Genomic DNA, 550,421 nt, shown 5'->3' with positions numbered 1-550,421 from the left:
CTGTTGGCTGGGCTCCCTGCCTGTGCCATTAAACCCCTACAACTCATCCAGAACGCCGCAGCCCGTCTGGTGTTCAACCTTCCCAAGTTCTCTCACGTCACCCCGCTCCTCCGCTCTCTCCACTGGCTTCCAGTTGAAGCTCGCATCCGCTACAAGACCATGGTGATTGCCTACGGAGCTGTGAAGGGAACGGCACCTCCATACCTTCAGGCTCTGATCAGGCCCTACACCCAAACAAGGGCACTGCGTTCATCCACCACTGGCCTGCTGGCCCCCCTACCTCTGAGGAAGCACAGTTCCCGCTCAGCCCAGTCAAAACTGTTCGCTGCTCTGGCACCCCAATGGTGGAACAAGCTCCCTCACGACGCCAGGACAGCGGAGTCAATCACCACCTTCCGGAGACACCTGAAACCCCACCTCTTTAAGGAATACCTAGGATAGGATAAAGTAATCCTTCTAACCCCCCCCCCCCCCCCCTTAAAAGATTTAGATGCACTATTGTAAAGTGGTTGTTCCACTGGATATCATAAGGTGAATGCACCATTTTGTAAGTCGCTCTGAATAAGAGCGTCTGCTAAATGACTTAAATGTAAATGTAATGTAAATATAAAATAACACATATGGAATCATGTAGTAACCAAAAAAGTGATAAACAAATCAAAATATAATTTATATTTGAGATTCTTCAAAGTAGCCACTTTTTGCCTTGATGACAACTCTGCACACTCTTGGCATTCTCTCAACCAGCTTCATGAGGTAGTCACCTTTAAAGGATTTAAATTAACATGTGTGCCTTGTCAAAAGTAAATTTAATGTGTTTCAGGCAATAAGTTATGTTGTGACAAGGTATGGGTGGTATACAGAAGATAGCCCTATTTGGTAAAATACCAAGTCCATATTACGGTAGGAACAGCTCAAATAAGCAAAGATAAATGACAGTCCATCATTACTTTAAGACATGAAGGTCTGTCAATACAGAACATTTTAAGAACTTTGAAAGTTTCTTCAAGTGCACAAAAATCATCAAGCGCTATGATGAAACTGGCTCTCATGAGGACCGCCACAGGAAAGGACGACCCAGAGTTACCTCTGCTGCAGAGGATAATTCCATTAGAGTTAACTGCACCTCAGATTGCAGCCCATATAAATGCTTCACAGAGTTCAAGTAACAGACACATGTCAACTTGGTCTAATTGCTGGAAAAAAACACTACTAAAGGACACCAATAAGAAGAAGAGACTTGCTTGGGCCAAGAAACACGAGCAATGGACATTAGACCGGTGGAAATCTGTCCTTTGGACTGATGAGTCCAAATTTTAGATTTTTGGTTCCAACCGCCGTGTCTTTGTGAGACGCACAGTAGGTGAACGGATTATCTCTGCATGTGTGGTTCCCACCATGAAGCATGGAGGAGGAGGTGTGATGGTGTGGGGGTGCTTTGCTGGTGACACTGTCCTTGATTTATTTAGAATTCAAGGCACACTGAACCAGCATGGCTACCACAGAATTCTGCAGCGATACGCCATCCCATCTGGTTTGCACTTAGTGGGACTATAATTTGTTTTTCAACAGGACAATGACCCCAAACACACTTCCAGGCTGTGTAAGGGCTATTTGACCAATAAGGAGAGTGATGGTGCTGCATCAGATGACCTGGCCTCCACAGTCACCCGATCTCAACCCAATTGAGATGGTTAAGATGAGTTGGAAGGAAAAGCAGCCAACAAGTGCTCAGCATGTGTGGGAACTCCTTCAAGACTGTTGGAAAAGCATTCTTCATAAAGCTGGTTGAGAGAATGCCAAGAGTGTGCAAAGCTGTCATCAAGGCAAAGGGTGGCCACTTTGAAGAATCTCAAATATAAAATATATTTCGATTTGTTTAACACTTTTATGGTTACTACATGATTCCATATGTGTTATTTAACAGTTTTCATTTCTTCACTTTTGTTCTACAATGTAGAAAATAGTAAAAAATAAAGAAAAACCCTTGAATGAGTAGGTGTGTCCAAACTTTTGACTGGTACTGTAAATATATTCACATTTGTTTCCTAATGCCCACAAGATCAGAATGAGCATTTCAAGGGCCAAAGGAGGCTCAGGGATATACATGATTGTATAGTTATTCTCATTAATTTAACACATACAGTGATTTATTAGACATATAGTGATGATAACAAATGAAATTACAAAGACTGCATGGGGACGTTAAGGTCAAATTTCACCCTAAAGTCAATGTCACTGATATAGAAAAAGAATGTGAATGAATGATAGCATTGTCAGCTAACATGTAATTGACCTCAGACATTTAATCAGTAGGATATCACAAACCAGATTGTTAGCAAGAGGTGGAAGCAAGGTTGTTAGTGAAGGTGTATTGACCGTAATGAAACAAAGATAACTGCAGGAGCCAGAAAGCAATAAGCAATTTGTGTGCAAGTGTATTGTATTGGGGTCGTCACCTGTATTAGGAACGCATAATATTTAAGTGGCCACAAGGGGGCCCCTTCAGGCCATTCTAGAGGTCAAAGAGAATCAAACATAGCAAAGACACAATACATGAATGAACCCTTCAGCCTACTTTTCCTCTACCTTTCCTCTGTCTTTCCTTCGCTGACGGTGAAAGAATGTGTCATGTGCTTTCCCATAATAATACAAAATGTAGGATTGTAGAGGTTAATTCAAGGTTCAAATTCACCATACATTCTTGAAACCGACCACTCCTCTTCCAGGTTTCTATTAAAACAGTCTTCTAGCGATTTGTAGTCAGAATAACCTGCAGGCCTGGTCTGTAAAAAAAAAAAAAAAAAAGTGTTATCAAAAAGCCATGCAGCAACTGTGACTCAATACCGAGCAGCCCTTGGCCCAGACCGTGCCACAATGGTCTTGCTGTGTCTAATCATTTCTTCCCCCGTTGCCCTAGCACCGTCGTCTCACAGTGCACCATTCACATCTCTGAAATGAAGTTAAACTGAGCCGGCCTCATGGAGAAAATGAGGGCGGGAGAGATGGAAAGAAGGGCGGGGGGGGGGGGGGGGGGGGGGGGGGGGTTAGGCTGTCTGCCAACAAGGCTGGCTGCTAGGCAGTGAATTCACCAGTGACTATGCGTCTGTGACACGAGAACGCAGTGGCCGAGAGTGATAACATGATACCATTCACTCACAGCAGTGCTGCTGTGTCACCTGCTTGTAGACCATGGGTGCATTTAATTAATGATCCAATGACTGTGTTCTTGGTAAGTCCTTCCTCTATTCAAGTCTAAGTGACTGGACAAGCCACATTAACTTGATAATCCACACAGACAGAGGAAGTGGGGGCAGCACTCTCTCTCTTCTTCTCCTTCGTCCCTCCATCCTCTGACCCCATTCAAACAAAGAGACATGTCTGAAACGAAGAACTGGGCTTATGCCTCTTAATGCTGTAGAATCATCTATTTAGCATCTCTGTTTCTCCTGGGTTCAGGCTCACTGCGAGTCTTACCCTAATGGCAAATCAACTAACTTACGATTTGGAGCTTTTCTACCTAACTTACTGTGCACTGCTACAGCAGCACAAGCCTGAGGCAATGCCTAGAGAAGAGCATCAACTAAACATCATATGATCCTATAGCTATGGGGAGATAAACATATTATTCATTATCACCTTATTTCTAAACTTTCCTGCCTAGTTAAAATATTAGAGTGATTAATTCTCAGCTAAGATCTTGATTATCTTTTAAATGTATTCTAAATGTAGAGTATCCGTCTACATTGTATAATAATAGGGAAGACATCAAAACTATGAAATAATACATCTGGAATCCTGTAGTAAAAGGGTTAAACAAATCAAAATATATTTTATATTTGAAATTCTTAAAAGTAGCCACCCTTTTCCTTGATGACAGCTTTGCCCAATCTTGGCATTCTCTCAACCAGCTTCATGAGGTAGTCACCTGGAATGCATTTCAATTAACAGGTGTGCCTTGTAAAAAGTTAAATAGTGGAATATCAAGTGCAGTCGCAAAAACCATCAAGCGCTATGGTGAAACTGGCTCTCACAAGAACCGTCACAGGAAAGAAAGACCCAGAATTACCTCTGCCATAGAGGATAAGTTCATTAGAGTTACCAGCCTCAGAAAATGCAGCCCAAATAAATGCTTCACAGAGTTCAAGTAACAGACACATCTCAACATCAACTGTTCAAAGGAGACTGCATGAATCAGGCCTTCATGGTCGAATTTTTGCAAAGAAACCACTACTAAAGGACACCAATAATAAGAAGAGACTTGCTTGGGCCAAGAAACACGAGCAATGGACATTAGACCGGTGGAAATCTGTCCTTTGGTCTGATGATTCCAACCTCCGGGTCTTTGTGAGATGCACAGTAGGTGAACGGATAATCTCTGCATGTGTGGTTCCCACCGTGAAGTAGGGAGGAGGAGGTGTTATGGTGTGGGGGCACTTTGCTGGTGACACTGTCTGTGATTTACTTAGAATTCAAGGCACACTTAACCAGCATGGCTACCACAGCATTCTGCAGCGATACGCTATCCCATCTGGTTTGCAGTGAGACTATCATTTATTTTTCAACAGGACAATGACCCAAAACACCTCCAGGTTCTGTAAGGGCTATTTGACCAATTAGGATAGTGATGGAGTGCTGCATCAGATGACCTGGCCTCCATAATCACCTGACCTCAACCCAATTGAGATGATTTGGGATGAGTTGGACTGCAGGGTGAAGGAAAAGCAGCCAACACGTGCTCAGCATATGTGGGAACTTCTTCAAGACTGTTGGAAAAGCATTCCAGGTGAAGCTAGTTGAGAGAATGCCAAGAGTGTGCAAAGCTGTCATCAAGGCAAAGGGTGGCTACTTTGAAGAATCTCAAATATAACATATATTTTGATTTGGTTAACACTTTTTTGGTTACTACATGATTCCATATGTTTTATTTCATAGTTTTGATGTCTTCACTATTATTATACAATGTAGAAAATAGTAAAAATAAAGAAAAACCCTTGAATAAGATGGTATCTAAACCTTTGATATGTACTGTACATCAGTTGGGTTTTATACCAGGTCATAGCACTATCTCTGCTGCTAGTTGTAAATTATGTGTTTAACTGTATGGATAAAAGGCAACATTGTGCTGCCTTCTTCATTGACCTGTCAAATTATTTTGATAGTGTTGATCACTCACTGCTAACTCAATTGGCCTAGACCAGGCTGCATGTAACTACTTTAAAAATGACTTGACAGATAAAACTCAATGTGTATCTACTGGTGGTGTTAAATCAGGTTCCCTGGATATTACGAAAGGTGTCCCGCAGGGGTCGATTCGTCCTGTACATTTTACTGTTTACATGAACAATATCGACTTGTCTGTGACAAATTGTATCTTGCAGTTGTATGCCGATAATACTGTTGTGTTCTAATGCCTCCAGGGTTGACCAGGCTCTATCTGAACTACAGTCTGCCTTAATTGTACTCCAGAAAAACTTTATTGACCTGAAATGAGTATTGAATGCAAGTAAAACTAAGTATATGTTGTTCTCGAGAGCACATAAAAATAACTCTGATGATTTAAGCATATACAGTGCATTCGGAAAGTATTCAGAACCCTTCCCTTTTTCCACATTTTGTTACGTTACAGCCTTATTCTACAATTTAGAAAATAAAAGAAGTTCCTCATCAATCTACATGCAATACCCAGTAATGACAAAGCGAAAACAGGTTTTTAGAAATGTTTGCAAATTCATTGCTAATAAAAAAAACTAAATACCTTATTTACAAAAGGAATGGTACCAAAACATTTCTGCAGCATTGACAGTCCCCAAGAACACAGTGGCCTCCAGTTTGGAACCACAAAAACTCTTCCTAGAGCTGGCCACCCTGCCAAACTGAGCAATCTGGGGAGAAGGGCCTTGGTCAGGGAGGTGACCAAGAACCTGATGGTCACTCTGATAGAGCTCCAGAGTTCTTCTGTGGAGATGGGAGAACCTTCCAGAAGGACAACCGTCTCTGCAGCACTCCACCAATCAGGCCTTTATTGTAGAGTGGCCAGAAGGAAGCCACTTCTCAGTGAAGGGCACATGATGGCCTGCTTGGACTTTCCCAAAAGGCACCTAAAGGACTCAGACAATGAGAAACAAGATTCTCTGGTCTGATGAAACCAAGATTGAACTCTTTGGCCTGAATGCCAAGCATCCCATTTGGAGGAAACCTGGCACCATCCCTACAGTGAATCATGGTAGTGGCAGCATCATACTGTGGGTATGTTATTCAGTGGCAGGGACTGGGAGACTGGTCAGGATCGAGGGAAAGATGAACGGAGGAAGGTGCAGAGAGATCTTTGATGAAAACCTGCTCCAGAGCACTCAGGACCTCAGACTGGGGCGACGGTTCACCTTCCAACAGGACAACGACCCTAAGCACACAGCCAAGACAACGCAGGAGTGGCTTCGGGACAAGTCTCTGAGTGTCCTTGAGTGGCCCAGCCAGATCCCGGGCTTGAACTTGATCTAACATCTCTGGAGAGACCTGAAAATAGCTGTGCAGCGATGCTCCCTATCCAACCTGAAAGAGCTTCAGAGGATTTGCAGAGAAGAATAGGAGAAACTCCCCAAATACAGGTGTGCCAAGCTTATAGCGTCATACCCAAGAAGACTTGAGGCTGTCATCGCTGCCAAAGGTGTTTCAACAAAGTACTGAGTAAAGGGTCTGAATATTTATGTAAATGTGATATTTAAGTTTTTTGCTTTTCATAAATTTGCAAACATTTCTAAAAACCTGTTTTTGCTAAGTCATTATAGGATATTGTGTGTAGATTGATGAGTGAAAAAAACATGATTTAATCCATTTTATGGTATGGCTGTAATGCAACAAAATGTGGAAAAAGTCAAGGGGTCTGAATACTTTCCGAAAGCACTGTATACTTTGGATGGTGTCCAAATATCTGGGCATCTGGATAGATGAAAAGCAGTCTTTTATAAATCTTAGATGATGGGTTGGTTAAGTTTGACTAAAAATGGGCTTCTTCTTTAGAAAACAGGTCCTGCCACTTGCTAAAAAGTAGAAAGCAGATGATTCGGTTGACGTTCCTATCGGTCCTAAACTAAGGCGACAGCATCTATATGAATGTAGCTGCCACTTCATTAAAGCCGTTAGATGCAGTGTATCATAACGCACCGTGCTTGATAACGGGTGTAAATTTTAGTACTCATCACTGCATTCTCTACCAGGATGTTGGTTGGCCCTCTTTGATGTCATGGAGGTTGATACATTGCTATGTTTTCATTTATAAAGCCCTTTTACAAAAAAGCTCCACTGTACCTAACATCTTTACTAAACATACGTCTTACCACACCCGGTCTCAGGGATGGCTAACTCTGGAAATTCCTTTGGTCTCTCCTGAGTTAGATAAATCCGCTTTTACTTTCCTTGCACCTTATTTGTGGGACAATCTTCAACATGCTCTTAAATGTGTTGTTTTGGTGCCTTTAGGGAAATTCAGAAAGCTAATTGAGGACTTTATTACTGATGAAGGTGTTTGTTTCTGCTTGCATTTTATACAGTGAGGGAAAAAAGTATTTGATCCCCTGCGGCTTTTGTACGTTTGCCCACTGACAAAGAAATGATCAGTCTATAATTTTAATGGTAGGTTTATTTGAACAGTGAGAGACAGAATAACAACAAAAAAATCCAGAAAAACGCATGTCAAAAATGTTATAAAATGATTTGCATTTTAATGAGGGAAATAAGTATTTGACCCCTCTGCAAAACATGGCTTAGTACTTGGTGGTAAAACCCTTGTTGGCAATCACAGAGGTCAGACGTTTCTTGTAGTTGGCCACCAGGTTTGCACACATCTCAGGAGGGATTTTGTCCCACTCCTCTTTGCAGATCTTCTCCAAGTCATTAAGGTTTCGAGGCTGACGTTTGGCAACTCGAACCTTCAGCTCCCTCCACAGATTCTCTATGGGATTAAGGTCTGGAGACTGGCTAGGCCACTCCAGCACCTTAATGTGCTTCTTCTTGAGCCACTCCTTTGTTGCCTTGGCCGTGTGTTTTGGGTCATTGTCATGCTGGAATACCCATCCATGACCCATTTTCAATGACCTGGCTGAGGGAAGGAGGTTCTCACCCAAGATTTGACGGTACATGGCCCCGTCCATCGTCCCTTTGATGCGGTGAAGTTGTCCTGTCCCCTTAGCAGAAAAACACCCCCAAAGCATAATGTTTCCACCTCCATGTTTGACGGTGGGGATGGTGTTCTTGGGGTCATAAGCAGCATTCCTCCTCCTCCAAACACGACGAGTTGAGTTGATGCCAAAGAGTTCCATTTTGGTCTAATCTGACCACAACACTTTTCACCCAGATGTTCATTGGCAAACTTCAGACGGGCATGTATATGTGCTTTCTTGAGCAGGCGAACCTTGCGGGCGCTGCAGGATTTCAGTCCTTCACGGCGTAGTGTGTTACCAATTGTTTTCTTGGTGACTATGGTCCCAGCTGCCTTGAGATTATTGACAAGATCCTCCCGTGTAGTTCTGGGCTGATTCCTCACCGTTCTCATGATCATTGCAACTCCACGAGGTGAGATCTTGCATGGAGCCCCAGGCCGAGGGAGATTGACAGTTCTTTTGTGTTTCTTCCATTTGCGACTAATCGCACCAACTGTTGTCACCTTCTCACCAAGCTGCTTGGCAATGGTCTTGTAGCCCATTCCAGCCTTGTGTAGGTCTACAATCTTGTCCCTGACATCCTTGGAGAGCTCTTTGGTCTTGGCCATGGTGGAGAGTTTGGAATCTGATTGATTGATTGCTTCTGTGGACAGGTGTCTTTTATACAGGTAACAAACTGAGATTAGGAGCACTCCCTTTAAGAGTGTGCTCCTAATCTCTGCTCGTTACCTGTATAAAAGACACCTGGGAGCCAGAAATCTTTCTGATTGAGAGGGGGTCAAGTACTTATTTCCCTCATTAAAATGCAAATCAATTTATAACATTTTTGACATGCGTTTTTCTGGATTTTTTTGTTGTTATTCTGTCTCTCACTGTTCAAATAAACCTACCATTAAAATTATAGACTGATCATTTCTTTGTCAGTGGGCAAACGTACGAAATCAGCAGGGGATCAAATACTTTTTCCCCTCCCTGTATTTCTATTTTGATGTGTGTATTTTCTGTAATGTATGTTATTCAGGGCTCATCTATAAAATAGACCTTAGTCTCAGCAGGACTACCAGATAAAATAAAGGTAAAATATATAAAATATCAGTCTCACTCATTTTATTGACTGAGCAGCTGAAAGCTGAGTTGATATTCAGTTGTGCTGTGTTATAATTATTTGCGTACCTTGTCCTCCCCACACTTGTTCGAGCTTCACTGTGGTTGTTTGTTACACTCACCAACACATACAGTACATCACCTTGCTATGACAGATGATGTACAATGGGTTGCCATGGTAACCCCCTGTCTGGATGATAGCAGATTTGGCCTCAGCTTGTTTCCTGCTGTGCTTGGCAGAAATGTGAAGAAATTGTGTTTTGGCCGAGTGTTTGTTTCCATGCCCTCTCTTGCCACCCACTCAAAGGGTTAATTGGGTTAGTGAACACTGTGATTGGAGGGCTGGGAGTATAGAGTGATGGGTTTCGTACTTCAGCAACTCTTATGCAAAGAGTTATCACGCGTTTATGTGAAATATTATACTGTGCCCGGCAGCAATGTTAAAGGGTAAGTGGAATTGCATGGTGATGTAATACCAAAAAAAACAGTGTCTCTGTGTGTGTGTGTGTGTGTGTGTGTGTGTGTGTGTGTGTGTGTGTGTGTGTGTGTGTGTGTGTGACACATCAGTAAGTGCCAAAGGGTGCTATTCCAATTATGACTCACCAGGACACAGAATGACTCCAGTGTTTGTTTGGTTGGTCAGTGGCTATGAATAAGACATTTAGAATTGGAAACGTCTTTCATTTCTCTCCACCTCAGCCCCTAGGGTTAATACTAATTCATGAGACATATGCAAGTCATGAAAATGCACACAATGCCGTATACAAACAGGATGCAGTTATTTCATTTTTCTGCCAATTAATGAGGCATGTACTACTGTGTTTAAACAACATCTCTGACATCATCTGCTGATGCTTTAGTTATTTGGGAACGTCTAATAGGACAACTGTGCCCTCTACTGGGTGAAATACACATTACAAGAAGAATATCCTCAATCAAATTTCAACATAATGAAATAATCATATTTGCTATGAATATTGCATTGATTAATGTCCTGCATCGATTATTGAATTATATATAAGCACATTTAAATTTTTCATTATTCTCACTATGAAATTCCTCAGTCAGTGAAGGCTTTGAGCTACTTCAACATGTTTCGTGAATGTGGTGCAGAAAAATGTGTGATGCTGATGGATAAAGTGACACATAGAGTAATATTCATATGATAAAGCATGGGTGCAAAGAGTATTCAAATTCTTGCTGAATCATCGCATCCAAATGTTTTCCTTCATTGCTCGGTTGCTATCTTTCATAGTTTGGTTTGGGGCACACACTGGCGCACAGAACTATTTGCGCGTTCGTGGGTCATCCATTTCGTCAACCCAATATTACCCTGATACAGATCGACTAGCTGTAGGCCTATTTAGCCTAAAATGACCATTGCTTTTGTCTGCTGGCCAGACTACAGACAGCAAAGTTTGTGAACACAGCTCTCAAAACAAGGTCCCGGGAGCTAAATAAAGCTGGTCTGATATGTCAAACAAAATGCCCTTTGCATGTATCAATGGTTTATGCCGTATTATTTCGGCATTCCTCATTCCGGTACATGTGTTTCTTTAAAGAAATTACTCATGCATTTTTGAGTCATTCATTTTGGCATATGACGTCACGCTATTGAAAAGGTATTTTTTTTGTTCATAGAATTAGTCATTAGAATAATTTAATAGGATCTATATGGTTTTGTTACTTATAACTCAAAACTGCTTGCCTGCCTTACTGGCAGCTGTTCAGACTATTTAGCAAAAGAAAATAGATTGACATAGTATATTAAATTTAAAAAAATATATATATATATATATATATACACACATTTGTATTACCTCACGTGTTTATTTTACATTAGTTAACATGAGAAATAGATAGGTAAGTTATAGGGTTCAACAACAGTTACTTGCAAACAAACCAAGTAGGCCGAAATGATAAAATATTAATGAAACTTTTTTTGCCAGTGTAAAGTGCAAAACAAAAAGAGAACACTCAATTTTGTTCAGCACTTTATTTCACTCTTCACGGACACTTTTTGTATTCTTTAAGTATGGAACTGGCTGATAGACTAAATAAGGGTTATGGTTACGGTTAAGGGGAAGCTTGGACATAAATAGCTTGCACTTCATTTTTGATAAATGAACAAGTGAATTAATTAATGAATTAATACTTTGTCCCATAGGGAAATGTGTCTGGCAACAACACAGGCATTCAAATGTCCCTATGGGACAATGAAGTGTTCATTCATTCGTTCATCCATTCATAATTAAGTGCAAGCTATTTAAGTCCAAGCATCTCCTTAACTGTAACTCTTATTTAGTCTGTCAGTGTCAGGGATTTCGTCGTCGTCAGACGATATGGCGAAATCATCGTCGGGAAAGGAGGACCAATATGCAGCAGAATTGTGTTGGCTCATCTTGAACATTTATTAGACTCAAAATGAACTTACAAAATAACAAAACGAACTCACGATATAGACAGTCTTCTCAGGCTCACATACGCTAGACAAGAAACAATCTCCCACAAATGACAAACACACCCTAATATATGGGACTCTCAATCAAAGGCAAAGAGAAAACACCTGCCTTCAATTGAGAGTCCCAACCCCAATTAATCAACCATAGAAACACACTCACTAGACTCCACATAGAAATACATAAACATAGACCATAAACCAAAAACCCGGAAATACTAAATCAAACGCCCTTTTACCAAAACACCACCCCGAACCACATAAAACAAATACCCTCTGCCACGTCCTGACCAAACTACAATGACAATTAACCCTTATACTGGCCAGGACGTGACAGTCAGCCAGTTCCATACTAAAAAGAATACGAAGCCCTATAAAAAAAACGGCATCAAACACCTTTGCTGCAGTAAAGTTAAGACAGTTTCCCATAAAGCATCAATCAACATAGTATCATCAATAGATCCTATTCTCAGGGCAGCATGCCAACTTTGAGATGTAGTCAGTAACAAGGCAGACACATGCAACAGGTTTCACTCACTCAAAGAAGTCTTCATGTTGATGGACCAACCAACACACACGGGTGAGAGGATTTACTTCAGAAATAGCCGGCATCCCAAAGAGCTCTGGTCAACAGTAGTGCACTATATAGGGAATATGATGCTATTTGGGATGCACACTGTCCGAAGGAGAGGCTTAGCAACTTGCCCAGAACCAGACAGTGAGGGAGTGTACCATTCCAGATGTTATGGCTGTTTTTCTCCGCAGCCGAACAGAATTGTTCTGGGGATCCATGCCAATACTCTGTGGCTCATGAGGTAAAGGGTAAAAGCTTATTTGGACCTGGCACTAAATCAAAGAGGTTCCTTTTTTTTCTCTTTGGTAAGATAAACAAATGTTTTTGTCAGTGGGAAAAACATCCTTTTTAGTCTCTTAGTGGCTCAGACTGTATTTTTAAGCACCAGAGAGGATTGTGTTCACCTGCCTCAGTGCCTCAGCATATTTAGCATAGCGTACATTATTTTGATATTGAAAAATGCATGCTAAACCTACGTTTGGGATCCATCTGGCCCATTCGTAATGAAAAACAGTTCATCATTTGTCATCTGTGTATAGCCTCAGGCTTAGTCCAGACTCCAATTTGTAATGTCTGTAGTTTAGCCCACACTGTGACAGTGCCAGAGGTGCTATATAGCATTCACAGAAACACACCCAATAAACAGAGGGTCTAGGAATAGAAATGCTCTTCTGAGACCCTTAAACTGCATTCCCACTGAGCACAGACGTCAATTCAACATCTATTCCACATTGGTTCAATGTTTTGTCGTTGAAATGACGTGGATACAACGTTGACTCAACCAGTGTGTGCCCAGTCAGTTCATGTCCCAGCTCCATACATTTTTCAGTAGGCCTTTTACTCAGCCTGTATGTAAATGTATTTTGGAGGGAGAATTTAGCCTGGCCTCCATTTATATAAATGGAGGCCAGGCTAAATTCTCCCTCCAAAATACAATATTTTCTCAAAATACAATATTAACAAAACCGCTTAAATATAATATGACTGCACTTCAAAGCTAGTTCTCACTTGCCAATGTCTAATTGATAGCTTGAGAGCAGAGGCTTCTAACCTTGAATTTAGCAAGGCGGCGGCTGCGAACAAACCCCACCCGCCGCCTCTTCGTTGGTGCTATAGCAGATAATTCATGTGCATTCCCCAATTAGAGATGATTTGTAGCGGAGTCCGGGCAGCGAGCTCCTTGTTGGCGATTTGTGTCTTGGCAGGGGAGCTTGTTTTCAACTGCGTTGCTAGGGGACGCGGGGAACAGCAGACATAGGTTAGGTTAAACCAGGGCAGTTGCTGCGGAGGCCCAGGCAGAGACAGACCTGCACTGTCTGACGGAGTCTATCGGCTGGGAATGGGATCAAAGGTCAAAGGTCTGTCAACGCTAGGAAGGTTTCAGTGCTCTAAACCTGCTCTAAAATACAGCTCACAAACACCAAGGAGTCATGGATGAGGATAAGGAACTGTCTGTCACACATTCACAGTGTGGTTCTACAGAGGTGCAGACATGTCATTTTATATTAAGTGAAAGGCAATGTAGTTTAAACAGGCAGGGGATAAATCATGAATTGGAGGTCACCTGTTTTTCATGTTTACTGCTGTTGAAATGTGATTTGGCAATATTCAAGTACCAGCATACAGCCTCCAAAACATGTCCTGATATGACCTAAAGGTTGAGCCAAACTAAGTGAGCCTTGTGTTCCAGTCTACTAAACCAGTGACAGCATTGGAAACTCTGACGAGAGGAAATAGAACTCCACTTCAGAGTGGCAGTGAAATGAACTAACATATTACTGTAATGCAGTTTGAATGAATATCCTGTCCGGCAGTAGTACACACATTGGAGTAGTCCACACACTGTGAGCCTTCAACACCGTGGGTAGAGATCAAGCTGAAGACACTGTGTCCCTTTTGCTAAAAGAGAATGGACATGCGCTACCTGAGGTTATTCAATCAAACCGCAGACCTAAAGTTAGGTCGAGGTGAATAACAGACAGCAAGAAAAGGAGAAACATTTAATCCTATGCCAAGAAAATTAAAAGACGCCATCTTTAAAAGAGTAGGATACTGAAAATCTTTAATTAAGGCTTTTAATATTATACATAGACAGGGTTTAGAGATCTTTAATTGAGAAAGGATCAAGTTCCCTTCCTTGTCGTTATATTTAAATGTCTTGTATCAGTTACTGCTGGGCTGAAACTCCATGTGCAGTACTTCCAGTTCAGTCCTTTTGTTATGATATCTGTATTCCCTTTATCATTCTCCGTTGATTAAATACACTTTCTTTTATAGCTCCGGGTTCCTCTGAGTAAAATATATATATTCCCCCTTTTCTCATCTAGGGCTGAATTCAGTCTTTCGTTTACAGTTCATAGTCCTTGGTATATGATATCAGTATTCCCCTGGGCTTATTGGCCTGGAATCATTTTCTATTTCATAGCTCGGTCCTTTTTATCATTTCCAGAAATGAAACTTTCACCTTGGTTTTATATATTGCGCCATCCTCCAGCCTTTTGTCATCCAATGCCACCTTTAGAAATGTCAAAAACACCCAGTCGAAAACTGGCTAAAATGTTATTAGTGTTACCAGTATTGACTGCTCTCTTACTTTTCCACATTGGTAACCCTCTTTCCTATAACTGCACTGTATTGTCATCATGAATATACAGTAACGGAATATACACAATTTGGTATGCATAGCTATTAATAAAGTGCAAACAGTATTTAGTTACGAAGGCTGTATATTTTCCCCAGTCCAGTCATGGCTTTGATCCGTCTTTGGAGCAACTGCTGTAAATCTTTAAAAACACGATCACTTCCTTTCTGATTGGTTTGTTCCATTTTGTTACCTTTTACATCCATGACACACCACATCCAATGTTTGCTCCTTGGAGTCACAAGCAGGACAAATACACAGAGCACATACACAGACTCTCCACTTGAATCTCTCTCAGCTGCTTGGTTGCTTGTAGTTATCAGCCTCCCCAGCAGGGGGCATTAGTAGTTTCTGAGGCATACTTCCTACTTCTCAATCTCTTCAATCTCCGTCGCAGAGACGTCCTGGGGGATCTTCTCCTCAGAATTGCTGCGTACAGACAGCTTGTCTGGGTGCTCCATGTCGTTGAAGCGTTCGGCCACACACTGAGCAGTCAGCCTGGCCTCAGGGTCGTGGTCCCAGCACTCGTCTATGGTGCCGCACACCACCTGGATGCCCTGAGGGAGGCGCAGTGGAGCACAGAGACACACAGTCAGCAGTAGTAGACAGATACTGGAGTAGGTAGCTCAGTTGGTAGAGCATGGTGTTTGCAACACCAGGGTTGTGGGTTCGATTCCCACGGGGGGCCAGCACAGAAAAATAATGTATGAAATGAAATGTATGCATTCACTACTGTAAGTCGCTCTGGATAAGGGCGTCTGCTAAATGACTAAAATGTAAGAAGTTGGCACTAATCACAGATCTAAGATCAGATTATACTATGAAAAAAATTGCTGAACCTGTGATTGGGGCAACTTCAACCTAATCCTTGTTATTGTAAAAAAGAATGCGCAAGTAAATTATGCAATAATTATTCTGCGCATGTGTGCATTATGCACCTGCAGTGTGTGTGTATTTAGTCCTATGTGTGTGTAAGGATGCATCAGTGAGTGCATAATGAAAGCAGGCCTTGTTACTTACTGGGTGGTTGATCCAGCTGTTGGGGATCTCTGGCCTCCCTCTGTCTCTGAGAACGCTGTCCTTCATACTCTCCACACACGGGTGCTCCCTCACCTTACCGAAGGGCGGTTCGTAGTCCTTCACCTCTATACACAAACACACACAGAGCTGTATATTTAAGACAGGAGCCAGAGAGATACAGATGTCAAAATATACATATGATACAGGTTACTAGAAGTAGGTTCAGAAACATACACACACAGAGCCATGTATTGTTTTGTTATATATTCAAATGTAGCTTTACCCTCACTATATGATTTTCCATGAAAGTAGACAATAAAGTTTGTATACGCAAACAGAAACAGAGACACAGACGTCCAAAAGATACATATGTTATAGGTTTATAGGATGAGGGGCCAGGGAAAACCTGCCGGAGAAAAACAGTCAATATTATTGAGTTTGGTCTCGGTGAGAATGTGCTTGAAACAACTCACCAACTCAGTGTTGGCTCAGTGTCAGCTATCTTATAGCGCGGCATCCAAGATACTCGTCAAGCCCTATGCCGGAATAAAGTTTACTCAGGCAGAATATTAAAGAGATGGCTTGGGATGATGCAGAGAACTATTTATCTTTCGATAGATCTGATCTGTCCTTTGGGTAGAGCAACAAATCAAACTCAAGTGTACAATGAAGAGTGGAGCTCTTGTATAAAAACATTTGTTTCAGAAAGTCCAAAGGGGGTAATTAAAGTAGCCTGACGGAAACTGTGTGAGAACCCGAGCACTGAAATGGAACTAAAAGTCATTTTCCAGGAGATTTCCGACGATAAAAAAATGGTATGCGAGTAAGTCAATTATCCTCAATAGCGCCATATTGCAAAAACATTCCTGTACAGTGACATGGAACCGGCGTGGGACAGAGCCAACTGAAAACAACACTGTTATTCCGGGGCAAAGGCACTGTGGTATTAAGAAATATTTCCACAATGAATACCTGTACTGTAACTATTGTTTCACTTTTGCATTAGTTTAGTAATGCCATCGTGAATAGAATGAAGACATGGAAATAGTATATGGATCATAATGAAAACCTTTCCCATCTCTTAACACAATCCCACAATCAATCAAACCAATGATGAGTTGACCTGTTAAGAAACTGAAAGGCCCAGTGCAGTCAAAAACGTGATTTCCCTGTGTTTTATATATATTTCCACACTATGAGGTTAGAATAATACTGTGAAATTGTGAAAATTATGATAATGCCCTTTTTGTGTAAGAGCTGTTTGGAAAGACCTGAAATGTCTGCCTGTTTTGGTCGGATTGAGCTTTGGCCAGCTACTTTTGTTTCTTTTTGACCATTTTAATTGAAAACAATCACAGTAAGGTACTTAATTGTTAACCAGAAATGATTTGATATTGAGGTAAAAATTGCTGCATTGGCCCTTTAAAGCCGATGAGCTGTTTCCCTGTACAGTTCTGTATTACTGTTCAATTCTGAGTGAATTCTGTCTGACAGTTGAGAAACGGGCGGTCCCTGCCCAGAAGAGAGGCCTCACAGGAAGTCCAGATGCACACAGACAGGAATTGGACGCTAGGTCACGGCTTGGGCCAACAGCTGACTCCACAGGCATGAGCATCCTGTTTTGACAAGAAGATTTCCCTCGTTTCAGTGTTTAAGAAAAATACACCCATCCACCCGCCCATCTGTCATTATTCAAGCGAGTAAAGGAATAACGTTAGAGGGTCTGGGTACTGTAACGAGAGCACAAGTGGGAGCCAATTCCTAAAACAATTGTGCAATTTTGTTTATTGTCTTAATTCTAAAACAGTAGTTCCCAAAATATGCCATATGAATCGCTAAGTCCACACGCTTTATCTGGGTAGCCGGAGAGTAGAGCATTGCAGTAGTCCAATGCTTTTGTCACATCTAGATTAGACTATCACAATGCTCTATTTTCCTGCTATCCGGATAAAGCACTAAATACACTTCAGTTAGTGCTAAATACGGTTAAATGCGGCTGCTAGAATCTACACTAGCTTCCTGTTAAGTCTAGGGCTGATTTCAAGGTTTTACTGCTAATCTACAAAGCATTGCATGGACTTGCTCCTACCTATCTCTCCGATTTGGTCCTGCCCCTACATACCTACACGTACGCTACGGTCACAAGACGCAGGCCCTAGAATTTCTAAACAAACAGCTGGAGGCAGGGCTTTCTCCTATAGAGCTACATTTTTATGGAATGGTCTGCCGATCCATGTGAGAGACGCAGACTCGGTCTCGACCTTTAAGTCTTTACTGAAGACGCATCTCTTCAGTAGGTCCTATGATTGAGCGTAATCTGGCCCAGGGGTGTGAAGGTGAACGGCAAGGCACTGGAGTGACAAAACGCCCTTGCTGTCTCTGCCTGGCCGGTTCCCCTCTCTCCACTGGGATTCTCTGCCTCTGACCCTATTACAGTGGCTGAGTCACTGGCTTACTAGTGCTCTTCCATGCCGTCCCTAGAAGGGGTGCGACACGTCGTGCCAGGTTTTTTCCCCTCTATACTCGGCTTCAGTGGGTTGAGTCACTGACGCGATCTTCTTGTCCGGATTTGCGCTCCCTTGGGCTCGTGCGGTGGAGGAGATCTTCGTGGGCTATACTAAGCCTTGACTCAGGGTAGTAAGTTGGTGGTCTGGTGATCTCCCTCTAGTGTTGTGGGGGCTGCTTTGGCAAACTGGGCGGGGTTATATCCCGCCTGGTTGGTCCCGTCGGACAGGGCCCTCCCCTGTCTCAGTCTCCAGTATCGATGCTGCAATAGTCTATGTGTTGCGGGGCTAGGGTCAGTCTGTTATATCTGGTGAAATTCTCCTGTCTTATCTGGTGAAATTCTCCTTTCTTATCTGGTGTCTTGTGTGACCTTAAGTATGCTCCCTCTAATTCTCAAATTCTCCCTATTGACATGAATGTGGTGTCATATAAAAGAAGAGGTTGTGCTCTTTAAAAGTACATTAACTTGTAATTGTCATGTGTTCTTTGTTTTTGAGCTATGTCTGTTTGTTTGAAATGTGTGAGAAAATGAGTTTTATCTCGAAAATTCTCAGTAAACTACAGCAGCATTCTAGAATTCTAATGGGGTCTAAAGGGTTAAAGCATATCACTTTCCTATTGACTCACATACCTGTATTAGAACTGTTAATAACACCTTTGATGACAACTGACATATTGTCTGTATCACTCACTGTGAGTTGTCATAGGACATGAGAAAAGTCTGAAATAGTCTCAACAAGTGAATCAAGAAAATGTCTCAACATTCCCACTCTGGTGTTTCCCACTGACTTCCTCTTGCTGGTTTGTAATGTTAATACAGTACATTTATGGCAGCTCAGACATGTTTCCATAGGTTTAGACTGTTATGTCTTTATTGGATCTCATCGCCACACTGCCTCTCTCTCCCTCATGCTATTAACCATCAGGTCTCAGTCTGGTTTCCTGATTCAGAGCCTGATCTGTTTAAGTTACTGTGCGGCCCCAGTCTATATGTTTGTTACTATGGCTCATTCTAGAGACTCCTGTTCAAACTGTACCCTGTGGTTGAGCAAGCATGCCACCACCTGAGTATATCTGAACCACCAGAGTATATCTGACCCACCAGAGTGTATGTGAACCACCAGAGTGTATGTGAACCACCAGAGTGTATGTGAACCACCAGAGTGTATGTGAACCACCAGAGTATATGTGAACCACCAGAGTATATGTGAACCACCAGAGTATATGTGAACCACCAGAGTATATGTGAACCACCTGAGTATATGTGAACCACCTGAGTATATGTGAACCACCTGAGTATATGTGAACCACTGAGTATATCTGAACCACCTGAGTATATCTGAACCACCAGAGTATATCTGACCCACCAGAGTATATCTGAACCACCAGAGTATATGTGAACCACCAGAGTATATGTGAACCACCAGAGTATATGTGAACCACCAGAGTATATGTGAACCACCAGAGTATATGTGAACCACCTGAGTATATGTGAACCACCTGAGTATATGTGAACCACCTGAGTATATGTGAACCACCTGAGTATATGTGAACCACCTGAGTATATGTGAACCACTGAGTATATCTGAACCACCTGAGTATATCTGAACCACCAGAGTATATGTGAACCACTGAGTATATCTGAACAACCTGAGTATATCTGACCCACCAGAGTATATGTGAACCACCAGAGTATATGTGAACCACCAGAGTATATGTGAACCACCAGAGTATATGTGAACCACCTGAGTATATCTGAACAACCAGAGTATATCTGACCCACCAGAGTATATGTGAACCACCAGAGTATATGTGAACCACCAGAGTATATGTGAACCACCAGAGTATATGTGAACCACCTGAGTATATGTGAACCACCTGAGTATATGTGAACCACCTGAGTATATGTGAACCACCTGAGTATATGTGAACCACCTGAGTATATGTGAACCACTGAGTATATCTGAACAACCTGAGTATATCTGAACCACCTGAGTATATCTGAACCACCTGAGTATATCTGAACCACCTGAGTATATCTGAACCACCTTATTACAATGCCTTGCAAAAGTATTCATCCCCCTTGGCGTTTTTCCTATTTTGTTGCATTAGAACCTGTAATTTAAATATATTTTTATTTGGATGTCATGTAATGGACATACAAAAATAGTCCAAATTGGTGAAGTGAAATGAAAAAAAAATGACTTGTTCAAAGAATTATAAAAAAATAAAAAACGGAAAAGTGGTGCGTGCGTATGTATTCACCTCCTTTGCAATGAAGCCCCTAAATAAGATCTGGTGCAACCAATTACCTTCAGAAGTCACATAATTAGTTAAATAAAATCCACCTGTGTGCAATCTAGGTGTCACATGATCTGTCACATGATCTCATTATATATACACCTGTTCGGAAAGGCCCGAGTCTGCAACACCACTAAGCAAGAGGCACCACCAAGCAAGCGGCACCATGAAGACCAAGGAGCTCTCCAAACAGGTCAGGGACAAAGTTGTGGAGAAGTACAGATCAGGGTTCGGTTATAAAAAAATATCTGAAACTTTGAACATCCCACGGAACACCATTAAATCCATGATTAAAAAATGGAAAGAATATGGCACCATAACAAACCTGCCAAGAGAGGGCTGCCCACCAAAACTCATAGACTAGGCAAGGGGTGCGTTAATCAGAGAGGCAAGAAAGACACCAAAGATAACCCTGAAGGAGCTGCAAAGCTCAACAGTGGAGATTGGAGTATTTGTCCATAGGACCACTTTAAGCTGTACACTCCACAGAGCTGGGCTTTATGGAAGAGTGGCCAGAAAGAAATACATTGCTTAAGAAAAAAATAACCAAACACATTTGGTGTTCGCCAAAAGGCATGTGGGAGACTCCCCAAACATATGGAAGAAGGTACTCTGGTCAGATGAGACTAAAATGTAGCTTTTTGGCCATCAAGGAAAATGCTATGTCTGGCGCAAACCCAACACCTCTCATCACTCTGAGAACACCATCCCCACAGTGAAGCATGGTGGTGGCAGCATCATGCTGTGGGGATGTTTTTCATTGGCAGGGACTGGGAAACTTGTCAGAATTGAAGGAATGAAGGATGGCGCTAAATACAGGGAAATTCTTGAGGGAAACCTGTTTCAGTCTTCAAGAGATTTGAGACTGGGATGGAGGTTCACCTTCCAGCAGGACAATGACCCTAAGCATACTGCTAAAGTAACACTCGAGTGGTTTAAGGGGAAATATTTAAATGTCTTGGAATGGCCTAGGTCAAAGCCCAGACCTCAATCCAATTGAGAATCTGTGGTATGACTTAAAGATTGCTGTACACCAGCAGAACCCATCCAAATTTAAGGAGCTGGAGCAGTTTTGCCTTGATGAATGGGCAAAAATCCCAGTGGCTAGATGAGCCAAGCTTATAGAGAAATACCCCAAGAGACTTGCAGCTGTAATTGCTGCAAAAGGTGGCTCTACAAAGTATTGAAGCCAACACAGCAGCAGGAATCTGTTTGAGATGCTGTAGTCCCAATAAGAGTCACAGTTTGACAATCCAGCTTGACACTCACTGCCTCCCTCTTGGAGAACGATAATCTATTCTATTATACTCCTCTCCTCTGATGGTTTTGATTAAGATGAAAGCGTGTGGCGATGGCTCTGACACTTGTTTTATGTTCCTCACAGGTTGTTAAAGCCCTGGGTGACAGACAGACAGAAAACCAGCCAGCAAGCCAGACAGACAGAAAGACATACCCTTACGGAAAACACGTGAAGTGTTGCAAAAACACGTTTTCATGTGATCACGTGCTCTTACGTGATAACGTGACGACATTTAAAGTAAGATGTGATAACATAAAACTACACGTGAAAAGTGTTCCAAAAACACGTTTTCCCATGAGTTCACAGGTTAAATTTCATGTGAAATCATGTGGTTTTTCTGTAAGGGTAAGGACAGACCGAAAAGACAGACAGACAGTTTGCCAGACAGCATGGGGCCCATTCAGGCTTGAGGTGAGGCCATGACATCTGGATAGCAGCCGCCCTCCTCTACTCTACTCTAACCCTGTCTTCTCCCTCAGGGGAGTGAAGGCATTTCTCCTACAGTGGGATGGTCAACACCACCGTTCTCCCATTCCTCCCTAACCCCGCCTGGGAACACCCTCCCGTCTTTCCCGCTCCTAATTCCAGCCCTGCAAATTATATGGGAGAGACATTTCGGGAAAAGAGACGGCCCCGGGATGCTGTCTTTATTACTTTCTTTCAGAGTTTTTCTTTTTACTTGTCCTTACTTTTACTTTAGAGGATAAAGAGTGCATTGTGTTGGCTGCTGCTGCCTTCCCTGAGGTCGCGACTGGCCCTGTTGACAGACAGGCACGTTCGTACCGCGTGACAGACAGCGTGACAGATCCCAGATTATACAAAAGGCCCCGAAACTGTGACAAAGTGGCCGACTGACTGCCTGTGTTGTGTGGCAGTCTGCCAGGCTCGGCAGTGAGACGACAGGAACTGTTCTGACATCTGTCTGGCGGTGGCGGCTGAGGCAGACAGACAGGGAAGCCAACGCGGCTTCACCTCCCAACTCATTACAATGATGCACTGAGATGTGTCAGTCTGACTGTGTGTGGGGAAGAGGGAAGTGTGTGTGTTTTCTCAGTTGAGAGGAGTTTCATGCCATCAGGTGTGTGTGTGTGTGTGTTCTCAGGTGAGCAGAGTTTTATGCCATCAAGATTGACTCACCGAGCTGGGATGATAGCATGGGAAGCTTTTATTGAAAGGATGACAAGTGGTACAAAAAATGCATGTGCTGTGGTTATGCGAGTGCCACTTTCGCTGACGTAGATAGAAGATTTGATAAGATAGTCATTCTAACTCCGCAAACATTTTACCCCCAAGGGAATATCCAAACAAGCGGTCAGTGCGGCACAGTAACGCTATTACACAAAATAAGGCAGCTTTCTGTATCAAGGTGGGAGACTAGCTAAATGCATGGTGGATGTATGTAATGTAATAATGCGGTGGGGGGGTTATTTATTACTGTAGAGTATATGCCTCAGCACAAGAGACTGCTGAGAGAGAGGAAGGGAGAGGGAGACTCTGTGCCCTAGATAATGGAGGCCTGAGGACATAGTGACCGACTTGGGTCTGTAAAGAATGTCTACTGCCTTGAAGCTGAAACTAGAGAGAAGTTATTGGAAACAATAACGACCGGATATCTGAATGTTTGGCAAGATAGGTGAATGAATGAATGAGTTAGTAAATGAACGAGCGAGCGAGTGAACAAATGAATGACTGAACATAAAAATCTAACCATTCATGCGGTTTCTGAGTTGTCCTACTCAGTGGAATGCCTTGCTCTGTAGGACCAATGTAACCATAAGCCACTACACACTTTTGCCAATCATGGGCCTAGATTCCCTTAAAACTCATCATCATCACCACAAATATGCTTTCTACTCCAGCTAGGCTACAGCACATCCTCATGTAAACAAGACCAATATTGCCCTTCCATGGAACTGAATATAGTACTTTCAATATGTCTGTGTGTGTGCATTGCTCATTCCATGCAAAACAGGAAATTAACTATTTTCATTTCAGAGGTGTACCCACAGGGCACACATATTCTTCACCCCCTGCCAATGGAGGAAAAAGTGAGAGGGTCTAACAGGCCCGACCATTCCGCAATGTTGTCCTTCAGAGGGCTTTGGGGCAGCGCTACCGCTCTGACGGTATTAAAGGGACCACTAGGGACCAAAGGGAAAACAGGAAATGGCCACGCTGGAAGCAGGCAAGCACCAACACTAACATTTGATCGATCAACGTTCTGACTCAATGGTCAAACAGGATCTCCGGCAAGACAAAATAGACCACAGAGTGGTCAAACAATACATGCTTTTTCAGTTCTGTCCACAAATTTTCTATGGGATTGAGGTCAGGGCTTTGTGATGGCCACTCCAATACCTTGACTTTGTTGTCCTTAAGCCATTTTGCCACAACTTTGGAAGTATGCTTGGGGTCATTGTCCATTTGGAAGACCCACTTACGACGAAGCTTTAACTTCCTGACTGATGTCTTGAGATGTTGCTTCAATATATCCACATCATTTTCCTCCCTCATGATGCCATCTATTTTGTGAAGTGCACCAGTCCCTCCTGCAGCAAAGCACCCCACAACATGATGCTGCCACCCCCGTGCTTCACGGTTGGGATGGTGTTCTTTGGCTTGCAAGCCTCCGCTTTTTTCCTCCAAACATAGCAATGGTCATTATAGCCAAACAGTTCTATTTTTGTTTCATTAGACCAGAGGAAATTTCTCCAAAAAGTACGATCTTTGTCCCCATGTGCAGTTGCAAACCGTAGTCTGGCTTTTTTATGGCGGTTTTGAAGCAGTGGCTTCTTCCTTGCTGAGCGGCCTTTCAGATCATGTCGATATAGGACTCGTTTTACTGTGGATATAGATACTTTAGTGCCCGTTTCCTCCAGCATCTTCACAAGGTCCTTTGCTGTTGTTCTGGGATTGATTTGCACTTTTCGCCCCAAAGTACGTTCATCTCTAGGAGACAGAACGCGTCTCCTTCCTGAGCGGTATGACGGCTGCGTGGTCCTATTGGTGTTTATACTTGCGTACTATTGTTTGTACAGATGAACGTGGTACCTTCAGGCATTTGGAAATTGCTCCCAAGGATGAACCAGACTTGTGGAGGTCTTGGCTGATTTCTTTTGATGGTCCCATGATGTCAAGCAAAGAGGCACTGACTTTGAAGGTAGGCCTTGAAATACATCCACAGGTACACCTCCAATTGACTCAAATGATGTCAATTAGCCTATCAGAAGCTTCTAAAGCCTTGACATAATTTTCTGGAATTTTCCAAGCTGTTTAAAGGCACAGTCAACTTAGTGTATGTAAACTTCTGACACACTGGAATTGTGATACAGTGAATTCTAAGTGAAATAATCTGTCTGTAAACAATTGTTGGAAAAATTACTTGTGTCATGTACAAAGTAGATGTCCTAAATGACTTGCCAAAACTATAGTTTGTTAACAAGAAATTTGTGGTGTGGTTGAGAAATGATTTTTAATGACTCCAACCTAAGTGTATGTAAACTTCCAACTTCAACTGTATCTCTCCGATTTGTTCCTGCCGTACATACCTACACGTATGCTACGATCACAAGACACAGGCCTCTTTATTTTCCCTAGAATTTCTAAGCAAACAGCTGGAGGCAGGGCTTTCTCCTATAGAGCTCCATTTTTATGGAATGGTTTGCCTGTCCATGTGAGAGACGCAGAAGTCTTTACTGTCCATGTGAGAGACGCAGAAGTCTTTACTGAAGACTCATCTCTTCAGTAGGTCCTAGTGTAGTCTGGCCCAGGGGTACGAAGGTGAACGGAAAGGCCCTGGAGTGACAAACCACCCTTGCGTTCTCTGCCTGGCCGGCTCCCCTCTCTCCACTGGGATTCTCTGCCTCTGACCTTATTACGGGGGCTGAGTCACTGGCTTACTAGTGCTCTTCCATGCCGTCCCTAGAAGGGGTGTGTCACTTGTGTGGGTTGAGTCACTGACGGGATCTTCATGTCCGGTATTGCACCCCCTCAGGCTCGTGCCGTGGGGGAGCTCTTAGTGGGCTATACTCATCCTTGTCTAAGGGTAGTAAGTTGGTGGTCTGTTGATATCCCTCTAGTGGTGTGGGAACTATGATTTGGCAAAGTGGGTGGGGTTATATCCTGCCTGGTTGGCCCTGTCCGGGGGTATCGTTGGACGGGGCCACAGTGTCCCGTCCCCCCCCCCCGTCTCAGCCTCCAGTATCTATGCTGCAACAGTCTATGTGCCGGGGGGCTAGGGTCAGTCTGTTATATCTGGTGTAATTCTCCTGTCTTATCTGGTTTCCTGTGTGACCTTAAGTATGCTCCCTATAATTCTCTCTCTCTCCCTCCCTCCCAGAGGGCCTGAGCCTTAGGATCATGGCTCCTGGCTGTCCCCGGTCCACCTGGCCGTGCTGCTGCTCAAGTTTCAACTGTTCATAATGCGGCTACGGAACCCTGACCTGTTCACAGGATGTGCTACCTTGTCCCGGACCTGTTGTTTTCGGCTCTCTCTCTACCGCACCTGCTGTCTTGACCTCTGAATGCTCGGCTATGAAAAGCCAACTGACATTTACTCCTGAGGTGCTGACCTGTTGCACCCTCTACAACCACTATGATTATTATTTAACCCTGCTGGTAATCTATCAACGTTTGAACATCTTGAAGAACAATCTGGAATTAATGGCCATGTAGAGGACTGGCCACCCCTCAGAGCCTAGAGCTTTCTTCCTAGGTTCCTGCCTTTCTAGAGAGTTTTTCCTAGCCAGCAGAAAAACTTCTACTTCTGCATTGCTTGCTGTTTGGGTTTTTAGGCTGGGTTTCTGTATATGACTTCTGCTGATTTTGACTTGAAAAAGTCGCAAAAAAAGGCACGCGCTGTTTCTTGCCTTAAGCTGGGCATCATTCACAAGTGATAAAATATCATTCACAAGTGACAGGCTAATATTGTGACCCGTCAGACTATTCTTGATTTAATCTTGTCTTTACATTTACTAAATAATATATATATGAGTGAAATTGATTTAGAATGGACCATTATCATACACTTCTCTATCATGCACCTACAGTATATTTAATAGCGAATGGAGGACACTATTCCCATGGTTTATTTTCATGCCAGCCAGGTAGGCTCCACTCCTGTTGTAAAGAGAAGCAATGTGCTTAATATTAGGAAAGTTGGGAAAGAAATATAGTAGGCCTAGCCTATTGAAAGTTGATGAGATCCTCCTCATTTTAATGGAGGCCATCTCTCTATTTTGTCACGCAATGGCATAGCCTATTGAAATGTTGCGCAACATGAGCTCATGGGCTCTCATGCAGTGTTTGATTCGATTTTCGATCACATTTGCATTGATGTCAGAGTGACTAGAGGGACAATAGAGTGCTGAGTACTGGGCAGTTAGCAAGTTTGGTAGGCTTCTATTGACCATCAGCTGCATCAGAGCTTGGAGAAGCCTAGTTACCATGACAAAACGGTCATGTGGAATTTGACTGCCGTCCTGACTTGTGACTGCCGGTGTGGCGGTAATACGGTCACCGTAACAGTCCTAGTCATGAATAATTTCAGATAAACAAACCTGTGATTATTTAACAGTGAACACCTGTATTTTTTACAAACATTTTGTCAAGGTCCTGAAGGAATTTCAGGAATGTGTGACTACAATTGCGGGCACCTTTTACGGAGAAGTACACCTACACTATATCACTTACACAAGGTCACAAATTAAAATCAATTGGCTACAGTCTAAAGCAGCTCAGTCACGTGATTGGTCAGACGTCATGTGGTGTTACTTTACCTCCAATGGCGTTACACCTGGAGGTGATCTCCCACAGTACCAGGGCCATGGAGTAAACGTCTGTCTGCTTGAACGACTCAATGTTTTCCAGGTTGATTCTGGACTCCAGCACCTCAGGGGCCATGTACCTGGCAGTGCCCACCTGTAGGGTAAGACCAACAAGGACAAGATGTTAGCCTACTCAGTGGATCATTATCAAAACTGTTCTGTTCTATTCTATTATTTTCTATTCTACTCTGTTTTGTTCTGTTCTATTGTATTCTGTTATGTTATATTCTACTCTATTCTAATGCTATTTACAGTAGAATATGCATGCTTGCTTCCAGAGGTAGTACTGTACAGTACCATGTACCACTACAATTCAACTGCAATTTTAACTGACAGCCTGATCTGATACATGTCTTCCCTGTTTCTTCCCCCCACTGTATTATAAGACATTACGAAGAGACAATGGGTGCATTAGACACCAAAGGGACACCCTCTAAAGAAGCTCACGATGACTAAGTTTCATAACAGTCACAATGACCCTGTCCTACTGCTGTACAACAGTCTAACGGTTCTATTAGAAGTCCATCAGCCCTGTTTGCCTAGTTACTGTAATAAAATAAAAGGCCTAGCAGCACTTCCTCTATGGATATTACTAACCTGCTGTCCAGAAGAGGAGCCCGCATGAGTAAGTAAGCCAGTCTGAAATGGCACCCTATTCCTTATATAGTGCACTAATCATAGGCAATATGGTACCATTTTGGATGCACCGTGAGTAGAAAGGAGAGACAGGAGGGAAGAATCTGTACCTGTCCACTGTTGGCCAGCTCGTCCACGGACAGCGAGTTGTCCAGACGCAGACCCAGTCCGAAGTCACACAGGACGCAGGTCAGGTCCCCCTTCACCAGGATGTTGGAGCTCTTGATGTCCCGGTGGACGATGGGCACCTTGTAGCGTCCGCACAAGGTGTGGTCACTGTGTAGGTGGGCCACGCCCCTCGCCAGCGACCCGCCCAGCACCCACAGGTCGTCCCAGCTGATGACGTGGCGCGTCAGGTACTCCTGGAGGTTGCCCCGGGGGTGGTATGCCGTGATCAACCAATACTGTTTCTCCACCTTGTGGTCCTCTGCGGTCAGGAAGTGCAGGACATTCTCGTGGCGCAGGTCGGCATCCGAGAAGATGTCCTTCTCGTTCTTCCACGAGGCATATTCCTCATCTGCGAAAATTTTGACGGCAACGGTCTCAAAGTGCTCGCCGGCCCCCGTGGCGCCCTGCTTCAGCTTGGCCTTGTAGACCTCGGCAAAGCGGCCCTTGCCCACCTGTGCGTCCAGCTCGATGGGAAGGAGCTCCGTGTTGTGGTTGAGGTTGTTGGCGTGCGTGGAGCTGCTGTCCGAGCCGTCGTCGTCCATCATGATGGCGTGGGCATCACTGAAGTCGAGCGGCGTCTTCTTGCGCTTGACACCGGCGCGGCGCTGGTGGTAGATGCGGTACCAATAGAAGGATGTGATGACCATCACGGCCAGAACCAGCAGAGGAACCAGGCTGACCAGGACCACCGACACCACCTGGGAGTCCAGGGAGTCTATGGTGGAGAGGAAAGACAAGAGAAAAAGAGACAACAAGATAGATGTTATAGATTAGTTATACAATACATTGCCTATTCAGTATAAATATTGTAGAATATACCTATTCTGTAACATACAGTAGGCCCACCCCCTAGTTAGGTATATTCTACAATACTTTTACAATTATCCACCTCTACAATATTAGAACTCTTCAGCCATCATACTCTACTCTAATACTTGAGCATATTTTCACAATGACCTTTTCACTCACTATGAGTAGCTGGACTGGCCGCGAAGGTGAAGATCAAAGAATAGTCTGTTTGTTTATTGAACTTAAGAGCCCACTGCATAAAAAACAATGACCACAAAGGGCTATGTGGGATACATGACGTGTGCAGTAGCCTATATTTTGACATTTGACATTTCAGTTGCACTTGAACATCATGCCGTACATTACACTCCAACTCCTTCAGCACTAGGAAATCAATAGGAAGTAGCCAAGTAGCTATATCGTCTCAGAGCATCTTGCTACGCGCAATGTAGCCTGCTCCTTTCCAGCAAAGCAGAGGAACCTGACATTTCCATGAGGAATGTCAGTAAGCATCTGGAAGCTACGAAGCTGAAGTTAGCTTGCTGGTCTGTTAAACACACAAATAGGCTGAACCATGCCCAAGTCAACCACATATTGTGTTCCCTTTATAGACCTAGTCTATGTCTGATTCTAATTCTTTTAAGGAGTGATGTCGGTGTCTGCTAGACAGAGTAATCTGGTGAACGTTTATGTATATGCTATGTTTATGACCCTATTTCTGGGGTTGCAGAAGTCTCGTAAAAACATAATAAAACACAACATGTCACGCGAAATTCCAGATCCCAGATCAGTTAGGATTTAAAGGGTCGTAAATGAGTCATTAACACGTTGTCTGAACAGGCAGACTGTGACAAGTGCTGCTGGGGTTCTATAAATACAGGCAGAGATATTAGGAACATGTTTGGCAGTGGAGGATTGTGTGGGTGCGTGCGTGTGTGTGTGTGTGCGTGAATTTGTGTGTGTGTTTGTGTGTCTATGAATGTTTCTGTCCATACAGAACAGCAAGTACCCGTCAAGCCCTCACTCGCTCGCTCCTTTTTTTCAGACAGGAAACCACATGTCTGAAATCTTCCAACGTGGCCTCAGCGGAGTTTGTTTTCTTTTTCGAAGAGCGAGAGAGAGGCGATCCGTCACAACAAACCTGTCCCTGTGCCTCTGCCATCTCTCAGTAGATACGGCCCACAAAAGAAAGCTTCCTAGTTACTAACCCCACTTAGGGCCAGGTTTGAGAATATCGATTGTATTAATACATGCACGAGCTGTTTTTCACCATTCACTTCTGTTACGTGTTGTCATGTCAGTGTTGTCGTATGTTATGTGGTGAACATGAAGTTAGACCGTGTGCAGCGGAGCTATCCATCTTCCACGGTGAGGGGAAATGTTTTTCCATGACATCGATGTTCCCGATGTGCGGATGCTTTTTAACTTTGGGCTCCGGAAAGTAAAGACTGGAAAATGTATCTCTGTGTTATTACTGCTTGGATGCTGTAGTCAAAATACATTTGATTCCAAAATTGTAACGAAAGACTAATGCCAAAAGGCCTCTGCGATGCGAAACCTGTTTGCAATCTTGTATTTGGAGGGTGTACAATAGTACACACGTCAGCATTCATGTGTGACACCTTACATGACAACCTAATAAAGAATTGCATATGCGTTTATTACAACATATGGTAGAAGAACATGTGTGAGTTACGTCAAAAGTGTTGGTAAACTATATGATCAATTGTAATAGCTAGCCTACAAAACACAATCAGCCATGACAGCATCACATAGGGACTTAGAGAAGGTGAAGAAGACACGTTTGTTGCACTCGTTTGACCATTCATAATGCCAACAAAAGGCATGACATAACAGGTGACATAACCCTACATAGGGACTCACAGGGGGTGAAGAAGAGGTGGTCGTTGCACTCATCCTCGGAGCAGGAGCAGATGAAGAACTGGGAGCCCATGCCGTTCCTCTCCCTCATCTCACACTTGCTATTGTTATAGTCCTCCAACACCAGACCATGCAGCTTATGGGCTGGGTTGTGGCATATCGTGTCTATGGTGACATTGTCGTCTTTCTTCCTCCTGGAAACAAGACAACAGGAGCAGTTAGTTCCACTCCAATTCATTTCTATTAAACAGAGAGAAAATTTAAGCTAGTGATAAATACAGTAATAAAAGGGAAAATAACTTTTAAAAATGTACAAAACACAGTCTAAGCATTATGGTAATGATTTGATACAGAGGTCAGTTTAGGTTGTACAGAATGTATCCCCCAGTTACAAAATACCACCGTACACGTGCAGTGAATAAATCTGAAGGTGCACAAATGGACCTACAAATGGGATACTCAGGTCTCCTGCTGGGTGGTGTGGAGCTTATGTAGTGAAACCATTTTAAGAGGTGTTGCTGTGAACATGGCCAAATTTAGTTCTCCCCTTTTTTTTTACATTCACAAGGCAAATTTCACAACGATATTTGGTGGGGTTTGTTGGTGGGGCACTTTTGGGTTTAGCTAGTTAAATAAACCTTGTTCACAGCAAATGGCGTTTTTAAATGACAAAGAAAGATGATTAATTTATGCTCTGTCACACATTAACATGCTCATAGTGTGTCACTGTACCCACTACCCAGCATGCTCTCCTAAGGTGAAGTTTAAAGGTCATTCCAACTCCCAATGAGAGATGATGAGGGGTGCTGTAGTCACTCACCAAATGCTGACACACACGTCCTCTGGATGGGGGCAGATGGATGTGATGCTACAGTCGGTCATACAGCTCCCTGTGCCCGTACAGCTGGTAGACTCAACGTCACAGAACTTACACAGACGCTTCAGCTTCAGCATAGTCATTGATGAGGCCACTGAGGTGGAAACACAAAGAGATAGGGGGAAAGACATTACATTGATAGTTTATAAAGAGATTATGGTTACTTAAAGCAGTCAATAGTTTGTCCATTTAGGTTACTCATGTGTCATCAAATATGTTCACTCTTCACTGCAGCTCTTTACTTCACTATTACAAATTAGAACAGGCCACTTTGAGGGTCTAAACCATAAGATAAGATCTTTGACCGCGATTCAATTTGATCGCACTCGAATACAGCTTTTAAAGGCAATGTTACCGTGTTCGCGGAGATTGCATTCGAGGTAAACGCTGCAGATGTTAGCTCAAATGGAAATTACCTTTAAATGTTTTGGATTGAACCTCGGCCATTATTCGCTTTCATAAATAGGCCTAAACTGTATTGACCCAACGAAGATGATAACTTTGCTCGACTTAGGAAACGGACTTTTCCCTCCAATTACACAGACAAACAAAAGGCTGCAAACATCAGAAAGGCGAACTTTCTCATCTTATATATTACATATTAATATGAACCTTTCCTTCACTGGAAGAATATGGCCTGTTGAACATCAGTGAATACAGTGAAACATTAACCTCACATCTCAGTCCAGACTACATGAAGGAATTTATCCTTAGTGAGAGACTTGACAATTTCACTTTGAAAAGAATATGTGAAACAGATAAAAGGAATGTTCCCTCCGGTACTATGTCTCTAAGTATAATTATTCCAAAAGACAGTTTTCAAAGCAAGTGATACATTTGTGTCTTCTCCAATTCATTCATTACAGTGTAACATGTACATTCATTTTTCAACCATATGTAAACTATTTCCCTCGAGCGCAAATTCTACTGTGTGAACAATCAGTACATTCTGCAGTGCCATCTATTTACTATGGTCGTGTTCAGACTTGACTTCACACTCAGACTCAGTGGTGTGATGAGTGCCTGTGTGTGTTTGATAGTCATCTCTACTGAGACAAACGCTAGACAGACAAAAAAAAACAAGCAAAGGGAACATTGAACATCAGTATATCTTTCAGTCGAGTAGTCTCTAATTTGCAAATTTGATTAGTTGCTGTCTTGCCAATTCACTTTGTGAATATCAAAAAGCAGGAGATAATGTCGTGTGTGTATGTGAGTGAGAGAGAAACAGCGAAAGAGATAAATAATAGAGTGTATAAATGTGTGTGCGCGCATGTGTGTGTTTAAAGTCTAGTCTAGGAAAGCGGCGCTCCTAGTGGCAGATTGCCTGCATTAAAGTAAACAAATCAGTTTTACCAAATTTTTACCAGCATGTCACATGTGCAACCAGAGGAAAACTAATCCTACACCACCTTTACTCCACACACAGAGATGCATACAAAGCTCTCCCCTGCCCTCCATTTGGCAAATCTGACCATAATTCTGTCCTCCTGATTCCTGTTTACAAGCAAAAACCAAAGCAGGAAGTACCAGTGACTCGCTCAATACGGAAGTGGTCAGATAACGCGGATGCTACACTACAGAACTGTTTTGCTAGCACAGACTGGAATATGTTCAGGGATTCATCCGACGGCATTGAGGAGTACACCTCTTCAGTCATCGGCTTCATCAATAAGTGCATCGACGACGTCGTCCCCACAGTGACTGTACGTACATATCCCAACCAGAAGCCATGGATTATAGGCAACATCCGCATCGAGTTAAAGGCTAGAGCTGCTGCTTTCAAGGAGCGGGACACTAAACCGGACGTTTATAAGAAATCCCGCTATGCCCTCAGACGAACCATCAAACAAGCAAAGCGTCAATACAGGATTAAGATTGAATCCTTCTACACCGGCTCTTACGCTCGTGGGTTGTGGCAGGGCTTGAAAAGTATTATGGACTACAAAGGGAAACCCAGACGTGAGCTGCCCAGTGACGCGAGCCTACCAGATGAGCTAAATGCTTTTTATGCACGCTTCGAGGCAAGCAACACTGAATCATGCACGAGAGCACCAGCTGTTCTGGATGACTGTGTGATAACGCTCTCGGTAGCCGATGTGAACAAAACCTTTAAACAGGTCAACATTCACAAAGCCGCTGGGCCAGACGGATTACTAGAACATGTACTCAAAGCATGCGCGGAACAACTGGCAAGTGTCTTCACTGACATTTTCAACCTCTCCCTGACCGAGCCTGTAATACCAACATGTTTCAAGCAGACCACCATAGTCCCTGTGTCCAAGGAAGCGAATGTAACCCGTCGGTAGCCATGAAGTCGGTAGCCGCCGCCAGGTGGTAAGAGTAGGCAACAACACATCTGCCACGCTGATCCTTAACACTGGGGCCCCTCAGAGGTGTGTACTTAGTCCCCTCCTGTAATTCCCTGTTCACCCACGACTGCGTGGCCTAACACGACTCCAACACTATCATTAAGTTTGCTGACGACACAACAGTGGTAGGCCTGATCACCAACAACGATGAGACGGTCTACCCGGTGCCCCCTGTATATAGCCTCATTATTGTTATTCTTATTGTGTTCGTTTTTATTATGACTTTTTATTTTAGTCTACTTGGTAGACTAAACTCTTCTTGAACTGCACTGTTGGTTAAGGGCTTGTAAGAGAAGCATTTCATGGTAAAGTCTACACTTGTTGTATTCGGCGCATGTGACAAATAAAGTTTGATTTCATTTGCGTGTGTGTGTGCGTGCTCATGTTTTACATCCAAATAAATTATATTGGTTATCTACCTGTCCTTGCACTTCGTGTGCTGCTCCTGATAACCATTAGACCGCATGCTACTGTTTGGCTGATGTAAGAGAATACAAATCTCAGACACATGGCAACAACTGGAATTTAACTCTTCCAATCGCAATGAGTATGAGGGAATTCTGTTTTCACAGCAATCACCATAGTGAAGTATGTGGGAACAGGGATCTTTTGGCTGCGAGATGGGGAGAGGACATCTCTATCTTTATCTTTAGGGCTCCCGAGTGGCGCAGCATTCTAAGGCACTGCATCTCAGTGCAACAGGTTTATCAAATCAAATCAAATTTATTTGTCACATACACATGGTTAGCAGGTGTTAATGCAAGTGTAGCGAAATGCTTGTGCTTCTAGTTCCGACCATGCAGTAATGTCTAACAAGTAATCTACCAATTCCACAACAACTACCTTGTACACACAAGTGTAAAGGAATGAATACGTAAATAAAAATATATAAATGAGTGATGGCCGAACGGCATAGGCAAGATGCAGTAGATGGTATGGAGTACAGTATATCCATTTGAGATGAGTATTGTAGGGTATGAAAACATATAAAGCAGCGTTGTTTAAGGTGGCTAGTGATACATTACATCAGGATGGCAAGATGCAGTAGATGGTATAGAGTACAGTATATACATATGAGATGAGTAATGTAGGTTATGAAAACATTATATAAAGTGCATTGTTTAAAGTGGCTAGTGATACATCTAATTACATCAAGATGCAGTAGATGGTATAGCGTACAGTATATACATATGAGATAAATAATGTAGGTTATGTAAACATCTTATATAAATAATATAAAGTGGCAAGTGATAAATTGATTACATCAATTTTCCCATTATTAAAGTGGCTTGAGTTGAGTTAAGTTGGCTGACGACACAACAGTGGTAGGCCTGATCACCAACAACGATGAGACGGTCTATAGAGAGGAGGTCAGAGAACTGGCAGTGTGGTGCCAGGACAACAACCTCTCCCTCAATGCAAGCAAGACAAAGGAGCTGATCGTGGACTACAGGAAAAGGCGGGCCGAATAGGCCCCCATTAACATCAACGGGGCTGTAGTGGAGCGGGTCGAGAGTTTCAAGTTCCTTGGTGTCCACATCACCAACGAACTATCATGGTCCAAACATACCAAGACAGTCGTGAAGAGGGCACAACAAAACCTTTTCCTCTCAGGAGAGTGAAAATATTTGGCATGGGTCCCCAGATCCTCAAAAGCTTCTACAGCTGCACCATCGAGAGCATCCTGACCGGTTGCATCACCGCCTGGTAAGGCAACTGCTCGGCATCTGACCGTAAGACGCTACAGAGGGTAGTGCGAACGGCCAGTACATCACTGGGGCCAAGCTTTCTGCCATCCAGGACCTGGTGTCAGAGGAAAGCCCATAAAATTGTCAGAGACTCCAGTCACCCAAGTCATAGACCCCCCCCCCCCCCCCCTTTTGTAAACTGCTGCTACTCACTGTTTGTTATCTATGCATAGTTACTTCGCCCCCACCAACATGTACAGATTACCTCAACTAGCCTGTATCACTAGCCACCTTAAACAATGCTATTTTATATGTTTTCATTATAGTCCCTGGTTCGATTCCAGGCTGTATCACATCCGGCCGTGATCGGGAGTCCTGTAGGACAGTGCAAAATTGGTCCGGTTTGGCTGGGGTAGGCTGTCATTGTAAATAAGAATTTGTTCTTAACTGACTTGTCTAGTTAAATTAAAAAATCTCTCTTGACTTTATCTATGTGTGCAAGGATTATTCAGTCCCAACCCCACAGGGGTCATGTTATCATATGAAGACCTGGTCCAAATTTACACACTGCCTGCATGTGAAATGGCATCCTATTGTCACGTCCTGACCAGTGAAAAGGGTAATTTGCCATAGTAGAATGGTCAGGGCATGGCAGGGGGGTTGTTTTGTGTGGTTTGGGGTTTGTTTGTTTCCAGGGGAATGTGTTCTAGTTTTCATTTTCTATGTTTCGTTTTCCAGGTTTGGCCGAGTATGATTTTCAATCAGAGGCAGGTGTCTTTCGTTGTCTCTGATTGGAAGCCATACTTAGGCAGCCTGTTTTCCTTTGGGTTTTGTGGGTGGTTGTTTTTCGTATAGTCGTTGTACCTTACGGAACTGTTGTTTGTCGTTTGTTTATTTTGTTTAAGTGTTCTCACTTAAAAAAGAAGATGAGCACTCAACACGCTGCGACACCTATTAACTAGATCGTACACTACTTTTGACCAGGGCCCATAGGGTTCTGGTCAAAAGTAGTGCACTATAAAGGGTATACAGGGTGCCATTTTGGACACAGCTACTGTCTCTTTAGTGAATAGCCATAGTGTATCGTTGTTGAGAGGTACATAGTCCCTTCCAGCAAAAATGTGTAATTTACTATTGCTGGGTTATGTTTGTCCACCTGTTACAAAAGCTAATTATAATTCAGAGAGTTATGCTTTGGAGGGCGCCAGTGAACGGTTGATTACCTTACATAAATGCTTTTCTGTAGTTACTTAATTGTTGCAATAACATGTGGACAGCACATTTTGAACATAAAATCAACTATAGCCCCAAAACAGTCCACTTTGGTGAGGTAGGAAGGATCCAACAATCTTCAGGACTTTCTCACTGAGAGGTTGGAAAGTGAGAGCAAGAGAGAATGAAAACGCAAGAGCGAGAGAAAGAGAGAGATTTTGCACCCAACTGTCAGATCACTCCCTTTTTTTCCATTTGCTCTCCTTCCAGACTTTTATGGAGTGTCTTTAGCATGAACAAAAACAAACTGACCAAAATCAGATGCTCCTAATTGTTAAAACAGAGATGAGGTGAAATGAAGTTAAAAGACATGGAGGGAGAGATCTTAGACACTGAATGACATCACTAGCAAATAACCACAAGTTTAAGTATGATAGACTGCACAAATAGGAAGAGAAAGTTCAACCTTTTACTTGCATCAGCAGCGTCCTCGTGACACAACCAATAGTGAAAGTGGATTATTGACTGACAACTAGGCCTGTCTGTATGTGCAGCTCGAGGATTTCCTCTTGAAGAATTTCAGTCGCCGAGAGCTAAGTTCAGCCAAGTGAAATGGGTGAGGATTGGGTCTGTGTCCAAAATGACAGCCTATTCCCTATATAAAGCACTAATTTTGATCAGGCAATGGTCAAAAGTAGTTTACTATATAGAGAATAGGGCACCATTTGGGAAGCAGCCTGGGTCTCCGCTGTATTTGACCAGCTGGCAGGGGGCGAACCTGATAGAGCCACTTTGTCAGGTCACGTGACCAACCATGTCAAAATAATCAACCTTCTCTCTCTAAAGTCGGTAGAGGAGAGAGAGCAAATACGGTTCTCTCCCTCCAACTTCCTCACAGTGCAGTAGTATACTGTATTACTCTATGCCAGAGAATATCAAGGCTACTGACTTAGGAGAGAATGTTGTACTCCTGTACCAGGACAAAACGCCTACTGTAGCTGTTCCCAATCTGCAGGGTGGAGTAGAGCTGCGGCTTAAAGCAACAGAAATACAACCTGCAAGTCTGAAAACCAGAGCAACTGGAGCAGATCATACAACCTACAAGTCTGAAAACCAGGGTAACTGGAGCAGATCATACAACCTACAAGTCTGAAAACCAGGGTAACTGGAGCAGATCATACGACCTACAAGTCTGAAAACCAGGGTAACTGGAGCAGATCATACAACCTGCAAGTCTGAAAACCAGAGCAACTGGAGCAGATCATACAACCTGCAAGTCTGAAAACCAGGGTAACTGGAGCAGATCATACAACCTGCAAGTCTGAAAACCAGAGCAACTGGAGCAGATCATACAACCTACAAGTCTGAAAACCAGGGTAAATGGAGCAGATCATACAACCTGCAAGTCTGAAAACCAGGGTAACTGGAGCAGATCATACAACCTGCAAGTCTGAAAACCAGGGTAACTGGAGCAGATCATACAACCTGCAAGTCTGAAAACCAGGGTAACTGGAGCAGATCATACAACCTACAAGTCTGAAAACCAGAGCAACTGGAGCAGATCATACAACCTGCAAGTCTGAAAACCAGGGTAACTGGAGCAGATCATACAACCTGCAAGTCTGAAAACCAGAGCAACTGGAGCAGATCATACAACCTGCAAGTCTGAAAACCAGGGTAACTGGAGCAGATCATACAACCTACAAGTCTGAAAACCAGAGCAACTGGAGCAGATCATACAACCTGCAAGTCTGAAAACCAGGGTAACTGGAGCAGATCATACAACCTGCAAGTCTGAAAACCAGAGCAACTGGAGCAGATCATACAACCTGCAAGTCTGAAAACCAGGGTAACTGGAGCAGATCATACAACCTACAAGTCTGAAAACCAGAGCAACTGGAGCAGATCATACAACCTGCAAGTCTGAAAACCAGGGTAACTGGAGCAGATCTCGAGAAGCCACATCCATTGCAGCTGGCAGCATTCATAAGGCAGTACAGACAGTGAAGTAAACATGGTGTCAGGATATTGCAGAGGGATACTAGGCTATATTCTGTTATTGCTATTTCTAGGGTGTAGTGTACATGTCTGACTTGCTAAATCTTAAGCAAACAAATAAAGGCATTACATTTAAGTTCTGCAGAGGAGTACAATTTAGAATTTGGCCTGAAGTGGTTTGTACTGTGTTATTGAGTTAGAACAGCTAAGAATGAACTTGGGCTGAACGCTGGTAGTAGAGAGAGAGGTGGTAGAGTTAGGAGTAATTATATCATTAGAAAAACTCCTCTCAAAGTGTATGTTATTTAAGCCCAAGGAGGCGGGCTATGGAGTGGATGAATGCTGGTAATTGTCACCCAGGGCAAAATATAATTGCAGATGTGGGGGAGAGAGGATTATAAGAAGTCAAAGCTGTTTGGTACCATTGGGACATGTTTGGAGTTGGAGACAGGCAAATAGATTACAATTTCTGATATGTCTACCTTGCAAATGATAGACCAAATATAATTCCAACATCCAGTGTCAACAACGCACATCAGAATGAAAAGTCCCATTGGTAGGACGACCATGCATGTTTTCTACTGCAACAGGTGGTGTAGCTAAACGTCCTCCCACTGTGTTAAGCAACCACTTCAATACACAACATATACTGTACCTACTTCCTCTTTACAAAAACATCATGCTACACACTCAAATGCTTTTCTGATGCGATTTCCTCTTGGAAAATACTAGTGCTCACTTGAATTATTGAACATATACATTATGTTCATACATTCCAAGTAAAAAATAAGGATTTGGGTATAAATGTACCTCTGTTCTTGAATTCCCGATATTGAACAGCACTGACTGCGTAGTTTGTATACATTAAATACTATTATGCATACAAATTGCAGTAACACCAGCCAATATATTTGCGAGTTTTAGCTCAAATGAGCTTAAGATTTTGCCTTCCACCAAAATGTATAGTTTTATGTATGGATTATGTTTGACCACCTGCTACAAAAAGCTGAATGACAATTTTGAAGAAACGTGTGTCAACGTTCGTTACAATAACCTCATAACTGTTTCAATAATTACATGATTACCTCGATAACGCTAACCAACCACCAACATTCATAGGTTACTATAAATAAACGTATAACTCACTTTTCTGTTCTAGCAGAATACTTCCAAACAGTATCGTTCCACACCAGAAAGCGGAAAAACGAAGTTGCTCCATTTAGAAACGGACTATAAAGTAGTCTTCTTTTCATTTACTGAAGCCTTGATAATAGTAAATATCCAGACTTTAATTCGAGACGTTCTTCGGGTTTTCTTCGGTCTGCCTGTTGCTCTCATGCGTCTCTCAAACAGCCTCCGGTTAGAAAAGTAAATAGTGCAGGCAGAACTTGCCGTATATGAGTCAGACAGTATGTATGCACTTTTCATGAAACAGGAAATCTTCAGAAAGGGCAGGACTATTTTTTTCTTCTTCTCTAGGCTACTTCTGAACTTCTGGGCATGGGGCTCACTGGTCTTGAAACATGTTATTATGGCCACAAAACTTATAGCAAGGCAAAACTTGAAATGACACGCTCCGAAATAGATGGCAATGATTTCAAAAGAAGTTAGGATAAGTATACAAAACATATGAACTTAACACCTCTCTACTTACAATTCTGCAACATTCTTGAAGTTTTTACACACTTCACTGTGCCATTTACCATAACACACAAATGATTGATCAAATGATTGATGTCAGCAAATGTATGACAACATTACATAACTTCTTTACTTGCTTTACTAGCACTTTTTCACATGGACCCCTGATACATTGTCCCCCTCCTGCATATCTCTCTTCCTGAGGAAAGCTATTATTCATCAGAGGGGGGGCAGTAGAGGTGGTGAGTGGCCTGGGTGAGTGCTCCTTGATGTTCCTCTGTGTTGGTTTGATGGGTGGCGCTCAGGGGTTAAGTCCACTGTTAACACCCATAAATTAATGGTTTATTGCTGGGCTTCGCCAGCATATGTTTTCGCTTGGAATACTCAAGCCATGATGTCAGGCTTCAGACCTGACCTTGTGAACTCTCTACAGATGTCGTCTCTACCTCTCTACACAATAAGGTATTGCTGCCTTTCATTGCAATGCAATAAAACTCACATTTTATTTTTATTTTATTTTACCTTTATTTAACTTGGCAAGTCAGTTAAGAACAAATTCTTATTTTCAATGACGGCCTAGGAACAGTGGGTTAACTGCCTTGCTCAGGGGCAGAACGACAGATTTGTACCTTGTCAGCTCGGGGATTCGAACTTGCGACCTTTCAGTTACTAGCCCAATGCTCTAACCACATAATACACTCATAATAGTTATTTTTCTGTGTTTATCCCATTGATGAGATTTTCTGTATAAAATCTGATTTGTTTTTTGTGTGCAAACCTTTACGTTTTGTGGTGAGTGTGTGTTTTTGTCTGTGTGCGTTTGTGTGTGTGAACATGCGTGAATTTTTATTTATTTAAATTTTTTATTTAAACTTTATTTAACTAGGCAAGTCAGAACAAATTCTTATTTACAATGACAGCCTACCCCGGCCAAACCCGGACAATGCTGGGCCAATTGTGCAATGTAAAAAAAACGGTTGCTGGTCGGAGGGTCAACTAACAAATATAGATCGGAGGGCCGTCAAACAAAATAGACCAATGAAGCGTGGGTAAACTGCACGAGTATCTACAACTCTCTGAGGGCTGGATATGGCGCACCTATGGGCAGGTGCGTCAGCCGCGTCGTTACACGTGCATGCATATGTCTGCATGTGTATGAGCGTGTATACTGTGTTAAAAATATGACAAACACACACACACACACACAGACACACACTTACACATACACTACACATGCACGCAGCACTCGCTTGCACAGGGCCAGCTCTAGCCTTTTGGGTGCCCTAAGCAAGATTTCCAAAACATTTCAGTGGCCACCTCTTGACGGTGGAGAGAAAAATTAAATTTTTAATGTTAATTTCCTGCAATTCTACACATTTTGCCATGGGGCGTAGAGAAAAAGTTTTCTACATTTCTACACATTTTGCCATGGACGGAGAGAAAAGTTTGCAATTTCATAACACATTTCCTGCAATTTTACTCATTTTGCAATGGGCATAGAGAAGAAATGTGCAGCTTTACAGCACATTTCCTGTAATTAACCCATTATGCCATTGGGTGGAGAGAAATGTTTCCAGTTTTAAAGCAAATGTTCTGCAAATCGATACATGTTGTAACGACTTAGGCAATGTTAATATGATATCGGAGTGAGAATGACTAACCCTCTGGAGGTTTGCCCCTTAGACAAACTACACTGTTAAAATGAAGTGCTTCGAAACACTAAAACTAGTGTCAACTGAGTTGCCACCACCTTAAAGGAGAGAGAACCTTAACTTTGCTGGAGTTTTGAAACACGTGGGTGTGAGGGTATTGGGACAGATTTAAAGGGACATTTCAAAATGTTCACCTCATTCATCATCTCCAGCACCACCCCAACATCAACATATGTGAAAATGGTGTGTTTGTATGTTTTGTAGTAAAACAGATAGAGGAAGATAAGTGTTTCCAATGACATCATCAACCAATTAATAGACAATTAGGAGGCAATTAGTAGGCAATGCCTACTCATATTGGTTAAAATCACACGATGCATACTGATGATGTCTTGGAAACACTTATCTTCCTCTATCTTTTTTACTACAAAACATACAAACACAATTTTCACATATGTTGATGTTTGGGTGGTGCTGGAGATGATGAATATGACATTGACATTTTTTACAATTTCTCTTTAAGGTGTACTGAAACATGACATGGTATGTTGTAACGCCACTTAATCAAGAGTTGTGCATCACCTTGCCAGAGACTTGGAGCAATAACCCAGAAAAGGTTGAAAACACTATTAGTCTTGTCTAGTGCAGAATTAGATCCCTTCTCTTTTGGTGTTATTTACACTCTCTAAAGCTCCCAAACACGATGATGGTGTTATGAGTCCTGTATAGTGCAGAATTAGAACCCTTCTTCTGGAATTTCCAAATACTGTAATTACTAATTAACTCCTCATTGGTAATTCCAATAGGTCCAATGCTCAGTATAATGCTCAAACAAAGAACAAGAGAAAATATTGTTTTGTGAAAATACTATTTCATAAATTTGTCCAGGATAATAATTATTGAGTACAAAATTACTTTTTCAAGACATGTTTTGAAGCTTGAAATGCTTTCTCTTTTCTTTGCAACTGATCAAATGACAACAAAACATTAACAGGTCTTTCACATTTTCTATATCTACAAATTAAGACAGTTCGAAGATCTGTAAGGTATTTATTATATTAGTAGTCTTCCAAATTAATGGAAATATGGCATTATATTTCACATTCATGGAAAAACAATACAATGACTGCCAATGTTAGCAAACTTCAACAAAATTTCACTTCACGGCTCAACGCAATCCACCAGTCATCCATCATGCGAATGCATCTGACCTGAGTCTTTATATTCAGATGATGGTACATGGCATGCTAAGTTGTTCAGATGGAATCACAGTACAGTTGATATGATTGACAGTAGAGTTGACATTAGTCTGTGATTCTCGTCTTGATTGGTTAAGGACTGGCCAGCCAGTGGGTAACATTGTATATATGTTTTTTTTCTGTAGGGCGACAGAGAAATAGTAAATAATAATAATAATGATATTACATGAATACATAATTAGGTTATCAAATCCTATAATATGAATAAATTGCAATATGAATATACAATTATTAAACATCGGTAGAAAGCAAAATGCATATGTGATTAAGCTATGCAAATATAACAACAGATAACAATATGGGTAACACCTTACTTGACACCCAGTGTCATAACACGTTATGACATGGTCAGAACCATGCTATAATATGTCATAACAGATGACATAACTTGTCATAACCTGTCATATGGTCATTACACTGTCATGACCCATATATTTACACCTGTTGTGACATATATTGAGTTATTATATGGCTGGTTATGACATTTATTGAAATTAGTTTTTTCACTGCCAGTCATGTTTTTTTAATCATGTTTTAAATAACATGTAGAAAATACACTTTATGACACTGTCATGAAGCATTATGACCATCCTTTGTCACTTTACTTAGACTAAGAAAATACACTTTATGACACAGTCAAGAAGCATTTTGACCATCCTGTGTTACTTTACTTGGACTAAGAAAATACATTTGATTCTAGGACCAAGATTATAACGAAACACTACAGCCAAAATGCCTCTGCGATGTAAAACCTGTTTGCAATCTTGTACCCATAGATTGCAAGATCGAATCCCCGAGCTGACAAGGTAAACATCTGTCGTTCTGCCCCTGAACAAGGCAGTTAACCCACTGTTCCTAGGCTGTCATTGAAAATAAGAATTTGTTTTTAACTGACTTGCCAAGTTAAATAAAGGTAATATATATATATATATATATATATATATATTACCTTTATATATATTTGGAGGGTGTACAACAGTAAACAAATGTTAGCATTCATGTGTGACACTTTACATGACAACCTAATAAGGAATTGCATAAGCGTTCATTACAACATATGGTAGAAGAACATGTGTGAGTTACGTCAAAAGTGTTGGTAAACTATATGATCAATTGTAATAGCTAGCCTACAAAACACAATCAGCCATGACAGCATCACATAGGGACTTAGAGAAGGTTTTATTTTTTTAACAAGGCAAGTAAGTTAATAACAAATTCTTATTTACAATGACAGCCTAGGAACAGTGGGTTATCTGCCTTGTTCAGGGGCAGAATGACAGATTTGTACCTTGTCAGCTCGGGGATTCGATCTAGAAACCTTTCGGTTACTGGTCCAACGCTCTAACCACTAGGCTACCTGCCGCCCCATGAAGGTGAAGAAGACACGGTTGTTGCACTCGCATGACCAATCATAATGCCTCCAAAAGGCAACCTTGAGGATGACATAACAGGTGACATTGCACTACATAGGGACTCACAGGGGGGGGAAGAAAAGGTGGTCGTTGCACTCCTCCTCGGAGCAGGAGCAGATGGAGAACTGGGAGCCCATGTCATTCCTCTCCCTCATCTCACACTTGCTATTGTTATAGTCCTCCAACACCAGACCATGCAGCTTATGGGCTGGGTTGTGGCATCTCGTGTCTATGGTGACATTGTCGTCTTTCTTCCTCCTGGAAACAAGACAACAGGAGCAGTTAGTTCCACTTCGATTCATTTTTAGTAAACAGAGAGAACATTTAAGCTAGTGATAAATACAGTAATAAAAGGGAAACTATGGTAATGATTTGATACAGAGGTCAGGTTAGGTTGTACAGAATGTATCACCCAGTTACAAAATACCACCGTACATGTGCAGTGAATAAATCTGAAGGTGCACAAATGGACCTACAAATGGGATACTCAGGTCTCCTGCTGGGTGGTGTGGAGCTTATGTAGTGAAACCCTTTTAAGAGGTGTTGCTGTGAACATGGCATTAGGAGTTCAGCTGACTTCAGCTCTGAATGCTATAAATGTAATGAGATAATGTGGCATTGCCTTCAGCTTCGAAACAGGAGGCCAAATCTAGTTCTCCACTTTCTTTAGTGGGATTAGTGGGTGGGGCACTTTTGGGTTTAGCTACTTAGCTAAACCTTGTTCACGGCAAATGTCGAATTTAAATGACAAATCACCAAGCAAGATTATTCATTTCTGCTCTGTCACACACTACCATGGTCATAGTGTATCACTGTACCCACTACCCAGCATGCTCTCTAAGGTGAAGTTTAAAGGTCATTCCAACTCCCAATGAGAGATGTTGAGGGGTGCTGTAGTCACTCACCAAATGCTGACACACACGTCCTCTGGATGGGGGCAGATGGATGTGATGCTACAGTCGGTCATACAGCTCCCTGTGCCCGTACAGCTGGTAGACTCAACTTCACAGAACTTACACAGACGCTTCAGCTTCAGCATAGTCATTGATGAGGCCACTGAGGTGGACACACAAAGAGATAGGGGGAAAGACATTACATTGATCATTTATAAAGAGATATCGTTACTTAAAGCAGTCAATAGTTTGTCCATTTAGGTTACTCATGTGTCATCAAATATGTTCACTCTTCACTGCAGCTCTTTACTTCACTATTACAAATTAGTACAGGAAACGTTGAGGGTCTAAAACATAAGATAAAATCTTTGACCGAGATTCAATTTGATCGCACTCGAATACAGCTTTTAAAGGCAATGTTACCGTGTTCGCGGAGATTGCATTCGAGGTAAACGCTGCAGATGTTAGCTCAAATGGAAATTACCTTTAAATGTTTTGGATTGAACCCCGGTCATTATTTCCTTTCTTAAATGGGCCTAAACTGTATTGACCCAGAGAAGATAACTTTTCTCGACTTAAGAAGCTGACATTTCCCTCCAATTACACAGACAAACAAAAGGCTGCAAACATCAGAAAGGCGAACTTTCTCATCTTATATATTACATATTAATATGAACCTTTCCTTCACTGGAAGAATATGGCCTGTTGAACATCAGTGAATACAGTGAAACATTAACCTCACATCTCAGTCCAGACTACGTAAAGGAATGTATCATTATTGTGAGACTTGACAATTTTACTTTGAAAAGAATATGTGAAACAGACAAAAGGAATGTTCCCTTCGGGACCATGTATTGTCGTAGAAAATGACATAATTATTCATGCTATCCCGTGGTTTACTGTTTAAAGAATTGTCTCTTGTTATACGCTAGTGTTTTTTGTAACCTGATACAAACTGGTCTTTGTGGGACTTAGTCATAAGACTGGGCATATAGCTAAGGTCCGTTTGGGTGCGATCGCAGCATGTGACATCCCATAGGTTTACTTTCTACCGAAAGTCACATGTATGGAAACTTGCAGAATGGAGCACATCATAGAGTTTACTGTTTTGAATGCAGTTAGAAGGTTGAGCCCTCAGGCTATCTTAAATATGCACAGACAACTAATTGCCTTTTACATACTGTCTGCTGACTGCCACGTATAAGAAAATGATGTATTTTTCTATAAAAGCAGAGACCTGACTATGTTCGTGAAGGTTTCAACTCTGAACCATTCTTGATGAAGGTTGGTTGCTTCATTTTCAAAAATCTTTACAAATTGTAGTTTGAAAGAATCTGCAGTCTCTCTATTCCTATAGAATTGCTACCACAATTTGGTGACGAGGATGGGATTGCTAACTCTGCTTGCTCCTGAGGAGACCGATGTTAAACTGTGTGCGCAGAAGTTGCATTAGACGTGGTTTAATGAGTGGATACTCAGTTCCGAACAGACAAAATAAATTACGGGTGAGACTGATTTTCTTTTAAACATCATAGAAAATCCTGTTCTAAGAAGATTATGTCTTTGTTGTATCAAAAACACCCCTAGTTAGAAACATTATTGTAGTAGAGTTATTTCTGAATAAGGGAAGTCTTAGAAGTAATTCCACGTCAACTATCCTGTTGAAGCAGTGTAACCCTGTAGGAGCAGGGGACATCTCCAATTGGGATCTTTCCAGAAATATCCTGGTTAGAGACAGGGGTAGTGTTTCTCTGTTGAAGCAGAGAAGCGGCCATGGGATGATATGACATGACTATGAGTTACGTGATTCCAGGGCACAATCCTGAGATAGACAAACATAAATATTCCTGCAGGTTTGATATATATATATGTATATATATAAAACATTGTACAAGAAAATGAATTGTACTGGTAAACAGTTGGTTATGATTGGGAAGCCAGATATAAATGTAAACCCTACACGGAAATTTGCATTGGAGGAACTGCCATGTGGGTACAACATTTAAAATGACATAGAGTAATTCAAAAATATTTTGATGGAGAAGAAATGACTCTTTTCAAATTATAAGAAAGGAAGACGTTCCTAACCAAATACTGTTTATTTTGTGTGTGTTTTTTTGTTTCTTGAGTGTGTGTATTGACAAGAGATTTCTATTATGGACGATGGACCCTATCAGCCCGACTGGCTGCACTGTGTGATTGAATAAAGGAACACATATTCTCCAGTAGTAAATTGGCAGACGTTCCAGTATTGGTTCTAATACAAGATATCAAACCCTTTACCAATTAAAAGGCACAAATACCATAACTACTCTGTCACGGTTGTCGTAAGGAGAGGACCAAAATGCAGTAGGGAAGTGTATACTCATCTTCTTTATTACGGACAAAGAAGGAAAAACCAACATAAACACGTATACAAAAAACACAAACGAACTAGACAGTCTTGTCAGGCACACACGGCAAAACAAGAAACAATCTCCCACAAACACTAAACCAAACACATACCCATATATAGGACTCTCAATCAGAGGCAACTGTCACGGTTGTCGTCGGTTAAGGAGGACCAAAATGCCGCAGGTATGTGTATGCTCATCTTGACTTTTAATAAATTCCAAAATGAACACCAAAATAACAAAAAGAGAACGAACGATCAACAAACAGTTTGGCAAGGCACAAGGCTAAACACAGAACAATCTCCCACAAACACACAGACAAACACACCCAACTAATATAGGACTTCCAATCAAAGGCAACACCACACAGCTGCCTTCAATTGGAAGTCCACCCCAATTAACTCAACGTAGAAACAGACTACCTAGACTAAACATAGAATGCATGAATCTCAAACAGTGCCCAAAAAACCCCGGAATACTAAATCAAATGCCCTTACTACAAAAACACCACCCTGAACCACATAAAACAAATACCCTCTGCCACGTCATGACCAAACTACAATAACAATTAACCCTTATACTGGCCAGGACGTGACAGTACCCCCCCCCCCCCCCCCCTAAAGGTGCTAACCCCGGAAGCACCTCAAAAATAACAAAAACCCCAAACAACAACACAAAATCCCCCTAACTAAAGGGAGGGAAGGGAGGGTGACTGCCGTCAACGACGGCACTGTGCTACACCCCCCCTCCCCAACCCACCTATATCTGGAGGTGGCTCTGGTTCTGGCAGTTCCGGGCAGACGACCCACCCCGGCAGCTCCGGGTAGACGGGCCACTCGGGCTGGGCCGGAAGACAGTCGGGCCACTCTGTCAGACCCGGAAGACAGTCGGGCCACTCGGGCTGGGCCGGAAGACAGTCGGGCCACTCTGGCAGACCCGGAAGACAGTCGGGCCACTCTGGCAGACCCGGAAGACAGTCGGGCCGCTCTGGCATCTCCGGGCAGTCTGGCCGCTCTGGCATCTCCGGGCAGTCTGGCCGCTCTGGCGACTCCGGGCAGTCGGGCAGCTCTGGCGACTCCGGGCAGTCGGGCAGCTCTGGCGACTCCGGGCAGTCGGGCAGCTCTGGCGACTCCGGGCAGTCGGGCAGCTCTGGCGACTCTTGACTGACGGGCAGCTCTGGCGACTCTTGACTGACGGGCAGCTCTAGCGACTCTTGACTGACGGGCAGCTCTGGCGACTCTTGACTGACGGGCAGCTCTGGCGACTCTTGACTGACGGGCAGCTCTGGCGACGTCGGACTGGGATGACGCACTTGAAGCCTGGTGCGTGGTGCTGGTACTGGACGTACCAGACTGGGAACACGCACCTCCAGGCTAGTGTGGGGAGCGGGAACAGGACGAGTCGGACTGGGCTGACGCACTTCCGGGTCCGCACGAGAGACAGGAACTGGAAACACCGGGCTATGGAGGCGCACAGGCGGTCTTGATCTTACCTCCTGCACAACCCGTCCTGGCTGGATGGAACTAGTAGCCCTGTACGAGCGGGGTGCTTGTACAGGGCGGACTGGGCTGTGCAGGGGCCTGATGGTAGCCGTGCGTAGAGCGGGAGTTGGGTAGCCTGGTCCTCGGAGGCGTACCGGCGACCAGATGCGCTGCGCAGGCATCCTCCTACCAGGCTGGATGCCCGCTCTAGCACGGCACCTGCGAGGGGCTGGAATAACGCGCACCGGACTGTGCGTGCGTATGGGTGAGATAGTGCGCTCTTCAGCGAAACATGGCGCCCTCCACCTCATACGCTCCTCCATATAACCACGGGTAGCTGGCTTCCGGCTCTTCCTAGGCCTAGCCAAACTACCCGTGTGCCCCCCCCCAAAAAATTATTGGGGGTGCCTCTCGTGCTTCTCCCTCAGCGCGTCCAAGGCCTCGTACCTCCTCCTCTCTGCCTTGGCTGCCTCAATTTCCTCCCGTGGGCGACGGTACTCCCCAGCCTGGTGCCAAGGTCCGCCCCGTCCAGAACTTCCTCCCAGGTCCATCTCTCCCGCCAGTCTAACTCAAAATCCCTTTTCCTCTGCTGCTTGGTCCTGGTTTGGTGGGAGATTCTGTCACGGTTGTCGTCGGTTAAGGAGGACCAAAATGCCGCAGGTATGTGTATGCTCATCTTGACTTTTAATAAATTCCAAAATGAACACCAAAATAACAAAAAGAGAACGAACGATCAACAAACAGTCTGGCAAGGCACAAGGCTAAACACAGAACAATCTCCCACAAACACACAGACAAACACACCCAACTAATATAGGACTTCCAATCAAAGGCAACACCACACAGCTGCCTTCAATTGGAAGTCCACCCCAATTAACTCAACGTAGAAACAGACTACCTAGACTAAACATAGAATGCATGAATCTCAAACAGTGCCCAAAAAACCCCGGAATACTAAATCAAATGCCCTTACTACAAGAACACCACCCTGAACCACATAAAACAAATACCCTCTGCCACGTCCTGACCAAACTACAATAACAATTAACCCTTATACTGGCCAGGACGTGACAGCAACTAGAAAACACCTGCCTCCAATTGAGAGTCCAACACCAATTAACTAGACATAGATATACAACTGACCAGAAAGAACATAGAAATACTAACACAGAACATAACCCCAAAACCCGGAACTAACTAACCAAACACCCTACTAAATAAATCACCACCCCGAACCACATAAACAAAATACCCTCTGCCACGTCCTGACCAAACTACAATTACAAATAATCCCTAATACTGGTCATGACGTGACATACTCTCTGGGGAAGTGGGGATCACAACCTTGGAAAATTGTTAAATTGGCATATATTAGAGCCATTAGTGAGTAAATCTAAACACTCTCACCACCGTCAGGAAGAGGTAAACTATAGCAAATCCATAGATGCACTAAAAGAAGCGCAAGTGGATTCTACCAATTCGGCTCAAATATGAAAAAATCCAATCATGGATAAATTTGGCAGCGTTTCTCTATACAAATTCATTGCTTTAACTAATTATGACAATTTGCTAGTTACGCTATCCGTTTGAACCGCATAGCATATCATTATAGCAGTACTTACTTGTAATATATGTTAGCTAGCTACCTAACGTAAGTTGGCTACTAATACATCGAACTTGCCTGTATATTAACTATATGTAATCTAACTACCCAATGTCTATTGACTTGATTATTCACGTCATTCTTAGCTTAGCTAAATGGTATAGTCGTTGTGCATTCTCATCAGACATTGTTAATTCGGGTGCTTCGTAAATTCGCTTTGGCTACCCGATTTACTACTCTTGCCCAGAAACGAGAATATGCATTAGTAGATTTGGATAGAAAACACTCTGAAGTTTTTAAAACTGTTTGAATGCTGTCTGTGAGTATAACAGAACTCATATGGCAGGAAAAAACCTGAGAAAAATTCAACCAGGAAGTGAAGGATCTGAGAAATGTAGTTCTTCTTTCTAGTCCCTTTCGAAACTACTGTATCTGTGCTGTTACGTTGCACTTTCTAAGGCTTCCATTGGCTGTCTAAAGCCTTCAGAAAGTGGATTGAGCCTTCTCCTGTCTCTGGACAGAGTATAGGAGCTCAGTTACTGAGTGGTCTGCCTGAGGACAAAGAGATTGGATATATGCGTTCCCGCGAGCACGCAGTTTTTTTTTTTCCTCCTTGAATGAATACACTATTGTCCAGTTGGAATATTATCGCAATTTTACATTAAAAATACCATAAAAATTGATTTTAAACAGCGTTTGACATGCTTCTAAGTACGGTAATGGAACATTTTGACTTTTTTGTGTCTCGAATTGCGCTCGCGCATTACCCTTTGGATATTGACCTGAACGCACGAACAAAACGAAGTTATTTGGACATAACTGGATTATTTCGAACAAAAACAACATTTCTTGTGGAAGTAGCAGTCCTGGGAGTGCATTCTGATGAAGATCAGCAAAGGTAATACAATATTTCTAATACTAATTCTGAGTTTAGGTTGACCCGAACTTGGCGGGTGTCTGAATAGCTCGCCGTGATGGCGAGCTATGTACTCAGAATATTGAAAAATGTGCTTTCGCCAAAAAGCTATTTTTAAATCTGACACAGCGATTGCATAACGGAGTTCTGTATCGATAATTCTTTAAATAATTGTATGTATTTTGTCAACGTTTATGATGAGTATTTTTGTAAATTCACCGGAGGTTTTTGGTGGGAATACATTTTCTGAACATCACGAGCCAATGTAAAAAGCTGTTTTTGGATATAAATATGAACTTGATTGAACAAAACATACATTGTATTGTATAACATAATTTGTATTGTATAACATAATTTGAACAATAAATTGTATTGTATAACATAATGTCCTAGGAGTGTCATCTGATGAAGATCATCAAAGGTTAGTGCTTCATTTAGCTGTGTTTTGGGTTTTATTGACATATATGCTTGCTTGGAAAATGGCTGTGTGGTTATTTTGGTCTATGAACTCTCCTAACATAATCTAATGTTTTGCTTTCGCTGTAAAGCAGATTTTTACCTTGTCAGCTTGGGGATACGATCTAGAAACCTTTCGGTTACTGGTCCAACACTCTAACCACTAGGCTACCTGCCGCCCCATGAAGGTGAAGAAGACACGGTTGTTGCACTCGCATGACCAATCATAATGCCTACAAAAGGCAACCTTGAGGATGACATAACAGGTGACATTGCACTACATAGCAGGTGACATAGCACTACATAGGGACTCACAGGGGGGGAAGAAAAGGTGGTCGTTGCACTCCTCCTCGGAGCAGGAGCAGATGAAGAACTGGGAGCCCATGTCATTCCTCTCCCTCATCTCACACTTGCTGTTGTTATAGTCCTCCAACACCAGACCATGCAGCTTATGGGCTGGGTTGTGGCATCTCGTGTCTATGGTGACATTGTCGTCTTTCTTCCTCCTGGAAACAAGACAACAGGTGCAGTTAGTTCCACTTCGATTCATTTTAAGTAAACAGAGAGAACATTTAAGCTAGTGATAAATACAGTAATAAAAGGGAAACTATGGTAATGATTTGATACAGAGGTCAGGTTAGGTTGTACAGAATGTATCACCCAGTTACAAAATACCACCGTACACGTGCAGTGAATAAATCTGAAGGTGCACAAATGGACCTACAAATGGGATACTCAGGTATCCTGCTGGGTGGTGTGGAGCTTATGTAGTGAAACCCTTTTAAGAGGTGTTGCTGTGAACATGGCATTAGGAGTTCAGCTGACTTCAGCTCTGAATGCTATAAATGTAATGAGATAATGTGGCATTGCCTTCAGCTTCGAAACAGGAGGCCAAATCTAGTTCTCCACTTTCTTTAGTGGGATTAGTGGGTGGGGCACTTTTGGGTTTAGCTACTTAGCTAAACCTTGTTCACGGCAAATGTCGAATTTAAATGACAAATCACCAAGCAAGATTATTCATTTCTGCTCTGTCACACACTACCATGGTCATAGTGTATCACTGTACCCACTACCCAGCATGCTCTCTAAGGTGAAGTTTAAAGGTCATTCCAACTCCCAATGAGAGATGTTGAGGGGTGCTGTAGTCACTCACCAAATGCTGACACACACGTCCTCTGGATGGGGGCAGATGGATGTGATGCTACAGTTGGTCATACAGCTCCCTGTGCCCGTACAGCTGGTAGACTCAACTTCACAGAACTTACACAGACGCTTCAGCTTCAGCATAGTCATTGATGAGGCCACTGAGGTGGACACACAAAGAGATAGGGGGAAAGACATTACATTGATCGTTTATAAAGAGATATCGTTACTTAAAGCAGTCAATAGTTTGTCCATTTAGGTTACTCATGTGTCATCAAATATGTTCACTCTTCACTGCAGCTCTTTACTTCACTATTACAAATTAGTACAGGAAACGTTGAGGGTCTAAAACATAAGATAAAATCTTTGACCGAGATTCAATTTGATCGCACTCGAATACAGCTTTTAAAGGCAATGTTACCGTGTTCGCGGAGATTGCATTCGAGGTAAACGCTGCAGATGTTAGCTCAAATGGAAATTACCTTTAAATGTTTTGGATTGAACCCCGGTCATTATTTCCTTTCTTAAATGGGCCTAAACTGTATTGACCCAGAGAAGATAACTTTTCTCGACTTAAGAAGCTGACATTTCCCTCCAATTACACAGACAAACAAAAGGCTGCAAACATCAGAAAGGCGAACTTTCTCATCTTATATATTACATATTAATATGAACCTTTCCTTCACTGGAAGAATATGGCCTGTTGAACATCAGTGAATACAGTGAAACATTAACCTCACATCTCAGTCCAGACTACGTAAAGGAATGTATCATTATTGTGAGACTTGACAATTTTACTTTGAAAAGAATATGTGAAACAGACAAAAGGAATGTTCCCTTCGGGACCATGTATTGTCGTAGAAAATGACATAATTATTCATGCTATCCCGTGGTTTACTGTTTAAAGAATTGTCTCTTGTTATACGCTAGTGTTTTTTGTAACCTGATACAAACTGGTCTTTGTGGGACTTAGTCATAAGACTGGGCATATAGCTAAGGTCCGTTTGGGTGCGATCGCAGCATGTGACATCCCATAGGTTTACTTTCTACCGAAAGTCACATGTATGGAAACTTGCAGAATGGAGCACATCATAGAGTTTACTGTTTTGAATGCAGTTAGAAGGTTGAGCCCTCAGGCTATCTTAAATATGCACAGACAACTAATTGCCTTTTACATACTGTCTGCTGACTGCCACGTATAAGAAAATGATGTATTTTTCTATAAAAGCAGAGACCTGACTATGTTCGTGAAGGTTTCAACTCTGAACCATTCTTGATGAAGGTTGGTTGCTTCATTTTCAAAAATCTTTACAAATTGTAGTTTGAAAGAATCTGCAGTCTCTCTATTCCTATAGAATTGCTACCACAATTTGGTGACGAGGATGGGATTGCTAACTCTGCTTGCTCCTGAGGAGACCGATGTTAAACTGTGTGTGCAGAAGTTGCATTAGACGTGGTTTAATGAGTGGATACTCAGTTCCGAACAGACAAAATAAATTACGGGTGAGACTGATTTTCTTTTAAACATCATAGAAAATCCTGTTCTAAGAAGATTATGTCTTTGTTGTATCAAAAACACCCCTAGTTAGAAACATTATTGTAGTAGAGTTATTTCTGAATAAGGGAAGTCTTAGAAGTAATTCCACGTCAACTATCCTGTTGAAGCAGTGTAACCCTGTAGGAGCAGGGGACATCTCCAATTGGGATCTTTCCAGAAATATCCTGGTTAGAGACAGGGGTAGTGTTTCTCTGTTGAAGCAGAGAAGCGGCCATGGGATGATATGACATGACTATGAGTTACGTGATTCCAGGGCACAATCCTGAGATAGACAAACATAAATATTCCTGCAGGTTTGATATATATATATGTATATATATAAAACATTGTACAAGAAAATGAATTGTACTGGTAAACAGTTGGTTATGATTGGGAAGCCAGATATAAATGTAAACCCTACACGGAAATTTGCATTGGAGGAACTGCCATGTGGGTACAACATTTAAAATGACATAGAGTAATTCAAAAATATTTTGATGGAGAAGAAATGACTCTTTTCAAATTATAAGAAAGGAAGACGTTCCTAACCAAATACTGTTTATTTTGTGTGTGTTTTTTTGTTTCTTGAGTGTGTGTATTGACAAGAGATTTCTATTATGGACGATGGACCCTATCAGCCCGACTGGCTGCACTGTGTGATTGAATAAAGGAACACATATTCTCCAGTAGTAAATTGGCAGACGTTCCAGTATTGGTTCTAATACAAGATATCAAACCCTTTACCAATTAAAAGGCACAAATACCATAACTACTCTGTCACGGTTGTCGTAAGGAGAGGACCAAAATGCAGTAGGGAAGTGTATACTCATCTTCTTTATTACGGACAAAGAAGGAAAAACCAACATAAACACGTATACAAAAAACACAAACGAACTAGACAGTCTTGTCAGGCACACACGGCAAAACAAGAAACAATCTCCCACAAACACTAAACCAAACACATACCCATATATAGGACTCTCAATCAGAGGCAACTGTCACGGTTGTCGTCGGTTAAGGAGGACCAAAATGCCGCAGGTATGTGTATGCTCATCTTGACTTTTAATAAATTCCAAAATGAACACCAAAATAACAAAAAGAGAACGAACGATCAACAAACAGTTTGGCAAGGCACAAGGCTAAACACAGAACAATCTCCCACAAACACACAGACAAACACACCCAACTAATATAGGACTTCCAATCAAAGGCAACACCACACAGCTGCCTTCAATTGGAAGTCCACCCCAATTAACTCAACGTAGAAACAGACTACCTAGACTAAACATAGAATGCATGAATCTCAAACAGTGCCCAAAAAACCCCGGAATACTAAATCAAATGCCCTTACTACAAAAACACCACCCTGAACCACATAAAACAAATACCCTCTGCCACGTCATGACCAAACTACAATAACAATTAACCCTTATACTGGCCAGGACGTGACAGTACCCCCCCCCCCCCCCCCCTAAAGGTGCTAACCCCGGAAGCACCTCAAAAATAACAAAAACCCCAAACAACAACACAAAATCCCCCTAACTAAAGGGAGGGAAGGGAGGGTGACTGCCGTCAACGACGGCACTGTGCTACACCCCCCCTCCCCAACCCACCTATATCTGGAGGTGGCTCTGGTTCTGGCAGTTCCGGGCAGACGACCCACCCCGGCAGCTCCGGGTAGACGGGCCACTCGGGCTGGGCCGGAAGACAGTCGGGCCACTCTGTCAGACCCGGAAGACAGTCGGGCCACTCGGGCTGGGCCGGAAGACAGTCGGGCCACTCTGGCAGACCCGGAAGACAGTCGGGCCACTCTGGCAGACCCGGAAGACAGTCGGGCCGCTCTGGCATCTCCGGGCAGTCTGGCCGCTCTGGCATCTCCGGGCAGTCTGGCCGCTCTGGCGACTCCGGGCAGTCGGGCAGCTCTGGCGACTCCGGGCAGTCGGGCAGCTCTGGCGACTCCGGGCAGTCGGGCAGCTCTGGCGACTCCGGGCAGTCGGGCAGCTCTGGCGACTCTTGACTGACGGGCAGCTCTGGCGACTCTTGACTGACGGGCAGCTCTAGCGACTCTTGACTGACGGGCAGCTCTGGCGACTCTTGACTGACGGGCAGCTCTGGCGACTCTTGACTGACGGGCAGCTCTGGCGACGTCGGACTGGGATGACGCACTTGAAGCCTGGTGCGTGGTGCTGGTACTGGACGTACCAGACTGGGAACACGCACCTCCAGGCTAGTGTGGGGAGCGGGAACAGGACGAGTCGGACTGGGCTGACGCACTTCCGGGTCCGCACGAGAGACAGGAACTGGAAACACCGGGCTATGGAGGCGCACAGGCGGTCTTGATCTTACCTCCTGCACAACCCGTCCTGGCTGGATGGAACTAGTAGCCCTGTACGAGCGGGGTGCTTGTACAGGGCGGACTGGGCTGTGCAGGGGCCTGATGGTAGCCGTGCGTAGAGCGGGAGTTGGGTAGCCTGGTCCTCGGAGGCGTACCGGCGACCAGATGCGCTGCGCAGGCATCCTCCTACCAGGCTGGATGCCCGCTCTAGCACGGCACCTGCGAGGGGCTGGAATAACGCGCACCGGACTGTGCGTGCGTATGGGTGAGATAGTGCGCTCTTCAGCGAAACATGGCGCCCTCCACCTCATACGCTCCTCCATATAACCACGGGTAGCTGGCTTCCGGCTCTTCCTAGGCCTAGCCAAACTACCCGTGTGCCCCCCCCCAAAAAATTATTGGGGGTGCCTCTCGTGCTTCTCCCTCAGCGCGTCCAAGGCCTCGTACCTCCTCCTCTCTGCCTTGGCTGCCTCAATTTCCTCCCGTGGGCGACGGTACTCCCCAGCCTGGTGCCAAGGTCCGCCCCGTCCAGAACTTCCTCCCAGGTCCATCTCTCCCGCCAGTCTAACTCAAAATCCCTTTTCCTCTGCTGCTTGGTCCTGGTTTGGTGGGAGATTCTGTCACGGTTGTCGTCGGTTAAGGAGGACCAAAATGCCGCAGGTATGTGTATGCTCATCTTGACTTTTAATAAATTCCAAAATGAACACCAAAATAACAAAAAGAGAACGAACGATCAACAAACAGTCTGGCAAGGCACAAGGCTAAACACAGAACAATCTCCCACAAACACACAGACAAACACACCCAACTAATATAGGACTTCCAATCAAAGGCAACACCACACAGCTGCCTTCAATTGGAAGTCCACCCCAATTAACTCAACGTAGAAACAGACTACCTAGACTAAACATAGAATGCATGAATCTCAAACAGTGCCCAAAAAACCCCGGAATACTAAATCAAATGCCCTTACTACAAGAACACCACCCTGAACCACATAAAACAAATACCCTCTGCCACGTCCTGACCAAACTACAATAACAATTAACCCTTATACTGGCCAGGACGTGACAGCAACTAGAAAACACCTGCCTCCAATTGAGAGTCCAACACCAATTAACTAGACATAGATATACAACTGACCAGAAAGAACATAGAAATACTAACACAGAACATAACCCCAAAACCCGGAACTAACTAACCAAACACCCTACTAAATAAATCACCACCCCGAACCACATAAACAAAATACCCTCTGCCACGTCCTGACCAAACTACAATTACAAATAATCCCTAATACTGGTCATGACGTGACATACTCTCTGGGGAAGTGGGGATCACAACCTTGGAAAATTGTTAAATTGGCATATATTAGAGCCATTAGTGAGTAAATCTAAACACTCTCACCACCGTCAGGAAGAGGTAAACTATAGCAAATCCATAGATGCACTAAAAGAAGCGCAAGTGGATTCTACCAATTCGGCTCAAATATGAAAAAATCCAATCATGGATAAATTTGGCAGCGTTTCTCTATACAAATTCATTGCTTTAACTAATTATGACAATTTGCTAGTTACGCTATCCGTTTGAACCGCATAGCATATCATTATAGCAGTACTTACTTGTAATATATGTTAGCTAGCTACCTAACGTAAGTTGGCTACTAATACATCGAACTTGCCTGTATATTAACTATATGTAATCTAACTACCCAATGTCTATTGACTTGATTATTCACGTCATTCTTAGCTTAGCTAAATGGTATAGTCGTTGTGCATTCTCATCAGACATTGTTAATTCGGGTGCTTCGTAAATTCGCTTTGGCTACCCGATTTACTACTCTTGCCCAGAAACGAGAATATGCATTAGTAGATTTGGATAGAAAACACTCTGAAGTTTTTAAAACTGTTTGAATGCTGTCTGTGAGTATAACAGAACTCATATGGCAGGAAAAAACCTGAGAAAAATTCAACCAGGAAGTGAAGGATCTGAGAAATGTAGTTCTTCTTTCTAGTCCCTTTCGAAACTACTGTATCTGTGCTGTTACGTTGCACTTTCTAAGGCTTCCATTGGCTGTCTAAAGCCTTCAGAAAGTGGATTGAGCCTTCTCCTGTCTCTGGACAGAGTATAGGAGCTCAGTTACTGAGTGGTCTGCCTGAGGACAAAGAGATTGGATATATGCGTTCCCGCGAGCACGCAGTTTTTTTTTTTCCTCCTTGAATGAATACACTATTGTCCAGTTGGAATATTATCGCAATTTTACATTAAAAATACCATAAAAATTGATTTTAAACAGCGTTTGACATGCTTCTAAGTACGGTAATGGAACATTTTGACTTTTTTGTGTCTCGAATTGCGCTCGCGCATTACCCTTTGGATATTGACCTGAACGCACGAACAAAACGAAGTTATTTGGACATAACTGGATTATTTCGAACAAAAACAACATTTCTTGTGGAAGTAGCAGTCCTGGGAGTGCATTCTGATGAAGATCAGCAAAGGTAATACAATATTTCTAATACTAATTCTGAGTTTAGGTTGACCCGAACTTGGCGGGTGTCTGAATAGCTCGCCGTGATGGCGAGCTATGTACTCAGAATATTGAAAAATGTGCTTTCGCCAAAAAGCTATTTTTAAATCTGACACAGCGATTGCATAACGGAGTTCTGTATCGATAATTCTTTAAATAATTGTATGTATTTTGTCAACGTTTATGATGAGTATTTTTGTAAATTCACCGGAGGTTTTTGGTGGGAATACATTTTCTGAACATCACGAGCCAATGTAAAAAGCTGTTTTTGGATATAAATATGAACTTGATTGAACAAAACATACATTGTATTGTATAACATAATTTGTATTGTATAACATAATTTGAACAATAAATTGTATTGTATAACATAATGTCCTAGGAGTGTCATCTGATGAAGATCATCAAAGGTTAGTGCTTCATTTAGCTGTGTTTTGGGTTTTATTGACATATATGCTTGCTTGGAAAATGGCTGTGTGGTTATTTTGGTCTATGAACTCTCCTAACATAATCTAATGTTTTGCTTTCGCTGTAAAGCAGATTTTTACCTTGTCAGCTTGGGGATACGATCTAGAAACCTTTCGGTTACTGGTCCAACACTCTAACCACTAGGCTACCTGCCGCCCCATGAAGGTGAAGAAGACACGGTTGTTGCACTCGCATGACCAATCATAATGCCTACAAAAGGCAACCTTGAGGATGACATAACAGGTGACATTGCACTACATAGCAGGTGACATAGCACTACATAGGGACTCACAGGGGGGGAAGAAAAGGTGGTCGTTGCACTCCTCCTCGGAGCAGGAGCAGATGAAGAACTGGGAGCCCATGTCATTCCTCTCCCTCATCTCACACTTGCTGTTGTTATAGTCCTCCAACACCAGACCATGCAGCTTATGGGCTGGGTTGTGGCATCTCGTGTCTATGGTGACATTGTCGTCTTTCTTCCTCCTGGAAACAAGACAACAGGTGCAGTTAGTTCCACTTCGATTCATTTTAAGTAAACAGAGAGAACATTTAAGCTAGTGATAAATACAGTAATAAAAGGGAAACTATGGTAATGATTTGATACAGAGGTCAGGTTAGGTTGTACAGAATGTATCACCCAGTTACAAAATACCACCGTACACGTGCAGTGAATAAATCTGAAGGTGCACAAATGGACCTACAAATGGGATACTCAGGTATCCTGCTGGGTGGTGTGGAGCTTATGTAGTGAAACCCTTTTAAGTGGTGTTGCTGTGAACATGGCATTAGGAGCTCAGCTGACTTCAGCTCTGAATGCTATAAATGTAATGAGATAATGTGGCATTGCCTTCAGCTTCGAAACAGGAGGCCAAATCTAGTTCTCCACTTTCTTTAGTGGGATTAGTGGGTGGGGCACTTTTGGGTTTAGCTACTTAGCTAAACCTTGTTCACGGCAAATGTCGAATTTAAATGACAAATCACCAAGCAAGATTATTCATTTCTGCTCTGTCACACACTACCATGGTCATAGTGTATCACTGTACCCACTACCCAGCATGCTCTCTAAGGTGAAGTTTAAAGGTCATTCCAACTCCCAATGAGAGATGTTGAGGGGTGCTGTAGTCACTCACCAAATGCTGACACACACGTCCTCTGGATGGGGGCAGATGGATGTGATGCTACAGTTGGTCATACAGCTCCCTGTGCCCGTACAGCTGGTAGACTCAACTTCACAGAACTTACACAGACGCTTCAGCTTCAGCATAGTCATTGATGAGGCCACTGAGGTGGACACACAAAGAGATAGGGGGAAAGACATTACATTGATCGTTTATAAAGAGATATCGTTACTTAAAGCAGTCAATAGTTTGTCCATTTAGGTTACTCATGTGTCATCAAATATGTTCACTCTTCACTGCAGCTCTTTACTTCACTATTACAAATTAGTACAGGAAACGTTGAGGGTCATAAGATAAAATCTTTGACCGAGATTCAATTTGATCGCACTCGAATACAGCTTTTAAAGGCAATGTTACCGTGTTCGCGGAGATCGCATTCGAGGTAAACGCTGCAGATGTTAGCTCAAATGGAAATTACCTTTAAATGTTTTGGATTGAACCCCGGTCATTATTTCCTTTCTTAAATGGGCCTAAACTGTATTGACCCAGAGAAGATAACTTTTCTCGACTTAAGAAGCTGACATTTCCCTCCAATTACACAGACAAACAAAAGGCTGCAAACATCAGAAAGGCGAACGTTCCCAACTAATATATTACATATTAATATGAACCTTTCCTTCACTGGAAGAATATGGCCTGTTGAACATCAGTGAATACAGTGAAACATTAACCTCACATCTCAGTCTAGACTACGTGAAGGAATGTATCATTATTGTGAGACTTGACAATTTCACTTTGAAAAGAATATGTGAAACAGATAAAAGGAATGTTCCCTTCGGGACCATGTATTGTTGTGGAAAATTACATAATTAGTCCCGCTATCCCGTATTTTACTGTTTAACTTCTATGGGCTAGGTGGGACGCTACCGTCCATTAGATTATGTTAGGAGAGTACATAGACAAAAATAATCACACAGCCAGCTTCAAAGCAAGGACATGTGTCAATAAAACCCAAAACACAGCTAAATGAAGCACTAACCTTTGACGATCTTCATCAGATGACACTCCTAGGACATTATGTTACACAATACATGTATGTTTTGTTCGATAAAGTTCATATTTATATCCAACAACAGCATTTTACATTGGCGCGTGATGTTCAGAAAATGTATTCCCACCAAAACTTCCGGTGAATGTGCAGATCAATTTACAAAAATACTCATCATAAACGTTGACAAAATATATAACAATTATTTTAAGAATTATAGATAGACTACCCCTGGATGCAACCGCTGTGTATAACAATCGGTAATCTGCCTTTTTGGACGCCGATTATGGCCGATTACAATGCAATCCACGAGGGAAGTCTATGATTTGATATTTGATAGAGCAATCTGACTGAGCGGTGGTAGGGAGCAGCAGGCTCGTAAGCATTCATTCAAACAGCACGTTACTGCGTTTTGCCAGCAGCTCTTAGAAATGCTTGAAGCACAGCGCTGTTTATGACTTCAAGCCTATTAAATCCCGAGATTAGAATGGCAATACTAAAGTGCCTATAAGAACATCCAATATTCAAAGGTACAGTTGAAGTCGGAAGTTTACATACAGCCTAGCCAAGTACATTTAAACTCAGTTTTTCACAATTCCTGACATTTAATCCTAGCAAAATCCTAGCAGAATGTGAAATGTCAGAATAATAGTAGAGAGAATGATTTATTTCAGCTTTTATTCATTCATCACAATCCCAGTTGGTCAGAAGTTTACATAAACTCAATTAGTATCTGGTAGCATTGCCTTTACATTTTTTAACTTGGGTCAAACGTTTCGGGTAGCCTTCCACAAGCTTTCCACAATATGTTGGGTGAATTTTGGCCTATTCCTCCTGACAGAGCTGGTGTTACTGAATCAGGTTTGTTGGCCTCCTTGCTCGCACACGCTTTTTCAGTTCTGCCCACAAATTTTCTATGGGATTGAGGTCAGGGCTTTGTGATGGCCACTCCAATACCTTGACGTTGTTGTACTTAAGCCATTTTGCCACAACTTTGGAAGTATGCTTGGGGTCATTGTCCATTTAGAAGACCCACTTGTGACCGAACTTTGACTTCTTGACCGATGTCTTGAGATGTTGCTTCAATATATCCACATCATTTTCTTCCTCATGATGCCATCTATTTTGTGAAGTGCACCAGTCCCTCCTGCAGCAAAGCACACCCACAACATGATGCTGCCACCCCAATGCTTCACGGTTGGGATGGGGTTCTTCGGCTTGCAAGCCTCCCCTTTTTTCCTAAAAACATAATCATGGTCATTATGGCCAAACAGTTCTATTTTTGTTTTGTCAAACCAGAGGACATTTCTCCAAAAAGTCTTTGTCCCCACGTGAAGTTGCAAACCGTAGCCTGGCTTTTTTTATGGCGGAGAAATGGCTGCTTTCTTTCTAAGCGGCCTTTAAGGTGAATCCACCAATTTGTAAGTCGCTCTGGATAAGAGCGTCTGCTAAATGACTTAAATGTAAATGTAAATGTATGTCGATATAGGACTCGTTTTACTGTGGATATAGATACATTTGTACCTGTCTCCTCCAGCATCTTCACAAGTTCCTTCTGGGATTAATTTGCACTTTTCACACCAAAGTACGTTCATCTCTAGGAGACAGAACCCATGTCCTTCCTGAGCGGAATGACTGCTGCGTGGTTCCATGGTGTTTATACTTGTGTACTATTTTTTGTACAGATGAATGTGGTACCTTCAGTTGTTTGGAAATTGCTCCCAAGGATGAACCAGACTTGTGGAGGTCTGCAATTTTTTTTCTGAGGTCTTGGCTGATTTATTTTGATTTTCCGATGATGTCAAGCAAAGAGGCACTGAGTTTGAAGGTAGGCCTTGAAATACATCCACAGGTACACCTCCAATTGACTCAAATGATGTCAATTAGCCTATCAGAAGCTTCTAAAGCAATGACATCATCTTCTGGAATGTTCCAAGCTGTTTAAAGGCACAGTCAACTTAATATATGTAAACTTCTGACCCACTGGAATTGTGATACAGTGAATTATAAGTGAAATAATCTGTCTGTAAACAATTGTTGGAAAAACTACTTGTGTCATGCACAAAGTAGATGTCCTAACCGACTTAGTTTGTTAAGTGGTTGAAAAATGAGTTTTAATGACTCCAACCTAAGTATGTAAACTCCTGACTTCAACTGTATATGAAATACAAATGGTAAAGGGAGAAATAGTCGTTGCGTCATAATTCCTATAATAACTACAACCTAAAACTTCTTAACTGGGAATATTGAAGAACTGGGAATATTGAACCACCAGCTTTCATATGTTCTCATGTTCTGAGCAAGGAATTTAAACGTTAGCTTTTTTACATGGCACATTTTGTACTTGTACTTTCTTCTCCAGAACTGTGTTTTTGCATTATTTAAACCAAATTGAACATGTTTCATGATTTATTTATTTGAGACTAAATAGATTTTATTTATGGATTACATTAAGTTAAAATAAAAATGTTCATTGTTCATTCAGTATTATTGTAATTGTCATTATAAAAAAAATATATATAAAAATCGGCCGATTAATCGGTAGCGGCTTTTTTTTGGCCCTCCAATAATCGGTATTGGCATCGGCATTGGAAAATCATAATCGGCCGGGCCTCTACTCAGGACTACCTGGCCTGAAAAAAAAGACAAATAGTAGAAAAGTTAAAAAATGAATAGTAAAATAATAACACAAGGAATAAATACACAATGGGTAACAATAATTTGGCTATATACACAGGATACCAGTACCGAGGTAATGTGCAGGGACACGAGGTAATTGAGGTAAATATGTACATATAGGTATGGATAAAGTGACAGATAGATACTAAACAGTAACAGAAGCGTATGTTGGCTAGCACTAAATAAACTTCAGTTTGTGCTAAACATGGCTGCTAGAATCTTGACTAGAACCAAAACAAATCCCGGAGGACCTGAGCCCTAGGATCATGCCTCAGGACTACCTGGCCTGATGACTCCTTGTTGTCCCCAGTCCACCTCGTTGTGCTGCTGCTCCAGTTTCAACTGTTCTGCCTGCCCTGACCTGTTCACCGGACGTGCTACCTTGTCCCAGACCTGCTGTTTTCAACTCTCTGGAGACAGCAGGTGCGGTAGAGATACTCTGAATGATCGGCTATGAAAAGCCAACTGACATTTACTCCTGAGGTGCTGACCTGTTGCACCCTCTACAACCACTGTGATTATTAATATCTGACCCTGCTGGTCATCTATGAACATTTGAGCATCTTGGCCATGTTCTGTTGTAATCTCCACCCGGCACAGCCAGAAGAGGTCTGGCCACCCCCCCCATAGCCTGGTTCCTCTCTAGTTTTCTTCCTAGGTTCTGGCCTTTCTAGGGAGTTTTTCCTAGCCACCGTGCTTCTACACTGTTTGGGGTTTTAGGCTTGGTTTCTGTACAGCACTTTGTGAAATCAGCTGATGTAAGAAGGGCTTATTAAATACCTTTGATTGATTGATTGATTGATTGATTGATTGATTGATTGATTGATTGATTGATTGATTGATTGATTGAAGGTAACAAAGGAAATGACAAGTTAATTGGAAAGTATGAATTTCTAATTTGAATTGTTTGGTACTGATTAAGATTTAGCAAAGTGAAAACTAAGGAAATGTTTATTTCTTCTCCCTTTTAAATGTTTCCCGAGGTTGTTGCCTTGGGAGAGCAGTTATTTAAATTCTACATTTTTATAAAAATATAAAGGTATCAGATCTGGCCGAAGAGGGAGCTCCCAAATAAGTAAGGCCTGGCTATTGGTTTGTTTGTTTTGCCCTACGTATTACCAGCACACACACACGCACACACACACACACACACACACACACACACACACACACACACACACACACACACACACACACACACACACACCACACACACACACACACACACACACACACACACCGTTTATGAATATTTGTTAGTGGTGTTAATACCGTGTTTGATTTATTGTGTGGGGTCTTTTTTAATTTGGTTGTAAACCAGGTAAGCGGAATGATTGAAGTATTTGAAATGTTTTAAATAGTTTTTTAAGAACAGGGAAAGAAAAGAGAAAGAAAATACTTAATAAGGCTGACTGACCTATAACCTCTGTTCTGGCTTCCTGGTGAGGCCTGATCACATTGGGTGAGATTTAAATGGGTTATGTAAACACTAATAATTAGGAAGAAATGTATATTTTAGCAATAGTCCTATGTGTGATTCAGACCACAAGAAGGAGAGAGCGAGAGAGCACTGTCCCTGAATGAGGGACACCTGTCTCTAGTCTATTTTACCATTACCTTATGGGATACAATTATTTCTTTATGGAGTTATGAAGAGTTGTAATTCTAATTTGATTTGTTATTATATTGTTTATTTTTTATTTAACAGGCAGTGTTTTTGTTTTTAATTACCGGTCCCCTGGGGCCCTTGGTAAATATGCTAATGTAACAGTGTAGGTTCCGTCCCTCTCTTCGCCCAAACCGGGCTCGAACCAGGGACCCTTGCACACATCAACAACTGACACCCCACGAAGCATCGTTACCCATCGCGCCACAAAAGCCGCGGCCCTTGCAATGCAAGGGGCAACCCTACTTCAAGTCTCAGAGCGAGTGACGTCACTGATTGAAATGCTATTAGCGCGCACCACCGCTAACTAACTAGTCATTTCACATCGGTTACACTAATGTGTTTCTTCACATGTCTGGCTATAAAAGGAAGAAACATTTTTCCTACCTCGAGTTTAATATGAAGAAGTGTATTGATGTTGTTGTGTTGTTTGTTTGTTGTTGTCTTGCTTCCATAACAAATCTCATCAGATTGGGTGTGCTGTACGGTCGGGATGTCTGCCTAAGGATTGGCCTTGTAACTTTGTAGTGAGATCGCCAAGATGATAGGGCAAATTTTTTGGGAAATGGTTTAAACAGTGTATTCTTATTCTCTTTGACATTTGTTTTAGAAATCTGACAATTGCGTTCAGTATGGTCCTGCACCACTCCTACCGAGTGCAACATGAGTCCACGTGGAGTGAGCATGGAGAGAGATCCCGTCAAACTTCTTTCATGCTGCTGGTGTACTGGTAGGAAAATGGACAAGACATAATGGACTGTAAAGGACAGTGGCGGCTCAGGTGAGAGACATTATCAAGGGCCATCCACTTTGAACATGTGCCATTAGAAGGACGAACTGAAACAGTGTCTGAAGAAAAAGATGAAGACACGCCAGGAGGAGGAGTGCCCAACAACCATGCATGTAGTTGTTTATTTGGGGTATCAGGTTGATTGTGGAGGTCTGCACACTGCAAAATGTATAGTATATATAGTAAGAATGCATTGAGATACCGATCTGTCGTTAACATGCCACTCACGACAGTGTAAGACAGGGATAAACGGGGGCTGTAATGAGAAAAGTTAATATTGGTAATAAATTGTACGAACTGTCTATATATAATTACATTATATTGTGTTGTGTTGGTGTGTGTGTGTGTGTGTGTGTGTGTGTGTGTGTGTGTGTGTGTGTGTGTGTGTTTGAGTGAAAGATTCAATGTGAAGCATTGAAGACTGTCATTGATGGCAGGGGTTTTGTTTTACCATGTTATCAGAATTGTAACGTTAAAGCTCATCAATACATATGGCTTTCTGGATGATACAGTACAATTGACTTGAGCATGTTTTATTATGTTTATAACTATGTATGTGTTTGAGACAGAATGTCTGCATAAGAGTGTGCCAAATGATAAGTGACCATTGCTGTACATTTATACTCCGGGGTGAGGGTAACTTTACTATTGTAGTGGAACATCTGTAAAAGCATAGCGGTGATCACACCATAGAACATCAACCAGACAACGATTGGAATCGATTTGGATTGGTTCAGTAATTATTGCATGTTATGGGAGCTACAATATATCATTGGTTGATTTATGGCTTTTTTTTTACAGTAACGCTTATTATAACTTGTGTTAAAAAATTGTGCAGCAAAGCCGTTATTTTTGCCTTGCCATTACTGACCACTGAACGAGACGCCTCAGAACCCTATTTACCTGTTTTATTTCCTATGTCTGATTACATGTCACCATTTTTATTATTATATATATATTTTTTTTACCTTTATTTAACTAGCCTCCTTGGGCGGAAATGACATACACTTTGAGAGGAGTTTTTCTGATGATATAATTACTCCTAACACTTCAATAGACAACATATCCTGTACCTACTTCCTCTTTACAGAAACACCATGCTACACACTCAAATGCTTTTCCGATGTGAGTTCCTCTTGGAAATACTAGTGCTTATTTGAATTACTGAACATAGACATTATGCTCATACATTCCATCCCCGCTTTAGTAAAAAATGAGGATTTGGGTGTAAATGTATCACAGTTCCTGAATTCCTGATATTGAACAACAATGACTGCATCATTTGCGTACATTAAATACTACTATGCATACAAATTCGCAATAACACCAGCCAATATATTTGTGAGATGTAGCTCAAATGAGCTAAACATCTTGCCTTCCACCAAAATGTATAGTTTTATGGCTGGATTATGTTTGACAACATGCTACAAAAACCTGAATGACAATTTAGAAGTTGTAATTTGGGGAACCAGAAACATGTGTCAATGTTCGTTACAAAAACCTCATAAATGTTTCAATAATTACTTCATTACCTCGACAACACTAACAAACCACCAACATTCATAGGTTACTATAAATAAACATATAACTCACTTTTCTGTTCTAACAGAATACTACCAAACATTATCGTTCCACACCAGAAAGCGGAAAAACGAAGTTGCTCCATTTAGAAACGGACTATAAAGTAGTCTTCTTTTACTGAAGCCTTGATAATAGGAAATATCCAGACTTTAATTCGAGACGTTCTTCGGGTTTTCTTCGGTCTGCCTGTTGCTCTCATGCGTCTCTCAAACAGCCTCCGGTTAGAAAAGTAAATAGTGCAGGCAGAACTTGCCGTATATGAGTCAGACAGTATGTATGCACTTTTCATGAAACAGGAAATCTTCAGAAAGGGCAGGACAATTTTTTTCTTCTTCTCTAGGCTACTTCTGAACTTCTGGGCATGGGGCTCACTGGTCTTGAAACATGTTATTATGGCCACAAAACTTATAGCAAGGCAAAACTTGAAATGACACGCTCCAAAATAGATGGCAATGATTTCAAAAGAAGTTAGGATAAGTATACATCCAAACAAAACATATGAACTTAACACCTCTCTACTTACAATTCTGCAACATTCTTGAAGTTTTTACACACTTCACTGTGCCATTTACCATAACACACAAATGATTGATCAAATGATTGATGTCAGCAAATGTATGACAACATTACATAACTTCTTTACTTGCTTTACTAGCACTTTTTCACATGGACCCCTGATACATTGTCCCCCTCCTGCATATCTCTCTTCCTGAGGAAAGCTATTATTCATCAGAGGGGGGGCAGTAGAGGTGGTGAGTGGCCTGGGTGAGTGCTCCTTGATGTTCCTCTGTGTTGGTTTGATGGGTGGCGCTCAGGGGTTAAGTTCACTGTTAACACCCATAAATTAATGGTTTATTGCTGGGCTTCGCCAGCATATGTTTTCGCTTGGAATACTCAAGCCATGATGTCAGGCTTCAGACTTGACCTTGTGAACTCTCTACAGATGTCGTCTCTACCTCTCTACACAATAAGGTATTGCTGCCTTTCATTGCAGTGCAATAAAAGTCACATAATATACTCATAGTTATTTTTCTGTGTTTATCCCGTTGAGGAGATTTCCTGTATAAAATATGATTTGTTTATAGTGTGCAAACTTTTACGTTTTATGGTGAGTGTGTGTTTTTGTCTGTGTGCGTGTGTGCACATGGGTTATACGTGCGCACATACCGTGTTAAAAATGTGACAAACACTCATACACAGGTTTACACATCATTTTACATTTTAGTCATTTAGCAAACGCTCTTATCCAGAGCAACTTACAGTAGTGAATGCATACATTTCATCGATTTTTTTTTTTCTGTACTGGCCCCCTGTGGGAATCGAACCCACAACCCTGGCATTGCAAACACCATGCTCTACCAACAGAGCCACACAGGACCACGATAAAAAAAAACTATAATACAGTACACATGCACGCAGTACTCGCTTGCACAGGGCCGGCTCTAGCCTTTTGGGTGCCCAAAGCAAGATTCGCAAAACATTTTAGTGGCCACTTCTTGATGGTGGAAAGAAAAATGTACGTTTTAATGTTAATTTCCTGCAATTAAATCAGGCATAGAGAAAATGTTGTAGTTTTAAAGCAAGTTTTCTACTTTTCTATACATTTTGTAATGACTTAGGCAATGTTAATATGATATCTGAGTGAGAATGACTAACCCCCTGGAGGTTTGCCCCTTAGACAAACTACACTGTTAAAATGAAATGCTTCGAAACACTAAAACTAGTGACAACTGAGCTGCCACCACCTTAAAGGAGAGAGAACCTTAACTTTGCTGGAACTTTGAAACACGTGGGTGTGAGGGTATTGGGACAGATTTAAAGGGACATTTCAACATTTTCACCCCATTCTTCATCTCCAACATCACCCCAACGCCAACATATGTGACCCGATTCAGGAAACTAGGTGTATGTCGCAAGTCACGACTTCACAGAAGAGACGTTTGAAAGTTACAATTTTTTTTATCCAAATATTTCTTTTTCCAGAAATGCCTTCTCAATCATGTCAACTTTCATGTGCCTTAATAACAAACTTGTATGCCATCTGTAAATACAAATGCATTTGTTAAATTATGAGCCTTGTTGATTAAGCCACAGAAAACGTCAGCAACCTTCCACTAGCCATGATTGGCTGAGATAATGAGTGGACTGGACATATAGAAGGCTTCTGTCTTTTTGAGCTGGTCAGTCTGTGTTGGTAATCCTGTGGAACGCGGATTTTTTTAATGTATTGTGTAGTGGAGCTGCATAAGTGTTGCTCTCCACTTTCTTGAGGATCAAGTTTTGAAATCAGTGGAATTAGAGTATGATAGCAAAAGAAATTGAGAAAACATCTGTCTCAGGATTACATCTTCAAACTAAGGGCAAGCGTGGCATGGCATTCATGACAGGGAGACGCATCCATCATGCATGATGTATACAGGTAAGATAGTCTAGCGTTAGCTAGCTACATTTTCAAATATTGTGCGTTTCTAATTTTGACAGAAAGTGGTTTCATTTCAAGCTAATGTGTAGCCAGCTAGCTAATGTTAGCTGGCTGGCTTCCTAGCTGACGTTATTATTCATGTCCCAGAGCCATTTGCTTTTCTAGTTAAAGCCCAATGTTAACTAGCTAACATTGAACCTGGTTGGTTAGCTCCCAGCATATTCATGCAGGGTAGTAACGACATCATTTTCCACTGTGTTCATTGTTGTTTAACTAGCTAAGGTTAGCTGGCTGGCTCATTAGCTAACGTTACGTGACATGTGTGATCTTACACTTACCTAGCTAGGTTCATTGTTTACCTAGCTAGCTAGCTACATGTCTTAAGCTAAAGTGTACTGTTAGCTACCTAGCTAATGTTAGTTGGCTGGCTCCCTAGCTGACGTTATTATCCGTATCCCAGAGCCATTTGCTTATCTAGTTAGAGCCTAATGTTAGCTAGCTAACATTGAACCTGGTTGGTTAGCTCCAGCACTGTGGCGTTGTTGGCACTGTGTTCATTGTTGTTTAATCTGCTAAGGTTAGCTGGCTGGCTCATTAGCTAACGTTACGTGACGTGTGTACAACACCCATTGAATATGGCCGGTGTCAGTAAATGTCTGCAAAAAAGCAAAATGAAATTGTTGGCAGCAGAACAGCAGAACTGTTTTCATGTTATCCAGAGGTAAACAAATCATCAGCCAGACCATCAAGTGTTCGTTCTGAACGCTCCGAGAGCGAAACAAGATGAGTGGGGCTAAAGCTTAAGAGGGTGTGAACGATGCTGAATGGGTATAGACAAAGAAGAGCTCTTCACTAGATACCTGTCATAAGCTTCGTCTTCTGAGGAGTAAGAAATATCGGACCAATACGCAGCGTGGTAAGTGTCCATACTTATACTTTTATTTTTATAAACGTGAACACTAAACAAGAAAACGAACGACAGTCCTGTAAGGCTACACAGCTATACAAAGAAACAACCACCCACAAACACAAGAGAAAATAAACCCACTTAAATATGGCCTCCAATTAGAAGCAACGACAAGCAGCTGCTTCTAATTGGAGGTCGTTCCCAAAATGAACATAGAAATAGACAAACTAGTAAACCCACATAGAAATAGAAAACATAGAACATAAACCAAAACCCCCGAAACACACAAAACAAACACACCCCTGCCACGTCCTGACCAACTACAATAACAAAATGACCCCTTTACTGGTCAGGACGTGACAATACCAAAACATTCAAATTCCATTTTCTCAAAAGTGCGTTTACGAGTTTATCAAATTTCGAAGCAGAATTACTTTCCCATTGTTCCTCAAATGCTATATATGATATACCATTTTGTAGCTCTGAGTCTCTACTTTTATCCAATGTAAAAAACATAATTTCAAATTTTGCTACATAAGACCGAATCCAGGTGGTGAGTCACATATGTGAAAATGGCATGTTTCTATGTTTTGTAGTGAAAAATATAGAGGAAGATAAGTGTTTCCAATGACATCATCAACCAATTAATAGACAATTTGGAGGCAATTAGTAGGCAATGCCTACTCATATTGGTTAAAATCACACGATGCATACTGATGATGTCTTGGAAACACTTATGGTGTTTTGAGTCCTGCATAGTGCAGAATTAGATCCCTTCTCTTTTGGTGTTGTTTACACTCTCTAAAGCTCCCAAACACGATGATGGTGTTATGAGTCCTGTATAGTGCAGAATTATATCCCTTCTCTTTTGGTGTTATTTACACTCTCCAAAGCTCCCAAACACGATGATGGTGTTTCGAGTCTTGTCTAGTGCAGAATTAGATCCCTTCTCTTTTGGTGTTGTTTACACTCTCTAAAGCTCCCAAACACGATGATGGTGTTATGAGTCCTGTATAGTGCAGAATTAGATCCCTTCTTCTGGAGTTTCCAAATACTGTAAATACTAATTAACTCCTCATTGGTAATTCCAAAAGGTAATTCTAAATTGGTCATTCTAATTACTGTTTTCCACAATTGTTTACTCACTAAAATGTGAGGCACAAGGAGGCACAATGACACAAGCCTGTAACTCATTTAGCAGGACCAAACCCCAAATCTGCAATACTACTGGCACATGTTTTGCTTTACTCTCAGTTTGCAATTCTATAACAAACATTTGGCAAAACACAACACACAATTCTCCACCTTTGGCGCAACATTCACAACAAAAATATATTGTGCAAAAATTAAAAGCAACACAGTTCAACAAGCTAAGCTCAATTACTTATTGATCACTTTCACTCTTCACATGGGCAAACAATAATTGCGTAAATGTTCACTTTGCAATCAGACCTTGGTATGGATAAAAATGCCAAAGGTGAGTACTCCTGTGTTTCGAGAACAATGGAAGCAAACTTGGCAGAGCGAGAGGTAGATGTGGAGTGGGGGTACAGGTGGAGGTATAGGTAGAGGTGGAGGTAGAGGTGAAGGTGGAGGTCGGGGCACAGGTGGAGGTGGAGTGGGGGTAGAGATGGAAGTGAGGTGGGGGTACAGGTGGAGGTGGAGGTGGCAGTACAGGTGGAGGTGGAGGTAGAGGTGGAGGTAGAGGTCGGGGCACAGGTGGAGGTAGAGGTGGAGGTAGTGGTGGAGGTGGGGGTACAGGTGGAGGTGGAGGTAGAGGTGGAGGTGGGGGTACAGGTGGAGGTGGGGGTACAGGTGGAAGTGGAGGTGGAGGTAGAGGTGGAGGTAGAGGTCAGGGCGCAGGTGGAGGTAGAGGTCAGGGCACAGGTGGAGGTAGAGGTGGAGGTGGAGTTGGGGGTAGAGATGGAGGTGAGGTGGGGATACAGGTGAAGGTTGAGGTGGCAGTACAGGTGGAGGTAGAGGTGGAGGAAGAGGTCGAGACACAGGTGGAGGTGGAGGTAGAGGTGAAGGTGGAGGTAGAGGTGGGGGTACAGGTGGAGGTAGAGGTGGAGGTGGGGGTAGAGATGGAGGTGAGGTGGGGGTACAGGTGGAGGTGGAGGTGGAGGCAGAGGTCGGGGCACATGTGGAGGTGGATGTAGAGGTAGAGGTAGAGGTAGAGGTGGAGGAAGATCAAGAATAAGGAGAGTGAATTCGGGTGACTGTGGTGGACCATGTGGTCAACCATGGTCTGACCTTGAGAGAGGCTGAGCAGAGAGTGCAGCCCAATCTGAGCCGCTTCACCCTACCGTCCATCAGCCGGACATTCCAAAATGAGAATAGGTATATACTGCAGACATTGGACCTCTCTACTACTTTTACAACTTGAGAGTAGAACAATGTAAAGCACTGTAAAAACAATAGATTCCAATACATACTGTGTGGAGAAATAAAGTAAATGTTTCATGTATTACTGTACGTATGAAATTGGGAGATATACTACTTTGTAACATGTTTATCTTGCATACTGTACTACTGTACTGTTTACTGTACTGTGTCATGACTTTCCCTCCTGGGTGAAAATCAAAAAGAGCACCCCCCCTCTCCCACCAGAGAGGAAGTGGGGGAAGTGGGTCGGTCTTATGACTTTAACTTTTTTGGGATAAGGGGCAGTATTCAGAAATTCAGATGAATACGTGCCCAAATTAAACGGCCTGCTTCTCGGGCCCAGAAGGTAGGATATGCATATTATTAGTAGATTTGGATAGAAAACACTCTGTTTCTAAAACTGTTTGAATGATGTCTGTGAGTATAACAGAACTCATATGGCAGGCAAAAACCTGAGACAAAATCCAACCAGGAAGTGACTTGTAGTTTTTCTATCTCTATCGAAACTACAGTGTCTGTGTGGTCATTTTACACTTCCTAAGGCTTCCATTGGCTGTCAACAGCCTTTAGAAACTTGTTTCATGCGTCCACTGTTACTGGGCAGAGAATAGGAGCTCAGACAATCAGTGGACTGCCTGGGAGCAGTGAGTTGTTTACTGCGCGGGCACGTTGGCACACCGCTCCTTCTTTTTCCTCTGTAATGAATACGCTATTGTCCAGTTGGAATATTATCGGCGTTTTATGTTAAAAAGACCCTAAGGATTGATTGTAAACATCGTTTGACATGTTTCTACGAACGGTAATGGAACTATTTGACTTTTTGTCTCTGGTTTTACACGCGTGCGTTATGCCTTTGGATTAGTGATCTGAACGTGTGATCAAAAGGAGGTATTTGGACATAAATATGGAGTATTTCGAACAAAAAGAACATTTCTTGTGGAAGTGGGAGTCCTGGGAGTGTATTCTGACGAAGATCAGCAAAGGTAAGGGAAGATTTATAATACTAATTCTGAGTTTAGTTGATTCATTGTTGAGTTAATTCGGGAAGTGGTAACTCATTAAACAAACTTTTTTCCATGCTGCCCTAAGTTACTAATGAGTTAATTGTTACACGATTAATTTAATTGCGTAACAATTAAACATAGTTAATTGATTTGATAAAATAGCCTTCATCACATTAATGATAGTCATGTCACGACAACTGTATGCTATTTTGTTTTTGTAGAACTCGTCTATTTACAGACAAACAGGAGGCTGCCATTGTGCAAATGGTAGTCGAAAATAATGCCATAAGGCTGCAAGAAATCCAACAACAGATTATTGAACACCCTGCCATCTTCCATAACATCAGAGTGAGCTTATTAACCATAGCCCGCATCCTTAAGAAACACCAACTCCAGATGAAGCAAATCTACAGAGTCCCATTTGAAAGGAATTCCCAAAGAGTGAAGGATACATGGTACGAATATATGTAATGTACTAGTATTACACTCTTCAACAGAGACTCATTGATGTTGCCACTGAACTTTACTATACAGCAATTACAGTATTTTTGCCATTTTAGAGAATCATGGAGTTGGATGCAAGTCCCATGCCCCAGGAAATCATATTTATAGACGAGGCTTGATTCAATTTAGCGAAGATGAGGAGGAGAGGAAGGAAAATCATTGGTTAACGTGTCATTATTGAAGTACCTGGCCAGCGTGGGGAAATGTCACTATATGCGCAACTATGAGCCACAATAGGGTGCTCCACCGTCATGTCACCCTTGGACCATACAACACTGCCCATCTCCTTAATTTCCTGAACACCTTACATGACAATCTTTTTCAGCCAGAGCAGAGTGGGCCAGGTGATCCTGAGCAGCAAATGCATGTTCTAATTTGGGAAAACGTGAGTTTCTATCGGGCTGCTCAGGTCCGCAACTGGTTCCATGACCATCCCAGTTTCACAATTCTCTATCTCCCACCATATTCCCCATTTCTCAACCCCATTGATGAGTTGTTTTCAGCATGGCGGTGGAAGGTGTATGATCGCAAACCCCATGAACGTATGGCCTTTCTCCAGGCAATGGAGGAGGCCTGTGGTGACATTCCAGCAGAGTCCTGTCAGGGGTGGATCCGTCATGCCAGAAGATATTTCCCCCGCTGTCTGGCCAAGGAGAATATCGCCTGTGATCTGTGGCCGGACCAAAACAACAGACATGACTGATTTTGTTTTCTCAATGGAGGATTTGTTTCTTGACTTATGATTCAGGTTTGACAGTTTTTTTTATTTAGTCCGTACACTTGATCTATGATACGGTACAGTAGAACAAATAAGACAATTTTTCTTCCTTTGCGTATGCAAAATATATTTTTTGTATGTTTGCATTTTTTACTGTATGTGTGCTTACAGTATGCTGTTTTACATGTATTGAGTCATGTTGAAATATAAAACATATATTTTGGAATTTGTGTTCCTGTAACGCCCTGGCCATAGAGAGGGGTTTTTGTTCTTTATTTTGGTTAGGCCAGGGTGTTACATTGGGTGGGCGTTCTATGTTCCTTTTTCTATGTTTTTGTATTTCTTTGTTTTGGGCCGTGTGTGTGTGTGTGTGGCTCCCAATCAGGCACAGCTGAAGCTCGTTGTTGCTGATTGGGAGTCACACATAAGGAGCATGTTTTTCCTTTGGGTTTTGTGGGTAATTGTTTCTGTTCAGTGTGTTAGCGGTCAGTACTGTTTGGCTGTCGGTTTTTTCTTGTTTTTTGTATTGTGTTCTTACGTGATTAAATTATTCATGATGAACACTAACTCCGCTGCACCTTGGTCTGCTCTCTCTTCAGACAGTTCCTTTCTTGTTACAGTTCATTTCTTGTTTGAGGACACACAAACAATATACAGAATAACAACAAAATCTTAGTCTTTACACTGAAAAAGGTTCTGACAGTAGACTTTTGAATATGTCATAGTAGTGGGATCTCGGTTGTCACTAAGTTAGACTCATTTGATGTGTGTGTCTCATTAATATGCAGTTTCATTTTGAGCAGGGAGAACATGATTTTGATTACTGTGTTTCATTTTGCAAGATGTCTTCGGGATTTGGGGAAATTAGCTAACTGTTTTGTGTTTAGAGTTTTGAGTACCTGAGATGTAGTTTCAGCAAATGTGTGTTAACAATTGGGAAAAACTGTAATAAGTTTGTCCAGGATAATAATTATTGAGTACAAAATTACTTTTTCAAGACATGATTTGAAGCTTGAAATGCTTTCTCTTTTCTATGCAACTGATCAAATGACAACAAAACATTAACAGGTCTTTCACATTTTCTATATTTATAAAGTAAGACAGTTCGAAGATCTGTAAGGTATTTATTATATTAGTAGTCTTCCAAATTAATGGAAATATGGCATTATATTTCACATTCATGGAAAAACAATACAGGCAATGACTGCCAATGTTAGCAGTAGGACATACGAAACTTGAACAAAATTTCACTCCACGGCTCAACGCAATCCACCAGTCATCCATCATGCGAATGCATCTGACCTGAGTCTTTATATTCAGATGATGGTACATGGCATGCTAAGTTGTTCAGATGGAATCACAGTACAGTTGATATGATTGACAGTTGAGTTGACATTAGTCTGTGATTATCGTCTTGATTGGCTTTGGTTAAGGACTGGCCAGCCAGTGGGTAACATTGTTTGTATATATGTTTTTTTTCTGCAGGGCGACAGAGAAATAGTAAATAATAATAATAATGATATTACATGAATACATAATTAGGTTATCAAATCCTATAATATGAATAAATTGCAATATGAATATACAACCATTAAACATATCAATAACAAGCAAAATGCATATGTGATTAAGTTATGCAAATATAGTCATAACCATGTCATAATATGTCATAACAGCTGACATAACTTGTCATAACCTGTCATAATATAATACCTTGATCCATATATTTCCACCTGTTGTGACATATATTGCGTTATTTTGTGGCTGGTAATGAAACCTACATATTCGTTTTTTCACTGTCAAAAAGTTTCCTTTTGTTTAAAAGTTTGTTTCTTGTTGTAATTTTTACATTTACATTTACGTCATTTAGCAGACGCTCTGTGGAACAACCACTTTACAACAGTATATCTATATCTTTTTATTTATTTATTTATTTATACTTTTTTTTGGGGGGGGGGTAGGTTAGAAGGATTACTTTATCCTATCCCAGGTATTCCTTAAAGAGGTGGGGTTTCAGGTGTCTCCGGAAGGTGGTGATTGACTCCGCTGTCCTGGCGTCGTGAGGGAGCTTGTTCAACCATTGGGGTGCCAGAGCAGCGAACAGTTTTGACTGGGCTGAGCGGGAACTGTGCTTCCGCAGAGGTGGGGGGCCAGCAGGCCAGAGGTGGATGAACGCAGTGCCCTTGTTTGGGTGTAGGGACTGATCAGAGCCTGAAGGTACGGAGGTGCCGTTCCCCTCACAGCTCCATAGGCAAGCACCATGGTCTTGTAGCAGATGCGAGCTTCAACTGAAAGCCAGTGGAGTGTGCGGAGGAGCGGGGTGACGTGAGAGAACTTGGGAAGGTTGAACACCAGACGGGGTGCGGCGTTCTGGATGAGTTGTAGGGGTTTAATGGCACAGGCAGGGAGCCCAGCCAACAGCGAGTTGCAGTAATCCAGACGGGAGATGACAAGTGCCTGGATTAGGACCTGAGCTGCTTCCTGTGTAGGGCAGGGTCGTACTCTGCGAATGTTGTAGAGCATGAACCTACAGGATCGGGTCACCGCCTTGATGTTAGCGGAGAACGACATGGTGTTGTCCAGGGTCACGCCAAGGCTCTTAGCACTCTGGGAGGAGGACACAATGGAGTTGTCAACCGTGATGGCGAGATCACGGAACGGGCAGTCCTTCCCCGGGAGGAAGAGCAGCTCCGTCTTGCCGAGGTTCAGCTTGAGGTGGTGATCCGTCATCCACACTGATATGTCTGCCAGACATACAGAGATGCGATTCGACACCTGGTTATCAGAAGGGGGAAAGGAGAAGATTAATTGTGTGTCATCTGCGTAGCAATGATAGGAGAGACCATGTGAGGATATGACAGAGCCAAGTGACTTGGTGTATAGCGAGAATAGGAGAGGGCCTAGAACGGACGCTGGGGGACACCAGTGGTGAGAGCACGTGGTGCGGAGACAGATTCTCGCCACGCCACCTGGTAGGAGCGACCTGTCAGGTAGGACGCAATCCAAGAGTGAACCGCGCCGGAGATGCCCAACTCGGAGAGGGTGGAGAGGAGGATCTGATGGTTCACAGTATCAAAGGCAGCAGATAGGTCAAGAAGGATGAGAGCAGAGGAGAGAGAGTTAGCTTTAGCAGTGCGGAGAGCCTCCGTGACACAGAAGAGCAGTCTCAGTTGAATGACCAGTCTTGAAACCTGACTGATTTGGATCAAGAAGGTCATTCTGAGAGAGATAGCAAGAGAGCTGGCCAAGGACGACACGCTCAAGAGTTTTGGAGAGAAAAGAAAGAAGGGATACTGGTCTGTAGTTGTTGACATCGGAGGGATCGAGTGTAGGTGTTTTGAGAAGGGGTGCAACTCTCGCTCTCTTGAAGATGGAAGGGACGTAGCCAGCGGTCAAGAATGAGTTGATGAGCGAGGTGAGGTAAGGGAGAAGGGAGAGAGTGAAGGTTGTGACGGCGCAATACCATCTGAGTAGGGGCAGAGTGAGTAGTGTTGGAGGAGAGCGAGAGGGAAAAGGATACAAGGTAGTGGTCGGAGACTTGGAGGGGAGTTGCAGTGAGATTAGTAGAAGAACAGCATCTAGTAAAGATGAGGTCAAGCGTATTGCCTGCCTTGTGAGTACGGGGGACGGTGAGAGGGTGAGGTCAAAAGAGGAGAGGAGTGGAAAGAAGGAGGCAGAGAGAAATTAGTCAAAGGTAGATGTGGGGAGGTTAAAGTCACCCAGAACTGTGAGGGGTGAGCCATCCTCAGGAAAGGAACTTATCAAGGCATCAAGCTCATTGATGAACTCTCCAAGGGAACCTGGAGTGCGATAAATTATAAGGATGTTAAGCTTGAATGGGCTAGTGACTGTGACAGCATGGAATTCAAAGGAGGAGATAGACAGATGGGTCAGGGGAGAAAGAGAGAATGTCCACTTGGGAGAGATGAGGATTCCAGTGCCACCACCCCGCTGACCAGATGCTCTCGGGGTATGCGAGAACACGTGGTCAGACGAGGAGAGAGCAGTAGGAGTAGCAGTGTTTTCTGTGGTAATCCATGTTTCCGTCAGCACCAAGAAGTCGAGGGACTGGAGGGTAGCATAGGCTGAGAAGAAGTCTGCCTTGTTGGCCGCAGACCGGCAGTTCCAGAGGCTGCCGGAGACCTGGAACTCCACGTGGGTCGTGCGCGCTGGGACCACCAGGTTAGAGTGGCAGCAGACACGCAGTGTGAAGCGTTTGTATGGCCTGTGCAGGGAGGAGAGAACAGGAATAGACAGACACATAGTTGACAGGATACAGGAGAGGCTACACTAATGCAAAGGAGATTGGAATGAAAATTAACTAAACAACTGGGGAAGCGAGAGAGCAGGGCCTCCCTCACTAACCTTTCACTGAAACACTCAAATATAACTCTTCCAACTTCCACTTTAGAAATTATAAGTGATGTAAACTACAGTGGTTCAATGTTTCCAGGAATAGGCTCAAACTTAGTTTATTCAGCTAGATAACTTGGTACAGTATTCTTCCGTGAAACCCACCCAGTGCACCATATCCTATGACGCCGTAGCTAACTAGCATGCTAGCATCCAATAACACACGGTTAGCACCAATACTTGGTTACAACAAACTACCAATGGATCATTCGTGTCCGTGTCTAGTTCCTTTCATAATGCAGAAGTAGTTAAACGTTGGCTAGCTAACACAAAGTCAGTCCTGCTAGCTACACAAGTGGCCTACACATCTCGAATGTTCAGAAAGTTAAGCTTACGTTGCAAAAATCTTATTGACTAAAATGATACTGTAACGGGTGTCGTAATGATTGGACCAAGGTGCAGCGGGAATGTGTATACTCATCTTCTTTAATTGGTAAAAAAGAAGGAAAAAACAAACAAAACACGAATACAAACACAACGAACGACACTAACAGTCCTGTCATGTGCTCAGACACTAAACAAGGAGACAACTACCCACAATTCCCATTACAAACACACCCCTATACATAGGACCTTCAATCAGAGGCAACGAGGAACAGCTGCCTCCAATTGAAGGCCAATCCCAATTAACTAAACATAGAACTAAACAACCTAGATCTAACATAGAAATATACTAACCTAGAACATAACCCAAAAACCCCGGAACACTCTAAACAAACACCCCTCTACATAACACCTAGCCCAACAAACCCCGAACCACATAAAACAAACACCCCCTGCCACGTCCTGACCAAACTACAATAACAAATAACCCCTTTACTGGTCAGAACGTGACAGATACAGTACTGCTAGCTGGTAAAGTTGGCTAGCTAGCAGTGGCTGCGTTGTTGACTTTGTTTGAAAATGTAGCTGGCTAGCTAACCTCGATAGTTTCTCTGTACTACACCTTTATCTTTGATACAAAGGCAACTATGTAGCTAGCTAACATTACACTAATCAAATCGTTCCGTTGTAATGTATATTGTTTCTACAGTACTGCTAGTTGGTAAAGTTGGCTAGCTAGCAGTGGCTGTGGTGTTGACTTTGTTTGGAAAACGGCGTCGCTGCGAACGAATATAGCTGGCTAGCTAACCTCGATAGTTTCTCTAAACTACACCTTTATCTTTGATACGAAGACAGCAAAGACAACTATGTAGCTAGCTAAGATTACACTAATCAAATCGTTCCGTTGTAATGTAATGTAATGTAATGAAATGTAATATTACCTGCGGAGCGAAGTACAGCACAACTACTCACTCCAGCTCCCAAAAGATGAATTCTTTACAGTCATGTTTTTTTTAAATCATATTTTAAATAACTTTAAACACTTTATGACACTGTCATGAAGCATTATGACCATCCTGTGTCACTTTACTTAGTTTAAGAAAATAAACTTCAAGACACTGTCAAGAAGCATTATGACCATCCTGTGTCACTTTACTTGGAGTAAGAAAATACACTTTATGACACTGTCAAGAAGCATTATGACCATCATAATCATATAAGCCAGATAGGCCTATGCCATTATATCAATCATCAGTCAAAAAGAGGGTGCCTTGTCTGGCTCCTGAAATCTGCTCCTGCATTCATCCCAGTCATCAGCAGTAGAGCATTGGGGTAGCTGCATGTTTGACATCATCATGTGCACAATTACAATGATAATTTCATATGGTCAATTTCACCAAAAAATATACAACATAAACATACTGTTGACACGTAGGTTATGCTGTAATGGAATGTTTTGCCTTGTGTGGTAGGTTTTGTGGGTTTTGACACTCTTATGTAAGTGTCATAACCAGACATAAAATAACTACCATGGTAGATTTTGTGGGGTTTTACACTCTTATATAGGTGTCATAACCAGCCATAAAATAACGCTATATATGTCACAACAGGTCTAAATATATATGTCATGACAGTGTTATGACCATATTATAACAGGTTATGACAAGTTATGTCAGCTGCTATGACATATTATGACGTGGTTATGACCATGTCATAAAGTGTTATGACGCTGGGTGTCAAGTAAAGTGTTACCACAATATGTCAAAAATGGGATGCAATAAAATGTGTTGTGGTTGGCCAAAGCTAGAGAGAAGGCTAAATTTGCTGTGGCTATTTAGTGTAGCTAGCACATAGCATTTGGGTCATACATCAAATAAAAAGCTCAAACAGCTAGTAGGCCAACAAGCCAGCAGTATTAACTAAAAAGCAGGCCTTAATTTGCCTAAAAAACAAGAGCACGAAAGGTGCACGCACTGTCAATTAACAACTAACTACGTGTAGCATCAAGAAAACTGATCAATGAATCAAAATGGCTGTTTGACTTGTTGCATTAGCGGCCGAAATGCTACAAAAAACCAACATTCTTATTAAGTGAATTCCTTTTCTGTTTCCTTCTTCAATGTGATTATATGTTGTACTCACGTTTTCAATGAAGCATAATTTCTTGGATTGTTTTGGAGAGTTTTGTCTGAGCATTTGGTGTGCTTTCACCCTATACATTAAAACCAGAGAGGAAGAGGAACAGCTAGGCCTAACTTGCCGAGAAATCTGTCTCCTTCCAGCAAGTGGCATTTCACTCACTAAGCATGGAGTTTTGGTATGGAGGTCAATGAGAGAGTGTCAAATTTGGTCAACAAAAAAATGTATGGCTTGTTTGCTACGTGAGTTTTATTTTATCTAATAGAAGTTTCGTAATGCTCAAGTTGCTACGAGTGTACTGATATAAGTAGGACACGTGACATACCGGCAATTTTGAGATTTTTTTTATATCAGAGTTTTCTCGAGATGGCCTTGCATATTCATGGTGAGGCTAGGAACATAGCATCTCTCTCCATTGAATACAGGCTGTTGATGTCAACAACCCTCATTGAATATTCAAAAAGGATTACAATAATGAGATGTATCCACCAATCCAAAGAAAGGATAGGCGGGAGCTAGACAGCCCGTCGTGTGGCTTTGTAGCAACGACTCCCATTGTTAGGGCGGAGAGACATGTCAGTATATCCATAATCTGTGTTAAAACCAGGCTCTCACCTGTATGAGTTTGTGAAGGACCCAAAAACAGGGCAGGCGCCAATGATGTACTGTATATAAACCCTGGATTGCGGATACTATGCATTGGCCATTGAGAGCCTTTGAAGCCACCGTTCGGCCATATTGGCATTCCCCATTAGGAGCAGTCCTCCATAGGAATGAATGGAATACTAAAGTATTTCAATGAAATGTTTCAAGGACAAAATTACATGTATTTAAGTAGTTGTTTGTTGTAGTGGGGACAGTAACACTAGTCATCTAAAAAAATGATAATTTGTAAGCAATGTTTTAAAATATTTTTCTCTGTTTTATTTTAATGTTTAACTAACAAATATAATTAAAACATATGAATTAAGGTGTCTGTAGACATTAACAAATGCATTTCTACAGCTTCCAAAATATTTTTTTCAACGGTGAGGGTGTGCCAATACAGAGGCACGGCGGCTTCAACACAGCGCCCCTTATCAGTCATTTAGTGTATATATAAATCATTGGGAGGCACCCTCAAACTAAAATCTGTCGTTCAGCCCCGGAACAAGGCAGTTAACCCCTAGGCCGTCATTGAAAATAAGAATTTGTTCTTAACTGACCTGCCTAGTTAAATAAAGGTTAAAAAAAAAAAATTAAATAAAAATGTTTAAAATTAAAAAAATGTACTTGCCTGTTTTTATACTTGACCATAGCATTTTCTAGAGGGCACCCCTGCCACAAATGCCCTCTATCCACCTCCATGCCTCAGAAGTTCACATTTTCCCAGTAATCTAAACATTTGTCTTCTGATATGCGGGCCCAAGTTCTTCACGTAGTACGTGGCTGTGTTGCTTCCACCTGTCCAACATTAACTCCTTCTATGTGTCCTCCTGTTTCTAATCTGTATAAACAAAGAGCGTTAAAAGTAAATATTCCCTGTAGGCCCTATTCAGACTTTATTTAACATGGACTTACACTACCTGTCTAAAGTTTTAGAACACCTGCTCATTCAAGGGTTATTCTGTATTCTGACTATTTTCTACATTTTAGAATAATAATGAAGATATCAAAACTATGAAGTAACACATATGGAATCATGTAGTAACCAAAAAAGTGTTTGTGATTCTTAAAATAGCCACCCTTTGCCTTGATGACAGCTTTGCACACTCTTGGCATTCTCTCAACCAGCTTCATGAGGTAGTCACCTGGAATGCATTTCAATTAACAGGTGTGCCTTCTTAAAAGTTAATGTGTAGAATTTATTTCCATCTTAATGCGTTTGTGTCACACCCTGGTCTTTGTGCTTATCTCCACCCCGCTCCAGGTGTTGCCCATCTTCCCCATTATCCCCAGCGTATTTATACCTGTGTTCTCCGTTTGTCTGTTTCCAGTTCGTTTTGTTTTGTCAAGCCTACCAGCTTTTTTCCCGTGCTCCTGTCTTTCTCTAGTTCCTGTTTTCTAGTTTTTACAGTTTTGACCAGTCTGCCTGCCCTGATCCTGAGCTTGCCTGCCGTTCTGTACCTTGTCACAACACCCTGGATTACTGGCATCTGCCTGCCCTGACCCTGCCTGCCATTCTGTACCTTTCGGACTCTGCTCTGGATTACTGACCTCTGCCTGCCCTTAACCTGTCGTTTGCCTGCCCCCCTGTTTTTGTAATAAACATTTGTTACTTCGAAACTGTCTGCATCGTGGTCTTCTCCTGAGCCTTGACACAATTGGGTACTTTTTCCACCACTGCAAACAACCACAATGTTTAAAGGCATTCTAAAATGTCAGCCTCTTTAACACCTCTCAGGCTTCCTTCCTAATTCAGTTGCTGGAGAGGAAGGAAATCGCGCATGAGGCCAATGGCCAATAGTGACTTTAAAACAGTTATACACTTAATAATGTTTACATATCTTGCATTACTCATCTCATATGTATATACTGTATTCTATACTATTCTACGGTTTTCTTAGTTACTTAATGTTTACATATCTGGCATTACTCATCTCATGTATATACTGTTTTCTATACTATTCTACTTAGTCCGTTGTCACGTCCTGACCAGTAAAGGGGTTATTTGTTATTATAGTTTGGTCAGGACGTGGCAGGGGGTGTTTGTTTTATGTGGTTCGGGGTTTGTTGGTATATGTGTTTTGTAGAGGGGTGTATGTTTAGATTAGTCCGGGGTTTTTGGTTAGGTTCTATGTTGTGTATTTCTATGTTAGATCTAGGGTAGCTGTTTCTCGTTGCCTCTGATTGAAGGTCCTATATATAGGGGTGTGTTTGTTTTGGGAATTGTGGGAGGTTGATTTTGCATTGTTGTGTGTTAGCATGCATTACTGTTTGTCGTCTGTTCGGTTTCTTGTTTTTGTTTAAGTGTTCAATAAATGTTAAAAATGAGCACTCAACCCGCTGCGCCTTGGTCCACTTCCTACGACGACCGTTACATCCGTTCAGCTCTGACATCGCTCGTCCATATGTATATAGTCTTAATTCATTCCTACTGAGATTTGTGTGTATTGGGTATATGTTGTGTAATTTGCGAGATATTTCTTGTTAGATATTACTGCACTGTCGGAGCTAGAAGCACAAGCATTTCGCTACACCCGCAATAACATCTGCTATTCTGATCGGATCTGATCTGATCAGATCTGGAATGACAACAGTATCACTTGTCTCCAGGGGTGTTTTGACTGTACTATGTGGGAGGTATTTGAGGACAGCAGCTCTGATCTTGATGAACTCACAGATGTTGTTTCAGACTATGTAAACTTCTGTGTTGAGTCAGTTGTGCCTACTAAAACCTGTAAAATCTTCCCTAGCAATAAGCCTTGGGTATCAAAACATCTAAAATCACTACTTGATAGGAAGAAGGCAGTTTATGCTGAGGTTGATAGACAGGCTTTAAGAGATGTACAACTTGAGATCAAAAGACAGATACTGGTGGACAAGGAGGCATGCAAGCAAAGGGTGGAGAGGACCCTCTCCTCAGGAAACGCAAGGGTGGCCTGGCAAGGGATTAAATCCATGGCTAGTGGATTTAGACAGGGGAAGAACCAGTGCTGACCTTGGGAGATATGAGGGCCAGAACATGGCTAATGAACTGAATGGTTTCTTCTCAAGATTTTAATCAGACAAGTTTGTGTCGGACAGAAAACAAATGGAAGCATCATTACAAATGTTTGAGAGAGTTGTTGTTAAACAGTTTTATGTTTTAAAGTTGTTCAGGGGATGTAACACATATAAAAGTCCAGCCCCAGACAAAGTAAGAGGACATGTGTTAAAGCACTGTGCTGAACAATTGGCTGGTGTTTTTACAGACATTTTCCAATCCTCAATCGACCAGCAACACGTGCCAGTATTGTGGAAAAACTCAATAATTATACCAATTCCTAAAGCATCTAATCCCTCTGGGCTGAATGACTACCGCCCTGTTGCCTTGACATCCTTAGTAATGAAATGCCTTGAGAAACTTGTGAAAAGTCATATTCTCGGCGTCAGCCAGAAGCTTCTCGACCCATTTCAGTTTGCCTATCAGCCTAGCAGAGGAGTTGATGATGCCATTCTTACCCTCCTTAACTATAGACAGAGGGTGCCAAATCCCATGTTAGGGTTCTGTTTGTTGACTTTTATTCTGCCTTCAACACAGCCCTACACAGCCCTACATTCTGGCACAGAGACTCATTCGGGACTTCTCCTTAGATGGGGGGCTGGTTTTGTGGCTGTTGGACTTCCTGAGCCAATGCTCACAGCAAGTCAAAATAGGTCCCCACGTGTCAGACATATGCAATACCAACACAGGGTCTCCTCAGAGATGTGTTTTGTCCCTACTCCTGTACATCTAGTACACTAATAGTTGTACTAGTTCCCATCCTGACAGACACCTCATTAAGTTCGCTGATGACACTGCCTTGATCAGCCTGTTGCATGATGACGAGGAACATCATGGCCCGGTCCTAGATTATTTTGTAGAGTGGTGTGAGGAATCACACTTGGTCCTCAATACCAACAAGACCAAAGAGATGTGCATAGACTTCAGGAAGTGTACAACACCTACCTCTGCAACATCTATCAGAGGTCAGAATATAGAGATTGTCGAGGAATACAAATACCTGGGTGTCCTCTTGGACAATAAGCTTCAGTGGAGTAAATGTACAGACCTGATCTCCAAAAAGAGCCAACAGAGACTGTACTTTCTCAAAAAGCTGGGATCTTTTAATGTAGACTGTACTATACTGACTCTGTTTTACAAATCTTTCACTGAGAGTATTTTAACTTTTTGTATTGTTTATTGGTTTGGCAATTCTACTGTCAGACAGAGAAATATGCTGAGAAGGATTATCACCACAGCAAGCAAGGTACTTGGAGTTCAACAGACAGGCCTGGATGAGAACTTTAAGGTCAGGGCCCTCCGCAAGGCTCACAAAATAATTTTAGACCCAAGCCACCTCCTGTACCCGGACTTTGAAATACTCCCCTCTGGGCGCAGGTATAGGGCACGCCTCAGCAGGAAAAACAGAACTAGACAAACGTTTGTGCCAGGTGTGATATCCCTCCTATAAAGCTTGGGCTAATATTCCTATCGACTCAGTAAGGCCAGCCGGCTAGTCTTTAATTATTTTTTTTTATTGGTATGTAACTGTTATGAAAGTTGTATTGTCAATTTTGTTTTGTATTTAAATACCAATTTAAACATGTACATGACAACTGCAACAAAATGTACCCATGGGGACAATAAAGTCAGTAAGTAAGTAATGACGGGCATGTGACCAATAAAATTTGATTTGATTTGAGAGTTTAATGGCTTTGATAGGAGAAAACTGAGGATGTCATCTCAGCTTGTTACCTGTATAAAAGACACCTGTCCACAGAAGGAATCAATCAATCAGATTCCAAACTCTCCACCATGGCCAAGACCAAAGAGCTCTCCAAGGATGTCAGGGACAAGATTGTAGACCTACACAAGGCTGAAATGGGCTATAAGACCATCGCCAAGCAGCTTGGTGAGAAGGTGACAACATTTGGTGTGATTATTCGCAAATGGAAGCCTGGGGCTCCATGCAAGATCTCACCTCGTGGGGTTGCAATGATCATGAGAACGGTGAGGAATCAGACCAGAACTACATGGGAGGATCTTGTCAATTATCTCAAGGCAGCTAGGACCATTGTCACCAAGAAAACAATTGGTAACACACTACGCCATGAAGGACTGAAATCCTGCAGCGCCCGCAAGGTCCCCCTGCTCAAGAATACATATACATGCCCGTCTGAAGTTTGCCAATTAATATCTGAATGATTCAGAGGACAACTGGGTGAAAGTGTTGTGGTCAGATGAGACCAAAATGGAGCTCTTTGGCATCAACTCAACTCGCCGTCTTTGGAGGAGGAGGAATGCTGCCTATGACCCCAAGAACACCATCCCCACCGTCAAACATGGAGGTGGAAACATTATGCTTTGGGGGTGTTTTTCTGCTAAGGGGACAGGACAACTTCACCGCATCAAAGGGACGATGGACGGGGCCATGTACCGTCAAATCTTGGCTGAGAACCAGCGTCCCTCAGCCAGGGCATTGAAAATGGCTTGTGGACGGGTATTCCAGCATGACAATGACCCAAAACACATGGCCAAGGCAACAAAGGAGTGGCTCAAGAAGAAGCACATTAAGGTCCTGGAGTGGCCTAGCCAGTCTCCAGATCTTAATCCCATAGAAAATCTGTGGAGGGAGCTGAAGGTTCGAGTTGCCAAACATCAGCCTCGAAACCTTAATGACTTGGAGAAGATCTGCAAAGAGGAGTGGGACAAAATCCCTCTTGAGATTTGTGCAAACCTGATGGCCAACTACAAGAAACATCTGACCTCTGTGATTGCCAACAAGGGTGTTTCCACCAAGTACTAAGTCATGTTTTGCAGAGGGGTCAAATACTTATTTCCCTTATTAAAATGCAAATCATTTTATAACATTTTTGACATGCCTTTTTCTGGATTTTTTTGTTGTTATTCTGTCTCTCACTGTTCAAATAAACCTACCATTAAAATTATAGACTGATCATTTCTTTGTAAGTGGGCAAACGTACAAAATCAGCAGGGGATCAAATACTTTTTCCCCCCACTGTACATATACAGTGTATTCATAAAGTATTCAGAACACTTTACTTTTTCCACATTTTGTTACATTACAGCCTTATTCTAAAATTGATTAAATTGCTTTTTCCCCTCATCAATCTTCACACAATACCCCATAATGACGAAGCAAAAACAGGTTTTTAGAAATGTTTGAAAATGTGTTAAAAACACAAAACTGAAAGGTCACATTTACATCAGAATTCAGACCCTTTACTCAGTACTTTGTTGAAGCACCTTTAGCTTCGATTACAGAAGGGGTTTTTCTTGGGTATGATGCTGCAGGCTTGGTACACCTGTATTTCTCTGCATATCCTCTCAAGCTCTGTCATGTTGGATGGGGAGCAGGCTCTGGCTGGGCCACTCAAGGACATTCAGAGACTTGTCCCGAAGCCACTCCTGCATTGTCTTGCCTGTGTGTTTAGGGTTTGTTGTCCTGTGGCTCAATTGGTAGAGCATGGTGTTTGCAACACAAAGGTTGTGGGTTCAATTCCCACGGGGGGCCAGTACAACAACAAAAAATATATATTAAATGTATGCATTCACTACTGTAAGTCGCTCTGGATAAGAGCGTCTGCTAAATGACTAAAATGTGATGTAAAAATGGAAGGTGATCCTTCACCCCAGTCTGAGGTCCTGAGCGCTCAGGAGCAGGTTTTCATCAAGGATCTCTCTGTACTTTGCTCCATTGATCTTTGCCTTGATCCTGACCAGCCTCTCAGTCCATGCCGCTGAAAAACATTCCCACAGCATGATGCTGCCACCACCATGCTTCACCGTAGGGATGGTGCCAGGTTTCCTCCAGATGTGATGCTTGGTATTCAGGCCAAAGTGTTCAATCTTGGTTTCATCAGACCAGAGAATCTTGTTTCTCATGGTCTGAGAGTCCTTTAGGTGCCTTTTGGCAAACTCCAGGAGGGCCATCATATGCCTTTTACTGAGAATTGGCATCCATCTGGCCACTACCAAAAAGGCCTGATTGGTGGAGTGCTGCAGAGATGGTTGTCCTTCTGGTAGGTTCTCCCATCTCCACAGAGGAACTCTAGAGAGACCATCGAGTTCTTGGTCACATTCCTGACCAAGGCCCTTCTCGACCTGATTGCTAAGTTTGGCCGGGAGGCCAGCTCTAGCAAGAGACTTGGTGGCTCCATACTTCTTCCATTTAAGAATTATGGAGGCTACTGTGTTCTTGAGGAATTTCAATGCTGCAGACATTTTTTGGTAAACTTGCCTCAACACAATCCTGTCTCAGAGCTCTACGGACAATTCATTCGACCTCATGGCTTGGTGTTTGCTCTGACATGCACTGTCATCTGTGCAACTTTATATAGACAGGTGTGTGCCTTTCCAAATAATTTCCAATCAATTGAATTTACCACAGGTGGACTCCAACTAAGTTGTAGAAACATCTCAAGGTTGATCAATGGAAACAGGATCCACCTGAGCTCAATTTTGAGTCCCATAGCAAAGGGTCTGAATATGAATGTAATGGCACCGACAGAGAGGGCTGCCTCGCTTCTAGTCCTTAGGAAACTTTCCAGTATTTTGTTTTTTTATGTGTTATTTCTTATATTGTTAGCCCAGAAAATCTTAAGTGTTATCACATACAGCCGGGAAGAACTATGATATCAGAAGGACGTCAACTTACCATCACTACAACCAGGAATACGACGTTCCCGAAGCTGATCCTTTTTCCGAACCACCCAGGGGATTTGAACTGATTTCAGAGGCTGACCCAGAACAACGCCGCCGGAGAAGAGGCAGACGGAGCGGTCTTCTTGTCAGACTTCAGCGGCGCGCACACCACCCACAGCTTCCGAGTATATTACTCGCTAATGTCCAGTCTCTAGATAACAAGGTAGACGAAATTAGGGCAAGGGTTGCTTTCCAGAGAGACATCAGGGATTGTAACATACTTTGTTTCATGGAAACATGGCTCTCTCGGGGACATGCTGTCGGAGTCGGTACAGCCACCTGGATTCTTTGTGCGTCGCACCGACAGGAATAAACATCTCTCCGGGAAGAAGAAGGGTGGGGGTGTATATTGCATGATTAACAACTCATGGTGTAATTGTAACAATATACAGGAACTCAAGTCCTTTTGTACACCTGACCTAGAATTCCTTACAATCAAATGCCGACCATACTATCTCCCAAGGGAATTCTCCTCGGTTATTGTCACAACCGTGTATATCCCCCCTCAAGCCGATACCACGACAGCCCTCAAGGAACTTCACTGGACTTTAAATGGAAACCATATATCCTGAGGCTGCATTCATTGTAGCTGGAGATTTTAACAAAGCAAATTTTAGAACAGGCTAACTAAATTCTTTCAGCATATTGACTGTATCACTCGCGCAGGTAAAACACTGGATCACTGCTACCTTCGCGATGCATACAAGGCCCTTCCCCGTCCTCCTTTCGGCAAGTCTTGATTACCAACAACGACGAGACAGCCTACAGGGAGGAGGTGAGGGTGCTCAGAGTGTGGTGTCAGAAAAACAATCTCTCACTCAACATCAACAAAACAAAGGGGATGATTGTGAATTTCAGGAAACAGCAGAGGGAGTCCCCCAATATCCACATCGACAGGACAGCAGTGGAGAAGGTGGAAAGTTTTAAGTTCCTCGGCGTACACATCACAGACAAACTGAAATGGTCCACCCACACAGACAGTGTGGTGAAGAAGGTGCAACAGAGCCTCTTCAACCTCAGGAGGCTGAAAAAATGTGGCTTGTCACCTAAAACCCTCAGAAACTTTTACAGATGCACAATTGAGAGCATCCTGTCAGGCTGTATCACCGCCTGGTACGGCAACTGCACCGCCCACAACCGCAAGGCTCTCCAGAGGGTGGTGCGGTGTGCACAACGCATCACCGGGGGCAAACTACCTGCCCTCCAGGACACCTAGAGCACCCGATGTCACAGGAAGGGCAAAAAGATTATCAAGGACACCAACCACTTGAGCCACTGCCTGTTTACCCCGCTACCATCCAGAAGGCGAGGTCAGTACAGGTGCATCAAAGCTGGGACAGAGAGACTGAAAAACAGCTTCTATCTCAAGACCATCAGACTATTAAACAGCCATCACTAACACAGAGAGGCTGCTGCCTACATACAGACTTGAAATTATTGACCACTTTAATAAATGGATCACTAGTCACTTTAATAATGCCACTTTAATAATGTTTACATATCTTGCATCACTCATCTCATATATATATAATGTATTTTAAACAGTCTATTGCATCTTGCCTCTGCCGCTCAGTCATTGCTCATCCATATATTTATATGTATGTATTCTTATTCCATTCCTTTACTTAGATTTGTGTGTATTAGGTAGTTGTTGTGGAATTGTTAGTTTACATGATTGATATTGCTGCACTGTCAGAACTAGAAGCACAAGCATTTTGCAACACTCGCAATAACATCTGCTAACCATGTGTATGTAACCAATAAAATTTGATTTGATTAGGTTTTTATGTAAATATGGTATTTCTGTTTTATAGTTTTAATACATTTGCAAAAATCTTTAAAACCCTGTATTCACTTTGTCATTATGGGGTATTATGTGTAGATTGCAAAAAAAAGAAGATTTCATCAATTTTAGAATAAGGCTGTAACGTAACAAAATGTGGAAAAAGTCAAGGGGTCTGAATACTTTCCTAAGGCGATGTACATGTAATTCAATCAATTTATCCAAACTGCTCGCGTTCATCAATAAGCGTCTCCGTAGCCAGACACTTAAATAGAATATGGTTCTATTTTAGACGCTTGACAGGGTGCAAGTTCTGCCTATCCCATCTTCTCATTGGTTTTTAGGAGCATATACCCATGTCAAATCAAATTAAATTGTATTAGTCACATGCGCCGAATATCAACAGGTGTAGACCTTACAGTGAAATGCTTACTTACGAGCCCATAACCGTCAATGCAGTTAAAAAAATATAAATAAAAAATACGAATAAGAATAAGAAATAAAAAGTAACAAGTAATTAAAGAGCAGCAGTAAAATAACAATAGCGAGACTATATACAGGGGGGTACCGGTACAGAGTCAATGTGCGGGGGTACGGGTTAGTCGAGGTAATTGAGGTAATATGTACATGTAGGTAGAGTTAATAAAGTGACTATGCATAGACGATAACAACAGAGAGTAGCAGCGATGTAAAAGAGGGGGGGGAAGGGGGGCAATGCAAATAGTCTGGGTAGCCATTTGACTATGATGCAACCAGTCAGGATGCTCTCGATGGTGCAGCTGTAAAACCTTTTGAGGATCTGAGGACTCATGACAAATCTTTTCAGTCTCCTGAGCGGGAACAGGTTTTGTCGTGTCCTCTTCATGACTGTCTTGGTGTGCTTGGACCATGTTAGTTTGTTGGTGATGTGGACACCAAGGAACCTGAAGCTCTCAACCTGCTCCACTAAAGCCCCGTCGATGAGAATGGAGGTGTGCTCGGTCCTCTTTTTCATGTAGTCCACAATCATCTCCTTTGTCTTGATCACGTTGAGGGAGAGGTTGCTGTCCTGGCACCACACTGCCAGGTCTCTGACCTCCTCCCTATAAGTTGTCTCGTCGTTGTCGGTGATCAAGCCTACCACTGTTGTGTCATCGGCAAACTTAATGATGGTGTTGGAGTCGTCCCTGGCCGTGCAGTCATGAGTGAACAGGGAGTACAGGAGGGGACTGAGCACGCACCCCTGAGGGGCCCCTGTGTTGAGGATCAGCGTGGCGGATGTGTTGTTACCTACCCTTACCACCTGGGGGCGGCCCATAAGGAAGTCCAGGATCCAGTTGCAGTGATTGAAAGATGTGGGTGTTTGAAAGATGAATGAGGTCCACACTCCAGTCCAGTTGGTTGCAGAAATGCACCTTAAAGTTGGTTGCCAACCACCATATAAAATCCACAGAAGAAGAAGAAGAAGAAGAAGAAGAAGAAAACTGAACTAGGAGAGATTACTAGAAACTAACTAGGTTTCCCCTTTTATCTGTGGATTAATTGGTGGAGTAGAGAACACACGATTTTGTCTAACGTAAAATGGGTTGATATTCTACAAAGAGCCAGCAAAAAAAAGGAACTTGTACATTTAAGGTAAAATAACAACCCAATGTTTATATTCAAGAACAAATTAGTTAGCAACAGTAAGCTAGCTAGCTAAATGTCCATGAATGTTTCATATGTGTTTCGACCTATCCCCAAATTAATATCAAATCAAATCAAATCAAAATTATTTATATAGCCCTTCTTACATCAGCTGATACATAAACCCAGCCTAAAACCCCAAACACAAGCAATGCAGGTGTAGAAGCACGTTGGCTAGGGAAAACTCCCTAGAAAGGCCAAAACCTAGGAAGAAACCTAGAGAGGAACCAGGCTATGAGGGGTGGCCAGTTCTCTTCTGGCTGTGCCGGGTGGAGATTATAACAGAACATGGCCAAGATGTTCAAATGTTCATAAATGATCAGCATGGTCAAATAATAGTAGTTAGTAGTGAACAGGTCAGGGTTCCATAGCCGCAGTCAGAACAGTTGAAACTGGAGCAGCAGCACGGCCAGGTGGACTGGGGACAACAAGGAATCGTCATCCCAGGTAGTCCTGAGGCATGGTCCTAGGGCTCAGGTCCTCCGAGAGAGAGAGAGAGAAAGAAAAAAGAGAGAATTAGAGAGAGCATAGTTAAATTCACACAGGACACCGGATAAGACAGGAGAAATACTCCAGATTTAACCTGTTAGGGCTAGGGGTAGTATTGACACAGCCGGATAAAAAACGTACCCGATTTAATCTGGTTACTACTCCTGCCCAGTAACTAGAATATGCATATAATTATTGGCTTTGGATAGAAAACACCCTAAAGTTTCTAAAACTGTTTGAATGGTGTCTGTGAGTATAACAGAACTCATATGGCAGGCCAAAACCTGAGAAGATTTCAAGCAGGAAGTGGCCTGTCTGAGAAGTAATGTTTCATCTTGGCTCTTTTTATTGAAGACTCAGGATCTGTGCAATAACGTGACACTTCCTACGGCTTCCATAGGCTCTCAGAGCCCGGGAAAAAGCTGAACGATATCGAGGCAGGCTCTGGCTGAAACACTTTATCGCTTTTGGCAAGTGGCCACTCAGAGTACTATGGGCTTAGGCGCGTGCCCGCATCGACCGAATGCTTTCTTTTCCTTTGTCTGTTTACCTAAACGCAGATTCCCGGTCGGAATATTATCGCTTTTTTATGAGGAAAATGGCATAAAAATAGATTTTAAACAGCGGTTGACATGCTTCGAAGTACGGTAATGGAATATTTAGAATTTTTTCGTCACGAATTGCGCCATGCTCGCCACCCTTATTTACCCTTTAGGATAGTGTCTTGAACGCACGAACAAAACGCCGCTGTTTGGATATAACGATGGATTATTTTGGACCAAACCAACATTTGTTATTGAAGGAGTGCATTCTGACAAAGACAACAAAGGTAATAACATTTTTCTTATAGTAAATCTGACTTTGATGAGTGCTAAACTTGCTGGGTGTCTAAATAGCTAGCCCTGTGATGCCGGGCTATCTACTGAGAATATTGCAAAATGTGCTTTAACCGAAAACCTATTTTAAAATCGGACATATCGAGTGCATAGAGGAGTTCTGTATCTATAATTCTTAAAATAATTGTTATGCTTTTTGTGAACGTTTATCGTGAGTAATTTAGTAAATTCACCGGCAGTGTTCGGTGGGAATGCTAGTCACATGCTAGTCACATGCTAATGTAAAAAGCTGGTTTTTGATATAAATATGAACTTGATTGAACAAAACATGCATGTATTGTATAACCTAATGTCCTAGGGTTGTCATCTGATGAAGATCATCAAAGGTTAATGCTACATTTAGCTGTGGTTTGGGTTTATGTGACATTATATGCTAGCTTGAAAAATGGGTGTCTGATTATTTCTGGCTGGGTACTCTGCTGACATAATCTAATGTTTTGCTTTCGTTGTAAAGCCTTTTTGAAATCGGACAGTGTGGTTAGATTAACGAGAGTCTTATCTTTAAAATGGTGTAAAATAGTCATATTTTTGAAAAATTGAAGTAATAGCATTTCTAAGGTATTTGAATAACGCGCCACAGGATTCAACTGGCTGTTACGCAAGCTTCCCACCTAGCCCATAGAGGTTAACAGACTGACCCTAGCCCCCGACACATAAACTACTGCAGCATAAATACTGGAGGTTGAGACAGGAGGGGTCAGGTGACACTGTGGTCCCATCCGATGATACCCCAGGACAGGGCCAAAGAGGCAGGATATATCCCCACCCATTTTGCCAAAGCACAGCCCCCACACCACTAGAGGGATATCTTCAACCACCAACTTACCATCCTGAGACAAGGCCCACAAAGATCTCCCCCACGGCACAACCCAAGGGGGGGCGCCAACCCAGACAGGAAGACCACGTCAGTGACTCAACCCACTCAAGTGACGCACCCCTCCTAGGGACGGCATGGAAGAGCACCAGTAAGCAAGTGACTCAGCCCCTGTAATAGGGTTAGAGGCAGAGAATCCCAGTGGAGAGAGGGGAACCGGCCAGGCAGAGACAGCAAGGGTGGTTCGTTGCTCCAGTGCCTTTCCGTTCACCTTCACACTCCTGGGCCAGACTACACTCAATCATAGGACCTACTGAAGAGATGAGTCTTCAATAAAGACTTAAAGGTTGAGACCGAGTCTACATCTCTCACATGGGTAGGCAGACCATTCCATAAAAATGGAGCTCTACAGGAGAAAGCCCTGCCTCCAGCTGTTTGCTTAGAAATTCTAGGGACAATTAGGAGGTCTGCGTCTTGTGACCGTAGCGTACATGTAGGTATGTATGGCAGGACCAAATCGGAAAGATAGGTAGGAGCAAGCCCATGTAATGCTTTGTAGGTTAGCAGTAAAACCTTGAAATCAGCTCTTGCCTTAACAGGAAGCCAGTGTAGGGAGGCAAGCACTGGAGTAATATGATCAAATTTGGGGGTTCTAGTTAAGATTCTAGCAGCCGTATTTAGCACTAACTGAAGTTTATTTAGTGCTTTATCCGGGTAGCCGGAAAGTAGAGCATTACAGTAGTCTAACCTAGAAGTAACAAAAGCATGGATTAATTTTTCTGCATCAATTATGGACAGAAAATGTCTGATTTTTGCAATGTTACGTAGATGGAAAAAAAAGCTGTCCTTGAAACAATCTTGATATGTTCGTCAAAAGAGAGATCAGGGTCCAGAGTAACGCCGAGGTCCTTCACAGTTTATTTGAGACGACTGTACAACCATCAAGATTAATTGTTCGATTCAACAGAAGATCTCTTTGTTTCTTGGGACCTAGAACAAGCATCTCTGTTTTGTCCGAGTTTAAACGTAGAACATTTGCAGCCATCCACTTCCTTATGTCTGAAACACAGGCTTCCAGAGAGGGCAGTTTTGGGGCTTCACCATGTTTCATTGAAATGTACATAGCAGTGAAAGTTAACATTATGTTTTCGAATGACATCCCCAAGAGGTAAAATATATAGTGAAAACAATAGTGGTCCTAAAACGGAACCTTGAGAAACACCGAAATTTACAGTTGATTTGTCAGAGGACAAACCATTCACAGAGACAAACTGATATCTTTCCGACAGATACGATCTAAACCAGGCCAGAACTTGTCCGTGTAGACCAATTTGGGTTTCCAATCTCTCCAAAAGAATGTGGTGATCAATGGTATCAAAAGCAGCACTAAGGTCTAGGAGCACGAGGACAGATGCAGAGCCTCGGTCTGACGCTATTAAAAGGTAATTTACCACCTTCACAAGTGCAGTCTCAGTGCTATGATGGGGTCTAAAACCAGACTGAAGCATTTCGTATACATTGTTTGTCTTCAGGAAGGCAGTGAGTTGCTGCACAACAGCTTTTTCAAAACATTTTGAGAGGAATGGGAGATTCGATATAGGCCGATAGTTTTTTATATTTTCTGGGTCAAGGTTTGGCTTTTTCAAGAGAGGCTTTATTACTGCCACTTTTAGGGAGTTTGGTACACATCCGGTGGATAGAGAGCCATTTATTATGTTCAACATAGGAGGGCTAAGCACAGGAAGCAGATATTTCAGTAGTTTAGTTGGAATAGGGTCCAGTATGCAGCTTGAAGGTTTAGAGGCCATGATTATTTTCATCATTGTGTCAAGAGATATAGTACTAAAACACTTGAGTGTCTCCCTTGATCCTAGGTCCTGGCAGAGTTGTGCAGACTCAGGACAACTGAGCTTTGGAGGAATACGCAGATTTAAAGAGGAGTCCATAATTTGCTTTCTAATGATCATGATCTTTTCCTCAAAGAAGTTCATGAATTTATTACTGCTGAAGTGAAAGCCATCCTCTCTTGGGGAATGCTGCTTTTTAGTTAGCTTTGCGACAGTATCAAAAATAAATGTTGGATTGTTCTTATTTTCCTCAATTAAGTTGGAAAAATAGGATGATCGAGCAGCTGTGTGGGCTCTTCGATACTGCACGGTACTGTCTTTCCAAGCTAGTCAGAAGACTTCCAGTTTTGTGTGGCGCCATTTCCGTTCCAATTTTCTGGAAACTTGCTTCAGAGCTCGTGTATTTTCTGTATACCAGGGAGCTAGTTACTTATGACAAATGTTTTTAGTTTTTAGGGGTGCAACTGCATCGAGGGTATTGCGCAAGGGTAAATTGAGTTCCTCAGTTAGGTGGTTAACTGATTTTTGTCCTCTGACGTCCTTGGGTAGGCAGAGGGAGTCTGGAAGGGCATCAAGGAATCTTTGGGTTATCTGAGAATTTATAGCACGACTTTTGATGCTCCTTGGTTGGGGTCTGAGCAGATTATTTGTTGCGATTGCAAACGTAATAAAATGGTGGTCCGATAGTCCAGGATTATGAGGAAAAACATTAAGATCCACAACATTTATTCCATGGGACAAAACTAGGTCCAGAGTATGACTGTGGCAGTGGGTAGGTCCGGAGACATGTTGGACAAAACCCACTGAGTTGATGATGGCTCCAAAAACCTTTTGGAGTGGGTCTGTGAACTTTTCCATGTGAATATTAAAGTCACCAAAAATGTGAATATTATCTGCTATGACTACAAGGTCCGATAGGAATTCAGGGAACTCAGTGAGGAACGCTGTATATGGCCCAGTAGACCTGTAAACAGTAGCTATAAAAAGTGATTGAGTAGGCTGCATAGATTTCATGACTAGAAGCTCATAGGACAAAAACGTTTTTTGTTTTTTTTGTAAATTGAAATTTGCTATCGTAAATGTTAGCGACACCTCCGCCTTTGCGGGATGCGCAGGGGATATGGTCACTAGTGTAACCAGGAGGTGAGGCCTCATTTAACACAGTAAATTCATTAGGCTTAGCCATGTTTCAGTCAGGCCAATCACATCAAGATTATGATCAGCAATTAGTTCATTGACTATAACTGCCTTGGAAGTGAGGGATCTAACATTAAGTAGCCCTATTTTGAGATGTGAGGTATCACGATCTCTTTCAATAATGGCAGGAATGGAGGAGGTCTTTATTCTAGTGAGATTGCTAAGGCGAACACCGCCATGTTTAGTTTTGCCCAACCTAGGTCGAGGCACAGGCACGGTCTCAATGGGGATAGCTGAGCTGACTACACTGTCTGTGCTAGTGGCAGACTCCACTAAGCTGGCTGCCTGGTCTGCACCCTATTTCATTGTGGAGCTAAGGGTTGCTTCATATTTTATATTTATATTTCAGCCTGCTTGTCCTGATCACGTCTGGTGTGGATAGATGAACTCAACATGCACGTGCGGAGTCGGTATGGTCGCCACGTTAGAAACTTACTCAGAAAGACTCTCAGCTGTAATCTCTGCCAAAGCTACTTACAAAGTATTGACTCAAGGGTGTAAATGAGATATTTCTGTCTTTCACCTTCTGTAAATTTGCTATATTTTCTAAAAACATGTTTTCACTTTGTCATTATGGAGTATTTTGTGTAGATGGGTGAGAGAAAAAAATGATTTAATCCATTTTGAATTCAGGCTGTAACACAACAAAATGTGGAATAAGTCAAGGGATATGAATACTTTCTGAAGGTACTGTATGTTCCCTCCCCAGCATGGCATTTACTGGAATTATGCCATATAGATTACAGGAACATTAAGGAACTCTTTAGACAACCAACCTCTCAGGCCAAGGGGAGCTGGTAGGGGAGCTGACATACTGGTATGGTGTTATGTAGTTGTTGGAAATTTTCCGATTAGTTAGTATAACATGCATTGCTGCTCCTCCTACCGTCAAGATGAATCAACAGTATGGACGCCCACATTTTGCATGTTAATAGATATTTAAAGTGCATGACAACTCTGGAGAAAAGTACATTACAAACGTGGGATAGTAAAAGTTTAGAAAATGTCCTGAACTCTCTCTTTTGTCTCACTGTTTGTAGTAGAGAATTATTATGAATGCCAGAAGAGGACGTAACAAGGTAATCACATGACCTCTTAGGTCTAAAATCTGCTTTAGGGACTGCACCCACACCCTTACATTAACTCCCTTAGGACTTCATATTGCCCACACAGCAACAGTGTAACCATAAGATGGTAATAACACTCCTGTAGCAACACAAGGGAAAAGTGATTCACCAAAACACTACCATCCATTGGGCGGCTTCCGAGTGCCGCAGCAGTCTAAGGCACTGCATCTCAGTACTAGAGGTGTCACTACTGACCCTGGTTCGATTCCAGGCTGTGATTGGTAGTCCTATAGTGTGGCGCACAATTGGCCCAGTGTCGTCCGGGTTAGGGTTTGGCCAGGGTAGGCCGTCATTATAAGTAATAATTTGTTCTTAACTGACGTGCCTGGTTAAATATATATATATATATTTTTTTTTAATCTAAGTTACATATTTCACACCAATGAACACTGCTTGCAGTGACAGAAAACTCTGCAGAGTACAACCATTCAAACAGTTGACTGAAATGAGATAGGGTATTGGTTCATGATACAATCCCCTATTGCTGTACAGTATGTTCTTCACACCACTCGTGAAGAGGGCACGACAAAGCCTTTTCCCCCTCAGGAGACTGAAAAGATTTGGCATGGGTCCTCAGATCCTCAAAAGGTTCTACAGCTGCACCATCGAGAGCATCCTGACTGTTTGCATCACTGCCTGGTATGGCAACTGCTTGGCCTCCGACCGAAAGGCACTACAGAGGGTAGTGCTTACGGCCCAGTACATCACTGGGGCCAAAGTTCCTGCCATCCAGGACCTCTATACCAGGCGGTGTCAGAGGAAGGCCCTAAAAATTGTCAAATGCTCCAACCACCCTAGTCATAGACTGTCTCTCTGCTACCGCACGGCAAGCGGTACCGGAGCACCAAGTTGAGGTCCAAAAGGCTTCTTAACAGCTTCTACCCCCAAGCCATAAGACCCCTGAACAGCAAAGGGCTACCCAGACCCCTCTTTTATGCGGCTGCTACGCTCTGGTTATTATCTATGCATAGTCACTTTAACTCTACCTACATATACATATTACCTAAATTACCTTGACTAACCAGTGCCCGCAAATTGACTCTGTACCGGTATCCCCTGTATATAGTCTCGCTTGTTATTTTACTGCTGTCACGTCCTGACCAGTAAAAGGGGTTATTTGTTATTGTAGTTTGGTCAGGGCGTGGCAGGGGGTGTTTGTTTTGTGTGTTTCGGGTTTTTGGGGTTTTGTTCAATGTTATTCTATTTCTATGTGTTTATCTAGTTTTTCTATTTCTATGTTGGGTTTTGGAACGACCTCCAATTAGAGCCAGCTGGTTGTCGTTGCCTCTAATTGGAGGCCATATTTAAGTGGGTTAGTTTTCTCTTGTGTTTGTGGGTGGTTGTTTCCTGTTTGGTCTGTGCACCTTACGGGACTGTTTTCGTCATTTGTTTTGTGTAAGTGTTTTGTTTTTCCTTCAATAAAATAAGATGATAAATATACCCGCTGCATTTTGGTCTACCTACAACGGCGCTTGTGACAGAACCACCCACCAAAATAGGACCAAGCAGCGGAGGAAGGAGCAACAGAGGAGCTACTTATAGTCTCCAGAGACGCTCCTCAGCCCTGAGTCTCCAGAGACGCTCCTCAGCCCTGAGTCTCCAGAGACGCTCCTCAGCCCTGAGTCTCCAGAGACGCTCCTCAGCCCTGAGTCTCCAGAGACGCACCTCAGCCCGAGGTCTCCAGCGACGCACCTCAGCCCGAGGTCTCCAGCGACGCACCTCAGCCCGAGGTCTCCAGCGACGCACCTCAGCCCGAGGTCTCCAGCGACGCACCTCAGCTCAGAGCCTTCAGCAGTGGTCTACAGCCCTGAGCCTTCAGCGGGGGTGGGCAGATTAGAATGGGGACTAAGGCCGGAGCCTGAGCCACCTCCGTAGTTGGAGGATTAGGGAGGGGGGGGGTGTGGCACGGGAGCTGTCGGTGATGGTGGCCACCCTCCCTTCCCTCCCTTTAAGTTTGGGGTTATTTTTGTGGGGTTTTTGTGTTTAGGGGGGGGGGATACTGTCACATCCTGACCAGTAAAAGGGGTTATTTGTTATTGTAGTTTGGTCAGGGCATGGCAGGGGGTGTTTGTTTTGTGTGTTTCGGGGTTTTGGGGTTTTGTTCTATGTTATTCTATTTCTATGTGTTTATCTAGTTTTTCTATTTCTATGTTGGGGTTTTGGAACGACCTCCAATTAGAGGAAGCTGGTTGTCGTTGCCTCTAATTGGAGGCCATATTTAAGTGGGTTAGTTTTCTCTTGTGTTTGTGGGTGGTTGTTTCCTGTTTGGTCTGTGCACCTTACGGGACTGTTTTCGTCGTTTGTTTCGTGTAAGTGTTTTGTTTTTCCTTCAATAAAATAAGATGATAAATATACCCGCTGCATTTTGGTCTACCTACAACGACGCTTGTGACACTGCTGCTGTTTAATTATTTGTTACGTTTATTTTCTATTTTCCATTTTTTACTTATCCATTTTTTACTTAACACTTATTTTTATTGTTTCCTTAACTTCTTAAAGCATTGTTGGTTAAGGGCTTGTAAGTAAGTATTTCACTGTATTGCGCATGTGACAAATACATTTTGATTTGATCACATCTGGTCCAAGATACTGACCAGACAAGCACACCTTTAATTAGCAAACCATAATGCAAGTGTGATCTAGACAGAAACCAGCCTTTCTCTCTCCTCTGCCTTCTTTGGATATGAAGTAGCAGCCGCAAGAAAACTTGACCATACCAAGCTCAATTTACCTATCAAGATATCACACACACGATGTACAATATCCTGGCTGCATTATACATCACTGAGAACCGTTTTTTGTGCCACACTGACATTGAAACATAAAATGTATTGTAACCTGCACCTTCTCACGTATTGCCCCATGGGTTTGCTGTGAATGGGAAGGATGGAGGAAGTGAAGTCCCATAGAGGACATGCTAAAAACACACTCACTATCTTCTGTTACTGTTCTGAAATGCTTTGTCTCAACATTAATCACACAGAAGGAAGGGCCCGTTTATCAGAGCCTCTCCAAAACGCTGCCACCATATCACAACATTCTTTAGGCCGTTGTTCTTCAGGGGAAAATTGAGAGATGTCCAAAAAAAAACAAGCTTTTGACTGGAAATGTATTAGTGGAGAGAATGCTGAGCCTGGCAGCATCCTGTTGATGGAAATATGACTCCTCAAAAAATATTGGCCTCCGTTTTTATGGTTAGTGATCCAAACACCATGAATGCGGTCAAGGGTGATGTTAAATCACCAAGAGCAACCCAGGTCAATGTTTGAAAACTGTTGAAAACTGTGGCTAAATCACAATGCCATGTTGCCATTGATAAATGCAGTAATAAAAAACAACAGAACACAAAAATGAAAGAATCTGAAGTATGTATATTCCCTTCTTCTCAGGAAAGCATTTTATTCGAATATTTTGTTTCTACACTCTAAAAAGAAAAGATTCCTGGAATATCCTTTAGGGGTACCCTCAAATTGAAACTGTGGGGGAACCCCTATAAATTCTTTGAAGAACCCCTTTTAATGGATCCTCGAAGAACCCTTTGAAGAACCTTTTGGGGTTCATTTTTGAACTACCCCCTCTACTTCCCCCTCTCCCCTATTATTATCAATTAATAATATAATTTGCATAACAATAACAACAATAACACCATATTTTAGTTGTCAGTGTTTATTATGATTTTAGTGGCAAAGCAGAATTACAAAATCCAAATATGAGGTGAACTCCCAGCAGAGCCCCAAGTCCAATGGGCATATCCTCTGGCGTGTTGATGTTAATGTGTTGATGTTCTCCGTATTTATAGCCAGAATGATTTTGAGGTGCATGGTGATTGAACAGGTTTCCTGTTATATTCATCAGAGGTGTAGGGAGGGTGAAGTCTGTGAATCAAAACATTTTCATTATACAGATGATTAAAAGTATTCATACTTTGGTTTTTGTGGTAAATGTGAATGAAAAAAACTGTTGATAAGAGTAAAGGGAGGAGAATGGTAAATGTGATCTGCATAACATACCAATACCAATTTACATACCTTTGTACGCCTCCTCGTCTGTGTGACTGCAGACACAGACACAAAAGTGAGCAGTTCAGTCATCTGCACCCAATACAGCTAGCCTTTAACGTATTCTTGTAGCCTACATATTCTAACCTCTTTGTTGATTGATATCCATTGAATTTTGTACATTTTCTGTTTTAGAAAGATTTGCACAAACATGAAAAGATAGATGGTATCATCATACAACAAAATCTATTTAGATCATACAAGGGACAAACCTTACCCTAAATTGAGACCTTTACATTTTTCAGTTATGTCCTTTCAAATTAATATCCAAATATTGCAGTTGGGCATTTAGGTTCCTGCAAGAACCCCCGCCAACTGAGGAGGTTCCTCAATGAACCCCACGTCCTATGGGTTCTTGGAAGAACCTTTTGGGAAGATTTTCAGTGCCAAGAACTTTAAGGTTCTTCCCTTGTTGAACTCATAATTTTTAGAGTGTAGTTTCAAAATGTCAACAACAATTTCAAAGTTTCACAAGAACCCACATCATCATTCATCTTCCAATATCCCAGAGACCCACAAAGGCCCATAACCACCTCTTCTTATATCCTCAAGCAAACAACAATCAGTGGGGTGGTTTACAAGAAATGTGGATTAAAGAAGAAATCCGTTAGGGCCTAATTTCTTCAAGAGGATTATCTCTGTGTATATGTAAAGTTTGGTTAGACCCGTTCCTGTTATTTCTGCCCAGCCTGTCATTATTTGATGTCTGTGGGGAGAGGAGAGTGGAGGGTGGTCATGTCACTCTCCAAACCCAGATTATCTGGAACTGTCACAGCCAGAGGGGTGGAGAGAGCCCTCTCTTTTTTACCCACAATGAAAAATTCTATAGTATTCACTTTAGTGTTTTTGCTGACAATACTGTAGTACGGAGAAGAAAAAAATTATATATATATATATAATGTATGAACTGTATGCATTCACTACTGTAAGTCGCTCTGGATAAGAGCGTCTGCTAAATGACTAAAATGTAATGTAAATGTATTTACTATAGTATTTACAGTTAACTGTAGTATATATAGTAGTATACTGTATTATTTACTGTTGTGGTTTTGCAGTCTGTAGTATACTGTAGTATTTACTGTAGTGTTCTTTGCAAATTGTAGTATACTGTAGTATTTATTGTGGTGTTTTTGCAGATTGTAATATACTGTACTGTTTACTGTAGTGTTTTTGCGGACATTACTGTAGTATTTACTGAGGAAACCTACTGGAGAATTAATAAAGAGAACATTTGCCAAAACCTGTAGGACTGGGGTCTGAACGGATAGTTCAGCGCTTCTGCCCTTTTCTCTACCCTGTTCTTCACACAAATGATAATTAGCAACAGAGCAATCAGTAATATTAGACCATAGATGAGCCAGTGGAAAATAGTCGCTCCCCAAGCACCAAACACTGACTGAACCCACCCTAACGGATTCCAGTCGATGTCAGGCTGGTGTTCCCTTTCGAGAACACCACTAAGCTCTTTCAAATGTTCTACTACAATAGTCAAATTTTCATCTCCATGGGGTATGAATGTACAGCAGTGATCTCCTATAATTTGACACAACCCTCCTTCACGTGCTAGCAACATGTCAAGTGCCACCCTATTTTGGGTTGCCATGAGTCGAGTGGCTTGCAACTCTGGTCTTATCATCGAAAACCCTGCAGTGGTCAAATTTACCAGGGATTCCAAATGATATCCTAGCCTATCCAACTCATGTGCATTCTCCGATGCCCCATACCAGGGGATTAAACCGCGCCAGAACTTTTCCAATTTCGAGGATCATCGCGAGTCACTGGGGACATCATTGGATTGTGAGATGCCCCTCTTAATTCGTCTTAACCTGCTTGGAATGGAGGAATTAGTTTTATGCATTACCACAAGGGAGATGTTTAGTTTACCAAAAATACAGCACCCTGTCCAATTTGTTGGTAGGTAGAGGTAGGCATTATCACCACAGATCCAATAATGATCAGTAAATGTTGCCGAGCCAAATTGATGAGGAGAACGATCGTCAGTTTCCGCATCAATAATTGTGTGCCCCACCCTCAGTCTAATGGGGTTTCCAGAGCTGCATGTTCCCTTCTTCCAGCTACATCCTATTAGGAAAACATTAGAATTGACACATGTTGACATTCCCAGGTAGGATTCATTAAATTGTGGTATGGAAATATTGCTTGGGTTGTGACAATGACAGGTCCTAAATGGGGTTCGCCGGGGTTGGACTTGAATAGGTTCTGGTACACGGGATCTAGGTTCTAAGATGATTCTACTGCACCAATGTGAACAATCAAATCCCCCTCGTAAATCTTTTGTTGATGACAAATTACCATTCATGCATTTATCCCTCAGTGTTCTACCTAGTGAGGGTTGACCCCCTGTGTTCTCATTGGACAAGAGCACTTCTAGTGCACATAGAGTGTCATTAATGCTGACCTCTACTGAATACTGTAAGAATGGGGAGATAGCTGAATGTGGAAACAAAACAGGAGGTATTTCCTAACATCAGTTCAGTCTTTACTGTATAGTTAAGCAGTGACCACCAAGTGTTTCCCTCGTGATTCCTACTGTGGTGCTCATCCAGTGGATGCATCGACCTTCTTCTTCTTTCGATATGGGAGCGGCTATTGTTTGCTGGAGTCCTGTCCTGAGCCTGCCGTTGGCTCGAGCTGGAGTGGCTGTTATTTAAGTCCCGCCATGGGACTGAACGGTCATCAGTTGAGTCCGTACCATGTTGTCTTTCGAGGACCGGTTGTCCTTGAGTCACTGTCCATATGACAACTGTAATGAGAAGGCTCAAGACAAGAGCAAGAAACATTATGCGTAGAGTCTGGGCCTGATCCTCCCATGGCCATCTAGTCGGTGACTTCCGGTGTCTCTGGTCCTCCATCCTCAGGGTCTGGTGGGCAGTATGGCACCTTCCTGCAGTGGCTGGCATGGATCCAAGTAGACCTCTCAGCTACATGAACAGCAGTGGAGGTAATCAGCATCACCTGGTATGGTCCAGTCCACCTCTGCTGGTTCCAATGCTTTCGTCTCAGGTCTTTCACCACCACCCAGTCACCTGGTTGCAGTTTGTGCAGGATCCCCACCAGAGGCTGGGGTAGAGCCGCTTTCACCCTGGGGAAAATAGCCTTCAGAACATTATTTAGAGCAGTACAATAACTTACCATGTCATCGTCACAGCCCATCAGTGTCAGCTTGTTCTGTGGGAAGGGAGAATTGATCATCCTCATTGGTCTACCTGTCAGAACATCATGAGGAGCCAATCCAGTGGTTCTGTGGGGCCGCCCTCGCATGTACATCAGAGCCAGGGGCATCACAGTGACCCGGGAATGCCCTGTCTCTGCCATAAGCTTCACCATCTTAGATTTTAGGGTCTGATTAGCACGTTCAACTAAACCGCCTGATTGTTCTCTATAGCTACAATGGGTCCTGAGGTCCATCTGCAGACAAGTTCTGTATCACCAGGTTCACAAAGTGGGAGCCATTGTCGCTGGTTAATGTAGATGGTAACCCCCACCTTGGGATGATCTCCCTAAGGAGATTCTTGGCTACTGCCATAGCAGTGGAATGTCAACATGGGAAAGCCTCTACCCACTTGGAGTAGGCATCCACTATCACCAGACAATATTTGTAACCTTGACAAGGAGAGAGTTCAATAAAATCCATCATTATGTGTTCAAATGGTCCTTCAGGGGTTGGATGAGCCGACATTGGCATCGGAATCCCTCTTCCCATGTTGTTAGTCATACAAATCACACATTTTGCACAAAATTGTTCAGCAAACACAGAAGACCCAGGTGCAAACCAAAATGTATTTACAAAATCAACAACTCCCCCTTTGACACATGATCCCTACCATGTGACAACTTAGCTAAGTAGGGTAAACATGAACGTGGTAAGACTGTTAGCCCAGCTGGGCAGAGCCATCTACAAACAGTTCCAAATGTGCATTTTGCAAAGGGACATCAGTTAAATCCGACCTTGGTTTAGAGACAAGCTCCACCAGGGCAGCACAGTCGTGCGGCTCTCCATCGTCCTCGGTGGGCAACAAAGTAGCAGGACTTAACACAGTGCACCTCTTCAGGGTCACATGACACATCGTCAGAAGAACATTCTGATAATGGAGCGGTCGAGCTGGTGTTAGATGGGCCGTCTTTGCCTGTGAAATAAGAGCATGTACAGCATGAGGAACGTGTTACAGTGAGTTCACACATGGCAACAATGTCTGCACAAGCCAACACAGCTTCAGTAGCAGCAGCCACAGCTCTCAAACATAAACCATACCTCTGGCCACACTGTCCAGCTGTTTGGAATAATACCCAACCGGGCGCTGCTTTCCTCCATGCTCCTGTGTTAAAACAGATGACATAAAACCATTTTCCTCACAAACAAAGAGGTTAAAAGGTTTAGAATGGTCAGGGAGTCCCAAACAGGGAGAAGTAGTCATGAGTTGTTTCAGTCTGGTCAGAGCAGTCAGTCCCTCTGGTGTCCACTTCATTTTGTCATTCATAGCCATTTTGTGGCCATAAATAAGGTCAGCGAGTGGCTGCACCACCTCAGCATAGTCAGGTAACCACGCCCTACAATACCCTGCCATACCAGTCAATGACGTCATGTGTCGTTTAGTAACCGGCTGTGGGATGGAGAGAATAGCCTGTATCCTCTCTTTACCCAGCTGCCTGCCATTGGGAGAGATGTCATGACCCAGATACTTCACTGTCTGTGAAACCAACTGTAACTTCTTCTTTGAAACTTTGTGGCCATTCTCAGCGAGAAATATCAACAGAGCCCGAGTATCAGTTTCACAAGCTTCCATTGAGCTGGAGCACAACAACAAATCATCCACATACTGAATCAGAGTGCTGCCCTCAGCTGGTATAAAACCCTCCAGATTTTTTGCTAAAGCTGCTGAAAAAATAGCGGGGGATTCCACGTAACCCATAGGAGCCACAGTCCACGTAAATCTCTTACCTAGAAACGTGAAGGCAAACCAGAACTGAGATTCTGGTGCCACAGGAATACTGAAAAATGCATTCGCCAAATCAATCACAGAGAACCACTCTGCTGTGGGTGGTACCGCCCCCAACAGAGTAGTAACATTAGGAACCACCGGGGCACGGGCAAAAACTGCATCGTTCACAGGCATTAAGTCCTGGACAAATCTCCAATCACCTGAAGGTTTTCTAACAGGCAAGATAGGGGTGTTACAGGGTGATTCTGGACAGGGAATTAAAGTGCCATTAGCTAACAGGGATGCATGAACAGGAGTAATACCTGCTATTGCCTCCCTACTGAGTGGATACTGTGCTCTAGATGGGCGCCTGGTATCTTTAGGAGTGACCACCATTGGCTCAGCTCCCTTTATTCTCCCAAAATCATATTTGTCCCTTGCCCATAGGCATTCAGGGACCCCTCTCAGGAGGGCTGAGTCTTCACTCAACAACATGATATTGGTAGAAAAAGAAACCTGATCAACATCATGCACACCATGCTGGGTGAATAAGTTGACCCATCCGGGTGCATCTCCCAGTCTGTAGCATCAACCAAGCATTTCATCCAAATTCCAGTATCCACCCATTCTACTCTGTCTGATTTTGCCAGGGACACATGTGGTGCGCTATCCTCAAACAGGTAGAGCTCTTCCTGTGCAGGGGTTAGATTAACCCCTGAAGCACAGAAATCACTGCTACAGTATAAACCCTCACAATGCACTGACTCATTTTGTAATGTATCACACAGCCATTGTTTCTCATAATGGAGATCTCTTGTCAATGGTGAAAAATGGGAAGTGCAATGTAAGCCTGCTTCAGACATGAAACTGCCCTCGTGGCCCCAATGGGTTTTGGCCATTGAGAAAACACGAGCAATATTGGGCACCTCATCATCAACATCCCATGCATAATACCAGCCACAAAACTCAGACATTAATAACCCCTTACATCTAGACGTTCCGCTAGCGGAACACCGCTCCAATATCCAATGATAGGGCGTGGCGCGAAATACAAACTCCTCGAAAATCTGAAAACTTCAATTTTTCAAACATATGACTATTTTACACCATTTTAAAGACAAGACTCTCCTTTATCTAACCACACTGTCCGATTTCAAAAAGGCTTTACAACGAAAGCAAAACATTAGATTATGTCAGGAGAGTACCCAGCCAGAAATAATCAGACACCCATTTTTCAAGCTAGCATATAATGTCACAAAAAACAAAACCACAGCTAAATGCAGCACTAACCTTTGATGATCTTCATCAGATGACACTCCTAGGACATTATGTTATACAATACATGCATGTTTTGTTCAATCAAGTTCATATTTATATCAAAAAACAGCTTTTTACATTAGCATGTGATGTTCAGAACTAGCATTCCCACCGAACACTGCCGGTGAATTTACTAAATTACGTTCACAAAAAACATAACAATTATTTTAAGAATCATAGATACAGAACTCCTTTATGCAATCGCGGTGTCCGATTTTAAAATAGCTTTTCGGTGAAAGCACATTTTGCAATATTCTGAGTAGATAGCCCAGCCATCACAGGCTAGCTATTTTGACACCCACCAAGTTTGGTACTCACCAAACTCAGATTTACTATAAGAAAAATTGGATTACCTTTGCTGTTCTTCGTCAGAATGCACTCCCAGGACTTCTACTTAAACAACAAATGTTGGTTTGGTTCCAAATAATCCATAGTTATATCCAAATAGTGGCGTTTTGTTCGTGCGTTCAAGACACTATCCGAAGGGTAACGAAGGGTGACGCGCGGACGCGTATCGTGACAAAAAATTCAAAATATTCCATTACCGTACTTCGAAGCATGTCAAACGCTGTTTAAAATCAATTTTTATGTGATTTTTCTCATAAAATAGCGATAATATTCCAACCGGGAGTCGTCGTTTTCGTTCAAAGACTCAAAATCTAAAATGGACTCTTCACGTGCACGCGCACGCCCGTCTCATTGTTCTCAGATCGACCACTATCCAAATGCGCTACTGTTTTTCAGCCATGGCCTGCAAAGTCATCATTCAACGTTCTGGCGCCTTCTGAGAGCCTATGGGAGCCTTAGAAAGTGTCAGATCCTTTTTCCCTAGTTTACCTTCCCTCTCTACCAATCTCTGTCTTGTCTCGTCTAACAGCGTCACACTTAGTGTCCCTGTCAAAGGAAAACCACCCTCTCTATGCCATAGAAGTACCTGTTCCTACCCCATTTATCTACCATAACCTTCAAGGCTCCAGTAGGAGGGTCCAGAATGCCTGGTTCTTTGCACCCGCGCGCACCCATGGCTCCTTAGTCACACACACACAAACACATAATCTCACTCACACACACACACACGCGCGCGCACACACGCGCACGCACACACACACACACACACACACACACACACACACACACACACACACACACACACACACACACACACACACACACACACACACACACACACACACACACACACACACACACACACACACACACACACACACACACACAGGGAGAGAAAAACAGTTATAACAGAAATTCCTGTGGTACTCACACAGAACTTTAATGATCACCCACACAGGATTGGTCAGATGCTCACACAGAACTGGTCAGATGTCCACACAGAACATCAGAACATAATTGAAAGGTTACCCACACAGAGTAAACCTACCCCGCTCACACAGAAGGCTCCTACAAAGATTACCTAGGGGTAACTTTAACAAAATACTCACACAGAGTAACCCGGGGCATACCTGGCTAGCACATTTAAAATAATTGGAATTCACCACCTCTGAGGGTCACTTAGACAGTCACACAGACAGTCCAATAAGGCTTCACCAAGTACCGTGTTTCACACAGAACACACAGTCACCCTGGCCCTTCACCCCCACAGACCGCACCAATCCCCACTGTGATCAATTCAGTGTCAGGACGGCTCTAGGTCGCCCGCAACCGACCAGTGGCAGAGTATCTTTGAGTCCACAAACTCTCAGAATTCTCTCCTCTGACTCGGCCCTGTTTACGCCTCCAAGGTGCCCCCCTCACAAAGGAATACACACTCACGTAACAGAGGCTTTTCTAAAAACTCGACTTGAAGTGTGGTTCTCTCACCTCTTTCTTTAAAAAAACTAAGTTTGAGATGTGGTATCCACTCAGCTCGCTGCCTCTCAGATCAAAGGTTGGTCCATCTGCTCCGTTCCCGAAGTGTGGTCTCCCTGAGATCCCAAGTTTGAGGGATCCCTCGTGCACGATTTACCTAGGTCGTCAGGAGTGGTCACCAAGTGAAGATTCACATCCCACCCCCGTCGCCAAATGGGGTTACTAATTTCTGTATTACCAAATGAGGAGAGACAAACGTCACATACCAGTCAGAGTTATACTTAAACTACATCTTTAATTATAAGAGCTTTGCATTAGCACTTGACTTTCAACGATTCACCATTTCTAATTAACAGTTGAGAGTGTCAACACAATGGCTACTGAGATCTTTTATAGCAAAGATCCACCCCCCTTTGACATGACAAACCACAGATATTTAGGAACTGTTCACAAAGAAAGACTTTTACTTGAGAGAGGAGTATCCACAGCCAGATAGCATTCGCTATAAATTATCGTTCAGTTTGGTCCCCTTGAAGAGGTTCTAATCTTGTTCCTGGTACTTGATAGTACAAAAACACCAACTCATCCAATGGCATATATCAATTGTCAACTCTAGATACTCCCATCTCAAGCAAACCCCCTCTTGACCCCACTCCTGGACAAGCTCACTGAGGGGAGTGAGCCTCTTGGTCATACACTATCCTAGGATAAGTGCAAGATCTAAAAGAGGACACACACATACATGGTTCCAGACACTGCCATACACCTCCACACAAAATAGAAAAGGAGGGAGTGACTTGCGCACAGACATTGTGGAGAAAAGTAATTGGTTCCCCATTAATCACGCCATCCCTTAACATGGTTTAAGAATAGGTAGACACATTCACATATGAAGACAATGTTCCATTCTGACCTCTCCCCTCTCTGGGCCCCAAGGGACTGAGCCCCAGCTGAGGGAAGACATACAACTGCCAACACCAAGTCCAAAGGGATACATTCTAATGACAAGTATCGCACATAAGCATATTATGCAAATAAAACATCTTAATTATCTATGTTACCCAACTAATTCTGATTATTCCGCCACAAAGATGAACTCTCAAAAGTTTTAATTATAGGCTACCCCGACTTTCTCTGTTTCCTATTTCTTTCATGTTAAATATGAGTCACAATCAGCATCAACAGTCAATAGGCCTAATAACAACACATATTCAACTGTCAATTCACTGTTAGTTCCATTCAGTTGGTATAGTCTACATTATCATTCCATTTAATTACATTGTTTTGTTTACCTTCATTTGCTTCCTCTATAAATGCCGTCACGGCCATGTGGTTGTTGCTGAGAACCATTAGTAACAGTTGATAATAAAAAAAAGACATGTAGGCATTTCCAATCATATGGAGCAGAGCGCAGACCAAGCCACAACAGTTTGAACTTGAAGCATGGTACAATACTTTGCTGTCTCATCGCACAGTTCCATGGTTTGTGCAGGCAATATAATTATATGTACAGGAAAATTCCAACATTACCATGAGTTAAAGAACTACACTACCAGTCAAAGGTTTTAGAACACCTAAAAACCAGGGTTTTTCTTTATTTGAACTATTTCTACATTGTAGAATAATAGAGAAGACATCAAAACTATGAAATAACACGTATGGAATAATGTAGTAACCAAAAAAGTGTTAAACAAATCAAAATATATTTTATATTTCAGATTCTTCAAATAGCCACCCTTTGCCTTGATGACAGCTTTGCACACTCTTGGCGTTCTCTCAACCAGCTTCATGAGGTAGTCACCTGGAATGCATTTCAAATAACAGGTGTGCCTTCTTAAAAGTTAATTTGTGGAAAAGCTTTCCTTCTTAATGCATTTGAGCCAATCAGTTGTGTTGTGACAAAGTAGGGGACTATACAGAAGATAGCCCTATTTGGTAAAAGACCAAGTCCATATTATGGCAAGAAAAGCTCAAATAAGCAAAGAGAAACGACAGTCCATCATTACTTTAAGACATGAAGGTCAGTCAATACGGAAAATGTCAAGAACTTTGAAAGTTTCTTCAAGTGCAGTCGCAAAAACCATCAAGCGCCGTGATGAAACTGGCTCTCTTCACTATTTGTAACGGCGGTCGTCAGGAATGGACCAAGGCGCAGCGGGTTGAGTGCTCATAATTAACTTTAATGAAACCACTTATACAAACAAAACAAAATGATGGACGCCGAATACAGACTTGAAGGCTAAAGACAGCAATTCAAGAGACAACCTCCCACAATTTACAAACACACCCTAATATATAGGACTCTCAATCAAAGGCAACTAGACAACACCTGCCTTCAATTGAGAGTCCACACCCCAATTAACTAAACATAGAAACAGACTAACTCGAAAGAACTTAGAAATAGACTAACATAGAGCAGTGACCAAAAAACCTCGGAATACATAAATCAACTACCCTCTACATAATACACACACCCCGAACCACATAAACCAAATACCCTCTGCCACGTCCTGACCAGCCTACACTAACAAAATAACCCTCATACTGGTCAGAACGTGACACTATTATTCTACAATTCCTGCAGTCAATGACCAAAAGTGCCCTCTCTGGCCTCATGGGTGTCATTAATATTTTTCCTCATTTCCTAATCAATAAACATTATTTAAAAAACCTGCCTAAAATCCGGTGTTTGTATGTCAAACGGTTTTGTTATATTTCAGTCTTCTGTGATGTATATAAAGTGAAATATTGGAATGCAAACTCATTTTCAACTCTATATCTGACATAGTACAGGTGTCTTCTTTTTGTTAAGTCCATAACCATGAGTGTGAGGCGTATACTTTTGTTGCAAAGTAGATTTGTTTAAGACTACCAAGAAACACTGTGTGACCCTGATTTAGCCCACTGCAGTAAAAGGTTCATGCCTATCGATTTCCACAGAGGACATGTTGTAAGAGCAAGATGTGATGATGTGGTGGGTATGTGGGTGTGTGCTCTGAAAGTAAATCTGTCATGACATCCAAGATGCCATGTTCCACATATATTCAGGCCAGCCCTGTGATCACAGCCTTCCAAAGAACCCACTTCTAATAAACGCTCAACATCAGTTGCGTCTGAAAGCCTCCATGGTCCCCTCAAGAGGCACTGGCGTATTTACACACATCCGCAGATTCCCTCTGATGAGACCAAAGATTCCTTGGTGCGATTCCCATGGGAAAGAACTCAAGGCGCAATGGATGAAATGAGATTTTGACCAAATAAGGCTCCTCGCCAGAATAAAAATGGGACATACAGTCAGGTCCAAAATGATTGACAATCTTGATTAAAAATGAGCTATATCATAATTTCCAACTTGTGCAGTATATTTTCCTTTATTATATATAAAAAACGTTTTTTGTTTTTAAAACAAGGCTCATAATTATTGACTGATTTCAATAATTTGTACACCCTCCCCTTGCGAGGATAACACCACTGAGCCTATTTCTATAATGTTGTATGAGATTGGAAAACACATTGAGAGGTATCTTCAACCATTCCTCTGAGCAGAATCTTTCCAGATCCTTGATATCCTTCGGTCTGCGCTTATGGACAGACCTCTTCAATTCAGACCACATGTTTTCAATTGGGTTCAAGTCCAGAGACTAAAATGGCCATTCCAAAATGTTGATTTTGTGGTCAATTAACAATTTCTTTGTGTACTTTGATGTCATTGCCTTGCTGGAAGATCAACTTGCTGCTAAGTTTCAGCCTCCTGGCAGAGGCAAACAGGTTTTTGGCTAAAATGCTCCATACTTGGTAGATGATGCTATTGACCTTATTAAAGGCCCCAGGACCAGTGGAAGCAAAATAGCCCCATAATATCATAGATCCACCAGCATATTTCACAGTAGGTATGAGGTTATTTTCTGCGTATGCTTTTTTCTTTCGACGCCGAACACACAGAGCTACATTATTGTCTCATTGGACTATAGTACCTGGTTCCAATCCAAGTGACAATGCTGTTTACCAAACTCCAGGAGTTTACGTTCGTTGTTTGCTCTCAATAAAGGCATTTTTTTCTGGCAACAATTCCAAATAGCCTGTTTGATTGTAGATTTAGAGACTTTCGGATCTATTCAATCCGTATCACGGAAGTTCAGCGCTACATTGTGATTGAAATGTATGCGTTAGCGGAGACTGCATTCACGGTAAACGCTGCATATGTCGCTCTATCGGAAATTACCTTTAAATGTCTATCTTGCAATCTGTAACGCTTCAAAAATACAGGTTGAATAGAACCCCTTGTGACCCCAAGATGCGACCCCCATGTCCTGTAATTCTCCAACTGTGACCCTTGTATTCTTCTTTGCTTGGTGGTGAAGGTAGGAAACAACACCTCCACTATGCTGATCCTCAACACAGGGGTCCCACAAGGGTGCGTGCTCAGCCCCCTCCTGTACTCCTTGTTCACCAATGACTACATGGCCAAGCACGCCTCCAACTCAATCATCAAGTTTGCAGACAACACAACAGTAGAAGGCCTGATTACCAACAATGACAAGAGAGCCTACAGAGTGGTGTCAGGAACATAACCTCTCCCTCAACGTCAACAAAATGAAGGAGCTATATACATAGACATGATAATGTTTACATACTGTTTTACTCATTTCATATGTATATACTGTATTCTACTGTATTTTGGTCGATGCCACTCTGACATTGCTCATCCTAATATTTATTATTTTACTTTTAGATTTGTGTGTATTGTTGTGAATTGTTAGGTACTACTGCACTGTTGGAGCTACAGTAGGAACACAAGCATTTCGCTACACCCGTAATAACTTATGCTAAATAAGTGTATGTGACCAACAACATTTGATTTTATTTGAAAAAAGCCCATCTTCCTCACTGTGTGTGGGGACAAGATACACTTGCGTCCTCTGCCAGGCAATTTTACCACTGTTTCAGTGGTTTTAAACTTTAAAAACAATGTATTCCCCTAATAGTGCTAATTGGTAGATTCAGTTTTTTGGCATTTTTTTTATATCCATTTACTGATTTATGAAGTTTAACAAACATTTGTCTCTACTCTTTTGTGAGTTCTTTGCCCTTCCCTATGTTGATGGATGACGAATGGAATGGATGTGTGTTACCTCGTTTTTATACCCCAATGAAACAGGAAGTCATGATAGGAAAGAATACAGTTCCTTAAACTGAGATTATAAAAAATAATAAATTATGCAGATTGAATTGTTTGATTTTATTTATAATATTTTTTTGGGGTGTCAATCATTTTGACCCCTATCTTCTTGAGAAAATAACTTTGCTTGTTATTAAGAAAATATATTTCTGTGAGCAATTATATTGAACATACAACATAGCTCAGTATTTGAATGATGTATTTTATATTCTTTTTTTTGCTCATCTTGATCAAGGGTGTCATTCATTTCGAACCTGAGTGTATATTAAATCACTGTAGACTGAGGAGATATTTTCTTTAAGATCAAAGGAGTCTTTTTGTGAGGTTGGGACACAAATTATGAAAAGAAAACTTCAACTGGCCCCCTCCTTTTTCACTGCTGCACATGTGGTTTTTGAAAGGAACACAGAAATTAGCCTCTCACACTCTAAGATTGAGTCTACTGCCTGCTATGCTGGGACTTGGGAGGAGGTTTATCAAAGCGAAGATAAAAGTGCAGCCCAAAATGTACATTCTATGTTTACTGAATAAAAATATAAACATGCAATCATTTCTAAGATTTTACTGAGTTACAGTTCATATACTGTAAGTGTATTGAAATAAATTCATTTGGCCCTAATCTATGGATTTCACATGACTGAGAATACATATATGCATCTGTCCGTCGCATAACGTTGATCGGGCTGTTGATTAGTGGCCTGTGGAATGTTGTCCCACTTCTCTTCAATGGCTGTGCACAGTTGCTGGATAACGGCGGGAACTGGAATAAGTTGTCGTACACGTCAATCCAGAACTTCTCGAACACGTTCACTGGGTGACATGTCTGGTGAGTATGCAGGCCCATGGAAGAACTTATCATGCTGAAACATGAGGTGATGGTAGCGGATCACTGGGCCTCAGGACCTCTTCAATGTATTTCTGTGCATTCAAATTGCCATCGATAAAATTCAGTTGTGTTTGTTGTTTGTAGCTTATGCCTGCCCATACCATAACCCCACCGCCACCATGGGGGACTCTGTTCACAACGTTGACATCAGCAAACCGTTTGCCCACATGACGGTTGGTGCAGAAATTCTGTGGTTGTGCAAACCCACAATTTCATCTGCTGTCCGGGTGGCTGGTCTCAAACGATCCCGCAGGTGAAGAAGCCGGAGGTGGAGGTCCTGGGCTGGCGTGGATACACATGGTCTGCGGTTGTGAAGCCAGTTGGACGTACTGCCAAATTCTCTAAAACTATGTTAAATTATCTGGCAACAGCTCTGTTGGACATTCCTGCAGTCTGCATGCCAATTGCACACTTTCCTCAAAACTTGAGACATCTGTGGCATTGTAGAGTGGCCTTTTATTGTCCCCGGCACAAGGTGCACCTGTGTAATGATCATGCTGTTTTATCAGCTTCTTGATATGCCACACCTGTCAGGTGGATGGATTATCTTGGCAAAGGAGAAATTCTCACTAACAGGGATGTAAACAAATTTGTACACAAAGATTTTTGTGCTTCTGGAAAATTTCTGGGATCTTTTATTTTAGCTCATGAAAACTGGGACCAACACTTTACATGTTGTGTGGTGTAGTTCTTTGAAGCTTCCTTGTCTTGAAGTTCCCTTTAGTCAGTCTCTGTCTCTCTCTCTCTCTCTCTCTCTCTCTCTCTCTGTCGCGCTCTCTCTCTCTCTGTCTCTCATCCCTTCCCACATGAAGCCACCATTGGATCTACAGCTGAAAATAAAACAGTGTGCGACGTCTAAATGTGTCCCTCTACCTCCAGTGGAGCGTGGTCAGTGTGGATGTGTGGATGCAGCAGGGTGTGAGAGAGAGGCTGGGTACAGCAAAAAGAGTCTGGATGGTGGTGCTTTGTTTTGGGTGTTCCAGCCAAGGCAGGAAGCAGCACTCATCCTGTGCCACCTTCTGCTCTTGGTGCGGGCAGGAAATACCACGGCAACCCACCGCTGATAAGACCAAGGAGCTGAGGGACGGCCACGTGGTAAACAATATCAAACAAAGGAGAGAAACTACACACTGTGTGTGTTTTTGTGTGTGTGTGTGCATGCATGCATGCGTGTGTGACACACACAGAGGGAGAAAAATAAAAGAAAGCCTAATGTGTGTACAGTATCTATTGAGTAGGAGTACAATGTATGTTTGTGTGAGCAGGAAATAAGCATACCGTATCTGTTTGAGCAGGAATACAGGGTGCGTTTGAGTTCCTGTGGTCCTTTTGTGTGTGTCTGTGTGCGTTCATTCATGCATGCGTGTGTATATGTGTGCCACTATCTGCAGAGTGTGTGGAAGCATGCTTTTATCACTGTGTGTTTGTACAAGAATGGACCACATGTTATTGGGTGTGAGTGTGTACAAGTCTTGATCAATATCAGTAAAACTACCTATAAGGTCAGCCAGCAGATCTGACATTTTCTCTTGACTTAGTGGAAACAATGTCAAGAGCAGATGTCAAGAGCAGATGTCAAGAGCAGATGTGGTTAAAAAGGCTAATATCTGTGACATCAATGGGTTTTCCTCAAGGGGAGCAGTGATTTCCCCTCGCTGCTTGGCAAATTTACCGTGAACGTGAACACGCCTTCACAAAACGTGTACACTCTTTCAGCAGAAGTCCGTGCATTACTTTGATCGCGAAGGGAAAACCAGAACAGCTTTTCTTTCATTTCACCTTATGCAAAATTAGCCTCGTAATTACCAGACTGATTACCGCTATCAAACATTAAAAGGTGAATTTGTTAATACAATAATTGAAACCTGAAAAGGTATGTTGGTAGAAAAGAGCATGTAAAGGTCTAAAGCGTTTAATGCTCCAAATGATGAAAACCCTGCTGAGTTAGCAACAGATGTCATGGCCAATTTTTAATATGCCCTCCGCTCACGAACCACACGACTTCCTGAAATAATGTTTTTCAGTTAGACAAGGTCATACGTTTTACATTAATCATCAATTCTAACGAAGGCGGAATTCAATATGCCTCAGGAGTCAGTGCTCTTTAGAGATTTCTAAGGCCTTATCCAAACAGATGGCCTGCCAACTTTCTCGCTGTGAGGTATTTCCTTACACAGAATACTCCCACCTCCTTCCTCTTTCCCTGGACAGGGAGATGATTTAGATGTATTAGGAAATCAGACTTTAGGCAGCGCGGTCCAGCTCAGCTCGATTGCCATGGAGACTGTAAGGTGCAGCACCAGTTTTGTTTTAGTTATAGCTCAAGTTCAAAATCTGAATTATGGTTTGTCTCAAGTGAGCTATAATAATTTGGTTGAACGCTTGGACAAATTAACCGTTTGCTGTGTGTTTTCCCACCTTAGTCAGATTTCATCAAAACAACATGAAGAATTGACTGGGACCACATACTACTAGTATTTCCCATTTTTTGAAATAAGTATAAGAGTAGGATTTACAGTAAAATGAAACAGATAGATTGTCAAACAGACATAGCCAGGCTTGATTGAAACAGAGAAACTTACCTGTCAGATACTTGTATCCAAGTTTCAAGTCCTTCTGAATGTGATCGCACTCACCCTTTTAAGGATGAAGGACAAGAGATGAGGGATAAGGAATGAGCGAAGGGAGGGAGAAACACTGTTCATCACATGCTAACAAATGGGCCTCGTATGTTATCAGCTGCTGGAGGAGCAATGGTAATATTGTGAGTGATGTGTTGCCTTTTCCCTTTTATTGGAATAAAAACAGACATCGGCCTGATGTAGGCCTCAAATAAAATGTAGAATTTACCTTGAAATGCTTGCTTAGTTAAACTAATAATAATAGTAAAAAGAAAGATAGTAACACAAATATACAAAAACAGAGCTATATACAGGGAGTACTGTTCATTGTGCCCAGTGGCCGAATCACATGGCTCGAGTCAGTTCAGTAGGAAAATCTCAGCATGATAAGCCTAGATGGGCCAACACTTACTCACACTCGAATCCATCTTATCAGATATAAGACGTTCACCCCGTTCAACCTCAAACAATACTCCTGCACTGAGGTCACTCACTGCTGCCCTGGAGGAGAGGAAATTCATCTGATCCACCAGATGCACTAAAAACAAAAGGCCTGGGCTGCAACTGTGGCTGGTGGAGAGCCGGAGATTGAGCCATAATGGAAATGGGTTTTAAGGAGACTGGACCATAGGGCTATACCAGAGCTCCTGGAAATAGATGCATTGTTGTCCATTTCCTGTGGTGATGTTCAGGACATGGCCTCTCTTGGGCGGTGTACATAAAAATGGACTGCTGTGTTAAAAAATAGCTTTTTTTAGTGGAATACACAATGGCCCAGCCAGAATAAACATGCTGAATAGATATATTAACAGTGGTCTGTGCTACAAACCCATCTAAAAGTAAAATTTTGGTTCAACAAAAGTACATTTTAGGAAAGCAGTCTAATGCTGTTTGACTTATGAAAGATGGATGGAGTACAAAGAAAGTCTTAAGCAAATAAGGGGTGAAATTGTTGCAAAGGAAAGTAGGCCTAAAGTAAATGAATAGAGTAATGATTTAGTAAAAAAAAAATGGATTAACAATAACATAGATAAGTCCACACTATTTTTGCTACTGGATACCAGAAAGAAACTATTGAAACAGTACTCTTTAGAGAGAGCAAAGCTACTCTGTTCTTTATTTTGCTCTCATTATTATCTCTCCTGATGCCTAGTCACTTTACCCTGCCTTTATGTATATATCTACGTCAAATATCTCGCACCCCTGCACATTGATCTGGTACTGGTCCTCAAGAACAATGATCCTGGTTGCTGTGTGTTCGTGGATTGTTTCATTGTATTCACAGGAAGAATGCAGCAGCTCTCCAACGGCAAGTGAGTGCATGGTCAACCCAAAATAAGATACACCATTACAGGACGTGGACTTTCCACATTATGGTATCGTACTGGTCCAATGGCACTTTGTGGTGGGAGGAAGGACAACTAAACCTTAAAGACTAACCTACACACGCAGAGCTAAGAATGCTAAAATATTTCACTTATTTCAAAGAATGTCCGATTAGAATAGGAACTTAATAAAAACTTCACGTTAAGAGCTTTGACAGATTGATAATGCTGTACATGCATACCAATGGGTTTCCTGTACTTACTGTAGAGAAATGGTAGTCTATAGCTTTATATGAGAATCCCATTCCAGTATATACAACAGCTGTTAAAAAGGACAAATAACTTGGGTCCTTTCCCCTAACCACTAAATATCCCATTCCAGGCCAAAGTACCACTGCCTAAGGACACACATATCACAAATACAAATTAGAGTTTGATTTGAAATAGGAACACCCCAATCCATCGACTCCCATCCCTATCCTGATGAGTTGACCAGTGCAGTTACAGCTGCAGTATCACCACTATCTACAGTATATTCAGCCTCCTCTCCCAGTCATTCCTCCACGGCTGGATTGAGTGGATGCGTGGAATGTCCTGGCGAAGCAGGACGACGTCGTTTGCCGCAGCTCCCTTCGCCTCCGCCGTGTTGGCCCTCACCTGCTGCACGTCTTAATCTTTACCACTGTGTACACTTGTTGTCGAACGAGGCGCCATGGCAACCGGGCCCCAATTCGCAGGCCTCTGGTATCTGGAGACACAGACAGACAGGGGGAAAAGCAATGAGTGTTAAAACGCCAGGCCAGGAAGCCAATGGAAAGTAGTCCAGGGAAGTGAGTTACTGGAGCCAACATTGATGGATAGTGGGCAAGCCGTTGCTATAACGTGCTGTTGATCTTGGCTTGTTAAGGCAAAGCTTCGGGGCCCATCATTAGCTCTTTACTTTGTGCCACAACGGAAAGTTTATGCAAGGCAGAATTAGCTCAATCTGACATAGACATGTATTAATGAAATACAGTACATTTCATTCACTATTGTGGAATGACAAACACAGCTCATTAGGTCATAGCCACGCATAGCTGTTTTAAATAGTGTTGACGAGATGTGTCTAGCTCTGTCTCTGTCCCTGGGGTGGGCAGCAGAGGGAATGCATCAAGGCTGGGTTTAGATGGCTCCTCCTTCAACACCTGTGACATCATTGTTTGATGTTTAGCTGGTCCTAAGGCAAAATGTGTCACCAGGCCCTCACCAATACAACACAGCATAACCCACACATCACTGTGGTAGGTCTGGGCCCCTTTGTCAACCCTGGATAAGAGCCTTAGCCTCACAATGTGGAAAGCATAAAAAACAGGCCTGGATTGTGAGTCTGTGAATGTAGTGTACTACAGATCCCAGGTCAGTTTGTGAGAGGGTCCTGTGATGTGCTGCAGCATCTCCAGGCTTATCTCCTCTGACGGTTGTTTCGCTGTGTTGTGTCGTCGCCCGTAGCCACGCAGAGCCGCTGTTTCCCTGGCACTACCTCCACATGTGGGAGCGTTTAATCCCCAGGCCCCCCTCCAGCCCCACCCCGGCAGGCAGACCCAGGCCCCAGTCACCTATGTCTGCCGGATTCCTTTGTAGTTCAACCACGGGTTAGCTTACCGTAGCCATAACATGTGTAATGTACCGTGACACTGGGGAGAAAGTAAAAAGAGGGGAAAATGCTGCTTGACTGAATTCAAGGAGGCAAAACATAAAAATGGTCCAGACTATAATATGTGTTTGTGTACATCTCAGTCTTCTCCGGCAGTGGCCACCGTTGACCCAGAATAAGCAAGTCATTCTCCACTGCCCTCTGGCCCACAGAGTCAGTTCCCCCCTGGGGTCTCTTAATTGAAAGGGCCAGGGATCTCACTCAGCCACTGCAGACCTTTCGAAGGCACTGCCAGAGCGGTTCCACAGTATTGTTTAGCATGGCATTTCCCCACATGCCCAGTCCCCATCCACCGTCCATTGTTACTGTTATTGGAGAGGGCATGACATTTACCGTATATGCAGCACTCTTTCAATACGTTCCCATAACACAAGTCTTTATGAGGGCACATGGCTAGAACTGGGAGAAGATGAGCTGGAAAAAAGAGGCTATGATTCCTGCGACTTAGAAATTGGAGCTACGAAATAGGAGGTGAAGACAGTGCAGGTATTGTAGCTACAGTGTCATAAAAAGTGACCCTCAACAATGCAGCACATCTCCTGAGTTGATTTGTTTTGTTGTCTCTCAGAGCATTCTTCTATGGCATCAACAATCTTTTACTTAACGGAAAAAGACTGATTGCAGACTATACCTAATTGAATTTTTTTTTATTTAAAATGTTTTAAATGCCTGAGACATATATTAATACAATATGTGCAAAGTTGTGCAAAGTGAATTATTCTGCTCTCCCTTCGCTCAAACAGTAGGAAACCATCAAGGCAGCTTGGGGTGAAGCGCCTCACCTGAAGTCTTCAGGGAGCTGTGTGTTATGGCCACACATCGCTTACACACGCTCAAATAACAATCCCACAAATCTTAAGGGGCCACACGTTGGCCCCTCCAGCCTGTGTGGTCCTCAGTCCGTTCTCAGATCTGGGTTTAATCTAGTTATATCGCTATGATCTGTGTAGCCATGTCTACATCTGAAGTCCTAATGTTTCAAAAAAGACGGAGGGTGAATTCATAAATCTCTCTCTCTCGGCTTTTCCTAAGCTGTATCTCTCTGGGTAAACTGCTTGTTTGGCCATAAATGCTGTCCTCCCCCTCTTCTTCTCCACCCTTTCTTCTCCTTTTCTCTCTTTATTACGGGGGCTTGCGTGGGATGAGGATGGTTTACATGCTGCCAGGAAGAGAGTGGATAAGAGGATCTGAGTGTTGTTAAACCACAAAGAAAAATAGATGTGTTTGTTCCTGCTGCCAACTAAAGGATCCTGGTGCGTATATCCTCGGAGAGGCTTGGTGATTCTGCCAGCTAAATTACAGTGGTGGGAAGCGGTGAGAAGAACTGCCATACAGAACAAATTAGCTAGATGGTTTCAGTGGGTAATTTTCCAATTTCATGCTGTCAGCGTACTGGTAGTATAGTCGACATGATAGGACAATCACAACAAATACAAGGTTTCGATTTAAATGTTAGAGTCCATCGAGGCTAATCTTCCCGGGTTCTAACACAATACAAAGACTTCGAACATGGTTTCAGACTTACATGTAGAACCTATGAATTACAGGCTCACGATGCGTGCAATATATTACATAATTGAGGACGACTGTAACTAATCTCACCCAACGGGAGCAATTGAGCCTGGGAACAAGGTTATATTGTAGCCTAAGTGTACAAAAAGATTGACAATCACTTCAAGTTGAGTCAGTCAAGTGTGAGAAGAGCTGTTGGATGTCCATTGGGTGACTAGTTGGCCAGAGAACTGATCTGCCTGCCTGCCTGCCTGCCTGCCTGCCTGCCTGCCTGCCTGCCTGCCTGCCTGCCTGCCTGCCTGCCAGCCAGCCAGCCAGCCAGCCAGCCAGTTGATGTTGGCAGTCAGAACTCCTCTGCTCTGGGACTGGGAGTGATGAGGAAGCCCAAAGCTCCACAACTGAGACCAGAACATCTGAGCGTAACAGAGCAGATAACTGTGCTCTTAACAAGGTCAATAAGGGCTATGACTTGAAAGAATACTGTAGAGGTCAATGGCAAATAAGAACTGTAGACTGGCGAGCACATCACTACTGTGGTTTACTTTAAGACCTCCCTTCAGACATCCAAAGTGATCAACTAATCCAGTGATCTGCACGCCCTCCATGAGGAAGACGATGGGTTTGTTCAGGAGTCTATGAATTGATATTGAATTGGCAAAATGGTGAATTAACAGTTTGAGCTTCTTCTTGTGCAGATTCAAACGCTTGCCATCAACCCCTCAGGTAAAGGTGAACTATAGTAATTCCTGCCTCATATCTCTGCACCAGCAGAGGCGACTAGTCTTTGCTAAGGACAACACCATAGGGGGACACTAATGTAAAAGCCATAGACGGCATTGGCAATGCTATTATTCACATCCTCAATAATCACCCATTGTCATCTGTGTTGATAGCAGCTAAGGGCCCTTGGCACACAGTACCACCTTGGGACTAGAAAGGCCTGTGTTCAGCGTGGCTCCCACAAGATTCAATTGTTCCACTAATGTCATTGTGAACTTCAATGTGGCTGGCTATGCTCCCAATTCTTGCGATACAATGGTCACAATTCTTCATGGGAATATTGAAACGGAGCCATCTGTCTGTTTTTGGCACTGTCAAAGGGGGCTCATATTTTCATTGTCGACGTGGGTATGACAGCGTGTTATTTGTCCTTCTGTCTCAGATGCAGCGTTCGTTCACACCTTGTTTATCAGTTAGAGCCTTCGATAAGGCTCATTCTGTGGGCAGGACAATGGGTGGTCAAGTCGAGCACTACTGTCTAATCAACTTTTTCGTGTTAGCTAGCAGCGCGTCTGGACTAGGTTAGTTACGCAATACTGTCTCGGTTTTATTACACTGTGTGGATAATACGAAAGAATGAAAAATCCATTGAACTGAAATTAGAATAGTGCTGTGCATGCAAGCTTGGTTGGCTACACTGCACCCACTCCTAGACACAAAACATGGCTGCAGTAACGCCCTGGCCATAGAGAGGGGTTTTTGTTCTCTATTTTGGTTAGGCCAGGGTGTTACATGGGTGGGCATTCTATGTTTATTTTTCTATGTTGGTTTGTTTCTTTGGTTGGCCGTTTGTGGCTCCCAATCAGGAACAGCTGTAGTTCGTTGTTGCTGATTGGGAGTCATACATAGGCAGCCTGTTTTTCCTTTGGGGTTTGTGGGTGATTCTTTTCTGTTTAGTTTTGTACCTAGCAGAACTGTAGGCTGTCGTTCATTCTCGTGTTTTGTTTGAAGTGTTTCTATTAATTAAATATTGAATATGAACACTCACCACGCTGCACTTTGGTCCCCTACTTCCACAGACGACGGCCGTTACAGCTGCTAACATAATGAGCGCGAAACCCCATATCAACTTGTGTCTCCTTTGTCTTGAGGGGCCTTGAGCTACTAGACGTCTTGGCTCAAAACTCCATAAAAAAAAGGAAACCTGGCTACAACGCTCTTCTATCATTGGCAGTGAATGTCCCTAGGAGTTGACAAGGAGAGCCATCGATTGGCCTAAATGAGAGTGAAGAGCCTGATTGACCCGCATTGATTCCTTTCCCTGAAGCCGGCTTCTCTGCCTTTGATTATGACCACTTTACGCCCAATCAGGCAGCTGCTCTTTTTTATGGGGAATCCCATTAATGGGTGTTAACTCCATTTCTGAGACCTGTAACGGGAGGATGTATTGGCTGGAGGTCACTTCAATGGCAGGTGGCAGATTAGATGGGAGTAATTTACAGGTAAGTATTTCATATTTCAATTGGACCCCACCGCATTGCACCCAATTATATACAGTGCATTCGGAAAGTATTCAGACCCCTCGACTTTTTCCACATTTAGTTAAAGTCTGTTGGTTTTGGTTGTAGCTCAGCATTAGATTCCCTCCTAATTAGCTTTCTTACTGGAATGTCAGTTTATTTGGGAGCACCACGTGCTAATCAGTTGTGTGCTGAGTATCACAGATTCTTGATTGGATTTCCACTGATGTGCACCTGGAAGACTGGGTCATTCGATTCCCATCTGGTCCAACCCAATTGTACAGCTTCCCTTATTCCATCAAGCTATGTGTAAATCAATTGTGCTCAACTAGCCTCAACACAAAACAGCAAAGCAAGACTCCCTTATCCCCCTACCGCGGCCCATTCCCCATTGAACAGAAGGCCATAGGCAAGGAACAGACAGATTGCCAAGCTTGCCAGAATAAGGGCTGGAAGGCTATTGATGGTGGCTCACTATTTGGGCTGAGAAGCCCAGTTTAAAGTGCAGTAGTTACTACGTTGTACAGCAGAAAGCACTGTTCTGCACACCCACTTCTATATTCATTATGGTCATATAAACATAGCTGATACGGAAACCTATCAGTCAGGAGTGCTTGTTGGGTTGCTTTTGACTTGCCTCACAAACCAATGGCAAGCTTGTCACATAACAAGGCAATCCAAAAAAACATGTCCAAGATAACCTAACAGTTTCACAGTATGATAGATCCTCTCTCCCTTGATCCAACCAGAATGTATTTACACATACCTCTATATTACCTCTATATATTCAGAAGATTACCATGCCAGTAAGTTGCATAATTCTCTCTCAGTGGCGATGTCCTTTCATTTGAGTCCAGGGAGTCCCTCCCCTGACTATCCTCCTCAGTGAGATAATATCGGTGTTCGTCTGCTGCACCCTTGTGGTGCTTGGCTGGAAGGAACGTCCCTTCATTACACCAGATAAGAGTGGACTATAAGAGCAGAGTTTTAACAGGCTGCCCAATTCTGATCTTTTTGCCACTATTGGTCTTATCACCAATCAGATCTGATCTTTTGCCAAGATCAGAAATGGGCTGCTTGTGTAAACACAGCCATTATCTAACAAATGCAGACTAATACAGAGATTAAGATGGACAGTCAACAGTTAGTCTCTCGCCTTACATATTGAGTGTACACATAAACAAAGCAGATCAGAACATATGTGAATGCAGGTCCAAAGGAGGGCGGCACACTCCCATTCTCTTTCACTGTTCTCTAACACACACACACCAGCCAATTATTCTCTATTAAGACATCCTTTGTCTTGAGGGGCCTTGAGCTACTAGACGTCTTGGCTCAAAACTCCATAAAAAAAAGGAAACCTGGCTACAACGCTCTTCTATCATTGGCAGTGAATGTCCCTAGGAGTTGACAAGGAGAGCCATCGATTGGCCTAAATGAGAGTGAAGAGCCTGATTGACCCGCATTGATTCCTTTCCCTGAAGCCGGCTTCTCTGCCTTTGATTATGACCACTTTACGCCCAATCAGGCAGCTGCTCTTTTTTATGGGGAATCCCATTAATGGGTGTTAACTCCATTTCTGAGACCTGTAACGGGAGGATGTATTGGCTGGAGGTCACTTCAATGGCAGGTGGCAGATTAGATGGGAGTAATTTACAGGTCAGTATTTCATATTTCAATTGGACCCCACCGCATTGTACCCAATTATATACAGTGCATTCAGAAAGTATTCAGACCCCTTGACTTTTTCCACATTTAGATATGTTACAGCCTTATTCTAAAATTGATTACATTGTTTTCTACACACAATACCCCATAATGACAAAGTGAAAACAGGTTTTAAGTAATGTTTGCGAATGAATAACAAAAAAATGAAATATCACACTTACATAAGTATTCAGACCCTTTACTCAGTACTTTGTTGAAGCACCTTTGGCAGTGATTACAGCCTTGAGTCTTCTTGGATATGACGCTACAAGCTTGGCACACCTGTATTTGGAGAGTTTCTCCCATTCTATCTGCCAATTCTCTCAAGCTCTGTCGGGTTGGATGGGGAGCGTCGCTGCACAACTATTTTCAGGTCTCTCCAGAGATGTTTGATCAGGTTCAAGTCCAGGCTCTGGCTGTCCCGAAGCCACTCCTGCATTGGCTTGGCTGTTTGCTTAGGGTCGTTGTCCTGTTGGAAGGTGAACCTTCGACCCAGTCTGAGGTCCTCAGCGCTCTGGAGCAGGTTTTCATCAAGGATCATTCTGTACTTTGCTCCGTTCATCTTTGCCTCGATCCAGACTAGTCTCCCAGTCCCAGAGAATCTTGTCTCTCATGGTCTGAGAGTCCATTAGGTGCCTTTTGGCAAACTTTTTACTGAGGAGTTGCTTCCGTCTACCATACAGGCCTGATTGATGGAGTGCTGCAGAGATGGTTTTCCTTCTGGAATATTCTCCTATCTCCACAGAGGAACTCTGTAGCTCTGTCAGAGTGACCATCGGGTTCTTGGTCACCTCCCTGACCAAGGCCCTTCTAGAAAGGGTGGCCAGCTCTAGGAAGAATCTTGGTGGTTCCAAACTTCTTCCATTTAGGAATGATGGAGGCTCTACGGACAATTCCTTATACCTCACGGCATAGTTTTTGCTTTGACATGCACTGTCAACTGTGGGACCTTATATAGACAGGTGTGTGCCTTTCCAAATCATGTCCAATCAATTTAATTTACCACACGTAGACTCCAATCAAGTTGTAGAAACATCTCAAGGATGATCAATGGAAACAGGATGTACCGGAGCTCAATTTCAAGTCTCATAGGAAAGGGTCTGGATACTTGTGCAAATATGTTTTTTCTGTTTTTTATTTGTAATACATTTGCAAAAAACTCTAAAAACCTGTTTTCACTTTGTCATTATGGGGTATTGTGTGTGGATTAATAAGGCTGTAACGTAACAAAATGTGGAAAAAGTCAAGGGGTCTGAATACTTTCCGAATGCACTGTACAGAATACTGTGTAGAGGCTAGGAGTCTGGTGTATGGGAGGGGTGGTGTTTTGATAGAGTTAGTAGTTGCCAATATGGTGTCTACCAAAAGCACTGAAAAGAGTGCATAAAAAAGCATGTTTGGCAGTTACGATTGAGACAGTGTAAAATAATAAGGCCTGTGATTTTTTTCCACATTTTTTTATTGAAAGCTTCATCGGAGAAAAAAAACAACTCATTAAAATTGAAGTTTAATCTTAACATCCACAGATGTACAGATATTTCTCAAGGATCACACACACTGAGTGGCGTGAGTGAGGCATGACCACGTCCTCCTTTGCGCTTTACCCCCCACCCCCAAATAGAAAAAAAACAACAAAAAACAGAACTAAACAAAAACATCAAAGAACCGCTCTACTGTCCTAATAAATATTCCTTTTATTGTTCATTTTTAATAATACTCCTGACACCTAATGCAAGTTCTGTAGGTTTCTCTAGCAAATTTGGTTGGCCATTTCTAATGATTGTTACTCAATAGTGTTTGACGTCTCTGGGAGCCATTTCATTCCGGGAAAGGTGTGTGTTAGGTTAGCTGGTTGGCTGAGCACCTGGGGATGTGTGGCCAATCGATGGCTCCCGTCAAAGGTGAACCGGAGCATCAATTAAAAAGCGTGGGCCACATTTTTTTGTGTGGGTGTTTGAGCAATTTCCCCACTGAATTACGTGGTGGTAAGAGCTGAAAGAGTGTTGAGTTATATCGAGCCCGGAGCTCTCCTGTCACACTTCACTGTGGGAGACGTTATGTCGAAGTGAGGCCTAACTCTGAGACACTATTTGTCTTAACACACAGTGCAGTAGTGCACTGTATGGGGAATAGAGTGCCAATATAGGACACAATATCCCCTATATAAGAATAGGGTGCCATTTCGGACACAGACCCTGTCTTTTCTAAACCACTGTCTGGTCACAATGGGGGATTTCACAAGAAGCCTATGACAATGGGGTATGACATTGAACAACTTGGAACACCATTGTGGTGAATATGTTCCTAGTACTAGAAATATGGTAGATAGATATTACCGACTGGCTTGATATCTGGACGGAGGCAGTGAGACAGACGCAGCATGGGACGGATTGGAGAAGTGGACGGTGTAAAAAAAGGCAGTGAACTGAAGCACCTCTGTAACCCAACTTGGATAGATACAGTAGACTGAAACAGAACACTACTGTTCTGATACCAAAGCCACAGGGGTGATCCTAACTTCCACTGAAGTCAGTGTTTCTGTTAGTGATGCGTTGATGTCAATAGGAGACTAAGTGAACATTTTACTTAAGTGGAAGTTAGGATTGGCCCCTTAGAGCCTACCTAGATAAGTGTGACTCTATGATGGTAAGCAATGGAGAACAGACGTTTAGTCTCTCAGTGATAACCTTACTCTGATGAACAGATAATGAGAAGACTAAAACACTGTCTGTCTGTCTGTCTGTCTGTCTGTCTGTCTGTCTGTCTGTCTGTCTGTCTGTCTGTCTGTCTGTCTGTCTGTCTGTCTGTCTGTCTGTCTGTCTGTCTGTCTGTCTGTCTGTCTGTCTGTCTGTCTGTCTGTCGCCGTCCGTCTGTCCGTCCGTCCGCGGTTGTGGTAGAGCATGCTTCCAATTAGTAACTTTCTCCCCTCAGTGCGAGTGTGAGGTCCAGCTGGTTACAGACCTGCAATGAATGGACAGACAGACTGAACTGAGTCTCTCTCACAGTGCTGCATGAGGTGGAGGTGCTCAACACTCTGCGCTTTGACAACTTCTGCCTGGCAACAGGAGCTAATGACCCTATCTGGCTGTGGTTTGTGCTGAGACATAGGCTAGCTAGCTATATGAGCTATCCTCCACCAAAATAGATTCCTTAACTGTAGCCCGCTAAAACGGAGTGGCATTTTACCAGGCCAAGTTTGCCATTGTGCTACAACTAGTGTAGAAAAAGACAGAAGTTGAGTCAGCCATGATAATGCCATTTCAATTATGTAATGACCTCATTGATGGGTGATGAAAGATTCACAATGATATTTATCTTATCCAATCGAGGCAAACCTCTACTCACTTCAACGTTTTGTCTTTCTTGAATCTCAAGCAGCAATTTGGAGCGCACACGGTTCGGTCGTGCGATTCTTGTAAGCTCTATTAGTAAACTTATTTCCTTTTCTGTCATTTTCTATTGAATCGTAGAAGGTAACAATATTTGTGGAGCATTGAGCGTCGTAATCGAAGGTGATTGCGGTCAGATTCCTACAGTTAATCAAAGGTTTCTTCTTTATTCTGTCTCCTTATAGTAGCAGCTGTAAGAGTGGTTTATGATGCAGAGAACCTAGCTGCAGTTACAGTTTGAACACCATAGAGGCAAACAGCGACCTCGACCGACGGTCTAGCTTAAGATCTGGACACCTCATACTGTAGCAGCTAGCCTGCTCACGCGTGGCAGGAAAAAAAAATTAAAATGTTATTACCCAGAGCGATGTGCAGAAATGTGGACGGTTGTTGTCAGTGGTGTGAAAAGGTAGAGCCGTTTCGGATTTGTTTGTCTGTTGTAATTGAAAAAGTGGGTGATTTGGCGCGTATAGCCTACACTCCAGAGTTACGATTATCTTGTAATCAAAGTTTTCTGTAAACGGAAAGCAAAAGATGTGGGGAAGTGACAGGATGAGTGTAAAGAGGACAAGGAGAGATGTGTGAGACAGTGAGCAGCTGAGTAGCTCTGGTGTTGGTAGATTGGTACAGTAACATTTGATCATTGACCTGTCATTGGATGGAAGACATGTGGGGTGAACGTTTTATGGGACGACAAAATGTTGAATGGTTATATTTTCTCTGGTTTTATTGCCTGTGTTTCTGACAAAAACAATATGGCGGCCGTGATGCCAGCTCACTATGTAGACTATGAAGTTCGCTATGTGCCTGTTTTCACTTTGTTTTAAAAAGCACAACCAAATAGGAAGAGCAATTGTAGTAAATTCATGTTGATCAAATGATCAACAATGGCCAGTGCATCACAGACCAATGGACACAAAGTAGGCACACGCCCAAGACAGCTTCCACTGCAGCACCTTAGAGTAGGTTGTACATTTCTAGTATTTTCATTAGCACAACCCGTTAAAAAAATCAACGGTTCCCTTATATAAGATAGCTTTTCCCATGTGCTTTTTTCTATCCTGTAGATATTGGAATCATTTGGAAGCTTCGTTAAAGGCACTCGATAAACAATGACAGTGTTACAGACATTGCTATGTGTGATGTCATAGCTGACCTATGATGTCGCTGCCATCTTTCCCAGAATGCAATGCACAGCCTGCCTTTGAGTCGCATGGACTGCTGGATCTCAATATGTGCAATTGTTAACGAAAAATAACACAAAAACCCCTCTTTTCTCGAAAGGGGCTTTGAGAGACACTGGAGTGGATCCCAACGCCCTAAGGGGAGACAAATTGGGCCCCGTCAAGACTCATTGAGAATGTGACTAAAATTGGTTTGTGGTTCAGCTCCTGCACTGTCCAATAAAGAGGGAAAACCTCACAGAGAGAGCGAGAGGAGAGAGAGAGTGAAGCCTAGTCACATTAGTGGTACCAGCGGTGCACAAAGACCACTGAAAAACAGGAGGCTTTTTAGGGCTCTAACGCCACAGCGGGCAGGCATACAGGGACACAGAGGCTGCGTCAGGAATGGCACCCTATTCCCTATATGGTGCACTACTTTTGACCAGAGCCCTTTGTGACCTGGTCAAATGTAGTGCACTATATATGGAATAGGATGCCATTGCAGACACAGCCAAATACTCAGCCACTCCAACGGGGTACCGTAATGGGGATAGAGACACAGTGCTCCAGAACAGGGCACTTTAATGGAAATAGCGTGCCTGCCATCCCACAGACACAGCCCATTTATTATGGGACAATCTTCGGAGATGAAGTCATCGAAAAAATCTCTAATGGCAATGGATATGGTATTGATGGGAGGCTGAAAGGGGTGAGGCGGAGATGTTTACAGGCTAAAGAGGCTAATTGGGGACAAAAGGCTGACAACAGAGGCTTTTTAGGCTTGGTTGAAAGGTTACCGTCAATGTATTGTAGTGTACTATTCTGGCTGGAAAAGAACCCCTTAGGTCTGAGTACAGTAGTGTTTATCCAGCCCATAAAAATGGAATCTAATAGGGTTCATTATCAGATGGATCTTGAAGAGAGATAACGTTTGCTAAAGCCGACAACACTACTGTATGCTTCCATATGTAAGTTCGGTATGTTCAACGTTCAGATGTTAAACAAAGAAGCACACCAGAGGCTAACGTGTCAATGCTAGTCTTGAATTTAGTTCCTGTCCTAATAGTGCTGAGCGATTAGTGCTTTTTGAGGTCGGATTGGTTTTGGTTCAATTATAAAAATAACTAAAATCACGGTGTACAATTTCAATATTTTTTTGAAACATTAAATGCACTCTGAATTATGTGGGTTGAATGCTGTAACAACACAGAATAAAACAATGAATTAAAGTCCCATGATGGTAATGACTACCCATTACTGCTGATCACTTATTATAGACTGGTTGGTTCCACCCCTGAATGCTGATTGGCTGACAGCTTTGGTATATCTGACCGTAAATCACGGGTATGACAAAACATTTATTGTTACTGCTCTAATTATGTTGGTAACCAGTTTATAACAGCAATAAGGCACCTCGGGGGGTTTTGGTATATGGCCACTATCCAGTGCATTTGGAAAGTATTCAGACCCCTTGACTTTTTCCACATTTTGTTACATTACAGCCTTATTCTATCTATCTATCTTATTCATCAATCTTTACACAATACCCCATAATGACAAAGCAAAACAGGTTTTTAGAAATGTTAGCAAATTAATAAAAATACAACAAACTGAAATATCACATATACATAAGTATTCAGACCCTTTACTCAGTACTTTGTTGAAGCACCTTTAGCAGCGATTACAGCCTCAGTCTTCTTGGGTATGACACTACAAGCTTGGCTCACATGTATTTGGGGAGTTTCTCACATTCTTCTCTGCAGATCCTCTCAAGCTCTGTCAGGTTGAATGGAGAGCATCACTGCACATATATTTTAAGGGTCTCTCAACAAATGTTCGATCGAGTTCAAGTCCGGGCTCTGGCTAGGCCACTCAAGGACATTCAGAGACTTGTCCCGAAGCCATTCCTGAGTTGTCTTGGCTGAGGTTCTGAGCGCTCTGGAGCAGGTTTTCATCAAGGAGCTCTCTGTACTTTGCTCCGTTCATCTTTCCCTCTATCCTGACTAGTCTCCCAGTCCCTGCTGCTGAAAAACATACCCACAGCATGATGCTGCCACCACCATGCTTCACCATAGGGATGGTGCCTGGTTTCCTCCAGACGTGACGCTTGGCATTCAGGACAAAGAGTTCAATCTTGGTTTAATCAGACCAGAGAATCTTGTTTCTCATGGTCTGAGAGTCCTTTAAGTGCCTTTTGGCAAACTCCAAGCGGGCTGTCATGTGCTTTTACTGAGGAGTGGCTTCCGTCTGGCCGCTACCATAAAGATCTGATTGGTGGAGTGCTGCAGAGATGGTTGTCCTTCTGGAAGGTTCTCCCATGTCAGCAGAGGAACTCTAGAACTCTGTCAGGGTGACCATCGGGTTCATGGTCACCTTCCTGACCAAGGCCCTTCTCCCCCGATTACTCAGTTTGGCCTGGCGTCCAGCTCTAGGAATAGTCTTTTTTCCATTGAAGAATGATGGAGGACACTGTGTTCTTGGGGACCTTCAATGCTGCAGAAATGTTTTGGTACCTTTGCCCAGATCTGTGCCTCGACACAATCCTGTCTCGGGACTCAACGGACAATTCCTTCAACCTCATGGCTTGGTTTTTGCTCTGACATGCACTGTCAGCTGTGGGACAGGTGTGTGCTTTTCCAAATCATGTCCAATCAATTGAATTTACCACATGTGACTCCAATCAAGTTGTAGAAACATCTCAAGGATGATCAATGGAAACAGGATGTACCTGAGCTCAATTTCGAGTCTCATAGCAAAAGGTCTGAATACTTGTGTAAATAAGCTATCGCTGTTTTTTTTTAAAAACCTGTTTTCACTTTGTCATTATGGGGTATTGTGTGTAGATTTATGATATTTTATTTTATCCATTTTAGAATAAGGCTGTAACGTAACAAAATTTCCTAAAAGTCATAGGGGTTTGAATACTTTCCGAATGCACTGTACCACAGCTAAGGGCTGTATCCAGGCACTCCACATTGCATCGTGATTAAGAACAGCCCTTAGCCATGGTATATTGGCCATATACCACACCTCCTCGTGTCTTATTGCTTAATTAACCAATGTGACCTACTTGTGTGTATGTACTGACATGTAAATTGGAAAGTCTTTTTTTGTCTGTAATGTATTTTTCGTTATGTGTCGGACCTCAGTAAGACTAGTTGTCGCCATTTGCGTCGGCTAATGGGGATCCTAATAAATCAAACCATCATTTATTCACATTACTTTAGTACAATAAAATATTTCAGTTGTGTATATTACATTTGTTTTATTTGATGACTTTATTGTTTCATTCCAAGTCGTTATCTCATCTCTATAGAGCTGCTGTCTGACAAAATCCCTATTTTGTAGTTCTTCAAAGTAAATAAGGCATACTTTTATGCCTTAACTACCACATTTTATGCGCTTAACGATGTAGAATATTGGCCTGTTGGAAATTCCAATCCCTACTTCATCGCACAGTTCAGGCTAGATCCGATTTATCTCTGAGATAATTGTGCGCATTGAGCTCACAGGGAAAAAAACAAACAAAATGGAATTCAAATCATTTCACCAATAAGTTGTTCAAAAACCAAAAAATTCACCTACATTTAAGTTAATTGCTCAGCACTACTAAGGACATAGCGCCTAGGGGAGCAGGGCATGTTTTACGTCAACACATACAGTTTTGGTGTTTGTTGTTTGTATAACCGGAGAGAGAAAGAATGTAGGGAAAAATTGATGAGACTCCCTGGGAGGGAATAAAAAAGGCATCAGTTTCATTCAGTTATCATTGATTCAATGAGATAAAGAGACAGCGTCGAGGCAGAAATCAGTGAGCCAAAAAAAGCCAGAAGCGATGCATCAATGACCAAGTAGGAGCAGGCTGCAACATTCCACCATTTTTCCTATAGTGTTTTGTCTATTGTTGATTAGTGGAATGCCCGCATGGCTGGAGAAAGCGTTGTGGAACACGACAGTTGAGAGACGGAAAGACAATTGAAGTGGTGGAGAGGAACATTAGGTCGGACTGCCACTAGTTGCATCACACATCCAAATACGGAACGGAAGGAAAAGTAAGGACTGGTCCGGCCATCAAGGTCAAATTAAAAACAACCATGACAACAGCAACAACAACATCAACAATAACAACATCAACAACAAAATCAAACTGAAAAACTAAAAAACTCTGGATCAGAGTGTCTCTTCATCTTTGGTATAAAAATGGCCATCCTTGGGCTGCATTTGATCCACAACTAGGAAAGACTACAGAAATTGTCAACAATTTCTTCTATTGCTTTTGCTCTGATTGGTTTAAACCATAAGCTCCTGCTGTAGGCTATCTACGAAGTTTTATCACTGCAAGCATTTTTTCCAGTTTTTTTGTTTGTTTTAGACTTTTTTTCTTCTTAATATTTTTTTGTTGTTGCAGTGTGACAAGCAAAGCGGGCTAAAAACATCTTAAAGCTCATAAAAAAGGTCAAATGTTGCAGATAAAAAGCGCTAATGTCATCAACAGCAATCTTGCCATAAAATTATATAATTATGATAATAAAAAACAAGTTCAGCATTTGCAACAGACTGCCTTTTCTACAATGCAGTGTCTTTTTTTTCTCCTAATTCTGAATAATCTCTTCAAAGCTTTATCTTTTCCCCCTCTTTTCCTCGACAGACATTTCGTTTTTTTCTCTAACACTCAGTTACCTCTGACATAATTATTTATCAAAGTTTTCTTCTAATGAAGAAAAGAAAAAACTCTTCTCTATTAAATCTGTACAGTTTATGTGATAGATCTTCTTTTTTATCTCTCTAGCTCAACTCCTGCAGTATCTTGTACCATCACAGTGGTCCAAGAGACTGATTTAGTTCGCTTTTTATTTTCAACGAGACGCCAGACTTAACTCTCTGTAAAAAGTCCTCTGACACCCTTAAAATTAAGGCCATGAAGATTCAAGAAAGAAAAACAGTTGTTTTGAATATATCTAGAAAACTAAAATTTTACACGAGAAATCAAAAAAAGAGTGAAAAGAAATCGTAGCTTAATATCTGAGGAAGACAATCTCTGTGTATCTCAAACTTTGACTCCCCTTTTTCTAATTACAAAATAAACCTCATCACCTACCTACGCATTCAACATTTTAATTAGTTTTTGTATTTTTTGTACTTTTTTTCCAGTTGAGAAATTTCTTGAAGAAACAACTCAAGCTCAAGCCCAGCCCACCAGGCATGTTCCCAGACTAAACATTTTCACCACTTTGCACTGTGCCCAGCGACTCCACCCCGCCCCCCACCCCCCACCCCCCACCCCACCCCTCCTCTCTTCCAGGTATGAAATGGAAAAAAGTGTCTATTTTTTGGTGCCTGGGCAATCTGGAAGCAATCTCTCTTCTCTCCGCATTCTCAGTGCAGCCAACCCCTCTGTCTCAAGGCAACGCTGTCACAGGAATATTCTCCGCGCCAGTCACTATCTAATGAGGAAGAGAAGAACCACAATGAGAGAGAATAAAGGGACAATTCACCCAAATTACAAAATTACATATTGAATGTAATTACCCTGTAGAATAAACAGCCTATGGACACAGTATGACAGCATTTGAACCAGTGTCCAGGTAAACAAAACCAAAACCAAAGCACTGATTGTACCCTGTCTATAGACTGCTTAGAGAGTAAGGAAACTAATATATCATTTGTAATTTGGGAAAACTATCCCTTTAAATTAGTCAACAGCTATAAAAACTCAATGTAAAAGAACAAAGCAGCAAATAGTCAGCTATAATATGGCAAAATAGTAGACAATGACAGCATAATATATGACAGGTATTAGTCATCGTAACCAAATAGTCCAGACTCCATAGTCATTATGGGCAATATGTGCTGTTGATATGTACAGTGAGAAAATGTCAGCAGTACTCACTTGGACTGGTATGAGTAAGCAGTAACATGATCACTGGAGCCATCCACCTGGATCTGCTGCTGCTGCCCACTCACATCCTGCGATGAGGGGGCCACTGACTGAGGAGAAGCATCCGTGACCACTCCCTATGGGGACAAGAAGTGGGTGTGAGACAACAGGAAGTGACATCTTCCATGTAACTCAATGAAACCTTTTTTGTAATATATTGTATGACATCGCATTTTGTGTACACTACCGTTCAAAAGTTTGGGGTCACTGAGAAATGTCCTTGTTTTTGAAAGAAAAGCACATTTTGTGTCCTTTAAAATAACATCAAAGTGATCAGAAATACAGTGTAGACATTGTTAATGTTGTAAATGACTATTGTAGCTGGAAATGGCAGATTTTTTATGGAATATCTACATAGGCGTACAGAGGCCAATTATCAACAACCATCACTCCTGTGTTCCAATGGCACGCTGTGTTACCTTATCAAGTTATAGAACCCACAAATGCTGATGCTCCAGATACTCAACTAGTCAAAATAGGGCCAGTTTTATTGATTATTTAATCAGAACAACAGTTTTCAGCTGTGCTAACATAATTGCAAAATAGTTTTCTAATGATCAATTAGCCTTTTAAAATGATAAACTTGGATTAGCTAACACAACGTGCCATTGGAACACAGGAGTGATGGTTGCTGATAATGGGCCTCTGTACGCCTACAGTATGTAGATATTCCATAAAAAAGTCTGCCGTTTCCAGCTACAATAGTCATTTACAACATTAACAATGTCTACACTGTATTTCTGATCAATTTGATGTTATTTTAATGGACCAAAAAAAATAGCTTTTGTTTCAAAAACAAGGACATTTCTAAGTGACCCCAAAGCTGTTTAAATAAACCTAAACCTATGGATCTTCATCAACGATTTCCTGAGCAATACTACAGTAACCTTGAGAGAAAAAACCCCAACTCTTTTAAAGTCACAAGGCTACATGTGAAAGGATATGGGTTTCAACTCCGTATTTACTTTAACCTTACTGATCGTCGGCCATCGTGGTCTCATCTCGATCACGTTAACAAGACTTCAAGGACGCTCTCAACACCCTGTTAATACATCACCCTCTGAGATACTCCTTGTCTACAGCTCATCTCAACAGTACAGATATATGATGGTGGCATTGAGGATGGAATAGGTCGAGAGGCAGCAAGAGAACCCATGGGAAAATGCTGTGTCTCTGAGTCTCTCTCTCTCTCTCTCTCTCTCTCTCTCTCTCTCTCCAGCCGGTGACTTTATGAAGGGCAGCTATCTCCTGATTATCTTCTCCTGTCTGGAGCAGGGGGGAGATGGATGGTGGTGTCAGGGCGTTGTCGGCTGGGCAGCCGCTCACTAACCAGAGGCCTGGGGCTGAGGAATGTGTGTGTTGAGCACACGGGCCATCCGGGAGAGGGACAGCGCCGCCGGCAGTGTGTCTCACTTCAGCGCCTGCCATCTGATACACGACTGATACTCCATTTGAATGGGCCGGAGCCGTCAGCCCTCCAGACAGCCGTACACACTCATCATTTCTCAAAGTGTGCCCGCCCGCTCTGAACTGCACGCTCGGCACACTCAACAGTAGCCGTGGCAACGTGTGCGTGGCGGTTTTTAAATCGAGCAGATGTTGCAGTGTCAGTGTGTGTGTTTGCTGCGTGTGCGTGTCTATCTGTGTGTGTGAGAGTGTGTATGCATTTCTGCCCTTAGGAGTGTGTGTGCATCCAGTGGGAGTATGTGCATGCAATCTATGTGTACATCTGTGTATGTGTGTGTGTGTATCTGTGTGTGTATCTGTGTGTGTGTATCTGTGTATCTCTGTGTGTGTCTGCGTCTGTGTTTTTTTTTGTTGGTTTTATTATCCATGTGGGTACCAGCAGTCTTCACAAGGATAGTAAAACTAGGACAAATCTGACAAGTGGGGACATTTCGCCGGTCCCCACAAGGATAAAGGCCATTTTGGGCTTAGGGGTTAGGTTTAATGTTAGGGAAAACAGGATTTTGAATGGGAATCAATTGTTTGGTCCCCACAAGGATATATAAACAGACTGTGGCTCACTTACTTCAACAGGGACGGCTGTCTGAGGCACAGGAGTGTACTGAGGAATGTAGGTCCCTTGCATAGGCGCCCCGGCAGCCGCAGCAGTCATGTACTGGAACACACACATCAACAACCTGTCATGTACTGGAACACACACACATCAACAACCTGTCATGTACTGGAACACACACATCAACAACCTGTCATGTACTGGAACACACACACACATCAACAACCTGTCATGTACTGGAACACACACACATCAACAACCTGTCATGTACTGGAACACACACACATCAACAACCTGTCATGTACTGGAACACACACACACATCAACAACCTGTCATGTACTGGAACACACACACACATCAACAACCTGTCATTTACTGGAACACACACATCAACAACCTGTCATGTACTGGAATACACACACACATCAACAACCTGTCATGTACTGGAACACACACACATCAACAACCTGTCATGTACTGGAACACACACACACATCAACAACCTGTCATGTACTGGAACACACACACACATCAACAACCTGTCATGTACTGGAACACACACACATCAACAACCTGTCATGTACTGGAACACACACACACATCAACAACCTGTCATGTACTGGAACACACACACACATCAACAACCTGTCATGTACTGGAACACACACACATCAACAACCTGTCATGTACTGGAACACACACACATCAACAACCTGTCATGTACTGGAACACACACACACATCAACAACCTGTCATGTACTGGAACACACACACATCAACAACCTGTCATGTACTGGAACACACACACATCAACAACCTGTCATGTACTGGAACACACACACATCAACAACCTGTCATGTACTGGAACACACACACATCAACAACCTGTCATGTACTGGAACACACACACATCAACAACCTGTCATGTACTGGAACACACACACATCAACAACCTGTCATGTACTGGAACACACACACATCAACAACCTGCCATGTACTGGAACACACACACATCAACAACCTGTCATGTACTGGAACACACACACATCAACAACCTGCCATGTACTGGAACACACACACATCAACAACCTGTCATGTACTGGAACACACACACTTCAACAACCTGTCATGTACTGGAACACACACACATCAACAACCTGTCATGTACTGGAACACACACACATCAACAACCTGTCATGTACTGGAACACACACACACATCAACAACCTGTCATGTACTGGAACACACACACATCAACAACCTGTCATGTACTGGAACACACACACATCAACAACCTGTCATGTACTGGAACACACACACATCAACAACCCGTCATGTACTGGAACACACACACATCAACAACCTGTCATGTACTGGAACACACACACATCAACAACCTGCCATGTACTGGAACACACACACATCAACAACCTGTCATGTACTGGAACACACACACATCAACAACCTGCCATGTACTGGAACACACACACATCAACAACCTGTCATGTACAGGAACACACACACTTCAACAACCTGTCATGTACTGGAACACACACACATCAACAACCTGTCATGTACTGGAACACACACACATCAACAACCCGTCATGTACTGGAACACACACACATCAACAACCCGTCATGTACTGGAACACACACACATCAACAACCCGTCATGTACTGGAACACACACACATCAACAACCTGCCATGTACTGGAACACACACACATCAACAACCTGTCATGTACTGGAACACACACACATCAACAACCTGTCATGTACTGGAACACACACACATCAACAACCTGTCATGTACTGGAACACACACACATCAACAACCTGCCATGTACTGGAACACACACACATCAACAACCTGTCATGTACTGGAACACACACACTTCAACAACCTGTCATGTACTGGAACACACACACATCAACAACCTGTCATGTACTGGAACACACACACATCAACAACCTGTCATGTACTGGAACACACACACATCAACAACCCGTCATGTACTGGAACACACACACATCAACAACCCGTCATGTACTGGAACACACACACATCAACAACCTGCCATGTACTGGAACACACACACATCAACAACCTGTCATGTACTGGAACACACACACATCAACAACCTGTCATGTACTGGAACACACACACATCAACAACCTGTCATGTACTGGAACACACACACACATCAACAACCTGTCATGTACTGGAACACACACACATCAACAACCTGTCATGTACTGGAACACACACACACATCAACAACCTGCCATGTACTGGAACACACACACACATCAACAACCTGTCATGTACTGGAACACACACACTTCAACAACCTGTCATGTACTGGAACACACACACATCAACAACCCGTCATGTACTGGAACACACACACATCAACAACCCGTCATGTACTGGAACACACACACATCAACAACCTGTCATGTACTGGAACACACACACATCAACAACCCGTCATGTACTGGAACACACACACATCAACAACCCGTCATGTACTGGAACACACACACATCAACAACCTGTCATGTACTGGAACACACACACATCAACAACCTGTCATGTACTGGAACACACACACATCAACAACCTGTCATGTACTGGAACACACACACATCAACAACCTGTCATGTACTGGAACACACACACATCAACAACCCGTCATGTACTGGAACACACACATCAACAACCTGTCATGTACTGGAACACACACACATCAACAACCTGTCATGTACTGGAACACACACACATCAACAACCTGTCATGTACTGGAACACACACACATCAACAACCTGTCATGTACTGGAACACACACACATCAACAACCTGTCATGTCTTGTCCTTTCCTAACTTCAACAACAATCATTTGATCACAGGAAGCAGAAACAATAATCGATGCTAGCTCATTATTAACAATCATGCCAAACTGTTGCGATCCAAGTGACTGAACATTATGGATCAAACAACCTCCCAAGGGTTCCCACCACATATTCAATTGACATGGGATCCACTCTGCAGGTCAAATACACCAGTTACTAATCTGCTATATACACTTAGTGTACAAAACATTAAGAACACCTGCTCTTTCCATGACAGACTGACCAGGTGAATCCAGGTGAACGCTGTGGTACATTATTGATGTCACTTGTTAAATCCACATCAGTGTAGATGAAGGGGAGGAGACAGGTTAAAGAATGATTTTGAAGCCTTGAGACAATTGAGAAATGGATTGTGTGCCACTCAGAGGGTGAATGGGCAAGACAAAAGATTTAAGTGGCTTTGAATGGGGTATGGTATTTATTTATTTTATTTATCCTTTATTTAACTAGGCAAGTCGGTTAAGAACAAATTCTTATTTACAATGACGGCCTACCCCGAGCAAACTAAACCAGACGTCGCTGAGCCAATTGTGCGCCGCCTTATGGGACTCCCAATCACGGCCGGTTGTGATACGGCCTGGAAGTAGGTGCCAGGCGCACCGGTTTGTGTCAAGAACTGCAACGCTGCTGGGTTTTCCACACTCAACAGTTTCCAGAGTGTATCAAGAATGGTCCACCACCCAAAGAACATCCAACCAACTTGACACCACTGTGGGAACCATTGGAGTCAAAATGGGCCAGCATCCCTGTGTAACGCTTTCGACACCTTGTCCATGCCCCGATGAATTGAGGCTGTTCTGATGGCAAACTCAATATTAGGAAGGTGTTCCTAATGTTTGGTGTACTCAGTATTATTCTATATATATGTCCTTGTAATTCCCTTTCCATCCTTACGAGGGCGCTGTGAGACATACATATGTGTTTTTCACAGAACTGTCTGACTATGGGAGGCTAGTGAGAGAGGAACAGAGAGGAGAAAGCAGAGGCACCCTGCTGATCCTGGACTTCACAGGCAGGCAAATGCCCCCTCCTAAGTGGGAGAGAGAGCAGAAACCAAAGGAGAGCAAAACAGAGCACTCAGATCACCCTGAGCGCGCGCTACACGTGTGTTTTGGTGTGTGTGTACGCAAGTGTGTATGTGTGCAAGTGTGTGTGTGTACGTGCATGTGTGTGCACCCCATGGCCTATATTCCATACCAGGCCTTTTAACAGAGCTGCAGGATGGCCATATTACAGACGTGCTACATGCCGGGTTGGATGACAGCCACATGGCTTTCTCGTGCAAAATAAATGAAGAGGCTAGTAGGCCTTTGTGTGTGTGTGTGTGTGTGTGTGTGTGTGTGTGTGTGTGTTTGATTTGACAGTCTATGCTTTTTAAATCAGCACATGCTTGTGTGTAGGATGTCTACACAGTGTACAGTACATGTGTGTTTGTGTGAGAGAGAGACTTTTAGCAATAACGCCTGAAAATCCCTCATAATAAAAACCCAGCCGGGTTGCCTCGCCTCTTCCTGTTTCTTTTCCTGTTTTTAACAGGAAAAGGAAGGTCGATTCCTTTCTCTTTCTCCCTCCTTTCCCTCGTTTCTTTGCCTCCCACCCAGGGATGAAAAGCGTGGCAGTGGTCCCCCTCTCTTGGCCCGGCGCCGGTGGAGTGTCATTACCGGCAGCGGCGCTAATGGATCGGGTACGGCTCCGCTGCGCAGCGCTAATGAGAGGAGTTAAAGGCCACGGACACGGGTGATTAACTTACCCCTCTCCTCTCCCTGCTGCGGAGGGCCACCGACACCCTGGGAGGACGGGTGCGGAGGGAGAGGAAGATGGTAGGGGGAGGGAGATGGTAAGGGGAGGAAGGGGGAGGGATGGGGAAGGTGAGGGGGAGATGGAAGGGGGAGGGAGAGGAAAGGTGATGGGGAGATGGAAGGGGGAGGGATGGGGAAGGTGAGGGGGAGATGGAAGGGGGAGGGAGAGGAAAGGTGAGGGGGAGATGGAAGGGGGAGGGAGAGGAAAGGTGATGGGGAGATGGTAGTGGGAGGGAGGGGGAAGGTCGGGGAGATGTGGGGGAGTCGTCACACTTTGGATGGGGTGAGGTGGCACGTCTGACTTCCTGACTCTGTAAGACTCTCTCTTGGTTCTCCCCTCTCTCTCCCTCCCTCTCACTCTTACCCTCATTCTCTCTGTCTTTCTCTTTCAGTCCAGAATCCGCTAGAAGAGGGCTATCACATTCACTGTGTGACCTTCTCTGCTCTGGCGAACGGCACCCGTTGCATACCAATTCCTCAGGGCCTTTTGTCCCTCCCCGTAATCCATTAGTTATTCTACTAACTCACCTGTGAAGACGGCATGAAAGCAAATGGAGGGGAGCGGAACTTAATTAGCCATATCAAAACCGATGTGTCAAACAGAGACAGGCTTTTGAAATGTTATATCTCTCTGTAGCTTGAAAAGGGGCTTAATAAAGGAACGTCTTCAGCTTCTCTGACCTTTCCGTTAACCCATTTACATGACCCTGACTTTACAGTCCCCAGCGCCCTGGCATGTCAGGAGTTGACAGGAAGAGCTGACAGCGCGTGTAAAGTTAGTGGAATAATTGGCTTAAATGAGCAAGATCATTTTGGCCAGTTCATTTTGGCATTACCGCTTGCGGGGGTCATGTTTAGGCCAAATGAAGGTCCTCTAATTGTAGTATAGATAGTGGAATTGTACACACACTAGATAACATGAATGTGTGCACACAAGCGTGCACATAGGCACACACACACACACACACACACACACACACACACACACACACACACACACACACACACACACACACACACACACACACACCAAGCCTCGAGCAGATGGCGTGTTTGATGAGCGCGAGGCGGCCTCGGCCTGTGTTCTTAACGAGGGTGGCGTGAGTGGACTTCGTAAGCATCCCTCTCACTGTACTATCCATACAGCCAAGAGCACCAGTGGGGTGCAGGCAAGACAACTCCCTCTCTATCTGTCTGTCTACAGTACATACCGGGTTCCGGCAGCAACTCACTGTAGGCAATTAATGGTGGCACAGCATCAGAATGGATACTGATGAGTTCCACTTTAGAGATATTCATCAGATTTTCATCAGCCCTGCAGGGCATTACTAGCCTGGTGGAACCAGCCTGCTTGTTCCATTCACCATTCTATTTCACTTCACTTATAAGTCTGGGCTTTAATACAACAGATGAGCATTTGTATGCAGAGAGAGTGACGCTAGTGGTCATCCATATAGAGATGGGTGTTTAATTGAAGAATAAATAAGACATATGCTATTGAAATGTCTTGCTGTGCCCTTACACAGTACTCCCACCACACCATGTAAGGCCCTTTGAGACCAGGTGAAAAATATACGATACAAACCCACACCATTACTATTACAGTCATTCTGTACAACAGGATACCCACTCTATCCATGCAACGTCTATGAGGGATGAGGGCTCAGACTAGTCTTGGTTCATCACTGTTATTAACATAGACATAGAATTACTAGACCGGGAATCCATTTCTATGCTTATTTCCATTTATCCAGAGCCACATCTCAGTCATATTAGAAAAGTCAGTGCTAGTAAGAAAAGCACCTCCCAGCTGTGTGGAGGTTGGGTTCTAGCAGCGGTCTGTCTGGTTCTCCAGTCTGATCCAGTGTTAACCTGTGGGAGGGTGAGCCTCAGAACCCGTCGCCCGGAGGGACATCGCTGCTCCCAGGGAGGATAAAGGGACAGCATGGCGCGCTAATCCCTCTTACTGGGGACCGAGTCCACTGAGTTGACCAGCAACCTGTCTATCAGACACTGTCGCCATGACGACCAGAGCTGGATGTGAATGATAGCTTAGGGGAAGGAAGGTCACCTCTTGTCATGTCCCAACTGTGTCACTGTGTTAAAGGCACTGTCAGGTTTAAATATGAAGGGCAGAATCTAACAAACGGTGAGGGCCATTGGCAGAATAATATACATGAAAAGTAGCAATATCAAGCATTTGAAACAATATCTAGGAATGCCAACTGAAAACAAGAACAAGACAATAACATTGTCAAAGTGAGTTGAGGTTACCACCACATTTTGATAGCAGAGTAGAACTGTGTTGACCTTCAAAACCAGCTCTGCGTTTTCGTAACGAGGAACTTTCCTCACCACCGTTTAGCGGGTGCCGACATTCCTATGCTCATTCTTTACCGTAAAAACACGTCTGTATTCTCGGAAACCTACGGTCACCGCTCCTGGGGAAGAATAGGAACACTTAGTTATTTCCTTAGGGAGAAAAAAAAGCCACAGCCACGTAAACCACAGGGACTTTGAGAACAGGCAAAAGTATTCTGAGGTGTGGCGGCCATTTTGGTTGTTGACTGTGAGGACAGACAGGTGCTCGCTGAGGCTTTCATAGGACCAGAGCAGCATGAATTACATGACATAAAACAGCTCACCATATATAAACACTCCATATTAAATCATAGAAATATACCTAGTCATATAGACCTGTTTCCACAGGTTTTTCCTATGAAGCAACCATAAAGGGGCTTTCCCATCTGTCTCTGGAACACATGATAAGAAGACACATGGCTTCTTTCCAATAGATTATCAGGGCATTGCATGCTATATGCAGAACACATAATAGTCTACATACAGTCCAGTGCCTCAGGGCTGTAGTAGGGTAGAAAGGAGCTTTTCATTTTTATTCATCACACATCAAAACCCATCAACGTAGATTAACCCGCTCCAATCCTGCCTGTTAGCACAGCTGGGAGAGATTAGGGTCATTCTTTCATCCCAGAGCCAACATGGCGTCGCAGTTGCTGACAACTCACCTGGAAACACATGGTGCCGGCGGTAACTGTACAATACAGCACTGTTTCAATCACACGTTACACTCAAGGAGCAAACTAAGGCCCCTCTGCCCCTGGAGACATAGGGTTAGAGCAGGAAGTGGACTGGATAGTGTATGACACCTCTAAATCTCCTGACACAAGGGGGGAGGGTTTCCTTTTTAAGGGGGAAAGCAGGAAGCTGGTTGGCGTGATATGGTTGATGTGTGATTTAGTGGGTTAGAGGAGTCATAATATCGCCTGGTGTTCACAGTGAGGCTCGTTGTTCTAGTCAATGGGAAATCTGTTCAACTTTAGGATATAAAGGAGATACGCTTTTCAAACATCTTGCTGTTCACACACAAGTGACGGATTTTCCACGTTGGACACGGAGACACTTTTAGAGATATATCCACACATTTCATTTAGATAAATGCCGAAAGAATTTCATTCACCGGTGCCATGTCTACCCTTAGACATAGATATTGCTGCTGTAGACTCTGCATTGACCATAGAATCCTGTACTATTAGATAAGGACATGGACACTGACTACAGTGAACCAAATCTGACGCTGATACTGTTCAGTACAGAGTTGACAGTGATACTACAGTATGTGGCTTTGAGTCGATATAAATATATAGCTATGCCCCGATACAGTCCGTGAAAGATAGTATTTTCCTTGAGTAGAGACGTACGCTTTCAGAGAAATAATGTACTGCACACCCAGAACTGATCGGTGAAGGTGCTGGAGGCAGAAGGCAAAACTGGAGAAACAAGAAAAATGCAAAAAAAAATAAAATGCCAGTCAGATGCAAATATCTTTCCCACTATTGTTTGTGGAGAAATGATCTGAGGAAGGTCGACTGATCGAAAGCTCTCCCGCAATTAAAGAGATGTTTTCCTGTTTCTCCAGAGAATATTAGTAGATACGGTCCTATGTGACTCGGTCGGTAGAGCGTGACTCTTACAACACCAAGGGTCGTGGGATCGATTTCTGCTGGGGCCACCCATACGAAAAATCTATGTACGCATGACTGTAAGACGCTTTGGATGAAAGCATCTACTGTTTATATATTAGATACAGGAGGCATGGTACTAAAGATAGCTGCCGTCTCAGAGTGATATAATTGGACGTGAATAGGATATATGGGGTGTACAACGGTACATTCTCAAAGTGATATGATTTAGCTCGAGTAGATCCAGTATGGAGGGGTCCATGGGTGGTACAGTACTCACACTTCCTGTAGTGCCCAGGGACAGATGGTTCATCTGCTGGGAGAGCGGGCCCATCATGTTGGCAGGCTGCATGGACATGGTGTGGTCCATGGCTGGGGTGATCACTGCACCCTGAGGGAGGGGAGAGGGGGAAAGGGGGGAGAGGGGAATAGAGAGCATGTTAAGGCAATAGTGCCAATCGGTGGGCGAAGAACAAAGTAGCATTTTATACATCAATGGGTTGGTTGTTGAGCATCGGAGCAGCAGAGCATCAGAGAATCAATACCCGCCATTGATGTTGCCGACGTACTGTACGCGACTGATTCATTGATTGTCTGTAGTCAGCACACATCTCTTCCCCTCATGCTATTGCGACGCGTGTAGTCCTAACAGGCGGATCAGTAGCGGTAACATGTTCTTTTTCATAAAGCCGCTCTGGATGGAACAAGAGGGAATGTGAAGAATTCATGGCTGCTCTTTCATCGCCTTGTCACGAAGCGAGTTGCTTCTCGCTTCTCTCTACCAGCCAAACCTCTGGAGTGAGGCATTCAGAAACAAAGCCTTTTCCTTGGCACCGACTCTTTCCTCTTTTACTCGCTTTTCCCTCGCTAATTTGTCTACTGTGTCTGTCTTCCTGTGTGTGTGTGTGTGTGTGTGTGCGTGTGCGTGTGCGTGTGCGTGTGCGTGTGCGTGTGTGTGTGTGTGTGTGTGTGTGTGTGTGTGTATACACCCTGCTGGTGACTGTGTGGGACGATTGGAGAACAAACTGAGCAGACATGGCCTGTCAGAATCGCTGAGGCTGTCTCCTCCCTGGCGTTCAGAACACTGCTGCTGTGTGGCAGGCCGCTCTCTTTCTCCCCCTATCTCGCTCTCCTATCTCTCTTCCTCTGTCTTGCTCTCTCCCATCACTCTCTCTCTCTTCTCTCGCTTTCATTTTCTCTCCCTTTCGTTTTCCCTCTCTTTTGTTTTCTCTTTCTCTCTCCTATTTGTCTCTATATATCTTTCTCTCTCCTGCCTCTCTCTTGCCTGTCTTTCTCTCTCTCGTCCATCTCTCCACTTCCCCCCTCTGCACGCATGCAAGACCCAATCCTTCCCGGAGTTTCATCTCAGCAAAAAAGAAGGGAAGGCGGGCTGGAGAGAGGAGGGTGGAGGAGGGTAATGGAAAAGCGGGTGACAGGAGAGAGAGATTGGTAGATAAGGGAGAGGGATAAACTGAGAGAGAGAGAGATGGGGGATAGAGGAGTGGGGGAGTTAGATGGATATTGGGAGACAGAAAAAGGTGAAGAAGATGGATTGAGGGAGAGACAGGACAGAGCTAAGGATACCTGTAACCAATTCAGCAGCTGACAATGCTTTTATAATGGGAAAAGGAGAGTAACGGAAGGGCTTAATTCACAGACGTGTCGGGGAGAGTTAAGCCGATTTATGATTTCGATTTTCTGTGTTTGCGAGAGTGTGTGTGTGTGAGTCTGTCTGTCTGTCTGTGTGTGTGTGTGTGTGTGTTTGTGTTTGTGACTCCAAGGAAAACCAGCAAAAGAGATGAGAATGATTTGTCTAGTTTGTGTATGTGTGTTTGTGTGTGTGTTTAAGAACGATATACTAGATAATATATATTCATGAGAATCTGATATGTATGAGGACGTGTTTTTGAGTCTATATTCAATTACTGTTTGTGTCAGTGTGTGTGTATGTCATACTGAGTGTGTGTGTGAGTCATACTGAGTGAATGTCATACTGAGTGTGTGAGTGTATGTCATACAGAGTGTGTGTGTATATGTCATACTGAGTGTTTGTGTGTATGTCATACTGACTGTGTGTGTGTATGTCATACTGAGTGTGTATGTCATACTGAGTGTGTCATACTGAGTGTGTCATACTGAGTGTGTGTGTTTCATACTGAGTGTGTGTCTCATACTGAGTGTGTGTGTATGTCATACTGAGTGTGTGTGTATGTCATACTGAGTGTGTATGTCATACTGAGTGTGTCATACTGAGTGTGTGTGTCTCATACTGAGTGTGTGTGTATGTCATACTGAGTGTGTGTGTATGTCATACTGAGTGTGTGTGTATGTCATACTGAGTGTGTGTGTGTGTATGTCATACAGAGTGTGTGTGTGTGTATGTCATACAGAGTGTGTGTGTGTATATGTCATACTGAGTGTGTGTGTATGTCATACTGAGTGTGTGTGTGTGTGTATGTCATACTGAGTGTGTGTGTGTGTGTATGTCATACTGGGTGTGTGTGTATGTCATACTGAGTGTGTGTGTGTGTGTGTCATACTGAGTGTGTGTGCGTATGTCATACTGAGTGTGTATGTCATACTGAGTGTGTGTGCGTGTCTATGTCATACTGAGTGTGTGTGTATGTCATACTGAGTGTGTCATACTGAGTGTGTATGTCATACTGAGTGTGTATGTCATAATGAGTGTGTGTGTCTGTCATACTGAGTGTGTGTGCGTGTGTATGTCATACTGAGTGTGTGTATGTCATACTGAGTGTGTCACACTGAGTGTGTATGTCATATTGAGTGTGTATGTCATAATGAGCGTGTGTGTCTGTCATACTGAGTGTGTGTGTATGTCATACTGAGTGTGTGTGTCTGTCATACTGAGTGTGTGTGCCTGTCATACTGAGTGTCTGTGTATGTCGTACTGAGTGTGTGTGCGTGTGCATGTCATACTGAGTGTGTGTGTATGCCATACTGAGTGTGTGTGTATGTCATAATGAGTGTGTGTGTGTATGTCATACTGAGTGTGTGTGTCTGTCATACTGAGTGTGTGTGTATGTCATACTGAGTGTGTATGTCATACTGAGTGAGTGTGTGTGTATGTCATACTGAGTGTGTATGTCATACTGAGTGTGTGTATGTCATACTGAGTGTGAATGTCATACTGAGAGTGTATGTCATACTGAGTGTGTGTGTATGTCATACTGAGCGTGTGTGTATGTCATACTGAGTGTGTGTGTATGTCATACTGAGTGTGTGTGTCATACTGAGTGTATGTCATACTGAGTGTGTGAGTGTATGTCATACTGAGTGTGTGTGCGTGTGTATGTCATACTGAGTGTGTGTGTATGTCATACTGAGTGTGTATGTCATACTGAGTGTGTATGTCATACTGAGAGTGTGTGTGTATGTCATACTGAGCGCCTGTGTATGTCATACTGAGTGTGTGTATGTCATACTGAGTGTGTGTGTATGTCATACTGAGTGTGAATGTCATAATGAGAGTGTATGTCATACTGAGTGTGTGTGTGTGTATGTCATACTGAGTGTGTGTGTGTATGTCATACTGAGTGTGTGTGTGTATGTCATACTGAGTGTGTGTGTGTGTATGTCATACTGAGTGTGTGTGTATGTCATACTGAGTGTGTGTGTATGTCATACTGAGTGTGTGTGTGTATGTCATACTGAGTGTGTGTGTGTATGTCATACTGAGTGTGAATGTCATACTGAGTGTGTATGTCATACTGAGTGTGTATGTCATACTGAGTGTGTGTGTCATACTGAGTGTGTGTGTCATACTGAGAGTGTGTGTGTGTATGTCATACTGAGTGTGTGTTTGTCATACTGAATGTGTGTGTGTGTGTGTGTGTGTGTGTGTGTGTGTGTGTGTGTGTGTGTGTGTGTATGTCATACTGAGTGTGTATGTGTATGTCATACTGACTGTGTATGTGTGTGTCATACTGAGAGTGTGTGTGTGTCATACTGAGAGTGTGTGTGTATGTCATACGGAGTGTGTGTGAATGTCATACTGAGAGTGCGTGAATGTGTATGTCATACTGAGAGTGTGTGTATGTCATTCTGAGTGTGTGTGTGTATGTCATACTGAGTGTGTGTGTATGTCATACTGAGTGTGTGTTTGTCATACTGAGTGTGTGTGTGTGTGTGTGTGTGTGTGTATGTCATACTGAGTGTGTGTGTGTGTGTGTGTGTGTGTGTGTGTGTGTGTGTGTGTGTGTGTGTGTGTGTGTGTGTGTGTGTGTGTGTAAGTCATACTGAGTGTGTATGTGTATGTCATACTGAGTGTGTGTTTGTGTATGTCATACTGAGTGTGTGTGTGTGTCATACTGAGTGTGTGTGTGTGTCATACTGAGTGTGTGTGTTTGTCATACTGAGTGTGTATGTGTATGTCATACTTAGTGTGTGTGTATACTGAGTGTGTGTGTGTCATACTGAGTGTGTGTGTATACTGAGTGTGTGTGTGTGTCATACTGAGAGTGTGTGTATGTCCTCCTGAGTGTGTGTTTGTCATACTGAGTGTGTGTGTGTGTGTGTGTGTGTGTGTGTGTGTGTGTGTGTGTGTGTGTGTGTGTGTGTGTGTGTGTGTGTGTGTGTGTGTGTGTGTGTGTGTGTATGTCATACTGAGTGTGTATGTCATACTGAGTGTGTGTGTCATACTGAGAGTGTGTGTGTGTATGTCATACTGAGTGTGTGTTTGTCATACTGAATGTGTGTGTGTGTGTGTGTGTGTGTATGTCATACTGAGTGTGTATGTGTATGTCATACTGAGTGTGTATGTCATACTGAGTGTGTATGTCATACTGAGTGTGTGTGTCATACTGAGTGTGTGTGTCATACTGAGAGTGTGTGTGTGTATGTCATACTGAGTGTGTGTTTGTCATACTGAATGTGTGTGTGTGTGTGTGTGTGTGTGTGTGTGTGTGTGTGTGTGTGTGTGTGTGTGTGTGTGTATGTCATACTGAGTGTGTATGTGTATGTCATACTGACTGTGTATGTGTGTGTCATACTGAGAGTGTGTGTGTGTCATACTGAGAGTGTGTGTGTATGTCATACGGAGTGTGTGTGAATGTCATACTGAGAGTGCGTGAATGTGTATGTCATACTGAGAGTGTGTGTATGTCATTCTGAGTGTGTGTGTGTATGTCATACTGAGTGTGTGTGTATGTCATACTGAGTGTGTGTTTGTCATACTGAGTGTGTGTGTGTGTGTGTGTGTGTGTGTGTATGTCATACTGAGTGTGTGTGTGTGTGTGTGTGTGTGTGTGTGTGTGTGTGTGTGTGTGTGTGTGTGTGTGTGTGTGTGTGTAAGTCATACTGAGTGTGTATGTGTATGTCATACTGAGTGTGTGTTTGTGTATGTCATACTGAGTGTGTGTGTGTGTCATACTGAGTGTGTGTGTGTGTCATACTGAGTGTGTGTGTTTGTCATACTGAGTGTGTATGTGTATGTCATACTTAGTGTGTGTGTATACTGAGTGTGTGTGTGTCATACTGAGTGTGTGTGTATACTGAGTGTGTGTGTGTGTCATACTGAGAGTGTGTGTATGTCCTCCTGAGTGTGTGTTTGTCATACTGAGTGTGTGTGTGTGTGTGTGTGTGTGTGTGTGTGTGTGTGTGTGTGTGTGTGTGTGTGTGTGTGTGTGTGTGTGTGTGTGTGTGTGTGTGTGTGTGTGTGTGTATGTCATACTGAGTGTGTATGTCATACTGAGTGTGTGTGTCATACTGAGAGTGTGTGTGTGTATGTCATACTGAGTGTGTGTTTGTCATACTGAATGTGTGTGTGTGTGTGTGTGTGTGTATGTCATACTGAGTGTGTATGTGTATGTCATACTGAGTGTGTATGTCATACTGAGTGAGTGTGTGTGTATGTCATACTGAGTGTGTATGTCATACTGAGTCATACTGAGAGTGTGTGTGTATGTCATACGGAGTGTGTGTGAATGTCATACTGAGAGTGCGTGAATGTGTATGTCATACTGAGAGTGTGTGTATGTCATTCTGAGTGTGTGTGTGTATGTCATACTGAGTGTGTGTGTGTGTGTGTGTAAGTCATACTGAGTGTGTATGTGTATGTCATACTGAGTGTGTGTGTGTCATACTGAGTGTGTGTGTTTGTCATACTGAGTGTGTATGTGTATGTCATACTGAGTGTGTGTGTATACTGAGTGTGTGTGTGTCATACTGAGTGTGTGTGTATACTGAATGTGTGTGTGTCATACTGAGTGTGTGTGTATGTCATACTGAGTGTGCGTACGTATCATACTGAGTGTGTGTGTATGTCATACGGACTGTGTGTATACTGAGTGTGTGTGGGTTGCTAACAGGAGAAGCAGATAAACTGCAGCTAGTTAGTTAAAGATGGCAAGATGTCAGACATCAAGGCTGTTAGACGGGCTGTAATGCCCTCGGTCTGATGTGGAGCAGGCTTTACAGACAAACCCCTGATTGAGCTAGCTAGCTGTGGAGGCACTGGGCCCCTAATACCAGGATTGCCCACCTTCATAATGTATGTATTATGAACCACCACCAAAGCACCTGCAGAGGAAAAAAAGGTTAGGCTACTGGTGTTTGGGGAATTGCATAAGTCATTCAGTGATAGTGTGTGTGTGTTTATGGTGAGCAGCATGCTATTTCAGATAGTCTTTGTGTGCTGCCTTCCATGGCTGCACCAGGTTCCAAGGCCTCGGGCACGTTTCCAGGCTTGTAAGCCCTAAAACGGGAGGCTGGATTGTGGAGTCTATTTCTCTAATCCACAACATGAATCCCCACCTAGGGCTATCAGACAGACAGACAGACAGACAGACAGACAGACAGACAGACAGACAGACAGACAGACAGACAGACAGACAGACAGACAGACAGACAGACAGACAGACAGACAGACAGACAGACAGACAGGTCTGCCCTTGCTTTGCAGCAGCCTGCCTATAAGACCCCACGTGGTGAAGGCTAAGACACAAGTCTGAGGTACAACAATGACCCACTGTGACAGGATGTGTTGGAATTCTTTCTTTGACTACGCCTAGAGATACCCTATCTCGTTTTCCAGAGGGTCCTTAATGAACAAAAACACAGAGATTGACCGAACTGAAACCAAAGAAACGATGAGACAAACTGAGACACTCTGAGACGAATACAGAGACTATTAGCATTTCTAAAAGATCTTCACACAATATACTACAGCAGTGGGGCAGTATCATACTAAATGATGTGTTAGCAGACACATCGATGACCCCACAAGTGAACAAAAAAGCCATTTAGGCATGCCCACACTGTGACCGTGATATGCTCTGGTGAGACTACCTCACCACCCCAGATTTGCGTTGGCTGCAGCAGCCGCCCTGACCGTCACAGCGCTTTTACGACATGTCTCTGACCGTCTCACTGTCCCATGTGAGTGCCTGGAAACTCTGGCGCGGTGATTTACAACGTCGGGGATAGCAGCGGTTGCCGTGGTAACGGGCACCAAAAACAAAACGCTGGCTCGGCGTTCCCTGAAGCAGCCGTGGGAATCTGCGTGGGACAAGGATTGTGTGGGATTTGATTTGAATCTATATCAGAGTCACAGCAATTGATGTTTTATTGAGGTGAAGAAGTAGCATGGGGAATGAACACATTTCTCCAAATTGATCTTGTAGAATCAAAATGAAATGTATTGTAAGCGACTCTGACAAAACATGTTGCATTCAACACTACAAGCCAGTAAAACATCAATATCACTAATAATATCAATACTAATCTGATCCCAGATCTGTTTGTGCTTTTGCCTATACACCATTGTCATTATCAAACAAATGTTCAGCATGACAATTCCATTAGGAGTTGGCAAGAGAGCAGAAACAGACTGGCACGCAGGCTATATCCGTACATCTTCTATACACCAAACCAACGGTCTACAACTCAGAACAGACACCAACCTCTGTAACCATATTTGCTGGCAGTGACACAGTAGCTGAAGGGAAAACCAGCAGAACCATTTTGCAGAATGCGTGCGTGCACAATGAGAGCAGCTCAAGGGAAAACCGGAGACCAAGCCGAGGCCCAGGCTCAAATTCCGCCAACAAATACAATTCATAACATAACGTTCTCCCCCTGAACCAAAGTGTATCGTACAGTGGGATGATTCAGTGCTTCACACGAAGGGAGATAGTTACGGTTTAAAGTCGTTGCAAGAAAGACCAACTATGGTACAATGCAGAGGAATTCAGTGAATATGGTGTAACTTCTACTGAACAAACATGAAATACATAATAAAACAGCATACTGGAGTGAGCACATATATCAAGGGCGCATACTGTATATCAGTCACTGGGAAAAAACAACGATGTTGCACTTGGCTAGTTTATCTGCTGCAGTAGTTTGGCAGAGTGGAGTGTGTGTGTTTGCCTGTGTGCATCTTAATGTGTGTGACTGGCTATGGTTCTAAACTGCATATTATTTTTTTTTGAATCTTAAATAAATATATCCTACCGTTAGAGTGCATTGACTTGACATATATACACAAAAGTATGTGGACACCGCTTCAAATGAGTGGATTTGGCTATATCAGCCTCACCCGTTGCTGACAGGTGTGTACAATCGAGCAAATGTCCATGCAATCTCCATAGACAAACAGTGGCAGTGGAATGGCCTAACTGAAGCGCTCAGTGATGTTCAACGTGTCACCGTCATAGGGTGCCACCTTTCCAACAAGTCAGTTCGTCAAATTTCTGCCCCGCTAGAGCTGGCCCGGTCAACTGCAAGTGCTGTTATTTTGAAGTAGAAATGTCTAGGAGCAACAACGGCTCAGCCGCAAAGTGGTAGGCCACACAAGCTCACAGAATGGGACTGCCGAGTGCTGAAGCACGTAGCGAGTTAAAATCGTCTGTCCTCGGGTGCAATACTCACTACCAAGTTCCAAACTGCCTATGAAAGCAACATCAGCACAAGAACTGTTCGTCGGGAGCTTCATGAAATGGGTTTCCATGGCTGAGCAGCCACACACAAGCCTAAGATCCCCATGTGCAATGCCAAGCGTCGGCTGGAGTGGTGTAAAGCTCGCCGCCATTGGACTCTGGAGCAGTGGAAATGCATTCTCCGGAGTGATGTGTTACGCTTCACCATCTGGCAGTACGACTGACGAATTTGGGTTTGGCGGATGCCAAGAAAACGCTACCTGCCCCAATGCATAGTGCCAACTGTAAAGTTTGGTGGAGGAGGAATAATGGTCTGGGGCTGTTTTTCATGGTTTCTGGTTAGGCCCCTTAGTTCCAGTGAAGGGAAAGATTAACGCTACAGCGTACAATTACATTCTAGATGATTCTGTGCTTCCAACTTTGTGGCAACAGTTTGGGGAAGGCCCTTTCCGGTTTCAGCATGACAATGCACCCATGCACAAATACATACACCCATACAGAAACAGTTTGTCTAGATTGGTGTGGAAGAACTTGACTGGCTTGCACAGAACCCTAACCCCAACCGCATCAAAATCCTTTGGGATGAATTGGAATGCCGACTGCGAGTCAGGTCTAATCGCCAAACATCAGTGCCTGACCTCACTAATGCTCTTGTGGCTGAATGGAAGCGTCACCGCAGAAATGTTCCAACATCTAGTGGAAAGCCTACGCAGAAGAGTGGAGGCTGTTATAACAGCAAAGGGTGGATCAACTCCATATTAATGCCCATGATTTTGTAATGAGATGTTTGATGAGCAGGTGTCCACATACTTTTGGTCATGTAGTGTATCTTAGTGCACTGGCAGACAATTTTGATTATTTAAACAAAACAAAAAAGGCTTGATAGGGTAAGATAAATTCTTATTTCATGTTATTTGATCCTAATAAGACATCTTACCAAGACAAATTATCTTAGTGCTCTGGCAGATAATTTTGCTTACTTAAAAAAGGCTTGAAAAAGGCTTGAAACAAGTCAGAATATCTTAGAACAATACAAATTATCTTGATGTATTTTCCGGGTAAGTTAAATCAACTAAAAACGAGTAAATGCATTTTCTTGGTAAGTGCGATGAACTCAACTCAAGCAATTTTAACTTCGTTATCTCAATACAATAAAATCTATGTAACACTGACATTGTTTGCAGTGTAGTCTACTCAACTATCACAGGTCTGCTGCTGACTGATCTACTGCAGGCATTACCTCACAGCCCAAGTACTGCTGGCAACACCACCCTCCCAGCTGGTATGTACACCACACCACAGCTTCAAAGAACCTCAGTACTGGAAGGGACAGGTGAGAGTGGGAGAGATGAAGAGAGAGAGAGAGAGAGAGAAAGAGAGAGAGAGAGAAGGAGTGTGAGAGAGAGAGAGAGAGAGAGAGAGAGACAGAGAGAGAGAGAGATGGATTGAGAGAAAGAGAGAGATGGAGTGAGACAGGAGATGGAGAAGAGAGAGAGGAGGAGACAGTGTGAGAGAGAGAGAGAGAGAGAGAGAGAGGTGTGAGAGAGAAAGAGAGAGATGGAGTGAGAGAGTGAGAGTGGAGTGAGAGAGAGAGTGAGAGTGGAGTGAGAGAGAGAGAGAGAGAGAGAGAGAGAGGAGTGAGAGAGAGAGAGATGGAGTGAGACAGGAGATGGAGAAGAGAGAGAGGAGGAGACAGTGTGAGAGAGAGAGAGAGAGAGAGAGAGAGGAGTGAGAGAGAAAGAGAGAGATGGAGTGAGAGAGAGAGAGAGAGAGAGAGAGAGAGAGAGAGAGAGAGTGGAGTGAGAGAGAGAGAGAGAGTGGAGTGAGAGAGAGAGAGAGAGAGGAGTGAGAGAGAGAGAGATGGAGTGAGACAGGAGATGGAGAAGAGGGAGAGGAGGAGACAGTGTGAGAGAGAATGATACAGGGAAAGATAAACGGAGAGAGAGAAAAAGTGAAGGACTGGGAGAGAAAGAAGCGAGTTGAAGCCGTGTTTTAACGGCAATTGAAAACAAGCTGTCATTTTTCTTTTGAAGTTTTCGCTCTAAGCACTTCTCGTCCAAGGATACACACATTTCTGCAAACTGTTTGTCTTTTCATTTTTCTCTCTCTCCCCATCTCCTAACAAAGCACAACGCTGAGGGATAGAGCACTCAGGCTACGGTTGTCAAACTCAATCTAGTGAGATAAACAAGATACACTGCTGTTTCTACCATGTAACAGCAGCCCGCACACTCTTACTCAAAGAACACTTTCAATTCTCACTTATCATGTAACTCCAAATTCAAACTGCCACCGACAGCAGCACACTAGCATTCCTGGGTTCACATAGTATTCAAAATAATTTGGTCTAATGTAGTCTGGCCCAGGGGTGCGAAAACTGAAGTGACGAACCACCCTTGCTGTCTCTGCCTGCCTGGCCGGCTCCCCTCTTCACTGGGATTCTCTGCCTCTGACCCTATTATGGGGGCTGAGTCACTGGCTTACTAGTGCTCTTCCATGCCATCCTTGGGAGGGGTGCATCACATCGTGCCAGGTCTTTTTCGCTATACTCGACTTGAGTGGGTTGAATCTGTGACGTGATCTTCTTGAGCAGTTTTGTGCCCCCTTGAGCTTGTGCGGTGGAGGAGAGCTTCGTGGGCTTTACTCAGCCTTGTCTCAGGGTAGTAAGTGGTCTGTTGATATCCTTGTAGTGGTGTGGGGGCTGTGCTTTGGCAAAGTGGGTGGGGTTATATCCTGCCTGGTTTGCCCTGTCTGGGGGTATCGTTGGACAGGGCCACAGTGTCCGCTGACCCCCAACGTCTCAGCCTCCATGATCTATGCTGCAATAGTCTCTGTGCCAGGGGGCTAGGGTCAGCCATGCTTGGTTATGAAAAGCCAACTGACATTTACTCCTGAGCTACTGACCTGCTGGTCATCTATGAACGTTTGAACATCTTGAAGAACGATCTGGCCTTAATGGCCACGTACTCTTGTAATGTCCACCCGACACAGCCAGAAAAAGAACCCAGGTCTGAGCTCTAGTGTAGTCATTCTGATTGGTTGTGGCAATGTCCTCTCCCTTTACCATGCTCCGCCGCCTCCATATTGCACAGACACCAGGAGAACACTCCCCCCAGAATGGCCCATTGGTTAAACATGCTGTGCACGCCAACAGCCCCAAATTGCAGCACAATCAATTGGTTTAATACTTGAAGTAGCCCCTGAACGCTAGGCTAGCACGCTCCGCTAGTTTAATGTGTTTCATTGGATCGGTGGCACGGAGGGGGGGGGGGGGGGGGGAGGTTGAAGGGGGGGGCATGTACAGGAAGAATATAAGTGCAGACATAAGGCGACAGGTTGGGTGGTGGTCGAGTGGAGGGAGGTTGAAGGGGGGGGGGGCAACTGGGGTTAGGGCACGGGCACTGGGCAGTCTGGTGGATTGTGGATGCAGCGCGATTGGAACAAGGCCATACGGACAGAGAGAGAGAGGAAGACACACTGGTCTATAGGGAGGGAGCAGATGGGGGACGCTACTGTATTTAAACTGTTTTCTTTTTATTTAACCTTTATTTATACAGGTTTTTGTCATTGAGATAACATCTCTTTTCCAAGAGAGACCTGGTCCAATAACAGCACCTATTCTCTTATAGGCCATGCCAATAGTCACAATAGAAGACTATAGATTAAGGGATTTTCAGATACCTCATATGGTTTATGTAAGAGCAACACTGCCAGCCCAGTCATACTCATCAATCCGTAAACATGTTCACATGTAAAAACATGTACACACTGTATTTCACAAGCAATCTCTCACACACCTACTGTACTCATAAACACACCCATATCGAGCAGTAAACAGCATAAACCCCAGACATTCATACAGCACTCATAACATAATCCAAAACACACACACACACACACACACACACACACACACACACACACACACACACACACACACACACACACACAGACACACACACACACACACACACACACACACACACACACACACACACACACACACACACACACACACACACACACACACACACACAGCAGCCATGCTTTGATCCTCTCTGTAGCATCTGTAGCACCAGGGACTCCTGTCCCGTCATGGCGGCTAGCTGGCTAGGAGAGAGAAGGAGAGGAGCTGGCTGGGAGGCTGGTGGAGTGGTGCCCTGCTGGGGCCAGATTACATGTTGCTTGTCTCCCAGCGTGGGGGTAACTGAGACGGGGAGGCTAGGTGGTAATGGTCGCAGCAGGGAGCAGCAGTAGGGTAGTAGGTGGTAGGAGGGCTTCTCTATGGATAGTGGTGTTGGTGTTGGTGGTGATGGTAGATCAGGAACTATAGTGTTGCATTGTTCCGGCTTGGCCGGCATCACATATGTACAGTAGTCGTTTTTGATACTGCCTGTGTGTAAATGATCTCACTCACTAGGACCCCTAAATGCTCTAAGTCTAAGATATGGCTCTGGAGGACCCACACAGTGCCTTAGGTATGATGTAGTGTATGAAGACCAGTTGGAAGGTAGTCCCGTGTAGCTCAGTTGGTAGAGCACGGCGCTTGCAACGCCAGGGTTGTGGGTTTGATTCCCACGGGGAACAAGTATGGAAAAAGTATGAAAATGTATGCATTCACAACCCTGGTAAGTTGCTCTGGATAAGAGCGTCTGCTAAATGACCTAAATGTAATGTAAATGGGTGGCTTGGGGATAGATCTTTCTTCAGATCCTCCAGCCTTCAGCTGTCCAAGATGGCGCCGGAGGGTAGGGCTGCCGTCTTATCGGCTCTTAACCAACCATGCTATTTTCTTTCTTTTTTTACGTTGTTCATAACTTGTTTTGTACATAATGTTGCTGCTACCGTCTCTTACGAATGAAAAGAGCGTCTGGACATCAGAACTGGGAATACTCACCTCAAATTGGATGAGGAGTTCTTCTTCAATGAGTGGGATGCGAGGGATATACTACGGACACCCAACCAGGCCCAGATCCCCGTGATTCGCTGGAAAAGGAAATGTAGGTTTCGCGGAAAGAGACCAGGATGCCTTGTGAGGATCAGGCGACGAGTGGCTAATCTGCCCTTGCCTTCCATTCTGCTAGCTAACGTTCAATCGCTGGGAAATAAATGGGACGAACTGAAAGCACGTATATCCTACCAACTGGACATTAAAAACTGTAATATCTTATGTTTCACCGAGTTGTGGCTGAATGACGACATTAAGAACATACAGCTGACGGGTTATACCCTCTATCGGCAGGACAGGACAGCAGCCTCTGGTAAGACACGGGGGTAAGACACATTTGTAACCAATAGCTGGTGCACAATATCTAAGGAAGTCTCAGGATTTTGCTCGCCTGAGGTAGAGTATCTCATGATAAGCTGTAGACCACACTATCTACTTAGAGAGTTTTCATCTGTATTTTTTGTAGCTGTCTACATACCACCACAGATCGAGGCTGGCACTAAAACCGCACTCAATGAGCTGTATTCCGCCATTAGCAAACAGGAAAACGCTCATCCAGAGGCAGTGCTCCTAGTGGCCGGGGACTTTAATGCAGGGAAACTTAAATCAGTTTTACCTCATTTCTATTAGCATGTTAAATGTGCAACCAGAGGGAAAAAAATTCTAGACCACCTTTACTCCACACACAGAGACGCGTACAAAGCTCTCCCTCGCTCTCCATTTGACAAATCTGACCATAACTCCATAACTCTATCCGACTGATTCCTACTTACAAACAAAAATTAAATCAGGAAGCACCATTGACTCGGTCTATAAAAAAAGTGTTCAGATGAAGCAGATGCTAAACTACAGGACTGTTTGGCTAGCACAGACTGGAATATGTTCCGGGATTCTTCCGATAGCATTGAGGAGTAAACCACATCAGTCACTGGCTTTATCAATAAGTGCATCGACGACTTCGTCCCCACAGTGACTGTACGTACATACCACAACCAGAAGCCATGGATTACAGGCAACATTCGCACTGAGCTAAAGGGTAGAGCTGCCGCTTTCAAGGAGCGGGACTCTAACCTGGAAGCTTATAAGAAATCCTGCTATGCCCTCCGACGAACCATCAAACAGGCAAAGCATCAATGCAGGACTAAGATCGAATCATACTACACCGGCTCCAATGCTCGTCAGATGTGCCAGGGCTTGCAAACTATTACAGACTACAAAGGGAAGTACAGCCGAGAGCTGCCCAGTGACACGAGCCTACCAGCAAGCTAAATAACTTCTATGCTCGCTTCGAGGCAAGTAACACTGAAACATGCATGAGAGCATCTGCTGTTCCAGATGACTGTGTGATCATGCTCTCCGCAGCCAATGTGAGTAAGACCTTTAAACAGGTCAACATTCACAAGGCCGCTGGGCCAGACGGATTACCAAGACATGTACTCCGAGCATGCACTGACCAACTGGAAAGTGTCTTCACTGACATTTTCAACCTCTCCCTGTCTGAGTCTGGAATACCTACATGTTTCAAGCAGACCACCATAGTCCCTGTGCCCAAGAACACTAAGGTAACCTGCCTAAATGACTACCGACTCGTAGCACTCACATCTGTAGCCATGAAATGCTTTGAAATGCTAGTCATGTCTCACATCAACACAATTATACCAGAAAACCTAGACCCACTCCAATTTGCATACCGCACCAACAGATCCACAGATGATGCACTCCACACTGCCCTTTCCCACCTGGACAAAAGGAACACCTATGTGAGAATACTATTCATTGACTACAGCTCAGTGTTCAACAACATAGGGCCCTCAATGCTCATCATTAAGCTAAGGACCCTGGGACTAAACACCTCCCTCTGCAACTGGATCCTGGACTTCCTGATGGGCCACACCCAAGTGGTAAGGGTAGGTAACAACACATCCGCCACACTGATCCTCTACACAGGGGCCCCTCAGGGGTGTGTGCTCAGTCACCTCCTGTACTCCCTGTTCACTCATGACTGCATGGCCAGGCACGACTCCAACACCATCATTAAGTTGGCTGATGATACAACAGTGGTAGGCCTGATCACCGACAACAATGAGACGGCCTATAGGGAGGAGATAAGACAACCTCTCCCTCAACATGACCAAGACGATGGAGATTATTGTGGACTACAGGAAAAGGAGGAGCGAGCGAGCACCCATTCTCATCGACGGGGCTGTAGTGGAACAGTTCCTTGGCGTCCACATCACCAACAAATTAACATGGTCCAAGCACACCAAGACAGTCGTGAAGAGGGCACGACAAAACCTATTCCCCCTCAGGAGACTGAAAAGATTTGGCATGGGTCCTGAGATCCTCAAAAGGTTTTACAGCTGCACCATCGAGAGCATCCTGACGGGTTGCATCACTGCCTGGTATGGCAACTACATAATTATCTCAATTACCTCAACACTGGTGCCCCCCGCACATTGACACATTGACACATTGACTCTGTACCGATACACCCTGTATATAGCCCCGCTATTGTTATTTACTGCTGCTCTTTAATTATTTGTTATACTTATCTCTTACTTTTTTAGGGATTTTCTTAAAACTGCATTGTTTTTTAAGGGCATGTAAGTGAGCATTTCACTGTAAGGTCTACTACACCTGTTGTATTCGGCGCATGTGACCTTTAAAATTTGATTTGATTTGAATATCCCTACTCTGTCACACCCTGATCTATTTCACCTGTCTTTGTGCTTGTCTCCACCCGCCTCCAGGTGTCGCCCATCTTCCCCATTATCCCTGTGTATTTATACCTGTGTTCTCTGTTTGTCTGTTGCCAGTTTGTTTTGTTTATGAAACCTACCAGCGTTTGTTCCCTGGCTCCTGTCTGTTCTTGCTCCTGTTTTCTAGTCCTTCCCGGTTTTGACCGTTCTGCCTGCCCTGACCCTGAGCCTGCCTGCCATTCTATACCTTGCCCCACCTCACTGGATTATTGACCCCTGCCTGCCCTGATCCTGAGACAGCCTGCCATTCTGGACCCTTTGCACACTCTCTGGATTACTGACCCCTGCCTGTCTTTGACCTGTAATTTGCCTGCCCCTGCATTACAAATAAACTTTTGTTTCTTCGACACTGTCTGCATCTGGGTCATACATGAAACCTGATATACTCTCTGCAAAACACGAGGCTGCATTTTCAGTCCCTCACATTAGTGCAATATTGATAACATGGCAATAGCCTAACACATCACAATGACACCAGTATAAAGATCTACGCACTGCAGTAAAACTCAGGGCCAGGATGGGAGATTGGATGCAACAGCAGCAGAACCATTAGGAGCTCTGAAAGCATCAGCTCTCATGAACAACTCATACAGACTGCTCTAATTACTAATTGCCTCTTACCTAAACAAGAGACTAAGTTGTCCTAAAGTGGGAATCAGTCGGTTGCATTACAGTATGTGCTATTATAATGTTATTATTAGCTACTCTGTGTGAAAAATGCATGAAACCACAATTAATGAAATAAACAACTATATACACTAGTAGTGAGGTATAATTGAGGTTGTATTCTAGCTAGAATGATTGAGTTTGAGATCTGTTGAACTTGTGGATGATAAATATTTAGGGTTAATATGACATGAAACACTGGTCCTCTGTAGCTCAGTCGGTAGAGCATCGCATTTGCAACGGCAGAATAGTTGGCTTGATTCCCAGGACCACCCGTATGAAAAATGTATACACACGTGACTGTAAGTCACTTTAGATAAAAGGGTCTGCTAAATGGCATATATTATTATTATTATTATATCATTTTTGGGGAATTTAGCAGATGCTCTTAACCAGAGCGACTTACAGTAGTGTACTCACATTTTTTGTACTGGCCCCTCGTGGGAATCGAAACCCACAACCCTGGAGTTGCAACTGAGCCACATGGGACCTATTAGTAATGTAGGGTTAATATAACATGAAACGCTGACTGATATAAGTAGTATTGCAGTACTATTGCAGAATTGAATGCTGAAGGCCTGGTACGTTGCTGAGATAGATTGAGCAGGCTTGCTGGTGTTCTGCTTTGCTAGTTAAATTCCACTGAGTCACACTACAGTCCACCAAGACCAATAAACCCTGTGTGTTCCCAACCAGAAACACATGTTTGTACACCTAAGAAAGAGCGAATGGACATCCAAGTGTTTATCACAGTGGAACGATCAACTTTCAGTAGCGGAGGAATCATTTAGCTATCAGCGATACAATTCGGTTCAGTGTTTGAGTCTGTGGGTGAGTTCCGAAGGTGGTCTTAAAGTGGACTTGCCACAGGAGGAGTTTGAAGATGCAGCGTCTACTTTACCAATTCCAATGCTGCCTGATCTTAGCTCTAAATATATAGAAAGTGCCTTGGAGGTTGAAACATTCTGAAAGGCTCATAACATTCTGTCCGAAGCTCTCTTAACTCTTCTGGTGAGTTAACCCGAAAGGCACTGTGAACTTATCGCAAGTGAAGGTAGACATCAGGCATCTTCGACTTCCTGTCGACCTCTAACCCAAAAGGTCAAAGGTGCATGTGGGACTGCTAGAGCACATACAGTAAATCACATGACACAGAGAATGGTAATGCACTTACTGTAGGTTGCATAACGTATTGTTGATGAGGCATCCATGACGTACTCTGGACCTATGAGGGAGACATCAAATGAAACATCATTTTTGACTTAAGGTTACCCATGCCACCTCTTTTCCCTTACAATCAACAGTGTGCAATAACTGGTTTTCCATTGTCACGCTATTTCTCTGCATGCCAGTGCATGCTTGTGCCCTGTCCTTTCCCACTGTAACTTCCGTGCCTGGGAAGTGTGGGTGTGTTGAGGTAAGATGAAGCTAACAAGCCTTGGCCAGTTGAAAACACACAGGCCTTAAATTTGCAGAATTAGGCACAGCGTGTCATGCCACAGGCCAAGATGGCTCAACCCAGCTTGGGTCGACAGTGGCAATCCGAATATCGAGGGACAAGAACACACAAACTAACCCTGAAACAGAAAAAGACCTACAGCTCTATTGGACTTTGTGAGACATTCAGTTCAACAGAATTCCTGCTGTTGACAGTGAGAGAAGCCACAGTTGAATAAATGGACCATTTAGATTAGCTGGAGAGGAGTATTAGACAGCTAGTCAGAGACACACACGTCTGCCCATTGATCCTTGGGGAAATGATTGGACTCAACAAAGACAAACAGATGCTAATCTTCCATAAGAACGCCAATCCTCTGAGCTCGTTAAAGCCCATGATTTGGGGCTTGCCTAAACAAGTGAGGGTTTTTTATTGTATAGCACAGAGCCATGATTGTTTGTTTCTTCCTCACGATGTTTGTTCTCGAGACAACAGGAAGAAAAAGGAGATGAGACAATGCTTTGTTCCCTAATCGTCCACCTTTAGAATATTTCCATGTGACATCAACAAGATTCAAACTGCGTGTGCTTTTAAATGTTTTGACTGAGATTGAGTGTTTTTGTTCAAAACTAAATATTTTCATGGATGCATTAGTAGCAGCAGTGATGACTTAATAAGAAGCTGGTACATTGTGTGACTGACTATGTTGTCCAGTGGTCTAGTCTGAGGATGTCTGTCTACCTCTGGCTGACGCTGCCCTGAGCTTGTGTTTGATATTAAGGCAGCCAGAACACAGCAGGGCAGACCACATGGCTAGACCAGGAAGTGGATGGATTGTCCACTGTCAGGTGACAAAGTAATCAGGATGTTTTCCCAGCGCCCATTGTAAACAGAAAAACTGTTTACAATGGGCATTTGGCGAATTAGCCATCGTTTTAGTTTGTTTGTTATTTCCAGTAAATAAATACAATTGTAAAACACACAATTCAATAAACAATAAAGGATCTGCATCTGAGCAGATTATATGTAATAGTAGCCAATAAAAAAGGTGCAAAATGCTTCATATTTTCTACCACAAAGAACTGAAATCATATAATTTTTCTCCATTTTGCCCACTAGTGATTCCTTTGTCTCATACTGTATGCTTTGCTTCCTGCCTGCTCTACTCTTTGTACTTGAGCAGAAGATGGAGGACTCACCTTGCCTGGTGCTGCCTTGCTGAAGGGCAATATTACAGGAAGTGGTGGTGGCCAATATTGAAACTGTGAGGATTAATATTCCTCAAAAGCCAGGCCATTGTTTTTGATAAATCAATTTGGGAAGCCTTCGGAACGCGGATTAGCGCCGCGCCCCAGCCCACTTCTCACCCCAGCACTGGACCTGAGTTTTAATCAGACGTTTCTGAAAGGCGGACAAGCCAACCTTCACCAACCAACCCCCTTCCCTCTATCTTTCCTTCTCCGTCTTTATCTCTCTCTCTCTCCCTATCGCTCTCTCTCTCCAGCGCTCTCTCATTCTTGCTCTCTCACTCTCTCGTTCCATCTCTCTCACTCTCTCGTTCCATCTCTCTCTCCCTGTCGCTTTCCCTCTTTCTGCATTCTAATCAGCCTCAATGATAAACAGTGAGTGCTCTTGGGGGAAAGTGTAGGTGAACTGAACAGTGTCTCTTCCCTTCTGCTTGTTCTCCCATCTGGAGGTGCTTGAAATTGTGCGTGTTTAGAAATGGAAACGCTCTGTTTCACATGGTTCCAGGGATCAACTGGGATACAAAGTGTGGAATTCAGTTAGCAGGAAAAGGATGCAAAATTACTATGAAAGGTATGACAGCTTGAAAAAGCTTGAAAAGCACAACAGGGTCAGGACAGCGAGGGAAGAAACTGTTTGTTTTTCCCAACACTCTAATTCCTAACGGGCGTTGCTTTTCTCTTTTTTCCCTCCGTCTATTTCGTGCTCATTTTCTGTTGAGACTCTCCGTCTGTTGTGTTTTCATCCAGCATCGTTGGCAAACCAATGAGGAACGCTTCAAAGTTCCGAATCTCTGAGAGCCCCTTGCTGTTTTCCAGCCCCACAGCTTGCCCATCTCCCAGCCGGTCCCCAGCCGCCCCGCGGCTATCTCCCTCTGGGTACACTCCAGTACATCACTCACCTGATATGTGGAGACGGGGGAAGCAGCAATGAAGGGCGTGATGGACGTCTGTGCGATCATGCGATTGGTGGCGATACTGTAAGGCGAGGTGTAGAACCTGAGGGGAGAGAGGAAACAGAGCAGGTGAAAGGGAGGTCAGACCCTGGTACTGGATGACACTATGTATGTTTGGTTAGGGAACAACCGTTTCCAAAAGCTGATTGGGAATTAACATTCATTTATAGACACCAGTATGTGAGGACATTTTTGTGTGTTTCATGCCTTAGGCTTTTTATGTACTAACCTCTAATTGAACCATATAAAATATTTTCCATAAATATTCCTCGAGCCAGTCTATCGCCACATAAGGACTGGAATGAACCATACAACAGAAACAATCTCTCTACTAAAATACCTTTTATGTCCATTGATCCATGCACACCAATAAACACACCCACATAGTCGTCTATGCACAGATCCGCGCAGTCAGTCTTTGAGGCCGTACAGACAGAGCTTCCTTCATGTGGGTATAGCCCTTCATTGTCTTGTTTCATCCCTTTGCCTGCTCAAATCAAACGCAACGCAATATATTGTGTTTCGTGGGGCGCATAAAAGTTTCATGAAGCATCTTATGGCTTCTCGATTGAAAAGTCTGGTTTTATCAGATCAAAATTGAGCTTTGTCATCACATAAAAAAATGTCCGTCTGTGTTTTCGCCCCCACCAGCCTCGAGCAATAAGGCTATACCATGTTGGCTGGCTTAGGCTGATTGCTGACTTCAATCCACAGTGTTTGGGAAAACTCAATGCATTTAAAGAAGGCTATTCCAAGGTGTTGAGTTTGGCTCTTGGGGAAAGAGCTGGCGGGCTACTGTATCACGGCGGGCTACTTTAACATCCCTGGGTGTCATTTCTATCCCCTCGCTGGTTAAGTGCAATGTTATACCACTCTCAATGGCCCTCTGTTGGTAGAGCGTAGTGCTCGCAACGCCAGAATAGGGGGTTCGATTCATGGGACCAAGTACCCTTATGTAAAACGTAAGTCACTTTGGATAAAGGCGTTTGCTAAATGGCATATATTACAATTATATATTATGATACAACTAGCATGTGTGGGCTTTGTACAAAGGCTACATATACAGTACCAGTCAAACGCTTGGACACACCTACTCATTCAAGGTTTTTTCTTTAGTTTTACTATTTTCTACATTGTAGAATAATAGTGAAGACATCAAAACTATAAAAAAACACATATGGAATCATGTAGTAACCAAAAAAAGTGTTACACAAATAAATATAGATTTTAGATTCTTCAAAGTAGCCACCCGTTGCCTTGATGACAGCTTTGCACACTCTTGGCATTCTCTCAACCAGCTTCATGAGGAATGCTTTTCCAACAGACTTGAAGGAATTTCCACATATGCTAAGCAGTGGTTGGCTGCTTTACCTTCACTCTGCAGTCCAACTAATCCCAAAACATCTCAATTGGGTTGAGGTCGGGTGATTGTGGAGGCCAGGTCATCTGATGCAGCACCATCACTCTCCTTCTTGGTCAAATAGCCGTTACACAGCCTGGAGGTGTGTTTTGGGTCATTGTTGGGTTGAAAAACAAATTATAGTCCCACTAAGCGCAAACCAGATGGGATGGCGTATCGCTGCAGAATGCTGTGGTAGCCATTCTGGTTAAGTGTGCCTTGAATTCTAAATAAATCACAGACAGTGTCACCAGCAAAGAAACCCCACACCATCACACCTCCTCCTCCATGCTTCACGGTGGGAACTACACATGAGATCATCCGTTTACCTACTCACCTGTCTCACAAAGACATGGCGGTTGGAACCAAAAAAAGGACAGATTTCCACCGGTCTAATGTCCATTGCTCGTGTTTCTTGGCCCAAGCAAGTCTCTTCTTCTTAATGGTGTCCTTTAGTGGTGGTTTCTTTGCAGCAATTCAACTATGAAGGCCTAATTCACGCAGTCTCCTCTGAACAGTTGATGTTGAGATGTGCCTGTTATTTGAACTCCGTGAAGCATTTATTTGGGCTGCAATCTGAGGTGCAATTAACTCTAATGAACTTATCCTCTGCAGCAGAGGTAACTCTGGGTCTTCCTTTCCTGTGGCGGACCTCATGACAGCCAGTTTCATCATAGTGCGTGATGGTTTTTACGACTGCACTTTCAAAGTTCTTGAAATTTTACGGATTGACTGACCATGTCTTAAAGTAATGATGAACTATTGTTTCTCTTTGCTTATTTGAGCTGTTCTTGCCATCATTTTTATTTGACCAAATATGGCTAACTTCTGTATACCACCCCTACCTTGTCACAACACAACTGATTGGCTTAAACACATTAAGAAGGAAAAACATTCCACATATTAACTTTTAACAAGGCACACATGTTAATTGAAATGCATTCCAGGTGACTACCTCATGAAGCTGGTTGAGAGAATGTCAATAGTATGCAAAGCTGTCATCAAGGCAAAGGGTGACTAATTTGAAAAATCTCAAATATAATATATATTTTGATTTGTTTAACACTTTTTTGGTTACTACATGATTCCATGTGTGTTATTTCAGAATGTTGATGTCTTCACTATTATTCTACAATGTAGAAAATAATAAAAAATAAAGAAAAACTCTGGAATGAGTAGCTGTGTCCAAATTTTTGACTGGTACTGTAATTATAAAATTGAAAAGCCTTACTTACAGTAGATTCTGTATTGCTACCTTCTACACTATACCTCAATTTATTTTATTTTATGCGTTGAAATCTTGGATTAAAATTACTAACAATGACTTGAACTACAGGTGGAATAAAAAAACATGACCTCACGAAACGTGTTAATGTGTTGTTTCTCCAGCTGTTAATATTTGTCTGAAAATGCCAAGGAAATACAGGCTTTAAAGGCCCAGTGCAGACAAACACTTTTCCTGTGTTTTATATACACTATATATACAAAAGCATGTGGACACCCCTTAAAATGAGTGGATTTGCCTGCTTCAGCCACACCCTTTGCTGACAGGTGTATAAAATTGAGCACACCGCCATTCAATCTCCATAGACAAATATTATATAGGTGGCACCGTAATAGGATGCCACCTTTCCAACAAGTCAGTTTGTCAAATTTCTGCCCTGCTAGGGCTGCCCCGGTCAACTGTAAGTGCTGTTATTGTGAAGTGGAAAGGTCTAGGAGCAACAACTGCTCAACCGCGAAGTGGTAGTACATAAAAGCTCACAGAACGGGACTGCCGAGTGCTGAAGCATGTAGCGCGTAAAAATAATCTATCCTCGGTTGCAACACTCACTACCAAGTTCCAAACTGCCTCTGGAAGCAACGTCAGCACAATAACTGTTTGTCTGGAGCTTCATGAAATGGGTTTCCATGTACGAGCTCGGACTCTGGAGCAGTGGAAAAGTGGTCTCTGGAGTGATGAATCACGCTTCACCATCTGGCAGTCCGACAGACGAATCTGGATTTGGCGGATGCCCAGAGAACGCTACCTGCCCCAATGCATAGTGCCAACTGTAAAGTTTGGTGGAGGAGGAATAATGGTCTGGGGTTGTTTTTCATGGTTCGGGCTAGGCCCCTTAGTTCCAGTGAAGGGAAATCTTAACGCTACAGCATACAATGACATTCTAGACGATTGTGTGCATCCAACTTTGTAGCAACAGTTTGCGGAAGGCCCTTTCCTGTTTCAGCATGACAATGCCCTTATGCACAAAGCAAGGTCCATACAGAAATGTTTTGTCGAGATCGGTGTGGAAGAACTTGACTGGCCTGCACAGAGCCATGACCACAACCCCATCGAACACCTTTGGGATGAATTGGAATGCCGACTGCGAGCCAGGCCAAATCGCCCAACATCAGTGCCCAACCTTACTAATGCTAGTGGCTGAATGGAAGCATGTCCCCGCAGCAATGTTCCAAAATGTAGTAGAAAGCCTTCACAGATGTGGCTGTTATAGCAGAAAAGGGGGACCAACTACATATTAATGCTCATGAGTTTGGAATGTGATGTTCGACGAGCGGGTGTCCACATACTTTTGGTTATTATTAGCGGCTTGTGTATTTTTTAATATCAAGGAGTATTTAACTTTCTCTGGTCATAGGCGTAACAACATGAATTGGTGCATGAGGCAGAAATAATGCAGTGTGACTTGAGTTTTGCCATCAGCTGGAAGACTGTGTCCCCATTTCTCAGCGGAGAGAGGGAGAGCGGAGGGAGGGTGCGTCGGGTGAGAGGCAGCCTCACCGCTGATCCCTCCCTCCCCTCAGACTGAGCATCAGATGCAGACCATCAGTCCAGTAAGAAAAAATAAGATTGTGATAAGAATGATTGTGATCACAAGTAACACAACAAATGATCTATTACCAGTGTGATCATATACCAACATTGGCAGGGCAATATGCAGTGATAATGTATTGGGTATGTATTGGGCCAATAGCCTACTGCACAAACCTCATTGCTTCAGAACGGTTTTTAATTGGTTAATGTTGCATAGACTTATGTTATTTAAGTCATGTCACAAAAAAAATCTGAGCGGTAGATCTGGGCTTGCATTTTGACTCGGAAAGGGATCTTGACTCAGAAAAGGTTGGTGACCACTGACATAGAACTATTGTCACTGACTACAAGTCTTTAAGTCATCTCAACATACTGCAATCATACAGTATATTCTCCATATACTGTATCTATACATTACTATTGTATGTCTACTAAATGGTCACTGTGCTATTCTCCATGTTTCCTCTAACTTAAACGTTGATGTCGGGCCTCTTAATTACAACGTACTGTTACGGTTCTAAAATGGCCAGTGTTGAATCTAATGAGATGCTATTCATTCATCCAGTCTTATTCCAGAGTCATTGAGAGTAAGTGCTTCAGGAAGCAGGGAGTGAGTGAGAAGCTTCCTGTCACAGACTGAGGCCACATTGAGATAGGACGGAACTCAAGGCTCTCCGCCCCTTCCTGTTACGGCACACAGCGAAAAATAGAACACTTTGCTAGGACATTCATTTCCATGGCACCCCTTAGCACACCGACACGGAAGGCACGCATACGCACACAATCAGAGTCACAGACAAAGGGACAGGAACACATGCAGGCAACCAGGCATGAAAGCATACATGCACGCACGAACAAACGCCTGAGACCTATCAATACATCTCTTATAGATTCTTTAAATAGATTGACTCTTACCCATTCTGCATAGCAGCAGGATCATATGTTAACTGCATACCAGTCTGTAACACAAGAGAGACGAGACATATCACAGGTTAATCATTGAATTTCAAATTCAAGTCAGCACAATAAACAGGTTTTGAGAGATAGGAAACAAAAAGGGATTTCAATACACTTTATGCATGTGGGACAATGATCGACACAAGCCTTTTAGAGACAGAGAGTGAGAGAGAGAAAGAGAGAGAGACAGAGAGAAAGAAGAGAGGAATGGCGGTGAGTGTACGCGTGAACGTGTGTGAGGCCCTTGTATCTCTTCCTCTTTCTCACCCTCTCTCGTTTTGTTCCCATCTCTCTCTCTCTTCTCTCCCTCTCTCCCTGCAACCTGTCATCTGCATTCCTGTAGCCTCTCTCCCAGAGGAGGCCTAATCCCATTTCTTTTAACGGGAACCTGCTGACGACAGCAGATTTCATCAGCACGCTGTCCAGCTCTCTCCCCGTCCCCCTCTCTCTCTCTCTCTCGCTCTCTGTCCCCCTCTCTCATTCTCCCCCTCTCTCCCTACCTACCTCTCTCTCTCTTTCTCTCCCTACCTCTCTCTCTCCATACCTCTTACTCCCTCGTTCCTTCAGGAGGGTTGTGTGAGCTAAAAGGCAGGAATGACCCTCAGGAACTAGGGGGGGGGGGGGGATCAGTGTACATAGACATCACCCACGTGAGTGAGGGGGAAAAAGAGATCCAATGAATACTACACCGGATGCATAAGCCCTTAGTGACACGGCCACTGCGGATGTGCGCGGCATTAGCATAATATACAGTAGGCCTGTGTGTGGTCATTCATGTGAGTGTGTTTGAGTGTGAGTACGAGTGTTTGCATTTGAGAGATGTTTGAGTGTTGAAGGGGGGGTGTCTGCATTTGATAGTATGCATGTGCACATATATACAGTTGAAGTTTACATACACCTTAGCCAAATTCATTAAAACTCAGTTTTTCACAATTCCTGACATTTAGTAAAAATTCCCTGTCTTAGGTCAGTTAGGACTTAATTTTAAGAATGTGAAATGTCAGAATAATAGTAGAGAGAATGATTTATTTCAGCTTTTATTTCTTTCATCACATTCCCAGTGATTCAGAAGTTTACATAACATAATTAGTACTAGGTAGCATTGCCTTTAAATTGTTTAACTTGGGTCAAACGTTTCGGGTAGCCTTCCACAACCTTCCCACAATAAGTTGGGTGAATTTTTCCTTCCCTTGATCCTGACTAGTGTCCCAGTCCCTGCCGCTGAAAAACATCCCCACAGCATGATGCTGCCACCACCATGCTTCACTGTAGGGATGGTGTAAGATTTCCTGTAGACGTGATGCTTGGCGTTCAGGCCAAAGAGTTCAATCTTGGTTTTATCAGACCAGATGATCTTGTTTCTCATGGTCTGAGAGTCTTTAGGTGCTTTTTGGAAAACTTCAAGTGGGCTGTCATGTGCCTTTTACTGAGGAGCGGCTTCTGTCTGGCCACTCTACCATAAAGGCCAGATTGGTGGAGTGCTGCAGAGATGGTTGTCCTTCTCGAAGTTTCTTCCATCTTCACAGAGGAACTCTGGAGCTCTGTCAGAGTGACCATCGGGTTCTTGGTCACCTCACTGACCAAGGCCCTTCTCGACCTCATGGCTTGGTTTCTGCTCTGACATGCACTGTCAACTGTGGGACATTATATAAACAGGTGTGTGCCTGTTTATATAATGATGTCCAACCAACTGAACTTACCACAGGTGGACTCCAATCAAGTTGTAGAAACAACTCAAGGATGATAAATGGAAACAGGATGCATTTCGAGCCTCATAGCAAAGGGTCTGAATACTTATGTAAATAAGATATTTCTGTTTTTATTTTTAATACATTTGCTAAAATTTCTAAAAACCTGTTTTCGCTTTGGCATTATGGGGTATTGTGTGTAGATTAATGAGGAAATACAATTATTTTATCCATTTTAGAATAAGGCTGTAACATAACAAAATGTGGAAAAGGTAAAGGGGTTTGAATACTTTACAATTGCACTGTGTATACAGTATACATACACTGAACATAAATGTAAACGCAACATGCAACAATTTCAACGATTTTACTGAGTTAAAGTTCATATAAGAAAATCATTCAATTTAAATAAATTCATTAGGCACAAATCTATGGATTTCACATGATTGGTCAGAGGCGCAGTCATGGGTGGGCTTGGGAGTGCATAAGCCCACCCACTGGGGAGCCAGGCCCAGCCAATCAGAATGAGTTTTTCCCCACAAAAGGGCTTTATTACAGAAATAAATACTCCTCAGTTTCATCAGCTATCCATGTGGCTGGTCTCAGATGATCCCACAGGTGAAGAAGCCAGATGTTGAGGTCCTGGGCTGGTGTGGTTACACATGGTCTGTGGTTGTGAGGCCGGTTGGACGTACTGCCAAATTCTCTAAAACAATGTTGGAGGCGGCTTATGGTAGAGAAATGAACATTAAATTATCTGGCAACAGCTTGGTTGGATATTCCTGCAGTCAGCATGCCAACTGCACGCTCCCTCAAAACTTGAGACATCTGTGGCATTGTGACAGAACTGCACATTTTAGAGTGGCCTTTTATTGTCCCCAGCACAATGTGCACCTGTGTAATGATCATGCTGTTTAATGAGCTTCTTGATATTCCACACCTGACAAGTGGATAGATTATACTGGCAAAGGAGAAATGCTCACTAACAGGGTTGTGAACAAATTTGTGCACATTTGAGAGAAATAAGCTTTTATTTCAGCTCAAGAAACATGGGACCAACACTTTACATGTTGTGTTTATATTTATGTTCAGTATATGTGCCTGTATGTTCCACTGACAGGAAGTCTGTGTACTGGTATGTGTCTGAGTTAGGGTGGAATATCTTCCTGGTATTTTACAAATGTTCCATCCTGAGAATAAATCGTTTTTCTCCCGGGTAACCCAGTATTTCCCGCCAAAACCGGAAGTGTCATTCAAAGCATTATAAAGCGTATAAATAGGCTTATGTCTGGATTTGATTAGAGCTTTGATAAAAAATTTAAGCCTGATGCTACCTGAGCCTGATGAGCCATACATTAAATACATTTAATGTGCGCAAGCCCAAAAACGGCCAAATGATTGAGTCATTATCCAAAACATACAGTATATGATAGGCTACTACTGCACATTAAACATAACAGAAAAACCTAAAAGCCCATAGATGTAGCTAGTTATGTGCTCTATTGGGTAAATAAATGAAACTAGCACTAGTAGAGTCATCTTTTTGAGTGTGAACTGTATTACTGTACTGTATTATACTGTATTATATGGACTGGAATTACACACATTGTTCAAACCATGATAAAGCAGGGAGAGAACATGCGATTCCATACTGAGATGGGCTGTCTGTCACCACCCTGAGCGTTGATAATTCATCATGCAGAGGCCGCAGAGAAGCCAGATTTAGACATTGCAAATCATTTAACAGTTACATTTCACGCCACGCTGTTCATATGCATCATTTGTCATTTAACAGTTTCTGGCACTTTTTTATCCCGGGAAAAGGGAGTGGTTTTGGGTGGTAAATCCCAGTACACCTTGGTAAGCGGGTTCCCGCCATTCAACCCTAGTCTGAGTGTATGCATCTGCATGTGCATCGCGGTATGTATGCACTGCATGTTTCACTGTGTGCATGCGTCTATATGTGCATGCCCAAGTCTATGTGTTTGTATCTGTGTATGTGCTTCAGTGTGTGTATGTGTTTATATTTGTGTGCCTATACAGGGCCTTCAGAAAGTATTCACACCCCTTGAGTTTTTCCACATTTTGTTGTGTTACAGCCTGAATTTAAAACAGAGACTTTGTGTCACTGGCCTACACACAATACCCCGTAATGTCAAATTGGAATCATATTCTTATAAATAAGTATTCTACTCTTTTGTTATGGCAAGCCTACACAAGCTTCAGGAGAAAGAAATGTGCTTAACGAGTCACATAATAAGTTGCATGGACTCACTCTGCGTGCAATAATAATGTTTAACATGATTTTTGAATGACTACCTCATCTCTGTACCTCACACATAAAATAATCTGTAAGGTCCCTCATTAGAGCAGTGAATTTCAAATACAGATTCAACCACAAAAACCAGGAAGGTCACCTATTGGTAGATGGGTAAAAATAAGAAGAAATGAACTTTATGTCCTGAATACAAAGCGTTATGTTTGGAGCAAATCCAACACATCACTGACTACAACTCTTCATATTTTCAAGCATAGTGGTGGATGTTATGGATATGCTTGTGAAGGGCAAGGACTAAGGGAGTTTTTTTAGGATAAAAATAACCGGAATAGAGAAAACCACAGGCAAAATCCTAGAGGAAAACCTGGTTCAGGCTGCTTTCCAACAGACACTAGGAGACAAATTCACCTTTCAGCAGGACAATAACCTAAAAGACAAGGCCAAATATATCCTGCTTACCAAGACGACATTGAATGTTCCTGAGTGGCCTAGTTACAGTTTAGACTTAAATCCGCTTGAAAATCTATGGCAAGACTTGAAAATGGCTGTCAAGCAATGATCAACAACCAACTTGACAGAGCTTGAAGAATTTTATAAAGAATAATGTACAAATATAGTACAATCCAGGTGTGCAAAGCTCTTAGAGACTTACCCAGAAAGACCCACAGCTGTAATCGCCGCCAAAGGTGGTTCTAACATGTAATGACTTAGGGGTGTGATAACATATGCAAATTAGATATTGCTGTATTTAATTTTCAATACATTTGCAAAACTTTCTAAAAACATGTTTTCACTTTGTCATTACAGGATATTGTGTGTAAATGGGTGAGAAAAAACATATATTTAATACATTCTGAATTCAGGCTGTAACACAACAAAATGTGGATTAAGTCAAGGGGCATGAATACATTCTGAAGGCACTGTACGTGATAATGGCCATCCCAGACATGGCCAGCTGTCTGGTGAGGCTGATAAGTCCCATGCGTGGTGCCCTTACTTCCATGTGTTAATGAATTCCACACCATGGCTGCCTGGCTCACACAGACAATCCCCCATAAGGGTCGGCTGCATCGCCATGACTGATTATGCATGCTGTTGGCGTGTCCGGTACAAAGAGAGAGAGAGAATGTGTGTGTAAGAAAGAAAGAAAGTAAGATGAAGAGGAGAGAGAGAAAAAAGTGTATGTGAGAAAGAATATGTGTCTGAGTATGTGTGGGAAAGAGAAATAAATGTACAAGAGAAAATTAGAGTATGTGAGAAAGAGAGTATGTGAGGGAGAGAAAGTGACAGTATGTGAGGGAGAGAAAGTGAGAGTATGTGTCTTGGAGAGGAAGTTGGAGGATGTGAGGGAGAGAAAGTGACAGTATGTGTCTCGGAGAGGAAGTTGGAGCATGTGAGGGAGAGAAAGTGACAGTATGTGTCTCGGAGAGGAAGTTGGAGCATGTGAGGGAGAGAAAGTGACAGTATGTGTCTCGGAGAGGAAGTTGGAGCATGTGAGGGAGAGAAAGTGACAGTATGTGTCTCGGAGAGGAAGTTGGAGCATGTGAGGGAGAGAAAGTGACAGTATGTGTCTCGGAGAGGAAGTTGGAGCATGTGAGGGAGAGAAAGTGACAGTATGTGTCTCGGAGAGGAAGTTGGAGCATGTGAGGGAGAGAAAGTGACAGTATGTGTCTCGGAGAGGAAGTTGGAGCATGTGAGGGAGAGAAAGTGACAGTATGTGTCTCGGAGAGGAAGTTGGAGCATGTGAGGGAGAGAAAGTGACAGTATGTGTCTCGGAGAGGAAGTTGGAGCATGTGAGGGAGAGAAAGTGACAGTATGTGTCTCGGAGAGGAAGTTGGAGCATGTGAGGGAGAGAAAGTGACAGTACGTGAGGGAGAGAAAGTCGGTCCCTCTGGCAGCTGGAAGGACACCTGTACTGGACTTGGTGTCCGGCTGTAGGTCACACAGACACAAATACACACATACACGCACACACAGACACACACACACACCCTCTTTCCCTCTCGCTCAAAAACATCAGTCAGGCTTCCTTTCACACAGGGGAGAACCGGGTCGTCTTGCCATTAACACTTTCCCCAAAGAGAAAGCACTTGAGCTAGTGTGACGTGAGACTGTGTGTAGGTGTTAACGATTGAATGATTTATGGTGTGTGCGTATGAGTGTATGCTGTGTGTGCCCGTGTCCGTGTGAGCATGCGTGACTCAGACAGAGTACGTGTGCTTGAACCCACGTGACTTTGCGTGTGAGTTTTGCATGTGTGCGCGTGTAAGGGCCCATCGTTCATAAGATGTAACGCATGTTTGAGAGAGTGTTCGCATGCCTCATAGCCACTTAGAAGAAACTTGTCCCTTCTTCCAAAACCTCCGTCTGACTTCTGACCCCTTTTCAACTACTGACTAATCACGCAACAATGGGGTTGCTTGCTGCTCTACGGGTGCTCTACTAAACCCCCGGTGTGTTCTGGGAGTTTGGCTGACTTAAAAAGGGGTTCAATGGGGAACGTAGCAAATGGCGTGATCTGGGCGGCCCCTCTTCATCTGGCCACAGAACGGGAGGCCCCTGGTGAAGGATTGGAGAGCGTCTGATTAAATAGACTCACATATGAAACCGACCTCCCAGCGCTGGCTGTGCTGCTGATCAATGACTGTGGGGGGCCTCGTTGACACACACACACACACACAAAGTTACGAACAAACGTGCGTGCTCACACACACATACAGAACATACTGTATGTGTGTGCACTCTCGATCTCACAAGCCCGCGCGCACACACGAACTAACCCACAAAGGCCCCAACAACACCAGCACTTAAGCCTCCACCAGCCACTCACTCATGTCCTTAACCAGAGTAATGGGAAGCCAGGAGTGAGGGAGGGAGGGAGGGAGGGAGGGAGGGAGGGAGGGAGGGAGGGAGGGAGGGAGGGAGGGAGGGAGACGAGGGAGGAGAGATGCAAGACTCTTCCTAGCTGTTGAGCCTGAGGCCACGGGAGGGCCTTTTTACGGAGATAAAAACACGAACCATGTCGTTAATCTGCGCGCGAGACGTAGTTGGGCGAGAGGCGAGCCTTTTAATCTAAGGAGGGCAGCAGATTTCATCAGCACGCTGTGTGGGGAGGAGAGGAGAGATGAGAGAGAGCCAAAGTGTTTTTGTGTATTCTGTCTATTCTAGTGATGCTGCCTCTCTTCTTTTCTCCTTTCTTCTCTCCTCCTTTTTCCAGACGCTGCACACACACACCCCTCTCACCTCGCGTCAAGTCTAGCCAGCTAACCCTGTCAGTGTGTGAGGCTCTGTAGCAACATGGTGTTAGGGTAAACAGGCCTCACTGGGCTCGGCGTTTGGTCTGCTGAGTCTGTGATGGACATGCACACTCTCACACACACACACACAGTATATTACACACAACCATTACGCACACAACCAACAAAGCAGACAAACTGGAGGGTATGTTACGTCTCCTGAAAGACACACAGTCAGGCCCATCTCCACAGAGAGCCTATATCTTGTTCTTTCCATTCTACCTTGCAGCTTCAGCACAACTGTCAGCCCCTGCAAGTTCATATTCTCCGTAGTGCGTAGAGCCGCATGAAAAACCTTCCGACTGCCCTTCCCGTTGTAGGTTGCTACTGCTGAATATGTTAGGTATCCAATTTATAGGCCAGAACTACTATGAACCATGGGTGGAGCACCTATATGTTTGGCAGCCTTGGGAGGGCACTCATACAACCTTGAAATGCAATTTATATTTCAACTCTTATTTTGAAGGTTTGAATCAATACTTTAAGTGCTTTAAAAAAAAAAAATGCAACCTTTTTTCACTGCCAGCGCCAACCTTAAACATGTTTTACATGGACCTAAATTACCCCTCATTAAGACTTCCATTACCTCAGTGGTTAAATGCCTGCCTTTGAACTAAACGTCATTCCAGTGCCATGAGTAGCTGGTATGTAATGCAGGGTTAATGGTAACTGCTGGATGGCTGTACCTATGGAACCAAAATGGCAGCTGTAATGAGTCAGTGGCTTACCTCGCCTTCCCTGTGCCACGGCCGCCCGTTCTGTGGGTACTTGCTCTGGCTCTGGCGTTTCTTCTGCCCTCCGTCTGCGAATTTGCACAGCAAAGGCTCGTTGGGGGCTGCAGAGAGAGAGAGAGAGAGAGAGAGAGAGAGAGAGAGAGGGAAGGGGTTAGTAAAAACAGAAATTAACGTCAGGAGGACTAAAACAGTGACCCTTATGAAGAACCCGAGCCCCTTTGAAGTGTGTCTCCCTTTCTCTTTTCTGCTCCCTCCCTCCCTCCCTCCCTCCCTCCCTCCCTCCCTCCCTCCCTCCCTCCCTCCCTCCCTCCCTCCCTCCCGTGGAGTGCCTTGTGAAACTCCCAGACGCTCAGTCTTGGCAAGGCCATTCATTCCCCCAGCCTCAGCCCCACTGGCAGCCCTTGAAAGAGCATAGCTGGGTATTGTTGAAATAATAATCAGAGTAATCGCTCTCGTAAATTGCTTAGAGACGGTAATGTTTCGGCGCTCTGTCAGCCAAAGCTAATTTCTGTACGGCATTCCCGCTCCCTCCTATACAATCCCCCTATTTTTATAGAACAGCTTTTCTGCTTGACTTTTCATCTTTATGATTTTTTTCCACTCTGCAACCAGCAAGGTTTCTCATCGGGGCCACAGACATAACAGTGTTTGGGTGAGAATGTTAGGACGAGTTGTTCTCTGAGTGACCACAGGAGGCAGTCTATCCATGTGCTCGCGCTAGCTGCTACAGTCAGGAAATGCGAGTGGACAGAAACATTGTCAGTCACTTAGGGATAAATATTACATGGGGTAACATAGCCATTCATCGCCTTTGTTATTTAATATCAGATCCCATACATTCACCCAGGAAGTAGCCACAACATATGAATGGACTATACGCACACACAAAATGACTAAGTTTAGCTAATTGCAGTTTATCAATCGACGGTTCATGGGATCTCGACTCCTCCATATAGTCCCTCATCTAGATAATCGCAGGAGCACCGAGATATAATTGCTATAACAAGTTGTTTTCTGTGTGATACGTAGTTCTTAGAACAACTCTCTGAAGGCCATATTCTCACACTACTCCTGAAGCAGGTGCCCTTCAGACGATGATAAAACACCTTCTGAGGAAAGACAGAGCCACTGAGGGCTGGAATGAAAGGAGCGGAAGAAAGAAAAACAGAAGAAAAAGCCCTTATTGAGCGGTTACTCGTGGGAAACGGGTGGCTCTTTTGGCCAGGGATCGGGGGGGTCTTCAGTGTGTCCATCCCCCTTTTAGTTTTTTTTGTGCCAGTCAGCGAGATCGGTATCTCTGTGTAGAAGGGAACTGTAGAGATGAGAGAGAGAGAAAGAGAGAAGTAGAGTAAGCTAGCTGAAGGATCAATCGCAAGGACTGCGCTATGGGCCGACGTGAGCCAGCCTTGTTCAAACACTGTTCCCTGCACCTGCAGCTGCCAAGCCGCGTGGACGGGTAGACGGGCGACCTGTCATCGTGTTCACATTAGAGGCGTTCTGACGACACCGACGCAGGTGTCCTCTGTGGCGTGAGATGCTGGACAGTGAGGAAGCGACCTTTCAGCTCCCACTCCCGAATTTGACATAGACAGGAGCTTCAGTGATGCTTTAATCTCAATTCCCCAGATGTTTGGGACTCAACAATAAGTCCCTGTACACTGGAGGCAATTCAGTACACTGAGGACAATGCCAACAACACCATGTGAACGAGAGCAACTACGGTGTCCATATCAGGACAGTCTCAGTTGATACTGACCCAATTACTGACGAGACAGTGGCTGTCCTAATATGAAGACCTTATGCAACAGAGGAACATGACAGTAACCTTCCAGTGGAAGGTTCCGTGTGCTTGAAGTGTTTGATACCATTCCCTTTGTTCCATTTCAGCCATTACAATGGTCCTCCCTCCACCAGCTTCCTCACTGTAACCTAGGTCAAGTGATGATGCAGTAGACTAACACACAGAGGTATTATTTGTTTGCCTATTACATGAAGCGAGTGAAAAGTGGACGAGGGAGGAAAAGATGCAAATGAGCAGGGGATTCGGGGAACAAACTCTTGAGACTTCAACCCACAGGGGTGGAGATGTTGCTGGGAAAAACAAGAAAAAAGCTTCCGAAAACTCTCTCTGACTGTCCTCTCAGGGAGGTAATTAGCGGTCTGGCTAATTTAGTGGATCCGATAAGCAGCAACACTGACGTCCCATGAGCAGGCCTACAGATCCCTCCAGATCCCACAGCACAACGGCCAATTTGTTGAAAAATCAAGGCCAAAATCTTCAGCCCCTCCTGGTCTTCCCTATGCGGAAAACGAAACAGAAGAGTGCATAAAGACCTACAGTACGCTGCCTATATTGTGGCTTTACTGGCTTATGGCTACAACGCTTAAATTGGCCGCCACCTCAGTCAATGTGTGCAATTCTGAGACCAAAATAAATCCTGCATCTACCAATTTAGCACTACATAGTGACAAAAAAATGGAGGAAAGAGGGAAAGAAATTTTGGTCCAAGTCAACAATTGACGCTAACAAGAACTCTTAATTGTTCTTAATTTGCATCGCCATAGCAACGGGTCAACAGAATTGAGAAACACAACCCCCCCCTCTCACACACACACATTAGGGTGCCGGCACTGCAAACAGCATGAGCAGCAATGGAGGAAACATTTCACCTGGAGTCAAGTGGCTGGATTAGAAATGACCTCCTCACTAGCTTGGAGTCCGGCACATTGTCACACCAATGCTACTCTGCTTCGTTTACATCAGACACCCTGGTTTCCTACTTTTTAACCTTTTAATGCAGTGGGCTAAATCAGGGTCACACAGAGAGATTCTTGGTAGTCTTAAACAAATCTACTATGAAACAAAAGTATACATCTCATAGTGTTATGGGCTTAACAAAAGAAGACACCTGTACTATGTCAGATATAGAGTGGAAACATATTCAATTTTGAGTTTGCATCCCAATATCACACATCACAGAAGACCGAAATATAACAAAACTGTTTGACATAGAAGCACCGGATGTTCGTAACGTTATTCATTCTGAAAAATATTAATAACATTCCACCCATGAGGCCAAAAAGGGCGCTTTTGGTCATTGACTGCAGGAAAGGACTACTAAGGATTTACAGTACCAGTCAAAAATTTTGACACAGCTACTCATTCCAGGGTTTTTCTTTATTTTTTATTATTTTCTACATTGTAGAATAATAGTGAAGACATCAAAACTATGAAATAACACACATGGAATTATGTAGCAACCAAAAAAGTGTTAAACAAATCAAAATATATAATATATTTGAGATTCTTCAAAGTAGCCACCCTTTGCCTTGAAGACAGCTTTGCACAGTGACAGCATTCTCTCAACCAGCTTCATGAGGTAGTCACCTGGAATTAATTTCAATTAACAGGTGTGCCTTGTTAAAAGTTAATTTGTGGAATTTCTTTCCTTCTTAATGCGTTTGAGCCAATCAGTTGTGTTGTGACAAGGTAAGGGTGGTACACAGAAGATAGCCCTATTTGGTAAAAGACCAAGTCCATATTATTGCAAGAACAGCTCAAATAAGCAAAGAGAAATGACAGTCCATCATTACTTTATGACATGAAGGTCAGTCAATGCGGAACATTTCAAGAACTTTGAACGTTTCTTCAAGTGCAGTCGCAAAAACCATCAAGTGCTATGATAAAACTGGCTCTCATGAGGACCGCCACAGGAATGGAAGACCCAGAGTTACCTCTGCTGCAGAGGAGAAGTTCATTAGAGTTAACAACCTCAGAAATTGCAGCCAAAATAAATGCTTCACAGAGCTTCAAGTAACAGACACATCTCAACATCAACTGTTAAGAGGAGACTGCGTGAATCAGGCCTTCGTGGTCGAATTGTTGCAAAGAAACCACGACTAAAGGACACCAATAAGAAGAAGAGACTTGCATGGGCCAAGAGACACGAGCAATGGACATTAGACTGGTGGAAATCTGTCTTTTTGTCTGATGAGGCCAAATTTCAGATTTTTGGTTCCAACAGCCGTGTTGAGATTTTTGGTTCCAACCGCCATGTCTATGTGAGACGCAGAGTAGCTGATAATCTCTGCATGTGTGGTTCCCACCGTGAAGCATGGAGGAGGAGGTGTGATGGTGCTTTGCTGGTGACACTGTCACTGATTTATTTAGAATACAAGGCACACTTAACCCGCATGGCAACCACAGCATTCTGCAGCGATACACCATCCCATCTGGTTTGCGCTTAGTGGGACTATCATTTGTTTTTCAACAAGACAATGACCCAATACAACTCCAGGCTGTGTAAGGACTATTTGACCAAGATGAGAATGAAGGAGTGCTGCATCAGATGACCTGGCCTCCACAATCATCTAACCTCAACCCAACTGAGATGGTTTGTGTAACGGATGTCGTAAGGATCAGACCAAAACGCAGCGGGACCGTGTATACTCATCTTCTTTTTAATGTGAAGAAGGAAAAACAAACAAATCACGTATACAAAACAAACAACCAACACTAACAGTCCTATCAGGTGCTCAGACACTAAACAGGAGACAACTACCCACAAACCCCCATAGCAAAACATCCCTATACATAGGACCTTCAATCAGAGGCAATGAGGAACAGCTGCCTCCAATTGAAGGTCAATCAAAAACCCTAAACATAGAAATAGAAAGACTAGACTAGAACATAGAAATATACTAACATAGAACATTAACCAAAAAACCCCGGAACACTCTAAACAAACACCCCTCTATATAAACACATAGCCCAACAAACTCCAAACCACAAAAAACAAACACCCCCTGCCACGTCCTGACCAAACTACAATAACAAATAACCCCTTTACTGGTCAGGACGTGACAGTTTGGGATGAGTTGGACAGCAGAGTGAAGGAAAAGCAGCCAACAAGTGCTCAGCATATGTGGGAACTCCTTCAAGACTGTTGGAAAAGCATTCCAGGTGAAGCTGGTTGAGAGAATGCCAAGAGTGTGCAAAGCTGTCATCAAGGCAAAGGGTGGCTTTTTAAAATTTGTTTAACACTTTTTTGGTTACTACATGATTACATATGTGTTATTTCATAGTTTTGATGTCTTCACTATTATTCTACAATGTAGAAAATAGTAAAAATAAAGAAAAAGCCTTGAGTAGGTGTCCAAACTTTTGACTGGTACTGAAATAATCCTTCAATTCTAACTCCTGATCCATCTTGGTTCAAACAGAGCAGTACGACCAAAACTCTTCAGTATTCCATATTACAGTGAATGTACAATGTGCAGAAAATCTGTCAGCACTGATACAATGAAAGCTTAAGCTACTTCCAACATTTTACACTTCAGTTTAGTAAAACATTAACTGCTTTTTTTATGGACCGGCATCTTTAAACCAAAAACAACAGTCCTATTGGCTTTAAAATAATCTCTTCTGAATATCAATACAGTATGCTACACGTCCGTCCTCCATTATCCCTGTTATTCCTCAGAAGCATGTTGAACTGTACATCTGGCAGTCTGAATGGCAGAATCAATGCAGGAATGCCCAGAACTGCGTCAGGGTGGGGGCCCATTGAATCAAGCAGCTTTAAACCATCAAGCAAGTTACAAAAGAGGCCTCTCTCAAGGCAAATGCAGAGGGAGAAGGAGGCTTTGAGTCAAACCAGCATGGCCTTGTACTGTGCGGGTAAAGCACTGTCAATGATAAATGGATAGAGGACTATTCATCTCTCTCCACAACATTATGTGCAGTTCACAGAATAGGATTCATTAAAGACAACAACTCTACAGTTCAACAACTCCCTCTTTTTCTCCCTAGTTCGTAACTACTATCTTGTATCATCGCTGCCACTCCCCAACGGGCTCGGGAGAGGCGAAGGTCGAGTCGTGCGTCCTTCAAAACACGGCCCGCAAAGCTGTGCTGCTTATTAACCCGGAAGCCAACCGCACCAATGTGTCGGAGGAAACACTGTTCAACTGACAACCGGAGTCAGCTTGCAGGCGCCCAGCCCGCCATAAAGACGACGCTGGGCCAATTGTGTGCCGCCCTATGGGGCTCCCAGTCACAGCCGTGACACAGCCTGGGATCGAACCTGTAGTGGCGCCTCAGCACTGCGATGCAGTGCCTTAGACCGCTGCGCCACTGGGGAGGCCAACTCAATCAGTTCTGATTACTGCCTTTACTATTACTGCGTATTCGTATACAAGAAAGACAACTCATCAAAATAACTCCAGAATGAGGCTTCATTAGAATTCTGCTTCACGTTACTTCCTCCTTGCTCGGAAGAATTTCTAATAGATTATTTTAAAAATGGCCTAATTAGGATCAGAATGGTTGACCTATTGATTTCGGGGAGAGTTGAATGAATCACCATCATTTTGTCAGAGACAGAGAAAAGAAAGACAGAGAGTAAGCGAGAGACAAAGGGAAATGGAAAGGCAGACAGAGAGACACAAAGATGTCTGGCTGAGTAATATGTCTACAAAGAGGGAGAAAATCCCTACTCAGTCTGGACACCAAGAGACAATCTGGTTGAATAGTGGGGATGTGGAGGGAAGCGGCAGAGCATAAATAAGCGACGAGACAATATCCCTCATATGTAGAGGTTAACATAAGCCCCCACCACCCAAATCCCTCCTCTTCACCACTCCCCCCACCTCGTGGGCTAGAAGCAGACTGCTCACCAGCCCGGCAGAAGAAGCAGCGGCCCCTCTCAAAGGGTAGGGATTTGACGGCTCTGTGTCAATAGTGCTCACAACAACGGCCAGCCAGCGTTGTGGCGTCCTTGAGGACAGAAAAGAAGACTTCCTGTCGGCCTTTTCACTGACAGCTGCGACGGGCAGCGCTCAGCGCTCGACTCAATGACATGTCCTGATAAGCGGATGCAGCTAGAGAGAGAGAGGGGTCCATTTTTCCTGATCCATATTTTAGACGGGGAGGTGGACGAAGATGTCAACAAAGCTCTCTCCCTCTCTTCCCCTCTCTGAGCCAATATGGCTACACTGTATGGATATTGATCGCCCCCAGCGTTTTCCATAGGGAGCTCATGTGGTACGCCGCCAAGCCGTCCTGGTCTGAGATGTTATTATGGATTACGGGAAAGGACCCTCTCAATGCAGAGAGGTGGTAGGTAGGTAGGGGCTGATCAATGAGCTGTTGCACACTTAACAAGAGTAACATAATGTAGTAGTCCTATCTCTCTCTCTTTCTCTCTGCATGGCTGAAGAGCAGACAGACTGGTCTCAGGACAGATTTGAGAGAAATAAACAAAGCTGATGGATGATGGGCAGATGCTGTGCTGCATCATGGCCCCCAGGTCTCAGGTCTGTCTGGTTATTGTACATGATAAATCAGTAATGGATGATGATGACCAGCTTTAGATATATGAGAGGGTTGGACACTGACAAAGACCACCTTTGGACTAGATAAATAGATGCACTCAGACAAAGGCTGTGTGTGAAGACGAAGTGTAGTCAAGCTTACTAGCTTAGCATGGCGTTAAGATACAGCAGTATATCATAGAGTATATCATAGTGTATCCATGCTTTGAATAAGACTGTGGGTGTATTAGTATAGTCATACTGCAGGTGAAGCAGGGGGAAAGCTAAGTGGATAGGAGTTTTTCAGTCCCAAAAAGTAGAAAGCGCCTAGCTGCTTGCCTGTTGACATGGATGTCACACGCCCACGTCTTAAACTGTTACACTAACTCACATTCACAGCATACTAAAAACTGAGCTGTCATTGAAACTGCTGAATTGGCACAGCCAGTAGGTTCATACACCCAACATTTCAGAGGTGCACAGACCTTACCCGCTATGCAGACCAACAAAGTACAGTAAAGACCAGCATGAGTGCTACCCTAGTAAAGAAATCCTATAGGATCCAAAAGAAAATCCTTTCCGATTTAGAAAGCCATAGGATAGAATCTGGTGCATCTGCAACACATATTAAACGTATTGTGTCAACTGCAACAGCAATAGCTGTGAAACCTCCTGAGATTGATGGGGGTGGGGGTGGAGGTGGGGGTGGGGGAGTTGTGGGGGGTCTCATTATCTTTAGGTTTTTATTTTCCTCTCCCTATCCCAACATAAAGGAGGTAAACATTCTCTTTTTTTGTATGCATAGCTGACTATTTGATATTAAATGAAAGAAATGCTCATATCTTTGTGTTACTGTACCTACAAATGTATTTTCCTTCTACTTTTAATTAGCATAAAAAGCAATGTAAAGATGCTGTGAATCCTGGGAAAATCCCCCACAACTGTGTGTTATTATAACATTTTATATAGTATTGTACGTCATATTATAATGTCTAATTGAAAGATAAGCAGTTGCATGAATAAGAATGAAATTAAATAACTTGGGTATTTTGTTGAAAAAAGTGTACTGTACTGGTGGTCATACTGCAAATGAACTTGGGTATTCTCATATTGTGGTGGTGAATAAAACCGAAATGAATATAGAACTGTTGTTTACGATCAATAAAAATGTTGCAATTAATGTTGTTATATGTTACTGGAAAAAATTACAACAAACTATAATTTAATGGGTTAAATTACGAACAAAAAGTTATAATAGGATTCGGCTAGGAAAGTAGTCCTACAGTATGGTTAGCCTTTAGCATGTTCTAGCAAAGTAGGCCTACAGTATGGTTAGCCTTTAGCATGTTCTAGCAAAGTAGGCCTACAGTATGGTTAGCCTTTAGCATGTTCTAGCAAAGTAGGGCTACAGCAGTGGTCACCAACGATCTCCAAGGCATTCCTAGTCGATCACCAAACAGTTCTGTAAAAAAAATCCTATTTATTTTTTTATTTGTTTCGCGCTGTTGGCAGAAGGTGCACTTGATTCAGCAGTCCTAGTGCCGGGCAGGTAAAGGGTTCCCATTTTGAACCATGTAATGTGTCTGAAGGTAGAACTCCGCCTACCCGAATCAGATAACTCAGATCACCGTGTCTGCACAGTTTCCTTGAAAAGATGATACTGTGAGATTTAAAAACTTTTAAAACCATGATCAGAGAGAGACTCAACGAATACAACAAAGAGCTGCTGTTTTCATGAGTGAGTTCATGTTTAAGTTGTTATTCAGCACTGTTAACACGTTGTTCAACACTTTCATAATACATAAAATTATTCTACTTTTTTTTTCTTCAAGTTCCCAGTTGTCTTGAATGCACCATACATCCAGAGAATGCCAGACTTTGATGACAAAATTTGCCCACGAAGGACTGCCGCGCCACCTTCCTGTTGAAGTGAGCACAGCACAACAAGGTGAGTCGAAAAATGTCTTGTATGCTGCTGCATTAATGATGTAATATGTATACTGTAGCTAAGAAAGTAATACTAAGTGTAGTAAGCTGTTAGTAGCCCATGTGCCTCACCCTCACTCTTATTCGTTTGTTGTCCCTTTATGCCATAGTTTGTACATCTCAATTGTCAGTAGAAACTACATTTGTTTAAGCAAGTCAGCCATATCAGCTATGTTTTTTTAAAAGGCAGTAAATGAGGTTGAATTAACTGTTTTGCATCCAGACAAGGCTCCGCTGATAGCCAGGTGTAGCTGTGGTAAGGCGTTGGGACTCCTGTTGGGACAGCTTTATGTAGGCCCTAACAGTTTGTGGATACCGTTTGTCACCGTTATAGTTCAATTCATGTATTGTTTAGTGTTTTGTTGTGTAGTGGCTTTGTTGGTATGCATCTCACGTTTTTGGGGTTTTGCTCCACCAAGATTTACATGCTAAAGTAAGCCTACAATATGGTTAGCCTTTAGCGTGAGCGCTAGCAAAGTAGGCCTACAGTATGAATTAGCATTTAGCGTGAGTGCTAGCAAAGTAAGCTTAGTCTTTATCTTGAGTGTTCGCACACAGCAACACTGGCAGTGAGACTAGAACGGGAAAATCCTGGGGCAAACTCTTTGAGGGGCAAACATCTTTGAGGTACAAGGAAAACTGTTAAAGGAGGAGACCGCTTCACTTTAGCTTAACTGGCTAATTCCCCTGACCAACCAGCCACTCCAAACATTAACGTTACCAGGATAAATAAATAAACACGTCAGGGTGTAGATGGGGGAGGTGCCAAGTCTAATGGAGTGCTCTCAATCCTCTAGTCGTACACATTTCAATAAGATGTATACAAGCAGACAGCTCTCACCACGTTTATTTACAAACGGCATGGTTGAAGTGTTGCTGGTCCCTGCCGCTTAGCTACAATTTAAATGTGGGTCCAAGACAGATGTTTCCAATGCTATGGGCTGTTAGGGCCTGGCACTGTTCTGTTCTACCAGTTCTCTCTCTGGTTCTGTCCTATAGGATCCAAACTTTGCCCAATAGGATTCCAATATGATTCTGATAGAGGTGACCCCAAAAATATTTTGCCTTTACCGCTCCTCAGACTCTCCATCTCTCGTAGTGGGAATAGGGTCTAGGTTTCCACTGCAGGCTTTCCAAGAAGTATGGACACAACAAAATGAAATTACAGGACAATAAATGAATTATCAATGGGGCCTCAATACTGTATCGGAGTAACAGTCAATACTCAGATACCCATTGGCTGAGGCAGGGAGAGACCAGCCAATCAATAGTGCCACCCGGGGTGATTGATGATCAATGCTGACACAGACGTTGATTTATGATCGATGGAGCCGGGGCTAGTATGACTAGCTGCTCGATACTGTCCCTTTGCTGTAACTGATGGGGGAATCGATGAGGAGTGGCACTGTAGCTGATTAGAGATCAGGGCCTGTATTCAAAAAGCATCTCAGGAGTGCTGATGTAGGATCAGTTTTGACTTGTAGGGAGATCATAATGAATAAGATAGCATGGACAGGGAGTACCTGATCCTAGATCAGCACTCCTACTCTGTGACAATTTGGGTCGCTTCAGATGCAGGAAATGTACGCCTTTCCTACGCACACCTTTCCTATGAACTTCTGAGAAGTTGGTATTCAGACTTACCTTATGCAGGTACGCATGGTTCCCTTGCACGTGCTGAATAAATGTAATTCAATCACTGAAAACCCTCCCACTTGCTGGCCAACAGATTTTCTCGTGAAGTTTTCATTCAATAGCATTTTCAATACTGTTTATTTAAAGCCATCCCTTTAAATTTGGTGTACCTTTTATTTTAATTCATGGAATATATGGAGAAAATGTTTCAGAATATTGGGGATAAATCAGTCTCCTTTTCAGCACCAATTGGTAGATTTAAAAACCATCCGATCTTGTATATTAGGAAAGTATTTATGAATAAATAAAGGTTTGGAGAATATATTTGTGAATCAAATATACAGCTGTTTGATTTATCTGAAAGTTGCCATATTCAACTGTTCAATCCATTAAATATTGGAAGGTAATAGGGGTTGAACAGTAGTCCTTTAAAACTACCCGAATAATCTTCACTAATCATGGAACTGTTGTCATGAACAGGTTTAAACTGCTACGTATGGCCTGCATTCCATAATGATTCAAATAGGCTACGTCACAAATTATTGCACAACCTTTAATACGTTAGCCTAATATGATCCACTATTGCTAGCGATCACCAGGAACAACCACACGAACATGGCAGAAGAAAGAAAGGTAAACTACCATTGTAATGGAATGATGCAAAATGTAAGGAAACTGACACTAAAGTGACAGTTATAAATGTATGCCGCTAATTAACGATAGTGTCTAATACTTAACACGATATAAATTGTAAAAAAAAAAAACAGTAAAAAGTCAGAGCATATAATTAAAACATTCTAGAAGTCATAAATCAACTCGGTAGGTTTGGCGCTATACTTTCGTTTGGGCATGGCTACAGAAGCCTATAGCTTGGGTCTCCAAATGTAATTCCTGCCAGTTATAAGACCAGCATTTCATAAACTTTATTGTGGAAAAGGTGATATGTTGATATGCTTCTGTTTGCTGCCATATGACTGGTTTTACATTTGTCTCTAGAGATCAAAAGGTCAAATAGATCTAAAACATTTAGCATTTATATTTGCAATTCCCCTTATCCAAACAGCTTACTCATTGACCAAGCTCTTATCAATAGCTCTGATCAAGTTGTAAATTACAGTGCATGAAGAATGGTGTTATTTCTATCTGAAAAAATAAAGTACAGGTTCCACTTGGAACCGACAGGTTGCTCGACTTTATTAATTGTTTCATCCCGCGTAACGGTGGTGGAATTAGGAGGGAATTAAGTCAAAGAATTAAGTCATCTTCATTTATCTGATCTCCACCCCAAATGAATAGTGGGTGAATAGCATGCTATTCTCGTGCTTTAGATCAAGGTCCAAATACACGTAGAGAATGTGGCAAAACCCTGCACAGAGCCTTCACCGTGCGCTGCCACTTTAAGAGCGCACCAGCTGTCAGGAAGGAGGAAGTACAGTAAATATGGCTATTCTGTCTCTGTGTGAGAGCTCACAGTTGGCGCGGCAGGTTTGACTGTGTGTGCAAGTCTTTGCAGAAGTCATGCTTAGTTTGTAATGTTTTAAGTCAAGTGGTACCGCTCTACTTCGTGTTTGGAACCTGTGGGGACAGCTCTTGCCGTTGATTTACTGGATTACTGGCAACATTGTTACAAAGCTTCAACCAACAAACCAATGGGTGTATCGGACAGACAGACGGACAAGAGTAACTGCAAGCCAGAAGTTAACAGCTAAGACCATAGCCCTCTGTCCCTCTCTCTCTTTCCCTTTTTGTGTTCAGTGAGGTTGGGAACTGTAAATGCACTAGTGTTGACATTTTCATTAAAGGAAGTGTGCGTTTGAGTATATTGCTTATTATCTTTTTATTCTTTTTTTGGAACTGTATCGATTGATTTATTGTGTATTTGCCTAAGAGATTTTGGGGACATTTTTGTTTTGAACTACACACACACACACACACGCTCACCCATTAATGTAATAAATACATATATTTGCAAATCATCTAATGATAACTGTGTTCTTTATTGTCTGGTACCTCTATGAAATTGCCTTGGAGTTTGCTCTAATCCTTATTATTGTATGAAGCATTATTGGTTGGGTTATCCCTGTGCTGTGAGTTGTTATATGGTGTGTCTTATCCTTTCTCTCCACTGGCTATCTGGCAAACAGCCTACACTCTAGGCAGTCTCTTCTGCTGATGTGTGTGTGTCTTGTCGCGGTACTATCTCTCTCCTATGTTCATATCGGCAGTGTAATACCTGCCTGGACCCCGAACAAAAATCTTTATATTTAACTCTCTCTAACAATACCACTACAGAATCGGAGCCCGGACAGGGATTGCCTAGGGACATATGGGAAAAAAAGAACCCATGAACACCCCACACACACAAAGTTGTTGAATCATGTATTTTATTGGAACCCCACACTGTGTCAATGTGGACACGCCTAATGGTAATTATAACAAGCATTCTTTCATTGTGGAAGGAATAAATTGTGTAATGGAGTTGGAGAGCACTGTCCCTTATCCCCAGGCTTCTGGCTCGCCTATAAACTCTCCACCCTTACCTTCCCCTCCAACTCATCCTGTTACCCTTCCCAGACAGACTGGGAGAGGTGTCTCTGTGTTAAACTGGACAACGCAGGAGAATGCACATTCGCAAACTCGGTGAAAGTGTGGAGGCTCATCAGAAAGATGTGCAACTGAGGTTGACTCACCTCCCCCGTCAAATGGAGGAAAAGCAACAACAAACTGTTCAAAGACGGAAATATTGGCTAAATTCTCTGAAACAGGGTGTTCCAGGGGAAAATACAAAAGTTTCAAAACACTCATAGAAACAAACCATCCTCTAGTCATGACCTGTCTTGAGTAGGAACAAAAATGGAGAGCAGAGGAGTCGGCCTCTGTTGTGAAGGAAGTGTGTGCTCACCTGAAAGATGTTATTGAGGACAGGAAGAACTCTCTCACAGAGGGAATGCGATTTATGACTAGACAATCTTAAAAGGAGACATCTAATGAGATATAAAACACACAGAAGGCCACAGACCTTCAACTGGAAGAGCTGCACCAGGAGGTGATGCAGTGCTTTTCCCTTCTGGACAAACATCTGCACCTCCCTCAGTGTTTATCGCTGCCACTGACTCTGCAATCAAGGGAATAGGAACAGATGGCGCTGGAAAAAACCCTCGGAAGACAGTTAAACAACAGAACTCCAGTTTCATCAATACCCCCTGCCACTGTCATCCCTCCTCTAGAGAGCTCCCTCCCTATCAAGCTCATTTTCCCCACTTTTGGCAGCCCAGAAGATGTTGATCCTCTGCTTTTTCTATCTAAGCGTAATGATTTCCTTTCCTGCCGGCCCCTTACTGATCTGAAGGTTCTTGCCACCCTCCGTAGTGTTCTCCATGGTACACCAAGAGACTGGTGGGAGATAGCCCATGAACAGGTGTCATTCTGGGAGGAGTTTCAGAAACTGTTCTTCTCCGCCTTCCTCTCAGAGGACTATGAGGATGAACTGGCAGAACGGGTTTGTAACAGAGTTCAGAGTGAAGCAGAGCCAATACAGGACTTTGCCTTCTCCTATCGAGTTCTATGGAAGATATGGAAGGCTGACATTGCTGAGAAGGATATGGTTAAACTCATTCTTAAGAACATTGTGCCCTGCCTTGCCAGTCAACTTTGCGAACGTGTGTATAATGTGGAGGATCTGGTGCGTCTTGGGACCCAGTTTGAGGAGGACTGGGAGCACCACCTCCAAACACAAACCCCTGTTCCCTCATCCCGGTATCCCAACCGGGATGAGGGAACAGGGGGGGCTAAATCATCTCATGGGTTTGTGCCTAAGAACCAAGGCAAAAGTCCAGTGATGTGCTCGAGGTGTAAGGGTCAACATCCTACAGGTTCCGTCCCTCTCTGTGGCCAGTGTCAGGATTCAGAAAAAGGTTAGAAAGGACAGAAGACAGACAGTCTAGACAGGCGTGGTGGCTTGCATTTGGTTAGGTCGGCCTCAGTGCCATCTATGAAACCTTCAGACAGCTCACAAAGCTGTCTAATTCATATTCCTCAACAACTGCTGGTCCCCCTGACTGTTAGGAACTTTAGAGGGAAGGCCATAATGGACACAGGAGCAACTTACACCCTGATACAGGAGCCACTGTGGAGAAAGATGGCATTACCGCATGAGGAAATTTGAACCTGGGAGGAAGGACCATTGTACTTGGCAAATGGAGAACCGACCAATCCCTTAGGCTGGACTGATATGGAAATAAAGCTGCATGATGAGGTTATTACCCTTCCTGTGGCTATTCTTGCAGATCCATGCTTTGCATTTCCTGTAGTCCTTGGTCTGGACTTCAGTGGACTGACCATCTAGATGTCCATCCTATCGGCTGCGCTCTGACCCTTCCCAATCTCATCCATTTCAACCTAGAAATGCACTGATTTCAGGCTGAAGCCTGCAAACGTATCCAGAGTCCCAGTAAGGTAAAGACAAAGACGACAACAAAGACAGTGAGAGAAAATACAGAGACAAATACAAGTTCCACCAATGAAGGCAGAGAATCTGGCTATCAAACTGAACAAATTCTTATTTACAATGGTGGCCTAGGAACAGTGGGTTAACGGCCTTGTTCAGGGGCAGAACAACAGATTTTTACCTTATCAGCTCTGGGATTCAATCTAGCAACCTTTCAGTTACTGGTCCAACACTCTAACCACTAGTCTACCTGCCACCCCAAAGAATAAAGTGTATCAAAAAACTCCAAGAGGAGATGGAACACACAGCACCCATTACCGTGTCTATGACCTCTCTACATTGACTGACCAGATGATCCAACCCCATGAGTGGCCATCTTGGAGTCTTCAAAACCTACCGAAGATTACAGGAAGTGGTGTACTGGCCAGGCATGTGGGTCAATAACAAGAAGTTTGTACAGCAGTGTGAAGTCCACCAGAAATACAAACCAGACATTGGCAGACCTGCCGGGAAACTGCTGCAGACCACTGTGAACCATCCCAATGAAATGCTGTGAATTGACCTAATGGGGCCTTGTCCTCCCACTAGGGGACCCAGAATGAATTGTTATTGGTGGTAGTGGACCACTACACACACTGCATGGGGTTATTTCCAATCTGCAAAGCCACTGCATCCGCCACTTCTCCAATTCTGCAAAGTGAGATCTACACGATTCGGGATTCCAGACCAAATTCTCTCTGACCGAGGTCCACAGGAATCTACAAAGAGCTCTATACCTACTAGGGAGTTGTTGCCAAGCTGACCATGGCCTACCATCCTCAGACGGTAATGGCAAGATCCTTACCGTGTGGTGCAGCAGTTTGGCCCGGTGAACTACTTGGTCTCTTTGGAGGCAGGACAGTGCATGCCCTGGTACCCTATGGCAGAAGAGCTGGATTGTAGGCAAATGCAACGCCTGCAGGACCTCTTCTTGGAGGACCCTGATGAGGACTTCCCTGGTTTGGTCCTAACCTTTCAAAGCCTGCATCCGCTCTGTTTCTACAGGCTTTGTTTTTTCATGGGGGGGAGGAGTGTGGTGAAATCCTTCACGGAGCCTTCACCATGCACTGCCAAAAAGAGCGCACCAGTTGTCAGGAAGGAGGAAGTAAATATGGCACTTCCGTCTCCGTGTGAGAGCTCTTGGTTGGCAGTTTTGACAGCGTGTGCAACTCTTTGCTGAAGTCATGTTTGTTTTCGTCGTGATTAGTTTGTAAAGTTTTAAGTCAAGTGTTACCCCTCTACTTCGTGTTTGGAACCTGTGGGGACTGCTCTTGCCGTTGATTTACTGCCAACATTGTTGCAAAGCTTCAACCAACAAACCAACTAGTGTATCGGATGGACCCTCTGTTGGCTCTCTGTCTCTCTCTCACTCCCGTTCCCTCTCTCACTCCCACTCTCACTCCAGTGCTTTAAATTGGAGCTAACTTTTTTGTGTTCAGTGCGGTTGGGAACTGTAAATTCAATGCTATTGACATTTTTGTTAAAGGGAGTGTGCATTTTGAGTATATTGCGTATTATTTTGTATTCTCTTTTTGGAACTGTATGGATGATTGATATATTGTGTATTGGCCTAAGACACTTTGGGGACATTTAAAAGCCTTTTTTTTGGTTTTTTAACCACACACGCACCCATTAATGTACCCAAGTCCCTTTACACTCTGTGTAAGTGTCACGTCCTGACCATAATAAGTTGTTATTTTCTATGGTAGAGTGGTCAGGGCGTGACGGGGGTGTTGATGTGTTTTTGTGTTCTATGTTTTCTATTTCTACGTTGTAGTTCTAGTTTGTCTATTTCTATGGTGTGGTTTATTGGGTTGACCTCCAATTGGAGGCAGCTGGTCCTCGTTGGTCCTCGTCATATTTAGTAGGGGTGTTTCTTCATGTTGTTTGTGGGTGATATCCATTGAGTAGTGTGTTTTTTCCCTCTCAGCGTCACGGTTTGTTGTTTTTTGGTATTTCAAGTTTTCTGTATTTGCATTACATTTCACAAATATAATAAATATGTGGAACACAAATGCTGCATCTTGGTCTGCTACTTATCACAGCCGTGACAGTAAGGAATACAGATATTTTGAAATCATCTAATGATAACTGGGTTCTTTATTGTCTGGTGCCTCTTTGAAATTGCCTCTGAGTTGTTGTAATCATTATTATTGTATGAAGTAGTATTGGTTGGGTTATCCCTGTGCTGTGACTTGGTTACAGTGCATTCGGAAAGTATTCAGACCCCTTGACTGTTTCCACATTTTTGTTACATTACAGCCCTATTCTAAAATGGATTTAATCATTTTTTCCCCCTCAATGTACACACAATACCACATAATGACAAAGCAAAAACATAATTTTTTTCAAATGTAAAAATAAAATGTAAAAATGAAATATAACAGTTACATACTGTAAGTATTCAAACCCTTTACTCTATACTTTCTTGAAGCACCTTTGGCAGCGATGACAGCCTAGAGTCTTCTTGGGTAAGAGGCAACAAGCTTGGCACACCTGTATTCGGGGAGTTTCTCCCATTCTTCTCTGCAGATCCTCTCAAGCTCTGTCAGGTTGGATGGGGAGCGTCAATGCACAGCTATTTTCAGGTCTCTCCAGAGATGTTTGAACAGGTTCAAGTCTGGGCTCTGGCTGGGCCACTAAATGACATTGAGACTTGTCCCGAAGCCACTCCTGTGCTGTCTTGGCTGTTCACTTAGGGTCATTGTCCTGTTGTAAGGTGAACCTTCGCCCTAGTCTGAGGTCCTGAGCGCTCTGGACCATGTTTTCATCAATGATCTCTCTGTCCTTTGTTCTGTTCATCTTTCCCTCGATCCTGACTAGTTTCCCAGTCTCTGCCGCTGAAAAACATCCCCACAGCATGATGCTGCCACCACCAATAGGGATGATATTGGCCAGGTGCTGAGCGGTGCCTGGTTTCCTCCAGACGTGACGCTTGGCATTCAGGCCAAAGAGTTCAATCTTTGTTTCATCAGACCAGAGAATCTTCTTTCTCATGGTCTGAGAGTCCTTTAGGTGGCTTTTGGCAAACTCCAAGGGGGCTGTCATGTGCCTTTTCTTGAGGAGTGGCTTCCATCTGACCACTCTACCATAAAGGCCTGATTGGTTGAGTGCTGCAGAGATGGTTGTCCTTCTGGAAGGTTCTCCTATCTCTACAGAGGAACTGTGATGCTCTGTCAGAGTGACCACCGGCTTCACTTGGTCACCTCTCTGACCAACGCCCTTCTCCACTGATTGCTCAGTTTGGCCGGGCGGCCAGCTCAAGGAAGAGCCTTGGTGGTTCCAAACTTCTTCCATTTAAGAATGATGAAGAACACTGTGTTTTTGGGGACCTTCAATGCTGCAGAAATGTTTTGGTACCCTTCCCCAGATCTGTGCCTCGACACAATCCTGTCTCTGAGCTCTATGGACTAATCCTTCGACCTCATGGCTTGGTTTTTACTCTGACATGCACTGTAAACTGTGGAACCTTATATAGACAGGTGTGCGCCTTTCATAATCATGTCCAATCAATTGAATTTACCACAGGTGGACTCCAATGAAGTTGTAGAAACATCTCAAGGATGATCAATGGAAACAGGATGCGATCATTGGAAACAGGATGCACCTGAGCTCAATTTCAAGTCTCATAGCAAAGGGTTTGAATACTTATGTAATAAGCTATTTCAGTTCTACATTTTTTTTCATGTGCAAATATATTTCATTATGGGGTATTGTGTGTAGATTGACGAGGACATTTTTTTTTATTTAATCCATTTTAGAATAAGGCTGTAATGTAACAAAATGTGAAAAAAGGTAAGGGGTCTGAATACTTTCCGAATGCATTGAATATGGTGTGTCTCATCCTTTCTCTCCACTGGCTATCTGGCAAAAAGGCTACACTTCAGGCAGTCTCTTCTGCTGATATGTGTGTATCTGGTAGCAGTACTCACACTCTCCTACTATTTTTATATCGGATGTGTAATACCTGCCTGGACCTCGATCTTTACCCTTCTCTAACAATACTGCCACATGAGAAAAGTGCATAAAAAGGGAATTACATTCCATTTACGCACGCTTAACTTGGGTCGGAATTCCTCCCTTTGTGAATACAGGCCTTGAGGAGTGGCTGGTTGAGGTGTCCGGTGGTGGAGGGGGAGGCCTGGGACCAGTAGGTACTCTACTGTGTGAACGGGACAGTGTCCTCGGCTGTAATTAAGGCTCTGTTGACAAGAGCTTTCCACTGGTTTATAGAAGCAGCAGCAGGTGCACTGCTCTCCCTCTCTCTTGCTCTCTCTCTCTCTCACTCCAGCTTTTTTCTCTCGCACATTCTCTCTCTCGCCGCATCTCTCATAGGCTACACTCTCTCTGTCATCTCTTGCTTTCTCAGGCTCATACATCATCCCCCCCCCCACACACACAATCTCTCTGGCTCTCATCTCTCTCTCAATGTGACGTCCCATTGTTTTTCTGTAGCCTAGACTGGTGGCAGAAACTCCCCATCGTGGTAGACCAGTGCTCATAAGCCAACTGCATCACTCCCTTGAAACACTTGAAATATATATATTGTGTCTGTGTGTGGCCGTGTCTGGTGTGCATTCTGTGAATCCCAGAGGAAAAGGCAGGGGGGATGAACAGAACTACAGCAGAATGGCTGCCCTGACGAGAAAAACTTTGAGTAAGCCCTTGCCTAAACGTCTCAGACGTGATGAAAGCACTTGTTTTTCTCATCCTCCGTTAATGGGCCCAGATCGATGGTGGAGAGAAGCTTTTCTCTCCCTCCATGCTCTGACCCAAGGGGAAACAGTCTAGATATCGATACAGCCGTGCCTCACTAACAATGCGGTGACGGACAGAGGCTCCTCTGCTCAGTGTGAGAGGAGGGCCTAGTTGGGCATACAGAGGCAGCGAGTCCAAGGGCAGATGAAATGAGTGGGGGGAGACAGATGAATTCAAATTAGATTTGCAATGGGAATACATTGATAAAAAAATGTGTCTGTGTGTGTGTGACAGGCAACTAACGTCCCACAACATTTTGACAACTAGAACTACGGTGCTGAACACAAAGGTAGCGGGCAGGAGAGTCGGTACGGCGACCGTTGCCGACAACAACCAGTCTGCCACATGCTGCAGCTTAATTGGGAGCGATGATGAAGGAAGCGAATGCTTATTGAATTCCTGGGCCTGTTATTTAGATAATACTGGAGAGGGCCCTTCTTCTCTTCCCCTTTGATCCATTCAGAGCCACAGCGGGGTCCAGTTGCCTAATCCTGCCTGTTTGTAATGGCAACTAGCGAGAAGGGGGGATTTGGACCCTCTTCCCGTCACTCCCTGGATCCTGTGTGTCTCTACCAAGTCCCTGTGTTGTTTTTTCTCCCAAATGAGCCTATTGGACGAGTTAACTTGATCCCTCTCCTTATTTTTGATCTTTGTTTGACGATCAGGCTCAGAATAATTATTCTATTCCTTTTTTTGTCGTTCTAAAAGCAATTACCACACTTCAAAATGACTTTGTGAGTGTGTGTTAACCGCGTATGTGTTTATGTGCGGGGAAGAGTGTTGTGGTTGAACAGAGCAGATGGCTAAATGGCATGAAACATACTTTTTAAATGTCTGCCACCGAGTGAGTAAAGAAAAGGTAACAGGGATGCCAGAGTTGCTCACAGTTTGAGGCAACACATCTGCCTGTTCTACACAGATTAGGAGGACTGTGTATGATTTAAATTTCAAATGTAAATTGCACAGCCAAACCTCAATATGGAAACTATGGGTGACTGGGACCTCATCAGTTAATGTTGTGGTAATAAGATGCTAAAACAGGGTGGCCAATAGCAGCTTTACCACGGTTATAACCTGCATAATGTAATATAGCCTAATTAAGGCTTTAAGAAGCTGTTGATCCTGAGAAAGTATTCACATTTTAGTACATACTTTATACTACTGTATGCCAAAAGGTATTTTTAAAGCATCTTAAAAAGGCATTTCAATGTAACTGCAATGGTTGTGCATCCTCCAATCAAACGCCCAGCTGTAGGAAAACACTGAGAATGTACTTATCTTTCTAGGTCCTAATTTCAACCACATAAAAATATAATTCCTTTATAAGGACCCCCAGATCCCCATTTATGCCGGACCATTGGCAAAGCTTCAGATTGAGAGGTGATAGTGGTGATAGCGCGGGTATTAACAGCAACTTTTAGCAGCTTAGAGAGAAAACGCAGCCCTGGGTTCACAGCGAGCCAACAGAATCATTAGCCAGCCGCTCTACTTAAAAATGTGCTGTATAATCCTTCATCTCCAACGCCATTTGCTTTGCAGCCTGAAATTGGATACACTTCCACATGCCCCCTCTAGCAGAAGGCCGAGTGCCCTTCCACAAATAAGACATCCTAAAAAATGTATCGTGGGGGTATGTCGGGGGCTGAAAGACGGATATGAATTGCTTATTAAGGTAATTCATTAATGTGTAGGGACTAGGTCATTTCAATGGAAAAATGAGGTGGTGTTGTCATCATAACTACATCACTGTTATCAGTAATACTGAACAGCTTCCGCCACAACCACTATTCCTATTTCTACAACTCAGCAAGAGCCATGAATAGGGCAGTGTATAGGCAATTAGCCACCTACGCCGATAAGCCTACACAGTGAGCCACTTACATACACAGTCCGCTGTTGTAAAGAAAGCAATACATACAATGGCTCTGCTTTTCAATCGATCAGATAAGACTAAAACAAGCATGTAAGCCACTTTGAGTCTCTCAGAGGCCTGATTCAGCCCTGATTCCCCAAGGCACAGCACTGTGTCTTAAAGTGCCTGGCCTGCCTCCATGGGCAGTTACTGTTGTGTTCCCCCTATTACTAGTGTGCCCAGCGGGTGTGAGATCCACAGCCAGGAGAGCGGCGGAGCGGAGAGCTGCAGGGTGGCCCCAGACACCACAGCTTCATATTTTCCGCCAGACGTGGAATGCCGGAGCACTGACTGACTGCAGAACAGAGGAAGGCTCTGGCAATTACTGTCCCACTGCAGTCCACAGCCAAGCCTTTCTCCGTGAGACAATCTCAGGTCCAGCCTGGAGGGGGGGGGGAGGTGTTTGTGAGCAAGCGACACAGAGATAAAGAATAAAAAAATATATTGTGTGTGTGTGTCTATGTCTGTGTATCTGTCTGTGTGTGTGTTTGTGTGTAGGAAAGAGCGAGACAAAGAGATGTAAGAGAAAAGGTAGTAAAACAAAGAGCCAGAGAAAGTGAGGGATAAGATGAGGTCTGATGCAGATATATTTCCACTAGGCTTGGGCAATATCCAGATTATCATACCTTCATACCGACCTTGTAACATCCCGGGATATTCGGTAATACTGGCAGTGAACACAAGGGGAGCTATTTTCAAACCACACAGAGCCTCTAAGATCCGAAGATTAATTAACAATGCTAACAAGTAAATATAAAATCACATAGTGAATGCTAAATAAATGCTACCGAGCGCATTGCGAACATTTTATACAGTCTCTGAACGAAACTATTTTCAGGACAAAAATACCAGCTCATGAACACAATTTTACCTACTGATGCTGCACGCACAAAACAAATATTAGACAGCAAGGATCTTGATCCAGGAGGGGATTCTCTGCTGTTACCAAGCAAATCTTGATTTTGCAAGAAGCTAAGCACTTAGCTAGATAGCTAACTAGCTACTAAATTAGCAAACCAAATGCACAACTGCAGAGCATTTAGCACATTTTAAGATGGTTAACTTAATAATTATAAGATATCTAGCTGGCAAACATTTTGTTGTGCATTCCATACTTTAACTAGATCACCTGGTGTGTGCTGCACAACAGTGAGTGACTCACAAGACTCCGGTCTCTCGTTGTTGTGTGCTTGTAAACAAACACCATGTGACTGAGGACTACTGGCAAGCTTCATAATGAAAAATTATGTGACTGGTGAAATGAAGAACGCAATCTTCCTTATCTCCTAATGTATTGCACAAGTCTACTGCACAGTGGTGCAGCGGTCTAAGGCACTGCATCGCAGTGCTAAAGGCGTCACTAAAGACTCTGGTTCGATCCCGGGCTGTATCACAACCGGCTGTGATTGGGAGTCCCATAGAGCAACATACAATTGGCCCAGCATCGTCCAGGTTAGGGTTTGGCCGGGGTAGGCCGTCATTGTAAAATAAGAATTTGTTCTTAACTGACTTGCATATTTAAATAAAGGTTAAATAAAAATAAAAAATAAAATACAAATAATAATGGCGCCAGAGGGGATTGGCTGCTGTTTTACGGGCTCCTAACCAACTGTGCTATTTTGTTCGTTTTTTCGCATTGTTTGTAACTTATCTTGTACATAAAGTTGCTACTACCGTCTCTCATGACCGAAAAGAGCTTCTGGACATCAGAACAGCGATTACTCACCTTGAACTGACAAAGATTTTTTCTTTAATGAGTCCGACACAAAGGATATACTGCTCTCCGGAGACCAGGGACAAATCCCTGTCATTTGCGTGAAGAAAAGGCAGAGATACAGAGGGAGAAGGTCGGGGTGCCTTGTGTCATGACGTTGGCCTGTGGGTAAGGTTTATGACCCCCCCCATAAATACCTTTCTCCCTTCCCCTCTCTGACCCTACTGAAGGACTGCTGTCCTGAAGGACTGCTGTCCTGTTAAATATAGAGAGTCTGGTAACATCAAACAAATGGGGAAAGGAACCATATTTTGGTAATAAAACCAGTTGGAAATATGCTTCGGAACGTAATGAGTATGGATGTCAGTTCGGTTGTCATCTGAGACATTATGATTGATGACAGGACGACATAAACTGTACCTGGGAAAGTATACACCCTCTAGTTATCAGAGTCACATGGAATTGTTATGCAATTGAAATGTTTGATATTGAAATTGTTTGTTAGGAGATTAAATGTAATTTTAGCTTCCAAATGAGAGAATTGGGTTTTCATAAGGAAAGTGCCCTGCTTGATCAGTGGCCCACCCCTGTGAAGAGACAGGGGTTATAAACGATGAAACACCTCCTTCCCCCTCTCCACTATATAAGCCTTTGATGAAAAGATAACCAGTGGTTCCAGTACGTGAGGTCTGCAGCCTCTACGTTAGAAGGACACATGTCAAGTACAGAACTAAGCCAACCTCGGCGTGAGCTTTGGTGGCGAATGGTATGAACTTTGAGCTTATTCACTATAGAAGTGATACTTCCTAGCCGTTGAGTTAGCAGCGGCCGCTGTAGACGGGGGCTAGGAAAGGACGGACGACGGATCCAGTCTAACAGACGGACGAAGATACCACCACGTATCCAATTTACCACCAGAGACATTCTTCCGAGGACAGGAAGATCTGTTGGCCAACCCGGCCAGCATCTACGACCAATCTACCGAAGCGCAGCTCAGAGTAAATATTTATTGCATTTTCCTTTTCCAAATGGGCGGTAATTTAGAATGCATAAGATAATGTATTTACGATAGCATAGCTGCTGTTTCTTCGTTCCTAAGTCTTCCCGCTCTTTCATTCAAGCCCAACCCCCTTTCCTTTGTGTAACCAGCCATGATACAGGTTCCGTCCACCAGGACGTTTTCTGTATGACATCATTTGTATTCTGTGTATATGTAATTCTGTGTGATTAGTTTAGGTATTTAGTAAATAAATAATTAAACCCAATTTTGTATTGCTGATTCAACTTGTTAGCCAGGGTTCGTGAAGATAGCCAAGAATTTACAACTTTCATTATGAGACTGAAAATAAGATAAGGGTTAATATTGACTGCTATCGATGTAAAATATGACTAAGTATTTTAAGAGTTTATTCGGAAGATAACGGCTCTATAAACGTTCTTCCGTGGTGCCCCGACTTTCTAGTTAATCACATTTACATGATTAGCTTAATCAGGTAATATTAATTACAGAGAAAGGATTTTATAGGTTAGCATGTCATATCACTTAATCCGGCATAGCCAAAGACACGACACTTGTTAGGATTCGTAGGCGATTGAGTAAATCGCCATTACCCTCGGTTGTAATGGCCAACGTGCATTCACTGGAAAACAAACTTGATGATCTACGGTCGAGACTGTCCTAACAACGGGACATTTAAAACTGAAATATCTTATGTTTCACCGAGTCGTGGCTGAACGACGACACGGATAATATAGAGCTGGCTGGGGTTTCTGTGCATTGGCAGGAAAGAGTAGCTACGTCTGGTAAGACGAGGGGCTGGGTGTGTGTCTATTTGTTAATAACAGCTGGTGCGCGATGTCTAATATTAAAGAAGTCGAGGTTTTGCTCGCCTGATGTAGAGTACCTCATGATAAGCTGGGGACCACACTATCGACCAAGAGAGTTCTCATCTATATTATTTGTAGCCGTCTATTTACCACCACAAACCGATGCTGGCACTAAGACCACACTCAACGAGCTGTATAAGGCCATAAGAAAACAAGAACGTATTCATCCAGAAGTGGCGCTCCTAGTGGTCGGGGACTTTAATGCAGGCAACAACTGTTCTGGATGACTATGCGATCACACTCTCCATAGCCGATGTGAGTAAGACCTTTAAACAGGTCAACATTCACAAAGACGCGGGGCCAGACGGATTACCAGTGCATGTACTCAGAGCATGCGCGGAACAACTGGCAAGTGTCTTCACTGACATTGGCAATCTCTCCTTTACTGAGTCTGTAACACCTACATGTTTCAAGCAGACCACCATAGTCCCTGTGCCCAAGAATGCGAAGGTAACCTGCCTAAATGACTACCGCCCCGTAGCACTCACGTTGTTAGCCGTGAAGTGCTTTGAAAGGCTGGTCATGGCTCACATCAACACCATCATCCCGGAAACCCTAGAGCCACTCCAATTCGGATACTGCCCCAACATATCCACAGATGACGCAATCTCAATTGCACTCCACACTGCCCTTTCCTACCAAGACAAAAGGAACACCTATGTGAGAATGTTGTTCATTGACTACAGCTCAGCATTCAACACCATAGGGCCCACAAAGCTCATCACTAAGCTAAGGACCCTGGGACTAAACACCTCCCTCTGCAACTGGATCCTGGACATCCTGACATGCTGCCACCAGGTGGTAAGGGTAGGCAACAACACATCTGCTACGCTGATCCTCAACAGTGGGGCCCCTCAGGGGTGTGTGCTTAGTCCTCTCCTGTACTCCCTGTTCACCCACGACTGCGTGGGCAAGCACGACTCCAACACCATCATTAAGTTTGCTGACAACACAACAGTGGTAGTCCTGATCACCGACAACGATGAAACAGCCTATAGTGAGGAGGTCAGAGACCTGGCAGGGTGGTGCCAAGACAACAACCTCTCCCTCAATGTGAGCAAGACAAAGGAGATGATTGTGGACTACAGGAAAACGTCGATTCCATTACAGCCCCGTCGATTCGTGTCGAGGCTTTCAAGTTCCTTGGTGTCCACATCACCAACGAACTATCAGGGTCTAAACACACCAAGACACTCGTGAGGAGGGCACAACAACACCTTTTCCCCCTCAGGAGACTGAAAAGATTTGGCATGGGTCCCCAGATCCTCAAAAGTTCTACAGCTGCACCATCGAGAGCATCCTGACCGGTTGCATCACCGCCTGGTATGGCAACTGCTCGAGGTAAGGTGCTACAGTGGGTAGTGCATACGGCCCAATACATCACTGGGGCCAAGCTTCCTGCCATCCAGGACCTATATACCATCCATATATATACCCTCGTTATTGTTATGTAATTTTATTGTGTTACATTTTATTTTTTACTTCAGTTTATTTAATAAATATTTTTCTTGGAACTGCATTGCTGGTTCAGTTCTTGTAAGTAAGCATTTCACGGTCAGGTCTACTACACCTGTTGTATTCAGCACGTGACAAATAAAATTACATTTGATTTGAAATATTATATTTCAAGGAAATAGTTTCAACGGTACTGAAAAACCATCCCGTGGTTATTTCCAAATACCCCGGTATACGGTATATACGGTATACTGCCCAAGCCTAGTTTCCACTGTCCTTCATCTCATAAATGCCAGCCAGCAGGCACTAAAATAAATAGACTTGCCAAAAGACCCATGTGAGAAAGGAGAAACATTGCCATGCTGTTACCAAAGGAAGTCTAGGGGAAAAGGGGGACATAGAAGATGACCGCTGTTGGATCAGGATGAATGACCATCCAAGGTCCAGTGTGTGCATGTGTGTGTGTGTGTGTGTGTGTGTGTGTGTGTGTGTGTGTGTGTGTGTGTGTGTGCGTGCTTGTGAGAGGTCCAGTAGCATTTCCAAAAATACCTGTAAGCGTGACCTCTGTGTGTTCCCACACACCCCATTTCCAGCTCTAATGGCAGACCAGCTCTATTTCGGGCCACTGTCAGGTTTAATCTCTCTGTCGTAGGTGTCCTGGGACAAACTGGGGTGGCGGACGACGGTGACAATGACATTCGGTTGGGAGCCGGAACAGATGCCCAGTTTTCCCACCACACAGGATGTGGGACATACAGACATTAGACACAAACAAGCAGCCTAAAGGTCAGCGTGGAGCAAGCTGTGTCAGCCAAGTTATATTTGTCCACTTCCCAATATATACTCATTTTAAGCCAACATGGTCTCATTCGAATACGTCAAAATAGTGACATTTCACCATTGTAGTTCAACGTAACATAAGTTGAAAAATGTGTTAGTGTATATGTCACTTATATTTCTTATTTGTCACTATATAATGGCATATTAGTTAGGCTATATGTCTGTTCAAATAGTGCGATGATGGTGCTCTACAGTTGAGGGGGTGAATACTAAGTACCGTATCTTCAACGCACTATACCCTATACACATATGAGTTTCAGAAAAAGCGACTTCATTTACCAAATGCTCTTCATCAAACTCCCTGACCTAACAAAATGGATGGCTAGTGGGAGGCGGAGGGGAGTAGAGTACTGAGCCATGGAATGCACGTATCCAGAATACCAAAATTATCACAGATGCCAAGGCCATACTACCCTCCTCAGCAATCTCAAATCTTCAGTCTGTAAGACAGGCCATGGCCCCGGGCTATGAGTCCTGTGACCTAACTATGGAGCAGCTCAACATAATTAGGGTTCATTGTCAACAAGCCGTAACAGTAGGTCCCTGGGTTCAAACTTTTGAATAATTCTTCATGTCCAGAGCGGTGGTGTTCCATGATTAATGTGTATCTCACAAATCTAGCCAAATAAGGAAATATTATGCTTAAACTGTTACTACAGTTTGCACCTATCCAACATTTGCAAACATATTGCCATCATTCCAAATAAGCTGAAGGGTTCTCAGTTTTGCTTATAATAAAGAATTATTATACACAAACTGGCTATAATTTCTAATGGGGCAAAAACAGTGAATTTCACATAAATCCCGAAACGAGCATTTGGCTCCAACAATAATATTGTGTGCATAGAACTGCATCCAGAAACAAGCTGAGTAGGGAGGGATGATGAGAAGGAATGTCTATAATGTGAGGAGGGGAGGGTGGATGAGAGAGGATGAGAGATGAGTAAGATCAATCCAGAGAACAGCTGGGGTGGGTTGAGCATGGTCAAGTCCAGGAGACCATCTTACAACCAAGGTCATCCTTTGATCTCCACAGGCAGAGAAAAGGCCCCTAAACTTTGGGCCGGCTGGAAGGATTCTAAACTCTGGGTTGTCTCTCTCTCTCTCTTTCTCACTTTATGCTCCTTTTCTGTCCCCTGTCTCTTGCCCTCTATTTCTATCTTGATCTGTACACCCCTCTCTCTTCCTCTCACTCTCTCTCTTTCTTTCTACCTCCCCCTCCCTCCTTTCCTCTTTGTCTATCGCTCTTTATTCTCCCTCCGTCTCTCTCCACATTAGACTTGGATGAGTGGAGAACAAAGTCCATCATTACCACAAACGCCTAAAACCCCTCAGAGCTAAAGCATCCCTCTCCTCTAAACAAATTTTGAAGACTATTATTATTGCCGTAGTGCAGTCGCTGAATACATTTCATTGCTTTGCGACAGTCTCAGAGAGAGAGAGCTAGAGAGAGAGAGAGAGAGAGAGAGAGATTTTTCCTCACCGTCGGCTATGCGCACAGTGACGGTGATTGATATAGTTCAGTGGCAAAACAAACAATGCGTGGCAAATCCAGATGATTGTCTGTGGGTGAGATAAGAGTCTAATGAGAAAATGCACGTCGGGGGGGAAATTTATCCTTCATAGAGAATCTGTGATTTACTGGGGATTTTAATAACTTCCTGTGTCTCCCTGGTTTAATGGTGAGACATGCAAGCAAGCCAGAGGGTTTACCCTACGGGAACAGATTCCATTAAGATGCAATATCTTTCTCGAAAGTGTATTTCCACACTCTTAAAGGATCATGGAGGATAATTCTTATCCATTGCTCTGCATATCAGAAATGATGATAGTGTTGCTGTGAAATAATGCAATCACGACTGAGAAACATAAAAATATAGTTTATATTGGTTAAAAAACTAAGGATAATGATAAAAAATTATATACAATACACAATAAAATTCAGTTTCGTTAAAAAACTAATTGCAGAACAATGCCAGGTCAACCTACATCCCACATACATCAAACACGTGCTTATGTACATCCCTTAGATTGTCTGACACTGCTTTGCAATCCAGAAGCACAAACCTCCATCCTGCTCAGCTCTGTAACGTGTTAAGTACAATCTATCGCCAGAAGAGAAAATTGGACATCAGACAGGCCGCTTATTAGCCAGGGGAGTGTGGGAGGGATCTGAGAAATTAACATGGATTACTCAAGTATGACTGACAGTTTCAGAAGGGCTTTTATGACTTACCAAGTGATTTGGGACATCCCTGAATTCAGCGAGGGATGTTTAATACTGTGCGCTGTCTCTGCTATATCTTGGCATCAGAGCGCCTTGGCTGAGGCTGGTCGGACGGCTAGGGAGGGAGCTTTGCCTGCAGCCCCGGCGGGCCAGGCCCCATTGTTCTGCTAAGAATGATGGGATTTGTAGTTCGGCCAACATCGGGCCAACATTCTGACTGTCTATTGGCCCCGGTTGCGCTTTTGGAGAGGGAGGAGAGGGAGGCTTGCCAGGGGTAGCCCCTGGTTCTCTGGCATCTGGTGGGTCTGCGGTGGGCGAGTGGGTATGGAGGCTTCACCAAACCAAAGGCCTGGGTGTCATCGGAATCCCTCACGAACAAGAGAAGTAAATCAGAGAAAATTGGGGAGTAGGAAAGGATTTTCCAAATGCAACCACATTCATATGTGGAGATGTTTAACATGGGAAAGCACTGCTGTTGCATGGGAAAGCACTGCTGTTGCATGGGAAAGCACTGCTGTTGCATGGGAAAGCACTGCTGTTGCATGGGAAAGCACTGCTGTTGCATGGGAAAGCACTGCTACCTGCAGTCGTCGGGAGGAACACAGATTTAGTCGTCAGTTGTTTGGTATAAAAGATACAGTAAGGGAAAAAAGTATTTGATCCCCTGCTGATTTTGTACGTTTGCCCACTGACAAAGAAATCATCAGTCTATAATTTTAATGGTAGGTTTATTTGAACAGTGAGAGACAGAATAACAACAAAAAAATCCTGAAAAACGCATGTAAAAAATGTTATAAAATGATTTGCATTTTAATGAGGGAAACAAGTATTTGACCCCTCTGCAAAACATAACTTAGTACTTGGTGGTAAAACCCTTGTTGGCAATCACAGAGGTCAGACGTTTCTTGTAGTTGGCCACCAGGTTTGCACACATCTCAGGAGGGATTTTGTCCCACTCCTCTTTGCAGATCTTCTCCAAGTCATTAAGGTTTCGAGGCTGACGTTTGGCAACTCGAACCTTCAGCTCCCTCCACAGATTTTCTATGGGATTAAGGTCTGGAGACTGGCTAGGCCACTCCAGGACCTTAATGTGCTTCTTCTTGAGCCACTCCTTTGTTGCCTTGGCCGTGTGTTTTGGGTCATTGTCATGCTGGAATACCCATCCACGACCCATTTTCAATGCCCTGGCTGAGGGAAGGAGGTTCTCACCCAAGGTTTGACGGTACATGGCCCTGTCCATCGTCCCTTTGATGCAGTGAAAGCATAATGTTTCCACCTCCTTGTTTGACGGTGGGTATGGTGTTCTTGGGGTCATAGGCAGCATTCCTCCTCCTCCAAACACGGCGAGTTCAGTTGATGCCAAAGAGCTCCATTTTGGTCTCATCTGACCACAACACTTTCACCCAGTTGTCCTCTGAATCATTCAGATGTTAATTGGCAAACTTCAGACGGGCATGTATATGTGCTTTCTTGAGCAGGGGGACCTTGCGGGTGCTGCAGCATTTCAATCCTTCACTCCCTTTAAGAGTGTGCTCCTAATCTCAGCTCGTTACCTGTATAAAAGACACCTGGGAGCCAGAAATCTTTCTCATTGAGAGGGGGTCAAATACTTATTTCCCTCATTAAAATGCAAATCAATTTATAACATTTTTAACATGAGTTTTTCTGGATTTTTTTGTTGTTATTCTGTCTCTCACTGTTCAAATAAACCTACCATTAAAATTATAGACTGATGATTTCTTTGTCAGTGGGCAAACGTACAAAATCAGCAGGGGATCAAATACTTTTTTTCCCTCACTGTACATAGAGAGATACATCCAAGAGAGAGCCTGGGAGGACACTGTGGTTTGCAGAGGAATAATGAAAACAGACAGAGGGGATGGAAAAGGACTGTGAGAAAGAGGAGCAGGAAAGGGCAAGTACATTTTGCATGTTTCCGTTTGGGTTCTGTCTCCCAGGACCATCACCACTTCCTGATGTGATTTCCATAATTTATAGAGCTTCTATTGGGCAATTGGAGCTGACTTTCAACCGTGCAGCCATGTTGGCTCTACACTCAGAAAAGACAAGAACAAAGGGAGATAAAGGATGAAGGGATAAAGCGAGATTTATAATCAGTCTGGACTTGATCTTGGTTTGTCTGTATCCATGTGACTACGGAAGTTATCATCGAGCAATGTCAGTCTTAGCAACTCCTTTTTCTTCTTTTATTCCCAAAATAAATCTAGAAACACCCTCACTGTGCTGATCAAGCAAAGCAAGCTGTCATTTGACTGTTCCCTACGACGCTCCAATTCCAAGAACAAAGAGCAACAATAGGTTGAAGTAGCATTGTATTTTTAATCGAATCAGTTCATTCTTCTTGCTGACACGAGATGAGCAGTATGAGATCTGTCCACCTGCCAGAATGGAACGAGGTGTAATGCATCTTCATTTTGAAACGGGTGTCAATGATAAGCCGTTTGAATGCATTGCATGAGAAGGACCTAATCGGATTGGCTCGCACCGCTAGGAGGATGAAATCATTTTCATCTGCTCTGCCTCTGACTTTCCAAATGCTCTTGTTCACCCCCGTAAATCACAATGCATCTACAGTTCCAGTGGGAAGTTTACATACACCTTAGCCAAATACATTTTCACTCAGTTTTTCACAATTCCTGACATTTAATCCTCGTAAAAATTCCCTGTCTTATTAGTTAGGATCACCACTTTATTTTAAGAATGTGAAATGTCAGAATAATAGTAGAGAGAATGATTTATTTCAGCTTTTATTTCTTTCTGACCCACATTCCAAGTGGGTGAGAAGCTTACATACACTCAATTAGTATTTGGTAACATTGCCTTTATATTGTTTAACTTAGGTCAAACATTTCGAGTAGCCTTCCACAAGCTTCCCACAAGAAGTTGGGTGAATTTTGGCCCATTCCTCCTAAAACAGCTGGTGTAACTGAGTCAGGTTTGTAGGCCTCCTTGCTCGCACACGTTTTTTTCCGTTCTGCCCACAAATGTTCTATGGGATTGAGGTCAGGGCTTTGTGATGGCCACTCCAATACCTTGACTTTGTTGTCCTTAAGCTATTTTGCCACAACTTATGCTTGCGGTCATTGTCCATTTGGAAATGTTTACTTCCTGACTGATGTCTTGAGATGTTGCTTCAATATATCCACATAATTTTCATCCCTCATCTATTTTGTGAAGTGCACCAGGCCCTCCTGGCAGCAAAGCATCCCCTCAACATGATGCTGCCACCCCCATGCTTCACGTTTGGGATGGTGTTCTTCAGCTTGTAAGCCTCCCCTTTTTCCTCCAAACATAACAATAGTCTTTATGGCCAAACAGTTATTTTTTTGTTTCATCAGACCAGAGGACATTTCTCCAAAAAGTACAATCTTTGTCCCCATGTGCAGTTGCAAACCATAGTCCGGCTTTTTTATGGCGGTTTTGAAGCAGTGGCTTCTTCCTTGCTGAGCGGCCTTTCAGGTTATGTCGATAGAGGACTCGTTTTACTATGGATATAAATACTTTTGTACCTGTTTCCTCCAGCATCTTCACAAGGTCCTTTGCTGTTGTTCTGGGATTGATTTGCACTTTTCGCACCAAAGTACGTTCATCTCTAGGAGACAGAACGTGTCTCCTTCCTGAGCGGTATGACGGCTGCGTGGTCCCATGGTGTTTATACTTGCGTACTATTGTTTGTACAGATGAACGTGGTACCGTCAGGTGTTTGGAAATTGCTCCCAAGGATGAACCAGACTTGTGGAGGTCTACAAAAAAAAATCTGAGTTCTTGGCTGATTTCTTTTGATTTTCTCATGATGTCAAGCAAGGAGGCACTGAGTTTAAATGTACACCTCCAATTGACTCAAATTATGTCAATTAGCCTATCAGAAGCTTCTAAAGCCATGACATCATTTTCTGGAATTTTCCAAGCTTTTTAAAGGCACAGTCAACTTAGTGTATGTAAACTTCGGACCCACTGGAAATGTGATACAGTGAATTATAAGTGAAATAATCTGTCTGTAAACAATTGTTGGAAAATTACTTGTGTCATGCACAAAGTAGATGTCCTAACCGACTTGCCAAAACTATAGTTTGTTAACAAGAAATTTGTGGAGTGGTTGAAAAACGAGTTTTAATGACTCCAACCTCAGTGTATGTAAACTTCCAACTTCAACTGTATATTGGGTCTCACTCTCACTATGTTCTACAACTTTAGCGACATTTCAAAAAAAAAAACTTTTGTTTACACTAAACAGAAACTGAAAAACAAGGGTGTTGTTTTCATAAACTATCCTTCAAACTAGCTCTCCTGCGAGCATGTGTGAGGGTGTGTGTGTGTGCGTGTGTATGTGTTTTGAGTTGAGTTGAACGGGAGCGTTGACTGCCGCATTGCACAGAATACCTAAACAGCTGTGGTCCCCATTCGGAGCGATTGATCATGTTGATCAAACAAGGGGAGAGCTGACTGCTCCAATCCACATCTCATCTCACACACAGGATTTAGCAACACATAGGAAAATAAATTAATCAGTATGGTAAAAGTTTAGTATCACCTTATTGAATTGAAATAAAACGAGCTAACGTCACTTTGTTCGAAAATATTTAGTAACTAGTGTAGTTACTGTGTAGTTAGGTAACATTTGCTTTGTTTTCCTATATGGTAACTGTACAACTTAATGTACAGTATATGACCTCCTTCTGCATTTCATATGTGCAATGTCATTCCCTGCGTCTGCACCACACATCTCCAGCTCTGTACTTGCCTTATCTTGGAATCACGGACTTCCTGCCCATGTGGCAACCTGCTTATTTCCCTATGGCCCCTTGACATTAACTGATGATCTGTAGCTGACTTCCGGATATTTACTTCCTCCTATGGGACACAGGGTGACAATTCTATATCCTCTCACACCTGAGTAGAAAAGCCATAACTGGTGGCGGTGCCCGTGCCCCATCTCTCTATCTGACTAAATATGATGGAGTGGCCAAGCAGGCAATTCAGAGGCTTGTCAAAATGTCGGCCAGAGGGAACTCTAGCAAGCTGAGGACATTGAGAGAGGACTGTGTACCTTGTGTTTCTGGGTTGTGTTAAATGGTGATATGAAAGAAAAAGGAGGTCATTAGCATTATGTAGATGCTGACACTGCACATTCAGGTCAGGATGAGGGGTTTTGTGTGTGTGTGTGTGTGTGTGTGTGTGTGTGTGTGTGTGTGTGTGTGTGTGTGTGTGTGTGTGTGTGTGTGTGTGTGTGTGTGGTGTGTGTGTGTGTGTGTGTGCACACGCATGTGTGGGCGAGTGCGTGCGTGTGTGAGTGACTGTCTTGGGTACAGTGTGAGAAGGCTAGTCACGTCCGTCTGACACACACACGCACACACACACACACACACATACACTAGGCTAGCATGCTGAGCATGTGTTGAGGGGCACCGGGGGGAGCCCCTGAGCTGTCAGAACAGGATTGATGCAGAGGCTGCCCTGAATAGCAACAGGCTCAGGGGAAATACTAGCAGCACCACGACACAACAGTTACAAAAAGTTACACTGTGGCCTTCACAACACGCTACACTAAGCTAACGCTAGGCTACGCTATCGCTAGGCTATGCTAGTGCTGTGGCCTTCATAAAACCGCTAGGCTACGCTACGCTGTGGGCCTCACAGAACACAACACCATGCTACGCTATGCTAATGCTACGCTAGTGCTGTGGCCTTCACAGGCCTGAGGAGGAGGATCTACTTTGCCTCACAAAAGAGGCCAGGCGCTCTGAGCTCTGCTCTCTGGGGACCTGCAGCCTGAACATTTGAGTTTGATGTTTAGAAGCATGTTGTTGAGGGATCTCTGTTTGGCAGACAGTGTCAACATGGACAAGGTTTTGATAGAAAAAGACAGTACATTTCAATCTCTATACACAGAGAGGCACAGACTATAGGGAAAGAGGGATACCTAGTCAGTTGTCCAACTGAATGTATTCAACTGAAATGTGTCTTCCGCATTTAACCCAACCCCTCTGAATCAGAGAGGTGCGGCGTGCTGCCTTAATCAACATCCACGTCTTCGGCGCCCAGGGAACAGTGCTTTGCTCAGGGGTAGAACGACAGATATTTATCTTGTCAGCTCAGGGATTTGATCCAGCAACCTTCCGGTTACTGGCTCTAACCACTAGGCTACCTGCCACCCCATACTGTAGCTAACAAGGTAAACACAACAGTGACTGGATGAATCAGTCTATCAATAGCACCAGTGTCCAAGGGAAATTAGCTCTTATCAACAACAATAACAAAATTAGACGTTGTAATCAAACGTCACTGTGCAAGAGGAGACCATCAAATTACAGCAATTTAACCGAACACTTCAGATTATGACAATTTCAATTTGATTACGTTTTATGACATACAAAGACTGATTTCTAGCTGATCGCTGAAAATCTTGTCCGTTGGCACTTTTCCTTAGAATCTATAAACCATAATAGTTTCCCCCCAAGCACCTGGGAGGGGACACTTAAAGGGGAAGGTCAGTGTGATACTATCACTTTAAAGGTTTCCCATTACATCCCAGCCCAATATACGCCCATGCCTTTAATGGCTAGTGGGATAGCCTATGCAGTGGGCTCAGTGGATTACGAGCAATTGAAAAAATGGGGACAGTACTGTAATGGACTATATTCTAAGGGCAGTCCATGCTGTGTCCCCGTGGAAACCCTCTTGCACTCAGCTCCCTTTTGAAATGAACAGGGGTCTTAGTGCACCACTGCACCTGGCCTGAAAACTGCTGAGGCAGCCCACTCTTGTATTCCCTCTCCTTTCTCTCTCTCACTCCCTCTCTCTGGGTCCCGTTGGCAGGTTGGCTGCAGGAAAGGCAGCTCTTAAGTAGATTTCGGAGCAGCAGAGGCCCGCAGTGTGAATATTAAGAGCGCTTCGGCTTCCCTAGAAGCTCCTGAGTCAGACAGTCGGCGATAGCCAGGCAGGCCCTTTTTGAATGGGAGGAGAGTACTAGCAAGAGAGCTAGCGACAACGCTCCGTGTCGGAAGTGCAATTGTACACAATCTATCAAGGAGTGGAAAGCTGAAATTAACATAACTGAATGGGGACGGAGTGTTTCGGAGGTAGGGAGAGTGGGTTTCTCTGTGAAAATGAGTGATTTTCAGGTGGGAGGATGTGAGAGGAATGTTTAAGCAGAGAGGGAAGTCTTCTTACCTGGAATGCCTGGTGGGGTTTTCAGGTATTTCCCATTGAAATGCTGTATCACCACTTCACATTTCTCCGTGGACTCCATCCTGTAGCAAAAAGAAAAGGACATGGATAGATTAATACAACAGGGGGCATTACACATGATGAAGACATAAAACCTGCTATAAAACATACAATACAGTCCTTTCACATCTACATTTGACATTTTAGTCATTTAGCAGACGCTCTAATCCAGAAGTGTAGTCAGGACATATATTTTCGTTGTGTCACACGTCGTAGCCTAGGTATCTGTTCTTTAACCAGGCAGTATACATTGCATTCGGAAAGTATTCAGACCCCTTGCCTTATTCCACATTTTGTTACATTACAACCTTATTCTAAAATGGATTAAATCGTTTTTTTTCGTTATCAATCTACACACAATACCCCATAATGACAAAGCAAAAACAGGTTTTTAGAAATGTTTGCAAATGTATTCAAACTTACACTTAAATATCACATTTACATAAGAATTTCAGACCCTTTTACTCAGTACTTTGTTGAAGCACCTTTGGCAGCGATAACAGCATTGAGTCTTCTTGGTTATGATGCTACAAGCTTGGCACACCTATATTTGGGGAGTTTCTCCCATTCTTCTCTGCAGATCCTCTCATGCTCTGTCAGGTTGGATGGGGAGCGTCGCTGCACAGCTATTTTCAGGTCTCTCCAGAGATGTTCGATCGGGGTTCAAGTATGGGCTCTGACTGGGCCACTCAAGGTCCATTCAGAGACCAGAGAATCTTGTGTCTCATTGTCTGAGAGTCCTTTAGGTTCCATTTGGCAAACTCCAAGCGGGTTGTCTTTTACTGAGGAGTGGCTTCCGTCTGGCAACTCTACCATAAAGGCCTGATTGGTTGAAGCTGCAGAGATGTTTGTCCATCTGGAAGGTTCTCCCATCTCCACAGAGGAATTCTGGAGCTCTGAAGAGTGACCGTCGGGTTCTTGGTCACCTCCCTGACCAAGGCCCTTCTCCCCCGATTACTCAGTTTGGCTGTGCAGCCAGCTGAGTTCTAGGAAGAGTCTTGGTGGTTATAAACTTCATCCATTTAAGAATGATGGAGGACACTGTGTTCTTGGGGACCTTCAATGCTGTTGGTACCCTTCCCCAGATCTGTACCTCGACACAATCCTGTCTCGGAGCTCTACAGACAATTGCTTTGACCACATGGCTTGGTTTTTGCTCTGACATGCACTGTCAACGGTGGAACCTTATATAGACAAGTATTTGCCTTCACAAATCATGTCCAAACAAATTAATTTACCACAGGTGGACTCCAAGTTGTAGAAACATCTCAAGGATGATCAATGGAAACAGGATGCACCTGAGCTCAATTTCAAGTCTCATAGAAAAGGGTCTGAATACTTATGTAAATAAGGTATCTGTTTTTTATTTGTAATACATTTTATACCTTTTTTTGTCATTATGGGGTATTGTGTATAGATTGTTATTTTATTGAATACATTTTAGAATAAGGCTGTAACATACAAAATGTGGAAAAAGGGAAGGGGTCTGAATACTTTCCCAATGCACTGTATAGCCTACTCAAGTGCCTTACCCGAATACAACTATTACAAATAATGAATACCTAAAGCATAACATATACTATATATAGTATAGTACGTTTAAGTATGCATGGAACATTTTCTATGTTGAACCAATTTAGATTCGAGGCCCTATGACAACACGTATTGTTTTCCTTGGCTCACAGCTGAGTGCTTACAGCATGTGGCTTAGTCATTTTATGACGAGGCAAATTGAGGAAGTACACCCGTGATTTACAGTGATATCCGAATTCTCCTGGGCTAATTGAGGAAAGTGCGTGGAGCGAGCCGTAATGGGACATGAGAGACTGGAGAGAGTGCTGACTGCCTGCGTGTCATGGAACAGGAAGGGTGGAGTTACGAAGGGAGGGGAGTCACAACTGTGACTCATCTCATGTACAGAGAACAAAGTAAGATCATATTAAACCCTCGCCTCCCTCCCTTCCTTCCTTCCTCCGCCCGACTCAGACCACTGATCAACTAAATATGTACGTACCAGGAAGGGGTCTATGATCTATCTCTCACTCTATATCACTTACTAGCTTACCCTTCCCCTGTATCATCCTCCATCCTTTACTTTCTGTCATGCTCTCTCGTACTTCTCTTTTTCTGTTTCATCCTTCTTTTCTTTTCTTTCTCTCTCCCTTTTCTTTCACCCTCTTTTCCATACCCATCGACCTCTCTTCTTTACCCTCCATATTTGTCATATGCCTTTCTTTCTGTCATCCATCTCTTTTCCTCCCATTCCCCTCCTCTTACCTATTTTTTACTCTCCATCTTTCTCACCTGTCTTTCTTTCTCATCTGTCTTCATCCCTGTTACCCTCCCCCCTCGCTCTCTCTCTGGCAGTGGGTCCTGTAGTGTAAGTGGATCAGGTCCCTCTGTCTCATTGAGGCAGTATGAGTCAACGGAGCCCTTTTCAGAGTGACTGGCCTTGAACGGCCTGCCATGCACACATTCACCTACCGCTGCTGCCAGTGATCCAATGGGGCGCACACGTCCCAGACACACACACTAACACAATTACACACACTCTCAGTTCAGCCCCTCCCTCCTTCTATTCACAATGATAGAGAGGCCCCAGATGAGAGGAAAGAATCTGCATAGAGCAGAGGTAACCTCTCTCTTTTACGCAATTCTAAATAAACCCATCGCCCTACCATAGGCACTGTGTGGACTTGAATTTACTTTATACTATATGCAATATGGTAATGAACTTCTGTCACAAGTGAAACTAGTGGTTGATTTGTAATTGGGAAAATGTATCCCTCCTGTGAGCAATTGGATCAGACCCAGACTGATAACTACTCTTTACTACCTACTCTGTTTCTCTCCATCCTCTTTCTCTACCTCTTTCCGTTCTCTTTCTCCCTCCCTCTATTAAAACCTGTTCTCTCTCTCTTTTCTACCTTTTTATCATTCTTTCTCTCATCTCCCTTCTTCCCCCCCTTTATCTCTTTCAGGTCTGATGAGCTCCCGACAGCCACCCGTCCTCTTCCTGGGTGCTCTGCCTCTGCTCTGCTCGGCGTGAAGCAGGGAGCCCTGCATGATGGCTAAAGACATCAGGTGGTCTTGTCCACAGTGATTAGCGGCGAAGCCCCCAGTAATGGGCTCTGATAACAGTAATGGAGGAGTGCAGAAACACTTAGCATGGTTTACTCTCTCTAATGCCCCTCTGTCCCTCAACATCTGTGGACTAGAGGCTGGGGCCTTCTATCTCAACACCCAATGAGTCTAAAATGGATGGGACCGTATGGGACTATTTAGTGCACCGCTTTAGACCAGAGCCCAGGGAATATATGAACTATGTAGGTGGTAGGGTACCATTTCGGACGCACCCTTGCCTCTCTCTTTCTCTTTCTGTTTCTCCCCATTTGAACAGGTGGCCTGTGACAGCCGTGTGTGTACGTTCGTGCGTGTATACGTCCATGTTAGTCTGTGGGAGTCTGCCTGCCTGTCCTTCTGTAACCCGCTGTAATAGAGTGGGGAATAGGAGTGGACTGCAGCACGGGCTGAATAAGAGAATTCCCTGCAAGATGGTGTTGTTGTTCTCATCAACACCTTCCTCTGGGTAAACAAGCCGGGAGTGTTGTTGTGTTGTGTTGGGGGGGGGGGGGGATGAGAGCAGTGTGGAGGATGAGGAGGACGTAAATGACTTTGAAGGGATAGCAGGGTCAACTCTCAAGTTTTTACAGGAGGAAAATATAGCCTCAAACAGCTGGATGCTATGCAGACAGAAGTATGTACAACGTGTGTATGTGTGTGTCTTTTTCTCTCTCCCACACGCATCCAAACCCACAGGCGGGCAGGCGGGCACTACCCTTCAGGCTTCCTAACACTTGTCAAGGGAGTGCGTGCGCTCCAGCAGGTATACCTGGCGAAGCCGACCCCTCTGCTGACCCCGTTGGCGTCCCGCAGTATCCGCGTGGAGATGACGTGACCGAAGGGCTTCAGCATGTTCTCCAGCTCCTGCTCATCCATGGACACCGGCAGGTTGGAGATGTACAGGTTAGTAGGGTCCTGCTCCTGTTGCTGTGGAGGGAGAGCGCGATTCAGATTTAGATTCCTGAAAAACGTGATTGTCTCAACATTTGGTAATTCGGCGTAAGGATGATACAGCAACAACGATACACAAGAACAGATACACAGAGAGCGAGAGAGAGAGAGAGAGAGAGAGAGAGAGAGAGAGCGAGAGACAGAGACAGAGAGAGAGAGACAGAGAGAGACAGAGAGAGAGAGAGAGAGAGAGAGAGAGAGAGAGAGAGAGAGACAGAGAGAGAGAGAGAGAGAGAGAGAGAGAGAGAGAGAGAGAGACAGAGAGAGAGAGAGACAGAGAGAGAGAGAGAGCGAGAGACAGAGACAGAGAGAGAGAGACAGAGAGAGACAGAGAGAGACAGAGAGAGACAGAGAGAGAGAGAGAGAGAGAGAGAGAGAGAGAGAGAGACAGAGACAGAGAGAGAGAGAGACAGAGAAAGAATGCGTTAGTTATGCTTTAAATATGTACAACCAGTGCCTTGCGAGCTGTCACGAAACAACTTTCGTCACAGGCAACTCTGTGTGAACTCAGATACAGCTTGGTCTCCGCGATGATGACAATCACATTCACACACGCAGTCAGAGCACGCTTTGCTATGCTTGTCTATGCGCGCAGTGTGCGTGGTCACGCATACTGTATCTGTGCGATGGAATCTGTGTATGTGGGTAATACTGTATGTGTGTGACAGCATATGTCCAGTAATCTATGCATGCCAGCGCGTGTGTGTGTGTGTGTGTGTGTGTGTGTGTGTGTGTGTGTGTGTGTGTGTGTGTGTGTGTGTGTGTGTGTGTGTGTGTGTGTGTGTGTGTGTGTGTGTGTGTGTGTGTGTGCCAGGGAATGTAGGATAGGATAGGAAAAAACTTTAATGTTCCAGAGGTGGAAAATGTATTTAGACACTATACATTACACATTCAACATAATACATACAGTGCCTGCAGAAGGTATTGACACACCTTTTTCTACATTTTGTTGTGCTACAGCCTGAATTTACAATGTATTAAATTGAGATTTTGTATCACTGATCTATACACAATAACCCATAATGTCAAAGTGGAATTTTGTTCTTAGAACCTTAAAGAAATGAATGAAAAATGTAAAGCTGAAATGTCTTGTGTCAATAAAGTATTCAACCTCTTTGTTATGGCAAGCCTAAATAAGCTCAGGAGTAAAAATGTGCTTAACAAATCGCATAATAAGTTACATGGACTCATTCAGTGTTCAATAATAGTGGTTTAGGTTTAACAAGGTTTAACATGATTTTTGAATGACTACCCCATCTCTTTACCCCAACTCATCACTGAGTACGACTTCATATTTTCAAGCATGGTGGTGGCTGCATCATGTTATGGGTATGCTTGTCATCGACATGGACTAGGGAGATTTTTTGGATAAAAACAAACGGAATACAGCTATAAGCACAGGCATAATCCTACAGGAAAACCTGGATCAGTCTTTTTCCATCAGACACTGGTAGATGGATTAACCTTTCAGCAGGACAATAACCTAAAACACAAGGCCAAATCTACACGGGAGTTGCTTACCAAGACAACATTAAATGTTCCTGAGTGGCCTTGTTACAGTTTTAACTTAACCTTTTACTGCAGTGGACTAAATCAGGGTCACACAGAGTGATTCTTGATAGTCTTAAACAAATCTACTTTGAAACAAAAGTATACATCTCATAGGGTTACAAAAAGAAGACACCTCTACTATGTCAGCTATAGAGTTGAAATGTAATCAATTTAGAGTTTGCATCCCAATATTACACTTGATATACAGTTGAAGTCGGAAGTTTACATACACTTAGGTTGGAGTCACTAAAACTAGTTTTTCAACCACTCCACAAACTTCTTGCTAACAAACTATAGATTTGGCAAGTCGGTTAGGACATCTACTTTGTGCATGACACAAGTCATTTTTCCAACAATTGTTTACAGACAGATTATTTCACTTATAATCCACTGTATCACAATTCCAGTGGGTCAGAAGTTTACATACACTAAGTTGACTGTGCCTTTAAACAGCTTAGAAAATTCCAGAAAATGATGTCATGGCTTTAGAAGCTTCTGATAGGCTAGTTGACATAATTTGAGTCAATTGGAGGTGTACCTGTGAATGTATTTCAAGGCCTACCTTCAAACTCTGTGCCTCTTTGCTTGGCAACATGGGAAAATCAAAAGAAATCAGCCAAGACCTCAGAAGAAAAATTGTAGACCTCCACAAGTCTGGTTCATCCTTGGGAGCAATTTCCAAATGCCTGAAGGTACCACGTTCATCTGCACAAACTATAGTACGCAAGTATAAACACCATGGGACCATGCAGTCATCATAACGCTCAGGAAGGAGATGCGTTCTGTCTTCTAGAGATGAACGTACTTTGGTGTGAAAACTGCAAATCAATCCCAGAACAACAGCAAAGGACTTTGTGAAGATGCTGGAGAAAACAGGTACAAAAGTATCTATATCCACAGTAAAACGAGTCCTATATCGACATAACCTGAAAGGCCGCTCAGCAAGGAAGAAGACACCACTTCAAAACCTCCATAAAAAAGCCAGACTACGGTTTGCAACTGCACATGGGGACAAAGATCGTACTTTTTGGAGAAATGTCCTATGGTCTGATGAAACAAAAATAGAACTGTTTGGCCATAATGACATCGTTATGTTTGGAGTAAAAAGGGGGAGGCTTGCAAACTGAAGAACACCATCCCAACTGTGAAGCACAGGGGGGCAGCATCATGTTGTGGGGGTGCTTTGCTGCAGGAGGGACTGGTGCACTTCACAAAATAGATGGCATCATGAGAGAGGAAAATTATGTGGATATAGAAGCAACATCTCAAGACATCAGTCAGGAAGTTAAAGCTTGGTTACAAATGGGTCTTCCAAATGGACAATGACCCCAAGCATACTTCCAAAGTTGTGGCAAAATGGCTTAAGGACAACAAAGTCAAGGTATTGGAGTGGCCATCAGAAAGCCCTGACCTCAATCCTATAGAAAATGTGTGGGCAGAATTGAAAAAGCGTGTGCAAGCAAGGAGGTCTACAAACCTGACTCAGTTACACCAGCTCTGTCAGGAAGAATGGGCCAAAATTCACTCAACTTACTGTGGGAAGCTTGTAGAAGGCTATCCGAAACGTTTGACCCAAGTTAAACAATTTAAAGGCATTGATACCAAATACTAATTGAGTGTATGTAAACTTCTGACCCACTGGGTATGTGTTGAAAGAAATAAAAGCTGAAATAAATCAATCAATCTCTCTACTATTATTCTGACATTTCACATTCTTAAAATAAAGTGGTGATCCTAACTGACCTAAGACAGGGAATGTTTACTCGGATTAAATGTCAGGAATTGTGAAAAACTGAGTTTAAATGTATTTGGCTAAGGTGTATGTAAACTTCCGACTTCAACAGAAGACTGAAATATAACAAAACTGTTTGACATAGAAACACCAGCTTTTCAAAGTAAAAAAAAAAAAAAATGTATTTTCATAATAGTAATGAAAAATATGAATAACATTCCACCCATGAGGCCAAAGAGGGCACGTTTGGTCACTGACTGCAGGAAAGGGCTACATCAGCTTGAAAATGGCTGTCTCGCAATCATCAACAATCAACTTGACAGCGCTTAAGGAATTTGAAAAACAGTAATGGGCATATATTGGACAATCCAGGTGTGTAAAGCTCTTAGAGACTTATCCAAAAAGACTCGCATCTGTAATCGCTGCCAAAGTTGCTTCTACAAAGTATTGACAAAGGCGTGTGAATACTTACAGTGTGTAAATTAGATATTTCACTTTGTCATTATCGGGTATTGTGTGTAATGCATTTTGAATTCAGGCTGTAACACAAAAAAAAGGGTATGAATACTTTGTGCATGTACACATGTATGCGTGCGTGTATGTATGTGTACACCAGTGAGTGTGTATGTGTTCACTAACTTGTGGTCTGTAGCGCCTGAGGGTTCTAGCTAGCGGGGGCACAGCTGGCGGGGCAGCGCCAGGGAGAGAGGGTGGCAGCAGGCCAGCAGCGTCTCTCCAATATGGCCAGTCTGGACAACAACCAGCACATCTCATCACACCCTTTAGCCCGCCGTACTCAGGGCCACACTGGAGTACAAGCAGCCATGGCAAGGCTTACATTTTAACAGCAGCATCTTCTATTCTCCTGAATGGGAGCAAGCTGTGCTGTGGTACAGCTAGCAGGCAAACAGGTTAGCTAGCAGCCCTGAGGGCTAACACCTAGACATGATACTTCACTTTACCAGCAGCCTCTTCCCATTACCTTAATGGGAGCAGGCTGTGTTGTGCTGCTAGCAGGCTAACAAGCTAGCACAGGCTAACAACCCTGAGGGCTAACACCTATACATTTACATTTTAGTAATTTAGCAGACACTCCTACCCAGAACAACCCACAGGAGCAAGTAGGGTTAAGTGCCTTGCTCATGGGCACATTGGCATATTGTTTTACCTAGTCTGCTTGGGTTTTTGAACCAGCTACCTTTCGGTTACTGGCCCAACGCTCTTAACAGTTAGGCTACCTGCCGCCCAATACATGATACTTCACTTTAGCCACAGAGAGGAATGACAAAACCCGACTCAGACATCAACAGACATGACCGTTTCAAAATGGCCTCTTTCAGATGTAGAGGGAACAAACTGTGACTGATGAGGATCGTAAAAATGTCCGGTGCAGATGTTTAGCCACTCCTCAGTGCTTCTTCCCTGTCCCTTTTTTGCTTAGTCCCTCTCTCTTTTAGCTTCTTCCCTCTCTCTTTTAGCTTCTTCCCTCTCTCTTTTAGCTTCTTCCCTCTCTCTTTTAGCTTCTTCCCTCTCTCTTTTAGCTTCTTCCCTCTCTCTTTTAGCTTCTTCCCTCTCTCTTTTAGCTTCTTCCCTCTCTCTTTTTGCTTCCTCCCTCTCTCTTTTAGCTTCTTCCCTCTCTCTTTTAGCTTCTTCCCTCTCTCTTTTAGCTTCTTCCCTCTCTCTTTTTGCTTCTTCCCTCTCTCTTTTTGCTTCCTCCCTCTTTTTTTGTTATCGATAGAGAGCAGAGGAAGTATCTCGGATGTTTTGTTCCATCCGACTGTCGGTCCTTTCTCTGATTAAGTGTCTTATCGAACAGGACATGTAGGATCTGATTAAAGCCCATCATGGACAAAACCCATGCTGGAAAAACAGGAAAACATTGGTCTTCTAACCAGGAACTCAATTTGCTAAAGTATGTTTTACATTGTTTCCAGTAAATTCATGAGTTATTGGGGGGTTCAACTTAATGTAGGTAGTACAAAATGGGCTTCCAACTCTTAATTAAAAGCGATTTCTATACCATTCTATTCCATAACAGTCCATTGATTTCCAGAAGGCCAGTATTCCGAATTATGTCAGATATGCTAAATTCAACATTAAGGCAGACACTGATTCACATAGTTAGACAATGCACATACTCAGCTGTCGGACCGTAAATGAAACAGTAATTGAGGCGACTGTGTGTGTCATAGTGTGTGTACCAGTGTATGTCTGCATATGCAAGGGTATGAGTATGAGCGGGTGTGTGTGTGTTTGTATGTCTAAGTGTGTGTGTGTGTGTCCGTGTGAGAGAGAGAGAGAGAGAGTCGTTGCTTGCTGGGGCCTTGGCGGAGCATCCTCTTGCCATTGAGCTGTGCTATAGAAGGTTAATGGAACCCCTGCAGGCTGTGAGGGCTCTTTGATGGGGATGACGGATGGCACGCCACACCTGAGCCAACAGCCTCTCTCATATTAAGGGCTGCTCTGTTTACCTCAGCGTAATTTCAATGAATATTACCTCATTATAGGGGAAGAAGGGTGAACAAGAAAGAGGGAGGGGAGAGAGAGAGAGAGAGAGAGAGGATGAGCTCTGATATGACATGGAGGGAGATATGACACATAAAAGAAAGCCCTTGTTGCCTTCGCAGAGTACTTAAGGATAAGGCCATTAACAGTGCTCACGATCTGCCTCCAGGCCATCCAGGTTGTATTCATTGAAATGATAAAAGCGAGAAGAGACAGACAGATGTGCGTCTTGACTGGGGGCACTGTATTTGACACTACACCGGTGCTCTGATTGCCCTCCCTCTCCTCCCCTCCCTTTCCTTCCTCTTCAGAGTGAAAGAGAGGATTAGAGCATGCTGGGTAATTGGCTCTACAGCCTCTCTGGTTCGTTTTCAGAGCGCCGGCAGTTTCTTGTCTTCAAGGGGGTAAGGGAGCTCAAGGCGATTCGATGACCCCCAGCCACAGGAGGGCGCCAAAACGATGGCTGGTAGCTGGGGGAGGGGGCAATTAAAGACAAAGACTATAGTGTTTCAACTTTTTTTTTGTCTGGGGAGGGCTATTAGTAACGAAACAGTTCTGTTTGTGTGGATATGTGTCTAGTTTTCTCAAATGTATGGCCAGAGGGAAAGATACAGTAGAATGTGTTGTAAGTGCTCATTGTGGAACCCCAGGTCTGTGGTACCTGTTTAAAAGCTCCACCAACCGGGTGGGGAATGGGAATGATATAGAGAGGGAGACAGGCAAAGGGGGAGACGGGAGAGAAGGAGAGGGCGTGTGAGAAAGCGGACGAATACATCCCACTCAGTTCAAAAGCAGCCCCGGGTTTAATTTGTCAGGAGTCAGAAGGAACCAGAGAGAAAAATGCGGCGGTACAAAAAGCTGTCAGTCAGACAGGCTCTCTGATGAGCCCCTCTTCTGCTCCCAGCGATAGACCCCCCACCCGAATGTTGGGATCAAGCCACCTGCCTTTGAAGGTTCTGTTGTCAAGCACGTCCAAGCCGCCACTCTCCCTCTGTCTGCCCGCTCCACTGTCCCCACTCTCGACAGCCACATAGAGGGGACGGTATGGGGGTGAAGGGGGGACGAGGGATACAGAGCTACATGTGTTAAGCGTGTGTGTGAGGGGATTTAGGTCCTTAAGAGGGCGTGAGAGTACAGCTACCACCCCCCCCCCCTCCCGCAAACACACACATTAGCACTCATGCATCAATGCACGCACATGCACTCACATCCACGGAGAGAGCGAGAGAGAGAGAGAGAGAGCACGCAATGTCCCTATGCTCCACACTAGGCTAACAAAATCCACATTCCAAATTCATGCAAAGAGATGAGACGTAGAAGATTTGTGCTGTCCCCAAGTCGGCCATTTCCTTTCAATTACTGCACGTTAAAAACAAACAGATCCTAAACTGCCTGCCTGATATTAAGTCATAACTGTAAGACTATAACACAGCAATAGCGAGGCAATAGCAAATGTGTTCCACACGGCCACAGAAGTATGGTTCTTTCTTTCCTTTCTGCCCATGATCTGACATACAACGCAATTGATCCATTAACTGCTCGTGCCATTACGTCAACGAAATGTCATGTAATTACATTTGGATGCAGTCTGTTACTGACCATTCACCAGAGTAAAAAGCGCCACCTTTTCGTTCACCTCAGTGACAGTTTGTTTCATTCTGCTACAGCCACCCAGGACAAATCCACTTCTCCGCTCTGCCACAGAACCTATCCTGAAATTAGCATACGTTGCTACGGAACTGAGTCGAATGCATCACATTAATTCCCGACCTAGCGTTCTTTCATTCCCTGCGACAATCTATGTCAACGACAGCTGAGGGGGTACGACCACCCCCGCCGAGGCACCAAGGTGTTTAGTTGCGTGTACCTTAACACTTATTCACGCTCTTTAATTACATGAACCCACCCGGTACCACCACAACACTGTCCTCCTCCACATGCATATGAATATGGTTTATTGCCACTTATGGAAAATAGGTAGCTGGTACTATTATATATTCTAATCTGCTGAAGATGTTAGATGCCTTTGAGGGAACAAGAGGTGGTGATACATTATTAAGGGTTTCCGCACACTGTCAGCCAGTCAGGAAGCATGGGCTTTGTTTAAGGCTAAGAGGCATAATCCAGGCGGGAGGTGGGCTGGGTTGGCATCCTGGGTTGGGTGGTAAATTATTCATCGGGCAGAGATAGTTTGGGGTGGCAAACAGGGTGTTGGAATGTGCCACGGCGTGTCATGCGGTTGTGCTGCATGTACGTAAGAAAAAGCAAACATACACCAGAATCAATAGATAATTTATTCTGGTATTGCACCTGTGTAGCTTGTTTCTGGTCACAGGTTCGGGAATGGTTAAAAAAATCACAACATCCAAAATTAACCTCACAAATAGCAGTGTTGGGCAATTTGGAAAGCCATAGTCAGTCAATAAATAATATAATAATACTCGTAGGAAAGGTTTTCATCTTTAGCTCACAATCTGTGGATACTATACGATTAGAAAGGTAAAAAAAAGATGTAAAACATCACAGCCAATTGAAAAATATATGGCACATGGAAACCAAACGAAGGTGGTCTATGGTGATAGGTGGGATGGGCTGAGAGTGGCTGAGGAGTGGGATTAAAGAGCTTATGTTTGGTAATGTATTATTGCTATGTGACTGCTTTATATAAAAGTACCATGTAAAATGTGTATGCAAAATGTGTATGTAAAATGTGTATGCAAAATGTGTATGCAAAATGTGCATGCAAAATGTGCATGCAAAATGTGCATGCAAAATGTGTATGCAAAATGTATGTATATGTAGTAGAAAAGCTGTATCATTAGCAATCTATGTTTAAGAATATTAGTTCACATCAACATACATTTAAACATATCTCAATCAATACATGAACCTTTAAATTAGCAGCATGACAACTATATTATCCAGATGAAGGGAACCTACAGACTTGCTACCTCTCTCTCCCTCCCTCATGTTCTCCTTTACACAGGCATGTACGTGGGAGAAGATCACACCTTTTCCCAGCAAAACAGACATAACACCTCTAAATCACGGCAGCCGTCAGTGCCAAGCCTCATACATTTTTATGAAGGGTTCATGTGAATTTAAATGGGTCGATATGTGCTTCACCCGCGCTTAATCACGGCCACTGATTAGATTTTGTATCTCCCTCGGTGAGCTAATATTCCAGAGATTAAAATTTCATGTGGAGCTCATATCAAAAATCCATTATTAACATGGAAGAAGATGGGCGCAGGGTCCTGGATGGTCTCACCCCTCTTCCTTAAGCACAGACACACAGGCTAGGACTTAAACAGGCAGACAAAATACATTTTTTGATCAAATCCCAGGTTGGTCTCATTAAGTCCTATAATGTCCACAATCAGGATGTTTCCTCATCTCCCAAGATTGAATAACATCACTAATCTCTCCCCCATTGACATAATGTGTTTACAGTATTTCCCCCCATGACGGTGCTGCTACAACAGCTCATTGTGTTCTCGGTAAATGCATTTCTCCTTCTCAGGTCTAATGCATCAATTATGATATCATTTTGGGAGATTGAAGTCCTGTTCGTTGACATCATTTGGCAGGCGGTCATTCGTTTAGACTCGTTTAGGGCGTGTTGCTAGTTGGTGTTTGATTTCTGTGTTGACCAGGAGGGGACCTCTCCTACGACAAGCCGTCAGGAGCCATGACTGTAAATTATTGATGATTCACTCAGAGAGGGCACCGGTCTCGGCCTAGATAACCTAGCCAGCTCGGATTCTCATTCTCACTTTCTACCTCCATCTCACCATCCCTTCTATTCAGCTCAGAAAGCCTCATGTTCAACAAAGGAGCAGAGATTGTGGTGGTATATATTTTCCTACATTGACTGTATGATCCAGGCATTCCAGTTCATGGTAATCAAAATGTGTTGATACTGTATAGAATGGGGTCTTCATATTTAAGCGTAGAAATATCTATTGATATAAATGTCTATTTTATCTCACAGATCAGGGAAGATTGAGATGCTCTGTAGTCATTTGATACTCAAGGCAACAAAACCCTTCCTGTTTCATGAGCTGAAATAAAAGATCCCAGAGACGTTCCATATGCACAAAAAGCGTATTTCTCTCAAATGTTGTGCACCAATTTGTTTACATCCCTGTTAGTGAACATTTCTCCTTCAAGACAATCCATCCACCTGACAGGTGTGGCATATCAAGATGCTGATTAAACAGCATGATCATTACACAGGTGCACCTTGTGCTGGGGACAATAAAATGGCACTTTAAAATGTGTAGTTTTGTCACACAACACAATGCCACAGATGTCTCAAGTTTTGAGGGAGTGTGCAATTGGCATGCTGACTGCAGGAATGTCCACCAGAGCTGTTGCCAGAGAATTTGATGTTAATTTCTCTACCATAAGAACGTAGTTTTAGAGAATTTGGCAGTATGTCCAACCGGCCTCACAACCACAGACCACGTGTATGGCATTGTGTGGAGCGGTTCGCTGATGTCAACATTGTGAACAGAGTGCCCCATGGTGGCGGTGAAGTTATGTTATGGACAGACATAAGCTACAGACAACGAACACAACTGCATTTTGGGGCTGTTCTGGGACACTGTAAAGTCCTTGGAGAATAAGAGCACCTCCTCCCAGCTGCCCACTGCACTGAGGATAGGAAACTCTGTCACCACTGATAAATCCACTATAATTGAGAATTTCAATAAGCATTTTACTCCGGCTGGCCATGCTTTCCACCTGGCTACCCCTACCCCGGTCAACAGCACTGCACCCCCCACAGCTACTCGCCCAAGCCTTCCCCATTTCTCCTTCTCCCAAATCCAGTCAGCTGATGTTCTGAAAGAGCTGCAAAATCTGGACCCCTACAAATCAGCCGGGCTAGACAATCTGGACCCTTTCTTTCTAAAATTATCTGCTGAAATTGTTGCAACCCCTATTACTAGCCTGTTCAACCTCTCTTTCGTGTCATCTGAGATTCCCAAAGATTGGAAAGCAGCTGCGGTCATCCCCCTCTTCAAAGCGGGGGACACTCTTGACCCAAACTGCAACAGACCTATATCTATCCTACCCTGCCTCTCTAAAGTCTTCGAAAGCCAAGTCACCAAATAGATTACCGACCATTTTGAATCCCACCGCACCTTCTCCGCTATGCAATCTGGTTTCAGAGCTGGTCATGGGTGCACCTCAGCCACGCTCAAGGTCCTAAACAATATCTTAACCGCCATCGATAAGAAACAATACTGTGCAGCCGTATTCATTGACCTGGCCAAGGCTTTCAACTCTGTCAATCACCACATCTTCATCGGCAGACTCAACAGCCTTGGTTTCTCAAATGATTACCTCGCCTGGTTCACCAACTACTTCTCTGATAGAGTTCAGTGTGTCAAATCGGAGGGCCTGTTGTCCGGGCCTCTGGCAGTCTCTATGGGGGTGCCACAGGGTTCAATTCTTGGGCCGACTCTTTTCTCTGTATACATCAATGATGTCACTCATGCTGCTGGTGAGTCTTTGATCCACCTCTACGCAGACGACACCATTCTGTATACTTCTGGCCCTTCTTTGGACACAGTGTTAACTACCCTCCAGACGAGCTTCAATGCCATACAACTCTCCTTCCGTGGCCTCCAACTGCTCTTAAATACAAGTAAAACTAAATGCATGCTCTTTACCCGATCGCTGCCTGCACCTGCCCGCCCGTCCAGCATCACTACTCTTGACGGTTCTTACTTAGAATATGTGGACAACTACAAATACCTAGGTGTCTGGTTAGACTGTAAACTCTCCTTCCAGACTCACATCAAACATCTCCAATCCAAAGTTAAATCTAGAATTGACTTCCTATTTCGCAACAAAGCATCTTTCACTCATGCTGCCAAACATACCCTCGTAAAACTGACCATCCTACCGATCCTCGACTTCGGCGATGTCATTTACAAAATAGCCTCCAATACCCTACTCAATAAATTGGATGCAGTCTATCACAGTGCCATCCGTTTTGTCACCAAAGCCCCATATACTACCCACCACTGCGACCTGTACGCTCTCGTTGGCTGGCCCTCGCTTCATACTCGTCGCCAATCCCACTGGCTCCAGGTCATCTACAAGACCCTGCTAGGTAAAGTTCCCCCTTATCTCAGCTCGCTGGTCACCATAGCAGCACCCACCTCTAGCACGCGCTCCAGCAGGTATACCTCTCTGGTCACCCCCAAAGCCAATTCCTCCTTCGGCCGCCTCTCCTTCCAGTTCTCTGCTGCCAATGACTGGAACGAACTACAAAAATCTCTAAAACTGGAAACACTTATCTCCCTCACTAGCTTTAACCTCTTCCTGTGTGCCCGTTACTAAAAATACATATTGGTAGCAGAAGTACCCCTTGTGTGTATGTTTAGTGTGCATGCATATGCATGTGTGTGAGTTATTGACTTAAGTTTGCCTTCCGCCCTTCAGAAAACAGTAAGGATCACTGACCCGTAGAGTCTTGGGGTCCACAATCTTAACATAGCCATGTGCTGGCAGACCGGCCAGCAGAGGGGTCTTTCAGACAAACGCTTTGAAGTCACTAATGTCCGCTGATGCGGATCATTTGACTCATCCACAATGGAGATGGCATGCATGGTGACTTTATGAGCCTCGGACCCACTTTTAAGACATATAACTTTTAAAATAAAGAAATACAGCCGGTATGATGCATTTTGCATCAAAATCTTGAAAACTTGTTTACTAACATGTAAAACATTTTGGTACTATATATGACCAACCGGCTTGATTCGGTCCTATGTGGCAAGATTTTAATTTATTTTTTATTTTTTTGTAGTTGTACTTTTACCCTGTTTTCTCACCAATTTCATTATATCCAATTGGTAGTTACAGACTTGTCCCATTGCTGCAAGTCCCCTATGGACTCGGGAGAGGCGAAGGTCGAGAGCCATGCGTCCTCCGAAACACGACCCTGCCAAGCCACACTGCTTCTTGACACACTGCTCGCTGAACCTGGAAGCCAGCCGCACCAATGTGTCAGAGGAAACACAGTCCAGCTGGCGACCATAGTCAGCTTGCAAGTGCCCGGCCCACCACGAGGAGTCGCTAGATCGCGATGGGACAAGGAAATCCCGACCGGCCAAACCCTTCCCTAATCAGGACGATGCTGAGCGCCGCCTCATGGGTCTCCCTGTCACGACCGGCTGGGATCAAACCCGGGTCTGTAGTGACACCTCAAGCACCGCAATGCAGTGCCTTAGACAGCTGCGCCACTCGGATAAATGTAGAGACTCAGAGCTAGAAAATTGTATATCATACACTGCAGTTGAGGAACAATGGGAACAATTTTCTAACAATTTTTCTACATTACCTGTCTATATAAGGTCCCACAGTTGACAGTGCATGTCAGAGCAAAAACCAGGCCATGAGGTCGAAGGAATTGTCCGTAGAGCTCCGAGACAGGATTATGTTCAGGCACAGATCTGGGGAAGGGTACCAAAACATTTCTGCAGCTTTGAATGTCCCCAAGAACACAGTGGCCTCCATCATTCTTAAATGGAAGAAGTTTGGAAATACCAAGACTCTTCCAAGAGCTGGCTGCACAGCCAAACTGAGCAATCGGGAGAGAAGGGCCTTGGTCAGGGAAGTGAACAAGAACCCGATGGTCACTCTGACAGAGCTCCAGAATTCCTCTATGGAGATGGGAGAACCTTCCAGAAGGACAACCGTTTCTGCAGCACTTCACCAATCAGGCCTTTATGGTAGAATGACCAGACGGAAGCCATTCCTCAGTAAAAGGCATATGACAGCCTGCTTGGCGTTTGCCAAAAGGCACCTAAAGACTCTCAGACCATGAGAAACAAGATTCTCTGGTCTGATGAAACAAAGATTGAACTCTTTGGCCTGAATGCCAAGCGTCACATCTGTAGGAAACCTGGCACCATCTCTACAGTGAAGCATGGTGGTCGGAGCATCATGCTGTGGGGATGTTTTTCAGCGACAGGGACTAGGAGACAAGTCAGGATCGTGGCAAAGATGAACAGAGAAATGTACAGAGAGATCCTTGATGAAATCCTGCTCCAGAGCATTCAGGACCTCAGACTAGGGCGAAGGTTCATCTTCCAAAAGGACAACGACCCTAAGCACACAGTGTAGACAACGCAGGAGTGGCTTCGGGGTAAGTCTCTGAATGTCCTTGAGTGGCCCGGACCTGAAACCGATCGAACATCTTTGGAGAAACCTGGAAATAGCTGTGCAGCAACACTCCCCATCCAACCTGACAGAGCTTGAGAGGATCTGCATTGAAGAATGGGAGAAACTCCCCAAATACAGGTGTGTGAAGCTTGTAGCGTCATACTCAAAGAAGACTCGAGGCTCTAATCACTGCCAAAGGTGCTTCAGAGTACTGAGTAAAGGTTCTGAATACTTATGTAAATGTGATATTTTCATAAAACATTTTTTTTATAAATTAGCAAAAATTTCTAAAAACCTGTTTTTGCCTTGTCATTATGGGGTATTGTTTGTAGATTGATCAGGGGGAAAACTATTTAATCAATTTTAGAATAAAGCTGTAAAGTAACAAAATGTGGAAAAAGTGTCATGTCCTGTGAGTGTGCAGGCCATGGGAGAACTTGGACATTTTCAGCTTCCAGGATTTGTGTACAGATCCTTGCGACATGGGACTGTGCATTATCATTATCATTTTTGCCATCGATAAAAAATTTATTTTATTTTATTTCACCTTTATTTAACCAGGTAGGCAAGTTGAGAACAAGTTCTCATTTACAATTGCGACCTGGCCAAGATAAAGCAAGCAGTTTGACACATACAACAACACAGAGTTACACATGGAGTAAAACAAACATACAGTCAATAATACAGTAGAAAACTAAGTCTATATACAACGTGAGCAAATGAGGTGAGATACGGGAGGTAAAGGCAAAAAAGGCCATGGTGGCAAAGTAAATACAATATAGCAAGTAAAACACTGGAATGGTAGATTTGCAGTGGAAGAAAGTAGAAATAGAAATAATGGGGTGCAAAGGAGCAAAATAAATAAATAAATACATTAGGGGAAGAGGTGGTTGTTTGGGCTAAATTATAGATGGGCTATGTACAGTTGCAGTGATCTGTGAGCTGCTCTGGCAGCTGGTGCTTATTCTGCAACATAGTTGCATTAGAATACAATATGTAAAGAATAGTAATGTTGAACCATTGTACTTACATCACCTGAGCTGACTTACAGTATTAGTTATATAACATGAAAGCAACAAGGAGCAACTTTGGATGCCACAGTATCGTCAACCACAAACGTTCTCTCTTGGAGAAATGCAATCCCCGCTTAGGAATTCTACACTGTGAAGCCAATACCATTATGCTCTATTCCCGTTTCACAAACATGCATAGAATAACTAAGCCAAGTTAAAGCTTAATTTGTTTTCCCCTAATGTGCCGACACTCACAAACAACACCGAGATTGACACATAAGCCTTTACCATGACACAAACATCATACATCAAATGGAACAGAAAATAAATAGCCCGCTTCACACCGCCACATCAATATCCAGCAGTGACGCAAGAGCACTGGAGAATGAGGCATGACTGAGGCCCTGAGATATTAAAATACATATATTGAAAAATTATTTTGCGGCACCAACAAAAGCAATAAAAATGTAATAACAGAAGTTATCTGTAAGCACGCTGGCAGTCAGAATGCATTACAATATCAGGTGACGTACTGCAGCTCCATTGTCGAATCTAATGTATATAGAACCTATGACTTTTGTCACAGTTATAATTCAAATCTAATATTGAATTTATTTGGGTAGATAACAAAATGTACAAAGTGGACCCAGAGGATAACAGTCAATACAGACCCAAAAGTGTATATTTGGCTCATTAGTACCAGATGACCTGTGTTGAGGGGCCGGACGGCTGCTTGTAACAGACTAATTAGCATATAAATGGGCTGTAAGAGAAGTGGCGCTGTTAGAGGTTGGAGGAGATAGATAATGTGTTTGTCACGGACGCTGATGATACACTGAGTGAACTAACAAACTTAACGACCCACCCTTGTGTCTCACTGAGATCTCCCCACGTCTCAACAACAGGGTGTGTGTGTGTGTGTGTGTATGTGTGTGTGTGTGTGTGTGTGTGTGTGTGTGTGTGTGCGTGCGTGCGTGCGTGCGTGTGTGAGCGGGAGGAAGACACATGCATGACGGAAGGGCTCTCGTTTAGTGACCCTGCAACATTAAAAGCGTCTAGACAAATTGGTCATGACGGGAGACGGGACGTGAACGTCCAGATCACAGTTTGTAAGAGACATAGTTAGGGACCTCTGGTCCTCGGTGGAGGATAAAGGGAAGGTTGGGATGGATGCCCTCTAAGTGAGGTAATCTTGAACTGAGGTCAGGGGTCAAGGAGGAGAGCAGTGAGACTGTCCCCATTTCATTGTGATGTCACACACTTTGGCAACACTTTACAATTGTCTTGAAGAGTGAAGTGATCTCCATTTTGAATTGCACATATTCTCCACAAATTGGAGTATTGGCTTTCAATGAGTTATGAGTTACGTACATCTAAGGTTCTAATCAATCCACCAGACACAAAATTGGCCCGACTACACTGAACATTTTATCCCAAGCCTCCACATAGCTTTCTTGATGCACATGATATACCACTATTTACATATCATATACTGCTCTCATGTACTCCACACATATACACATCATTTGTTTTTATGATTTCGACTATTTCTGTTTTTTTTTCTCTGCATTGTTGGAAAGGGCCCATAAGTAGGCATTTCTCTGTTATACACACTCTATCAATTCTTCACTAAATAAGCCTTTGTTAGAAAATGGAAACTCATCAATCCTTTATCATGGCATCATCTAATGAGGTCTTAATTCAAAGTGTGTGTGCATCATTAACAAGGCCTGCTGTTTGAAGACAGCACTTGAATGGGCCTTTCATCTCCACCACAACGTGCGGAGAAAACTGGTCCTATTATGCTGCTGCGCAAAAAACCAAGCAATTGTAATGCTTCATCCCCTGTGAAGACTTGTAAAATACTTCTATAATATTCTTTTTTGATTTGCATTGTAGAGTCACAGTATACATCTCTTGACTGGGACAATGGGATTAAGAATGAGGAGAATTGCTAAAGTTGGTAAATTGGTAAACCAGCAATGTTTAAGACCTGGGAGGCTGCCCCCAGATCATTCATCCTAAAAAAACGTCAACCTGCTTTACTGTACCCGGTGAGTGATTGTGTCACCGTGTGATGACATCAGAGGAGGCTTTGGGGGCTACAGGTGTCAACCATGATTGGTGACACCATGTCCATTTACAAGACCCAACACAAAGATAAAGGGATAACGATCAACGCCCATAGCATACTTTTTCACCGCACCCTGTCAAGTGCCTTTCCCGTTGTCTCTCTACCATTACTGCTATAGCCTACAGCCTAACAGAACTTGCGGTTGTTGTGTTGTTGTTGTTTCCAGTGGTATGACCTCATGTGACTGCTATGTGCTAGCTGCATTTGTGCGCCTGCTACAGAGTGCAGGCAGCGCAACGCCCCCACAACCCCCGCTGCTATAATTACACTAATTGGAAGTTGGAAAGGAATGCAAACGGGATTACAGGGCTTTTCCGCACGGAAAATCAGCTGGAAAAGGTGAACACGAGATAGAGGGGGAGAGGAGAGGAGAGCAGAAGAGGGCAGTCATGCAGTCACACATTCTGTTGTCCTGGCATTTAATAAAATGGCCAGGATTCCTTTAAACACAGTGAGGCAAACACATATATACACACACACACACAAGGTTTGAGTGTTGTCGTATGTCGGCAAAATGTTCAGGCAGCATGCCAGGTAAAGGCATGATTTCAATGACCTAAACACACAATAGATATACATGAGCTTAATTGAATCAATTGCTGTAATTCATGGAGATTTAAACCTCTCATTTGACACTCAAACACGCATGGTATCACAGTCACTGTGTGCATGCAGATTTCAGGCAGCAGACTGGAGGGACTATTGGTTTGATATCTACACATGATGAAAACTTGAAATACACCAAGGTTGTGATATCTGTACATAGAACGATGAAAAGTGGATATACACACTTGCTGACACGACGGCGGAATATTTAAGGTTAGAATCTCTCCGTACGAGGGCAAGTATAATATAAACCCTGCCAAAAGCATATTTCCTCCCCAGTTGACGAGGGAGGGCAACAACCCAGGCAGGTTTCATTCTGTTGAAAGTCACACTTGAAAGTCGGTCTGATTGTCTTCTGTTTGTGCGCTGTTGTGTGGCCACTGAGGCGTGGGACGCAGCGTGTGGATTCCCTGCAGGCGATGGGGACTTAATGAAGGAGAGACACACTGGAAGCAAACAGGGCCCTCGTCAGTTCCACTGAACCACAGGGTCCTGCACCTCAGCTGTCCTCCTCACCAGCAGGGGGAAGTGTAACAGTGTCGAGTCCAGTGGGAGGTGGGGGGGTTTACGTGTCAGTTAGTGTGTTTGTTTACCCAGCTAAAGAGCCGTGACAAAGGGAAGTCACCAAAAGGTTGATTCAATTATCTCCTGACTCCCACTCACTGACCCTCTTACAAAACAACATTTCCTGGTACTTGTTTCCATCACGTGTTCTATCACGAGAGCCGTTTGTCAGGTTCACTCCCTATCACTGTGTACGTCTCATCAGCACTGGATGGACGTCTCATTTAAACCGCATATACGTCTCATCCTGCATCTCATCGCTGATCTATTAGCATGGGGGTGTTAAAGAGAACACACAACACAAGAAGTGAACACTGAGTAGTCCACCTCCTCCCCACTCCTCTCTGGGTGTCGACATGTGGATTAGAATGTGTTGTTTGTCTATACAGCTCTTTTGTTTCCTCTTGCTTGGTTGACGACTGCTCAGCGCATTTGTCTTCCACTGATGCTCACTAACTCTATGTTAGTTCACGAGCGTAATTAGCATGCCGGCGCGAGCCGCGGACTCCCCGGACACCGCAAAACTCATTAAATTCCACTTGCGTAGTTTTTTCGCTGGCTTGCTTTAGCCCAATATTAATTTTCCTCTCTCCCCAAACTTTAATTCTTTGATAAATGTTTATTAAAAAAAAAGGTGAAAAAAGCTTTCGCCCTCTCATGTAATAATGGCGTGTGTATGTTTGTGTGTGCATGTGTGCACTTTAATCGATATTATTGAGGTGTGGATTTAAGGTCGGGCCTTAATGAGGAGCTGTCTAATTAGATGTGAGGTGCTGCCTTTGTTTCTTGTAGAGTGTAGCAGGTCGAAGAGGAGACCCGGTGCTCTCCTTGGGCCTACAGTCAATGACAGTCACACATCTCCTCTCATCAGCAGGCCACACAAAGGTCATTGTTTGTTGAACAGATGTAGGATCTTAATTTGATCATCCTGTTCCAGGAGAACTTTCCTGCAATGCACACATTTTTTAATTTGTAGTGTATTTGAGGTTTAAAAAGGCTTCTGAGGTTTGTAATTGACATTTACAAATTTCAGACTTGATTTTCCACTATGAAAAATGTATCAACCCCTACACAAATGTCCATGAATTATAATCCACATAATTCCGATTTTCTGTTGCTGCAGGATTATTTTCCTGCTGTAGCAAACTGGCTCAAATTAGGATCCCATTTGGAAAGTATTCAGACCCCCTGACTTTATCCACATTTTGTTACGTTACAGCCTTTTTCTAAAATTGATTAAATAGATTTTCCCCCATCAATCTACACACAATACCCCAAAATGACAAAGCAAAAACAGGTTTTAGAAATGTTAGCAAATTTATAAAAAAATATCACATTTACAGTACCTTGCAAAAGTATTAATCCCCCTTGGCGTTTTTCCTATTTTGTTGCATTACAACCTGTAATTTAAATTGATTTTTATTTGGATTTCATTTAATGGACATACACAAAATAGTCCAAATTTGTGAAGTGAAATGAATAAAAAAGCGTCAAAATATTAAACAAAAAAAGAATACGGAAAAGTGGTGCGTGCATATGTATTCACCCCCTGTCACGATTCCCACCGACGGTGGCGCCCCCTCCTGCTCGGGTGGCGCTCGGCGGTCGTCGTCACCGGCCTATTAGCTACTACCGATCCCTTTTTGGTTTTCCCTTTTTTTGGTTTTGGGCACCTGTGGCCAATTAGCTATTAGAGGGGGTATTTAGTTTAGCTGGCCCGTCTGTTGTTTGTGCGGGATTAATTTGTGTCCAGTGACGACGTGTTGTTCGTCGGCTTTACCTGGTCGTCTATTTTGTATTTTATTCCGTATGGTTGGGAACTTTTGTTTATCCTGTGTTATTAAAAACACCACTCCCTGTGTTCGCTGCTTCCTGCGCCTCATTCCTCCTACCCGACTACCGAAGCCGTTACACCCTCTTTGCTATGAAGCCCCTAAATCTGATCTGGTGCAACCAATTACCTTCAGAAGTAAAAAAAATTGTTAAACAAAGACCACCTGTGTGCAATCTAAGTGTCACGTGATCTCAGTATATATACACCTGTTCTGAAAGGCCCAAGCAAGTGGCACCATGAAGACCAAGGAGCTCTCCAAACAGGTCAGGGACAAAGTTGTGGAGAAGTACAGATCAAGGTTGGGTTATAAAAAAATATCTGAAACTTTGAACATCCCACGGAACACCATTAAATCCATGATAAAAAAATTGAACGAATATGGCACCACAACAAACCTGGCAAGAGAGGGCCGCCCACCAAAACTCACAGACCAGGCAAGGAGGGCATTAATCAGAGAGGCAACAAAGAGACCAAAGATAACCCTGAAGGAGCTGCAAAGCTCCACAGCGGAGATTGGAGAATCTGTACATAGGACCACTTTAAGCCGTACACTCCACAGAGCTGGGATTTAAGGAAGAGTGGCCAGAAAAAAGCAATTGCTTAAAGTTAAAAAATAAGCAAAGACGTTTGGTGTTTGCCAAAAAGCATGTGGGAGACTCCCCAAACATATGGAAGAAGGTACTCTGGTCAGATGAGACTTAAATTGAGCTTTTTGGCCATCAAGGAAAACACTACCCAACACCTCTCATCACCCCGAGAATACCTATCCCCACAGTGATGCACAGTGGTGGCAGCATCCTGCTGTGGGGATGTTTTTCATCGGCAGGGACTGAGAAACTGGTCAGAATTGAAGGAATGATGGATGGCGCTAAATACAGGGAAATTCTTGAGGGAAATCTGTTTCAGTCGTCAAGAGATTTGAGACTGGGATGGAGGTTCACATTCCAGCAGGACAATGACCCTAAGCATACTGCTAAAGCAACACTCGAGTGGTTTAAGGGGAAACATTTAAATGTCTTGGAATGGCCTAGTCAAAGCCCAGACCTCAATCCAATTGAGAATCTGTGGTATGACTTAAAGATTGCTGTACACCAGCGGAACCCATCCAACTTGAAGGAGCTGGAGCAGTTTTTCCTTGAAGAATGGGCAGAAATACCAGTGGCTAGATGTCCCAAGCTTATAGAGACATACCTCAAGAGACTTGCAGCTGTAATTGCTGCAAAAGGTGGCTCTACAAAGTATTGACTTTGGGTGGGGGTGAATAGTTATGCACGCTCAAGTTCTTTTTTATCTTATTTCTTGTTTGTTTCATATTTTGCATCTTCAAAGTGGTAGGCATGTTGTGTAAATCAAATGATACAAACCCCCCAAAAATCATTTTAGTTTAAGGCAACAAAATAGGAAAAATGCCAAGGGGGTGAATACTTTCGCAAGCCACCTGACATAAGTATTCAGACCCTTTACGCAGTACTTTGTTGAAGCACCTTTGGCAGCGATTACAGCCTCGTCTTGTTGGATATGATGCTATAAGCTTGGCACACCTGTATTTGAGGAGTTTCTCCCATTATTGTCTATGGATCCTTTCAAGCTCTGTCAGGTTGGATGGGTAGAGTCGCTGCACAGCTATTTTCAGGTCTCTCCAGAGATGTTAGATTACATGCAAGTCCGGGCTCTGGCTGGGCCACTCAAGGACATTCACAGACTTGTCCCGAAGCCACTCCTGCATTGTCTACACTGTGTGCTTTGGGTCATTGTCTTGTTGGATAGTGACCTTCGCCCTAGTCTGAGGTCCTGAGTGCTCTGGAGCAAGTTTTCATCAAGATTCTCTCTGTACTTTGCTCCGTTCATCTTTCCCTCGATCCTGACTAGTCTCCTAGTCCCTAACGCTGAAAAACATACCCACAGCAAGATGCTGCCACCACCATGCTTCACCGTAGGGATGGTGCCAGGTTTCCCCCAGACGTGACGCTTGGCATTCAGGCCAAAGAGTTCAATCTTGGTTTCATCAGACCAGAAAATCTTGTTTGGATTGAGGCACCTTTAGATGCCTTTTCGCTAACTCCAAGAGGGCTGTCATGTGCCTTTTACTGAGGAGTGGCTTCCGTCTGGCCACTCTACCATAAAGGCCTGATCGGTGGAGTGCTGTAGAGATGGTTGTCCTTCTGGAAGGTTCTCCCATCTCTACAGAGAAATTCTGGAGCTCTGTCACAGTGTTCATCGGGTTCTTGGTCACCTCCGTGACCAAGGCCCTTCTCCCCCGATTGTTCAGTTTGGCCAGGCGGCCAGCTCTAGGAAGAGTCTTGGTGGTTCAAAACTTCTTCCATTTAAGAATGATGGAGGACACTGTGTTCTTGGGGACCTTCAATGCTGCAGAAATGTTTTGGTACACTTCCCCATATCTGTGCCTCGACACAATCCTGTCTCGGAGCTCTACGGACAATTCCTCAACCTCCTGGCTTGGTTGTTGCTCTGACATGCACTGTCAACTGTGGGACTTAATATAGACAGGTGTGTGCCTTTCCAAATCATGTCCAATCAATGAAATGTACCACAGGTAGACTCCAATCAAGTTGTAGAAACATCTCAAGGATTATCAATGGATTATTTTTTGTAAATTATTTTTTATTTATTTAACTAGGAAAGTCAGTTAAGAACAAATTCTTATTTACAATGACGGCCTACCGGGGAACAGTGGTTAACTGCCTTGTTCAGCGGCAGAACGACAGATTTTTACCTTGTCAGCTTGGGGATTCGATCCAACCTTTCGGTTACTGGCTCAACGCTCTAACCACTAGGCTACCTGCCGGCCCAAAACAGGAAGCACCAGACCTCAATTTCGAGTCTCATAGCAAAGGGTCTGAATACTTGTGTAAATAAGGTAATTCAATATATTTTTTTTTATACATTTGCAAACATTTCTAAAGACCTGTTTTCGCTTTGTCATTATGGGGTATTGTGTGTAGATTGATGAGTAAAAAATAAATGTAATACATTTTAGATTAAGCATGTAACGTAACAAAATGTGTAAAAAGTCAAGGGGTTTGAATACTTTCCGAATGCACTGTATGCATAATTTGGTTGGAAATAAATGACATGATGATGTCCTTGCAAAAAGCCTTTATTTTTTACCAGTAGTGTGGGGGAGTCTTGTATCAATTGATATTGATTGCTGCATTGTTGGGAAAGAGCAAGCAAAAAAGGCGTTTCACTGTACTTGTGCATGTGACAATAAAAATGTGAAACTTGAGTCCACTTTTCTCTCTCTCTCTCTCTCTCTCTCTCTCTCTCTCTCTCTCTCTCTCTCTCTCTCTTTCTCTCTCCATTCTTAAAAATAGTGAATTGAAGACAAACTTAGCAAATGAAGATTGGCATCTCTGATATTTCCTCATATGAGAATCTCACCCATCCCTTTCCACATCTCACTGTGTGTCAGTCATCTGGTGACTTTCAGGAGGCTGGGTGGTGGTGATGTGTGACTCTGTGGTCCTTTGACTGATGGGTCCTGCTGGGTTCCTGTGCCAGGCTGAGTTGGGCAGTGCCCTCATGGGTCAGACAGCTGCCAGGGACCGCAGGACGTAAGGCCCTCCTGACCCGTCCCTACCCGTCCCACACAGCCTCATCAGGGCCTGACAGAGCCCTGAGCAGAAGCTACCACAGAAAGACACCTGAATACAGAATATGATTTGACTAATTATTATTTTAGTTTTGACTAATGATTATTTTTGTCACTTAGCAGACACTCATATCTAGGGCCACTTACAGTCATGTAAATGTATGTTTTATATAAGGGATGTGATCTTATTTGGGAATAGATTGATGATACATTCCCTGTTAGCATTTACAGCCATGTATTTGGCAAGAAAATGGGCAGTCCCGTGATCTCGGCCACCATCTGTGACCTTCACAAGCCAACACATGAACCGTATACTAAAGAGTCAACCACATTTGCATTTTTGAGAGAAGGTAGCTCCGAGCTCACATAACTCACTGTCTCCTATCTTGCATATGAACTGAGTCTAGACAGTGTCCAGACAGAATTAGTTTCCCACGGCTATGTAGAAAGTCAAGCACATCCCATTAGTAATAGCACAGTAGGCTAATGTCTCATGCTATCACTGCAGGTAGCCCCTGTCATGCTAATGTCGTGTTGAGGATCTTTGAAGCCATCCTGGCTGTAATGGCGTCTGAAGAACACTTTTTAGGAAGGAACCCACTAGGGACTCATTAACGGAGAGGAGAAAGAGAGAAAGATGTGGGTGTGGGTGTGAGTGGGTGTGTTTCCTGCCTGCGTGTGTGTGTGTGCTTTTTGAAGGAGGGGACGTAGGGAAAATTTGGTGGGAGATGGCTATTTTTGCCCAACTTCATGGGAATCTCAAGCTGTTTTCGAGTACAGAGAGACAGACTGTCGGTGGTGGTGGAGGAGGGTTGTGCCCAAATTCACTGGGGTGGTAGGCATGTGGTGCCTTGGCAGAAACAGTGCCACTGGAAAGCTTACTGAGTCACCACATGCTTCGGTGTTGTGTGTCAGTAACTGATGTGTCCAGGGTCGTGCACACAAAAAGTGTATTTCTTATTTATTTTTTAGGGGGTAGATCAGACGATAGATTGTGGTTTCTATCAATGTAATTTCTGCATCATTTCCAATTCCCCATACAGCGCATTCGGAAAGTATTCAGATGCCTTGACTTTCTCCATATTTTGTTACTTTACAGCCTTATTCTATAATGGATTAAATAGATTGTTTCCCTCATCAATCTACACACAGTACCCCATGATGACAAAGTGAAAACAGTTTTTTTCGAAATTTTTGGTAATTTATAAAAAATTTAAACTGAAATATCACATTTACATAAGTATTCAGACCCTTTACTCAGTACTTTGTTGAAGCACCTTTGGCAACGACAACAGCCTCAAATCTTCTTGGGTATGACGTTACAAGCTTGGCACACCTGTATTTGCACAGTTTTTCCCATTCTTCTCTGTAGATCCTCTCAAGCTCTGTCAGGTTGGATGGGGAGCATCACTGCACAGCTATTTTCAGGTCTCTCCAGAGATGTTCGATCGAGTTCAAGTCCGGGCTCTGGCTGGGCCACCCAAGGTCATTCAGAGACTTGTCCCGAAGCCACTCCTGCATTGTCTTGGCTGTGTGCTTAGGGTTGTTGTCCTGTTGGAGGGTGAACCTTCATCCCAGTCTGAGGTCCTGAGTGCTCTGGAGCAGTTTTTCATCAAGGATCTCTCTGTACTTTACTCCGTTCATCTTCCCTCGATCCTGACTTGTCTCCCAGTCCCTGCCTCTGAAAAATATCCCCACGGTATGATGCTGCCACCATGCTTCACCGTAGGGAGGGTGCCAAGTTTCCACCAGACGTGACGCTTGGCATTCAGGCCAAAGAGTTCCAACTTGGTTTCATCAGACCAGAGAATCTTGTTCCTCATGGACTAAGACTCCTTTAGATCCCTTTTGGCAAACTCCAAGAGGGCTGTCATGTGCCTTTTACTGAGGAGTGGCTTCCGTCTGGCCACTACCATAAAGGCCTGATCAGTGGAGTGCTGTAGAGATGGTTGTCCTTTTGGAAGGTTCTCCCATCTCCACAGAGGAACTCTGGAGCTCTGTCAGAGTGACCTTCGGGTTCTTGGTCACCTCCCTGACCAAGGTCCTTCTCCCCCAATTGCGCAGTTTGGCTGGGCGGCCAGCTCTAGGAAGAGTCTTGGTTGTTCCAAACTTCTTCCATTTATAAATGATGGAGGACACTGTGTTCTGGGGGACCTTCAATGCTGCAGCCATTTGTTGGTACCCTTCCCCAGATCGGTGCCGTGACACAATCCTGTCTCTGAGCTCTACAGACAATTCCTTCGACCTCATGGCCTGGATTTTGCTCTGACATGCACTGTACACTGTGGGACCTTATATAGACAGGTGTGTGCCTTTCCAAATCATGTCCAATCAATTGAATTTACCACAGGTGGATCATCCTTGAGATGTTTATGGAAACAGGATGCACCTGAGCTCAATTTCGAGTCTCATAGCATAGGGTCTGAATAATTACGTAAATAAGGTATCTGCTTTTTATTTTTAATAAATCTGCAAACATTTCTAAAAACCTGTTTTCACTTTGTCATTATGGGGTATTGGGTGTAGATTGATTAGGAACTGTTTTTATTTAATCCATTTTAGAATAAGGCTGTAATGTAACAAAATGTGGAAAAAGTCAAGGGGTCTGAATTCTTTCCGAATGCACTGTATACAATTTCAGTCAAAAGTTGACACACCTACTCATTCAAGGGTTTTTCTTAATTAGTTTTATTTTCTATATTGTAGAATAATAGTGAGACAACAAAACTATGAAATAATACATATGGAATCATGTAGTAACCAACATTTTGTTAAACCAATCAAAATATATTCTAGATTCTAGATTCTTCAAAGTAGCCACCCTTTGACTTGACAACAGCTTTGCACACTCTTGGCATTCTCTCAACCAGCTTCACCTGGAATGCTTTTCCAACAGTCTTGAAGGAGTTTCCACACATGCTGAGCACTTGTTGGCTGCTTTTCCTTCACTCTGTGGTCTAATTCATCCAAAACCATCTCAATTGGGTTGAGGTTGGGTGATTGTGGAGGCCAGGTCATCTGATGCAGAACTCCATCACTCTCCTTCTTGGACAAATAGCCCTTCCACAGCCTGGAGGTGTGTTGGGTCATTGTCCTGTTGAAAAACAAATGATAGTGGGTCTAAGTGCAAACCAGATGGGATGGTATATCGCTGCAGAATGCTGTGGTAGCCATGCTGGTTAAGTGTGCCTTGAAATCAAATTAAATCACAGACGGTGTCACCAGCAAAGCACCACCACACCTCCTCCTTCATACTTCACGGTGGGACCCACACATGCGGAGATCATCCATTCACCTACTCTGTGTCTCACAAAGACACAGCGGTTGGAACCAAAAATCTCACATTTGGTCTCATCAGACCAAAGGACAGATTTCCACCGGCCTAATGTCCATTGCTCGTGTTTCTTGGCCCAAGCAAGTCTCTACTTCTTATTGGTGTCCTTCAGTAGTGGTTTCTTTGCAGCAATTCGACCATGAAGGCCTGATTCACAGTTGATATTGAGATGTGTCTGTTACTTGAACTCTGTGAAGCATTTATTTGGGCTGCAACTTCTGAGGCTGGTAACTATAATGAACGTATCCTTTGCAGTAAAGCTAACTCTGGGTCTTCCTTTCCTGTGGCAGTCCTCATGAGAGCCAGTTTCATCTGCATTGACTGACCTTCAAGTCTTAAAGTAATGATGGACTGTTGTTTCACTTTGTTTATCTGAGCTGTTCTTGCCATAATATGGACTTGGTCTTTTACCAAATAGGGCAATCTTCGGTATACCACCCCTACCTTGTCACAACACAACTGATTTGCTCAAATGCATTAAGGAAAGAAATTCCAAAAATGTACTTTTAACAAAGCACACCTGTTAATTAAAAAGCATTCCAGGTGACTATCTCCTGAAGCTGGTTGAGAGAATGCCAAGAGTGTGCAAAGCTGTCATCAAGGCAAAGGGTGGCTATTTGAAGAATCTAAAATCTAAAATATATTTTGATTTGTTGAACACTTTTTTGGTTACTACATGATTCCATATGTGCTATTTCATAGTTTTAAATGTCCACTATTATTCTACAACGTAGAAAATAGAAAAATAAAATAAAAACACTTGAATGAGTAGGTGTTCTAAAGCTTTTGACCAGTAGTATGTATATATACTGCTAAAAAAAAATAAAGGGAACACTTAAACAACACATCCTAGATCTGAATGAAAGAAATAATCTTATTAAATACTTTTTTCTTTACATAGTTGAATGTGCTGACAACAAAATCACACAAAAATAATCAATGGAAATCCAATTTATCAACCCATGGAGGTCTGGATTTGGAGTCACACTCAAAATTAAAGTGGAAAACCACATTACAGGCTGATGCCTGTATGACCTCCCTACAACGCCTGGGCATGCTCATGCTTCTGATGAGGTGGCGGATGGTCTCCTGAGGGATCTCCTCCCAGACCTGGACTAAAGCATCCGCCAACTCCTGGACAGTCTGTGGTGCAACGTGGCGTTGGTGGATGGAGCGAGACATGATGTCCCAGATGTGCTCAATTGGATTCAGGTCTGGGGAACGGTGGGGCCAGTCCATAGCATCAATGGAACTGCTGACACACTCCAGCCACATGAGGTCTAGTATTGTCTTGCATTAGGAGGAACCCAGGGCCAACCGCACCAGCATATGGTCTCACAAGGGGTGTGAGGATCTCATCTCGGTACCTAATGGCAGTTAGGCTACCTCTGGCGAGCACATGGAGGGCTGTGCGGCCCCCCAAAGAAATGCCATCCCACACCATGACTGACCCACCGCCAAACCGGTCATGCTGGAGGATGTTGCAGGCAGCAGAACGTTCTCCACGGCATCTCCAGACTCTGTCACGTCTGTCACGTGCTCAGTGTGAACCTGCTTTCATCTGTGAAGATCACAGGGCGCCACTGGCGAATTTGCCAATCTTGGTGTTCTCTGGCAAATGCCAAACGTCCTGCACGGTGTTGGGCTGTAAGCACAACCCCCACCTGTGGACGTCAGGCCCTCATACCACCCTTATGGAGTCTGTTTCTGACCGTTTGAGCAGACACATGCACGTTTGTGGCCTGCTGGAGGTCATTTTGCAGGGCTCTGGCAGTGCTCCTCCTGCTCCTCCTTGCACAAAGGCAGAGGTAGCGGTCCTGCTGCTGGGTTGTTGCCCTCCTACGGCCTCCTCCACGTCTCCTGATGTACTGGCCTGTCTCCTGGTAGCGCCTCCATGCTCTGGACACTACGCTGACAGACACAGCAAACCTTCTTGCCACAGCTCGCATTGATGTGCCATCCTGGATGAGCTGCACTACCTGAGCCACTTGTGTGGGTTGTAGACTCCGTCTCATGCTACCACTAGAGTGAAAGCACCGCCAGCATTCAAAAGTGACCAAAACATCAGCCAGGAAGCATAGGAACTGAGAAGTGGTCTGTGGTCCCCACCTGCAGAACCACTCCTTTATTGGGGGTGTCTTGCTAATTGCCTATAATTTCCACCTGTTGTCTATTCCATTTGCGCAACAGCATGTGAAATTTATTGTCAATCAGTGTTGCTTCCTAAGTGCACAGTTTGATTTCACAGAAGTGTGATTGACTTGGAGTTACATTGTGTTGTTTAAGTGTTCCCTTTATTTTTTTGAGCAGTGTACATACACACACACTGTATATGTGATGGGATGTATAGACATTATGGACAGTGTGTGGATAGAATATGTAGTATATCTGTAGAATACATAGGGTAGAATAGTATGTCTACAGCAATAGTTAAATAGGATAGGCCTCGACTAAAATACAGTATTATATACTGAACAAATATATAAATGCAACATGTAAAGTGTTGGCCCAATGTTTCATGAGCTGAAATAAGAGATCCCAGAAATGTTCCATAAGCAACAAAAAAAACATATTTCATCCCTGTTAGTGAGCATTTCTCCTTTGCCAAGATAATCCACCTTCCTAACAGGTGTGGAATATCAAGGAGCTGATTAAACAGCATGATCATTTCACGGGTGCACTTTTTGCTGGGGACAATAAAAAGCAACTCTAAAATGTGCAGTTTTGTCATACAGCACAATGCCACAGATGTCTCAAGTTTTGAGGGAGCGTGCAATTTGCATGCTGACTGCAGGAATATCCATCACAGCTGCTGCGAGAGAATTTTATGTTTATTTCTCTACCATAAGCCACCTCCAACGAGGTGTTAGAGAATTTGGCAGTACATCCAACCGGCCTCACAACCGCAGACCACGTGTAACCATGCCAGCCCAGGACCTCCACATCCGGCTTCATTGCCTGCGGGATCGTCTGAGACCAGCCACCCAGACAGCTGATGAAACTGTAGGTTTGCACAACCGAAGAATTTCTACACAAACTGTCAGAAACCATCTCAGGGAAGCTCATCTGCGTGCTCGTCGTCCTCACCAGGGTCTGACCTGACTGCAGTTCGGCATCGTAACTGACTTCAATGAGCAAATACTTATCTTCGATTGCCACTGGCACGCTGGAGAAGTGTGCTCTTCACGGATAAATCCTGGTTTCAACTGTACCGGGTAGACAGCAGACTGTGTGTATATCGTCGTGTGGGAGAGCGGTTTGCTGATGTCAACATTGTGAACAGAGTGCCCCATGGTGGAGGTGGGGTTATGGTATGGGCAGGCATAAGCTACGGACAATGAACACAATTGCAATTTGAATGCACAGAGATACCGTGACAAGACCCTGAGACCCATTGTCGTGCCATTCATCCGCCACCATCACCTCATGTTTCAGCATGATAATGCACGGCACCATGTCGCAAGGATCTGCATACAATTACTGGAAGCTGAAAACGTCCCAGTTCTTCCATGGCCTGCATACTCACCAGATATGTAACTCATTAAACATGTTTGGGATGCGACAGCATGTTCCAGTTCCTGCCAATATCCAGCAACTTCGCACAGCCATTGACGAGGAGTGGAACACCATTCCTCAGGCCACAATCTACAGCCTGATCAATTCTATACGAAGGAGATGTGTCACACTGCATGAGGCAAATGGTGGTCACACCACATACTGACTGGTTTTCTGATCCACCCCCCCACCTTTTTTTTATGTATCTGCGACCAACAGATGCATATTTATATTCCCAGTCGTTTGAAATCCATAGATTAGGGCCAAATGAATTTATTTCAATTGACTGATTTCCTTATATGAACTGTAACTCAGTAAAATCTTTGAAATTGTTGCATGTTGCATTTATATTTTTGTTCAGTATATATACAGTATCAAATTTGTAAAACAGTATGTAAACATGATTAAAGTGACCAGTGTTCCATTAAAATGATATAGATTAATATTTACAGCAGGCATATTATTCAGTATGTGGGCACTGTCATTATTTTATGGTTTTATGCTGGTTATATTGTGATATTTCCTCACATAGTATATATTTCAATTGACCCAATTCCATACCAATGAATCAAAACATTCTCACATATCAATTTCCGACTTCCCTTTTTGTCACATGAAAAGACTATGAAGGATCTGTAGAAGCTGCAGCCATGACGCGGTGTATTCGTTACCGGGTAGATCTCACCATTTACATTCCCCTAACCCCATGCCTTTCATGCCGGGCCTGCTTTCAATATCAAAGCTGCTTTGGAGAGCCTCGGGTGGAATGATAACACAGAAAAGGAGGATTTAAGTGAGAAACGTAAGATCTTGAAAAGAGACGGAGGAGGGGGGGGGGGGGGGGAATGTCATATCAATCCTCCTTTAACTGACACAAACCTTTCCAGAGCGAGTTTAATACGCGGGGATATCTGAACATGACGTTTAAGTGTGATAAAACATTGTTATGCGGCTCCATGAAACAGAGCCATAGTTTGGGTTGACAATAGGATCCTTCCCTCAGATAGCGGGATTAGAATGGCATATCACGGTGTGTGTGTGTATGTGGGTGAGTGTTTTTCCTCCGATTTTTTCTAAACAAACACAGCATGCACCTGCAAGCTGTTGGGCATTACTCAAAAAGCGGTTTGAGATTACTTGAGCGAGTATGTGCTCGTTACATGCATGCCATGTGTGTTTGTGTGTGTTCATATGTGTGCGTGTGTGTGTGAGCGTGCACAAGACTACATGATATCACTGTACTGTTTTTCAGCCAATGGGTGAAGTTGAATAATGATGAAAAGAAACCTATGCAGTGGAAGAAGATAAAGTAGATGATATTTGACAGGTGGTTGATTAAAGGAGAACAACGGAGAGAGACTGATCCAAGTGGCATGAACTCATGGAAAGACTGAAACAATATTTCCCTACAAAAAGCAACTTCAAAATACACAACTTTTTTTTAAACTCACACTACGATGATGATCCTTTACCTTTTTTTTATGCGTGAATGTAACTGGTATTTGTGTTATGTCTTTGTAACGTGTCATCTGTAAGAGATGTGCAAAGAAGAACACAACGTATCGTTTTTTTTTATTGTATTGTGTTTTATTCTATTATTTTCTAAAACCTTTTCTAAAAAAAAACCATCCCATTTCAATGTACACATCATGCTTAGCTTATACTGCATCGCTGTGGGCAACACTTCTGTATAAGCTAGGTGATCTCCATCCTCCCAGTCCTCATTTACCAAAGTGTCAACATCTCCATGTGAGCCTGTGTGTGTGTGTGTGACCTCTCTGCTGTGTCCTGTGGATAGGGGGTATAAAGAGAGGAAGCACGCCCTGCCTCTCTCCTCATCACTCACTCCCACACTGTAAACAACACCCTCCAGGTAGTGGCACTGATGAGGGGAGCACCCCGCTAACTGGGGAAGTGCGAGTGGCAGGTTTGTTTGTGTGCCCGTGTGTGTGCCCGTGCGTGCATGTGACATGTGCATGTACATGTGAGTCAGTCTATTATGCCTGTGTCCTGGCCTCTTGTGTGTTTAAGGTGTTAAGCGTATGTGTATCTGTGAGAGATGGGAGATGGAGACAGCACGCTCTGTCGCCTCAGCCCGACCTCTCACTCACTGTCAGCAGGCTTTCTTCAGTCTACTCTCCCCAGGAGACTTCCAGACAAGACCCACACACAGATAGTGACTTGCTCTGATTCCCTCCTCCTTTCCCTCCTCCATTTCTGCAGTTCCACTGCCAGAAGAGGTGGGCTGACCCCAGAACAGTCCTTGAGCGCCAGACCATTTCCAGGAACCTGCTGGGCACCGCGACAGGTCTGGCGGTATCTGACGTAAGAGACTGGAGTACCTCAGCCCACCATGAAAGGCTTTCTACACCGGGCCACAGAGATAATGATCTACGGATATTTAGAAGCAAGGGGGTGAAACTTTCCAGGTCCTCAAACAGCTTGTTCTCCCTCTCTTTCTCAGTCTCTCGCTCTCTCTGTGTGTAATGTGAGGGTTTGCTGTAACACCCAGGTAAATGCCGCTTCATTTTGGGATCAGGGCATCCATTTTTTTTCAATCCGCCTCTTACCAAACGAATCCTTCAGACGTCTGTCAATCTCTAACACGAACACAAACAGACATGATCTCTGCAGAACCTTCTCAAAGTCAAGGAAGCTGTACACAGGCAGGCATTTTTGCGAAAAAGCTCTACTCAGAGGGAACAAAGTGGACGGACGCTTTACCCCAGGAGGGACTTAATGGCAGGCTGAAGGCTTTCAAATGGAAGCTTGGCCATGGTAAACAAGCTGAAATGGTGCTGGAAACCTCTGAGCTCAGCGCCGTGCGGCGCCCTAAGTAAACCCACTCCAGAATGACACAATTCTGTTGGTGCGGGCCAAGCTCGCTTGTTCTCAACCACTACATTACTCACTCAAAACCACAGGCACGCACATGTCACTCCACCCTTTCGTAGCCCTTTCCTGCAGTCAAATGACCTAGTGGCCTCGCGGGTGGAATGTTATTCATATTTGTCATAATTAATAAACATTCATGTTTCTATGTCAAACGGTTTTGTTATATTTCAGTTCTGTGATGTATATAAAGTGTAATATTGAGATGCAAACTCAATTTGAATACATTTTCAACTCTATATCTGACATAGTACAGGTGTCTTCTTTTTGTTAAGCCCATAACCCTATGAGATGTATACTTTTGTTTCAAAGTAGATTTGTTTAAGACTACCAAGAAACACTCTGTGTGACCCTGATTTAGCCCACTGCAGTAAAAGGTTAACCACTATGCATAGCATAGCATAACCCCTCAACCAAGGCAGTCAATCTATCTCCACCCACTGTGTCATGCCACCCCTGGGGTGGGCATTAGTGACACCGTAAAGTAATAAATGGCATGGTCTGTAGTTACCCTGAATCAGTGTCATTTTCCATGCTGACATAGTCACGTTTTGCCATCTTTCATTGTATAGCACAGCGGAACATGTAAATGCTGATGGAGGCGATATTGTAGACTGCTTGAAATGCGGAAAGAACACTGAAAAAATAAGGAAAGTTGTGCCAAACCTGAGACAACAAACGGATACTTTTTAGAGCTAAAATGGTGAACAGGGGTTTGTAATACCAACATGACATGCACAAGTGTATCGTAAAGCCAAAATGGAGTCCAAGACGAGAACGAGGGACATATCAGGACTCCAAGAGCTAGCCAGAGTAATGGAGAAAACAAGCCAAAGTGAAACCAAAAACCCAGTGAAGCCAAACCGTAGGTTTTTATTTACACCTGTTTACAAACCTGCCTCGTAAAAAAGCTGAAGGGAGCAGCGGCCATTTCCTTGCTAATGGCATTACAGCTCATACGCCTCCACCACTGGGAGCCATCTGCTTTTCCTGTGTTTATGTCTCTCAGGACCCCGTTTAAATATGACGGAAGACGCCAGCGACAGAGCCTGCTTTTAAATCTCTCTTGACTCTCGGTCACTGACTTGCATGTACCAGTCGGTCTGCGTGTGTGCGGGGGAGTTCTGTGTGTGTGTGCGTGTGTACCAGTCAGTCTGTCTGACAGACTCTGTCATGCCTGGCCTGGTCTTCCAGAATTAGATCAGAGGGATATCCAGTAAAAACTGCCATTTAGATTTCGAGACATCCTCTGAGGACTGTCGCTGCCTGTTCTGTTCCCTGAGAGAGGAAGAACACTCCCTTCCTTCTGAGCGAGATAAAACGACGACAGCCCAAAGCACAGTTAAAACACGTATGTTTCACTGAGGCAAAGCTCCTCAGAGTCTGTGATACAACTGAATTCAAATGCGTAATTCTCGAATGAACGCACCAGATGCTCGTAAGCCAAGGCATGTTCAGTGCAGAAACTGGGTAGTAAGACACTTGTCACGGTTGACGGTGAATGAGGACCAAAACGCAGCAGGTACGTGAATGCTCATCTTGATTTTTAATTATCTTCAAAAATGAACATACAAAATAACAAAACCGAAAAACGAACAACTAACAAACAGTCTGGCAAAGCATAGGCTCAACACAGAACAATCACCCACAAATCACAAACACAAACACACCCTAATATATGGGACTCTCAATCAAAGGCAGATAGACAACACCTGCCTTCAACTGAGAGTCCCAACCCCAATTAACCAAACATAGACATACACTCACTAGACTCCACATAGAACTACCTAGACATAAACCAAAACCCGGAAATACTAAACCAAACACCCTTTTAACAAACACACCACCCCAAACCACATAAAACAAATACCCTCTGCCACGCCCTGACCAAACTACAAAACAATTAACTTTATATATACTGACCAGGACGTGACAACACTCAAATGATGTACAGTATAGACTAGAGTTTCGAACATTAAGTATTGCACAATGTATCAGATGTTCACAAGCCACAAGACACGCTCAGTGCATAAAATAATGCAGTTCCACATTATATCATATACAGTATACAATAATATACCATTTAGCAGACGCTTTTATCCAAAGCGACTGAGTCACACGTGAATACATGTTTTCACATATGGGTGGTCCAGGGAATCGAACCCAGTATCCTGGCATAGCAAGCGCCATGCTCTACCAACTGAGCTGTAGAGGACCGCAGAACAAGGTTAGGACCTGTCAGAGAATCAGACACCCACGGAGCTGTCACGAAGTATAAGGCTGCATCACCATCTCTCAGGGGTACAGGAAACAGCATCCCCAGTCTCCACAGCAGTGAGAGGCACCATACACTGGACCACTCCTCTGTTTGTGCCAGTGATTGAGACTCCCCAGCTGATTTTGTTAGTACGGGTAAATCCTGGTCGGTCTTTTACAAAAAAAGAAAAATCCCATTGAGGCCTTCATTGGAAATTAGACATTATACTTGCCTGTGTTATCTTCTAGGCCATACTAACTGTATTTTTCATCCCCAAAATCGAATCAAATCAAATCTCTGTGTGTGGGAGATCTTGGCGCTCACTCAGAGGAAAGGCCATACAGTACGTTGCAGCCAAGAAATCAGAACCTGCTTGGCATGCAGAGCAGGCCTAGTTCATTGTTGATTGGGAACGAGTGACTGGGTCCATCTAGTCCCAGCAATGAGGTCACAGGGACTGCATGATCCTGACCCATCCATCAAACAGGCAACTCACACTTGCCTCTCTCTCTCTTTCTCGACGAAGGGCCCTTTACTGGTTGGCCAGGCTGAGCTAAGCAAGGTCCAGCCTGAGGGCAGCTATTCTCACAACAAGACTCTAAGATCTAACAAGGCATATTCATTTAACTAACACAAATAACGCCAATAGGCTTGTATCCAGTCCACTCAAGGTGTAAAGCAGTAACACTTTGCTATGAAAGCAGTGCTTATCGGCCTTCTCGCCAGGCTAAGTAGAAATATATCATTTATAGCTGGTACTTAAGAGGTGTTAGGCACTCGCAACGCCACTAAAGACTAAAGACACACAATCTCAAAGGCTGTGTACTATCCTGAACACTTTACACAGGACTGTTATCTGATGGGAGCATCTTGTCTAAGGGGTAACGGCTTCATCTCTCTATGGACTCAGGGATTTGAACCCTCAACCTCGGCTGATAATTCTGTGAAGCAGGGCGGTGATGACTCTGACACTTTGCTGCCCAAATGTCACCCTGCCCTTTCTCTCTCTTCTGAAAAGCCTGTCAGAGGGGCCCGGGAGCCCTCGCTAATTACTGTTCCCATTTGTGTGGGGGTGTGTGGGTGTGGGTAGGTCTGAGTGTGCATGTATGTGTATGTGTGTGTGCTCGGTGGCAAAAGACACCGACTGTGCCTGTTTAAAGGTCACAGTAAACTGGTGTATCAGCGAGTGAGAGACGGCACGTACACTACAGACACCTGCTATCTACACTACAGACACCTGCTATCTACACTACAGACACCTGATATCTACACTACAGACACCTGCTATCTACACTACAGACGCCAGCTATCTACACTACAGACGCCAGCTATCTACACTACAGACACCTGCTATCTACACTACAGACACCTGCTATCTACACTACAGACACCTGCTATCTACACTACAGACGCCAGCTATCTACACTACAGACGCCAGCTATCTACACTACAGACGCCAGCTATCTACACTACAGACGCCTTCCATCTACACTAGACGCCAGCTATCTACACTACAGACGCCAGCTATCTACACTACAGACGCCTGCTATCTACACTACAGACACCGGCTATCTACACTACAGACGCCGTCCATCTACACTACAGACGCCAGCTATCTACACTACAGACGCCTTCTATCTACACTACAGACGCCTGCTATCTACACTACAGACGCCAGCTATCTACACTACAGACGCCAGCTATCTACACTACAGACGCCTTCCATCTACACTACAGACGCCTGCTATCTACACTCAGACGCCTGTTATCTACACTACAGACGCCAGCTATCTACACTACAGACGCCAGCTATCTACACTACAGACGCCTGCTATCTACACTACAGACGCCTTCTATCTACACTACAGACGCCAGCTATCTACACTACAGACGCCAGCTATCTACACTACAGACGCCTTCTATCTACACTAAAGACGCCTTATATCTACACTACAGACACACTCTATCTACACTACAGACACCTGCTATCTACACTACAGACGCCTGCTATCTACACTGCAGACGCCTGCTATCTACACTACAGACGCCTGCTATCTACACTACAGACGCCTGCTATCTACACTAGAGACGCCAGCTATCTACACTACAGACGCCAGCTATCTACACTACAGACGCCTTCTATCTACACTACAGACGCCTTCTATCTACACTACAGACGCCAGCTATCTACACTACAGACACCTGCTATCTACACTACAGACGCCTGCTATCTACACTACAGACGCCAGCTATCTACACTACAGACGCCAGCTATCTACACTACAGACGCCAGCTATCTACACTACAGACGCCTTCTATCTACACTACAGACGCCTTCTATCTACACTACAGACGCCTGCTATCTACACTACAGACGCCAGCTATCTACACTACAGACGCCTGCTATCTACACTACAGACACCTGCTATCTACACTACAGACGCCTTCTATCTACACTACAGACGCCTTCTATCTACACTACAGACGCCTGCTATCTACACTACAGACGCCTTCTATCTACACTACAGACGCCTTCTATCTACACTACAGACGCCTTCTATCTACACTACAGACGCCTGCTATCTACACTACAGACACCTGCTATCTACACTACAGACGCCTTCTATCTACACTACAGACGCCTTCTATCTACACTACAGACGCCAGCTATCTACACTACAGACACCTGCTATCTACACTACAGACGCCTTCTATCTACACTACAGACGCCTTCTATCTACACTACAGACGCCTTCTATCTACACTACAGACGCCTTCTATCTACACTACAGACGCCTGCTATCTACACTACAGACACCTGCTATCTACACTACAGACACCTGCTATCTACACTACAGACGCCTTCTATCTACACTACAGACGCCTTCTATCTACACTACAGACACCTGCTATCTACACTACAGACGCCTTCTATCTACACTACAGACACCTGCTATCTACACTACAGACACACTCTATCTACACTACAGACGCCTTCTATCTACACTACAGACGCCTTCTATCTACACTACAGACGCCAGCTATCTACACTACAGACACCTGCTATCTACACTACAGACGCCTTCTATCTACACTACAGACGCCTCTATCTACACTACAGACGCCTTCTATCTACACTACAGACGCCTTCTATCTACACTACAGACGCCTTCTATCTACACTACAGACGCCTGCTATCTACACTACAGACACCTGCTAGCTACACTACAGACACCTTCTATCTACACTACAGACGCCTTCTATCTACACTACAGACGCCAGCTATCTACACTACAGACGCCTGCTATCTACACTACAGACGCCTTCTATCTACACTACAGACGCCTTCTATCTACACTACAGACGCCTTCTATCTACACTACAGACACCTGCTATCTACACTACAGACGCCTGCTACGCCTGCTATCTACACTAGACGCCAGCTATCTACACTACAGACGCCAGCTATCTACACTACAGACGCCTTCTATCTACACTACAGACGCCTTCTATCTACACTACAGACACCTGCTATCTACACTACAGACGCCAGCTATCTACACTACAGACGCCAGCTATCTACACTACAGACGCCTGCTATCTACACTACAGACGCCTGCTATCTACACTACAGACGCCTTCTATCTACACTACAGACGCCAGCTATCTACACTACAGACGCCTTCTATCTACACTACAGACGCCTGCTATCTACACTACAGACGCCTTCTATCTACACTACAGACGCCTTCTATCTACACTACAGACGCCAGCTATCTACACTACAGACACCTGCTATCTACACTACAGACACCTGCTATCTACACTACAGACGCCTTCTATCTACACTACAGACGCCTTCTATCTACACTACAGACACCTGCTATCTACACTACAGACGCCAGCTATCTACACTACAGACGCCTGCTATCTACACTACAGACGCCTGCTATCTACACTACAGACACCTGCTATCTACACTACAGACGCCTGCTATCTACACTACAGACACCTGCTATCTACACTACAGACACCTGCTATCTACACTACAGACGCCTGCTATCTACACTACAGATGCCTGCTATATACACTACAGATGCCTGCTATCTACACTACAAAGCACTAACAGAGTGGAATAGGTGCCATAATAGGTGCTCCAATGTGCGCCTTCTGGCAAACAGGGAATTATTAGCTTGGCAATTAAATGACATATCACATTGCTTATCAAGGAGCTACGTATTACTGTAGATGAGTGCGTACCTCATCATAAAAAATGAGTGTGTATGTCCGTGTGTGCATGTACTCATGTGCGTGTGTGCATATGCACAAGACAAATATAGATCTTAACACGGGCTCCCAACCCCTGCCTCTCCTCCTGCCTCCTCACCTTTCCTGGCTGTGTTGCTCCTTCCTTGTGGTGTTGGCACAAGGTGATTTAGACGTTGTTACGTGTGGGGGAAAGAAAGGCTTGCCGCAAGCAGAGTCAGCGGAATGGCCTCCCTGTTCTGTGTCTAATGGCTCCTCTACACATGGAGCCTCCCTGGCGAGCTCAACTGTTAATTACTACAGAGCACCTTCCCCTACTCCTCTCCTCCCTCCAAAAACAAGGACATACCACTCTCAGCACAACTTCTCTCCATCTCTCCCTCCTTCATTTCTCTCCTTCCTTCCCTCCCTCGTTCCACTCTCTTCTCCTCTTCTTCTCCCACTCTCTGCCTCTCTTAAAGGGATAGTTCGGGATTTTGGCAATGAGACCCTTTATTTACTACTCAGAGTCAGATGAACTCGTGGATACCATGTTTATGTCTCTGTGTCCAGTATGAAGGAAGTTAAAGGGAGCTTTGTGAGCCAATGCTAACTAGTGGTAGCTAAATGACTGGAAGTCTATGGGTATCTGCTAGCATGCTGGGGAAGTAGATACATAAAAAGGGCCTCATTGCATTTACATTTATGTCATTTAGCAGACGCTCTTATCCAGAGCGACTTACAAATTGGTGCATTCACCATATGATATCCAGTGGAACAACCACTTTACAATAGTACATCTATATTTTTTTTTGGGGGGGGGGGGGGGGGGGGGGTTAGAAGGATTACTTAATCCTATCCCAGGTATTCCTTAAAGAGGTGGGGTTTCAGGTGTCTCCGGAAGGTGGTGATTGACTCCGCTGTCCTGGCGTCGTGAGGGAGCTTGTTCCACCATTGGGGTGCCAGAGCAGCGAACAGTTTTGACTGGGCTGAGCGGGAACTGTGCTTCCGCAGAGGTAGGGAGGCGAGCAGGCCAGAGGTGGATGAACGCAGTGCCCTTCTTTGAGTGTAGGGACTGATCAGAGCCTGAAGGTACGGAGGTGCCGTTCCCCTCACAGCTCCGTAGGCAAGCACCATGCCAAAATCATAAAGTATCCCTTTAACCTCCTGACCCAACACATCGTCTCTAGACCTATAGAATTCATTCAGACACCAAACATTGTCTATAGGAGCAATGTCTATACTGTAGGACCTGTATACTGATCGGGTGGTGGGATAAACATCTTGTGTCATGGGAGCCTCCATGCATTGCATCCGGGATGGGATAGTCTGGGCACTCAACTAAACCACAGCCCCATTAAAAGGTTGTTATTAGAATGGGTGCAGCGGAGCGGATGGGGTGTGTGTGTGCATGCATGTGTGTGTGCCATGCTAATGGGGCGTAGAGAGGTGCAGTGATTCTGAGAGGCTATATGGGGAGGGGGGAGAGAGAGAGAGAGAGGGAGAGGGAGAGAGAGAAGCGAGGCAAGCGTGAGCAGCCCGTGGCCACAATCAATTACAAAGTGTTGGGCTTCGTGCTCTAATCAGACACATAAATGTCAGCCAGTTTCCCCAACGCACGCCTCCATTTGCATCCATCGCTGCGGTGGAGAGGAGACTCCACCTCATGTGTTTTTGATGTAGGGTGAGAGGGAGAAAGGGAGACTATTAGGGGACAGTGGGAGAGATTGCTGTGGGATTGAGTGGTGCTTACTTGACAGCATTTACTGATGGCTATGCAATGCGCTGAATGATGGCACGCCACAGCTCTGTCTACTTCGTAGAAGCTGCGAGGCTCTCTGTTCTGAGTGCTGATATAGGATCTATCCATATAATCTTATTCGTTATGATCTAAAAGGCAAAACTGACCCTAGATCAGCACTGAAATCTGAGAGGCTTTGTGTATACGGGCCCTGGTCATATAACACACCCATATATACAGAGGTGCTCTATCACATATTTCTCTTCTGCATTTCCAAAATATGTGAAATGATTCCAGAGTACATTTTACATTGTTTAAAAACCTTTTAGATGTAAATTCCCCTGTTTAGGAGACCTGTGTGCTTCTGGTACCGGTTACGACTGCCATTTTTGCTTATAAATCAATCTGTGGACACCGTAGATCAAAATGACTTGCATTGAGCAATAGCCCTGGTTCCCACGGACACAATAGTATATTTTATCCACATGTCGGGATGTGAAATCTGAAACCACTTGAAGCTGGGATGCCTCTCCTACAATTTAATTCGCTCTTCCGACTGTCTATCAACTCCTGACTGAATCCTAGCACGTCTGCAATCCTTACATCTTAGCGCAGCAGGAGAGAGTGGTTTCATCACTATAGATTGATTTATAGCCGTTAATCTAAAATAATTCATAGATTTTAAACAACAAAAAAATGTGATGGACAAGATTAATACGAAATGAAAGGTGAGTTCCCAAGCTAAAGCTCTGTGTGACGTTCACAGAGATGGGAGAGAGACCTTCAGAAAATTTTCATTTTCTCTAACAATAAACATACAAATGGCATTTTAAAGTTATAAGGAAGGTTAAATAATATAGTTAATGATTATCATTTGATTATACTATATTTAGAAAGCCTATAAGTAATTTCAAGCCTAATTGATACAGTTTTGTTTAATAAGAAAAACGTCATATAAAATATTTCATATTTTCATATTTGTATCATATTTGCACTGTTAACTTGAGCTTGTGTTCTCAAAAGTGACTACACTTCAGCAATTTATAGTTATTTTACCAGAAAGGTAAGATTTTAACCTTTCTTGGAGTATGCAGTATTGCTAGTTATTTTTTATAGTCCTCTCATGATAAATAGTTACTTTCGGGGATGATGTAGATTACATTTTAGTTACATGTAGTTACATTTAAGAGTTAATCATTTATGGTGCTTTTTTAAAAATTCGAAGAAGTAGCCTACTGTACTTATTCGCATATGAACACAATCGAATGTAGTTACCAGGTAACAGAGGCCTATTCAACCTCATTCCTACACACCATAATCATGTGAGGCGTTTAAAGTCCAGCAAGGCATATATAATGAATGGCGAGAGAGAGAGAAAGCGAGAGAGAGAAAGGGAGAAAGACAGTGGGAGAGAGAGACAGAAATGGAGAGCGAGAGAGTGAGGTACAGAGAGAGTGAGAGAGAGAGAGAGAGCACGCAAGAGAGAAAGAGAAAGAGAGAGAGAGAGAGCTTGACACCTGAGGACAGAGGTCTATGAGAATGGCCTCTCTGTATGATCCTGCGGTGCAGAAGAGAGAAGACCGGAAAAGAAGGATGAGAGAGGAAGAGAGGAGAAAGAACACACAACGTAGAGCCAGACGGTTGGAGGGACCGACACAGCTGCGATAGCGATTAGGGCCCTTATGTATTAAACATACCTTTGTAGAGCAGGGTGAGGAGAGGAAAGGAAAAGAAAAGAGGGAAATGGAAAGGAAGAGAGGGAGGAGGAGGGAGGGACAGTAGCCAGCAGAGCTTCTGACTCATCCCTCTGTCTAAGCGAGAGTAGATGTGTATGTGTGTGTGTGTGTGTGTGTGTGTGTGTGTGTGTGTGTGTGTGTGTGTGTGTGTGTGTGTGTGTGTGCGAATGTGTGTCAGGAGAAGTGAAAGCTGTTCCCCTGCAGGTCCAGAGTCTCAGAACGGCCTCCAACACACAGTCATTACAGGCTGACAGGGACACTTATATACCACCGCCAAACATGTACGGCTCCTTCCTTTCTATTCCTCCGCTAGCTCCTGCACCTCTCACCGCTCCCTCTCTTCCTCTTTCACTCTCATTTACTCCTCTCCCTCCTGATAGCCATAACTACTCCAATCTCCCATGACTGACACTGTATCACAGAGATTCGAAGCTCAATCGATGGGAGACGATAACCTGCTGGTAAATAATGAGGCGCTATTCAATCAAAAACGGTGCAAAGTTTCAAATGTTTCAGTTTTTTTCACTTGTGTGTGGGAAAACAATGTTTACAGTATGAAACCCCCCAAAAAAACTCACTGATTATGACAGACAGATGAATTCAAACACGCTTTTTTCCCTGCGTCGGGAAAGGGTTATTTTGGCTGTATCCCGGGCACCCAGGCCATCTGTTCTAGAGAAGCAGGTATTCATAAGACGTTAACCAGCACAATGCTGAACTTGTCACTTCCCCTTAAGCTGATCTGCTTGATTGGCTGAATGGGATGCTACTGTTTATGCATAATCCATTCTCGGCTACTGTACATGTATGTACATTTTCAAATAGCTCAACATGCATAATCTTGCAGTTGCCTGGGCACGTTTCAAAGACGGAACTGCATGATCCATGACACAGGTTGTAGTCAGTCAGTTGTGGTGGACCTGGTTCAGATCAGATGTATTGGTCATGCCACAGGGAAATAAGGACATGCTCCCCAATAAAAAGGGGATTGCTCCCCCTAGTCAACCGTGATTTCATAACACTAGACTTTTGTAGAACTCTTTTCATCCTTAGACATATGCCTTCACGACGACCAAAAACAGGCCCCCAATATCATTCTCCCGCCCATTGTTTTCGTCCATTTACGACCATTGAGACGCTTTTTAACGAAAACCCCTCATTGTTGTATTAACCCTGGAGAGAGGGGATGCCAGAACCAACAGAACCAAAGAAGCCAGAGAGCCAAAGCAACGGGCTTCCAGTAGAAAAGCCACAACACAAACGAGCTCTTGGCAGGGTCCGGAGGAGCAGTATTTTTCCAAAAGTGATTACCTTCTCTCCCTTTTTCCCTCCCTCCCGCCGACAAGCTGTTCCCCTGGCAGCTGTTTCTACTATGCGGATACCCGGGCACGAGGCGGAGCAAGTGGAGCTGGTTCAGGAACCCTCCACATGCAAATCGCATGGAAAACTGTCAAAGCTTTTCTCTGGGAGGGCCACCCTTTCCAAAGCCATGAAACAGAGCCTGATTAGCGCTCCACGCCAGTGTCAAACCTCCGGAAACCAACATCGGCTTTGGAGAGGGAGTCTTTGTTGAAGAGGGAGTCTTTGTTGGAGCCCCTACTGTTCAAACGCCAGGCATGTTGTAGTTGTGTGTTCATAGTCATTCTCCAGGTGTAAGCCCTCCTGGTTGACTACCTCAAAGCTGGGAGATGTTACACTGAATGTATACAATGAGTGGCATTATACACACAGCTGAAGACGTCAAACCCCATAGGTTATTAACAATGGAGCAAGCTATAGATCTGCACAGCTGGGTCAGAATGGTGAAATATTGTGAACAAAATCTGTGTTAAAAAACAACATTTGAGAGCCAACCGTATAAGCAAATACATTAATACTAATGCAAATATGAAGTATATTGCAGTACTACATAAGTAAAACACCATTATGTACAGACAGAATCTCCTGTATACCTCCGGTGAGTCAGATATGACCAGGGGCCACCAGACAGCACACAAACAGATCATAATCCTCTTTCGTAATTGGACACATGAGAAATGTTGTCAATGACCAATGAGACAGAAGCAGATGGCAACGCAGGCGAAATCAACCCTTCTACTCTACCCTGTCTCTTACAGCGATAAGCCAAAGGCAGCGATTGAGACATTATTTAAAACTCCACCATCCACCCCCCTCATGCATCGTGAAAAATATCTCTCAACTCCTATCAAAGAACCTTCTTCCTCTGAGACCCCCCACTGAGCGCGCCCACTAAGAGCTCCACCCCCCCTCCTCGCCGACCCCCTATCCTCTCAGCCCCTAATGCACAGCCAATGAGATTATCCCCGTTGATGTAGGCCTTGAATTACTCACGTTATGACTTGATTGGCCAATAATTCGATTGGAGGCACATTTATACTTCCTCTGGTTCTCTCAGACCCATCCTCTCTCTTTCGCTCTACTCTCTCTCTCTCTCTGCTCCCTCCCTCTCTCTCTCAAGGCAACACTGTGCCATCAGCTAGCTATCGAAGCAGGTGTGACCATTTCCATGGAGATTGATTAACCACTTTATCAGGAAAAGGGCTCAGATCCGGATATAACAACCACACAGTTTCTCACAAAGCCCTGTTTTGCCTTTTCATTCAATTGCCAATGCTTTATGTAAACATCCATGTTCTTGCTTTTAGCTAAAACTTGTTAGCGAATACTATTTGCCTATCGTCATGGTGAATATTAAACAAGGTTACAGCTTGCAAAACCGTCCACGCTACGTCTGTAGATTCGAGCAGAGCCAGGCCAGATGGGGGTAATGTGATGTACTGAAGGGGTGTTCATCACGCAGAGGATGAGCTCTGTGTGCAGCATCCACTCAATCTGCCTCAGAGGGTGGAGAGGGAGTGATCAGTATTCAAGATGGCAACGGCTCCCAACTTACCGTCTGTTCCAGATCTTTCTTATAGGGAACTTCGGGTCAGGGAACATCCCTGGCTTGGCTCCGGAAGATCCTTGAATCCTTCTTCTCTTCTAACACAGTCCTGGAGCAGCACACCTTCAACAGGCCTAGGTTATCCAGTACTCGCAAAATACAAAGGTACCCTGAAGGCCATTTGGCGAATGTACTGTACAATTCATACGCAACTGATTTGTTCACACAAGGAACTAGCAGAAGTAATGTCAAGGCCTTAGGATTTCCTGTTTGAGTATCATGTTTTGCAAATTTATATTATTTGACAATCGGATGTAAACATCGCTGTCAGACTGGCTAGGAAGGAAAATAGCATTAACCATTGTACGAGGCGCAAACAGCCTGAAATATTTAACGGTTTAGAGTCAGATTACACAAAATGGAACCTAAAGATGTGATACTATTTGACGGCTTGCTTCGTAATACATTTGAAAGTTAGCATGTTCTTCCATCGGTTATTGCAGGAGGCATCTGTGTGAACGTCACATCCCAGCAGGGAGAGAGAGAAAGCCAGATAGGATGCTCCTTGTGCATAAATCTCTCTCTGGTGGCGTTTAAGCTACACTCTCTCGCTTTTCTCCTCTTTCTCCATCACTGCCCACCTCTCTCTCTCTCTCTCTCTCTCTCTCTCTCTCTCTCTCTAGTTGATGGCAGTCTCATGTCTGGTTTTCTGTCTTGTCTTGTCTACTGTTTTCTCCATTACTTCTTCAGTTGTCAGACTCCCAAAGACTAGCCATCTGGTTTCAATCAGGTCTGCTCTGCAGCAAACATAACAACACAGGGACAACACAGACATGTAGCCGTGTAAACACATAAACACGGAGGACGTGATGAGCACACAACACAGAAACACTGGAGGAATCACACACACAACGACAAAATTATATAATCACAAAACTACAAAGGCAAAATACTAAGATAACACCAGAGGGGATGATGCGAGTTAGATAAGACTCTGACTACTGTAAAGACAACTCTAACTAAAAGATAACATTAAGATAGCATGAAGATTATACTAGGTGTTGCAACACAAAGCCATTGCCTTGATTGCAAGACGATAACACACGGACAACAAAGAGATAACACTAACATCAAAGAGATAGCACTAGCATCAAAAGAGATAACACTAAGACAACATTGCGAAAGTACAAAGACAATGCCTTGCAAGACGATAACACACGGACAACAAAGAGATGGCACTAACATCAAAGAGATAGCACTAACATCAAAAGAGATAGCACTAAGACAACATTGCGAAAGTACAAAGACAATGCCATGATAACAGTGGCACAAGCACAGACGCAACACAGGCATAGCACACAGACCAAACACGAGAAGCCAGACACAATAAACACGGTATTGGAGGAGCACCCTTAGCACAGGAAGCTAGAAGTGAGTGAGACATAACCAAGGCAAAGACATAACAGACTCATCACAGGCGACACACAACGACAACTCTGCAGCAAATTACAGACGACAGAACGCAGACAAAATATTGACACAATGCAGAGGCGGAAAGAACACATTTAAACAGCAGACACCCCACACACATCACAGATTTGTAGGGGGAGGGGGAGATGAAAGAATCACAGCCAAGCCATGTGAGCAACCTTCAAACATAAGTGGTTCATCGAGGGAGAGGGAACTACGGTGATTGACATGTAAATGTGTCTACTTCCTTGAAAATGAGTCAAAATCTCATTGAACCAAGTGAGTCAAAATCTCATTGAACCACATGAATGTGAATATACTCAAACGTTATGTCTAAGAAAAGTTAAACGTACACATTTCCCTATGATTTTACAAGCACACACAGCCGAACATGCATCATCCACCCAGATCCACACAGGGCTCAAGGTTAACAGCCTCGGAGGAGGGCTCGGTCTGTTTTCAGGATGTGCTGATGATGTACAGTATGTTATGTAGGGTAAACAACCCCGGACAGCAAAATGTGGTGTGGAGGAATCACCCCGCAGATGGTGATAATTTCTACCCCCAGTATCTGGCCTGCCCCCGTGGTCTCTGAACTGCTGACTGGATCTCACTCTGCTCTGACTGAGGCCCTGGAGACAGCTTCATATTTGAACTCTGAAGAGGCCCCCCCATCACACACACGTATGCGTGCACGCACATGAACGCAAGCACGCACACACACACGCTAACACGCACGCACACGCAGACACACACCTCCCCTGCTCTAAACCAGCAGTCAGTGGAGACGTGTCTGCTGGGACAGAAGGTCATTAAGGGCAGCTGCTGGGTGAGTCTGGTTTCCTGGTTGACCTGAGAGAGTAGAGTGACTCCCTCACTTTTTTCCTTCTTTTCTCCCCCCCCCCCCCCCCCAGAGAGACGAAAACTCAAAGGCTAATTTCATCCCGAAGATACAGAATTGACATTCGCTTCTCTCTTGTTTTTTGTTGTTGTTGACCTTTCACCCCCCCCCCCACTCGGAGATCACAAGCAGAGATTGGACAGACACACCGCCACACACAGTGACATTCAGATGGAGGGGGGAAAAAACGGCATTGCCAAAGCCAGAGAGCCAGAGCCCACTACTTTCCCAGTTCCCTCTCCCTCATTAGTCTGAATAAGAGACATGGGTGTCACAGTTCCCCATCCATCAACAGTCACTAGGCAGCCCCTGGCTGATACGTGGGCCCTTTGACATGGCCAGAGCTCTATGCTGCTCTGTCTCAGAGTCCTCCTACAGTACAGTCCCTACCAATATGATGGAAACTGTCAGTCTAATTTAACATGGCATGCCTGCACAATTCATTAGGGGCCTGCAGAGAGAGAACATGAGAGAGAACGAGAGAGAGAGAGAGAACCAGAGAGCGAGAGACAGACAGACAGACAGCGAGAACCAGAGAGAGAGCGAGAGAAAGAGAGAGAGGGATGGTGTTGGTGGGGGGACAGATGGCCAAAAAGAGACAGAGACAGACAGTGACAAACCGGTGACAGCCAGACAGTCACGGGATGAGAAGGACAAACCTGACCATGAGCCTCACTCCAAGCTAGTGCGTGATTAGTCTCTCGTTAATGGCCAGGCACGTAACACGGTCGGCACTATTTGTTTGTGTTACCATCGGCAGCCAGTCGGAAATCCAAACAGACTGTGCAGCAGCGCCCAGAATTAGCATTAAATCTTAATTACGTTGAGAGGCTTTCTCAGCGCGGTAGAAATGTAAACTCACGCAGACAGGAGCTTTAAGCCCTGAATATGTAACTGTGCTATGGTGGGAGGGTACCTTAATCGTGTTACATTTTCGAGCGAATTAAACATAGCCTGGCTAGTGGCACTTTCGCTCGTCTTCTGTGTGTGTGTGTGTGTTACACAGTAAGGCGGTGGATTAATGTGTGTTTTGAAAGAACCTACAGATGAATTACCCCTTGAAATGTTACTTCACGCATATATTCTGTTATTCTCTCCATCTAAATGTATGGAAGCTTAATTCATACATTATGACAGCATTGCGCTATAAAAAAAAAAAGCGAATCACATGTGGCTTATTTTGTTTATTAGATAAGCCATGTGTGTGTGAACGTGAAAATAACCTGCTTCAGGAGCATGAGCAGGGACAGGCTCGTCACTCAATGTCATTTGGATTCCCTTAGCTTTAAATAGCTCCTACTTCACTGCATGGTTTAAGTTGGCACTCGTGGTATTTTCCTGCTGGTTCGGTCGGAGGGGAAACTCACAGTTCACAGTTTCCAGGCTGTAAGGGGAAATTGCCCTCTCATGCCTCGTGAAGGATGATAGGTAGAGGAAAATGATGGCAGCGAAATCCCCCCTGAAAATACATGGTCAAGGAGTAGACTCCTTTACAATGTGTGGAAACGGCGAAATAGTAGGCCGTCCATCACACTGAATTTTAATAAAATACATAGTCAAGAAGTCTCTCCTCTCCTTTAAAATTCTGTTGATACACCTTAGTCTCCCCACCACACAGAATACTAAGAAGAGCGTCAGTTGGGATTGCGAAACCTCCAGTGATAAGAATGTCTACAAGGGAGCTGTTAGTTGAGCGTAGATTTAAACATATCTATAATGTGTATAGTCAGGGCCGTGCATGCTGGCAGAGAGGGTAGACAAGGGAGGGGTAGGGAGGAGGGCCGGAGATTGCTGGCATTGAGGAATCTAATCCCCGAGTTAATTGGTATGACTGATGAAGACAAATTGAAATGGGGCAACTGAATCAGCGGCTCGCACGGAAGGCCTGGGCTGGGAGAGAGCTGGGAGAGCTTAAAGCTCTCTACTGCAGCCACAGCCGCCTACTACAAGCCCACAACATACTCCCATCAAAGAAACAAACACACAAATGTGTGTGTGTGTGTGTGTGTGTGTGTGTGTGTGTGTGTGTGTCTAGGTCCGGACTACTGCGATGCAGTGCCTTAGACCGCTGCGCCACTCAAGATAATAATAATAACAACTAACTTACTGTTGAAAATTACAATATGCATAGAAATGCAGTAAATGAGCTTCAACTAAAAATGTTCGGACCTCAACCTCACTAAACCTCTGAGCCCCTGACATAAGCCATTTTCTCTGACAATCTGTAAGTAATATGTTGCTAAGTACATTACTGTTCCACAATTTAGACGTAAAATGTACAGATTATAGTGTAGCTAAAACGGCTAACACCATGAAGGCATGAAAATACACAGATTTTAAACACTATCCAGCTTTGTCCAGCATAGCTTCAATTGAAGACACGTTCTGAGCGTTGCTGTCCTTTCTCTGACCAAATGGGTAAAGTAATGCAAAGTGCTGCTCTGTCTGTCTGTCTGTCTGTCTGTCTGTCTGTCTGTCTGTCTGTCTGTCTGTCTGTCTGTCTGTCTGTCTGTCTGTCTGTCTGTCTGTCTGTCTGTGTCTGTCTGTCTGTCGGTCTGTCTGTCTGTCTGTCTGTCTGTCTGTCTGTGATGGTGGAATCAGGGTCCTTTGAAATGGCTCTTCCTCAGTCTGGTAGTGGACGCAGATCAATTGAGGGATTAAGGGAGGGGCTTGACACAGTTGCCACATCAAAGGGATTGGAATAACTGCATACGGTGGCCATTATTGAGTCTGAAAAGCCGTATTTATATGTATTTATATTTGCTTCAAAGCGACGCAATGGCAGCATTGAGCATATTGAGGCTGGCCTTCACTCCTTTTGAAATACACCGATTTGGGCTCAGGGCCACTGCTGGGCAATTTGGTAACAAAATAGACAGCTATTCACTGAATAAAGCCCCAATGTTACTTTAATTAGAATACTATTTGTCTTTGTTCGTAGTGCCATTCAAACTACAGATAGGATCGTATAATGAATTGAGAATTGAATTACAAAGTGGAGTCACAACAAACTCTAACAAAGAGTAATTTTCTTTTTTAAATAAATCCCATATCAATTTAAAGTCTTTCTCTGTGTATTGGGATGGTGATGAATGCCAATGTCCATTAAAAGTTACTGTAACTCTCGCTCCTCTAGAGGGAGTGTGGCAGACCAGACACTCTCTCCCTCTGATAAGTTTGTAACTTTGTTCATTAGTGCTGGCCTGTCTCCCGCTGCAGCTGGCTGTCTGTGGTGACACGGTCTCTGCCAAACCTCTCTCTCTCCCTCTTCCTCTCTCTCACTCTCCCCCTCTCCTTCTCTCTCTCTCTCTCTCTCTCTCTCTCTCTCTCTCTCTCTCTGCACGTCTCCAAGCTGCTCTGTGAAATAATTTACCGCACGCCGCGCTCCTCCGTATGATTGAAGCGTAATTAGAGCGCTGAGACAGTGCGAGCCAATGACGGGGCACGGGATTGGGAGCTAGTCAGATGGTCCTTCTCACTCGCGCTGGTTTTGCCCTTCAAAAGTATCACTTTGGGAAAGGGAGGGTCGAGAGGCGCGCTGCCGCTAAGGCAAGAAGATGCTTCTGCATGAGGCGCCTATGCAACGTATGCACATAGAGATATAAAGAGAGAGGAATATACATGTGTAGGGGAACCTAGGGAGGCTTCGTAGCCTCCCATACACTCAGTGATACTGTCATACTGTCACTAGGGGGAGAAAGGTATAGTATAAACTAAAGGAGGAAGGGCTTGATAAGGATACAAGAATATGTATCTATGTGGCGTATTCAAAGAGCGGCTGTGACAGGCGGACACATATGGAGCGGAGGAACTAGAAAACGTCTCTACTAGGCTACACCATAATCTCTATGACACCCCCAGTCTCGATGGCACCACACTGGGAAATGTGCTTATTACGACTATCTTCTGGCTGACACCATTATGCTTTATGAAAAACACAGTTCTCAAACAGCTTGCAATGTCATGCTGAAATGGCATCATATCCAAGGTGGGATAACACAAACTGCAGAGAGAGATGGGTGCTGAACCGGCACCTGTATCCTTTAGTCCAGCCAATTACCCTTTCTTTCTGAATAGATTCCCACTGCCTGAGAAGAAGCCAAAGTTGACCTCAGCCTGTGGTGCAGGGCGGCTATGCTAAGCTAACCTAGCTATTCTCAGCCACACCAACAACGGCGTCAACCATCCGTTTGATTGGAGTCCAGAGGTCACCCTTCGTCTCGTTCAACTGTAAAGGGGCGTCAGTGCAGGAACTGTGTCAAAGAAATCACCCTTAAAGGATAATAGGGTAATAATGAAAATCATACCACCGCAGACTGCCCAGACCACCCACAGGGAGCTTCCTCGCTGTTTGTATGAATATAAATGCAATATTGAAATTTCCCCTGAGAGATAGGAATGTCAATCTCCGTTATTCTACGTTTATTGGGCTGTTGCCCTGACCGAGGCCCAAACGTTACCGTAACAACTCCATGGGCCCTTAAATGTCCAAATGGCGAACAGAGACAGCTGCCTGATGGGCCGGATATTTTCCCCTCACTCTAATGTGGACAGAAAGTGAAGGTCAAGCAGAGACAGAGAGGGTGAACAGTCCTGAGTTAGAGAGGGTAAAACTCAACCTAACGCTGAGTCTCTACGTTTATCCAATGTAAAAAAATAACTATTTCAAATGTTGCTACATAAGACCGATTTGAGACGGTCGGTCACATATTACATGTCAATAACACCCTCCACATCCAAATGAACCTGAGGCTCTCATTTTGGGCTTTTAAAAAAGTTGTTATTTTCTCCCACGTTCCGATTTGCCTCTGTTATTACTGGAGAATAAACATGGTAATGTTTGTTAGCTCAAGAGGCAGTGATTTCAGATTGAATACAAGGTGAATCTAAATATGTATGTCAAGGGAGTGTGACGTGTAAATATCCGTGTGATGTTGGGGATCCTATGGCTAATCTGGGCTGGTTCAGGTAGCTTGGCGAGAGAGAGACAGAGAGAGAAAGAGCGAGAGAAAAAGGGAGAGCTTTGTTTTCATCTCGGCAACCATAAGACAAACAAAGACAAAGGTAGAGAGATAATTTCCATAAAGACTGGGTTGTTGACTGAGAGCTAGCAGCTGTCGGGTGGAATTGCTTCTCCGACACAACCACCACAATCGAGGGCGCTCACCCCATAATTCAGTGTGATTGGCTCAAGGGGAAAATGGCAGCCTGTGGAGAGTTGAGGAGGAGAGCTCTTTGACAGGTTTGCATCTTCGATGAGGAGAAGCGGACCGTTTACTTGTTATCCTTCTGTCTCTTTTAATGTCAGTCTTCATACGGTGAGAAAAAGCATTCCACACGCAGTGACACGGAGAATGAAGACTTCAGCTAGGACCCCCACCAATGAACACACACACACACACAGACGCACGCACAAACACTTGCACGCACACACACTCTCGCCCAAGCTGCTGCTTTGTAGGTGACTGACAGTGAGGGAGGCACAAGGAAGTGTCCTTCAGGTACCTCAATTATGGTTCTCATCCTCCCTCATGCTGTCACAGTCCCCAAGGGGGGAGGAGGAAATAAAAAGGAAGCCAATGTTTCACATTTCCTTGGTATTACCAATTCAGAGGGGGGACACCCAGACAAAAGGAGAAGGAAGAATAAATAAAGACCCATTTCTCCACCTTTCTCTTCCCTTCTTCTCTTCCCTCCCTCGCAGCCGTGTTTAAAATAAGGCACCTCAATAAAAGCCTTTTAATGGCACTGCGGCAGGAAAAGAAGGCACAACTTGATTACTCCGACGGTTTTATTTAACGAGCTCAAAGCCTCTGGCTCTGACTCGCAATTCCGTTTATTACTTTGTTGCTGGAGATCTACGTGACAAAATGGAGCCTTGGGAACGTGGAGAATGAAGAGAATGAGCCCCAGCATGACCGTGTTCAGTCATCGGGGTGGCAGCCATCGCCACAATGATTTACACCTGCAGGATGTGATGGTGATGCTCACCTGGGTTCCTGTTTGATGCCTCTGGGGCAACCAACCGGTTTTTCAATGTCACAGCTACAGACTGCCACGTTAATTATGGATGGGACTAAATTGCCCTTGTTGAATGTATGGCTGGCAAACACATGGTAGACGGGAGTGTGCGTGGCTGTGTGTTTGTGTGAGAGAGCGAGAGACAAAGGGTTAGAGATAGAGAGAGAGACAGAGAGACAGCGAGCAAGTAGAAGAGAGACTGAGTAGACAGAGATACAGAGAGTCAATAAAAACGAAACGACTTAATGTCTCTCAGACGTGGGATAAAAAGACAGTAGTAGAGAATGCCTACCCTTAATTCATGTGGCCGGAAATATTCAAGAGTACGTTCACACACACACACGAACACTGGAAACGTGCCAGCTGTTTTATATTGGGACAAAAGCCAACTCCTGGGAATGTTGACTGACAACAGAAAGCAATAGAAAGAAAGGTTTTAAATGAAATAGGGAAAGAGCATACAGCCTAATCTGTATTCTGTGTGTGTGGCCTCCTATAAATATTAGAGGAAAGACAGACACTTTGTGAAGAGAGGAAATGGGTAAATTGTGCATTTGAGGATATAATTTCCCCTCTAGCTGCTACTCCCATTATATTCCATCACAATAATGGGGGTATCATCTTCATCGTAATTTCTAGCATCATTATCCTCACCATCATCATTATTGGAATAGTGAATAAAAGTCGAAGTATCTCTCTCATCTTCCTCCTCATCATCATCATCACCACAGTTCTAATCAGCACCATTGCCAGCAGCATCAGTACAAGTTAAACGTCTGATTAATGTTCAATTAAGCCTCTAGTTACCTGCCCTTATGGTATGGCCATTCACGCTGTCAAGCTGTGGAGCTCACTGGGGTCTCATGTTCCAGCTCCTCTCATCTGCTTCCACTTTCACATCAAAGAGCACATGACAGGCGGCTATGCCCACTGCAACCAGAGCACAGCCTAATTGACAGTGTCCACCACATGGCACCTGGTGATTCTCTCCCAGACCATGCAACTGTAAAAGCCCATATTCAGTAATGAGCGAGCTGACCTTGTATAAGCAATAAGGCCCTAGAAGGTGTGGTATATGGCCAATATACCACGGCTAAGGGCTGTTCTTACGCACGATGCCTGGATACAGCCCTTAGCGGTGGTATATTGGCCATATACCACAAACCCCTGAGGTGCCTTATTGCTATTATAAACTGGTTGCCAATGTAATTAGACCAGTAAATATTAAAAAAATGGTCATAGCGAAGGTATACTGTCTGATATACCACGGCTTTCAGCCAATCAGCATTCAGGGCTCGAACCACCGGTTTATAATGTAGTGTATGCAATGGGTGTAAGTCATCAAAGGACTGTATAAAATGTGTTTATTGAGCAAAGCCATTCCAGTAAGGGGGATGCCTGAGGAATGAGCTTGGCCTAGCGTAGGTGGGGGTGACACTAAGTTTCTGACATGCTAACAGATCCTAACCTTGGCTATTTGAGCCTGGCCTAGAATATCATATATGGTGGTGATGCTAACATGCTAACTCCTAATCTTGGCTATTTGAGTCTGGTCTATATTAGCGTAGGTGGCGCTTAACATTCTAACAGCTCCTTAACTTGGCTATTTGAGCCTGGCCTATATTAGCATATATAGCAACGATGCTAACGTGCTAACAGTCCTTACCTTGGCCATTTGAGCCTGCACCCCGGTGGCTTTGAGAGACGACACCGCCTTCTGTGCTGCAGCCGGGCTATCAAAGTCCACAAAGCCATATCCTGAAGGTAAAGAGAGAAGGAAAGAATGATGGAGAATGCAGGTGGAGTTCTTAGACGGAGAGAGAGAATGACAGGGCTTGGTAATTGTAGCAGTAATAGGTGGGTAATATGACCAGAGAGGCTGCCAGTTCTCATATCTTGTAAGCACTACGTCGCTTAATAATTAGCGCCACTGACGTTCATATGGGGATGCTTAGGAATGCTAATTAGGAGCATACATGAACTGTTTAGCAGTAACAAACCAAGCCGGTGAGCGACTTGAATGAAGGAATATACACCGGTAGTTTAAAGTCCTACAGTACAGTCTACATTATACAGTGCTACATTTTTTAAGAACATTTTCCAACAAAAATATACAAAGAATCACAACAATGCACAGATAAAGTATATACACAAACAGCCTATCGATTCTTCTAATGAAAGGAATCCCCCTCAAAACAACAAAACCTTCAATCCCTTGATATTTGAAGTGACTGACATTGACCATCAAGCTCCTCACAACAACAGCCCATTAGCACAGAGAGAGCCATTTTCATTTCGTAGGGTTTTTAATTTTCTCCCCGGCAAACAAATCTCTCAAAAGGTTGACGCCGTCGTACAAGAGCCTTCGTTCATTCCCTTGTTTTTTTTTTCTTCTTCAACTCTCCCACCCCCCCTCTGGAAATTCATCAGTGGTGAAAAGGCGGGAATGAAATCTGCAGCTGTGATTTATGAGTTATTGTGATCCCGACATTCCCGGGGATGTATCAGCGGCGGGGTCGCGTCGGTGTTAATTAAAATTTGGTGCCGGATTAAAAGCAGTCAATGGTGGCCTCTGATCCACTGTTTAACAAGGAAAGTGTAATTAGAAAGGGATAATGGGGGGAGCCGGGCCGAGCTGGTGTGGCTCCCCTCTACACACTCACACCCACACACACACACACACACGGGTGCGCACACACAGATGTGTGTGTCTGGACTTTCCTGCATTCGATAGAGGTAAAGGAGCGTGAAATAATGGCAAAATCATAACCTGTGGCAGAACGGAATTGAGCACACGTCTGATTAACAACAGGGTGGTAAAATGAAGGAAAAGAACTGACAAACGTTAATTAGGAAACTCTACTTTAAGAGCTGGAGGTGAAATAAGGTTGAATGAAATCATATTACCAAAACAGATCTAGTTGTTCTACTTAGCTGAGATGCAGTTAACCGGTCTATAAATATATTATTCAAGAGGTGAATGGTGAAGCATAAAAACAGAATCTTTTCAGGACATCCCTTCAAAGGAATGCTCATTGGAACAGGAAGGGGATTTGAGAAAGAGATTGTTGACCTACATTCAGCAGAGATTGGAGAGTAATTCTTCCTCAGAGTAGCGATTACCTGTACGTCACTGGAAAGTCACCGTGGTCGGCTCCATTCAGAGACCAAGGCCAAAAGGCCACGGCACTACGGCGCAACCTCAAACGATCAAATGACCCGTGAATACCAAACACAAGCCTTGACAGAGAGAGTTCAACTGAATCCAGTTGCAGGAGTCTGGAGAGGACAATGTAGGTCAAGACAAGAGAGTTCAATATGACAGACAGTGAAGCCCTCAATAACTGGAGTTACAGTATGCATGTCTAACATGGTACAGCACAGACAGTATTTTATTGTGAAGCCAAAAGCCAAGGCTGTCTGGGTTCCTGCATACATATAGTCATCCCACGAGAGTAATTTGGCCAGTACAAAACACTTGCTCTCACAAGATGCTGAGAAACAGATGAGAGCCATTGAGAGCATCCTGCCGGGCTGTATCACCGCCCTGGTACGGCAATTGCACCGCCCGCAACCACAAGGCTCTCCAGAGGGTGGTGCGGTCTGCTCAACACATCACCAGGGGCACACTGCCCGCCCTCCAGGACACCTACAGCACCCGATGTAACAGGAAGGCCAAAAATATCATGAAGGACATGAACCACCCGAACCACGGCCTGTTCACCCCACTATCATCCAGAAGGTGAGGTCAGTACAGGTGCATCAAAGCTGGGACTGAGATACTGAAAACCATCTTCCATCTGAAGTCCATCAGATTGTTAAATGTGACCCGTTACAGAAAGCTGGGCGTATTACGCACGTCACTACTTCACAGGAGATGAATTTGAACTGAAAACATTTTATCAAAATGCGTTTTTTTGGCAGAAATGCCTTCTTGAACATGTGAACTTTTATATGCCTTAATAACAAACTCGTATGTAATCTGTAAATATAAATAAAATGTGAAATCACAAAGCTGATTTACCCCCTTTTTCTCCCAATTTCAAATATGATCTTGTCTCATCACTGCAAATGGGATCGAGAGAGGTGAAGGTCGAGTCATGCGTCCTCCGAAACGTGACCCGCCAAACCGCGCTCCTTAACACCCGCCCGCTTAACCCGGAAGGCAACTGCACCAATGTTTTGGTGGAAACACTGCTCAACTGACAACTGAAGTCAACCTGCAGGTGCCCAGCCCACCACAAGGAGTCGCTAGAGCGCGATGAGCCACGTAAAGCCCCCCCGCCACTGTGGTGCGAATGCTGATCGATTATAAAGCTAATCAAACCCCATGTTATGTTATAAGGACACATGCTAAGTTGGCTAGCTAGCTAGCTAGCTATTAGATCATAGATTTTGAGGTTGTTGTTTTTTGACATGTTCAACTAGCTGGCTAGCTACAGTAGATGAATACAATTTACATCTGGCCTGCTGGTAATTATGAAGCTAAATGTTTGCTAAATTTAGCTAGTTATTTTGTCTGCATTGCCATTGTTGGGCTGGAAGCAGGTTAAGTGTATACAAGGCATTTTAGTACAGCTGTAGGAGTAAACAGGCAATAACAAGATATAGGACATTAATTAATTCATGTTTTACCCGATTTTTGTGTAATTTGTCTTTCAGCATAAACCTGCTCTCCTCCACCAGTACAAGGAGATGATGAAGGTTGATCAAGTAACATTTCACGTATTTTGTCTTTGTACTTTTAGATTATTGCTTGAACTTGGGGGTCAATGAATGTTATTGCTGGAATGCAAGGTTTTAATATCTTGTCTATTATTGTCTGATTTCCTACTTTACATATTTAATTTTCTGGAGCCTGGTTTTGTTGTGGCCAAGGAGCTTTCACTCAGATGGAAACAATTTTCAGCTGCTGTGCAATGTTTAACATCCTTCCTCCCAGAGATGTGAAAGCGTCCCCCGGACTGGACCGAACCCGGCAAACATATATTGTGGAGCAGATCAGGACTTTTGTAATGAAAAGACCATGGACATTAGATGTCCTGCTCCAAAGGACAGGACAGAAATATGCTCTGAGACTAGATTTCTTTGTTCATATCATAACATGAACCACAGTTCTCAAAGGATTTGATGATATAGGCCTAGGTCTAGATAGTGTTTTTACCTAAGCCTTTATGTGTTTGTGTACAATTACGTTTTTCCTAATTGTAGGCTACTACCTTTAGCACTTGAAGTTAAAGTATTTTATTGTTGAAATCTTTTATTTATTTGCCACAGTCGCATCTGTTCCAATGTGAACTCTTTAAGAGATGGGTTTAGAGGCTGTGAACAATGATAAATGGTCGTTAACAAAAAACAGCACTATAGTTGTTCAATGTGAAATGTTATCTCTATTATACAACAATAGGCAATGTAATATTGTAAATGGCTTGCCTGATGGGCAGTGGTGGTTTTAGCATGTAAATCTTGGTGGGGCAAAAAAAAAAAGTGGGATGCATGCCAGCAAAGCTACTACACAACACAACACTAAACAATACATTAATTGCACTATAACGGTGACAAATGGTGCCCACAAACTGTTAGGGCCTACATAAAGCTGTCCCAACAGCAGAGTCCCAACAGCAGTCCCAACACCTTACCACTGCTACACTTGGCTATCAGCAAAGCTTTGTCTGGCAGCGAACAGTTCATTCAGCCTCATTTACTGCCTTTAAAAAAACATAGCTGAAAGGGATGACAATTGAGATGTACAAACTATGGCATAAGGGGACGACAAGCGGATAACAGTCAATCCGTAATTTTTATTAAGATATTAATGAGCGAGAGCTCGATGGACGTAGTCAATATAACCATTTGTTCAGAACTTTTGAAATGTATAGCGTCAGAATTCAGAACATGGGCCGTTCTTACAGTGTACTCCCTGTACAACAAGCCCGAACTGTAGGATAAATAAAGGGGGCATATAAACAGACAATGAAAACTCTTACAATATTCAATGATGACATTTCTCTAAAACAAGTTAGAACGGTAGGCAAAATTAAGAGGTGAAAATAGACCAAATTATTAGGGTGAGTAAGGCACATTGAACGCCATTTGGGTCTCTGTGTGTCCAAAAAATACACGTCATATAACACTATTTGATGCGTTAAATAACACAATTCTATTATAGAATGTTGTGTGTGCTGAATTTGCACGTGGAACCCAAGCGCCACCACTACTATCAGTAGCACTGTCAAAACTGTACAAAAAAAGTTAGTAAACAAGCACACACCGGCCAGAAACGATGTGTTTACAATACCGTGTTGGTGAAAATAGACCAAATTATTATGGTGAAGCACATGGGCTACTAACAGCTTATTACAAAGCATACACTTCGTAGTACTTTCTTAGCTACAGGATACATATCTCTCTGGCATCCTCCATAATTTATGAAGCAGCATGAGACATTTTTGGACTCACGTTGTTGTGATGTGCTTGAACAGGAAAGTGGCCTTCATGGGCAAATTTTGTCATCAAAAAGAAAGATTTACAATTCCGAGTTGAATGACCGTTCAAAACATATTTTCCCAGTTTTAGCTGTTTATTCTGGACTTCCCAGTTGCAATGCTTGCAGTTAGCCACTGTCACCAATTCCTTACAAACCACTCATTGTTGAATTTGCGATCTCCAACTTGTTGTGTAATGTTTATGTCCAATGGCCGATGAGCACCGATACGTTTTATCTATATTTCTTTTCATTATTTCTCTTCGTATGACAAGGACTAATAAGGATTTGCCAGTAGACTTGATTCATGATGATGACTGCTAACTAAGATTGTGAAAGTAAGATGTTGACATATCTCTGTCCAGTGTCTGTGTTCTTTTGCCCATCTTAATCTTTTCTTTTTATTGGCCAGTCTGAGATATGGCTTTTTCTTTGCAACTCTGCCTAGAAGGCCAGCATCCCGGGGTCGCCTCTTCACTGTTGACGTTGAGACTGGTGTTTTGCGGGTACTATTTAATTAAACTGCCAGTTGAGGACTTGTGAGGCATCTGTTTCTCAAACGAGACACTTTAATGTTTTGTCCTCTTGCTCTGTTGTGCACCGGGGCCTCCCACTCCTCTTTCTATTCTGGTTAGAGACAGTTTGCGCTGTTCTGTGAAGGGAGTAGCATTGTACGAGATCGTCAGTTTCTTGGCAATTTCTCGCATGGAATAGCCTTAATTTCTCAGAACAAGAATAGACTGACGAGTTTCAGAAGAAACTACTTTGTTTCTGGCCATTTTGGGTCTGTAATCGAACCCACAAATGCAGATGCTCCAGATACTCAACTAGTCTAAAGAAGGACAGTTTAATTGCTTCTTTAATCAGAACAACAGTTTTCAGCTGTGCTAACATAATTACAAAAGGGTTTTCTAATGATCAATTAGCCTTTTAAAGTGATAAACTTGGATTAGCTAACACAGCGTGCCATTGGAACACAGGAGTGATGGTTGCTGATGATGTACGCCTATGTAGATATTCCATTAGAAATCAGTTATTTCCAGTTACAATAGACATTTACAACATTAACAATGTCTACACTGTATTTCTGATCAATTTGATGTTATTTTTAATGGACAAAAAATTGGCTTTTCTTTCAAAAACAGTGACCACAAACTTTTGAACGGTAGTGTATATGTCACATGAATTAAACTCTTATTCATATATCACTTCTAAACTGACAAATAAACATAAAATATACCTTTTACAAATACTTTAGCATGTTTAATACATTTGTTTCAAGCAATAGAGCATATGCTTTGAATACTGGTCTGTTGGGCAAATATGCAGTTTTGGTCAAATTTTCAAATCACTTTGTTCAATTTATCACATACAAGGATTTTGTATGGCTGTTGAAATGTACAGAACATTAATCAGCTATGCCTTTCCCATATGTAAGGCCATCTTTGAGTTGTTGCTTGTGCCGCTTTACTTTCTTGACTGTGTCATGGGACCTTTGCCTACGCTTGGCACAGTCAATTGAAGCAGCATCAGCTCTCACAACTCCTCTTTGATTGCTTCCAGTGTCACCAAAGTGCTGTCAAGCTACAATTTGTCCATCACATTTGATATAGCAGTGGCTCCCTCATTGAACATGGCTACTGCAATACTGGCTGCTGCGTCAATGCGACTTTTGCCCACAAAGATAGTTTTGGGGCACCGCGACCGTATTACAGAGTTCAGACATTCACTTGCATTCTGAGTTCCTCCGTGCTACATTATTTTGAAGAGGTTATCATTTGACATCCTATGATATACAGGTACCATTTTCTGTGCAATCTCTCTATTCAAAAATGTATGACCTCCATGTTTTTTGTGACTGGGTGGATCTTCACCATTTTCTAGGGCTCGCTGGTACCAGAAGCAATGGTTGGAAGTGAATCCAACTACATGCCAAGTGCCATCAAAGGATACATGAATGTCTATGATGGCATCCTCATCCTCCTTCAGCAACTCTGCTATGTCTGGGTCTATATCTGCGTATGCTCTTCTAATTAGCTTTTCAGCACTCTCCATTGACTGTAGCCCTCTGAATCTCTGCAACTAAAGTGTGGGGGGGGGGGGGGGGGGGGGGGGCGGACTAAATATCAGCATGTTACCCTATGTAAATATTAGCATACCAGCATGTATTTACTTTATGTAAAGCTAATTTCTCAGTAATCACAGTAGGCTACAGCCCTATGACACTGTAGGCCTATGTGACAGTCTCATTGTATAGTTATGTTTTCCTATCACTCTGTTTTGTTAACTTTGAATACATTTGCTGGAGCAAGGAAATACATATCATTTATACACAGCAAGTCACCTGACAATAATGGGTTACTCTCCCTTTTTATTTACCTGTCATTCTCCTGTCATGTCTCTGATATGAGCTGAGACACAAGGAAGGAATCCCTAGGACTTTGCTTATTTTCTTTAGAGCTGCATAACCAAGTCCAAGTTTGTGGGCTAGAAGAACCATCCTCACATTTATATCAAATGCCACATCTCCCCTGGAGCACTCATGCAGCCTGGAGGAAGTGTAAACACTCCTAAATGCATCACGATCACCTTCACAGTGTGCACATTGTATCATGACAGAATGACAGAATCCCTGATTGGTGGGGTCTATGGTGATTTTCGGTCCAGTGTACAAGTTGGTTTATTTGTGACATGTGGAATAAAAGCAACGGTTGGCTGTCTGCTGTCTGGTTGATCGCCTCTAGCTGTCATCTTCATCTCAACGAATTGGCGTCTAGACGAGCGGCTACCTCATTTTCCTTCTCTAGTTATCTGTACTGCCACTGCCTCGATCGGCTGATCAAGCACATTTTTTCTTTCATTCACTGCTTTTCTCGCATTGGCTAAATGAGATCGCATATTTTTATTCACATACTGTAGGTATATTCTTCGCGATTTTCTCATTTAGTATTTTTTTTACGTGGATTCTTCGTGGGAGATATTTTCAAAAAAGGAAGCTCTGCACTGCACATGAGGCATTTTAACCAATCAGGTTGCCGGAAAGGGCTTTTAAATGGCATTAGCCAATCGGATGCCAGGAAATTATTCCTATTTTAGCTTGAAGCACCTACGTCTACAAAGGATATAACCATGTAGGGACTAGCTAACGCAATGCTCTGGAAAACAAGCTTTTGAAGGATATATGATGCAACATGGAGAGTTTTAAAAATAGCTCTACATGAAACATCCTAACAAGAACAACATTTATGGTAGGTATAGTTGACGGGGTTGGGATAAAATTATACCAATCAAGTATTTATATACGTTATTGCTGATTTATTTGTAAATTGTATGAAAGTATGGAAGTTATAGTTGCAAAAGATTCCAAAATCTGAAAATTGACACAAGTAAAATCACAATTTTTGCCTGTGGTGCCTGGCCACAGGCAAATGGCAACCCGGACTATTTACATTGCACATGCTCTGAAAACACTGCTGTTCAAAGGTAAGTATGAGGTGCAGTACAGTATTTCTAATGAGGGTGCTCTAGAATTACATCCATGGAGATGGAATGGAGGAAGGCATCACTTTAAAGTCTGAAACATCCTGGCTGTACACAAACAAAAAAATGATATCTGTCATTTAAGCCAGCTCAACTTTATTGAGAAGATGCACCATGTCTGATACACTGCGCAGATACAAAAAAAAATCGTAACCGGAATACAGACAAAACATGAACTGCCATATCGCATTTCCTGGGCCCGCTCTAGCTGCTGCTGTTGAGATAAAGACAGAATTGTCAGTTAGGATAGTGTAGCCTAGAAGCGCCGCAGAGAGCAGCCACAGCCCCAGGCCCCTATGGAACGCAATGCACTTTAGGCTACACCGCTAACGCTAAGCTTCGTAGTTACAATATCCTGAGAACAGATAAGGGACTTATTACAATGCACGAATCAATCATGCATGCATCATTCATGCATTTCGTAAATCAAATTATGTTAATCCTAATTACGTCGGGGGAAATTAGCATACTTTATCTGCATAATAGTCTGGATTGTTTGCCCCCCCCAATTTGATATTCCCATTTTGATACAGAATTCCCATTTCTATATTCTGCTAGCTCCAATGATCCTGTGTGGTATTGCATATTACTTTATAATAATACCATCAGCAGAAATAATGGTTTAGTCACACATAGGCAGACTCATAGTTACATGTAATCTTTAACATCCATGTGAGTCATCAAAGAGAGAGAGAGAGAGAGAGAGCAGCTGGCACACATGCATGAATAATTACCGCTGTTACACACATGTACATGATTACCGTGAGCATTTGCATGCTGTAATAGAGGAGATACATATGAGCACTTTAAACAATATTCATACTGCTTTATTCAGTATGATAGAATTACAATATTTAAAAAATGTGACATGCCAGCCCAATGGGGGCAGATTATGCTAGTTCTTACTTCACAGTAGCAGGGCCGGCGTTATGGGCGGGCCTTAAGAGGCCGTACCACCTTGCCCGTCCAAATAAAATATTTAAATATTGATCATTTATTTGACCGAGATGCGCGCCGACTGGCGACTGACCGAGATGCGCGCCCAATTGGCATAACACACCACCTACACCACTAACATGGCTGACCAGAATCGGCTCGTTGATACAATGTTGCAAGTTCGTTAGCAACTGTTTCTGGCCAGACACTAACGCAGAGAAGAGAGATGGATGTAATTGAAAGGACCAGAATTTTCCTCAGGATATTTTCTACATTTTTATTTTGTCGGCTTTAGGTCAAGGTGTTTTACTTAGTTGATGATGGAAGTTATAGGCCTACTGCTGCCTCTCTGAGTTCTATACTTTCATTTCTTCAGCCGCGAATGGATCGCAGTGTATGAATGTGTCCATATGGCAGAGGCTCGTGCTCTTTCCATAGTTTAATTTGAACTTTTAAACTTTTATCATTCACTTCAGATTTTTATGATTCATCACATGTCAATGGTTTTGAGAAACGAAAACGTTATGATTGAAATTAAAGTGTTCCACGGAAATGTGCATATACAAATAATCATAACTGGCACGCAGATTGGTAGGATAAATTGCTATATTCCCCAAACTTGAAACTCACGAGCTGCCATGGTCGTTACTATTACACCCATTTAAAAAAAATGCACACGGGAGTGTCCCGTGAAATAAATGGGCCAGCCTATGGATATCAAATGCCCGTCCAACTGATTAATTATGTTGCGGGGTCTGCACAGTAGGGCCGTCAAAAATTATTAAAACAAATCTTTTTTTATTTTGCAGAAATGCCTTCTTGAACGTGTGAACTTTCTTGTGCCTTAATTACAAACTTGTTTGGGATCTGTAAATATGAATACAAATGTTACATTATGAGCCTAGTTTAGCCATGGAGAAAGAATTCAACTATACAGGGAGAAAGACAGGATGCTTCTCCCAACTAAGCTATACCGAATCGATTTTCACACATATAACAACAGATTCATTAAATTAGGTAAAGTATGATGGGGATAAAGGAGGAGAATGGGTGAGTTGATGAGCGACGGGAAGCAAACGATGCATAATTATGTCACCACCAATTGTGTAAGAGCAACAGGACGAGCCATTCTATTGCATTGATCTATTGTAATTCTAATATTAAAATTGTATGTACCCTATATCAGTCCACCGAATCAAAGCAGTCTTATCAGTCTACTCTGGCCTACTTGGATTAGGCTACACAGTGAGTAATTGTACATGCTGAAACGGCTTTCAATATCTGGGAAAATATCCACATCAGGCAGCAGGTGAGCGAGTGTCGGATAATTTGGTGATGAGGCTTGTAGAACCTTACGTTGGCAAGGGGAGAAATGCCACCAAGGCCAATTTCTTCACTGTCATTGGCGAAGTTGACCCTGTTAGCAGTTTTTAAAAGGGGACCTTTATGAGACGTATTTAGTAAGTCTTTGGGGTTTTGAACAGCGGCCAGCCCGTTCCCCGGCGGGCAGGGAGGGTGGGTGGGTGATGGCTTGGGTGAGCTGCATTGCGGTGAGCAGAGCAAACAGTAAGGCAATGTGGGGGGTTTTGAAAAGTTTACTGGATAGAATTCTGGGCTAGCTGTGTCTGTGTGAGTGTGTGTGTGTGTATCTGCGTGTGTATCTGTGTGTGAGAATGTGCGTCTGTGTGGCTAGCTGTGTCTGTGTGAGTGTGTGTGTGTGTATCTGTGTGTGTATCTGTGTGTGAGAATGTGCGTCTTTGTGGCTAGCTGTGTCTGTGTGAGTGTGTGTGTGTGTGTATCTGTGTGTGAGAATGTGCGTCTGTGCGGCTAGCTGCAGCCAAGCCAAGGCCGGGTTGGTTGGTCCCGCTTCAAACCCAGACAAGAGAATCCTCGCTAGGTTCTGCATTCCTCCTCATTTATCCTCCTGCACTGGGTGACTGGCGATAAATAAAATGAGGCTCCCAGAGCTCGTCTTGTGGCTGCTGTCCATGCACCTCCAAACCAACATTGTGTGTGTGTGTGTGTGTGTGTGTGTGTGTGTGTGTGTGTGTGTGTGTGTGTGTGTGTGTGTGTGTGTGTGTGTGTGTGGTGTGTGTGTGGGCGTACGTGTCTAAACTGAGGCGATGTATGAAAATGTTATCTTTGGGTTGGAGACCTCTGACCACATCAGTCCCATCAGGGCATAACAGCACAGTGAGTTGACATATCACATGGCACCACTTCCCCCTCACAAATACACCGGTAGGACAGACGTGTTTTCATCTTGGCTCCTCTGCACACATACACACACCCAACGCACACTTCTCATAGAAACACACGCGCGTGTGTACATGTATAATACGTGTGCATATGTGTGCACGTGCGCGCGCGCACACACACACACACACACACACACACACACACACACACACACACACACACACACACACACACACACACACACACACACACACACACACACACACACACACACACACACACACACACACACACACACACACACACACACACACACACACACAAAACATGGAGACCAGAACACACAGCTTTTACACATTCAGTTACCGTTCACGCATTCAATGTCAACCTGTTGGCCTAATGCTCGGGGACAATATCTCATTTATTGTAAAATAATTCTTATTCTTTTATATGGGACTACAGGGGAGATAGTGGTGCAGGCAATTCACTTATCAACCCTGCAACATGGGTTTATGGGGGATTCATCTCTCGCAGATGCACCGTATTGGCGTCATTGTAATTTCTTGTCATTTTCTCCCAGGTATAAAAGTGTCCTTGGCGGCATCCCAAATGGCCCCCTCTATTCCCTACATAGTGCACCACATTTGACCAGAGCCCTATGGGTCCTGGTCAAAAACAGTGCACTATACAGGGAATAGAGTGGCATTTGGGACATAGCTCTTATCTATGAGCTGCAGTGGCTTGCTGAGGGAAGAGTGCCAGGGCACAGGGCCAAGGGGACCCGGACAGCACAGCTCACTGGTACCATACATTACAGACTGTGGCATCAGGAACAACCTCATACTGTAATAGCATTGGGTATAGACACTACGGGCTGGTTTCCCGGACACCTCTGGACTAAAAAGCATTTTCAATGGATATTCTCTGTTCAGCATGCTTTTTAGTTCAGGACTAGGTTTAATCTGTGTCCAGGAAACTGGCCCTAAGGGTTTTGAACCAAAATATGGGTATGGATCTCTACCTCAATCATCATCTGATCAATAACCTTCTGCATTCTGCCTCCCTTAGCTGCAGGATCTGTTTATTGATCTGCTTTCTGTCTGCACCACTTTTACTGTAGCATAACTAAATCTTACTGTAAAGCACTGCTTATTGTAAAACTGTTACAGGTTAGTGCAGCAGAACAGGAAATCAACCAGGTGCTGTAGATATGAGATTATCATCTTGACTATTCAAATACTGAAGTATTTTCATATCTGTGCTTTAATTAATCCTTCCTTCCCTCTATCCTTCGCCTTCCTACCAATGCCCAGGGGTAACGTATAGTACAACACCATACAGTCCAGCTGCTTTAGTATTTTACTCAAATTCTCATCAATCAAAACAAGTAACTGGGTTTCTGAGGTACAGTCGTTCCAAAACCAACATCGCTGTTGCACAGTTGATTTAACTGATGTGCAGTTCACATTGTTTTGTATGAATAATTAAGAATTATGAGGACTATCATAAATATTACAATCATAAATGTTCCAGCATGATTTGTGGACTCCTAAAGCTATCTCTATTGGGATAAGACGTTACTGAAATACCCAGTTGCTAAGACAGACAGCTCAGGTTTGAACAGTGCTCAGTTCACAGTGTTTATATTAAGCTCCATTTGGATGAGAGAGAATTACAAATGCACCAGACTTGACTAAATGGCTAGCCTGATTTAAAAGACCCAAAACCAGCCTTTAAATTATAATTAGCATATTTTAAGAACACCCCTCACAGCCTACTGGTGTTGATTGATCTGAGTGGGCAGAATAATGTTAGTGAGAAAATATCCTAAACACACAGCAGACCTGGTCTCCATTCAGATGTGTAATTGCCTTCGCCACTCAGTTACACAGTAATACACAGTAACTACATTGTCTTGTTAGCTTAAAAGTGTAACACTGCTGAAGAGCTCTTGAGAGGGAGGGAGGAAGATACCTGCAGGGTGTTAATTACTTGTCAAAAGGTTGTTAAAGGTAGACTCAGTTAAATGACCTTGTGGCACCACAGATATTGAGATAAGGGAGATGCAAGACTTCGCCCTCACACTGTCACACACAGTATCTGCGCATGTGCATGAGTTTGCTTCACGCTGTTGGAGTGTGGTAGCCAGGGCACCAATACAGCGGAGAGGTTGAGCCTCACGCTTCAATGCTCTTAGTTGTTGAGGAAATTGACCCACTATGCTGTTTACTTTCTGCATCTATGTCATATCGCTGAGTCTACCTTGAAGATAGATGATCTGGCAAAACACTGGACTAGTGACCCACGCAAATTTGACAAGAGTGCAAAGACAAACACAAACACACACACACGGGGGCTAGAAAACACTGGTTCTTAAGGGATACTCAATGCCTGAAATTTTATTTGACGATATAAGTAATTTAAGTCATAGGCTAGAATGTCAACAGACCTTAAACAGTGGCAGATTACATGAAAAAGTGAAAACCAAAGGGCACTTAAGCCCACAAAGCTTGGAGGTCTAGAGGGAAAATGAATAGACAGTGACATGTTGTGCTACATGTACAGCCAGTTTAGCCTGACTGTTGATGCGGGTTGGAATACAGCAACATAATCAAATCAAATCAAATGTTATTTGTCAGATGCTTCTTAAAACAACGGGTGTAGAGTAAGAGTGAAATGCTTATTTACGGGCCCTTCCCACAAATGCAGAGAGAGAAAAAAGATAAATAATAGATAAATAATAACAAGGAATAAATACACATTGAGTAATGATAACTTGGCTATATACACAGGGTACCAGTACCGAGTCCATGTGCAGGTGTACGATGTAATTGAGGTAGAGATACAGTACCAGTCAAAAGTTTGGACACACCTACTCAGTCAAGGGTTTTTCTTTATTTTTACTATTTTCTAAATTGTAGAATAATAGTGAAGACATCCAAACTATGAAATAACACATATGGAATCATGTAGTAACCAAACAAGTGTTAAACAAATCAAAATACAATTTACATTTTAGATTCTTCAAAGTAGCCACCCTTTGCCTTGATGACACTTTGCACACTCTTGGCATTATCTCAACGAACCATGCTTTTCCAACAGTCTTGAAGGAGTTCCCACATATGCTGATTTCACACCCTGACCTGAGAGAGCCTTTTTTATGTCTCTATTTAGGTTTGGTCAGGGTGTGATTTGGGTGGGCATTCTATGTCCTTTTTTCTATGCTTTGTATTTCTTTGTTTTGGCCTGGTATGGCTCTCAATCAGGGACAGCTGTACATCATTGTCGCTGATTCGGAGTCATACTTAGGCAGCCTGTTTTCCTTTGGGGTTTGTGGGTAGTTAATTTCGGTTTAGTGTTTTGCACCTGACAGAACTGTTTGGCTGTCGGTTTCTTGTTTTTTTTGTTTAAAGTGTTCTATCTTTAATAAATTCATGATGAGCACTAACCACGCTGCGCCTTGGTCTACTCTCTTCAACGACGGCCGTTACAGATGAGCATTTGTTGGTTGCTTTTCCTTCACTCTGCTGTCCAACTCATCCCAAACCATCTCACGCTGGTAGGCCGTCATTGTAAATAAGAATTGTTCTTAACTGACTTGCCTAGTTAAAAAAAGGTTAAATCATTAAAAAAAATGTTTATTGTCATGAGGTCAGGTGATTGTGGAGGCCAGGTCATCTGATGCAGCACTCCATCACTCTCCTCCTTCGTCAAATAGCCCTTACACAGCATGACGGTGTGTTGTCATTATCCTGTTGAAAAACAAATGATAGGCCCTCTAAGCGCAAACCAGATGGGATGGCGTATCACTGCAGAATGCTGTGGTAGCCATGCTGGTTAAGTGTGCCTTGAATTCAAAATAAATCCCAGACAGTGTCACCAGCAAAGCACCCCCACACCATCACATCTCCTCCTCCATACGGTGGGAACTACACATGCGGAGATCATCCGTTCACCTACTCTGTGTCTCACAAAGACACAGCGGTTGGAACCAAAAATCTAAAATTTGGACTCATCAGACCAAAGGACAGATTTCCACTGGTCTAGTGTCCATTGCTCGTGTTTCTTGGTGCAAGCAAGTCTCTTTTTCTTATTGGTGTCCTTTGGTACTGGTTTCTTTGCAGCAATTTGACCATGAAGGCCTGATTCACGCAGTCTCCTCTGAACAGTTGATGTTGAGATGTGTCTGTTACTTGAACTCTGTGAAGCATTTATTTGGGCTGCAATTTCTGAAGCTAGTAACTCTAATGAACTTATCCTCTGCAGCAGAGGTAACTCTCAGTCTTCCTTTCCTGTGGCAGTCCTCATGAGAGGCAGTTTCATCATAGCGCTTGATGGTTTTTGCGACTGCACTTGAAGAAACTTTTAAAGTTCTTGAAATTCTCCGCAATGACTAACCTTCATGTCTTAAAGTAATGATGGACTGTCATTTCTCTTTGCTTATTTGAGCTGTTCTTGCAATAATATGGACTTGGTATTTTACCAAATAGGGCTATCTTCTGTATACCACCCCTACCTTGTCACAACACAACTGATTGGCTCAAACGCATTAAGAAGGAAAGAAATTCCAAAAATGTACTTTTAACAAGGCACACCTGTTAATTGAAATGCATTCCAGGTGACTACCTCATGAAGCTGGTTGAGAGAATGCCAAGCGTTTGCAAAGCTGTCATCAAGGCAAAGGGTGGCTACTTTTAATAATCTAAAATATATTTTGATTTGTTTGACTTTTTTGGTTTCTACATGATTCCATGTGTTATTTCATAGTTTTAAAGTCTTCACTATTATTCTACAATGTAGAAAACAGTAAAAATAAAGAAAAACCCTTTAATGAGTAGGTGTGTCCAAACTTTTGACTGTTACTGTATATAGTGCATTCTGAAAGTATTCAGACCCCCACATTTTGTTACGTTACAGCCTTATTCTAAAATTGATTAAACTGTTTTTTCCCTCATCAATATACCCCATAATGACAAAGCAAAACAGGTTTTTAGAAATTGTTGTTAATTTATTACAAATAAAAATCTGAAATATCACATTTACATAAGCATTCAGACCTTTTACTCAGCACTTTGTTGAAGCACCTTTGGCAGCGATTACAGCATTGAGTCTTCTTGGGTATTACACTACAAGCTTGGCACAACTGTATTTGAGGAGTTTCTCACATTCTTCTCTGCAGTTCCTCTCAAGCTCTGTCAGGTTGGATGGGAAGCGTTGCTGCACAGCTATTTTTATGTCTCTCCAGAGATATTAGCTCGGGTTCAAGTCCGGGCTCTGTCTGGGCCATTCAGAGACTTGTCTCGAAGCCACCTGCGTTGTCTTGGCTGTGTGCTTAGGGTCATTGTCCTGTTGGAAGGTGAACCTTCACCTCAGTCTGAGGTCCTGAGCGCTCTGGAGCAGATTTTCATTAAGAATCTCTGTCATGTGCCTTTTACTGAGGAGTGGCTTCCGTCTGGCCACTCTACCATGAAGGCCTTATTAGTGGAGTGCTGCAGAGATGGTTGTCCTTCTGAAAGAACTCTGGAGCTCTGTCAGAGTAACCATTGGGTTCTTGGTCACCTCCCTAACCAAGGCCCTTCTCCCCAAATTGTGCAGTTTGGCCGGGCGGCCAGCTCTAGTTAGAGTCTTGGTTGTTCCAAACTTTTACCATTTAAGAAATGAGGCCACTGTGTTCTTGGGGAACTTCAATGCTGCAGAAATGTTTTGGTACCCTTCCCCAGATATGTACCTCGACACAATCCTGTCTCGGAGCTCTACGGACAATTCCTTAGACTTCATGGCTTGGTTTTTGCTCTAACATGCACTGCCAGCTGTGGGAACTTATATAGACAGGTGTGTGCCTTTCCAAAGCACATTCAATCAATTGAATTTATCACAGGTGGACTCCAATTAAGTTGTAGAAACATCTCAAGGATGATCAATGGAAACAGAATGCACCTGAGCTCAATTTTGAGTCTCATAGCAAAGGGTCTGAATAATTACGTAAATATTATTTTCAATAAATTTGCAACAATTTCTAAAAACCTGTTTTCGCTTTGTCATTATTGGGTATTGAGTGTAGATTGATGAGGGAAAAAAATTATTGAATCCATTTTAGAATAAGGGTATAACGTAACAAAATGTGGAAAAACTGAATGGGTTTTAATATTTTCCAATTGCACTGTATATATAGGTTGGGATAAAGTGACTAGGCAACAGGATAGATAATCACCTCAGCTACCGTGGCAGATTGCACAAAAATGGGCAGACAGAGACAATATTTTAACAAAGCATAGATCAAGAGGGGCCTCTGAAAAATAAATCTCCAATGCAGAGACAAACATAAAAACCATGAGAAGGACAAAGTGTTCCTGTATTTTTTTATGCACGGCCCTCTTTGTCCCTCAGCTCTGATTCATTCACGAGGAACGGCCAAGCTGCTCCCATCTACCCTTATTCATTCATTTCTGATTTATTCCTTCCTTAACTAATCAAGGATATGATCATTACTCCGGAAGATGCAGGGGCGAACCCCGAACCCCTTGCAGGTCAGGGGAAGGCTGTGGCACCCATTGTGCTTACAATAGCGACGGTGACTCTCGGATAAAAAATGGTGTTAGATACGCCCTCGCCCTCGACTGATAACCCTCAAGGCCGTTTGTCGATGGACCGGGAGGGAAGAGAGCTCAACAGTGTTGTATAAGGATGGAACTGACGTCAAACACAAGCAAGGATGGTGTCAGAGCTCAGGGCTCATGACACAGAGACAGTGCTGCTGTCCCTCGGGGCATTGGTCTCCCGGCCGGCCAGCCCTGGAAGTGAAGCGGCGACCACACTGCCAGCGGGAGCAGCACAGGAAGTGGAGGGGGGGGGGACAAAAGGTCACTGCTAGAGGAATGTGGTGGCCGGGTTCTATTTACGACGTGCTCACCCATTTAGACGCCAGCTTGGTGAGCGGCCAACTTGGAAGGCGAGAGAGCGCCTTGGCTTAAAGGAATGGGAGATGGAAAAGGGAGGGAGATGGAAGCGGGGGGGGGCTTGAGCTGTGTGAGGCTCTGCAGCAAAACAAGAACGGGTGGAGTACGGGTACACCACATTGAGGTTTGCGACGCCACCCAATCAATGGAATTCTCCCATTGTGATTACTAATTAAGGGCATTACTACACATGCAAACAGGGGACAGGCTTACGCTCTTGTCTTTATGCCTCTCTCTCACCTGTTTTTCCATAGCTTGCCTCTTTCTGGAATCGCTTTTGGGAAGAGAGAAGCATTTTGGAAGAGGTCCGCTGCTGGCCGCACTTAAGTTGAGATTCTCATCTGCACATAATTCATTTTCAAAGGGCAGAGGGGCTGCAGAGAGAATCCTTAATTGCGCCGGCAACATAGACAAATGTTTATATCTCGGCCTCTCTAATGAGAAACCCATAATGGATGCAAACAGCACTCACTTGCCTTTCTCTTTCCACTTCCCAGAAATGCACACGGGACAATCCAAAACAGGCCTTTTTGGAGAGCACAACCTCATTCATCAATTCTCCTTTATGCTCGGCATCATGCAATACTCTACTCAGCCATCGACGTAGCCATAAATCACATTTTTATAGAGACTAACATTTGCAGATATTTCTCCATTAGCGGCTCACTCTGTGCTAGGGGGAGGTGTATGGATGCAGGCAATTGTAATGGCCAAGCCTAGAAGAAAGTGATGCACCACTTTATATACTGTATCTCTTCTATTGTAGTGTCATGTATCTTCAAGGATTCCCAGCCCACATGGGCTTATAAGACACTTTATCTGCTGTAGAAAAGTAAAATAATCTCATATACACTGAGTGTACAAAACATTAAGTACCAAAAATGACATACAGTTGAAGTCGGAAGTCACCATACACCTTAGCCAAATACATTTAAACTCAGTTTTTCACAATTCCAGACATTTAACCCTAGTAAGAATTCCCTGTCTTAGGTAAGTTAGGATCACCACTTTATTTTAAGAATGTGAAATGTCAGAATAATAGTAAAGAGAATGATTTATTTCAGCTTTTATTTCATTCATCACATTCCCAATGGGTCAGAAGTTTACATACACTCAATTAGTATTTGGTAGCATTGCCTTTAAATTGTTTAACTTAGGTCAAACGTTTCGGGTATCCTTCCACAAGCTTCCCACAATAAATTGGGTGAATTTTGGCCCATTCCTCCTGACAAAGCTGGTGTAACTGAGTCAGGTTTGTAGGCCTCCTTGCTCGCACACACTTTTTCAGTTCTGCCCACAAATTTTCTATAGGATTGAGGTCAGGGCTTTGTGATGGCCAATCAAATACCTTGACTTTGTTGTCCTTAAGCCATTTTGCCACAACTTTGGAAGTATGCCTGGGGTTAATGTCCATTTGGAAGACCCATTTGCGACCAAGCTTTAACTTCCGGACTGATGTCATGAGATGTTGCTTCAATATATCAACATAATTTTCCTCCCTCATGATGCCATGTATTTTGTGAAGTGCACCAGTCCCTCCTGCAGCAAAGCACCCCCACAACATGATGCTGCCACCCCCGTGCTTCACGGTTGGGATGGTGTTCTTCGGCTTGCAAGCATCCCCCTTTTTCCTCCAAACATATCGATGGTCATTATGGCCAAACAGTTCTATTTTTGTTTCACCAGACCAGAGGACATTTCTCCAAAAAGTACGATCTTTGTCCCCATGTGCAGTTGCAAACCATAGTCTGGCTTTTTTATGGCGGTTTTGGAGCAGTGGCTTCTTCCTTGCTGAGCGCCCTTTCAGGTTATGTTGATATAGGACTCGTTTTACTGTGGATATAGATACTTTTGTACATGTTTCCTCCAGCATCTTCACAAGGTCCTTTGCTGTTGTTCTGGGATTGATTTGCACTTTTCGCACCAAAGTACGTTCATCTCCAGGAGACAGAAAGCTTCTCCTTACTGAGCTGTATGACGGCTGCGTGGTCCCATGGTATTTATACTTGCGTACTATTGTTTGTACAGATGAACGTGGTACCTTCATGCGTTTGGAAATTGCTCCCAAGGATGAACCAGACTTGGAGGTCTACAATTTTTGGCTGATTTCTTTTGATTTTCCCCTGATGTCAAGCAAAGAGGCACTGAGATTGAAGCTAGGCCTTGAAATACATCCACAGGTACACCTCCAATTGACTCAAATGATGTCAATTAGCCTATCAGAAGCTTCTAAAGCCATGACATCATTTTCTGGAATTTTCCAAGCTGTTTAAAGGCACAGTCAACTTAGTGTATGTAAACTTCTGACCCACTGGAATTGTGATACAGTGAATTATAAGTGAAATAATCTGTCTCTAAACAATTGTTGGAAAAATGACTTGTGTCATTCACAAAGTAGATGTCCTAACCGATTTGACAAAACTATAGTTTGTTAACAAGAAATATGTGGAGTGGTTGAAAAACAATGACTCCAACATAAGTGTATGTAAACTTCCGACTTCAACTGTAGACTGACCAGGTGAATCCAGGTGAGAGCTATGATCCATTATTGATGTCACTTGTTAAATCCACTTCAATCAGTGTAGATGAAGGGGAGGAGACTGTTTAAAGAAGGCCTTGAGACAACTTGAGACAAAGCCTTGAGACAACTGAGACATGGATTGTGTATGTGTGCCATTCAGAGGGTGAATGGACAAGACACAATGGTTAAGTGCCTTTGAACGGGGTATGGTAGCAAGTCCCAGGCACACCGGTTTGTGTCAAGAACTGCAACGCTGCTGGGGTTTTCACGCTCAACAGTTTCCCGTGTGTATCAAGAATGGCCAACCACCCAAAGGACATTGAGCCAACTGTGGGAAGCATTGGAGTCAACATGGGCCAGCATCCCTGTGGAACGCTTGACACCTTGTAGAATCCATGCCGAAATGAATTGAGACTGTTCTCAGGGCAAAATTATTACGTATGTGTTTTCCCAGGATTCAAATCCACTATCCTGACATTGCAAGCATCATGCACTACCAACTGAGCTACAGAACACAAATATAAACTGGATGACAGGTGTTATTGAGGAACAACAACAGGCAGCTGAGAAGAGAACAAAACCGTGGGAGCCGATTGTCTCATCTAATTTCGTACAATCCAGTGTGGCGTTGAACTGCCAGGCCGGCTTGCGAATCTCAGCCTCCGCGTCCTTATCTCCTGGCAGAGGAAACGGAGGTCCTTCAAAGGGCTGAGGTCATTTCCTCTGCCTCGGGGCTCATAAAGGAAATGATATAATGTCTCCATTCGGTCAGCCCCTGCTTTCCTTCAAATGCCTGAGCTGCCCTTTTCATGTTTTTTTTTCGGGACAGCAAATTAGTGGTTTCGGTTCCCCCAGACCCTCAGATTAAGCTAACCCACATCTCACTTCTACTAAATGAAAAACATCCAAAGGGAAGCAGGAGGGAACAATACAGGGACAGAGGGAGAGAATGCCTCCCCTCTTACCCACAGAGCTTGACGGCCCTTAAGCCTTTCACAACTTCCTGTTCCCATTACTCTCCGGTCGGTCCAGGGCGTCAGCAATGGGAAGATGGAGAGGCTCATTCAGAGCCCGCACGATGCAGAGGTGGAAGGCAGTCACGCTGTGATGCTAGGCAGACGGAGGATTGATAGATCTGCTGCTGGTTGCTGCAGGAGCCATAGAGTCCTAAGGCAGATGGATGAGTGTGTGGGTGGGGGTGTAGGCTGCGTGTGTGGAGGAGGCGAGAGGCTCTAGTACGCTAGCCTAAATGTGATTATGCACTCTGTGTTTTACAGAGTGCAAAAATGTGGAATGTACATGTGTGTGTTATTCTACGTGCATGTGTGCATTAATGTACATATGTGTATGCAAGCTCAGTGGTGGAAAACGTACCCAATTTTCATACTTGGGGCGGCAGGTAGCCTAGTGGTTAGAGCGTTGGACTCGTAACCGAAAGGTTGCAAGATCGAATCCCCGAGCTGTACAAGGTAAAAATATGTCGTTCTGCCCCTGAGCAAGACAGTTAACCCACTGTTCCTAGGCCGTCATTGAAAATAAGACTTGCCTAGTTAACTAAAGGTAAAATAAATAAATAAATAAATACTTGAGTAAAAGTAAAGATACCTTAATAGAAAATGACTCAAGTGAAAGTCACCCAGTAAAATCCTACTTGAGTAAAAATCTAAAAGTATTTGGTTTTGAATACACTTAAGTATCAAAAGTAAATGGAATTGCTAAAATACTTAAGTATCAAAAGTAAAAGTAAAAGTATAAATCATTTCAAATTCCTTATATTAAGCAAACCAGATGGCACCATTTCCTAGTTATTTTTATTTATGGATAGCACGCTCCAACACTCAGACATCATTTACAAACGAAGCATGTGTTTAGTGAGTCCACCAGATCAGAGGCAGTAGGGATGACCAGGGATGTTCTCTTGATATGTATGTGAATTAGACCATTTTCCTATCCTGCTAAGCATTCAAAAATGTAACGAGTACTTTTGGGTGTCAAGGATGTAGTAAAAAGTATATCATATGTAGTAAAAAGTATATCATTTTATTTAGGAATGTAGTGAAGTAAAAGTATTCAAAAATGTAAATATAAAGTAAAGTACTGATACCCATAAAAATGACTTAAGTAGTCCTTTCACATATTTTTACTGAAGTACTTTACACCACTGTGCATGCTTGCGTGAATGTGTGTGTATAATGAGTGCATCCATGCATGCGTGATTGTGTGAGTGCATTTGTTTGTGTGTGTGTGGGGTACATCAGTGCCCAGCATAACTTGGTCTCTCTACAACAAACAGGTTCCTCTCCCACGCTTCTATCTCAGTGTATCTCGCATTTCTTAATCTTTCCCTGAGATGACCGGTTGCTGACCTCTTGCACCCTCCCCTTTTCTTGCGCTTTGCTGTATGCTCACTGAGCTGAACTAAATACAAATAACACAGGAGAGGAGGGAGGGAGGATTGGCCTGGTTTGTTCCAGGCTCGGTGTCTGCCTGGTGGTGCCACCGTGTTGAAAAAGCACTGCCTCTGACATTTAAACAAGCACCAGGTCAAAAGGGCAGACGACTGAAAACAAAGTGATACTGGATCAGGGCGACGCAGTGTTCTTTTTATGATGGATACGAAACCTGCTCCAACCCGTACCTACCTTCCTGCATTCACCTTTACAGGGATGGAGAGGAGGAGAGAGCATCTTTTGAAAGGAAAAATCTGTTTAGAAGCAGATTGAGTAGACTAGAGTAACCTCTGAACATTGATGTTATCTTAAAAAAAGTTGTGTGGGTATGTTACAACATTGGTCTCTCACTAGAAGAAAATCATTTCAGTTTAAGAAATAAAATGCTGGTCAGGGTCAAGGAAAAAAAACACACAGGCCCTCTGTATCAAGCTCTCTAAAATCTGAAATATATTGCACATGTATTTCAACATCAGTATGAAAGGAATGAGGCCCTGTCTGTCAATAGTGATCAGAGACATGGGTTACATGGTAGGGGTAAGCCAGAGATCTGCATTTATACAGAAACACATGGCTTCTGATGAGGCCTTGGAGCTATTGTGGTCTCTCTTCCTTTCTTCCTCTCTCTCCCCTCTTTCTGTCCTACTCTCTCTTCCCCTCCCTCAGTGCACAGGGCTGGACCATCATTTCCACTTGTAAAATACAGATGCTTATGCTTGGCTCTTGGCATCTCGGCAGCGCTGCATTCCAGGCAGGTGAGGTATGGGAAACTGGTCTCCCCCACCCGCCAGTGCAGAGCAGAGTGCCTGGCCCTGCAGAGCATAACTCACCAGGCCAGTGCCCTGGACACAGAGAGGCTCTACTGTATTTCATCTCCACACCCTGCGATTTACTTCACACCTCTGCTGTATCCTTATACTCCCTCAATCCTCTCTTCCTGTTTTCCACGACCCATGGGTCCATCCTTCCTCCAAATAAGGGGCCCAGGCTGATTTCTGATTGCCTACATGAGTCACCAGCAACAAATTGACATTTTAGTCATTTAGCAGACGCTCTTATCCTTACAGGAGCAAATAGTGTGAAGTGCCTTGCTCAAGGGCACCTCAACAGATTTCTCACCTACTGTAGATGTCTCTGCGATTCGAACCAGTGACCTTTTGGTTACTGGCCCAACGCTCTTAACCGCTAAGCTACCTGCCACCACCTTTCCCTCTACATCTGACCCGTCACACAACGGGCAGGTTCCATCCAGGTAAGGACGGGTAGGAAGGCGGCATCACCTTGAAGGGGGCAACAATACCGAGTAAGAAAGCCGCAAAAAACAATTACAAGTATTGATGGAACTTCAATAGCGCTTAAACAGTGCTGCCAGGCACCTCAGGACTAATCCGTTCTTTTTCTCCCCCTCTACCGCTGGCCATTAAATGGGTCTACACACCATACGCAAACGGAGCTGCCGCTGAATTTCTGGAATGGACCGTATACGACACTCCGTCGCTCTGTTTTGTGTAGAGTGTGTAGCAGGCTTAAGAGGAGAGTGAACAAAAGGAAAACTACTGAAGTGTATTTACAGTACTGTACCAGCTAAGGCTGAAGCGGGGAATATGTCTACGAATAGCTTGAGATGTAAGACAAGAGCGATAGTAAAGAATGTTTAACTACATCGTACTTGCCTGTTAGCCTTCTAATTGGATATGTGTACTTGATTAAGCACTTAAAAAAAGTTGCCGCTAATATGACGGCTCCGTAGTTCAGTTTGATGTGTCAACGTGACACTCCTAGTGAGTGTACAGACAGCACGGGCTAATGCTGTTTTCCAAGACCCGGGAGAAAGAGGAGGAGATAAAAGAGTCTACGGAGACGTAGCTAGGGAGGGGTTGCACAACAACTGCCAATCCTCTGACGTCCTTCCAGCGAGCGAGCTTCATCGCAGGGCCTAGTCATTTACCTCCATCCTTCCTCCAGCTAGCGCTAACTGCTAAATCATTGATTTACGACATGCAGGTGCTTTCTTGACTGAGGTCTGTGCTAATGCCAGGGCTTGGCTCCGAACGCTTCCTATGACAACATCTGCTTTGAAGAGTGATCGTTGCGCCGCGGACGGTGGCAGACACAAGGCTCAGTGTGCATCCCAAATGGCACCCTATTCCCTACATAGTGCCCTGGTCAAAAGTAGTGCACTACCTAGGGAATATGGTGCCATTTGGGATAGTTACCTTGGTGACGTACCTTTGCACTGGTTGGTGTTCTTGTCCAGGATGGCCTTGGTTGACACTATTTTCCCATATCTGTGAAGAGCAGAGAGAAGCAGAATTACTAGGTGGAATGGTTCTAGAACATAACATCGGGAATATTCTTAGGATTCAGTAATGCTATTACCATTATAGTAGGCTATTTTGTCCTCTCTCAATTCTCTAACCTCCACTTGGCCTAAAAATGTATAAATGTAGTGAGGCACGATTGCTCTCTTGATAACCATTACTGCTGTTGGGAAATAAACATAGGGGAAGTTAACACATCGGGAATATCTACTACCACTTCATCTCTCCCATTAATCAAACAACTGCACTTTGACTTGATGTGGTAAAAACTCATCGTTATGGACTGTGTGGACTCGAGGATGACGGCATCAGGCAGCTCTCTCTCTCTCTCTGTGTGTGTGTGTGTGTGTGTGTGTGTGTGTGGGAAATAGAGCTTCTCTCTCAGTACATAGGGAAGTGTGGAGCTTCCTGGCCCATATTTCACCAGCGGGGGATAATTGTGCCATTTCTCAACGCACAGTGAAGTCTCTATTTACTGCATGCTGCGGTGGGGTGGGTGGCAGGTATGAACTGATGAGCACAAAGAGGAAAACTACAGGCTGACACTCAGCCTCCTGGATACCAATCAGACTGTTGTCTTGACGGGATAGAGATGCAGGGGAATTTGACGGTGGGTGCGTCCCAAATGGCACCAGTTCCCAATATGCCTGGGTCAAAAGTAGTGTGCCTTTAAGGGAACAGGGCGCCATTAGGGACGCTGCCCTGCAGGCGGAAACTTAGCCTCATTGATACCAATCAGTCGATTGTATTTTATGGGAGTGAGAGACACAGGGTAATTTGACTTACCTGGTAAGAAATATCAACAGGGATTTGTAATCACCGAGGGAGTTTGAGGGCGTCTCCCAAGAGCAATAGAAAAGGTTGGATTCAACATGGGGTTGGTGCATATATTTGATGGCATTGACATACTCAAAGCAAACATTGTTTGTTTGTTATTGATGTTGCACTGTTGAGGAAAAAGCCTGCAAGTAAGCATTTCACTGTTTCGTTTACACCTGCTGTATCCTGTGCACGTGACAAATAAATTATGATGAAAAAAAAACTGAACATAAACTAGAAACTCAATGAAGTTACACATCAATTGTAACATTAACGTAGCACTAACTAATGTGTGCATGTGTTTTTTGCGTGTCTGGTTGTGTGTATGTGCGAAAATGGGCAAGAGCGCGCGTGTGTGTGTGTGTGTGTGTGTGTGTGTGTGTACAGTCGGCTCGTTCTGGGAAACAGTTAAAAAGGCCTCCGATTGGCATGGAGTTGGGGAAAGTTCTCATTAGAACTTTGTTTGGGTCCACTGGGACCAGGAGACAACTCATCATGGCTCGTCTCATTAATTGTTAAAGATGGTTCATCAATGCTGTGATCTAAAAATACCCTACAAAGACACCAGGCGTGGGATGAAAAGAAAAGGTTGAATCAGGCATCTAGCCCATAATGGAGAATATTGGAAATAAACAGGGAATACAAGCCGTGCACGAGCCATGTATATGTGTTTGTGCATGCGAAGGTGTGTTTGTGTGTGTGTGTGTGTGTGTGGACACCGTCCTGGCGGCTTCTCTTGCATGACTTTGATGTGACAGAGACAGTCCCTGTGAAGCCCAGGTTTAATACTGGTGATGCTGCAGCTCTGCTAGAGCCTGTCTCCTCTAATCCTATTTCAATCACTCTCAGTCTCCGTTATCTCTGTCTTTAATGGTCCTAGTCAGTCCTCACCCAGTCCCTCTCGCTCTTTCCCTCTTTTTCTCTCTCTCTCTCTCGTTCCCTCTCCTCCTCTATCCCTCTCCCAATTCTATCTCTCTCTCCAGTGGCGTAACACAGTTTTGGGGGGCCCCCGCAAGGTCTGAGAAGGTATTATTTCTCTCTCGGGAAACAGTTAACTTCCTACAATTCTACTAATTTTGCCATGGGGCAAAGAGAAAAATGTTCATTTTTATATCTCATCTCCTGCTATTCTATACATTTTGCAAAGAGGCTCAGAGAATTTGGCATTTTGAAAGATAATTTCATGCTATTCTACACATATTGCCATGGGGTGTAGAGGAAAATGTGCAGTTTTTCAGCAAATCTCATGGTATTCTACATATATTGAATTGAGGATGAGAGAATTTGGCATTTTTAAAGCTAATTTCCTGCTATTCTACACATATTGCCATGGGGCGGAGAGGACATCCAAACCAGCCTAATTGTAATGAATGGCAGTAGAGGCATAATACTGATTTTAAAACAAATGCATGTGATATATCAGAAATTGTGTAATAGAATTATCGTCAAGCTAAAATATTGTCATATAATCATACATACAGTTTATACGGGTTTCCTACCAGTGTTCTGTATAAACAGCTTCGGAAATATATGTAAACAGACCATAAATGTCTCAATTTATGTTTTCTTGGAAAGCTGAGAGTGCTATTACAGTGAGGGAAAAAGTATTTGATCCCCTGCTGATTTTGTACGTTTGCCCACTGACAAAGAAATGATCAGTTTATAATTTTAATGGTAGGTTTATTTGAACAGTGAGAGACAGAATAACAACAAAAAAATCCAGAAAAACGCATGTCAAAAATGTTATAAATTGATTTGCATTTTAATGAGGGAAATAAGTATTTGACCCCCTCTCAATCAGAAAGATTTCTGGCTCCCAGGCGTCTTTTATACAGGTAACGAGCTGAGATTAGGAGCACACTCTTAAAGGGAGTGCTCCTAATCTCAGCTTGTTACCTGTATAAAAGACACCTGTCCACAGAAGCAATCAATCAATCAGATTCCAAACTCTCCACCATGGCCAAGACCAAAGAGCTCTCCAAGGATGTCAGGGACAAGATTGTAGACCTACAGAAGGCTAGAATGGGCTACAAGACCATCGCCAAGCAACTTGGTGAGAAGGTGACAACAGTTGGTGCGATTATTCGCAAATGGAAGAAACACAAAAGAACTGTCAATCTCCCTCGGCCTGGGGCTCCATGCAAGATCTCACCTCGTGGAGTTGCAATGATCATGAGAACAGTGAGGAATCAGCCCAGAACTACACGGGAGGATCTTGTCAACGATCTCAAGGCAGCTGGGACCATAGTCACCAAGAAAACAAACGGTAACACACTACGCCGTGAAGGACTGAAATCCTGCAGCGCCCGCAAGGTCCCCCTGCTCAAGAAAGCACATATACATGCCCGTCTGAAGTTTGCCAATGAACATCTGAATGATTCAGAGGACAACTGGGTGAAAGTGTTGTGGTCAGATGAGACCAAAATGGAGCTCTTTGGCATCAACTCAACTCGCTGTGTTTGGAGGAGGAGGAATGCTGCCTATGACCGCAAGAACACCATCCCCACAGTCAAACATGGAGGTGGAAACATTATGCTTTGGGGGTGTTTTTCTGCTAAGGGGACAGGACAATTTCACCGCATCAAAGGGACGATGGACGGGGCCATGTACCGTCAAATCTTGGGTGAGAACCTCCTTCCCTCAGCCAGGGCATTGAAAATGGGTCGTGGATGGGTATTCCAGCATGACAATGACCCAAAACACACGGCCAAGGAGTGGCACAAGAAGAAGCACATTAAGGTCCTGGAGTGGCCTAGCCAGTCTCCAGACCTTAATCCCATAGAAAATCGTTGGAGGGAGCTGAAAGTTCGAGTTGCCAAACGTCAGCCTTGAAACCTTAATGACTTGGAGAAGATCTACAAAGAGGAGTGGGACAAAATCCCTCCTGAGATGTGTGCAAACCTGGTGGCCAACTACAAGAAACGTCTGACCTCTGTGATTGCCAACAAGGGTTTTGCCACCAAGTAAGTCATGTTTTGCAGAGGGGTCAAATACTTATTTCCCTCATTAAAATGCAAATCAATTTATAACATTTTTGACATGCGTTTTTCTGGATTTTTTTTGTTATTCTGTCTCTCACTGTTCAAATAAACCTACCATTAAAATTATAGACTGATCATGTCTTTGTCAGTGGGCAAACGTACAAAATCAGCAGGGGATCAAATACTTTTCCCCCTCACTGTATATGATCAAATGTGGTATGCCAGTGTCTCTTTCCCCCTCTTCCTCTCACTCTTTCTCCCTTCTTCTTTCTCTCGCTTTCTCTCTCTCTCTCTGGCAATCATTCCACTGCCATATCCAATCAATAATTAGGGATGACGATACTAAAAAAGGACACCCGCCCAATAAAAATACAAGTTTTTAAAAATACAAGTTTGGTTCTATGTCGTTGAACATTGTACAAATTGAGGCAACTGTAAAAGATGTAATTCGTTCAAAAGTTTTCTAGGAATTGAAGTATGATGCGTAGCCTCAACTGCAGCTTCTACTTTTTGGGTAGAGGCCTGATGATGAGACATTGGATCATTTGAATCCATTGAATATCTGCATCTCCATTTTCCTCTCTGGGTGAAATGATCCAGGCATATTTCATTTCCGCCATTGCGCTGGGGGTGAAGTGGTTCTTACATTGAGAGCAGGCCAGAGCCAGCACATATCACTGGTGCAGCTTTGCAGGAGGAGTGAGGGAGACTGGCGGACCACCCAAGTGTGGCGTTGTCCCCCTTCTGGCTCTCCAAAGGCCCTCGCTGTCTGTATGTCTGTTTGCTGCAGTAGACGTGTGAAGTGGCATGACAGGTAGGTGGGAAACAGCTCCAGGCAGTTTCTGCTCCATGTCTGTGTTTCCCTATCTTCCTTCTGCTGACCACATGGTATAACCACAACCTCTTGGGGATACAGTCACATTCTCTCCTCTGTGTGTGTGTGTGTGTGTGTGTGTGTGTGTGTGTGTGTGTGTGTGTGATTGTGATTGTGATTGTGTGTGTGTGTGTGTGTGTGTGTGTGTGTGTGTGTGTGTGTGTGTGTGTGTGTGTGTGTGTGTGTGTGTGTGTGTGTGTGTGTGTGTGTGTGTGTGTGTGTGTGTGTGTAAACACCCCAGGGTATCTGAAGAGGGGTCTGACAGGCCCTTGGGCCCCTAGGTTTGGGGAGGAGTTTGAAAGGAGGAAATTGAAAGAAAGTGATCCTGCTGTGGACCCCAGAGGCAGATGGGGGCCCCTGGCTGTGTGGCGTCTGTATCAGTTCATCTCTGAGTTTGCGTTTATATTACTCAATGTTTGATGGTAATTTAAGAGACAGGTGTCACTGTTGTACGCATATTCTGACTGGACAGGTACGGATAGAGGGAGAGAGAGAGTGGGAGACAGAGGGATAGATTGAAAGCAGGAAAGTGAGAGATGGCGCCAAATACCTTAGTGCAACGCTTCGGTTGAGTTAGTGCCACGTTCCGGTTGACCCGCGAGCTCAACCGACCCCCCTCAGAGCTCTAAAGGTGAGCCTGACAGACAGGGGTCAAATCACAGCTATTAGTGCTGTGGGCCATTAAGGACTAGGACCAGTTGACCTGGGAGCATGGGAGCTTCATCTATGACTACAGGACAGAGGGTTAAGGGCAGGGGAGGGGACCCAGGTTGTGTTCCAAATGGCACTATATTTCCCTATATAGTGCACTACTTTTGACCAGAGCCTAGGGAGCTATATAGGGAACAGGGTGCCATTTAGGACGCTGGCCCAGTCTCCCAGTGAACTGCAGAGACAGACAGGCAGGTGCTGTGCACTGCTGAACTAGCCTGCTCTATCCTGATGGACACCTGGCAGGGGGGAGACCCGCTGGTCACTCAAGTAGAACTGAATCAAAATCAATCACAAGCCACTCTCCTGAGCTATACTTGTGTACTGTAGAGAGACCTGCCCTTTGAAGATATCCCACAGTATGGCCGCTGCACTACCACTGTACAAGATGTTATAGTTATCGGTTAAGCTCTTCTCTCCCTGCTTCAAGCAGATGATACAATGGTTTTCTGTGAACTGTAGGTCTAAGCTCTTTGGCCCTCCTCACCCTCTGGTCCCACCCACTGTGGAATGTATTCCCATTGCTGGAAGACAACAGTTCTATTTCAAAATGTCATCTTGACATTTCTGCATTAGAAATGAATTATGATTGCTCCCCTGGCAACGACGGCCCTCTGACAAATTGTGACCCGGTGAATTAGGCCAATACTTTGCTGGCTCACTCACGAGATGACATGCCAACTGGCCCAGGGCTGGAGAAAACTCCAAGCTTAGGTTGCATTTCATCCTTACGATTTTATTAGCCACTCATCCGGGATCCGGCCCTTCGTCACCTTTAAGGGGCTCTGACTGAGGCTAGCCTGACAAGTGTCAGCCATGGTTGAGCATCACCAGTGTTAAACAGCAGTGTCGGCCATGGTTGAGCATCACCAGTGTTAAACAGCAGTGTCGGCCATGGTTGAGCATCACCAGTGTTAAACAGCAGTGTCGGCCATGGTTGAGCATCACCAGTGTTAAACAGCAGTGTCGGCCATGGTTGAGCATCACCAGTGTTAAACAGCAGTGTCGGCCATGGTTGAGCATCACCAGTGTTAAACAGCAGTGTCGGCCATTGTTGAGTATCACCAGTGTTAACCTCTCTTGGGTTGGGGGCAGTACTTTGACGTCTGGATGAAGAAGGTGCCCAGATTAAAAAGCCTGCTACTCAGTCCCAGAAGCTAAGATATGCATATTATTAGTAGATTTGAATAGAAAACACTCTTAAGTTTCTAAAACTGTTTGAATGATGCCTGTGAGTATAACAGAACTCATATGGCAGGCAAAAACCTGAGAAAAAATCCAACCAGGAAGGGTGAAAATCTGAGGTTTGTAGTTTTTCAAGTGATTCCCTATCCAATATACAGTGTCTGTGGGGTCATTTTGCACTTCCCAAGGCTTCCACTAGATGTCAACAGTCTTTAGAACATTGTTTCAGGCTTCTACTGTGAATGGGGAGAGAATAAGAGCATATGGAGTCAGATGACTGAGAAAATGACATGAGCTCAGTGGCGCACGCTCACATGAGAGTTAGCTGTGTTCCTTTTCTTTTTTGAAGACAAAGGAATCGTCCGGTTGGAATATTATGGAAGATTTATGATAAAAACATCCTAAAGATTGATTCTATACATCGTTTGACATGTTTCTACAAACTGTAATATACATTTTTGACTTTTCGTCTCTACTCACTGCGCGAGCCCAGTGGATTTGGATTACTCGACTGAACGCGCAAACAAAATGGAGGTATTTGGACATAAAGGATGGACTTTATCGAAACAAATGAACATTTATTGTGGAACTGGGATTCCTGGGAGTTCATTCCGATGAAGATCATCAAAGGTAAGTGAATATTTATAATGCTATTTCTGAGTTTTGTTGACTCCACAAAATGGCGGGTTTGGTTTTGTGACTGAGCGCCGTACTCAGATTATTGCAAATGGTACTTTCGCTGTAAAGCTTTTTTGAAATCTGACACAGCGGTTGCATTAAGGAGAAGTGTATCTATAATTCTTTGAATAACAGTTGAATATTTTATCAACGTTTATGATGAGTATTTCTGTAAATTGATGTGCTCATTCACCGGAAGTTTTGGGAGGCAAAACATTTCTGAACATTACATGCCAATGTAAAATGGGGTTTTTGGATATAAATATGAACTTTATCGAGCAAAACATACATGTATTGTGTAACATGAAGTCCTATGAGTGCCATCTGATGAAGATCATCAAAGGTTAGTGATTAATTTTAGCTGTATTTCTGGTTTTTGTGACACCTCTCCTTGCTTGGAAAATGGCTGTGTGGTTTTTCTTGTCTAGGCGCTGTCCTAACATAATCTGATGTTATGCTTTCGCCGTTAAGCCTTTTTGAAATCGGACAATGTGGTTGGATTAATGAGAAGTGTATCTTTAAATGGGATATAATAGTTGTATGCTTGAGAAATTTTAATTATGAGATTTTTGTTGTTTTGAATTTGCCGCCCTGCTATTTCACTGGCTGTTGAATATTGTGTCCCGCGGGTGGGATGCTATAGCGTCCCACATACCCCAGAGAGGTTAAACAGCAGTGTCGGCCATGGTTGAGTTAGCACCTGCAGCTGACCTGAGAATGATTAAGTGGTGATGTCCTTGTCAACCCAGGATCTGTATCAGGCCAAAAATAACACGCACACTCTGAATGCACACTCTGAAGGCACACACACACACACAGGATAATGCATTTCTGACAGGTAGTGCTGGTGAAAGATGCTGGCCGATCATCAGATTGGAACTCACCACAGAGATCTCCACCCACAGGGAGGGCAGGAGGGAGAGAAAGAACGAAAAGGAGAGAGCAAGAGAGAGAGAGGGGGATTGGGAGAGAGAGAGAGAACAAGAGCGAGAGAGTGAGAGAACAAGAGGACGTGAGAGAGAGAACAAGAGAGAGTGAACAACTACAGTGGCTCCACTATAGATATGGAGTGCTTTTAATGGAGTGAGTGGGAGAGAAAAATAGCAGTGTGTTTGTACATATGTGTGTGTGTTTAATAGAATGAGTAATAGGCGTATGGCTATTTTCCACAGTACCACAGTTCTCTTTCAGGCTTCAGCGTTCCAAAATAGCTCCTGTTTGTCCACGGCCGTCTACAACCTGTCAAGCCGACATTCCACGCATTTCTGTCTGACACGCACAAATGAACATATCTCATCTGTGCTGCTTTCTCCACACTACTCCAGATGAAAGGGAAAGAGCGAGAAAGAGGGGGAAGGGATGGAGAGTGTCAAAGCAGCTGGGAGGGAAACGGCTTCCTGCCCTCACGTCGATCAGTCTTAAGGCTGACGGCTGCTGCACCTGTAATGGATGGAGTGGAGCTTTAATTGGACATTTTAGTCATTTAGCAGACACTCTTATCCAGAGTGACTTACGGTTAAGTGCTTTGTTCAAGGGCACATCGGCAGATTTCTCTCTGGAATTCGACCCAGCGACCTTTCGGTTACTGGCCCAATGCTCTTAACCGCTAGGCTACCCGCCGCTTCCCAGCAGAGTGGGTGTACTGGCTGTAAAGAGACAAACAGAAGGAGTGCCTATGAAAAGCCAAGCTGTCCCGATACCATGTATACAGTAATAGGGGGATGAATAATGTAGGAGATTGCCTGGGGGCATATCAGCCACTGCACAGCAACTGCTCTTCAAATCAATGTTGTGGAGGATACAACATATTAGTTCGGTCTGGGTATTCCTGCGGTTGTCCCACTGCCTCAGAGGTTAAGCGCCGCTATCTCGGTCCGTTCTGAAGGACGTGCGGCGGAGTTGGTTGACTGGACGGAGAAGGAGAGAGAGAGGGAGAGACGGAGAGAGCGAGAAAGGGCCAGGAAAGGCGGAGCTGGACTGAAAGTGTAGGGCGACGATGACGGAGGCGAAAGAGCCGAGGCTGGGCTGACTGGAGTGTCTTTTCTCACACTTCATCTCTTTGGCAGTTTGTTGAAAAGGAGCCCGTGGGATCGGGGAGGCTCTGATAGCCGGCCGGTTCGTGTCAACAGAGGGCCTCTGAGAGTCATGAGGGATAATGTGGCGCTTCGGATCGCAGAGGCTCTGTGGAACAGGTGGTCCCAGGGTCACCCCCCCCCCCCCCTCCTTCCTCTGCTGTGTGGAGCTCCGAACCCCTCACTCCCCACTCTCTCACTCCTCCATCCCTCACCACACATGGGAAAGTTTTTTTGGACAATTGGCGGTGATTAGCTCTTGATTTGGGTTTCTCTCCGTTTGATCAGGCGAGGGAAAGCAATGTGATAGAGAACACAGCTGTAGCTGGTCCGCGGCTTAAATGGGGTGCAGAGATCCAGAAGGGCGGGACGGATGAAAGCAGGAGGTAGGGGAAAACAAAGAAGTCAAAAGGGAGGAGGACGGAAGGGAGGGAAGCTCTGGGGTCCTTTACAATGTACGTTTTTGAGTTATGGATTTAGGCCACTGGCAGGGAAAATTTGAACTCGAATGCTTCTGTTATTCCAGGTGTGGGCCCTATGTCTGGTCTGGAGCGCCTTGTATAAAAATGCTCTTTACTCAAAAGAACCAGCGGGCTGGTTCAGCCCCTCTACCTCTCCTGGGTGGTGGACTGCAACAAGAAAACCCCGGGGCTGCCCAATCGCTTGGTAGTGAAATGGATCATAAAGTCTCCCGTTGCCCAAGGGGGCTCGGGGGTTAGCGTTGGATACACACCCCATGGGTGGGTTATGCTTGGCCCTGTGCCCCACCTGCCTGGCTTGGTCCAGGCATTTTTCTTACGGTAATGGCTGTTCCATCCAGGTTTCTCTTGCTCTGGGTGTTCAGCCAAACCCCCTTCTCTGGCTGCTTCTCCATGCCCATATATCAGGCTGATGGTTCTGGAGCGCTACAGATTCAGCCAATTGAATAAAATAGATTAAGCACACTCCCAAATCCCATTAATTGCTCTTCCAACTGCGTATAATTAAAACCTCCGTGGCCATTGTTGTTATTGACTCCCTTTTCTTTTGGCTATGTTTGAAGTAGCAGAGGAAGTTGTAGTAGGTGAGCGTTAGGACTCTTAGGAGACTGTAGCTCGCTGTATCGTTACGTTCATAGAGCGGGGTTCATTTTCATGTAGGAGCGGCCGCAGCAATTTGAGAGAACTTTGGCATTTCCAAGCATCTCTCAAGCCGGCGTGTAACAACCTCCAATCAGAAGCTACGATATGGCACACTCTCAAGAATGCGTCAGTTGGCGGCACTGTGTTTACTTTAGAGATACGGGGTCTGGACTGCTGGGGCTGTTTCACAGTGTGTGTGACCCCGTGAGCCTGTCTCGGGAACCGGCATGGCTCAGCACACCACAAGGACACATAATAATTGGAATTGTCTCGAAAACCCGGACCCAAGCAACAGTGACTAGGGTCTGGTTTCAATGACAGACTCTTTAGGCATAGACGAACTACGTCACTTCCTTATCCGCTTCACACCGAACCTCTACACCAAAGTTGCAGTCTACCAGGTAGTGTGTGTATCTACACTCCTTTATGGATGTGAAACATGGATAGTCTACAGACGACACTTAAAACAACTAGAGTCCTTTCACATAAAATGCCTTAAACGCATGTTGAAAGTGACCTGGCAGGACCGTGTGCCACATTGAGAGATCCTACAGAGAACCAACTGCAGGAGCATTGAGGTGTCCTTCACACACCACCAGCTTAGATGGCTCGGGCCATGCCATCTGGATGCCAGAGGATCGCCTGCCTCGAAAGATACTGCACAGACAGCTAGAACTGGGCCGTCACTCTTCAGGTGGGCAGAAAAAGCGGCTAAAGGACCAACTGAAGACATCGCTAAAGAAGTTGGGGATACACCCTGTCTCCCTCCAGATTGGCGCGGCCTCAAGGAGTGCAGTTGGCCGAGGAAAAAAGGACGTAGCCTGGCGAAGTGACAGAGAAGACATATGACCACTGGCCTCAACAGGACAGGCCTTTGTCTGCTCTTTCCGTGGCAGACAGTGTGCATCTCGCATCGGATTATACAGTCATCAACGAACCCACAAGCAGTAGTGGAAGTCATCATTGGATATGATGGACTACCTTAGGTGCCTTATCTGCTTGAATATTATATAGATTTCTTAATGGATATCACAGAGGTAATTTTTAATGAGTGCGAAATGCAAGAGGCTAGTTTGCATTAACTACCTTCACTAAAATCACTGCACACTTTGGTTTCGTATCGCAACGTTCAGGAATCATGATTTGCTGAGAGAGTAGTCTCTCTGAAGAGGACTCGCCCCGGATCATTTTTTTCCTTCCTTAGTGAAGTTGCCAAAAGAGTCCGTCATTGAAACCAGACCCTAGTCACTGTTGCCTAGGGTGGGGTTTTCAAGACTAATCTCTGAGAGGAAAATGCTGCCACACACACACACACACCACACACACACACACACACACACACACACACACACACACACACAGAGTCAGACAACCCCATGATACTGATAATAACTCGGGCGGCTGAGAGGTGGTTGAAAAAAAACCCTAGGACTCCTCATTTTCCCGAAAACTGCAACAGCTCATTTCAGAGGTTTCAGTTTAACATGAAGCCCCGGGGGACAAGGCGTCGGGCCAAGGGAGGATGCCATTATGGTGGGGTGGAGCAGGTTGAGGTGGGAGGAGGACCCGGGTGTCACAGACTGCAGCGCCAGATGACCTTTGTGAAAATGTTACTACCCGCCTGTGCCTGAAACGGTGGCTGGCTAATTAAAGTTTCATTGGCATTGGATTTTCATTGGCACAGCAGACCTCGGGCAACCTTGGGGGCACTTAGACAATACGGACGAAGGCGACTGGCAAAAATACAGGGGAGAGAAACGCTGAGGACAGAGTGTGTGGGAGGAAGGGAAGTGAGGCATCCACTAGAGGACAGTGAGGTAGTAATGGTGTATGTCCAATGTTTTGTCATGTTTTGAGGTACAGTAGCTAGTAAACCACAGAATGATATTTGAACCTTCACTGCCGGATACTTTACTTAAGTTCCGACAATGCCCTTCTGAAAAACGTCCGGCCTCAAATTCAAGATCATACTGAATTGGAAAAATAAATTGAAATGACCTACAGTGAGATTGTACAAAGGGGGACTATGTGGCTAAGAGATATGCAATGTCAAAACGCTGAGTACCTCCGCGCTCTTATCGTGCTTGCTCTCTAGCTAATGGAATTTTGATGGGTCAATATCGAGACTTCTGACATAGTGAGAGCATTACCAAATACTGGGCAGCACCTTCCGATTCCATAAGATCATTAAATAATTGGCTGCATTTGACTGGGACATTTCTGAAAAGATGGGCAAGAAAAGAATAGGTAACCAGCAGACTTTCCTTTTAGCCTGTATTTTACAATTTGCAGTGTCTTTATTAATGATCTTGACCCTTTTATCGATGAAGACTTGGAGGATTTTAATGGAGCTGAACAAAGCTGTTTGTGTGTGTGTGTGTGTGTGTGTGTGTGTGTGGGGGGGGGGGGGGGGGGGCTTGTGTGTGTGTGTGTGTGTGTATCTGTGTGTTGCAGCTTGATGAGGTCCTGGTCCATGGTTCCTGGGGGAGGCAGTCCAATCTTGGCTTTATTAGGGCTTTATTGAGCTGAGTGTAGGTGTGTGTGTATATCCATGCGCATGGGTGTTTTTGTAGCAGACACACACTTGGCAGAGCTTTTATGATTACCCGTGTCTGTTTCTTTTATACACTCACTGTTGGTGGAGCTTTAAATGAGGGTGTGTGTGTACCAGCAGGTGAGTGTGCCTGTGTGAGTGAGTGAGTGTGTGTATGTGTGTACGACCAAGGGTGTGCGTTTCTCATCATCTGTGTATGTGTGCCACACTCACGGTTGGCAGAGCTTGATGAGATCCTGGTCCGTGGTCCCCGGGGGCAGGCCTCGGATGTACAGGTTAGTTTTACTCAGCTGCTCGGATCCGCCATGACTGCAGCTGTTATGGCTGGGGCTAGGCGGAGCCATGGGGTGAGGGGGTGGAGCATAGGGCTGCTGCAGGAAGAGAAGAGAGGAGGGGTTAGGGCTAAATATATATTTTTTATAAGTAATGTGAGTAACTCGCACATCTTTGAGAGAGAGAGTGATAGGGAGATCGAGAGGGGTTAGACAGACGGAAAAAATATGTGTTGAGAGATGCTGGTTGGAGTGCATTTTTTGAGGGGGAGTGACATTTCATATGTTATTGATGGTTTTAACGGTACCAACAACCTGTGAACTATTGACTCTTTCGCTCTTCACATTTGTGTCCACAAACCTCCCCATCTACATCACAAATCTACATTTCCACGATTTCTTCCTTCTCTCTCCCATCTTCTATACACTAAATCCCTCTTCCTTTTCTCTCTCTCTCTCTGCAGCCTCCTCTCTCCTCTCCCTGTCTCTCTCCATGTGGCTGTGTTCCCATTAGTGTGGATTTATGGTGTGAGAGTCAGGGCTCCCTGCTCACATCCCATTTCTATTCCAGGGATGGGAACGTGGGGCCCCTGTGGGCATAGAAGAGAGACAGAGGGATCGAGAAGGAGAAAGAGAGAGAGAGAGAGAGAGAGAGGGAGAAAGAGAAGAAAGAAGAGAGAGAGAGGAGAGAGAGAGAGAGAGAGAGAGAGAGAGAGAGAGAGAGAGAGAGAGAGAGAGAGAGAGAGAGAGAGAGAGAGAGAGAGAGAGAGAGAGAGAGAGAGAGAGAGAGAGAGAGAGAGAGAGAGAGAGAGAGAGAGAGAGAGAGAGAGAGAGAGAGAGAGAGAGAGAGAGAGAGAGAGAGAGAGAGAGAGAGAGAGAGAGAGAGAGAGAGAGAGAGAGAGAGAGAGAGAGAGGAGAGAGAGAGAGAGAGAGAGAGGGAGAGAGAGAGAGAGAGAGAGAGAGAGAGAGTAGCTTAAACGCCACCAGCGGCTCCAGTTAACCACGTTAACCCCATAGCCTCCCCGGAGAGACACTGCACACTGGGATATGGGAGACCTCCTACCCCCAGATAAAACACACACGCACCACTCATCGTATCCGCCGCGCACATTAGCACCGGCCCGTGAAGCATGGCTGATTTGATGTGCTGTTTTGAGTGTGCTCGGGCAGTGTGTCGCCTCCTCTGACAATGAGCCGAGGCCCCTGGAGCGTGAAGGGAGCCCACGTCTATCAATGGGAGGCCAATTATCATGCTGGGCTAACTGGAACTGACGGCCAGCCACTCTCTCAGTAGAGTATTGAGTACAAACAATGTGATTCCTCGCTGCAGAGCTACAGCACATTGTGTGGAGAGAGAGAGAGAGAGAGAAAGCAAGACCTGGTGGGGGGGGGGGGGTTGTTTTGGGGGTCAGGATACATTTTATGTAGAAGTACTGCCAAGCTCAGTTCTGGTGACTTATTTAAAGGACATTCTACTCCAAAATGAATGGAAATGATTATGCTGACACTATCTAAAATAACATTTCCACCTCCAGAATAACATATTGGCAAAATGATTTGTTCAAATGATTTTAACATATTGGACCATCTATATAGCCTATGCATGGTCCATATTATTAGCTGTGCTATTAGCAGTAAGCATTACCACCTGAAGCTTAACTGATGCAGCATAGTAGCTATAAATAAAAAGTCTGAATCATTAGCCATATCCCAAATGTGATCTTTTAACTTGTTGATTCATTTTATGTCCCAAAAAACTTGCATAAACACAGGGAATATAGGGTAACCTGTTAGGGTAACTTGGGGGAAGCTGCCAACAAGGGTAATATGCCCCCTGCCTGTACTTGTCACAGAAATCACTTCATGTCACCATTGTTTCCCTCCAAAGCTTTCGCTGGTTGATACTAATCTTGCTAAAAATGGCATCTGTCTCATCAAAAAAATGTAAGTCACTCCCCCAAAATTTGAGGTAGGGTGGCAGTTTACCCCAAGTTGCCCTGCCTTTGACCCGTGTTACATTTAGCCCCACTTTCCCTTATGCCATTCTTAAAAACTCCAGGGTTATAATGGTGCAGATCGAGGATATTTAAGAGTTGAGAAATAAATAAAGTAGGAATGGAAAGCTGGGATCCCCATCTTTTAAACAAAGGCTATTAAAACCGCTGCAAGATTTGTTGTGCATTGACTGTTTGTCAGAATACATGTTTCCCTCTCTGACAAATTTTTCTATTCATTACTTGTTTTGTTTGCAGAGGAAAAGTAAATGTGGACTGTTCTATCATCTCCAAAGCAGAAACATTTGTTCATGTTCCATATTTCTGGGCTGTGGCGTCAATGATTTTGCCAATGGCGCAGCGCCACAGCTAAATGACTGCAGCGGAAACACTGTTAGAGTGAGTCTGCCTAAAACAGCTATCACTCCACTGCTGGGATGCTTTGATAGTTTTACATGTTATGTTGTAGACGCCATGGTCATTTCATTGTCTTGAATTACACCATATTGTCTACTGTAAGTGTTTATAAAGTGCATATCAACTATCACTGTAACTACTAAAAGCAAGGTACAGTACATGAAATCATCCTCCAAAGAATGTGTATTTTTTAATGTGTATAACTCATCTAAAATAAAGTGTCCCTGTACATTTTGACACACACCAAATGAAGATTAAAAAGTGTTGAATAATCTCTGAGCTAGGGTGCATCTCTCCTCCATCCCCTCTGCGGTACTTTAGATTACCCACTCTACACTAAACTCACTGGGTGACACACAATTTACATGCAAATTCACTGCCGCACACTAGCGATACAGTGTTGGTCCCTATTGAAGGTGACGTGAAAGAGTCTCTTTACTCCCCAGTATATTGTGCAGTGCCACATTCCTCCCTCCACTCCAGACTTGGCTTATGTCCTGGGCTTTGGAATTCACGTGTCCCGCCCTATCGATTTGCTTGCATTTTTAAGGTCAGAAGTTGAAATCTTACACAATAAGGCATGGAGGGTCAACCTTGACCCATTACTTACAGTGCTGGGAAAGAGGGAGGTTATCCAAGGGAAAAGAAAAGGCTCTCAGAAGCCCCGGGATGAGAAATGAGAGGGTGCTAGAGGTCCCTGAGGAGCTGTGTGTGAGTGTGTGTGTGTGAGAATGTGAGTGCACACCGACCAGCATGTGTAATTGACAGTCTGTGGTCTGTGTATCCAATTACTCCTTCTTTTCCTCTCTCTTTTTCCCCCGTTTCTCCTCTCGAGTTTAATAAACAGATTTGTTCCTCTTCTGGATTGTCCGTGAGTGGTATTTACCCTCAGCCTGCTCACCCTGTCAGTCTGTGAGACGTAACCAAAAAAAAACAGCCCCCCGGAAATATAGAAACATCTCCCTCACATGTCTGGCTGATGGGAGTTGAATACGGCACTTGACAAAGAGGATCTCTGCTGCCTTGCTGGCTGCCTTCAGTAAGAGGAGATAGTTGCGACACTTCAAAACCACCAGGTGGTAAATGAGACAAACTTCCCGTTTCAGATGGGTAGAATGGTTTACACAGGGCCAATTTACTGAGCTAGCCATGGAGGGGGCTCTGCCGACACTGTGGCACACTGGAGAATGTTTATGAGTGTATTAACCGAGGATGATAAATCTATCGTATCGTATATACGGCTGTGGCGGGCTGTACAGTATATACACACACCGAGGTACACCGCGCACGCATTTCTTCTGATTGGAGCAAGGGAAGAGCTGTCAGGGGTAGAGAGTGTTTGTGTAAATGTGTGTGTGTGTGTGTGTGTGTGTGTGTGTGTGTGTGTGTGTGTGTGTGTGTGCAATCCAATCCACTGCAGATTGCCAGTCCAAGCAAAAGCTATTCCAACCATGGCTTGATAAAAAAAATAAAAACATTAGGCTACAGTAAAAATACAAATAAATAAATAAAGATATAAAACACTAAAATTACACTGGACTGGTCCTCCTACTGCAATCCAAACAAAGACAATTTGTAAATATGGACAGCCACCCGGTACTTTACATATCATATCCACACCAGTATGTTTGTGGTATGAACACATAGCAGATATGAGGTCCATAGATGGATGGAGTATGCTACAGTGGTTTGTATGGGGCCTGTGCTACAGTAGTTGCTATGGGGCCTGTGTTTGCCCTCTCTGTCTGCCTGTGAGTGGATGAAAGGGCCTGTGCTGTAGCCTGGTAATTGGGTCTGATTTATAGGGGTCCACGGCAGCAGTCACTGAGGACTGGCAGAGGGCCAACCACACTGCCGCTATGGTGTCAATATCAGAGCGCCAGTCCCCTTCAGCCTACACTGCTTGGAGGGAGCTATGACACTTTTGGTGTGTGAGTGTGAGTGAGCGAGGATGACTATGCAAGTGCAAAGTGCCGGGTGAATGCCTTTTATACAGTGTTACAGTGCCTTCAGAAAGTATTCACACCCCTTTCCACATTTTGTTGTGTTACAGCCTCAATTTAAAATGGATAAAATTGAGATTTGTGTTATCACTGGCCTACACACAATACCCTATAATGTCAAAGTGGAGGTAGAAAAGCTGAAATGCCTTGAATCAATAAGTATTCAACCCCTTTGTTATGGCAAGCCTAAATAAGTTCAGGAGTAAAAATGTGCTTAACGAGTCACATAATAAGTTGCATGGACTCACTCTGTGTGCAATAATAGTGTTTAACATGATTTTTGAATGACTACCTCATCTCTGTACTCCACACATACAACTATCTGTAACGTCCCACAGATTCAACTACAAAGACTAGGGAGGTTTTCCAATGCCTCACAAAGAAGGGCACCTATTGGTAGATGGGTAAAACATTTAAAATGCAGACACTGAATATCTCTTTGAGCATGGTGAAGTGTTAATTACACTGGATGGTGTATCAATACACCCAGTCACTACAAAGATACAGGCGTCCTTCCTAACTCAGTTGCCGGAGAGGAAGGAAACTGCTCAGGGATTTCACAATGAGGCCAATGTGTTAAGGCTGTGTAAGGGAGGCGGCGCCAGGTGCAGGAGAGCAGAGTAGAGTAAACAGGCACACTTTTATTCCATTCAACAATAGGCACAAAAAATTACAGAAGTGCCCAAAAACACAGAACATAAACTATAAAAGTATCGCGCGTGAACATACACCAACAATGAACAACTACACACAAAGACATGATGGGGAACAGAGGACTAAATACATGTAGATGATTGGGGAATGAAAACCAGGTGTGTATGGAACAAGACAAAACAAATGGACATTTGAAAAATAGAGCGGCGATGGCTAGAAAGCCGGTGACGTCGATCGCCGAACGCAGCCCGAACAAGGAGCGGAAGTCGTGACACAATGGTGACTTTAAAACAGAGCTTAATGACTGTGATAGGAGAAAACTGAGGATAGATCAACAACATTGTAGTTACTCCACAATACTAACCTAATTGACAGAATGAAAAGAAGAAAGCCTGTATAGAATAAAAAATATTCCAAAACATGCATCCTGTTTGCGACAAGGCACTAAATTAATACTGCAAAAAATGTGGCAAAGCAATTAACATTTTGTCCAAAAGTGTTACGTTTGGGGCAAATCCAATACAACACATTACTGAGTACCACTCTCCATATTTTAAAGTATTGTGGTGGCTATATCAATTTTTTAAAGAATTTTTTAGCAGACACTCTTATCCAGAGCGACTTACAGTAGAGTGCATACATTTTATTATTATTATATATATATTTTTTAAATAGTGGTCCCCCGTGGGAATCGAACCCACAACCCTGGCGTTGCAAGGGCCATGCTCTACCAACTGAGCTACAGTGGGACTGTCATGTTATGGGTATGCTTGTAATCGTTATGGACTGGGGAGTTTTTCAGGATAAAAAAGAAACGTAATGGAGCTAAGCACAGGCAAAATCCTAGAGGAAAACCTGGTTCAGTCTGGTTTTCACCAGACACTGGGAGATGAATTAACTTTTCAGCAAGACAATAACCTAAAACACAAGGTCAAATGTACACTGGAGTTGCTTACCAAGAAGAGTGAATGTTCCTGAGTGGCCGAGTTAGTTTAGACATCTGCTTGTCTAGCAATGTTGAACAACCAATTTGACAAAACTTGAAGAATTTTTTAAATAATAATGGGCAAATATTGTGCAAGGTGTGCAATGCTTGTAGAGACTTACCCAGAAAGACACACGGCTGTAATCACTGCCAAAGTTGATTCTAACATATACTGACTCAGGGGTGCGAATAATTATGTACATGTATATTTATGTGTTTCATTTTGAATAAATGAGCAAAAATGTCTAAAGACGTATTCACTTTGTGATTATGGGGTATTGTGTGTAGATGAGTGAGGAAAATAATCTATTTAATCCATTTTGAATTCAGGCTGTAACACAACAAAATGTGGAATAAGTCAAGGGGTATGAATACTTTCTGAAGGCACTGTATGTGCTTGTATGTGTGCTTGTGTTAAGCAAAACTGTTAAGGCCCAGCTACACTACAAAAACATAAGCAATTCATTTGTAGTAACGGGGGGACGAAGCCGCTAAATATCCTCATTTTATTTTGGACGAGATTATATAGATACTTTGACTCCAAATATGGGGGGGGGGGGGGGGGGGTAGCGTTAGCTAGCATTAATTGCCTGTGCTAAAACTCCAGTATTTTTCATCCTATAGCTTGTCCTATAGCTTGTTCTCCATATTCTTTTTGAATAGTGAGTCAACATGTTTTCAGCACTTATTTCCATGACTGATCAAAACTAATTTTGTCATGCTCTCTCTTGTCCTTTTGCAGCAGACATGTAGTGAGGAATATGTTTGGAACATGAAATTGCATAAAAATCGCAATATCGAATCACAATACATATAGAATCGGGAGAATCACAATACATATTGTATTGGCAGCTAAGTGTTGTAATAATATCGTATTGTGAGGTCCCTGGCAATTCCCAGCCCTATTAATAATGTGTGCTGCAAATCTCAGTTATGACTCACAAGACAAGCTGAATAATCATGTATACAGACAGTATCTGTACAGCAAGTATACAGTATGGCTGCCTAACACAAAACCCCATACACGAAGGGTGACATAAAAGCCAGACCGTAAACATGTGTTCTTAAACCACTGTGTCTTCAAGCAGAAAGATACAGTGTGTCGTCCCATCCACTTCCTTTGTCTCTCTATCCCACGGTAAACCCATAGCCAGAGGAGTGAAGAGGAACTAATCTCCCACTGCCCTAAGGACAGATGCTAAAGCCAATGTCTCCTATTAGGAGGCTAGACAGACAGAGAGATATCTATGGGGGGGGGGGGGGGGGCGAGAGAAAAAGAGGTTTGCGATAGAGAGAGAAATCGAGAGCTCGATAGACCAAAAAAAAGAGAGGCAGAGAACAAGTCGCACAGTGCCTCCTTCCAAAATCCCGCTGGACTTCCGGTTAGCCTGGGGGCCTTCCATCCAGAGAAACAAAACAAAAGCAAGAGCTGGGCTCTAGGATGCAGCAGCACAGCAGAGCAGCCCGAGCACCAGCCACTGAGGAGGCCAGGCTATTTTTAAACATACCAATTGGTCTATCTCAGAGTTCCCCAAACTCGGTCCGTGTTAGATGCAGTTAGTGTGTCGTGTTTTGTTTTTAACATAGAGGCAACTCCTGTGGCTATGAAAAGCTGACGTAACGTAAAAATAGATTTGGATTAGTAACAGAGTGTTTTTCTGTCACTATGAACATATGGCTATCACGTCAGTCTCACTACACAGCATTCAAGAGCAAACTCTGCAAAGTTAAATTGGGTGTTAGGCATAAGATTGACTTTGATTGTTGCTTTCATGATATCATTATATTATTAAACATTTCTGTTCATTATATTATCATTTCTATTTATTTATTTGACTATTTCTTTCTAGTTCATCTTTTATCTTATGCACTTTGAGATTATTCTTGTGTAATGGAAAGCACTTAAATGGTATAAATTATATGGGTACATTATTTAGTATGTGTATATGAGTACAAGATAGACAGGTGCATTACCACATTGCCATGGGGAGCAAGGCATTTACAGTAAAGGGCGTTCATAGAACCTACATTACATTATCACTCCTACACTGTCAACATGTAAACAGCTCCTTGGACAACTATAAACCTCAATAGCAGCAGGCGTTAACAGTCGACTGGTGTTTAAGTGACATTTTAAGGCTGAGGCGTGTTAGTGGGAGAGACTACGACAGCTTGGCGGTTGAAAATGATTGAAAATGTGAAAAAAAACGCAAATGTTTCATGGGGATAACTAAAAAGGCGGCGAGTGCCGTGACCTGAGACAAATAAAAATTCGACGGACATAAATATTTGGGTTGATTTGTCATCATTACAGTTACAGCCGGCTGGGCCGCGTGGGAGGAAAGAGTCTGCCGAGACACAAGATCACAGAATTCCATCACCTCCAAAACTATATCCAAAACTCCCAAAGCTATATAGTTCTCCCCGAGCTCTTGAACATGTTTTTAAGAAATGGTCACAACACTCACAATCATACTAGCGCAAACACAATAAGAAAACAAATTGGCTACTGGTTTATAATGGATATTTTGATTTTCATTCCTGTGCAATTACACCCAATTGAAATGGACTATATACGGAACAGTTTGGTTTATTCAATTGGTTTATTCAATTTACTTTTGGTTACCGTAGCTTGGGTACACTCTGCAGCGTTTTAATATATTGTGACTGATAGGATAAGTAGGTAGCTCTCTGTTCGATTCTCCACAGTGTGCAGACTGAATGGGGTGGGGAGTTTTGTGCAGATTGAATGGGGATTTATTCTGTTAAGTAGAGCTGCAGTGTTGCTGGGAGAGCAGGGGAATCCCCTCTCTCTCGCTCGCTCTCCTTTCCTCTCTCTCTCTCTAATTGGGAGCCGCATTCTTCAGGAGTCAGTTGTGTTTCTCACAGGAATCCCCAAACACAAACAGAGGCGAGGTTGGGGGCGCGGCCCACTCCTCTGTGACCTATCTCTCGCCCTCACTCCCTCTTTTTCTCTCTCTCCCTTTCTCTCTCTCCCCCTCCCTCACTTTCAGACATGTGTCTGCCAATCCAGTCACGAGCCTGACAACATCCCCACCCTCCCTGCGCCGCTGCAGTCAAACAAAGGACACACACACACACACACACACACACACACAGTGCTATCAGAAACACATACGCAACTTTCGCGCACACGCGCACACACACACACACACACACACACACACGTCTTAATAGGCGATAGACCAACGCACTTCCTGCATTAAAGTGCAGCATATTCCTCTTCACTCACAACATCTCCTCTGCCACACACATCCATCCGCTCACACAAGCAGATATACACAGAGCACGAACAGCTGCCGTTCCATCTAGCTCCATTGGCTGCAGGCAAAGAAGCAGGGCCTGGGTGGTGGAGAGTTATTGCTGATGTGCAGGGGGGGCTGGGAGGAGAGGGGGCAGCTCCGCTCCCGACAGACCATTTGTTCGGCCGTCCTTCAGCCAAAACAAATTTAAGTCTCTCCAACAGAAGGTCAACTGTGCTCAAATTCATAAATAAGGGGGTAATTGGCGCAAGAGCCGGTGGCGAAGCTCAAAGGCCACCGCCGTCCTGTCCCAGAGTTACAGCCCACTGACCAATGGGGGAGGCAAACACACAAAGACACACACTGTGTCACACACACACACTGACACACATATCTACTGTATAGTTGTATATATCGTTGATTTTGAGTCATGTCTGTACCGTCTGCCTCATAGCACTGGGTATGCTATATACAGACTATGCTAGAGCCAGATCGACTCCTGTAACGATCGTCGTGCAGGAAGGAAGAAGTGGACCAAGGCGCAGCTGGGAGCGAACTCATGTTATTTATTACAGACGGAAATAACACGGTCAAAACAGAGAATAAACGTATCGCTACTGCTCCAACAAAAAGAGACAACAACCCACAAACATCGTGGGGGGAAAAGGAACTTAAATATGATTCCCCAATCAGAGGCAACTAGCGACAGCTGTCTCTGATTGGGAATCTACAGAACCCAACATAGAAATACGCCCCAAAGCAAGGCTATACCAAAACATAGAAAATAAACTATAGAAATGCCACACCCTGACCAAAATAGAAGAGTTCACCTGGTCAGGGCGTGACAGTACCCCCCCCTCCAACGGTGCGTACTCCCGGCGCACCAACCTAAAGTCTATTAGGGGGGGGACCCGGGTGGGCGCCTCACCCTCGGTGGAGGCTCTGGCCCTGGGCGTGTTCTCTCCCCCGCCTTCACCTTAACCCTACCCCTCTGGCCCGGACTGGACCACGGTGGAGCGGCATGCTCAGGCTCCGGAGCGGAGCCGCCGACCGGAACAGGACTGGTCACCGGTGGACCGGACACAGGCCGTGCCGGACTGTGGACACGCGCCGTGGGCCTGGTGCGGGGAACAGGGACGGGCTGGACAGGACCGGGGACACGCACCACCAACCTGGAGCGGGGAGCAGGGACGGGCCGGACTGGCCTGGGGACACGCACCACCAACCTGGTGCGGGGGGCAGGGACGGGCCGGACAGGACTGGGGACATGCACCACTAACCTGGTGCGGGGAGCAGGGATGGGCCGGACAGGACTGGGGACGCGCACCACTAGCTTGGTGCGGGGAGCAGGAATGGGCCGGACAGGACTGGGGACACGCACCACTAACCTGGTGCGGGGAGCAGGGACGGGCCGGACTGGACTGGGGACGCGCACCACTAACCTGGTGCGGGGAGCAGGGATGGGCCGGACAGGACTGGGGACACGCACCACTAGCTTGGTGCGGGGAGCAGGAATGGGCCGGACAGGACTGGGGACACGCACCACTAACCTGGTGCGGGGAGCAGGGATGGGCCGGACTGGACTGTGGACACGCACCACTAACCTGGTGCGGGGAGCAGGGACGGGCCGGACAGGACTGGGGACACGCACCACTAACCTGGTGCGGGGAGCAGGGACGGGCCGGACTGGACTGTGACCGCACACCGGCGACACAGTGCCCATAAGCGGCGCCGGATATCCTGGACCGAGGAGGCGCACTGGAGGTCTGGAGTGCACAGCTGACATCACCCGTTCTGGCTCAACACCCACCTTAGCCTGGCAAGTGTGGAGCGCTGGCACAGAACGCACTGGGCTGTGCAGCCGTACCGGAGACACAGTGCGCGTCCTCGGCGCAGGATACATCGGACCGAGAAGGGGCACCGGAGGCCAGGAGCGCTGAGCCGGCACAACACGTCCTCGCTGAACACTCCCCCTAGCCCGGCAAATGTGGGGCGCTGGCACAGAGCGCACTGGGCTGTGCAGGCGCACTGGCGATACCGTGCGCACCTCTGCCACCCAAGGCTCTTCCTCCACGCTGTCCCTACGCAGGTCCTCCAGGACCTGCCACATCTCTGCCTCCTCCTTCGCCGTTATCCCCCACGAGAGCAGTGGTCTGGGCTCTTCCTCTGCCCTTCCGGACCACCCCATTAGCCCCCCCAAACATTTTTCTTGGGGGTGTCTTCCGGGCCTCCTCGACCGCCGCCTGCGACTCCTTCCACCGGCTGGCATCACCTCCTCGACCTGGGAATCCTTCCGCCAGGGTCCTTTTCCCGACATGATCTCCTCCCAGGTCCAGAACTCCTTTCCCTCGCGAGCCCATCTCTCGCGCTCCTTTTCCTCCCGCTGCTTGGTCCTGGTATGGTGGGTTGTTCTGTAACGATCGTCGTGCAGGAAGGAAGAAGTGGACCAAGGCGCAGCTGGGAGCGAACTCATGTTATTTATTACAGACGGAAATAACACGGTCAATACAGAGAATAAACGTATCGCTACTGCTCCAACAAAAAGAGACAACAACCCACAAACATCGTGGGGGGAAAAGGAACTTAAATATGATTCCCCAATCAGAGGCAACTAGCGACAGCTGTCTCTGATTGGGAATCTACAGAACCCAACATAGAAATACGCCCCAAAGCAAGGCTATACCAAAACATAGAAAATAAACTATAGAAATGCCACACCCTGACCAAAATAGAAGAGTTCACCTGGTCAGGGCGTGACAACTCCCTTATCAAGCATTCCTAACACCCCCTATGCTATGGGACTGTGAGTGGCTGTACAATCCACAATAGAGCTAGTTGTGTGTGTGTGTGTGTGTGGTGTGTGTGTGTGTGTGTGTGTGTGTGTGTGTGTGTGAGCGTTCATACGTTCACACCTCTCTCTGTGTGTACAGAACAGTACGTGCCCAGGCATACTGGTGTGTAAAGCGAGATAGATAGAATGCGATGAAAGGGGCCTAGCTGTCTGGTGTGTGTGTAGCCCCTCTCTCTAATTAGGGCACCACGAGCCAGTGAGGAGGAATTCCGATCCGCAACACTGCTTTTTCTCCGGCAGCCTCACTCACACATGCGTAGTACAGAGATACAAGTGTCTGTGTGCATCCTAACACACATGAACGCATGCAGATCCCCAACGCCTGTCTTGAATATGCCGCGTCTTTCTTTTCAACATCTAAAACATCCATACCATCTCTGGAATGTCACTTCAGGCCCCCAGGGAATCTATTCCATGAGGCATCAATGACAAAAGCCAGACTGGATGCTGGCACCATGTGCCAGGCACTGCTATGGTAGATATGCACAAATGATGACAAACCAGCATGGAAACAATGACTGTTTCATTGTCTTTTATGGACTATTTTACTGCATTCCTCTAATAGGAATGCACATGTTGTGAATTACGCTGTCTGCTAAAAGGTATGAATTCCTCTCCTACACAAAAACAGACTAAGGTGCCCTGAAGTGGGCTGAATAGCAATATTGACTCCTGTGAGACGTCGCTAACAATTCTAAACGTATGTTTATTTAAGCCTACAAATGTCAAATAAACTACTTGAACTTGAACATGTATGTAGTTCCCAAACTGTAGTTTCAACTCAACTAGCCCCCCCAAAAATGCAGACCATATCGAATGTATAGTTGAGTAACACAGAGCTAGAGGATGATGGGAGCGCGCTGGTGTTAGTCAAGGTCTTGTTTCGCTTCAGGCCTCAGTATTCAAGACCCGTGGAACCATCATCCTCCCTCCTTCTCCCTCATTCCTCCCCCTCCTCCTCTCCCTCCTCCTACCCCTCCTCCTCCTCCTCCTCTTCCCTGTTAAGTGCCATCGGGGAGCTGATGCAGTGTTGTAAGCAGAGTTTAGTAGGCCAAAGAAGACGATGTGCCAGATTCCAGCATCTTAAGCAACAGGCTCTCCTCTGTGGAATACTGCATTACTCAACACAAACCCTCTACATCCCATCCCACCTCCTCACACACTAAGCATACTGCAGGGTTTCATCATGAATAGGCAGTAGAGATATGTAGTGTCATCATGAATAGGCAGTAGAGATATGTAGTGTCATCATGAATAGGCAGTAGAGATATGTAGTGCCATCATGAATAGGCAGTAGAGATATGTAGTGTCATCATAAATAGGCAGTAGAGATATGTAGTGTCATCATAAATAGGCAGTAGAGATATGTAGTGTCATCATGAATAGGCAGTAGAGATATGTAGTGTCATCATGAATAGGCAGTAGAGATACGTAGTGTCATCATGAATAGGCAGTAGAGATACGTAGTGTCATCATGAATAGGCAGTAGAGATATGTAGTGTCATCATGAATAGGCAGTAGAGATATGTAGTGTCATCATGAATAGGCAGTAGAGATGTGTAGTGTCATCATGAATAGGCAGTAGAGATATGTAGTGTAATCATGAATAGGCAGTAGAGATACGTAGTGTCATCATGAATAGGCAGTAGAGATATGTAGTGTCATCATAAATAGGCAGTAGAGATACGTAGTGTCATCATGAATAGGCAGTAGAGATACGTAGTGTCATCATGAATAGGCAGTAGAGATATGTAGTGTCATCATGAATAGGCAGTAGAGATACGTAGTGTCATCATGAATAGGCAGTAGAGCTATGTAGTGTCATCATGAATAGGCAGTAGAGATATGTAGTGTCATCATGAATAGGCAGTAGAGATATGTAGTGTCATCATGAATAGGCAGTAGAGATACGTAGTGTCATCATAAATAGGCAGTAGAGATATGTAGTGTCATCATAAATAGGCAGTAGAGCTATGTAGTGTCATCATGAATAGGCAGTAGAGATACGTAGTGTCATCATAAATAGGCAGTAGAGATACGTAGTGTCATCATAAATAGGCAGTAGAGATATGTAGTGTCATCATGAATAGGCAATAGAGCTATGTAGTGTCATCATAAATAGGCAGTAGAGATATGTAGTGTCATCATAAATAGGCAGTAGAGATATGTAGTGTCATCATAAATAGGCAGTAGAGATATGTAGTGTCATCATAAATAGGCAGTAGAGATATGTAGTGTCATCATGAATAGGCAGTAGAGATACGTAGTGTCATCATGAATAGGCAGTAGAGATATGTAGTGTCATCATAAATAGGCAGTAGAGCTATGTAGTGTCATCATGAATAGGCAGTAGAGATATGTAGTGTCATGAATAGGCAGTAGAGATACGTAGTGTCATCATAAATAGGCAGTAGAGATACGTAGTGTCATCATAAATAGGCAGTAGAGATATGTAGTGTCATCATGAATAGGGAATAGAGCTATGTAGTGTCATCATAAATAGGCAGTAGAGATATGTAGTGTCATCATAAATAGGCAGTAGAGATATGTAGTGTCATCATAAATAGGCAGTAGAGATATGTAGTGTCATCATAAATAGGCAGTAGAGATATGTAGTGTCATCATGAATAGGCAGTAGAGATACGTAGTGTCATCATGAATAGGCAGTAGAGATATGTAGTGTCATCATAAATAGGCAGTAGAGCTATGTAGTGTCATCATGAATAGGCAGTAGAGATATGTAGTGTCATGAATAGGCAGTAGAGATATGTAGTGTCATCATAAATAGGCAGTAGAGATATGTAGTGTCATCATAAATAGGCAGTAGAGATATGTAGTGTCATCATGAATAGGCAGTAGAGATATGTAGTGTCATCATGAATAGGCAGTAGAGATACGTAGTGTCATCATGAATAGGCAGTAGAGATACGTAGTGTCATCATGAATAGGCAGTAGAGCTATGTAGTGTCATCATAAATAGGCAGTAGAGATATGTAGTGTCATCATAAATAGGCAGTAGAGCTATGTAGTGTCATCATGAATAGGCAGTAGAGATACGTAGTGTCATCATAAATAGGCAGTAGAGATACGTAGTGTCATCATAAATAGGCAGTAGAGATATGTAGTGTCATCATGAATAGGCAATAGAGCTATGTAGTGTCATCATAAATAGGCAGTAGAGATATGTAGTGTCATCATAAATAGGCAGTAGAGATATGTAGTGTCATCATAAATAGGCAGTAGAGATATGTAGTGTCATCATAAATAGGCAGTAGAGATATGTAGTGTCATCATGAATAGGCAGTAGAGATACGTAGTGTCATCATGAATAGGCAGTAGAGATATGTAGTGTCATCATAAATAGGCAGTAGAGCTATGTAGTGTCATCATGAATAGGCAGTAGAGATATGTAGTGTCATCATGAATAGGCAGTAGAGATACGTAGTGTCATCATGAATAGGCAGTAGAGATACGTAGTGTCATCATGAATAGGCAGTAGAGATACGTAGTGTCATCATGAATAGGCAGTAGAGATATGTAGTGTCATCATGAATAGGCAGTAGAGATATGTAGTGTCATCATGAATAGGCAGTAGAGATGCGTAGTGTCATCATGAATAGGCAGTAGAGATACGTAGTGTCATCATGAATAGGCAGTAGAGATATGTAGTGTCATCATGAATAGGCAGTAGAGATACGTAGTGTCATCATGAATAGGCAGTAGAGATATGTAGTGTCATGAATAGGCAGTAGAGCTATGTAGTGTCATCATGAATAGGCAGTAGAGATATGTAGTGTCATCATGAATAGGCAGTAGAGATATGTAGTGTCATCATGAATAGGCAATAGAGATACGTAGTGTCATCATGAATAGGCAGTAGAGCTATGTAGTGTCATCATAAATAGGCAGTAGAGATATGTAGTGTCATCATAAATAGGCAGTAGAGCTATGTAGTGTCATCATGAATAGGCAGTAGAGATACGTAGTGTCATCATAAATAGGCAGTAGAGATACGTAGTGTCATCATAAATAGGCAGTAGAGATATGTAGTGTCATCATGAATAGGCAGTAGAGCTATGTAGTGTCATCATAAATAGGCAGTAGAGATATGTAGTGTCATAAATAGGCAGTAGAGATATGTAGTGTCATCATAAATAGGCAGTAGAGATATGTAGTGTCATCATAAATAGGCAGTAGAGATATGTAGTGTCATCATGAATAGGCAGTAGAGATATGTAGTGTCATCATAAATAGGCAGTAGAGCTATGTAGTGTCATCATGAATAGGCAGTAGAGATACGTAGTGTCATCATGAATAGGCAGTAGAGATACGTAGTGTCATCATGAATAGGCAGTAGAGATATGTAGTGTCATCATGAATAGGCAGTAGAGATATGTAGTGTCATCATAAATAGGCAGTAGAGATATGTAGTGTCATCATAAATAGGCAGTAGAGATATGTAGTGTCATGCATAGGAAGTAGAGCTATGTAGTGTCATCACGAATAGGCAGTAGAGATATGTAGTGTCATCATGAATAGGCAGTCGAGATATGTAGTGTCATCATGAATAGGCAGTAGAGCTATGTAGTGTCATCATAAATAGGCAGTAGAGATATGTAGTGTCATCATGAATAGGCAGTAGAGATACGTAGTGTCATCATGAATAGGCAGTAGAGATATGTAGTGTCATCATGAATAGGCAGTAGAGATATGTAGTGTCATCATGAATAGGCAGTAGAGATATGTAGTGTCATCATAAATAGGCAGTAGAGATATGTAGTGTCATCATAAATAGGCAGTAGAGATATGTAGTGTCATGCATAGGCAGTAGAGCTATGTAGTGTCATCATGAATAGGCAGTAGAGATATGTAGTGTCATCATGAATAGGCAGTCAAGATATGTAGTGTCATCATGAATAGGCAGTAGAGCTATGTAGTGTCATCATAAATAGGCTGTAGAGATATGTAGTGTCATCATGAATAGGCAGTCGAGATATGTAGTGTCATCATGAATAGGCAGTAGAGCTATGTAGTGTCATCATAAATAGGCAGTAGAGATATGTAGTGTCATCATGAATAGGCAGTAGAGCTATGTAGTGTCATCATGAATAGGCAGTCGAGATATGTAGTGTCATCATAAATAGGCAGTAGAGATATGTAGTGTCATGAATAGGCAGTAGAGATACGTAGTGTCATCATGAATAGGCAGTAGAGATATGTAGTGTCATGAATAGGCAGTAGAGCTATGTAGTGTCATCATGAATAGGCAGTAGAGATATGTAGTGTCATCATGAATAGGCAGTCGAGATATGTAGTGTCATCATAAATAGGCAGTAGAGATATGTAGTGTCATCATGAATAGGCAGTAGAGATATGTAGTGTCATGAATAGGCAGTAGAGATATGTAGTGTCATCATGAATAGGCAGTAGAGCTATGTAGTGTCATCATGAATAGGCAGTCGAGATATGTAGTGTCATCATAAATAGGCAGTAGAGATATGTAGTGTCATCATGAATAGGCAGTAGAGATACGTAGTGTCATCATGAATAGGCAGTCGAGATATGTTGTGTGTATATCCAAATTGCGGACAGTAATACTATACGTAACCTATTGGAATGGTTTTGAACATCTATAGTATGTTGATGAAGAGGAAAAACTAGTTTATGCATCTTAGTAAAGTTATTGTTGACATTCACAGAAGAATCCATCATTCTGACGCAATGGTTGGCTTAGATATAGCACTAAGTGACACATGAGAGAAGTTTGGACATGTGCAGTTCTGGGTTTATTGTATTGGCATCCTTTAGCGACCCTTGAAACAAGACTCTCCCAGTAAGTTAGGGGAAAGAGTGTTAGACATCCCTGGGAAGGAATCTATGCCATCTATCCCCATGACTTACTGGAAAAAGAGAAACGCTCTGAACTTTTTCCCAGCTCTCCCAAGTGGAGTTCAAATCGGTGTGGGTTTCGAGCAATTTGTGATTAATAACATGAGCCATACTGGGCAGCCAGAGAAAAAGAAGAAAGTGTGAAATAAAAGAAACAAAGAGACAGAGTGAGAGACAGATAGCATAAGATAGAGAGCGAGCGAGAGAGAAAGCGTAGTACTGTTGTACATCAATGCTATAGGCTAGTGATAGGGAACCCTGCCAATGGGGGAGAATTACAGTGTCTGTCTAGCCCTTGGTAAGTGGTGTGATTTATTCATGTGATAAGTCACCAGCGCTGTGGAATATGAGAGTGTAACATTGTAATGTTTCCTCCCTACCGCAGTGACTCAGGTCTGCCATGCCCTCACTGGGGAAGAGTTTACTGGGTGCAAAACAAGGCAATGGTCAGGGATCAGGCGTATGCTTTTTTGGAGTGGAAAATGTCACTCTGACAAGCGTCTGTGACAACAGTAGGCATGTATTTTTTTTAAATCGTTTTCTCATGCAATTTTTACTTTTTTGTCTGTTATATATAAAAACGTATTCAAATCTAGCTACAACATGGGCTGCGTTACACATGCAAAAGTTTATATGATGAGCTCTTATTTTGTAGTGGGAGAAACTTCCACCAGTGAAAAATTATAAAAACTATTCAAGATTTCACAAGTTTGCAGTTTCTGAACATCAATTTGTATTGCCGACCTACAGTGTTTCATAAATCATGGCAAGTTACGGGGAGAGATAAAAGATGAATTCCGCTCCGGTGGTCTTGTCTATTGTATATGCTAAAGTGTTTCTAAACTATTTATTTACCCTCCAATGGACTCTTTCCCTCAGACGATAGTCACACGCTATTGTTGTGCGCCGTTGGCCCTCCATTCTCTCTGTGAATGTGTCGGGCCAGGCTCTGAGGGAACAGCGATCCGCCCATTGTCCTACCACACAGATTACCACATGAACAGGAAGCTCCTTGGCGCTGACGGCAGCCAGCGGCAGGCCCCCGCTAAATACCCAAGACAGGAGACTCATTGTGGAGGGAATGGCGGACGGGTCGGTCAACTACCACGGACGGACGATTAGCATGACAATACGGCCCATGCAGCGTTTTATGTCTGTACGACGCATACGAGTCAGAGGAGAGGGATACCACAGAAAGCAGCCGTCAGACACAGGGTGGCCTTCCTCTAGGGGAGGAAGTGAGGGAAGCTGGAAATGCATTATTAATCAATTCGAGCCGGTTTCACACCCTGTGGGCACCCAGACATCTTCTGCTCCGATCCCATTCGCCCCGGACACTGTTAGAAACCGAGTTTTAGACCGCATTTCAAGTGGAACCCTATTCCCTTTAAAGTGCACTAGTTTTGACCAAGGCACATAAGGATCTGGTCAAAAGTAATGCACTATGTAGGGAATAAGGTGCCATTTGGGCACAGGCTTGAACTCATCCTGAAAATACCCGAGGCTTGAACGATTGTGAAATCCTGCGGTTTCGGGTTTCAACAGCCTTTGACAAGGGAGCCGTGCCAGCTCATGCAATGGGGTTTGAAAGATACAGATGACGTCCCCGAGAATATGACTCTGGACATACGTCTGTTGGACAACTTGATGTTCTGTCCGTGTTGAACGCTTTAGCTGGATAGGAGGTGTGGGGGCGGCGGAGGCGAGCATTGGGAAAGTCTACACAACTTTCTGAGAGCACAGAACTGCAGCCATATCTAACCATGCTACTAGTCATTTGAGCTTCAAAGAAGTCACATATTACTGCTATGCTCCTGTTAGTCCTAACAACAAATGACCTATTCTATTATCCCACAAGAGTTTTGACTGTGCTTGATGAGAATGTGTCTAGTACCCACAACAACATATCCTTCACCCAGATTAAAATGTATGCATGAATGACTAAATCGCTTTGGATAAAAGCGGCTGCTAAATGGCATATTCAGTGGCAAGAAAAAGTATGTGAAACCTTTGGAATTACCTGGATTTCTACATAAATTGGACATAACATTTGATCTGATCTTCATCTAAGTAACAACAATAGACAAGCACAGTCTGCTTAAACTAACACACAAACAATTATATGTTTTCATGTCTTTATTGAACACACCGTGTAAACATTCACAGTGCAGGGTGGAAAAAGTATGTGAACCCTTGGATTTAATAACTCCTTTGGCAGCAATAACCTCAACCAAACGTTTTCTGTAGTTACCAATCAGACCTGCACAAGGGTCAGGAGGAATTTTGGACCATTCCTTTTTACAAAACTGTTTCAGTTCAGCAATATTCTTGCCCCCGCATCACCGGGGGCAAACTACCTGCCCTCCAGGACACCTACACCACCCGATGTCACAGGAAGGCCAAAAAGATCATCAAGGACAACAACCACCCAAGCCACTGCCTGTTCACCCTGCTATCATCCAGAAGGCGAGGTCAGTACAGGTGCATCAAAGCTGGGCCCGAGAGACTGAAAAACAGCTTCTATCTCAAGGCCATCAGACTGTTAAACAGCCTTCACTAACATTGAGTGGCTGCTGCCAACATACTGACTCATCTCTAGCCACTTTAATAATGAAAAATGTATGTAATAAATGTATCACTAGTCACTTTAAACAATGCCACTTTATATAATGTTTACTCATCTCATATGTATAAAATGTACTCTATACCATCTACTGCATCTTGCCTATGCCGTTCGGCCATCGCTCATTCATATATTTTTATGTACATATTCTTATTCATTCCTTTACACTTGTGTGTATAAGGTAGTTGTGAAATTGTTAGATTACTTGTTAGATATTACTGCATGGTCAGAACTAGAAGCACAAGCATTTCACTACACTAGCATTAACATCTGCTAACCATGTGTATGTGACAAATAAAAATTGATTTGATGTCTGGTGTGAACCGCTCTCTTGAAGTCATACCACAACATCTCAATTGGGTTGAGGTCAGGACTCTGACTGGGACACTCCAGAAGGCAAATTTGATTCTGTTGAAGCTATTCTGTTGATTTACTTCTGTGTTTTGGGTTGTTGTCCTGTTACATCACCCAACTTCTGTTGAGCTTCAATTGGCAGACAGGCTATCTGACATTCTCCTGCAAAATGTCTTGATAAACTTGGGAATTCATTTTTCTGTTGATGATAGCAAGTTGTCCAGGCCCTGAGGCAGCAAAGCAGCCCCAAACCATGATGCTCCCTCCACCATACTTTACAGTTGAGATGAGGTTTTGATGTTGATGTGCTGTGCCTTTTTTTTCTCCACACACAGTGTTGTGTGTTCCTTCCAAACAACAGAACTGAGTTTAATCTGTCCACAGAATATTTTGCCAGTAGCGCTGTGGAACATCCATGTGCTCTTTTGCAAACTTCAGATATGCAGCAATGTTTTTTTTGGATAGCAGTGGCTTCTTCGGTGGTGATTTAGTTTTTTACAGATCGTAGACTCGTCAACAGAGATGTTAGCATTTTCCATAGATTTCTGTAAGTCTTTAGCTGACACTCTAGGATTCTTCTTAACATCATTGAGCATTCTGCGCTGTGCTCTTGCAGTCATCTTTGCAGGACGGCCACTCCAAGGGAGAGTAGCAACAGTGCTGAACTTTCTCCATTTATAGACGATTTGTGTTCCCATGGACTGATGAACATCAAGGCTTTTAGAGATACTTGTGTAACCCTTTCAAATCAAATCAAATCAAACTGTATTGGTCACATACACATGGTTAGCAGATGTTAATGCTAGTGTAGCGAAATGCTTGTGCTTCTAGTTCCGACCATGCAGTAATATCTAACAAGTAATCTAACAATTTCACAACTACCTTATACACACAAGTGTAAAGGAATGAATAAGAATATGTACATAAAAATATCTGAATGAGCGATGGCCGAACGGCATAGGCAAGATGCAGTAGATGGTATAGAGTACATTATATACATATGAGATGAGTAATGTAGGGTATGTAAACATTATATAAAGTGGCATTGTTTAAAGTGACTAGTGATACATTTACTACATCCAATTTTTTATTGTTAATGTGGCTAGAGATTAGTCAGTATGTTGGCAGCAGCCACTCAATGTTAGTGATGGCTGTTTAACATTCTGATGGCCTTGAGATAGAAACTGTTTTTCAGTCTCTCGGTCCCAGCTTTATTGCACCTGTACTGACCTCGCCTTCTGGATGATAGCGGGGTGAACAGGCAGTGGCTCGGGTGGTTGTTGTCCTTGATGATCTTTTTGGCCTTCCTGTGACATCGGGTGGTGTAGGTGTCCTGGAGGGCAGGTAGTTTGCCCCCAGTGATGCGTTGTGCAGACCTCACTACCCTCTGGAGAGCCTTACGGTTGTGGGCGGAGCAGTTGCTGTACCAGGCATTGATACAGCCCGACAGGATGCTCTCGATTGTGCATCTGTAAAAGTTTGTGAGTGTTTTTGGTGACAAGCCAAATTTCTTCAGCCTCTTGAGGTTGAAGAGGCGCTGTTGCGCCTTCACCATGCTGTCTCTGTGGGTGGACCATTTCAGTTTGTCCGTGATGTGTACGCCGAGGAACTTAAAACTTTCAACCTTTCCCACTACTGTCCCGTCGATGTGGATAGGGGGCTACTCCCTCTGCTGTTTGCTGAAGTCCACGATCATCTCCTTTGTTTTGTCGACGTTGAGTGTGAGGTTGTTTTCCTGACACCACACAAGGCCATTACCTCCTCCCTGTAGGCCGTCTCGTCGTTGTTGGTAATCAAGCCTACCACTGTAGTGTCGTCTGCAAACTTGATGATTGAATTGGAGGCGTGCATGGCCACGCAGTCATGGGTGAACAGGGAGTACAGGAGAGGGCTGAGAACGTACCCTTTTGTGGGGCCCCAGTGTTGAGGATCAGCGGGGTGGAGATGTTGTTTCCTATAGGGCGAAAGTCGTTTAGCTCAGTTACCTTAGCTTTCTTGGGAAGAGGAACAATGGTGGCCCCTTGAAGCATGTGGGAACAGCAGACTGGGATAGGGATTGATTGAATATGTCCGTAAACACACCAGCCAGTTGGTCTGCGCATGCTCTGAGGACGCGGCTAGGGATGCCGTCTGGGCCGGCAGCCTTGCGATGGTTAACACATTTAAATGTTTTACTCACGTTGGCTGCAGTGAAGGAGAGCCGCAGGTATTGTTAGCGGGCCGTGTTGGTGGCACTGTATTGTCCTCAAAGCGAGCAAAGAAGTTGTTTAGTTTGTCTGGGAGCAAGACATCGGGGTCCGCGACGGGGCTGGTTTTCTTTTTGTAGTCCGTGATTGACTGTAGACCCTGCCACATACCTCTCGTGTCTGAGCCGTTGAATTGCGACTCTACTAATTGTCTCTACATTGACGCTTAGCTTGTTTGATTGCCTTGCGGAGGGAATAGCTACATTGTTTGTACTTCCAGCTTTATGCAAGTCAACAATTCTTAATCTTAGTTCTTCTGAGATCTCTTTTGTTCGAGGCATGGTTCACATCAGGTAATGCATGGAACACAAGCATTTCGCTACAGCCGCAATAACATCTGCTAAATATGTGTAAGTGACCAATACAATTTCATTTGATTTGATCAGGCAATGCTTCTTGTGAATAGCAAACTAAAATTTTGTGAGTGTTTTTTATAGGACAGGGCAGCTCTAACCAACATCTCCAATCTCGTCTCATTGATTGGACTCCGGGTTAGCTGACTCCTGACTCCAATTAGCTTTTGGAGAAGTCATTAGCCTAGGGATTCACATACTTTTTCCAACCTACACTGTGAATGTTTAAATGATGTATTCAATATAGACAAGAAAAATACAATAATTTGTGTGCTATTAGTTTAAGCACACTGTGTTTATCTATTGTTGTGACAGATGAAGATCAGATCAATTTATGCAGAAATCCAGGTAATTCCAAACGGTTCACATACTTTTTCTTGCCACTGTATTATTAGATTTGACATTTTAGTCATTATATTATTATCAGGGGTGAAAGTAAGGCGCCATTTTACCGGTAAAATATGAGCCTGTCACAATAATGAAAACAAAATGTCAAAACTGTAGGCTATTAGACCATTATTTATCATTACCGCATGTCAGAGGCATGAAAAATTTGCGAATGGACTTGAAAATGGTTGGTATAGCCTACGCTCCAAAATGTGATGTGGTTAGATGAGAACACAGACATTTTTCCAAGGCAGAGTGGCCAACACCGAGACGCGCGAGGACAGCAGTGGAGACCTAATGACAGCCGGCAAATGTCATTAGACTTTGTAGCGTTTTGTGTAACAGATGTCTCTTTCTATTCACCACTGTTTGGTGGCTGGAAATATGTTGCGAGTGGATGAGCGTGTGCGGTGGCCCATTTTCCAAACTAAACTGACAAAGACGCACCTCCAACAACACATAACACTTCACATTATTCAGCCCAAAAACAACAACTTCTCTCACCCAATGGAATGAGGGCTTTTTAGTTGAGCACTGATGCTGTCCCATGATAAGCAGCGCCCACTTTGCCAGAGGCAGGGGCGCTAAATATTGAGCTTTTCCTTGCCCAGCATGCCTCTCCAGGGTACTGTTGGAGAGATGCAGCACTGCAGTGCTCCACCAATGCTGCATCGAATTCACTAAACATAAATAATGTAGTCTATGGTAGAAAGAGTACACTCTTAGAAAAAAGGGTTCCAAAAGGGTTCTGTCCCCATAGAAGAACTCTTTTTATTTCCAGGTAGAACCCTTTTTGGTTTCAGGTAGAACCATTTTGGGTTCCAAGTAGAATCCTCTGTGAAAAGGTTTTACCTGGAACCAAAAAGGGTTCTTCAAAGGGTTCTCCTATGGGGACAGCCGAAGAACCATTTTAGGTTCCAGATAGCACTTTGTTTTCTAAGAGTGTTGTAGCCTTTGTGTTTTTTCTGTAGCCCACAGACTAGAGACCAAATGTATTACAATGTCTTGAGACAGACACTTTTTCAATCATTAACGAGCAGAGAGAGCGCAGGTCAACTAAAAAGGCAAGCAGGCAGACATCAGCTTTGGAGTGGCTGAGGCGTAATGAAAAAGAGGTGGACAGCAAGTGGTGCTGAAAGAAATTCATTTCAACAATTGTCTTCATTTGAATTTGACTTCACTAACAACAAGAGGGCTTTCTTGGAGCCTATTTCTTCCTATTCAACCTGTTTGACAGACACAGTTACGCTATCCATAGATTTGTCAGTATAGCCAAATCCTCCAATACTGTCTCCATGCACTCCTTAAATGGCTCCGTGTCTGGGAGGGCTTGGTGTGTTTGGTTAAAACCAGGGCTCAAATTGAGGGAGGGTATGCCATACCCTTTTTTTAAAGAAAAGGGCAAAAAGGATACCTACTGTTAGCTTTATATTTTGAAATAAATAGATAAAACGGTATCCAGATAATACAAAGCATTCTATCACAATGCTTAACTACACCTTGTGCTAGAAACAAGCTTTTTGCCCACAAAAGACGTGACCCTGATGCATATGGGGATATATTGATTTATGTATATGACATTCTGAGGCTGAGCTACGGCCTTCGATATTTTCGAGGAGGCAGCAAATTGACTTTGCTTTTCACTTTCTGAAAATAGAAGATGCTTAAGCTAACAACAGAAGTGCTTCCCTAAAAGCTGCATGGGTTTAAACAACGGACGAGTGGAAAGCAGTCGAAGCTTACATTTTTATACGTCGGTCTGGCCTCTGTCTGGGAGGAGAGGTAACTTTTGAAAGTGCCATGCTTAGATTCATAAGGATGTCTAATGTTACATTATTTGCAAACAGCAACCGTTTTGTTGCAAACAAGACACTCTGGTTTGACATTGGAGAAATATGATAAGAATGCCTATTTCTCTGTGCCTTCTTCCCTGAAAATTTTATTTTCACTATCCATCTTTCTTTTGAGACTTTTTCACAGCAAAATCTTCTCTTGGCTGCAAGCTGTTTGTTTTCCCTAGTCAACGCACAAATAAACATAAAAAATGAATTTAACATTGGTGATTTTATCAGTGTAATCAGATTGAAAATATTAGGATATGTTCTTGAACATTGAACTGCTTATATAGCCTACTAAGCAGATGTGTTAAAAAAAATTGTGTTTAATTTGTAGCATAGGCCTATGAATTGGGCTGCTAATATGTTCTGCTTTGCCGACTGTTAGCTGACAAAGTTGGCCCAAGGCCAAACCTATTGCCGACCCCTGCTGTACACTATTCTAGTTTAGCGGGGATGGAAGGGAGGTGCCAATTTGTTGTCTTGCCCATGCATTTTTTGGGTGCACTCGCGGGCACACACAGGAGGTCGCGTACCGGGAAGAAATGAAATCCACTTTCACCCCTGATTATTATGATTTATTAATCCCATAATAGATATAAAACTGAGTGTGTGTGGCCTTGATCGCATCTTTACATCATGACAGCATATCTTTGAATTCTTCCCATGGTATAAAACCCATCTTATTTCTGCAGAAACACTGCATAGACAGCTGTGTGTACTGTCTTGTGGGAATCATTAATGTCATAAATGTCCTAAGTAGAAAAATAATGAGCAAGTGAGAGAAAACTTGTGACAAATAGACACCTGCTTATCATTAGCTAGGTTTCCATGGAATTGGCGACAGATTTTCATATGAACATTCAAAAGTCTGCATACAGAAAACATTCGCATTTTCCCACCACTGGTGTTTTCACCAAACTGACTTGTGGATAAAATCAGTGTGTGATGACGTAGAGATAGATAGAGGCATGGGGATGGGTGTGCACACTAAACCATTTCGTTGTGTTTATTTAAAATTGGGAACACTGAATGTCATGTCAGATAAAGGGAATTTGAGCTATTCTGGTGACAAAAAGGGGCAGGGCTAATGTATATGACCAAACTGAGAGCCAGTCGTTTTTCTCTTCGTGGCAAGAGAGACAGTCCAGCATTCATTTCCTTCATTCCTTGCAACCAAACAATAAATAACCTAATCAGAAAACTCTCAAAAGCCCTGCGCCACAATGCACACATATCTCTTCCCAACCCACTTCCACTCTTAGCTGCTATAAAGGATTTCAATTCCGGGAAAGAACAGTCATTCACATAAGTAATCAGTTTCATGAGCTCTCTCACTCACGGACTTATTCGACAACCCCGCCACATTAGACAGTCACTGGTGAAAATAAGAAAAAGGGTAACGCATCCAATTATTTGTGCATAATGACAGCTCTGTTATCCACCGAGGTAGTGCCCTACAGAAAAAACTATTCCCCTCTTCTCTCTATCTCAACTACTCAAAATGGCCAGGAGTAACATTTAGCCATTTTCATTCCTCTAGAGTTATGGCCCATTGGCACCGTCTCAGAGATATATTTATGGTGGGAGCGGGGGACATTAGTGAGGTGTTCCCCTAAAAGCTGGTACATTGGCAGGCCTTGGCGGCGGCCATCTCAGGGTCATGTATCCGGGCACTGGAGCTTGGAGGAGTCGTGGACCACAGAGTTTATGAGGAGGCTTCCCTCTGTGAAGCGCCACTGGCGTCCAACGGCATGCCCTTCAGATGCACAACGACTCATTACCTCACCTCCAGTCAGGAAATAAATCCTATAACGACATGAGTCGCTTACAAGGTCTCCAAGGCACCCAGACTGTATATTTGTGAACCCCAACAACATACCCCTGGAACGACCCCTTCCGAAATGGAAACATTGATAAATCAATGCTAAATTAATCCAATATATGATGGAATGAAAGCAACAACAACAGAATCCTATACTGGTTTTGTAGCAGGCAAACCGCTAACAGCTCGGGTTTTCAGGTGCCTTGGCGGTGTGCTTTTGCCCTCCACCACTTCTCATTGTCGATAGGTGCTCTTAATAATTCATAGGCTTTAAGAATTGGCAGGCTCTAATTGGTGGGCTGCTGTAATCCTCTCGGCACTGCGGGGACCGAGGCTCAGTTGCTTTTTACAGGGAAGCGGAGAGGAATTGAGACGCCTTTTTTCAAAAAGGAACCCGGCTTGAAGATAAAAGGCCTCGCTTGAAATCAAAACAGCACTGTGAAGCAGCAGACAAGTTGTGTGAGGTTGTGGTTGGGTCGGAGCTCCTTTCACACACGTTGAGAATGCGAGATGGACCACTCAGGACTCTCCAGGACTCCTTTTGGAGTTTGGTGTTATGTCAGTCAGTGGGTCTGTGTAGAATCTACTAGAGACAAAATCGTGTCGACTCACATCTGGAAAATTACACTTACGTTGCTCTGTGTACAGTTAGGTGAATGGGCTTACCACCAATTCCACCTAACAACACATCTCACTCCTTGCAGAGGAGAGAGAGCTAGCGAGAGGGAGACAGAGTGAGAGAGTGAACAAAGACCACATCACTGAACATGATCCTCCTGCATGGTGGCTCACAAGTAATCACATGATCACGAGTGTGTGTGTGTGTGTGTGTGTGTGTCAATCCATCCTGGGTATCTCAGGGGGATGTGAATCATGCTGCTGGTGCTGTCAGTCACAGGCAGGGCCCCTTAGGGCAGGCAACCTCTATTAACTATCACTCTCCTCTTACTGTGTTACCATGGAGCCGCATCACAGTATCTTTGCTTGAGCAAATCCCATCTTCATCCACCCTGCTATTTTTCTAATCCCCTTCGCTATTGGCCCTAATCATTTGGAAATCTTGATTTGCAAGCAGAGGCAGACTAAGCACACACAACTTCTCCCTGTATCCGGAGACTGAAGATTCTCAGCAGGTTGTCGGTGCCTGATCACTCTTTTCTGCCTGTGTCTCAAAGTCTCCCTCTCAGTCTTGTTCGGTCCCTAACTCAATCTCTCTATGTCTAGCTTTTGACTTAGCTATGTCTGTGCTACAACCACTCTCTCTGTGTTGCATCTCTTTCTCTATCAGCTCCTCCCTCCCTCCCTCCCTCCCTCCCTCCCTCCCTCCCTCCCTCCCTCCCTCCCTCCCTCCCTCCCTCCCTCCCTCCCTCCGTCCGTCCCATCTCCACCCTCCCTCCCTCCCTCCTCTAATAGCTCAAATTGAGTTCAGCCATGAGAAACCCTTCTGTGTGTTTAAGTCCTCTCTGGCTTTTCCCCGCTTGTTATCCCCAGAGTGGCTTTCTGAGGCGCTTAGGCAGCAAGGTGCGTGGGTAGCGGATCTAAGCGCCTGCCGGATTGCAAACGACTAGACCTTCACCTGATGCTTTTCACCTTGAGAGGCACTGACGATCCGCTTGCAACCGCATTGTGTGTCTGCCGAGCCGAACTCCATCTCTCTCTCCCTCCCTCCCTGCACTCGCTTTTATCGAATTACTCGGGTGCAGTTGCACCCTGTACTGCGTTTAAAACAGACTTAATATGTCTTGGTGTGGTGTAGACAGCTATGCCTATGACACTGAGTTCCAGATAGTTACCGCAAATGGAGGCCAAATGGAGAGGAAACAAATAGCAAAATGAAGAGCGTTACTCTGACTGACTCATTAACCATCCAGCCCATGATGCTCAGTGTGATTTCAGCCTTGCTCAAAATGCCTTAAGTATGTCATTTGTCTGTTCCCATCGATTCCTTTCTCCCCCAACTTGTAATTGAAAAATAAAAGAAAATGCTATTCAAAACCATGGGAGAGAAGTTAGACATTGCTGATGACAGCATGGCAAGTCGGTGGATGGAAATCATTGAATCCAGATGAGTTGGAGTGATTGAGCTGCATTCGATGTATCACATTCTAATTGATTATTGTAGCCCTGCAGATAATGATTTCTTTACAAGTCAAATTGTTTAGAGATTGTCTAGAGGAGAAATCATGCATTTTCTCTTTCCCCTGCTCAAATCTAATGGTAGGGGACCGAGATGTCTGATCCGATTCAACATTTGTTTTGCCATGACTGCCAGGGAGCCCAAGCTTTCTAACCAGGGTCACTGTGGGCGAAAACAAATCAGGTTTTATTAGGGGAATGAGAAGATCTTTGGGGGTCAATAGTTATCAAAGAGTGCTACTAAAACACACGATATCCCAGCAAGGAGATTGGATTCCTCCTGCACCTCATCGACACAACACCGGGGTCACTCCCCAATTTACACGGGTCACAGCTAAAACAGCGCTACAAGCAAGCATTGACTTTCTCCATTAGCTTCCCATCTCTAATACTCAGAAAAAACAAACACCTAATCCCATGGAGAGGAAGAAAAATAAAAAAACAGATACAGCTGATGACAATTAATTGCCCAACTGGAATCATTACAATGCAGCATGTGGAGCATGTGGTGTTTTATCTAGTGCTATTGATGCGTGAACTATTAGCATAACAGCTACCTTTTGACAATGTGTCAGATGTATTTTTGTAAATGTACAGGGAGAAATCTCTAACAACTGGGTCTCATGTATGCTTCAAAACAAATAGATTTCTTTAAAGCCAATTTATTAGGTGGACTATCTTAGCGACTGACAACTGTCAACAGTTCAAGTAAATGACGTTGTACTTGTATTGTGTGTCAATAGGGCTGACCCCAATTAGTCAATTGTTTGGTCGATAGGCTGTTGGTCGACCGACATTTTGATTTTGTTTTGGTCGAGCAGTAGCAAATATATATATATATATATATATATATATATATATATATATATATATATATATATATATATATATATATATATATATATATATATTTACTCATTTTATTTACTACCGTTCAAAAGTTTGGGGTCACTTAGAAATGTCCTTGTTTTTGTCCATTAAAATAACATCAAATTGATCAGAAATACAGTGTAGACATTGTTAATGTTGTAAATGACTATTGTAGCTGGAAACGGCCGATTTTTTATGGAATATCTACATAGGTGTACAGAGGCCCATTATCAGCAACCATCACTCCTGTGTTCCAATGGCACGTTGTGTTAACTAATCCTAAAGTTGATCATTTTAAAAGGCTAATTGACCATTAGAAAACCCTTTTGCAATGATGTTAGCAAAGCTGAAAACTGTTGTTCTGATTAAAGAAGCAATTAAACTGTCCTTCTTTTACAGGCTCAAAATGGCCAGAAACAAAGAACTTTATTCTGAAACTCATCAGTCTATTCTTGTTCTGAGAAATGAAAGCTATTCCATGCGAGAAATTGATTGCCAAGAAACTGAAGATCTCGTACAACGCTGTGTACTACTCCCTTCACAGAACAACGGCTCTAACAGAATAGAAAGAGGAGTGAGAGGCCCCGGTGCACAACTGAGCAAGAGGAAAAGTACATTAGAATGTCTAGTTTGAGAAACAGATGCCTCACAAGTCCTCAACTGCCAGCTCATTAAATAGTACCTGCAAAACACCAGTCTCAATGTCAACAGTGAAGAGGCGACTCCGGGATGCTGGCCTTCTAGGCAGAGTTGAAAAGAAAAAGCCATCTCAGACTGGCCAATAAAAAGAAAAGATTAAGATTTGTAAAAGAACACAGACACTGGACAGAGGAACTCTGCCTAGAAGGCCAGCATCCCGGAGTTGCCTCTTCACTGTTGACATTGAGACTGGTGTTTTGCAGGTATTATTTAATGAAGCTGCCAGTTGAGGACTTGTGAGCCATCTGTTTCTCAAAATGTTGTCAATTTAGTCATTATCTTTCGTTTGGAGCGCTCCTGTCAATGTTGAGTAAAGATGCACACCTGATTACACATAGAAGTAGGCCTATAGGCTACCTGGCCTGCGTGCAAATGTAGGCATATAAATGTGCCCAATTGGGGATCTGATAGTATTTCTGATCAGCTTAACACACCACCACTAATGAGCTGTGGAGCATCTCAAAGTAATGTTTTCTTCAGCTCAAAAAGCAAGAAAACAAAGTGTGTTTTTACATCCATTGAAAATGATAATAGTTCCTCAATGTATCTGAAAAATCTTTCCAGCTCTCTTAAGTTTCTTTCTTCGGGTTATCTTGATTTCTGGCTCCCTCTTCAGTCATTTGTGTCTTATTTCATCAAACAGTGCGCTTAAAGCATCAGACAAGCTCACTGCATATATTAAAACACAGAGTGTGTATATATAGAAAAATACACATTTAAAAGTCAATCGATTGGTCGAAAGAACAAACAACTTTCGGTCGACAAAGATTTTCTTTCGTCTTGGACAGCCCTAGTTAATAGGGAATATAAAGTCAAGCCAGGTGGTCCTCTGTTGAACTCAAGAGGTTTGTTTTTGCCGGCTCTCAAAATTAGAAGCAATGCCCAAAGTTATGACAGGCAGGCTTAAGCAAAAATGAGTAAATCTCCGTATAAAATATCTAATAGGGTCAATTCGTTATGAGTACAAGCACTACAGCACACTGCATAGCAATCATGCCCTCTCTCAAGTTCTTGAATGAAAACAAGGGCAAGGGCAGGAAGAAAGCCATCCTGAAATACACTACCTAGTGTTTTTACTTTAGCATTTTCATTTTCTGGGCAAAGTGATATGTTTAGGGAGGGTAGACAAGGTGGGTATTAGACTTGATATAATTTCAGTGGTGGCATATTTGGGAACATGTGTGAGTTGCAGTGTGGGTAAACTGTGCACGCAACAGCCGCAACCACAGCCTCATTTAAAACACTGCTCAACCTAGAGTGACTTCCAAAAGGGTAAGGTTAAGGTTATTCGGGGTAGCCCTCAAAACATCTGAAACAGCAGTTAAGACTACAAATTAATTTCATGCTTACAAGTGGGAAACAAAAGCCAACATATGCAACCAGTTTGAAGTTCACTCAGTCGTTACTCTTTCTGCATACTAAAAAAATTGAAATAGTCTGTGTTAAACAGTGCATCCACTCGTACATTTCAGAGACATGTACGAGCTAAAACCTATTGACAACCATGGCACACCATCCATGATGGTGCAGTACAATAATCCACACTTGTTTCTCCTTCAGAGCACTTGAGCTCCAAATAGCCCTCTCAAATACAGTATGACTTTCTCTGTCAGTGCTTCTTGAACAATGAAACATCACATGATCTTTCTAACTGCTGTCATACAGATTTATCAAGCTGGCAATAATGAATGCTAAACTGACTGCTGTACAAAACACCATGGAGACAGACCGCTGCTGCTCTCCAACAAAAACAAAATCACGGTAGGACAATTATCCGTGTCCATTCTAACGTAATATGGGAAGAATATGAGATGTGTGGGAGAGAGAGAGGTGATTTTCATGCAGTGTGGGGTGGGAACAAAGTCGTGGGTGTGTGTTTGTGTGCGTGTGTAGCTATGGGCTTTGGTGTGTGTATGTTTGGGGTTGAAAAGAATCCAGTGTATGAGCTTTGAGTGTTGTTTGTGTCTTGGAGAGGTTAGTTCAAAGGGTTTTTGGAGATAGGAGCAGAGCAGAGCAGATCCACAGTTCCATCAGAAAGTATTCAGACCCCGTGACATTTTCCACAATTTGTTACGTACTTATTCTAAAATTGAATAAATAATTTTTTCCCTCATCAATCTACACACAAAACCCCATAATTACAAAGAGAAAACAGGTTTTTGTACATTTTTGCAAATGTAGTGACAGGATTGTGTCAAGGCATAGATCTGGGGAACGGTACCAAAACATTTATGCTAGAGTGGCCAGATGGAAGCCACTCCTTAGTAAAAGGCACTTGACAGCCCGCTTGGAGTTTTCCAAAAGCCACCTAAAGACTCTCAGGCCATGAGAAACAAGATTCTCTGGTCTGATGAAACGAAGATTGAACTCTTTGGCCTGAATACCAAGCGTCACGTCTGGAGGAAACCAGTCTCCGCTCACCATCCCTACGGTGAAGCATGGTGGTGGCAGCATCGTGCTGTGGGGATGTTTTCAGCGGCAAGGACTGGGAGACTAGTCAGGATCAAGAGAAAGATGAATGGAGCAAAGTACAGAGAGATCCTTGATGAAAACCTGCTCCAGAGTGCTCAGGACCTCAGACTGGGGCGAAGGTTCACCTTCCAACAAATACCCTAAACACACAGCCAAGACAACGCATGAGTGGCTTCGAGACAAGTCTCTGAATGTCCTTGAGTGGCCCAGACAGAGCCTGGACTTGAACCCGATCAAACATCTCTGGAGATACCTGAAAATAGCTGTGCAGCGATGCTCCCCATCCAACCTGACAGAGTTTGAGAGAATCTGCAGAAAAGAATGGGAGAAACTCCCCAAATACAGGTGTGCCAAGCTTGTAGTGTCATAACCAAGAAGACTCAAGGCTGTAATCACTGCCAAAGGTGCTTTAACAAAGTACTGAGTAAAGGGTCTGAATACTTATGTAAAAGTTTTATATATATATACAGTGAGGGAAAAAAGTATTTGATCCCCTGTTGATTTTGTACGTTTGCCCACTGACAAAGAAATGATCAGTCTATAATTTTAATGGTAGGTTTATTTGAACCGTGAGAGACAGAATCACAACAAAAAAATCCTGAAAAACGAATGTCAAAAAAGTAATAAAATGATTTGATTTTAATGAGGGAAATAAGTATTTGACCCCTCTGCAAAACATAACTTAGTACTTGGTGGCAAAACCCTTGTTGGCAATCACAGAGGTAAGACGTTTCTTGTAGTTGGCCACCAGGTTTGCACACATCTCAGGGGGGATTTTGTCCCACTCCTCTTTGCAGATCTTCTCCAAGTCATTAAGGTTTCGAGACTGACATTTGGCAACTCGAACCTTCAGCTCCCTCCACAGATTTTCTATGGGATTAAGGTCTGGAGACTGGCTAGGCCACTCCAGGACCTTAATGTGCTTCTTCTTGAGCCACTCCTTTGTTGCCTTGGCCGTGTGTTTTGGGTCATTGTCATGCTGGAATACCCATCCACGACCCATTTTCAATGCCCTGGCTGAGGGAAGGAGGTTCTCACCCAAGATTTGACGGTACATGGCCCTGTCCATTGTCCCTTTGATGCAGTGAAGTTGTCCTGTCCCCTTAGCAGAAAAACACCCCCAAAGCATAATGTTTCCACCTCCATGTTTGACGGTGGGGATGGTGTTCTTGGGGTCATAGGCAGCATTCCTCCTCCTCCAAACACGGCGAATTGAGTTGATGCCAAAGAGCTCCCTTTTGGTCTCATCTGACCACAACACTTTCACCCAGTTGTCCTCTAAATCATTCAGATGTTCATTGGCAAACTTTAGACAGGCATGTATATGTGCTTTCTTGAGCAGGGGGACCTTGCGGGCGCTGCAGGATTTCAGTCCTTCACGGCGTAGTGTGTTACCAATTCTTTGGGACTATGGTCCCAGCTGCCTTGAGATCATTGACAAGATCCTCCCGTGTAGTTCTGGGCTGATTCTTCACCGTTCTCATGATCATTGCAACTCCACGAGGTGAGATCTTGCATGGAGCCCCAGGCCGAGGGAGATTGACAGTTCTTTTGTGTTTCTTCCATTTGCGAATAATTGCACCAACTGTTGTCACCTTCTCACCAAGCTGCTTGGCGATGATCTTGTAGCCCATTCCAGCCTTGTGTAGGTCTACAATTTTGTCCCTGACATCCTTGGAGAGCTCTTTGGTCTTGGCCATGGTGGAGAGTTTGGAATCTGATTGATTGATTGCTTCTGTGGACAGGTGTCTTTTATACAGGTAACAAGCTGAGATTAGGAGCACTCCCTTTTAAGAGTGTGCTCCGAAAATGCAAATCAATTTCTAACATTTTTGACATGCGTTTTTCTGGATTTTTTTGTTGTTATTCTGTCTCTCACTGTTCAAATAACCCTACCATTAAAATTATAGACTGATAATTTCTTTGTCAGTGGTGAAACGTACAAAATCAGCAGGGGATCAAATACTTTTTTCCCCTCACTGTGTGTATATATATATATATATATATATATATATATATATATATATATATATATACACTGCTCAAAAAAATAAAGGGAACACTGAAACAACACAATGTAACTCCAAGTCAATCACACTTCTGTGAAATCAAACTGTCCACTTAGGAAGCAACACTGATTGACAATACATTTCACATGCTGTTGTGCAAATGGAATAGACAACAGGTGGAAATTATAGGCAATTAGCAAGACACCCCCAATAAAGGACTGGTTCTGCAGTGGTGACCACAGACCACTTCTCAGTTCCTATGCTTCCTGGCTGATGTTTTGGTCACTTTTGAATGCTGGCGGTGCTTTCACTCTAGTGGTAGCAAGAGACGGAGTCTACAACCCACACAAGTGGCTCAGGTAGTGCAGCTCATCCAGGATAGCACATCAATGCGAGCTGTGGCAAGAAGGTTTGCTGTGTCTGTCAGCGTAGTGTCCAGAGCATGGAGGCGCTACCAGTAGACAGGCCAGTACATCAGGAGATGTGGAGGAGGCCGTAGGAGGGCAACAACCCAGCAGCAGGACCGCTACCTCCGCCTTTGTGCAAGGAGGAGCAGGAGGAGCACTGCCAGAGCCCTGCAAAATGACCTCCAGCAGGCCACAAATGTGCATGTGTCTGCTCAAACGGTCAGAAACAGACTCCATGAGGGTGGTATGAGGGCCCGACGTCCACAGGTGGGGGTTGTGCTTACAGCCCAACACCGTGCAGGACGTTTGGCATTTGCCAGAAAAATCCAAGATTGTCAAATTCGCCACTGGCGCCCTGTGCTCTTCACAGATGAAGCAGGTTCACACTGAGCACATGTGACAGACGTGACAGAGTCTGGAGATGCCGTGGAGAACGTTCTGCTGCCTGCAACATCCTACCGAGATGAGATCCTCAGACCCCTTGTGAGACCATATGCTGGTGCGGTTGGCCCTGGGTTCCTCCTAATGCAAGACAATGCTAGACCTCATGTGGCTGGAGTGTGTCAGCAGTTCCTGCAAGAGGAAGGCATTGATGCTATGGACTGGCCCGCCCGTTCCCTAGACCTGAATCCAATTGAGCACATCTGGGACTTCATGTCTCGCTCCATCCACCAACGCCACGTTGCACCACAGACTGTCCAGGAGTTGGCGGATGCTTTAGTCCAGGTCTGGGAGGAGATCCCTCAGGAGACCATCCGCCACCTCATCAGGAGCATGCCCAGGCGTTGTAGGGAGGTCATACAGGCACGTGGAGGCCACACACACTACTGATCCTCATTTTGACTTGTTTTAAGGACATTACATCAAAGTTGGATCAGCCTGTAGTGTGGTTTTCCACTTTAATTTTGAGTGTGACTCCAAATCCAGACATCCATGGGTTGATAAATTGGATTTCCATTGATTATTTTTGTGTGATTTTGTTGTCAGCACATTCAACTATGTAAAGAAAAAAGTTTTTAATAAGATTATTTCATTCATTCAGATCTAGGATGTGTTATTTTAGTGTTCGCTTTATTTTTTTGAGCAGTATATATATATATATATATATATATATATATATATATATATATATATAAATTAGCAAACATTTTCATTATGGGGTATTGCGTGTAGATAGATGACATTTTTTGTTGTTGTATTTAATCCATTTTACAATAAGGCTGTAATGTAACAAAATGTGGAAAAGGTGAAAGGGTCTGGAGACTTTCCGAATGCACTGTATGCTGTATGGTGTTGTGAGCATTTGGCGTGAGGGGGAGATGTAGGAATGTGCAGGGGACGTGAGGAGGCTGCAAGGCAGGTAGGCCAGTCAGGGTGACCTCATGCATTTGGCACAGACACAGGCTATCAGGTTTCCCCAGTGCAGATTCCAGCTTGCGCTTCACAGAACATTTCCCAGGGCCCTCTCCTCTGGCCTGACTCTTTAGAAGTGTGTGTGTGTGTGTGTGTGTGTGTGTGTGTGTGTGTGTGTGTGTGTGTGTGTGTGTGTGTGTGTGTGTGTGTGTGTGTGTGTGTGTGTGTGTGTGTGTGTGTGTGTGTGTGTGTGTGTGTGTGTGTGTGTGTCTGTGTCTGTTTGTCTGGCTCTGTGTGTGCTTGTGTGTGTGCTTGTGCGCGTTGTGTGTGTGTGTAAGTGCGTGCATGTGCAGTATGTGTCTGTGTGCGTGTGTGTGTAAGCCTGATTGTGTGCCACTCTGCTCAGTGAACTCAATGAGCTATGCAGTGCTCCCACCCTCTCTCACAACACAGCACCGTTTCCCCCCTCCTCTTCCAATGCAAGTCCTGCCAGTTTTAATTTCTCCAAAAGTTGAGTGTGTATGTTTATGTGTATTACCATGCTATGTACGTATTTACGTATGTACGCACCATATGGGTGCGTCCCAAACGGTACCCAATTCCTTATATAGTGCACTTCTTTTGACCAGAGCCCTGTTCATAAGTAGTGTTCTATATAGTGTAGAGAATTGGGTGCCATTTGGGATGCAATGTATGTATGAGTATGGATTTTGCACGATTGAAGTGTGTCACAGTATTCATTAATATGTGAAAAGTGCGTGTCTGTACATTTCTGTACATACATAAAATAATGTTTTCTCTCACAAACTATTCTTGTGTGCATGTACTCCATTCGTTATCTCCATATACATCTCAATACATTCTTGTGTATGCATGTCTGAAGGCGCTGCGTCGGGCTCTTTGGTGTGGTGACCTTGGCTGACCCGCACTCACATGTCAGGGGGGGGGGGTTGCCTCAGCCCTCTTGGTGCAAACGAGGCCCCCCGGCCATCGCTACGGTAATGACACGACAACGCCAGTGATCCGCTAGATAACCCCCCCCCCCCCGTTAGACAGCCTTTAAAGGACCTCCCTCTTCCACCAATCATGGTGGTAATTGCTCAGTATAACGGCATGGGCCTCCTCTACACATGTGGATGGGATAAACAGATGTGCAGCGCTAATGCTACAGACAAGCCCTGGGACTGGAAGCGAAGGGAGTCCATGCCCCTACAAGGCCGGATAGAGGGCCTCCTGCTGCAGCTACCTCCGGCTGTAAAACTGCGAACCCTACCCAAACAGAACGGCAGACGATCCGCTCTCGAACGGAGATACATAACTGGGGCATAAACATTTCAGAGAGGCTACAGTAACAGTCTAAACTGTAGAACTGTAGCTGCGTGGCTAGGGGGACGTTGCGTCACTGTTACCGGAGTGTTTATTCAACGTTTGGAGGAGAGGCCATGTCAGCTTGGTGAATAATTGCAGGCCCAAAGTGCTGAGGACTGAATGGAGCAGACTGCAGCTCTGTACCAGCAAGTCTTGATTGCTTTATCGGCTGAATTCTAATGGTGAGACAGTAGCTCTGCCGGAGCATCTGCAGATACTAGGCAAGATGCCATTGTGGTTAATTGGCCAATGTGGCCTAAAGTTCAAGTTATCGGAGCTGAGAACTTTTTTGATCAGTCATTGTTAGCAGAGAACAAGTTCTGGAGATGTCTGTTGCAGTGTGTCCTCGCAAGCCTGATATAAATCACTTTACAAAATAATTCTTCCCAATATGCTTGCAAAAGCAGAACATATGGCAATTACACAAGCATGCAGCTGCTGTTTTGGGGCTAGGTGATAAATAATGGATAGCAGTCTTCCACAGGGTCCTCAAAAAAGCTAATGAGAGAGGGGAATGCGACAGGGAATTAATAATCAAGTGTTTTTTTACCCATGTATTCTAAAAAAGCCCAAGGACTCAAAATATAGGAAAAACAATTAGATTCTATTCACACTTCCACAGTAAGTATTCAAAAACTAACATTTGCATTTAGTAGGCTAGATTTCATTCACAACTCTAACTGGCGCTGTCGTGACGCCCTTTCATGCCAAATAAGGTTTGTTTCTCTCTCACAGACACGAGGCATTAAGCCGTCGACTCGCGGTATGCAACTTCCCTATCCTCTTCTCCCCAGAACATGTGGGTGACCTTAATAATTTACGAAAGGAGAAGAGATGGGAAATACTGTACGCACCAGTGCAGATTGTGCAGGAGGAACTGGTGTTCTACATCAAAGCCTGAACCATGCAGGTCAGTCACATGCAGTCATCTGTTACAAAATGTAACCTTAACCCCGAGAATATGTGGCTGACTGCAAAGCAGAGTGATTAACTATTGAAAAGTGCAAGAAGAGACATCTTGTATGGAGAACACACATCATAATGACACCTTTTTAATTCTGTTGCCGACGGCTGTTTATGTGCTACTAATTACTGGCGAAGAATAATAATTATTCCTCCTATTCGACTCTATAATAATAATAATTCCTCCTATTCGACTCTATAATAATAATCATTCCTCCTATTCGACTCTATAATAATAATCATTCCTCCTATTCGACTCTATAATAATAATCATTCCTCCTATTCGACTCTATAATGCCGACGGCGTTCTCAGACTCTCCATTCACCCTCCTGCAGCGTGACTACTTGGCTCGCCCTCGTCCTACACCGGTGTCGTTGCACTGTAATTCATGCCGCCTACCTGTCGCACTCTGTGTTTTTCCACACACTGACTAATACTCCCAAGCCGTGGCATTGGGGAGGGGTTAGGGCGTTCTGAAGGTCTGCCAAAATAATCACTCAGACAAAAACCACAAATGCGGCTTGAGTCATTTAACACGAATAGAGTCCAGAGAAAGGGCTGTTTGCGTTTGGTTATCCCTGTTCGCCCATAAGCTTGAAAAGGTTCATCTGCCACACAAAATTGCTGCACCTATCTCTGTTTGTATAGGAACTCATTGTGATTTAGTTAGAAGGATCCGGCAGTACTGGCAGCTATTCAAGCCCTTATGCCTATTTGCTTATCCTCATTCACAGCGGAATTGGCTTTTTCCTGAGCCATTTTTCAAGCAGGTGTGACAGTATTTTCATTGAGTCTGCCACTGCTAGTGCGGCTCTGTAGGGTAAATGTTAGGGGTTATACATGTTTGAGAGGCCAGGCTGGGCCTCCCTGGTAAGGCTACACCGCCATTTCCATGTCTGCAGATCTGATTAGAGACACTAGGTCATTGGTTTGTGTGGCTGGAATGGAAATAAAAAGCTAATTCCACAGAGTGAGATGTGCACAGCCAAAGGATTAGTATTGTCAAACCATGATGTCATTATTAGGACGATGAAATCCCGTAATGAAAAATGTGACCGTTAGAAGAAACTCTCTTACTCCAACATGCAAACCCTGGTACGCTTCCCAGAGTGCTAACCCAAAAAGGCTCCCCATTTGAACAAGGTTGTAACTTTAAGTGAGACTCCCATTTTTAACAATTTCCAGAAACTCTTAACTCTGTTTCTGTTATTATCTGCAGGCTGGTTTGTCTTAAAACATAGGCTCATTTTGAGTGGGGAGCTCTACTCTCTGCTTCGATGTCATTAGGCTTTCTGTGTTTGTCATAACATAGACGGCTGGTATGGCTCAGACCACAGACTAGAATATAACCCTATAATAAGCTGAAACCATACGGAGTGCTGGGACAGCCATGCCATGTCCCTGAGAGGATGGCTAGTCTAGGCTGATGATTATCTGTCATTGCGTATAAAAATAGAGACAAGCCACTCACTCTCACAGACTCCCGGACAGCCGCATGCGAACTAACAGCCTTTCTCTAGTACGTAAAAAGCAGGGGTTCCATCGGCTTCTTCAAACGAAGCCCCTTCATTAAAAATGCAGGAGCAATTACCCCGGCTAGCTCTGAGTGAGAGAGCACTGCGCCACGCCGACACTCTGGGTACCACACCGCACTTTCCGTCCTGAAGCCGGGCTGACAGAGCAGAGGCAGGCCAGACACAGCAGACAGACAGCCGGGTCTACGGTTACAGTAGAACAACACACCTTTCACTAACATCCTGTCAGTCTCTTCCAGATGTAGCTAAGACCCTCAACCCCATAGCTGCTGCCTAACCTCGCTCGGAGAGGCAAGTACATGCTAACAGGGAACGGCACTCACAGCAGGCTCTCTCATAAACATTCTGTCTGCTCTGTCCTGTCTTTCCAGAATGGGGCAAAGTGAGATGGTATCTTGTACCCTCGGAAATCCAGTTACGCAGTTCAGAATACAAGGCACTTGGTGTTCCAGCCCTGCAGCTAGTTCTACTCATGTCCTACTTCTCTGACGTTAATATCCGTAAGTGAATGTAAAAATGGGCATTTACAGAAGGTGCCTCGACCACCACTCCTGCCATCCTGCACAGTAGTCAGCGGGGGCTCCAGGAAAGAGGGAGTTAGACAGAAAAAGAAGAGGAACGAAAGAGAGAAAATTATGGAGCGAGGGAGATACAAATGGGAGTGAACTTGAAAGGCAAAAAAAAAAAGAGAGGGAGGGACAGCAACGAAGGTCATGTGTATGAGCCACAGCATCAAAGACCAAAAAAATAGAGCATGCACTTGCAGAAAAGCAAGACCGGGAAACAAAGGAATCCGCAGAAGGACTCCACTGGGCATCCCTGTGCCCACTCTACTCCACTGTAGTGCTGCAGGACTCTGCTATACTCTGGCCCCTGCCCCCCCCATGCAGCAGAAGCAGCAGCAGCAGCAGAAGCAGCAGCAGCAGCAGCAGCCTAGCTTCCCTCTGTAGAGCAGAGCAGAGCTGCCTGTGGCTCCAGATGGCCGGGGACAGAGAACACAGTGACGAGGGCTCCCTGAGGTCACACTGACACCACCACCAGCAGCACTCACTCACAGACTCACAATCAGGGAGCATCTGTGGTTATAAGCAATTCAGGGTATGCAGGTTACACTATGCCTACATTCATTGTGCTACAGTTACATTTACAGGAGAATACATTTAACAGTAAATCCAAGTCCCTAAATCCCACCTGATTGTTATAGCTCTGCGGGTTCAACTAGAAAAGACTGGAACAGAGGAAATGGAAGATTCCATCAAATTCTCCCAGTTTTTTTTATTGTCTTCGATAGAATGAATATTGAATGTTGAAAGGCAGAACACACTTTCACAAAGCAGCCATAATGAGATATGGACCTGAGTGTGTAAGGGGCAGGGGCCTAATTTATAAATGTTGAGTACATTTAAAACAAAGTATAGAGATGTATTAACTTGGGACACACCATACACACGCACGTTTGTCATTATAAATCAGACCTGGCGTAAAACAGACAAAACGTCAACGGAAAAGGTGAACCGTCTCTGTTCTACCATTAAACTATCAGCTTCGGATCGGATCGCAGAGAGCAAAATACTTGAAATAGCTTTTCTGTGAAGTGGGTCCAATTAAATGAGAGATGGGACGAATGGTAGCCTATACTAACTTAATCGTTGTAGGCCTATAGGCTATTTTGGTCTATCGCAGTCAGACAAGGTGAGTCAGACAAATGTTCTGCAATGATCATGGAAATGAAATGACCAAAATAATTGGAAATGTATGCCTATTTCTAATGATTGTAGAATACAAAGATAATGGCAAATGATCAGTAATGGCAGATGTTTGCATCTTGTTATTATATTTAGGTAGGCTACCAGTGTTTTTGTTGTTGTTATATATTCCCCATTTGCGCAAGGCTACTAGGCTCCTTTCGCCTTCTTGAAATGCAATACTTCAACACTAGAAACGGTGCGTACGCATGGTCTAAGGTTTGCGGGAGGATAAGCACATTTCCACGTCAAGTTAAGTTTGATAAATGCCAACTTCTGCGTGAAAACTGGCGCACGCATCTTTTGGGGCATATTTTGGGCATTCGCAACGTTTATAAATGAGGCCCCAGGCCTCTGTAGCTCACTCAGTGCTTAGGAGGAAGCAGTGGCGGCGGGCAGCGGGTACAGTAATGTATGTGTGTAGATAGGGGGCCGAGTTGTCAGTTGATAAATGAGAAGGAGGCCAGAGTGCCCCGGCGCTGTGTTATGTACAGCACACAGGTAGATAAATGAAGCTATCCACTCCACTGAGTGACAGCTACAGGGAGAGGGATTGTATGGCGAGATAACAGGCGTTAGGCAGATAAAAACCAGAGATGCGGGCGTGGGTTGATTAATGATCAAAAGCCCCCGGATAGTGGCGGTGATCCGGGGGAGGGAAAACAAGGTAGAGAGGGAGGTAGCTGAGATGCCGCTGCCAACCTTCGTTGTATACTGACTAAATTAGCTTAATGCTTGTATTTCAACAGCACGGCCTCGGCATGTGGTTTCGTTCAATCCCTCTTGAAGGATGTATTAACAATTGTGTCTATAAATGACTAATTGTGTTCCGTGACGCTGTCTGTGTTATATTAATATGTTGCGTCACATGAATAATAAGCCTTTAGCTCATGAACACTAAATGTAATATCCTCTCCTAGCTGGAGCGCTTTGTGCTGCCCTCGTGGAGATTTGCAGCAAGCAGATGACTAGCTCTGTTCCACAGCATTAAAACCCAATTTAACCCCAAAAGAATTGAACTTTCGCTTTGCTCTGCCTTTGATGAGGCGACACTGAAAGGCTACACCCAGAATGGGGATATACTGTAGCGCTGGCCAGCTAGCGGGTGTCAGCCTGGCTTGAAAGCAGCAGGATTTAGATGGTTCTGTTGAACAATGGCTCACCCCGTGTAATGTAACCAAACCCTTTTCCTTGCTTTTAACCCGCCCCAGCCTCACTCCCATCGCCCCCACCCCCCATCTCCTACCCCCACTCTCCCACCATAAGGAATTAGAGAGAGTATAAATGGATCCCAAGGTCCAGGCAGACACAGACATAAAGCCACTCAATGGCCTCCGTTGACTGGTGTTTACTTAAGGCCCGGGATATTAGCCTTTGTTAAATCTATCTCTGTGTCCGCCTCTGAGCTTCTCTCTGTATGCTCGACTAGCGTGACTGTAACACAGACGGTGTGTTTGCCTGTCTCTCTCATCTCTTGATAGGAAGGGTGTAATGACTAGGACTATGAGGGGGTGTCATCGTAGTACAGTGGACTCTGGTGACTACTGTAGGCTGTCCCGTAGAAGATGAGAGCCTCTGCATAAGCGAGGCAATTCATCAAAAAAAGGAGACGCATTCAAAAAGGGGCAAATAAACGGGATCTTCTGCAATTTGTACTTTGGTAATTCTGTAGTCGTAAACCAAAATAGCTGTCAATTCAAGTTTCTAAGGATAATCATGACATGCCAAGGCATACAGAATTTTGCATACAGACATAGCGTTTGGATGAAATGCACACATTTCCCATAATAACTATCATTAAATGACATCATTGATCTGTGAGGTGGAATTGTTAAGGGAACATATATTTACTGTAATTTCCTCATTTGTATAACATCTATAATTCACTTACGATTAAAACCAAACAAATACTCAAATCAAATACAGAATACTAGTGAAATCCTAGTCACCATGTTCAATAAGGTACCATATCTGAGAGAGATTCAGCGTTGGCTCCGTTCGTTCACAGAGCAGCATGGGAATAGAAACAGGCCTTTAAACGATTCCCTTATCAAAGCACTGTCCTGCAGGCTCCCTTCACCTTCCTAAAAAAACAAGCCGTAGGAATGCTCTTTCAGGAATAAATCACTATGTTCCACTGCACTAATCAATAGAGGGCCAAATGTTATTGTTTCATCTCCTTTCTGAGTTTTACATGCCAATCCTCGCCGTTGACCGCCACGTGGTCGACAAACGGCGGCGGGTCCAGCAAAATATATGTGAAGGTATGAGACATTTGAAATTGAAAACGCCTCGGACAATGAAATTCCTTCATACCGAGAAGATGTAAGGCAGTGTTAAACTCATAATATACTTTTTCATCCTAATGGAACCCAGATGTTCTGGAGATTCTATATATTCCTCGGCGGGCGGAGAAGTATTTCCGATATGTGTCATAAAATGGAGTCGGGAAAGGACGAGCATGGCAACAATTTGGTATGAGTTACGTTCCCTAGAATCCCTATCTCCTTCATCGCTGGCAGTTATTTATGCCCCCTTGGGAGAATGAGGCCCTATCCAGAGCATGCTGAAATGAAGATGAATAGACAGTCCTGGATGACTTTAGATGGATGCTTAATTCAGGGTGGGGAGGGAGGCCGCTTGCCTGTGTGGCCAAGCGGCTGCCGTCTGATGCTGAGGCCCAGTCCTCACGCCAGCCTGCCAAGGCCCTACCCTATAATCTACCGATCAATGATCATTAATGGTAGTGTGGGATAGCAGCTCTCCCTAACCTGCACTCTCAGTCACAGAGAGAGCCTTCTGCTCTCACATCACTGGCCCTGGTCAGAGGACCATACATACATATGCCATACATACATACATACTGGGCACCAGCTAGAGTAACTAGCCGGGAAAATAAAACCATTTCTCGACGACTTTAAAAAAGGTGCTGTTGGGTTTGTTCGCCGCCGTTGGTCAGACGAGTTTGCATGACATGGATATCGCACTCAAGGATACATCAATCGCTGACGGAGGCTGGGCCCGATCTGCTCTGACCTTGAGTGGGAGTCGACAACGAAGGGGGGGGGGTTGCAGTGGAGTGGTGAGGGAGGGAGGGAGAGCGGAAGGAAAGGAGGGCTGAGGGGACCTCTGATTGAGAGACCTGAGATGAGCTCCTCTGAGATATGACAGAGAAAAAGGAGGGAGAGGCAGAGGAAAAGAGGGATAGAGAGGGGAGGGGGCAGAGTGAGAGAGAAGCCATATGGCCGCAGCACAAATGTATTAAACTATAAATCAGAAGAGAAACCAGTGGGCTACCAGGTCGGGCTGCCGATATTCTCCTCTAGGATCCTCCAGCTAGCTACCTCAGCAGCTCTTTACAATAGGAAGGGAAGAGGACGAAAGACGTTCCATGGCTTTATCTGCATTAGTTTCTATTTTTAATGACGGAGGACGTTAAGTCTACCAACTGTCCCGCCATCAGCCACCAACCAGAGCCTAGGTTTCCACGCCAAAGGTAGTGATGCATACAACGGCTAGAGCAAATATAGGCAGCCCTGGCGGATGCCTGTTTACTTTCAGCCTGTGGCTGGCCACCATGTCAGTTCTAAGGATGAAGGCATGGCTGAGCCAGGATAGGAGATATGGGTGTGTAGTCGTCTCATTGTTTGATTTATGGAATGTATTAGATAATGAAAAGTATTAGGCTGCTCCAGGCGTAGACAACATTAAATACATAAAAAATGATTGAGGATAAAAACACAAAAAGGCCTGGAGGCTTATTTCAATTGTGGTTCTCATTGTGTTTCTGACTAATGACACGCCACCCTCTTGATATTTCACCCAATATTAATTCTCAGTATCTTAATATAGTAGACCAAGAAACGTGACAAAGCCAGTGTGATTAACAGTTTGCCAACCTAACAATCACAACATAGGAGCGACCTATCACGCTCCAATCCAGTTAGCCTTAATTAATCAATCTTCCGGACAGCTCCACAAGCCGTGCCGAGGCTGGACAAGCTAGCGTTGTGATGCCTCACCAAATGAGAGAGACATGCACACCCCAGAAAGCCACTTGCCATCTGAAACCATCACGGCCAAGGCCAGCCATCGTTCACACCCCATCCCCACTCAGCGGCTTGACAGGAGGAGCGAAGGAGGGGGAGGATTAGAGTAGGAGGATGGGAGGAGGTAGGGGTGTGGGAGGGAGGGAGGTTAAAGGTACTGAAGTGATGAGCCGTGGGTGCCCTACCTTGGTCTGGAGGTAGTGGGGGTAGTAGTATGTGTACTGAGGGTACATTGGTTGCTGTTCCAATCGCTTGCCCATATAGCTGGAATCCTTAGCGCCGTGGCAAGGAATGGTTGCGCGGAGGCGGTCGGACGAGCGTTAGTAGTACTGGGGCTTGGCTCTCTGACTGTAGGTCCCTTATTTTTCCCGTCCACACTGGTGTGTTGAATCACTGCTGGTCCTCCGGAGAGCAAGCAGGGTTCGTCTGACGGAGAGTGGCTGGGAGAGGGGTTGCCTCTGTGGGGGTAGTTCCTGCCCGACAACGCCTTTCAGTTAAATCTCCTGTAGTAGAGCTCGGCAGATGCTCGTTCAGTTTCTCAAAAATATTCCCCACAAGAGTTAAAAAACGGACGCTGCTGCGTGTCCTGTCTGCTTGTCCTGTCTGCGTGTCCTGTCTTTCCCTCACTGGCTGGCGTCGGATAGTAACGCGTGAGAAGAGAGGTAGAGGAGGAAGATAAGCAGGTGGCAGTGGTTCTAAGCAGTCCTGCGAACAAATTGCTGGCACAGGAGAGTGTAGTAGAGGAGAAAAGGAAAAACAAGGAAAAGGGGAGGATATAAAGATCACTTTTCTATTTAAGCTGTCTCGCTATAGCTTACCTCGCTCCTCGGCTTCAATCTCTCTCACACTCTCTGTATCTGCCTCTCTCTGTTGCTCACTCGGCTGCTCTCTCTCTCCCTCTTCTATAGTCTGATATCCCAGCTGCTCTATGTTGTACTGTTGGACACAGGATATATCCTCAGCAGCGCACTAACAGATGCACTTTGGGAAGGGTCCGAATCGGAACGCAAGAGACAGGCAGGAACAAACCAATGAAGCAATCGCAGTGTGTAACGGTTCAGCCAGAGCAGAGCAGATTACACAGAAACAATCCCAGTTCCTAATTGATACGGCACCGGAGAAAAAAAAGGACTCCCAACCGGTCCGCTGGTTCAGAGAAGGAGAGAAAAAAATACTAGAATGAGAAGCACAATGACAGTGTCCCAGGTGCCCAACAGACAGACAAGCCAGAGAGTCTCCTGTCTGCGCTCCTCCCTTTTCCTGCTCTTGTAAAATTCTCTCTCTCTCTCTCTCTCTCTCTCTCTCTCTCTGTCTGTCTCTGTGTGTGTGTGTGTGCGTGTGTGGTGAAGGGGGCTCGTCCTGCACAGCCGGTAGGAGGGACTTGAGTCGGCTCAGTGTGAGAGAGCAATCCAGATGCAGATCAGGGGGCTGCAGTATTTCCACAGCCAGAGAAAGGAGTGGGGAGAGGGGGACGGCAGGCAGGCAGGCAGGCTATTCCCCCTACTGGCTGCCAAAGGACCTAACGCCTGGTTTAAACTCTCCTCCATCAATGTGGGATGATTTTATTTCGGAAGAAATCAGTCATCTTAAACATGACTCCTATACTTGTATAAAACTATAAAACAACGACAGGTTTTGCTTAGGTATGTTTCAAGCGTTCACTTTCCTCTCGGAGGTAAATGACACTGTCAGTTAGCGACAGTGCATCAACGTCCTGTCTAATTTATACCCTCCATATTGCTGTGATGATACATCATATTTGTGCAAACGTATTTTGCTTGTTTTTCCCGTGTAACCATGACAGACCAGCACTTAAAAACATACTCAAATGCAAACATAATTTACAATCCTTTCTAAATGATCACTCTGGGTGCTATGCCTCCACATGTTAGGGGTGGCAGGTAGCCTAGCGGTAAGAGCATTGGGCTAGTAACTGAATGGCCGCTAATTCAATACCCCGAGCTGACTAGGTGAAAAACATCTGTCGACGTGCCCTTGAGCAAGACACTTAACCCTAATTGCTCCTGTAAGTCGCTCTGGATAAACGTCTGCTAAATGACTCAAATATCAACAAAAATGTTTCCCGACATAACACATTCTACCTGACCAGTTACGCTCCTCTCGCTATGAAACGACAACATTGAGAACACTTTCCACCTGCATCTAGATGTGGCCGTTTGGTGCGAAGAGAGATCAAAGTGTTGGGTAAAGAGTGCTGGAGGGAAAATCACTATATATACTACCAGCTATAAACTGACACTGTTTGATGCTATAATATCTAATACATGCCATTTAGCAGACAATTTTATCCAAAGGCATGCGTGCATACATTTTATGGGTGGTCCAGGGAATCAAACCCACTATCCTGGCGTTACAAAGGTCACGCTCTACCCACTACAATAGACTATAGCATGACAGTGGAGTCCAATGGACAGCAGCAGGATGGTAGTAAGGCAGTTTTTTACCTTCTCTTAGGCCTGCGAGGAACCTTAGCTGCACACACAGACTGTGGCTTAACCTATGGAGGTCAGTGAGTGCAAGTCCACAAGTTCATGGGCTTCTGTTTTCAGTCAATTAGCAAAATTATCCTTGATTTCAAAGTGAGCAAAGAATTATAAAAATCTATAAAAAAAATCAATCAAATGTGGTATGCAAAGCATTTCAAATGACAAACATTTGCTATAGATATGTCAAGCAATACTACAGTCACTGAGGGAGAATTCACACAGACAGACTGAACCCACGAGGGTAATTTCCCCTTAATTGACGTTTTCAGACCAAATTACCGATTTTCAGTGCATCACTTAAAAAAATAGGTCCCAGCTCAATTATGCCACAATTTGCACATGGATTTACAATGGCAATTTCTTTCCTCATTCAAACATGTAGTTTTGTATACAGTAGAGTACATGGCAACGCACGTAGGCAGCATGCATGCTAGTGGGCAGACTGAATCAGTACTAGCATCCCACAGACAGATTAACAGCTCCAGGACAGAAGGACTGGCAGGGTTACTCACAGAATGGAGGGATGGAGGGGGAGAGAAAGAAAGAGTGAGAGTAGGGGGGGCAGAAAATAATAAGAAAGGGAGACAAGTAGAGTGAGAGCGAGAGAGAGCATTCTGACATTTTGTGTGGTTACGTCTACTGCCTTTGGTGCATACTTTCACAAATTACTACTCAGGATTGACACGTTAACACTTCACTAATTGTTATTGCCATATCTGGGTTTGGAACATGCAGCCCTTCAATTGAGACTCAATACTTACTTGGAACGAGGCAGATACTCTTGGCTAATGTTGAAGTTTTATAAGTCAGCATTCAATGGCTCAAGACTTGTAAACATTATGTGGGCGGGTATGCAAGTAAGGCCCAACGTTCATCCAAATATTCTGCTCTGTATTCCATCATAGCAAAAGGAAAGAGGGTGGGTGAATGTGGATGTGCCAGCTCTGCCTCGGCACTGATAGGGGCTCTGAAGTGAATCAGTGGACTGACGTCAGGCTGAGGACAGGGGCGATATGAAGCCAGCTGTTTAATCATGGCCGCCAACAGAAAGAGGGATGGAAAGATACCGTTTTTTTTCTCCTGTGATTGATAGTGATGCATAGGTTCCCCACTGTGATTCACACACGCATGTGCACACGCACGCGCACACACTCACTCGAAACGCACACACAAAAAAATGCGCACACAAGCCCTGATTCATCTCTGCAGCTTCCAGGGAGACAGAGCTGGAGCGAGGGGGCGAAGGGAAGGACGGCTATATGGAAACATCACAGTCTGTGTGAGGTGAGAGCAGAGAGAGACACGGCCGTATCACAAAGCAGTCTGGGTGTGGATCTGACCAGGGGCCATTGTCAAACAGCCGTATTGTGAGGCTGGAAGAGACTGGAAGTGGATCACACAGACAGATACTCGTAAAGATGCCATGCAGTGTGCAGTGAGTCATCTGTGGGATATGAAGTGAACAGGTAGGATAGATGGTTCTCCCATGGCACAAAGTGAACACAATCTCCTCTAAACAACCCAGATGAGAACTATGAATAGCAAAGCTGTCCTTAGTCATCAACTTCATTGTGAGAGGAGACATTACCTCCCGAGAGAAGACCTGTCTTTAATGCCATTGCCAACATGTTCTATTCTTAGTATAAAAATGACTAAATCATATCTACATTTGCAGGCAAATGTATATGGGAAAGTAAAATTACATGGTAAGTTGCCATGTATTTTCTTTGATTTCAAGAGATTTTTGAGTATTCTGTAAATACTTTAATACCTGCCCTTTTCTGTTTATTGACCTGTTTATTGATCTGACTCTGGAGAAATATCCTACTAATATCCCTGAATCCACACTGAGAAGATACAGGACTGAGAGAGAAAGCTACAAAGAGAGAGAGAGAGCCAAGAGTGAAAGCAGAACAGAAACGACTAGGCTCCCCCAGAACCCCTGGAAGATCTCCATTGACAACCAAGACCGAGACTCCCCCGCTACTCGGCAACAACTTCTCTATGAGTGGCACATTATTCAAGGGGCTCGGTGCAATCAAGAGGCTCCCATTTCCTTCCACTGGACAGTCGTAGGCGTTTCCTAGAACTGACCAGATGCTTGGAATTCGAGGGAGTGCTGACACCGAGCCAAGGAAGAGTGGTGGGAGAGGGGGTGGGAATGCGGGGAGCAGCACAGGGCTTAGTAATTTGTGGAAAAACACTGCAGCCAGTGACAGCGGCTCTACTTGGAGCTCAAGAACCTGACCGCCGCAGATGCCCAACGTTGTTCTGTATCACTCCACTTCCTGTGTGAGTCATTTACTACCATCCAAGGATGCCAAGGAGAAGAAGGCGGAGGTTGAGAAGCACCAATGAGTTAGAAACATGAAACCTATGAGAGGTAGAGTTGCTACTGCAGTTAGATGAAACACAACAGAACATATTATTAATCTCTCTTTGGTTCTCTGATTAGGCTGTTCGCAGAAAAACCTGAGCTGTTATAAATTGTCTTGTACTGAGAAAGGAGGCCCGGTGCTAGAGTGATGGGAGATGCTTGGTAACAGACGCCTGTCAGTCCGAGCGTGAGCGTGTGTGTGCATGTGAGCGTGCGTGTGTGTGTTCGGGCGTGTGTTTGAGAATGTGTGATCGAGAGCGTGTGAGATTATTTGATTGAGAGTAGGTGAGTTTATGTGAGTCACGTCAGGTGGCCGTGCAGCTGTGGGTAGGTGTGAGGTACTGTGCCACTGCAGTCAGAGAGACTAGTATATGAGGTTCAGGTTATTCCGGCATGTTCCGAGGGCTGAAGTGCCATTCAGCACAGTTCCAAGACCAGATTTCCCGGCCCTAATCCTAACCTTAATAATTAACACATACAGTACATCGGCTGGAGGCAGAAGTCTATAGCCTAATAGCCATGAACCAACCTGAGGAGCACTCGAGAATCGTGGAGTTTTAGAGGCGTGTGGGGTTGCTAGGGACATGGCTGGGGGTGGCACAGCTGAGGTGGGACGAGGGCCAGGTGGGAAGAGAGCAGGGGCGCATTCAGATGGACACACGCATGAAATATGCAAAGTAGAACAAACATGAGTAGATGTCAACCAAGAAATCATGTAGGTTCTATTCATGGGATTTCTATCTGCAGCATTCGCAACGTTTGGCAACTGAACGTGGGCCAGGGATTTAGAGAGGCACGGTAATCACAGGGGTCGCTTGAGTTCTTCTGTGAAGACATGGCAGGAGTAGAGAAGTTCCCTCACCCCTCAAAACATTGCTTGAAGACAACAGCAAATAAAGTTGTGACATTTTGCTGTGAAAGGACCAGGACGGGTGGACAGCAGTGGTGCAGTAAAGCTCCGTCGAGCCATTCTGGAATGACAAAACGTCACGGTGGAATGAGAACACAGAGAGCGAGAGAGAGAAAGTGAGAGAGAAAGTGAGAGCGAAAGTGAGAGAGAAAGTGAGAGAGAGCCAGAGCCAGAGCGAGAGTCCCATTCTGAGGGGAATGTTTCAGAAAAGTAAATGGAGCAGAACCCTACCCCAGCCCTCGACTAACTTCCCTTGTGTCTCATCGTCTGCATGCAAAGTATCAAGCCCAGGAGAGACGTCCGTGGCTGTGCAGAACTATATTGAAAAATAAAATAAAAAACACCCTTGCCTTTCCTAACGAGCACCGACTTTGCTGATAGCTGCTTTATTGAGGAAAAGTGTACTTACAATGCCTGTGATATGTGGTTGTATCACCTAGCTAGCTTCAGATGAATGCACTAACTGTAAGATGCTCTGGATAAGAGCATCTGCTAAATGACTCAAATATACTATACAAAGAAATGTACATGAATGACTATGAATATGAAATGTATAACTGTTCATCTCATAATATTAGCCAGTCCAATGTGCACTATTGTAAAACGCTGGTCCTTTACCATGCATTGAGGTTCCAATAGAATCTGATACTACAGGCGAGTAGTACGCATTCCTTCCCAGCGAAACATTGGCTTCATGCTTGACGGATTTATTCTACAGCCAACAAAGCAATCTACGAGACCCAAATGTATGTTATGTATGACTTTCAAAAGGCTGTGAACATCACTCTACACACATTCCAACGAGCCATTTCCATAGCACGCCATCACCAATGACAGGCTAGGTACAGCAGTATTATAGTGAGACATTGTTGGAGGCTGGTAAGAGACTCCGTAGCAATGCGCTGAGATATTAGCCAGAGTAAAAGGTTGGGGAGGGGGGGGGGGTGATGCACTTAGAGATTGCATCCGTGGTGACGGTGTAATTAGTGCTGCTGAAATCATCAAAGAGAGCCGGTAAATGGGGCAGAACGTCTCCTACAAAAACCAAAAAGCTCTACATTTCCTTTCACACAACAAACGAACAATCGCTGAGTTGAAACGAGCGATGTGACAACGTTACAAAAACACATACCAGACCTGGGTTCAAATACTATTTGAAATCATTTCAAACTACGTTATTAGTGTTTGATGAGCTGACAGTACCTGGCGTAATGGACCAATAGAATAGTCCCAAAACAGCAAACCCTGGCCATCTGGCACCACAGGCAGGCTAGAGCAAACGCTCAAAGTATTTTGAAAGACTTCAAATAGAATTTGAACCCAGGTCTGCATCAAACTGGATCTGCTGGAGACTGCAGACTGGTTGAGACATTTCCATAATTCCATATGTGAATATTGTGTGCCTTGGTAGTAAGCCTAGGACTTGGTTGGGTTGTACAAATGTTATACAAGTTGGCACTGGCTCCATTGAGCAGCTTGATATTTCACAGAGGTAACCAAAGGTTCAATAACGTGTCAGGAGTACAGGGATGGTGGTGGGCCAACATGGAAGTGAACCATCAAGCTCTTTTCCTATAACAAGGCAAGTTCAAGAAGTGTTTCCCTGGTGCCAGAACAACACATTGTGGAATGTCCAAAAATAAAGTGGGGAATTGTTAAAAAAATTCCTGCAACCATTCAGCTCATTTCTAGAGTAAAAAACGATCCAGCTCCAGCTGAAATATATTTCATTACATTCTCCTCTGCTTCCCCAGTAAAAGGACGTCGGACACGGCTCTGGGGAGAGATGGCTAAAGACCTAGTCATTACTTGCAGTAACAAGGTGTGTTTCTTAAGGTCTGCTCTGCTTCCCTCACTCTACGCTGTCTGTAGCAGTCAGTCAGTCCATGAAGAGGGAGAAACCACCCACCCATCGACCAGACCAGAACAGACCAGACCAGAACAGACCAGGCCTAGAACAGACCAGGCCCAGAACAGACCAGGCCTAGAACAGACCAGACCAGAACAGACCAGGCCTAGAACAGACCAGGCCTAGAACAGACCAGGCCCAGAACAGACCAGACCAGAACAGACCAGACCAGAACAGACCAGACCAGAACAGACCAGGCCCAGAACAGACCAGGCCCAGAACAGACCAGGCCCAGAACAGACCAGGCCTAGAACAGACCAGACCAGAACAGACCAGACCAGAACAGACCAGGCCTAGAACAGACCAGGCCCAGAACAGACCAGGCCCAGAACAGACCAGGCCTAGAACAGACCAGACCAGACCAGGCCTAGAACAGACCAGGCCCAGAACAGACCAGACCAGAACAGACCAGACCAGAACAGACCAGGCCCAGAACAGACCAGACCAGAACAGACCAGGCCCAGAACAGACCAGACCAGAACAGACCAGGCCCAGAACAGACCAGGCCCAGAACAGACCAGGCCCAGAACAGACCAGGCCCAGAACAGACCAGACCAGAACAGACCAGGCCCAGAACAGACCAGGCCCAGAACAGACCAGGCCCAGAACAGACCAGACCAGAACAGACCAGGCCCAGAACAGACCAGACCAGAACAGACCAGACCAGAACAGACCAGGCCCAGAACAGACCAGGCCCAGAACAGACCAGACCAGAACAGACCAGGCCCAGAACAGACCAGACCCAGAACAGACCAGGCCCAGAACAGACCAGGCCCAGAACAGACCAGGCCCAGAACAGACCAGGCCCAGAACAGACCAGGCCCAGAACAGACCAGGCCTAGAACAGACCAGGCCCAGAACAGACCAGGCCCAGAACAGACCAGACCAGAACAGACCAGGCCCAGAACAGACCAGGCCTAGAACAGACCAGGCCTAGAACAGACCAGGCCTAGAACAGACCAGGCCCAGAACAGACCAGGCCTAGAACAGACCAGGCCCAGAACAGACCAGACCAGAACAGACCAGGCCTAGAACAGACCAGACCAGAACAGACCAGACCAGAACAGACCAGGCCTAGAACAGACCAGGCCCAGAACAGACCAGGCCCAGAACAGACCAGGCCTAGAACAGACCAGGCCTAGAACAGACCAGGCCCAGAACAGACCAGACCAGAACAGACCAGGCCTAGAACAGACCAGGCCTAGAACAGACCAGGCCCAGAACAGACCAGAACAGACCAGGCCTAGAACAGACCAGGCCCAGAACAGACCAGGCCTAGAACAGACCAGGCCTAGAACAGACCAGGCCTAGAACAGACCAGGCCCAGAACAGACCAGGCCCAGAACAGACCAGGCCTAGAACAGACCAGGCCCAGAACAGACCAGGCCCAGAACAGACCAGGCCTAGAACAGACCAGGCCCAGAACAGACCAGGCCCAGAACAGACCAGGCCCAGAACAGACCAGGCCCAGAACAGACCAGGCCTAGAACAGACCAGGCCTAGAACAGACCAGGCCCAGAACAGACCAGGCCCAGAACAGACCAGGCCCAGAACAGACCAGGCCTAGAACAGACCAGGCCCAGAACAGACCAGGCCCAGAACAGACCAGGCCTAGAACAGACCAGACCAGAACAGACCAGGCCTAGAACAGACCAGGCCCAGAACAGACCAGACCAGAACAGACCAGGCCCAGAACAGACCAGGCCCAGAACAGACCAGGCCAGAACAGACCAGGCCCAGAACAGACCAGACCAGAACAGACCAGGCCCAGAACAGACCAGGCCCAGAACAGACCAGGCCTAGAACAGACCAGGCCCAGAACAGACCAGGCCTAGAACAGACCAGGCCCAGAACAGACCAGACCAGAACAGACCAGGCCTAGAACAGACCAGACCAGAACAGACCAGGCCTAGAACAGACCAGGCCTAGAACAGACCAGGCCCAGAACAGACCAGACCAGAACAGACCAGGCCTAGAACAGACCAGGCCCAGAACAGACCAGGCCCAGAACAGACCAGGCCCAGAACAGACCAGGCCTAGAACAGACCAGGCCCAGAACAGACCAGGCCCAGAACAGACCAGGCCTAGAACAGACCAGGCCCAGAACAGACCAGGCCCAGAACAGACCAGGCCTAGAACAGACCAGGCCCAGAACAGACCAGGCCCAGAACAGACCAGGCCCAGAACAGACCAGGCCCAGAACAGACCAGGCCTAGAACAGACCAGGCCCAGAACAGACCAGGCCCAGAACAGACCAGGCCCAGAACAGACCAGGCCCAGAACAGACCAGGCCCAGAACAGACCAGGCCCAGAACAGACTAGGCCCGGAACAGACCAGGCCTAGCAACTGGGTACTGCAGATGTGAACATTCAAACTGAGCATGCGAGCTGTGTGTGTGTGTGTGTGTGTGTGTGTGTGTGTGTGTGTGTGTGTGTGTGTGTGTGTGTTCCTGATCCCATGTGTGCGTCGGGGGCCTCACACCTTCATTTGAGAGGAGACCTCACCAGCTCTTTCATTTACATAAGGTTCATGTACAAACATCACTTTTATGCTCATATTGTAGGCTGCGCTGGAGGAGCAAATAATCAGGGGTAATGTTTTACAGATGTTTTGGGTGTATTAAAGTTGATACTAAAGCCCCAGGCAGCTTCAATTCTCATATGAAAACCCATCTGCGTGTGTGCGTGTGTTCCCGCTCCCGTGTGTGTGTGTGTGTGTGTGTGTGTGTGTGTGTGTGTGTGTGTGTGTGTGTGTGTGTGTGTGTGTGTCTAGAGTGTGTGTGTCTAGAACCATACGTGATCAAACTGAACCGTCATGAATTGAGGAGTATCATTTACAACCCTTGCTACGAGATGAGTTACGTTCCCTGCTCCGCCTAGTCACAGATTAATTACAGAGAGGTACAGAAACAGGTGCAACAAGATCCACTGAACAATGATTTCACAGACAAGGTGTCTTCGAATCCTCAATTACATATCACAATATGGCTGTGTTTACACAGGCAGTCCAATTCTGGTCTTTTGCCCAATTATGGGCACAAGATCTGATTTGGACTGCCTGTGTAAACAGCCTAAGGGACACTACTACCATGTAAAGCTGAGGCCTCACATAATAGTAACAACACAATATGCTAATTAATTTGCCCAAAGATTCCACTATCACCCTAACTTAATCCTGTTGCTTGTTCACCAAACATACACCATTGTGTTAAACATTTAATATCAACCATGGGTGACCGTTAAATGAAGATTGGTGGAACACTGCAGCGAGGAATTTGCATAGCCAGGTCTTATACAATAGGAAATGAAGCGTATGGGGTTTCGATGGTTGGCAGATTCTGCGTATTCCTGTGGTCTCGTGCTCGCAACCCTGTGGTGGCTTTTAATGTTTAATTGTAGCAAACGCCAATGTCTGGTCACGGCAGGAAATGTCTAAATTCTGTTAAATGTAACTAAATGTAATCGGAAATGTAATCAATGTCATCCCCAAAAGTTATTATTTATCATGAGAGGGCCATAAATAATAACAACTAATGCTGCATACTCCAAGTAAGGCTGAACACTTTTTTATAAATCGCTGAGGTCTAGTCACTTTTGAGGACACAAGCTGAAGTATACCGTACAAATATGATAAACATGTATTTCCTATTCAACAAAACTGTATGAATAAAGCTTGAAATTACATTTTTGTTTCTAAATACAGTATATGAAATGTATAAAATGACTATCTATAAGATTTCACCTTCCTTATAAGTGTAAAATACATATTTGTATAATTAGTGTTAGAGAAATGGTGCATATTTTCTAAAAGATCCCTCTCGATCAAAACATCTTCCCTCATCGCTGTGAACGTCACACAGAGCGCTAGCTCAGCTTCCTGAACTCATTATGAACTCGGCTTTCATCGCATATTAATCTTGTCTGTCTATGACAAACAGAAAGTGTTTTTTTTTGGTTTCAAATCTATGAATCATTTTCGATTACTGGCTATAAATCAATCTCTGAACGTGCTACAGCGACAAACCCACTCTATCCTGCTGCGTTACGATGTAAGGATTCCAGCCATATGTGTTGCTAGAGGCTGTGATGTTAAAGAGTTGATGGACAGACGAAAGAGCTAATGAAATGGTAGGAGGGACCTCCCAGCTTCAAGTGGTGTCAGATTTCACATCCTGCTTCGTACAGGCAGAAGAGATATACTCCTGTGTCCGTGAGAATCAGAGCTACCGCTCAATGCAAGCCACTTCGATCTACGGTGTCCACATATCGATTAATAAGCAAAAATGCCGGTCGGAACCGGTACCGGGACCACACAGGTCCCCTTAACAGAGGTTTTAAGGTGGAACATCCACCAAACATCAGTTTAGATGTGTCAACTATAGCCAGTACTGCACTACAAGTTGGTTGTCATATAGAGAGCTGGGACAACTCATATTGTGAAACAAGCTTCATTTAATCAATCGAGTTATATGCGTCGTAGCTGCAGTTTAAATAGCAAAGTCTACACAGCGGTCGATGGGGCTATATAAACTGTTCATTCAGGTTGGAGGCAATTTCCTCGATCGCGGTTTTATAACACGTGCTTATCAAACACGGATTAATGCTTGTTATCGTTGAAATAAACCAGTTGATAAAGCATAGATACAATCAAGGTAAGGGTAACATAATGGAAATGACTAAGTACAAATGCAAACAATCAAAATCATTCAAAAAGACAAATTCCTAGTAGTAAATTGAAAACACATCCATTTCACACACCATTGCATTATAATACTAGTGTATCTATTTCCACTAACAATCTACAGTATTTACTGAGGGATGTGTGAGAGTGCACCTCGGTAATTTTAATGGTTAGATAGATTTCCCTAAAAACACTGAAATTGGCCATTATCCGGTAATTACTCAATAACAATGTGGGCAGTGATAATTCAGCAACTCAACAGTGCAGAAAACTGTGTGTTAACGTGAGGATGGGGTGGGCGAAGAGGTTCCATAACACACACACCTGTGTGCAAAGCACACATGCTCGAGCGCACGCACGCACGCACACACACTAACCAAAACAATAAATACACACACACACACACACACACACACACACACACACACACACACACACACACACACACACACACACACCTACCTACACAGTCACCCCAAACATCCCTCCATGGACACACACACACACACACACACACACACACACACACACACACACACGCACGCACGCACGCACGCACGCACGCACACACACACACGCACACACAGTCACTCTAGCTCAATGTAAACTGTTAAGGCAATTTAAAGAAGCCTTGGCAGCCTGTTAATGGTCTGTCACAGTCTAACGGGTTTAGATCGCCTACAATGGAGTCGGGCACTAAGCCCACAGCTCACGGTTAATTGTTCAGAACCTGCTTCTCTGAGTGTTGCTGTCTGTCTGAGGAGGGGGCCCATTAGAGCCGTCCTGCGCCCATGACAAAGGCCATTGCCTCACTTTATGAGGACAGAGCTGCTGTTGCTGCTACAGTGGTCAACAAGTAGAGAGATGAGGGACATTCAGGACTGCTAGGGAAAATAATAAATTGTATTCACGGGCCACGGCAGTGACTAGAATGTGCTTCGTGCAAAAATGGGTCAAGTAGTTGACCTGAAGACTACTAAACAAGCTATCAAATGAATAAGGCCACAGTGAAATGAAAAACATGTATTATCTCAAATCTCAAAAAAATTCTGTAATGACACAGTCATGCATGAAAATCTTTCCTGAATGGCTACAGGTTCGGAAACTTGACCCAAAATATGTTTAACAATTTCCTTTTAATTAGGCCTTAAAGACAAGACTAATTTCAACTGCTGTCCTGAGAGCTACATGAATTACTGTGACAAAGTCCATTCTTGGCTCTTGGCGACGATGAATCATAGCAACATGTTGGGGGAACAACAGGCTCCATTCAGAATAACTGATAGAACACAGTCACATGAAATGTAAGCTACTGTAAGTCTTGAAAATTGAATTACTAACCCTGCCTCAATCTCTGACTCCCACATGCCTGGTCTCTCTCTCCCTCTCTGAATGACGTGCACTCCAGATGCCTTGCTGCTATTTCTGGGGCCAGATACCCTTTAACCCAAACTTTTGCTGCACTGTACTCTACCTTCACACACATTGGTCCACACGTCATAACAAAATGGACTCTACAGAAAGCCTGCATTTTCCCCTCAGCCTGCACATTTTCTCTCTCTCTCTGCCTTCCCTCCTCCTCTCATCCCCTCTGCCCCTCAGGAGTCCACTCTGGTCTCTCCTGCTGGGCGATTCACAGATGGTCTGGGCTTGGCTGGAGCAGGGCAGGCAGGCGGCCCGGCCCGGCCCATGGACGCACTGCCCACACCAGAGGCAGGCAGGTCATTCATCCAGCTAAATCTGTCAGGCTTTGTAAACGACTGTTTGTGAGTTATGGGCAATTTAGATAACCACAACACTGAGAGATGTGCCAAAGACCAAGAGGCCTCACAGTTGTGACTGATGAAGCACGTCGGGATACGGCCGAGCGCAAAGCCATACCTAAGGCTGATCATCGTGACTTATGTGACCTTCGGCCTCTGTGCAATTAACTACATCTGGTTTGGGCTGAGCTATTTTCTGACCACCAAGAGGTTGATATCCTGTGTGAGAAGGGGTCATTGCAGGACAACTAGGGGAATGAGATACTTACAGCATACCATATAATGGTGCTTTCTAGCTCTCTTTTTCTCTCTCATCTCTCTGACATCCTGAATCGTGGATGTGCCAAGAATTCAGACAAGCGGGTTTGTATCGACAGCATGATTGGCTGGTGTGCTTGGCAAGTGTAATGAAATAACAACTCGAGTGTGTGCTCCAACGGACCCCGAGATTTAATGGAACGGTTCAGAGGGATGTGTATGTCCTCAGATGAAAGAGAGATAAAACTCAAATGTTTTCATTAAATAAAAGAATGTCTGTGGTAATCTACAGTATGCCTTGTATGATTGAAATTCCACTAGCATAACATACAGATATAGGATCTTAATTTGATCACTCTTTTGTTGCTGGGCTTTTAGTTACAAACACATTTACAATCACACACAAACACACACACAGTACTCACACGCAGTCACACTCACACACACATACAAATCTTTAATCTAAGATGGCGCTAAAGTGGATAGCAGCCGTTCAAACAATAGTCTGTGTTTTTTTACGCTGACATTTTTTTGTACATAATGTCTCAGACATAATTTCCTATGACCGAAAACAGCTTCTGGAGATCAGAACAGCGATCACTAAGCTCGATTTGGATGACGATTACTACTTCAACGAGTCGGCAGCTCTGGACGTTCTGCTTACTCCTGACCAGGCCCTGATCCCCGGGACTCGAAAACGGAAGCCACGGCTCAAAAGAGGCAGGGATCCTGACTAGACTATGTTGTCATGCAAATAAACCGTCTCTTCCCTCCTTTCTGTTGGTGAACGTACAGTCACTAGAGAACAAACTGGACAAGCTCAGAGACTCTCTTATCAACGGGACCTGTAAAAATGTAATATTCCATGTTTCACAGAGTCGTGGCTGAACAAGGACATAATATACATCTCGCTGGCTTTTCAAAGCTACGTCAAGACCGGTCGGCAGCCTCGGTTAAGAGGGGGAGGGGTGTGTATATTTGTTAACAAAAAATATTTTTACCAGCATGTCACCTGTGCAACTAGAGGCGACAAAATTCTAGATCGCATTTACTCCACACACAGAAACACATAAAAGCCTCTCCCTTGCACTCCCTTTGGCAAATCTTACCATAACTCTATCTTCCTGAATCCTGCTTACAAAGAAAAACTCAAACCGGAAGTACCAATACGGTACCAGACTCGCTCAATCCGGAAGTAGTCCGATGAAGCAAATGCTAAACTACAGGACTGTTTCGTTAGCACACACTGGAATATGTTCCGGGATTCATCCGATAACATTGAGGAGTTTACATCATTAGTCACCCTCTTCATTAATAAGTGAATCGACTACGTCGTCCCCATAGTGACCGTACGCACATATCCCAACCAGAAGCCATGGATTACAGGCAACATCCACACTGAGCTAAAGGCTAGAGCTGCCACTTTGAAGGAGCGGGACACTTTGAAGGAGCGGGACACTAATAAAAAAATTCTGCTACGACTTCCGATGACTATCGCCCTGTAGCACTCACATCTGTAGCCATGAAATGCTTTGAAAGACTGGTCAGGTCTCACATCAACACCATCATTCCAGACAACCTGGACCCACTCCATATCGTCCCAACACATCCACAGATGACACAACCTCTATTGCACTCCACACTGTTCTCTCCCACCTGGACAAAAGGAACACCTGTGTGAGAATGCTGTTCATTGACTACAGCTCAGAGTTCAACACTAAAGTGCCCTCCAAGCTCATCACTAAGCTCAGGAGCCTGGGACTGAACACCTCCTTCTGCAAATGGATCCTGGACTTCCTGACGGGCCGCCCCCGGGTGTTATGTGAAGGCAACAACAAATCCGCCACGCTGACCCTCAGGGGTGCATGTTTAGTCCCTCCTGTACTCCCTGTTCACCCACAACTGCGTGGCCACACACAACTCCAACACCATCATTAAGTTTGCTGATGACACAACGGTGGTAGGCCTGACCACCGACGACGATGAGACAGCCTATAGGGAGGAGGTCAGTGACCTGGCAGTGTAGTGCCAGGACAACAACCTACCCTTCAACGTCAGCAAGAGAAAGAAGCTGATCGTAGACTACAGGACACGGAGGGCCGAGCCTCCACATCGACAGGGCTGTAGTGGAGCGAGTCGAGATCTTCAAGTTCCTCTGTGTCCACATCACTAAGGAATTAACATGGCCCACACACACCAACACAGTTGTGAAGAAGGCACGACAATGCCTCTTCCCCATCAGGAGGATGAAAAGATTTGGCATGGGCCCTCAGATTCTCAAAAATGTTTACAGCTGCACCATTGAAAGCATCTTGACTGGCTTGTATGGCAACTGCTTGGCATCCGACCGCAAGACACTACAGAGGGTAGTGCGTACGGCCCAGTACATCACTGGGGCCGAGCTCCCTGCCATCCAGGACCACTATACCAGATGGTGTCAGAAGAAGGCCTCAAAATTGTCAAAGACTCCAACCACCCAAGTCATAGACTGTTCTCTCTGCTATTGCATGGCAAGCGGTACCGAGTCTGTAATCAACAGGACCCTGAACAGCTTCTATCCCCAAGCCATAAGACTGCTAAATAGTTAACCAAATAGCTACCCAGACTATCAGCATTGACCCTTTTTGCAATAACTATTTTGATTCATCACATACAGTACCAGTCAAAAGTTTGGACAAACTTCTTTACAAACTTTCTATATTGTAGAATAATAGAAGACATCAAAACTATTAAATAACACATATGGAATCATGTAGTAACCAAAAAAGTGTTAAACAAATCAAAATATATTTTAGATTTTTCAAAGTAACCACCCTTTGCCTTGATGACAGCTTTGCACACTGTTGGCATTCTCTCAACCAGATTCACTTGGAATGCTTTTCCAACAGTCTTGAAGGAGTTCCCACATATGTTGAGGACTTGTTGGATGCTTTTCCTTCACTCTGCAGACCAAATCATCCCAAACCATCTCAATTGGGTTGAGATCGGGTGATTGTGGAAGCCAGGTCATCTGATGCAGCACTCCATCACTCTTGGTCAAATAGCCCTTGCACAGCCTGGAGGTGTGTTGGGTCATTGTCCTGTTGAAAAACAAATGATAGTTCCTCTAAGTGCAATCCAGATGGGATGGAGTATTGCTGCAGAATGCTGTGGTAGCCAGGCTCGTTAAGTGTACCTTGAATTCTAAATAAATCACTGACAGTGTCACCAGCATAGCACCATCACACCTCCTCCTCCATGCTTCACGGTGGGAACCACACATGCAGAGATCATCTGTTCACCTACTCTGCGTCTTACAAAGACACTGCGGTTGGAATCAAATATCCGAAATTGCTCGTGTTTCTTGGCCCAAGTCAGTCTCTTCTTCTTATTATTGTCCTTTAGTAGTGGTTTCTTTGCAGCAATTTGACCATGAAGGCCATGAAGGCCTGATTCATGCAGTCTCCTCTGAACAGTTGATTTTAAGATGTGTCTGTTACTTGAACTCTGTGAAGGATTTATTTATTCATAGCGCTTGATGGTTTTTACGACTGCACTTCAAGAAACTTTCCAAGTTCTTGAAATTTTCCAAATTGACTGACCTTCATGTCTTAAAGTAATTAGGGACTGTTGTTTATCTTTAATTATTTGAGCTGTCTTCTGTATACCACCCATACCTTGTCAAAACACAACTGATTGGCTCAAATGCATCAAGGATAGATATTCCACAAATTAACTTTTAACAAGGCACACCTTGTATGTTATTTCATAGTTTTGATGTCTTCACTATTATTCTACACTGTAGAAATTAGTAAAAAAAATTAAGAAAAATCCTTGAATGAGTAGGTGTGTCCAAACTTGGACCGGTGTACTGCATGTTAGAATCACCATTGGCAGCGATTAAAGCTGTGAGTCTTCCTGAGTAGGTCTCGGACTTCCCTGTAGCTCAGTTGGTAGAGCATGGTGTTTGCAACACCAGGGTTGTGGGTTCGATTCCCACGGGGGGCCAGCACAGAAAAAAAATATATAAAAAATAAATAAAAAATGTATGAAATTGTATGAAATGTATGCATTCACTACTGTAAGTCGCTCTGGATAAGAGCGTCTGCTAAATGACTAAAATGTAAATGTAAAAAAATGTCTCTAAGAGCTCTGCACACCTGGATTGTTAAATATTTGCACATTATTTAAAAAAAATTGTAATTGGTTGTTGACAGACATTTAAGTCTTGCCATATATTTTGAAGCCGATTTAAATAAAAATTGTAACTAAGCCACTCAGGAACATTCAATGTTGTCTTGGTAAGCAACTCCAATGTATATTTGACCTTGTGTTTTAGTACATTGTCCTGCTGAAAGGTTAACCAGATGTTCTATGATTTTGCCTGTGTTTAGCTCTATTCTGTTTCTTTTTATCCCATAAAACTCCCTAGTCCTTGCTGATGACAAGCATACCCATAACATGATGCAGCCACCACCATGCTTGAAAATATGAAGCGTGGTACTCAGTGATGTGTTGTGTTGGATTTGCATAAAAAACATGAGCTGGCGCACACCCAGAGAAAATGATTTTATGTAGAGGTGATGTCTGATGGAGAATAACCTATAAGCTATGAAAACTATATATTAGCTCCCAGTAATTTATTTGGTAAATCACCAACGTTTCGGCATCACTGTGCCTTCTTCAGGGTAATGTCATGAATGCCTGAACCAGGTTATGTAGACAAACAATAGTGAGGGGTGTGTCATAATTATTAAGTTAATTAGAATTAATTGAGTGAAACTGTTAAAAAACAATTGTTAATGGCATATGAAATATACTGCTCAAAAAAATAAAGGGAACACTTAAATAACACATCCTAGATCTGAATGAAATAAATAATCTTATTAAATACTTTTTTCTTTACATAGTTGAATGTGCTGACAACAAAATCACACAAAAATAAACAATGGAAATCCAATTTATCAACCCATGGAGGTCTGGATTTGGAGTCACACTCAAAATTAAAGTGGAAAACCACACTACAGGCTGATCCAACTTTGATGTAATGTCCTTAAAACAAGTCAAAATGAGGCTCAGTAGTGTGTGTGGCCTCCACATGCCTGTATGACCTCCCTACAACGCCTGGGCATGCTCCTGATGAGGTGGCGGATGGTCTCCTGAGGGATCTCCTCCCAGACCTGGACTAAAGCATCCGCCAACTCCTGGACAGTCTGTGGTGCAATGGGGCGTTGGTGGATGGAGCGAGACATGATGTCCCAGATGTGCTCAATTGGATTCAGGTCTGGGGAACGGGCGGGCCAGTCCATAGCATCAATGCCTTCCTCTTGCAGGAACTGCTGACACACTCCAGCCACATGAGGTCTAGCATTGTCTTGCATTAGGAGGAACCCAGGGCCAACCGCACCAGCATATGGTCTCACAAGGGGTCTGAGGATCTCATCTCGGTACCTAATGGCAGTCAGGCTACCTCTGGCGAGCACATGGAGGGCTGTGCGGCCCCCCAAAGAAATGCCACCCCACACCATGACTGACCCACCGTCAAACCGGTCATGCTGGAGGATGTTGCAGGCAGCAGAACGTTCTCCACGGCGTCTCCAGACTCTGTCACGTCTGTCACGTGCTCAGTGTGAACCTGCTTTCATCTGTGAAGAGCACAGGGCGCCAGTGGCGAATTTGCCAATCTTGGTGTTCTCTGGCAAATGCCAAACGTCCTGCACGGTGTTGGGCTGTAAGCACAACCCCCACCTGTGGATGTCGGGCCCTCATACCACCCTCATGGAGTCTGTTTCTGACCGTTTGAGCAGACACATGCACATTTGTGGCTTGCTGGAGGTCATTTTGCAGGGCTCTGGCAGTGCTCCTCCTGCTCCTCCTTGCACAAAGGTGGAGGTAGCGGTCCTGCTGCTGGGTTGTTGCCCTCCTACGACCTCCTCCACATCTCCTGATGTACTGGCCTGTCTCCTGGTAGTGCCTCCATGCTCTGGACACTACGCTGACAGACACAGCAAACCTTCTTGCCACAGCTCGCATTGATGTGCCATCCTGGATGAGCTGCACTACCTGAGCCACTTGTGTGGGTTGTAGACTCCGTCTCATGCTACCACTAGAGTGAAAGCACCGCCAGCATTCAAAAATGACCAAAACATCAGCCAGGAAGCATAGGAACTGAGAAGTGGTCTGTGGTCCCCACCTGCAGAACCACTCCTTTATTGGGGGTGTCTTGCTAATTGCCTATAATTTCCACCTGTTGTCTATTCCATTTGCACAACAGCATGTGAAATTTATTGTCAATCAGTGTTGCTTCCTAAGTGGACAGTTTGATTTCACAGAAGTGTGATTGACTTGGAGTTACATTGTGTTGTTTAAGTGTTCCCTTTATTTTTTTGAGCAGTGTATATTATGCTATTGTTATCATATGGAAACATAATTGATTATTCTACATAATATAAGCATCAGCATATGTTATTGTTTAATTCAATTTCACATATATATTTATGTTTTTAGGTAGGATATCCAGTAAACCTCCCTTTGTAGTAGTATGATCTCGATGTTACCTCCTCTCCTTGGTAGAGCAACATGCTCAATGCCTGTGTATTTGAGGGAGGAGATAGGATGGTTAGCTTCAACAAAGTGAGCTGCTACTGGATAGTCAATGTTATTACACCTGATTGAGCTGCGGTGTTCAGCTATACATTGTTTTAATTGTATTTTTGTTTGTCCTACGTAGGCTTTCCCACATGAACAGGTGATGAGATAGATTACTTCCTTGGTCTTGCATGAGATGATTCCACAAACAGGGATTTTTCAACCTGTATGTGGGTGTCTGAAGAAGGATGTTTTTATTGTGCTATTGCACTGTACGCATGAGCCACATTTGTAGTTGGATGTCAAGAGTGTCTGAGTGGTCTTGAATGGGTGTCAAGAGTGTCTGAGTGGTCTTGAATGGGTGTCAAGAGTGTCTGAGTGGGCTCGGGGGGCAGGTCAGATCTCACCAAGCTATCTCCAATATTGCGACCACGCTTATAGACCACCAGTGGGGGTTCCTTGAAGAGGTGTGCGATGTATTTGTCTGATTGCAGAACATGCCAGTGCTATTTCAGGATTGCTTTCATTTTCACCAAACACTTGGTGTACTTGGTGCAAAAGACGGTTGTGTTGTTTTTCTTCTTTGGTTGAGTTTTTAGCAATTCCTCTCTTGGTTTTTGTGATATTTTCATCATTGCAGCGTCAAGAGTTTTGTCCTTGAAGCCTCTCATTTTGAATTTATCAGTAATTTTTTTGCATTGCTATCAAAATCTGTCTGGTGGCCACAGATTTGTTCAACCCTGCATAACTGGCTAGATGGTAGACCATTCTTGAGGGGAAGGGGATGCATACAATTCACACATAGCAAGGCATTGCCGTCTGTGGGCTGTGTGTATAAGTCTGTGTGTAATGCATCATTCTCTTTGATAATCCATACGTCCAGGTAGTTTATTTTTCTCTCATCAGTCTGCATGGTGAATTTGAGATATTCAGAGCTCTCGTTTAGTAGAGTTTGGAATTAATTTAGTTCCTGCTGACTTCGTTCCCAGAACACAAAGACATCATCTATGTATCTCTTCCATAGGGGGATTTTAAAAAGCGTCTCTGTTTTGTAAAGGAGTGCTTCCTCCAATTGTCCCACATACAGGTTTGCATAGTTGGGGGCAAAGGGGGAGCCCATGGCTATACCCCGAATTTGAAGGAAAAAGTCTGACTCGTAGACAAAATAGTTATTGGATAATACCAATTCAGTAAGTTGTAAGATGCAATCATAGGATGGAACAAGGGTAGAGTCTCTCTGCTGAAGGAAGTGTTGCAGCGCCTGCAAGCCTCCAGTGTGTGGGAGCAGGGTGCCCTTTGGTATCCTTCCTAAGCCCTCTATCAATGAGATCATGTGACTAGTGTCTGACATAAGATGGGAGATTCTCAAACATCGATTTAATGTGATCATCCACAAACTTTGAAATGTTGGATGTCACAGAGTCAATTACTGCTACAATGGGTCTACCTGGGGGAGGAGACACTTGCTTGTGTAATTTAGCGACTGTATACAATGTTGGTATCTTAAGAAATTTCACACATAGAAATTCACATTATTTTTTAGTGATTTGTTCTGATTCCAAACAGCTTTCCACTGTGGATGAGATATTATGCCGGAATTCTAGAGTAGGGTCATAATTCAGTTTGCGATAGAAGTCACCTTCATATAGTTGTCAGCGATATTAATTCACATAGTCACATTTGTTTTGTATACAAATTCCTCCTCCTTTGTCAATTTTTTTAATGATAATCGAAGGATCTGACTTTAAGTACTTAAGAGTCATTCTCTCATCGCTACTCAGGTTATCATAGGATTTGTGTTTCTGTTTGTCTTTCAGTAGGTCACCTACATCGTTTTCAACAATCCAACAATTTGCCCCAAACATAAAGCTTTGTATTCCGGACATAAAGATTTCCTTTGCAACATTATTTTCAGTTTTACTTTAGTGCCTTATTGCAAACAGGATGTATGTTTTGGAATAGTTGTATTCTGTACAGGCTTCCTTTCTTTTACTCTTTCATTCAAATTAGTATTGTGGAGTAACTACAATGTTGTTGTTCCATCCTCAATTTTCTCCTATCACAGTCATTAAACTCTGTAACTGTTTTAAAGTCACCATTGGCTTCATGGTCAAATCCTTGAGCGGTTTCCTTCCTCTCCGGCAACTGAGTTAGGAAGGACACCCATGTTTGAGTAGTGACTGGGTGTATTGACACACCATCGAAAATGTAATTAATAACTTCACCATGCTCAAAGGGATATTCAATGTTTGCCTTTTATTTTTTACCAATCTACCAATAGGTGCCCTTCTTTCGAGGCATTGGAAAACCTCCCTGGTCTTAGTGGTTGAATCTCTGTTTGAAATTCACTGCTCGACTGAGGACCTTACAGATAACTGTATGTGTGGGTTACAGAGATGAGGTACTATTGTTTAACTCTATTGTTGAGTCTGTTCAACTAATTATGTGACTTGTTATTCAGGCTTGCCATAAAGGGGTTGAATACTTATTGACTCAAGACATTTCAGCTTTTAAATTTGTAAAAATGTTTCAAAACATAATTCCACTTTGACATCATGGGGTATTGTGTGTAGGCCAGGGACACCAAATCTCAATTGAATACATGTTTAATTCAGGCTGTAACACAAACAAATCTGGGAAAAGTTAAGGGGTGTGAATACACCATCCTCGTAACATTGCGAACAGTACAAACATCTGGCAATGGTGAAACTGGAAAAAGCTTTTTTGGGGGAGAGGGGGACACATGAGGTGACGGTTACGCAACTCTGACATTAAACAGAAGCCCACAATAAACGGAATACAGTGTTCTCATCGAATTCGGGCCACGGGTGGTTTTATTTGGCCACCCAAGTTTGCTTAGCCCCCCCCCCCCCCAAAAAAAAAAAAATACGTTCCCCAGATCTGTGCCTCGACCCAATCCTGTCTCAGAGCTCTACAGACAATTCCTTTCGACCTCATGGCTTGGTTTTTGTTCTGACGTGCACTGTCAACTGTGGGACCTTATAAAAAAAGGTCCCACAGAGAAACATCTCAAGGATGATCACTTAAGCCAAGTCTCGGAAGTTCAAAGACATTCAAAATTCCTCCATAGAAGCCAATCCTCCGTAGGTATAATTCTGTGGGCCTAATTCAGGTAATGCATGTCATAACAACAAGATGCCCGGCGCTTCATGCCCAGTGTTATTTACGAAGCATGTTACAAATAAAATGTGATAATACACTCCATGAATGGTGGTACAATTTGCACAAGCTTGACTGGACAAATAATGAGCTGAGAATATTGGGCTAATGCAATGAGGCCACTTGTGCCCAGTTAACCAGTCAAGGTGTTCAAGAGGGACAAATAGATGCCTGAACATGATTCTCCAGTCCAGCCTGGGCAGCTCTGGGAGGGCCATGTTGTCACATAGTCCTGCTGTTAGGAAAAACACACCATCCTCATAACACTGCTCTTTAATTCATTTTTGGGGGGGGTATTTTTCTTAAATCTGCATAGTTGGTTAAAGGCTTGTAAGTAAGCATTTCACTGTAAGGTCTACACCTGTTGTATTCGGCGCATGTGAATTTTTGTTTTGAACATTGTGAACAGTACACATCTGGCAATGGTGAAACTGTAAAAAAAAAAAGTGTGGGTGGGGGGGGGGGGGGGTTACACGAGGGGGAGGTTATGCAACTCTGACAATAAACATAATACAGTGTTCTCACCGAATTTGGGCCACGGGTGGTTTTATTTGGCCACCCAAGTTTGCTTAGCCCCCCTCCAAAAAAAGTTTAGTTTTACATTTTATTGTTGGACATAAAAGACAAAAAAAAAAACTGGAAATCAGCACCAAGTGATTTTAATTTAAGAAATCTGTTCAAGTATTCCCACACATAATAGAGAGACATGTGATATTATACAAATGTAAGCAAGATTTGAAAATATTATGTTATAGTCAAACATTATATATTTTTGTGCTTCTCGCAGTCTACAAATGATTTGTAATTATGTTCCGGTCCCCCAACCATCCGTTGAAGAAAATATATCAGCCTGCGACTTACTCTAGTTGATTATCACTGCAACAGGGTGTCCAATCAAAAACACATATTTTTACCAATAGGTAAAGAAATATGTTCATTATGTAGATATTTTTCTAAGAAAACCAATGGTCCAAACCTCATGTCTCCATCATAATCTGTCCAAAAGTAATTTGAGTTTTTACCCTTCTAGGAGGGCTATTACATTTGCACTATTCTGAACCACAGCGGTAAGGGGAAGATAAATAATTCCACAAATGCAATGAATTGTCACATTAACACATTTAGAATAAAGGAATGAAAGGAGAATGACACTGAGAGAATAAATAGAGTGAAGGTATTATAACGGAGAAGAAAGAAACGGGGAAAGAAGTGGGGAAGAGGACTTAATCGGCTATGATTATTTGAAATGTCACTAAAAGAGCACCATTAATGTTACAAGGGAAATAAAAATATTTGTGACCTCATCCTGTGTGTGTAAACTCTGTTTTATTACCATCTATAAATGTTTTATGAACTCATTACCAAGTGGGACAAGGAGGATAATTTGTCCATTTGAACACCAGACGGAACATGGAATGCTTCCTTTACTTTATCTTTGTATTTCTAATCAATTCTCTACAGACCAGAAAATCCATTGAGCAAAACCCAGCTTCACTCAAGGATACTAGGTAGACTCCAGGGTCGCATCCCAAATGCCACCCTGTTCCCTATATAGTGCACTACTCTTGACCAGGGCCCATAGCGCTAAGTGCACTACACTCTTAGAAAAAAAAAGATTCCAAAACGTTTCTTCGGCTGTCCCCATAGGAAAACGCTTTTAGGTTTGGGTTCTACATACAACCCAAAAGGTTTATACCTGGAACCAAAAGCTACCAAAAAGGGTTCTTCAAAGGGTTCTTCTATTGGAACACCCCTTTAAAGTTCTAGATAGCACCTTTTTTTAAAGACTGTATATAGGGTATAGGGTGTCACTTGGGACACATGCTAGCTGCTAGAGCAACCTTCCCAGACAGCCACTGAAGAACCCAATAACACAATGTGCCCTTTTTTAGCAATCATTAGGTTGTCAAGTTTTATTACACTAAAGCACCTGAAGGCTGGTCAATTTGCTGTGACCATTACCTGTACTGGTTAAGTGTTTGTTTAATGGTACACCAGAGGATTGCGTGTGACATATGAAATACAGATGGAAGGCCTGTGGTGATTGGCAATGGCATCCTTCATTCAACACAACTCACGCATCTCCTCAGTCCTCGCTCGGATAGATCACATCTCCTCGCTCTCTCTTCCAACTTCCTCTGGTTCTGCTTTGTCATAATCCCACGTCTCCTCTGGGACCTCCATCCCATATTAAAAGTGGAAATGTATTGGCTTCCATTGTAATTAGAAAACCACTGGAGGCACCGGCACTTGATCTCGGCTGGATCTGAGCGTCTCTGTTTTCTTTTATTTACTTGCCTCATTTATCCGAGGGGACAGAGAGAGAAGCAGAGCTATCGGTTATGTTTATCTTAAACCTTTTTGGGGGAGTCTTTGCGTGTCATTTGCTTAAAAACACAATGGTTGGGGGGGGGTTTAGGATATGAGGCAATGAGGAAAGTAGTAGTAATACATACTGTATGAGAGAGGATATTTGTTTCATATAGTTTTCATCCTCATGCATGTTTTAAATGAGAGGCCATGAGAAAATACACAAACCTTGAAGGATGGAGGGATGGAGGCATGCTTTGTTTGCTAGGATCTGTCTGGAATTAAACAGCTCTAGGCATTGTGAAACCTCCAATGAGTATAAAGCGGTGACTTGTCTTGCCGATGTTGCATGGCGGTGGAGAAATTTCTTTCTTCAGGGACTAAAAAACAAAAAAACATCTGGCCTGGTTTCCCGTAAAATCAAATCAAATGAAATTGTATTTGTCACATGCGCCAAATGCAACAGGTGTAGACCTTACCGTGAAATGCTTACTTATGAGCCCTTAACCAACAACGCAGAGTTTTAAAAAAGTAAGAAAAATGTGCTAAATAAACTAAAGGAAAAATAATAAAACAATAAAATACAATAACGAGGCTATATACAATTGGTACCGGTACCGAGTCAATGTGCAGTACGGGTTAGTCGAGGCAATTGAGGTAATATGTACATGTATGTAGGGATACACTGACTACACATAGATAATAAACAGAGAGTAGCAGCATATGTGAAGAGTGTGAAGGAATGTACTGTGTGTGTGTGTGTGGCGTCAATATGCATGCATGCGTGTGTGTGTGTGTGTGTGCGCGTGTTTGGCATTAATATACAAGTGTGTGTGTGTGTGTGTGTGTGTGTGTGATGTCAATATGCATGCATGTGTGTGTGTGCATGTTTGGCATTAATATACGTGTGTGTGTGTGTGTGTGTGTGTGTGTGTGTGTGTGTGTGTGTGTGTGTGTGTGGTGGTGTTGGAGTGTAAGTATAATATGTGTGAGTGTGTGGTTAGAGTCCAGTGAGTGTACATCGAGCCTGTGCAAGAGAGAGTCAGTGCAAAAAATGAGAATAAAATAAGGGGTCAATGTAAATAGTCTGGGTATCCATTTGATTAACTGTTCAGCAGTCTTATGGCTTGGGGGTAGAAAAGAACTGCCCAGTAAAAGTGTGTGTCTGCGTGGTGTGGGAATCGGTTCAAGGGCAAGGCAGCGTTTGACGTATCCATGGCTCAGATGGAACCGACACAGGAGCCTGAGATCCACCAACAGAGTGTGTCCAAGCATCCTACACAAACACTGAGATCCACATGACAACCAGAGTCTAGGGTGTGTCAGTGTGTTTGTGAATCAGGAGTTGTATAAACCAGAATCAGACATAGACAGTCACCACCACTAGCCAGGTCCCAGAACTGTTTGTGCTGTCTTGCCAACTTCTATGGTTATTGTCGGCAAGACAGCACAAACAGATCTGGGACCAGGCTAAATGACCCCTGCTCTAGTCAATAGGAGACATTCCAATATGGCTGGGGATCATGGTGTACCGTAGCTATGACACTCAGCACATGACCACAACCGACATGACCACAACCATAACCAAAACCATTGCTTGTTTATTTTACTCACAAAAATAATGTTCTTTGTTTATAGACGGGTTGGCTGACAACTTCACGAAAATGATGCACATGAATCGATGTGGCCGGAAGCCGTGCTTTGTTATGATTCTCAACGGTCATATATCTAGCAACAGTTACAAGAAGCTGCCATGTGGGGAATCGTAGGCGGTTCGTTTCAGCTAGTTGTATCTTCTTCCTGATACCATATCTTGATTTGAGGTGTTTTCACTTATTTCATGTTAATGCCAATATGGCTCAAATTCATTAGCTAACCAACAACTGTAACGATGTATTTGAGAGACCTCATTATGCACATGTATTTTTGTTTTCAATAAACATTTGGAGACTAAATATTTTATGAGGCAAGTCTTATTTCAATGAAGGCCTAGGAACAGTGTGTTAACTGCCTTGTTCGGGGGTAGAACGACAGATTTTTACCTTGTCAGCTCGGGGATTCGATCTTGCAACCTTCCAGTTACTAGTCCAACACTCTAACCACTAGGCTACCTGCCACCCCACAATACAGTTGAAGTTGGAAGTTTACATACACCTTAGCCAAATACATTTAAACTCAGTTTTTCACTATTCCTGACATTTAATCGGAGTAAAAAGTCTTCGGTCAGTTAGGATCACAATTTAATTTTAAGAATGTGAAATGTCAGAATAATAGTAGAGAGAATGATTTATTTCAGCTTTTATTTCTTTCATCACATTCCCAGTGGGTCAGAAGTTTACATACACTCAATTGATATTTGGTAGCATTGCCTTTAAATTGTTTAACTTGGGTCAAACATTTCAGGTAGCCTTCCACAAGCTTCCCACAATAAGTTGGGTGAATTTTGGCCCATTCCTCCTGACAGAGCTGATGTAACTGAGTCAGGTTTGTAGGCCTCCTTGCTCGCACACACTTTTTCAATTCTGCCCACACATTTTCTATAGGATTGAGGTCAGGGCTTTGTGATGACCACTCCAATACCTTGACTTTGTTGTCCTTGTGCCATTTTGCCACAACTTTGGAAGCATGCTTGGGGTCAATGTCCATTTGGAAGACCCATTTGCGACCAAGCTTTAACTTCCTGACTGATGTCTTGAGATGTTTCTTCAATATATCAACATAATGTTCCTTCTCATGATGCCATCTATTTTGTGAAGTGCACCAGTCCCTCCTGCAGCAAAGCACCCCCACAACATGATGCTGCCACCCCCGTGCTTCACGGTTGGGATGGTGTTCTTCGGCTTGCAAGCCTCCCCCTTTTTCCTCCAAACATAACAATGGTCATTATGGCCAAACAGTTCTATTTTTGTTTCATTAAACCAGAGGACATTTCTCCAAAAAGTACGGTCTTTGTCCCCATGTGCAGTTGCAAACCATAGTCTGGCTTTTTTATGGCGGTTTTGGAGCAGTGGCTTCTTCCTTGCTGAGTGGCATTTCAGGTTATGTCGATATAGGACTCGTTTTATTGTGGATATAGATACTTTTGTACCTGTTTCCTCCAGCATCTTCACAAGGTCCTTTGCTGTTGTTCTGGGATTGATCTGCACTTCTCACACCAAAGTACTTCATCTCTAGGAGACAGAGCGCGTCTTCTTCCTGAGTGGTATGACGACAGCGTGGTCCCATGGTGTTTATACAGATAAACCTGGTAGCTTCAGGCATTTGGAAATTTGCTCCCAAGGATGAACCAGACTTGTGGAGGTCTACAATTTTTTTTCCGGAGGTCTTGGCTGATTTCCTTTGATTTTCCCATGATGTCAAGCAAAGAGGCACTGAGTTTGAAGGTAGACCTTGAAATACATCCACAGGTACACCTCCAATTGACTCAAATGATGTCAATTAGCTTATCAGAAGCTTCTAAAGCCATGTCATCATTTTCATGAATTTTCCAAACTGTTTAAAGGCACAGCCAACTTAGTGTATGTAAACTTCTGACCCACTGGAATTGTGATACAGTGAATAATAATTTAAATAATCTGTCTGAAAACAATTGTTGGAAAAATTGTCCTAACCAACTTGCCAAAACTATAGTTTGTTAACAAGACATTTGTGGAGTGGTTAATGACTAACCTAAGTGTGTGTAAACTTCCGACTTCAACTGTAGTTTACATGTTGTCAACAATCTAAGCCAACCCAGTCTTTTTAGCCCCATTGTTTCACACAACCAAGCTGTCTATATACAACTGAGTGTGAGTAAATTCAAAAACATTTGGTTCCTTATACGCAATTGAAGTCACTAAAGTGGTTGTGGTGCTGGTACTTGTGAAAGCAGTTGTAACAATAACAGAAGAAGTAGTCGTAATAGAATGTACATTACAGTGGTATGGGTCAGGGGGAGTGCAGCGCCATTGGTAGAGGTGCCTACAGCTACCGCCATAGTGTGCAGCAGCATGTGTTGTTACTGTTAAAATACTGAACTAAATCCACGGTTCATTGAACCAGAATCTTATCAACACAGGTTAACATCAAAGAATGGTATGCAACATGAAACAAAATGGAGACAGATGGTTATCACCAACTATGTTCAATCAGTCCTTCACTATTCACACGCAAGTACTCCACGGAGGTCTCTCCATGTTGGTGAATACAGGGGATCTCGGAGAAGCATGGAAGGTGAGGGGGGCTTCAGAATGTTTGATTGCTTTGGTGGGATTAGCCAGATGTTTTGCCAACTGCACACTGTATGTCAGCGTGAAATCAGATAACCATTCATTTCCCATCTCTCATGTAATATGACCCACATCACAGTAATTCATATGTAAGCTATTTCAAGTATTTTGCTCTGTGTGATCTGATCTGAAACACAGTTTAACGGTAAACCAGACGATTTACCTTTTCCATTGACGTTTATGGCCTATGTCGGAATACTTTAATGTAACATTTCACGAGTAGACAATAAATCATGTATAAACATAAAACATATATCATAACCATTGCAAAATACATTTCTCACCTTTTCTGGCCATGATGAGTTCATATTCCCGAAGTAGCCATAGAAGAAATTACCATGCACCTATCTAATTTAATTGGCCTATTAGATAGGCTATTATAATTTCAAGCTTTTGCTCAATGCATCTGAAAGGGATCGTGGCTTATAACAGAGTAGAATTTAACATGTGAACAGACAGTTGATCTTTTGCATTGAAGTGTGTAGGCTATCACTGTAAGTGATTAAAAAAAAAAAATATGATTTTGCGGGCAGTGCAGCATAGGTTCGGGAAAAAGTAAATGCTAAAAATTATTGAATTCAAACGATCTGTTTACAGGTCCACAGCAATTTGTAATTGTTTTTGTATTTCAGAAACAGTAAGATTGTAACGGTTGTCGTCGGGAATGGAGGACCAAAACGCAGCAGGAATGTGAATGCTCATCTTGATATTTATTTCAAAATAAAGTGAACACCAAAATAACAAAACAACGAAGAACTCACGAACAACCAAACAGTCTTGTCAGGCTCACACACGCAAAACAAGAAACAATCTCCCACCAACACTAAACCAAACAATTACCCATATATAGGACTCTCAATCAGAGGCAACGAGAAACACCTGCCTCCAATTGAGAGTCCAGCACCCAAACCTAAACATAGAAAACCTAAACTAGACAACATGCAGAAATACAACCTAGAACAACTAACCTAGAACATACACCCAAAACCCAGGAACACATAAATCAAACACCCCTCTCTAACACACACACACACAAAACCCCCACCATACAAAACAAACATCCCACTGCCACGTCCTAACCAAAATACTAAACAACTACTCCCTCTGCTGGTCAGGACGTGACAAAGATAGGCTAAAACAATTGTCACTGCAAAAGAAAACATTCTGCCAACACCTCCAAAAGGAGACCGATGGGTGTTTTCAGGCGGAGTTATAATGCTCGTTCACGTGCGCAAAGTCTGATTTATAACGGGAAACATGTGGATGTATGCCGTGCGCTAGGTTTATAAATCTCTACATTTGTGTGTGTCTCTATATACAGTGCATTCAGAAAGTATTTAGACCCCTTGACTTTTTCCACTTTGTTACGTTACAGCTTTATTCTAAAATACCTAAAATATGTTTTTTTTACTCGTCAATCTACACACAATACCCCATAATGACAAAGTGAAAACAGGTTTTTAGAAATGATTGGAAATTTATACAAAAAATCTGGTTTCTCATGGTCTAAGAGTGTTTAGGTGCCTTTTGGCAAATTCCAAGCGGGCTGTCATGTGACTTTTACTGAGGAGTGGCTTCCGTCTGAACACTCTACCATAAAGACCTGAATGGTGGAGTGCTGCAGAGATGGTTGTCCTTCGGGAAGGTTCTCCCATCTCCACAGAATAACTTTAGAGTTGTGTCAGAGTGACCATCAGGTTCTTGGTTACCTCCTTGACCAAGGCCCTTCTCCCCCGATTGCTCAATTTGACCTGGGCGGTCAGCTCTAGGAAGAGTCTTGGTGGTTCCAAACTTCTTCCATTCACTTCTCTTCCACTATTTATGTCACCTTTATTTAACCAGGTAGGCTAGTTGAGAACAAGTTCTCATTTACAACTGCGACCTGGCCAAGATAAAGCACAGCAGTTCGACACATACAACAACAGAGTTACACATGGAATAGACAAACATACAGTCAATAATACAGTAGAAAAAAAGAAAAGTCTATATACAGTGAGTGCAAATGAGGTAAGATAAGGGAGGTAAGGCAATAAATAGGCCATGGTGGCGAAGTAATTACAATATAGCAATTAAACACTGGAATGGAAGATGTGCAGAAGATGAATGTGGAAGTAGAGATACTGGGGTGCAAAGGAGCAAAATAAATAAATAAATACAGTATGGGGATGAGGTAGTTGGAAGGGCTGTTTACAGATGGGCTATGTACAGGTGCAGTGATCTGTGAGCTGCTCTGACAGCTGGTGCTTGAAGCTAGTGAGGGAGACATGAGTCTCCAGCTTCAGTGATTTTTGCAGTTCGTTCCAGTCATTGGCAGCAGAGAACTGGAAGGAAAGGCGGCCAAAGGAAGAATTGGCTTTGGGGGTGACCAGTGAGATATACCTGCTGGAGCGCGTGCTACGGGTGGGTGCTGCTATGGTGACCAGTGAGCTGAGATAAGGCGAGGCTTCACCTAGCAGAGACTTGTAGATGACCTGGAGCCAGTGGGTTTGGCGACGAGTATGAAGTGAGGGCCAGCCAACGAGAGCGCACAGGTCGCAGTGGTGGGTAATATATGGGGCTTTGGTGACAAAACGGATGGCACTGTGATAGACTGCATCCAATTTGTTGAGTAGAGTGTTGGAGGCTATTTTATAAATGACATCGCCGAAGTCGAGGATCGGTAGGATGGTCAGTTTTACGAGGGTATGTTTGGCAGCATGAGTGAAGGATGCTTTGTTGCGAAATAGGAAGCCGATTCTAGATTTAATTTTGGATTGGAGATGCTTAATGTGAGCCTGGAAGGAGAGTTTACAGTCTAGCCAGAAACCTAGGTATTTGTAGTTGTCCACATATTCTAAGTCAGAACCGTCCAGAGTAGTGATGCTGGACGGGCGGGCAGGTGCGGGCAGTGATCGGTTAAAGAGCATGCATTTAGTTTTACTTGCATTTAAGAGCAGTTGGAGGCCACTGAAGGAGAGTTGTATGGCATTGAAGCTTATCTGGAGGTTTGTTAACACAGTGTCCAAAGAAGGGCTAGAAGTATACTGAATGGTGTCGTCTGCGTAGAGGTGGATCAGAGAATCACCAGCAGCAAGAGCGACATCATTGATGTATACAGAGAAGAGAGTCGGCCTGAGAATTGAACCCTGTGGCACCCCTATAGAGACTGCCAGAAGTCCGGACAACAGGCCCTCCGATTTGACACACTGAACTCTTTCAGAGAAGTAGTTGGTGAACCAGGCGAGGCAATCATTTGAGAAACCAAGGCTGTTGAGTCTGCCAATAAGAATGTGGTGATTGACAGAGTCGAAAGCCTTGGCCAGGTCGATGAATACGGCTGCACAGTAATGTCTCTTATCGTTTAGGACCTTGAGCGTGGCTGAGGTGCACCCATGACCAGCTCTGAAACCCGATTGCATAGCAGAGAAGGTACGGTGGGATTCGAAATGATCGGTAATCTGTTTGTTAACTTTGCTTTCGAAGAACTTAGAAAGGCAGGGTAGGAAAGATATAGGTCTGTAGCAGTTTGGGTCTAGAGTGTCTCCCCCTTTGAAGAGGGGGATGACCGCGGCAGCTTTCCAATCTTTGGGAATCTCAGACGATACGAAAGAGGTTGAATAGGCTAGTATTTGGAGTTGCTACAATTTCGGGCAGATAATTTTAAAAAGAGAGGGTCCAGATTGTCTAGCCCGGCTGATTTGTAGGGGTTCAGATTTTAAGCTCTTTAAGAACATAAGCTATGTGGATTTGGGTGAAAGAGAAATGGGGGAGGCTTGGGCGAGTTGCTGTGGGGAGTGCAGGGCTGTTGACCGGGGTATGGGTAGCCAGGTGGAAAGCCTGGCCAGCCGTAGAAAAATGCTTAATGAAATTCTCAATTATTGTGGGTTTATCGGTGGTGACAGTGTTTCCTAGCCTCAGTGCAGTGGGCAGCTGGGAGGAGGTGCTCTTATTCTCCATGGACTGTACAGTGTCCCAGAACTTTTTTGAGTTTGTGCTATAGGATGCAAATTTCTGCTTGAAAAAGCTAGCCTTAGCTTTCCTAACTGCCTGTGTATATTTGTTCCTAACTTCCCTGAAAAGTTGCATATCACGGGGCTATTCGATGCTAATGCAGAAGGCCACAGGATGTTTTTGTGCTGGTCAAGGGCAGTCAGGTCTGGAGTGAACCCAGGGCTATATCTGTTCCTGGTTCTACATTTTTTGAAAGGGGCATGCTTATTTAATATGGTTAGGAAGGCACTTTTAAAGAATGACTCTACTGACGGGATGAGGTCAATATCCTTCCAGGATACCTGGGCCAGGTCGATTAGAAATGCCTGCTCGCTGAAGTGTTTTAGGGAGCGTTTGATAGTGATGAGGGGTGGTCGTTTGACCTCAGACCCGTTACGGATGCAGCCAATGAGGCAGTGATCGCTGAGATCTTGGTTGAAAACAGCAGAGGTATATTTGGAGGGCAAGTTGGTTAGGATGATATCTATGAGGGTTCCCGTGTTTACGGATTTGGGGTTGTACCTGGTGGGTTCATTGATCATTTGTGAGAGATTGAGGGCATCAAGCTTAGATTGTAGGATGGCCGGGGTGTTAAGCATGTCCCAGTTTAGGTCACCTAGCAGCACGAGTGCTGAAGATAGATGGGGGGGCAATCAGTTCACATATGGTGTCCAGGGCACAGCTGGGGGCAGAGGGTGGTCAATATCAAGCGGCAATGGTGAGAGACTTGATTCTGGAAAATAGTAGAACCTCGAATTGTTTGGGTACAGACCTGGATAGTAAGACAGAACTCTGCAGGCTATCTCTGCAGTATATTGCAACACCGCCCCCTTTGGCAGTTCTTTCTTGTCAGAAAATGTTATAGTTGAATGATGGAGGCCACTATGTTCTTGGGGACCTTCAATGCTGCAGCCATTTTTTGGTACCCTTCCCCAGATCTGTGCCTCGACACAATCCTGTCTCGGAGCTCTACGGACAATTCCTTCGACTTCATAGCTTGGTTTTTGCTCTGACATACACTGTCAACTGTGGGACCTTATATAGACAGGTGTGTGCCTTTCCAAATCATGTCCAAACAATTGAATTTACCACAGGTGGACTTCAATCAAGTTGCAGAAACATTTCAAGGATGATCAATGGAAACAGGATGCACCCAAGCTCAATTTCGATTCTCATAGCAAAGGGTCTGTAAATAAGGTACTTATGTAGATAAAGGTATTTTAAAACTGTATTATCTCCCACCATAAAAATAGAGTCTGTATTACTTGTAGGCAAGATCAGTTATTATATATATTTTGAAAGAAGTGTGGCTCCTTATTATTTGGAAACGTGGATCCTTATTATATTAACTTTCATGTGCCTTTAACAAACTTGTATTCCATCCATAAATACGAATAAAATTGTTAAATTACGAGCCTAGTTTGTTAAGCCATGGAAAAAGCTAGGAAATTTCCTGCTAGCCATGATTGGCTGAGATAATGGATGGGCTGGACATGCCGGAAGGTGAGTTTGGATTGGTTTGCCATGTAGCATGCTTCTGTCTATAACGTGAGCTGTTCAGTATGTGTTGATAGTCTTTCTACCGCACCGTTTTTGAAAGATATAACATTAGCCAATGAGAACTAGAAAAGTTTTGCTACTTTCTCAACAACATTGATGACCTGAATTTAGCAGGCGCTATCAACAGATCAGTTTACATGGCACGGTTAGTGTGAACCGGAGTGACTTGACACAACGCTGGCCAAACAAGGGGTGCATTCGTAAATTCACTCTGGCTATCTACTCTCTAGCATTCTCTAGTCTGACTGTGCTAGAGCTCAGAATAACTGATGAATTTACGAATGCTCAACACCCGTTGAATATGGCCGGTGTCGGTAAACGTCGGCAAAAAAAGCATAATTAAATTGTTGCCAGTAGCACAGTTACAGTCACTAACGCTCTGGATGAAATGAAAACACCTTAACCAGCTTTGCTAGGGCGAGTAAAAAGAGACTTGTTTGGGCCAAGAAACACGAGCAATGGACATTAGACCGATGGAAATCTGTCCTGTGGTCTGATGAGTCCAAATTTGATTTTTGGTTTCAACCGCTGTGTCTTTGTGAGACGCGGAGTAGTTAAACGAATGATCTCCACATGTGTGGTTCCCACCGTGTAGCATGGAGGAGGAGGTGTGATGGTGTTGGGGTGCTTTGCTGGTGACACGGTCTGTGATTTATTTAGAATTCAAGGCACACATAACCAGCACGGCTCCCACAGCATTTGGCAGCGATACGCCATCCCATCTGGTTTGCGCACACCTCCAGGCTGTGTAAGGGCTATTTGACCAAGAAGGAGAGTGATGGAGTGCCGCATCAGATGACCTGGCCTCCACAATCACCTGATCTCATCCCAATTGAGATGGTTTGGGATGAGTTGGACCACAGACTGAAGGAAACGCATCCAACAAGTGCTCAGCATATGTGGGAACTCCTTCAAGAATGTTGGAAAAGCATTCCTCATGAAGCTGGTTGAGAGAATGCCACGAGTGTGCAAAGCTGTCATCAAGGCAAAGGGTGGCTACTTTGAAGAATCTAAAATGTAAAATGTATTTTGATTTGTTTACTACATGTTTATTACATATGACGGAGCGGTCTTCTGGTCAGGATCCGTAGACGGGCACATCGCTCACCGGTCCGGAGTATAATACTTGCCAATGTAGACAAAATTTGAGCAAGGGTTGCCTTCCAGAGAGACATCAGAGATTGTAACATTCTCTGTTTCAGGGAAACATGGCTCACTCGGGATACGTTAGAGTCCTTATAGCCACCCGGTTTCTTCACGCATTGCGCCAACAGAAACAAACATCTCTTTGGTAAGAAGAAGGGCAGGGTAGTGTACATATTGAACGGTAGTGTACATATTCTTAGTCCATCCCCTTACATTGTGTGTAGAAGGTAGTCGTGTGAATTTGTTAGATTACTTGTTAGATATTACTGCACTGTCGACTAGAAGCACAAGCATTTCGCTACACTCGCATTAACATCTGCTAACCATGTGTATGTGACCAATACGATTTTATTTTATTTTATTTGAAACGGCTCAGGAAGAGTCTTTTCAGAAATGGCTCATGCAGATATTTAGTGTCAAATGTACGGTTATAAATCAGGGCCCCAGGAGATTGAGAGAGACAGGGAAGGTGGAAGAGAGTATGGAGAGGTGGAGAGAGAGAGAGAGAAGGGGAGGCATGAGAGAGCAAAGGGAGTGCAATGGAGAATGCAGTGAGAGTACTCACTGCAGGCTGTCCCAGGCAGTAGCTGTAGCTGGCATGCGTGGGGTGGTGGTGGGCCGGGTAGTGCAGGCTGGCACGGGGGTAGGAGACGGTATGGCCACTCCAGGCCTCCTGAACACCGCTGGTCCACTGGGAGCTGAAGCCTGCTGGGCTCATGGCCGTCTTACTGCTGTGGTATCCTCTCACTGCTGCACTGGGCTGAAGGAGGAGAGGGGGACAAATGTTATCACTCAAAAATAATATAATAAATGCCATTTAGCAGACATTTTTATCCAAAAGGGAGTTACAGTTGTGCGTGCATACATTTTCATATGAATGGCCCCAGTGGGAACTATACTCACGATCCTGGCGTTGCAAGCGTCATGATCTAGCAACTGAGCTACAAGTTGGCCTTTCTCTCCATGCAAGCCCTCACAACCAGTTGCCCACACATTTACCTGAAACCTTAGCAGAAGGGGCGGGGGAGGCTGTTGATGAAAGATCTCCATTCTGGGGATTCTGGAATGTTCTCACTTTATTTTTTTCTCACACCCATTCGCTCCTGAGCAGCTGTCGAGAACCCCCCCCCCCCCCTCCAAAGCCACCAGTCACGGTCTAGATGTGTTCTTGCTAGAAATGTGCCGATGGGTTTGATAAGATGCTTGGATTAGAGTCTGGCAGCGTGAGGCCGTTTGGCATGATGTGTGGGTATTAGCAGGGCACAGGAGCCACTGTGGTAAATCTTGCTGACAGGCAAAGCTTACACTGCTCTAAGAGGAATGCCTGTAGCCTGCTATGACTACTGGAGCAAGGAGAACTTCGGAACTACAGAGGCTGGTCTTTGACTTACACACTGAGAGAGATGGAATGACAAAATTAGAGATGGAAAGAGTGATAAAGAAAATAAAAGACTGACAGAACAATATCTGTGAATTATGATGACGTCCAACAACTCAATCAATTTACTATAGGCATTTGGATCCAAATTCCACTCTGCTGTCATGTCTACAGATTATGCTTGTGAAATATGAGGACCAAATATGAAGAGCCATATTTTAGTTTAGTGAAACTGTGAGGCATGCGAAGTAAAGCCACCTCAGATGAATTGCAACTATACATCACGGCCAAACATTAACAGTCTTGTTTATGCGTATGTTAGATTTTCACAGGGGTCAGGGGTCGCCTCACTGGGGGGAGACTCTAGATAGAGCGATGGATGCAATCTGGCCACACAGCTGTGTTCCCAAACCCCTTCAGTCTAATGCGCTGGATCGCAGAGGAGACCGGTGGGAAAAAGGTCAGAGTTCACCTAAATAAATAGGATCCGAAGCGACAGGTTTACGGTGTGTGCTAATAAAAGGCAGGTGGAGCCGGTTCCCACCGAAAGCAGGATAAATGCATTTCTACTGTGTCAGTCTATAAAGTGCCCTTATGGCTTCATCAAAACACATAGAAATACTGTACAGGGAGTGTTCGTCAATGAGTCAATACTAGCTACGTGTGGGCAGGAGATAGCATTGAAGTATGCATCAATGGCGAGAACTAATGTGCAGTATCCAGAGCAGCCATGGCTATTATACAGCCATAATCGGAAGAGTAGCATTAAGAGCAGACGAACGCTTTCATTCCTTCATCGCAATGTCCGATACTTTAAGGGAAGTATTCACCAGTTCGTAGAGTTTAAGTGCCGCCTACAGCTAAGCAACCATGTTCATTGGGCTTATAAATTAGGACATTCAGGCAGATTTTCAGAAAAAGGCATATAGTTTTCCCATTCAGAGGTATTTCTGCAGGCCAATAACACTGTGGGGAGAGATATGTTTTATATGTTTCCTGCACATGAGTTATACAAGACTACAGAGTCATTGACATGCAGCTGAAGCTCCTACGGGCACAGAGATATTCAGCCACATCATATGGGGAAGGGGGCTGTTTCTTAAAACACGAAGGGGAGATCTGAGGGTCTTGACAGTCCTAGACTGGAATGTGTGATTGTTCCCCAGACTCTGGCTTCGTGACACAGGTTTTCAGCAGCTCGTCAGAGCCTTACACACTGCGCATATTTCTCAATTTTATATGAGGGCCAATCGGCTCTGGTTACACAAGTCTTTTCCTGTTCTGAGGGGGATGTTTTACTTGCGGATGAACAGATGTGCATGCACTCAGATGTGTAAACGTAGAACTTCTAGATTGATACAAATCGGCATAGTTTGGGGACAAGGGTGCTGCGATTTTTTTCTGACGGGGGGATATAGAAAGAAATTATGGCCGCACTGAAGTCATCTATATCGGTCAGCTAATACGGGACTAGTAAAGACCCAGTGCACTACTTTTGTGAAATACATTTTACTAAATGTGTTTGAGTGTTTACCAGCATTTGTAACTTGAGTCTGATAATTATCTGTACAAAACAGTTCATCTGTGGAATATAAAAACACTTGCTTGTGTCACGCTGTATAATGATAGGAGACAAGCGCAGGAATACGTTATATGGGTTTTTATTTTCTCCACCCAAACAAAAGAACGAGGTGCAAACCTCTAAATAATACAGAGGACGAGACCCGTAAAACAAGTGCACAATAATACATAGCATGGAAGCCGATACAACAGCACAGGTACTCACAGGACCAACGAACATGGTAACAATAACTGACGAGAACAATGGGGAACAGAAGGCACATATAAAACATACTAATCAGGGGGAATGGGAACCAGGTGTGAGTAATGAGACAAGACAGTCCGGGGTTGGTGGTAATGATCCAGTTCAGTGACGCCTAGAAGGACGGTGACGTAGACCTCCGGAGCTGGTGAACGGAATGAGCAGCAGTACCGCGGGGATCCATGACTGCTTGATATATGTTTTCCAGTTTCTTGAAATATTCATTTATTTATTTTTTTACCCTGTTTTCTCCCCAATTTTGTGGTATCCCATTGGTAGTTACAGTCTTGTCTCATCGCTGCAACTCCCGTACGGACTCGGGAGAGGCGAAGGTCGAGAGCCATGCGTCCTCCGAAACAACCAAGCCGCACTGCTTCTTGACACAATGCCCACTTAACCTGGAAGCCAGCCGCACCAATGTGTCAGAGGAAACACCGTGAACCTGGCAACCGTGTCAGCGTGCACTGCGCCCGGCCCGCCACAGGAGTCGCTAGTGCACGATGGTACAAGGACATCCCTGTCGGCCAAACCCTCCCCTAACCCGGACGACGCTAGGCCAATTGTGCGCTGCCCCATGGGTCTCCCGGGCGCGCCTAAGCCTGGACTTGACCCAGAATCTCTAGTGGCACAGCTACAATGGCAATGCAGTGCCTTATACCACCGCGCCACTCGGGAGGCCCTAAATGCAACTTATTTCTATGTGAAAACTGAAATGGTCTACTCACTCTTTATCCATTTTAGTTGACGCTCTTATCCAGAGAAACTTACAGCAGTGAGTGTATACATTTTCATACTTGTCCCCCATGGGAATCGAACCCACAACCCTAGCATTGCAAGAGTCATGCTCTACCAACTGAGCCACATCACATGATCACAAACCATTGACAGTGCCTTCGGAAAGTATTCAGACCCCTTGACTTTTTCCACACTTTGTTACGTTACAGCCTTATTCTAAAATGGATGAAAAAAAATCCTCAGCAATCTACACACAATACCCAATAATGACAAAGCGAAAACAGGTTTTTAGAAATGTTTGCAAATCTATAATAAATAAATAAATAACAGAAATACCTTATTTACATAAGTATTCAGACCCTTTGCTATGAGACTTGAAATTGAGCTCAGGTGCATCCTGTTTCCATTGATCATCCTTGAGATGTTCCTACAACTTGATTGAAGTCCACCTGTAGTAAATTCAATTGATTGGACATGATGTGGAAAGGCACACACCTGTCTATATAAGGTCCCACAGTTGACAGTGTATGTCAGAGCAAAAACCAAGCCATGAGGTCAAAGGAATTGTCCGTAGAGCTCCGAGACCCATACCTATGTAAATAAAATATTTCATTCTTTTTTTCCTTTTAATAAATTAGCAAAAAATTCAAAAAACCTATTTTTGCTTTGTCCATATGGGATATTGTGTGTAGTTTGATGAGGTAAAACAATTATTTCATCAATTTTAGAATAAAACTGTAACGTAACAAAATGTGGAAAACGTCAAGGGGTCTGAGTACTTTCCAAAGGTACTGTATGTCTCAATGTACAAACCTAGATGACCTAGCTTATGTACAATACAGTAATGTACGTTACATTAACTGGTTTGTAAGGATGGTAAATTAATACTTTGTTTTCCATGTTATTTGATCAAGAAAAATATTGCTACAGACGTCTATATCAGTCCACTCACACTAGTAAAGGCCCAGCGCACTACTTTAGTAAATGTATTTTATTTTTATTCACTTTTTTTCTTAATGATTTTTCAGGGTGTGCTGCAGCACCCTCAGCACCCCTTCTTCCCCCAGCAAATCGGGTACCAGACTCTTTAAATGCATATCCATCTTAAGCCATTCAAGCCTATAACTTTAAACACTGTACTTCCACTTTAAGCTATATCATGCCATCTCAAACAATACAATAGAAGGTCTATAACAGGAGCTTGGATTCATATTTATTCCAGAAAGTCCCCTTTTATATCATAATGCGTTCCGCAAACAGAGGGATGTGCGTTATCTTCTTGGTACAAGATATTTATTCAGTCTGAGGGAGAAGAACAACGTAGTGATTTATATTCAACATATTGGGGGTGTTATCTGTACCATTTGTTCCACAAAAAATACAAGTCCCATAAGTCAGGGGGGATAAATGCCTCACCTTCAATAATGAGTAAGCGAGTTGCTACTACATTAATACATTGAGGAGTTAAGGAACCAAAGCACATCTCACAGTGACTGTATCCCAAATGGCACCATATTCCCTTCAGGGCTTTAGCCCATAGAGCTCTGGTCAAAAGTAGTTCACTATAAGGAATAAGCTGCCATTTGGGAAGCATCCAGTGTCTCTCAGAATACCATTTTTAATGTGTGAGGCTGCTCTCTTCCTTTCCACCCTCTTCCCCTCAGTAAACCTGTGTGAGGAAGGAAGGGTGCCCAGGACAGACATGTATGGAATACAGAGCTCATTTGTGCTCCCTGTAACATGAACAAGGCCCCTTTATATATTACGTAGTTGATAGACCTATGTACTATAAAAGTGCCAAACATCTTTTGAGAGCAGTGGGAGTCCACTAAAGACAGTAATCAGCTCTCAATGTGAATATAAACTCCGGAACTCTTGGGTTAATCTCACCATGTGGTTCCCCCTCAGAAGAATACGATCTGACAAAACGATTCCTCGCTTTCCAGGAAATATATGGGACCATGAAATCCCCGGCACAAACCGAAAACAACCTCTTCTGAAGTGGTGTGAAAACCAACTATAGCCAATTACAGACATATCCGATTGCTTTTGTATTGAGGTGATTTAACAGAAATAAATGTGAAATCCTGCAGTGGCATGGTATCCCTGTGCAATATCGACGTTCTCGTAAGATGCGTCTAATAACCCGAAGCTACAACCCTTTTTTTCACAAGTTATCTAACAGTATCTTTCTTTTTTTCTTGGGATGTCAGGATGCATGCCAAACATAATTACAGTATATAGAAGAAAAAAATCCCTATTGTTCCCTGTTATCTGCCTATATCCTTGGGGCTGTATTGATGTTAGGTCCATTTGGTCTGCAAGGAGAGCTGAGTCTCCAGCCTTCATCTTTATTCCAGGTCGGTGTGTCTGGGAGGCTTGTTGGGGGGGGGTCTGTGACTTCCCGAAGACAGTCAGATCCCAGACAGCGATGCCCTAGCTAAGCTTCCTGTCTGCCTTGTTTTGCTTTGGATCTCCATCGAAGGAGCAGAGGTCACACCTCAAAGAACGGTTCCTTCCCTTTCTCCTTAACGAAAAAAAGATTGCAGTCAGAGTGCAGTCTAACTGCACTATGCAGCAAATACTGCGTCCAAAATAAAATACTGCGTCCAGCAAATACTGCGTCCAAAATACCACAGTCGACTGCAGTTATTGCACTTTCAAAACTGCCATCTTTTTTTGTAAGGGCTCCATTGTGCTGTCTCCTGTACAGTTGAGACTTTATGCATTTTCCAACATTTACGTTGACATAGAAACCACCATTACACGGATGTAAACATCACATCACTTCTGAGGTCTCATTCGAAACCGATAAAAAATGATGCTCCTCATTCAGAAAGTTCCAAGGAGAAATTAGCAGTTTCAGGGTGAGAGACTCCAACCAACACAAAAGTCATCCCAGATAGTATTAGGTTTAGGATATTGTCCAGGGAAACCTCCACGCCTCTTTATGAAAGAGATCCAGCCTAGCTGGCACCCCCTAATAAATGGCTTCCTGAAACCTGCGTTGCATGAAATGGGCACCTCTGTCCCAGGTGCTCTCCATCGCGTACCGTCCCTATACAAGTCACTTTGCAACATGCCGCCTCATTTTTCTGTCAGTACCTCTGTCAGAACTCGCCACATGAGGCTGGGGGGGAGGGAAACGCTACAGGTTCCATGGGTCATTGCCCCTCTCCTCCCTCACCAACCGAGGTAGAGGACTGCATGGGTTCACGCTCCTTTCTGGGCTCTTTCTCTACAGAGGATTGGGAGTGAGAACTTACCCTAGGGCCTACTGTAACTCTATCTGGAGCAGGGGGCTGAAAGGGGCCAACTTTCTCTCTCTCTCGCTCTTAACCTGCTTCTTTTCATGGTCAAAACACTTGAAGATCCGAGACAGTGGCTGGCTGGAGACATGCTGGAGGAGTGTAACCAAGGCAACCAGGTCCATTGAATCCTACCGTGCAAAAATACTGTGTGTTATACGGAAATAATGCACGCTCGAGATTGCCCTTTAAGCTAATCATAAACGAGTATTCAACAATGCCATGGTTTAAACAACTAAAAACGTACCAGTTTTGCAGTGTGCCAATATCTTCAAGAATTTGACAGACAGAAATTTGACACATAGAACACTACACATTATTTATTCCAGTTCGACGAGACAACAATTACGTCTTCTGTAAACAGAGCTCTGACACTGGACAGTGGTGTGAAGCCCTCAGAAGTTTTGATAAGGTGATTTACTGGGTTGTCTCTGACCTGAGAAACTCCCTGGTGAACCAAGACGCGCCACTCTACAAAGGAGCCTCAGAACCTGACACATGTCTGAGTCTTATCCATCCTCTCCAAATATTTTCCTTGGACCTGACACATGTTTATGCACTGATGAACCTGGGGCCAGTGGGGGGGTTGGGTACCGCTGTGAAGCCGGATGTGAAGCCCCCTGCATCCTGGGATGTGACTGACTGACTCGTCTACAGTTGTTACCGCAGGCTCCTAGACTGCATCCCAAATGACTCCGCATTCCATACATAGTGCACTACTATGGGCCCTGGTCAAAAGAAATACACTATACAGGGAATAGGGTGCATTTGGGACACATCTCTTGTCTCAAGGGCTGCTCTGCTTGGCCTTGTGATAACTAACCCCTCTCCAGCACTCCTGGAGCTCTCTTCAATGACCCATGTTTGGATACGTTGAGAAAAGAAGCAGTGGTCCACCCCCCACTGGAGAAAAGACTAAAACATTTACAAAAAGGTACTTCAGGAAAAAGGGCAGACTGAGGCTATGACCATATACAGTCATTGGAGCGGCAAAACAAGAACTTACTGCTTTCTTACGAGGAATGGGAGCGGTAAAGCCAATGCAAGAATGCAAATCTACCCAGCGACAAGGTTCATTATGACATAAGTACACGCCTCTGACACTTCACACCAGAGAACAGGCAGCGCTGTCTGAAAGCCGAAATGCCATGCTGTAACCTGTTAACAGAGGTACCGAACACCCAAACGCTGTGTAGAGTGCCTGTTAATGCCAGTGTGCTAGCTATGGTAGCAGCAGTTATCCACTGGTTCACCCACACTGTGTCTAAGTGGCTCACACCTACACAGGAATGCTCTGACACCAGACCCAGCTCTCTCACTCTTTTTCTCTCTGCATGTCTCTCTGTATGTCTCTCTCTTTTTCTCAATCTCCCTGTCTCTCGCTGTCTCTTTATTCTCTCTCTCCTTCTCTGTCTCTTAATTTGCCCCCCCATCCCGCTCTTCATCACCCTCCCTCCCACTCCTTCCATTCCCTCCCTCCCATCCTCCTTTCTCCCCTCTCTCTCTCAGTCAGGAGATGGCGAATGCATGTGATTGCCCGAGGCCCCTCAGTAGAAGAGAGTAAATCCCTGGTGACACAAAGAGGAGCATCCCATTAGAACAACACCTGTGCACTACAGTCTCATGTGTCCATTAAGTGATGCAGCATGCTCAGTAGTCTGTACTCAAAGAGCTGGAGAGGAGTAACATACAGACTGGCTTTAATTACATCGAAGCAATTACACCTCTGCCTAAAACCTGTGGAAATTAACCAGTCAATCTGTATGTTTAGCTTTAATTCCAAAAGTACCTCAATGACTGCTTCATTATATTTTTAGTGAAAACATTAACATACAGTAACTACACTGAGTGTACAAAAAATTAAGAACACCTGCTTTTTCATGACAGACTAACCAGGTGAAAGCTATGATCCCGTATTGATATCACTTGTGAAATCCACTTCAAATCAGTGTAGCTGAAGGGGAGGAGACAGGTGAAAGAAGGATTTCTAAGCCTTGAGACAATTGAGACATGGATTGTGTATGTGTGACATTCAGAGGGTGAATGGGCAAGATTTAAGTACCTTTGAACGGGGTATGATACTAGGTGCCAGGCGCACTGGTTTGTGTCAACAACTGCGACACCGCTAGGTTCATCATGCACAAAAGTTTCCCATGTGTATCAAGAATGGTCCACCACCCAAAGGACATCCAGCCAATTTGACACAACTGTGGGAAGCGTGGGAGTCAACATGGACCAGCATACCTGTGGAACGCTTCCGACGCCTTGTAGAGTCCATGTCCCGACGAATTGAGGCTGTTCTGAGGACAAATGAGGAGGTATTAAAAGTCCCTGGAGTCTAGCGGCAGTGGAGTCTTGCGTCTGTTAGAACGAGGGTGAAACAGCTGCCCCTCTCCCAGTGTAGTGAGGTGACATAGTGTGATCTGTGGCCGTGTCTGTCAGAGGCGGGTGTGTCACCTTATTCTCTATACAGCGCACTACTTTTGACTAGAGCCCTATGGGCCCTTGTCAAAAGTAGGGAGATACAGTGACAAGAAAAAGTATGTGAACCCTTTGGAATTACCTGGATTTCTGCATAAATTGGTCATCACGTTTGATCTGATCTTCATCTAGGAGACACCTGAAACCCCACCTCTTTAAGGAATACCTGGGATAGGATTAAGTAATCCTTCTTATATCTTGGCCAGGTCGCAGTTGTAAACGAGAATTTGTTCTCAACTGGCCTACCTGGTTAAATAAAGGTGAAATAAAAAAATATATTAAAAAAAATTGTGGCCGTCCTGCAAAGATGACTGCAAGAGCACAACGCAGAATGCTCAATGAGCTTAAGAAGAATCCTAGTGTCAGCTAAAGACTTACAGAAATCTCTGGAACATGTTAACGAGTCTTCGATACGTAAAACACTAAACAAGAATGGTGTTCATTGGAGGACACTACGGAAGAAGCCAATGCTGTCCAAAAAAAACATTACTGTACATCTGAAGTTTGCAAAAGTGCACCTGGACGTTCCACAGCTCTACTGGAAAAATATTCTGTGGACAGATGAAATTACAGTTGAGTTGTTTGGAAGGAACACACAACACTATGTGTGGAAAAAAAAGGCACAGCACACCAACATCAACCTCATTTAGGATGAGGTTGGTGTGCTGTGCCTTTTTTTCTCTACACATATTGTTTTGTGTTCCTTCCAAACAACTGTAAAGTATGGTGGAGGGAGCATCATGGTTTGGGGCTGCTTTTCTGCCTCAGGGCCTGGACAACTTGCTATCATCGACGGAAAAATGAATTCCCAACTTTATCAAGACATTTTGCAGGAGAATGTTAGGCTATCTGTCCGCCAATTGAAGCTCAACAGAAGTTGGGTGATGCAACAAGACAACGACCCAAAACACAGAAGTAAATCAACAACAGAATGGCTTCAACAGAAGAAAATACGGCTTCTGGAGTGGCCCAGTCAGAGTCCTGACCTCAACCCAAATGAGATGTTATGGTATGACCTCAAGAGAGCAGTTCACACCAGACATCCCAAAAATATTGCTGAACTGAAACACTTTTGTAAAGTGGAATGGTCCAAAATTCCTCCTGACCGTTGTGCAGGTCTGATCCGCAACTACAGAAAATGTTTGGTTGAGGTTATTGCTGCCAGAGGAGGGTCAACCAGTTATTAAATCCAAGGGTTTACATTCTTTTTCCACCCTGCACTGTGAATGTTTACACGGTGTGTTCAATAAAGACATGAAAACGTATAATTGTTTGCTATTAGTTTAAGCAGACTATTTGTCTATTATAGATGAAGATCAGATCAAATTTTATGACCAATTTATGCAGAAATCCAGGTATTTCCAAAGGGTTCACATACTTTTTCTTGACGCTGTATATAGGGTGCCTTTTGGGACGCACCCTGAGAGACTGAGAAGGTTGTCCTGCAGTGTCCTTGGGTCTGCTGCCTGCGTTCCCTAGCTCCAGATGGGCTAGGGTGCAGCGGCTGCTGCAGCACCTCTCTGAATGACGTGCACTTGGACTCCAGATGCCTTGCTGCTATCTCTGGGCCCAGATACCCTTCAACCCCAAACTTTTGCTGCACTGTACTGTACCTTCAAAACTCACACATCTGTGTGCACACACATTGGTCCTAAACGTCACAACAAAATGAACTCTCTCCAAAAGCCTGCAGTTTCTCCTCAGTTTCCCCTCCAAAAGCCTGCAGTTTCCCTCCCATGGAGGAAGGGAAATTAAGAATTAAGACAAGAGCAAAAGAAAACAAACCAAGTCGGAATGAAGTTGGAGAAATACTTCCGTCCTCCAATAATAACAGTTCTCGATAAAATTATATTTTCTCAACACTGTCTCCACAAGATGTTATCATTTCTTTAAATTCAATAATCTTTTTTTTTCTCAAATGAGAATTGCACTGTTTGGCTTAGAGTTGCAGCTGTGAGTTTCTCATATAAGGCTTGGATCCAGAATGACTCATCGAACCGCTTGTAGGAATTGTTGTACGCAACCATCAAGGTCAAGGTTCCATGAGGCGCTCTTCCATAGAACTTCTCCCTGTCTGAATATAGCCCTCTTAATTGCTTAACCATGCTTGCATTATTTCTCATTCTCCTGAAGAAGGTGCTGTTCAATTTTGAGCAAGACAACTATTTACAATTTCACTTCACTGAATTAAGGAACGACTCAAACAGTTGTCCTTTTCTCCATGAGGATGTTACACCTTCAAAAGCATTTGCAGCTTATTGAAAGAAAGAGCTGACCATGAACCAACTTCTTCTTAAAGATCTTTGTTTGTACTAAAGGGCTCACTCTGGAGAATGTTCAAGAAGCACAATCTCACTATATCAGGGACACCTAATTCGGTCTTGCAATATAATTCCCATGAAGCTTGATAGCTTTTAAATGCTACAATGTTTTTTTGTTAAAATATATTTGTTTTTTTAAATATAATTTGTATCCCTTTTTCGCGATATCCAATTTGAAGTTACAGTCTTGTCCCATTGCGGCAACTCACATACGGACTTGGGAAAGGCGAAGGTCGATAGCTGTGGGTCCTCCAAAACATGACCCCGTCAAGCCACACTGCTTCTTAACACAATGCTCACTTAACCAGAAGCCAGCCGCACCGTGTCGGAGGAAACACCGTACACCTGGCGACCATGTCAGCGTGCATGCGCCCGGCCCGCCACAGGAGTCGCTAGAGAAAGCGATGGGACAAGAACATCCCGGCCGGCCAAACCCTCCCCTCCTCAGCACCTTATCCGAAGTTGTTGAGAGATTAGTTTTTAATCAACTTGAGGGATACCTTCTCGAGCACAAACCTCTTTGAACTACAATCTTGCTTAAGAACAGCTCATTCCACTGATACTTGCGTTATCCACCTTTTTGACCACATTAAGCAGGAAAGTGAGAAGGGGAACTATACAAGTATGGTCATGTTAGACTTGCAGAAAGCTTTTGACACTGTGGACCATGATATTCTCCTGATGAAACTGAAATGCATGGGTCTAAATGATGTAGTAGTGAACTGGTTTAGGTCTAAGAAATATCCTGTTGAGTACCGCAGAGATACATTTTAGGGACTCCCTTATTTCTTAAATACGTTATTGATATGCCAGATACAGTAAAGTGTAAACTCCTGCTTTATGCTGATGATTCAGCCATACTGGTATCAGAGAAAGATACAGTTTACATAGAGGAGACCCTGAGTAAGGAATTGCATTTTGTTAGAGATTGGTCGTCTGACAACAAATTGTCAGACAACCAATCTCTAATAGAATAGATTTTGTTTGGAACAAAACGTAGATTGCTTAGAGCTGACAAGATAAAGGTAAACTGTGCAGGCAAGGATATTGAATCTAAAACAAGTGTATCTTATCTTGGTGTGTCACTAGATCAATCCCTTTCTGGAGACCTGATTGCTGCTAAAATTCTTTCTAAAATGGCGAACAAATTGACATTTTTATATCGTAACACTAGATATTTTAACATTAAAGTTAAGAAACTGCTTGTCTCAACCTTGATTCAGTGTCATTTTGATTTATGCCTGCTCTGCTTGGTAAGACAGTAAAAAGTAAAAAGTAACAGTAGCAAGGCTATAACTGTAGCGAGGCTACATACAGGCACCGGTTAGTTTGGCTGATTGAGGTAGTATGTACATGTAGATATGGTGAAAGTGACTATGCATATATGATAAATGGAGAGTAGCAGTAGCGTAAAAGAGGGGTTGGCGGGTGGCGGGACACAATGCCGATTGCTCCCACACATTGGCTAACCGAGAATGGTTGGTCGGGCCAATTGAGGTCGTATGTACATGAATGTATAGTTAAAGTGACTGCATATATGATATTCAGAGAGTAGCAGCAGCGTATAAGAGGGGTGGGGGGGGGGGTGGGGGGGGCACACAATGGAAATAGTCCAGGTAGCCATTTGATTACCTGTTCAGGAGTCCTATGGCTTGGGGGTAAAAACTGTTGAGAAGCCTTTTTGTCCTAGACTTGACACTCTGGTACCGCTTGCCATGCGGTAGTAGAGAGAACAGTCTATGACTGGGGTGGCTGGGGTCCTTGACAATTTTTATGGCCTTCCTCTGACACCGCCTGGTGTAGAGGTCCTGGATGGCAGGCAGCTTAGCCCCAGTGATGTACTGGGCCATACGCACTACCCTCTGTAGTGCCTCGTGGTCAGAGGCCGAGCAATTGCCATACCAGGCAGTGATGCAACCAGTCAGGATGGTCTCGATGTTGCTGCTGTAGAACCTTTTGAGGATCTGAGGACCCATGACAAATCTTTTTAGTTTCCTGAGGGGGAATAGGCTTTGTCGTGCCCTCTTCACAACTGTCTTGGTGTGTTTGGACCATTCTAGTTTGTTGGTGATGTGGACACCAAGGAACTTGAAGCTCTCAACCTGCTCCACTACAGCCCCGTCGATGAGAATGGGGGTGTGCTCGGTCCTCCTTTTCCTGTAGTTCTCAATCATCTCCTTAGTCTTGGTTATGTTGAGGGATAGGTTGTTATTCTGGCACCACCTGACCAGGTCTCTGACCTCCTCCCTATAGGCTGTCTCGTCGTTGTCGGTGTCTCGTCGACACTGCTGCGTCATCTGCAAACTTAATGATGGTGTTGGAGTCGTGCCTGACCATGCAGTCGTGGGTGAACAGGGAGTACAGGAGGGGACTGAGCACGCACCCCTGGGGGGCTCCAGTGTTGAGGATCAGCATGGCAGATGTGGTGGTCCGTCAGGAAGTCCAGTTGCAGAGGGAGGTGTTTAGTCCCAGGGTGAGCTTTGAGGGTACTATGGTATGAACTCTGAGCTGTAGTCAATGAATAGCATTCTCATATAGGTCATGCAAAATAATGTTATCAGGTATATGTTGAATGTCTCCCCCCCAGGACCCAGATAGGGGTACAGGAGTTCCGGGAGGTGGGCTTGTTGCCTTTGGAGTCCAGAGTGGACCAACTTAATCATATATGTTTGACCTCTTAAATGATCGTGCACCAGGTTACATGAAAAACCACATTGATATGGTCTATAACCAACACAGTTACAATGCCAGAGCTACAGTTATGTCTTGTAAAATCCCAAGAGTAAACAGTACTGCGAGGAGTAGGTTTTTCTATACCTTGGAGATCAAGCAAAGAAAAAGTAAAAATAGCTTTAAAAAGCAGGCAAAGGTTTTCATTTGGACAAGGTTTGTCAGGTGTATTTATTTGAAGGATCGGTATGATGTGCAATTAATAGATTGTTTTAATGTGAAATTAATATGGTTGATTTTTAAGGTTAGGGAGAACTGCAGTGAATAGTGCCACTTTTTAGGATGTCAATATAAATGAATGTATTTATGGTTGTTTGAAATTTTGTCCTGCCTTTTAATCATATCTGTTATTGTTTTTACCATCGAGGACCACTTTGGAAACAAGCGTTTTAATTAATACTTTCAAGTGGTATCCTCTGAGTCCACATTGTACATTTTGTTGTATATGTCAGTTAACCAAAATAAATTCAATTCAACCCGGACGATGCCGGGCCAATTATGTGCCGCGTCATGTGTCTCCCAGTCGCGGCCGGTATCGAACCAGGATCTGTAGTGACGCAGCTGGCACTGTGATGCAGTGCCTTAGACCGCTGCGCCACTTGGGAGGCATGTTACACAAGATTTAACCTTTTAAAATACACCTACCGATTACTTAAAGCATTTATAACTATAGCGGAGAAAGCCACTTAAACATGCTCTTGATTGCTCCCATTACATTGTCACTGGACTGCTTGTTTATTGTCTAATTCTGGTATGGCAGGGAGTAGCACATTCACAGTACACAGTGTCAGGCTGAATTCACAGAACACACTGTTCTATCCACCTCTCTTTCTCACCCTCTCTCTCGTTCCTTGAGAGAAAGGGAGCAGGGGAGTTGCCAAGGAGAGAGAACAGACCGATCTTGCGTCTTGATTTGACCAGTATCTTTCCGCCAGCCACTCTTCACCCCAGTGGAGCAGAACAAGCCACGCATGCACAGTCATGAACACATTCTAGCTCCGGCCCAGTGACAACACTGGCAGGCCCTGAGCACCACAAGGTTCATCACTGTTCAACACTGTCTGCATCCCAAATGGCACCCTATTCTCTACATAGTGCCGATGGGCCCTGGTCAAAACTAATGCACTATGTAGGGAATTGGGTGCCATTAAGGGAAGCAGCCACTGTCACTGGAGAAGGACTGCAGTTGTTTCACCATCAAAGCGCCACCTGACGGTGTTGACTTGACCTCAGAATTTATTACACACCAGACATTCTTCATTTCTTTATGTTTGTTTTTCTGTCCAACAGCTGAACCTATGGGAATTGTATCCTTACCTTGTTCATACCACAGAGTCTCTACTGTATATGTTGAACAGTACATTGTATGTGAAGGTATCTTTAAGAGCACCAGAGATATGTGAGGAATGACATTTTTATTCCAATAGCTATGTCTGGGTTTGCTTCTTTGACGATGAGAGACTATCAATTGATCTGATCCGGCTGATTCTGAAGAGACACTTAAAACCCGATATGTATATTTACCAAATCGAACATGTTCACACATTCTTCAGCGTATGTCGACTAAAAGCTTCGATTTAAAGCCCCCCCCCTTTTCCACATGTGCAGCAAACTACATAAAAACGAGGACAAACTCTCCCGCTGCAGATGAAAGCACAGTGAGTGCATTAGAACAGTCAGAGAAGAAGACACAGAAAATGGATAAATGAGAGGCAAATGTCAAGAGACCTCACCAGAATGAAATCAAAACACACAATCCACACGAGCTGCTAGACAGGCATATGCCCCTTTTCCCTTCCAGTTTCAAGTTCCCTTTCGGGCACTTTGTTTTGTTTATTATTGTATACATTTTTGTCGTTGTTCTGAAGTCGTCGTTAAATTTACATTTTAGTCATTTAGCAGACGCGCTTATCCAGAGCGACTTACAGTAGTGAATGCATACATTTCATACATTTTCTTTCTCCGTACTGGTCCCCCGTGGGAATCGAACCCACAACCCTGGCGTTGCAAACACCATGCTCTACCAACTGAGCCACACGGGACACCAATTGACATAAGCTGATGAATGTAGCTAGCTACCGACATGATATAATCCATTTGCCCATTCCTCATTTGTCATCAAAGCATCCATGTGAGGTGTTCTTCACCTTCTTTTTTGCCTTAGCCAAAATAACCTTAATATTGTGGTCAATCTTTGTTGGTTCATGACCATTTTACTAAATATACATCCAAGGCAAAGGCATACAGTTAAACACTTATGAAACTGCACTTCTATCCTGGGTTTCACAACAGATGCCGTGGGACTCCTACCATCACAAGAGGAGGACTGGGTTAGGCATACAGCAGTGATCGTAATAGATCTGTGTTACATGACTATAGTGTTATGAAATTACATTATACAATTATACAATGAATTGAAAAGATTATGGATATTATACTGAACAAAAATAATATGTGCAACAATTTCAACGATTTTGTACAGTTCATATAAGGAAATCAGTCAAATGAAATGAATGAATTAGGCCCTAATCTATGGATTAGGGGTGCAGCCATGGGTGGTCCTGGGAGGGCATAGGCTCACACACTGGGGAGCCAGACCCAGCCAAACAGAATTAGTTTTTCACCACAAAATGGCTTTATTACAGACAGGAATACTCCTCAGTACCCCCTTCCCCCTCCTCAGACGATTCTACAGATGAAGAAGCTGAATATGGAGGTCGTGGGCTGGAGTGGTTACACGTAGTCTGCGGTTGTGAGGCTAGTTGGTACTGCAAATTCTGTAAAGAGACATTGGAGGCAGCGTATGGTAGAGAAATGAACATGAAATTCTCTGGCAACAGCTCTGGTGGACATTCAGCATGCCAATTGCACACTCCCTCAACACATGAAACATCTGTGGCATTGTGTTGTGTGACAAAACGGCACATTATTGAGTGGCCTTTTATTGTCCCCAGCACAAGGTGCACCTGTGTAATGATCATGCTTACTAATCAGCTTCTTGATATGCCACACCTGTCAGGTGGATGGATTATCTTGACAAACGATAACGTTCTCACTAACAGGGAGGTAAAAGAAGAGAAATAGAGAAATAAGCTTTTTTGTGTGTATTTATGGGATGTTTAATTTCAGCTCATGAAACATGGGACCAGCACTTTAAACGTTGCGTTTACAGTGCATTCAGAGGGTATTCAGACCCCTATGACTTTTCCATATCTTGTTACGTTACAGCCTTATTCTATAATGGATTAAATCGTTTTTTTTCCTCATCAATCTACACACAATACCCATAATGACAAAGCAAAAACATGTTTTCAGATTTTTTTGCAAATTTATACAATTTACATAAGTATTCAGACGCTTTACTGAAACACTTTTGGCAGCGATTACAGCCTCGAGTCTTCTTGGGTATGACGATAAAAGCTGTATCAGTGGAGTTTCTCCCATTCTTCTCTTTTCTACAGATCTTCTCAAGCTCTGTCAGGTTGGATGGGGAGCGTCGCTGAACAGCTATTTTCAGGTCTCTCCAGAGATGTTCGATCGGGTTCAAGTCCGGGCTCTGGCTGGGCCACTTAAGGACATTCAGAGACTTGTCCCAAAGCCACTCCAGCGTTGTCCTGGCTGTGTGCTTAGATTTGTTGTCCTGTTGGAAGGGTTAACCTTCGCCCCAGTCTGAGGTCCTGAGCGCTCTGGAGCAGATTTTCAACAAGGATCTGTTTGTACTTTGCTCCGTTAATCTTTCCCTCAATCCTGACTAGTCTCCCAGTCCCTGATACTGAAAAACGTCCCCACAACATGTTGCTGCCACCACCATGCTTCACTGTAGGGATGGTGCCAGGTTTTCTCCAGACGTGACGTTTTACATTCAGGCCAGAGAGTTCAATCTTGGTTTCATCAGACCAGATAATCTTGTTTTTTAAATCCAAGCGGGATGTCATGTGCATTTTACTTAGGGGTGGCTTCCATCTGGTCACTATCATAAAGGCCTGATTGGTGGAGTGCTGCAGAGATGGTTGTCCTTCTGGAAGGTTCTCCTATCTCCACAGAGGAACTCTAATGCTCTGTCAGAGTGACCATCGGGTTCTGATTGCTCAGTTTGGCCGGGCAGCCAGCTCTAGGAAGAGTCTTGGTGGTTCCAAACTTCTTCCATTAAAGAATGATGGAGGCTACTGTGTTCTTGGGGACTTTCAATGCTGCAGGATTTTTTTGGTACCCTTCCCCAGATCTGTGCCTCGACACAATCTTGTCTCTGAGCTCTACTGACATTTCCTTCGACCTCATGGCTTGGTTTTTGCACTGACAACTGAAGGACCTTTTATTTATTTATATATATATTTGATTTATAGTAATCTAGCTAATTTCCAATCAATTGAATTTTCCACAGGAGGACGCCAATCAAGTTGTAGAAACATCTCAAGGATGATCAATAGAAACAGGATGCAACTAAGCTCAATTTCGAGTCACATAGCAAAGGGTCTGAATACGTATGTAACTAAGGTACACAGTCACTAACTGTCATTTTTTTAACAAAGTGCAGCAAGTCTGAGCCGGCCCGGCACAACCAAATCAATTGCGGTCGGACTCCCTTTAGTCATTTGTGTCTCTTAATTATTTAATCAAACTGTTCGCTTAAAGCACCAGACAAACTCGCTGATTTGATTAAAACACATAGGATGTGTCTATATAAGTTATTTCAGTTTGTTACTTTTTAATACATTTGCAAATATTTCTAAAAACCTGTTTTCACTTTGTCATTATTCGGTATAGTGTGAAGATTGAGGGGGAAGAAAATCATGAAATCCATGTTGGAATAAAGCTGTAACGTAACAAAAGTAGAAAAAGGGAAGGGGTCTGAATAGTTTCCGAATGCACTGTATATTTTTGTTCAGTGTAGATTATGTAGATGATGTTTATCTACTAAAACTGAACAAAAATATAAAACGCAACAACTGTTGGTCCCATGTTTCATGAGCTGAAATAAAAGATTCCAAAAATGTTCCATACGCACAAAAAACATATTTCTCTCAGATTTTATTCACAAATGTGTTTACATCCCTGATAGTAAGCATTTCTCCTTTGCCATCCACCTGACAGGTGGCATATCAAGACGCTGATCGTAATCATTACACAGGTGCACCTTGTGCTGGGGACAATAAAAGTCCAATCTAAAATGTGCAGTTTTGTCACACAACACAATGCCACAGATGTCAACATTTTTGAGGGAGCTTGCAGCTGTCATGCTGACTGCAGGAATGTCCACCAGAGCTGTTGCCAGTCTCACAACCGCAGACCACGTGTATGGCGTTGTGTGGACGAGCGGTTTGCTGACTTCAACGTTATGAACAGAGTGCCCTATGGTGGTGATGGGGTTATGGTATGGGCAGGCATAAGCTATGGACAATGAACACAAATGCATTTTATCAATGGCAATTTGAATGCACAGAGATAATGTGACGAGATCCTGAGGCCCATTGTCATGCCATTCATCCACTGCCATCACCTTGTGTTTTAACATTATAATGCACGGCCCTATGTCGCAAGGATCTGTACAAAATTCCTGGAAATTGAAAATGTCCCAGTTCTTCCATGGCCTGCATACTCACCAGACGTCAGCCCTTGAGCATGTTTAGGATGCTCTGGATCGACGTGTACGACAGCGTGTTCCAGTTCCCACCAATATCCAGAAACTTCACACAGCCATTGAAGAGGAGTGGGACAACATTCCACAGGTCACAATCAACAGCCTGATCAACTCTATGCGAAGGAGATGTCACGCTGCATGAGGCAAATGGTGGTCACACCACATACTGACTGGTATTCTGATCCATACCCCTACATTTTTCTTAAGGTATCTGTGACCAACAGATGTATATCTGTATTCCCAGTCAAGTGAAATCCATAGATTAGGGCCTAATGAATTTATGTCAATTGACTGATTTCCTTATATGAACTGTAACTCAGTAAAATCTTTAAAATTGTTGCATTTTGTGTTTATATTTTTGGTCAGTATAGTAATCTAGCTAGCTAGCCATTTTGTTAACTGTAGCATAAGGTAGCCTTATGAGTCTGCTTGCTAACAAATTATCAGTCATCATCAGTGATCACCATGCTATCTTTGCTGGCTTCTTTAGGGAATGGTACTCCATAGTAAAGTAATGTAGGTAATAGTAATTGTAGGCTACAGTAGTTCTCACAACATTCTCTATAGTAATAATTGCTCAACGAGTCTGTGACCCATTTTTTTGGTGCACCTGCCCCCCTAAAGGTCTGTGCACAGCCTTGCTGCTAGATGCAAGCAGTCGGAAACTAGAACAGACACAGAAAACTTCCAAGCAAAGGACAGTTATCGTTATGCAGTGAAAACAAACAGACAAATGCATTTCTGGAGCCAAACAATTTCATGGGTAGCTAAAGTATGTTGACCTTTGTTTTTAAACTGTCATGAATTGACGTATCCACCGAGCATTCACGGTTGTCAAGTCCTTCCTGATTTGCTATCAACAGTCCAGTGGTTTGTATACACTGAGGATGATGGCTATGGGTCATAACAATCGCTCATCATTTGAAGGCATCTTAGCCTATAGAATGTATTTTGGGCACAGTGGTGCTAGCGCTCTGTAATCTGCTGCTGAAGTTACATGGTGCACAACAAATCGACCACGGTGTAAGAGTGTGACAAGGGAGTAAATGATGTGTGGACCAGTGAGCTTCGGCTCCACTCCTCCTAACATCATTACTCTTGGGGCTGATGATTTGGCGCACAACGAAGCGTTCCAGAACGTTCTGAAAATGCCCCAAATGCCTATAAATCAGAGATGAGGGGAAACGCCCAAGACTACAAAGTTCAAACGCAGGGTGAGAAACTGAACAATTTACTATAAACACTGCCGGAAAATGTTTTTGTAATCCCTAATCGCAAATGCTCAGACTACGACCTAGGTGTTCATCAAGGTAATAGGCCCAATAAAACCATCATGTGTGAGGGCTATTTTATGTGTGCTACCTACAGTTTCTACGGCGCAGTAATTTTCATTGCACAGCATAGATATTCCCATAAATTCAATGGCTCGTCGTCCCGCAACGCTGCATGTCTCTCTTGGCCGCTCAGTGGTGTTGGCCGACTGGCTGAGTTTCAGTTTCCACACGTCCCACACCCTGTTTTATACTGCCTCTCAAGCTGGGAGAGGGGGGAGCAGGCCACTGCCAGAGTAAAATGGATTACTCACCGAGCACACACCTGCTAGCGATACAGGGTGTGTGTGTTCTTCTATCCTTGTGGGGACCTAAAATCCCCAAAAGACCCCACAAGGAAAATACTCCCTCGTGGGGACTTTTCCCATGTCCCCATAAGAACAAAGGCTATTTTAAGCTTTGGGGTTAGGTTTAGAGTTAGAATCCAGGTAAGGGTTTGGGTTAAGGCTACAGGATAAGGTTAGGGAAAGGTTTAGAGTTAGAAGTTTGGGAAAATAGGATTTTGAATGGAAATACATTTTAGGTCCCCACAAGGTTTGAAGAACATAACACGTGTGTGTGTGTGTGTGTGTGTGTGTGTGTGTGTGTGTGTGTGTGTGTGTGTGTCACATAAATATTGCATAAACACACCAGAGTCAGCTTATCAAGGTCCTGTTGACCAGCTGATTTTTTTTACATTGTGGTGTGTTTGAGCAGGGCTGGAGAAAAGGCCTGCACACCCAGAAGCTCTCTTGGAATCTCCTGCAGGATGGTAGGCCACGCTGCAACATTACAATTACAACCAAATACTTTTTATGTCTTTATAAAATAATTCTCTCATTCAATGAACCAGGGATCAAATGGCTAGGTTGGCGAGGTAGCTAACTAAAATGTTTCTTTTGTAAGGTTAAAATATTCAGTGTTTAAGGGAGATCGTGATAGCATAAGAATTACTTGTCAATTAGGCTATTCTAAGCACATTGTTTTACAACCGAAGTACGCAGCATTGGTTTCATCAACTGTACACCTGTATTAACGTCATGCAGGCCATTTGTGGTTATACACGAGTGCCGGTGGAAAGTTATTTTGTGAAATCAGACATGACAATGACATTAATACGTGCTAATAGCTAAATACTGTAGTTAACTAGCGAGATAACCAATTCAAAACATAGTGTAGTTTGGCTGGTTATCTAGTTAGTCTGCTGTATATCATTATTTTACCTGCTAGCTAGCTAAATATCTCACTCTCTCCCCTCTGGCTACGGCCCACTGGCACAAGCAGGTGATGCACACACCATTACTTTTCCAGGATTTTCATTGCTGGCCAAAAATGTGCTATAACTGGGCAAATAACTCACTAACTAGCAAAGAATATCAACAAATGTGGACACTTTGATCTCAAAAACGCATCTTGCTACTGCATAATTGAAAGCTCGCTTGTGCCTGTCAATGCAGGCCTACAATAATTATACTCCGATGTGCTCTGCAGAGATTGGGAGGACAGTGTGCAACACATTGCATCCTGATTAGAGTAGCCTAATTGTTTGATATTGTGATTTTTGCTAGATTTTCTTGTTCATTCGGACAGTCCGACAATTTTTTTCATTGCCCTGGGCAAGCGGACAAGTGTTGATATCGAGCCCTGCACGGGTGTTCTGGCTCTGGCCCGACACATCAGTTTCTGGACCAATCAGAAGGCCCTGAATATGTTCACATTCGGCGAAAGGTCAGGATGTACTCAAATCCAGACTCATTGCAGAGAAGAAACTACCGTCTGTGGCCGTGGCGTAGCGTTTGGCCAGAGCAAGGAGTCTGGGTGGTTAGGCAAAGTTGTAGTGATAGCTGACCAACTGGCTCGATCTTATGTAGCAAAATTTGAAATTGTGTTTTTTACATTGGATAAAAGTAGAGACTAAGAGCTATAAAATGGTATATCATACACTACAGCTGAGGAACAATGGGAAAGTAATTCTGCTTTGAAAAATGCTAAATTTGTAACCCCATTTAGTTTTTTAAAGGCCCTTGAATGTTTTGGTACACCTATTTCAGAGCTTTTCTTTGTCTACACCCATTCAGCATCGTTCACACCCTCTTAAGCCTTAGCCCCACCCATCTTTTTAATGATTCACATGTGAGGCCAAGTGCTAAACAGTAGTGTACTAAACAACCAAAGATTTCAAGACGAAAGGCCGGATTATACTACGTCTATCGACATGACTGGAGACAGTTGTTGCAGTGACATCATGAACATTCTATTGTCGTCCGACATCAAACTTGTTGTTATTAGAAAGTATAAACACAAAAACGACAGGCTGCATGACATCAGCAGCCTGGTGGTCCAAAGTAGCATAATGGTGTATTTTAACACCAATAAACCCATCCGTTTAAAAATGAATTTAGTACATGTCAATCTAGCAAACCAGTCAACTAAAAGCTACTTTCTAAAAAAAAAAAAAGTTGGTTGATAGCTTATTAACTAGGTAGCCAGTTCAAATAATGACCATATCATAGTTGATAAAATCTTAACTTCAGCTAATTTGTATTCATTATTACAGGAAAATAAACTCACAACAAGGTCCTTATTTACAAGTTAATGGTGAGCTAATTACAGAAAATAGCTTACGGTTGTGAGTGTGATTAAAATAAAATCAGGGCATTCTACTGGGAATTTTAGAACATGGACACTGTCTCGTTGGCCTAACGTTATATCCTAATTTGATTTTGTGCAGTGCTCTTCACATTACTGTCTCTGGTAAACACACACTATATCAAATAAAATCTATGTTTATTTGTCACATGCACAGGGTACAGAAGATATAAATGGTAAAGTAAAATGTCTTTTTATTTAGAAATGTAGATAGCTAACATTGAACCTAGTTGGTTAGCAATCTAGCTAACATTAGGCTCTAACTAGCAATGCAAATGGCTTTCTCAGATATGAATAATACTACTACATTAGCTTGCGAGCCAGACAACTTTCGGACAAAATTTGAAAACATATAATATCTGAAAATGTAGCTAGCTAGACTCTCTTACCCGTATACCTGTCACGGATGCCATCGTTGCCCTTACAGTGGGTGCACATTTAAAAGTTGCATCATACTGCTGGGTATGGAGCAGGTTTACATCAAGGTTCTCTCTGTACTTTACTCCGTTCATCTTTCCCTCGATCCTGACTAGTCTCCCAGCCCCTGCCACTGTCTTCCGTCTGGCCACTCTACCATAAAGGCCTGATTGGTGGAGTGCTGCAGAGATGGTTGTCCTTCTGGTTGTCCTTCATCTCCACAGAGAAACTCTGGAGCTCTGTCAGAGTGACCATCGGGTTCTTGGTCACCTCCCTGACCAAGGCGCTTCTCCCCCAATTGCTCCCCTGGGCGGCCAGCTCTAGTCTTGGTGGTTCCAAACTTCTTCCATTTAAGAATGATGAGGCCACTGTGTTCTTGGGGACCTTCAAGGCTGCAGACATTTTTTGGTACCCTTCCCCAGATCTGTGCCTCGACACAATCCTGTCTCGGGGCTCTACTGCTAATTCCTTCAACCTCAGGGCTTGGTTTTGCTCTGATATGCACTGTCAACTGTGGGAGCTTATACAGACAGTTGTGTGCCTTTCCAAATCATGACCAATCAATTGACTTGACGACTGGTGGACTCCAATCAAGTTGTAGAAATATCAAGGATGATCAATGGAAACAGGATGTACCTGAGCTCAATTGTTAGTCTCATAGCAAAGGGTCTTAATACTTATGTAAATAACGTATTTCTTTTTTTTAAATTTGCAGAAATTTCTTAAAACCCGTTTTCGCTTTCTCATTCTGGGGTATTTTGTGTAGATTGATGAAAAAAATACGATTTAATACATTTTAGAATAAGGCTGTAACGTAACAAAATGTGGAAAAGGGGAAGGGGTCTGAATCCATTCCAAATGCACCTGAATATACTGTATATATTTTTTTACAGAACATTAACCATGTGTGTTGTCTTGTTTTGTACTGTTCTGTAGTTTCGACCCAATGATTTGTCTGACAAACAAAGAACTTTGCGTGCTGCAGGCACAGATCGAAGCTGGTGAGACATTCAATGACGCCATCTTCACGGACAAATCAACCGTGGCTCTTGAGCAATTGCAACAGTCAAAAACGAAGATCAAGCAAGCCGAGTTCCAAACATCCCCCCCAAACTCCATTTGTGGGGAGCAATTTCTCGCCAGGCCCATATTTGATTTTTTTATGTTAAGTTTAGCTATTTACAGAGCAAAACTTTACATAAATATTGTAGCATACACCTCATGGATTGCAACGTGTTCACAATAATTCACTGTTGCTTTGTTATTAAGGTATCACGGCTCGAGAATTCTTTGAGGAAGAAACCACCAAGAGATGTGCTGGAGCCTACAGTATGTCAGAGATGTGTTTCTGGGACCACATCGTTTCTTTCAAGGTAGGCTTCTAGCAATGTTTGATTTTGTTATGTTTAGCCCTATTTACATGTATATTTCTATTATTTTACCTAATGTTGGCTGTTAGGCTAATGTCTTTTTTTTTCTGCAGACAATTCCCAAAACATAATGCCGCTCGGGTTTGCATTGCAAATGAGGGCATAAACTGGGTCAAGACGCCAGCAGAGTAACTAGACCTACAACACTTTTTTACAGCACATTACTCAACACTGGTGAGACTCACCCCGCCTACGGTAGCCCTACTGTCACGTCCTGACCAGTAAAGGGGTTATTTGTTATTGTAGTTTGGTCAGGACGTGGCAGGGGGTGTTTGTTTTATGTGTTTCGTTTTTTTGGGGTTAATGTTCTATGTTAGTATATTTCTATGTTCGTTCTAGTTTTTCTATTTCTATGTTTTGTTTATTGGGTTGACCTTCAATTGGAGGCAGCTGTTCCTCGTTGCCTCTAATTGAAGGTCCCATTTAGTAGGGGTGTTTTTCTATGGGTTTTTGTGGGTAGTTGTTCCGTATGTGTAGCTATGTGCCTCACAGGACTGTTTCTCGTCGTTGTTGTTTTTGATTAAGTGTTTTGTTTCATTTTCTTCTCAATAAACAAGAAGATGAGCATACACATTCCCGCTGCGCCTTGGTCCCATCTTTCCGACGACCGTGACACCTACAGTATATCTAAAAATATTTTTTTAATCTCTACATGTAGGTCTCCTGATTTAAACCCCATCAAACTTGTTTGGCATCACCTGAAAACTTTCCTCCGTAACTCTGCCAAGCATACAACCAAGATTAACTGGTGAAGGCCATCAAGACGTTTTGGCTTGAGAAACTGACTATACAACAATGCAACAAATACAGTGATCATCTCAGCAACGTTTTACCCGTGGTCGTGGAGCGGGGGTTAAGTGCAACTAAATTGTAGTTGAAATAAACATCTACATTTTGAAAATCTTTTTATAATTATTTTATTAATGAAATCAAAGATGTTGATGAACAAATAATATATATGCATCTTTCTTTTGGAAATATATAAATCATTACTTATTATAATGGTTGATTTGATTATTATGTGGATTGTAATAAATTGACATATTTGTAGGGGGTTGATGTATTTTTCGTTAGGGCAAATCAGGTTTGTGATATTGAGACATTTCTAAGTGTAGTCTTGTATCAGATGAACTGTTCTGTCCTCACCTTTGGTCTGATAATTTCCCCATAATCTCCAAAGTGTTCACTTTCAATTGCTACTTCGATATATAACAAATCATGAATTTGTTTAAGCTTTTTATTTTAAAAAATGAACGCAAAATAACAAAGGGAGCAATGAATAATGAAACAATAAATTGATCGCAAAATGTGATTCTCGTGTTCATACTGTATTTCACAGCGTTTGGAGTTGCCTATACTGTACGCGATTGAGCAAAATAATAGATTAGCTATACCACCTCCACCTATTTGACCAGCCAGAGAATTAACCAAATATACAGACGGAGATTCAGTGGAATCATATTGATCGATTAAGACAAGTCACAGGCTTTTGGTTAGGATTAGGCCTAGGCTGCTAAGCGACTGCAAGTGAAGAGTAAAATAATCCTAACATTTCCACAGCCTGATTGTATCCTAACCAATATCCTAATGGGGATTCAGTGAAAAGAAAAATCTGATGTTGTCATCAATGGTGGATGGCTTCTTTTGTATTCCAATTTATTGGAAAGGCTGCTAAACCGTTTCAACCTTGCCCACAATGTTGTAGTATACTTACAGTACAGAGCACTTTCATTCCATGCTCCACCAGATGCTTCTTTCTATTGTTGCTATCTATTCAATAACATTCCACAAGTAAATGTAATAAATAAAACTTAGCAATTAAATAGCTCAGGACTTGAAAATATGTGAAACTTTTTTGTTGTTGTATTTTATCTATGCCTAGTATCGAGGCTATATGACTGCCCCATCAACTTGTTTATTTAGCTGACATCACTTGCTGCTTATATTCAGTCAGAACATATATGTTAAGAATATCATGGAATATAACAGACATTTTCATTTCTCTTAGAATAAAAACCTTAGTGTAACAACAGTTTTAATATGTAAGTAATATGCTACAGTCCAGTTACAGCTTCTTCTGAACAAGTACAAACAAAAAAATATGTGGAATTCTTTGGGTGTGCGTGCAGAACAGAGGAATAGCAATTCTTACACAATTGTTCTAAATTCAAATCACTCTTCTTCTTCATACTCATCATTCAGTTCATTCAAATTAAATTGTGAAGTCGTGCACAATTATCAGTTTCTATTTGGTTTGTATTGCCCATTCATTGACAGCATTCATTCAGTGAGAGACACATTAGCGCCTTGGGACCAACGCTTTACACTGTACCTGAAAGCATAATCAGCGCTGGAGCAATGAAGCATTGATGCAGGGTAACATACTAAACCACAAATTACCTCTATGTCTCGCGGCATAATCTCGGATCTTTTAATTGATGGACCACTGTAGTTTGAAGATGTAATCCGGAGACAGGTGTTTTATACAACGGCCTTCTGTGTGTTATCTTTTCGACTCCCTGCGCATATTTGTAATCAAACGGCAGAATTTTCCCCAACTCCTTGCTATCATACTCTGCTTCCACTGGGCATTCCACTGATTTTCAAAACTCGGTCCTCCAGAAAGTTGAGAGCATTAGCAACACTTTTGCAGTCCTTTGTGATATACACTGCTCAAAAAAATAAAGGGAACACTTAAACAACACAATGTAACTCCAAGTCAATCACACTTCTGTGAAATCAAACTGTCCACTTAGGAAGCAACACTGATTGACAATAAATTTCACATGCTGTTGTGCAAATGGAATAGACAACAGGTGGAAATTATAGGCAATTAGCAAGACACCCCCAATAAAGGAGTGGTTCTGCAGGTGGGGACCACAGACCACTTCTCAGTTCCTATGCTTCCTGGCTGATGTTTTGGTCACTTTTGAATGCTGGCGGTGCTTTCACTCTAGTGGTAGCATGAGACGGAGTCTACAACCCACACAAGTGGCTCAGGTAGTGCAGCTCATCCAGGATGGCACATCAATGCAAGCTGTGGCAAGAAGGTTTGCTGTGTCTGTCAGCGTAGTGTCCAGAGCATGGAGGCGCTACCAGGAGACAGGCCAGTACATCAGGAGACGTGGAGGAGGCCGTAGGAGGGCAACAACCCAGCAGCAGGACAGCTACCTCCGCCTTTGTGCAAGGAGGAGCAGGAGGAGCACTGCCAGAGCCCTGCAAAATGACCTCCAGCAGGCCACAAATGTGCATGTGTCTGCTCAAACGGTCAGAAACAGACTCCATGAGGGTGGTATGAGGGCCCGACGTCCACAGGTAGGGGTTGTGCTTACAGCCCAACACCGTGCAGGACGTTTGACATTTGCCAGAGAACACCAAGATTGGCAAATTCGCCACTAGCGTCCTGTGCTCTTCACAGATGAAAGCAGGTTCACACTGAGCACATGTGACAGACGTGACAGAGTCTGGAGACGACGTGGAGAACGTTCTGCTGCCTGCAACATCCTCCAGCATGACCGGTTTGGCGGTGGGTCAGTCATGGTGTGGGGTGGCATTTCTTTGGGGGGCCGCACAGCCCTCCATGTGCTCGCCAGAGGTAGCCTGACTGCCATTAGGTACCGAGATGAGATCCTCAGACCCCTTGTGAGAACATATGCTGGTGCGGTTGGCCCTGGGTTCCTCCTAATGCAAGACAATGCTAGACCTCATGTGGCTGGAGTGTGTCAGCAGTTCCTGCAAGAGGAAGGCATTGATGCTATGGACTGGCCCGCCCGTTCCCCAGACCTGAATCCAATTGAGCACATCTGGGACATCAATGCATGAAATGAAATGTATGCATTCACTACTGTAAGTCGCTCTGGATAAGAGCGTCTGCTAAATGACTAAAATGTAAATGTAAATGTACATCATGTCTCCCTCCATCCACCAACGCCACATTGCACCACAGACTGTCCAGGAGTTGGCGGATGCTTTAGTCCAGGTCTGGGAGGAGATCCCTCAGGAGACCATCCGCCACCTCATCAGGAGCATGCCCAGGCGTTGTACGGAGGTCATACAGGCACGTGGAGGCCACACACACTACTGAGCCTCATTTTGACATTACATCAAAGTTGGATCAGCCTGTAGTGTGGTTTTCCACTTTAATTTTGAGTGTGACTCCAAATCCAGACCTCCATGGGTTGATAAATTGGATTTCCATTGATTATTTTTGTGTGATTTTGTTGTCAGCACATTCAACTATGTAAAGAAAAAAGTATTTAATAAGATTATTTATTTCATTCAGATCTAGGATGTGTTGGTTAAGTGGTCACTTTATTTTTTTGAGCAGTATATTTAAAAAAAAGCCACATTAGAAAGGATAACCTACATATATTGAGCAGCTCATGTTATAGACAGAAGCATGCTACATGCAGACCAATCCAAACTCATCTCTCGGTATGTCCAGCCCACCCATTATCCCACCCATTATAACAAAGCAACCCTTGAATAATTAGCAGAAACAATAAATAAACCGTTCCATTTTGGAAAATTGCATTCACAGCTGAATGCGACTGGTTGTAGTCTTTGCTGTAATAAAGGCTTTACAACAAAATTCAAATAAAACGTTACAACAGACTCTCTGGTATGCTTATAATTTATTTAGTGTTGTTTATGTTGTTCCAAACTGTCAGATAAATTATATTGTAATCTAACAGCACCTGTTTGGCACACATAATATGCACACAGTGCTTGCTCCTTACTTTCTTTTTCTTTATCTCCAGTATTTTCCACAACTAGTCCAATTTATTCCACACATCGGACTTCCCCTTTACCTCCTGAGCAACCAGTAAACATTCCCCTGTTTTCGAGGTTATTAGTCACGTCCTCTGCATTTTGCTGTCACGTGTTTCAGTGTTCAGAGTTTGTTATAACCAATTTGTTGATGTGATTATGACATGCTATAGGTCAGTCCCTATTGGTCACGTTGATGCGACGCATACATGTGTCACATAAAGGAGAGCAAGGGTTGAGGGAATGTTTTAAACATTGCTGATGTTCTGTGGTGGTCGCTGCAGTAGGGAGGAGACAGAGACAACAGGTGCTAGTCACAGTCACTCACTGTCATTTTTTTAACATAGCGCAGCAAGTTTGAGCCGGCCCGGCACAATCAATCAATTGCGGTCAGACTCCCTTTAGTAATTTGTGTGTCCAAATTATTTCATCAAACAGTTTGCTTAAAGCATCAGACTGCATATAGTTGATTTGATTAAAACACATAGGATGTGTCTATACTGTATAAGATATTTCAGTTTTTTATTTTTAATACACTTGCAAATATTTCTCAAAACCTGTTTTCACTTTGTAATTATGTGGTACTGTGTGTAGCTTGATGAGGAAAACGATGCATTTAATCATTTTTAGAATAAGGCTGTAACGTAACAAAATGTGGGAAAAGGGGTCTGAATACTTTCCGAATGCACTGGATATTGAAAAGTCGACATTTGAACATTTCGACCAATCGGTTGGTCGAAAGAACATACGAGTCTCGTTAGTTGGGGACAGCCCTAACATTCAGAACGAAAAGTGAATTGCCACATTTGTTTTGTAGTATTACTTCAGTCCCTTGTTGCAAACAGGATGAATGTTTTGGAATATTTTTATTCTGTACAGGCTTCCTTCTTTTCACTCTGTCAATTAGATTAGTATTGTGGAGTAACTACAAATGTTGTTGATCCATCCTCAGTTTTCTCCTATCACAGCCATTAATAAACTCATGTAACTGTTTTAAAGTCACCATTGGCCTCATGGTAAAATCCCTGAGCCTGTATCTTTGTGGTGACTGGGTGTATTGATACAACATCTTAAAGTCTAATTAATAACTTCACTAGAGGTCGACCGATCATGATTTTTCAACGCCGATACCGATACCGATTATTGGAGGACCAAAAACCGGCGATACCGATTAATCGGCCGATTTTTTAAAACATGTATTTGTAATAATGGCAATTACAACAATACTGAATGAACACTTATTTTAACTTAATAATACATCAACTTATAATACATCAATAAAATACATTTAGCCTCAAATAAATAATGAAACATGTTCAATTTGGTTTAAATAATGCAAAAACCAAGTGTTGGAGAAGAAAGTAAAAGTGCAATATGTGCCATGTAAAAAAGCTAACATTTAAGTTCCTTGCTCAGAACATGAGAACATATGAAAGCTGGTGGTTCCTTTTAACATGAGTCTTCAATATTCCCAGGTAAGAAATTTTAGGTTGTAGTTATTATAGGAATTATAGGACTATTTCTCTCTATACGATTTGTATTTCATATACCTTTGACTATTGGATGTTCTTATAGGCACTTTAGTATTGCCAGTGTAACAGTATAGCTTCCGTCCCTCTCCTCGCTCCTACCTGGGCTCGAACCAGGAACACATCGACAACAGCCACCCTCGAAGCAGTGTTACCCATGCAGAGCAAGGGGAACAACTACTCCAAGTCTCAGAGCGAGTGACGTTTGAAACGCTATTAGTGCGCACCCCGCTAACTAGCTAGCCATTTCACATCGGTTACACCAGCCTAATCTCGGGAGTTGACAGGCTTGAAGTCATAAACAGCACAATGCTTGAAGCATTGCGAAGAGCTGCTGGCAAACGCACGAAAGTGCTGTTTGAATGAATGCTTACGAGCCTGCTGGTACCTACCATCGCTCAGTCAGACTGCTCTATCAAATCATAGACTTAATTATAACATAATAACACACAGAAATACGAGCCTTTGGTCATTAAAATGGTCGAATCCAGAAACTATCATTTCGAAAACAAAACCTTTATTTTTTCAGTAAATACGGAACCGTTCCGTATTTTATCTAACGGATGGCATCCCTAAGTCTAAATATTGCTGTTACATTGTACAACCTTCATTGTTATGTCATAATTATGTACAATTCTGGCAAATTAATTACGGCCTTTGTTAGGAATAAATGGACTCACACAGTTCGCAATGAGCCAGGCAGCCCAAACTGCTGCATATGCCCTGACTGCTTGCACGGAACGCAAGAGAAGTGACACAATTTCCCTAGTTATAAGAAATTCATGTTAGCAGGCAATATTAACTAAATATGCAGATTTAAAAATATATACTTGTGTATTGAGTTTAAAGAAAGTCATTGATGTTTATGGTTAAGTACATTGGTGCAATGACAGTGCTTTTTTCGCAAATGCGCTTGTTAAATCATCACCCGTTTGTCGAAGTAGGCTGTGATTCAATGAGAAATTAACAGGCACCGCATCGATTATATGCAACGCAGGACACGCTAGATAAACTAGTAATATCATCAACCATGTGTAGTTAACTAGTGATTATGTTAAGATTGATTGTTTTTTATAAGAATAGTTTAATGCTAGTTAGCAACTTACCTTGGCTTCTTGCTGCCCTCGCATAACAGGTAGTCAGCCTGCCACGCAGGCTCCTCGTGGAGTGCAATGTAAGGCTGGTGGTTCGAGCGTTGCACTAGTAACCGGAAGGTTGCAAAAACGAATCCCGAGCTGACAAGGTAAAAATCTGTCGTTCTGCCCCTGAACAAGGCAGTTAACCCACCGTTCCTAGGCCATCATTGAAAATAAGAATGTGTTCTTAACTGACTTGCCTAGTTAAATAAAAAAAATAAAAAAATAAAAATAGGCAAATCGGTGTCCAAAAATACCGATTACTGATTGTTATGAAAACTTGAAATCGGTCGACCTCTAAACTTCACCATGCTCAAAGAGATATTCAATGTCTGCTTTTTAAAATGTTTACCCATCTACCAATAGGTGTTTGAAATTCACTGCTCGAATGAGGGACCTTACAAGTATCTGTATGTATGGGGTACAGAGATGTAGTAGTCATTCAAAAAACATGCAACTTATTATGTGACTTGTTATGCACATTTTTACTCCTGAACTTATTTAGGCATGCCATAAAAAAGGGGTTGAATACTTATTGACTCATTTGTAATACATTTGTAACATTTTATAAAACCATAATTCCACTTTGACATTATGAGGTATTGCGTGAACAGTGACAACAAAATCTAAATTTGATCAATTATAAATTCAGGCTGTAAAACGACAAAAATCATGAAAAAGTCATGGGGTTTGAATACTTTCTGAAGGCACTGTAAGCTATCCTTGCAGGAGATCATTCAGTACTGGACTTCCCTTGGTCTTTTCACACCAGCTACAGATCAAGGGTCTGAGAGACTACAGGCCTGGCTGGGAGTAGGTTACAGGCCTGGCTGGGAGAAGGTTGCATCCCAAATGGCACACTATTACCAATTTAGTGCACTACTTTTTACCAGAGACCCTGGTCAAAACTAGTGCACTAAATAGGAAATATAAATATAGTGAAATATTTAGGGCACAGCCTGGGGGGGGGGGTGTTGGGGTGCTGAGACATTATCTCAGGTCACAGTGCGAGAAAATCCAACACATCCATCTCGTTTGGTATGACCCAGGCTTGGAGAGACTCCCGTGACCTCCTTATAACATATCCCTCTGAGTGGAAGGGAGCAGCAAAAACATGATGAATCCTTAAGAACGATTGCGTTCATAGGGTCGGGGGTGAGGTCTTGTAGAAACTTCAACCATCGTCCGTCACCATATTGCAAAATAATCAACCATAAATTAGTACAATGTGTTATTCAAACAAAATTAAATAACAGTAGTCAATGTGCTGAATGCAACAAAATTAATCAACAAGTCAGATTCCATTTTTTATCCTTACCGCATTCCACAGAATTGACTGTATTTGCACCCTTCAACCATCCTACCCCTCATCAACATTTCAAGTCTCCCAAACTGCATGCCTCCAAACCATCCATTTGACCAAAGGGAGTTTTATCTACAACAGATATAGCTGAGCTTGAAAAAAATTAAATAACAGGTGACATTCTTCATTTCAATACCCACATGAACTGAGAGGGAGCTGAGAGAACGACCTCCAGCTGCCTTAGAGTGGAAGAGGGGGACATCCCTGCAGGATTTGGCTAAGAACATTAGCCTCCCGCGCAGTTATGAAAACCACTATTGAACGGCTTAGGCTAATGTGACTTTCATTAGCGCTATGCTAGCGGCCGGAGGCTGAAGCAGGCCAAACCCAAATTGAAAAGAGCTCAAGCATAACTGTGTCGGATGCCCAGCATTCTACTACCCCTAGCCCAACAATGAATTCCTGCCTCGCCCAACAGAAAAATCCAGTTACCCCAATATCAAGCATGGGGTTTCGTTTGTTTGGGTTCTTAACTAACCTAACATTGGTTAACACAGCAATTGTTTGAGTATCTAAAGTCAAAAGAGGCCAGCCCATGGGAACAAGATGTAACAACAGCATTAAGATTCAAAATACCCATTAAACACAAAATAATGAGTCATGATCAAGTTGAAGTGTTTCTCGAACGTAACCCAGAAAACCCATGAAATTACAGCATAGTAAACAAACAAAAAGGTTGAGGAGGCATTCCTCAGTACAGTCTCCTCAGCGATCTGTTGGAGTTTCCATGCCAAAACAAATGAGGTACTTTTGTTTTCACTGCCATCCAATATCACTTTATCTTGGCCACATTGTGGTACACCCCCACTTCTCTCTCCTATCTTTTTCTTTCTCTTTCTCTCACTCCCATTACCTCCATCTTGCCAGACCTGCACCATGCACCTGGGACTCAATGCCAGCATAGCAACAAAAATAATCTGCAATTTCAGGTCAGTATGGGAGGAACACAATTTGTGAATGGGTCATTTAAAGAGAAATGCAGGGAAATGCTGGTATTTTTTGCAGCAAAATGCTGCACAAATACTAGTCGAGTCCCATGTGCGGCTTGGAGGGCTGCTTTCTGCTGAGCCCTGGGAGTGCCATTGAAACCTGCTTCAGAATCGTACATCTTCATCGCCTCTTCGTCTGCTCCCTTACACAGCAGACGTGAACTGCTGCGATCACCGCATGGCTGCCTGCCACGATTCAGGTCAAACATTCCAAGTGAGAAGGTAGAAAGAAAAAGGTGTGCAGATACGATGTGATACGATGTCCAAACAGCATGAAAGCGCACTGGAGTTGATGAATGAATGAATGATGAAATTGAATGAGTGCCGAGGTGATCTTGAACATTCGGCTGTAGGTGGTGAACTGTGGGTTTTCCTAATTCGAGAGAGGTCTTAATGTGGGGCTCTCCAGTCTCTACTGGTGTGGCAGGCCTTGTTATAGCCGACAGACAGTCAGACCTGAGTGGTGCTACAGTGGAGAAGTCTTCCTATCCCTGACAACGATATAGGGGCTTTGCAAGAGGGAAACAATAGTGTTGACAAGCACTATCGGGCCGAGCAGCGCGAAGGCAGGCCAAACAATTTCATTTTGCAGCCAATTTCATTATCAGGACAGGCAGAGTGTACTAATTCCTGAAAACCAACAATAGCAAAGCATCTTTCTAATTAAGCCCTTGAGTAGCATTGCTTAGTGCACCGGTCTATCTGTTTTGGATTCCTGCAAAGAGCCTGATTGGATTCAAGAACGCTCCTAATAGCCTCCCTATTTTTCCCCATAGGCCGCAGAGGACTCTGCTGAATTTTATGGACCAACCACAGGGCTTTGTCTCAAGCTATTAGAGACTAATTGAGGTATATGACTACAATACATTTAAATTGTATTTTTATTTGTTCTTTTAGGGTTGGATCAGCTTTAAAATTGCGTATAGATTGTTACTTCCATCAATGTAATTGTCTGCATCATTTCCAATCCCCCATATATTTTTGAGGTAAATATATATATCCATATACATACAGTTGAAGTCGGAAGTTTACATAGACCTCAACCAAATACATTTAAAATCAGTTTTTCACAATTTCTGACATTTAATCCCAGTAAAAATTCCCTGTCTTAGGTCAGGTAGGATCACCACTTTATTTTAAGAATGTGGAATATCAGAATAATAGTAGAGAGAATGATTTATTTCAGCTTTTGTTTCTTTCATCACATTCCCAGTGGGTCAGAAGTTTACATACACTCAATTAGTATTTAGTAGCAATGCCTTTAAATTGTTTAACTTGGGTCAAATGTTTCAGGTAGCCTACCTCAAGCTTCCCACAAGAAGCTGGTGTAACTGTGTCAGGTTTGTAGGACTCCTTGCTCGCACACACTTTTTCAGTTCAGCCCACACATTTTCTATAGGATTGAGGTCAGGGCTTTGTGATGGCCACTCCAATACCTTGACTTTGTTGTCCTTAAGCCATTTTGCCACAACTTTGGAAGTATGCTTGGGGTCATTTGCGACAAAGCTTTAACTTCCTGACTGATGTCTTGAGATGTTGCTTCATTATATCCACGTAATTTTCCTTTCTCATGACGCCATCTATTTTGTGAAGTGCACCAGTCCACCCTGCAGCAAAGCACCCCCACAACATGATGCTGCCACCCCCGTGCTTCACGGTTGGGATGGTGTTCTTTGGCTTGCAAGCCTCCCCCTTTTTCCTCCAAACATAACAATGGTCATTATGGCCAAACAGTTCTATTTTTGTTTCATCAGACCAGAGGACATTTCTCCCAAAAGTACGGTCTTTGTTCCCGTAGTCTGGCTTTTTTATGGCGGTTTTGGAGCAGTGGCTTCTTCCTTGCTGAGCGGCCTTTCAGGTTATGTCGATATAGAACTCAATTTACTATGGATATAGATACTTTTGTACCCGTTTCCTCCAACATCTTCACAAGGTCCTTTGCTGGTGTCCTGGGATTGATTTGCACTTTTACGCACTAAAGTACGTTCATCTCTGGGAGACAGAACGCGTCTTCTTCCTGAGCGGTATGACGGCTGCGTGGTCCCATGGTGTTTATACTTGCATACTATTGTTTGTACAGATGAACGTGGTAGCTTCAGGCAAACTGCTCCCAAGGATGAACCAGACTTGTGGAGGTCTACAATCATTTTTCTGAGGTCTTGACTTATTTCTTTTGATTTTCCCATGATGTCAAGCAAAGAGGCACTGAGTTTGAAGGTAGGCCTTGATTGTTGGGAAAATTACTTGTGTCATGCACAAAGTAGATGTCCTAACCGACTTGCCAAAACTATAGTTTGTTAACAAGAAATTTGTGGAGTGGTTGAAAAATGAGTTTTAATGACTACAACCTGTGTGTGTGTGTGTGTGTGTGTGTGTGTGTGTGTGTGTGTGTGTGTGTGTGTGTGTGTGTGTGTGTGTGTGTGTGTGTGTGTGTGTGTGTGTGTGTGTGTGTGTATATATATATATATACACACATACATATACACATACATACATACATACATACATACATGCATACATATATATGCACACACATATATAGATATATATACACACATACACATATATATATACCCACACACATATAAACATATATACATACATACACATACATATACACACACTTTCTTTTAGAATATACCTTTATTATTTCCCTGCAAACCCTACCACCCCTCACCCAATTGGAGTAAACTAATAAACAATAACACTTCGGCTTCTACCTTCAGTTTATACATATTACACACATTTTACAGACACAATCTATTTTACAATAATTGTAATTTGTTTGTTTTATCATTCATGTTTTACATAAATCCCACACTCATTCTGTCAATATTCCATATCAATGACAGTAAACACTGAACAGCTACAGAGGACACAACATCAAAAACTTAAACACAGTCATTTGCTATTCATTTGCTGAGGACCTACGGAAAAGCAGGTTCAATCTAGGCCATAACATTCAATGCTACGTTATGATTTAAATTCCTCACCAACACAGGCCAGCACCAGACCAAGACAAGCAGAGTACTGGCAAGCACGTGCCGCAGCATGAGAAAAAGTACTGAACTCAATAGGACAGAGTACTAGACTCTGACACTTACCAGTGTAGCTGGACCCATAACTTCTCCCCTTACGGCTCTCTCCTTTCGGATCTGTCTATAAGTACAAAGCAGACTGTGCTTTTTACACAACGGAGATGTTCAGAATAAGTCTAAGTGATCTCTGTCTAGAAGCACACTGTTTTCACACAATGGAGAATGGAGTCTTTTATTGCTAGGAGAGTGGGTCTGAAAATGTACATCTCAGCTAGGAAGCGCTCGAACGAGAAGTGGACTCACTCTATTCCCCCCCCCCCCCCCCCCCCCCCCCCCCCCCCCGAGGCGACCAAAAGTAGTTACATTACGAGATGGCCCTCAAATTAGACAAACTGGAGTGACGTGACAGCTTAAGAACTTTGTCTGCTATTGTTTCGAAGCTGGCTATCCCCTCCAATGACTCAGTTAGCTAATGTCAGACAGAACAGAGTGGATGCTTACAGTAGGGTTGCCTCCTATCTAACTCCATTTTAATTCATTCTTAGTGGCTTAATGAATTGTACAGATAAAGGCATGCGTGCATCAATGTTCTTAAATTAAGTCCATGTACTTAAATTAATAGAATTACTTTCTACTTGAAGGACGTTATCGCGGCGCAAAACAGCTTTATCTCTGGATTAAATCATTCACAATTCACAATGCGTCCTCTTTATAGTGTGTGATCTAATGTGTTCAATAAAACAGACTTTTACGGGCTAATTCTCCTGAGGATAGATGGTCAAGACGGATTCTAAAATGGCTTCCTTGTCTCAAGATGAGGATGATACAGTAGCTAGTAAGTGATGAAATTACTCGCAATAACATGCATAACATTTAATAGAGCTTAGAGTACGATATCTTTGATTAATATTTGATAAGGCCTTTATAAAGCATAGAGTTTATGACAACCAACCTACTTATGAAAACTGACCACCGTTGCTATGGCATCGAACGGTAGATCTCATAAAAGGGTAATGGGTTGCACATGTATCTTTAATCATGTCAATTCTCTACTGATCTTTGTTCCCGTAGTCTGACCTAGATGTCTCAGAAGGTTAATCTTTAAAAATGTGTTTGTTTATAAAGTCGTGCTGACCCTGACACTGCACTTGACCGGAGTTCACAGCTTGTTCTACAGAACATTGGAGGATGCAGACTTGAAAACCCCAAACACGTATACCAAACAGCCTTGCTCTGCTTGGCAGGTCAATGCCCCTCTCATGTGCTTCTCAGCAGGGCTGACTGAGTACAGAGGACTCACTGCTTAGTATGACTCTGTCCCAAATGGTACCCTATTGCCTATGTAGTGCACTACTTTTGACCAGAGCCCATAAAAGTAGTGCACTACATAGATAATGTGGTGCGGTTTGGGATGCAGCCTACGACTCACATATCTCTGGAATTATGTTACATCCTCAACAATAGAGGCTTCTCTGGAGTGAACCTGCAGAACGCATATCAATCAAACATTCATCTTCCACAAACAGACGCCTACACGTTGATCACGGCCATGTAGATACAGCTGGCAACATTGTAGGAGAGAGTACAACCTGTTCCAACAGTATTTTATGTTAAATATACCATACAGTGACTATTCCAGGCCAGTAATTAAGAGCAAAAGTCCACCACAGACAAACATCATCTGTCGAACTTGTGTAATTAACGCCATATTCCACACCCAAAACTCTGGGGGAAAAAAACATCAAGTTAAGAAAAGAAAATCATGAGTGCAAAAACACTGCAACGGGAGTTGCTGTTGAAAGGATGAAGGTAACCACAAACACAAACAGGGTCAGGGGTGTGATTTGAAGTGTCTCCATTTACAGGAATCCAGAGGTCCTTGGCCCGCTGCGGAAAATTTGTCCAAACTCCAAAACCACATAGCTTATTTCTTTCACCCAAGACCATGTCACAGCTTTCCTGCCAGGCCGACCCTGGCCATCATGATCAAGCCCTGCGGTTCAATTAGAGTTCACTGTTCTAAGGGGCACTGGAAAAGGACCCCGTGTGCACGCAGGAATGGGAGCGAATGCTGCCAATTTCCTCTCCTGAGAAATTGCCAAGGAAACAACAACCTTTCCAGTAATGGAGTTGCCTGCTGCCGGTCGTGACCGGATGGGATTTAACGTTGTGTTCTCTCTCGGCATCTCAACTTTAACGTACATATTCAATTCCATGGCTTTAATAACTTTAATTACGTCTATTGACTCTCTCCCTGGGCAGAGACACAGGCTGTACATCTCAAATGGCACTCTATTTCCTTGGACAAATCCAATAGGGAACAGGGTGCCATTTGGGATGCAGTCCCAGAAGCCTGCTGCTGGAGAATGGGATAGGGGACTGCATGTACTGTGTCTAATACTGTAGGTTACTATGATTATATTAAAAGTTCAGCGGCTTGTTGCCCCTTGGTGTACGGCCAAGGTGAGATGTGATAACAATCCCAAACACTCCATACCATTTATGTGAGTAACCCAATGCAATCCAGTTGGAATGGGAGATAAATGACATTGAGGAGGTAAAAGAGGAGGTGGAGGATAAAGAATAACCTTGTGAACCTTGTCCTCTATGTATGGCTGCCCACTCTTAGCCCACTGTTAGACGCATTACAAAGAGGAAAATAATAGATGAGACTACAAAGCACAGCATAGAGCAGTGGATAACGCAGGATCCTGTGGCAAGGCCTTCCTCCTAGCACACATAGCAAGCTATACAGCTAACACCGCTCAGAATGCAGCCAGGAGCAGGCAGCCATCACTCTCCTTCCTTCCCCTTCTCTCTCACTTCAGCAGAGGGAGATAGCGTGGATAAAAAGGAGGTTCCATCGCACAGCTATGGCGGGTAGACGATCACAGACACTGCTTGAGGCCATGCGTCTACAGCTGCCGCAATAGTCCTCCTCGCAGACGTGAAAAAGGAGGAGGGATGGCCTACAGCTTTAGCTAACATTACAATGACAACAACACTCAGGCTGTGTACTATGGAAGTGCCTCACAAGGGGTGTGACGACATACAACGCCCCTCGAGCCCCGAGCAAAGCCTCGACACGAATAACATAAAGCACAGAGATCTAATTCCCCCGTGGAACACAAGGCTCAGATTTCCCGATGTAATTCAATTTGAACCCAGAGCCCGTCGTTGCACTCTCCCGAACAAACACGTCCCAGGCTCTCTCTTCATTCACAGACTCGGCCCCCTCTGCCCTCTGCTTTCGACAAATCCACCCGAAGAGAGAAAAAATAAAAGTGCCAGCAGTAATTCCATCCCTCATTATTCTTCATTACAGTGGCGAAAAGCACCCAGGGCCAGATCATATTGGCTGTTAACTAAAGTTTGGGAGACAATTAGCTCAGGTTGTTAAAATTAATCATTGTTATGCCTAGGATCTCCGAGGCTAGCAGAAGCTCTGCTTTTATGGTTTGTTTATTTGTGCGCTCCGTGGATATCGATTGAAGGCTCATTGTAAAATAGTGGGATAAGGCATTCAACAATACTTTGTCGGATTTACTCTCTCTGCACGCGCACGAGCCGTCCAATCATGACAGAGATTAGAGCTAATGCACAGGGAAACACGGACCATCTCTACACTTTATGATTAACTTAATCTCGATGATGTGGTCGAAATCATGCAATCATGCCATTCTGTCTGTTCACAAAATTGAGAATACAGTTATAATTCGGCAGTTCAAAGAACTGATCATGAACACCCCTACTAGGAATCAGTGGTTTTTAAATCTACTATTTTATTTCGTTAGTAGGTCTTTGAAAGCCTTACATTACTGCAGCAGTCGCTGGATTGTTGGATTGTTGTCATTCCATAGTTGATTGGCTGTAAACACCAGAGGCTGATTTGATCTGACAGGAAGAGCTATTATGCTAAACTAGGGCAGGTCTCCTTTTCCCAGTCTCTGGCTGCCTCCCAAATTGTACTTCTTCCCTATATAGTACACTACTTTTGACCAGAGCCCGATAAAGTAGTGCACTATATAGGGAATAGGGTGCCAATTGGTACATAGCCTCTGTGAAAACGAAGCTCCAGCTGAATAAAACATACTAACGCTCTGAAATGAAATGGAGACGACGTGGCTTCCATGCATTTCCCACCGCCCCACAAAATATTTTACATCGTTTGCGTTTTGGGAGCTTCCCTGATGTGCAACCGGACTCTAAATCCAGCCTCAATTAATTGTGCGAGTTCCTCCTCCCCTCCGTGGGCAGCCTCTGAACAGCAGCGAGGGCCTAATGCCCCAGTCACGCAGCATGAAAACCATATAAACATCTCTGCTTTCTGCCCCCACCCTAAAAGAGACTGCATTCCATCTTTTGTTTTCTGAAGCTCTCCTAGTCACGATAAGGGGGCACGCTCTATCCAAAGTGGAAGTAACGTAACATTGGATTAGGATCCATATTTATAGTATATTGCTTACGCCAGAGTGATTGTTTATGGCTTGTGATTTGCATTAATCCTCTGCGGGATTGCGTCCGAGAGGAAGGACACCTGAGAGACATATGGTGGGGAATGCAGACATGAATATCCAAACTAGAGACACACACATCGTCTCCGGGACCAAGGTGAGGCCGCAGAGGGGTTTGGTAATACCCTGTATAATACCCGCACAGTTACTGAGAGCATCTGCTGAAGGGAGGGGAGGGGGGAGAAGGAGGGAGGCTCATTTGGAATGGATGTGCTTCTGGCGGTTATAAGAATTCTATTATTGCTCACAAAAAGCAAGTATCTATATGGTAATTTCCCCGTAACGTGTGTGCAGTGGGTAGATACATGATAATCCCAGTGTAATTAATGGTTCCTCTGGTGAGCGCCTGATTAATGCAAGAGTAGGCATTGAACACATATGGATTTTTACCGCAAACTATTGGAATATTTAATGGACAATGAGGTAAACATGCCCTGCTACAGCCATCTAGAGACCTCCCTAGTAGAAAAAAACTCCCATACCCAAATGGCACCCTATTCCATATTTAGTGTACTACTTTTGACCAGAGCCCTATGGGTAGTGCACTATAAAGGCAATAGGGTGACATTTGGGACGCAACCCACTTACGCAGCCCAGCCAACATGTATTCACATGTTGTCCCTCGGGTTCATATGTAAGTGGGGGAAGGACGAAAAAAACGAAAGATCCTGAGCAAGGTCCTTGTCTTTCCTCAAGTGCTGCATCTTTCTCAATATCCTGGAGGTTTCTGTTCCCGTGGCCACACTCCTCCAAGCATTATTAGCTCTGCTTAATAATGAACCCACCAGGCATAGTCTTTATTAGGAAGGACGGAGGAGCTGGGGCCAGAGAGCAAAGCTGGCCCTGCTACAATCTCTTCACTGGGGATCTGGCACATGAATTTTAATAGGAGAGCAAAGCGGGCAGGTGGGTCAGTCCTGGAGACACGCTGTGCATGCCAATCTGGCCCCTGCGTCCACTGCTTCCATGGCTCAGGAACAAACTGAAGGAGACAGGAAAGGTGGTGGTGGCAGAGGGATCAGGACAGCGACGCAGCTTCCATTCAGGTGAGAGGGAGCATCGTTCGGTGACAAACTGAGACCATGAGCCACACTGGCTTGTCCATATTAATGAAGTTGGTAGAGCGGTGAGGATTCCTGTTAATTGCTTTTGCTGGATTGTCAGCTGGACTACCACTTGGTATGAGCAAGAAATAAATGAAAGCAGTAAAGTTGGGTCTATTGTGGCTCTTTAGATTTAAAGCCTCGTCTCACCCTAGGCTCTAACAGACCTGATCCCATTCATAAACCATTCACTCGCCCTACCTACTTAAAATGTTCTGCCTCGGAGCCACAATTTATTTCACCCATTTTAGAATGTCCCTGCCCCAAACAACGCAGGTGATTTGTTGTATATTTAAGGCGTTTTTTGGGGGGCTTTCCACGCTGCGGTAATTGTCACGGCGACCTTGATGCAGATAGGATAAAAGAAAAATACCCGCTGTCAAGACTCCGCCATTAGTACCGCCAGAGAATTGCCACATTGCCTCTCTGATCCCTGTAAGCATTTCTGATTCTGAGCATGTCTGCCCATTCTGCCATACCCACTGCTCGTCTAAGAGAGAGAGCCCAAATGTGTGTGCATAACACAATACTTCAATCTATTTTTTATGATAAAACTGTGTATACAATTCCTCAGGGAAGGTTGAGGGACAGTTTCAGATAACTTGACATGTTCTTTGAGATCTAGAAATGAAGTCCCACACATATAATCGAAATACAACTACAGGTGATGGAAGTACAATATTGTGAGGAAACAATCTCTGTTTCTCACTGATAGAGACATCATTGAGCCAAACAGATGATGTCTTGGCACTATGAGCTTTTGACAATGATATTTCTTCATGTCATGGTTGAGAAGACAATAAACGGACACATTCCTGGTAGTTCCAATGACAGACATGCTTTGAATCTGGCAAGACCAGTTAAGGTGTGTAGCGGGAAAGAATCTAACATATAAGTCTGTACGTTGGTCCACCAAAAACCTAATCTAGATGTTGCAATTTACATTACGCTGAGTTTGCATTCCCGTACCAAGCCAAGCCCACAGCAACAGACCACATAGGAGGGTAACGGAATCATAATCATTAATGTGCCTCAACGATAGGAAAACCAAACTTTGGTAAATATTCAGTGACGTTAATAAATCTGCAGGCCTAACAATAACAATACACAAAACCAGAAACGACTCATAAAAACAAAGTACCAAGCTTGGATAAATGAAATAACTCAATACTATTCTTTCACTAAAACTGTAGCCTATATCGACTCACAGTAACAATGTCGGAATTGTTCTCTTTACATTCAGCTGAAATCTACTGTATGTTGATCAATCTTGGGTCCAATAATAGGTTAAAAGGGGTAGTATTTCACAGACCTGGGGTCCTACAGTGCCTTCAGAAAGTATTCACACCCCTTGACGTTTTCCCCAAAAAATTGTGTTACAGCTTGAATTTAAAATGGATTAAATTGAAATATTTTATCACTGTTTTTCCATTTTTTTTTACAAATTAATAAAAAAGGAAAAGCTGAAATGTCTTGAGTCAGTAATAGTGTTTAACATAATTTTTTTAGTATCCTTTTGAGCATGGTGAAGTTATTAATTACACGTTGGATGGCGTATCAATACACCCAGTCACTGCAAAGATACAGGCGTCCTTCCTAACTCAGTTGCCGGAGAGGAAGGAAACCAATCAGGGATTTCACCATGAGGCCAATGGTGACTTTAAAACAGTTAAAAGAGTTTAATGGCTGTGATAGGTGAAAACTGAGGAGAGATCATCAAAATTGTAGTTACTCTACAATACTAATGTAATTGACAGAGTGAAAAGAAAACAACAAATATTCCAAAACATGCATATTCCAAAACATGGATTTGCATGTTTTGGCAAATATTCTAAAACATGCAAATCGAATACAACACATTACTGAGTACCACTCTCCATATGTTCAAGCATAGTGGTGGCTGCATCATGTTATGGGTATTCTTGTAATCGTTAAGGACAGGGGAGTTTTTCTGGATAAAATAAATCTATGGAATGGAGCTAAGCACAGGCAAAATCTAAAGGAAAACCTGGTTCAGTCTACATTCCACCAGACACTGGGAGATACATTCACCTTTCAGCAGGACAATAACCTAAAAAACAAAGCCAAATCTACACTGGAGTAGCTTACCAAGCAGACAGTGTATATTCCTGAGTGGCCAAACTACAGTTTTGAATTAAATCTACTTGAAAATTACTTACAAATGGTTGTATAGCAACAATCAATACCCAATTTGACAGAGCTACATGAATTTTGAAAAGAATAAATGGGCAAATGTTGCACAATCCAGGTTGACTTTGTCATTATGGAGTATTGTGTGTAGATGGGTGAGAAAAAAATACATGCAATCCATTTTGAATTCAGGCTTTAAAACAGCAAAACATGGAAAAAGTCAAGGGGTAGAAATACTTTCTGAAGGCACTGTTTGTGTCAAACATCCCAGAGTAGGAGTGTTGATCAGGTCCCCCTTATCCATATAATAAGCTGACCCCCAGAAGAGCACTCCTACTCTTAGAAGCTTTATGAATATGGCCCCGGATCCTATTAAAATCCATAAATACATCACTTAATATCCTCCACGCTGTGTCAGTCCAACAATCACAGTCTGTTTTGTTGTGTGAGTGGAGGACAGCAGACCTAATAAAGAATGTTGTACTGGGTCTTAGCACTGCTCTCATTTCTTGCCTTGTCAGCTCTCCAAATTAAGAATGATGTTCTTATTTTTCTGGAAAATGGTTGATTTAGTTTTGAACACATTGGCCTAGCCTACACAACACCCCCATAACTCTAAGCCCATACAATAACAGATAATAACAGTTAAAGCCATATAAACTGACTGAAAATGAAAGAGGTTATAACAAGAAACACAAACATCTGCAACGTGTTCAAACTGAGGTACCAAGACCTTTCCCGACGACTCATCCTGAATTACATTTTGTTTCTCTATCGACCGCTCCATACATCAGTCTCAACCTGCTATCCTACAAGTTGTTTGTGCTGACATTAAAATGGCGTGATTCATGATTCCTATAGGCCGGCTCTAGCCCAACTCATCGGAAAATAGGACCAATCAGAACGGTTTGCAGTGGTGTAAAGTACTTAAAGTACTACTTGAGTAGTATCTGTACTTTACTATTTATATTTTTACTTTTACTTTTACTTCACTACATTTCTAAAGAAAATGTACTTTTTACTCCATACATTTTCCCTGACACCCAAAATTACTTGTTAGATTCTGACAGGAAAATGGTCCAATTCACACACTTATCAAGAAAACATCCCTCGCCATCCCTACTGCCGCTGATCTGGCGGACTTAATAAACACAAATGCTTCGCTTGTAAATTAAGTCAGTGTTGGAGTGCAATAAATCCGTCAATAAAAAAAACAAGAAAATTGTGCCATCTGGTTTGCTTAATATAAGGAATTTGAAATGGTTTACATTTTTACTTTTACTTTTGATACTTAAGTACATTTGAGCAATTCCATTTATTTTGGATAGTTAAGTATATTTAAAACCAAATACATTTAGACTTTTCCTCAAGTAGTATTTTACTGGGTGACTTTTCCTCAAGTAGTATTTTACTGCGCCTTGACATACTGCTCGCTTAACCCGGAAGCCAGCCGCACCAATGTGTCAGAGGAAACACTGTGCACTCGCCCGGCCCGCCATTCAATTGTCATACTTGAGTAAAAGTAAAGATACCTTAATAGAAAATGACTCGAGTGAAAGTCACCCAGTAAAATTACTTTTACTCAAGTATGACAATTGAATGGCGGGCCGGGCGAGTGCAAGCGGACTTCGGTTGCGTACAGTGTTTCCTCATATTAGCTTTAAGCACCAGCTGTCAGAGCAGCTCACAGATCACTGCACCTGTACATAGCCCATCTATAAATAGCCCAAACAACTACCTCTTCCCCTACTGTATTTATTTATTTTGCTCCTTTGCACCCCAGTATTTCTACTTTGCACACTCGTCTACTGTCAAATCTACCATTCCAGTGTTTTAATTGCTATATTGTATTTACTTCGCCACCATGGCCTATTTATTGCCTTTACCTCCCTTATCTCACCTCATTTGCTCACATTGTATATAGACTTATTTTTCTACTGCATATTGACTGTATGTTTGTTTTACTCCATGTGTAACTCTGTGTTGTTATATGTGTCGAACTGCTTTGCTTTATCTTGGCCAGGTCGCAGTTGTAAATGAGAACTTGTTCTCAACTTGCCTACCTGATTAAATGAAGTTTAAATAAAAATAAATACAAATATTGGTGTCCTTTAGTAGTGGTTTCTTTGCACCAATTTGACCACGAAGGCCTGAATCACACAGTATCTTCTGAACAGTTGATGTTAAGATGTGTCTGTTACTTGAACTCTGTGATGCATTTATTTGGACATTCATTTCTGAGGCTGGGAACTATAATGAACTCATAGTGCTTGATGGTTTTTGCGACTGCACTTGAAGAAACTTTCAACGTTTTTGAAATTGTCTATATTGACTGACCTTCATGTCTTAAAGTAATGATGGACAATCGTTTCTCTTTGCTTATTTGAACTGTTCTTGCCATCATATGGACTTGGTCTTTAACCAATTAGGGCATCTTCTGTATACCTCCCCAACCTTATCATAACACAACTGAGTGGCTCAAACGCATTAAGGAAAGAAATTCCACTACCGTAATTTCCGGACTATTAGGCGCACCTGAATATAAGCCGCACCCACTGAATTTAAAAAAAATTACATATTTTGAACATAAATAAGCCGCACATGTCTATAAGCCGCAGGTGCCTACCGGTACATTGAAACAAATGAACTTTACACAGGCTTTAACGAAACACGGCTTGTAACAAAAATAAATAGGCTTTAACGAAACACGGCTTGAAACAAAAATAAATAGGCTTTAACAAAACACGGCTTGTAACAAAAAATAAAAAATTAGCAGTAAGCTTTAGTTGTCTTTTTGCACTGAGTCAATTCCTCACGCTGCTGTTTCCAACGTCTTATCATCGACTCATTAAGACCAAGCTCCCGTGCAGCAGCTCTATTTCCTTTTCCAACAGCCAGATCAATCGCCTTCAACTTGAAAGCTGCATCATATGCATTTCTCCGTGTCTTTGCCATGATGAGGGTGACAAAATGACTACCGTAATCAGAATGATGGGAAGTTTGAGAGCGCTCGATTTAATCTAAACAGTAAACTAAAAAGTTGTTTGACCTTAACCCGTTCGGCAATTTCATTGGTCTAATGAAAGCTTCATGCCGCCAAAAAACTGAGCACGTCACAGAATGTGTTTTTTTGGAGATTTTTTTTTTTAAAGCGGGTAAAATCCATATATTAGCCGTGTCATTGTTTAAGCCGCGGGGTTCAAAGCATGGGAAAAAAGTTGCGGCTTATAGTCCGGAATTTACGGTAATTAACTTTTAACAAAATGCATTCCAGGTGACTACCTCATTAAGCTGGTTGAGAAAATGCCAAGAGTGTGCAAAGTTGTCATCAAGGCAAAAGGTGGCTACTTTGAAGAATCAAAAAAAATAACACCTTTTTGGTTGCTACATGATTCCATATGCGTTATTTCATAGTTTTGATGTCTTCACAATTATTCTACAATGTAGAAAATAGTACAAATAAAGAAAAACCCTTGAATGAGTAGGTGTTCTAAAACTTTTGACTGGTAGTGTATATATAAACTCAGCAAAAAAAGAAACGTCCCTTTTTCAGGACCCTGTCTTTCAAAGATAATTCATAAAATCCAAGTAACTTCACAGATCTTCATTGTAAAGGGTTTAAACACGGTTTCCAATGCTTGTTCAACGAACCTTAAAGAATTAATTAACATGCACCTATGGAACGGTCGTTAAGTCACTAATAGCTTGCAGACAGTAGGCAATTAATGTCACAGTTATGAAAACTTAGGACAATAAAGAGGCCTTTCTGCTGACTCTGAAAAACACCAAAAGAAAGAAGCCCAGTGTCCCTGCTCATCTGTGTGAATGGGCCTTAGGCATGCTGCAAGGAGACATGAGGACTGCAGATTTGGCCAGGGCAATAACTTGCAATGTCCGTACTGTGAGATGCCTAAGACAGTGCTACAGGGAGACAGGACGGACAGCAGATCGTCCTCGCAGTGGCAGACCACGTGTAACACCTGCACAGGATCGGTATATCCGAACATCACACCTGCGGGACAGGTACAGCATGGCAACAACAACTGCCCAAGTTACACCAGGAATGCACAATCTCTCCATCACTGCTCAGACTGTCAACAATAGGCTGAGAGAGGCTGGACTGAGGTCTTGTAGTACTGTAGTAAGGCAGGTCCTCACCAGACATCACCGGCAACAACGTCGCCTATGGGTACAAACCCATCGTCGCTGGACCAGACAGGACTGGCAAAAAAGCTCTTTTGGTGGTTTTGTCTCACCAGGGGTGATGGTCGGATTTGTGTTTATCGTCGAAGGAATGAGCATGACACTGAGGCCTGTACTCTGGAGCGGGATCGATTTGGAGGTGGAGGGTCCGTCATGGTCTGTGGCGGTGTGTCACAGCATCATCAGACTGAGCTTGTTGTCATTGCAGGCTGTGTGTTACAGGGAAGACATCCTCTTCCCTCATGTGGTACCCTTCCTGTAGACTCATCCTGACATGACCTTCCAGCATGACAATGCCACCACCCATACTGCTCGTTCTGTGCGTGATTTCCTGCATGACAGGAGTGTCAGTGTTCTGCCATGGCCAGCGAAGAGTCCGGATCTCAATCCCATTGAGCACGTCTGGGACCTGTCAGATCAGAGGGTGAGGGCCATTTCCCCCAAAAAATGTCCGGGAACTTGCAGGCGCCTTGGTGGAAGAGTGGGATAACATCTCACAGCAAGAACTGGCAAATCTGGCGCAGTCCATGAGGAGGAGATGCACTGCAATACTTAATGCAGCTGGTGGCCACACCAGATATTGACTGTTACTTTTGATTTTGACCCCCCCCCCCCCTTTGTTCAGGAACACATTATTCCATTTTTGTTAGTCCTATGTCTGTGGAACTTGTTCAGGTTCTGCCCACACATTTTCTATAGGATTGAGGTCAGGGTTTTGTGTTGTCCACTCCAATACCTTGACTTTGTTGTCCTTAAGCCATTTTGCCACAACTTTGGAAGTATGATTGGGGTCATTGTCCATTTGGAAGACCCATTTGCGACCAAGCTTTAACTTCCTGACTGATGTCTTCAGATGTTGCTTCAATATATCCACATAATTTTCCTCCATCATGATGCCATTTATTTTGTGAAGAGAACCAGTCCCTCCTGCAGCAAAGCACCCCCACAACATGATGCTGCCATCCCCGTGCTTCACAGTTGGGATGGTGTTCTTCGGCTTGCAAGCCTCCCCCTTTTTACTCCAAACATAATGATGGTCATTATGGCCAAACAGTTCTATTTGGCTGAGCGGCCTTTCAGGTTATGTCGATATAGGACTTGTTTTACTGTGGATATAGATACTTTTGTACCTGTTTCCTCCAGCATCTTCACAAGGTCCTTTGCTGTTGTTCTGGAATTGATTTGCACTTTTCGCACCAAAGTACGTTCATCTCTAGGAGACAGAACGCGTCTCCTTCCTGAGCGGTATGACGGCTGCGTGGTGTTTATACTTACATACTATTGTTTGTTCAGATGAACGTGGTACCTTCGGGCGTTTGGAAATTGCTCCCAAGGATGAACCAGACTTGTGGAGGTCTACAATATTTTTTCTGTGGTCTTGGTCGATTTCTTTTGATTTTCCCATGATGTCAAGCAAAGAGGCATAGAGTTTGAAGGTAGGCCTTGAAATACATCCACAGGTACACCTACAATTGACTCAAATGATGTCAATTAGCCTATCAGAAGCTTCTAAAGCCATGACATCTTTTTCTGGAATTTTCCAAGCTGTTAAAAGGCACAGTCAACTTAGTGTATGTAAACTTCTGACCCACTGGAAATGTGATACAGTGAATTATAAGTGAAATAATCTGTCTGTAAACAATAGTTGGAAAAATGACTTGTGTCATGCACAAAGTAGATGTCCTAACCGACTTGCCAAAACTATAGTTTGTTAACAAGAAATTTGTGGAGTGGTTGAAAAGCGAGTTTTATTGACTCCAACCTAAGTGTATGTAAACTTCCGACTTCAACTGTATACACACACACACACACACACACACACACACACACACACACACACACACACACACACACACACACACACACACACACACACGAGGTAGTCACAGGTGTGCCTTATTAAAAGTTAATCTGTAGAATTTCTTTCCTTCTTAAAGTGTTTCAGCCAATCAGTTGTGTTGTGACAAAGTATGGGTGGTATACAGAAGATAGCCCTATTTGGTAAAAGACCAAGTCCATATTATGGCAAAAACAGCACAAAAAAGCAAAGACAAACAACAGTTCATCATTACTTTAAGACATGATCAGTCAATACGGAACATTTCAAGAACTTTGAAAGTTTATTCGAGTGTAGCCGCAAAAACCATCAAGCGCTATGATGAAAATGGCTCTCATGAGGACCGCCACAGACATAGAAGATCCAACAGGAATAGAAGACCCAGAGTTACCTCTGCCGCAGAGGATAAGTTCATTAGAGTTACCAGCCTCAGAAACAGACACATCTTAACATTAACTGTTCAGAAAAGACTGCGTGAATCAGGCCTTCATGGTCGAATTGCTGCAAAGAAACCACTACTAACGGACACCAATAAGAAGAAGAGACTTGCTTGGGCCAAGAAACACGAGCAATGGACATTAGACCGGTAGACATTTTTCCTGTGGTCTGGAGTCCAAATTGGACATTTTCCGTTCTAACCGTTGTGTCTTTGTGAGACGCGGTGTGGGTGAACAGATGGTCTCGGCATGTGTATTTTCCCACCGTAAAGCATGGAGGAGGTGTTATGGTGTGGGGGTGCTTTGCTGGTGACACCGTCTTTGATTTATTTAGAATTCAAGGCACACTTAACCAGCATGGCTACCACAGCATTCTGCAGCGATACGCCATCCCATGTGGTTTGGGCTTAGTGGGACTATCATTTGTTTATCATCAGGACAATGACCCAACACACCTCCAGGCTGTGAAAGGGCTATTTGACCAAGAAGGAGCGTGATGGAGTGCTGTATCAAATGATCTGGCCTCCACAGTCACCCGACCTCAACCAAATTGAGATGGTTTGGGATGAGTCGTACCGCAGAGTGAAGGAAAAGCAGCCAACAAGTGCTCAGCATATGTAGGAACTCCTTCAAGACCGTTGGAAAAGCATTCCAGGTGAAGCTGTTTGAGAGAATGCCAAGAGTGTGCAAAGCTGACATCAAGGCAAACGATAGCTATTTGCAGAATCTCAAATTTAAAATATATTTTGATTTGTTTAACACTTTTTACTACATGATTCCATATATGTTATTTCATAGTTTTGATGCCTTCACTATTATTCTACAATGTAGAAAATAGTAAAAATGTTTAAAAAAAAATTGAATGAATAGGTGTTCTAAAACCTTTGACAGATAGTGTATCTATATATTAGCACATTTATTAAATTTTTTAAATTGAAATATCACAGGTCATTGTCCTGTTGGAAGGTGAACCCTGGCCCCAGTCTGAGGTCCTGAGCGCGCTGGAGCAGGTTTTCATCAAGGATCTCTCTGTACTTTGCTCTGTTCATCTTTCCCTCGATCCTGACTAGTCTCCCAGTCTCTGCTGCTGAAAAACATCCCTACAGCATGATGCTGCCACCACCATGCTTCACCGTAGGGATGGTGCCAGGTTTCCTCCAGATGTCACACTTGGCATTCAGGCCAAATAATTCAATCTTGGTTTCATCAGACCAGAGAATCTTGTTTCTCATGATCTGACAGTCCTTAGGTGCCTTTTGGCAAACTCCAAGCGGGCTGTCATTTGCCTTTTACTGAGGAGTGGCTTCCCCTCTACTATAAAGGCCTGATTGGTGGAGTGCTGAAGAGATGGTTGTCCTTCAGGAAAGTTTTCCCTTCTACACAGAGGAACTTTGAAGATCTGTCAGAGTGACCATCGGGTTCTTGGTCACTTTTCTGACCAAGGCCCTTCTCCCCTGATTGCTCAGTTTGACTGGGCGGCCAGCTCTAGGAAGAGTCTTGGTGGTTCCAAACATCTTCCATTTAAGAATGATGAGGCCACTGTGTTCTTGGGGACCTTCAATGCTGCAGAAATGTGTTGGTACCCTTCCCCAGATCTGTGTCTTGACACAATCCTGTTTCTGAGCTCTACAGACAATTCCTTAGACCTCATAGCTTGGTTTTTGCTCTGACATGCACTGTCAACTGTGAGACCTTATTTAGACAGGTGTGTGCCTTTGCAAATAATTTCCAATCAATTGAATTTACCACAGGTGGACTCCAATAAAGTTGTAGAACATCTCAAAGATGATCAATGGAAACAGGATGCACCTGAGCTCAATTTTGAGTCTCATAGCAAAGGGTCTGAATACTTATTTAAATGTGATATTTCTGCAGTGTTGGAAAAAGTACCCAATTGTCATACTTGAGTAAAAGCAAAGATACATGACTAGAAAATGACTAAAGCAAAAGAGAAAGTCACCCAGTAAAATACTACTTCAGTAAAAGTATAAAAGTATTTGGTTTTAAATATACTTAAGTATCAAAAGTAAATGTAATTACAAAAATGTACTTAAGTATCAGAAGTAAAAGTATGAACCATTACTAATTACTTATATTAAACAAACCAGTAAGCACAATTTTCGGTTTATTTTTCTATTTACGGATAGCCAGGGGCACACTCCAACACTCAGACATCATTTACGAACTAAGCATTTTTGTTTAGTGAGTCCACCAGATCAGAGGCAGTGGAGATGTCCTCTTGATAAGTAGGTGAATTGGACCATGTTCTGTCCTGCTAAGCATTCAAAATGTTACAACAACTTTTGGGTGTCAGGGAAAATGTATGGAGTAAAAAGTACCTAATTAAAATATTAGTAGTAAAGTACAGATACCCCCAAAAACGACTTAAGTAGTACTTTAAAATATTTTACTTAAGTACTTTACACCACTGTATTTCAGTTTTTTTATTGGTAATAAATTTGCTAAAGTTTCTAAAAACCTGTTTTCGCTTTGTGATTATGGGTTATTGTGTGTATATTGATGAAGGGAAAAAAATGGTTTAATCTATTTTAGAATAAGGCTGTAACGTAACAAAATGTGGAAAAAGTCAAGGGGTCTGAATACCTTCCGAAGGCACTGTACATACACATATATATATATACTGTATATATACACTTGACAAAAATATAAATGCAACATGCAACAATTTCAATGATTTTGCTGAGGTACAGTTCATCTAAGGAAATCAGTTAATTGAAATAAATCCATTGGGCCCTAATCCATGGATTTCACATGACAGGGCAGGAGCGTAGACATGGGAGCCAGGCCCAACCAATCAGAATTAGTTTTCACCACAAAATGGTTGCATTACAGACAGAAATACTTCTCAGTTGCATCATCTGTACGGGTGGCTGGTCTCAGATGATCCCGCAGGTGAAGAAGCCGGATGTGGAGATCCTGCGCTGGTGTGGTTACATGTGGTCTGCAGTTGTAAGGCTGATTGGACGTACTGCCAAATTCTCTAAAACGATGTTGGAGGTGGCTTATGGTAAAGAAATGAACATGAAATTCTCTGGCAACAGCTGTGATGGACATTCCTGCAGTCAGCATGCCAATTGCACGCTCCCTCAAAACTCGAGACATCTGTGGCATTGTGTTGCATGACAAAACTGCACATTTTAGAGTGGCCTTTTATTTTCCCCAGCACAAGAGGCACCTGTGTAATGATCATGATGTTTAATGAACTTCTTGATATGCCACACCTGTCAAGTGGATGGATTATTTTGACAAAGAAGAAATGCTCACTAACCAGGATGTAAACATATTTATGCGCAAAATTAGAGCGAAATAAGCTTTTAGTGCACATGTAAAATTTCAGGGATCTTTTATTTCAGCTCATGAAACATGGGACCAAGACTTTACATGTTGCGTTTATATTTTTGTTCAGTATATTGCTGTTTGGTAAAAAAAAACAAAAAAACATATTTTTCTTACCAAACAGCAATAAATTGGCCAGGGGAAGGGAAATTATCCTCTCCTAATATCTAATGATATTGACCCCAGTTGAGACCACAGAAGTAAAACCTGTCATTGAATAAGCCTCAAGTCCTGGGGAAAGATGGCGGTTGAAGTGTTTGGGGCATTTAGGGCCACCAGAGTCCCCTCAGCATGGCCCATCACTCCTGGGTTGCATCCCGAATGGCACGCTATTCCCTATATAGTGCACTATTTTTGACCAGGGCCCTATGGACCCTAGTCAAATGTAGTGCAGTATACAGGAATAAGGTACCATTTGAGACACAGTGCTGATGCAGTGAGATTACTCCGTTGGTCTGGCCTCCTCGTCCTGCCAAGGCCACAAGTCGGACACTAATCCCCCTTTGATGAGTCCAGCTTCAGAGGCAAAGCGCTGACATTTCGCACTAAAGCTGCCTCCCTTTCCTCCTGCCACGCACGGCCGCGCGGGGCGCCTGTGGGGGCTTCTTTCATTCCGACCTTGGCGAGACGAGGGACTGGACGCGGATGACTGGCGGATTAGTGAGCAGCTCACAGGGGACCATCATCCATCTGAGAGGCAGGATGAGTAGGACTCCTCATGGCCAAATGTTTTCCCACCGTCAGCCCTTTTCCAATTCCTCATCCAGTGACACAAGCAAAGCACTGTGTTGCTACAAAAGGTCCAAATTCTAATAATCTAGTTTCTAAATTTACCTTGGTGGCTAGCATCAGTTCTAGGTGGTCCAGCTCATTCCATTTCCATTTGCATGTAGTTCAATGCATTTTCCTTTTAGGTGAAGGGTGGAAAACATGTTACTTTTACGAAGTAAGTAGTCTAAATGTTGCCTTTTGCTTCTCTCCCCAGTATCTCGGAGCAGCAGAGACTTATGATCTGATTTAAGAAGTAATAAAAATCCAACAGCTGCCCTACTGGACGGCTATCGATTTTCCCCAGCAGAAACGGATCATGGATTCAGAGGAACATTTATGAACGCGCAGGGTGCAAGAAATTATACGATAGCCCCAGTAACTCCCTAAATCCACTATTGATCAGTGGGTACAGTGAGAACTGTTAAGCAGCTCTGGCCTGGTCGGCTTGGGTCAATGTTAGCTGCTCACACCAGGAGATTGGAGTCCACTGCAGGTATTTTCCTCCCAGCACGCAGTAGCTGCCTGCCACTGAGAGGACAGTAGAGGAGAGGATTGACTGTAGAAGGTGCAATCAGCAGGTTTCATCATCCACCTGCGAGCATCTCAATCCGAGTATTATAGAGAGAGAGCTTATCCATCCATCAGCACCAAACTGGAGAAAGCTTTATCAAAAGGCCTCTCTATGAAGCAGACGCATTTATTTTCACACACTACTCGTTCCGTAGTGTGACTGTGTGAGTGAAGGGGGAAAAGATGTATATATCAGATTTACCATCAATGTTAATAGGCCTCCGCGACTTCCTGTAGTACCCCTAGGGATGTGTTAAAACACCGCAGCGCTGCATCGGCCTCTACAGTAGCGCAAACACATGAGCAATGCTTTCAGACAGACAGGCAGAGAGAAAGATAGAGAGACAAAGAAAGAGAGAGAGAATGAGAGTAGTAATGGGGGGAGGGGAGGGGGAAATCGATAGTTACATATCGCGGTAACTCCAAGTATCGATTAAAAAAAAAACTATTGTTTTACAGAGACTAAAACAAAATGGAGAATAGACTATGGAATGGTTATGAGCTCTGTCTGTAATCCATACCCTTGTCAGGCAGTGTGTTTGCAACACTATCGAGCTCTGTAGAAAAACAACATCTAGCTCTCTGTTCCTGTGTCATACACCAAATACTCCCAAGAAAGGACAGCTTCTGCCCTGCATGACTGATAGTCTGCAATAGATCAACACTAACCAGACAAATACCAATGATTTAAAGCCTAATGCATAGCAGCCATCTAATAACCTGAGCTAATGAACGGGTGAATAAGTGATTGATGTTTGAATATTCAAATCAACAGTAGAGATACTATTTGACACTTCAGGCCATACTAAGGTGTGGCACTGCCTCCCTCTGGCACTTTAAGGAAGTACACACCTTTGAGTGGATTATACCTGTGATCTTACATTGACCTTTACTGAGCATACCTACTGTATTCATATGATACATAGTGGGTCTCGGGGGGTTGGGTTGTGAGCATGAATAGACATTTCCGTTCTCTGCAAGTTAATGGTCAATAAAGTGTTCTTTTGATCTCAAAACATCACATTTACATGACCAGCAATAGTGCATCAAGAACACAAGAACTAAACTAGAGGACAGAGGGTATGATTACAAGAGGGAGGTGGGAGACAAAAATCACACATTTCTGAGCACAGCGGAATAAATTGTCCATGCTGATCTATGTGCCATTTTCGTCATTGTGGGAAACTAAAACCTCTTGACTGTTTATGAGCTGAAATCAATTGGAGAATCTGCTCCTTCACGGAACATTAATTTACCAGCTTCTATTAATGAACCTATAAGTCCTTTAAGTTAAGGGAGAACATCTATTATTACAAAAACTGGTGTTAAAGATACATCAGTTGAGCACAATTAAATAATTCCAAAGCTGGAGTTGATGCTGTAGGTCTTCAGCGTGGCCTTTCCCTATCCGCTGCCTGCATTAGATAACAGTAGCTATGGTGCCCTGACAAAAAGCCACTATCTCCCACCTTAGAAAGTATAGGAGGCTCTTGCTTGCTACAGACACTATGCTGACCATTGATCTCCATAAGGAGCCACGGTCCTGAAGCTAACTGCAGGGGAGGGAGGTGGTTGTCACGGTTACCTGATGCAGCAGAGTGCCCGACCATCTGCCATGTAAAGCAGAACACAGTGCCTCGCAGACACCCGTTTGCTGTAATTACAGAAAATTCCATGCAGTCAGCAAGCCTACAGAGGTGTGTGTGTGTGTGTGTGTGTGTGTGTGTGTGTGTGTGTGTGTGTGTGGCATCCACTCATCCTGCACCCTCGAGCCACCACTACACTGGGTCAGAGGTAGCCTCTCTGTGTTTTTGCTGACCAACCAACACGTCAGCGACAGGTGAACCAGCACATGCACACATCTGCATACTCACAGTCAGCACACAGGGAAAATATACAGTGGCTTGCGAAAGTATTCACCCCCTTGGCATTTTTCCTATTTTGTTGCCTTACAACCTGGAATTAAAATGGATTTCTGGGGGGTTTGTATCATTTGATTTACACAACATGCCTAACACTTTGAAGATGCAAAATATTTTTTTATTGCGAAATAAACAAGAAATAAGACAAAAAAAATGAAAACTTGAGCGTGCATAACTATTCACCCCACCAAAATCAATACTTTGTAGAGCCACCTTTGCAGCAATTACAGCTGCAAGTCTCTTGGGGTATGTCTATAAGCTTGGCACATCTAGCCACTGGGATTTTTGCCCATTCTTCAAGGCAAAACTGCTCCAGCTCCTTCAAGTTGAATGTGTTCCGCTGGTGTACAGCAATCTTTAAGTCATACCACAGATTCTCAATTGGATTGAGGTCTGGGCTTTGACTAGGCCATTCCAAAGCATTTAAATGTTTCCCCTTAAACCACTCGAGCGTTGCTTTAGCAGTATGCTTAGGGTCATTGTCCTGCTGGAAGGTGAACCTCCGTCCCAGTCTCAAATCTCTGAAAGACTGAAACAGGTTTTCCTCAAGAATTTCCCTGTATTTAGCGCTATCCATCATTCCTTCAATTCTGACCAGTTTCCCAGCCCCAGCCGATGAAAAACACCCCCACAGCATGATGCTGCCATCACCATGCTTCACTGTGGGGATAGGGTCTCAGGGTGATGAGAGGTGTTGGGTTTGCACCAGACATAGCGTTTTCCTTGATGGCCAAAAAGCTCAATTTTAGTCTCATCTGACCAGAGTACCTTCTTCCATATGTTTGGGGAGTCTCCCACATGCCTTTTGGCGAACACCAATTTTTTTCTTTAAGCAACGGCTTTTTCTGGCCACTCTTCCGTAAAGCCCAGCTCTGTGGAGTGTACGGCTTAAGCTGGTCCTACAGATACTTCAATCTCCGCGGTGGAGCTTTGCATCTCCTTCAGGTTTATCTTTGGTCACTTTGTTGCCTCTCTGATTAATGCCCTCCTTGCCTGGTCCATGAGTTTTGGTGGGCGGCCCTCTCTTGGCAGGTTTGTGGTGGTGCCATATTCTTTCAATTTTTGTATAATGGATTTAATGGTGCTCCATGGGATGTTCAAAGTTTCAGATATTCTTTTATAACCCAACCCTGATCTGTACTTCTCCACAACCTGACCGGTTTGGAGAGCTCCTTGGTCTTCATGGTGCCGCTGCTTGGTGGTGCCTCTTCCTTAGTGGTGTTGCAGACTCTGGGGCCTTTCAGAACAGGTGTAGATATACTGAGATCATGTGACACTTAAAGCCCAACTGTGTGGAATCTAACTAATTATGTGACGTCTGAAGGTAATTGTTTGCACCAGATCTTATTTAGGGGCTTCATAGCAAAGGGTGTGAATACATATGTACGCACCACTTTTCCGGTTTAAATTTTTTTCATTTCACTTCACCAATTTGGACTATTTTGTGTATGTCCATTACATGAAATCCAAATAGAAATCTATTTCAATGACAGGTTGTATTGCAACAAAATAGGAAAAACGCCAAAGGGGATAAATACTTTTGCAAGGTACTGTACTTCTGTTGACCACACTCTTCTTTGTTCATCATCCAAACCCCTCACATTTTGACTTGGTATTACTCTCAAGCACTAGTACACGTGGACACAAAACGCACTTTCAAACATGGTCCAAAACGTGGTTCAAAGATGCATGGTTCTCAGTCCATGCAGAAAGTCAACTTCCCAGCGTGAAGGAGCTACTTAGTTTCCCTCTTTTCCTAGAGCATCAGCACATAGTGAGGCTGAGTGGACTGGACACATAGAGACAAGGATCAGACTGGGCACATGCTCCGTCCCCATGGGGACCGTTACCAAGGGCAACACAGCAACAGCTTAGGCATGTCTGGGCATCACCAAAGGGTTTGGGATATGTCTCAAAAGGCTGCCATACTTTCCTTAAAAGAATGCAATTCAAAAATGCAATTCAAATATCTCAGTGATCCAATTAAAATTGAGGCCCTGCAGATATCTGCTGGTTTCTAACAAGCTCATATTACGATAGTTAGATGGTGCCACAGCCCTGCATATATCCCTGGATCGTCCCAAATGGCACCCTATTCCCTATATAGAGCACTACTTTTGACCAGAGCCCTATGGGCCCTGGTCAATTGCGCCCTGGTCAATAGTGCACTATATAGGGAATAGGTTGAGTGTGCCATTTGGGACGTATGCCCTTACTGAGTGACTGACTACCAGTGAAAACATCCGCCTCTTTATTTTCTTCCTTGGGGCAGTGAGTATAGCTTCGGTTGGCCAATATTAATATTATTATCACTCTCTAATTTACTGTAATGAAACCACGAGCCGGCGTGGGCGGGATAAGCCTTTTTAATTTGCACGTCAGACGCAGGCCTGCATATTAAGCACCTTATTTGCATAAATCATGTCACTCCACTTGGGATTCCAATTAAACCCTTGATTAATTCCTTGGCTGACCCGTTAAATAGAATCCTTTAAGTGGTTCAACAGGGGGGTCTAACAGCACAAGTGTTGACAAACAAGCACACACACACACACTTTCGCAAACTGACAATCTGCAATGTGATTCATCATTGGGACTTGCAGCCACTCATTCTGAAATGTGAATGTCCCCCCATGACAGGACGCTGCTGTCTGGAGTGCCAGTGAACACTCACTGTGTACAAACCCAATATATCCCTCTTAGGTATAATAATGTCTAACTCTACTGAACAAAAATATAAATTAAACTTGCAACAATTTCTAAGATTTTACTGAGTTACAGTTCATATAAGGAAATCAATCAATGTAAATAAATGTATTAGGCCCTCATCTATAGATTTCACCTGACTGGGCAGGGGTGTAGCCATGGGTGGGGCTTGGGCATAGGCCCACCCACTTGGCAGCCAGGCCCATCCACTGGGAGATGCTAGGCCCAGCCAATCAGAATGAGTTTTTCCACCACAAAAAGGGCTTCATTACAGACAGAAATATTCGTCAGCACCCCACCTCAGATGATCCCGCAGGTGTGGAGGTCCTGGGCTGGCGGGGTTACACGTGGTCTGCGGTTGTGAGGCTCGTTGGATGTACTGCCAAATTCTCTAAAATGACATTGGAGAGAGCTTATGGTATAGAAATTAACATTCAATTATCTGGCAACAGCTCTGGTGGGTATTCCTGCAGTCAGCATGCCAATTGCACGCTCCCTCAGAAATTCAGACATCTGTGACACTGTGTTGTGTGACAAAACTGCACAAGGTGCACCTGTGTAATGTTCACGCTATTTGAATCAGCTTCTTGATATGCCACACCTGTCAGGTGGATGGATTATCTTGGCAAAGGAGAAATGCTCACTGACAGGCATGAAAACAAATTTGTGCAGGACATTTGAGAGAAATCAGCTTTTTGTGAGTATGGAACATTTCATTTCAGCTCATGAAACCAACACTTTACATCTCGCATTTATATTTTTGTTCAGCGTAGTTATGAGGCCCATCAGTTCAGATAGACATCAAAAGTGGAGAACTTTTTAAATGACTATCCATAAAAAAATAAACATTTTCTAAATTAATTTCCTGTTTGTTATGTGTGGCATGGTTGGCATTTGGGACATGATTAGCATTCTTGTGGAGGAAACACAGCAATACTAAATAAGTAATTAAAATTGTATGAAAATGACACAGCGAGGCTTATATTACAGCTGCACATTGAAAGAATTAAACTAGTCAAAAATCAGACCATCAGAATCCCATCATGGCTCTGCTCCAGCCAAAGCATACCCTGCAGCCTGTGGTAAAGATGTAAATACCACTAAGCAGACTGCCTCAATCATATAAGGCTTTCTAATGCTGGGGTAGCTAAGGACTTAACCTCAGATGCACGTAGTGTTAACTGACCAGCAGTCATTGATCTGACCCTCGGCCCTCACTACCTTCACCCTTGATATGTGCGCACACACACGCACACAAACACACTACAAGCAAAAATCCCAAGACACACACACACACACACACACACACGTTTTTCTGCTCCATTTGGCCAGGCAGCATCGGAGGGACTAGAAAGAGGAGACGCTTGGCCTTGTTGCAGGCGGCTGCCCCGTTATTTACCATGGTTTTACAGGCGGCTGCCCCGTTATTTACCATGGTTTTACAGGCGGCTGCCCCGTTATTTACCATGGTTTTACAGGCGGCTGCCCCGTTATTTACCATGGTTTTACAGGCGGCTGCCCCGTTATTTACCATGGTTTTACAGGCGGCTGCCCCGTTATTTACCATGGTTTTACAGGCGGCTGCCCCGTTATTTACCATGGTTTTACAGGCGGCTGCCCCGTTATTTACCATGGTTTTACAGGCGGCTGCCCCGTTATTTACCATGGTTTTACAGGCGGCTGCCCCGTTATTTACCATGGTTTTACAGGCGGCTGTTATAGGAGAGTGAGAGGTCAGAGACCCGCTGTTGTTATTTCTGCCCGGCAGGCGCTCAAGCTGTGCATGAAAACCTTTCCTCACTGCACAGCTGGTTACCCCGGTTGGAAACATAAGGCTCTGGTCAAAAGTAGTGCACTATATGGGAGATAGGGTGCCATTTGGTACGCAGCCATAGTGGCTAGCAGGGTGTACTGTAAATACGACCTGGCCGACGACAGTAACTAAGGGATAGGCCCTAACTCAACTCTCCTGCTCCATGAACGTCAGCTCAGCTGTCCACTGGACCAACTGACAGAAGCAGGTCAGCTAAACTCTGGAGTAACACTTGATTTATGTTACACAATGCACATGAATATAAAATGGGAGATGCATGCAAACTTGTCAATCAGTAGATACACGCTGCGTATGCGCAGACACGTTCATGCGGTTTCAAGTCACCCTTCCCCATACTCTTTCAACACAAACATTGGCCGACAATATAAACAAATGCCCTGAAACACGCTACCATGTAATTCAATCCTGTTTCTTTCTCTCTTATTTACATCCCAATCTATTGGTCTCTTACATCAGAGAAAGATGCAATGAATGACATAGACAGACATGTCTGTGCTCCGTACCGAAGACTGTAAGCTCAGCGTCCCGTTGTACACCACTCAACCTCAGCCATGGCCGACTGACTAGCTGGCTTACTGACAGGGGGCGTGTCACCGTGGGTGTCCCAAATGGCAACCTATCACCTATATAGTGCACTACTTTTGACTAGGGGCAACGTGTGCGCGTTGTTCTCCGTGGAGAAGAAGTTGACGTCCAGGGTGCGTGTCATGGAAAAGTCCTCGCCCTTGTAGGTTGGGATCTGGTCAAAAGTAGTGGACTATATAGGGATTGGGAATAGGTTACCATTTGGGACGCTGGCTATGAGTCTGTGATGTAAGGGACACTCCTGTCACAGGCCAGAACAGCAGATATTAATCCTGCGTCGGTCTGTCTGTCAGTCAGTCAGTGAGAGAGAGAGGGTAACTGCAGGAAAGACTCGGCTCAGCAGGTGGGTCAAAGACAGTCTGCGTCTCAAATGGCTCCCTATTCCCTACGGGTCTTGGTCAAAAGTAGTGCATTAGATAGGGAATAGGGTGCCATTTGGAACACAGCCTCACCAACCTGCTGCAGCATTACAGTGAAGCAGAGACAGGGCTGGGCATCGCAGACACACGCAGGGGACAAGAAGGTCACAGGGAGACAGAGTGGCCAGTGCCACTGTTACATATTTGGATTTCACCCGTTTGCATTATGATGCAACGGTGACAATATGGAGAGAGGGATATTGATTGCAGATGGAACCGTGGCTGTGCATACTAGTAAAGCATACTAGTGCATACTAGTACATTCTAGTACAGCCTATCCGCAGTCTAATTCCAGACATTTTTGAGAGATAAGTTGCGGCCCATTACCATTTATTACCTCATTATTACAATATTGCCTCTGAGCAAGTCTACCTTAAAAACACTTTTTATTAAAATAAAAACGTATTCTTTACCACAATCCCCACCTGCAGCAATGCATACTAAAATGTACTCACAGTTGAGGTGTCCTCTATCAGAGTTTTAGGCTGTCCGGTCTCATGGCAATTCTACAGTCCAGAGGGCCTGAAACTCCTCTGTTCGTCTGTCTGTATTGCACTGTGAGTTCAGTTACACTGACATTGTATCAGGGCTGCAGAGGGCACTTTCCCTCATGTTTCTCTCAGATATTGTCTAATTCCTTTTGGCTCTTAGTGGGTCATTGTGAATCCTGTTGGATTCAGGCTTCTCTGAATCCCTAGACTCACTTCCGGTTGGGATTTCTCTACATTTTCATTTGTATTATTATTGGGGGGGTTTTTTTGCATTTAGCAGACACTTTTATCCAGAGAGACTTACAGGAGAAATTAGAGTTAAGTGCCTTGCTCAAGGTCACAGACATATTTTTTCACCTAGTTGGCTCGGGATTCGAACCAGCAACCTTTCGGTTATTGGCCCAGTGCTCTTAACCGCTAGGCTACCTGCTGCCCATGATCTCTCTAGATGGCCTCCCCTGACATCTCCATACTTACATGTTAGTCTTTTCTAACAAACATAGGCCTAACATTTTCAGCAGGTCAAAAAGACCACATCTAGAAGCTTAAAGGGTTCTCCGGCTGTTCCCATAGGAGAACTCTGAAGAACCCTTTTTGGTTGCAGATAGAACCCTTTCTACAGATGGATACCTGGAACCAAAAACGGTTCTCGTATGGGGACAACCGAAGAACCCTTTCATTTCTAAGAGTGTAATTTTAATAATATCCCTAAAACTCACAACGATCCAATCAAGCCTAAGCAAAATGGAGTAAACTGTCTTGCACGAGGATCGAGTAACTCAAGACTTTAGTGAGGAAGGATCACCTTGCGATGACATAAGTGAGGGATTAGCGATGCGGGGTTAGACTGAGATGTACTGAGCTGTATGGAGGTACTGGTACTGGAATGGTAGTGTGCTGGGCAATGCTCTCCACGTGGGTATCTTTGAATGACACGTCCTCGGGCCAGTAGCTCTGTTGAATGAGAACGCTTATTTCGGCTGCTAACTGAGGAGAAGAAGTAGAGAAAAAAAATAGAGAGGGCGGGAGGAGAGGAGGGATAGAGAAATTGAGAGGGGAGAGAGGGAGGGTGGGAGGAGAGGAGGGATAGAGAGATAGAGAGGGGAGAGAGGGCGGGAAGAGAGACAGAAATAGAAGGAGGACGGGAGGAGAGGAGCGAGAGGGAGGAATATTTCCAGGCCTGCAAATTGTAAATGGGATTTATTAACCCTGGGCACCACATCCATTTCGGGCCCTGCATTCTCAACAAAACTCTGTATTTCTGTCCTTGTAGCCTATAGAGTGCACTATACTCTATTCCTGAAAATGCACACACTTTCACATACTGTAACTGTCCCTTGCTCATTGCCAGTCAATCAACCATGTGTGTCCTAGCTGAACATACACTATATATACAAAAGTATGTGGACACCCCTTCAAATTAGTGGATTCAGCTATTTCAACCACACCTGTTGCTTTCAGGTGTATAAAATCGAGCGCACAGCCATGCAATCTCCTTAGACAAACATTGGCAGAAGAGTTGCCTTAATGAAGAGCTCAGTGACTTTCAACATGGCACCGTCATAGGATGCCACCTTTCCAACAAGTCAGGTCGTCAAATTTCTGCCCTGCTAGAGCTGCCCCCGGCCAACTGTAAGTGCTGTTATTGTAAAGTGGAAACATCTAGGAGCAACAACGGCTCCTAGAAGTGGTAGGAGACACAAGCCTGCCGAACGGGACCGCCGAGTCCTGAAGCGCGTAGCACATAAAAATCTTCTGTCATCGGTTTCAACACTCACTACCGAGATCCAAACTGCCTCTGGAAGCAACGTCATCACAATAACGGTTTGTCTGGAGCTTCATGAAATGGTTTTCCATGGCCGAGCAGCCACACACAAGCCTAGATCACCATACACAATGCCAAGCGTCGGCTGGAGTGGTGTAAAGCTCGCTGCCATTGGACTCTGGAGCAGTGGAAACATGTTCTCTGGAGTGATGAATCACGCTTCACCATCTGGCAGCCAATGGATGAATCTGGGTTTGGTGGATGACAGGAGAACGCTACAGTATCTGCCCCAATGCATAGTGCCAACTGTAAAGTTTGGTGGAGGAGGAATAATGGTCTGGGGCTGTTTTTCATGGTTCAGGCTAGACCCCTTAGTTCCAGTGAAGGGAAATCTTAACGCTACAGCATACAATGACATTCTAGACGATTCTGTGCTTCCAACTTTGTGGCAACAGTTTGTGGAAGGACCTTTTCTGTTTCAGCATGACAATGCCCCTGTGCACAAAGCGAGGTCCATACAGAAATGGTTTGTCGAGATCGGTGTGGAAGAACTTGACTGGCCTGCACAGAGCCCCGACCTCATTTTTGGCTGAATGGCAGCAAGTCCACCAGATCCCATATCAGATATTCTATGCACAGAGCTTGTTAGTGTAAGAGTCATTGAATGAATCATCCTAAAGGGAGTGCTAAAAGTATCAGCCGATATCTAAAGACGAAGAGTGTTTCCCACTTCCCATGCAGAGCATAAGTCCTTCTTTGCCTGCAATCCACTCCCACAGTTGTGATGGAATTGACCTGTCCGTTCCAATGTGTCACTAACTCAATCACCCGCTCTCTGCTCTCTCTTCTTTAAAGCCTTGTTACGGCCTTCTAAGTCCAGTGATTACTATCATTACAGGTGTTACTCAACGCACACCTAATCCCTCTACCCTGGGGGCAAGGACTGTGGGGGGTGGAGGGTGACGGTGGCAGAAATGGGCATCTATAGGCTAATCTTGATGAGGGGCGTGGGCTTTGGGACAGAGGCTGTGAGTGCAGATGTGGAATATTCCCGTTAGGTTGGAGGAGGATTCCCAAGAATACCCCAGTGTCAAGTTGTGCCAAAACAGTGGAGTGAATGAGAGGATCAAGTAAGCAGGGATGGCCTGGAATAGAGAGCAATCTGGATTAGTCAGGGATCTTTTCTCTCCCTCTCTCTCTACTGCTGGACACCTCTGACGGCAAACGTTAAAGGTCCGATAGGAAAGTCAGAGACACTGACCTGTTCTTATTGCACTGTGATTAGTGGTCCTCTGTAGCTCAGTCGCTAGAGCATGGCGCTTGCAACGCCAGGATAGTGGGTTTGATTTACCGGGATCACCCGCACGTAAAATGTACACACACATGACCTTCAGTCGTTTTGGATAACGGCGTCTGCTAATTGGCATATATTATACATTCTATTATTAAGCAAGCTTCAAACGGTTTCATCGACTAAACAATTATATTGTGCGATATAAGTAGATATCGAGATATGAACTACCTTGTGCAGAACAATCAGAGGAATTACTGAGACTTTGGGATAGGGTTCAATAGCTTTCCCTGCACTATAGCATTATATCTGTGATGTCAACAGTGCAAAGGCAGGCTGAGAGTCATTGTACTTCACTTTCATGAGATGGAATGTCTAGCATACCTTCACATACAATTCATTCCTTTAAATAAGCATATCTAGTATTGCTCCAGAAGTAATAACTTAATTACCATTCTCTCTTTAGTAGTCTAATTAGTGCATTACATCGGAGCTCTGTAATATACAGTTAATTATAAACTGGGTGGTTTGAGCCCTGAATGCTGATTAGCTGAAAGCCAATACAACAGGTATGACAAAAAATTACTTGTTTACTGTTCTAATTACGTTGGTAACCAGTTTATAATAGCAATAAGGCACCTCTGGGGTTTGTGGTATATGGCCAATATACCACACCTTCTCGGGCCTTATTGCTTAATTATAAAATGGGTTGTTTGAGCCCTGAATGCTGATTGGCTGACAGCCATGGTATATCAGACTGTATACCACGGGCATGACTAAATATTTATTTGTACTGTTCTAATTACGTTGGTAGCCAGTTTATAATAGCAATAATTCACCTCGGGGGTTTGTGGGATATGGCCAATATACCACGGCTAAGGGCTGTGTCCAGGCACGCCACGTTGCGTCGTCTGTAAGAACAGCCCTTAGCCGTGGTATATCGGCCATATACCACACTCCCTCTGGCCTTATTGCTTAAGTGGAATGGCCGTTTACCTAATTAAGACCGTCACTAAAACTGTAGAGGAACAACAGAACAGTAATTTGATAATGACATATTCAATTATTGTTTTTTTTGCCAAACCTTTTGCAGGACACAACCTACAGAGACTAGGTCCTTTGTTCACGGCTTTGAAAATGAAATGCACATCATCATCGTCTCTTTGAACACACAAACAGAGCATCAAACACACTTCTTTTCCCCCCTCAACAGCCTTTGAATCTTTGGAAGGTGGTACAGTAGGCTTATATTGACATTATCTACTGGGATAGCGTGTGTGTGTATATACATATGCATGCGTGTGTGTGTGCGTGTGTACGTGTCTCCCTCTCTCAATCTCTCTCTCGTGGTAATGAGTAAGCATACGCAGAAACTGCTGCACCTCGGAGGTGCCTAATGAGGCATGAATATATATTACAGACTCCTGGGGAATGGGAGGGAGGTGTTTGCACTTATTATGACAGAGCCTGTGGGTTACCATAACGATGCCGTGGCACGTGGTAGTGTTCATCCCACTGGTCAAAAGTAGTGCAATATAAAAGGTGCCATTTTGGATCTACTCTGGGTAGGCTCTACATTGCACACATGCAGGGCTTAAGTAGGTTTATAAACCTGGGCTCCCTACTGTGCCAATGGTACAATGGTGTGTTTAATGATCATTAGTATTTACTTTATATGCGGTATGTAGGAAAGACGTCAACAGCACATATCATGTATCCTATAGATGGGTTCAGGTTGTTGGGAATTGAGATAGAAAAAAATTCACGCAGTACAAAAACATGCATTAAATAATGCAGTTTGAGTAAAAAAAATTCACAGTGTAATTATTTTGTTATGAACATGAATCTAAAGACATGCATGTTTGCAGTACAATAAGAATTGTGTTTTTCATGTATTGTTGTAGGATTTGATTTAATAGATTCCATGTTCAACAGTTTTGGGTTACATATTTCTGTTTCCTATTTGTTTGGAAATCAGCGGTGCAGAGTCTGGCTCTTTTCGCTTTCTCAAGATGTTATTGAGATAGAGTGCCAAATATCATCTAAACACCGGAAAATATTGATTCAAATAGTGCTTGATTATAATTAATTGTGTGGCCCTTCCAAATGGAAACAGATTTTCCAGAGTGAAATATTTGAGTGGAGATGTCACTACTAAACACAGTTTGGAGCATCTGCTGCTGCAATCTGAACTGAGGTCTTTCCATATGAGTGGTTTGCTCTCCTTATGAGTTGAATGACCAGCGTAGGCAATACGTTGATATTTTTAATAGGGTTTAAGTGTTGTGCGTAAGGTGCAATTACCACACAACGTTGGGTTTAAAAAGCAATCATGTGTACGCGCGCACACTGACATACACAAACATACACAATACACACACAGGGAATTAATTTGGGGATAAGAGTAGAAAGGGAAAACTATTATTACTGTTCTGCCTCAGTGTGTTGTGTTGACAGCCTGTGGCTGAGACTATGTGTAACTAATGGGGTTTAATACAAGCAGGCTGGCCAGGACGCGGACACATTAAACTCCTATTCAAAAATGAGAACGAGGAAAAGGGGAAATCAAAAAAGGAATGTAACGGTGCAAGTTTGAATGATGATCGTAGCCGTCACGGGCTCCATAAACAGGCCCCTTTACGAAGCGAAATAAGCAGCCAACGAGCCAAATGTGGGGTTAGTTAAACATACGGCCCATTTATGTTCCCGCAAAGGCAATTTGTCATGCTGAATATCACCTTTTTTATATGCGAAGAATAAAGCGCTCCTCCCGTCCATCCCACTATCATTGCACGTTTTTTTACTAAAAAGCCACAACGCGATAATGGGTCTGTCTCCCCAACTTGACTTTGTGAACATATTGTTCAACATATTTTCAAAGAAGAGGGCTGGGCAGTATGGCTGGGCAGTACAAGAATTGCACCCCGAGGCCAAAACAAAGTAACTTGTGTCACCAAGATTCGGTACGTCGGTAATTTCGAACAAATATTCTGCACAAGTCTCACTTAAACCTTTCATGTGCTAGCTGAGCTTATCACAATTCATGAGAGCTCACCGAACAAGCCCAACATTATACAGAACCATACAAGCACACACATGTATTGTGTGCACAGACGCAGGTGCAGTTGCACACACAGATACCCAAACACACCTCAACACCCACCGACGCCAAAGTATAAAAATACCATTCAGTGGAAACTTTAACCCCCTCCCTGTACCATTTGAGAAACGACTATAGCTAAAACGCAGTGAGGGGAAGTGGGGAACAGGTGGCACCCCTGGATCTCCTGGATCTAGCCCCTCAGGTTAGACGGACAGAGGGGGACTAGGAGCGAGCCGTGATCCCATCAAAGGAGGAACGTGTCACCAACGCCATGTCTTACCATTGAGCCACACACTCCAGTGAGCACTGATCCCGTTAACTGGCTCTCAGAGGCCAGGGCTCCTAAGGCGAGCTGACAGCAGGGCTATTTTAGGGTAAAAATCACTGATTTGGACAAGAGTCTGAGATGGCAGGGCCCTTGCTATCGCTCTCCATTCGAGCGAATGAAAAAACTAAAAGGAGACCACTTTGCCACTTTGCGGCAGAGAGCAACCCCTTGCTCCACGATGCTTTGAGAAACAGATGAGGGATAAATGTGTTGTGACAGAAGCTAATAGAGTTTTCCAGAGCTGAGTGTGTGTGTGTGTGTGTGTATCTGTATGTATGTACAGTATGTATGTATGTGTGTGTGTGTGTGTTGAGGGGAGGATGCAGAATATTGACTTGGGATACACACACACACAATGGATGAATTACTCACATCTTTGAGCTAAACACATGTATCTCAATAGGATTGTGCCTACAGTTCCAACAATTCAATGGCTCATAATAACGGGGCAATCCATTCAACTGCATCCACTGGAGATACCAAATAGAGCAAAGGCGCTGCAGGTCCTTGAATTGATTTTGACGTTGAATCAACATGGAAAACTGATTGAATTTGCAAAAAGGACATTGTCTTTTTTTCACCCAACTTTTGACCTAAAATCGAATGACATGGTGAATTTCTTTGTTGATTTCACGTTGAATTCACATTAGTTGACAACTCAACCAAATGTAAACCAAAACTAGACGTTGAATTGATGTCTGTGCACAGTGGGCTGTGTCTTTCCTGATAGAGCTCGATAGATAGAGGCCCTTCGACTTTATGTGATATGAGTTACAGCCTTTCATTTTATTACTGTAGTTAAGTGGTGTACATACTAAACTGTGCTTCCTCCTCAAGAGGAGAGACTCATTAAATGATGGTCAATTATCATGAGGTAATTAAGAGTCTGAAACACAGAGTATAAATCCACCTCACATTGCTCAACTAAGCTCAATTCTAACATAAGACACTTCGTCATAGCACAATCCAAGTAAAAACAATCAGTTACATTTTGTAAGGGGTTTTGATTGATTAACCAGTGCTTCTGGATCCTGGTGGAGGATCGAGACTGGTGGGAAAGGCTGGTGGGATCGGTGGCATGCAGGGATGCTGTTAAAGCTTCAAAAGCATGTGTGGGAGGAGAAATAACACAAGGTAATTACCATGGCATAGCAAATCAAATCAAAAATCTAATCAAATTGTATTTGTGAAAAGCTTACTTACAAGCCTTTAACCAACAACGCAGTTTTAAGAAAATAACAACAAAAAAGTAGGAGATAAAAGTAACAAATCATTAAAGCGCAGCAGTAAAATAACAATAGCAAGGCTTTATACAGGGAGTACCTGTACAGAGTCAATGTGCGAGGGCACCAGTGTCGAGGTAATTGAGGCAGAGAGTTAATCTGCGCTGTTGTGGGGACGGGTGCTCGGTAGGAGGGTTTGTTCAGTGTCAGTCTGCATTTCGCTCAAACGTCCACATTCCAACATAAACCAGAACGACGTGGGACGGAGGGAGGAAATATTTTCCTTCAGTATTTGGGGAATGGGTAATATATAAACAAATAATGAAGTCGAGGTGGCAAAAAAAAGTACATTTCATGGAAATGATTTAGGGGGAAAGTGTGAGGAAAACCATATCTGCTTTTCATGAATATTAGGCTGTGTTAAGACAGGCAGTCCAATTCTGATACTTTTCCTCACAAATTGGTCAGTTCAGCTCCGGAAAAGAACTGATGTGATTGGTCAAAATACCAATTAGTGGAAAAAAGATCATAATTGGGCTACCTGTCCAAACACAGCCTTAGTTATTGTTTCCGAACCATGATCACAATTAAACAACGCGGTAATAATGACTGCGTCCCAATTGACACCCAATTCTCTATTTAGTGCACTACTTTTGACCAGGGCCAAATGTCAAAACGAGCAACGCAGTAATAGTGTCAAATGCAGTCAATGAAGCCACAAAAAAAGGGAAGTACGTGCCTCCGAGAGTTGAAGGTACAGAACAGACACCTTCTGTCATGAAGAGCACACAACGTTCTGCAGTTTCTCTCCGTTCCAGGAAGAGCGGTTCAAAAGACCTCCAGACTTCAGAGTGAATAGTGATAACAATTGGTGTGCTATTATCATAGAATACTTAGCCAGGAGCTTTAACGACAGCAACCTGTGTTAAACACTATCACTGGTTTAGCTGGGGATTTATCTAGCTTAACCATACAGCAAGGTGAGAGACCATCTGTTCTTCTGGCGCTTTAGGTCGGCTGAATGGAAGAAAAAAAAAAATCTGGGAATCCATAGACCCAAGGCATTACGGGTAGATTGAAAGCATCTGGCCAACAAATTACAAAATAAATCACCAACCAATTCACCCTCATCTGTAATAGTTTTATATTAAAGCAATGAGATTAAAGCAAAGAGTCCCATTTAATCAAAACCTATTCTATCTGGCTAAAATCAAATAAATCTCATCTGCTAAACATTCATTTTGCTTACGCTACGGCTTTTGTTCATTTTCAAACACACCCCGTTTACGTGGTGAGCGGTTTAATATAATTTGTAACCTCGCTTTCTGAATTAGCATGTATGTCATCTTCGTAATCAAATACACCAGACATAATTGCCGGTATAACAATTCCACTCCGTGTTTAAAAGCTTCCTCCCAAATGAGTCATCCTTAATGAAAACAGACCGCAAATTACCAATGTTCTGAATTATCACTCTCCATTATATGCTTATGAGAACAAACAAAAAACTTTTCTGAGAGAACAGAAATATACACACACCAAAATGGAGAAAAATTATAAAAATTGCAGAATCAGCTCAACTCCTACGTGTGGTTTAAGATTTGTGCTTACTAGGGGACATTCTGCCTTCCAGTGCCGTTAGTGAGTTGAAAAGGTCATTAGACTGTTATGACACCAATTATAGCAAAATTCCAAATAACCAAATACTCTAGCTTAGCAGAGCATGGTGGCCAGCTAGCTTAGTATTCTGTGCGAGTTCAACAAAGACTGTATGCTGTAATGACACAAAACATAAAGTCCAGAAGAACACAGTGAAGGACTCATAGTGCTGTTATTTTCCAGTTTTTAAACAAGTAACTGACCGACATTGGTTCAATTATTTCATTTTTTTCCCCTGCGAGTGCAATGTGGTTTATCTAGATATAAATCAGATCAAGCCCGAACTGAGCGATGTAGTAGGGAGTTGTAGTTTCCAACAGGCCAACATTACACATAATTTAGCGCAGAAAACGTAGTAATTAACTACAATGACCATTATCCACTGCGTGCCTACTTGTCCGTTCTCAGACAGAGAGAAGAGACAGAAGGATGCGCGATCAAATCAAATCAAATTATATTTGTCACATGTGCCGAATACAACAGGTGTAGACCTTAGAGTGAAATGATTACTTGCAAGCCCCTTAAACCAACAATGAAGTTAAGAAAAATAAGTGTTAAGTAAAAAATAGATAAAAAAAATGTAAATAACAAATAGTTATAAGAGCAGCAGGAAAATAACAGTAGCGAGGCTACATACACTACTGGTCAACAGTTTTGTGTCCGTCATTACTTTAAGACATGAAAGTCAATCAATAAGGATCATTTCAAATACTTTGAACGTTTCCTCAAGTGCAGTCGCAAAAACCATCAAGTGCTATGATGAAACTGGCTCTCATGAGGACCGCCACAGGAATGGAAGACCCAGAGTTAGCTCTGCTGCAGAGGATAAGTTCATTAGAGTTAACAACCTCAGAAATTGCAGCCCAAATAAATGCTTCACAGGCTTCAAGTAACAGACACATATCAACATCAACTGTTCAGAGGAGACTGTGTGAATCAGGCCTTCATGCTGCAAAGAAACCACTACTAAAGGACGCCAATAAGAAGAAGAGATTTGCTTTGGCCAAGAGACATGAGCAATGGACATTAGACCGGTGGAAATGTGTCCTTTGGTCTGTAGTCCAAACTGGAGATTTTTGGTTCCAACCGCCGTGTCTTTGTCAGACACCGTGTGTGGGTGGACGGATGATCTCCGCATGTGTATTTTCCACCGTAAAGCATGGAGGAGGTGGTGTTATTGTGTGGGGGTGCTTTGCTGGTGACACTGTCTTTGATTTATTTAGAATTCAAGGCACACTTAACCAGCATGGCTACCACAGCATTATGCCATCCCATCTGGTTTGTGCTTAGAGGGACTATCATTTGTTTTACAAAAGGACAATGAACCAACACACCTTCAGGCTGTGTAAGGGCTATTTTACCAAGAAGCAGTGTGATGGAGTACTACATCAGATGACCTGGCCTCCACAATCCCCCGACCTCAACCAAATTGAGATGGTTTGGGATGAGTCGGACCACAGAGTGAAGGAAAATCAGCCAACAAATGCTCAGCATAGGTGGGATCTCCTTCAAGACTGTTGGAAAAGCATTCTAGGTGAAGCTTGTTGGGAGAGTGTGCAAAGCTGTCATCAAGGCAAAGGGTGGCTATTGTGTCCAATATATTTTGATTTGTTTAATACTTTTTTGGTTACTACATAAATCCATGTGGTATTTTATTCTACAATGTAGAAAATAGTAAAAATATTTTAAAATATTTGAATGAGTAGGATGTTTTTGAACTTTTGACCAGTAGTGTACAAGGGGTACTGGTACAGAGGCAATGTGTGGGGGCACAGGTTAGTTGAGGTAATTGAGTTAATATGTACATCTAGGTAGTTAAAGTGACTATGCATAGATAATAACCAGAGAGTAGCAGCAGCGTAAAAGAGGGGGTGAGGTGGGGGGGGGGGGGACAATGCAAATAGTCTTGGTAGCCATTTGATTAGCTGTTCAGGAGTCTTATGGCTTGGGGGTAGAAGCTGTTAAGAAGCCTTTTGGACTTAGACTTGGCGCTCCGGTACCGCTTGCCGTGTGGTAGCAGAGAGAACAGTCTATGACTAGGGTGCCTGGCGTCTCTGACAATTTTTGGGGCTTTCCTCTGATACCATCTAGTATCGAGGTCCTGGATGGCAGGACGCTTGGCCCCAGTGATGTACTGGGCCGTACGCACTACCCTCTGTAGTGCCTTGTGGTCGGAGGCAGAGCAGTTGCCATACCAGACAGTGTTGCAACCAGTCAGGATACTCTCGATGGTGCAGCTGTAGAACGTTTTGAGGATCTGAGGTCCCATGCCAAATCTTTTCAGTCTCCTGAGGGGGAATACTCGGCCTTGTCTTAGGACGGTAAGTTGGTGGTTGGAGACATCCCTCTAGTGGTGTGGGGGCTGTGCTTTGGCAAAGTGGGTGGGGTTATATCCTGCCTGTTTGGCCCTGTCCGGGGGTATCATCGGATGGGGCCACAGTGTCTTCTGATCCCTCCTGTCTCAGCCTCCAGTATTTATGCTGCAGTAGTTTATGTGTCGGGGGGCTAGGGTCAGTCTGTTACATCTGGAGTATTTCTCTTGTCTTATCCGGTGTCCTGTGTGTATTTAAATATGCTCTCTCTAATTCTCTCTTTCTCTCTCCGGAGGACCTGAGCCCTAGGACCATGCCTCAGGACTACCTGGTATGATGACTCCTTGCTGTCCCCAGTCCACCTGGCCGTGCTGCTGCTCCAGTTTCAACTGTTCTGCCTGCGGCTATGGAACCCTGACCTGTTCACCGGACGTGCTTGTTGCACCCTCGACAACTACTATGATTATTATTATTTGACCATGCTGGTCATTTATGAACATTTTAACATTTTAACATCTTGACCATGTTCTGTTATAATATCCACCCTGCACAGCCAGAAGAGGACTGGCCACCCCTCATAGCCTGGTTCCTCTCTAGGTTTCTTCCTGGGTTTTTGGCCTTTCTAGGGAGTTTTTCCTAGGGAGTTTTTCCTAGCCACCGTGCTTCTTTCACATGCTTTGCTTGCTGTTTGGGGTTTTAGGCTGGGTTTCTGTACAGCACTTTGAGAATATCAGCTGATGTACGAAGGGCTATATAAAAATAAATTTGATTTGATTTGATTGATTTGAAATTTGAATAGGCTTTGTCGTGCCCTCTTCACGACTATCTTGGTGTGTTTGGACCATGATAGTTTGTTGGTGATGTGGACACCAAGGAACTTGAAGCTCTCAACCTGCTCCATTACAGCCCCGTCAATGAGAATGGGGGCTTGCTCGGTCCTCCTTTTCCTGTAGTCCACAATCATCTCCTTTGTCTTGATCATGTTGAGGGAGAGGTTTATCCTGGCACCATACGGCCAGGTCTCTGACTTCTCATTCTTGTTGGTGATCAGACCTACCACTGTTGTGTCGTCGGCAAACTTAATGATGATGTTAAATTCATGCCTGACCATGCCGTCATGGGTGAACAGGGAGTATTGGAGGGGACTGAGCACGCACCCCTGAGGGGCCCCAGTGTTGCAGATAAGTGTGGCAGATGTGTTGTTACCTACCCTCACCACCTGTGGGAGGCTTGTCAGGAAGTCCAGGATCCAGTTGCAGAGGGAGGTGTTTAGTCCCAGGGTCCTTAGCTTGGTGATGAGCTTTGAGGGCATTAAGGTGTTGAACGCTGAGCTGTAGTCAATGAATCGCATTCTCACATAGGTGTTCCTTTTGTCCAGGTGGGAATAGACAGTGTGGAGTCCAATAGAGATTCCATCATCTGTGGATCTGTTGGGGCGGTATGCAAGTTGGAGTGGGTCTATGATTTCTGGAATACTGGTGTTGATGTGAGCCATGACCAGCCTTTCAAAGCACTTCATGGCTACAGACGTGAGTGCTATGGGTCGGTAGTCATTTAGGCAGGTTACCTTAGTGTTCTTGGGCACAGGGACTATGGTGGTCTGCTTGAAACATGTTGGTATTACAGACTCGGTCAGGGACAGTTTGAAAATGTCAGTGAAGACACTTGCCAGTTGGTCAGAGCATGCTCGGAGTACACGTCAACGTAATCCATCTGGCCCCGCGGCCTTGTGAATGTTGACCTGTTTAAAGGTTTTACTCACATCGGCTAAGGAGAGCATGATCACACAGTCGTCCGGAACAGCTGAGCTCTCATGCATGCTTCAGTGTTGCTTGCCTCGAAGCGAGCATAGAAGTAATTTAGCTTGTCATTGGGCAGCTTGTGGCTGTGCTTCCCTTTGTAGTCTGTAATAGTTTGCAAGCCCTGCCACATCCGACGAGCGTCGGAGCTGGTGTAGTACGATTCAATTTTAGTCCTGTACTAACGCTTTGCCTGTTTGATGGTTCATCTGAGGGGATAGCGGGATTTCTTATAACCGTCCGGGTTAGAGTCCCGCTCCTTGAAAGCGGCAGCTCTACTCTTTAGCTCAGTGCGGATGTTGCCTGTAATCCAAGGCTACTGGTTGGGGTGTGTACGTACGGTCACTGTGGGGATGACGTCATCGATGCACTTATTGATGAAGCCAGTGACTGATGTGGTGTACTCCTCAATGCCATCGGAAGAAACCTAGCAAAACAGTCCTGTAGCTTAGCATCTGTGTCATCTGACCACTTCTTTATTGACCAAGTCACGGGTGCTTCCTGCTTTAGTTTTTGCTTGTAAGCAGGAATCAAGAGGATAGAATTATGGTCAGATTTGCCAAATGGAAGGCGAGGGAGAGCTTTGTACGAGTCTCTGTGTGTGGAGTAAAGGTGGTCTAGAGTTTTTTTCCCTGTGGTTGCACATTTAACATGCTGATAGGTAAAACGGATTTAAGTTTCCATGTATTAAAGTCCCTGGCCACTTGGAGTGCCACCTCTGGATGAGAGTTTTCCTGTTTGCTTATGACCTTATACAGCTCATTGAGTGCGGACTTAGCGCCAGCATCGGTTTGTGGTGGTAAATAGACAGCCATAAAAAATATAGATGAAAACTCTCTTTGTAAATAGTGTGGTCAACAGCTTATCATGAGATACTCTACCTCGGGCGAGCAAAACCTCGAGACTTCCTTAATATTACATTTAGTGCTCCAGCAGTTGTTTACAAATATACACAGACCGCCACCCCTTGTCTTACCGGAGGCAACTGTTCTATCTTGCTGATGCAGCATAAAGCCCGCCAGCTGTATTTTATCCATGTTGTTGTTCAGCCACAACTCTGTGAAACATAAGATGCAGTTTTTAATGTCCCGTTGGTAGGATATTCGTGATCGTAGCTCGTCTATTTTGTTATCCAATGATTGTACGTTGGCTAATAGGACTGATGGGCAGATTACCCACTCGCCGTCGGATCCTTACAAGGCACCCCGAGCTACGTCTCAGATATCTCGGTCTCTTTCTCCTGCGAATGATGGGGATGAGGGCCTTGTCGGGTGTCGAGAGGGATATAGAGTAGTTGCTTTGTGATCTACCTGAAAATACATGATCTAAGATTGATAGTTGGTATTCAGCAGTCCTAAAAGTATGCCTTTTTTAATTTGAAGAACTACTAAAATTGTGATTTTGTCAAACACCATAGGCAGAAGCTGATCACTTGGAATGAAATAATAAAGACATCTAATAGGCCTAAAACTAATGTAATATACACAACTGAAATATTTTAAAGTAATGTGAATAAATTATGACTAAAAAGTGATCAGCAGTAATGGGCAGTCACTACCATCATGGGACTTTAATTCATTGTTTTATTCTGTGTTGTTACAGCATTCAACCCACATAATGCATAGTGCATTTAATGTCTTAAATAAATTATCGAAACCGAAATCCGTGATTCTTTTTTTCCAAATCAAAACAAAACTGAACCAACCTCAAAAAGCAACAATCACTCAGCGTGATCTGATTTTATTTCTACACCTTGTATTTCCCTGTCACAGCTGTACATCTAAAGCAGTGGTCACCAATACTTCCTGAGTCAAGATCACTATCGCACTCAAAAAGCAAACCGAGATCTACATACACTCTTAGAGAAAAAAATGTGCTATCTAGAACCTTTAAGGGTTCTTCGGCTGTCCCCAAAGGAGAACCCTTTGAATAATCCTTTTTGGTTCCTTTCTACAGAGGGTTCTACATGGAACCAAAAAGGGTTCTACCTGGAACCAAAAAGGGTTCTCCTATGGGGACAGCTGAAGAAGCTTTAAGGACACTTTTTTCTAAGAGTGTACCGCTCAGATTTTTGGATATTTTTTTGTCATGTTTAAAAAACAAACTAATAAAACAGTTCTGTTGGAATGAGGCATAATAGTTTTATCACAGCATATTTGCTATATGCCTGGCCTGCCAATATTGTTCTTCTCAGACCATATTATATTTCAAAACTTTGATAACAAAATAGATCAGTTGGTGTAGCAGTTGTCTTGAACGCACTGAAATCTAAGATTTTGTTGTTTTGAACACGGCGTTAATCTCAGCGGAGGGAGGGAGAGAGCAGCAGGGGGTCTGCCTCGTTTCTTTCCTCCGGTGAGACTGACCAGAGAGAGGGGACACCATCTTCCACCTGATGGTGAAACTGGACTCGCACCACATCTGACTCAGGAACAACATGAATTTGTTCCTATGACCAGAGAAAGTGAAATACTCCCTTGATATTAAAATACACACGACGAGTTACTAATAATAATAATAAAATCACAAGGCTATCGATACACTTGGCTACTCATACATCTCAGCTGCAGCGTGAGTGGAAGTAGAGAGTACCACGTTTTATGTTTTGTAATAGTGTTGAATAAGACATGAACTCACTCATAAAAACAGCAACTCTTTGCTGTATTCTTTGACAGTCTCTCTGGATATGGTTTTAAAAGATTAAATCTCACATAGGCTAGTATCAAACTTTGCTGTAGCCAGGTTCATGGAAGCTGTAGGTAGGCACGGTGATTTGAGCTATCCGATTGGCCAGCGCAGTAGGCCCACTGGTAGGCAAGTTTGTCTTTTCAGACAAATTAAATGGTTGAAAATGGAAACACTTTGCTTACCCGGTGCGCAGGTCTTCTGAATCAAGTGCACCTACCGCCAACAGCGCAACACAGAGAAAAAAAAGGAGCACAAGCCTTTATCGTTGGCTTTTCTACAGAAATGTTTGGTGATCGACTAGGAATGCCTTGGTTTGGTGATCGACCCGTTGGTGACAACTGATCTTAAACTAAGACGTAGGATCTACATTCCACATCCATGTCCAGTAGGACCCACTACAGTCTAGCAAAGACAGTATTAAACTTGTACTAAACACGGTTGTAAACAGACTGAGAGCAGAGGTATGCCATACAGCAGAGAGGCTGTTCAGAATCAGTACCAAAAGCACCGGAGTCTGTACCCAATGTCCACACTCTAGGATGAATCACTAATACACAGGAGTGTAGTCTAGATGCAAGCCCAGTTTAACGGGGAACATAACATTAGTCCACTTCCACTGATGACATCTTGATGAATAAACTCTCCAAACAAAATCGATGATACCGCTGCAGCCGGTGTGAGAGGCAGACCCCGGGGCGGCCCCAACTAAATTGCAGACAGTGGTGTCTCCACTTTATTCGACAGAAAAACACACACACACACACACTTTCTTCCTTTGTCTCCCTCACACACACACAAATGTAAGAGAGCCAGGGTAATGACACAGATACAGTACCCTTAGGGCCACCCACCGAGAGGCAAGGGGCAAGTGTTGATGCTGCTATTGTTATATAGCATCTTGGCTCTCTCAAAGCCCCCTGGACGCCTCATTACTCCAAACACAGCAGCAACACAAACAACAATGGAGAGAGAGAAGAGCCTACAATATTACAAACCATAAATGACTGAATCTATATGGAGAAGTAATCAGAGAACTGCATCTTCATCTAGTGTTTCATTTCTTCACCATGACACCAGTCTTCACATGATGTTGAACTTCAAATCAATGACTTGCCATAGCGAGACTTACTTCAGAATGTGTGTTTTTCTCTGTGTGCCGTGTTGTGTTTACTCTGGTGGTCTCCATAGGCCTGCCCTCCTATCATCCAAGGCCTACTGTCTTTCTGTGATGATTGATGGAGGAGAACTGAGGTTCCTGTCATGCCCTGACGACTGACATCTTATATATGGAGGGAGCGGGAGTGGAGGCTGCTGTCATTCTGCATGATGATGAAGACCATAGAAATTGGGGAGTGAATATGCTAAGCAGACTCACACAGTTGTCGTGTCTTGACTATCGTTAATGTGTTTGACTGTTTTTTTTATCAAATAATTACATACCACGTTCAATTATTACAAGATTAAATTAATCATATAACAACTAATTAAGTAGTAATCTGGGGCACCACAGGAAAAGTTATTTAACGAGTTACTATCTCCCGACTAAACTCACAGTCAATTCATTAATTCTTATTACCTCATATCAGTCTCATTCTGAACGTCGTTGACTTCAAATCTGCACGAACCCTAGCATAAATGACGAATCAGCGATATACAAACTGGCTTAATTATTTATTTACTAACTAACTAAATAATCACACAGAATTACATAAACACACAAACAGGATAGCTTACACATTGATTACTACACAATGCAATGAAAGGCCCTAGTGGACTAAACCGATATGATGGCTTGTTACACAAAATGGCGGATTCAAAAGAGCGGGAAAGGGAGAGACAAAGGAATTCCAGTATCGTACAGACAACTGATAACTATGCTAATAAAATGCAAATACTTTGCACATGAACGACCGCTCATTCGAAAGAATTGCGATGTACATATTTACGTGTGTATGTCTTTGCTGTCTCTCTGTTGAAAACACTCAATACATCTACGGGGAGTAATTCGACAGAAAGTCTCTGGTTGTGTAAGTCTCTGGTTGTCCACCAGAGATCACCATGTATTTTGTAGTAGCATCTTCTTGGTTTTGGAGTGTATGTGAGAACAGATCTTCCAGAGGAAATGTTCGTTAGAATGGATCTTTCAATGTACCAGCCGGGGGTTCTCGGTCGAATTTACTAGACTAAAGTACTTAAACAGCTGCAGACTAAATGTTCCTGTGTAGTCTTCTTTGAGAGAGAGAGAGAGAGTTTCAGAGTTTCTAACCATTTCAACGTGCAGCAATGCTCCACGTTTTTCTGGTCTCAGAGTCTAACCATTCGTGACATCCGGTTCAACACCGTCCGCCTGCTTGGGCTAGTCCGCCGTCCGCCTGCTTGGGCTAGTTGTAGTTTTAAACAATTCGTGACGTATTCAACTGGCGCTGCACGTAACTGGTCTATAGAGAGTTCTTCAGCAGGTCCTTTTAAACACTTGGGGAAAAAGGGCATTCCATCACGTTTGGCGTAATGTCTGTGCTCACATGGGCATGGTTACTGACTGGATAAACTTTACATGAAAAAACATTTTCTCATTTAGAAGGCCGAGATCACATTTCATCTTCTCACAAATAGTTTCATATTTAATCCTATAAGTTCCACAACATTTGGATGTAAACCTGACAACTGGGAAATATACACATTCAGAGACACGTTGACATGTTGTTATACCGTCCTTAATGAGATCCCAAAACAACACATAGGGAAACACATAGGCCCTAGACGCACAGGCTCAGTAGCTCAGTTGGTAGAGCATGGTGCTATTTTACTCACGTTAGGCTGTCAACTAAAGAGCTGCGGGTCCCGACAGAGATCATTTCGGCGTGGTCTGCATTTTTCATGCTGCAAGTGGGAGCGGGTGGTAGACGACTTTGGGATGAAAATATTTTTTTGTCGATTATTTGTAAACGGTAGTCTTACTGCTTTGTATGCGTTAGCTATCTATTGTATTAAAAGCTCCTCTTTGTCGCATTATTCACACTGCTTCAGCTTCAGTAACCTACCTGTCCTCTTCTAGATGGGCAGGTGAGATCAAATGTGCCTAGCATGTGTGTTCTCATTGAAATAGAGTAGTCTGCCCATGCGTGGGCTGAGAATCACTGGCAGTTATTTTTTACAAGAAAATGTACTTCATAAATATGATTATGCAATAGTTTACTACATTGCCTAGAAATAAATATTTATTACCCAAATTTGTCTCCATCTGAAAATCTTCTCACTCCTAAAAGGAACGCTATAAAATAGCTCAAGAGAAAACGCAAGTCTTTCCAACTCTGCTCTCTCCAAACTACGTCTGGCATATTGGCTGAGATAGCCCAGTAATACCGCTAGCTTCATATAATGGTACACATGACAATCTATGGTAATTTAACCTAGGCTAGTTCTTAGGTTATCATCATTTTGATATTGCCTACAGGGTGCAAAATTGTTGGGACCATGGCTGTTAAGTGACGGCCTGACAGTGCACGATCAAGACAGAAGTAGCTAGCTAGCCAACCAGCTTCTCCAACATTCTCCTAACAGATTTTCATACCACAAGGTAAGATTAAAAACAGTAGAATTTAAAAAGCAACTGCTAATACGTGGCTATCAAAGGTTGCTGCTTAGCTTAGCTGCCTGGCTAGCTAGCTAGCTAGCATGTTAAAAAGGGTTCTCCTATGCGGATAGCCAAATAACTCTTTTGGAACCCTTTTTAAAAAATGTAGCATTAGAGGAAGCCTTCCCTGCAAACAGAAACAGTGCATCGGAGGCAGGCTCATTATTGATCCCCCCACCACAACATAAATACACAGGCACACACAGGCGATGTGGAAGGAAGAAGGAGAAGAGAGACTTACTTTGTCGTCTTGGTGGCCAGCAGCTGGCTGGGAGTCCTTGCTGTGATTGTCAGCAGTAGGCCTGGCGCTCCCCTCTGTCTGGCCGTCCTCTGTCTCGCTCTGCTGATGGGTACCCGACTGTTGGGGGGAGGAGGTGAGGGAGGAGGGGAGAGTCTCCACTGCCATCTGTATGCCACTCTGGATGTCCATCTTCCCCTGCACTGCCATCCCATGGAGCGAGACAGAGAGAGAAGAGAGGAGGGGGAAAGAGAGAAGCAAAGAGCGAGTAAGGGAAGAGAAATAGGAAACACACATTCACAGAGCAGACGCACTAGTATACACACATTCAGTCACACACATGCAAGCGCATGTGCACATACAGTACCAGTCAAAAGTTTGGACATACCTACTCATTCAAGGGTTTTATTTTTTATTTTATTTTTATTCTACGTTGTGGTATAATAGTGAAGACATAAAAACATTGAAATAACACATATGGAATCATGTAGTAACCAAAAAAGTGTTAAACAACTCAAAATATATTTTATAGTTGAGATTCTTCAAAGTGGCCACCCTTTGCCTTGATGACAGCTTTGCACACTCTTGGCATTCTCTCAAACAGCTTCACCTGGAATGCTTTTCCAAAAGTCTTGAAGGAGTTCCCACATATGCTGTGCACATGTTGGCTGCTTTTCCTTCACTCTGCGGTCCGACTCATCCCAAACCATCTCAATTGGGTTGAGGTCGGGTGACTGTGGAGGCCAGGTCATCTGATGCAGCAGTCCATCACTCTCCTGCTTGGTCAAATAGCCCTTACACAGCCTAGAGGTGTGTTGGGTCATTGTCCTGTTGAAAAACAAATGATAGTCCCACTAAGCCCAAACCAGATGGGATGGCATATTGCTGCAGAATGCTGTGGTAGCCATGCTGGTTACATGTGCCTTGAATTCTAAATATACACTGTCACCAGCAAAGCAGCCCCACACCATCACACCACCTCCTCCATGCTTCACGGTTGGAACCACACATGCCAAGATCATCCGTTCACCTACTCTGCGTCTCTCAAAGACACGGCGGTTGGAACCAAAAATCTCAAATTTGGACTCATTAGACCAAATAGTGGTTTCTTTGCAGCAATTTGACCATGAAGGCCTGATTCACGCAGTCTCCTTGGAACAGTTGATGTTGAGATATGTCTGTTACTTAAACTCTGTGAAGCATTTATTTGGGCTGCAATTTCTGAGGCTGGTAACTCTAATGAACTTATCCACTGCAGCAGAGGTAACTCTGGGTCTTCCTTTCCTGTGGAGGTCCTCATATGAGCCAGTTTCATCATAGCACTTGAGGGTTTTTGCGACTTGAAAAAAAATCTTTCAGAGTTCCTGAAATTTTCCAGATTGACAGACCTTCATGTCTTAAAGTAATGATGGACTGTTGTTCTCTTTGCTTATTTGAGCTGTTATTGCCATAATATGGACTTGGTATTTTACCAAATATCTTCTGTATACTACCCCTACCTTGTCACAACACAACTGATTAGCTCAAACGCATTAAGGAAAGAAAAAACTGAAATTAACTTTTAACAAGGCACACTTGTTAATTGAAATGCATTCCAGGTGACTACCTCATGATGCTGGTTGAGAGAATGCCATGAGTGTGCAAAGCTCTCATCAAGGCAAAGGGTGACTATTTGAAGAATCTCAAATATAAAATATATTTTGATTTGTTTAACACTTTTTTGGTTACTACGTGATTCCATGTGTTCTTTCATAGTTTTGATGTCTTCACTATTATTCTACAATGTAGAAAATAGTAAAAATAAAGAAAAACCCTGGAATGAGTAGGTGTGTCCAGACTTGACTTGTACTGTAATATACAATTTATTAGTTACATCGCACAGTTCACAAAAATGGTTTGCTTCTACAGACAGTGAGTCACGTGCCGTGGCTTGCTATATAAAGCAGGTAGACAGATGTCGAGGCATTGTTACTGTTCGATTGAATGTTACAATTTTCAAAACGAGTGACCTAAGTGTCTTTGAGCGTGGTATGATCGTCGGTGCCAGGCACAACAGGTCCAGTATCGCAGAAACAGTCAGCCTCCTGGGCTTTTCATGCATGACAATGTCTAGGGTTTAACAAGAATAGTGTGACCGACAAAAAACTTCCAGCCAGCGGTAGTCCTGTAAGCGAAAGTAGCTTGTTGATGAGAGGTCCAAGGAGAATGGCAAGAATCATGCAAGCTAAAAGGTGGGCCACAAACAAGCAAATAATGGCACAGTACAACAGTGGTGTGCAGAACGGCATCTCGGAATGCACAACTCGTCAGTCCTTGTTACAGATGGGCTATTGCAGCAGATGACCACACCGGGTTCCACTCCTATGAGCTAAAAACAAGAAGAAGCGGCTCCAGTGGGCACACGGTCACCAACACTGGACAATTGAGGAGTGGAAAAATGTCACCTGTTCCAATGAATGCCGGTTCCTGTTGCGTCATGCTGATGCCAGTCAGGATTTGGCGTCAGCAGCATGACAACGAGCAAGCAGGCTTATGGTAGAGAAATGAACATTCAATTCTCTGGCAACAGCTATGGTGGACATTCCTGCAGTCAGCATGCCAATTGTACGCTCCCTCAACTTGAGACATCTTTGGCATTGGGTTGTGTGACAAAACTGCACATTTTAGAGTGGCCTTTTATTGTCCCCAGCACCTGTCCCCAGCACAAGGTGCATCTGTGTAATCAATCAATCAATCAAATGTATTTATAAAGCCGATGTCACAAAGTGCTATACAGAAAACCAGCCTAAAACCCCAAATAGCAAGCAATGCAGATGTAGAAGCATGGTAATGATCATACGGTTTAATCAGCTTCTTAATGTCACACCTGTCAGGTGGCAAGATTATCTTGACAAAGGAGAAATACTCACACTGCAGGGATGTAAACAAATTTGTGTACATAATTTGAGAGAAATAAGCTATTTGTGCGTGAGTAAAATGTCAGATTTTTTTATTTCAGCTCATGACACATGGGACCAGCACTTTACAAGTTGCCTTCATATTTTTGTTCAGTATAAATCAGCTCAGTTTTGATGAGTGACCAAATTGTTGGGAAAGACACCTCATGAAGGTGCTGTGAATCTTTGGCCTCTCCAAAAAGTATCATAGCATTCGCTCAGTGCACAGAAATGCATTCATACATTTCCATAAGGCCATAGAGGATATATATACAACAAAATATATAATCTCAATATCATGGAGGGCAATATACTGGACATATTGAACTGTCGTTCTATTAATAAATAATTTTGTAGATTCATCCAACTCAATAAAGTCAATCATTTTTATTTTCATTCTTCAGCACTGTAGGCCTACAGTAGGTATGTATTACAATGTAGCCCAGCGGTTCCCAATCAAGGGAATTTCCAAAATACTGAATGGGAAAAAAAGATATACCAAAAAAATATATTATAATATCGTCGTTGTATCTCACAATCATTGTAATGTGGTTAACCTTAAAATTCTAAATGAAAGTGTTTCCAATCTAAAAGATACAATTCAACCAGAGAGAACCCTAAGCTACAACATTTGTGAAAATGAGAAAAATCAGTTGACGAGTTTAGATAATTGACGTTAAAACTTAAAAAAGCAGTTTGCTTAGATTATTCCCTATAGGAAATTAGGTTAATTTTATTAAACAGCATCAATTAGACGACAAGGTACCCTATCGTGTTTCTTCTCGGGTTTATGCTCTATTCGAGGAAGGTTATTCGAGGATCTACTTGACAGCTTTAGGTCAGTCTGAGTAGACTAAAGGGTAATAACGAAAATGCACATTTAGCCTAACTCTCTTCCTACGCGTTGACACAATATCAATATGTTGTGCCTGTACCTAGACTGTACCCAGACTAGTAGCCTAGTGAGGATACAATGTTTCAACAGCTAAACGTGTTGAACGTAGCTAGCTAACGTAATAGAAACAAGTCGCTAGAACACCGAAATACCTCTGTCACCAGCGCTCCTGGTTATGTCAGTAGCTGCATATCAAATGAAGAGGAAGATACGGTAGTGTAACTTGCTTTACATCTCTGTTGCTTTGACGCAGAACACCACAACCGTCGGGGACAAAATAATACGTACAAAGTGAATTAAGTAGAGGGGAGTATAAAAAAAGTAATGTAGAAGAGGCTGCGGTGCGGTTCGCTTCGCTATTGACGACACGGCAGTGACGGCAAGGTGTCTCCACACAAACTACCGATTTAATGAGAAGGCGTGTCCTTGCGCGCTGTCACAAATCCTCCTCCGCCTTCCTAAAAAAAAAAAAGTTCCCGGTTCCCATGGAGCCGGGGTCATCAAGAGTAACTGTCAAGAGAAGAGGATGGAAGAATGGGATTCTTGCCATTGTGGTGTTACTTTTTGGTGCGTCCAATATTGTCACAAAAGTCACAGTCAAGGAATTCACAGTTCGGTCTTACAGCAACACGTACAGTATGATCTAGGCCTACTTCAGCATTGTGTTCAGATTATTATAACAGTATTGTAAACTCACCAAGACCACATTGTTGACAGCAATGGGTCTTCAAACACAAAGTTTCAACTTCTTAAAATTATTGGGTTCAAAAATTATATTTAGCTTTTTATCAATATAAATGCATGCAATCACCTTGATTAGAATGTGTGATCATTGAAAATACATGAGAGTATAACCTGTTAGCATTCTATCAAGTTATTACTTTTTTTCTGGTCTGTAATAACTGCTACCAAAATGTTTTATATTTGTGTAAGGTGCAAACTATAACCACAAGGTGGCAACACACCCTTTTATAATGGACTCATAAAGTAAAGCAACTACAAACATTCATAAAGTAATTTCCCCAATTGTAATTTGTTTTCTGCTTACAGTAAGCATTGCTAATTGCCCAGAGCTGGTCTTTTGAGAGCTGGCATGAATTAAAATAATTTAGCAATATCCGCACATGCTGTTGCAACAACATACTTTTATTATTGGTATTAAATCCATTTAATTAGCTGGGAAAAGTACTTGCTTTGCATGGAGACGACCGAGAGAGGAGAAAGATCTCCAAGGAGGGAAGTAAATGTATGAAAACATTTTAATTATGTGCTCTCACCATGGGATGAGCTGTTTGGGGGGGGGGGGGGGGGGGGGGCTCAGACCAAGACTCTCTCGTCTGTTCACACAGGCTGCGGCTGAGGAGTCACATGGGAGTTGTCCATGGATGCATCCCAAATGACAGCCTACTCCCTATATAGTGCACTGCTTTTGAAGAAAGCCCATAGACATGGCACCCTGTACCCAATATCGTGCACTACTTTTGACAAACATTTGGGAGCCATTTAGGATACAGCCCATGCCTACATCTACTCAGGGGCCATTCATACTGATGCATCATCCAAACAGAATGGCACCCACCCAAACGAACAACTGCTCCGGGGGCCTTCGTCTGTGTTAACGGCAGCCATCGCCAAGGAGACAGGCTCTGTGTGGAATTGGAGCTCTGTGGCTGTCTGCTGTAAGTAACTGTACGCAGGCCCATCGGGCTGGGCTTGGTTTAAACCAGCAGGGACACAGACATGGACATGTCGCCCCACATCCATCCGGTGCAGACAGATGTTTTCTGGGCATTGTTATTCCGCCCCATTGGTAATTGTTTTCTTTCAGGAGCGGCCAAGGGCTGAGGTGCCAGGGAGTGCCTAAGGATGCAGGCGGTTGGCAGATCCACGCGGCTGAGCGTCCAGCATTCCCCCTTCCATCCAGCATCTCCATGTGGTTTGAATAAATGACAGACAATGGGGAAAACAATGATTTTGTAAGCAGAGGAGATGCCTAAGAAGCTGAGTGTCGAGTTTTCTGACTCACAACATATCTCCTTTTTTTAAGATAATGATCTAATTACGCTAGCAAATGAAACACCGACATAATGCACTCTCCATTTATGACTGAGTTAGTCTTTTAAAAGGTATTTTTCGTTGTAACATATGTGCAGTAAGTTGAACATGTTTGCATGGTAATAGTAACAACTTCATTGTCTGCCCAAAGACATGCAATGCAGTACTCTACTGCTTTAGCCCATAGAGCTCTGGTCTGGTGTTAGCAGACATGTATCACACAGTTGGCCTCCAACTGGGCCTGTCAGAGTCATCAGGAGCTGCTGAGGGACTCCATGTTGAAAATGGATCCAATTAACACATACTGAGTGACCAAGGCCCTACAATCAGGCCATTATCCAGTCTTTGGTAAGAGGACACTGTTTGACAAACAGTAAGGCCTTTAATGTAAGCCACTAGAGGGCACTTGCACACTTCTTATTGCAAGCTCGGCACCCTTATAGAACACAGGCTATGGCCCTGAAGTTCTTGAAAGTAATCACTGATTATAAATGACTGGATAGGTGAAAGTAATGTGAAAGAGCCCTCACTTTCACCTTTCCAATCATCTAAGATCAGTAATTACTTCAAGGAAGGGAAAGAATGAAGAATGCCTTTCAAATGTATTCAAACAGGGCCTATACTTTGGAAACATAGACCCCTCACTGTGGGTTTCCAGTAGGCCTGCGTTTTATGCAGAACATGCATAATGTTCACATCATACGTGTCGATCTACTGTAAGCTTATAGAGTATACAACGAATACGTTTCAATAATAATTGTAGTGGCTAACCGAGTCACAAGTTCCCGATAGCCACTAAGTCTTTCTAGACATCGGGGGTTGCCTCCCCCAATTTCAAATGCTCTGGCTTGGGCTATGGGTCCCCAATTACATTCAGCCGTGGGCCGGTTTTTCCTTGGACGGATGGTCAGGGGACAGGAACATAAATCATGTGTACACTGCAAATTGACCACAAGAATCTCAAACAGATATAGTATTTGAGAAAAACGGAATAATTTCAAACCTTGATTACATTGGGATACAATCACATTAACTCTTGAGAACTCTAGGCGGCATTCTGCCTTCTCCCTACAGTTCTCAGCCGTTAGCATCGCCCACGTCTGTCTCAAGTGAACTACAGTCCCAACGCAGTGTTTTAACGTTTAGAAACGTCTCTTAATCATTGCTTGCGATACGGCTTTCGAAACATATGGCTCTCTTCTTTCATCAGCAAGAAATAATCCTTAAAATAAAAAAATATACTGACTTTAGCAATTTTGCACAGATCCATACAGCATAGATCCATCCGATTAAACTACATTTCCGCTACACTTCCCGAGTTACGCTTATACACATGTGTTCAGCGCATGCTAGATAGCTAATTAGCACGGCCTCTTGTCTTCCGTCTGTTTTCCGTAAACAAGTACGGTAACATGGAGATAAGGCCGTGTGGGAACGCTAACCCTAACAGGGTGTATCAATTGAACCTTTTGTTTTTTGAAAATCATTTCTCACTGATATGAAAGAGAAGGTCCTTATGCTTCCAATACAGTCCCGCAAGCGACGCGTGTTCATGTTCAGATTGAGCATCAAGGATCTTAACAAAACCCCATACAGAAGATGCCTTTGTCCAATGACTCTTGTGCAATGGAATGGAATTGAGAGTCATGGTCAAAGGCTACGATCACATACAGTATGCCTTTATTTATGTTTTGGAACAGATTTCCTCAATTAAAATCACTTTGAACTCATTTCCTGGTAATTTTACAGTCTTATGTCCAAGAACAAAAAAAATTAAAATATCTGGGGGCCAAATAAAATCACAACAACCACATAAATAGGCCAAAATGGCTCCTACAACAATGCTTTGTTGTCTTGTATAATACTATTACAATGTCTTTGTTTGTAAGGATTTCATTTATACAGTATACTAATGGACATCATTTCAAGTATTGCTTATTTATTTTTAACCAGGAAAAGACACTTGAGGTTAGAAACCTCTTTTATGAAGGGGACCTGGCAAAGATAGTTAAGACAGACACAGTGGAGCCAAGGTTGATGTACAAGCCATTTGGTTGTTCTCATCCCTCCACTAGAGAGAGTGCCAACTCAACACACAGAGCCTTGGCTGTAGCCAGGCTGTCCTCATCTCAATGTCTGCCACACTTCTGTCAAGTTTGCCTTAAAAGCCATGAAGAATGACAGATGCAAGGTGTGGGACTTTTGCCAAAGAGTGTTGTGAGTATCGTGACCATACAAGATGCACACAAAAGGCCTGGAACATACAATCAGTCATCAGAAGGCTATTAAAATGTAGGGCAATGGGTTTCAATAATCTGTACCTAAGTGCTTTAGTATTAACACAAAACTGTCTAGAGATGTAAAAATGTTGAGCGAACAGGCATGTGAAGAAATCCAGATAACCCTCTGCGTCTCATTCCCTGGCATCCATTTTATATTAGAACATACACAGAATCTGTCGAAATGTTCTTCAGAGACATAGGTTGTAGCAGCGTTGGGCGTCTGACTGTCAGTCCCTAGCTCTACTATACCACTACCTCCCCACTGACACCTGAAAGAGCGCGAGGTGGTGAGGCCCCAGCCGTGAGACCGTGGAGCCCGGGTGGAGGGCAGCCCTCTTAAGCTGCTGCGGTTAACAGCAGCACGTCTCACGTGTACGCTAACACTACGCTGCCTGGCAGGCTGGCTGATAAACAACAGCCAAGCCTGATTACGGAGTAGCACCTTAGGCCCACATTTCTCGCAGGTTGATGTTTATTGTCATGAATCTTGCCCTGGAGGCAGAGCTGAGCGATTTCCACTAGATGTATCGTAAAAATTCATGAAAACGAACATTTGCTATTTGGTCTTCATTTAAGGTTGGGCATTGGTGTTAGCAGTGTGGCACAGGTTAGGGTTAAAGTTAGGGTTAGGGTTAGGTTTAAAATCAGATTGGAGGACTTTGTGGCTGTGCACCCTCATAAAATTATATATATTTTTTAATTTTTGTAATTTAGCAGAAGGTAGGGAGAGGCAGTTCCTCTTGCTGCTCTGTAGGCAAGCACCATTGAATTGTAGTGGATGTGAGCTTCAACTGGAAGCCAGTGGAGTGTGCGGAGGAGCTTGGCAGAACTTGGAAAGGTTGAAAACCAGGCGGGCAGAGAGTTGCAGTGGTCCAGACGGAAGATGACAAGTTCCTGGATTAGGACCTGTGCTGCTTCCTGTGCGCGGTAGGGCCGTACTCTTCGAATGTTGTAGAGCATGAACCTGCAGGAGCGAGTCACTGCTTTGATGTTTGCAGAGAATGACAGGGTGTTTTCCAGGGTCACACCAAGGTTCTTTGTGCTCTGGGAGGGTGACACTGAAGTTGTCAACCGTGATGGAGAAGTTGAGCTTGAGGTGGTGGGCCGACATCCAAGCTGATATTTACCAGGCACACAGAGATGTGTGTCGTGACCTGGTGTCAGAAGGGGGGAAGGAGAAAAGTAGTTCAGTATCATCCGCATAGCAATGATAGGAGAGATTATGTGAGGATATGGCAGGCCCGAGTGACTTGGTGTATAGAGAGAAGAGTAGAGGCCCTAGTACCAAGCCCTGGGGGACAACATTATTGAGAGTACGTGGTGCAGACACAGACCCTCTCCACGTCACCTGGTAGGAGCGGCCTGCCCGGTAGGAGGCAATCTAAGAATGTGCAGAGCCTGAGACGCCCAGCCCCCCTGAGAGGGTGGGGAGAAGGATCTGATGGGTTACGGTGTCGAAAGCAGGGGATAGATCTAGGACGATGAGAACAGAAGAGTAAGAGTCAGCTTTGAGAGCCTCTGTGACAAAGTCTCAGTAGAGTGACCCGTCTTGAAGCCTGACTGGTTAGGTTCAAGAAGATCGTTCTGAGAGAGATAATGACAGTTGATCAGAGACAGCACGCTAAAGTGTTTTGGAAAGAAAAGGGATACAGGTCTAGAGTTTTTTATGTCAGATGAGTCGAGTTTCGGTTTCTTGAGGAGGGGAGCATCTCGGGCCATTTTGAAGGGTTGTGGGTTCGTTTCCCACGAAGGACCAGTACAATAATAAAATGTATGCACTCAGTATTGTAAGTTGCTCTGGATAGGAGTGTCTGCTAAATGACTAAAATGTTCAAATGTAAATGTTTCCTAGGGTTTAGAGGCAGAAGCTTGACATTTAGAGTGATAGAAAGAAGCTTTAGCAGCAGATACAGAGGAGGAGAAGGTAGGGAGGAGGGAGCTAAAGGATGATAGGTTCTCCAGAAGTTTAGTTTTCCTCCATTTTTGCTTAGCTGCCCACAGACCTGTTCTGTAAGCTCGCAATGAGTCACGGAGCAGGAGGGGAGGGCCTAGCCGGCCAGGAGGAAAGGGGAAAGTGCGAGTCATAGGATGCGGAAAGGGAGGAGAGCAGGGTTGAAGAGGCAGAATCAGGAGACAGGAGGGAGAAGGATTTAGCAGAAGGGAGAGATGATAGGATAGAAGAGGACAAAGTAATTGGAGAGAGAGAGAGAGAGAGAGAGAGAGAGAGAGAGAGAAGATTGCGACAGTGCATGACCATCTGGGCACAGGCTCAGTGGCTAGGGTTGGAGGAAAGGGAGACAGAAAACTAAACAAAGTAGTGATCAGAGACCTGGAGGGGGGTTGCAGTGAGATCAGTAGGCGAACAGCCTCTAGTAAAGCTGAGGTCTGTCTTGGAGGGGATTGGGAAAAGGGGAGGTCAAAAGACGCAAGGAGGGGAAAGTCGGAAATAGTCGTAAATACATTCGGAAATAAATTAATCAGAGGCAGACGTCGCGAGGTTGAAGTCGCCAAGTACGAAGAGCGGTGCACAATTGTCAGGAAATTATATTATCAAGGTGTCAAGCTCATTGAGGAACTCTCCAAGGGCACCTGGTGGGCGATAGACTACAACAATGTTAAACTTGAGTGGACAAGTGACAGTGGACTTCAAATGAGGACTTCAAATGAGGAGGAGAAGGACAGGTGAGAGGGAGAAAAGAGAAAATCTCCAGTTAGGAGAAATTAGTAGCCCTGTGCCACCACTGCAACGACCGGATGCACTTGGATTATGACACTAAACGTAATCAGATGAAGGGAGCAGCTAGAATAGTATTGTTTTCTGGGTTGATCCAGTTCTCCGTCAGGGCCAAAAAGTGAAGGGACTGAAGGGCAGCATAGGCTGAGATGAACTTGACAATCTTGACCACAGATCGGCAGTTCCAAACGCTGCCGGAGACCCAAATTCCACATGGGTTGTGTGCACAGGGTACACTAAATGCCTTTGAGCCAATCAATTGTGTTGTGACAAGGTAGGGGTGGTATACAGAAGATAGCCAGCCCTATTTGGTAAAAGACCAAGTCCATATTATGGCAAGAACAGCTCAAATAAACAAAGAGAAACAACAGTCCATCATTACTTTAAGACATGAAGGTCAGTCAATGCGGAACATTTCATGAAAGTTTCTTCAAGTGCAGTTGCAAAAACCATCAAGCGCTATGATAAAACTGGCTCTCATGAGGACCGCCAAAGGAAAGGAAGACACAGAGTTACCTCTGCTGCAGAGAATAAGTTAATTAGAGTTAACTGCACCTCAGATTGCAGCCCAAATAAATTCTTCACAGAGTTCAAATAACAGACACATCTCAACATCAACTGTTCAGAGGAGACTATGTGAATCAGGCCTTCATGGTCGAATTGCTGCAAAGAAACCACTACTAAAGGACACCAATAAGAAGAACAGACTTGCTTGGGCCAAGAAACGCGAGCAATGGACATTAGACCGGTGGAAATTTGTCCTTTGGTCTGGAGTCCAAATTGGAACCAACATTTTGGTTCCAACTGCCGTGTCTTTGTGAGGCGCGGTGTAGGTGAATGGATGATCTACGCATGTGTTTTTCCCTTCGTAAAGCATGGAGGAGGAGGTGTTATGGTGTGGGGGTGGTTTGCTGGTGACATTGTGATTTATTTAGAATTCAAGGTACACTTAACCAGCATGGCTACCACAGTATTCTGCAGCGATATGCCATCCCATCTGGTTTGGGCTTAGTGGGACTATCATTTGTTTTCAACAGGACAATGACCCAACACACCTTTCGGCGGTGTAAGGGCTATTTTACCATGAAGGTTAGTGATGGAGTGCTGCATCAGATTACCTGGCCTCCACAATTTGAGATGGTTTGGGATGAGTTGGACCGCAGAGTGAAGGAAAAGCAGCCAACAAGTGCTCAGCATATGTGGGAACTCCGCTGGTTGAGAGAATGCCAAGAGTGTGCAAAGCTGTCATCAAGGCAAAGAGTGGTTATTTGAAGAATCTCAAATATAAAATATATTTTGATTTGTTTAACACTTTTTTGGTTACTATATGTGTTATTTCATCATTTTGACATCACTATTATTCTACAATGTATAAAATAGCAAAAATAAAGAAAAACCCTTGAATGAGTAGGTTTGTCCAAACTTTTGACTTGTACTGTATGTCTCATCACAATTCTATCTCGGAGATCTACGGACTATTGGACTTCATCGTATAGTTTCTGCTTTGACATGCACTGTCAACTGTGGGACCTTATATAGACAGGTGTGTTTATTTCTAAATCATGTCCAAACAATTGAATTGGCCACCGTTGGACTCCAATCAAGTTGTTGTGACATGTCAAGGATGATGAAAGGAAATTGGATGCACCTGAGCTCAATTTGGAGTGTCATAGGAAAAAGGGAGTGAATACTTACAGTAAGCTCCAAAAGTATTAAGACAGTAACAATTATGTTGGTGTTTTGGCTCTGTACAGCACTTCGGATTGGAAATGATACTATGAGGTTAAAGTACAGATTCCGAGCTTTAATTTGAGGGTATTTTCATCCATATTGGGTGAACCTTTTAGGAATTACAGCACTTCTTTTATATGGTCCTCCCATTTTAGGGGACCCCTTTGTGTTGGGACAAATTCACGTATGTGTATTAAAGTAGTCAAAAGTTTTGTACTTGGTCCCATATTCCTAGCATGCAATGATTTCATCAAGCTTGTGACTCGGCAAACTTGTTGGATGCATTTGCTGTTTGTTTTGATTGCATTTTAGATCATTTTGTGCCCAATAGAAATTAATGGTAAATAATGTATTGTGTCATTTTGGAGTCACTTTTATTGTAAATAAGAATACAATATGTTTCTAAACACTTCTACATTAAGTTAACAGTCCCGTGTGGCTCGCTTGGTTAGAGCATGGCACATGCAATGCCAAGGTTGTGGGTTCAATTCCCGTGGGGGACCAGTATGAAAGATGTATGAAAAATGTATGCACTCACTACTGTAAGTCGCTCTGGATAAGAGCGTCTGTTAAATGAAGTAAATGTAATTAATGTGGATGCTACCATGATTACCGATAGTCCTGAATAAATCGTCAATAATGATAAGTGAGAAAGTTACAGACGCAAAGATATCATACCCCCAAGACATGCTAACCTCTCACAATAACAGGGGAGATTAGCCTTTTTGACATGCTAACCTCTCACCATTACAATAATAAGGGAGGTTAGCCTTTTATATCATACCCCAAGACATGCTAACCTCTCACCATTACAATAACAGGGGGGTATGATATTTGTGCGTCTGTAACTTTGCTATTTTGCCCTACCGCATCACTTTATACACAGAAGATCTCCGCTGTCTTTCTGTGACCACGGATAACTTCAGAAAGAATGTGACAGTAACTATAAATACAAAGTTGCCCATTTCTTTGCATAACAAGCGAAGGATATAAAGACGCTTCAAATGAACCCTGAGATCACTGTATTAAAAGATAAATACAGTATAGTCTACATAGACCTATATATTTGAACGATATTGAAATCAATTTCATGTTAATTCAATTTGTACACGACTGTCCAAACTTTTTGCCTTTATTTAGCCTATTTCATGATGTGGCGAATCTTGAATTAGTGTATTATTATAGGGTAAGCATTAGAATATGCCGCTTCAATATTTGTAGCCGTAGGTGATAATATCTCTCTAGGAGATGATCCGTTGTCAGTATTGTGGAATAATTATAATATTTAGGTAAGATTGGAATGGGAGAACGCTGATCCAGGAGCAGTGCTTCCTTTCTTTCGATCCTATCAGTATCGACACATGCCTCAACAAAGCACTTAGCGAAAGTTCCATCGCTATCGGGGAACCGGGCCCAGGTCATGTGCATACAAAAATATGAGATACAATGCTAAACATTGTATGTAGACTGGTCCTGATTCCTAATCAACTTACAGTTTTGGCTGCTAGCATAGACCATAGACCCTGTGAAACCAAGTGACCAATAGACTTGTTTGTTTGTTAGTGCACATTTGTCTTTGTGTGTGTGCGTGCGTGCAGGTGTCCGTGCGTGTGTCTGAGCGTGCACGTGTGTGCGTGAGCATGCACGCATTCGTGCCCATGTGTGTGTGTGCGTGGAGATACTGTGTCTGATCACCGGTAGTGAGTCACAACTGTCTGAGCCATCTCATCCACAGCTCTGTTGTAGTCGTGCTGACTCAGACCCCATCAACCCCCAGATCACTAGGCCAGGCAAAGTTCAGACACTTACTAATGTTCCACACCATCTCCAAAATACACCTACTGCTGCATCAGAGAAACCAACCCAGAGTCCTACTGTATGACAGAGGCTAAAAGTCATAGTCACAAAATCAGTCTTAGTCAATAGACGATCAGGTTAATGGGAAATGGAAGGATTGGATCTCTTTTGAAATGCTCATTGATATGTTGATGAAATCAATGTAACAGTAGCAGCAGTCGTTAGCTAACAGAGTGCATTGCAGTAATTTAAAGTAGATTGTAGTCATTTGCATTTCATTTCAACTAGAGGCACAATGCGTTCCCTGAGATGTGGCACTGCTCAAAATAATGAGCCGACACAACGTGTGTCAATCTGGATGTGTGTGTGTGTGTGTTAGCTTTAGGGAGTGCATAGTACGAATGTGGCAAATCGTTTTTTTGAAAGGCTTTGTGGGGTGTGAATTCTAGAAGAATAACTGCGTAATTAGCTTTACTGTGAATATCTCATTTTCTCTAAAAATACAACCTCCCATCATTGCTGTTAATCATATTTATTTGATTTTAAAATAAAACATTTTCATTCCTGTTATTTTCTGTACATCTAGTTTTTCAGGTTTCAACATTGTATTTTTTTAAATGATCAATCAACACATTTCTATTTGAAAAAGTCCTCACCAAAGAATAAGATATTAACATTATAGGTATAGATACATTACAATAATTTGGTAAACATTTCACTTCATTGCAATGAAGTAGTTCAAAGGAAAGAAAATCCAATATGCAGTCTGCATCAATTATAACATGATTGTGACAATTTTTGCAGCTTCATCCATGAGCTGGTCAGACTTGGTCAGAACTGACATTGGGTTTATAAACAACTAATGATTGAGCCATAGTTCGATGATTCTGTATTACAAAGCATGTCAAATTCAGTAATACAATTGACTGTGGGTGTGCGCGTGCATGCATATGCCTGTGCGCGTGTGTGTGCGTGTGTATACACGCGTGTACGCGCGTGTGTTGCCTCCAAACCAGGTTGAATCATTAGGAGGTGATTCTCACTAACAAGGTCTTAGGAGCTGTCAGGAAAGATTCACAAGCAGGTTTCGCCACGATGAGGAGAAGTGTGACAAGTCTTATCAGGGTCTTTACTGTTGCCGGGTGTGTTTTTAAAACAGCCCTCTTTATTTGGAGTGAATGTGTTCTAGCGAGGTCTCTGCTGTTGTTGTTCATTGATTAAAAGTGTTTTCACGATTACCCGTAGCGAGTCTATTCCAGTTTAACAGGGTTAGTTGCAGTTTTAATGAAGGGTATGTAATCATTACAAGTGAAAAGGGTTTCACACAAGCTCAATGCCGGTGTCTTGTGTTGTTGTGAGGAGAACTTTGGCACTCCACAGGGGTAGGTCTTGTTTCCACTTGTTTTCTGTGATGAGGGGTACTTGGTCAGGAAGAGCAGGAGGGTGTTAAACGCATTAATTGCGTTATCCGTCATATGGAAACTTGTTTTTTGCTGCACCACTGGTACAAGAAGCAGGCTCTGATACCATTTGTATGTGAAGAGGAGAGGAGATCTGTTTGCGCTACTGTTTGACTTGTTGGTTGTAGTTAATATCTCTCCTTGCCCGCATGTTAGTATTGGCATTATGGATTTTGGTCAGTTTTGCGCACATCGGTGTGAGATCATTTCTTTACAGCTTCACACAAAGTCAATGTGTTTTTCTACTAAACTCGTATTCATCACTGGAACAATACTAGACTGCAAAGCCACTACAGCCACATGCAACACGTCCACATGCATTCCTCAGACACTCACAGGTGTTGCTCTTCTTCTTTAGTCTGAGGGCACTTGATACTGTTAAGCATAAGAGCCTTACATATTCCCCCCAAAAGATCAAATCACAATTTTCTTAAATAATGTAAAAATGTATCTGACGACTATAGATTAAGTGTCCTGTGTAGCTCAGTTGGTAGAGCATGGTGTTTGCAACTTCAGTGTTATGGGTTCAATTCCCATGGGGGGTACTAATATGAAAATGTATGTACTCAGTACTGTAAGTTGCTCTGGTTAAGAGCATCTGCTAAATGTTTTTCAGACCGATTGCAGTTCCGCTTTTCACTTGCCCTCTAATGATAATCTCACTTCTCTTTTTGCACCCATTACTACGAGTACAAGATGTTACTAAGAGATTGAACATTAAGTGAACATCCCAGCAACAGCACAGCCATGCTTCCATGTGTCTACTTGTATCTTATGAATGTGTTTGTGTATTCCTGTACACTCGTCTGTCAGTTCAACCATTATATCCGAACACAATAATTTCAACAAACACAAGATACAATACACTAGACACGTATTTGAATTATGTATTGCAGCATCTGACCCTTTTCCTAGCATTCTCTGATGAGGCCAATAGATTTTAAATGGCTGACTTGTGAAGCTATAATGAAGTGACTGTCATGTTATTGACAGGGGAGCCCAATGCTTTGGAGGAAAGCAGAGCTTCCAACCGAGGGCCTCCGATAGACAGATTATTACCGTGGTCTTTATAATGAGCTAACGTTCCTCCTCCGCCACTGTTCACTCTGAAGGGAGAGGCGCTGTATTCCCCTATCACAGCTGCAAAACAGAGGTGTAAATTAAAGCAAACGGTAAAAAAAAAAAAAAACTATGTAGATGTAAGTAGGCTACAGTTTTCCAGTGATTTAAGTGTGAAATGTATTTTCTGCTGTGGAATAGACTATAGGGGAGAGCAAGCGGGATATTTGTTATTGTGGTATTCACAATATGGTGTGTGTTTGGTGTTGTGTGTGTGTGTGTGTTTCTGTTGTGTAAGTGCATGGGGATGCCCATGAAGGTGTAATTAACAGTCAGACACACAGTGTTGAAATTCACTGCTGCTGTTTTACCAGTCCTGAGGATGCTGTCACTGCCCTCAAGTAACTGTTAACCTTGATGGCTGACGTCTGATTTGAGAACAGTGTGACAGGTGTAAATTTAACATACAATTCAGCAGCCCCCCCCCACACACTAATCCAATTATTTTCTGAACCTGTGGGAATTTTTTCATACATCTGATTAAAATCCCAGTACGGTGGTTAGAAATAACATGCTTCTGTTAAATACTGCATCTACTTTTTCAGTGCGTATTATGGAGTGCTGCATTGAAATGTCAGAAACAGTTTTTTTTACAAATCAATGTTATTCATTTTGTATCAATGATTTAGCAGTCAGCAAAATGATTTTAAACTTTACACTTATTTATATTGTTAAAAACATAACGCTTGTGTTTTATCTATTTCAAATATGAATGCTTTGAATATAATTTTTTATTATAGATCAAAACAAAAGAAGCTAAGAGAGAAAGACAACAGAATGCTTTGTGGGGGGGGGGGACGACAATGCACTGTACATAACAAGACATCTTCTTGGGGATAGAAAAAATATACCACTTTCAGAATGTGCAAGATCTCATGCAGTTGTCTCTCTCTCACTCTCTAGCCCTCCTCTCTGTCGGCGCTAAATCACACATTAGTACAGCCAGTGGAAGTGTTGACAGTTTTACAAACAGAAATGTAAAACGTCATACTCAAGGGGGTCTGAGAGATAAGGGGTGAGTCGAGCAGGGCAGGAAACAATGCTAAATGTGGTCTAGAGAGGCATCTAATGCCATACAAACACCTCAATGACTGAGGTTATTTTAATTATATATAGAACGAATGCCAAACCTGAAACAACTTTAGCCTCCGCTCAGTGTGTAGAGGAAGAGGGGCTACCCTGTAGAGAGGGAGAACACTTTTGGTCGCTACTATCCATGGCATTTCCTGTAACCTTTCGCTTCCTGGCACCTTACTCGAAAGCAAGCGTGGTAAATATGGCAAATCAAGTACAGCAACAAAAAACAGCCAGTGTCAAGCAAACAAAACCTTGATAATTCAAAACAAAAATACTAACCAAATTACTGTGTACAGGAGCTCATCAAGTTGATAAATATCTGCGCACCAAGCACACCAAGACAGTTGTGAAGAGGGCACGACAAAAGGTGTCAGAGGAAGGCCCTAAAAATTGTCAAAGGCTCCAACCACGCTAGTCATAGACTGTTCTCTCTGCTACCGCAAGGCAAGCGGTACCGGAGCACCAAGTCTAGGTCTAAGAGCCTTCTTAAAACCTGTTGGGGCTACAGGTTAGCAATGAACCCCGAGTCGGGATTGCTAACAAGGCTGGAAATTCAAAACATCAAAAATCTAATAATTTCAATTTCTCAAACAATCAACTATTTTACACAATTTAAAAGATAAACATCTCCTTAATCTAACCACATTGTTCGATTTTCAAAGAGGCTTTACGGCAAAAGCATAAAGTTAGATTATGTTAGGACAGTACATAGCCACAAAAGTACAAACATCCATTTTCAATTCAAGGTCAGGCGTCACCAAAAGCAGAAACCAGCTAGAATTATGCACTAACCTTTGTCAATCTCCATCAGATGACACTCCTAGGACATTATGTTATACAATACATGCATTTTTTGTTCCATCAAGTTCATATTTATATCCAAAAACAGCATTTTACAGTAGCGTGAAATTCAGATTTTTTTTCTTCTCTGAAATGCTTCCGGTGAACATAACAAAATTACTATTCGAAAACATTGGTAAATTATAATATTGTCATTCAAAGAATAATATATTATCATCTCGTAATTGCTACCGAATGGCCAGATCTCAAAATAACTTTACTGGGAAATCACATTTTGCAATAAACGGGGTGCTATGCTAAGAACAACAAGCTATGTTATACAGTTAGCATCATCTAATATCGATAATAACATTGTAAATATCCCCTTACCTTTGATTATCTCCATCAGAAGGCACTGCCAGGATTTCCCAGGTCCGGAACAAATGTGGTTTCTTTTGACAAAGTTCATAATTTATGTCCAAATAACACCAAGCAGTTAGCGTTCATTATGCTCCCACAAAACGTGGTGGGGGGGGGGTTGTAAAATCACGCCGAAAAGCTAAAAAAAACTAGTAAGTAATCTATTTACGTTCGTTCAAACATGTCAAACCTTGTTTAGCATTAATCTTTTGGTCCATTTTTAACGTTAAACATCAGTAATATTTTCACACAACCTATCCTATGTCTTGATAAACAATTAATGACAAACTCACGCTTCTCAGATTTATGCGCAGGCGCAAAAAAATGAAGTGATGACATGTCAACTTCCCTGCATTCTAATTTGCTCTCTGTTTATCATAGACGCTTCAAACAACTTTATAAAGATCGTTGACATCTAGTGGAAGCCGTAGGTGTTGCGAAATGAATCCTTTCTCACTATGGTATCTATAAAACAATGACACTAAATAGTACAGTCACAAAATTCAATTTTTTTTTAAATCTATTTTTCACAGGTTTTTGCCTGCAATATGAGTTTTGTTATACTTACAGACACCATTCAAACTGTTTTAGAAAATTCAGAGTGTTTTCTATCCGAATGTGTTAATAATATGCATATCCTAGCTTCTGAGTTGGTGTAGGAGGCAGTTAAAAATGGGCACATATTTTTTTCAAAATTTCTCAATACTGCCCCCAAGCCCCAACAGCTTCTACCCCCAAGCCATAAGACTCCTGAACATCTAGTCATATGGCTACCAAGACTATTTACATTTTAGTCATTTAGCAGACGCTCTTATCCAGAGCGACTTACAGTAGTGAATGGATACATTTCATACATTTTTTATTTTTTTTCCCGTACTGGTTCCCCGTGGGAATCAAACCCATAACCCTGGCATTGCAAACACCATGCTCTACCAACTGAGCCACACAGGCCTATTTGCAGTGCCCCCCACCCCCTCTTTACACCACTGATACTCTCTGTTGTCATCTATGCATAGTCACTTTAATAACTCTACCAACATGTACATACTACCTCAACTGACCGGTGCCCCTGCACATTGACTCTGTATCGGTAACCCCCTGTATATAGTCTTGCTATTGTTATTTTACTGCTGCTCTGTAACTACTTGTTACTTTTATCTCTTGATCGGCTATGAAAAGCTAACTGACATTTACTCCTGAGGGTGCTGAACATTTGAACATCTTGGCCATGTGCTGTTATAATCTCCACCCGGCACAGCCAGAAGAGGACTGGCCACCCCTCATAGCCTGGTTCCTCTCTAGGTTTCTTCCTAGGTTTTGGCCGTTCTAGGGAGTTTTTCCTAGCCACCGTACTTCTACACATGCTTTGCTTGCTGTTTGGGGTTTTAGGCTGGGTTTCTGTACAGCACTTTGAGATATCAGCTGATGTAAGAAGGGCTATATCAATAAATTTGATTTGATCTCTTATTCTTATCCGTATTCTTTTGTAACTGCATTGTTGGTTAGGTGCTTGTAAGTAAGCATTTCACTGTTGTATTTGGCGCATGTGACTAATACAATTTGATTTGATTTGATTTGAATGACATGAAGCCTACGGAAACATCGTTCTTTTCAACACCAATAAACCCAAACAAACCCACACACTCACATAAAACACACTTTCAGGTGCAGAATTAGTAAGTACAGTGTGGTTTGGCCTAAAATATTAGCTGCATAGTGACTCTCCACTGTTGGTCAGCACACACACAACGTAAGAGTAATCTGGGATAGACGGTCCCCATGGGTTGTGGTAGCCTGCTGAGTACCGCTCCAGTGTAGGAACCGCTAAGACCATTCAGATAGCCTTCTCTAATCATAACATAGATTTATTACACTACTGACACTACTACAGATTACACAAGACTATGTCGTTGAATGTCCTTTTTATATTTCACAACCATTGAGTGGTCTATTGACAATACAAAGTTGCCTGAACATGTTTTCATAGCAAAATATTACAGTATGGTGTGTGCAGTTCACTTCATTTTAGCACATACAGTTTAGAAGCACAACTACTAAAGCGGGTTCTGTTTTTTTTCTTCGTATTTAGTTATAATTGACAGGTATCCTATGTGAAGCCTTAAAATGTAACAAAATAAGAGCCCGTGTTGAATTTTACACAGTCCATTTAAAGGGCTCATCATGCAAAGGACTTCAAAACAATCCTGAGTGATATCTCAACACCTAGTGTTTTTATTAGGAAAGGATAGAGGCAGCTGGAGGGATGTGATGAGAATGGGAAGATTTGTGTGTGTTGGGGGGGTGAAGGTGCGGGGGGGAGGGGGGGGGGGGGGGGGTTGGGGTAGGAAAAAAGGGGCAAAGAAAACAAGTGACAGAATTGCTGGGTCCCAGTCTATTTGGAGGTGACGGTTGTGTCTGTGTCTGTGCAATTGCACAAATAAGTATGTCTGCGTATGTGCGTGCAAGTGTGTGTGAGTGTGTGGTTACACGTGAGGCTGATTGGGAAATGGGTTTGTGAGTGAGAGACACTGATTGGGCCCAACTTGGCCCAGTACTGGTAGGGGCACAGGCCTTGCCTCCCTGAAAGCCTTCATTAGAATGTGACAAAATTGCTGGGGGCAAAACTGGCTCCGGCACAATGATCAATTCGGCGGAGGGGATTGAAAAGGGGGAAGAAGGGTGGCGTTTTAGAGGAGGGGGTGCATCGTGGGGTGCGTACAAGCCCCCCTGCTGGTTTAATTACTGCTATGTGCGCCTCTCCATTAACGGCACACCCATGGTCCAGTGGCCACCGCGGGCCTGCACAAAGATAGCGGGGAGAAAAGGGGACCGCGGAGGGAAAAGAGAAGGAGAAACAGACAGAGACAAACGCAGGGCGCTCATTAGGGAATGGTAATCGCCGACCGAGAGGTTGTGCACTCACCTCACAAAACGCCACATGTCAATTTGTCCCCCCCTTTATTCATGGCCCTCACTCGTTTCTATGCTAGTCTCCCATTTTCTCTTGTTGAGGAGAATTGGATGGAGCGCCATGGGGGGAAACACTTGAGGAATAATGTAAACACAAACGCAGCGCAGTGGAGGGCTCCTGCTCGCAGGCTGGACCAGGGGAGGACACCTACTCAACTTTGCTCTGTCCTTAAGCCATCAAGTCCTACAGCCTATTGGACCACTGACCCACTGAAGGATCTAGTTTGAAATATGTGTCTGCACCACATGAGAGTCAAAGTTCAGCTCTCTATAAAAAAAAACATTTCTATTGAGCATCTGTTAAGCTCCTGCAAAAGGAAGGGAAGAGGTCAAGGCCTTGGTGGCATGCATGTACTTGTCCACAGCAGTGGAGGATCGCAGTGTACAATCCTATATTGTCCAGCATGTACGATGCGACAAAATACCAGATCCCTTATGGTCATGGTCCGATTGCTGCCGAATATCTAATGCATTTCCATCGGCAATGATTTGGGGGGCTCTCTCTCATATTCAAAAGTGAAATCAGATCTCCCAGTCGAGTGGAATTCGATATTCCTCCTCCATCTTACTGTGAAATGAGTCACAGTCATCCTCATGGATTAAAGCAGACTCATCATCGAAGAGGAGTGGAGGAGGAATCTCTGGAGACTATCTACTTCAGCCTCTTCACTATATCTCTCTCTCTCTCTCTCTCTCTCTCTCTCTATCTGTCCCTCCTTCCCTATTTGGATGAGCCACAGGGTAAGAAAGATAAGATTATCCATATTTCAATCAGAGATATCATGTCAAAGGAATCACTCAATATCCCGAAAACCCTGTCCTACTAACATGTGATGACAAGCTCATATCAAGCTGTTTCCTCTGTTAAACACCTGAGGATACGCTGGATAGTCCTATTCACTGTACGGGGTTTGTAGTATTTGGATGTTTGCTAGAAGGCACAGTAACAACAATGACACAATGACTACAAAACATTTAAAGATTTGTCATGAACACATTTTCTACAAACTTCTTTTCTGTGAGTTTTCCACTTCTGTCACGTCCTGACCATGGTAAGCTGTTATTTTCTATGGAAGAGTAGGTCAGGGCTTGACAGGGGGGGTTTATTCTATGTGTTCTATTTCTACGTTGTTCGGTTCTAGTTTTTATATTTCTATGCTGGTTTGTTTGGGATGAGCTCCAATTAGAGGCAGCTGGTCCTCGTTGTCTCTAATTGGAGATCATACTTAAGTAGGGGTTTTTCTACCAGGGTTTTGTGGGTGATTAATTTTGAGTTATGTATTTGTTCATCGCTGTGTCATGGTTTGGTGTTCTCATTCAGTGTATTTATGTATTGTGTAGTTTCCACAGTCTAAATAAAATGTGGAAGGACACACACTCTGCACTTTGGTGCTCTTCTTCCTACGATGGCTGTGACAACTTCATTGAGTTGTATGTTGTGGTTAGCTACACAGGAAGTCATGTTTCCCCCAACTCTTATACAGCAATGTGTCTTCAGGCTGAAAAGCAACACAGTGGTTGCCAGTAAGGCCTTTCACTCAACCATTTTTTTTTTCACACAAAAAAAAACATATGACAATCAACATTTTTACAAACAGCAGCACTTCATAGGCATGTAAAACTGACCATACCTCCATTTTGGGTTTTGTGTCAACAACTACTGTGTTTGACCTATAACAATAATGTTGTAGATAGAACACAAATGGACAGAGATTAAGGAGAGATCTTCCTACACATCTTGTTTCAAACAGACAATCCAGGGGAGGCCAAAGTAAAAAATACTAACAAACCTCTCCATAAAGACAAATATTGTAATTTATTAAAAGCGCTCATTAGCACCCCTTTTGTATTATAATTTGGTAAAGGGTAACCTACAGTTAGAATACCATAAGATTTCTGCACTCCAAATGTTCCTTATCCCAAGGCTTAATTGGCATGACGATGTAAGTAAGAAAACATAGAAGGAAGTAAAAATAGTAAGTATTTATCCTATTATTTAGCCTGACATGTTCAACCTCTCCCTGACCCAGTCTGTAATACCTACATGTTTCAAGCAGACCTCCATAGTCCCTGTGCCCAAGCACACCAAGGTAACCTGTCTAAATGACTATTGCCCTGTAGCACTCACATCTATAACCATGAAATGCTTTTAAAGGCTGGTCATGGCTCACATCAACACCATCATCCCAGACACCCTGGACCCACTCCAATTTGTACACCACCTCAGCAGATCCACTGATGACGCAATTTCTATTGCACTCCACACTGCTCTTTCCCACCTGGACAAAAGGAACACCTACTGTATGTGAGAATGCTATTCATTGACTACATCTCAGCGTTCAACACCATAGTGCCCTCAAAGCTCATCACTAAGCTAAGGACCCTGGGACTGAACACCTCCCACTGCAACTGGATCCTGAACTTCCTGACGGGCCGCTTCCCTGGTGTTATGGGTAGACAACAACACAACCGCCGAGCTGACCTTCAGCACGGGGGCCCCCCGGGGTCTGTGCTTAGTGACTTCCTGTACTCGCTGTTCACTCACGACTCCGTGGTCATGTCTCCGCTTGGTAAGGCAAGTACTTGACATCCCACCGTAAGGTGATATAGAGGGTGGTGTGTACGGCCCAGTACATCATTGAGGCCGAGCTCCCTGCCATCCAGGACCTCTATACCAGGCGGTGTCAGAGAAGGCCCTAAATATTGTCAAAGACTCCAGCCCCCCAAGTCATAGACTTCTTCTCTCTGCTACCACACGGCAAGCGGTACCGGAGCGCAAAGTCTGGGACCAAAAGGCTCTTAAACAGCTTCTACCCTCAAGCCATAAGACTGCTGAACAGTTGAAATGAAATGTCTACCCTGACTATTTTCATTGACCCCCTTTTTATTTGCACTGACTCTCTTGCACTGGCTCTATGCACACTCACTGGACTCTACCCACACAGTCACACAGACACACTATCACACTCTTTCAAGCTCTTCACATTCACTGCGGCTACTCTGTTTATTATCTATCTTGACTGCCAAGTCACTTTTACCTAATGTACATATTCGGCACTGGTACTCCTTGTATATAATCTTACTGTTATTTTCTTGCGTTACTATTTCCTTTAAAAATGTTGGCAAAAAGTTCTTACTTTTTAACTCAGTATTGTTGGGAAAGGGCTCGTAAGTATGTATTTCACAGTAAAGTCTTGTGTTCGGCACATGACAAATAACATTTTATTTGATTGAGATTACTCAATTTGTACATTCTCATATGCTCAATTAGGATCAATTAAGGGCCTTAATGGAGGTCCATTATCCACCAACCCCACTCACAGTTGTTTGTAAGGACACTTGCCAACTAGTCTACAGTAAGACATTTTTCTCAGTAATCCTTTCTAAACGTGTGAGAAGTGAGAGTGAGAAGATGTGGAGGTGCTACTCAACTGGAGCCCCCCACCCATGCTACACCACAACACGCAAGCTCTTACACGCTCACACCGTTTTCCTCACACAGCAGTAGCTGAGTTCAGGTCTGTTTTAATGGTGTGGTCATGGGGGGGGGTGTCTGCTAGGGCTTTCCATACTGTGAAGGAATGGTGTGATCACCCATGTACATTAACAGGCATCACAGGAATATTCCTTTTGTCGTATGAAATGTCTGGCCAGTGTTACATTCAGGATTGTATCATCATGGCCTTGTATTGTTCGTCTCTGCTTGGTGTCTATGCTTGTTACTGTGTTTGCCTTGTTTGCACATAGCCAGGAAATTGCGCCTTGCAAGAAAGTTCACAGCTCAAGCTGTGTGTTTGCCACAGAACCCAAAATGACTGGACTTGTTGAGAAAGCAAATAAATAGTTATACATCCTTAAAAGATGAAGAAAGTGTTTATTCATTGTTTCCATAAAAAAAAAAATTACAAAAAATCTGGACCAACGAGTAAACAAGAAAAAAATAAAAGTGATGTGCAAAAAGATACAAAAGGTCTTTATTGGAATGGGGTTTAATGGAGACGACTGGAGGGTTGGTAAAAGAGCCCTATGTCGAAACTGAATCCGAAATCGCAATGGTACTGTAATTACTCCCCCTTGCCATCCGACATTCAACCCTGGCATCCACACTTGGCATGGCCTGCCTGAGGACCAGCTTGTAGTCTGGGGCCTTGCGAGTCCAGGAGGCTAGGCCTATACGCCCGGAGGGCTTGGTCAATGTTTGGTTTCTTTGGGTGGGGTGGGTGGGGTGGGGTGGGGTGGGTTGGGGGGGGGGTTGCAGACTAAGTCTGGTCAGAGCTGGGTGCCAGGGTCTCAGTGGGATGCACCCCTTTCTGGGAGGCTGCTAGCCCGGCCCCCTCCTGGTCCCTCTGCGTGGTGCAAGGATGCCTGGTCAGCGCAAGACAGGTCCATCTGCCCCGCACGGCACCTCGTCTCGGCCTGCTGCAACCGCTACTGCTACAGCTAGCCCCTCCCTCCACCACCCCTGCTCTACCACCCCTGCTCCACCACCCCTGCTCTACCACCCCTGCTCCACCACCCCCGCTCAAACATTCCCACTCCACAATCCCTGCTCCACCACCCCTGCTCCACCACCCCTGCTCCACCACCCCCTGGTCAAACATTCCCACTCCACCATCCCTGCTCCACCATCCCTGCTCCACCAATCCTGCTCCACCATGCCTCCTCCACCATCCCCTCACCACCCGCACAATTGCCACCTTGGAAATCACCTACTGCTGTCTTGACCTCAAGCCAATGGCTCACCTTCACCAGGGATGGGATGGGCTGGGAGGGTTGCAGGTTATATATTGTGTTGTGTTCTTTTCTGCTTCCTTGTAAAGCAAGGGAATATGCACTGTAAAGCTTAAGATCTTTGACTTTGACTAATGTCTTTATTTTATTTAAATGTCAAGACTCTTGGGACTAACTATAGGAAGGTAATGAGTGCTCTGCTGGTAAATAAGACATTTTCTCAAACAATTCTAGGGTGCATGTCAGAAATAGGAAAAGGTTAAAAATCTGAATCTCTGGGGCTGCTTCTATTTTGTGAAGTGGCCAAGAGCATACACTGAAGTGTGCAGAGAGCGAGAGAATGGTTAAGCGCTCAACACAAAGGGTGTCTCTAGTGTGGGAGGGTGTTTCCTACTTTCTCTGGTTCTCTTTGAAATTGTTCTTCACCGATGTGCAGAGGCATGGGTGGTGGCCACCATCGTACAACAAATCAAAGGATAAAATATATTTTTTCTCTTTAACACCTTTCACCATTGTATTTGAGATCTTGTAAAAAGACCAACAAAATATTTGCAGTATGAAAATCAAGCCGGAAAAAATAAAGACACTTTCCGGTAATGTTTTGTATCTGTTAGTATTAACCCAACGTTGACTATGACTAATTTGGAAGCAAGATTGTCTGCATGATCTATCAAAATAACATCTATGAACATTTCCCTTTTCCACATAGCACAGTGACCAAACAATGTTTTTTAACATTGTATAATAATCTGTTCCCTCTCGTCTACTTAGAGGTGTCAAACAAAGCGTTGATGAAAAGAGGACCTTGCGGGTTTAAAAAGGAGAACTTATTTTTCACATAGACTGTTTAATAAAGAGCTCTGCAAGATTTTATATTCGGTGCTCTTTTTTTCCATTTGACGGTCTGCTCTTATGGTTTGGTAACCAGTTGGTGTGCCTGAAACCACTATATTCCGAGAAGATAAGTAACACCCTGCATCATAATCATTCATTAGCCCAAACTAGCACACAAATGATCCCATAGGCATCACTGGCAACATTGGCAACTGACATACACATTCACATACTCATAAACTAACATTAAAATTGTGTAAAAGGTTAACATGCTACTGAAGTAAACACAGCATTTACGTTTTCTCACTCCTCATCTCCATCACGCTAGTCAAAGACATGACAATCGTCTCAAAGCACACCACATAAAGATCTCAAATCCACTGCCCAAAACAACTCCGAACTCCACAGGCTACTACAACCCCCCAGGTCTGGCGGAAAGGGGAGAATGTCCAATTATGACAGGGGTAGAAAGGGAGTTGCTCCTGCAAATGGGACAGGCAGGCGCTATTGTGCGGCCCTGGCTAGCGCTCTGAATGTAGTGAATGAGGACCAGTCGTGCCCTCTGTGCTCTCCCAGCTGTCATTGGGGGGGGGGGGGGGGGCAGATAGCCCTGTTTATCGTCCCCAACTGGTGGCTCCTGTTCTGTGTTAACACCAAGTGTCGGCAGAATCGGAGCGACGCTAATTAATGCCAGCAAATGAGATCAACTAACAGAGGCGCGGGCCAGCTCCATACGGCTAAATGGCTGCCTTCATTGGAGGCTAGCGTAGAGTAATTACCACAGGTCCACTCCACAATGGCGGCTTTATGGACGCTGAAAGTGATTTCATGTATGCTGTTCAAGGAGATGAGAGAAGTCCATCAACGCTTAACAATTGCTAACGTAGATGTGTGTGTGTGGATGTCGATTGCTCTAGCGACAGTGGCTGCTGAAGTGAACTATCAAAGCAGGCAAATATTAAATCTGTTTTGGAATCAATGGGAAGTCTTGAAACTACGCGTATTCAAGTGATGCACATGATGGTTATAGATGTTAACACAGTCAAATCTTAAGCAAACACAGGATGGCTATTAGATGGACATAGGCCTACTTGTTATAGTGAGGCGGGTGTTGTTTTCAATGTTACATGGTTCAAATATTTGCACAAAATAAATAAATAATACAGAAAACATACAGAGGGCCTCCCGGGTGGCGCAGTGGTCTAAGGCCACCAGAGATACTGGGTTCGAGCCGAGGCTCTGTCGCAGCCGGCCGCGACTGGGAGGTCCATGGGGCGACGCACCCCAGCGTCGTCCGGGTTAGGGAGGGTTTGGCGGGCAGGGATATCCTTGTCTCATGGCGCAGTGCACGCTGACCAGGTCGCCAGGTGTACGGTGTTTCCTCCGACTGGCTTCCGGGTTGGATGTGCGTTGTGTCAAGAAGCAATGCTTCTAGGTTGGGTTGTGTTTCGGAGGACGCATGGCTCTTGACCTTCGCCTCTCCCGAGTCCGTACGGGAGTTGCAGCGATGAGACAGGACTGTAACTACTACCAATTGGATACCACAAAATTGGGGAGAAAAAAGCGATAAAAAAAGAAAACATAGAGAGATCCCAAATCTGACAAAATCCAATGATCGATACAATCACGTTAGAGTTGAACCGATACGTTAATGAAACAAAAATTTGACAAACATTTCGGACAGTATTTTCACACTTGAACCTGCTTGATATACATATATTTCTGTTTATTTCTATTTCTATTATTTTTTATATTTCACAGTCCCCCCTCAGATGATTGAAAAAGTTTGGCATGGGCCCTCAAATCCTCAAAAAGTTCTACAGCTGCACCATTGAGAGCATCTTGACTGGCTGCATCACCACCCTCGATTGCCTGGTGCTACAGAGGGTGGTGCTGACACCAACAAACTCCTGAACAGCTTCTATCCCCAATCCCCAAAAAACGGTTAAATAAATAGCTAACAAAATGGCTACATGGACTGAGTTGACCCTTGTATTTATTTTTGCACTGTCTCTTTGCATACTCACAGGACTCTACACACTCACGCACACTGACACTCCAACACACACATAACATTCACACACATTTATACGGACTATACACACACAAACATACTCACATAAAATCTTAATTTACGCTGCTGTTACTTTGTTTATCATACATCCTGATGCCTATGTCACCTTACCCCTACACATATCTACCTCTATCACGCCTGTATCCCTGCACATTGTAAACATTGTATTGGAACTGACCCTGTATATAGCTTCTTACTTTCTCGTGTTCTTATTTTTATTTCTGGCGTATTTTTGCTGCTACCTTATGTTATTTTTAGTACTTCATTGATTACTGCATTGTTGGGCTTAAAACTTGCAAGAAAGACATTTCACTGTACTTCACTGTGCGTGTGACATTAAAACTTGAAACTGACATGCAATGTTCTCTCTAAACTGTGTGCAGTAGCCCCGAGACTGCAGTGCAGCTCCTGGACTGCAGTGCAGAAATATCAACCCACAGAGAGAAGCACGAGATTGAACTTCACTCCACTTTCTAGAGCAGTGGTCACCAAACGGTCGACCGCAATCAACTGGTTTATCTCCAAGGCATTCCTAGTCGATCGCCAAACATTTATGTAAAAAAAAACAACTATAAAGCCTTGTGTTCCTATTTTTATTTATTTTTTATTAGTCTCGGGCTGTTGGTGGTAGGTGCACGAACTGTTGCCATTTTGAACCATTTCATGTGTCTGAAGGTACAAACTCTGCCTTCCCGGCGGGCCCAGAGAGCAAATCATGCAGCACTATGGGCTTTCACTACAGGATTACCGCGTCTGCGGTAAAGTAGCAGGCATAAAAATAAGCTACAGCAAAGTTGATACTGAGAGATTTCGAAATGTTTAAAGCCATGACTAGAGAGAAACTGTCAACGAGTACATACAGAGCTGCTGTTTGTATGACTGAGTTCATGTTTAAGTTTTTACTCAGCACTGTCAACACTTTGTATTCAAGACTTTGTATTCTATAAGCCATAAAATGCGCGTTCTTCCTATTTCCACTCTGCAGCAGTGATGAATGAGTAGGAAATTGTATATATAGGCTTGAGTTGTTGTTATTATTAGCGGCTTGGGTCTTTTTTAATATCAAGGAATATTTCACTTTCTCTGTTCATGAGAGTAACAACATTAATTTGTGCATGAAGCAGAATTATTGCGGTGCGACACGAGTTTCACCATCAGCTGGAGGACTGTGTCCCTTTTTGGTCGGTGTCAGTGGAGGAAAGGGAGAGCGGAGGGATATTGATAGGCGGACCCTCAGTCTGCTGCTTTCTCCCTCCGCTGACTCTGACCATCAGATGCAGACACCACCAGCCCAGTAAAATAAAAGTACAATTATTTAAATGTATGCTCACCCAGCTGTGCCTCACAAGTAATACAACAACAGATGTATTACTGGTGTGATCATATAGCCTACCTCAAATTTGTAAATAAATGGTCCGAACAACAATGCATTGGCAGGGCAATTCAAGCAAAGTTAATATTCAGTGATAATGTATTGGCCCTATAGCTAACTGCACAAACCTCATTGCTACAGTACTGTTTTTAATTGGTTAATGTTGCATAGGCTAACGTTTTTTAAGTAATGCAATATACCGAAACAAAATGAACTATGCAAGAGATTTTGTTGTAGGCAGAACACATCGGAGTAGGATTCTAATGCATTGACAGGCACTACTCAACCCGTACTCTACACTGACCGGTGTGGCATAACCAATCAGAGCTGCAGTAGGTCTATTTAAGCAATAAGGCATGAGGGGGTGTGGTATATGGCCTATATACCACGGCGAAGGGCTGTTCTTAGGCACAATGCAACGCGAAGTGCCTGGATACAGCCCTTAGCCATGGTATATTGGCCATATACCACAAACCCCTGAGGTGAATTATTGCAATTATAAACTGGCTACCAATGTAATTAGTGCAGTAAAAATAAATGTTTTGTCATACGTGTGGTATACAGTGTGAAATACCACGGCTGTCAGCCAATCAGCATTCAGGGCTCGAACCACCCAGTTTATAAAAGCAAATAGACCATTACCATATATGGATCTGTGCCATTTACTTTGAACTGGACTGTGTCTACAGCATGAGCGGTCATGAGTAGATGCGCTTCTTTTGAGATCAGAGAGAGAGCTGCATGTAGCCACATGTGCACATTTGTTCATATCCTTTACTAGTTAGTGAGTTATTAGCCCAGTTAAAAATCATTTGTAGTCAGAAATAGGGGAGTGATTGCTTCCTACAAGAACACAAAACGTGTACATTTCTAGACACCTTTGAAAAATGAGTCAGGTAAAGCTTTTTTTTTGCCTTAAAGGGGCAGTGTTGTATTTTGAGACAGGCTTGAATAAGCTAAGTAGCCAATAGGCAGAGGGTAGCATAATTAGTCTGATTCTCTGTAATAATGATAAGGGAATACTAATGCATTTTGTTTTGTAAAGTGGTTTCTTGCATCAAACAACACAACAACATTTTCAGTCACCTCCTTGTCTGGAGGACAAGTGGATAAACAGGTTAATGTCAAACCCTAGTGGCGTTTTTCCAAAAGTCTCATGGAATGTAAGCCTATATTGAACACCACCATTGGCTGCTACTGTAGACTGAATGATAGAACAGTTATTTCCATGTTAAAATTTTATGTTGTTTTTGATGGTAGGCCACTCTGGTAGGCCTACATTACAATCAAATAGTCACAGTAGCCATCATGAACACTGTTAAAACTGTAACTTAAACCAGGTACAGCCTCAGTGTTTACAGCAAATGCGCCTGGAATTTGCACAGAATTTTCACAATGTTCAAGTTTGCGCTCAGCAGACCTAACATTTTCTCAGTACTATAATTTTTTTGGAGGAAACAATGCTGATAAGGAAACGTCAGTGTTTTTATCTGGCCTGCCATGTACAGTAGTGTGATTAAGTGAACCATACCTACAGCTGAAATAGAGTGAGTGCTTATCCTAGTGAGATCAGCTACTGATCCTAAGGTGTGAAAACTGTGGTGAAACAGCATTTCTCAGAACTAAAGATAGACGTAAGACAAGTTAAACGTTCATATATTCCGTTACATGTGTGAACCCCAAAGCATCTGCACTCTCACTTGGCCTCTCGAGTTCGCCTGAGGAAACAATGCAATATGTTGAATGTACTTGCTCTGCACTCCTAGAAAAAAAGGGTTCCAAAAGCATTCTTCAGCTGTCCCCATGGGATAACTATTTTTGGTTCCGGGGAGAACCGTTTTTGGTTCCACATAGATCCTTTTTTGGTTCCATGCAAAACCCTATGTGGAAAGGGTCCTACATGGAACCAAAACGTTTTTTTTAAAGGGGTTCTCCTATGGGGACAGCCGAATAACCATTTTAGGTTCTAGATAGCACCCTTTTTTTCTAAAAGTGTATTGTATAGACTAATCCATAACATTGTCTCACTGTCAAATACAGTATGTCATGAACAGTATTTCCCTAAGATCACAGAACCTGAACATTTCTACCTAAAGTAGAAGTCCTTTGACAACGAATGTGAAATAAATTCGGAGAATGCCATGAGCATCTCACAGGAAGGATTGTCGCATGGTACATTTTGTTTTGTTTTAAAGCAGAAGGATGCATAATGTTCACAATGTAACCCCGGATGAAAAACACAAATTAAAAGATCACCACAACAAGACAAATAGTGAGAGCGAGAGAGAGAGAGCGAGAAAGAGAGTGTGAGCGAGAGAGAAAGAGGTTGAGAGAGAGAGAGAAAGAGAGAAAGGAAAATAAAGTCGACGAGAATAATTCGTCAGCATATCATTTGGAGACTTCTTTTACTTTTGAAATGTATAAAAAGAAAGAAATGGAGATGGCGCATGTTCATGTCTCCTGAGTTGCATTCGTTGGGTTTAATTAATAGAACTGATGCAGTCGCACGCCAATGGAGGTGTCTATGACACGTGTTTTTTTCTGCTCTGAGAGTGCTCCCCAAGCGCGGAGGGAGGTACGGCCTGTGTGATTCTCATCTGTTCTCAAATATAAATGTATTACTCATTGCTCATAACTTTAACTCAAGCAAGTTTGGTGGTGAGGATTCACCTCAAATGACCACTGATGGTGGTGGTATAGTACAATTGCAGGACTATGGTATTAACATTGAGCATTATATTTATATTTCTTGCAACTGGTAGATGCAATAAAGCATTCGCTTTAGCTAAAATCACCGTAGCAAAACATGTGCTTGTCACAAACTTGTTTTCTTAGCATGAGCTCTACGTGAAGTAAACATGCTCATTCCCAGTACCTTCATCTCAATCAGCATGAATATAGACAGACAAGCATTTTGGTGTGTAATGTAGCATAAGGGTCTGCCAGCCTGGAGCTATAGTGGCACCCCTGCACTGTCAAAGGTGCCGCCGCCTTTTGCCTCGGGCCGTACTCAAATCACTGCTGTGGTGGTTCCAGGGCCCGTGTACCAGCAGCGTCTATAGATGCACGCTTTACTAAATCCCCTACCACCTCCAACCACCACCAGCGCCACCCCACATCCCCCCGTTCTCTTCCTCACCCCCTCCCCACCACACTAGTGCAAGAAGCAGGCTGCGGCCCCTTTCCCCGGGCCCAGTGGATGGAGCTCATCCACCCAGCACTAACGGAGTGCAGACAGGCCATGTCACACAGACAGCCCCCGGTCCCCTAGCACCGCCTCTCCCTTCCTTTATTATCTCCTCTTTTTCTTTCCTTTCCTCTCCTATCCTCTCATCTCCTCTCACCAACAACCAGCCGGACACCCTGGACTGACTAGAAGGGCTGATGTTACAAACCCTCCTGCGGCCAGCCTGCCTCGTCCAAAACAAAGGCAGCACTCCTGGAGCCCCTAACAGGACATGTCCGGTAATGGGTCTGTATGTCCCAATCATTTCACAGTCCTGGACCCCAGCAGGACAGTTTATATCTGCGTCGTCTCTCTTTCTTTACAAAGTCGTTGGCTTCATTTCGAACCCAATGATTTAATGGTTGATAAAAGTTGGACATTTGGTATAAGTTAGATTGAGGTCAAGACAATGATAACAGAGGTTTGAGGTTTCAAGTTGTTTGTCCCTGCCATTTCAAAAGCATCTTTGCATTTATAAAATCAACCAGGGCTGCTCAATTCCGGTCCTGGTTGGCCAAAACATTTCTGTTTTTTGTTTTAACCTGGTAGTTATTTGCACTCACCTGGTGTCCCAGGTCTGAATCAGTCCCTGATTAGAAGAAGAGGATGAAAACCAGAAGTGTTTTGGCCCTCCAGGACCGACATTGAACAGCCCTGAGTCATAAACAGTGACACCGCTGGGACCTTGAATCCTGGGAGTTACCAATTCAATATTATAAACAGTATGCTATGCTACCGCCATGCTGTATCAATCATTTACAGGTGACAGTACTCCATTTACAAAGTAAACATATTCTGTGCTTGATATTTCTCTTATATAATATCCCCAGTTCCTTTTTTGTAAATTATTTAGAATTTGAAATATTTTATATAGGGTAAGGTTTACATACTGTAGGTGAAGTAGCACCCACTGATACCATAGATTATAGGACTAATCTATAGACAATCACAACCAGGGAAAGTGAGAGAGATGAGAAATAAACAGAAGAGAGAGACAAATGGAAAGAGATCATACCTCAGATCAGGCTCAGACAATTCAAGAGGAGGGGAGAAGGGAGAGCAAGTGAGCAAGTCCAGGGCCATGGATCTGCCTGCCAGGGCGACAAGATAGAGCGTTTACAGGTCCAGGAGAATGGGAGGTGAGAAGTCGGGGTCAGGCTCCGACGTGACTCTGTGACTCTAATTTGGATATTTCTCATTTTCGGCTCCCGATTTGGGAGGGTAAGAAATCGTACCTGTGAGAAGCCTTCAGGCAGAACATGGCGAGGTGTGGAAGAATCTGTATCTCACAGCATCTCAGTGTGGTGCCTGACTGGGCCTGCACTGCTGTTGTTCCTCTCCCACTGTAGTATAATACCTCTACAGGGACACATAATGCAGTATCTGTGATCTTCCAGTAGCTACGCAGTACTTGTGTTGTAAGTAAGCCATTCTGTCTCTATTCTGGGAAGACACCAAAGGATCTACAGTTTGAGAGACACTCCTGAAATACTGAGAACATACAATACAATACAATCATACAATCAAATCAAAGTTTATTTGTCACGTGCGCCGAATACAACAGGTGTATACCTTACAGTGAAATGCTTAATTACCAACAGTGTAAAACAAGTATTAGGTGAACAATAGGTAAATAAAGAAATAAAACAACAGTAAAAATACAGTGAAAAATAACAGTAGCGAGGCTATAACAGTAGTGAGGCTACATACAGGCACCGGTTAGTTGGGGTGATTGAGGTAGTATTTACATGTTGATATGGTTAAAGTGACTATGCATATATGATAAACAGAGAGTAGCAGTAACTAAGAGAGTAGCACTACACTCTTAGTGCTATCTAGAACCTTAAAAGGTTCTTGAGCAGTCCCAGTAGTAGAACCTTTGAAGAACCGTTTTTGGTTGCATGTTGAAGCCTTTTGGGTTCCATATAGAACCTTTTCTACAGAGGGTTCTACATGGAACCCAAAAGGGTTCTAGCTTGAACCAAAAACAGCTCTTCTGGGGACAGCCGAAGAAGCCTTTTGGAACACTTTTTTTCTAAGGGAAAAAACATATCATCAGCAAGTTGTCGACCACAGTGCAAAATGTGGGCTGTCGGGTTTCAGCACTTCATTTGCTGCACTCGTATTTCATAACACTGTTCTCCTCTATGATTTGTCACCATGGACACACTGTACCGTGATAGTAATAACAACTGCATTTAGTATATAACACTTTCAAACAGCAAACCAAAGAGCTTTCAACGTTTCACCATTACTATGACTCGTCACCATTGACACACAGTACACACACCGCTCATTCACCCCTGAAGAACCTTCACCATCTATACACATCCTGGCCCAATGACCCTGCATCCGTTAGACCGCCGCTGACACCGTCACCGCCGCCGTCGCTATCTGCCCTCAGTGGCGAGGTCAGCCTGTTGAAAAGATAGCTCTGACCTTTGCTTGTCATGGCCTTGTCAGCCCGACACAGAGAGGTGACGGAAGGGCCCATTCTCCCTAATTTTGTCAATAGCGTATCACCCGTCACACAGTCAGCCCCTCCGCCTCACTCTTTTTAATTGCAGGAGCGGTAATCACAATGGACACCTACTTCTGTTTCAATCAAGGGGACGTGGCTGGGTGGACGTGGTGTGGTTGAAGGGTGTTTGTTTAGTGCCTGGAGTCTACCCTTTAGCTGTGTGTCTTTGTCCACCGTTTAGCTGCTCAGCCTCGTCTTGTCGTTTACAGGGTGATGCAGGAAGACTGGAGATCTAGAGGGAGCTAGATAAGGATCAACTGTGACTTTCACATGAACAACATGCTACAAAATGACTATGTACATTGTATGCAGTTTAATTTAGCGTAGTATTGTACCTTTTCTATTATTAAGTGATGGTTACACTTCTAATATGTGACAGTAAATCAATCCATTCTAATATGTCAATATGAACCTACAACAATGTATCTGCCAATAAACATAGGGCTTAAGCATCTTGATTTAAAGTGGGACCTAATCATTTCATATACTTATATACTAGATGCTGCACCCACTTTCATAAAACCACAGAGCAAGATATTGCATATATGTCATGCTACAGAGGTACAGTATGATGCCATTGGATATCTGCCATTGTTCTTCCATTGTTGGCAACATCATTGATTCATTGCATCTTCCTTTCTCTCCTTTCGCCTCTCCTATTCCTAAGCCATTGCAATAAGACCATAACACAGTAACCTCATTCCCAACACCTCTGCTGGTGTCTGGGGACATGGGTCTACAAGAGAAAGTCCTGATTCCTCTCTCTCCACTGCTCCACAACCACAAGGCTCAGTCAAGCAACATCGACAGGCCTCCACTGAGACCACCTCGTACCGCCATCCAGCACCCCTCGGCCTCACAAACCCTTTGACGCACCGCCCCCCACCTCCAACCCCGCTATCCCCCCACCACTCCGACTCCTCCCCCAACATCCTCCCTCTAGAGGAGTCAAGCCATCCATATCGAGCGGGGTAGATGTTGAGACCATACTTGTATTGTCAGAGGACTCCTCCCTGGCCACTTACCTCAGTGGAACATTTAGTGCCGTCTTGCTGGGCGCTGGACAGAGAATAGCACTATAGGGTCACCAATGAATTGCTATTTTTGGTTGGGCGGTAAACACACTGCTTTGTAGGCATTAGTACCCCCTGTCTCTCTCCTGTGCAACGGCTGAGATTTTAATTTATTATTCTCATTTTGTACCGTGTATGAGTGTTTTTGGTTTGCCAATTGATTGAACTAAAGGCTTGGTTGATGGTTAAACTACGTGTGGTCTCCTTTTTCTGTTTGTAAAACATAAGCCTATGATTTTTGGGGAAAATGTATACATTTTGAGAAAAACATTGATACAATGTTGCGTACACAGTCTTGGCCACTTACCACAATATACTATATAACAAAAATGTATCTTTCCCTCAAAGCATTGCTGCAATAAATGCTTTTGTAAATGACTGCAGTGGCAGTATGAAAAAAATATATATACAGTAGCAGTCAAAAGTTTGGGCACAGCTTGTCACACCCTGATCTGTTTCACCTGCCTTTGTGATTGTCTCCACACCCCTCCAGGTGTCGCCCATCTCCCCATTATCCCCTGTGTATTTATACCTGTGTTCTCTGTTTGTCTGTTGCCAGTTCGTCTTGTTTGTCAAGCCAACCAGCGTTTTTATGTCAGCTCCTATTTTTCCCCAGTCTCTTTTTTCTCATCCTCCTGGTTTTTGACCCTTGCCTGCCTGATCCTGTACCCATGGCCACTCTGCCTGACCCTGAGCCTGTCTGCCGTCCTGTACCTTTGTCCCACCTCTGGATTACCGACCTCTGCCTGACCTGACCCTGAGCCTGTCTGCCGTCCTGTACCTTTGCCCCTGTTGCTGTAATAAACGTTGTTACTTCGACACGGTCTGCATCTGGGTCTTACCTTGATTCCTGATATAGCTACTCATTCAAGGGTGTTTCTACATGGTAGAATAATAGTGAAGATATCAAAACTATTAAATAACACATATGGAATCATGTAGCAACCAAAAAAGTGTTAAACAAATCAAAATATATGTTATATTTGAGATTCTTCAAAGTAGCCACCGTTTGCCTTGATGACAGCTTTGCACACTCTTGGCATTCTCTCAACCAGCTTCATGAAATAGTCACTTGGAATGTATTTCAATTAACAGGTGTGCCTTGTTAAAAGTTAATTTGTGGAATTTCTTTCCTTCTTAATGTATTTGAGCCAATCAGTTGTATTGTGACAGGGTAGGGTTGGTATAGGGTTGGTAGGAGATGCCCAATTTGCTAAAAGACCAAGTCCATATTATGTCAAGAACAGCTCAAATAAGCAAAGAGAAACAACAGTCCATCATTACTTCAAGACATGAAGGTCAGTCAAAATGGAAAATGTCAAAAACTTTGAAAGTTTCTTCAAGCCTTACTCAAAAAAACAAAAAAAGAGACCGTTTGTGCGCAGCTTTATTAACTCAATTATATATATTACTTTTTGCATTGTTTGCAAACAGATATTTGACACATACTAATGCCAAAATAACTTGCAAAACAGGCAAGCCCCAAAAAATAGAAATTATTAATATTAATTATTAAATTAAATGTAAAAAAGATTGTTGCTAAAAATGATGGTTCGCCAATGGACACCAATAAGAAGGAGAGACTTGCTTGGGCCAAGAAACACAAGCAATGAATATTAGACAGGTGGAAAATTGTCCTTTGGTCTGATGAGTCCAAATTTGAGAATTTTTGCTCCAACAAGACAATGACCCAACACACCTCCAGGCTGGTTTGACCAAGAAGGAGAGGGATGGAGTGCTGCATCAGATTACCTGTCTTCCACAATCACCCGACCTCAACCCAATTGAGATGGTTTGGGATGAGTTGGACCGCAGAATGAAGGAAAAGCAGCCAACAAGTGCTCAGTGTAACGACGGTCGTCAGGAATGGACCCAGGCGCAGCGGGTTGAGTGCTCATAATTAACTTTTTAATGAAAACACTTCTACAAACAAAACAAAACGATGGACGACGAATACAGACTTGACGGCAAAAGACAGCAATTCAAGTGACAACCTCCCACAAATTACAAACACATCCTAATATATAGGACTCTCAATCAAAGGCAACTAGACAACACCTGCCTTCAATTGAGAGTCCACACCCCAATTGACTAAACATAGAAACAGACTAACCAGAAAGAACATAGACTAACAGAGCAGTGACCAAAAAACCCCGGAATACATAAATCAACTACCCTCTACATAATACACACACCCCGAACCACATAAACCAAATACCCTCTGCCACGTCCTGACCAGCCTACACTAACAAAATAACACTCATACTGGTCAGAACGTGACACTCAGCATATATGGGAACTTCTTCAAGACTGTTGGAAAAGCATTCCAGGTGAAGCTGGTTGAGAGAATGCCAAGAGTGTGCAAAGCTGTCATCTAGGCAAAGGGTGTCTACTTTGAAGAATCTAAAATCTAAAATGTTTTCATTTGTTTACCACTTTTTTGCTTACTACATTATTCCATAGGTGTTATTTCATAATTTTAATATTTTCACTATTATTCTACAATGTAGAAAATAGTAAAAATAAAGGAAAACCCTTGAATGAGTAGGTGTGTCCAAACTTTTGACTGGTACTGTATATATACAGAATATGCAAAACCCTTACCTTGGTTAATCTCTGTGTTCGCATTAACAAGACAGAGGACATGATTCTCACAGAAATCCTTCTGACCTCTGAGAAATAGACAACGCAAACTATGGACTATTAAGTATGAACTGGCCAGATTTGTTTTTCTCTTGGTAAACACTTGATAAATAATAAATGTCTTAGTGAAGACTGATACCCTATGAGAACTAGCCGCTGTGCGAGACAGCCTAAACAGCTGTCAGGGAGGATTGTGCGGCCTGTGTGTGTGCTTGTGCATGTATGTCTGCGCATCAGTGTTTGTGTGTGGGTGTCTGTGCATTTTAATAAGAAGGTGTGGACTCCGCCACTCCGTGGGGAATCCCTGTAGTTGAGTGTGTGTGTGTGTGTGTGTGTGTGTGTGTGTGTGTGTGTGTGTGTGTGTGTGTGTGTGTAACGTTTGGAAACACATATCTGTGCACCGCAGCGCAACACCTGCCAGAGGCTTGGGCTGTTTATGACAGTGGCTGTGTGATCTGGAAGGGACTAGGCCACACAGCCACACACACACACAGTGAAACATTCTGTGCTCACACACATCAGTACTTCATGCATAAAAACATAATCACTGTATTCACACACACACACACACACACACACACACACACACACACACACACACACACACACACACACACACACACACACACACACACCCACACACACAGACACAAAGTCACTTGCACACACACACACATATACACACACACACACACACACACACACACACACACACACACACACACACACACACACACACACACACACACACACACACACACACACACACACACACACACACACACACACACACAAGCCCAAACACAGAATATTAACACTAAAAAATGTAATAACCACAGGCCAATGTGAGCAGGATGAGGGGCACTTGCTTAGCCGTCCGCTCCTCAGCAGGACCTATATTGCAGCAGTAGGCAGGGGAGCCTGGCAGAGGCTCCAGCCTACAAAGTTCAATATAAACGAACAGTGGGATCTCCCAGGGACCTGGCAGGAAAAAGCTTAGCGAAGTTAAAGCCTCACCAGCCCTACCTGGCTGCCCATGCCAACAGAGCTGGGTAAGGCTGGGTAGGGATGGGCACGACTGGGCTGGTGGCCCAACATCCATCCACACACACTCAGGGCCTTGTCAGTCGTCACCTTCCTTTAAAGGGACACTGTCACTGCTACTCAAGGTTTTTATAGGAGTTCATTATTTTGTTTGTATATATTTTATCAGTATTATATTTCACTGACAGTGACATTTGATGCCTTGACCTTTGTTTTGTCCTGCCAATGGTAAAATTGTGTTGTGAATTAGATCATGTAAACGTATTACTGTGAGACTGTGTGTAATCGTTGTAATCCAATCTATACGACAGGAAAACACATTTGAGCTATTTTGTCAAAATTGTATTACATTGAGAAATTGTGCATTTTTTACATCATATCAATAATTGCTTGAAGATGACCACAGATTGTAGCATCATAGAGCCTGTGGTTGTTTTCTTATTCTAAACATGACATACGCCCATTATATGGGGTTGGTTGCCTGGAGAACAAAGTGATGGATTGCTTTACCATGCCACCAAAAAGACCCCCGACTTCATTTAAAAAAAAGAACCCCCTGAAATCATCCCAACCCTCTCTATGCTTTACATTGAACCCCCACCATACGCCCAACTCCCACCAACTCCCTTCCTGTTAGCTTGAAGGTTGGTCCCCCACTTCATATGGCTGTGGACACAATAATGACTTAACAGATGGGGTTTTTAGAAAGCGGTTAAGACGAACAGCGGGTGGTTCCTTTAGGGGAAACCGGGAGTCCAACAGCCAGCTCACAGGGTGAAAGGGGCCTGGTGGAGCTGTAGCACAACACTGCTCGTCCTCAACTACTGATTTGAAAGGATAGGTTCTCATTTAATACATATGCTAATCGCTAGGATTGGCGTGTATGTTTCTCTGTTTTTGTGGATACGTTTCGTGGCTCTACGTGCGTGTGTGCCTGCCCGCACGTGTGCATATGTGCACATTTCTATGTGAATATGCATATGCTTTGCAAATGCTAATCAGACCAACTTTTCTTTTGTGTACCTGCGTGACAATTGTTGTAAAAACGTCAACTGTCTGTTTCTTGCTCTCCTTTCAGGAGGCTGTCGGCGTCTTTTGTTTCTCTGGCCCCAGGTGTCAGGGTTGGTCTGGTCTCTCTCGTTAGTGTCCTAGAGCGCCAGGCAGCATGGCAGAGCAAATGGCACGGCTGGAGCATGCGTCCCTGGATCAAAGGACAATACGGTTCCTATCATATCATATGGAGACCTCATTACTCCGGTAATTCTAGCATTCTGCTCATAATGTTAGCTCAGTTGAGTTGGTTTAGGTAATGAAGCCATGAAGAAATATACATTTGAACAATGCATTAGTAGATGGGGATACTGAATTCTACCAACAAAATACCATATAAGCTTAGAAATGTGTTCATTCATTTTTTAATTGGGGGATTTCAAGATGTCGAAATAATAAATGTGAATGGGATTCGTTACACATTTTTTTGTTGTCTTGATGACTGATATATCTCACTTACTTCTATTGGGGCCTTGGCTGTCTCCTCTTTCCATTCCTGAGCTCCTACACTCATACACTTAGAAAAAAGCGCTCCAAAAGGTTTCTTTGGCTGTCCCCATAGGATAACCATTTTTGATTCCCGGTACAAACCCTTTTTGGTTCCAGGTAGAACCATTTTGGGTTCCACGTAGAAGCGTCTGTGGGAAGGGTTCTACATGGAACCCAAAACGGTTCTACTTGGAATCAAAAGGTTTTTTACCTTGAACCAACAAGGGTTCTTCAAAGGGTTCTCCTATGGAGACAGCTGAAGAACCCTTTTAGGTTCTAGATAGCACCTTTTTTTCTAAGAGTGTACACTACATGTCGGGGTCTCCATAATTCGGAATATTGAAAAATGTCCACTCTCAGCAATAATACTAATCTTCCCGGGATGCAGCAACAAGGGACCTGCCACAGCAACAAGGGACAGCAGCCATCATTCTTCATGCATGGGCCTTCACTTGGCGATGCTGCCATGCATGCGACACGACACCTGGAGGGAGAAATCACATGCCTGTTGTGACCGGGTGGAAGAAGGCCCTTCACGGTCTCTCACCTTCACCCCCTCAGCCCCCTCAGCCCGGGACCCTGAGGAGCAGGAGCCCCCCTCCCAGCATCCTCCCTGCTCCACTCTCCAAAGGTCATCTGATAGGGAGGAGAGAGGGAGAGAGAGAGAGAGAGAGAGAGAAAGAAAAAGCCCAGTGAGGGCAGCGGGGGTCAGTGACACAGGGGGGCCTGAGGAATTGTCACCTCGCAGACCTCACCCCAGAAACACAATTAGACTACATGGGTCCCTAATGCATTTTAAGAGTACAATCTGTACCCCTGGAGAGGGAGGGGGATAAAAGCCACAGCCTTCTATCTATCTCCTTCTCTCTCTCAGGGCCGGACAGGACACAGGGTTCAGTCGTCAAGGCTTTGTGGGAAATCTATGTGAGGTTTTCTCTGGTCCCTTGAAGGACTGTTCCACTGCCTGCATAACAAGTTCATCTCCATTTGTATGTTTTAGTCATTGAGCAGACACTCTTATACAGAGCAACTTACAGGAGCAGTTAGGGTTAAGTGCCTTGCTCAAGGGCACGTCGACAGATTTGTGTGTCATATTTTACAAATAACCCCTGATCTCATACTGTCTTATGGGCACGCGGACACACCACTCACCCATGTCTGTAATCCTTTCATTAATCCGTCATCAGGCCTGGTCTTCACCCGTGTTGACCTACCCCGTCTCCACCAAAGCCTTATCTGACCATAGCCAACCCTCTAGCTACCTGCTAAGACTGGCCCTGTCTTAAGTAGCTATCATCCACACATGGCTAAAGGTTGGCCTGGAGCATATTACAGGAGGTACAATAGTCACTGCACATGTAGTCGACACTGACTAGACTATACATCCATCTGAGATATAGGAATGTAATGCTGCATGCATGCAGGCAACCACCCACCCACCCCAAAGCATCTCTCACATGCGGTCACAATATCTACCCCCTGACAAAACCAATCTCACAATCTCTCTCCTCCCCTCTCCCTCTTGCCTCGCGTGGCACGGGCGTTCGCGCCGAGACCCAATTGCCATGACAGCGTGACCCACAACCCTTCTACCCCTTCCTCCCGGCTCGTCATCCATTTCACCCCCACTCACCTCCATCCCTCCCTCCATCTTCCCCCTCCAATGACAATATCCCGGTAATGGCCGCCTTTGGTTTTCTTGGCGCGGTCGCGTGGATTTGTCAGGACGCATTTCCTGCGTGCAAACTGAGGGTTGCCGCTGTTTGGCAATCTGGGCTCACTTCTCAGGCAGCTAAACCCTTTGACACTGTGCTTTTTAATTAAAATTACATTATGATTAATCAGCCAGAAGGGGGGCCCCTCTCCGTTCGTTTCCAGGCAGGTCTGATTACAACCTGTGACGGATGCCACTCGCTGCCAAGCCGCTAAAGATGTGCTGGCAGATGCGGCGGCCCGGCCAGCTTGTCGAGCCCCGGGGTTGCGGGCAATGAGGGAGGAGAGAGGTGCGAGGAAAGGGGGAAATGACACAGACAGAGGGAGAGAGGACAGATATTGGAGGAGATGGGGAAATGACAGAGATAGAGGGACAGAGAAGAAAAGCAATGTGAAAAGGAACAGAAAGTGGACAGAGAGACAATGGGTGAAGGATGTTAAGAGAGGTAGCGGGTAGGGATGAAAAAGGTAGGAAGAAAGAGAGAAACAGAGAGTCAGAGGGCAAGAGAAAGGAAGACAGAAACAATTATGAGAAACAGAGCGAGAGAGACAGACAGAGAAAAATAACAGAGACCCCATAGACTGGGAAGACACTTCAGAATGCTCCCCTCAGACATACCCAGCAGCCCCTTGGAAAACAATATTGATCTGGATATGTCTGGTCTGCCAGAGAGTGGCTCCCAGAGCAGAGGAGAAGAAGGAGAAGGAGGAGGGTAAAGGGGGATCAGTTCTCCCTACAACAGTACAAGGTGCCTGAGTCTGGAAACAAGAGCCCAAACTTACCTCCAGTGTCTAAGAGGGCACTGAGGGTCCTTTGTAGTGCAGGTACAATAGTGTGCAGTCTGTGTACGGTAGTGTGTCGGCTCGGGAGCCCTGTAGTCTGTTTACTCAGGCTGAAAGAGCCATGTTAGAAGCGTGTCCCTACACCAGAAAACAAAACCGGGAGGAGGATGTCAGGCAAGTACTGCATCGATGGAGGCTCACAGGGCCTGTGCGACATGTTTAAAATGGAGTCAGTCAACAATGCGACACTGGGCGCTTCAGGGTTCTCTCCGGTAATGGCAGATTGCATGGAATATCCGTTATTGTAGACAGCATTTTACAGGCAACGTTATTATATTCCAATCCAATAGTAATCCATTATCATATTCAACTCATATTGAATTCAACTCCATTCATGCCTCATGTACGAGGTCAAATGGTTATTAGCACATGGCATAACACGTAATGATACTATATGAGAGAAAACACTGAATGAAGCAGTCTGTCTCTCTGGGTGTGAGGGGTTGGGGCGAGGGGCGTTGGGGGGGGGGGGGTTGCAGGCGGTGAAGGGGTTAAGCATAAGAGACGGGAGCGTTATCGAGCACGTCCCCACTGCTCATGGGTGTGCAACAGGGTGTGTGCTAATTGGAGGGGACCTGGGGAAAGGTCAGGGATGGAGCACTGACTGACTGAACACCCCTGATACCATTCAACCCTCCGCTGACTGACTGACTGAACAACCCTGATACCATTCAACCCTCCGCTGACTGACTGACTGAACAACCCTGATACCATTCAACCCTCCGCTGACTGACTGACTGAACAACCCTGATACCATTCAACCCTCCACTGACTGACTGACTGAACAACCCTGATACCATTCAACCCTCCGCTGACTGACTGACTGAACAACCCTGATACCATTCAACCCTCCGCTGACTGACTGACTGAACAACCCTGATACCATTAAACCCTCCACTGACTGACTGACTGAACAACCCTGATATCATTCATCTCTCCACTGACTGACTGACTGAACACCCCTGATACCATTCAACCCTCCACTGACTGACTGACTGAACAACCCTGATACCATTCAACCCTCCGCTGACTGACTGAACAACCCTGATACCACTCAACCCTCCACTGACTGACTGACTGAACAACCCTGATACCATTCAACCCTCCGCTGACTGACTGAACAACCCTGATACCATTCAACCCTCCACTGACTGACTGACTGAACAACCCTGATACCATTCAACCCTCCGCTGACTGACTGAACAACCCTGATACCATTCAACCCTCCACTGACTGACTGACTGAACAACCCTGATACCATTCAACCCTCCACTGACTGACTGACTGAACAACCCTGATACCATTCAACCCTCCGCTGACTGACTGACTGAACAACCCTGATACCATTAAACCCTCCACTGACTGACTGACTGAACAACCCTGATACCATTCAACCCTCCACTGACTGACTGACTGAACAACCCTGATACCATTCAACCCTCCACTGACTGACTGACTGAACACCCCTGATACCATTCAACTTTCCACTGACTGACTGACTGAACAGTGCACACCCCTTTACCTCAACCCCAGCCCCTCCAACATATTGTAGTCCAATGAACACAACCATCCATGCATTTAACTGTTCGCCTCAGTTCTGGATATCAGTTTATTCATTGTTTTCATACTTATTCATTATGATAGTAAGTGATGTAGGTTTAATGCATAGCGAGTAGTAGCGACCAGTAAACATATGTATTGGTCAAAAACCAGGAAATGACTCCCCTAGAAATTGTCCATAAACCTTGGGTACAACTTGGCTTTACTAGCCAGTAAAATGGCTGATGTTTTCTCCACTATAAACTCCAGAGCAAACACAATAATTTGTGGTGCTTGACAGGCAGAATTAAAACCCAGTTGGGCGTCTGTCACTGTCCGAGTGCAGAAGGCCTTCATCAGACTCCAATAATTAGATGCTCTTATTGTTTTGAACATGCTGTGGCTGAGCTGCCACCAAGGGTTAGAAAATGATGACTTTTGCAAGCGCATAGTCTATTTCATTTGTGATTGTTTATTCATTAGTGTATGTGTCTGTTTTAGTATGTATGTGTACTCATCTTTATTTGCCCTAATTTTCTATGTGGATAAGAATCCCTGCTCCAATGCCCAACTGTAGTGCATGTGTACAGTGTGAGAGAAAAAGTGTTGAGTGTGCTTGTCCACACGTGTGAGTGTATGTTCCCATCCATCCATAGCCCTCGTGCGTGCTTTGGCACCATCAGCAGGGCTCAGTGGCACTGACTTGACCCCCGGTTGAACCCTGTGCCCCTGCGATCCATACGTATCATTTATCCACAGCCCTCCCCTCCTCTCCTCTCCTCTCTCCCCTCCCCTCCCCTCTCCTCTCCACTTTCTGGGCTAATGCACAGAGGCGTGAAACACCTCGTAATGCTCAATCACAGCAGGACAGAGTGGACAAGGAGCCATCCAGAGTGACAGCACAGGGCCGGGGAGGCGACAAAGCAGAGGGGAGAAGTGACCCACACCCACCACCCTCAGGGAAAGGAGGTAGGAAAGGGAGTTGGGGTGGGAAGAGCCAGGGGGTTAGAGGGGTAGGGGTTACTGTAAGGGAGTAAGGGGGTGGGGGGCTACAGAGGGGGTAAGTTAGTCTTGGGGTAAGGGGTGTTGGCATGGTAAGTGGGTGTTGGAGCTGGATGATAATGGCGAGGATGTTTCCGTGTGGCACTATGGTGTTTGGATCTACAAGTGAAAAGAATGAGAGAAAAAGAATGGAGAGAGAAAGAGAAAGAGAGAGACCAGAACAGACGGAAGTCGAACACTTGCGAAGTTGGAGGTGTGAAAGAATAAGACAAGGCTGAAAGGCAGCCTCTTGGATTGCTGTTTTAAAAAAGTTTGAGATCGTTTAACCCTTTCCTGTCAGAGAGAATTCTTTGAAATTTGAAACAAGACAAGACATGGGCAAGACCTCAAGTGCTCATAGAGTACAAGTCAAATGGTTGTGAATTGAGACGTGTATTTATCCATTGTTTATACACTTTAAAGGTTAGTCTCATTGAGATAAAATCTCATTTTCTAGAGAGGACTGTGAATGAATACACCAGCATATCCTATTGAAGATCAAGTGTGCAGTGTTGGACTGACAGTATATAGAAAAATAGCACTAGCTTTATGCCCTTTGTACCTCTTTACGATACACAGGTGACAATGATATTGTATGCCTCCCATCTCTATCAAAATAAAGCTCAAATATACACTGAGTGTACAAAACATTAGAACACATGTTCTTTCCATGACATAGACTGACCAGATGAATCCAATGCCTTTGAACGGGGTATGGTGGTAGGTGCCAGGCTCCCCGGTTTGTGTCAAGAACTGCAACGCTACTGGGGTTTTCACCTTTAACTGTTCCATGTGTGTATCAAGAATGGTCCTCCACTCAAAGGACAATCAGCCAACTAGACACAACTGTGGGAAACATTGGAGTCACCATGGGCCAGCCTCCCTGTGTAACGCTTTCGACACCTTGTCCATGCCCCGATGAATTAAAGCTTTTCTGATGGCAAAAGGGGGTGCAACTCAATATTATGGCATTCCTAGTTTTGTACACTCAGTGTGTATAAAATATGGTCAAAATAATGCTTCCCTCATCAAAATACTGCAACATTCAGAGATACTGTGCATATTTATGACTCACTGGCACCTTGTGTAACTTTTTTTTAAAGAACTGACCAATAACCAATTTTGTTCATAGACACTATCTAAGTGTGAGACATAGACACTGGCAATACATAGATATACTGGCAGTGCTATCCATGTGATCGAATGGAGATAAAACTGGAATACTCCAAGTCAGCACAATGTAATGTAAACAAGCACAAGATCCACTTCCACCTTGGCAGAGTCCCTGATGTCCTTGCCCTTGCCCTGTGGACCCATGCCCAGGGCCCAGGCAGCACTATGGCCAAGCTGCCCAATGATCCAGCTAATCATATGCAGTGCCGCAAGGAAGCGTATGCCTGTGTCCCAAGTGGCAGCATATTCCCTATATAGTGCACTACTTTTGACCAGAGCCCTGTGCACTATATAGGGAATCGAGTGCCATTTGGGACAGCCAGTGTCCGCCCATGCCAGTTTATGCCTCCCTTACAGTGGGATGCCAAGGCCAGAGCCCACAGAGAAGGGCCCTGACAGACAAGCTTGGCATTACAGTGAACATTGAATGCATTGGCTTGAATGTGTGGGGGAGTGTGGAGTGGACCCCACCAACACTAGGAGTGGTACCCCCTCACTCTGTGTGTACCCCTCTGTCCAATGCCTGCTGTGGGGGCACTGACCCCTCTGACTGTGTGGACAGAGACCCCGTTGACCAACACAAACACTGCCATTACTAAGGCCCAGCAGGGCGGGACCATACGAAAACACTGAAAGGCAGTGTTGTGTGTGCGTGCATCTTTGCGTTTGCGTGTATGTGGTTCTGTATTGAGACGGGGGGCATTTTCTTTTCCAACATATCACAGGTGACCTCAACTCCCCCTGGTTCAGGAGGCAGCACGGGTAAGTATCTATTCATTTCCTTAACATTGTACGAGTTCATGTATGGGTTTCATCATGGATTACTCCCATTACTATTCATGGACCATTACAAAACATCATAGCATCATTAAATGGGTTATCATTTGAAATGGATGAAGGGTTAAACAAAGAAAGGGGGATTTGAAGCAAAAGGTCACAGGCATTATAGAGAGGACTTTGACCTTTCGGTAGGGTAGAAGGGTGAGTTGTTAGGAGGAAGATGCCATCTGAGAATTAAAAACCCAAATTGCTTTACGCCCACCTGCGACACTGACACACACACACACACATGCACACACACACCGACGCACACACACACACACACAAGCTGAAAGTAGCCATCTGAAAGCATCTGTTTTCTAAACAGATGAGTGAACTTGTGCGTGGCCAGGGCAGGATGTGAGTGCTATAGCACGACAGGGGTGTGAGCCATACAGGGGAGAGGGCAAAGGAGAGGGGTGAGGCAGATAAAATCCCCTCATCACTCATTCAGATACCCCTCTATGTCACTCAGATACCCCTCCCTGTCAAAAGTGTGTTTGCATGTGTGTGTGTGTGTGTGTGTGTGTGTGTGTGTGTGTGTGTGTGTGTGTGTGTGTGTGTGTGTGTGTGTGTGTGTGTGTGTGTGTACACGTGTTGTATGTGTTCAGTGTTTGAATGTGCATCAGCATCTATCCACTGTGGGTGGCCTCTGGCCTCTGGTGACCTTTGACATGTCGCGGTCACTTCTCACCTCACAGAGACGAACTTTGTCATTCCAACAGAACGACATCATTGTCCCTCCTTCCCTCCTAAAGCTGTCTCTCCAATTAAACCCTAATGAATGTCTTAACACACCGCCACATCAAATGACTGTGTTGTATTTCACCTCCATTGGACGGTGGACCTAGAGATGCACGGAGAAGGAGCCAATATCATACATGGTTACAGGGGGTGTCCATCCTGACCATATCATTATCATCATCGCTAGACACCACAGCCACGGTGAGAAAGGATGTGTTGCTTTTTTTCACACGCGGCAGACCCAAAGGGGTTCCCCCGGGTCAGGCCATCTAGCCGGAGAGCCTTGTCTCACCTCTGTGACATGGAAGCCACCCTGGCTGTCAGTGTCACCTCGCATCCCCGGTGCCCAGAGAGGGGCACTGTAACTAACGTGACAGGGCCAGGGGAAGGTGAAGAACCCAAACCGCTGAAGACACACGTGGCTCAGAGCCAAGTCTGTGCCTGCCTAGTGCTTACACACCATCCTCCTCCTTTCCCTCCTAACGCGTGAGGATGTCTATGTGAACTTTTAGACTTTCTGATCCTTCTAACCTTTACGTTCTGAGGAGAAATGCAAAAGGACATTGATGTTCAATGTCTATGTGAAATAACCAGGCTCTCTGACAATGTGACAAGTGTCATTAGAAAATGTAACTAAAGTCCCGTCTACGATGACCTGCCGCCTTTACTTGCAGTTATGTAGAGTGTGCCAAGTAAACCATTTAACATGGCTTCATCCAGACCATGTGTGCACTCTTTTTGCAGATATCTACTCTTGTTGGCAAACATTTTGCCCTTTTGCCAACTTATCAGTGTATCCATCTGAAAACAAGTGTTGCTTTCTTTCATTGGCTAATTGTTTTTATATCTGAGACAAACACCTCTAAAAGGACTGCTCTATTCTCCTTCATAAACCAACTGACAGATTTCAGTCATGACTCCTGCTGATTACTGTGTGGGGGTTCTGGTAGGTGCTTTTTCATGAAAACTGCTTTTCATCAAATGTATCTGCAATAGTGGTCTATGGTCTGGTCTGGCATGATTGACTTATGTTTCAACAAAAGGCACAGCACAAAACCTCAGCCTGATTTTGTACTCTTCAGTACTGTCATGCCCTGATCTGTTTCACCTGTCCTTGTGATTGTCTCCACCCCCCTCCAGGTGTCGCTCATCTTCCCCATTACCCCCTGTGTATTTATACCTGTGTTCTCTGTTTGTCAAGTCAACCAGCGGTTTGCTCAGCTCCTGCTTTTCCCGGTTTCTTTATTTCTCGTCCTCCTGGTTTTGACCCTTGCTTGTCCGGACTCTGAGCCCACCTGCCTGACCACTCTGCCTAACCCTGAGCCTGCCTGCCGTCCTGTATCGTTGCCCCTACTCTGGATTACCGACCTCTGCCTGACCTGACCCTGAGCCTGCCTGTCGTCCTGCACCTTTTCCCCACCAGTCTGGATTATCGACCCCTGCCTGCCTAGACCTGTCGTTTGCCTGCCCCTGTTGCTGTAATAAACATTGTTACTTCAACACAGTCTGCACTGCACAATGTTATAAGTACAATTAGATGACAGTATGTAATGCAAAATATCTACTGGAAACGTACTTCTCTCACTACTACCTCGCTGATTTTGAATGATGTGCTGGCAATCATTACGGTCAGTTAATAATAAATGCATATTTTTCATAATTTTGTTATCATTTCTTGAATAATGTCTGTCCTGGAAAATGTTGTGCGCAACAAGTTACTGTATATCCGGGATTGAACATAGTCTGTATAGGTGACATAAGACGCCAAACAGTAAGAGAATACTAAAAATGAGAATATGATGTATATGATGTATATTTTATGGCTTATTCATCTCCTGTCTCTTATGAGGAATATAGCATCAAAGCTTTCTGCCACTGACTTGCTCATCTGTGAATAAAATGATGAGAAACTGACGCTATGGATGACTTGTGGATGGGTGACAAAACCTGTGACCCCTGCTCTCACATTTCGGCCAACCACATAAAGTGCCCCTCACCCGGAGGCATGCGATTTAAAGAGAAAAGGTACAAAAAACAAACAGCAGTGGTTCTTAGTATCCTCCTTCCCCTCTTTATCCAATCCTCCTACGTTGCACTGATGAACTTGTTCCCCCTGCCTTCTATTTGACCTCATTGAGTGCCGCAACCCTCCCTCCACCTCCCCCCTGCCTTCCTCCTCTTCCTCCCAGGCCTTCCAGCGCGGCAGACTGCCGCTCCCGCCTGGTCGCCCCTCGCCGTCTCACCGAAGTGAGAAAATAAGATGGCATTGGATCTATTAACACATTGAGCTGAGTGTGAGTGAGGGGGCCCCAGCCCCAGCCGAGGCCACTCTCCTGAGCCCTTTACAACCGACCGACCGCCACAAGGACTGCTCTGGCCTGGGGCTATCAGGAAGGTGCAGGGGTGGAAGGGTGGAGGAGGAGGCATGGATAGGGGTGAGGGGGGGAGAGCGTTAGGTGGGGTGGCTTTAGGCAATTAGACAGGGCTGAGTACTACCATAGAAGGGGGTAGATGGAGGTGGTTGGGGTTGCTGTACGGTGCACGTCGTGACTTGTCCCCAAGAAATCTCAGCACCTCATCAACAGGAGCCATATTGATCGGAGGATTGATCAATAGATGCCTGTCAGGACTTGTGTGTTCTGACAAAAGAGGCTGGCGTACTGTACTGTACACACAGGGCCACGACATACCTTGAAATGTGAGGAGTGAATTGAATCTGGTGTCTAAGAAGCAAATTGATACATTTTTAAACAAAGTATATTTTGTCAGAAAACTCCAGGGGACCAAACGTGAGGATTATTTCTGATAAGGCACGTTACGGGTGAGAGGAGGTGCACATGTGTTCGTAAGGGTTCTAATCCATTACGTTTGTTTAATTTGAAGACACACAAACTGAAGCATCTCAGAGAACCCCTTATCTGAGATATTCTTATTTTATCCTCGTTGAAATTGTATGATAACTACACTGTATATGTGCTGACATCCACAGGATTCCACTCATGAACTTGTTGGCACTGGAAATGTGTGTCTTCAGACTGTGTCAGTACCTTGTTGTGATTACGCGCCTATATCTCTACCAGGCTTTTTTTTTAACAATCAAAAAGGAGATCTCTCGATTTGCTGTCACACTTCAATTACACTTCCATTTCATAACATTAACAAACACATAGTGAGGTGACAAATAATTAATCTCTGATGATATCGACATCCCATGAACGTGCCAACATATTGTCCGATTAATAAATTCAAACGGGCAATGATATTCATAAATTCGTAATTATGGAATAATGATCATTGCCATATGATTGATTACTATCTAAATGCTTGTTAGATGTAAAAATATTTTACTAAAAACAGATGACAACAAATTCGCAATTCTGTCAAATGAGTACGCTGCATATTTAAAAAAATATATATACTGTGTGCAGTTCATTATTCCAGCAAAAATGGATAAAAATGTACTGTATACTGATATACAATGTCTGTGCGTGTGCCACAATCCTTTCCATACTCTGACAGTTCAAAAGAAACACCACCATTTTGTCTGCCCCAAGCTCTCAACAAGACATGTGGCCTTCCCTCAGAGGAACGGGTTTCCAAAATGAACCAAGCACGATATTTACAGGCGTGAAGAGATACATTTTACTAATACAGTGAGAAATTCTTCCGTTAAGTGTGCCCCTTCCAATATACGCCTGCTAGGTTCAAATGAGGAAGAGCGAAGAAGAAGAAAAATATCTTAAGAGCGAGTCAGTCATCTTGTCTTTTGGCTGTGTTTATTAAGAGGAGCCGAGGCGTAGCTGAGCACAAGTCTTAAGAGAAAGTGATAAAATATACAGC

At 43.6% G+C, this 550,421-nt stretch overlaps 3 protein-coding genes across 6 annotated transcripts; all 3 read right to left on the bottom strand.

Annotated features, from left to right (window-relative positions):
* Positions 1-14,330: 14,330 nt before the first annotated feature.
* Positions 14,331-40,857, bottom strand: tgfr2 (TGF-beta receptor type-2). The gene is given in 7 exon segments (NM_001140256.1): positions 14,331-15,493; positions 15,957-16,081; positions 27,840-27,981; positions 28,634-29,406; positions 31,365-31,555; positions 32,182-32,332; positions 40,655-40,857. Coding segments are annotated over 7 exon segments (1,647 nt in total). The 5' UTR covers positions 40,728-40,857; the 3' UTR covers positions 14,331-15,301.
* A 2,974-nt stretch (positions 40,858-43,831) lies between these two features.
* LOC106597825 (uncharacterized) lies at positions 43,832-70,439 on the bottom strand. 3 transcript variants are annotated; one of them, XM_045694620.2, is made up of 8 exons: positions 70,122-70,439; positions 62,358-62,508; positions 61,520-61,710; positions 54,368-54,518; positions 53,530-53,720; positions 46,378-46,528; positions 45,539-45,730; positions 43,832-44,179 (listed from the first exon to the last, which is right to left on the bottom strand). In XM_045694620.2, exons 1-8 carry the CDS (start codon positions 70,192-70,194, stop codon positions 44,068-44,070), a joined length of 1,212 nt encoding a protein of 403 aa, XP_045550576.2. In that variant the 5' UTR covers positions 70,195-70,439; the 3' UTR covers positions 43,832-44,067. The 3 variants fall into 3 exon arrangements, with proteins under 3 accessions (XP_045550576.2, XP_045550577.2, XP_045550578.2); XM_045694621.2 differs by lacking the exon at positions 70,122-70,439 and adding an exon at positions 62,824-62,986; XM_045694622.2 differs by having other exon boundaries at positions 43,832-45,730; positions 70,122-70,437.
* A 71,830-nt stretch (positions 70,440-142,269) lies between these two features.
* Positions 142,270-499,587, bottom strand: LOC106570076 (RNA-binding motif, single-stranded-interacting protein 3). Of its 2 annotated transcripts, XM_082961094.1 has the most exons (16): positions 499,380-499,587; positions 495,400-495,599; positions 409,978-410,172; positions 324,663-324,820; positions 311,363-311,421; positions 285,714-285,805; positions 229,073-229,230; positions 225,124-225,203; positions 187,713-187,819; positions 179,681-179,724; positions 174,498-174,594; positions 172,088-172,138; positions 153,921-154,031; positions 144,957-145,046; positions 142,877-143,001; positions 142,270-142,430 (listed from the first exon to the last, which is right to left on the bottom strand). In XM_082961094.1, the coding sequence occupies exons 2-16, from the start codon at positions 495,586-495,588 to the stop codon at positions 142,427-142,429; spliced, it is 1,560 nt and encodes a 519-aa protein (XP_082817220.1). In that variant the 5' UTR covers positions 495,589-495,599; positions 499,380-499,587; the 3' UTR covers positions 142,270-142,426. The 2 variants fall into 2 exon arrangements, with proteins under 2 accessions (XP_082817220.1, XP_013997513.1); XM_014142038.3 differs by lacking the exons at positions 409,978-410,172; positions 495,400-495,599; positions 499,380-499,587 and adding an exon at positions 372,193-373,318.
* Positions 499,588-550,421: the final 50,834 nt, after the last annotated feature.

This window comes from Salmo salar, chromosome 14 (genome assembly GCF_965601325.2).
Source record: "Salmo salar chromosome 14, fSalSal1, whole genome shotgun sequence".
NCBI classification, from domain to species: domain Eukaryota; kingdom Metazoa; phylum Chordata; class Actinopteri; order Salmoniformes; family Salmonidae; genus Salmo; species Salmo salar.
The sequence above is the reverse complement of the archived record's forward strand: the minus strand, read 5'-3'. Positions and strand labels throughout refer to the sequence as shown.

Excerpts from the sequence above, each read along its gene's own strand:
- LOC106597825 (XM_045694620.2), bottom strand. The coding sequence starts at position 70,194 with ATGGAGCAACTTCGTTTTTCCGCTTTCTGGTGTGGAACGATAATGTTT. Across the intron at positions 54,519-61,519 it reads CCACCTTTTCTTCCCCCCCT|TGGCCTCATCAATGACTATG; the intron begins GTGAGTCCCTAT and ends TGTCCACCTCAG. Across the intron at positions 45,731-46,377 it reads GACGTGTGTGTCAGCATTTG|GAGGAAGAAAGACGACAATG; the intron begins GTGAGTGACTAC and ends TCTTGTTTCCAG.
- LOC106570076 (XM_082961094.1), bottom strand. The coding sequence starts at position 495,588 with ATGGACATCCAGAGTGGCATACAGATGGCAGTGGAGACTCTCCCCTCC. Across the intron at positions 172,139-174,497 it reads CCCCCGTCTCCACATATCAG|GTCCAGAGTACGTCATGGAT; the intron begins GTGAGTGATGTA and ends TCTCCCTCATAG. Across the intron at positions 143,002-144,956 it reads AGACAGCCGTCCCTGTTGAA|GGAGTGGTCACGGATGCTTC; the intron begins GTAAGTGAGCCA and ends TTGTCCCCATAG.